Below are 576,716 nucleotides of genomic sequence, written 5' to 3'. Positions count from 1 at the left end.
TTTTTTAGGTAATCTCTAATTTAGATGCAAATGATTATATTTCAGTGGAAAGGTATTTGTTTATTCCATCCACAAATCAAATGCTTTCTGGACATAAAATGTAATTATACTTTGAGGTAAAAGAGAACATTATAAAATAATCAATAATCAATTTTTTAGTCTCAGCAGTTTCAGATATTTTCAGCAATCTCAGTGATTCACATTTTACAATGATTTTCTTACATAGCACTCTTTTAAGCACAAAGTATTATTTTCTGAAAAGAAATGTGATAAAGAAAAAATGCATCTTATTAAAATTGGTTACATGGGCTACTTTCATTTCCAATAAACAAATATAATCCAAATTGAAACATATATATACAGCAAGAGAAAAATACTGTTAATAAAGAGTCCATCTAAATGTCAAATCCATGCAGAATTTATAGTTTTGGAAATGTTCTCCCCAAAATCCAAATGTCATAAACCTTCAAGTGACCTTTGTGTTCCAAACAGTAACCAAATGGCCAAATCTGGCTTGTGTTACCATGGAGACACACTTTGATGGAAAGACCTCTGATGAGGTTGAGCAGCGTGAATGATTAGGGGGCAGTGTTGTGACAAATAAGGATTTGTGTCAGCGAAGTGCCCTCTGCAAGAGATTGAGTGTGTGTGCTGTGTAGATAGCATTGTTGAAGAAAATATCTGATACAAGCTAATGTCTATAAGTGATGAGTAAATCAGAAATGTTTTTAACATTCTCCTTGGGATTCTTAATATTAAAATGGAGTGTGTGACAAACACATCAATCCAATCTACGGACAAAAGCTAACCACAAACAGAATTTATTTTATTATGCTTCTCAACAAATATTTGATGTTCTAAAAAATACTATGTAATAAAGCATATATAACATCTTTTCTTAATCCATTCATCCATTGATGGGTACTTGGGTTGATTCCATATTTGGGCTACTATGAATAGTTCTACAATAAACATGGGAGTGCAGATATCTTTTGATATATTGATTTCCTTTCTTTTGATTGCATACCCAGTAGTGGGATCGCTGAATCATATATTAGTTCTATTTTTACATAAAAGGGAAATAAACAATTATCATAGAGCAGTCTAATTACTATAAGATGAATTTTTCTCTTATTGATAGGAGCCACCCACAAATTCAAGTTAATTCAATTTTAGTTGTAAAATTTAGGTGCCTTGAAAATACAAAGATAAGGAAGACACCATACCCGATTCTTAAGATGTAATAAGTTCCCAGGTATTAAATTCTGATTTATGCTACAACTTACTCATATTAAAGATTCAAATTAAGGGCCATAAGGATTCATTGAAGGAAAATATTAATATTTAAACATGAGGATAAGGTAAGTCTTCAAGGGTCAGAAAGTCCTTAAGATGCGCAAAGAAATCATGAAAGAAAAGTGTAGCAAGAATTTCATTAGAATAAGCAAGGGTTGAATGAAGAAAAGCAAAACACATGCGCCCACAGGTTATTAGCTGACGGTGGCTGTTACAGAATGACAGGGGACACAGAGAGAAATGAGAATGGGTCAAAATGGCTATCTGAGCACACGTGCCCTCCTTCTATCACAATTATCCTATGAAAATATTATGTTTAAAGGTAAAAATCCATAACAGCGTGGGGAAACAAAAATCTAATCAATGCAACAGAAATTGTGAAAAATCCTTGATATAAAATCAGTCAGGATCAGCTCTGTGGGGAAATGTGACTTGGGGGACATCACAGCTCATCTGGGCTGGATAGGTTCGGGGGACTCCAACTGGACAGTTGGATCTTGAGCTGCAAGGTGAATGGGTCTTTTTCCTCTTCTTACTACTTACAGAAAGCAGAGCCATTTGTCCACAACCTTAATGCACCAGAGTTGGGCTGAGCTCAAGGTGCAGGCAGGGTCTTAGAAGGACACCAACATAGGGCAGTGACAGGGAGCCTTCACTCTTAGAAAGAGAGTTACTCTTGGAGGGGGACAAAAGTGTGCAAATGTTCTTGCCGTGCATGTGGAGATGACAAGAATACTCTAAATCTAGAAAATAACATGTGTGTTAGAAAAGGATGTGTGTTAGAAATGTGAGAAAAACTTCCCAACACAAGGGAAATAAACAGAACAAACAATGATCCATCAATCTAGCAAAAAATAAAAATAAATAAATAAATACATAACCAGAAAACATAGAAAAAGAAAACGGACCATAAAATGACATTAACAATTCTAAGTATATTAGTAATAATAACAGTATTAATTAGTTAAGCTTTCCTAATAAAATACAGAGGTATTCAGATATGTAATTAGAATATAGCTATAGGTTGTTTTCAAGAGACATACCTGAAAATATGACCAAAAAAGATACAATGTAAAAGAGTGGATAAAATATATCAGATCAGCATTAACAAAAAGAAAGGGAAGAGTAGCAATAATAACACCACACAACACAGAATTCAATGTGAAATATATTATTTGGGACTTTTTTTTTTAATGAGTAGAAAACCAGGTGAGAATATATCCACTATAAATATATAACTAATGACACATAAATAAAGCAAAAATAGACATAAAGTTGATATATCCACAATTATGGTGGAAAACATCATACATCTCAGAATATGACAACAGAAAGAAAAGAAAAATTAAGAATGTAGAGAACGTGAATAACACAATTAACAAGATTTATCTTTTAGATCTAAATAGAATTTTAAACCAATATATAAGGAATATTCTTTTCAAACACACATAGAACATTAAAAAGCAGACTGAATCAGGCCACATATAAAATTACAATAAATTCCTAAAATTATATGTACTACAGACTAGTAATTGACTAAACGCGGTGCTATTAATAGCAAAAAGATAATTCTTGGGCACAAGATGAAAACAAAATGAAAACTATAAATAACTGAGAAATGAATAAGGATAAGAAACTACATATCAACCCTTGAGCTACTAAGTATAAAAGTTAAATTTAATGAAATAAGAACAAATAAAAAATTAGTACACCTATTCAATTAGAAAAAAACAGCATTTGTTAAGCCTAAGAAAATAGTCATGTCTAATATATCTGATCAAGAAAAAAGATAGCAAACAATGTAGTTCATTGTAGTTTTAGTAGAATGAGCCCAAGACTGTGTGTCTCCTGGTGGAAGCATTTCTTCCTCTGGAACAATGACTTTTAGGACGACAGAGCATAATGCTTTGGGTACAGGAAGGAAACATTTTGTCAGGGTAATTGTGAGTGATGCCACATGTATTTCCACCCTTGGATCCCTGGACTCCTGAATCCTGGTTATGGGAGAAACAGCAGCATATATTGGACACTGGTGCAGAGAATATAAGGCCTTCTAGAGAGCTTTGTGCTGGCCCTACAAGGCATCGTTACCTCGCTGGCAACGCTGTCAAGTCTTCAAATTGCCATTCCACTGCTCTGATGGCTCAGCTGCTTCAGGATGGTGGGCAGCACACTAAGAGCAGCCAATTCCAGAGCACAGATCTGTTGCTGCACTTTTGCTGTGAAGTGAGCTCCTTGATCAGGAGCAATGCTGTGTGGAATACCGTGGCCATAGATGGGCATTCTGTACGTCCACGGATGGTGGTTTTGGCAGAAACACTGTGTTTAGGGAAGGCAAATCTGCATCCAGACTATGTATCTATTCCAATAAGAACAAAGCACTGCCCTTCCATGACAGGATCAGACCAATGTCACCAACCTGCTACCAGGTATCTGGCTGCTCACTCTGGGGAATGGTGTCATACTGGGGACTCCGTGTTGGTCTCTGCTACAGGCAAGTTGAGCACTCAGCAACCACTGTGGCCAGATCAACCCTGGTGAGTACAGTCCACGTGGTCGAGCTCACATATAACCTCCATCCCCACCACCATCCCTACTTTGTACATGAGCCCACTGGGCAATTTCAGGGTGGCTGGAGAAAGAAGCTGGCTGCTTTCCACAGAACGGGTCATCCTATCCACTAGATTACTAAAATCCTCCTCTGCTGAAGCCACCCTTTTGAGCATTCACATGGGACAGGAATATCTCACCTATTTAGCCCAATATGAGAGGTCTATCCATCTACTTCTTCCCATGACTTCCTTATAACCAATTTTCCAATCATATTCCTTCTAATTCCCTGACCATCCTGCCTAACTATTGGCTGCAGCTCATGAATCGCTATATAACCATGTATCTGCCCAAGCAAATCGAACATCAGGTGCGTTGCTCAAAGATGTGTCCACTGGGAGGATGTCCCTTCAGCCTGTCCTCCAGGGATGTCCCTGCAGCTGTCCACTTCCAGGGTGTCTGGACATCCTGCAAAACCATCGTTAAATCAGTGTGAGCTTTGTCACCTTCTGTCAACTGATAGCAGGGAATTCTCCCTGAGGCTGTAGGTGCTGGCAGGGAGAGAGAAGGGAGGGTGGCAGGAGTGGGGACTATGGGCATTTGGGACACTTTTCATGTAACTTATTTGTGTCTTCAGGGCCCACTCAAGCCCGCTCTTGTGCATAGCTCCACTTCCGTTTGGTGATGGAGCTCTACTTTGGGTGCCCAACCTTATTGCATGCAAGTGGCATATCCAAAATAGGACACAAAATAGGTACAAAGTAAAAGGGCAGATAGAATATGTCAGATGAGCCTAACAAAAAGAAAGGCAATTGTAGCAATAACATCTCAAAACATAGAATTCAAAGTAAAATATATTATGTGGGACAAAAATCTAGGTTTCCAAATTCAGTCACAGCAGTTCCCACTGCAAGTTCTTGCCTACAGAGAAGAGTGAGTCCAGAGCTCTCTTCAAGGATGCCAGGGCTCCCCTCACAAATTCGTATCTCACAGTCAAAGTGAAAAGTGCCCCAGATGTGTGAGCAGGTCTAAAATGACAAATTCACTCTAACATTCCTTTCTCCATAAGCCTTTTAATCCCTTCCCCTAGAATAAGCCAGGGTAGTTCTGACATTTCAAGTTCATTTACTGTGGGCCACCTTTTGTTCTCTGTCAGCCATTCTACCAAACAAATGTTTAGAGCCCTGTCCAACTCCCCAAGCTGTGCCATTAAATGTAGAGGCTCTGTTTAGTGGGTCCATTATCAATGTACTTGGTCTGATCCAACCATTTGCTCTTCTTCCCACACCTTTAATAACCATTCCCACATACAGTCCCCAGATTTCTGCCTGTAGAAATTGGAAAATCAAGTAGTTCTTTTGGAGCTCAGTGTACCTCCTAAACACATGGGCTATGCCTTGTACCTTGCCTTCAGGAGCCTGCTGGGATTTCTGTCTAGTTAGAGCCCCAGAAGCAAAGAGTAGTTGGTGTTAAGGCTGGTCCTGAGGAGAATTAGTGGGTCTTGCAAAGCAACTGCCTCAAGGAAGACCATTATAGTTTCAAAACAAGCAATGAAACAAACAGTAGTTGTAGAAAGAGCCAGGCATGGTGGCTCACGCCTGTAATCTTAGCACCCTGGGAGGATTGCTTTAGGTCAGGAGTTCAAGACCAGACTGAGCAAGAGCGAGATCCTGTCTCTACAAAAAAAAAAAATAATAATAATTTTAGAAAGAACAAATACATCATGACACATTCAAATGATAGAACTTAAACAGCACTGAGGATGAATAAGCTACTGCTACATGCATGAACATGGGTGAGTCTCCCAAGCATAATATTGGGCAAAGTGTCAAATGCATAGAGCATATGTTTTTGTGATTCCATTTTATTAAGTTTGAAAATAGGCAAGACTGATGGATAGTCACAGAACTCAGGGGCTTGGCTCCCCCTGGGGTGGAGAAGCTCCTGGGAAAGGGTGTGAGGGAGACTTCTGGCTGCTGGTGCTCTTGATCTAGGTGGCAGCCACATGGTTATGCTCACTTTGTGAAAATGTATTGAGCTGTATGCTGATGGTTTGTGCATTTTTAAATATAGATGCTGCTAATATATAGGCTGTTTTCTTTTGCTTATAACACAGTACCTGAAACTGGGTAACTTATAAAGAAAAGAAATTTATTTCTCACAGTTACGGAGGCTGAGAAGATGCATCTGGTGAGAGCTTCTTGCTGGCAGGGACTCTCTGAAGAGTCCCAAGGTGGCACACGGTGTCAGTGGGGAGGGCCTGCGTGTGCTAGCTCAGGTCTCTTTCTCTTTTTATAAAGTCACTGGTTCCACGCCTATGATAACCTATTAATCCATTAATCCATGAGTGGATTAATTTATTCATGAAGGCAGAGCCCTGAGGATCCAGTCACCTCTTAAAGTCCCCACCCCTCAATACTACCACATTAGGGATTACGTTCAACGTGAATTTTGGAGAGGACATTTAAACTATAGCATACACTATACAATAATAATAAGTTACTTTAAAGAAAATGGGTGGGTACTGAGAAAGTGAAGGTAGTAACTGCTATAGACTGAAAGTTTTGGTCCCTTCCAAAATTCACATGTTGCGACCTAACCCCCAGTGTGATGGTATTTGGAGGCAGGGCCTTTGGCGAGGGCAGAGCCCTCATAAATGGGATTGGTGCCTTATAAAAAAAAAAAAAAAGACTCCAGAGAACTTCCTCATCTCTTCCACCAGGTGAGGACGCAGTGAGAAGACAGCTGTCTATGAACCAGGAAGGGGGCCCTCATCAGACACCAAATCTGCCAGTGTCTTGACCTTGAACTTCCAGCTTCCAGAACTGGAAGAAATAAACATCTGTTGTTTATGAGCCACTCAGTCCATGGAATTTTGTCATAGAAGCCGGAACAAAGTTCATATTAATTTTTCATATTAATTTTTCAAGTAATTTAGCAGCTACAGAAAGAAGAAAAAGATCAGAAGCACTGAAAGGGAAGAAGGAAACTGTTTCAGCAAAGACAAGACCAGAGCCAGTTTGTAGACAAAGGGGAAGAGAAAATTTAAGGCTCTCTGGAACCAACTGGAGAGAAGGAATCAGGAACACCGAGGAATTACCCTTGGAAAAGCTGAGCCAAGGAATATAGAAAAGTCAACAGGTCAGGAAAACTTTGAGATGCAGATTTTATATAAAAGAGTCTCAGTCTGCTCTAGGCAGGAGCGAATGGCATCAGTAAAGCTGTTTCTACGTATTGTTGAAGGAAAGCAGTTCTTTGATGAAACTGAAGGTTTAGATGAGATGGTTCCGGTCATGGTGAGTGCTCCTTAATGATCACATGCCTATTTTAAATAAACCTGTTTTAAAACATGTTTAAAAGGATGATACCCATATTTGACATACAAACCAGAAGGGACCATTGAGTGACTTCTATTACAACTACCTATACAAGAAAGGCCTGCACTAGTGTCTTTCTCATATGGGTTGTATTGGTAAAAATAATCAGTAGATGTTATATCGAAAATTATCCAACAGAGGAAGCTTGGAAAGTAAGTGAGCACTTGCAGTTTTGCACTTGTAGAAGCTGAGATGCTGAGGGGTCTCAGTGCCCCTGCGAGCCAGCTCGTCCAGCCCACTGGGCGCCTCACATGAGAGCTGCCCCGGGGCCAGCATTGGCAGCTCCGCCATCTGCAGTGGGCTCCCCTATGCTGTGCCCAGCAGTCAGTCCGATGGTCTGGTGGCACCCCTGCAGCTGGCGTGGCCGCGGGCTCCGCACTCACACACACGCTGGGTCATGCCATCCCTGGGGCCGCAGTGGAAGACGTAACTGCTGGACCAAAAGCCTCAGGGAGCCCCACCCACATGCCAGCAGCAGTTTGGTCCCTGCCACTACGAGATGAAAGCTGTTGGAGTGTGCCCAGACCCAGAGTGATCTTAAGCTTTGGGATGGGGGCGGTCAGTGAGGTGCTGACGGAGGGCAGGTTTGCAAATGAGCAGCCTAAATCAAAAACTTTAAACTGAAGAAATGGAAAGTCTGTGGCTCTCATGACCCAGTTAATTGAGCAAACAACTAAAATGGACAGAGAAACGATGAAGTGCAAAACCACCAGATAAACCTCTCTTTGCTTTGGAATCACAATGGCAGAAGGATGTTCTTTCTGGGGAGGAATCAATCGAGACCGTGTGGATTTGGGTCTGGGCAAAGATTGTGTGGCCTCCTTAGAGGAGCTGTTATGATGTCAATTGTTTGTGAATGAATGAGAATAAAGTGATTTTCTTCCAGAAAAATTAAACAAAAGGATGCATACTCTACCAAATATAGATTATTTTTAAAAAATAAGTTGTATGTAATTGACTATAATAGAACCTCCTCTCCCAGGTGAGTGAGCAGATATTTCGTTGTTTGTAGTAAAAAGCAGTAGAAACTCCTGCAGAAATAACTAGACTACATAGACAACTGTATTTTATTGGATGTTACTCATTCTTACAATTTCTGGCTTCTCTTCTAGAGTCTTCTTAATATCGTTCTTGGTTTGTGGTGTGTTGACATCAACTATCATGGTTTAATGCATACTTGTAAGAAAGCAATTTGAAAGTCAGTGCATTTAGATATTCAAGATCATACCAGAAATGTCAGTCAAAGAATTGTGATTATTTCATTGAGCATGATGTACTGAACTCTACACTGGAAGCTATGAGGGTCCCCACTCTTCAAGATTGTGCTCCAGCAAGGGGACAAGACACAAACTTGCACATTTGTTCATTAATTCGTCTGCTTAGTCACATGTATGTCCAGTCATGCAGCAAATGTTTAATTGAAAAACTGTCCTTGGTTGGACATCTGATGATGACTATGACACAGCTCCTGTCCTTGAGTAGTTTACAGCTTAGGACAGGAAGCAAACGGAAATAACTATACCCTAAAGAGATTCTGAGTTGTGCCCCAAGTGTTGATAGCAAGCCCAAGTATTAGCATGTGTGAAATTTCTATATTAACAATATGCTACCTTAATATTCCTGGGCAGAAAGGGCCCTTATAAAGCGCAGCAGTCCTGCAAACAAAGAATTGTCTCAGAAATTGCTGATTAGAATTTCAGCTCTGTGCTTCCCACTTGATTATCTTGAATAAGACACTTAACTGGCAACATCCTAGTTTTCTCATCTATACTTTGAGAACGATAATTCTTCTCCCACCAGTCTGTTATGAAGACTAAATGAAATATTGCAGATGTGGTTCAGATGTTCCAGGCCTGTGACTACAGAATAAGATCACATTCACTTTCATATTCCCATTACATGACTCTGAATCTCCAAAAATCCCCCCCAAACAGTAAGCCCATCTCTGGACCTAAGCCCTGGAGCCTTTACTCTGGAGCGTTCAGGAATTGTAGGGTGCTTTCTTAACCATAAAGTTTGGCTTTGGGTTTTCTGTTCTGTTCCATTGGTCTATGTCTCTATTTTTGTGCCAAGACCATGCTGTTTTGGTTCCTACAGCCTTGTCTTATAGATCGAAGTCTGCTAATGTGATGCCTCCAGTTTTGTTCTTTTTGCTTAAGATGCTTTGGCTATTCAGGCTCTTTTCTGATTCTAAACAAAACGTAGACTTATTTTTTCTAGATCTTTGAAATATGACAATATGGAAGGAACTGGAGACCATTATCCTAAATGAAGTATCTAAAGCAGAGGTTCCCAATCTATGTTGAGTTGTATAATTATTTCATTATATATTGCAAAGTAATAACAATAGAAATAAAGTACACAATAAATGTAATGTGCTTGAACCATCCCGAAACCACCCCATCCCCCCCAATCTCCAGTCTTCCATGGAAACAGTCACTGGTACTAAAAAGTTTGGGGACCACTGATCTAAAGAATGGAAAAACAAACACCACATGTACTCGCTTTTAAATTGGAACTAACCAATGAACACACATGTGCACAGAGGGAAGTATAACTCAATGGAAATCAATTGGGGGGAGGGATGGGAGAAAATCTGCCTAATGGGTACAATGAACACTATCTGGGTGATGGACACACTTATAACTCTGACTCAAGCCTTACAAGAGCAATCCTTGAAACCAAAAACATTGGTATTCCCATAATACTCTGAAATTAAAAAAAAAAAAAGTTGGCTTTGTAACTCTCACCTCTCCAGTGAGTTAGAAGAAAGTCTCTGGACAAGGCAGAAGCTTGGGGACATCTTTCCAATATCCCAGAAAGAGGCAGAGCTGGTGCCTTTCCCTCCTTCCTGTTAATGTGAAGACTGAGGTTCCGGCAGGTTTGGCCGCTTGCTCAAGATCACATGCCTAGATTTTGGTGTATTAGGACCTAAAACCCCCAGTCTGGGGTCTTTCTATCATAATGAAATAAGGCAAATGAGTAAAAGAAAAGGAAGAAGAGATTTTGAGGGTCTGGGGTAGGGTAATGGTGATGAGTATTTTTGTTTTGTTTTGCTAAATCAATATGTACCAAATAAATTTGATAATCTTTCTTTAATCTATGAATGCAAAATAAGACTAGAATATGAATTGGTTGAATCTGCATATTCAAATTGCCTCATTCAGTACCGTCACTGCTGGTGGAAAATAAAAATGAAAAGTAGTCAATACATATTTTTTAGAAGTATAGATTATTATTTCAATATCACGTCCCATTTCTTTTCTGTGTGATTTTGGTAAACAGAGTTTTGCTTGTTTCTCTGCCAACTAGATTATGTGATCTAGGTTTGTGTTACGCAGGAGTGAAACAAGCAAAAAAATCCAGAGAACAAAGAACACAAGTATTTCATCCAGTCCTAATTTTAAAGCCATTTGTCTTTGCTAAAAATGTGTCAGTGTTTTTTTTCCCCTTTCTCATCTCTCCTAAACCTACACTGTCAGGATAGTCTCCAGAGTCCCTCAGCCCAGTTAAATTGCTGGAGAGAGAGAGAGAATTGTTTCTTCTGTCTCTGCGCACTCCATAAGGCCAGTATAAATTAAAGGGTTGATATTTAGTTTTTAGTTAAAATACATTCAGGTTTCAATTGGCATGTAAGATTAATAATTATGAACTCTCATTAGTCCTCCCAAGCCCCTGTGCCCCTTCCGTCTTATTCTCAGCAGATGACCTTGCTTTTCTCTTTCCTGAAAAACAAAAACACAGATGTCATGTGTGGGGATTTTCTCCCTCCGCTGCCCTGTCTGCAAACGTCTCTTCCCTGTCACCTTGGCACTTTCACTTTTGTCTCTACTGACCGGATGCCCGTCTTGCACCCAGCCAGTCCTTGGCCCATATCAATTCACATGTCCCACTCTCCCTCCTCTGACCTCTCCCCTTTTGCAGAGAAGCTTCAAAGACAGAGTAATAGATTCATTATGCAGAGGGCCCTGACCCCATCTGCTCAGATATACCCAAAGAGGTCTCTGGATAAGACCACAGTGGGGTGCGATACCTCCCTGTACATCCTGTAGGATTCCAGGTATTTCAGAATCCATCTCCTCAGTATTCCTGGTTTTATTCTTGCCTTTCACAACCAAGAAAACCAACTGGCATTTTGAGAATACTGACGTGGGCGGCAGCTCCTTCCTCTGGTTCACCCCAAATCCTAAACTCTGCACCGAGTTCCTTCTTCAGCTCCGTGTCCTGAGATGGGAGCAGCCTGCCGGGCTCTCCTCACCCCCAGTCCTCATTGAAGTTTGCTCCTCTCTTCCATTTCCTCAGGGCACTCATTTCCCCCTGTCTGCGGAACGGGGGCATCTTCCCTGGTCAATATTTAACTGCCTGCCAGGTGCAGTGGCCAGCATTTTGGGAAGCAGAGGTGGGAGGATCACTGAAGGCCAGGAGTTCAAGACCAGCCTGGGCAACATAGCAAGACCCCATCTCTAAACAAAAAAAAAAGACTTAACTGCCAACACTTCCTCCCCTCCCCCAGAACTGTATCCCCCTGCCTCCAGGACTGTCCCTCTCACTGCTAGTATTGTACTGCTTATCTATTTCTTTTGTTAAAAATAACTAAGTTTTTCATGCAATTTCTGCCAATTTTCCAGGATTAAAATGACAAAGGAACCAGATAGCCAGAGGAGGTACAGAGGAGAGGAAAAGAAGAGGGAGAAAGATTACAAAGAGGGCAGAGAGCCGGCCCGAGAAGTTTGTCACTAGAATGGGGGCGATTCAGTTTTCTAGTTCCCTAGTGAGATTAAAACAAACAGTAAACAAGAAACACAGAATAGATTCCTCTCTGAAGTAGCTTTGTTGAATCTTATTTAATAATATATATGATTCAAAATGATACAAGTGAGGACTGAACTCTGACCTTTTTTTTCTCTCTTGCCCAAATTCCATTCTAAGAGGCCTGGTGAGTCATGCCTACAAATGATAAAATCTCAACTAAACAGGTTTTTGTTAATCCTATATAATGTGGCTTACTTTCAACCTAATTCTGGTATAAGCATCACAAGACAGATAGAAGACCCCCTTATCTTAACTTGAGCATCCTAGCAGACCCCCTATCTTAACTCAAGTGTTCCCTTCTACTGACTCCAGGTCTTTAGACAAAGATTAACTTGTCAACCAATTGCCAGAGAAGAACCCCTACAATCCGCCTATAACTCATAAGCCCCCCCTTTGAGATGTCCCATCTTTTGGGGCAGAACCAATGCACACCTTCCACGTATTGACTTAGGGTTTTGCCTGTGATTCCTGTCTCCATGAATGTGTAAAACCAAACTGTAACCCAGCCACCCTGGACACATTTTCTCCAGACCTCTTGAGATCACATTCTCCCGGAACATCCTCTTTAAATTATTTTACAGAGTTTGGTTTTTTTCTGTAGACACAAGTTAACATAGAAAGGCTCAAAATTTAGCTATAAACACTTAACTAACTAAATTTGAAATGCACGAAATTATATGTTACGGTGAAACCCAAGAGAGCACACATTAATTGTTGCCTTTTAATCAGTTTGGATGACTATCTCTGGCCCAAACAGGGTGTTATAATAAGATGGTCATAGAAATTAATCCTTTTGCCAGAGCTGCTTGTCCTTCTAAAGAGAGAGTGATGAAAAATATTCGTCTCCTCTCAGAGTTGGAGACTGAGGTCAGAAACTACAGGGAGAATGTGTTCCTCGTCCCCTGATCCACTCAGTGCAGGCTCCAGGAAATGGACAAAAACATAAAAGATTTGTGGCGAAGATTTGCTTGAGGAGCAAGCCAAGCCTCAAAAATGTTAGATATAAAGAATCAAGGATATCATGGAATTTTACATTTCCCTTTGTGTTCACTCTGCAGATAAGAGTGGTTTAGATTGTTATTAGAATTGCTGACATTTCAGTAATCAATTTTCTAGAACAATAACTTTTTCCAAAAGGCACATCCTATAGCAGACACTTATAATAGAAATGTTTCTTCATGTACACACACACACACACACACACACACACACACACACACACACACACATATCTTTTTTATTGGCTTGGCTACATATTCTGATTGGTTAAAAAACAACATGTTGTAGGTATTGTTTGCTGATTTAAAGCATTTTCTATCTCCTGTGAGATAGAGCCCAATATTTTTTGTCTTATCTATCTCCCAACTGGTCATAACTAAACCTTTAGTTGGACTTTTCTTCCTTCTATTAGGTGACGCTTCTGTGTGATGGAGTATGAAGTAAGATCAATGAATTCCGTGGGCAAATATGCTCATTGCTACATTTTTTTTTCTGTGAATTGAGGTTTTGGTCAGAAGCAGTGATTTGTGGGACTTCAGGATGGTGAATAGAGCATTCTGCGTGTGCACAAAAAAAACCCCAAAACATGTTGACCTTAACTTTGAAAATGACAGTTTACAATAATTGAGTTTAATCAGGCATACAGTTATTTTGCTAGACACTAAGATTGTATATGATCTGGGATATCTGAACATTTCTTCTGAAATGTTCTGAACAGTTCTAAGACTGAACATTTCTTCAGTCTATTCTACTGAAAAGACTAATTTTAAAAATGAAACTTGTGTCTAAACAGCATAAGGATTTTAACTATATTCTCTTAGTCTAAAATTTTCATCTCTTTTCATGTGGAATCACGTGAGTGATAAGATAGAGCTGAGATAGAAACAGGCTTATTTGAGAGGATGGAAGCCGTCAGCTAAAGTGTTCTCCACCGACCCGCTCCCGCTGGGGGACCGGGGTGCCAGAACCTTCCACAGAGGACAGCTGCCACAGGTTTCGACTGTTCTCCAGGTTCTAACACCAAACCCAGATTGGCTCTGCCGACCTTGGGCCTCTCACTATTAGACTCTCCATCGGCTGCTTATAGTATGCCAAAAGTCCAACACATTATCCTCAAACTTGGAATCTGAATAACAAAATTCCTCTATAATACACTTAATGGCATTTAACTTGCTATATAAGTAGAAATTCCACTCAGAATGGAGCTGAGTGTTGTCTGATGGGTATCATATGGGAAGTTGCTTGTAGAACTGGTGCCTGGAAGGCGCCCTACCCTAGAGCTACTCCCTCACTCGCTCTTTTTGTCCCCTTTTGATGTTGAAGTTACCGCAAGTTAAAAATATAATTCTATTTGGACAGGCAGGCATGGTTAACCACTAAGGTATCGTCAGCCATTTACACTTTATCTCAAATTAGATCACCAGATTAACAAACTGGCCACTTAACAGGCCCTTCCTAGGAAGTAGAAAAATTGAAGAACATTGAGCAAGTTTGGGTAGAATTCTGCATGGAAAGAAAATTCCTGTGTGAATAACAGTGCCCCCCCCACCCCGTCCCCCATTAAGATGCCTTTCAATTCTGAAATTTTATAATAAAATAATGTTATAGGTAGGCAGACTTCAATTTTTTAAGTCATTTTTCTTAGGACCGACTTTGCATGAAAGAAAAAACAATCAGGATGAATTTCTGAAGCTTCAAATATGGGAAAACAGGCAAACCAAAAACTCCCACGAAAACCTTTGAACAACTTCCCTTCTGAGCGCGCCCTTGCTGGCCAAACGTTAGCATCACTGGAGTGCGTTAAACTCCACGCGCCCTCTAGTGTGTCCCTCTGGAAATGCAGCCGCTAGTCCTGTGCTTACGTAAGGATTTTCTTTTGTAAGAAGAGAATTTCCAAAGTAGCTGTGCTTAAAATCTAGTTTACCCTGCAAAGCTAACTCTTACTGGGGTGTTTCTCCAGGGTTCATACACATCTATTATTTTATCTTATTTACTTCCCACCTTTCTCAAAAGTGGCTTACAAGATTGCATAAAATATGCCACAATCGGAAATACCACACTGTTGCACAATAAAAGGAGACAAGAGTGAGACAAAGAGATCAAGAAATTAGACCAAAATACATAAAATAACCACTGACCATCCTTCTGTCAATAGGTTGTATAGTTAGCTGTATGTATTCATATTAATCAGGGTACACCAGCTTATGCCACGGTAAAGACCATTCCAAAATCTCGGACGCTTACGACAACCATGCTTTCATTCCTTTCAGGTTATAGGTTTTAGGTTTCTCTCTGGCGTCTATGCTAATGGCGCAGGCCTTGTCACTCACGCTGGCTGTCACTGTGGCAGAGGGAAAGAGCTTTCAAAGGTCTTGCACTAGCAATTAAACGTTCTGGTCTTGTCAATTCTACTCACTCACATTGGCCAGAACTCACCTTGTGACTTCCCCCACACGAGGGGTGGAGGGTCTAGTCTTCCACGTGGAAGGAGACATTGGTGGGCAGCTGAAGGCCCACCACAGTGATCTCAGTCAGGGTATGAAAGGCACCGGAACAGATCTGACTCATAGTGCTTGTGAGATAAAAGCAAATTCAACAGCTCAGAAAAATTACAACTATTTTTGATTCTGGGTGCAGATGGGAATTTCTCCAGGCTTCCTCATAAAGAGGACAAGGTGCAATGTAAGTTATATCTTTGTAACGCATTCACGGCCTTTTCTGTAAGGCCCTTACATGTGTTTATGACATCATAGCAATCTATAATTTGTTTAAACAAACCCTAGAAAGGCCAAATTATTGTAGTTTAGGTGTCTAGTGTCTACCTCTCTCCCAAACGTTTGCTTTAGGGATGTATTGAAGCATTCCATCTTGCATATTGTGTTTGATCATTTGGAGGGCAGTGAACACACAGCTGGTCCTCTAGGCAGCTCAGGACAAGAGCTGTTCTTTGCTGCCAGGTGAGAATCAACTCAGCTTTCTTAACAACTGTCAACCGTGGGTCAGTCAGTCAACATCCAGACATGGAAACCAACAAGGGCTCTTGCCTAACCAGAAATCCAAGCTACTGAAGTGACCTGAGGGAGAACCTGATGATTGGGCCAAGATCATCCTCAGCTACTTCTGAATTTTCCTCGATAAATGGTCAATGACTCGATCTCCCAAAGTTCTATTTCATTGCCAGGGGCAAAATAGTTTTAGCCTGAAATTTGTAAGACAAGTGTAACCAAACCTTCACTTCAGTCGCGTTAAATTAAACTACCATCACAATGCCAAGTTTGAGCAATTCTACTTCTAGAAGAATCTTTCATAATAAGCCAAATGTTCAAGACACCATTCAATCCTGAAATTTTTATAATAAAATAATGGTACACATCAGCACACTTCATTTTGAAAAATAATTTTGCCTGGGAATTCTCTTTATAACCAATTTAAAAGCTGGAGATTTATTTTCTAAAATAATAAACTTTAGTTGCATGTTTGCTGTAGCCAAGCAGTGTGATAAGTAAGTACTACAAATGCATTATCTCATTTAATTTTCATGACAGTCCTATATGGCAAAAACTGTTACTACTACTAATCTGCAGATGAGGTAGAGTGAGGTCATATAATTTGTCTCATGTCAAATAGGCTAACAAATAGTAGAGTTGGTTGTCTAAATCTAGAACACATTTGCTTAGCAACTACATTTTCACCTCTCATAAATAAAACCTTTATTTTTATGAAAATATAGCTATGGTTCTTTTGTGTGGAGATAATTTACTAGCAGGATCAATACTTGTCAATTTTAAATAATAAAAGCATCAGTTACATACAAAGGCAAACTTGTGTTTCTGTTTTTGATGCACCAAGCACATCCAAAACTGGTAGGTAACTGACTTCTAGAAAATGAGTTTTAAAAGAGATGGGGAATTCAGCACAACCACGTGTTCCAGAAACTTTTTTTTTTTAATTAAAAAAATTTTTCTAGGCACAAGACAAGTGCAACTTTGCAGGAAACTTTTAATGCTGTCAAAAGGCCACCCCCCCTTGTTTCTTGCTGAATTAATATTAATATGGTTTTATTCTTTGTGAGCATCAAAACCCAGGAATCTATGTTGTGCTCCCAAAACTTAGCCCCCAACCAACTTCTGTCATGGGATTAAAGGCTACGGAGTCCACTATTTAGTGTTGCAGACTTTGACCTAGACCTGATGGCTTGAACAGCTGTGTATTCTGCCCTTTGTTCAGGCAATAGCTTGATCCTCTTTAAAAAGGTCATTTCCAATGTTGTGAAGTGTAAGCCTCCTTTTGAAGGAGAAAACGTTTCTAATAATCTTTCATGTCAGTCATTGTGTTTTGTTAACCATTATTTGAGAAAATACATCATGATGAAAGCTACTACAAATTCAATCACACCTTTAAATGCATGTATATTACTTTACTGGTAATCACAACATTACCTATGTGCATTTGATGTGTATTGGTACATCCTTGTGCAGATTTTTTTCAGTCTCTAAACAAAGTTTGGTCCACATATGAATTCACAGACACCTTATGATAGCTTCATGACATCCAGGAGTTTAAAACAAATAAGTTTAGTATAATTATTCTCTACTTTCTTAAAATCTTTAAAGCTGTTATCAACTTTCCTCCTCACACTCCCAACTCCTCCCAACACCATGGGAACCTGTGAAATCTTTACAACTTTGAAGCCCAGACAAGATCTGAAGTAGATAGACCCTATTTTAAAACCACATGTACATGCAGAAATGTTTAGGGATTAAATGTACCAATGTGTGCTTCAAAAAAATGTAATAGATAGAAAAATGGATAGGTGAAAATATAATAAAGCAACTATAGCAAAATGTTAACAATTGTAGAATCCAGGTGGTGGATATATGTGTGCTTACTGTACATTTCTTTCCATTTGTGTCTATATGTGAATATTTACATAATAAAATGTTGAGAAAATGCATGTATGACTCTTATCTTGAATATAGAGATTATATATAATATTGAGATATCATTACACACATTCACAAAATAAAGTTCTAGTTAATTTTTAATATTAGGATCAGCTTCTTTCAGTCTAGGAGAAGGCTCCTCTCATGTCTCTTTCCATCTCCTGACCCCTGATTCCTGGTTGGAAAAACCCACAGAACATCTGCCATAGGCTAGGACCTCAAGGATGGGAAGGAGAGAAGTGTTGTTAAAGCTGGTCTCTGAGCAGAGCTGCGCTGTAGGGCTGGCCCCAAAGGAGGTAGCCAGAAATCCAAATTTCAGTTTTAAAGGGAGATTGACATCCAGGTCTGATATAGGCTGCACCTGGCATTCCACATAGGGGCTGGGCTTAAGGCAGCAAGAGCAAGGCCAAATCTCATAAATTGGTGAGACTAGACCTTCCAATGTCCTATTAAATTTGCTTTCAGTTGGCTTAAAGACTGGAAGGGCCTGAACCCATGGGTTGAATGCCCTTAGTTATCTGGAGCTGAGCAGGGTTGACAAGGTCAGGGAGTGTCCTGCACTCCAGGCAGGAAGCACTGCAGGGGCCACCTGAAGTCCTCTCTTGACACAGGTTCTAGGTTCCTAAGAGGATGAAGGGGAGCCCCTTTGGAGATGTCCTCCTTTGTCCGTTAGCCCTCTCTCAGAACAACCTTTCAGAGTTTGTTCTACTTTTTATTGGAAAAATGATTAGAGTTTTCTTTAAACATTTTCTTAAACATTTAGTGGATTTTCATAGCCCTAAATTCGTATTGAGACCTGAGGTTGGGAACCGGGGTGCTAAGAGTTCATCATCTTGCACTCCACTTTGTAGTGCTTTGTGAAGCAAGATAAAGACCTCAGCATTTCATTGCCTTTCTGCAAAAGGAAGGTGGGGAGCTGTCAATACGGACATTTATGCCAGATATGTTATACTGTAACAGTTTAATATTATTGAGTTCCTGTGCTTAAGGAGTTAGGCAAGAAGAATTTGTGTGTGGATTTATTTCTCCTCCCTTCCCTCTCTGTCAGCTAACCCCACACTCACAAAGCCAATAAATGCTATCCACGTTAATGTTATTCATTTATGATCAATGACAATTTATCAAGGAAATTCTGATTATAAAGGTTAAAAAACCCCACCAAATCTCCATTTTCTTCAAATATGCACTCCTGTGAATGGTTGTCTATCTTCAGCTAATATTTGTTCATATAAACCCTCAGTATATAATTCCATCACTAGAACTGCTAGAACCAGGGTTCGCTGGGATTTTTAACTACATACTCAGATTTTCTAGCATATAAAGAGTGACTTTGTGATCCTATCCTGCTGCATTCTGTCATCTGGTGTTAGAACATATGTAGAAAGTTCATACTTTTGTGGTTATCGAACACCTATATTTTGCCTCAGCATTTAGCCAGCCATAAAAACAATTTGTTATCAGACAAACTTTTGCTTATGAAGATTAGTATTGAATTTCATAATGATGTGCTGATGACAGGACAAATCACTTTCTTGCTCAGGATGTCAGGGATTTCCAGTGGAGTCATTTCTGGTATGACAGAACAGCCTATTAATTTGACATATTTGATGGAATAATTTAATAATGATGACTTAGAAACTAAATTACTCATCTTTGAAATGAAAAGATGAAAACTTCACATTTTTAAAACTAAGTTGCCCTCAACATTCTGAAAATAATATTTCTACATTTAGGCCCTAAATTCCCTTGAAGGTGATTAAAGCACTGGAATGGGAAATTGAGTTGCAAATGTCTGGTCTTAGATCTAGTACTTCTAGCTCATATATGATCAGTGTAATAATGGTGGCCAACATCTATGGGCTGCTTTTGGTGTTCTAGTCATTATTCTAAGTATTGTCTCATTTATTCTTCCAATAGCCCATTGGGTACTTTCATTCCCCCCATTTTAGATGAGGAAACCAAGACCACAAAGGTTAAGCACTTGCCAAAGGGTATACAGCTAGTAAGTAGGCATTTGAACACGGGTAGTGATGTCATGGCCCATCCCTGAACCTCTACATGAATGTCTGTCAGTCATGAGAGAGTCTACTGTCTTATAACAAACAAAAAACTAAATAAAAACCCTAATTTCCCCACGTTTTCTGTGGAATTACATTATAGTAGGTGTATTGGTTTCTCATAGCTGCTGTAACAAATGACCACAAACTACATGGCTTAACACAGTAGATATTTATTCTGCCCGAGTTCTGGAGGCCAGAAATTAGAAACGAAGGTGTCTGCAGGCCATGCTCCCTTTGAAGGCTCTAGGGAAGAATTCTTTCTTGTCTATTCCTAGTTTCTGGAGGCTCTAGGGGTTTCTTGTGGCTACATCACTTCAATATCTGTCTTCGTCTTCACAAGATCTTTTGCTTTTCTGTCTGTGTTGACTCTTGTGTGTCTTAAAAGGACACTTGTCATTAGATTTAGGGCCTGCCTTAATAATCCAGGGAGAGCTTAACTCAAGATCCTTAATTTAGCTGAATCTGCAAAGATCCTTTTTCCAAATAAGGTCATATTCATGTGCTCTGGGGGGTAAGATGTAGATGTATCTTTTTGGGGACCATCATTCAATCCATTACAGTGGGTTGTAAACAATAATCATCATCATATGAAGCATTTACTATTATAATTATTTATTATGTGTCAGTGTCATTGCTAAACTTTTAATAAATCTCATTTAACCCTCATAACAACCCTATGAAATCAGCACTATTATTATGCCCATTTCACAGATGACAAAACAGAGTGTTTAAAAAGCTACTTAGTTCTGAAGGCTTTAGATGAGTCTTTTGCATTTTCTTGGTCTAAAATCACATGATCTGAATTTAAAATGTTATAGAATATTTTCTAACAAAAAATAACTAGATCCAAATGGTTTTATGGAAGTTAAAACTTTCATAAACTTAAAAGTTTTCAAGGAACAAAAATTCCTATATTACTCAAATTATTCTAATGCATATAAAAGTATAAAAAGATTACCAATTTCTTCTGCAAATCACTTCACATTGATAGATCAAACACAGAAAAGAATTGTAGACCAAGCTTACTCATAAATATAGATGCAAAAATGCCAAACAAAATATAAATGAATTAAACATAGCAGTGTATTATAAGAATAAAACATGATAACTAAGTAGAATATATTCAAGAAATGTTATAATAGTATGATTCAATTTCAGAAAATCTGTTAATGTATGTGATTACATTAATAAAAAACATAGATGCTATCCATATGTGCTAAATCATTCTGAAGTATTTAGAAGCTAATCCTAATGAAATACCTCAAGAAAAATAAACATAGAAGGAGTAGTGGTAGTTCCTAAACATTATAATTGGTTTTTATTAGAACCCAATATCAAGCATTCTATTACAACTATAAAATTACATTCTATTACAATTATAAAATATCCAGCAATTCCACCAGTGGGTATAAATCTAAAGGAAATGAAATTAGTATGTTGAAGAAATATCTGCACCCCTGTGTTTATTGCAGTACCATTCGCAATAGCCAAGATATGGAATCAACCTAAATGTCCATCAGTGGATAAATGGGTAAAGAAAATGTGATATATATAATGTGTGTGTGTGTATGTGTGTGTGTGTGTATGTGTGTGTGTGTATGTGTATATATATATATATATATATATATATATATATATATGTGCAATGGAATACTATTCAGCCATAAAAAGAATAAAACCTTATAATTTGTAGCAACATGGGTGAACCTGGAGGACATTATGTTAAGCGAAATAAACCAGGCACAGAAAGACAAATATTGCACATCTCACTGATATGTGGAATCCAAAAAGTTGTTCTCATAGGAGTAGAGAATAGACTAGTGGTTACCAGAGGATGGGGAGGGATGGGAAAGGGTTGGTCAATGGTTACAAAGCTACAATTAGATAGGAGGAATAAGTTTGATGGTCTATTGCATAGGAGGATGAACAAAGTTAACAATAATGTATTATATATCTCAAAATAGCTAGAAGAGAGGTTTTTAAGTGTTCTCACAATAAAGAAATGATAAATATTTAAGGTTCTGGATTTGATAATTACCCTGATTTGATTATTACAGAATTTATTTATATATCAAAACATCATGTTGGGAGAGGGGGCAGAGCAGTATGGCTAAATAAAAACCTCTAGCAATCGTCGCTTTGCATGAACACGAAATTCAACAACTACCCACACAAGCAAACACCTTCAGAAGAACCAAAAATCAGGTGAGTGATCCTGCTACCTGGTTTTAACATTGTGTCAAAGAAAGAGCAACTGAAGAGGGCAGAAAAGACAGCCTTGCCTTGCCTGGGGCACCCCTCCCGCATGCCCTTGCAGTGCCACATGGTACTGGCATAAAAACAGACACACAGACCAGTGGAACAGAATAGAGAACCCAGAAACAAATCCACACATCTATAGTGAACTTCTACGAAGGTGCCAACAACATCCAGTGGGGAAAGGACAGTCTCTTCAGTAAATGGTGCTGGGAAAACTGGGTATCCATATGCAGAATGAAACTAGACCCTTATCTTTCACCATATACAAAAATCAAATCAAAATGGACTAAAGACTTAAATCTAAGACCTGAAACTATGAAAAAACTAAAAGAAAGCATTGGGGAAATACTTCAGGGCATTGGTCTATGCAAGGATTTCTTGAGTAATACCCCCAAAGCACAGGCAACCAAAGCAAAATTGGACAAATGGGATCACACCAAGCTTTTTAGCTTCTGCACAGCAAAGGAAACAAACAACAAAGAGAAGAGACAACCTACAGAACGGGAGAAAATATCTGCAAACTACCCATCTGACAAGGGATTAATAACTGGAATATATAAGGAGCTCCAACAGCTCAACAGGAAAAAAATCAAATAATCTAATTAACAAATGGGCAAAGATCTGAATAGACATTTCTCAAAAGAAGACATACAAATGGCCAAAAGGTATATGAAAAAATGCTCAACATCAAAACTACAGTGAGATATCATCTCACCCCAGTTAAAATGGCTTTTATTAAAAATACAGGCAATAACAAATACTGGTGAGGATGTGGATAAAGGGGAGCCCAGGTACACTGTTGGTGGGAATGTAAAATTAGTGAAACCACTGTGGAGAACAGTATGGAGCTTCCTCAAAATACTGAAAATAGAACTACCATATGACCTAGCAATCCCACTGCTGAGAGGGAAATTCAGTATATCAAAAAGATATCTGCAATCCCACATTTATTGCAGCACTATTCATAATAGCCAAGATTTGGAATCAACCTAAGTGTCCATCAATGGATGAATGGATAAAGAAATTGTGGTGTGTATACATATATATATATATATATATATATATATGCACAAAATGGAATATTATATATCCATAAAAATGAAATCCTGTCACTTGCAACAACATGGATGGAACTGGAGAATGTTATGTTAAGTGAAATAAGCCAAGCACAGAAAGACAACTATCGCATGTTCTCACCCATATATGGGAGCTAAATATTAAAAGCAATTGATCTCATAGAGACAGAGAGTAGAATGATGGTTACCAGAGTCTGGGAAAGGTAGCAGGGAGTGGGGATAAAGTAGGAAGGGTTAATGGGTGCAAAAAAATAATTGGATAGTTAGATAGAATGAACAATATTTGATAGCACAACCAAGTGACTATAATCAACATTAAGTTAGGCTATACCTTAAAATAACTAAAAGAATGGAATTGGAATGTACCTAACACAAAGAAGTGATAAATGTCCGAGGCAATGGGTACTCCAATTATCCTGATTTGATTAATTCACACTGTATGCCTGTATCAAAACATCACATGTGCTCTATAAAGATATACACCTATTATGTACCCATAATAATTTTTAAAAAGAACATCATGATGTACCCCATAAATATGCCCAATTATTATGTGACAATCATAAATTTAAAAAATAAAAAAACATATTAAAGGAAAAGCCATCAGAAATTTTTCAGCATTGTCTTAGAGGTTCTAGCTAATGTGGTAGAGAAGAAAAATAACATATTACAAATGGCATGTGTGTTAGAAAATTGTTTTAGTCAGCTTGTGCTACCATAGCAAAACACAATGGACTGGTTGGTTTAAGCAACAGTATTTCTCACTGTATTTCTCACAGTTTCTAGAGACTGGGAAGTCCAAGATCAAGATGCTGGCTATTTGGCTGCCTGAATAAATCCCTCTTCCTGGTTTGAAGTTGGCTGCTTTCTTACTGTGTCCTGACATGGCAGGGAGAGAGATTGTTCTCTTCCTCTTCTTATAAGGGCACTAATTCCATCATGGGGGTCCCACCCTTCTGACCTTATCTAAACTTAATCATCTCCCAAAGGCCCCACCTCCAAATACTATCACATTGTAAGTTAGGACTTCAAAATATATGAATTTTGAGGGGACACATTTAGTCCATAACAAAAACAAAAGAAAAAATTATAGTTTTTAGCAGATGGACACAATTTTAGTCCTAGCAAAATTCAAAGACTCTCACAGTTACCTGATTTGTTCCAATCTGGACCAGTGCTCCCCAAGCCTGTTCTGTGAATATTCACCTGGACTCTTTAAACCCTGTCCTGGGCATTTCCTTTGACTACCTCCTTTTTTAGTTCTTTTACTTCCTGAATCCCATAATTTCCACATTCTTTGTTTATTCCTTTGTTTTGATGGAGCACCTTCTCCAGTGCCTTCTAGAAAAAGTGTGCCTGAGTGCCATCATTTCTGAGATCTGATCTTGCAAGTCTGAAAAATTCTTTGTTGTACTTTTAAACTTCATTCATTAGGTGGATATAGAGTTTTAAGTTTAAAATATTCCCTGCCTCGCCCTCCAAATTTTTCATTTTTTGTGTGTGTTGTATAATAGCTACAGGTTGAGTATCCCTTGCCCAAAATTCTTGAGACCAGAAGTATTTCAGATTTTGAATTTGTTTTTGATTTTATAATATGTGGATATACACAATGAAATAACTTAGGGATGGGACACAAGTCTAGATACAGAATTCATTTATGTTTCATATACACCTATACACATAGCCTAACAGTAATTTTATACATTTTAAATAATTTTGTGCATAAAATAAAATTTGGGTTCAGTACTTATATGTGGAATTTTCTACTTGTGATGCCATATTGATGCCCTGATAGTTTTGGATTTTTGGATTAGGGATGCTCAACCTGTACTGGTGTTGCTGCTATGAAGTCCAGTACCAATCTGATTTCCATTTGTTCCCGCGTGATCCTTGTCCTGCTTCCTTGAAAGTAACTAGACTTTTCTTTTTGTACCTAGTAATCTGAAATTTCATAATGATGTGCTTTAGTGGGTCTTTTTATTAATCCCCTATGTTAGGCACTTGGTTTCATTTGAGAACGGTTGGATAGAACAGAGAAAAAAGATGGACTCTCTGTTTCACTTATCTTTCCTCTCTTACTTTCCATCCCTTTGTTTTATATCTGCTTTATGGAAATGTCTTCTTCATCATCTGTTTTGTAGAAATTTTCGTTTCATCAATCTATTTTTTTTCATTTCAAAGAACTCATTTTTGCTTTTTAAGTGTCTTTTTTTCTATAGCATCCTGTTCTTGCTTCATAAGTGCAATAACTTCTCTTATTTCTCTAAAGTTATTAATAATTTGTTTGACATTTCCTTCTCCCTGCAGTGTCTCTGTTTTCTCCAATTCTTCTTTTTCCCTGCTGGTTTTAGAGACATTTTTAAATATCTTGTGAATCTTGGCATTCTATTCATAATTACAAGAATGATAACAAAAGAGCTGTTTAGGAGAGAGAGAGAGAGAGAGAGAGTATGTGTGTGTATGATTAACTAGTAGTCCTCACTGCAGGGTGACCTGGTTAGGCTGTTCCAGGGTTTTAGTAGTTTCCCTCTGTTAACTAGGAATTAACTAGGTTGCTTCCTTATTTTTTCTGCTGATGGCTTAGATTTCAACTTTTGTACATCTGCTGTGTCAATGTACTACTCATCCATCTACTTTGTGATTTTAAAATTTTGATTACTGTGTCACCTCTCTCATTTTTTGTCCTATTACATCATATTGTTAAAAAATATTTTTAGTGTCACCTAAGTGTGGGAGCACAGATGAAAACAGATGAACTCAATATACCATATTAAATGGAAGTTCTTTCTTAGTTTCCTCATCTGTGAAATTAGGGAGTTGGATCTGAGGATGCTTAAGGCAATTCTATATTTATCCTTTTTCTGATGAGTTTGACCAAATCAAGATCATTTTTATCTCCTTTATGCAATTCAAGTAAAGCCCATAGCAGGAGCAAATGTGAGAGGATAAATATCTGGTCAGAGACCTTGAGTAAACCCAGAACTTCCCTAATACAATTAATGTCCTTAAAAAGAAAAATTACTTTTCTATCTACAATTAGAGATAAGAGTTAGAGTAAAATTCCTGCAGGGATCTCACCATAACTTATATCTCCACTGTGGTGTAGCTAAATGAGATCAAATCTTTTCCATAGGCTAGACCTTTCTATAGAAGACCCTGCGTAGTGGCCAAATGTGACAGAGGGAAGAGTTACAACAAAGGCTCTAATAAACAGGGCACTGATAAAGATAACAATTGCCTATTCATGAATTTGTCTAGGCCAGCCTTGCCCATGAAGTTTAAAAACTAAAAAACAAAACAAAACCCCCAAACAACCAACCAAACAAAAATCTATATCTGGAAAATTAGAGGAATTTTTTCTTTTTTTTTTTTTTTGAGACAGAGTGTCACTTTGTTGCCCTGGCTAGGGTGAGTGCCATGGCGTCAGGCTAGCTCACAGCAACCTGAATGAAGCTCCTGGGCTTAAGCAATCCTACTGCCTCAGCCTCCCGGGTAGCTGGGACTACAGGCATGTGCCACCATGCCCAGCTAATTTTTTCTATATATATTTTAGTTGGCCAGATAATTTTGTTTCTGTTTTTAGTAGAGACGAGGTCTCACTCTTGCTCAGGCTGGTCTCAAACTCCTGACCTCGAGCGATCCACCCGCCTCGGCCTCCCAGAGTGTTAGGATTACAGGCGTGAGCCACCGCGCCCGGCCTAGAGGAATTTTAAATACAAGAGAGCTTGAATTAATGGCTATGTTGATACTATCTCACATTTCTGTGGGGAACACCGCTTAGGACAACAGGTAGTCACTGTAGTCACCCTCCTTGGACTTCTCACTGCTTCTTCTGTGCCTTTGCTACTGGGAAGTTACTCAGGGAGCAGGAATTTGACAAACGCTGAAAGACAGTGCAACACAAGGGCAGCAGAAGGGTCATTTCTTATTAATAACCTGTGGAAAGTACACACAATTTACAGAGAGGCAGGGAGATGATGATGGCTAAAGCATAAGGCTCAATTGCGAGGGCTTTTTGGGGAGATTGCTTCATCTTTCAGGTGAGCTAGTGTAACACAAAATCAATATCTCTGAGAACAGCAGTTGACACCATCTAGGTTAGCTTGAACTTTTGTGTTCACTGAATAAGAGAACTAAAGCAGGAAGGGGTGAGAGCCTGGTTCTCCTGATGCTTGTGGTCCTCTGGGGACACAGTGAGCAGGCAACTTACACAGCTAAGATGTATGGAACAAACCCTTTTATACAGGATCTCCTAATACAGACACCTAAAACAGACACCAATCAAGACAACAGTAATCGGGATTTGCACCTCACTGCCCTGTAGCTCGAACAGCAATGACATTGGTGATTTCCTTCTGAATGTCCACCCCTCCCCCTTGCATTTGGGTCCATCAACTGTCTTCTGTCTCTGATACAAGTCTGACCCTAAGACTGGTCCCCAGCCAGGAAATAAATATTGACCAGAGATTCATGCAGGGGAGAGTCTCTAGCAACTGTTGTCATCTATCAACATCCCAACTACAGCCTCCAAACAACCCCCTACTTGGCCTACTCTTTCAGAAGGGTGAGTTTGTCATTTTATAAGGTGTGAGTGGAACGGCTGCTGATGACCCTACATCATTGGAAGAGCCCTCTTCCTTACAGCTGGATGACAGCATCCTCTGATTTATCCTGCACATTACTGCCTCCCTGATCAAGTTGATCCCCTGCTCAAAAACATTTCATGCTTCCCCACTGCCTCCAAAATCAAATACACATTACTTAGTTTTACACTCAAAACCCTCAATTTTGCCCCAACCTCATTATTTGCAGTTATCTTCCCCTGCTGTCTTGTACAAACTTCCCTCCAACCAGCTGGCTAGTTTAATGGCTTGTGAAAGTGATAACAGGAGGGACATCACCGTCCTTGAAAGTCACCGCCTTCTTCAACGCTGCTGTTCAGTTTACCTTTCTCGTAGTACCACCTGCCCCTCACCTTCCGCTCCATCTATTTGAATCCAAACTATTCTTCAAGGCAATACCACATTTCTGGAGGGACTGCAGGGACTGGTGGCACAGGGAAGGATTTGAATGATGCAGAAGTGGTGATTCCCAACACATCCCACCCAACTCTCCTATGTGGCCTGTGCAGAGGATGGATGGATATTGGAGAATGACAGGAGATTATCATAAGCTCAAACAGGTAGTGACTCCAATCGAAGCTGCTGTACCAGATGTGTGATTTTATTGCTTAACACACCTCCCGCATTGGTATGCAGCTATTGAACTGGCAAATGCCCTTTTCTCTAACCCAGAGAAAAGATTTACCAGAGGCAGTTTGCTTTCAGCAGGCAAGGCCAAGAATATACCTTCACTGTCCTACCTCAGGGGTGTGTCGACTCTCCAGCCCTATGTCACAATTTAGTTTGCAGGGAGCTTGATTGCTTTTACCTTCTATAAGATATCGTACTGGTCCATTACATTAATTAGATTATGCTGATTTGACCTAGTGAGCAAAAAGGAGCAATTACTCTAGACTTACTCTTGAGACATTTTTATGTCAGAGGTTGGGAAATAAATCTGACAAAACAGATTAATATACAAATAGGTAGAGGGGGATTCTACCTCAGTGAAATTTCTAGCTGTCCAGAGGTATATGGCCCCTATTTTCTTGAGGTGTATTCCTTTTCTACCTAATTTGTTTCAAGGTTTTATGAGAAAATGCTGTTGAATTTTTGTCAAATGCTTTTTCTGCATTTGTGGAGATCGTCATATGATTTTATTCTTCCTTTTGTTGATGTGGTGTATCATATTTATTGATTTGCCTGTATTGAACCATCTTTGTATCGCAGGGATAAATCTCACTTGATCATGGTGTAGGATATTTTCAATGTGCTGTTGAATTTGCTTTTCTTGTATTTTGTTGATGGTTTTGCATCTATGTTCATGAGGGATATTGGTTTGTAATTTTCTTTTTTTTTTGTAGTGTCCTTGTCTGGATTTGGGATCAGGGTAAACTTGCCCTCACAAAATGAGGCCTCTTTGATTCTTATGTTCTTTAGATGTTTGGTAGATTTTACCAGTTATTCTAGCTAAATATTTTTCAATTTTGTTTATCTTTTCAAAAATTTACTCTTAGTTTTATTTATTCTCTCTATTTTTTTCTTGTCTTTATTTCATTTATTTCTGCTCTAATCTTTTGTTATTTACTTCCTTCTATTAACTTGGGGCCTAGGTTGTTCTTCTGTGTATAGTTTTTTGAGATATAAAGTTAGGTTGTTTATTTGAGATCTTTCTTTCTTCTGAAAAAAAAAGGAGAAATTTTAAGGTTTCTGCTGAGAAATCTTCTGATAGCTGATTGGAATTCCCTTATATGTCATGAAGCTCTTTTCTTTTGCTGTATTAAAAATGCTCTCTCTCCTTGATTTTTGATAGTTTGATCATAATATGTCTGGGTGAAATCTTCTTGGGTTGAACTTGAGTGGAGATCTTTGGGTTTCATATCTGGATTCTGGATATCCATATCCCTCCCCAGATTTGGAAAGTTTTTAGCCATTATTTCTTTTTTTTTTTTTTTTTTTTTTTTTTTTTTGAGACAGAGTCTCACTTTGTTGCCCGGGCTAGAGTGAGTGCCGTGGCATCAGCCTAGCTCACAGCAACCTCAGACTCCTGGGCTTAAGCGATCCTACTGCCTCAGCCTCCCGAGTAGCTGGGACTACAGGCATGAGCCACCATGCCCGGCTAATTTTTTTGTATATATATTTTTAGTTGGCCGGATAATTTCTTTCTATTTTTAGTAGAGACGGGGTCTCACTCTTGCTCAGGCTGGTCTCGAACTCCTGACCTCGAGTGATCCACCCGCCTCGGCCTCCCAGAGCTAGGATTACAGGCGTGAGCCACCGCGCCCGGCTAGCCATTATTTCTTTAAAGACAGTTTCTGCCCCTTTCTCTCTCTATTTTCCTTCTGAAATCATCATAAGTCAAATGTTAGCTCTATTGACAGGTACCATAGACTTACTTCATTCTTTTTCTTTTCTTTGACTGATAATTTCAAATGATCTGTCTTTGAATTCACTGATTCTTTTTTCTGCTTAATCAAACCTGCTGTTGAAGCTCCTTTTTACTGCATTTTTCAATTTAGTCATTGTATTCTTTAGCTACAAAATTTCTGTTTGGTTCTTTTTCATGTGTTCTATCTCATTGTTGAACTACTGATTTTGTTCTTGTATTATTCCTGATTTTGTTAAATTGTTTATATGTGTTTGCTTATAGATTACTGAGCTCTTTTGAATAATTATTTTGAATTTTTTGTCAGACAATTCATGGATCTCCATTTCTTTGTGGTTGAGTATTGGACTTTTACTGTGTTCCTTTGGTGATGTCATGTTTCCCTGATTCATCATGATGCTTGTACTGGATGTCTGTGCATTTGAAAAAGCAGTCACCCCTTCCAGACTTTATGGGCTGGCCTTGATAGGAAAAGAATTTCACCTGCAGGTGAGGGTCTCACTGGAGTGTGTTGTAGCATGGGGCAGCAGGTGTAGGGTTGTGTATCAGCTCTAGGTTTGCAGGTATGTGGTGTCTCACAAGTCAGTTATGCTGGTAAAATTATTTTTCCTTTTTTGTATTTTTACATATTTTCTTAAACTTAAAATCATAGCTTTTCAAAAATAACCTTTTATTTTAGAACAGTTTTAGATTTACAAAAAAGTTGAAAAGATATTGGAGAGTTCCCACATACTCCATACCGTCTTTTCCCCATGTCTTATATTGCTTATTCTATGATACTTTGGTTACCCGATCCTAGCCCATCCTTTTTTCACTTTCCCATTACCACAAGCTCTCCTCACCCTTGATTCCACTCTATACTCACCAAGATAATGGATCCTCAAGGATTCCTTAAAATATATTATGAATGTTACTGCTGAAATTCAACCTCCCCCATATTACAAAAGAAAATAGACTTGCTTATGGATAAAGAGGTAGTCAGTGGCAGTAAATGGACCCAATAAGGTCTTAATACCAGCTCAATACTCATTTTAGTAAACAACACAATAAAGATTCCCAAGTCAACATATCTTCTACTAAAACTAAACTGAAAAGAACTAAAAATTTCTGCTTAATTCTATCCACTAATTCTTCTTACTTGATAGACCTATTATTATAATTATTACTATTTAAGTCAAAACCATATCTATGCACTTAGTTTCTTAGATCCTAGAGGAGGGATATTGATTTTAAAAGTTTCAATTAAAAATTTGCAAAAATTAGCAATTTTGAGATAATAGAATGGGGAGGAAAGGGAAAGTGACTGCATTAAATACATTGTGGAAAAATAATACATGTACACATATAATTTTAATCATGAATTTCAAATGCCACTACCACGATTTTACCATGTAGACTTCTAATATGTTATATGGTACAAAACAAGACAAAACAGTACATGTAAAATGAATCAAAACTGGTAGATAGTGTTCCCATTTCATTTCAGTGGATTACAAAAAACTGTTAAAAATAAATACCATTTGATCAAGAAAGGGTTGAACCTAGAGTAATGGCCCAAGAAAAAATGAAATTATTTTATTTGGAAAAGAGAAAGATTAATTTAAAAATAAGTGAATTTATTTATATACAAGATTAATATGTAAATAATAATCTCATTAATTTTAGTGTAAGCTGCCTCAAATCCTCTGCCAAATAAAGCAGGAATATATAGCATTCAATCAATCCATCACTCACTAAAGAAAAAACAAAAGGTAAAATTTCAACTGTGTCATTTATGCTGTTTCTGAAATCTTCTTTTCCATTTTTTTCTCTTCTCAATAGTGTTGCAGTGTTTCTAAAGCTTATTGAAACTGTCTCTTTAGATAATCAAAACTAAATTCACCATCACTTTCTGCCCACCAACTCAGCCACTTGTTTATTTCCCTCTCCTGCCAATGGCACTGTGATTTTCTGCATTACAGAAGCTTAAATTTTTGAGTCACTATTGACTCATTGTTCTTACCTTTTGATTTTAGTCACCATGAAATCATATATAATTGTTTTGCAAAACATCTCTGGATTCCATCCATTTGCCTACAGTTTCATAACCTCACCACCTTGTCCTTGTGTAGCCTAAATGCTCCTTGTGTTCTTGAATCTGTGTGCTATATCAATTCAGAGAAATAGCAGTCTGACTAAAAAATAAAATTGTTGACAATTCAAGTCTTCACTCAGTCTCTCAAGCATTTCACAGGGTAAGTAGTTAAGAGCTAGGGTCTGAAGCCAGATTGTCTGAGTTAAAAATGGGCTCTGACAATTTCTAGTAGTGCCTCAGTTATTTCATCTATAAAATGGGAATAATAATGGTACCCAAACATCATAGGATTATTGTGGGAATAAAACGATCTAACACATGTAAGTAAACGTAAGAGCATTTCCAACAAGAGCTGGTGCATAGAAAGCTATTGATGTTTTATTAACATTTGTATTGTTGTTAGAAATTCTTATAGTCTCTGTCACTATGGGAGGGGATAATAGTTGTTTTCCCTAAATTATCTTTCATCTCCACTCTCTATGCCCCACCCAAATCCTCCCGCAGAAGCCACCCACACTGCTGTTAATATCTCTGGCAACTTTTTCAAATTGCTGGACACTTTTCTTGTCTTTTTCCCAAGATGAAATCCTTTAGCCCAGCTCTGATTCTTTCAGATATTTCAAATTTTCTACCAAGGAGAGAATGAAGAAAGCAGTCTACCAGGCACAGGTGATAAAGGCTGCATCCTCTATAGAAAATTTTTTAAAAAAATAACCTAACTGATGAAAAGTCAGTTTTGGCTGGGCATGGTGGCTCACGCCTGTAATCCTAGCACTCTGGGAGGCCCAGGCGGGAGGATCCTTTGAGCTCAGGAGTTCAAGGCCAGCCTGAGCAAGAGCGAGACCTTGTCTCTACTAAAAAAATAGAAGGAAATTAGCTGGACAACTAAAAATATATGGAAAAAATTAGCCGGACATGGTGGCACATGCCTGTGGTCCCAGCTACTCAGGAGGCTGAGGCAGAAGGATTGCTTGACCCAGGAGTTTGAGGTTGCTGTGAGCTAGGCTGATGCCATGGCACTCTAGCCAGGGCAACAGAGTGAGATTCTGTCTCAAAAAAAAAGAACGCAGAGTGTGTGATGTTGAGAAATGCATTTCTCTTTTATCCTCCACAATTTTCATTTAATGGGAATGTCTTCATGGCTGTTATTCTTAGTTTTAAATGGTATGGCTGGGTTTTGTGGTATTTAGCTACCTACATAGTGCTTTCCATGGGAAACTGGGAGAGGTTTTTGCTGGTATTCTGTACTGATAGCCTGGAATTTCTGGATTTGCATATTTCTCTATATTTAGCTTCCTTTTTGATTTTAAGGATGTTTGTATCATTATGTAACACAGACTACCTCTCTTTGAGATTGCTGATTTTCTTTATTTCATAAAACTCATCTATTCAGAGAAGAAAAGCATTTTTCTGATTTCTCCTTCTGTTCTCCCCTAGAAGAATCTGGCTGTTATGAACTCTATCAGCTAGACTCTAGGAGAGTCATCTAATCACTCTACTAGCAGGGTGATGAATAGGTTGCCTGTATCTCTCTTCCAGGGGAATTAGAGTTTTAGATGTTACGAATCTAGAGCAGCTACGTTACTAACACTGTGGCTTCCTCAGTAATCTCAGCCACTCTTCATCTGCATTTCTGACCTCATAAAAATGGTAAAACAGAATATTCCTCAACTTTTTATTTTGAGCATTTAAAAACCTATAGAAAAATTGAAAGACCATAACATCCATGTATTCCTAACCTAAATTCTCCAATTATTAACTTTTTGCCACATTTGTCCTTGCATGTGTGCAAGTGTGTGACTGTTGTTTTCTTTTTGTTGAACCATTTGAAAGAAGCATGTAAGTTGCAGACTTCAGGACACTTTACTTTTATTAATAAATGCTTCGGAATGTACCTCCCAAGAGCAAGCTCGTTCTCTAATATAACTACAATGTCATTATTAGACTACTAATATAACATTTAGTCACAATGATATAATAATATTATCTGATAATATTATTTGATATATAATCCCTAGTCAAATTTATCCAATTGTCCCAATAATACGCTTTATAGCTTTTTTTTTTTTAATTCAGGACGTAATTAAGATCATGTATTACAGTTAGTTGTCATTATCTTTTAGTCTCTTTTAATCTAGAATAGTTATACTGCTTTTATATTTCAAATCCAGATGCCAGAGCTGCTGTAGACAGGATTATGTTTGAGGTTTATCTAAAACTTAAATTTCTCTGACGTGTAAGATTAATAAAACGATCTATCTTTGAATCACTTACATGCCAACAAAAAATTAATTGTCCATTTGTAAATATGCAAAATATCTTTGAATGGCTAAGGTCATGTCTTCCTTTATTCTATTAACATAAATTGAACAAATTATACTCATTATAAACATTTATAGCTTAGAAATGGTTGTTTAAATTAGAAACACTGTAACTCATAAAGCTCATTTTACCCATCACTAAGATACATAAATATAGGTCTTTCATCACCAACCATTCCCTCCTCTGTCCACATTTGGCACTCGTTTTATTATTTCTTCTCATCATTTCCCCCTAATCGTGTCACTTCTCATCATTTTCAGTGTCTGTTACTTCCTCTCCCCTTTTTCTCTCTTCCTCATCTCCCCTCCCCAGTACCATTCTCCATGGCAGCAACGAGTGACCTGTCCTTGTTAGGAGTATTTTGTGGTTTGGAATAAACATCTAAACATTTAGTTAAAAGAACTGGCATTAATTCTTGGTTCTATGAAACACTGAGTGACTTTTAACATTAATCTTAATTAACCTAAGTTTCAAAAGGAATCAAAAGAGGTAAAAACAACCTCAGAAAGTGAACGGCATCTGAGGCACAGAGAAGTCAATTCTCTTGCCCAAGGTCACACAGCTGCTAAATGGCGAAACTGGGATAAAGCCTGATCCTAATTGCTCTGCTTGATTGCCTCCCCAAGCCAGATCGCTAAGGGATTTGAGTTGTGATCCTCGTTTTGTTTTATCTCTCAGATGCCCCCTGTGATCATTTATTTCCTGTTTGGTAGAAATCTTTCCAATAGCTTTCCTTGGGACTCTCTTTCTCTTCTCCCTTCCCAGGTGGCATTTGGTTCCTGGCTGTTCTTGGCTTCCTCCTGGGACCTGCCTCTCTTGTCCTCTGCAGTAGGCAGGGCCATTGCATTGTCGTTGGGGGTTGTGGTCATTTAGTTCCATTCAGTTCAGCTTCTATTTAGGGACAGGGGGAAGGAGGCTTCTGTCACCCAGGTTGAAGATGTTGGAGAAAAACAGTCCTTTCTGTGCAGGAATGTGCATCTACTCGGCTAAGACGAACCTGTTTCTCCACCTTGGATTCCATTTCCAAAAGGCCCCCTCAGTTATCTCCAACTTATTACCTGTCAGACCCCAAAAAGGGGGTGAAGGTGGGATGGAAAGCATTATGGGATGCTGGAAATCACTGGATTGGGTGAGCTCCTGTACTGCTCTGTGCCTGAGACGGCACGTTGCTAGAACAAGCGCACTAATGTCTACCTTTCGGTTCTCTTCTAAGTACAGTAGTCCCCCCTTGTCTGTGGTTTCACTTTCTGAGGTTTCAGTTACCTGCAGCCAACCACAGTCTGAAAATATTAAGTGGAATATTCCAAAAATAATTCATAAGTTTTAAATTCCATGCTGTTCTGAGTAGCAGGATGAAATTTTGTGACATCCCGCTTTACCCTGCCTGTGAAGCATCCCTTCGCTGCTGTCCCCAAACCCCAGTCCGTGGCCTTAGTTAGGAACCAGGCCGCACATCACAGCCTGAGCACTGCCCCCAGGTGAGCTGCGGGCCAGCCAGCAAAGCTTCATGTGCATTTACAGCCTCTTCCCATCGCTCACATCACTGCCTGAGCTCTGCCTCCTCCCTGGCCGTGGAAAACTTCTCTTCCATGAAACTGGTCCCTGGTGCCAAAAAGCTTGGGGACCGCTGGTCTAGGGAGTCCACACTGTAGACACTCCCTGCCATCTGTCACCTAGGAGCAGTCTACTTAGGAGCCATGTCTCGGTTATCAGACAGAAAAATACAGTGTATATAGCTTGAAATTATCTGCAGTTTCAGGTATCCACTGGTGGTCTTGAAACATATCTGCCATGGATAAGGGGGGATACTGTATTAGATAAAATAAAGCACATGAAATACTGAGGAGAGGAACTGGTAAAAAAAAAAAAACAAGCACTTACTTTATAATAATCTATTATAGATATTCAAGATAGGTAGAAGGGAATAATTCTAATGTTTCCAGCATAAAGACAAAGATGATAGATATTCCAAGTGCACTGATTTGATCTTTACAAATTATATGACTGTATTAAATTATCACATGTACGAAACTATGTACAAAACTATGTACATCTACAGTGAATCAATTAAAAAATTGTTTTTTAACAAATCCAAGCGCTTCGACAGTGATAGCTATTCTTATTTATCTTGAGAAGGAATCTTACATGAATTGAAGCAATTTTCTCTGAGACTCTGACAGTATTTCCGTGTAGTTATTAACATTCCCAGGATCCTGGTACACATTTATTTCACTGAGACCTGATACACATCAAGATTATCAGAAATAATTCTGACATATGGATATTATACTTCTGATGTGTTTTGCTGTGTTGTTCTATGTTGCTTTGCAGGGGAAGTTGTAGCTAACTGTAGGATGCATTATCGTGATTTGGTTTAAACCTAATTGCATAGTTTCTCAGAAAATTATATGAGGCAAATAGCAACAACATGATTTAGGAGAGTGAATATATTTTTTTCATAAATTTGCAAGAAATAGTCATCTCAGGTTTCAATTCCCTACATGTTGAGGCTTCCATTTTGGTCTTGGAAGTCATTACAAATATGGCTCACCTGAACAAGTTAGGAAACAAAAAGTCAATTTGCTCTCCTGATAGTTTCCTTGGCTGTGCAGAAGCTTTTTGATTTGATCAGGTCCCATTTATTTATTTTTGTAGTTTGCTGTGATTGCCTTTGGGGTCTTCTTCATCAATTCTTTCCCTAGGCTGATGTCTATAAGAGTTTTTCCAACATTGTCTTCTAGAATTCTTATAGTTTCATGCCTTAGGTTCAAGTCTGTGATCCATTGTGAGCTGATTTTTGTGAGAGGTGTGGATCCTGTTTGAGTCTTCTACATGTGGCTAACCAATTTTCCCAGCACCTCTTGTATTATGCTGGATAGAGCTGGAGCCCACCCTACTAAGTGAAGTATCCCAAGAATGGAAAAACAAGCTCCACATGTACTCACCATCAAATTGGTATTAACTTATGAACGCTTATGTGCACATATAGTAGTAACATTCATCAGGTGTCGGGCAGGTGGGAGGGGATGGGTATATTCACACCTAATGGGTTCGGTGAGCACCATCTGGGGGATGGACATGCTTATAGCTCTGACTTGGGTGGGGCAAAGGCAATATATGTAACCTAAACATTTGTATCCCCAATAATATTCTGAAATAAAGAAATCATAATTTACCTTAAACCAGGTTTCTCAACCTCAACACCATTGACATTTGGGGGCACATAATTCTTTGTTGGGAGGGTAGTCTGTGTACTGTAGGTTGTTTAGCATCACCTTATCTCTACCTCCAGATGCCAGTAACACCCTCTCAATTGTGACAACCAAAAATGTCTCCAGGTATTGCCAGATGTCCCCTGGGAGTGGTGGTGGTGCAAAGTCACCCTAGTTCAAAATTAGAATCTTAAACTCACACTGTTTAATTTCCCTGGAGCAGGTCATCCAAGAATTGAGAAAACAGTTCCCCTTAGGAAAAGGGATAAAAAGAGGAAAGAGGTTTAGGATGATTCATTCCCATCGATTTCGTATTCAGGACATCCTTTTGGTCAAGATATTTTCCTAAAAGTGAAAAGAATCCACCCACTGTTCTCACGACTGCACTTTTGGTGCCTCACTGTTTGACAGATCATTCCCAGGAGACAGCAAAGAGCTCCTGACAGCTGCAATTTATTCCAGAATCCAATACACCAATTTCCTCCTCACATCTCAAGCTATTGTTCTTCTTTCAGGAACACGTGACAGCATTTACCTCCCACCACTTCAAAGAGACTGTTTCTCCCAGACACTGTAAAGTGAAGGACTCAGTATTACACAATCAGATGGTCCTTTTTAAGACTTTACAAAGCTCCATGGATTCATTTAAACAGTGACTCATCACATTACCCCGCTCAGGAGCCAAACCCACTTTTCATTGCCCCATCTGTTGCTTCCCTACATAGTGTGCTTGAGGGTCACAATCTTAGCAGTCTGGTGACACACAAAGTCAACACATCTTTGAACTGGGATAGTGTGAAGTTCAAGGGGTTATGAAGATTCCAGAACTTGCAACAGATCTTTGATGGAGAAAAATTTGTTTTGTTTTACAAAGCGATTTCTCACATTTCCTCATTTTATTATCCCAATAACTCTTAGAACCCTGCACCAAACTGCCCCCTCTTTTTGAATAAAGAAAAGTAGACTTGATCTCACAAGATAGTAGCTGGGGGATACTGAGATGAATTGGTCTAATTCCCTTCTGTGTCTCTTCCCATTCCAGCTGTTGATGTCTGCTCTTAAACCCAGACAGAAAAAGATGGTGAGGTTTGGGGTTTATTTTCTCAGAGAGGCAAAATATCAACGAAGGCTGTGCTCAGCTCTGCTGGGGAAGGGAACACAGAGAAACTTGAACAGGGAGGAGTTTTGAATCCGTTCCTGTTACTCTCTGCCTACCCCATGACTCCAGTCCTTCACCTAGATGGGAGCAGGGTGAGGTCAGTCTGTCTGACGATCTAATTGCTTTGGAAAGGAATCCAAACTCTGCACACTGTCCTCTTTCCAGGTCTGGCTCCAATGCCCCCTTTTCAGGCAACTCCCCGTGTTTCACTGCTTAATCAACCACTGTCCACAACCTTTTCTAAGGGAGCCTCTCCTAGGGCTCTTATCCCTTTATGCCTGTGTTGCATTGCTTACGTACAAACCTCAGATTTCTTACTGGGCTGTGCGATCCTCCAAAGCAGGATCCATGTGGATGTTTGTCCAGCTTGGGGCTGTAACATTTGCCTTCCATGAACAATAGGAAGAGAGGAGACCTGTGCCTGAAGTCCACTCAGCATGACTTGCACTTCAGACACCCCTAAGGTTTGAGTCCTCCTACCCCTGCCCTAGACTGAAACACTGTGCACAGCAGTGATGAACACCCTAACTTCTTCCCTCCCCCTTAAATACAGTGATTGCATCAACCAATGTTATTCAACCAACAGCTAAAATGTAGGAAATTGGAATCTCCTGATAGACCTCTTCCTCTCTTCCTTCTTTCTTCACATTTTCTCTTCTTCCCTTTCCTTCTTTTCTTCCTCCGGTCACTAAACTTATTTTTATTTATTTATATACTTATTTTTATGGATATGGGAGTACAAGAGCAGTTTTGTTACATGGATATATTGTGTTGGGATGAAGTCTGGGCTTTTAGTGCCCCCATCCCCCAAACAGCGTACCTTGTACCCAATTGGTAATGTTTTCATCCCTCATCCCCTTCTCACCTCCCATTTTTTGGAGTCTCCAGTGTCTATTATTCCACTCTGTGTGGCCATGTGTACTCATTGTTTGGCTCCTACTTGTAAGTGAGAACATTCAGTATTTGATTTTCTGTTCCTGAGTTATTTTGCTTAGCATAATGATCTTCAGTTTCATCCATGTTGCTGCAAAAGACATGATTTTGTCCTTTTTTATGGCTGAGTAGTATTCCACATTTTCTTTATCCAATCATCTATTGGTGGACATTTAGGTTGATTCCATGACTTAGCTATTATGAATAGTGCTGTGATAAACATATGCATATGGGTGTCTTTCTTTATATAATGAGTTGTTTTCCTTTGGGTGGAGACCCGTCTGTCACTAAATGTTTCAGTCTCTACTCTGTGGCAGGTTCTCGTCTAGGCATTAGGATTCAGTGGTGAAGAAGAGCAAGTCTTTACCCTCCTTGAATTTACATCTTAGTGTAAAGCTTAGACTTATCCTGAAGATCTCAGAAGTGATCTGGCCACTCTCTTCCACCCAGGTGGGAGGTTGGGGTCTGACAGGTGGGGAGCAGAGCCAGCCGTCATACTGGCTTAGGGTGCCCAGGGCCCTGGGTTCCTTCCGACATCACGCTCATACCTTCTTCTCAGGCCAGTATTTCTCATTTCCCTATCACATCAGGGATGTTGACCATGTCTCTGCCTTGCATTAGATGCTCACAGAAGGACCTGCAAATCACCCTCAGTTCTCCTCACCCCCTGTTAATCACTAGGTCCTGTCCATCAACCTCGTCAATATTTCCCTATACCATCTCTTATTATCACCCTAGTGTAGGCAGCCTTCATCCCTGGCTGTCCTTTTTCCCCTTTCACCACTTAGACCCTCTCCGAACTGGACTTGTCAGACAGAACCATTTTTCGTTCCCCAAACAAACCATTTTCTCTGTTGACTCCACACTTGTGCAAATGCTCTGTGAATACATGTGGCCATGTCTCCACAGCATAGGAAAGGGCTGGATTCTGCTTGAGGCTGTCAGCATGCGGTAGGATCATTCTGTGTCCCTTTTGCAAATTTGATGGGCAAACTGGGACAGCACTGATGGCCTGTCAGAACTGTGCTTCTCAAACCATCTGATGGGTCATTGAAGACAAAATTCCACTCCATCATGGGCCGACACTTTATAAATTAGAATAAATCATGAATTTCTAGAAAAGGAATTTTGAAAAATCAAAGACATACACAATATAATACCATTTTAAGAATGATTAGATTCAATAGACATAACATGGTGCAGGAGAGAAAAGGTGATATATATTTCTCTCATCCATTGCAAGGTTCGTGGCTGACGCCCCAAAACAAAAGACAGATTGGCCAGAGAAAAGCATAACCAAGTTTATTTACCATAAGTTTTATGTAACATGGGAGCCTTCAGAATGAAGACCCAAAAACCCAGGGAGAACTGTGTTATTATGATTAGGTTTGCGTAGAGTGGACGGTTACGGAGAAGTATGATTAGACACGAGGGGATATGCCCTAATGGTAGTAAACTTCGGGGAACTTAGCAAAGCCTGTTTATTTCGATTCTTCTTGGCCTTTCTGTGTAACATTCCTTCCTTCCTTCAGGGCAGGGCATGTGTCGCATGAGGGTCTTCAAGAGAGATGGGAGAGAGCTTTCTGCTTCTCTGGTTTTCTCAATTTCCTTCAGTTTCAAATACTCAGTATGCAAAGACGCCATATTTTGGGGTAGTTTTTCCCGTCTGCCATCAATTGCTTTAAAGTTTCTAAATGCTTACTTTCCACTTCTGATCTTACCTTATAGGGGGCCACATGTGGAATTAGAAGAAGATCAAACCAATACAAGCTAACAAGAGGGAGATGTAGCAAGACTTGAGGGCTTAGCTATGTTCAACCAAAAGAAATGCTGCTTACAGAACAGTCTTCGTGGGATTCACACAAGGGTCAGGAATGGCAAAGAAAGTTGACAGTGAAATGGTTCAGGAGCTCATAATTTTACCACTTAGCTGTTGCTTTGTGTATTTATATGCATATTTTTATTTGTCTATATATTTATACTTTCTTTTAGCACAATGTGATGGACCTGAATTCAAACCACTAGTTTGGAATATTCGAGAGACTCCAGGTTTCTGGATAGGAGGTAGAACTACTGAATTGTATCACTTTTAGAATAGTATCCAGGCTTTCAAACCACTAGCATGTCCGACAGAAAGCATTTCAAAGAAAGAACACATCTATGCATATATTTCAGTTGTGCGCTACAAAAAAGAATGGTTCCCTGGCCAAAACAAATGGTTTTTTTATCAGGTACTCACTGCATTCAGTGCTGATGCATCCGCAGGAAATCCAAGATGAACCACAGCTGCTAGGCTGAGATTTGGTCGGTAAAAGCCGGGGTGGGGATGAGGTAGAAGTGAGAAGTGTTTGTTAGAAAGAGAGCATAAAGTATATCTAGGGGTAAACAAAAAGGCAGCTGGAAAGATCAGAGGAGATTTATAAGATGGCCAGGAGACAGAGCCAGTAACTTTTCCTTGGATTTTACACAAGGCCATGTGCATGGTAAAATATGAGAAACCAAAAAAATAAGAGGAGTCAAAGACAAGCTCATGCAGAACGTTAATCATTGGTGAGGAAGACAGACAAGACCCGTTTGAAGGCTCAGAGTAATGAGTCTGAAGATTCTTTGTCACAAAAGCCTGGGCAGATTGTAAATACAAAGCAGAATGAGAGCGTGAGAGTCCCTGGGATCTGTGTAGAACATCTGAGCGCTGCACCTGCATCCTGTTCGCAGCGAACATGGACGGCAGCCCCAGGAAGAGAAGTTCGAGAGCGGCGTGGTTTGTGACTATGTCAAGTTCAGGATGAGTCGAGTTAATTCAGGAGATCAGAATGCTGAGGGTTCAACAAGCCGTCATCACAGCTGCTTGGGCTTTCCCAGTGACGTTTTCTTGGAGTAGGAATACAGCCTTAAAATGGCATAGGCTACCGTTAAAAATACTGAAACTGCTTGGTGAGTGGGAAAAGGGCATTGGCCTTGACTTGGGGAGACCCAGCTGCAGACTCAAGTCCTTCAGCAACCACCCCCCTGACCTCGAGCAAGTCACCAAACCTCTTCTGATCTCTAGTTTGTTGTCTGAAAGGTGAAATCAAAACTAATCTCTGCAGAGTCTGCTTTGATCAGGTTGCTGTAAGGATAAAATCAGATCATATAATGGGAGAAAAATGCTAAGAATGGGAGAAAGAGTAAAATGCCTGAGATGTGTTAAATCTGAGAAATACAATTATATGCTTAACTGTAGCTTCACGTGGTCTTGAATCTAAATTATGTATTTAGATATGTTATCATTTAAATTATGCAAATCAATTTAAAGCATTTATGTATGTATGTATGTATGTATAGCTTTAACCTATTCCAGATAGTTTTTAAGGTAACTGTGTGGGCTGTATTAAGTTCATGTTAATGACTTACGGGGCAGAATTTTCATTCTCATGGGGTAAATACTGAAGAGCTAAAAATTGAAACATGGTGGATTTTTGTTTTGATTGCTGTTTTTGCTGTTGTTGCTGTTTTATCATCCATATTGTCTTCCTCAACATCAAATGTTTCTTAATGGGAGTGGATTAGAACCCAGCAACCCATCTGGGTGTTAGTTCTTGCTCTTCTTTTCCTATCACTTATCATGTGGTGCTTTCCTATCAGTTTCTTGGGGCTCAGGGTACAAAACTGACCCAACCCCAGGGTGACTCCCCAGTGTACCCAGGGCTTTTGATGGGTGGGGAGGGGAAAGAGGGTTGTCCTCTGACTGTGGGGTCCAGAACTCCCATTTTGTTCCCTGCAACTGTTTTATTCTCTTCCAACGCAGGCTAGCACTGGAGAAATAGCCCAGCCCCTCGGGGTCCCTGTCTCAGAGTCCAGTTTGGGGGCTGGCAGCGGGCCTCGTTTTCCCACGTCCTGCCTCTATGTAAATATCCAAAGCCAGCCAGTTATGCAGGAGCAGCTGCTAAGCAAAATTGCTTTAATTGTGGAAGCCCCATTTCCAATTACTATGCGTTCCTTTGTCCGAATCTCTTCGCTAATGGCATACAAATTAGCACAATTTACTTACTACATGGGCAATCCTGTAACAGTGTCCAGGGCATTTTAGAGCTAACGATCTCCCATAATACTATTGCCCACATTCTAGAAAGAAGAAACAATCTCTAGGGGGCATTTCTCATTTCCAAAGATTTGATCAGCTCAAATCTTTAAAAGGAGGTGAGGGGAGTAAAATTTAAGTCTCTGAATTGTAAGTAGTTTCTAGAGAAAAGGTTAAATTCTAAACTTTGCCACCACAATCAGAGAACAGGTAAATCCATGTTCAAAATTCAGTCCAAAATGGACTGTCTCCTTGGAGGGATAGTAGCCAGTGCCTTTCCCAACTCATGCAACTTCCCCGCTCTGGGCTTAAGAGGGCTGAGGTATGGAGCAAGCAGCGTGTTTTTCCCCCCAGCTCGGCGACCTAAGCATTAAGAAACTGGCTGGGCCCACGTGGCTCAGAGGTGTGATCCTAATGCTTTGGGAGACTGAGGCGGAAGGATCGCTTGAGGTCAGGAGTTCTAGATCAGCCTGAGCAAGAGTGAGACCTCATCTCTACAAAAATTAGAAAAATTAGCCGATTGTGGTGGTGTGTGCCTGTAGTCCCAGCTACTCGGGAAGCTGAGGCAAGAGGATCACTTGAGCCCAGTTTGAGATTGCTGAGAGCTACGATGACACCACTGCACTCTAGCTGATGCAACAGTGTGAGACCCTGTCTAGGAAGGAAGGAAGGAAGGAAGGAAGGAAGGAAGGAAGGAAGGAAGGAAGGAAGGAAGGAAGGAAGGAAGAGAAAATTGTCACTCTTCTTCCCAGTCTTTACTATAATCAGCCATTATTAAAACATCCTCCTTTCTCCCTACAATGTCAGATATTTCACTTGGGGAAAATGGTACTAAATTATTGATTTGAAGGTCAAAGCACACACATCATGTTTTCCACCAGAACCTGATCCTACTTGGTCCTTGTCATGTTAATGATGTTATATCCCTCAGTCACCCATTCCATAATGTTTTTATTATGCTCACCTTCTTCTTCCACATCAAATAAATCCCTAAGTCTTTCAGTCTCTTCCTGTAGGAACATTTCTTTTCTTCATTGTCTTTTCTTCATTCCTGCTGGTGTAACCCTAGTACATACAACCTTCATTGCATAGATAGCTTCCTTTTCTGGAAGGTGCAGACTCTGGAAGAACAGATCATGTTTTGTGCCTGTTTATATCCCCCCAGCATGTAGGATGGTATCTGCTCATGAAAGACTTTCAAAATCTTTTTTTAAAAAATTTCAGCATATTATGGGGGTACAAAAGTTTAGGTTATGTATATTAAGGGTTTTATTTTCCATCACTACAATCCACTTTTCTAAATGGCTCTTGGCTCTCCCTCAAATTCCAGTGTCCTTAAATGTCTTTTAAAGTACCCATTTGAAATTCCTGAATTTTTTTCAGTTTGCTGAAAAATAAGTACATATTACAAATGTCTGGCTTATGAGTTGTCTGGTTATAAATTCACTGGTATAACTGACAGTGAGATGCCAGTACTAGAATACTAAAATGACTACATTTTAGAAAAACAGGAGCTGTTATTTTAAACTAGTGAAATAAAGTGGCACATTTTGGTCTTGGTTAATAATGTCCCCAAATTTATTCCTCAGCTGTTCATATGCCACAAGCTAGCACCAGTCAAGCATAACAGTGCCAGATGTATGTACTTTTCAATCTGAAATGGGGGCACAAATGATTTGTGCAAGCCCCTTGGCTAGCTGACGTGGCATATCTGTGTGGAAGTCGGAGTCCCATATTCCCGAGTGAGCAGGTTCCTTTTGTGCATTTGGGGTAAGTCACGGCTGACTGGTCACCACCCAGGGCTGTTCTTTGAGGACATTCCCTTTGGTTTCACATGATCTTTCAAAATTTCAAACTGCTTATCGACGGATTCAGTTTTGATCTTTTACTCATTTACACTGCTCACATAAGTCCAATACCAGTCCTCACTAGCATTGACATTCCGGATGTTTCTCAGCCAGAAGAGCTTTGATGGAAAATAGAAAACAGATTTTACATAATCGAAACAGCTAAAATGGAAAGTCAGAGGAAATAAAATAAAACAAAGTTATCTTTAATCTCTCTTCTTCTACAAAGCTTGGCATTAGTTTAGGGACACTAATGAGACTCTTTTCATGTATGTATGCAATTTTCATTTGTAATAGACATGACAAACACACATGTACACATATGCATGAAGATGCACGTGTGTGCGCGCGCACACACACACACACACACACACACAGACACACACCCTGAAAGCCTCAGGCCCAGCTTTTAACGAGATGAACAGATTCTATTGAAAGGGGTCCAGAGTTAAATAGCCGTGTAATGACCTCTGCTGCATGGTGAGTGGTACCACGTAAGGCCTGGGAGGGGGATGTTGGGTGATGTTCACAAACACAGTAACATCTGCAAGTTCTCTAAGGCACTGGCTGATCTTAACTGCTCAGTGTAAAGTGAATCAGAAGAAAATCCCTTGCCTATTTCCTTACTTGTCTCTCCAAGTAAGAGTAGTTGAGTTTACCTAGTCTCTTAGGAAATATTTCCCAGTAAAATTAAAATTGTATTTATGTTATTCACTGTATTCACGAAATTTGGTATATATTTCTATTTAGTCATTGCTTTCACGTTTCATATAAATCTGCTATTGAACTGTTGTTTTTAATCATTCCTATATTTTTATCTTTTTTTTTTTTTTCCTTTGAGACAGAGTCTCGCTCTGTCTCCCAGGCTGGAGTGCCGTGGCATCATCGTAGCTCACAGCAACCTCAATCTCTTGGGCTCAACCAATCCTTCTGCTTCAGCCTCCCGAGCAGCTGGGACTGCAGGCTCACGTTATCACGCCTGGATAATTTTTCTATTTTTAGTAGAGACAGGGTATCACTCTTGCTCAGGCTGGTCTCAAACTCCTGGCCTCAAGCGATCCTCCCGCCTCGGCCTCCCAGAGTGCTGGGATTACAGTGTGAGCCACCGTGCTTGGCCCTATATTATCTTTTAAGCTGGCAATTCTTACCTCTTTGGATTATTGTGGCTTAATCTGATAAATCATCACTTTAATAGCCACTTTTTGGACTGTTTATTCTCCTTACTTGCTATACGATCGCTTTTCTTGAGTGCACACACAGAAACTGCTAGGGTGTTTGTGCAACTTAAGTGCACTAGTTGAGAATTATTTAACATATTAAATAAATGAGATTTAATACCCTTAGGATCTACCACATTTTAAAAAGGCCCTGATAAAATTGAAGATAACGGTGCTAAGAGCACTATTTAAGCAGTGAGAAGTGACATTTTTGGTTATTCAAGACTGGAGAATGTTGGTTTGAAGCTTAATGCCTTGGTGGTACAAAACAGCCCAGGTAACCTTCTTGATATGATTTAATATTTCATTGTCAAGTCAACCATTTTTTGTGCTGAAAGATGAAACAGCTTTAATGTGGTGAGTTATAGTGACATGGATTTTAGTGAATTTCTCATAGTAAAGATTAAAAATAAATGAACAGTCCTAGAGCCTCCACCCAGACAAAGAAATAGAACATTATTAATACCTTTGAAACCCCATGGGCTTTTCTTTCCTGTCCCTCTTTCCTCCTTCCTCTAGAAATTTTCCAAATTTTGTGTTCATAACTCCTTTTCAATTCTCTATAGTTTTACTACATATGTATACATCCTGAGGAATCTATTATTTTCTTTTAAATATGTTGAATTAAAAAAATACTGAATATATTCTTATGTCACTCTTTGGCTCACAATTTTGTGCTTCTGAATTTGACGCATGCCAGTGCATGTAATTGTGCAGCATTCATTTCCACAGCTGTGCACTACTAGTCATGTATTATTGTTTTCATTTTCCTATCAATAGGCATTTTGCTTGTTTCCAGTTTTCTGCTATTGCAAACAATAGTCCTACAGACAACACATGTGTGAGTTTCTCTGTGGCATATACTAGATAATGCCAGATGGCTTTGCAAAATAATTGTACTAATTTACTTTCCCACCAGCAGTACATTAACGTTCCTTGTTCTACAGTCTTTCTGATATTTTCATCGTCTGATTTTTATCCTTATCAATGGGTATTGCATTATGGTTTTAATTTACATTATTCTGAGTAACAATAGGTTGAGAATATTTTCATTTGTGGATTAGCTAGTCATATTTCCTCTTTGGGGTATTACGTTCTGTCCATTTTTTTCTGTTTTTGTTGTAGTCATTGATATTAAGCCTAAGCAGAAGTTTTTAATTTTAACATAATCATTATCTATTTTTTTCTTGTATGGTGTATGCTTTTCTATTCCATTTAAGAAATCATTCCTTACTCCAAATTTTATATGTGTGAGTGTGTCAATATGTAAGTCCATAAGTTCTTGTTCTAAACTGTCCTAGTATATATCGAATAGTTTTTCTTTCTCCATTGATGAATGCCACCTTCATCATATGTTAAGGGTTTGCACATGCCTAGTTGTAGTGGTGGGCTCTGTGACCAGCCCATTGATTGATTTATCTATTCATGGAACAGTGCTACACAGTATGATTTTCTAGATCGGTCTTCATATTTGGCAGGGCAGGACATCCCAACTCTTCTTTAGTTAGAAATGCCTTGGTTATTCTTAGCTTTTGTTTTTGCTGTAAAGTCTAGAATTTGCTTCTCAGTTTTTATAAAAAGCTTGTTGGAAGCTTAGTCCTCTGTTTCTAAATTTAAAATTACATATGCAGCATGCTTTGTATTAATATTATTTCTACTGGTCAGTACTGTCAGAGAATGAGAAGAAATGGAGTCTAAGATAAAGCATTTAGCCTCCAAGAATAATTAAAGGGCTGTCCAGAGAGAAGTAATAAGTATTGCAAAATGCTAGTTTAATGGCTTTGATCTTATTTCCTGTCAGAACTACAGGGACTGTCTTACAGTTGTTTTACGTGAAACTATCCATTGACACCATATTGACTGATTTTTCATGTACAGAAACTAGAGAAATGTCATGAGTTATCAAAAGATTAAAAAATTGCTTTTTATCTATCATAAATTATAATGCTTAAAACTTCTTTTGGTTAATATATTTCTTGCTTAAGACCTATGTCCTAAATGTGGAAACCAAGTTAAGCTCACAAGTCAAGAAACACTTTAAATAGTGTTCATCATTGTTATGGTACTTTGTGGTAATTAAACATAAAAGATTAATGTAGTTTATGTGGATAGTTGCAACCAGTATTATTTTCTATGACTCTGAACAGCTAAGAGATAAGTAATTTAGCAAACTTTTAAAAAGTTTTTCATTTGACATTAATTAATCTACATATTTATTGCAAGTATTTTGGCTGTTTAATATTAAATATTTTACTTATATCAACATTTTTATCAATATATATTAGTAGTTTCATATTATATTATACTATATATTAATAATTATATTGTAGATTCAATGTATGTTACATAAAATTATTTATATATAATTAATATAAATACCTCATTTATATTAATCATATCAATATAATAATATGTTATTTGATATTATTTGATATTAAATAGTTTAAATATTGAATATAAATATTTAAACATTTTATATATGTTAATGTTAAATATTAATGTTTAGTATTCAGTATTTCCAATATTGAATATAGAATATTTAAATATCTTATAAGAACCAATTAAAAATATTTTATTACCCTTAGTCAAACCATAATAAAAACATTGGCTTTTCTGCAGGTGAGGGGCACTCTTTTTTTTTATTTCAAAATATTATGGGGGTACAAATGTTTTTGGTTATATGTATCAATTTTGTTACACTTGAGTCAGGGTTATAAATGTGCCCATCACCAAGATATGTTATTTATTGTACCCATTAGGTAGGTTTTTGCCCAAACCCCCCTTCTCCCTCCCCTCTGCTTGATTTCCACTGAGTTTTACTTCCCTCTGTGCACATGTGTGTTCATCTGTTTAATAGTGAGTACATGTGGTATTTGTTTTTCCATTCTTTATATACTTCATTTAGCATAATGGTCTCCAGTTTCATCTAAATTGTTGCAAAAGGCCTTAATTCATCCTTCTTCATGGCTGAGTGTACATATACCACATTTTGGTAATCCACTCATAACTGATGGGCATTTGGGTTGATTCCACATCTTTCCAATTGTGAATTGTGCTGCAATAAACATTCAAGTCCAGGTGTCTTTTTGATAAAATGATTTCTTTTCATTTGGGTAAATGCCCAGTAGTGGGATTGCTGGATCAAATGGTACGTCTACTTTCAGTTCTTTGAGGAATCTCCATACTGTTTTCCATAGAGATTGTACTAATTTGCAGCCCCACCAACAGTGTATAAGCATTCCTTTCTTTCTGCATCTATGCCAGCATCTATTGTTTTTGGACTTTTTAATAAAAGCCATTCTAACAGGGGTAAGGTGATATTTCCTTGTGGTTTTAATTTGCATTTTCCTGGTGATTAGTGACACTGAGCATCTTTCATGTGCTTTTTGGCCATATGTCTATCTTCTTTTGAAAAGCTTTTGTTAATGTCTTTTGCCCACTTTTTGATGGGATTGTTTGTTTTTTTCCTTGCTGATTTGCTTGAGTTCTTTGTAGAGTCTGATTATCAGCCCTTTATTGGATATATGGCTTGTGAATATATTCTCCCATTGTCTATTTACTTTTGATTATTTCCTTAGCTGTGCAGAAGCTTTTCAATTTAGTCAAGTCACATTTATTTATTTTTGTTGTTGCTGTGATTGCCATTGGGGTCTTTGTAAATTTTTTGCATAGACCAATATCTAGAAGAGTTTTTCCAACATTTTTTTTCTAGAATTCTTATGGTTTCATGCGTTACATTTAAGTCTTTTATCTATCTTGAATTTATTTTTGTGAGTGGTGAGACATAGGGATGCTATTTAGATCTTCTGCATGAGGCTATACAATTTTCCCAGCACCATTTATTGATTAGGGATTCTTTTCCCTAGTGTATATTGTAGTCTGCTTTGTCAAAGATCAGTTGGCTGTATGTGGATGGTTTTATATCTGGGTTCTCTGTTCTGTTCCATTGGTCTATGTCTCTATTTTTGAGCACTCTTAGATGGGCTAATGACACTTTGTGGTGTTCTAGTGACTTCCCCTGCTGAAGGATTGGTGGTGGTGGAAGAAGTTGTTCTTTATCGTCCAGTAACCCAAGAGTTCTTACTGGGGAATTTGGCAGACCTGGTCCTCCGTGTCCCTAAGGGTCTTAAAGAGCATCTCATGAAAACCATTCTCTTTTCTTTTCGGATTTCTCCTCCATTGTGCTTCACAACAGTAGAAAAGGGGAAAGAAACCACAAACACTTTTGTTCTCATCTATAAAGCTAAACATTATTGTCTCATAACATTTAGCAATCTGAGGTGGTAGAAGATGCTCCTTTCTGGCAAAAAAAAAAAAAAAAAAAAAAAAAGGCAGCTATGCGAGGGTTGGTCTGAAGAAGTTTCAAGGCAGTGCAGGAGGCAGTGGGACAGAGTGGCTGAGAGAAGTCACAGAGGTGAGATTAACAGCCAAACCTACAAGTTAGAAAACCAGGGCTGGTTTCATTAGAGGCCATGTGGATATTAAAACATCATGTGCAGCTCAGCCTTGAATGAAGCAGTGTTACCAGAGCACAGTGGCAAAGCCCCATCCTGTCATAGTCACAGGTCTGAAGTCCTGAGGGTTCCTTTTAGCTTAAGGAGATGGAATTTTGAATGTCTCCTTCCAGAAGACTGGATTTTTGATGTGAGAAAATAGGGAAAGTCAGCATGAGTCACACTTAGGAAGACCGAGAAGTGCTGAACTGGGGTTTCTGGCATCCACGGGGCATTGTGGGGGTGCTGGCCCCCCATGAAGGGTAATGAGGCCCTGAATGGAGTGCAAGAAAGGCACAATTGGGGCCCTGACACATTCAGGTCTCGCCAGAGTAGCCTCCTGGTTTCTTTGCATACGCCAGGTGTGCTTCTGCTTTAGGGCCTCAGCACTTTTTTCCTCTGCTTGGCATGCATGGTGCAAGACCTATTCAGGCTGCCTTCAACGCCACAGTGCAACTCTCATGTTCATCATCCAGAGTTAGTGTCCACCACATAGGTTTAAAGGCTAAGTCCCCAACCAGACTGCCCTCACTTCCAATGCCAGCTGCAAGCTCAGGGGTCTCCAGGCTGCCCACACTTCTGACCAACTGAATACAAATTCATGAGTTCCCATGACCCCTTCATGTATAATTTGCTAGAATGTGAAAATGTCTATTGCTTGGTCGGAGGAAAGGTTACTCTGTAGTCAAAATTGATGCAGTATCTTCTGGTTCAGTCCTTCTAGAATACACTGAGCACTCGCATCTACCACCCAGTATGCAACATCCAGTCCGGAGTAAGTGTGTATTCCTGTCAGGACCCATTTGTCGTATCCTGGGCTACTGGCATCACTCCAACTTGACAGCTCTGTGCAAGGTCTTCCTTCCAGCAAATCTGCCCAAAGCCATTTGCAGTCTCTGTGTCTCTTACTGGCAGACAGAACAGCTCTTGCTGTGTGCCTCAAAGAGTGCAAGAGAAATATGTCTAGATTCAACCTCTTCTGCATTGCTGCAACCCCCTAAGTGTCTGCTTATTTCATGGAACCAGGTGGTCACCTCAAGTGATAGTCACTTGCTAGCTTAAATTACTTCTGATCTTGGAAGGGGATTCTTCTGATGGGCATTGGCATGTCTTACTTTAATGCAACCTCAAATTCCCATAGTGATTCTACAGGGCTGTTCCCCATAGACCAGATTTCCATTGCCCTTCTGTCTAACCATATGGTGAGGCCTTTGACCCATGAGTTGATAAAAGCCCAAACATAGGGGCAAGCATCATGCAATTTGGCCCACTTTGCTGATTTATTTTTACCTTCACTGATTATAACAGCAGCTTTCTAAACAGGATGTTGTTTGATCACTTTGGAACTGCCATCCATAAACCTAGCAGCTCTTTGTTGGTCAATCAAGAGCTGTTTATAGGACATTGTCCACGTGGTGATAGAATTCAGCAGCTCTTGCAGTGGTTCCATAGTCAGTCCTGTGGCAAAGCTTCTACCTGTCCGTAAATACGCTGATGTACTCTTTGCATTCCCTCACCAGCAGGTTCCTGCACAAATCACCTTTATTTTATCATAGAACTGTTCTGGGCTCTGCCCTCACCACTAAAGCACTCTGACATCACCCAAGATGTGAGTATTTCAGGTTTCAAAATAGTCCTCAGTGAGAGGAGTAGTTTCAACTACTGTCCTATAGCAAACCAGCAATTACTATCCTACACCCACAAACTTCTCATCCCTCTTCCTTGTTTTATTTTTCCCTTCATTGCACTTTTTACTACCTAATATAGTGTATACTGTATTTATTCTTCTTGTGTTTGCTAATGTCCTTTCTGCCCTGCACCAGAACGTAAGCTTCATAAAAAGTGAGATTTGTGTGTGTGTTACTTATTGCTTTATCCTCATTGCCTAAAATGGTGCCTGGCACATGGCAGATCCTCAGAAACATTTTTAAATGAACGAATGGATGAATGAATGCCGAGGTAGACAGATCAACAGAACAAAACACTTAGCCCAGAAATCTCAGAATAGAGATAAAAATATGTGATAAAGGTGATATCATAAATCAATGAATAAATAGTCGATAAATGCTGTTGAGACAATTGGTAAACTGTTTAGTTGATTAATTAGATTAGATACTCTCTTTTCATCTTCTACTAAGAAGATCCAAATGTATTTAAGAGACAAATAGGGAATAAAGTAATATAAGACTCAAACTCTCTCCAATATTGGTGTGTGGAAAAACTTTCTAAGCAGAAGAGCAATTAGAGGAGTCACAAAGGACTTCAAATTTATTAAAACTAATAACATGAAATATAAAATCATGTACACCAATATTCTTAAAAAGTAAAAGAAAAAATGTCAAATAAGAATAAAATAGCTGCAATAACTATGAAAGGCCAAGGATTAATATCCTTACCGTAAAGTGCCTTATAGTAAGAATGACACAATCAAATGGCCAAAACTGAACAGCTATGACCAAACGATTCACAAAGGAAGAAGATGTACAGATAATTGACAAAATTTCAAAGACTGTTCAGCTCTGCCCATGATATAAGAAATGAACATTACATGCCAGTTGGCTATTGTTTTTCAAAAGCCAAACTGTAAAAATGTTAACATGATGCTATTCATTGCTAACAAAGGTGCAGGAAGGGGAATTTGCAAACTGTTGGTAGGAGTGACAGTTATTATAATATCTCCCAAAATGAAAAAAGCAAGATTATACAAATGAATGTAACAATTCTCCAAAATATTCTCTCTTTTGATCCTTTAAGAGCACATAATTTTTACTGAGGAATGAATTAGGGATGTAAGTAGATATTTATGTATAAGGATATTCACCAAAGCATTTGTTTACAATAATAAAAAAATTGAAAATTTTAAAATGTTAAAAGATGGAGAGTGACAAGTTCTGGCATAACCATACGTTGGAATATGATGTCGCCATTAAAAATACATGTTAGTAGTTAGATAGAATGAATAATATTTGATAACACAACAAAGTGACTGTAGTCAATAATACGTTATATGCTTTAACTGAAAGAGTGGAATTGGAACATTCCTAACACAAAGAAATGATAAATGCTTGCAGTGATGGATACCCCAATTACCCTGATTTGATTAATACACATTGCATGCCTGTATTGAAACATCACAGGCACCCTATAAATATGTTCAATTATTAGGTACTTATAATAATTAAAAATTAAAAATTAAAAAAAGGCAAAAAAGAAATGCAAATTCTCAGAAAAATACATCTTAGAAGATTATTTAATAACAGGGGCAAATGCTCACATTACTAATCAAGAAAATAGGATAACCATCATATGATATTTGTGTGTGTGTGGATATGTGTGTTTGTATAAAATTTTAAAGGAAATACACCATGTGTTAACAGTAGTGATTTCTGAGTGGTATGATTGCAGGTAATTTTTAATGTTCATTTTTTGGCTTTTCTGAATTTTTCCAAATATTCTATATTAATTAGGTATCATTTTTATAAGCAAACATTATTATTGTATAAGCAGATAATGAAAATATCTCATGATCTCACTCATATGTGGGAGCTAAGAAAGTTGATCTCATGGGGTAAGAGAGTAGAATGGTGGTTACCAAAGGCTGGGAAGGGGGAAGGAGGGTTGGGAGAGGCTGGTTAATGGGTAGAAACATACAGTTAGACAGGAAGAATAAGTTCTAGTGTTCGATAGCACAGTAGGGTGACTATAGTTAGCAACTATATATTGTATATTTCAAAATAGCTAGCAGAGAAAATTTGAAACGTTCCCAACACAAAAAATATGATAGATATTCATGGTGATGGATATCCCAAATACCCTAATTTGATATTTACACATTCTATGCATGGTTAAAAATATCACATGTACCCCATAAATATGTACAAATATTATGTATCATTAAATTTTTAAAAAAATATTAACGAAAATAGTCTCAAGGTATTGAAAAAATATTCCAAGCAGAAGAGTGAACACTGTTCACCATCTTGTATTCTTTTGGGAAAGGTTGAGTGCACTGTGTTTTCAAGGTTTCTGTGCTTAAAAGGAACACATGCCTGCTGACTTTTATCACAGAAAAATTCTTAAATTTGTATCTCACAAATGAACTTGAACTCGAACATTATATGCTTTCATCAAAAATGCTAAGAAGAGTGCAAGACCTCAAATGAGCAGGTCGTATGCGCTATTAAAGAACTCTACACCTTCTCAAGGGAAATCTCAACTGGAAGAGCTGTGTGATTTTAGCACTCAAAGGAAGTCAGCCCTTGTGCAGAGAAATTCACTTCTGCAAAGCCTGATGAGTTCTTAACTTGCACGACGTGCCAAGAAAGATACATACCATACTACCAAACCTGAAAATAATCGTGTTGTAGGCTTATAGAAGTTATGGCAGCAACTAAAGCCAACGGCAGCCTCTATTCCTAACAGATGACTCCACCTTCCTGAAGTCATAAATTCTACCTTTGATTAAGCCTGAAATAGATACTAGGTACCATAGAGTCTTCTATAAGCATTATCTTCCGTAATCTCTTAAGACCTTATGAGGAAAGGTCAGTTGAGGATGAGATAATGGAGACATGGCTCTAGATAGTTCTAAAAATCAGATTTAGATAAAGTATAATAGAACCTTGTATTTAGTGATAAAATTCATAGAAAGGAAACTAACATTTATACACACGTACTGTATGCCAAGGATAGTGTGGGTTACTCTCACATGTAAATAACAACTCGTTTTAATTTAATTTATGTAATTAACTTCAGAAGAACATTTGTTTGCCTTTAGGAACTTTATAGTTCAGCATTTAAAAAATTAAGCATTTTATGCTAACATACATAAATTGCAAGACAGTTTGTGGAACAATATAATCATTCTCCATAACATGTGGTTATGGGGAACATTACACACTAAAGGTAGCAAAATTAAAATGCAGAACTGTAAAATCCAGCCAAATTTATTTCTCAGATAGTAAATGATAAAAATTGCCACTCAATCAGCAGAGATATATAATTCATGTTGAACTTTTCTCCTTCATCTCCAAAATGATATTCCACTGGAGTAGTATCTAGGGAGTTTGAATACCAATATTATTGTCTGTATTAATTGTACATAAAATGCATCAAGAAAGAAATAGAAAATTGGGGTCTAATCATACCAGAAATAAATGAGACATTATTATCAATAAAACATTTTGGATGTTTGTGATAAATCTCAGTTTCTCAATTATCTATATTTTATTTTAAATTAAAAGAAGTTAACAGAAAAAGTAATATTCACACTAAACTCACATTATTTTGAAACTTATTATTCTCTTATATATCTTACATAAGCCATCACATATATAAGACATATAACAAAAATCTTATATATCTGATGGTTTATACTAAGGCTCTGGATTTCTCTTCACATGGGCAAGGAACACAGTCCTTTTATAGAAAGCTGTTATCTATCTGATTTCAAATATGAACCAAAATCATACAGAATGAATGGAACACATGCTTTCAAACCAAAAGAGTTGCAAGGGATGTGACTTGTCTATACAAAGGCCACTGAACTCTGGTCTTGACTGATGCTTACGAAATTTCAAAAGGAAGTTAACTGAATTTTTTTCTATGTTACCTAAGATTTTCTAAATCATTCATGGGCTCATAATTTCTACATCCAAAAGTAAAATCCCTCAAAGACACAAGACTTGCCTTCCTTCTTGGTGCAATTCTGGAATATTCAGCTTTCTGAGTGATCTCCTAAGCTTCTCTTGTGGTTTCACTTGCAATGATTCTCTATTTCCCTGCTTCTCTTAATAACATTCTTTCCCCTATCTTATTTGTGCTGGACACTCTATGGAGCAATGGCTTTTGCTCCTTGTAAACTCCGTAAACAAACTTTGCAGAAACCTAAGCAGTGATTGACTTTGGGTAGAGCAATATTAATCCCTCACTGTGATTTCTCAATGCCCAGACACCTTGAAGAGTTAATAAGAAAATCCCAGGATTCTCTGTGGACAGGAGCTAGTTCTTCCTCACGTTGTCCTTGGATAAGCATCCTGATAGAGAATATTCCAGGAAGATCATTTGGGCAAACGGCCTTTCCAACAGTTCTCAAAAGACCAGATTGGAAAGTGATTTCAGTTTTCTCTCAACTCTCCTTTTATGCTCTGCGTTTAGAATAAGAATATGTCTTTTCTTCTGTAGCCAAAAAATAACTGTCAGCAGTGACATTGTGCAAGAGACTCCAGGCTTGTTCTTTTTCCTTGTGTTCTCTGAAAAGAAAATGATTACACTGTGACTTGTCATTGATTAACTAAAATCATCCAACTATGGAGAGAGGAGAAAGTGCAGCCCAGAAACCATAGCAACCTCTGCGGAAATGGTCCCTGTAATGACACTGTTTCAGAGTGGCCAGCCTTCCAGGTGGGCGATTGCCTGCAATTTTTGCCTGTGGTACTGGATCAGCCACCGTGGAGCTGCTGGGGTTTACTTGTGAGGACCATTTTGATTATGTACGAGGAGATTATACTTACTGCTGGGAAGGCAGCAACCGAAAAATTAGTTTTTGATACGTTGCATGATCGAGGAGGAATTATCTATACTCATTGCATTGGGAATCTATAGGTACTTGCAACCATTAATTGATCTTGAAATCTCACTTGATAAACAAGAAGTTAGTCTCATTTCCGACTTCGGAAAGTCATTTCTGTTTTATGGGCCACAGCTCTCTCACGAGGTTCTACTGTTATTATTCAAGAGTGAAAATATTGAAATTTACCAGTGGTATTTCAACCATTTATTTTATGAGGACATCTATTTGATTGCCAACTCTAAATTTAATAGATGAGAGATTGCAACTGTGGAAATGAAAACTACAATAGCGGTGATACCACCTGGAAATCAGGGGAAGACCAGAAGTAATAACATTTTTTTACTTAAATCAGGTGATATTTTTTCACCATTTGGAATAATCTTCCTTCCTGCATTTGCAAACATTTTTATCCCCATATTTACACATATGAAGCCGAAAGAATACAGCAGTCTGCCTTCGTCATTGCTCTGGTATTTAACAATTTGTTGATGTATTAGCTATCAAAGACAAATACTGGAAATAACTTACCTTACAGATTGTTTTAAATGCAAGCTTTTGCTTCTTTAGAAGAATCAGAAGATAGTTTACCAAAACTTATACTATGCTAATTAATCTTGTATTTTAACACTGTTATAAAGAAGATACTTATTCATTCGTTCTTTTTAATCAAGCAAACAGATAACACTGAATGTCTAGTGTGTACTAAGTGCTTTCGGTGGGAACTGAAACGACTAAGATGAAATTTATCTTCCTTCAAGGAAGCCACAGTCTGGAAATCTTCAAGTTCCTATCGGTTAAGAAGTCGATGAATACTTAAGATTTTAGAGTATTTCCAGAGGGGAATTTGCTACCAATTGAAATAGCTCCAGATACCTTCCTTTGTTTTCACTGCAACTCTTCTTTTCATAGTCTGTTTAAGGCTTATGAGCTGATCTTTTACTAAAACTACTCTCAAACCATGGGATCATGGTAATCTCCCATTCAGCAAAGAGAAGGTTTTCCATCTAAGATTCATATAGGCTGCAGTTAGATTGGAAAGAACTAGGCTTCAGCCTGTGATTAAATTAGGGAGCAGGGCAAGTTAGTAACTGAGAGACTGTAAGGGCATATCAGAGCTCTTGGAAACCATAAGTTTTAAATCCTTTCCATATAATTTTTACTGATCTATGACTGTTTCCATGTGTCTAAGTCTTTCTCAGCAAGACTTTACTCCCTGAGTAGACAGACTATATCTCATGTTCTTTTTCTATATCCATAGTATAAAAGAGTGCTTAATAAATATTTATTGACTTAACTGAATTCCATTCTCATAATTTAAATTATTATGTAAATGCATAAAACAATCTGGAACACACTGAATGCCACCTATGATGATAGAAAATTATGATGCATATTTCTTTAAGATATTTTATATCAGCTTCAAACCTGAAGCTGAGTTTTAGTCATCATTTAAATCCACTTTGAGGTTACATAAGGCTATTTCTTGAAGCTAAATATAATGAATTCCTAAGTTTGCATTTCACATTCTTCTTTTAAAGAACTAATTCAGCTTATCTCTCAGAAACAGGTTTGATTAATTTAAAATATGCCCTTGGATATTGACTTTTCTGAATGAAAATCTACAAGAGGCTTGTTGCATATATATAAGCTGTGTACTGATCAGGAGAAATAGAAACAAACTGTGGAGTCAGCAGAATGAATCCACGCCACGTTTCAAGGGCTTGACTTCTAATGGCATGTTGTTAATGTCTAATTCTTTATCATCATTAATTATTGCATTTAACCCAATTGGTCAAATATTCAGGATGTTCATCAGGGGATGAATTGATAGGTTGTTGTGTGAAGGGTTTTTCTGCAAAACAATATATCATCAGGCAAGAATTCATGTAGCAAGTCCTGTGGCTAATTGTTTCCTTTGAGGTCGGCAGTATTTGTAGAGGATGGAGAGAGAAAATGTTTAGTTAATATTGTAGTTAATATTCACTGGCTGGTTGCTTATTAAAGTTGAAATTATAATAGAGATGATTTTTGCTTATATAAGTAAAATGTGTGTTACTATATTATTAAAGGCAAAATGTCATGGAAAATATAAAAATGCCTGTCAACTTGTACTGGAATGCAGCTAGATATAGAGAGAGGATTTTGAAGGAGATGATGAGTCAGACATTATTTTCAAAAGTCTTTGATATGCATCCATTTTCATGATGGTAAAAATACCTTGTTTTTCCCTACCCTGTCTGTAATGTGCAAATAGCTGATGCGGTAGTTGTTCTTCCCTGGACCTCGTGGTTGTCGCTTAAGTCCAAATAGCAAGTCCAAAATATCTAGTTCAATCTACACAGCAAGAATGTTTACATGACCAGACACTGCATTCTAGAGCAGCAGTCCCCAACCTTTTCGGCACCAGGGACTGGTTTCATGGAAGACAATTTTTCCATGGACTTGGTGGTGGGTAGGGGACGGTGGAGCTCTGCGGCCCAGTCCCTAACAGCCCACAGACCAGTACCTGTCTGCAGCTCCGGGTTCGGGACTGCAGCTCTAGAGAACAAGCACTGGAGTCTGACTCGAAGCCTAAGGGAGGCTTCCAAGTCATTCTGGTTTAAAGTATTGATTTTGAGAGTCAGCTTAATCTAGTTTTTAATCCAGGCTCTGCCATTTCCTTGCTCTGTGTCATTGTACATCACTTAATCACTATAGAGTCAAGAATAAGCACTTAGTGAATGGTAGTCATTGCATGCTTTCATTAACATGGTGGAATGTTTCATTTTTAGTGTGGTCTGGAGGTTTGCAGAGACGGAGTGGTTCAAAGGAGAAGGGTAGAGAGTTTAATTTGTTAGATTGCTCAACTTAAGAGGCATTGGTTTAGGACGATGGTTCTTTTTTTTTTTTTTTTTTATTTCAGCTCATCATGGGGGTACATAAGTTCAGGTTATATACATTGTCCTTGTCCTGCCCATCCCCCTGAGTCAGAGCCTCAAGCATGTCCATTCACTAGATAGTGCACCTGGCACTCACCATGTAATCAAACCTCCATCCCCTCCCCCCACCCCCCACCTCCCCAAGTCAGCACCTTCAAGCTCATCACCTAAATGCACATCGGGGAAGGATACCAATTGGATAGCAGACTGAGACGGGGGGGGGGGGGGGGGGGGGGATGGGTGTATGCCTACATGATGAGTACGTTGTGCACCGTCTGGGAAATGGTCATGCTTGAAGGACAATGGTTCTTAAATAACAGTCTGTGGTTCCATTACATCAGAGACACTTGGAGATTTTTTTTTTAATGTAGATTTCTAATCTCATTCCTTAAGTCTCTTCGCAGAACTGCTTTCTCCATTTATTCACCAGCTTATGAATGGACAAAATGACCATGTCACCTTCACCTCTATGTCATGTTTCAGTAATAGTCTTCAACATAATTTGACCACTTGGGATAAAACAAAGTAAAATATTTGTGTACATAACTCAAAGATCAAAAAAACATCTAAGCATAATTGTGGGGTTTAAGAAAGTGGCAAAAAAAAAAAAAAAGCCCGTCATAACAGAAAAATTCCTAGGGTAAAATGTTTTATACTATTAAATAAGAGATAATTTTTCAAAATGAAGCATTCAAATGAAAAAGGTAGAGAAATAACAATAAAAATATAAACAAGGAAACTAAAAAAAAAGAGATAAAAGCAGATTATTAAATAGGAAAGTAGACAATAAATAAAGATTTTAAAAAATTTTTCAGTTGAAGGAGGGTGTGACAGACATGTCAGTCCCATTAATGAAAGAAAGAACACAAATATAGCAAATGTGGACCCCAAACAATGTCATATCTGACAGAATGGAAATTATGATGGTAAAATATTATACAGAAAATTATGCTATATGATAAATGGAAAATAACACTGTTAAAAATTTCCTAAAAAAATAAAGTGTCAACATTAACTCAAAAAATAGCTAATTTTAATAGACCAATGGTAAGTGAGGAAATTCAAAATGTTGTCAGAAAAATGATCTCCCAAAGGCTCTAGCTCCATATAATTTTACCAGTGCATTCTGAAGATGTTTTCAAGAATAACTATTCTACCATAAAAGGGATCCAGAGCATGGAAAGAGAGAGGGGGGATCTTTAATAAAATTCATTTATGGTTTTATCAGAATAATGAATTACAAATCTGATACAGCCAGCACAAACATATTTAGAGTTCAATCATACGTATCATCATAAATGCAAAAATGTCCAAGTTAAACTTGTATTAATCTTGCCCATTCTCAGACATTCTCAGAATGCCAGGATCATTTACTGTAAGGGAAAATATTACATTTCATAAATAAGTAAAAGGAGAAAATTATCAGACAATGAAAAGACATTTGGAAATGTAACCTCCGTGCTTGATTTTAAAATTATTTCATTAAGCTAAGCTTTATCAAATACATCTCAATGCAAACTTAATACCCTTAACAGTCACATAACCATTACTTCAGGGAAAAAAGTTGTCTGGTAGCATTACTATTATTTAATATTGTACTATAAATTCTATCATTGGCTAGTCAAGAATGAGGATTGTATATAAGCTGGAATTCAGACATCAAATTCTCATTATTTGTAGATAATATGATTATCTATAAAAGCTCAAGAAAATAAATTCAAGGAGAAAAACATGCTAGAAGTTAAAAAAAAGAGACCCATGTATTTAAAAAAATAAAATCATAACATTGATGGACAACTTTCCTAAATGTATACAATAATCAATTAAAACATATACCAGGGAGAAAGTGCCAATTCAATCTAACAACAAAATGAACAAATAATAAATCAATTTAACAATAAAAGTAGAGGAATCATAATAAGAAAATTTAAAACCTACTGAGATAATTAAAAGAATACTTTGAGCATCAATATACCACTGTCCCTGGAATAGAGTAAGAATGTCAAATATCATTAAAATAATTTTTAAGTTTGAAGAAATTATTATGCCCAATAGATATTTGCTATTATTGTATTTAAGCTTTTTATGTTGACATTCGTAATTGAAATGGGTTTATAGTTTTCCTTTTTCTATTATCAGAAAAATTAATAAGGGCAAATGACCAAAACAATTTAGAACAAATAAGGAAGTAAGGAAGAAATTGCACAAGTTATTAAAACATGTAAAATATAATTTAAACAGTATGCTGTTGGTTCAAGAGTAGAATTTCAAATAAGTGTGACAAGATAGCAAGTCTAGGAAGGATCCTGATAGTTAGAATATGGTTGTCCAAAAATAAACCATTACTGAATAAACTGTGCTCAAATGGTCACTTTATTTAGGAAAAAAAGTTAGACCTAGCCTCATACCTTGTATTCCTGCAAAAATAGTAACAAAAATAAATGCTAACTTGCTTTGTGTCAGGCTCTTGTTATATATTAATTAATTTAATCCACACAACAACTGGCCCAGGTAAGTATTATAATTATTCCCATTTTACAGGTAAGAAAATAGAGGCACAGAAAGGTTTAATAGCTTGCCCAATACCATCCAGCTATTAAGTGGCAGAGTCAGCATTCACATAGGGCTCAATCTCTATGCTAAACCCCATTTGTCCTCAGGGACTACTCTTTTAGTTTACTGCTGATAAATTCTATTTAAGACTATTTTATTTAAACTTTCCCCTTTGATATATATTCATAAGTGAGATGGTTTGGGGTTTTCCTTTTTGCATTTTTAATTTTTAACTACTGTTATTTAATTTTTTAACAATTTTTAATTCCTGTTATTCTGGCTTCACAACCAAGAAGATGGAAGCTCTCTGTCATCCTTGCATTCTAGAACATGTTACATGGCAACAGCCAAAGAATCGTTTTGTTGAATGTATGAAAGGACTCCCACAGTCTTCTTTCTTTATCTTAGTGCCCTGAGAGACATTTCTATGAACGCAATTCATTGTCCAGAGGGGATGGCGTGCACGCTAGAGTGGGCACGAGGTGCTCCCTTTGTGGCAGCCATACTGTTGGAATGCTAAGTTGAACGCACCATCTGACAACGGGCCAGAGGACTAAAAATCAGAGAAATCTGTTCACTTGCTGTTCCCTGGCTCCAGGATGCAGCCTGTGATGAACCACACAGCTCCCTGGTGCACATCTCCGGCCTGAAGTCACTTCTCCGAAGTCCAGGGGAGGAGGTCTTGTCAGGGTGCAGGCACGACCAGAGCCGTATTTAGAAGGAGGCGCGTCTGACTCAACCCCTGCTCGTGATTCCGGGGGATGCTAATCAAAAGTCTATTGTGAGGCGCTGGGGCTGAGCCATTGCTCTGGCAACTCTAGCTTGTCTGCAAAATGATGCCCGTCTCTGGAGGTTTCTTCCTGAGAAATGATCCATAGCGTGTGCACGCAAGTTCTCAGATGCTGCCCAAAAGCCTGGTTCCATGGACACAGCTATTTCTCCCTTCACAACGACAAAAGGCATTGAAGGCTACAACCAGCCATATAATTTTAACTCCCAAGAATTTGGTACTAATCCATCCATTTTACAGATGTGGAATGTGAGCCCAGAAAGTTGAAATAACTTGCTTAAGGTTTCTCAGTTATTAATGACTGAATCTTTCTCATCACTGTCTCTTAGTCCACCAGTGAGTAGAATTTAATATTCTAGACAAGGACCTCTGTGTCTGGCTACACAGGTTGTGCACTGCACAATTCCAGGAAGTGGCATCATATAGACTAAGATACAGAGAATGGATAGTGCTGCCTCCTACCCATGGCTATTGGCTTGTATCAATCATGCCAGTGACACTGTGAGTAAAGGTGGGGAGATATCTGTCTTCTGGTTTTGGCTCTTAAGTAAATTCTCATGAGAATACAATTGCCTCAGCTGGACTCAAGAATGAATCGATAGGAATTGAGTTGAAAGATGGTCACTGACTGCCAGAAGAGTCATCTTTTTCCTTTGAACTTGAGCCCTACTGTGGGGCCTTAATTCACTCCTCCTTAGGACATTTTGCAAAATTTATGGATTTTGTGCAAAGAAATTTTTGGCTGGCTCACGCCACTAGGCCTTGGGACATGGCCAGGTATGTCTGTCTCTCAGCAGTTAGCACAGCTCACGCCCAAGTTGGGAGATGCCCCCCATGCATGATAATGAAGTTGGTTCTCTAAAAAGATAGTACATGCTAAGGGTTCTCATGATTCATGGAAAAGAAAACAGAACAAAGGCTTCGGGGCTCTGGGCTCTCACCTTACTCTGAGACACACAACCTGGGTGGCTGGAAAAGTTATTCCATCTCTCCAAGCTTCAATTTCTCAACTCTGAATCAATAAAATTGGATTAGTCCTTTATTGTTCCCTTCCTACAGTGAATATTATATGACCTAAGTATTAATCTCTCTCTCTCTCTTTTTTTTTTTTTTTTGGTCTTATCTCATTCCCCAGAGAAAATGCAGCTCTAGAATCCTGAAGTTGCATCCAGCTAGAGGTGAGATCATCCAGGCACCTACTTTTCCTGTCACCTTGAATTGATAACTTTTGCGGTGGTTTTATCTGTTGTCCCCAAGGCCATCATTGGGAAGCGTCAATGCCTGGGGTCAGTGTGAATGGATCTGATACTGCGGAGGGAACGGAAGCAGAAAGCGTTGGTACCGCTCTGCAGTAGGACGGGGGCTTTGTCTAGAGACAGACTCACCTGAAGCTTTGTTTATGGATCTGGTTGTAGGAGCAGGAGGGGAGGGAGTGTTGTGATTCATGAGGTGCTACAAAGACCTTCTTCACCTGCGACAGCCCTCACTCTGCCCTGCAGTGACACCATCAGAGAATTGGCCTGGAAAGCTGACTTCTGTCATTAAGAGTGACCTGGGGAGAAACAGAGGCAGACATGCAAAACGTTTAGAGCCTCATTTTTTAAGCAGGTCCCACCCTGGCATAAATGGAGCCGCCCCATGGAGGAGGCTGGGGGCTTCCTGAAGCAGAAACAAGAAAGCACCAAAACCCAGCCTCACCCACATCTCCTAATTCCCCCAGAATTCGACAGACTTTCAGATGCCACTTGCTGAACAGGAAGCGCTGGTCCCAATGACTTCCTTCCTTCCATAGGAAAAAAACAACAACCTCCCCGACCATCTGCACATACTAATTTGCGAATGTCGGGTTCACTTGGCAATCGAAATAGTCGGTTCTCTGCTCCCCTCACACACTAAGGCAACAGCTGAAGGCACTCGTTGCTCACTTGTGTGCCAGAGCCTGAGAGACACGTGGCGTGACCTCTTTTTCTACGTCATTCCACTCCGCTCTTCTGAGCTAATCAGGAACGAGACCTTCCAGGAGCTATTGTACGGATAACGCCAGCTCATCTTCATTTTCCACTTGCAATTTTCATTGCCTTAGTAACGAGAGCGTTTTCTTCTTCTTCATCCTCCCCTACCATGACCCGAATGGCCACTGCCAGCAAATTAGGAGAAAGATGAAAGAAATGAAAGATACGCGCAAAGACAGATATATGAAAGGGGGAACAGAAAAAAAAACCGCAGACTAAAAAGCCAGTGCTTTGTGGTTGCCTATAATTTTCTTCTCTCCCCAGCTATCTCCAGACAAGAGAGGGCAACATGAAAGCTTTGTAATTTCACTAAAAGATTACGCTATAATGTGTCAAACCCGGGAAGCCAAAAGAATATGTGTACTCAGAGCCGTACACCTGGGACTGCAATTTTCCCCATCATTACTCATTTGCTAAGATGAGCTCACATGACAGCTTTTTCCTCCTGAAACCACGTATTGAAACTGGAAAACCCCAGTAGCATCTGATTAGAGTTCCTGACATCCTTAATATTCCTTATGCTGATGCTTGCAAAAGAAAAAAAGTAGTCAAAATAAAACACGCAACTCAGTTTTTGTTTTTGCAAAAGGACAGATTCTGCTGCTTTGAACCAGGAGCAACTTTCTTGAGATGAATGAGTCAGAACTGTGAGGTGAGGCAAAAGCTATCATTAATTCAAAGTTATAGGAAAATTAGGGCTGATGCTTAGATGTATGTGTCTCTGTAACATTTTTTCCTCTTGTTAAAATCAGGCTAAAAAACATATCTTGCCCAGTGCGTAATGCCAAATTGAGATCCGCAAATGAGAAACACAGGCAATACCCAGTCTTAGTTCTACTCCCCGGACTAACAGTTAAAAGATTTCTGTTTGAGGGAAGTTTCTCCATCCTGCAAAGAACATGATCTAAAATGTAAAACAGACTGTAATTAAGCAACTAGGATATCGTGGGATATCTTCAAAAATTGTAGAGCTATTAGTTTTTCTTTTCTTTATCTCGACATCAGCAAAAACAGAATCAAAGTGGCTGTCGGCTAAGATTTGTCCTCAGGAAGGCAGAAATCTGGAAGTCTGGAATAATTACAGGGCAGGCTATGGGTTCTATCCAGGGAACCCGGCAGGACTCAAATGTCACAAGGCCAGAAGGGCATCTCATTCATTCATTGATCAGTGATGTGCTGGGTAGCTGCTGTGTACCAGGCGCTGCTCCAGACAGTTGGCATACATCGGTGGAATAGTCAAAGATGCTCTTGGAGCAAAGATCTTTGTCTTCATGGCACATACATTCTTAAGCAACTAACAATAAACATGACAATGGAGAAAATGCTATAGTGCGTTGTAAGCTGGGAAACGCTATAGAAAAAAACGAAGTAGAAAGGTAGGGACGAGGAATGCCATGGACTCATGTGGGGCATGGGTGTCAAGTATTAATAGGTGCTCAGGGGAGCTCTCCTTACAAAGGTGACACTTGAATAAAAGGTTGGAAGGACGTGAGGGCCCTAAGTAGTTGGGTGTCTAGAGCAGTGCACTTCAGGAGCAGGGAATGGTTGATACAAAGGTATCAAGCCAGGAGCACACCTGGCAGGTTGGAGAGAGGAAGGAGATACCTTTTTTTTTGGCTGTTGCAGAGGTGAGCAAGGCAGAAAAGAGGAAGAGGTGACATCAGAGATGCAAAGGGAAGATGGATAGATCTGTGGATCATTGTGGGAATCTTGGCTTTTACCCCGAGAGAGACGGGAGCCATTGGGGGTTTTGAGCCCTTTGTACGTTGAATTAAGACTTTCATACATCAGTTGAGAGAGGAGCATTTTAGGTGATTACTGTGCACGTTACCAGTTCAGTCTCAGCAGTGTCGCTGTTTGTAAAGATGCTTATGTAATCATTTGTTTATTTTATTATATTGTGATTTCATTTTGTCTGTAAAAATTAAGTGCCGGCCCTGACACAGTTGAGACAAAGCTGGAAATCATTGTATATGTGTGGTTCTCAAGCCTGGGAATGAATTAGGATCCCACAAGGAGCTTTCACAGCCTGCTAATGCCAGCACCCATCCCTAGAGATTCTGATTTAAGTGGCCCAGGAAGGAACCCAGGAATCAGCATTTCAAAAAAATAAAAACAAACAGAGCAAAGAAACAAACTTTCCAGGTTTTTTCTAATGTGCTACCAAGGTGAGCCAATTCTGCGTTAGATGTTTCCAAGGCAAAAATATTTAGCTCATTGAAGTAAAACCAGCAGACCCTCTGTTTATTTAAGATGCAAAAGATTCAACTTTCAAGAATGTGTACGAAATCTTCAAAATGTATCATCAGGAATTATGCCTAAAGGGGATGATGCAGTTAGAGAGTTTGTAATGTTTTCTATGTAAATGAAACCTCCACTTAGAATATGTCATGCTTGCAGGAATTCTGTGCAATTTATTTTGCTAAGAGTAGTTGTTGAGAGTGGGGATTTGGGAGTCTCTGAAAATGTACTTCTCTTTGATGGTGATTGAGCCCACATATGCTGTGAACTGCATGTCCCTAAATGCGTGGCTGGCCCTGCATCCCCTCTGCTCAGCCGCAGGCTCCACTGTGGGCCCAGACCCCTGCCCAGTCTTCAGGTGGGAGGCAGCCATTCGCCTGAGCAATTGGCCACGTTAAAGCACTTATTATGTGTAAAGAACGAATGTGCGTGTTACACGTGCAAGGATCAAGTGAAAAGCAAAATAGTTGACAAAGAGGAAAGCTAATGATTAGAATTTCTACGTAGCTCTTAGCCTTCCTATTAGGACGGCCAGTAAGGGGGAGCCTGCCTGTTCCCCACAAAAACATTGCATCAAAGCAAAACCACCTTTGGTTATTTCAAGTGGGGTTTGCATCTTTAACATCATTCTTGTCACCACCATTATCATCACAGTTTGACATTCATGATCTTATATCACTGTCACAACAATCCTAAAAATTAGATGCTGTTTTCACCCCTTTTGACATATGAGCAAACCCCATTTTAGAAAGTCGGAGAAACTTCTCCGTGTGCAGAGCTAGTGCATTGCAGGAGCTGGCTTTGAGCCCTGCAGTCTGGCTTCAAGGCTGAGACACTCAGCTACCGGATCTGCTCTACCTCACTGGAGTACAAATGCCCGATTCCGATTCCGTGCCCACACAGTTTCTCTAACAGCTTGATAAATAGGGTGTAGGCTGTGGCCATTTATGCTCAGTATTTTCTCAAGATAAAATACTCTCAGAATTTACACATCTGTCACTCACTCTGCAACGGAGCATAGGTGCTCCTATATTCTCTTGGCACTAAAATGGCTTAGATGGCCCCTGAGGGTGCACGATGACATCAAAGATAAAATATTTTGCAAACACCAGTAGGTAAATTTCAACTCCTTTCTTGAAAACTGCTATCTGCCTCCACATTTTGACTTGATTTGATCATTTTCCTCACTATGTGACAGCCAAAATCCTACTCATCTCAGGGCGGGGAAAAGTCCATTCTCGAAAAGCCGGATTACCCAGATGGAACAGAGAAATCTGCCACGGGCCTCCAAATATCAACAGTGTATAATTAGCAGCTGCTAAAATAATAGAAGTCAATTGAACAAAAATGTGGTGTGCCCGGCGTTCATTTATTAAATACCTTATGTTTCCAAACACTGCTTTTCACAGTGGCTAAGAAATCTTCACAGGGGGCATTTCAGCATGTGTCCTTGGGCACCTGACACAGGGGACTGAAGATTAAAAAAAACTTCAAAAAGAGCTATTGCTACATCCAACAGGCAGGCGTAGACTTGACTATTTTACATCTGTGTAATGAAAAAATACATTTGTCAAAAGCAACCTTTAAGTAGGCTGCCATTATCAAAGACGTCAGCAGCCCGTCTCCCTAGGAGACAGCAAAACCCTGCATTTATCTAAATTATCTCGGTAATATGACAGAGTGATTGCTCACTAATGGTCAGTAACAGTTTTCTTTGTCATTTTCCTAGTCATTACCTCCTCAGAATGAACTCCAGAATAAACTGCTTGTAGCCTGTGACTAGAATGCTAATTTCCTCCTCCTATCTGTGGCTGGTTCTCTTAAATATATAAACTTGGCTATCACATTTCTGACGTTTTCATTTTGAGAAAAAATAAACACTCTGCCTCAGAAAGCCTGATGAACGCAGAGATACTTTGCATGCAAACAAAGCATGCTGTTAGCATTCCCCCCGTGTGAATTTGGTATTTTGTTTGACAAAGATGGTAGCGACTGTGTGTTCAGAAATGGCTGGTGGAGGTGTTTGCGGGTGTGGACTCTGTTTCTGCGGGTTTATTGAGCTAGGCCTTAGGGTTTCATTTTTTCAGACCATCCTCCTTTGAAGATACTGACGATACAGGAAAACCAAGCGCCCTTGACAGGAGATTCCATGAATATTTAGCTACAGTAGCGTGAGTACCCTAACCCCTGGTCCTTTCTGAGAAGGGGGTGGCCAACTGTTTGTTGTAAGTGTGTTTTCTACCTAATAAAAGCTAGGTTGGACTTTATAAAAACTAAAAAACCCAAGCAAGCCAAAGGAAAAATGGTAAGAAAGCAGAACTCTTTTTATTCCAATAAATAGAGCTGAGGAAGTTAGAAGAAGAAGAAGAAGAAGAAGAAGAAGAAGAAGAAGAAGAAGGAGAAGGAGAAGGAGAAGGAGAAGGAGAAGGAGAAGGAGAAGGAGAAGGAGAAGGAGAAGAAGGAAGAAGGAAGAAGAAGAGTGAAAAAGAGTTAAAGAACCAGCCATAGCAGGGAAAGTGGGGTCATTGCAGTTCAAAGTGGTTACTGGGCTGGGCAGTCCAAATGACAGGTGGCAAAACAATTAGCCGGGACTCGGAATGGTAGCTGCGTAGCCGGTGGAGGCAGGACAAGCGGTGTCAGCTATGCAGACCTGCCACCTTATGAAAAGTGAAGTGAAGTGAACGCAGGCACTATGAAAATAAACATACAAGAATATCACCACCTGGGCATTCACGTGCAAAAAGAGTGGTGAGCAATTGCAGTGGTCTCCTTTGCAACCCAGAGCAATCGCAACCATACTGTTTCTCTGCCTGCTTTGATCCTGTGTTTGTTCACTTAAAAAACAACCATATCACCAATATTCTCTGGGGCAGTCCTGATGTGAAAGGATTTGTCCCATTCTTTTATACTTGAAAGCATATACATGCTTATCAGAGTAAGTACCAATTATGGGTTTGGGGAAATACAGTCACTGAACTTACACATCAGACATGTGCTGCATTCAGACACAGGCACACTGCCTGCCACCCACTGCAGTCTTTTCCTGTTTGATCTGGTCCAGGTGGTCAGTCACAGCCTGACTTCGGAGAGCAGGCGTATTTCCAGCTGCCAGTTAGAACTGGCAGCCTATGTGCCCCGTGGTCATCTCAAAGGTATCTTACCTGCAATACTGAATCCAGCATTTTCTCCTTCAGACTTGTGGTTTAGTCCAGTAGGTTTCACAAACCAGAAAACTGGTAGTTATCCTAAATTCCATCTTCTCCTTCAGTTCCAAGCCAAACCCATCCAGTTCTACTTCTTTGCTCCCTGGAATACATTTCCACCTCTGTGGGCCTGACACCACAGCATAGCAGGCTGTCCACACCCCTGGCTTAAACTGGCCCAACACACACTTAATTGGATTCTCCATTTCTAGTTTCTTCAGTTCCAGGCCTTTTTTTTCACACTGCTTTCACTTTTTAAAATTAAAAAAAAAAAAAAACTAAACTAAAAATTACCTTGCTATTTTCTTAATTCAAAATATGTAATGGTCCCCCAAATTCTCCCAAATGTCTTACCTTGGGATTCAATTTAAGACCAACTCAGTCTCTGACACTCAGTCTCTAAACAACATTCCAAAAACCTTATGTCCCCATCACATCTGTGTGCATGGATTCCACAGGGCTTTCTTCATGTTGTCACTTTTGTCAACTTTGTCCTGCCCTCTCTCCTCACCTTTGTATGTCTTTTAAAAACCAACCTTAAATCCCATCTTCTTTCCTTCAATTCCATTCCATCCCTTAAGTCGGTTAGCCCTACTTAACACTTTCTCCATCTGACTTTTCTCTATGCTTTTCTAGCTCAGTTTCCATGCCTAATATAGCACTTAACACATCAAATTGTAGTTGCTGGTTTATATGTCTGTTTCCTTTTTTAATCTGTCAGCCCCTTGAGTGGTCACCTGTGTGCCCAAGCACCTGGCATAGAGCAGACCCTTAATGAATACATGTTGGATTGAATGACTATAGATGGTCACATTTGACATTCTAACGTCTATCTTATATTTGTCTTTTAAAACAAGGCATAAAAAATTTCTTTAAAAAAATCCTAAGAGAATTTCTGGGTTAATGATAACAACCCATCTTTTGTCTAGCAGTCAGAATGTTGGCTAGTTCAATCACTCAGATAGCAGGAATCCCAAGTAAAGTGTGAATGTCTTTGAATAGCAGACCCAAGGCTAAGGAAAGGGAAATAACCCGGTGGTTTGCTGGGCTGAACAGCAAACCTGTGGATGGCAGCTAGTGTAAGGCAGAGGGAGAAGCACAGGGACCGCATGCCAATCCACGGGCACTTCTTAGACTTCATGCTACCCTTTCAAAGCATTTTTTCACTACCGGTATTTCCCTCTAAATCTAGAGTTCCTTGATGTTAGTTTAAATATGATATAAAATTTGGAGGTGACTTGCTAAGAGCTATCATACTATTTCTTTCCTGATTAAGGACAGTTATGTCAACTTCCATAAACCTTGCCCTAAAAAGATGCACAGAAGTACCTCATTTCAGAGGAGGGGGCTGAGAATTTTGTACATTAAACTGCACTGAATCAGTAAACTTGAGGTCCCAATACAAAGCCAAAAGCTGAACCCTTGAGAAGCACAAGTCCCAATTATAACACAAACAGTTTGCCCTACTCCAGTGGGCCCTGACAGTATTGCTGTGTTATCATCCAGTGCAAAGGCTGATGTGCAGATGTTGACAACAAGTCATCAATGAAAGGTCACATTATGCTCAGTTCATCTATTGAAGAGGTCAGGTGAGTATAGAATATGGGAGGAATTCCCCTGAAATGGTTTAATTTTAACAATCTCGTGCTTTAAAAAGTAAACATTCATTGCCTGGTAATTTGCTTCTTGTCAATTAGCTGTTTTCCTACCCATGCAAAATCAACTGAGGTATTTATATCAATAGACTAGCTCCAAGCCAAGTATAGATCTGAAATTTATCTTTAGGTATAAATGGTTTTTGAGGAGCATTTTGCACCCTTGTGAGAGATGAACAGTAGGCATGTGCCATCAAATACACTCAAAAACAAACTCTGAAAAAATGCAAAACATTTGGGATAATTACATACTTTTCAGCTTTTAACTCTGCCTTATTACATATATGTACTCTGTTTTTTTCTTTCTGTTAGTCCTCCCAGACTAGATGCTAAGTTATTTGATGCAAAACTGTGTCTAACTCATCTTGTGTCTTAGGCAGCACTTAAAGGAAATGTCTAACATGATTAACATTCTCAACATTAGCAGTGATAAGGGACCATTAGCATTAACCTCTAACCTGGTCTTCATAGACAGATCTTAAGTTTAAGACCAAGAAGGTAAACCTCTATCAGGAGTACCTGGTGCCACAAATAGGTGAGTCCTTCATGCTTCATGAGATATTGAAGGAAAATCTGAATTTGAGTTCAAACGTGGCCAAAGGCCTGCAGAATCTTAGTTTGCATTTAGTAGGATATGCATAATTGATAGTCATGTTTAGTATCAAGGCAATTTTTGTTCTAAACCTCTAAATATGTTGAAATAACACCAACTAAAGATAATTTTCTTCTCTCACTAGAGTATATCCAGTGAGGACCAACTGAGAGGGTAAAGGCATAAAATCAATCTATACAGGGAAGTTTATTTAGTTAGAAGGAAAAAAATATCCAAATGCCATTATAGTTGAAGCACTGTCATGCCAGATAGAGAACAAAGTGGGGTTTTTTATTATTTAAGTAGATAAAAGTAGAATCAATAAGTGAACTACATTACAAGTCAGAGAAATGCTTGTGTGTGTGTGTGAGAGAGAGAGAGAGAGAGAGAGAAAGAGAAAGGAGAGGAAAATAAAAAGAGAAGAGAGATTGAGAAAGATAGTCCTATTTTCAGACCTCCTGTGATTTTTCCAATTACTGAGAGGTAATTCTAGACGACATTTAAGGTCCTTAATGTCATCTGGAATTATCCTTAACTGGTCTTTAAACTCTAGATTCTATGATTCCAGGTCTGGATGTTTATTTTACTGAGACGGGAGTAAATGATTTGCAGAAATAATGACTCAGCTCCAAATGGAATCTTATTAGCAATGTTTTGTTGTTGTTGTCATAGCTATGCAACTTCCAGTTTCTTGAAAAAAAAAAAAAAAAAACCCAATGGAAGCACAAGGACAATGACAATAAGTCTCCTTGGGTGCCCTTCGATCAGACAGCAGCAGTATTCTCTGCTACGCCACAGACACAAGTCTGCTATTTTCCCAGAGAAATCACTGCAGAGATTATGTTGGCCGACTGCTACACACAAACTCGTTCAAACACAAGTGACACAATCTGGACCTTGCAAAAGGGCCAGATTCACGTTACCTTCTGTGCAGCCTGTCTGTACTTCCAGATTCCATTGCACTGGTGCTACATCTGTTACAGAACACACAGCTTGGTTTAAGTATCTGCTGTGCAGAGAGACATTCCTTAGGATTTGAGCTGAGAGTGATTTCACCAGCTTGGAGAATCAGAGTCCAAATGGTGGGTCACTCCTGGAATATAAATCGCAGTTTGGAGATTGGAAATGTGTTTAATTAGCATGAGCTATGAGTCTCCCTTGTGAGATAACACTACCATTCCAGGCAGGGGTGTCCGACCCCATAGACAATGATAACTCATTTTCATATGGAGGCACTGGGCTGGTCACGTCAGGGGGCAATGTGGCATGCCCATGATCTGCCACAAACTTCCTGCTCCTAGTCTACTCATTTCTATGAAACATTGATATTATTTTCCTCTTTGTTATAGAGATTTGGAAGTTAGAAACCATTAGATGGCAAAATAGACCTCACATATCTAGACATCCAGATCCTGTTTATCTACTTACTGTTATTCAGAGCAGTACAGACGGTTTGTAAGAAGACTGCAATTCCACTATTATAGAATCGTCTATGGCTGAGACGGGACACAGAGTCAATAGCATTAGCTCTCCCAGATCTGTCAGAGCCAACAGGCCTGCCTGACGTTATCCGAAGAACTAAGTCTCAATCTTTCCAAAACAGGCCTGTGTCAGTACTTTAGTCATCCAATAGCCACACCAGATAGCATTCCTAGAGTCATTTTTCTCTAGTGGCGTATGTTCTAATGGGGACAGCAAGACACCCTGCACAGCCAAGGGCTCGGTGAGTTGCCATGCATGTGTAGTAGACGCATACCATAGATGCACGTGGACAGGTAACATGCATTGGATGGTTTTACAGCACAGCTATGACTATGTCGATGATATGCAAGAGGAATATTTTCCCTTCTTTATCAAATGAAAAAAAGGTAGATGAACCATGTTGTGGTGAACATTTCCATTAATACAGAGTTAATGAACCGAGGAATGAGAATGTTGACAGGTACCTGAACAGTTAGATACCTGTATGTCATAGAAAAAGCTGGGGCATTGTAACTCCTGAACATTACAATTTTGTGGAGTTCAATCACACGGGAAGTGATTGGAGGATGGTATGAGAGTAGGATCATGTGAGAGGCCTTCTTTCATTAATTTGGAGTTACGGGGCAGCCACTGAAAAAGTGCCCAGTTCGGTAAGAAAGAGGGTGGGGAATCCCATGCCTTTCAAATGTTTTTAGGTAACTTCTATGGGAGGAAATTCTCCGGAGTCCCAAATGGTAAAATGCCATTTGGTTGATTGAATTGGGCTTAATCAAGTCTTTATCATATTTAAGCTTATGAAAAAACTTGCAGTATTACTTAAAGAATTGCTTATTTAAATTAAATTAAATTATCAAAAATACTAGAATTTCAAATTGGTGCATAATAAATATTTTATTTAATTTCTATTTTAAATAACAAACTATTAAAAACATACAAATAATACATATAACAGACACTTATGGACTCCCTCCAGCCAAATTAAAAGAATGTAAACATTTTGCCGTATTTTTTGTCACATCCCTCATTTAAAGAAATAAAACTTTGCACTCAAATCCCAATAACCTCACAGGTCTCTTCCTCTCCAGAGGTTATCCTTATCCTCTATAAGTGAATAACATTTTCATGTCTGTTTTTATGCCATTTTTGCCCATGCATATATCTTTTAAGTATTTGAAGAAAAATATAAACTTTCTACTTTTAATCTTTGAATAAATGAGTTGCATTCTAACATCTTACTGCTTCATACCTAGTCATTCATTCATTTTCAGACATATTAATATATTATTTCGGGTACCTTTTGGTACCTGTGGGTCCATGTCATGCATATCCATTGCTGTCCAATGCCCCAGTTTAATGTCCACTTCTCGAGGCAAGAGCAAGATGACCGGGCTGCCTGACCCCAGAGTGCACGTGAGCCGCTGGATGTAAGGCGGATGTCTGTGGGTGGTACGGACAGCTGCAGGTATGCACAGCTTCCTCTTGACTAGTACAGCTAAATGACTCTCCAAATTTACAGTCCCACCAAGTACTGAGAAAACATTTTACCTCCTTTTGCAAATTATATCTCCTAGTTTTAATTAGCATTTCTGTAATTACCTGTGGGATTAAGTGCATTGGTCATTCTGATCTCCTTTCTACTAAATTACCTTTTCACATTTTTTTGTTCTTTTCTTGGGGGTCAGTGGAGTTGAGTTGGGTAGGTATGCTTGTCCTTTTCTCATTGATAGGCAGAAGTTCTTTACATAGACTGGAAAACTCTTCCTTATCTTCCAAATGTGTGGCATATAACTTCTCCTGCTCATTGCTTGACTTTTAAAGTTTCTTTGGGTGTTATTTGTCTAGTAGACGTTTTAAACTGCAATGTAGTCTGATTTATCAAGCTTTTACTTTGTGGTTTTTGCTTTTTTTCCCCTCTTGTATAATAAATCGTATCTACTCCAATATTAAAATTATATTATTCTACATTTCCCCCATATGTTTTTTATTCCATATTTTGGTCCATCATTTTACTTCAGGCGACCCTTGAGCAACGTGAGGGTTAGGGGGCGCCCACCCCCTCTCAGTCGAAAAATCCAAGTATAACTTTTGACTCCCCCAAAAACTTTAACAGTAGCCTGCTGTTGACCGGAAGCACCAAGGATCACATAAACAGTAGATTAACACGTATTGTGTGTGTTATATGTATTATATACTGTATTCTTACAATAAAGTAAGCTAGAGAAAAGAAAATGTTATTAAGAAAATCATAAGGAAGAGAAAATCTATTCACTATTCATTAAGTGGAAGTGGATCATCATACAGGTCTTCATCCTCCTCTTCTTCATATTGAGGAGGAAGAGGAGGAAGAGGAGGGGTTGGTCTTGCTGTCTCAGGGGTGGCAGAGGTGGAAGAAAATCTGCTTTCAAACCCGTGTTGTTCAAGGGTCAACTGTACTAGTGAATAGGCAATTGACTTTTAAAAAGAGCTTTTAAATGACAGTGACCTTTTTCAATTATGAGACTGTGCTCACTCATCTCTTTAACAAAAAGATAAAATGCAGCCCAGACACTGGCCTCTGTAAGTCCCTCTGTATCTGGCCCTTCATGGGCCAGACCCCTTTCTCAGCTGAGCACAACAGTCACATCCTAACTCAGTGTTAACACGCTTGGGGAGCACCCCCTGTAGTGCCTCTGCTGGTTGTGGACCAGGTACCTTGGCAGCAACCTTGACTTTTCTGGAATTGACAAAGAGGAGTAGGTACAACTCATGCTGGCAGATTGGGGTCAGTGGGGCCTGTGGCTAAGAGCTCGCTGCCATATCTCTGCATAGCTCACTCTTCCTCCTGAAAACATTTGTAGCTCTAAGCAAAATCTCAGTGAACTGGAACCCTCTTCTCTTTTGGCAGATGTTTTGGCAAATTATTTTTCTGCTGCTAATCTGAAGAAAAGTGGCAATAGCAGTTAGTGACTACCTGACACTTTGAGTTCCCTGCAGGAGGGACAAATCAAATGCAATTACAGATTTCTTTTTTAAGAGTTGGATTGGTTTGGTCTTTTGAGATTATTGTTCGAGTGCTTAGCAATACATGGCCATTTCTATCTTTGGCACAATCTCTAGCTCACTTAGGACTCTAATAAATGGTACATTACAATAAAACATGCTATGCATGTTCTCTTGATAAATATTACAATTCCTTTTCTGCTTCAAATATGCTTTTTGCTGTGACACATTTACCATGATGAACTTCGTCTTTGTTGGTAACCCTTTATCATGAAGAATAATCCGTAGTCCTAGCTAATCTGGAGGCTGGGGCAGGAAAATCTCTTGAGCCCAAAAGTTCAAGGTTGCTTGCCTCTGAGGTATATAGAAAGATTTATCTTTATTTTTCTAGGACTACACAATCTTCAGTGTTCATTTCCTTGGTAACACAAGAATAAAGAGAAATTTTACTACAGCAGGAAGTGGATTAGGTATGGTTGTTACTGTTTTTACTAATTTTTATGCTATTTTCATTGCATTGCAATCAATAAATGTTGTCTATGTTATTTCTGTGTTTCCTAATATAGTTATGATTTGTAGACAATATGTGGTCATTTTTTGCCTTCATTCCATGGATAAATAAAAGGAAAGTGTATTTTTTCTTTTCAGAGTATAGTGCTTGATTTATATCAATTAGATCTACTTTACTGGATCTATTTTCTATGTTATTATATTAATTATATTATCTTTGTCTATTTTAAGATTTTCTTAAATTTAATTCATTTTCAATTTTTCCATGTGATCTTTTATAGCCTGAGGGAAGTGAAGTCTCACACTTGTTTTTCTTTTTCCTCCAGATTTCTTGTAGTTTGGCTTAATGAATATTGATGCCATGATAATTGGTGCTTATCATAAATATTAAATATTTGCTGTTGAAGATAACATTTGTCATTATAAAGAGCACTTCTTTGACACATTTAATGCCTATTTGCCCTGATTCAACTCTGTTTCTTAAGATTGCAACTTCTGCTTTCTTTTTGTTGGAATTTTCCTAATATGCTTTTAGTGAACTTTTTTTTTTATTTCAGCATATTATGGGTGTACAAAGGTTTAGGTTACGTATATTGCCCTTGCTTCCCCCTCCCCCAAATCAGAGCTTCAAGCGTTTCCATCCAGTATATAGTGTGCATCGCACTCATTATGTATGTATACACCCATCCCCTCCCCCCACCCCACATCTGCCAGACACCTGATCATTGTTATTCCTAAATGTGCTCTTAGGTGATGATCAGTGAAACCAATTTGATGGTGAGTACATGTACATGTGGTGCTTATTTTTCCATTCTTGGGATATTTCACTTAGTAGAATGGGTTCCAGCTCTATCCAGGAAAATACAAGAGGTACTATATCACCATCATTTCTTATAGCTGAGTAGTACTTAGTGAACTTTTATTTTCAAATATTCTGAATCTTTTTTTTAAAAAAGATATGTTTCTTATTGCATCATTTTCTTAAATGTTGCTTTGTGATCCAAACAGAGAATCCTTTTGTTTTCTTTTATTGTAAAGTTTATTTGTATTTCTTGATATAATAGATATATCTACAGGCCCACCCCTAACATCTGAGAGTTTGGGGGCACAAGTCCATTTTTTTTCATCTTCTAATGGGTAGGTCAGTGTTGGTCTTTGTTGTTTTTGAATTGTGATTCTCATGGGGAATAATTCTTTTTCAATCTCATTGTTTTGATCAGTAATTAAATATTCATTTAATAAAAAGATGAAGTTTCAGAAATTCGACTTGTTTAAATTCCAGAATCAATAAAATTAATTCTTGTTCTTTTTCATTGTTTTGATCAGTAATTAAGTCTTCATTTAATGAAGAATTCGTAATATGCTGCTTGAGAATTATATGTGGCTTATGCTTAAAAGGCATTTGTTCACTTTCATTGTTTACAATTTTCAAAAATTTAAACAGAACTTTTTTCTGAAAATTTGGAGCTCTGCCCCTTTTGCCTGAGAAACGCAGCTCTGGGCAGGCTCTCCCTGTGTCTCCCTCCCCTGCCCAAGTTGGCCTCCACTTCGTAAAGAAGACCATCCTTACATATCATGGTTAGAGGTTACAGCTATCTCCTAGCTTTGTCAAAGATGAAATGTGTGTTCTTGTAGTTCATTCTCTGTGATTTAAAAAATAATTTAGAAGAAGTAAAGGAGGCAGTAACATGTTTAGTCTGCCATTTTAACAGTGAAATTTAGGATTTATTTTTAAGATGAAATTCACTAATGATACAGAATCAATATCAACCCTAAATACCCAATAAGCTTGGATTTAGTGAAATCAAACTGTTGGCCAGGAACAGCTAAGCTTAAAAGGCATAAAATAGATCTGTTTCAGTGACTGTATGCAGATCGGGTGGTACCAAATACAATAGTCAGAATGTCTTTAACTCGTTCGGAAGAAAATACCATCGAAATTTGCAATGGGAGAATCATTTCCAGTTTGGACTACTTTAAGTATATTTAAGTAAAAACATCCTTTTTTACTATAAAAGGCTATTTTGGGCACATAGACAAAGATCAAAACTGATTAAAAACTAGTATAGTCAAGATTTTGATGTTCTGAGTAAGAACCAGGAAAAAAAAAAGTACCTATCATTTATATCAGTCACACCAAGGCTAGTTGTTGCCCTGAGTATACCAGGTTTCACATGTAACATTTTTCAGTTTATAATCTCACCAGTTCATTTCTTCATCCATTCATTCCTTCATTCATTTATTCATTGGCTTTTGTGCTAAGCATGGTAGATAAAAGGTGAATAGAGCCAAGGAGAATTTTCATCCAAGTCAACGTCCCCTAACAGATTATGGACATTTAGAGTTAGAAGGAATCTTAATTCTCCAGACCAGCCTCTTTTGGAAAAACACAATATGCCTGTGTTTTAGCAGAACATTTTATAAACTCAATAAACAATCTGTCATTAAATATAACATTAAGAATAGGGATGATGTCCTGTGTATTCTCATTCCCAGCAAACACCTACTGCCATCATGTACACAGTAAAGCCTCAATGAATATTTGTTAAAAGAAAAAAAGTATGCCAATATATATACATATATGTCTGTATGTACATGTATGTGCAAATATGTCATCAGCAAATGATGCTTTATCATGCTGCATATCAACCATAGTAATCTGAATGAGAAATTACCATGTAGGGAACAATTGCTATGAAAAAATCATATTTGTCTTGGCAAAAAAGCAAATTGTATACCTAAAAGGCTAAGGGAAGTAATCATTCACTCTCATAGGTATCAGGGTGACATTATCCATTTATTAGCAAATTAGTTATTTATCATGTTCAAGGAAATCTAATATTTTCTCATTCTGCCAGAGACTGTGCAATAAACCTTCTTCCATAAATGCTTTGAATCTGTTAAAACACTCATTAGTTCAAAGTGCCAGAATTCTCTGGAAACCAATTCAAATAGCCTGTCGGCAAGGTGATAAAACACATTCACTTGCTCAAATGCCCTAGATAACAGTGTCAGCTACCACTGGCCCTGCTAAAGCCACTGCCACAAAATTCCTAATTAGAAGAGTCCAACAAAATTGGTGAATATCATGCTTTCCATATTCAGCTTTATTAAACATTTTTGGATTTTAACTTTGAGATATTAATATGCTGTTCTAGTGAAAGTTCTTGGTTGCACAAAACCAGAAAAGGGTAGAATAAAATACAATAAGGAGAGGAAAAGTGATTGGATCGATATAAGGAAGTTTTAAGGAAATAAAGTTGGGCTTCATGAAAATATTAATTAAAATCTTGGAAATCAAGAACTAAATTTCTTATGCAAGTTAGATCAGGCCTAGTGGCAAATAAATACAATTTAGGTTGAAGGAAGCATTTTTCAAATGTAATTATGCCTTTGGTTTCTTTTATTTGACATTAAAAGATGCCTCAATATGTCAGAATCAAAACACCATCTCCTCCTGAGCAATGAAGATTAAAAGAATTTTTCCCCATAGTGTCTACACACTAACTGGAGAAAAAAGGAGAGAATTAAATACATACCTTACTGTATTTAAGCCTAGATGTTGTGTTTTAAAGTATACAATGAATCAAAGACAATTGGCCAGAAAAGTATTTTAACTCCAGGGGAGCAGAGCTTGGTGATGAAGGCTAACTCAAAGTAGACCTTCAAAAGTATTTACTGAAAATGAATAAATAAATGATGGAACAAAAGATAAGATCTGACAATCAGTCCAGCTTGTGTTTTTAATCGGGCAAATCAGTATCTGTCGATCTCCCTGCAGCATCAGGAGATGGTCTGTCTTTCTTAAAGTACCAAGAAAAGTGCATGAAAATTTGCTTTAAAATTCCTAGTGCATAAGGAATGTGGTTGTCTAGTGCAGGCAGCAGCCAGACAGGGACTCAGAGAGATTAATCACTGAGCCTGAGCTCCCCGCACCCCTATAATTTGCTGTTTAATAGTCACTGGCCTTTTGTTCCAGAGTGTGTTACTGTTTCATGAAGGATTGAGAATCTGTGCTGCGCATGACTTAGCCTTTGCAGCAAATAATTTGGGTTTGACTTAGGGAGACCTGCAGGTGCTCTCTGGGAAGCCTTCAGAAATCAATACAGCCAAAAAGGCAGGAGTAAATAACATCACTTTAAAAAGGCCAACATGATAGAGGGGTGTGTAGACCACAGCCTAGAGAAGCCATTCAAGACCGTGATGCCGTTTTCGCCTACCCAGGCAGAAGTCACAAATTGCACTGCCAAGATTCTCCTTTCACTTGGAAAAGGCCTGATGCTCCCATGAACTCACCCTGCTCTGAAGAAGCAACCGGGAGAATCAGAAGCCGTGAGAGAGGCTGGGACACTGCCGACCACTCCCTCGCCAGACTCCAAGGAGGAAAGGAACCAGCCTTCTCTTTGAGAAAATGAAAAAGCGGCACTTCTTGTCATACGAACCACACACGAGTTCACATAGTTTGGGTTTATAAGACTTAAGAATGTAATCTGCATCTTGCTTGGAGAGTAAGGCTTCTTGGGATAACAATGGCTTACTTATATTGAATGGCGAGGACGGGGACATACGAAAATAGCCCTCGTGCTGCCACTGGTCACCTGAGGCCACCTCCAGAGGCTGGGAGGACAAGTAACTCCACCAGCCATGAAAATGACACAGAGTCCCAGGCAAATTGGAAGTGCAACTGTCACATTTTAAATGCCTCAGACTCCAAGCCTTGAGTAGGCACTTACTGAATACTTGCTGATCTGCCTGGTGGAGCGGTTGGCAGCGAGACAGAGGTCCCTTCCCAGCCAGCAGCTGCTGCCTGTTTCTCTCAGACTGCTCGTCGGGATCTGCTCTGTGATAGACTCAGCCTCACAGTATCTGGGGCCAAGACTTGATCTGAAACCAAATGGAAAGGAGCCGAGCAGGTGGTGAATATCCAGGTGTTTCTGGAGTTACATTGGTATCTCCCTTGTCATCATCAGAGAGAAGGAAACTTGAGATCAAGCAGCAAGTTGCTCATAAAAAGGTCAGATACTCGGGCAGTCTGGAAAGATTAATCCAATTCAGGTAATTTACATACCCATTTAAAAATTACACACAGAATGTCTAAAGAGCATGTGGGCATAGACGAGTGTAACTTTTATTGGTAGTTTAAATTGTTTAATTCATATAAATCTTCCTTTAAGATGAAATGCATCGAAGGATACACAGATGGCTGTCAGAGAAGTACCTTCGATAAATTGGCACGCTGCTCCTTGATGTTAGCCCCAGAAGCAGAACGCCTGCTCGCTTAATTAATCCAATTGTCTTTATCCATTATGTAATAAATGGTAGTGTTAACTCTTTCAGAGTTGATTCTGAAAACATCCAATTTACACACGGCTGCTGGCCTGTCCTGGAGTTAATGTTTATTGTTAGCCCATAGTCTCTTACAGATGAACATAATTATCCTCTCTTACGCAGATATCAAATATCCAGACCTACATTATCAGCAATGGTTTTACTCAGAATACAAAGCTAAGAATGCACACACGTCAGCTGAAATTGAAAAGTAAAGAACAACAATTTCATCATGAGGCAAAGCATTTATATGAACAGTTCACTAAGACGGAATCACAAAAGCAAAACAAGCTGCTGTCCTCACCAGCTCCGCTTCCATCAGCCTACCCGCCTGACCTCCAGGTCATTCCTCCCTCCTTTACCCAGGAGTCGCCAGTGAGAGCAGCAGAGAGCTGGCGTTGGCAATTCGGGAAAGAAGGAAGCACACTGAGAGAGCAAGGTGGGTCTGTGACCTGAACAGAGAATGGGGGTCCCCAAATAAGAAAGGCAGAGACTTCTAATCATAGCAACAGTCAAGAAAAATCGTGGCACACTCATAGCCCTGACTCAAGTGGTACAAAGGCAATTTACGTAACCAATGTGTTTGTACCCCCGTAATATTCTGAAATTAAATAAATAAAAAGATAGATAGATAGATAAAGCTAAAGAAGAGGCATAAATAAAGAAGACAGTTAATGGGGGAAAGAAAAAGAATCATGGAACTTGGAAATGATGACACAAAGCATGACAAAAATATATAAACTACAGAGTAAGAAGATATTTTCTTGTGAAATTAATTTTCCAAACATGCAAAATATAAATTAATCTCTAAAGGAAGGTCAGGAAAGATTATATGAGACCCAGATTTATAAGGCATTACCCTCTTGTAAGGGCATAGACTAGTGGAGAATGATGTCTTTCTCACTTCCAGCCTCTGACCACAGCATAGTCAGAATAAGTATAATAAAATAATGCATGAAAGTAGAAAGAAATAAAATAGCTCTCTACAAAATAAAAGAGTAAAAAGAAAGCAAATAGAAGATGATTTAAGGGAAATGGCAACTCTTCGTATAAATGAGGATGGTGTTTAGGAAGATTAACATACGGGAGGTAATATTTAAACAAAGAAAAAAATGCCAATGGAAAATATGCAATAGATAAACTGGGGTTAAAACAATGAAAGAAAACATTTAGAAATGGTTTAAATTAAAGAAATAAATCAAGAGTAAAAATGATACTAATTATGACAATGACAATTTTCAATGAAAAATAAATCAAGAAAATCATTCTTTTCTGCTTTCTTTCTTTGTTGAGTAGTTCTGTTCTTTTAAGAAATTAGTTCATTATGATCCTTGTGAAATTTGGTGGTATCAATAAAATGAAAATTAATAAGTCATAATGTTGACATTGGCAATAGATTAAAGTATAGGAAGCAACCAAAGAAGTTTTCAGAAGGATTTTTTATGTTGATACCCATGTATACTTTTCCTCAGGGATGTCAGAGCTGCTATACTGCTATAGCATTTCTTTAATTTGCAGATGTGGAGAGAAATATGCAAGCAACTGAGAACCACTGGAAGTCTGACACCTTTCCAATGAGTGGATCCACTGCCGCATGGAAAGTGCGTTCTGTTCTCTAGGACTCACTTGTCTCTGGATGCCACTGAGGTTCCATCGAAGGCAGGATGTGGACCCAGCCAAGCCCGGAGCACAGCACCATGCCTGTCTCTCTGCTATGCTTTGCAGTTGCCTTTATCCTGACTCTCTTTCTCCCTCCGCCTTTTCCCTACATCATACTTACTGACATTCAAGGAATAACCTCTTCACCCTGAAGAGAACTCACCAAGAACCAAGTGGAACAGATCAAGACTCAGGCAATGCCTCAGGGCACTCAATGGGACATTTCTTCATCAACCATATAACGTAGCTAAAAATATGAACTTCATTCAGCAATATGATCTTGTCCCTTGGCGCCTTGCTTCAGTAATTAAATAAGATAAGGATTCCTCTTACCTTGAAATTCAATGTCTTTAGGTGATTCATAACCTTAAATTGAGGTCTGTGCTATATATATTTGGACAAAAATAAGAATCTGTGAATCTGAAAAGCAACACACAGGTGCATTACAAAAGAGTCTGAGGTTAAAAAAATAGTAGATTTCTTATCTCCTTAAAAGAAAAGAGAGATGATCCCCTAGAATAACATTGCGAAGGAATCTAACAAAAGTAGCGCTCACTAAGGCAGTTGGTTGAGTCAGCCACTCCAGCCCAAAAGCCAAACTGAATTTTAAACAATCAAACAACCCTATCACTGCAAAACTGAGAGGTTGATAGTCCTGCGTTTGATGGACTAATCCTAAATACTAAAGTATTACACAACTCCCAGATTTTCATAGTGTGGAGACACCTGTTTCCTGTGGTATTTTCTTGGATTTCCTTAGACACTCATCTCTTACTTAGTGCCTGTCATGTAGGAATTCAGCTGTCAACAAAATGTCAGAATGTCTCTCGCAACTTCATGCCACACTGGGAAAGCTCCTAAATCCCATGTAGGCTTTGACATTCATTACAGAAAGTTTTTCTAAGAACTTGTGGTGCTAAAATAGACAACTGTGGTCAAAGAATTCTTAGTGTTTTCTTTTTCTTAACTCAAGTCTCTAGTTTGAATTTAATCATAACACTGAGAATTTTTGATATCAAGAGCAACACGTCTCAGCAGCTAGGAAAAATGTCCACTGTCTATGTGACATATATTGTCCTAGTATCTTACCTTTATGAGGCTGGTGATATAAGAGTTTGCCGTAGGAGTTGCTCAAGATTGAACCTTCTTTATGGAGCCAGAACCTGCCACTCATGTAGTGAGTGGTACACCGTGTGGCAACGCAAAAGTTCTTTGAGATTCTTTTAGCAGTTTTACTGTGAACACAAAAAGCATTCACATAGATGATTCACATAGACAAGGGGGAAAAAAAGCCAACACAAGCATGATAAAAATTACTGTGCCAGCAATCCCAGAAATGCAAATTATCATTTTTCTCTCATCAAATGGACAGAGTTTTTAAAATGATAATTTGAAGACTTGTTGAGCAGGTAATAAAATAAGACCTTTCAAGTGGCTGCTGGAGGGAAAGAAAAATATCCTTTGACCTGGTAACTCCATTGATATGAAATTTTTCCAAGGAAATCATCATGGATGTGTACAATAATTTATGCACAATGATATACACCATAGTTTTATTTATAAGCATGAGAAATAGAAATAACCTAAATAGTTGACAAGGGAAGGTTAATTAAATGAATTATGGTACATTCATATAATGGAACACTATGCCATGTCAGGGCTCAGAGAACTCCAGCCCAAAGGATGACACTTTGGCATGCTGGGGACTTTGAGCTGAAGGACATTGGAAGGCCTCAGAAGCAAAGTCTCCTGCTGAGATTTCTCTCTCCTGCTTCCCTTCCTCCCCCAAGGCAGGCCATAGAAACTGGAATCCCTCTTCCCCAAGGTGGGTCTTAGAAACAAGAGGTCCTCTTCTCCTAAGCTATCTATGAGACCTAGGAATGTTATTGTACTTCTCCCCTGACTTTCTGTGAAAGAACTGGCCGTAAAGAAGTTCTCTGACCTACCTCATTACAGAGAGGTCCTGCCCTATTCCCGGGAGGAAGAAATGCCATTCAGGGAAGCCAGGAAGAATCCCAAGAGACAGGCCTTGCTGGGTCTCCCTACATAGTCTATTCCCATTAGATCGTTCCCTCTGTGTCCAATCACATCTATACACAGCTGTCCAGTCTTCACCTAATCTAGGCATAAAAACAGACAGTCTTCTCTTGGGTCTTGGGGTCTTCCTTTCTGAAGACTCCTGTGCCACATAAAATTTTGATTAAATAAATTTGTTATGCTTTTCTCTTGTTAACCCAACTTTTGTTGTAGAAGTGTCAGCCATGACCCTTATAATGAGTGAGGAAAGGTGTCCCACTTTTTCTGCCCCTAACCCACCATTCAAACAGTGCCTTTATTAATACTTAGAGGTGTTAGAAAATATTACCTGTATATTCTTAGATGAAAAGTCACAAAATAGTATATTCAGCTACCTGGCATGATACTTGTTTTAAGAACACACACGTGTGTATGTGTGTGCATGTTCACACACGCATAGGAAAAACTGGCCAACAAGGAGGAAATGTACCACGGTATTCATGGTATTTATCTCTGATTGGTAGGTTTACAAGTAATTTTAGTACTTCTGATGACTTACAAATACTTTTTCAAAGTTTTTATAATAATCAGGTGCTATTTTATAATCAGAAACAAATATTATTTAAAAGATTTTTCTAGGCCAGCCACGGTGGCTCACGCCTGTAATCTTAGCACTCTGGAAGGCCAAGGTGGGAGGATCACTTGAGGTCAGGAGTTTGAGATCAGACTGAGCAAGAATGAGACCCCATCTCGGCTAAGAATAGAAAAATCAGCTAGGCTTGGTGGCTTACGCCTGTAGTCCCAGCTACTTGGGAGGCTAAGGCAGGAGGATCGCTTGAGCCCAGGAGTTTGAGGTTGCTGTGAGCTATGATGACGCCACAGCCCTCTAGCCTGGGTGACCAAGTGAGACTCTGTCTCAAAAAAAATAAATAAATAAAATAAAATAGAATAAAATAAAATATTTTTCTAACCAGAAGGAAAGTAAATACTATTTTAAAGGATCTGAAATAAGGGGCTCTCCCTCTGCAGCGTCTGCAGTGATCGTTCTTGGGGATAACAGAGAAATGTCAAAGGCTCTGTTCTCCTCCCTGGGGCTCACAGGGAGTACTGTCATCTACTTTAGACAGGAGCACAACATAAGCAAGAAGAGCCAATGCTTTGCAACTTGCGTTGAATTTGTTGAGAAGTTTGCAATTTCAGTCCTTGAAATTTTAACAAATGTACAATGCCATTTACAGATAAGCAAAGATTGAATGAATGAATGAATGACTGTTTATCTCAGAATGAGAATGCTCCATCAGTTTTTCAGAATGGAAAACTGAAAACTATGGCACCAGGAAACTAAACAGGGTCCTCTCTTTTATATGATCTACTAAAGCGCAGAGCCAGAAGATGGGCTTTAAAATACTTATTAGAATTAAGTAATGAAAACAATGTTTATTTATCTTATAATTGTTTCTTCTAATACGTGCAATCTTGAATTCCTGAAACTGTCTGTAGAAGGAACCACAGAAGGCTTTTGCTTGTTAGATGAGACAGTTAAAGACAGAAAAAGAGAGAGAAAAATAAACCCCAAGTACATCATCAACTAATAAAAAAAATCAAGTTGTCCTGCCTTCCCGGTTTGATGAAACCCAGGTATCTCTGAGGCTGATGATGCTGACTAGGTATAAACTATAGAGTCGTGGAACTAGAAAGACTTCACAGACTGTCCCATCCAATCACTGTCTTTTACAGGTGAAGGAACAGACCCCCACAGAGGTGAAGAGCCCTTGTACGAGATCACACAACAATTTAATAGCCGTGAAGATGGGGATTCAGGTCTTCTGATTTCCAGGCCACTCTCATTCCAATACAACACATTGTTTTTCAATGTCAAATGTCTCATTTGATCTGTTTCATGTATATATCTAGTCATGGAATGCCCCCACTGACCATAGCAAATGAGCCTTGGTGACAGTTACAGTAAATAACACATTCTCTAAAGATGCCATCTTTCTGTGCGATGTATTATTATCCACACTGATAGATCATTCTCACTTCAAGCTTTACAAAACACCTTTTAGAGTTAATTCTAAAGGACTTAAAGATCATCATTTTCCAGCATGACCTGTGCTCCCAGAATCCAAATATATCTTAAGTAATATTTTATAGAAGGGCAGTGACTTTTTCCAGCTAAAAACTGTAGGCCTTTCGCAGATATCAAATGTTGGTTAAATTGGGTTTTTATAGCTTGGTGCGAGAGATCTTAAGTATAAATAACAGCTAAGACACATCCAGGTAATAATAAATCAACTATATCTAAAAAAACTAGAAATATTTTTAAGGTGAGACGACATATATAAGCAAAAAAAAAATCGTGTAAGAATAGCTAACATTCATTGAGCAGGTTCACTGTGTTAGCACTTTGTACGCATTTAATTATCATGATAGCCTACCATTATTTTCCTTATTTCACTGATAAGAAAACTGAGAAACAGAGAGGCTAAGTAAGTTGACCAAGGCAGAACCAGGATTTTAACTGAGACAGTCTGGATCTGTAATCTATGTTCTTAACAATGAGGAAGAATATGACTTGTGAATTGAGAGAGAAAGTAGCTGAAAATTTTTAGAGTCAAGTCCTGAATATCACTGTTTGTAGGATCTCCCTTGTGACCTAAAAGTCCAGAGGACACAATAAGTCACAGTTAAATGCTCTTGTCACAAACAGATCCCTAAAATTTGGTTTTGTTTGCTCTTTGCTGAACAGGGTGAGGCCACTGGCCTTGGTGAGATGGTGGGTATAGTCAATTCAACATGGGAAGGTATATTTAATTTGGGGGCTTATTGATGGAACCACATAGGAAAGACATAGGAAAACACACAGAAGAGTTCAGTTTTTCCCCCAGGGCTTCATAATCCAATAGAAGAGATGAGCATACAAGCCTCTGACAATAACGAGGACGATAACAGTGACTGTTAGTAATCAACAATAGGCAGTACCCTGGTGCCATCTTGGGCGGTTCATGTCATTGTTTCTAATTCTGTATATTTTAAAGATGAAGACAGGGTGTTAAAGTCTCCAATCAAGATAATAGCCAAGTTCTTTGGAGCTGTGCCAGCCGGGTCTATGAAATTTAAGAGTAGTTAATCTAAATATTGTAATATCATTTGCAATAAGCCATAATCAATATAGCATGTTAGCTTTTTCCTGAAAGGCACAAATAATAACTGTATTTTTCTCATCCCCTCTCAACCATATTTCTTGAGAGGGTCATGGACAATGGTGAGTGTTTGCGCAACAATTGTGTAAATGCAGTTGGGATGAAGAGCTCCCAGAGGGGAGGACTTTTAACTCCCTGAGTTCCTTCCTGGCTTTCCCAAGTCCAACTATTAGCATTGGGCAGTGATCTCTCCTCCAAGTACAAGATCACAAGAGAAACATGACCATTTACTTCCTGGTGCTACAGGTAGGGGGCCGTGTTTAGAGCTCTGAACTCAAAGTGCAGCTCTGACACTTGCCAGGCTGTGTGGCTTTGAGCAAGTCACCTGACCTCACTGAACTCAGTGTTTTCATCTGGACAATAACGATATTTTGCAGTTTGTTTTGAAAATTAGGTCTATTAGACATACAAGTGATTAAATACATATAATAATTGCTCAATAAGTGGTAGCCAGTATTTTTTAAATCATTTTTGTTCATGCAATTGTTTTTATTCAAACTACTACTAGATTTAAGTATCTTGAGGAAAGGCAGTATATTTTATTTCGAGCATATGCTACAAATTGACATGTGATAAAAGTTTGTTAAATTAATCCGTTCTTAATTGAATTAAATTGCCCCTAAATGCCTTATTTGCAGAGAAGAACTGGTTGTCTCAATTCAGATGTGCTGCTTTGCTGCACCGGGTTCAAAGATACATTTGCTTTAAAACTAAAATCAAAACGTTAACAAAAACTGAATATAATTTTAACGAATTAAGTTGGTAAGGATCGTGCCAACTACGGCATCAAAATTACCCCAACTACTGATGCTTCCTTGCTGTGACCCTGGTAATAATGATTTTTGTTGTTCTGCTGGAGAAATTTCCAAAGGAAGAGTGCTGTGTTGGGCAATGTAACATATAATCCTTTTAGGAATTCCTTTTTTCCCATCTCCCTTTTTACCATATTCTAGATATCTTGTCCAAGTCAGCAGTCCCCAACTCTTTAGCACCAGGGACAGGTTTCATGGAAGACAATTTTTCCACGGATGGGGGTTGGGAGGAGTAGGGGGTTGGGGGGGGAACGCAGGTCCAAGTCACTTCTAAATACTGTAGGAAATTGATTTTTAAAGTCGTACAATTTAAGAGCTGCAAGAGATTTTGGCAATCGAGCCTCATTTTGCAGGTAACTGAGATCAAAAAAAGATAAAGAACTAAAGGTCATACACACAGTGAGAAAAAAATCGTTCTTCATTAACTGTGACCTAGACAAGATCAGAATCAGAACTATCATTTTTCATTAAAGAAAAAAAAAAAAACCTTAAGAGAAACAAGAAAATATGAGTTCTGCAAATAGTCCCATGAAACCATTATAGAAAAACAGAGCCACCTCTCCCTTCTGGTCCTGAAAAATATGGCAAGTGAAACATACAGAGAATGAATAACACCAGCAAATGAAATGTGAAATCGCACTAGCAAAAGATAAAAAGAGAAGAGAAAAATTTATTTTAATTTTTATTTTTTATCTAGAACACATGCGAACGACCCAATCTGAAGCAAACGGCTTTGTGCCTTCTTGTAGTTGCCTTTTTTTGCTTCTTCCCAAACATTTCCAGTTCTCATCCTGCTGCCTTTCTTGTATTTGGAAACCAAATCCAACGCTGCCTACGTCACACGCTCAGATGGGCCCACGGTGATAAGGTCCTCTAGCACAGCCAGGCCTCTGCTTTCCCTCGCTTAACCTCTGCTCTCCTAATCCCTTCCGATCTGAGCCTACCGATGTTATATTTCTAAGCAATTAATTTTTTGGCCGGGCCGCGCGAGCCACAGGTGGGGGATGATTGACAGCGCCCAGATAGGCTCCATCTGTTGGCGGCTGATAATGGAATCCTGGGGGCTTCTGGGTAATGTCTTTGCACACATAAAAGCGAGCAGCCTAATCTATTTGCAGCGCCAGCGGAGGAAAAAGCCCCGCAGCTCGCATTGTTATTCAACAGGAACGATTCGGTTACAGACAGCACGTTTACGGGCACAGTGGGGAGGCACCGGGCTGCGGGTGGCTGGGGGGAGATGCCCACAGCAGTGACAGAGGGACGCGTCCTCTAACGAACACAGTGTTTTTCCCTCCTGGGGGCTTGGGGAGGAGGAGATGGGGAGAGGGGGAATTTTGACAATCCTAGGGGGAGGGAGAGAACTTGTGATTCCTGCCTAGACTTGGCTTCACTCTCTATCAAAGAAAGATGAGGAAATGGGGAATAATTCTAATAATAAGTAGAATTTAGTTGTGATGTAAGTAAATGAATGAATGCAGAAATGCTAGGGATGGCCTGGGAGCCTCTGCAAAGGCTCGGTTACATTCCTGGGTCTTCTTGGAATGTAAATAGCACTGGTGTTCTGTTAGGGGCACCCGAGTGCAGGGGACACGGCCCTTGAACAGAACGGTGAGTTAGGCACGTTCATTTAACGGTGAAACAGATATTCCATAGGCTATGGACGAGCAGAACAAAGATTTTCAAATCAGATTTTTTTAAAACATTATCTCGAATTATTTATAATTAGCAAATATTAGATTTAGGTGAACGGTTAACGTGGCAGTATTTGAGGGGAGTATCTGACGCCTTAAAAAGGAAGAATTTTGTGCTTTTCTTGTCTCATTATCTTGTTCCCTTAGACACCAGTTAGGGACAATTTAGCCTCATTTGAATGTGCCAATCCACCTTTGCCAAAAGAAGCGTGATCCCTAAGGTCAGTTCTACTTTGATGTAGCAAGTTGGATTTTTTTAAAAAAAAAAAGTTTTTGACGATTTCAGTTGGATTTTTCCACTCCTTTCCATTTCCCCCTCCCCCCTCCCTTTCTTTCAATCTCCCCCTCTCTCCCTTCTCTTCTGGAACTTAATAAGGGAAAGTCCTTTTACACCAGACAAGTACATCCAGTTCTGTTTTAAAACCAGAGTCGGTCCTCACATACACCTCAGATGCCCTAGCACTGCCAGACCCAGTAAAACACATCCAGCCTCCCAGTCCCTGGGTGCTTTTATCGACTTCACAAGACAATCTATATGGAGATTTGAGAGTCCCTAATGGGTAAGGAATTTAAATGCATATTTGCTAATAATCATATAAAATGACTCCTTAGCTCCTTTCACAGCTGATGGGTAGAAAATGAATATATTTCAATGAGCTTTTCTTTTCTTCACATTTAGACTCAGAATTAACATCATCTACCGGAAATAATCACCGGTGATATAAACACAATAGACAATAGAGTCTGTGTCTCTAAACAGCATCAACACCAATGGTCTTTAAGTGATTGTAAACAGATTTAATATTCAATCAACCATGTTTCTATTAATACTAGGGGGTAGGATGGTGGGGGCAGGTATTTTGGATGATATATCACTAAATACCTAACTTAAGTTTACAGTAGATTATTTGCATGATAGACATACATTTTCACGGTCATGATAGTTGACGAGACTCAGATGTCTGGAAGATACTGCTTTCTTTATCTCTGTGACTCAGTAGAGTTTTGATTCTTAGTGCCCAGTTCTACTCTTGGCAGAAAATGTAACTTAGTCACTGAGATTTTTCTTCTATCCAATCTAGCAATTTCTTTGTCAATCCATCGCTACATCTTATTTTGTTCTCTATCCTACGTTCCAGTCAAGGTCTAATTCCACAATTCTCAAACTGAGGGAGGCAAAGACTCTGCCCCTTCTCCACCTTTTCCTGGAGGCTGAGAGAGGGAGGCATCAGGGGAAATTTATCCATCAGTGCATAGAGGCTGTCCATAGTCACGTGTCTTTCACAATAGATGGTAATTTCTTTGGCTAAGACTCTGCCCCAACTTCAGCTCTGAGCCTCTGGGAAACCCAAGGCTGTCGGGGGCACACACACTGCCCCATAGCCCCTCACCGACATCTGTGTGAGATGCCAACTGCCAGAGAAGGTAACAAGCATTAATTTTCACTAGTTCCCTCAACTTGCAGAGCAGTTTCTCTCTTGCCTCCTGTCCGCATCACAATTTGAGAGAGTTGGGTCGTGGAAAGAAATTTTTTTTCTCTCGCAATATCTTTCTCCCTTGTTTCAGGTTTTATTGTCTCATGCCCAAAATATCTCCTTACAAACTAAAGTATGGAACAGTCTCTCCTATCACGGTTGTTCCTTGGTTTAGCAGCCAGTTGGGGACGCGTCTACACCATACCAGGTGCACTCGTCTACACAGAACATGTGGGGTTGTTAATATATGCTGTTAAGGAATAAAAGTATGAGAACTCACATTACCATAAGATATATTAATATGTATTCTAGATAATACATATGTTTTATAACCTAAATTCAAAAGGCAGAATCAAAAATACGAGTATTAAAAAATCCGGCAGCTCTGTTTAGATATGTAATTTTTTAAGAGATATAATTTAAATATGAATGTTTATAAAGTTATAGTGGAAAGGAATCCTATGAGTCATTACACAGCTTTGAACACAGTGCATGTGTGGTTTGCTCGTATCTGGGGACAACCAACCTGTCGAGGGTTCCTACGGTGCCTGGGACAGTCAAGAACTCCCCATGTTAAAGCCGCACTGAAGCAAAGAACTGAAAATGCAGGCCAGGCACAGCCCCCGGTAGGGGGCGCTGTAAAAACAAAACCGCCCCAAAGCAGGCCAGAACCTTGGAGAGGTCAGGAAAGGAAATAGATTAAAGGTTTTCTTTGGTCTTGAATAGATACCTATGGTCTCAGTGAATTGGGCTGCTCTAACAAATTACCATGAACTGGGTGGTTTAAGCAACGCTTACTTCGCATAGTGCTGGGAAGTCAAGGTCAAGGTGCTGGCAGATTGGGTTCTGGGAGTGCTCACTTCCTGGTCTGCAGACGGCCTCTGGCTGTGTCCTCGCGTGGAAGGGAGAGAAGAAGCTTTCACGTCTTTCATAAGGGCACTAATCCCATCCCCATCCATGACCGAATTGCCTCCCAATCTCCCCACCTCCTACTGCCATCACACTGGGAGTTAGGACTTGATCTTACTAATTTGTGGGGGACACAAACACCTCTCTGGCTGACAGGCTGAGCAAACGCATGAATGAAGTTTTTGCTCAAGCTTTGTATCTCTACTTTCAAGTCATTCTCACTGTCCTTCCATTATTCTTCTCTTAGCCTCCTGAATGCCCACATTTTAGCCGGGCCTGATTAGCTAAACCTGCAGAGTCAAACCACGCGGGATCTGTTGGTTTTCACAGCCGAGCCTGCACCTGTGATGTTGGCCGGCAGTTTCTCGATTATGCTCACAGTGAGTGCTAGCCATGCGTGTACGTCAAAACCATGGTAATTATCAGGTGGCTGTGGTTGGTTGCCTCTTCTATATCTTCATTAATGTAATAAGTTCATTTAATTTAATAATTGATTTTCCCCCTTATATTCCTATCCAGTTCAAACTCTGTCTTACAATTAGGCCTCTTGCTGGTTGTACTTAGCAAACCCACAAGCCAAACCTGGCACTCTCTCATATAGATCAACGACCGCAAGAGTGTCAGGGGATGGGTGTGATGGCAGGTCACTGCTGAGTCATCACCTCTTTGAGAGATGTGGGACAGTAGTTTGCTGAAACTGGTTTATACTGACTAGTGACAGCTGATTGTTCACTTTTCTTCCTTGCACTGAGTTCTGTGCACATTGGTACATTGGTAGCTTGAAATTGACCATAATGAAAGTATTTACACCAGGGCAATTGGCAAATGCTAACTATTAGGGCTCTTTTTCCTCCTTAGACCTATATTTTCCAGCATGCCACTAGCTGCACAGAAGTACAAACTACCCAACAGGCTTTTTGTGATGTGACTTCAAATGTTCGATCTCCAGAATGCAGATAGGGAGATCGTGTTGGTTGGAAATAGGCTGAAAAGTAGGAAAGGTAATGCAAGGTCAAAGTCAAATTCAGAGGCACTAGCATCTAAATGTGCATTATTAGCCTGTCCTCAATCAATTCCCAGCCCCAAGGCTTGGGAAATCAAGCATTGGTGAAAAGAAAATGTCTGCTTTGATCAACTGAGAATAATCTCAAAGCATAAACAGTTTAAAAGTGAGCTGGCTTATGAAAAACATCATAATGGTGAGATTTGTATCTGGACAGATGACAGCATGAGAGATATTAAAGTCAATAATAAATGCCTATCAAAGATTTCTACTAGGGACTTCACATATACAAAAATATGCCAGCAATAGTGCCTCATTGCAACAATTTTACATTCAAGGGTGATGATGCATGTGGTGGAAATGTATCAGTTGGGGGCCAACTGCTTCCTCGGTTGGCTTTGCACTAAATGGTTGTGTGACCTCAGTCATGTCCTGTCCCTTCTCTGGACCTCCCTTTCCACATCTGCAAAGTGAGATCTATGCTTGTGGAGATTACACTCTGAAGCGTAATTTTGTTTAGCTATGAAAAGAGATTTCAAGCCTAAAAGAAATTAGTAGGATTGCAGTTATTTGCAGGAGTGTGTGTGCTCCTGTGTGCCTGTGTTCATTTCTTCTTATGCTGTGAACACAGCTAATGTATCTTTCATCCTAATATTCCCAGTACTGGACACATACAGGATGTTCAGTGGATGTTTGTTGAATGAATCAATGAACAATAAATGCCTCTATAGTAAATCAGGGAATAAATATAACAGAAATTAGGCTGTGGGCTTGTGAAGAAATTGGTGTATACTCTTGCACTTTTCCATTTGGTTTTCACAGGAGCCCTGCAAAATGTATGCCACTCTTCAGATTCTCTGGGTAGGAAACACAGGGCCAAATTGCTGAGAAAAGGTGTCTTCTGTGAGTTTTCTTTGTAACATTAAAAATTTTTTTTGAAATGCCTGAGTCCACTTTGTTTCGTCTGATAATCAGCACACATATTTTGGCTGGTAAAGATCTTGCTATACCCAGCAGCAAAGATTCTGAGCATCCGCAGATCATCTAAGCTGATACCCACAGAGATGCAATTGCAGCTGTAGGACATTGAGTCACATCTGTACTGGACAGAGAGTGTTTCAAGAAGTTGCTTGACTAAGTAAACCTTTGCTATCACCCTGTGCTACTACATTTACCTTTCTTTAGTGTCACAGGGCAAAATTCTGGTTAATGGAAAATTTTAACTCAATGTTTCATTGAGCTGATTTAACTGATTCCAATGACTAAGGTGGTATTTAATCACCAGAGCAGCCGACGTGCCTTTTCACATCATTGATGTGTGCTAAATTTATCTTCCTTTATAACGCAGCGTGCACGTTTGCTCCATTTTGCTGTGTGAGTAAATGGTTAAATGTCTTACAGTTTGCTTTGCCACCCAGGGCTGGAGAGAAAAACAAGTCATTATCCTCCAAAGCTCCCAGGAGGTGTGCTGCGTTTAGATAGATTTCTGTAGCAAAGTGCATAGTCATTTTAAAGCTCGTGACGTGTTTGGAGAATTATTCATTTCCTATCTGTCAGGCCCTACCTTTGGATTTTCATATTTCCTTCTAGGCCACAACAGCGAAGTGCAAGATGACTCAATGCTGCCCCCACGTGTTAGGTCAGAACATAGGTTCCGAGGGACAAAAGCAAGACAAAGAGCTGCTAATCACCAGAAAAGAAACTCATTATCAAAATCCATGGTCTATCTTGAATTGTTCTCCCTGTTGCTATTTAAAAGGAACACATTAGGAAACGAAATCAACTCGACAAATATTTTTGGAGAACCTGTTTTGTGTGCAGAGGATACAAAAGAATAGAACACGATCCAAGCTTTAAAGGCTTTTAAACAATTTAGAGAGACGAGAGTGGATTAAAGCTTAAATGGAAGACAGTAAATAGATGCCACCAGAATGTTAAAATAATGATAAAGCGATCAAATTTGTATAGCTGACATTTTTTAAAGATAATATGCAATACCATTTTTTTTTTTAGGCACTGTGCTAAATCCTTTGTATTTGTATCTCAATCTGCACAATTACCCCGTGGATTAAGTAGCAGTGTATTTTTCATTTTCTTCCCTGAATGAAACTGAGGCTTTTGGTTAAGAGCAATGTCACCCAGCTATGACAAGGCAAAGCTGGGACTCCTGGCAGGTCTCCCTGAACCGAAAGCCTTTGCTCCTGTCTGAGATGCACTGTGGCCACAGGACATCACAAGAGCAAGAAACATCACAAGAGCGGAGGCAGCCTCATGGGGGTTTTCCAAGGATGTGGGATTTTAAGGTGTTCAAGTTCACATCAAACTTGGAAGGCTTTGAACAAACGAAGTGAGGAGTCAGGAGTCGGCTTTCAAAGCGAAGCAAGCTTGGTTTGGCGGAAGGAGCAAGAGTTTTTTCAGTCAGTCAAATGTATGAGCCTGGGTTTGGATCCCAGCTCAGCCACTTGTTTAATGTGTGACTTGGGCAAATGTGTTAAACCCGGTTTCCTCGCCTGTCAAATGAAGGTCTAATAATACCCACCCCTGCTGTGTAGTAGCCGTGTATGAGCAGCGTGTGATCCGTGGTGGGCTGACTCAGCTCCCTCTTCTTCCTCATGGGAGACAAGAGTAGGAAGGTAGGAAGTCTTGGACCCAAAGTTTCAAGGCCTCGAAGGCCAGACAAATGTGATTTCAGAACATGGAATCTTTCTAAGGGGGGAGTTTTTATAACACATACAGGCTACTGGGATACCCAGCCTTATAGACTATGCAATTTATAGCTTCAAACACCAGCCTACAATAGATGAGTTTCCTTCCACAAATGTCTCTGATCTAATCCTTACACTCCGGGCAATGCAGCTGAGAGAAATGTAGAAGATGAGTAAAAGAGGTATAAAGAAAAATTACCAAGATCAGATGTCTAGCTTACATTTATGAGGATGTCTAAGCCATTCCTCCCCATGTATAAAATTAGGTCGTATCTAGGGGAACTCAATGATCACATTGTTCTGCTTTGCTCAAACCTTTTCCAAGAGGCTTTGACTCGACAGGATGCCATGGGCCACTGAGCTGTATTCTGCATCATGGCAAATTCCTTCTGGCTCAGAGAGCATATTGTCAGTGCTACTCAATTTTAGCACTTTTAAAATTACTATTGCTGTGCCTGCGATGGTCCCCTGCTGACCTGAAATAGTTAATTTGCCTTTCTAAGCACCCAACGCAGGACTGAGCTGTGACTCAGGCTGTGCTCACATGGGGAGATGGAAATGAACCTGAGCCATTTGGTCATCTGCTCTTGACTTCACGCGGCTCTTTCTGACTGAGGGAAACTTTCCTTGTGCTGAAAATTGCAGCAGCCGATACGCAGGCGTTGTTGCGTCATTCCAACGTGACTTACTTGAATTTGTAACTTCCCCTTTTAAGATAATATTTTTTTGTTTTGAAAGATGACCCAATTAGCAGGTTTTCACATTCTAGCTGAGATGGCAGGGGATTAGATATCGTTACCAGAAATGATCAATTCCCAGGATTCATGCCTTTTCATCAGTGAATAGTCTAGTCCAAGAGCACTTTTTAGTATGTGTGAAATTTCTAAAAGAAAAGAAGGAGAACAAAGAGGATGAGGTTGAGGAGGAGATAAAGAAATTTTTCTGATGTTACACTCTCATCCCAAAAGAAGCAGCAATTTTGGTACTCCCTCTTGCATGTAGAATTCCCTCGCAATTTGGGAAATTCCAATAGGAGAAGATTCCTAATCTGCTCACGTGACCCTTCCACTGTTTTTGTCTCCCTTCAGTGTTCATTTCTCTTCTTACTCAGATTAGATTCCATGGCCCATCCTGACCCCCTTGCACATGTCACCATCTCTTGCCCCTCTGTCCCTTCACCCTACACACTTGGCAAAACCTCTATGAGGACTCGACCCACTTCTCTGCCTAGTCCTTTCTTGTGTCCAAGGAGCTGAATATGGACGGAGAAAACGCAGTCATCTGAGCTGTGTGGTTGTGCATTTATGAACCCAAGCTCCGAGGGGACCTCAGCACTGTCCACCGAGTTTGGTCACGTCACTCCCAGAAGACTACTCTCTCCTCCTCTCTTCCAAAACCATTCCTTCCACCTCCTCACTCTCAGCTGATTCCTGTTGATTATTTTCCTAAAATGATGGAAGTGATCAGAGCAGAACTTTCACTATTCCCACCTTAAATTTACGGATATATCTGCATCTCTGCCCACAGCCTGCCTTCCTATGACGGTGGGTAACGTGGCCACAGCTTCATGGAAGGTCACGGTGCAGATTCCCAGCTCCTCTCACCTTCTCAACTACGGTGACGCCCCTGCCGAGAAACTGAACAAAGGCTTTCTCCTCTCATCATACCTTTAAACTACTGTTTTATTTCTTTGTTTCCTTTTATAGCAAAATTCTCTAAAAGATTTGTCTTGGTCTCTTCTTAATACCCCTTCACTTCCCATGCTGTCTTGACTATGTGCCAATCGTTTTCACCCCGATCTCCCCAAGAAATCCCTCTCACCAAGGTCACAAGGACTCCACAGTACAAAGCCAGCATTTAGGTCTCTGCCCTCCCTATCGATGGCATCTCGGGACCATTTGGCACAAGGGTCTCCCTGTCCTTGAAGCACTTTCTTCAGCTGGTTTCTGAAGCACAGCACTGTCTTGTTTACCTGCTACCTCCACGGTTGTTTCTTTTCAGTTTTATTTTTTATTTTTATGTTTTGCTGGATTCTTCTTCTTTTCCCAAATTATAAACACTGTCACACTCCAGGGATCAGTCTTCAGATATTTTCTCTTCTCCATCTACCTTCATTCCACGGCTCTCCCCGCCCCATTGCTGTAAATAGCATCCACGTGTTGGTGATTCCCAAATCTAAATCCCAGCCCAGAGACCCCTCTCCTACCCCCAGGGGTCGACCCTCCTGTCTGCTGCTGTCTCCGCTTGGACAGTTCACGGGCATCTCACACCAAACCTCTTCAAAACTGAAATCATAATCCTGGCCCACCCCAATCTGCTCCCTCCCCGTGCGCGTCACTCCCCTGAGCATGTCACACCCCCAATCATCGACCTTTGAATCATCTTTTGAATTTTCTTTTTTCTCTCCAACTCCTACGTTCACCGCATCAATAAGTCCTGTTGACTCCAATTTCAGGATGCGCGGGAAGAAGTACCCCCTCTCCACGTCTCCCCGGCTACTGTCTTAGTCCACGTCATGAGCATCTCTCACGTGGGCTCTTCCCAGTCGCCTCCAAAGTGCTCTCTCCTCTTCCAGATGCCACCCTGCCTTCTAGTCTCAATATTGCCCACAGGGAGATCCTTTTCAGACATCAAGCAGGTCATGTCACACCTCCGCTCTCAACTCTCGACTGCTTTCGTGCCATCTGTCTCCTTCTGAGGGAAAGCCCAAGACCTTACCATGGTCTGACTCTAGCGTGCTACATCTCCACGTCACTGGCTGACTTTTCCTGACTCCTTCTGCTGCATGGCATTGGCTGTCTCTCCTGTCTCCTTTGGTTGTACCCCAAACATTGCTCTCCCAGGGCGCACGCACCTGCTGTTCCTTCTTATAGAAACACACTCCCTCTCAGACATTCACATGGCTTGCCCCTCACTTTATTCAGATATAGTTCAAATGACTCCTCCTCCAGGAAGACCTCCATGGCCAATGGAGGTAGCCCCTCTGTTACTCTCTGTCTTCTTAGCCTACTTAACTTTCTTTATTGTACTTCTCCCCGCCTGACATCACATTATGTACTTCCTAACTCACTCCTTTGTTGTTTGGGATAATGTAGGTGCAAGGGCAAGACCTTTGTCCTCAGTGCCTAAAACAGTACTAAGCATATGGTAAGTGTTCAATAAACAGTTGTCAAGTGAATAGACGAATGGAAACCATGACGGTGTGAACAAAAGCAAGCTCTAGTATTACAGTTTTTGCACTGGCTGTTCTCTGTCCTTGGAAAGTTCATCCCAAGATATTCTCAAGGCACCTTCCCTCACCTCCTCCAAGTCTTTCTTAACTCTCACCTTCTCGAATAGGCCTACCTCGCCCTGATTGAAAATTTCAACTTCTCCCCCAACACTCCTGACTCCTCTTACCTACTTTACTTTTTTTTACATAGCCCCCTACTTATATCATGTTAGGTATTTTCTTATTTTTTAATGTATTTTTGTTTATTGTTGGTCTGTTCCGCTCTCTCCATCCACTCAAATGTGAATCCCATCTTTGCCCAGTTTGCTCACTGATGTGTCTCAAAAGAGTTGCAGGTCCACAGTGGGCTCCCAAAGCTATTGGTTGAATGAAGACAGGATGGTGAGAATAGTATTTTACCCTGATGGTCTTTTGAGTTCAGTTCAAAGATCTCTGTTGGTGTAGATGACAGCGAGTGATATGGAAGGTGAGTTACTTATTGTATTTACACCTACAAGCAGTTTTCCAGGCACATGACCTTACCTAGAGCCCAGCCACTGGGGTCTACAGCCATACCGCCCTGAACGTGCCCGAGCTCATCTGATCTCAGAAGCTAAGCAGGGTCATGCCTGGTTAGTTCTTGGATGGGAGATCAACCACTGGGAATACTACAGGAGCAACGTGCTCAGTGGTGTCACCCAGAAACCTGGAGTTAACGTACCTTTCTTAAGTACCTAAATTAGCACATAGTGATTTCATGACTTCTAAACACCATTCTGGTTAAAATCGAGCAATTTCTGTCATTAGTCCGTTTTCACTGAATTCAGAATTTCCACGATTCTGCAAATGGCTTGTACAAATGTTTTTGGTTTGAACAGTAATAGGAAGACTCTTTTCCATGTAGTTTGCCCAAATCATTAAATAACAGGAAGTGGTCTAGTGAGTTTTGGTGACCAGGAGTGGGATCGAGCCGGCTTGAGGTGTTTAGAATCAGAGTTCAGAGGAAGGCCCACCACAGAGAGTGAGGAGATTCTATCCTGACAAGTAGAATATGGACAAGGTATAGCGACTGTGCTGGTTTGTCAACTTGACTGGGCCGTGGGGTGCCCAGATATTTGGTTAAACCCTGTTCTGGGAGTGTCTGTGAGGTGCTTCTGGGTGAGAGTAACATTTGCATTGGCAGCCTGAGGAAAGCAGACTGCTCTCTTCCACGTGTGGGGGCCCGAACAGAACAAAAGGCTGAGTTAGAAAGAATTCGCTTTCTCTGCTTGACTGTCTTGGGGCTGGGAAATCAGTTTTCCTCCTCCCTGCAGACTTTGAGTGAGACTGGAACTTATATCAACAGTTCTCCAGGGTCTCAGCACTTTGAACTTGGACTGGAACTAGATCATCGGCTCTCCAGGGTCTTCAGATTGAAGACACAGATCTTGGGACTTCTCAGCCTCTGTAATCGTGTGAGCCAATTTCTTATAATAAAGCTCTTTATATATATTCTGCGGACTACGAACACCAGCATAATGCTCCAATATGGGGCTCAACAAATCTTTATTGGCAAATGAATTGGCAAGGGGGATATATTCTCTCACCCCCTCAGTACAAAGCTTCCTCTACTTATATGTATTTAAGAAACATGCAATTATTAGTAATTATTGTTGTGCATAGTGCCCTTTGATGGCTTTGAAGACAGTCTTCATCTATTGATTCATATGTTCCACTATTCGCTTGGATGTCTCAAGTCACCTTCAACTTGGGTTTAAGAATATTCTAGTCAATAAGCATCATTTACTAACAGAATTAGTGATCTGATATTATGCTACTGCCAGTCTTGTTTTAGGAGACAGATTCACTTTTTCTTATTTTAGGAGACAAACTCTGGAGTCTGCTCATTCCAGAGAATCTACTATTCTGTAATATTTGTCTTTTTTAAAAAAAAACTTTAAGAAACTACCAACTGTTTAATGGATTGTTCTCTTATTGTCATTTAACTTTGATTTTATTTAATTAACTGAAGTAATAATTTTAAATAAGAACATTTAAATTAAGGCTCAGTGCATTTGAGGAAACAAAATCAAATATCAAGATCTCCTATGTTGTTCCTAGACTAACAACTGAAATAAAAATTCAGTATGAATAATAGACCATCTGTGAACTATTCTCAAAGAAACATCCAGTTCTGGGGCTGGGAAAGAAGCAATCTCCTCCTTGGGTTGCTAATATTTCCATCAGTATTTGCTTCTGAAACTTGAAAAGGGCATCTCCTTCCCCGGCCTCCTCTTTCTCCTTCTCCTGATGCAGGTTCAAGAAATGACAGAGATGGGCCCTTGTTGTAAAATATTTGAGTCACCTGTTCATCTCTAATCACAAAACAATGCCAGCTCAGAAAGCAGCAATCATGCACAATAGCTGACCTGCTTTGGCGCCATTAATCACTGGGACGAAAATAAACATAAGAGCAAGAGAAACAATTACTTGTGAAAAAATTTCCTGTGAATGATACATGTGGGCAACCTAGCCCTCACTTTACTCGTGAAATGTAGACTTAAGTTCACATTACAAATTGGTTGCTTGGAACACTCAAACACTTTTGGAAAACCAACAAAGTCTTGTTATTTATCGTCCCAGGTGAGGGGACAACCATTTATTTCATCCATAACAGTACTGGTTTTGTTGATATCAAGAACATTTCAGAGACTATTCCATCATTCTTTCTTGTGTACAGGACAAGACTAAATTAAAATATTTGGTATTTGGGCATTGGTTTTTCCCACCTTATTTTCTGAACCTTCTCCATGCTGTCTTGAGCCTTTATTGTTGTTTTTATTCAGGTTCTTTTTCCCCAAAGGGATCCAGACTCCAGAATCATTCCCTGCACTTCCCCTCATCAAAATGCTTATCCCCTTGGCACATTCCAGTCTCCATTAGGCCCTGGGAGCCATGCAAAGTGATTCTCAACTGATCACCTTTGTTAGAGTAGGAGACCAGGAGACAGGGCTGAGAGGAGAGCGGATGCAGGGGCTTGCAGAGTGGGCGCAGGCGTTAAAAATCTAACTAAGGGGGTTGATAACCACAGACAAGAACCAGCTTCAACCACTTGCCTGCTATCTAGGTCACCTTCTGTGAACTTTGGCTAGTTGCAATACCATTTTCATTGTGGTTTTAAAATTTCTCCACCCTTGAAATCACCATGACAGTTCCGAAACAACTACACAAAGTGTGAAAATGGGAGGGAACCCAATTCTGGGAATTACTACCCAAATTCTTAGTAAAAAACAACGCCTTGGTCTTGAATATTCCATCCTCAATGAGCAGGACTTCCTAAGACCAAAAAACTTTCTTTCACTCCAGCTGTTCTTTTCGAGCCTGTAGGCTCTTTCTCTCTTGACTTTCACTTTTGCTTTTAACAAAAGCTGTTTGCTTTCAGCTCATGTGGTGTGTCCTGAAATCCTTTTCTCCTACAATCACCAAGAACCTGGAAATACCTCCACTTGGAGGCCAGCGACACCTTCACACTAATAGTTCTCCACCATCCCAGAAATAGGCCCATTTTTTTAAAAAAAGAGGATGAATATTTTTCCTGAATGCATTTCTAAATTGCTGAAATATCAATCAGTGTGTCTCAAAGTAAAATGAGAAGGGAAGTTTTGGAGATCTGGTTTACCTATGCTGTTTCTGCCCATTTTAGTTTTATGCTTCCTTTACTTCTACAAAATTTCCAATCATTGCTACAATTCAGCAGCAGGAGGTGAAGAGATGGGAGCGACCCCCATGTACTAACCCAGCTTCCCCACCTGAAATGCTAATTGTTTAAGTTCCCCTTCAAATCCTTTCCACAGCCTCATTCGATAACCACCGTCAGAGTGAAGGAAACACAGGGAAAAACTAGCTTACTTAGTGATTCATTGGGACTGACTGGTCCTTATTTAATCACAGTTCTCAACTCAGACTTTATAATTTAAACTTCGCTAATAGTCTCCCTGATTTGCTACAGGCTGTCTTTGAACTAAGAGCAGTGCTTATCTTTGGAATTAAGCACGCACATTACCCCAGCTCTTCAATTCGGTGTGAGTCATTCAGTCCCCAAATCAAACGATGTGTCAGGAAGCAAATTGGTTTCTTTGGACCTCAGTCACTGATAATGATAAGCCAGACAATACCACTTAAACTTCTTTGGGATAATTCCCCAGTACCTGTGACAAGCTAATTTCCATAAATATCTTTGGGGCCTAGAAGTCCCCAAGTCACATTGGGTGTTACTATCAAAGGATGTATTTGACATTTAATACTCTTTCTGGAAATAAATATGTCCAGTCACCAAATCACATGCTTTTGGTGACTCTGCTACCAACTGTTCAGTAAGAAGAATACATCACATTTATCCATGATCTTTAACAGCGTCAGTACAGCAATTTTATATTAAAATTCAATTATAATTTGCCCCAATTACATTTTCATTTTGAAGATCTGCCTTAAACTCTTAGGCTGTGAATAATTTCCTCCAATTAAAAAGAAGTTGTATTTGCTTAAGTATTAATAGGAGAGTGAGTCATCAAATTTCTGGTACTGATAGATTTCTTACAGAAACGTAAGCAGCTTTTAGCTATTCAGACAGTTGAAATCAAATTTAGATGGAAAGAATGTACTTGTAGTTCTGAAACAGGGTTACAGTACCATACTGGTTTTTTTTGAAAATTCCTAATTCTAATGTTCATGAAATACAGACCCAATACGATCTGCAGTAGCAGGAATGATTTGAAATTATGTCACTTCTCATGATTCACTATCATGCTCATCCATATAAATAAGAATATGTTTGAACTTTCATTACTGCTTTGTCAACCTGACTGTAACATCTGTGTCTCAATTCTGCATCAGGATTAACTGAAAAACAGAAAAGCGCTATGCTAAACGCTGTTCTGTAAGATAACAAAACAACAAATCATTGTGTGTTGTGTGGGTGGGGGCGGGAGAAATTAGACACTCGTGCCTAATATGATGCCTTGTATAATGGTCAGACTTTGAACAATTATTAATCACGATGATGAAAAATCATCAAATCAGTTATCACACCATTTTAAAGCAGTGCCACAGTTATTAGCATTTAAATAGAATGGAATTGCAGTACATTGAGCTCCATAGAGACAGCGCCGGGGCAAGTGAGAGCCGGACGGGCACTGGGCGACTCTGTGCCTCGCTGAGGAAAAATAACTAAACATGGGCAAAGGAGATCCTAAGAAGCCGAGAGGCAAAATGTCATCATACGCATTCTTTGTGCAAACTTGCCGGGAGGAGCACAAGAAGAAGCACCCCGATGCTTCAGTCAACTTCTCAGAATTTTCTAAGAAGTGCTCAGAGAGGTGGAAGACCATGTCTGCTAAAGAGAAAGGAAAGTTTGAAGATATGGCAAAGGCGGACAAGGCCCGTTACGAAAGAGAAATGAAAACCTATATCCCTCCTAAAGGGGAAACAAAAAAGAAGTTCAAGGATCCCAATGCACCCAAGAGGCCTCCTTCGGCCTTTTTCTTGTTTTGTTGTGAGTATTGCCCTAAAATCAAAGGAGAACATCCTGGCCTATCCATTGGTGATGTTGCAAAGAAACTGGGAGAGATGTGGAATAACACTGCTGCAGATGACAAGCAGCCTTATGAAAAGAAGGCTGCAAAGCTGAAGGAAAAGTATGAAAAGGATATTGCTGCATACCGAGCTAAAGGAAAGCCTGATGCAGCAAAAAAGGGAGTTGTCAAGGCTGAAAAAAGCAAGAAAAAGAAGGAAGAGGAGGAAGATGAAGAAGATGAAGAGGATGAAGAGGAGGAGGAAGATGAAGAAGACGAAGATGAAGAAGAAGATGATGATGATGAATAAGTTGGTTCTAGCGCAGTTTTTTTTTCTTGTCTATAAAGCATTTAACCCCCCTGTACACAACTCACTCCTTTTAAAGAAAAAAATTGAAATGTAAGGCTGTGTAAGATTTGTTTTTAAACTGTACAGTGTCTTTTTTTGTATAGTTAACACACTACCGAATGTGTCTTTAGCTAGCCCTGTCCTGGTGGTATTTTCAATAGCCACTAACCTTGCCTGGTACAGTATGGGGGTTGTAAATTGGCATGGAAATTTAAAGCAGGTTCTTGTTGGTGCACAGCACAAATTAGTTATATATGGGGATGGTAGTTTTTTCATCTTCAGTTGTCTCTGATGCAGCTTATACGAAATAATTATTGTTCTGTTAACTGAATACCACTCTGTAATTGCAAAAAAAAAGTTGCAGCTGTTTTGTTGACATTCTGAATGCTTCTAAGTAAATACAATTTTTTTTATTAGTATTGTTGTCCTTTTCATAGGTCTGAAATTTTTCTTCTTGAGGGGAAGCTAGTCTTTTGCTTTTGCCCATTATGGATCACATGAGTTATTACAGTGTTTATCTTTTCATATAGTTAGCTGTTAAAAAGCTTTTGTCTACACACCCTGCATATCATGATGGGGGTAATAAAAGTTAAATTGAGACAGTTTTCATCTATAACTGAAACTCCAAAGTTGATAAATTTCACATAGCCCACTTATATTTACAAAGTGAAGAGTAACCAGTCTACTCACAGCATGGCATTATTAGAATCAAAACATGTTGAGAGTCTGTCCTTGAAGGACTAATAGAAAAGTATGTTCTAATCTTTACATGAGGACTCTATTCTTGAACTCCCATTACCATGTAATGGCAGTTATATTTTGCAGTTCCCACATTAAAGAAGACCTGAGAATGTATCCCCAAAAGCGTGAGCTTAAAATACAAGACTGCCATATTACGTTTTTTGTTGATGTTAGTCCCAGCAAAGACTAGGAAAGTGCTGGCCATAAATGTCTTTTCCCATTTATCTAAATATGGACTGCTCAGGAAACTTAAGGTTCTCCATTAAGAGTTTCTTTAATTAATTGGGCCAGCCTTTAAAATGATCCCACATTTTTAAAATAGGTTATATTTTCCTGTATGCCCCTTTATGAATCAAATTGATGAGGAAAGGTGAAACTTAAACTTTGCATCTCAATACAAATTATTCAATTTATTTGAATTTAATTTTTCTTTACAAAACCCAAACTGATACATTAAAGTTATGTTTATCTGTTTAACAGTTTAGGGAACAATTTGGCAATTTTGTGTTTTTTTGAGATTATCCTTCTCTTAAAAGTGCCAGTATTTTAAAATAGCGTTCTTGTAATTTTACACGCTTTTGTGATGGAGTGCTGTTTTGTTATATAATTTTGACTTGGATTCTTTCCATTTGCATTTGTTTATGTAATTTCAGGAGGAATACTGAACATCTGAGTTCTGGATGATACTAATAAACTAATAATTGCAGAGGTTTTAAAAAAATAAAAAAATAAAAAAAATAAATAAATAGAATGGAGAAAGTATTTAAGTTGTTCCTAAGGAGAAATGTACAGGAAGAAAAGTGTCACCCAGATGTAGCCTGAAGATTAAACACTGGCAAGTAACCTGTGAAATTAGTGAAACTCACAGAGACACTCAAATGAAATAAACCATAGGTTTTGTATATGCACATATTCAAAATGTCTCATCTTGAAAATTTTCTCCTACCTCTGACCTTTTTTCCCAGCAGAACAATGAAATTCCTCCTGTATGAATTTACAACTATACAAATAGCAAATTTGCAGCTGTTGAAATGGAGGGATGTCACTCTCAGGGAGGGTAAAGAGCCTCGTATATGATCTCATTTTTGCAGATTTGTTCTTCCTCAAATAATGTTCCTGATCCATCAAGATTGTCCAAGTATTTTTCCAGAGTGACACTTTCGAGGTGATGCCTTCTTAGAACTCTCCAACTTCCCATCTTCATATACGATGCTATGTCCATTGTCACCACTTGATAACAATCGCATCTCAATCATCTCAATTGCTGGGAAGAGTCAGCTCTACATTATAGACTCATCGTTCATGAACTCCAGTGAAGCCCTGGAATCTCCAGTAGAGTTTCCCCACAATTTCACATTTCAATCAAATCAATTGTGTGGAAAATCAGCCAGTCTGGCAACATTGCTAAAGGGTGTGCTTCATGCTCCATGCGCTTTTTTTAAAAAAATAAACTTTTCATTTTTTAATATTTTAGATTTACAGAAAAATTATGAAAATAATATATAGTTCCCATGTACCCCACACTCAGTTTCCCTTATTATCAATGTTCTTTTAGTTCTTATTAATATATTTATGTCATTAATCCATTCTGGGTTAATTTCTATGTAGAGAGTAAGGGAGGGGGTCCAACTTCATTCTTTTTCATGTGGATGTTCAGTCGTTTCAACACCATTTGTTGAAGAGACTATGAGACTATTCTTTCCCCATTACATAATCCTGGCGCCCTTGTTGAAAATCAGTTGTCCATAGATGTTCAGGTTTATTTCTAGACTCTTAATTAGTAATCAAAACTGTGGTACTGGCAGAAAATATATACCTCCTTTTGCCAGTATTACAGTTTTTATTACTGTAGCTTTGAAGTAAATATTGAATTTGAGAAGTTTTAGTCCTCCAACTTTGTTTGTTTTTTTTTTTTTTTCCCAATATTATTGTGGCTATTTGAGACCCCTTGCAATTCGATGTGAATTTAGGATTATCTCTTCCATTTCTGCAAAAATGGTTGTTGTAATTTTTCTAATGATTATGTTGAATCTGTAGATCCCAATGTTGCTAAGACTGCTATATTAACAATATTGTTTATGGACATGTGATGTCTTTGCATTTATTTATGTTTTGTTATTTTTGTCATTGTTTTGTAATTTTCAGTGTATGAGTCTTTCACTTCCTTGGTTAGATTTACTCTTTGGTATTTTATTCTTTTGGATGCCTTTTTTTTTTAACTTCCTGGATGCTATCGTAAATAGAATTATTTTCTTAATTTAAAAAAGTTTAACTCATCCATTTTTCTTTCATAGTTTTGATGGTGTCTCTAAAATCTCATTACCAAATCCAAGGTCACATTGATTTTTCTATTTTTTTTCCTAGAAGTTTTAGAGTTTTCCATTTTATTAATACATATAGGTCTGTAATCCATTTTGAGTTCACTTTTATGTAACTTCTGTGTCTAGGTTCATTTTTTACACATGAATGTCCATTGCAGAAAAGATTATCCTTCTGTGGAAAAAACTAACCTTTTCCTATTGAATTGCATATGGATGTCCAATTGTTTCAGGACCATATCTTGAAAAGACTATCCCTTCTACATTGAATTTCTTTTGTATCTTTGTTAAAAAGTTGATCCTCTTCATAACTGGTGCTGGGAAAAGTAGATATCCACATGCAAAACAATGAAGTTGGACCTTTATCATGTATTATTTATGAAAATTAACTCACAATGGATCAAAGGCCTAAATGTAAGAGCTGAAATCATAAAACTCGTAGAAGCAAACATAGGGTAAAAGCTTCATAACATTAGATTTAATGACAATTTCTTGAATATTACAACAAAAGCACAGGAAACAGAAGAAAAAATAGATACATTGGATTTCATCAAAACTTTAAAATTTTATGCATTAAAGGACACTATTAAAAAAGTGAAAAAACAAACCCCAGAATGGGAGAATATTTTTGCAAATTGTTCAACTGATAAGGGACTTTTATGTAGAATATATAAAGAACTACAACTCAACAACAACAACAACAAAAAATCTCAAATAGCTCAATTTATAAATGGACGGAGGACCTGAACAGACATTTCTCCAAAGAAGATATACAAATGAGCTCTTAGAAAATGCTCAACATCACTAATAATTAGAGAAATGGAAATCAAACCACAATGACATACCACTTTACACCCATTAGTATGGCTATTATATATTTTTTAAAAAGGAAACAACAAGTGCTGGCAAAGATTTGAAAAACTGGAGCTCTTGAGCATTGCTGGTGGGAATGTAAAATAGTGCACCTGCTGTGGAACACAGTTTGACAGTTCCCCTGTCATTTTCTCCTACACTCCCCTCATCTCCTCCTCCCTTAGGAAGAAGGGTACATAAGCATCTAGATGTCATTGGATTATTGGAAATCATGCTCCTACGACTCTCTTGTGCTCTGCACATTAAAAGAAGTTTGTGTGCCCTTTTCTCCTATTAATCTGCCTTTTGTCAGTTCATTTTCACCGAGACTTCAGAGGGCAAAAGGGACACTTTCCCTCTTCCCCCTGGAAGCAGAACATCAGCATCAAAGAAGCCAAAGAAGCTAGGAAACAAAACATAAGCAAAGTGCTGAAAAAGAAAGAGAAAAAGAAAGAAAGGAAGGAAGGAAGGAAGGGAGGGAGGGAGGAAGGAAGGAAGGAAAGAAAGAAGGAAGGAAGAGGGAGAGGGACAGAGACAGAAACAGACGGGGGTGGTGGGAGGAAGGTTGGACTTTTTCCTGGCTCATGGCTGGAACCCTTTCTCTGCCTGATCCAATGGGGAATTCTTTGTTTAAAAAAATGTTCCCTTTGTTTAAAATAGTGGATTTTGGGGGGTTCAAGTATTAGGTATTCAGGATAACTGCTTGTGTTCTTAGCAAACCCATGAAGAGGACAACTCAACCCATGTACTCTGGAAGGGCAAGAACAGGTCAGGTGCTAATATAATTACTTAGTTTTGTGGAAGGAAAAAGAAGCAAAGCCCGCGTCTTGAGTAGAACTCCATCTAGTGGCCATGAGTGGGTACACTCACATGTTGAAAGCCATCACTTAGCAATGAAAGGCATTAATACAAACCTGTGTGATAAGAAGTAATGAACAGAGAGGCCTTGGCAATTTCATCTCACCTCACTCTTGGTTCATTTTCCTGGACGTATTTTTACAACTGCAGATGCACATTTTATCTTTCAAAATTTAGAATGTGTTTTTCAAAAATGCCAAATTTAGAAATTGTATTAATGTTACTACTCAGATTCTGTTGCCTGATGCTCTAAAGGAAGCCAATACACTGAGTCAGCAGGTGTCGCAACAGAGAAAGTTTAATATGACAGGGCTCTTCAATTATAAAATGTTCATGAAAGACCTTTCCCACTTGAATCCAAACCGAAGTCCATTGCCTCTTTTGTGAAAGCATTCAGGAAAAGATAAATTATCAGTTCAGATAATAATATAAAAGAAACATGTTTCATGTTTCTTACCTTATAATAATTTAGGCTAGTAATTATTTTTAAGTTAGTATAAATACTAATAAGGAGTGCACCACTTTTAAAAAACACTTTATAGTTTGTCGTTATTAATTGAAATTGAAAATTCTATTAGTATTTTTTTTCCCCTTCTGAAAAACCTGGCATGTTACCTGCCAGCCCGTGCACAAATTGCACAGGGAGTTGGCTGGGTCATCCCTGTGGAGCTAGGCTAGGCTTTGAGGTGCATTACAAGGATCCCAGCTGTTATTGTCTTCCTCCTGAGTTATATTTGAAATGAATTTTTGTGCACTTTAGCTATAGTATTGGTTCTATGGTAAATGTATGTATCTCATCTCTACTGTTCCCTTTGCTTGTGCTAGAACTCTGAGCTGGACCACAATCTTCTTTTTCCCTTCAGTCTCTTCCTTTGCCTAAAAGACGTAGTCAGGCACTTTTTAAATATATATTAGAAAATTACAAATCTGTTTTGTATTTTATACTGTTTGTATACATATAATTAAAACTGGAGTCTTGAGTACATTTATCCATCAAAAGTTAATAGAATATATATGTGTGGGTCTATTTCTGGACTCTCTCTATGAAAACACCACCTTGTCTTGATTACTTTGGCTTAATTTTAAGTCTTGAAATTTGGTACTGAGTCTTTTGAACTTGTTCTTCTATTTAAAGATTGCTTTAGCAATTCTAGGCTCTTTGCATTTCTGTATAAATTTTAGGAACAGCTTGTTAATTTCTATGTAAATAAAAGTCTTCTGGGAATTTTCTGGGAATGCACTGAAGCTATAGATCAATTCGGGAAGAATTCATAATTTAGGAATATTTAGTTTTCTAATTCGTGCATATGGCTCTCCATTTATTTAGGTCCTCTTTGATTTCTCTGAGGACTTTTTATAGTTGTGAGTATAAAGATCTTTCAAGACTTTAAAAAAAAGTTTCTAAGTATTTTATATACTTGCCTCTGTTGCAAATGGAATAATTTTAGATTTTATTTTTGAGTTGTCTGCTGCTAGTATATAGAAAAACAATAGCTTTTTTTGTATTTTGACCATGTCGTCTGTGACCTTGCTAAATTCTCTTACTAATTCTGGGAAGTTATTTATAAATATCTTAGGGTTTTCTACATAAGCATCACATCATCTGCAAAGAAATTCGGTTTTCCTTCTTTCTTTCCAAACTAACTTCCCTCCCTTCCTTTTTTCTCTTTTTAAGTTATTTATTTATTTAAGTTTGCCTTATTTTCGTAGCTCTGACCCCCAGTGCAATGGTGAATAGAAGTGGTGAGAGCAGACATTCATGCTTTTTTCCCAAACTTAGGAGGTCAGGGTTCACTATTTCATCACGTTAGCAGTGGGTGGTTTTTGTAGAGGCCCATTATGAGTTGAGGAAGTTTGCTCCTATTCTTAGTTTGCTATGAGTTTTTATCATGAATAATATTGAATTTAGTCAAAATTTTTTGTGCCTATGTTGGGAAATAATCGTGTGCTGTTTTTCCTTTATTATTCTGTCAATGTGGTGAACTATTTGAGTGATTTTTTACTGTTCAGTCAGCTTTGCATTTCTAAAATTCTACTTGGTTATGATGTAATATCCTTTTTATATACTCTGGATTTGATTTTCCCATATTAAGAACTTTTGCATCTTTGTTCATGAGAAATATTTTCTGAAATTTTCTTTTCTAGTTGATCAGGTTTTGGTATCAGGATAATGCTGGTCTCATAAATTGAGTTGGGAAGTGTTCCCTCTTCTATTTTATGAGAGTTTTTGTATGATCGATTTTTTTTTTTCATTTAAGTGTTTGATAGAATTCACCATATGAAAACATCTAGGGCATTTCAATTGATGAATTTATTGGCATATATTTGTCCATAATTTTTAAAATAATCCTTATAATGTCTGTAGGATCTGTACTGATATTCCTTCTTTCATTCTATTTTTTTTCTTTTTTGGAGACAGAGTCTCTCTCTGTTGCCCAGGCTAGAGTCCCGTGGCATCAGCCTAGCTCACAGCAACCTCAAACTCCTGGGCTCAAGCGATCCCTCTGCCTCAGCCTCCCGAGTAGCTGGGACTACAGGCATGCGCCACCATGCCCGGCTAATTTTTTCTATATATATTTTTAGTTGTCCATATAATTTCTTTCCATTCTTAGTAGAGACGGGGTCTCCCTCTTGCTCAGGCTGGTCTCGAACTCCTGAGCTCAAACAATCTGCCCGCCTCGGCCTCCCAGAGTGCTAGGATTGCAGGCGTGAGCCACCACGCCTGGACCCCTCTTTCATTCTTAATCGTAGATATTTTGTATGTGTGTGAATGGCTTTGCAAGAGGCTTGTCAACTCAATTATTCTTTTCAAAGGAATAATGTTTGGCCCTATTAAATTTTTTTGTTTCCTATTTTTTTTATAGATTTCTGTCTTTATCTCTGTTATTTTCTTTCTACTACTTAATTTGGCTTAATTTTTTTGTGCATCTTAAGATGCAAAATAACTGAAATATAAAGTTTTTTTCTTTTCTAATGTACACATTTAAAGCTATCAGTTATTCTCTACTAGTCCTCTAGGACTGGAGAGGCTGGGAGCCACAGAGGTTGAGCAGCAACTTGCCCCACACAGGGACAGAGCAAGTGGGACGGGCTCCAGAGTAAACTGCGGTGCAGGGACTACGGCACATATGGAGAACAGGCGAGGTCACAGCATTCAGTACATCTGTGTTTTTAATTCTTTTTTTACAAGATACCTGGAGTTCTTGTGTATACATAAACAAAATGAGGCCTGGTTATATTAAATAGCTCAGTCTCTTTTTACTCTGATAGCTTTTTTATCTTTATTCTCCCTGCATGTAGCACAATTACTAACTTTGTAACCATTCACTATTTTTGCTGAGTCAAAATACAGTCATCCCTTCAGTGTCCATGGGGGATTGCTTCTAGAACCTCCCATGGATAACACAATCCACAGATGCTCAAGTCCTTTATATGCAAATACTACAGCATTTTACAATATGAAAATGCTATGCCGTTTTATAATGGTGTAGTATTTGCATATAGCTTACACGCATTCACCCATGTACTTTAAATCATCCCTGGGTTACTCATAATGCCTGATACAGTGTACGTGCTACATAAATAGTTGTTATACTGTATTGTTTAGGAAATAATGACAAGGAAAATAAAAGTCTGTACATGTTCAGTACAGATGAGTTTTTTTTTTTTTTTTTTTTGAGACAGGATCTCACTCTGTCACTCTACCCTGGCTAGAGTGCACTGGCGTCATCATAGTTCACTGTAACTTCAAACTCCTGGGCTCAGGCGATCCTCCTGCCTCAGCCTCCCAAGTAGCTGGGACTACAGGCACCACCATGCCTGGCTAACATATATAATATATATATATTATGTGTATACTTTTTTATGTAGAGATGGAGTCTCGCTCTTGCTCAAGCTGGTCTTGAACTCCCAACTTCAAGGGATCCTCCCGCCTCGGCCTCTCAGAGTGTTAGAATTACAGGCATGAGCCACCAAGCCCGGCCCAGATGAGATTTTCTTCAAGTATTTTTGATCTGTGAGATTGGTTGACTCCGTGGTTGCAGAACCCACAGATGGGAAGGACCAACTTACCTCATTTTTAAAAATCTCTAATAAGATTGGCCACAAGATGTCCCCACAGCTCTAGAAGATATTTTTTATATCTAGACAGACTTTTTTTCTTTTCTTTTCAATTGATTTAATGTGAGGATGTTAGCCAGGTAATATTTAATGAGATCCTTGCTCTAAATCTGGTTTAGAAATGTTATGCCCCTAAGAAAGCAGGTATTAACTGTTCGTAGCAGTAGAATCTCCAAACCATAGTTAAAATAATATTCCCAAATGCTAAAGGTACATCTTTTTTTAAAGGTCCATATTAAACTGTGGTTTTCCTAAATAGTAAGAATCCTTCATGGCCATCTTCGATTCTTAAGTTAGCGAAAATGCTATTACTACCACATGGCATTTACAGGTAATTAAAAATGAAGAAGAATTAAAGAAAAGAATGTCTTGTCAGTGTTTACTGCAAGATAAGCAGATGGTAGAAGATAGATGAATGGATGTCGTCAGCAGATAGACGGTGGCAGGACAGGGGCAGCTGGGCCTGGGGTAGTGCTGGCGGATTCCTCCCATCGGGAGCCTGGGAACCATGTGAGTCAGAGAGGATGCACCTTGGCCTCAGGTGTCAGCTGTTTTGTTGTAAATACGTGTTCAGGAGACTGCTGAGTGAGTCTGGACGGGAATTAGAGAGACTCCCCTCGGATTTACCCAACACACCTAAATTGGGGTTTCTCTGGGCTACCAGAGAGGACTGGTTCTCTTCTTTCTAGAAGCAAAACCAATTTTACACAGATGTGAAGGAGGAACCATTTTATAATCAAGATTCTTTTTGTTGGTTGATGTAGGTTTTCTTTTTTTAAAAAAACTGCTTTGATTTCATTAGTGATTAAAAGTGTCACTGCAGAAATACAGCACCCCCTCCCCCGTTATCTGGGGGAGCTACACTCCAAGACCCCCGGCGGATGCCCGAAACTGAAGATAGTACTGAACCGTGTATGTACTACTGTGTGTTTTTCCCTATACATACATACCTATTAATATGATAAAGTTTGATTTATAAATTAGGCACAATAAGAGATAATAGAATAATTATATCAATATACAGGAATAAAATTAGATGAATGTGGTCTCTCTCTCTCAAAATACCTTACTGTGTGTACTCACCTGTTTTCAGACTGCAGTCGGCCGCAGGTAACTGAAACCTCAGACAGCAAGCCCCATGGATAAGGCGGACTGCTGTATACGTACACGTTGACCAAGGCTGAGTCTCTCTTTTGAAGTAGACAAGGTGAGAGAGTGCAATGTCCTCACGGTTTGTTTAATCCACTGACGGGCAGTGTTGTGTGTTGGTGAGTGTCCCCTGCAAAATTCATACAGGGAGGTCCTCACCCCAGAACCTCAGAAGGTGACTTTATTTGGAAACAGGGTCGTTGCAGGTGGAATTAGTGTAGATGAGATCACACTGGAGTAGGGTGGGCCCTTAATGCAACGTGCCTGGTGTCCCTACATAAGGGAAGATTTGGGCACAGACAAGCACCGCGGAGAATGCCATGATAAGTCTAGAGTTACACGCCACAAGCCAACCAGCTGCCAGAAGGTAGAGGAGGGCCTGGAACACGGGCTTTCCTGGCGTGCCCAGTTGTCTTTCCTGCTGGCGCCTTGATCCCCAGATCCGTGAGGTGATACTTGCCTGTCATGGAAGCCATCCGGTTTGTGGGACTTCGTCATGGCAGCCCCAGCAAACTCACACAGGCCGCGGTTGCCTTAAGGAAGTGACTAATGTTAATAATAAAATATGAACAGCATATCAATTGATCATGTTGCCAATTGCTTTTCTTTTCCTTCATGTTCATCCTCATTTGGTAGTTAGCCATTATGCAGTCATGATTTTAATTTAATATTTCCCCGGGAAGCATACATTAAGTAATTTTCTCTAGACTCATAAGTAGATTTGAGTTTCCAATCCCATTAAATAACAGAATTTTATTTCATCCAGGATATCCTCCCTTTTTATAGACGAGGAAGTTAAGGTAGAGAGGTTTCAGGACACTGCTCGTCTCCTACATGTCAGGGTTTTGTCTCCTGGGAAGTAAGCTGGGAACTCGCATGTCTCCCCCGTTTTGACCGACTGTCTCACAACAGAAGGTTAAAGACAGAGTTTTTCATACTGGACAGAGACAGACATCGTCTGGGTGCTATTGCAATGTGGGGGTTCTAGAAAGTGCTACGACAAGGAGACTGTTGATGAAAGAAGACCTAAAAACCTCGAAACTAAACTTTCAGTAGTGAACCATCCAGAGGCATCCAGAGCCTTCTTACCACCCAGTCTCCCTAGGTTTCGTGTCTCCCCCTCTACTTAAGCGCAGATCAAACTCTTTGTCCAGGTTACAGCCCCCCTTGAGCCTTTCCTGCCACGTAGACTCACTCTGTCCCCTGCCACCTCTGTGGCCTCCTCTTTCCTTGCTGAGGCCTACATTTCTGTTGTGGATTGAAATGTGTCCTCCAAAATTCACATGTTGAAGCCCTAACCCCATACCTCAGAATATGACTATTTCAAGATAAGGCAATTAAAGAGGTAATTAGGAGAAAATGAGGTCATTAGGGTGGGCCCTGATCCAATATTCCCAGTGTCTTTATAACAAGAGATTAGGACACAGACACACTCAGAGATATGACCACGTGGGACAGAGGGGAAAGACAGCACTAGACCAGCCAAGGAGAGAGGCCTCAGAAGGTGACATTTTTGGAAACAGGGTCTTTGCAGGTGTGATTAGTTTAGATGAGATCGTACTGGAATAGGGCAGGCCCTTAATGCAGTATGACTGGATTGGTGTATGCCGGGCCCACTCTTCCATCTCAGACTTCTAGTCTCCTGGACTGTGAGAAAATCAGTTTATGTTGCTTTAAGCCACCCAGCCTGTGGTACTTTGTCATGGCAGCCCAGACACACTGATACAACTTCCTTGAAGACCTAGCCAGCTTTTAACTGCCATGTCACTCCCTGCTCACTTAGGACAGAGCACATGTTAACCTGTTTGCATTCTCACCTCAATAGACGTTACCCAAGTTCCAAGCACATAGGAAAAATACAAGATTATATGTATAATATATATTAATATAAATAACATTAATATTATATTGTTAATAACATTAATATATTAATAATAATAATATATATATAGCTGAGTTTGTTACTGGAGCCTGTCCCCAGCTAACAATTTATGGCAGACATAATTGTAAGTTCAATGTTTCTGTCTTTTCTGGAGTCTGGAGCTGGGCCCGGGGTCCAATGTTCTGAGCATTCTCACCTGATCTCTTCCCAACATGTAATTACTTACAGAACCTCTTTTTTTTTAGTAGATCATTCTTTATTTATTAGTACATATTAATTTTTTTTATTTCAAAATATTAAGGGGGTACAAAGAACCTCTTAACCATGTGAAATTTGCTAAATCGCCCCATCGTTCTCCAATGACAGGTGCAGGGTGTTGATGGGAACAGGCTATTCATCCTCCCAGGTTGTATATTTCCAAAGTAGCAGGAGTTTTCTGGAAGCCAAGGCTTACTGCAGAGGGGCTGCTTTAATTTCAAGAGCTTTAGGAGCTGTGGCAGAATCGGGGGTGGGGGGTGCGTGGTTTCATCCCACGAGGCCTCTCAGTGTCTCTGAGCACAGAGGTGTCTGCAGGGGATCAGATGTGCCCTTGTGGCTTCTGAGAATCTGGCAATGGCAGTCGGTTGCTGTGGGAGCAAGAACAACGGCCCTGCAAAGATGTCCACGTCTTGTGAACATGGTACTTTATGTGGCAAGAGTGACGTGGTGGGGAGATTAAGGGAAGACTCTTGAGATGGGAGCTGACCCTGGATTGCCCAGGGGACCCAATGTGATCACAGGGTCCCTATAAGTGAAAGAGGGAGGCAGGAGAGCCAGAGCCAGAGAAGATATGACTGATGACAGAGCAAAGAGCAGAAACGATGAAGCCACGGGCCAAAGAGTGTGGGCGGCTTCTAGGGGCTGGAAAGGGCGAGGGATGAATTTTCCCCTAGAGTTTCTGGAAGGGATGCGGCTCTGCCCACATCTTGATTTTAGCCTCATAAAACCTCCAGAATGGTGAGATATTAAATGTGTGTTGCTTTAAGCCACTAACCTTGTGACAGTTTGTTACAGCAGCCACAGGAAACTAACACAGGTGTCCAGTCACCTGGTTGCTCAGCCCGTGTCTGGAATTGCAGGATGTCTAAAGCCTGAGCTGAGGCTGGAGCTGGGGACCCAGGGCAGACCCTGGCAAGCCCAACCCTCCCGGCACTCTCGGCTTAGCTCATGGTGCCGCAAAGGCCTGTGAAAAACATTTGATGAATCTGATCTAATCGTCTGATCTTTCTAGTCATCTAATGCATCGAGCCAAAGCGAGCTGGCCTGCTATCTGCTTGATCTGATTATTGGACTACATTGATTGATTAATTTGGTAAATTAATTCATAATGATGCATGAATGGCTATCAATGCCTAAACGAATTACCTCATTGAGAAAATATTCTATCAGGTCCTTTTATTTAATTTTTTTCTTTTTTCAAAATGTAGGATGAAGAGGAAGGCACAAAACCAGCTGGGGAACTTTGTGGCTGTTTGGTTTTTGGTTACTGGGGAGGGGTGAGGTCTGGGGGAGAGCCATCCACAAACCACACCAACCTCTGCTGGAGACGGCATTAAGTGGAGAGAGAGGGATAAGTCACCACTAGCCCAGACTCGCAAGACTGTCAGGTGTGGGGACCAGATGTCAAGTCCATGTTCCCCGGTTCTTGGTTCCTAGTACCAAAGAATGGTTACTGGTGCCGAGTTGATGGAGCAAGTGAGCAGACCAAGCAGACGCAAGCAGGCAAAGTGTCAAAGTTTATTAAGCAAACATAGCATGCTCTGGAGAAGGAACGGGTCTACCTCCAACAGTGGGGAAGACCCTGAATTTAAAGACAGAGTATAGAAAGTACAGGACACTCTCAAAGTTGGTAGAAAGAGAACTGCTCCACTAAGGGATAGCGTCACCCCAGGGTTAGGGTCTGTCCTTTACACTAATCCCTAATAATATGTAAAGTGGGGGGAGGAATATTCATAGCTTTTCTTAGCAAGGGGTGGAAAATTCCCAGAATGGCGAGTCCTCCCCTTTTCCATCCTTGTAAGGCAATTTCCAGGAGTTGCCAAGGTATTTGCAAACTGTCATGGTGACGGTGGGTGTGATTTTTACTGTTAATGAGGGTAGGTCACTTGAGGATATTGTCACCTTATTTATACACATGCTCCAAAGACCCCCTTTCGTGGCTTTGGCCATATCTCCACTTTGTGGCCTCTCTATCTCTTTCTGGTTGGTCAGTCCTTGCAGACCCCCTTGACATGTCATCTGTTCCATCTTGGAAGCCCCCTCTGGTCAGTTTGTTCCTCCTATTGTTGACCAAGCCTCTCCTAGTGCCATCTTCTCCTCTCCCTCCCAATCCCCACCTAACAAGACTGCAATAGACGAGACAGTTGGTGAGGGAGGGACAATTCTGAGACTCAGGGTGCTTGGCCTTAAGATCCTGGATGTCATCTGCTTCAGTGAATTTTGCAGACTCCTGTTGAGAGTCCAAAGTTGGGCAGAGACACACCCAAACTCTGTGTGTGTGACAGTCACACTGTGACATCTAGTGAGAGCTGCACCTGGGCCTGCCCCAGCACACTGGGCTCTGTGCCTCTCAGTGCCCGTGGGGCATGGCCAGCACCTGCAGGAGCGAGGTGAGCCCACAGCGTCCCTGTGATTTGGCCGCCGCCTGCCTTGGGGAGCTTGCCCTGCCCTCGGGCCGCCAGTTTCTGACCTCTGGTCACGTGACTAGAAATGACGTGTGCAAATCCCATAACCCAGTGCCTGGCCCAGAGGAGCCAGCCAGTAGATGGCAGTGATGAAGGCGACAATGACGGCATGAATGAGGCCCTTCCTGTTATCTTATTCCTTTCTGCTCCCTCTTTTGCCCATTCTTTCACCATTTTCTTGTCTCTCTTCAAGCAAACCATTGCTTTTCAAAGTCTTTCAAGGTTAAATATCTCCAGAGGACCCACTAAATTCAGGCAAAAATCCAAACTGACAAGTCTTTTAGCAAAACGTCTTTGCCCCAGGCAGGAGCCTGGATGGTCTCACGTCAAACCTTGGTGAGGGGCCTCTTGGGGGGAGGTTTTGCTTGTTTTGGGGGTGTAAATGAAAGTCTAGGGAAGGGCAGGCCCTTCCTCAGCAGATCTGGGGTGGGGTGGGTGGGCCTTAGCAATAGAATCACACAGGCCGTGTGTTCCTTGCTGCTACTTGATGCCTCCTCGATCCCCCGACTGCTTCAGTCGAGTCAAGGGAGGTTGGTGAGATTACGGCTTGGAGGTCTCGTTCCCCTCAGCCCTCTTCCTGCAGACAGCTGAGGAGGTGGCGGATCTAGACACCACCTGGAGTCATGCTGAGTGTAGGGAAGGTTAGGAGGGAATCGTCTCGCAGAGTCTCTGAAACTCCAGCCCGTGGTGTTGACTAGTGTTTCTCAAGTACCCAAGGGATCTCAGAGGGAGTCAGACCTGAGTGCCACCTGTAGTGGCAACACAGCAACAACTTGTGTTTTGATGGCCAAAGAGCAGATTCCTCCCTGCCACCTAGATCCCAAAGCACCATTTGAGTTCCCCGACAAACTAAGATACAAGTCTAGGGAAAATGGGTGACATCATGGTTTTTCTGACTGAGATCAAGTTAATGCAACCTAGCAGAATACAAGCTTGCTATCAAAATGAGGCTGAATTCTAGAAAAATAACCCAGAGAGTCTGTCTTCCCTGGAGAAGTTCCCCAAGGTTCCATTGATGGACTGCCAAATTTTATAACTCAGCTCTGCCTCTTGACTACTTGTGCGTGGTTGGGCAAGTGACTTGACCTCCTTGGTCCTTAGTTTTTTGCAGCCAGAAAATGAGTCTAATAGTCCCTTCCTTGTAGGATTGTGCCATTAATACATTTAAGTATTCAGTTAATATTTGCAACAAACCACTCCCAACAGCAGCCTGAATTTGAGGCCTGCAATGACACCTGATATATCAGTATTTATTAGCTTGAGAGAAAACAACTTCACTAAGTCTCTGAATTTTCTCTGTCACGGATGTACATTGTAGGTGGCACCAAAAGTGAGCGCATACCAGCTACTCAGGAGGCTGAGGCAGGAGGATCACCAGGTGGATTCTAAGGGCACATACCCATAACAATAATTCAAACCATGGAAGCACGAGAAATAAGCAAATGGTTTTATTGGTTATTTATTGGCGTGTAACAAACATTCCCTAAAACATAGTGACTTAAACACACACACACACACACACACACACACACTCTCTCTCATTAATATTTTCTGACAGTTTCTGTGGACCAGAACTCGGGGCACAGCTCAATGGTGTCCAGTGATGCCAGGTCCCTTGTGAGGGTACAACGAGGCTGTCAGCTGGGGCTGTGGTCATCCCAAGGCTCAACTGGGGCAGAAGTGTTCCCGGCTCTCTCGTGCTTGCTGGCAGGCTCAGTTGCAAAAAAGAGCTATATTTCTGCATTTTGGTGTTGAGCTCTTCTTGTTGGAAGACGAGGAAACAACAAAGTCTGGGGCCCTTGCTCTGGCTCCCTTCAGCCACTGAAGTCTTCCCATCTTCCCGGTGGCAACTGTCCCTTTCTGTTTCGTAACACCTCACGTCCCTGCCATTTCGTTTGTGCAGCACTGAAACTAGGTCAGGCTGCTCTTTCTTTAAATTTTCCCCAAATAGAGCTCTGTCAATTCCAGAATGGTTTTCCAGGCCTGGTCAGTCAGTGAGAAAAGCCTGAGGAGCCTTGGGGGTTGCCATGGCAACCGCCAGCTGAGCCCGGAGATGAGGACACAGGTTAAATGAGCTGTCGCCTCCTCGCAGCCCTGGAGGAGGGCCCGGTGCCGGCGCCCAGAGCCAGAGGGACGCTCGGTGCATACAGAGCAGCAGGGAGGACCAGCCAAGTGGCTGCACTGGGGACAAGGTCAGAGGGGACATTCGGAGGGGCAGAGTGCCACTCAGCCCAGGCAGCCCCTCCTGGGGGCTGCCACTCGGGGCCAACCTTCTGTTTTCCAAGCCACCCCTGCCTCAACCTCCCCTTCTCAGAATTCCCCACTTTGCCCATGCCAACCTGGGTCACCACTGAGCAGGGTCAGGTAGAAAAGGGCGCGTGGAACGAGGAATCGCACCGCGTGGACACTGTGAGACGTGTCCTGCAAGAAAGGCAGCGTTCGGTAGCAGTTTGCTTCTTCACGGGTCCTGTGGTTTTTTTCCTCTCGTTCCTTCTCTTTATTTTTAACTCAACCTAAATAATTATTTTTCTTTCTCATAAGATGTTTGCTGCCATCTGCTGACCAGACTCCGTCACTGCACGTAAAACTGCGACCCTGAGATCCAAGGAGGGAACATGCGCGTCGTGCCGCCTGTCCCAGCGCCTCTGGACGGATGGAGACTAAGACAGATGTCTCCATTTAAATGCCATCATTGTGGCATTAGGATTAGAAGGAAAAACAATCTTACAGTGTGGCTTGATAGGATATTGGAAAAACAGAAAAGGAGAATACAAATGCTAAATCATTGAGTTAACACCAAAACGACATCCATCATTTTTCCTCTTCACATATGTAAACAAAGGGCAAACAGCACAAATCCCAATATTTATTCATAACCAGTAGAGAACATCACTGTTCAATGCTTTGCAGAGGAAATGACAAATTTAGATGCAATGATCTAAAATCAAGGGAAAATGAATTCTTGGGGTCGCCCCTAACAGGGTCTTGGTTTCAGAGTCGGGGGAGGGCAGGCTGCCCCCAGCATGGCACACTGGGAGGTGCACACACAGCATGTCCCATAAGCAAAGTGACAAATCCAGCCACACGCTGATACGTAAAACACATTTTATCCTCCTCCCTTGGCAAACATGACTTCGTAAGGACATGGAACGTCAGGTTTGGATTCAGAAGTCAGGTTCCTCCATAGGAAGGGCCAGAAAGCCCACCGCAAGGAGAACCAGCCCTGCGTGCCCAAGCCTGTCACCCAGCCTCTTCCCCGCTTCTCTCCTCGCCCAGCTCCCTCCTACCTGGCCAGGCGGCTGATGGTGTGTGGATGTTCCAGCTTCACACCCAGGCTCCAGAAGCAGCACCTCCGGCCCCTGCCTTGGGGGGGCGCAATGGGAGTCTCTCAGCCCTCCTGAAGAGGGACCCTGGAAAGAGGCTGCAGAGATGCTGGAAGTGGACTTGGGACTGCGGGGTAGATAATTCCAGGGTCCCAGGGACCAGACGGTGTGGTCCAGCAGCGGGTACATGGGGCCTGGGGAACTTGGCTCCTTGGACCACTCACCCTGTGGTGACCAGCCTGGCTGGGGAAGGGCACAGGGTCATTTGCTAGGGTATGGTGCTGGGGCAGGGGCTCCTCTGCCCACGTTTACTGTGACAGTGGGAAGCACTGATGTGACATCAGGTAGGAGGCAGGACAGCATGACAAGGAGCCGGGACTAGGAATGTCCTCTGCCCTCCCCACCATTTCCTTTTCTTGAACGACAAATGACAGCCACCAGGCACAGTCATCCACGTTCAGACACCTGCACTGTCCCCTGTATGATGCCGTCACAGCTCCTCTTCCGAGAGTTTCAGACTCGTGTCATTTGCCCTTTGTTCATTTCTCTGCAGAGACAAGAGAACAGATGCCATTTTAAATGAACTCAATTAATTTGTGTTCATGTTTTCTATTTTTCCAGTGCTGTATTAAGCCAAGACACTGTAACTTTTAAAAACATTTCAACAGAGAAGCCCTTAAAATGATCTACATGATCTTATCTCTGTTATCTTCCCAACCTCATCTCCTACTTCCACCCCCTCTGGTTTTAGAGAGTGTGACCAGAGCTACGAGGTCATACCTCCCTCGGGGACACCCGAGCACATTCACAGCAGACACAGCCCGGCCGCACGGCTGCTGGGTGGAAGCTCTGCGTCCTTTCTGTATCGGTGTGCTCAGGCTGCCATTATAGAATGCCACAGATTGGGTGGTTCAAACAACAAAAATTCATTTTCTTGCAGCTCCGGAGGCTGGAAGTCCAAGATCAAGGTTTTGGCAGATTTGATTTCTCCTGAGGCCTCTGTCCTCGGTTTGCAGACAGCCGCCTGCTCGCTGTGTCCTCACACGGCCTTTCCTGTGCACGCACGACCCTGGTGTGCCTCCCTTTTCTTAAGAGGACCCCAGTCATATCGGATGAGGGCCCACCCCTAATGGCCTCATTTGAACATAACAACCTCCTGAAAGACCCTGTCTCTGAATACAGTCACGTTGGCAGGTACTTGAGGTCGGGGCTCCCACAGAGCACAGTCCGGCCCACGAGGAAGAAGAGAAACAGCCAGTGTCAGAACAGCCTTTCCTTTTAACACAGATGCTGGGTCAGATTTTTGGCTGCAGAAAACCTTAATAGTTTTGCATGTCTCCATCTACCTGTGGTCCATTCATCTAGTGGATTCAGCTGTTCCTTGTTCAGGGGCACAACCACGTCTCCTCCCCGAAGCCTCGCTGTGTCCATGCACTCAGGCTGGGCGGGTCTGCCTTGCTCATGCCACAACCACTCAGCCCCAGAACTATCTGAAATCCAAACAGAGCCAGGTCATCCTGGGAATGTCCCTAGGACCCAGTCCAGGGTCATAATAAAAACAGTCCAAGGGATCTTGAGACGCACATTGGACAAGGAAGTTCCGGGAAGTCAGGTTCTGCAGGTCAGTACTGGGTGTCACCAGTCTTGTCATTTTCTCCCCTGAAAACGACAATGGGTGGCTGGGGGACTGAGGCCAGGCAGGCGTGATGTGGCTCTGTGCAAGGTGAGCGCTGAGAGCACCGGCCCCGCCCTCCTCCAGAGGAAAAGCAGGTGACACTCTCAGCCAGCAGGTGTTTCCACTGAGGAGCCCCGTGGAAAACTGCCACCCCGTCCCTCTGTGTGATGCAGCTTGGTGGTAAACAAGTTTGTCCAGATTAAACTCATAAAAGAGTTAAATTCCTGAGTTAGGAAAACCCAAAGTCAGCCCAACACTGCTCCCATCATGAGTGTGTGTCACAGGCTGGAAGGTCACATCCTACAGCAAGAGAGTGAGTCCCGGGGCCCCACAGTGCGGTGCCAGAAGCCCTGAGACGTGGGGAGGGGGCCAAGGGCGGTGGCACCACCTACTGCTGGGATGTGGAGCCCAGGGTGTGACAGGGGAGTCCACAGCCTGTCAGGGTCCGCACTGTGGGCGGGGCTGGGGCAGAGGGTCGTGGAGAACCCAGGGGCCATCTGGGCAGTGAAGACAGGCTCAATTTATCCTTCTGCCCTTTGTGTGACAACCTGTTTTTCAATAGATTCTTTGTGATGTCCTCTTACGTCCTCCCTGTTGGCCACCCTTGCTACTTCGACAGAGGTGTTCATTAATCCTTCTCTCTGCCACCCTCTTTGGATCTTGTTTTTCTCCAAAGTGGTCACAGAAATTCCAACTTCAGTAGGGAACTGTGGCCAAGCCGTCACTACAGGTAAACTTATGAATGTGACTTTCTCCGCACTCAGAGGCGTCTGCAAGCTCATCCCTGGAGCAGTCTAAGAAAGTCCCCGGGAGCCATCAAGCGAGCAGGCCAAAATGTCATGTCCCTCTGGGGTCCAGGTAATATCCATTTCCAAACAGCTCCTGCAGGACAATCAGAGGTCATTTTAAAAGGTGAGCCAGCATCCAGGGAGCTGTCCTTGGTGTCAAACGCACACAGCCAGGGAGGCAAAGGGTCCCCATTTTGCTTTCGAAGGTCTGTAGGTTGAATTTCACAGTTACTGTCTTCTGTGGTGACCTCCCTTGAACAATTATCACAGTATGAGCAGACGTGAGGTGGCGTCCACCATATGTCAAGCCGGACCTGAGCACCTAGGTTGTTCCTCTACATCGAAGGCTTGGTTTCTACCAGCATCTTCACACCATTTTATTTATTTAATTGCTGCATAAAAAACCACACCCAAACTTAGTGGTTTGAATCACGGGCAATATATAATTTCTCATGATTTTGTAGGTTTACCAGGTAGTTCTGTTACACATGACGTTGGCTGGAGCACTGGGATATCTAGAAGGTTCCAGATGTCCTCATTAACATGGCTGGATGCTGGTTGCAAATTCGGCTGGGGCTTGTCTGGTAAGGATTTTAATTCTCTTCTAGTACATCTTGCCACATGGTTGGTAGGTCTTCCTCGCATCATGGCAGCAGGGGGTGAGACCACAAACAGGCAGGAAGGGTTGGCTGGCACTCAATGTCCTATATATCCCAACTCCTTTCTATTCCCCTTGGGCCTGAACTTCGGAAACTCAAAAGCTGAAACTAGATTAGCTTACAATTTTGGGAGGTGGGGTGGGTCGGGGGTGATAGGGTCTAGAGATAAAAGGGAATATCCATTTAAATTAATTAGTTGATATTTCAAAAAAAGACATTCCATTATGCTTATTTTAGCACTACGTAGATTTTGCACAATGCCTTCTCTCATTGCTGTGCAGGTTCTCAGCCTTGATCTAAGCCTCTTAGCTTTCTATAATTACACCTGCCATCGAACACACACAGCAGGACTAAGTGATGTCTCTCTGCAACAATTAATTCTGACATCTGTTCATTTAGGTAAAATTGAACACTTTTTAAAAATAACAAAAAGAGTATATTGCATTTTTTTTTAATTTCAGCATATTATGGGGGTGCAAAAGCTTAGGTTACGTATATTGCCCTTGCCCCCCCACCCCAAGTTAGAGCTTCAAGCGTGTCCATCCCCTAGATGGTGCGCATCGCACTCATTATGTATGTATACACCTATCCCCTCCCGCCCCCAACATCTGCCTGACACCCGGTTAATGTTATTCCTAAATGTGCTCTTAGGTGATGATCAGTGAAACCAATTTGATGGTGAGTACATGTGGTGCTCGTTTTTCCATTCTTGAGATACTTCACTTAGTAGAATGGGTTCCAGCTCCATCCAGAAAAATACAAGAGGTGCTATATCACCATTATTTCTTATAGCTGAGTAGTACTCCATGGTATACATATACCACATTTTATTAATCCACTCATGTATTGATGGGCACTTGGGTTGTTTCCACATCTTTGTGTTTTTATAAAAGCATTTTGTCTATCTGGTAGACAGAACAATGGGCCCCCCAAAAATGTCCTAATTCCCAGAACCTGTGAATTTGTTACCTTATATGACAAAAGCGACTTTGTGGATGTGATGGAGATTAAGGACCCCGAGATGGGGAGGTTACCGGGGTGAACCCAAGGTAATCAAATGGCTCCTCGTAAGAGAACTCATCCTCAGCTACGATCAGAGAAAGATGAGACTGTGGGAACAGAGTCCCAGAAAGACGCTCTGTTGCTGACTTTGAAAATGGAGAAAGGGGCCACAAGCCAAGGAATGCAGGAGGCCTCTAGAAGCTGGAAAATGCAAGAAAGCAGATTTACTCCTAGAGTTTCCAGAAAGAAATGTAGTCCTGCAGACACCTAAAACTCTCATCAGTTTTAACCCAATGAGACGCATTTCAGACTTGTGGCCTACACATAATACAGTACATTTGCGTTATTTGTTTGATCTTCTATCAGTTCACTTAATGTTAATGGTGATTGTTTCTATGTGGTAGCTTTTTAAAAAAAAAAAATGTTTTTTTGGTTTTTTTTGGTACTTTTAAGCATTGCTTAAATTCTTCCAGAGGAGTGTGCACAATTTTTTCAAAACAATGAGTGAGTTCATGAGATGGCAGAGGAGGAGAGGAATAAGAAAAAGAGAGAAAAATTGAAGCAGAGGAAATGGAGAAAATTCCAGGTCCCATTTCTCAGATTTTATGGCTCACTGGGCACAGGTTGGCCCAACAAAACCAGCTCCCAGTAGAGGCAGATGAATGCCAGGGAGAGCCCGCTGGTGGCTGTCCCTGTCGTCCCTGTGCTTGTTTGTGGCTGCCACATGATCCACGTGGAATCCACCCAAAGGCAGCTTGGCATGGGGGAGCTATGATGTATGTTTTGGCTTAAAAAATCCACCCTGAATATTCAAAATTGCTTTTGATGTTATGAATTCTCACTAAATGTCCCCTAATGTGTGTTTCTTAAGCTCTCTGTTTCCCTAGTGTTGCACTTTCCCTTCTTGACCTATTTCTGATCAAGAGCCCAGGATGCGCCACGGCTTTTCCACGACTCTCCCTAAGCTTTGGGCTGTCGCCACCAGCTTCTTGGCATCCGTTGCGTTCTCCTCCCGCAGCCTAAGTGATCCTCTCAACACGTCTCAGCACAGCTTTCTTCCGCTCAGATCCTTATGAGCATCCCGCCTTGCTCTGAGGGACAGTGAGTGCCAACGTCCTTCCTGCTGTCTGCAGGCCCCGTGGTGAGCCAGGCGGTTCCTGCCCGTTTCTGCCTCCATCTGACCTGCTCATCTGCAGCCATTCCAGGCTCCTGGATGTCCCTTCACCACCTACCTCAGGGCCGCGACACCTGCTTTTATTGCTGCCTGCAGTTCACTGGTCCCGAAAGCTCTGGGGCCTCCTCACTCATCCTTCTAGATGAAATGTCTCCGCAATTGCCGCTTTTCAGAAAGGTCTCCCGGTCACTCTATAGAAACAGCTGCTCTATCTCCTGTGACTTACTGTATTTTTCTTTACGGAATTTATCTCCACTTGTCATACTGTATATGTGTAGTATGACATTATATATGCTCCATATATATAATGTCTATGCACACAGATACATATACACACACAGTCACGCTCCATATGACACTTTGGTCCACAGTGGACAGCATAGACTAAGGTGGTCCCATAAAAAGATAATGGAGCTCAGAAATTCCTGTCACCTAATGATGTCCTGATGATCCTGGTCCCGTGTGGGCCTAGGCTAATGTGTGTGCTTGTGTCTTAATTTCTAACATAAAAGTTGAAGAAGTAAAAATAAAATTAAAAATAGGAAAAAGCTTATAAAGATATAAAAAAACAAAATATTTTTGGACAGCGGCACAATGTGTTTGTGTTTTAAGCTAAGTGTTACAACTAAGGAGTCAAAAATTTAAGAAAAATTAGAAAGTTTATAAAGTAAAAAAGTTGCAGTAAGCTAAGGTTAATGTACTATTGAAGAAAAAATAGTTTTAAATAAATTTAGTGTCGCCTAAGTATGCAGTGTTTATAAAGTCTGTAAAGTTTATTACGAAGTGCAGAGCAAGGTCCTAGGCCTTCACACTCACTCACCACCCACTCGTGACTCACGCAGAGCAACTCCTGCAAGCTCCATTCATGGCAAGTGTCCTGTACAGGTGCGCCATCTTTATGTCCTATTTTTACTGTACCTTTTCTGTGTAGGTATGTTTCGACACACAAATACTTACCATTGTGTTACAATTGCCTACAGTATTCAATCCAATAACATGCTGCGTAAGTTTGTAGCCTCGGGTGTGTGGTAGGCTGTACTGCCTAGATTTGCGTAAGTACTCTCTGATGTTCGCACAGTGGTGGAATCACCTAAGGACACATTTCTCAGAACATAGCCCTGGCATTACGTGATGCATGACTATATATATCACATATATAATGTCTCTCTATATAATGTCTATATACACTATTCTATATTTAATATAATGTCATATACAAAAGGCATGTAATGTACATATATTAATACATTATATATAGACATTTTACATAATATGTAGTATATATGATACTACATATAATGCCATACTACATATGTACAGTAATAAACAAATAAACACACATGCACATATGTCTCACTGTATTGCCCAGGCAAGTCTCGAACTCCTGACCTCAGGTGATCTTCCTGCCTCAGGCTCCCAAAGTGCTGGCATTACAGGCATGAGCCACCACACCTGGCCTAATCAGCCCTCCTTTTAAAAAGTTTCAAGAGGTTCCAAGTCTCCTGGGTTTACACAACCAGAGTTATAATTGAGCAGTGAGGTTCCTTGTCATTTTCCAGACTCTCAAACATCCAATAGCAGCAGAAACCATTATTATTCTGAACAGCAATGATAATACTAATGGCAATTTCCTTTCCTTTTGAGAAGAGTTCACTGTCTTTGTGTACCTCTTATTTAACTTTACCTGGTTTTATCCAACAGGCTTGGAGATTATTACAGATCAATCCAGTCTGTAGCTGAGCCCAGTGGTGATGTAGAAATCCTCAGGGCAGTCTGGGTCTTGGGACTAAGTTTTCAAGTCACTCATGCTTTGGGGTAATCGATAATTATTTTTACCTATTTATCTATCCCAAAATATTTACTAAGACAATGTCAGGTTACTATGATAATAATAAACATTATCATCACAATTGCTAACTTCTTTGAACATTTTCTATGTGTCTAGTTCTTTTCTGCTACTTATTATTAATAACTCATTTAGCCTTGTATATATTAATTCATTTAATCACCACAGCAACCCACAGAGGCAGGTACTGTTATTATTATCCTCAATTTATAGTTGAAAAACATGAGGCACAGAAAGTTACTGCTTAGATGCTAAAGTAAGAAATAAAATTGAGTCAACGTGTTTACGTAATGGAAAAAAATCCAATTTCCACAGAAGAAGATTATTTCAAGTTATTGTAGGTCCTAGGATGAAAAGGGTTGTGACGGGAATTATGGAGGGATGAGCATTCGAGCTGGATATTAAATATTTTATAGGAATTATAGACTAAGAAATGATGTGTGGAGAAGAATGAGCTGGAAGGAAAAGTACGAAGGCATTCCAGGGCAGAAAAATTCTCAACATTCCAGCCATGCAAAAATTGGCATCTGGACCATTGTGTCAGAAGCAGCTGTGCCCGCCAAGATTTGGGGTATGTAAGGGTGGGCTTGAGGCCTCACCATGAACTCTGAGCTGGTCTGTTCACCAGCGGGATCAACTGGCTGGCCCAGTTCCCAAATTACCAGGGCACTGACCATGAAGTCCAGGAATGAGGTTTTGGTAGAGTTTTTTAAACCATATGTCATACACTAGATTAACTCAGGAGTGGTGTCCGTGCATTGGTTCCCGGGTCCTGGAGCAGGGTTTGAAGCTGCATGATCTTGGCAATGCCTCCAGGTGTCCTGTGAGCCCAGGAAGCAGAACAGAGCTCAGAACCCCAGCTCAGCAGGGCTGCAGGCTGAATCGCCTCCTCCTCTGACAGGGTTTTCATCCGCCCTCATGATTAAGAACCCCTTTCTTGCTAACTGTGCTGTTTCTTTTCTCTCTTCATTTCAGCTTCAATCTGAAACAAAGGGATGTCAGATCCTGTGATAACCAGCTCAAGTCGCTGCTCTGCGCTCTGCCTCGGGAAAGCTGGGTAGAAACCCACTGACGACGGATTAAAATAACTTCTCACTTTAGACGCTCGTGGAAGAGTGTTAGAAATATCTAGGTTGAGGAAGATTTTTGTTCTTTCATCATAAAGAGCAGCTCCTTCACTTTACACTTTGTTAGGAAAAAAAATTTCCCTGGAACTAAAATGTTAGAATTCTACACTGCAAGAGGAGTAAAGAATGAGACAGAGACAGAGTGGGTGGGGTTCAGGGTGGAAATGGGTGGGTTGAGAGAGGGAGAGGGAGGGTTGGGTGAAGTATTATCTATAAAGTTGGGTTCCCAATCTGGGGCTGATGGAAGAGGAATTTGGCAAGCTTGTCTACTTGAGTAGGATTTCAAGACCTGGCACACACGGGCAAGGGTCTTTGTGTGTTTCCACAAAGACCGGGTCACGCACGGCCTTCCTCCTGGGGCTAATTTCCTCTCCTCGTCTGTTAAAGTCAAAGATGAAATCTTTAGAGTCTGTAGCTGTTCTTTTAGAGAAGAGGAGGATGCAGCAAACATTTGGGTTCTTCATTTAAGTGACTGTCACCCCAGTCTCATAATTTAGGCCACATGTAGGGGGAGAGGGTGACCAACTGCACAGCCTCTGTTCCCCACTTTATGCAGTGTAGACTACAAGCACCTAGGGAGTCCAAGTACAAAACAAGGGTGTGTGGACATGCCAAAGTCAAGCTGGACTGTACGTAGGCAAAGTCACCCTAAGCTGTATTTGATAGAAGGGTGGATATAGGTTATGATGCCCAGGTTCAGAGACCAGGACATAGTGAAGGAAGGGGTGGCCCTCAGGGGGTGTTCAAGACTGGAGGGTGGTTGAGAGTAAGTTTGTGACTCAGTATCCCCACAACAGTCAGGGGAGGAGGCACTGGCTTCCATCAGGGAGATGCCGACCTCACCCAGGCATCCCCATGCTTGGTTTTCCAGTAGGCCCCGCTTCCAACGCCGGCACCTGCGTCGCTTTGGGTACTGACCCCAGGCCAGTGCTGGCTTCTGTGAAGGCTGCCAGAGCCTGTTGAGCTGCACACGTGGTGGCTCTTATCCAGTGACGGTGGGTGCAGGAGCAGAGTCCAGTTCCCACAGCCCTGATTGGGACCGTTTGATGTGGGAACTCCACTGTCTCCAGAGCTCTCCTGTGAGATTGAACCAATCTCACCTGCCTGCACAGCTTACTTCCCACTCCCGCTCCACTCCCCACTCACCTACCAGTTTTCCTGGTAACACATTCTGAAAAATCACTTTCAGATGGACCCTTGTCTCTGAGTCTGTTTCCGGGGACCCCAATCCAAGACAACGGACGTCTGGCAGGTATGTCCTAGTCAAGATGGGTAAATCACAGCTCAGTGACCCTGGCCATTGAGATAATTTTATTTCCTCCACCCTCACACTTTGATTTTACCATCACCAAACCATCTTCCAACTATAGTTCATCTTCCCATGTAGCTTTTCGGCAAGGAGAGAAGGTAGAAAGAATATTTCCTGTTCATTCTGGTAGTTTTATTTCTCACTGCACATTTGGAGTTCTGGATTATAGATCAGTTTCTCAAGTGCCATGAATGCAACTCGGTCCCCAAGAGTCAGACCACCCCTGGGCAATGGCCAGTCATATTTTAAAACCTGCAAGGCTGAGACATTTTAGAACCATGTCAGATGCTACCCTGAGAGACCTTGTTCTGGCAGCCACTTGCCTGCCTGGATAGATTCTCTACTGGGTCAGGCTTCTGCCGCCAGAAGCTTCAGTGCTTTGACCCCTGACCAGGCAGAGTTGAGAATATAAATTGTAACTGTTTCCCTCATCTCCTTGAGAGCCATCCCCTCTATGCTATTCTATGGTTTGAATGTTTGTGCCTCCAAAACTCATGTTGACATTTAGTTGCCATGGTAGCAATATTAAGAGGTGGGAGTCTTAACAGGTGATTAGGCCACTGAGGACTCCACCATCATGAGTGGGACTGGTGCCTTAGTCCTACCCTTTCACACCCTCTGTCACCCTCTCACCTTCCGCCCTGCGAGGTTGCAACCAGAGGACCCTCGACAGGTGCCAGCATCATGACATTAAACTTCCCAGTGACACTGAACTTCCCAGCCTCTGACACTGCGAGCCAGTACATTTCTGCTCATTATAAATTAGCCAAGCTCAGGTATTCTATTGTAGCAGCATAAAATGAACTGAGACACTTATTCTTCTGAGAGGCAGACAAGTTCTTTGGTTAGAATCTTCAGGGATAGATGCAGATTGGGGTCAGGTTCCTTGCCTTATTTTGCAATCTCATAAGATCCCTTATTTGTATTCTGTGAGGTTTGCTGTGTGCATATTAAGAGGAAAAACTCTATCCTTGTGGCTGCATCCAAGGCATGGAGTAAGAATATGAACATTCTAGAAAATCTAGAATACTTTTGTCTTTGTCTCTGCCACAATGGGCAGAATCACAATGTAATCTTTTGAGTCTGTGAGTTTGTATTTGTATATATGAAGTTTAAAAAAAATAAGCAGAAAGCTTACATTTTGATTAATGAGTTTACTCTGAGATCTTTAAAATGATTGATGATAACGATTCATCAGTGTTTGGAAGCAGAGTCACCCTCTGTGAACACAAAATAATCACATTAACATATTTTTCCAAGTAAGCGTTGCCTCCGAAAAATCTTAATTGAGTGGAAGGCGATCTGATTTTCATTTCATGCTTCTATTTCTGGAGAGAAATTGCAGGTAAGTGTGTGGCATCTGATTCTCTCTCCTTCCTCTTTTGCATGCATGACACACCGGTGCCCGGTGAGTTCACTCCCACGGATTGGAAACTGCGAACCCTCAGTCTAGAGAGAAGCACAGAGGTGGAAATTGTTCTCATCTACCCCGTTGGATAAAGGTTTAAAACTCTGCTCCCTTGAGCTCTGCTGTGTGAGCCCAGAGCTCATGCACATGGCCGCTCCCCTCTGCAGTTCTGGGCTGGGCCGCTGAGCGATGCTGCTGCACTGAGTTCCACGGTGGGGAAACAAAACCGAAAAGTTGGGGGGGGGGGGCGGCGGGAATCAATGGCGATGAGCTCACTCGCCCCGGGTGCCTTGCCGTTTCAGGGGACTGTTCTTCAGTGAGAACTGCAGACGCCGCCCATCACCAGCCAGGCCCGGCTCTCTGAGCGCTCGGTCGGAGGCCGGGGCAGGCGGGAGAAAGGCTCTTTATTCGCAGGAGCTGCCTGCGCTGTGCAAACGGGAGCCAGAAATAGACCCGGGAAAAAGAAGAGAATGGGGACTTAGCAGATGCTCAGAGCCGTTTCTCTTTATAAATATATCTGTCCACTTCCCACTCTCGTCCATGTCGCTGCAGGCCATTAGCACTCTATTTTTGTCTCTGCGGAGGCTCTGGGCTGGCCCACCCTGTCTCCCCTCCTCGCAGATCATCTCCTGAGGGCAGCGCTCCTGGGCCGAGGGGGTGACATCATGAGCTATTTTTGTCCCAGTAGATTGCAATATCATAACAGCATGCATCTTGCACCAAAAAGTGGCCCCGAAGCTGACAAAAAGGAGAAATTATCTCAAAGGTAAACTCCTTGATCTCAAAATGCCTCTCCAGGTACACTGTTTAAAGCCATTGCAAAACAAGCAGCAAAAATAGACCCCTCTTGAGCGTGGCCTGGAGAACAATGTAATATTTTCTCCGACTGCCTAATCACCTCTCGTGAAAAGACTGTCATATGTCTAGGTGAGGCAGGCAGCCACTTGGCTGTGATTAGGATCTGGGTCCAAGAAAATTGCCCATCAGCCCACATTTATCCAAAGGTGTCCTCTCCTCTCTGCCTTCCTGCTCTAATTAAAAATTCTCCTATGGTGGATTTCTTCGGATTCCACTGTGATCTGAGAGCGGAAGCTGAGTACTGCATGAAGATCCAGCAACACCTAAGTGTGATCCCTACCTGGAGAACAGTGGATTGTGATGCAGGGAAAGGAAGAAAGTTCAAGGACAATGCAAAATAGAGGATCTAGCAAGAGGCCACTCGACCACAGGCAGAGCTTGGAGAGGGTTGGCGTAAGCAAAGAAAGTATCTGCAGCACCAGGGGAGGATGGCAGCTGAGCTTCATTAAGTTGAACCACTTGACATTCCAATTTCTGTTGGTCAGAGTTGGTCAAAAGTCAGTTCTGGGGCCAAGCAATTCTGAGTACAAGTTGGACCTGCCAATATTGGTGAGTGGCCCTCTGGTAACCCAGGACAGCCGGCTCCACAACTCTTAGAATGCACAGTGCCCGTGTGTATCACCCCAAGCAGGCACCAGCATCATCTCACTGCTTCTAAACTCAGTGGGTTGGGTGTCAACTGTTCTTCACTTCTTTTTTCCCTTTAACACACTCAACAGATAACATCTCCATGCAAGACACCCCCATCAGTATCCGAGGCCACAGTGCTCGTTGTTAGACAACTCAAAGAGGTGACAGTCTGGGCACCTTCCCTGGACCACTCTCATTCTGTCTTTTTTGTTTCCAATAATTAGATCATCCTGTGGTGTAGACAGAGAGACAATTTAAGAACTGCTGGTCTACAAGATCAAGAATGTGAGAGAATCTTCAGGAACAAGGTTTTATCAGGAAAGTTTTTCAGCCTATCTTCTCCAGAGCAGTAAAAACTGACATTGAAGTCTAATTGAATTGGGCTTAATGTGAAGGTCTCTATGACAAAGAATCATGATATTGTTGTTTGCAGGGAGATTGGCTCAAATAGATAGTTCTGGATAAGAAACACTCAAAACAGAGCCAACTTCTGTTTATGATACTCTACCCTTAGGGTGAATGTTAACTTCATGGGAATCATCCAAGAAGCCATGACAAGCGTTGGGAAAAAATGACCATCTCACTGGAAGTAAAGTATAGAAGTGTGGTATGCAATCTAAGAGATCTCATGTTTTTTAAATGAAGTTGCTTCCTTGGAGCATAAAACAGAATTAAAACCAACTTCTCAATCAGAGCCCAATTGTGATTGGCTTCCACTTTCTGTCTGTCCTTACCAAGCTGTTATAATAAAGCAAGCTGATAAGAAATCTGAGTATATTTTCTGTGGGCAGAAGTTGATCTCCCCTTAGCCTTAGGAGATGACTACACAAAAGAAAATACATGAGGTTCAGAAACTTAAATAGACAACAGATAAAAATTGATGTGATTGATGCCTCGCTATATGCTGGATAGAATTTTTGCAGACCAAATGGTTTTGAAAGGCTCCCTTTGTTGTGTGTGACTCTCTGTATTCATATCAGGGAGTCATCATTTCACTTTGTAACCAATACGTGCTCATTGTCAAATGAACATCAGCCCCTGGTTTAACATTATGGGGGTGGGAGGTGGTGTCAGAGGGAATAACTTTCAGGTTTTTTTATGGTAGCGAAGTTATCAGGTACTCACATTGCTCAGACCTTTAAAGAGCAAGTAGGCTACTTCAGACCTGAGCTTTGATATTTGTATTTTATGACATTTACTAATGACTCAAAAGCATGCATTGTACTCCTGAACTTTTAAATGGTAATATATCTTCTGTTCTGTAGTACTATACTAACTACTATAACCTGCCTATGAAAATTAAATATCAGTTAATGGTAATAATTATAGGCACAACAAGCCTAAGTTGGCAATATTTGAATGATATGAATTGCCACTTTGAGAAACCAAAAATTATTAAAATAATCAGCTCTAGAGCCAAGCAATCCTCAAGTCCGGTTGGCCATGGCAGCACTGGGGAACAGCTCAACTCCAGCCCAGGGCTCCAAAGCCAGCCCCTGAGCCCTGAATGTTATACCTGCATTTAACACCCTCATAAATGTAATATCTCTAAAACCCTGGGCTAAAAACCTCATGGGCAAGAAGCCCCTGCAAAAAGAAGTTGAACTCTAAAGGAAAAATTTGTTTGGTTAAGCTGCAGTCTGCACATTCACAGAGCAATTTCATTTAACTTTTAAAGTCTTTCAAATGGAATATACAGTATTCACTTCCCAAAAGACATCTATGCCTAGCAAGGTCAGGAAGTTTGTAAACTTAGAGAAATGAAATTGCTGTGTGAATGTGCAGACTGCAGCTTAACCAAACAAACGAAATTTTCCTTTGAGCTGTTCTCTGCAGGAGCCTATATGTCCATTCCCAAGATGAGGTTATTGTTTGGAATACAGTTGGTGCCACGGTTGGCATTACCCTAAGAGAGTGTTTATGAAAAGCCTCGTCATTATCTTACAGTCACACCTTGTAAATCTGTTTCCCTTGGGGTAACCAAATGGGAGGCCAGCATGATATACACCCGTGTGCTCAATACTGTCTATTGAGCATATGCGAGAGGTACAACCACTTTATCAGAATTTAAAGCAAGTCTTGCTAGAGCTAATCTCTGGGCTAAATCCCAGGAGGGTTTCCAGATTAGTTAAGCAGGACAATTATGGTTACGTACATTCTCTGGTAAGTGCAAAAACTGGTGCAGGAAGTTTGAGCAAGTCTAATGAATGTGATCGGATTTTGGTATTTGGTGTATATTCCATACTGTTTTCTAAGAAATTCTTAAATTCTGCTGTGTGACTTTATAGAAATTCTCTACAGTTTGAACATGAAAGAGTGAACGTTCCTTTGCATCTGTCAGATCAGTCCCCTCTGAGCCTTCTGTGTTTGGGAGTTTTTCCTGCCTGAGAGTCCTCAAAAGGTGCCCTTCCCCGGGCCCCGCACAGCACGGGTCTGCATACCCCACCCAGCTTTTCCCGTTAATGGGAGACAGTTAAGGAATAGAAGGCCGGCCTTTCTTTAGTTCCTTTCCCTTCTGGAAGTTACAGCACCTAGTTTACTCTGAGTGTCAACGTTCTGTGCTTAGTGAGTCCCGAAAAGCACAATTCACAGCCACCCATCAACAGTAGAGTAGGGGTGGGGAGGGGGAGAGAGAGAGAGGAAGAAACCATCTCTCACTTTGTTATTGATCTCTGTGCGTGTGAATTTACTGGTTGGAAAAGAGAATCTTGAATCTTAAAATTTACTCTAATGCTCTCTGAACTTTTTTAATGCACTGGTAACATTCCTTAATAGATCACGGCATAATATACGGGGGGTGTCCAGAAAGTATCCCGCCATGGAATATGAAAAATTGTATTAACAATCGCAGGACACTTTCAGGGCAGTCCTCATATACTTGCGATGAAATCGTCATTAACTAGAGCAGAAGCAATTAATATTTCAAATAGTGTTCTTGATAAATGCACCATTTGGGGGCCTCTTTTTTGTCAGATGGATTATATGAAGATGGCTTGTATTGGAGACATGTTTGGCAGAGGGGTTGTGTCAAAACCAAGGCAAATGACAATGTTGCCATTTCCTTGTTCTTCACTTTTGCTAAAATCATTAGCATTATCACTGATGTCTAATTTTTTTAGCAAAAATCACTTCAAGCCAGTTTTTTATTTTGTAAGGATACATCTAATTTATCTATAATTAGATAAATATAATCTATAAATTTGTTCCATTCAGTGTGAATAAACATTGCAATGTATCACAATGCACTGAACGTAAACTGTCGGCGAGGGGACCACCACCAGCCCCTGTTTTGTGGGATCCCCACGCTCCCCTGGCAGGGAATTCCTAGAGACCCCTCTAGGGCATCCAAACCATATAAGACCAGTGGGGGCCCTAGTATCAATTAGTATTGTAAATACTATAAAATAATTTTCTTATTTTTGATAAAGAAAGTAAACAGAAAGAGAATTCCAACGTTCCCTCCTAAACCCCGAAGGGTCATCCTAGTCACCCGCTTACCCACCCCCCTGAAGACCACTGCTCCAGATCACTGTCTCCCAAAGGATGGCCCACAAGCCACTGGCATCGTTAGAAATAATTATTTTAAATGTAGATTCCCAGGATCTACTCTGGATGAGCTTTTTCATTGTCTTTTAAAGAGCCACCTTTATTGAATAATAATCCATATTGATCGTGTGCAGTTTGACAGATACTTTTCTATAGCTTTGCATGTATCCATTAATTTAATCCTTAGACCAACACTATGAGCTATACAGTGTTCTTACACCCATTTAGTAAACAGAGAAATTGAGACAAGAGAGATAAGTAACTTGTCCAAAGTCACATGCTAGGAACTGGCTGTAAAGTTAATTTTATGTGACTGGGTCATGGGGTCATGGGATGCCCGATTAAGCTTTATTTCGGGGTGTGTCTGTCTGTGAGGGTGTTTCCAGACGAGATCAGGTTTCCAATCAGTGGACTCAGTGAAGCAGGTGGCCCTCCCCAGTGCGGGCACCATCCTGTCCACCGAGGGCCTGAATAGCACAAAAGCGATTGGCCTCTTTTTTCCTGCTTCACATTTGAGCTGGGACATCTCATCCCATCGTTCCTGCTCTCGGACTGGGATTAACACCAATGGCTCCCCCGGGTCTCAGGCTTTGGACTTGGACTCACTAAAACCACTGACTTCCCTGGGTCTCCAGCTTGCAGACGGCAGATCACAGGAATTCTCAGCCTCCGTAATCACATTGCTTGATTTTTCACAATAGATTTCTCTCTCTTCGTGTGTGCATGTGTGTATGTACGCACGTGCATGTATGTGTATGCATGTGCATGTATGTGTGTGTGCATGTGTATGTGCACACGCACGCAAGGCCTATTGGTTCTGTTTCCCTGGGGAACCCTGACTAATCCACTGGCAGGACTGAGATTCCAAAACACTTGTAGACACTCTGATACACTAGTTCCCCAGATAATTCTCATGCACACATTAGGTTTAAAACCACTGATTTACACTGTTTTCTGAACACCTGAAAATAGAATATACATAAAGAGCATTCTTAGCTTATTGTTTCTGGGTCAAATATTTGTAAGACCAACAATAATTTGCAATTAGTTAACTCTGAATACAGATTAATAAACTATATGTCCCAGGAAAACAGAAAACAAAATAAGCCCAAGTATATGTGGTATTCGGTAAATTCTTTAGTTGACTTACATATAATGTCAATCAGTATGACTACAATTACGGTTCTGTTTTGTTTTTCTCCCATGCAAGGTCTTTTAACAAAAAAGAGGTCACCTTGCTGTCTGAACCCACGTGTCGCTTCTCAGCAAGAGTAATTGAGAACAAATGTTTCCAGGGCAATGTCCCTGGACCACAGGGTCAGAAGGAAGGAAGCAGCCCTGTTTTGGGATGTTCCGTGCAGGTGGGGTATAGACCTGCAGGTGGGGTATATATTTAGTCTCTCCAGCTACCCGTGTCAGGTGGGAGTGTGTGAGACAATAGAATCTTTCACCAGTGCACAAAGACAAAGTGCCCCATTAAAACAGGGACAGCAATTATAGCACACAGCTGTTGTCCTGAGGCTCCCGACTCAGCCAGGCTCTCTGATTGGGTCTCGGTGTCTGGGTGAGACACAGTCATCGATGGGGCTGCTCCCATGTAACCCGATGTCTAGGTCAGTGGCCCGAAAGCCATCGACAGTGCACCGCAGGAGTGTGCTAAAAATGCACATCCCGAGGGCCCACTTTCAGAGATTCCCGTCAGTGTGGTCCAGGAATCAGCATGTTATCAAGGATTCCAGATGATTCTGACACAGGTGGTCTGATCGCAACACTGTGAGAAACGCTGGTAGAGAAAAGAGTTGTTTATCACTAGAATGGATGTAATTGGAACAGAAGATGTCATTTTTGATCGTGAAAAATATCAGTCACATAGAACAGCACAGAGATGGAGTGCAAAGAGGAGAAAATAAAGACTGAGGAAAGCGGTAACTGTGGGCAGAGGAATAAGGCTCTTCCTCTGCTGCCTCTTTTCTTGAACTGGGAATAACAGAAGAGAATGAGGAGGCCCATGGAGACATTCAATATCGCCTGGGTCTAGGGATGCCTTGTGGGGGCCAGAGAAGCTGGCTGGACTCTCTCAATATATTTGAGGGTATAACTCTGGGGCCATGTGGGGCCACACAGAGGTTACACTTGGGAACAGAGTGAACAGCCGGGGGCTTGGGAGGCTGACTTTGTAGTGTCGAGAGGGTGGGGTACCCCTGGGTTCTTCCAGGATGTGATTGGTTTGTGGAAAATTCCATGGGCTGGCAGAGAACTAGAACCCACTGCTCAGGGATGAGCAGGAACTGCACTTGGTCCCCTCTATAAGGGGGGCTGCTTGGCAGGGGGACCTTATTCATAGAAGCCAGAGTGGGGAGAGGGACTTGCAGTTAGGCCACTAGAGGCCCTCTCACTTTCAGATGTCGAGGCAGAACATAATGTCAATTTTGGGCCCGTCACCACAGACCCGTTGCTCATGTTTTAAGAGTGAGGCTTGCTAGGGAGACAGGCTGCCTGTGCATTCAGCAGATAGCACAGTTAGGGCCTGTGTTTGTATAAAATGTCCTATTATCAGGTGTCATCACCTTTAAAGGCTACGCTGTCACACGTTTCTCACGCCTACCTATACTGCAGAGGAAAGTCATCGTGACCTGTCAGCAGCCCGGCTTTTCATCTGAAGCCTCCAAAGAGGGATCTGACATTTATGTAAAATTGAAAAATATGATTCAGCCAGAATTACTGGAATAACCCCCTAGACAAAACGAGCTAAGAGCCCTGCAGAGGGAAACTACATTGTTTTAACGTCTTACAAACTTCTAATTTGGTAAAAAGTCTCGACTGAGCTTCAAGGGTACTAGAAGAAAGAGCCCTGCACACTTTGTTGCTGCATTTATGGAAGGAGATGGCTAAGAATGTCACCCACTTTGTCACTCAGTGCCATTTTAAGTTGCCTATAAGAAATTTATTTCATGCTTAAGTGTAAGGAAAGGAATTCCTTTTGCCAATAAGCTGGCATAACTTTTCTATATGCACTGGGACATCTGGAGACCTGTTCTAATCTTTAACCTAACGCTTGTTTTCTCTTTTGTTGATAGTTTCTTTAACTCTGATTGGTTTATATTATGCTATTTAACTGTGCATATTATTTTATGTTGTTTCAAATATTTTGTGAAATTAGATAGTTATATAGGTAGGTAGGTAGGTAGGTAGAGATAGTAGATAATTTTTAAAAATTAAGGAAGATAGAGTTCCTTCCCTTAGCATTTGTTCCTGCAGGCTGTGCAGATTTAGTTACCTATAATGCTTTGTGGTTCTTCTCTGCAGTGTTTCCCTGCCCGTCAATGTCATTTTCATGCATGATGTTTTGACTGCTCAATGTTTATATCCCTGCTCCATTATTCTAATCTTTGGTTTAGTGATGGCCGTGAGCAAGAGCTCCCATTCTTAAGGAACAGATTTGAAAATATTTCACAAGTCAGAGTGCACTGTGCAATTTTTTTCCACCAGGGAAATCTGCAGCAATGCTCAGCAGTGGTTGCATTCCAGCGTCAAGGAATAGCACAGTTATCCCTGTCTGTGTGTGACATTCCATGACCACGGCATGCGCCCCACGAGACTCAACTTCGAACTGGAGGTTCTCTGATCAGGACATGGTCCCAATGGGTGCAATAGCTGCTCCTCTTCCTCAGGGTTTATCTATTAGTAATGTCAAAAGGGACACATATAGGGTTTAGGAGGTGTGAAGGGAGAACATAATTCATTTTAAGATTTTTAAATATCTTAAACGCTGACTCCTGCCTGATAGCTATCCAACAGAACAGTCACTGGGGCTTCATCCCAACACATGCTGCATCTGTCACCACGTCTCTGGGGCTGGCTTAGATACATCGCATGATTCCGACGGGAAGACAACTTCAGCTTGTTGCCTGCTTTTTGTTGTTTCCCTTTATACCGCTACCATGGGATTTAAACTAATTTGGGCTTATATCAATTGAGTTTAGAACAATTTAATAAATGACATGTTTTACAAGCCAAACGAAGGCCAAAACCTTGGTAGCCTAGACATAGGTTTTTAAGGACAGCAAACAGATCAATAATGGAGACAAAGGAGGCAAAATACTCCAAAGATCAGACAGTGTCTTCTACATATAGTTTCTGTTAAGACTGAATAGGATACAGCATAGAAAGCACATAGCACGCTTCCGGTGCATGGCAACATGCGGGTGCTATGATAGCACAGCAGGCTGTCTTATCTGAGCACAAACAGATTCAGTTTGCTATTTGTGAAATAAGTGGATTTGGAGCAGGTACCACTGTTGATTACTCCTGCAAATTTCTATGGTGAAATATTTACTGAATTAATTGCACATTAAAACAAAACCAAGAGCCAAGACTTGGAAATCAGTGACCGTGCAAAGATAGTCAGTGAATAGCAAGGATGTCTGAGGTGGGCCATAGTGTAGGAGAATGATTAAAAACACAAACCTGCAAGGAAAATCAGCGACCTCGGGCTTGGAGAAGACTTTTAAAAACATGACCTTTCTCCAAGGAGAGAGTCTAATTGAGGAGACCGACGATGGACCAGTAAACAATCGGAGGCAATAAAGAATAAGTGTAAGAAGTTCTACACCGGAAGGCAGGGAGATAATTAATGGATATCTTCTATTAGGCAAATTCAAATTCATGGACCTTGCATGGAATCATTCCTTGCCTCCAAGCGTCCTGACGTGTGAGTATAAGAAAAAGAGAACAGTCTCCCAAGTGTATCTTCATATGTACCAAATGGCACAGTTGAGCTACAAGTATATTTGCCTTATATGTGTATAAAAATTTTCAATGTAGTATCTTCCAGGCGATTGTCTTCTATTTTGATCTTTCCTGGACTCAAATTCATAGAGTCATTGAATTTTTGAGCTTTGTCTAACCTGATAGTAAAGCTAGTCCAATCGCCCCATTTGGTTAAGAGCAAGACTTTTGGATAAAGCAGATTTGGATTAAAACCACTGCTTCATTGCTCAGAAACCCTAGACAAATTAATTAAGCTCTTTTAGCTCTGATTAGAAAACTAAATTGAAAATGAACTTACAGTGCTGTGGACAGTAATTTCTCATAAGTGACAGTTAGGATGATTATTATTTTTAGGCCCAGGTAGACTAAATGACCTGTTCAAGGCCGCATGGCTACTTCAGAAGAATTCATGTTAGTATGGAGACTTCCAGACACATGCTCTTATCACTACATAATAATAGTTTGTGGGTACCCAAAAAGATTCTTCTACTTCTCAAAAAAAAGAAAAAAAAAAAGGAAAAGATAATCTTTCTTCTGACTGTCACAATGCCTGAGATTTTTTTCTAAGTTGATGATTATTATTCCTGGACATGCACTTTGTGAAACAAGCTGCTTCTCCAAAAAGCAAATATGCACTTTCACAGTGGAATAGAATAAAATCTGTATCAGTACCTCTTACTATTAACATTGTTACCTGCCGAATTTTCCGTAGAAGGAAGAACGGTGAGAGAGGAGTGAGAGCAAGGGGAGAAGGTGAGTGTGTGTGTGTGTGTTTGTGCACATGTGTGTGTTTCCCTAGTCTGGGAGGCTTTAACTCTGTCCTTGCACTACTAGGTATTTACAAATGTTACCTCATTGAATCTTGACCATAATCTGAAAGATATCTATTGTTACACTTATAAAAACCTGAGGCTCAGAGAAGTTAAGTAAATTCACCAAAGTCTCAGAGCTTGAAAATGATAAAACCAAGATGTGAACCTTGTCTGTTCCCCAAACCTGCAGAAACGGTGAATGAATTACTTGCGTATCTGTATTGCTTGTCTGGAATGAGTGCTAAGCAGAAATTAGACTGGAGAAAGTCTCATTAGTAGACTTATGCAACTTCACATAAAGGAGTAATGAAAACCACTAAGCAAGAGTCAGATTTTTTTTTTTTTTTTTTTTTTTTTTTACTTTTTAACAAGTACTAATTTATTTAGACAAAGAAAGTATTGGAACAAAAGTTTTTAAAATGGACCCTCCCACTCTGAGCATCCTTTCTTGTCTAGTTAACAATACCAGCTGCTGTGCTAGATCTGAACACAAGGCTGAGCTCTGAGAAGGGGGAGTTCAGTGGGAATGCTGGCTGTCTACCCAAATCCATTCTCCCCTTCTTGCACATGGACGTGGCCATTCCCTGGCTATCAGCTAGATTACATGTCCCAGCCTACCTTGTGGTGGGGATGGCCACGTGACCAGGTTGTCACTAATGAAGGGTGAGTTGTGGACTTAATCATATTTTCTCTTCCCCATTATATTTTCTCCCTTACAACTGGCTGTTCTGGAATAGAAAAAAAAAAGTGGCAGAAATCTAGCTTTGACCAGATAGGGAATCCATTTAAGGGATTATGGAGCAATGATTGAGAGGAACCTCTTCCTCATGTACCATGGACTGTCTCCCTCAAAACTGACAGCTAACAGAGACATTTCCATATGCTTCTAGGTACTGGGCTTTATGGTCTCTTTTTTGGCAATTGTTTAGCTTTATCATAAGTAAAATAGGGATAAAAGAGTTGGGTAAGATTCCCTAGAGAAATGGACTTGAGTTGGATTTCAAAATATTCATTAAAGATTAATCAAATGGGAGGCAAAGAGGCAAAACCAGAGAAGAAAAACTGTTCTTTATAATTGTCTAAGGAATTAGACACTCCCCTATCCATTATCAAATAGAACAATAGAATCTGTCCTTAGGGGAAGTCTCACTTTGTGACAAAATTGCTTAACAAAGTAAAAAACATACTCTAAATGCAAATTTCAATAGAAGTTAAGTATCTTTACTTTAACTTTTATTAAAGTGTCTAGACCTTGTTCATCTATCCACATTTTGGGGAATTTTTAATGTAAAAAATGTAGTTACTGTGGTTTCGTTTATGGTTATATAACATTGTAGGATAAAAACCTACTTTAGGCCTATGATGCAATTGGAAAAAGCAAAATTACCACTCGACTGTATCTGCTGTATCCTTAATTATGTAACTCTTTACATTTCCTCTTTTTTTTTCTTTTTCATTATTATGGGTACATAAACCATGATGGAATAACCTGTACCAGATTTGATGTCCTACCATAAACAACTAGAAAACTGTTTTCAGACACTGGACAAAAAGCAGTATAAGACTAATATCCCTGAGGGAAGAGAAACAAAGAAAGCGAGCCCTACCGGCACCTGGCTTTCTGCCTGGACGAATTTTCTGGGCAACCGTCCAGGCAGGAGAAACGTAAGAAGATTGTGGTCTGACTGACTTGAGGAAACAGTGATCAGAGTCTGCAGGGGTTGAGGCGACTGGAATTTGCAGTGTGACGTACCAGAGACAAGCGTATCAGAGAAAGAGTTCTATATATATGTGTATTGAGGTCACCTTAGTATTGTGGAACGCTAAATTACACACGCAAAGGGCAAACTTCCATCAGGCTGGGAAGGGATCTGTACGATAAACAATTCTCTCAGCTGACACAGGTTTGAGATGTTCGACATTCAACCAATCAGAGTGAAGTGAACAACGGGAGCATTCAGCAGAGTCCCCTGAGAGGTCATGGGTTAGTAATAGGGTTAAACTACCCCTAAAGTAAAGGCAATGCTATACTTTCCCTAACACAGTTTTAAAACAAGCTTCAAAAGGATTTAGTATCCTCAAGTAATTTTAGTGCATTTGAGAACAAAGTCCAACACTCTTTAAAGACAACAAGATCTAGCACCCAGCATCATACTAATCACTAAGCCTAGTTTCCAGTTAAAAAATTACTAGACGGGAGGAGCGGATGGGTGTAGACATACATAATGAGTGCGATGCGCACCGTCTGGGAGATGGACGCACTTGAAGCTCTGACTGGGGGAGGGGGTGGCAAGGGCAATATACATAACCTAAACATTTGTACCCTTATAATATGCTGAAATAAAAAAAATTACTAGACATATGAAGGAACAGTAAAATGCATTCATAATCTGAAGAAAATGTGTCAAAGATCCAGAAAAGACAGAAATGATAATATTAACAGATAAGAATGTTAAAATATTCATTTTAAATACATTAAAGGATTAAAGGAAAACATAAATATCACGAGGTGAAATATAAAAAACATATTTAGAGAGAACCTAATGAAATTTACAGACCTAACAAATACAATATTTCAAGTGAAATTTTCAATGGATGTAATAAACAGCAGATTAAGCACTCAAAAAGAAATAGCAGTAAATTTGAATATAGTCAAATGGAAATACACAGAGGGTGAAAAGGAAGGAATAGCTGTCTCAGTGACCTATGGGATAATATCAAGTGGTGAAACATGTGCAACTTCAGTCTCATAAAATAGAGGAAGTCAGAAAAATTATTTTAAAAAGTTATAGCTGAAAAATATCCAAATTTTATTAAAACTACAAAATTCAAAATTGAAACCACAGACTCAAGAAGCTCAACAAATTCAATGCAGAATAAACACCCATAGAAACTATACCATGGCATGCCACAATTAAATTGTTAAAAAATAGTAAGAGAAAATCTCAAGTTGCTGGGGTGTAGGCATTGTGCACACAGGAACAAAGATAAGAAAGACCACAGACACCTCCACACAAACCGGAAGGCCATGGAACACATCTTTAAATGTTAAAACAAACAAAAAATTGTCAACCAAGAATTTCATATCCAGTGAAAATATCCTTTAAAAATGAAGAAAAATAAAGGGTTTTCAGGCAAATAACATACTCAGAAAATTCATTACCAGCACTTCTGCCCTTCAAGGGGTTCTTCAGGCATAGGAAAATGATCCCAGATGGAAACTTTGATCTACAAATGAATGAAGAGTATCAGAAACAATAGATATGTAGTAAAATGTTTGCTCATTTTTATATTCTTTAGAAAGAACTGAATATTTAAGGCAAAAATATTACCACACTATTATTAGGGGTATAACATGTAGAAATAAAATGTATGACAGCACAAAGTCAGAAAGAATTGAATTATTGTTGAAAGTAGACTCTAATAAGTTTAATGACACATATTAGAAACCCTAAAGCAACCATAAAAAAGTGAATCAATAGCCAGTAATAAGCCAGTACAGGGGATAAAATGAAATACTAAAAAACATTTAATTAATTCAAAAGAAGGCAGAACATAGAGAAATAAGGAAGAAAATACAGATGCTACCAATAGAAAACAAATAGTAAGACAGTAGATTTAAACTCACCATATTGAGATCCTCATTAAATATACATGACCTAAATGCTCCTCTTAAAAGCAGAGATTGTTGGTCTGGATAAAAAGGCAAGATCCAACTATAGGTGATCTATAAGAAATTCACTTTAAATAAAAAGACATAGATAGACTAAAAGTAAAAGGATGGAAAATATTTACCATGCGTACATGAACAATAACAGCAGTCCCAATCTTTTGGACACCAGGGACCGGTTTCATGGAAGACAATTTTTCCATGGACGGTGGGTGGTGGGGGTGGTCCAGAGCTTAGGTGGTGATGCATGACCTGGTTCCTAACAGGCCATAGACGAGTACCAGCGGGTTGGGGACCACAGAATAATAAGAAAGTTGGAGTGGCTATATTAATATGAGTCAAAGTAGACTGGGACAAGAAATATGGCCAGACATAAAAAGAGACATTTTATACTGATTAAGGAGTCAATTCAGTAATAAAATATCACATTTCTAAACATGTATGTACCTCACCTAAAAATAGAGCTTCAAAATACATGAAGAAAGAAATAGACAGACATGAAAGGAGAAATAAATACACATTACTAATTGAAAATTTCAACGAATCTCTTTATGTTACTGATTAAAGAGGTAGACAAAGAAAATCAATAACTATGTAGAAGTCTGGAGCAAAACTGTCAATCAGTTTAACCTAACAAAAGTGGAATGTATATTTCTTAAAGTGCATATAGAATATTGCACAGGATAGAACATCCGTTGAGCCATAAATGGACTCATAAATAGTCAAATCCATAACATATATAAAAGGATTGAAATCATACCAAAAATATTCTCTGATTGCAATGCAATTAACTAGAAATTGGAAACAAAAACATTTGTTGAAAATTCCCAACTATTTTGAAATGAAACAACACACTTCTAAATAATCCACGGGTCGAACAAGAGAAAATCAGAAAATATTTTGAACTGAAAAATAATAGGCCACATAGTGTATCAAAATTTGTAGGATACAGCCAAAGCAGTGTGTAGAGGAAAATTTTTAACTTTAAATGCTATATTAGAAAAGAAGAGAGGTCTCATGTCTAAACTTGTATCTTAAGAAGCTGGGAAGAAAAAGAAGAACAAAGTAAAGGCAAAGTATATAGAAGAAAGGAAAAAAAAATAAGAACAGAAAATCACTGAAACAAAACAGGAGAGAAATATCAATAAAAGAAAGGTTGTAGCTCTGAAAAATTTATAAAAATTATACAATTCTAGTTAGAAAATTAAAAAGTGAACAATATTAACGAACAATACAATAAACAACAGAGAAGGCATCACTACAGATCCTATTCATGTTAAGTGGACTATTAATGACTTTATGCCAATGCATTTGACATCTTAGATTAAATGAAAATTACTTTAAAAAATTATCAATTCTGACATCAAAAGAAATAGGAAAACTAAATAGCCCCATATCTACTGAAGAAATAAAATTTGAATTGAAAATCTTCCCACAAAGAAAATGCCAGGCCCTGATGGTTTCATTGGTAAATTCTATCAAACATTTAAGAAAACAATAATACTAATTCTTTACAAAAGAAGACAAAACACTTCTCACCTTATTTCCTAAGATCAGCATTTCCAAAAATAGACAAACATTGTATAAGAAAACTAAATTATAGACCAACATCCTACATCAACATAAATGCAAAATTCCTTAACAAAATATCAGCAGATTGAATCAAGCAGTATATAGAAAAGATAATATATGGTAACCAAGTAGGTTTTATTCCAAGAATGAGAGGTTGATTTAATGCTTAAAAATCAATGTAATTATCATATTAACAAAATAAGGGAGAAAAAATTATATGGGATTATATCAATATATGCAGAAAATTGTCTGGCAAAATGTCACACTCATTCTCATAAAAACTTTCAGAAAACTAAGAGAAGGCAATTTCCTCGTTATGATAAAGGCCAGCTACAAAAAGCCTGTAGCCATTGTCACACTTAATGGTGAAAGACCATGAGGAAGAAGAGAACAAAGATGCCACTTGCATTCAGCACTGTACCTGACGGTATAGCCAATGCAATAGGACCAAACTGAATAAGTAACACAATGCATCCAGATTAAAAAAGGAATAAAACTGTCTCTCTTTGCATCCTATGTGATCATTTATGTAGAAAAGCATAAGAAGGCCAGGCGAGGTGGCTCACGCCTGTAACCCTAGCCCTCTGGGAGGCCGAGGCAGGTGGATCACTCGAGGTCAGGAGTTCGAGACCAGCCTGAGCGAGACCCTGTCTCTACTAAAAAATAGAAATAAATTATCTGGACAACTAAAAATATATATAGAAAAAATTAGCTGGGCATGGTGGTGCATGCCTATAGTCCCAGCTACTCAGGAGGCTGAGGCAGTAGGATCACTTAAGCCCAGGAGTTTGAGGTTGCTGTGAGCTAGGCTGACGCCACAGCACTCACGCTAGCCCGGGCAATAGAGCGAGACTCTGTCTCAAAAAAAAAAAAAAAAAAGAAAAGCATAAGAAAAGTACAAAATCCTACTAGAACTGATGAGTTTGGCAAAGGCATAGGGTTCAAAGTCAAAATAAGGACTCAATTGTGGCCGGGCGCAGTGACTCACGCCTGTAATCCTAGCACTCTGGGAGGCCGAGGCAGGTGGATTGCTCAAGGTCAGGAGTTCGAGACCAGCCTGAGCAAGAGCGAGACTCCGTCTCTACTAAAAATAGAAAGAAATTATCTGGCCAACTAAAATATATATATAGAAAAAATTAGCTGGGCATGGTGGCGCATGCCTGTAGTCCCAGCTACTCAGGAGGCTGAGGCAGGAGGATCGCTTAAGCCCAGGAGTTTGAGGTTGCTGTGAGCTAGGCTGACGCCACGGCACTCACTCTAGCCCGGGCAACAGATCGAGACTCTGTCTCAAAAAAAAAGAACTCAATCGTACTTTTATATATTAGTAATAACAATTGGAAAATAAAATTTTATCAACCACACTATTTACAATATCATCTAAAAACAGGAGCTATTTAAGAATACATTTCTAAAATTTATATGGGAATGCTATGGATATAGAATAGTCAAAATAATTTTGAGATTAAAAAAAAGAACAAAATTCCAAGATATAACTATGTCATTTCAAGACTTCCTATAAAGTAACAGTAATCAAGACAGTGCAGTATTTGCATACAGTTGGACATACAGAAAAATAGGCTAGAACAGAGTCTAGAAATAGACCACACATGTGTGGTCGATTCATTGTTGGTAAAGGCAGCAAGGTGATTCAACTAGGATAGTCTTTCCAACAAATAGTGCTCAAATAGACATATATTAAAAAAATAGAACCTCAATCTATTCCTCATGTCACATGCAAAAATTTACTCAAAATGGAAGATAGAACTAAATTTAAAAGCAGAAACTATAAAACTTCTAAAAGAAAACATAGGAGATAATCTTCACAATTACGGGCTAGGCAAAGCTTTCTTGGGCCACACAAAGCATAAACTATAAAAAATGGAGAAACTGAACTTCATCAACATTTTAAAATTTAGTTATTTGAAGGACACCATTGAGAAAATGAAGAGGTAAATACTCACTATGCATTGTGATGAGGGACTTGGTTCACAAATATATAAAGAACTCTTATAACTCACTAATAATATGACAAATGACCCCATTTTACAAAATGGCAAAGGTTCTAACACTTTACAAAAGAACATCATGAATGGCCAATAAGCACATGAGAAAATATTCAACATTACTAGTCATCAAGAAAATGTAATTAAAATCATAGTAAGATACCACTTTATATCTGTTCCAATGACTCTGGATTTGGAGCCACTAGAATTCTCAGGCATTACCAACTGACACAGTCAGTTTGGAAAACAGCCGGCAGTTTCTTACAAAGCTAAAATACACTTAATACATGACACAGCAATTTCACCCCTAGGCATTTACCCTAGAGAAATGAAAACATATGTCCGCACAAATACTCAGACACTAATATTCATAGCAGCTTTATTCATAATAGCCCCAAACAGAAAACAACCCAAATATCCATGGACGGACACATTGGGGTATATTCACATAACAGAATATTACTCAGCAATGAAAAGGCATGAACAAGTGACACTCGTACAACAACACAGACTGAATCCCAAAATATTCAGCTGAGTTTTTAAAAAGCCATCATATAATTTCATTTATAGGAAATTCTAGAAAAGGCAATAATAATCTATAGTGACAAAAAGCAGACAGTGGCTGTCTGTGACGGGGTTAGGGAGAGCGGTTACTGCAAAGGGAAACCATGGAAGTCTCGGGGTGGTGTCAGCACTCCATGTCTTAATGTGGTTGTGGTCACTCGGGAGGACACATTTGTCAAATTCATTAAACTGTAAAATAATCAAAGCTGATTTTTTTAAAAAGGGACTGTTTCTCCTCTCTGTTTTGGGTTTTTTGTTTTTTTTTTTTCTCCTTCACTTCTCAGAATCAGATGCACTTAGCAGACTTTCCTGGTTACTTTGAATCAGTAACTCCTTGAAAAGTCTGTTGATGAAGGGAGAATCACAACGAGGCAATTAGAACAGCTTGATTTGACATCTAAATGCAGAAATTCCTAAGGGGGAAAGAAAAAGCATTTGAATGGTTGCCATGTGAGGAACAGGCTGGAGAGGGGACCACAGAGGCATCGCCGCTATAGGGCCCTGTTTCCAGGGAAGGGACGCCGGGCTCATCATTATCAAGGATTCTGGAACTTCAGCTCATTTTTATTAATAAATCGTCCATTCACACGGCTGATGAATTGCTAGCCTGATTGGAAACTCTCTCCTGCACTGAAGAAACTGCACCAATTAACAATATTCAGCTGCCAATTCAGCTCTGCAGGTTGGGGCTCATTTAACTTGACAAAAATAGATCCTTTTTCCTGAGGAGGGGAAGCTTTTCTCTGCCTCCAGCCTGGCTCTGGGCAGAGAAGGTGGCGGAATCTCATTACAGCCTTCCCGTCTCTGAGGCTGGTTATGCAGCCACAGCGCCACAGGCTGCCTGGGGTTTGGGACACACATTTCACGACCTTCTTTGGTTTCTTTACCACAAAAGTCACTCTGCCTTCTAGCCAAAAGCCCTACTGAAGTGTTTTCTGTTTGTCATTTTTCCTCTCTTAATATTACTCCTAATATCTTCTTTCTTCCTTCCCTCCATTCCTCCCTCCCTCCCCCCTTCCCACCCCTTCATTCTTCCCTCTTTCTTTTTCTCTTGCTTAGTTCCTCGCCAGCCCTAGCACATCTAAGCTATGTGTCCCTGTCATGATATGAGCACGGACCGGCTCCTGCCACAGGTGTCCTTTCTTTCCCTCTGCAGTTTCCTCCTACTGAAGTGGTATCACCCACCGCCCTCTAACTCCTCTCCATTTAAAATTTTTTATTCCTGTCCTGGGGGAGTGACTCGAGGGTCCTCCCACCATCTCAGCCCACCTTAAATCTACAAAGAAATGGATTCGTTTGCTGAGCCTAAGTTTTTTGCATAAGGGGAAATCAATCCCTTCTGTGTTACCTACAAAAGTCACAGAATTATCCATCACAATTTTAAAAAGCAAATAATAAATATCTATTGTGTCACAATGAACTTGGTACTAAAAATGAATTATTCGCTATGTAATGGAAACAAGCAGATTAAAAAGCAATAATTAAAGATGGAGCGTGAAAGAGGTGAGAGAAACTACTGAGGGTGATAGAAAGTTTCTTTAATTTGACTGTAGATGGTTTCATGGAAGTATTTTATGTCAAAACTCATCCATAATGTACTTTAGCTATGGACAGTTTATTTAGATCAATTACGCCTCAGTACAGATGTAAAGCAAAGCAAACAAACAGTAAAAAACAAAAATAAAAACAAAAAATCTGGCCAGTTGCAGTGGCTCATGCCTGTAACCCTAGCCCTCTGGGAGGCCAAGATAGGAGGATCTCTTCAGGTCAGGAGTTCGAGACCAGCCTGAGCAAGAGCCAGACCTGTCTCTACCAAAAAAAAAAAACCAAATAGAAACTTTAGCTAGGTGTTGTGGCATGTGCCTATAGTCCCACCAGCTACTCGGGAAGCTGAGGCAGAAGGATCACTTGGGCCCAGGAGTTTGAGGTTGCTGTAAGCTATGATGACACGCCACTGTACTCTACCTGGGCTACAGAAAGAGACTCTGTCTCAAAGAAACAAACAAAAAACCAAAACTATGATAGGCGTAACCAGCCAAACTATTCTTAAATACAGGCTAGTCTAATGTATATGGAATTTTACCCTTGCTGTTAACCAAGGCTAAAATTTTTTTATGTTACATTTATTACAGTAAATTGTATTATATTAAAATCTCACTTTACCTGAAATAAATTAGGACGTGGGGACATGCCTGATGAATGTGCATTGGTAGATGGGGTGAAATGCTTGTTCCACTGTGAGCTGATGAGTCAGCACAGAAGCTGAATAGTGTCTCCTGATCTCGCTCGGTTCTGCCAATAAGATGGTTTCTTGGAACTCACTGTTCCCATATGTTGAAGGGATTGGCTTCTGTGGAAATGCATGAAGCAGAGATATTACCAACCCTGAACCCCAATAGCTTTATTTTTATTTCTACATGGTCACACAGGCTCCCGAAGCCGATGTCCTGTAGGCACTTGAAGACACTGAGTCAGGGTACGGTGTTGATCAATGCTTTTGACCACATTGATCTGCAAGGAAAATTTTCCTTAATCCATCTTCAAATAGAAAAATCTATGAGTAATCCTATATGAGTGCTGGCAAGATAATCTTATTCCACTAACGTCCCTTTTTAAAACTTCCCCCTGAGCAACCTACAAAGAATAAATGTTAGCGATGATAACCACTTCTGCATTTTCGCCGTGAGAGCTGGGGAGTTATGAATCAAATATACAGCTCAATTTCTCAGGACAGTAAAAAATGCATCGTGGGTGCTGTCCCTACCCTAGCGACAATTTATTTTTCTACCGCTGTTTTTTCTTTATCCTGATTCATTTCTTTCTTTCTCTCTCTCTCTCTCTTTCTTTCTTTCTCTCTCCTTCCTTCTCTTTCTTTCTTTTCCCTTCCTTCCTTCCTTCCTTCCTTCCTTCCTTCCTTCCTTCCTTCCTTCCTTCCTTCCTTCCTTTCTGTAGTATCATAGCAACCTTCCTCCAATTCTTTTTCTAACAAGGTAGGGTGCAAAAAAAAGTAATAACAGTTTCCTTTAGATATAAGAAATGTGAATCTTTTTAAGTGTCATTTTTGAGTCTCAGGGCAACACCAGGATAACAAGATAACATGCAAACTGTAGAAACAAGTTGTGAGCTCATGTGAGCCCTAAGGTGGCTTTTATTTACAAATCATGCTACATCTCAGAGGGCTACACAGACATAAGTCAGGGACTCGGGGACAGTCTGAGGAGAGAGCTTCCCTGTCCCCAGCAATGGCATCTTTGCAGCAGAACATTCTTTTAAGAGTGTTGGGGGACAAGGACACCCAGGGGAGGAAGGTGGAATGGGAGGGAGTCCGATTCAGAGGGAAATTATCACGAGATTACTTCCCAGATGTAACCACAGGTCATGACCATTACCTGGTGGATTTGGCAGAGGAAAAAAAAAGCAGTTCTACAGAATCACTAATGACATCCACACAGCACGAATTATTGACCATTTCTCAACTGGATGTGAAGGCATTGTAGACACACAACCTTGGATTTACCCAGAGTTGTTCTTTGTTTCCTTTGTTTCTATCCATTAGAATTTTCATACACACAAAAAGTGATGGCGTGTAGACTGTATGAAGTAATAGCCTTACGAGTCAGCACTGAGCTGTGGTTGTCCTCACAATGTGTACCCCCAATGCCATTCCTGTCCTAGTGGGCCAAAGACACAGGTGAAGTCTAGGAGAACGCACACAGCAGCCTTTCACCGTTCGACTCAGTAACCCACACAGAACGCGCAGCAGCTGGAGATCGGAGAGTGGCTTTGACACTCCGTTCAGCTGACTCCCTAGTCCCTCGTGGACATGAAGAGTCTCTTCTTTCTAGACCCTCAAGGTTACTAAACTGCCACTTTTCAATATCCCTATTCTTGTTTTCTCCTTCATGGCCTCCTAGTCTTTAACTCCTTTGGTCCTCCCAGTTTCACGCCAGATTCTGCCCATCTGGTCTCTGGAGGGGTTGTCGGTCATTCAGTTCCGTGGGTTTTACTGCTAGACAGGGTCAGGGTGGGGCTTTTATAAAATAGACTTATCCCAATGCCAACATCGATCTACTTTTATCAGTTATAACTCTTCAGATTGCAAGTGGCAGAAAGCCCAATCCAAGGGACGTGGGTAGACTTTGTCCCCAGGCATTTGTTTGTCCTTGAGACTTCTAGTTGGTCCTTGCTCTCATCTCCTCAGGTTTCCCCGATTGCTGGTGTGGCTCTTCTATAGTAACTTCTGGTTCAGCATCCGATACAGAAATGACACCTAGCGTGGACTCCTCCACCAGCAGCCGTAGTTCTGTAACCGCTAACCCCTGTGATAAACCTCTTATTCTACATCACTCCTAGTGGTTCTGTGTCTCTGACTAATAACATGTCTTTCACTAAGACTCTCCAGGATCTTGGAAAAGCCTGTGCACCTACACTCTGTCTGCCACTGTCTCATTGATTAAAAACTGTGACCCAGTTAAGACAGCCTTATTAATAGGGGAATTTTCTTTTTATATTTTATTGAAGTCATTTGGATAAATAATTATAAATCTTGATTCATTATTTAATATATTATAAACATTATTCATGCTGTTACATAGCCTTTATAATTTTTAAAAGGTTTTACTATACTAGGTTGAGTGGATGCTCCATAATTCTGCTAATCACTTCCTTACTGCTGGATATCTGGGTTTATTCCAATATTTTACTGTTGTGAATGATTTGAAATATTCCGTATGCATATTATTTTCCCATATTTTTGGAATATTTTACTAGGCTACAGTTTCATAATATAAAAGATATAACCTTTCTATTGCTTTTGATTCGTACTGCTTAATTGCTTTTAAAAAGGACTAGAATAATAACAATGCTGTTAGCAATTGACCATTTCCTTGCTAACTTTGAGAAATATCATTTTTAAATAGTCTTTCTTGATTTAACAGAAATAAAATGTACCTGTGCAATTCAAAGGGGATTGCACAATGCCCATATTATTCTGGTATCTATTTTCTGCTTTGCAATATCTAGAAAGTAAATACTGATTCCAAGTAGACCTGAAATACCCCAAAGACATTTTCCATACACTATAGCTGTTAATTTCTGAATTGCAAATGCAAGCCATCCAAAATGTAAGGCTTCGATCACATATTTTCTAATTAAACTAAGATATGTATTTGGATCACGTTGTAACTGGAAAGGTTAAGAGAATCATCAATGCAAATAATGTGTAGCCAATGGAACCACTGTGCAATTAATATTCTTATCTTTTTAAATTTTAGGTAATAGCACTTCTGTTCTTCAGAATGACATCTTCAGGGAAAGCATATTGAACCCAATCTGTTGTGTGAAATATTTTCAGTTAGCGAAGGTACAGTATGTATGTATAAACGAATGTACAGACTGCTGATGATTTATTTTGGATCTATAGCAGCCTTGAAAATAGAACTGAGTTTTATATAGCATCTTTCAGAGTCGGAGAAGCTCTTTATGGAGCAGTAATTTTGGCAGTGTCTAAATAAGACCCATCCTTATAGCTGAAAGATAAAAAAAAATTCAGATAATAAACCATTTAATTTTTCTGTACAATGTCACACAAATGATTTGATTTGGGGCTTCCAAAATTACATGGCTATTTTGGCTTTATGGATGTATCTTTTGCAAGTCCCAGAGCGCTGTAAAAGTAGAAAGGCTGTCAAGAATGCCCTAGGTAGCCTCCCTGGGTAGGGCGTGGGAATGCCCTTCTCAGAAATGAGTCATATAATCAGCCCGGCAGTGGTGAGTTCAAGATGCAGCCCAGGTACACAAGGACGGCTCTAGCCCAAAAGGAGCAGTTCCCAACCTGCCATCTGGGTGACTTACGGTGAGAAATAACTGGAGTAGTAATTACTGATAATGATTTTCTGGCTTTCCCAGGACCCACCAGAGCCCCTCCTCGTCTGGTGGGTAAATGCATGTATGTGATGCTTTCCTGCTTATGTTGAGGAGTCAGTTTAGCAAGCCTGTCTACCAAGAGTAGTCTTTTATAGCCTGAAACACACATTTCGGTCTGTGTTGCTATATCAATAGCAACGCCTTTCATTTGTATAGACATTCCTACTTTCTTAAACCCATTTATACTTCATTGAATTATCCATACAATAGCATCTCTGCATCAGCTGCAAGTTTTCTCAGCTCTACCTCCAGATACACCTCAGTCTTTCACTTCTCGCCTCTCCCCTTCTAGTTGAAACCTTTATTATTCTTGCCTGGATGACTTCAATTGCCACTGAGCCGGTTGTCCTACTTATTACCATCCTGATACTATGACAACCTCTTCTCTGCATAACAGCTTGAGAAAGCTTTAAAAATTTTAACTCATGACATGTCTTTGCCTGCTTAGAATTCTTTATTGTCTTCTGGAGTGCTCCTTACTGCAGCCTGGAGGCCCTGCACGGCCTGGCTCCTGCTGACTCGTCGGGCCCATCCTTCTCCTGTCACTCGTGGCCACACCAGCCCCCTCTGAGTGCCCTAAGCAGAATCGCAAACTCTGTCTTCCCTGAAGACCCTTGTGTCTGCTGATGTGTCCGCCTGAAAACCTCGTCACGTGGCTGAATTCTCCTGCTTCAGGCTTTAGCTCAAACACCCCAACCTTCAAGACCCCTTCCTCTCAGATGGGGCGTTCCTCCAGCTCCTCGTCCCCCACTCCGCCATGACTTACGCCAACCTGGGATTTAAGATTTACATGCATTTCTTCTGTTACGAACTAGGAGGATTATAAATTATAGAGACAATGTCTTCTATTTTTGTTTGATTGCATTGTTTTGAATATAGGAAAACGAGCAGGATATTCAGATGTTAAATGATTTCTGAGTGGTTGAGACCGATTCTGGCAGGAGGAACTGATCATCTGAGGACCCACACACATGCGTGCTTGCCAGCATCCACGGAACCTTGTATGCTTGGCATCCTTTTCAAAATCTGTAGAAAGAGAGCTCCCTTTGCTGTGTATTTGTTTGAAAGGACTCTGGAGATTTCCATTAAAAAAACCAGAAAACATCTCATTATGAGTTCTTTGATTTTAAATAGAAGTATAGTTTAGGTCCACTTTCTGCCCTTAAGTAATATTTCCTCCAAACTAGGGTATCAGAATAAACAGGTCATTTTTCCTGTGGACCATTTATCTAATGCAAACATTGTTAGGCAAACACAATTTTTGCATCTATCTGTGACTCACTCTCACCTTTTTAACCTAGAGGCTCCCCAATGTCAGCTGTTCTCCTCTGAGTTATTCAGCCGGGTCGTGAGCATATTGAACACATATGGCCCGTGTGACCTTGGACAGGCAAAAGCAAGGGAGGATAATAAACAAAGACACAAACATTACTTTTTCTCACCACTAATAAGCGGTATGCATTTGCATTGCAGATTTTTCATGGTCTTGTATTTCAGACTAATTGAATCACAAAATAGAAACAATGTTTAGCGATTATTTAGCCCCCGTGGCCTCATAGGTGTATTAAGTCTTTTTGGCTGTGTCTCTACCAAGCCTCATCCAGACTGTTTTATCACCTCCAGTGGCTGAAACGGACTCTATCCTGGGGCCGCACCATCTTTGCACAGGATTAACTGTTAGAAAGTTAAGTCAAGACTCAATTTTTGGCTATTAGTTTGATCAGCAAAGAGCATATGTTTTCATCCAGGTCATAAATGGAACACTAAGGAGCCAAGAACAGAGCACAGTGGTCAACTTCTAGAGAATTCTAGAGCCATTAATCAAGACATGCTGTGTCCTAAAATCTGGTCACGATGCTTGATGAGAGGACCATGGACGTCTCTGGCAATGTTGCACAGAGGTCAAGAGGCACTACGTATCCATTAACATTCTTGGTCACTCTGCCCAGTCTGGGAAGCTTTGGTGGCCTCATGCTGCCCTCTGGCATCCTGATCATAGGCAATGTTATTAAGTAAGCTCAGCTCCAGGTAGAGATTTGACAAAGAAATATAAATTAAAACTCCATTGCAAATCTTTTTTTTTATTTCAGCTCTTCATGGAGGTACAAAAGCTCAGGTTATATACATTGTTCATGTCCCACCCATCCCCCTGAGTCAGAGCCTCAAGCGTGTCCATTCTCCAGACAGTGCACCTGGCACTCACCATGTAGTCATACCTCCATCCCCTCCCCCCTCCCCCCTCCTCCCCGAGTCAGCACCTTCAAGCATGACCATTCCCCAGACAGTGCGCAACGCACTCATCATGTAGGCATACATCCATCCCCTCCCCCCACCCCCCGTCTCAGTCTGATATCCAATTGGTATCCTTCCTTGATGTGCATTTAGGTGATGATCAGGGAAACCAATTTTCTAGTGAGTACATGTGATGCTTGTTTTTCCATTCTTTGGATACTTCACTTAATATAATGGGTTCCAACTCTCTCCAGGAGAACCAAAGAGATGTCGTATCACTGTTATTTCTTATAGCTGAGTAATACTCCATGGTATACATATACCACAGTTTACTAATCCATTCGTGGATTGATGGGCACTTGGGTTGTTTCCACATCTTTGTGATTGTGAATTGTGCTGCTATAAACATTGGGGTACAGGTGTCTTTGTTATAGAATGACTTTTTGTTCTTCTGGGTATATGCCCAATAATGGGATTACTGGATCGAATGGTAGGTCTACTTGAATCTGTTTAAGGTATCTCCATAATGCTTTCCGCAGAGGTTGCACTAGTTTGCAGTCCCACCAGCAGTGTATGAGTGTTCCTGTCTCTCTGCATCCACACCAACATGTGCTGTTTTGGGATTAAGTTTCCTCAAAGTTCAATCATCTCTCATTTCCAATAATAATACATACCATGGTCATTAGCAGAAGAGCCAGTTAATTTGATTTTATCACAGATTGGGAAATGTTCATCTCTGCGTGTACCAGCAGGTAACGGCATCCTCCTTCCTTCCTGGGGCTCTTGGCATTTGGGGGTGTGGAGCACTTGCCCAATAGCACTTGAAAAATAGCCAGGTGAATCTAAAGCTGCCAGTGTCTTCCCACCAAGGATACTATGTCTACGTTCTTCTCTCCAAAATCCAGTATCCACAAACGAAACGAATTCTACCATTGTATCAATCCTACATCTCCAGTTTGGAACAGGTAAAGGATCCTGGCAGTACACAGTTATAGAAGAAGGAAGGTGGATTCTCAGTGGATGGCCCCAGTCTTAGGTAGGGAAGTGAAGGACAGTAGAATTCTGCAAAAAGCACAGGCAGGGAAACAAGGAGAAGAAACATGTAGACCGAGGCAGGCTGGCTGTGACCTTAGCTGGGTAAATACAGCTCCCCCAGTTCTGCTGGAGCGTCTCCCACTTTCACACACCACCGCAGTGTGTACATTTGCTTAAAGCCACATCCAAAAGGAAATGAGAGGAGCCTGGCATGACTGACTTGTTCTCACTGAACCCATGCTGGCTGCTAATGATTGCTTTCTTTATAAAACGCTCCCGAGCCATCTGTTTAATAATCCATTCTAGAATTTTGCCTGAGAAGAATCTCAATGCTAGTGAGGTGGAGAGATCCCCTGGCAGAGATCAGGGGACCCAGGTTCTAGCTGTGCTTTGTCGTTAACCAGCTGAGTGTCGCCAGGCAAGCGCCTTCCTCTGTCTCGTCCTGTTTCATCTTGAAAACGAGTGGGTCGGAGCAAGTGATCTCTAGTACTCCTTCCAGCTATGACTCTGTGATTCCTTCATTTCATTAGTCCGTAGTGTTTGGAATCTACTCTTTCCCCTGATTAGAAAATCAGGACCTTGACCATTTACAGTCTTTGTGCATCCTAGATCCTGCCCTGCCACTAACTTGCTAATTGACTGGGACGAGTTGGTAACATTCTGTGGGTCTCAGTTAACTCACTGTAAAAATAAAGAGTTTAAATCAGATGATATCTATGTTTCTGAATACGAGAGCACAATGTCCAGCTGATATTGAACATCGTTTCTATGGTCACATTCTGTACGTTCTTGGAGTAACCAAGCGTTGTGTGTTTGATCCTGGAAGACAGAAACAAGAGACTTATCAGTGCAGCTGAGCAGAAAGCTCAGCTGCTGTCAGTCAAGCAATTTACTGGCACTGGCTGAGGGCAGGATGCTCATCCCACAGAACACCACAAAAGCTCTAAGCTTGCAGGGAGAGGTATCTTTAAAACTACGCTTCTGTTTCTTTTATTTCCCAGGTAATGAATGCTTGGGGTTATGGAGCTATTTTATTCTGGCCTGATGGTGTTGCATGACTCAGAATAGATGATTCCCACAGGAAGGTCTGATTTTCATCCTTTGACTAAAATCTAAAAATAGAGGCTTCAGCTCATCCCGGACTCTGAGCTGTCATATGCCGGAAAAACCTGCACACTTGGCATGACTGCCCATAGCTTTAAAGGAATCAGTGCATTCTTCAGATTAAAATAAAAAAACAAACAAATGTAAAGTGTCTGAACCTGGGATTTTGTTTTCATTTGCTCTTGCTTTTATGTTGGGTGAATTATGCAGCTGAAGGCGGTTTGCCCTTCAAGCTCATTAGAATGCAATTCTTTTCAAGGTGACTACAATCAGGTGTGGCCAGGAAAAAAGATTCTCACTAATCACCTCATCTTGCTAAGTGCACCTTCCTAATAATAGTCAGTGCCAATGCAACTTTTCTGCTTACGTAGTCTCATTTTGCGTAGACAAATCACCCGTTACCAGTCTCACTTCAGGAATAACCAGATCAGGGTTTAGTGAGTGCATTGTTTAAAAATCGCAGGACCGTGGAGTAGATGAGCTAGAACTGGAATCTAGGATTTTTATTACTCACTTCACATTTTTCCACTAGCAGCACCCAACGCACCGTCCCCACCCCCAGCCACACACAGACAAAAAGGACAAGTGTTGGGCAAGGTCAGTGCCACCCTCTCCGTGAGGCCTGCCCAGGGTGTTCAAGTGCATGCAGACTGTCCCTGACTCTGATTAGGGACAGGGTCCCTTGTAGTTGATGTTTTGTGCCATGTAACTGAGGCCCCTTCACCTTCTCACAATCGTGTGTCCTGGCTAGACTGTCCATTTCTTGCATAAAAACCTCCCTCAACAGTGAGCGTGGCGCTTGGTCCACAGTAGAGTAACTGGTTTAATTCAGGAAAATAAACTTACAGGCCAGAAAAGGGGAACCCCTCAGCCTACTTCAGAGGCTTCTTCTAGTCACGTGGGTAGGTCACCAGGTGCAACTCCAATGAGTCAAACACAGATTCCCCGCATTCCAGCAGTAGAAAGAGAAAAGAGGAGTTATTATGTCTAAATTAAGTCCTTGGAGGCCCCAAATTCTATTCTCAAATATTGCACTGGAAAAGATTTCCCAGTCTCTCCACTAATCCATTATAGAAGTGTATGGTTAGGAAGTAAAATTAAATTGCAGTAGCAACTAATGTGACTATTTTGATTGAATTAGTTGGTGGATTCAGTCATGCAATCCACAATAACAGTTAATTAAATTTTAAAATATTCAAATTGGGTTTCTATGCTCCCGTGGCCGACGTTCACCCCCAGTCTGCCTTCATTCAGTTCTAGCTTCTGCTCGGGGAAGTCGCTGGTAATCGGTGCCGCTCTAACAGAGCACGCTGCAGACGTCTCATTAGGTCTTTGATGAACCTGCTGAGACAAATAAGAAGCCAGGGTGTTACATTTCTCTTAAGAATGAGGCCGGGCACGGTGGCTCATGCCTGTAATCCTAGCATTCTGGGAGGCCAAGGTGGGAGGATCGCTGGTGGTCAGGAGTTCGAGACCAGCCTGAACAAGAGCAAGACCCCGTCTCTACAAAAATTAGCAAAATTATCCTGGTGTGGTAGCACACACTTGTAGTCCCAGCTACTTGGGAGGCTGAGGCAGGAGGATCATTTGAGCCCAGGAATTTGAGGTTGTAGTGAGCTATGATGACACCATGGCACTCCAGCTGGGGCAACACAGTGAGACTCTGCATCAAAAATAAATAAATAAATAAAACTACACTTTATAAAATTAACAAAGGGCCACAGGGCGGGAATTGTGGTAGGGGAACTACACATATCCCTAGCTTGCTTTCCTATAATTGCTCACTACTCATGAGTCACACAGCTGATGGTGATAAGATTCATAGCTTTCTTCATTGCTCCCCTAGATAACATCACCCTTGCGAAACCTCAGGCTAGCTTTTGAGATGTTGTCCACACCCTGCATTCCAGTGGATCGGCCGAGCCACCCAGACCAGTGGTCTATACCAAGGAACTGACTCAACTTTCCTTGTGACCCCCACCTAAGAACCAACTCAGCAAAGAAGACACTTTCTACACCCCTGTGGTTCCACCCCAAACCCAGCCAATTAGCAGACCCAATTGCCTAGCCCTTTGCCTGCCAAACTGTCTTTAAAAACCCTTTCCCCCAAATTCTCAGGGAGGTGGATTTGAGAGCTTTCATCTCCTCACATGGCGCCTGCGATATTAAACTTTCTCTGCTGTAACCCCTGCTGTCTAAGTGTATTGGCTTCCTCTTGCGCAGCAGGCAATGAACGTGGCACAAGAACTGGGTGGAAGAGAACCTTAGAGAACTTGCACTTTCGTGGTGAGAAGCAGATTAATTTTGAGAGCCATTATGCCCACAATATTCCACTAATTGGTCCCAATATTCCCTTGTTGGAGGTCATGAGCATGGCATTGAAAATCAGGACTTAGGCAATTTCTCCAAACTTGTACCTTCATTTTACCTACTTGGAACCTATGCCAGTTATCAATGTCTCTGCTCCAAATTCACCTTTTCTTGCTTCACTTTGTATAATGCAGACAGACTCTGGAATATTTTTTTTGCAGCCAGTGCCATGTTAGTCCTTGACAGACCTAAAAGTGTAGGAGAGAGACTGCAAGAGGAAGGTGTTTGTCTTTCCCCTCCCAATGCTTTACTTCTCTTGCTCTTAGGTCTATGGCTGCCAGCAGGTGGCTTTCCTGCCAGTGGGAATATATACATACCTTAAAGATACTTTATTGCTCAAAAATGCTAACAATCATCTGAGCCTTCAGTGAGTCCTAATCTTCTTGCTGGTGGAGGGTCTTGCCTCCATGTTGATGGCTGCTGACTAGTCAGGTGGTGGTTTCTGAAGGTTGGGTGGTTGCGGCAACTTCTTAAAATAAAACTATGAAGTTTGCTACATGGATTCATTCTTCCTTTAATGGAAGATTTCTCTGTAGCATGTGATGCTGCTTAATAGCATTTAACCCATAGTAGGACTTCTTTCAAAACTGGAGTCAGTCCTCTCAAACCCTGCCACTGCTTCATCAACTAAGTTTATGTCATGTTCTACATCCTTTGTTGTCATTTCAACAACGTTCGCAGCATCTTCCCCAGGAGCAGATTACACCTCAAGAAACTACTTTTTTTGCTCATTTGTAAGAAGCTACTCCTCATCCATTCAAGTTTTCTCATAAGATTGCAGCAATTCAGTTACATCATTAGGCTCCAATTCTAATCCTAGTTCTCCGGCTATTTCTACCACATCTGCAGTTACTTCCTCCACTGAGGTCTTTAACTCCTCAAAGTCTTCGACAAGGGTTGAAATAAACTCCTTCCAGATTCCTGTTCATGTTGATATTTTGACCTCCTCCTGTGAAGAGTGAATGTTCTTCATGGCGTCTAGAATGGTGAATCATTTCCAGAAGATTTTCAACTTCCTTTTCCCAGACCTGTCTGAGGAATCACTATCTATGGCAGCTGTAGCCTTATGAAATATATTTCTTAAATAAGAAAGACTTGAAAGTTGAAATGACTCCTTCCACAGGCTGCAGGATGGATGTTGTGTTAGCAGGCATGAAAACATTATTTCCTTGCATGTCCCCATCAGAGCTTTTCATTGACCAGGTGCTTTGTCAATGAGCAGGAACATTTTGAAAAGAATCTTTTTTTCTCTGCAGTAGGTCTCAACACTGGGCTTAAAATATTCAGTAAAGCATGACGTAAACAGATGTGCTATAATCCAGGAGAACACAGGCAGAGTCAATTTAGCATAATTCTTAAGGGTCCTGGGATTTTTGAAATGGTTAATGAGCATTGGCTTCAACTTAAAGCCACCACCTACATTAGCCCCTAACAAGAGAGTCAGCCTGTCCTTTGAAGCTTTGAAGCCAAGCACTGACTTCTCCTCTCTAGCTATGAAAGTCCTAGATCACATCTTCTTCCAATACAAGACTTTTTGGCTACATTGAAAATCTGTTGTTTAGTGTAGTCCCTTAATCAATTATCTTAGCTAGATCTTCTGGATAACTTACTGCAGATTTTACATCAGTACTTGCTGCTTCACCTTGTACTTCTATGTGATGGAGATGGCTTCTTTTCTTAAACTTTATGAACCAACTTCTACTAGCTTCAAACTTTTCTTTTGCAGCTTCCTCACCACTCTCAGCCTTTATAGAATCTAGGACAGTTAGGGGCTTGCTCTGGATTAGGCTTTGGCTCAAGAGAATGCTGTGCTTAGTTTGATCTTCTAACCAGACCACTCAATCTTTCTCCATATCATCAATGAGGCTGTTTTGCTTTCTTATCACTCATGCATTCACTGGAGCAGCACTTGTAATTTTCTTCAAGAACTCTTCCTTTGCATTCACCACTTGGCTAACTGGCACAAGAAGGCTAGCTTTCGGCTGTCTCGATTTTTGACATGGCTTCCTTATTAAGCTTAATAATTTCTAGGTTTTGATTTAAAATGAGAGATGTGCAGCTCTTCCTTTCACTTGAACACTTTAGAGGCTATTGCAGGGTTATGAATTGGCCTAATATTTTTGTGTCTCAGGGAAAAGCAGGTCTTGAGGAGAGGGAGAGAGAGGGGGGAACAGCCAGTCAGTGGAGCAGTCAGGACACACACATTTATGGATTAAGCTCACCATCTTCCATGGCTGCACTTCCTGGTGCCCCAAAACAATTCCAGTAGTAACAACAAAGATCCTTGATCACGGATCACCATAACAGATATAATAATAACGAAAATGTTTGAAATACTGCAAGAATTACCAAAATGTGACACAGAGACACAAAGTGAGCATGTGCTGTTGGAAAAATGGCACAAATAGACTTGTTCAATGCAGGATGGCCACAAACCTTCACTTTATTAAAAATGCGGTATCTGTGAAGCACAACAAAACAAAGCACGATAAAATGAGGTCTGCCTATATATGAAATACGTGAAACTCAAAGAGATTAAACAATATGCTCAAACTCATCCAATCAGTAAGTGGTGGAGACAACATTTTTTTCTCAGGTTCGTCAGTTTCCAGAGCATGAGGTTCTAAGACTTTCACTTGAACCTCTTTCTTCCCTGCCAGGCTACAGCGCCACCCACCCAGAACAGACCAGAACTGCAGGGGAGGTTTGCAGGACCCACCATGAGAACTGATGTGAGTCTCACCTGTCCTTTTCAAAAGAGTGACACCCTATAGCATAATAAACCCTCTACCAAAGCTAACATAGCCACAGCTACAGAACTAAAACAAACCTCTTATCATTATTAACTATTGACTCAGCAAGAGCTGCTCCAAAGCTGTGGCCATCATCTGGCCAAAAACCCTTGGTGTGAGCATTTCCATTGCTCCAGATGAATTTATCAAAGGTCATTGAATTTCAGGCTCTTGACATCTTTTAGCACAGCAGAGCAAAATTTAGCTTTCATGTGTTATACATGAAGACAATCTAGCAAAGGATCAAGGTGATAGAGAATAGATAAAAACTATGGATGTTGTAAATCTATGAATAAATAATTTAAATAACGGTCTCTCCAGGGAAGAATAGGTGCAAATTGTTTTATGCAACAGATGTGTTTCTGGAAAATCAATATTAATTGCATTTTTCAGAAAGTTTTTTTAAAATGCACTAGCAGAGTTGCCTGTTTTCAAGAATCACTGCCTGAATGCTTTTGCTAAGTCAATAAGCAATTCCTGAATTATATTGAGCAAAGCTAGATTTTCATGCACCAAGTTTCCTTAAAGCAAGATCCACCATAGTATTATAATTTGTCTTATCTGGATCCTAACTACAAACTCCTCCCTCTAACCTCTCTGCTATCAGCAACCTCTGTGACTTCTTTTTAATATGGATGATCTAAAATTCTCTCCTTTTCGATTTATGATTGGCCTGGAATTCATTCAATCTGTCAAATTGGTATTTCAGACAGGAGAAGGTACCATTTTTTTCCAACTGTCTTTCATCTATAGATTAATTCCTCCAGTGACTGTAAACTAAGAGTTGGAGGCAAAGAAGAGAAGTGAGACAGTCCAAGAAATCACAGAATAAGCATTTAATTATAACCTACTTATTATTATTTTTTAACAGCATGACCCCTCTGGACAACATTCTTATTTGCTTTCAAGTTTAATTTTACCTGCCACTGGTCTCTAGGTGACTTCAAATCAAATTACCCCAATAACTATTTTGCTTTTTCTTTGCTTTTTTTTTTTTTTCTTTTCCTGGAAGAAATAGGGAAAAGCCTGGAAGGCAGGTTGGTGCACTGAACTGCACAAGGCGAAGCTTGTACTCGGTAAGTACACTCCAGGGAAGTGAGATTCATCTCCTTTAACTGCTCATGCCTTCCTTGGTTAGCTTGCATTTCTAATTCAATAATCTTTGAAATACCTCAAGTCTACAGCATACTAGAACTTTGGCTCTTGCAGTGGGTGAATAAGGTGTGATTTGAAATTAGCATGGTGGAGTCTGAAGGTGGAAGAAAGGGAAGGGATATAAAGTTCCTTGAAGGCGTGCCATGTGCTAGACTTGGTATCCACGTTAGTTCATTGACTCTGACCTTGGTGCTGTAATGTAAGCAACGTTTGTAAGCAAAGAAATATACAAGAATGCATTCTTTTGTACTAACTGGTTTGTCACTCACTTAGCTGTAGAGTTTGCATCCAAACAGAGTTAATGTTACGGTTAGGATTCAGTTTAAGGCCAGGGACCAGGGTCAGGATTATATCCATTTTCCAATGAGAAAAGTGAATTTCAAAGAAATGAAGGAATGTTTCATATGTCACCCAGTGTGTTTGTCTTCTGTGCCTGCTGTAACAGATTATCGCAAACTCAATGGCTTAAAACAATACAAATGTATTATCTTACAGCTCTCCAGGTTAGAAGTCCAACATGGATATCATGCGTCAAAACCAGGGTGTTGGCAGGGCTGAGTTCCTTTCTGGGAGCTCTCGAGGTAGATTTGTCCCTTGCCCTTTCCAGAGTCTAGAGGCCACCTGCATTCCCTGGCACCTGTTCATCTTCAGAGCCGGTGACACCAGGCAGAGCCCTTCTCACACCACATCACTCTGACTCCTCTTCTGCCTTCCTCTTCCACTGTCAAGTGGATTTGTGTTTGTGTTGGGCTCACCTGGACGATCGAGGCTCAGCTCCCTATTTCACAGTCAGCTGATTAAATGCTTTGATGCTTCTTGGTGATGTCACCTGACATATTTACAGATTTGGAGGATGAGGATGTGGACATCTTTGTGGGGGGGTCCATTATTCTGTCTACCCCACCTGACTACTTTGAGAAGGGGTTAGGAACATCATGCCTTATTTAAGCGCTCATAGTTCCAGATACATACATGAAAGCTCAGAGAGTTGCGAAGACATTGTGATGGGGCAGGACATTTGCAGACTGAGATTTCCATTTCTTGGAGGACAGCCATGACGCTTGCAGAGGTCAGGACATTTTCTTTACACCATTCAGGTGTTTACAGGGTGAGGGGAAGGTTGGGATTAGAGGTGTCATTTCTACTCTCCAGAAGAGCGAGAGGAGAAACAATTTGCTTAACCTCTCTCAGCTTCAGGTTCCTCTTCTGGGAAATGGAGAAATAAATGTACCTATCACGAGGGTTATTGAGAATTTAAATGGGTTAATGCATGCAAGGTGCTTGGCTGGTGCAGTGCCTGCCACACTGGTCAGTATCTGCAAATGTTTGTCAGTTTTATGATGACGATGAGGATAATGAAGAAATGATGTGAGAAGTGACATAGCAATTTTGTAGTTCAGTGATTTTATCTCAGGTCTAGCCTCTTACGATCAAAGTCTATACACTCTCTACTTTGCAGATCTCTAGGAGCTATTAAGAAGGTGGGGAGGAAAAGGGACGAGTAGAAGTGATTAAATGTGACCTTGATTAAACCACTGACATCTTCCTGTGAACAAAGCTCTAGGTCCAAAGGTTTATGATGCATTTTGTTTGTTATTTATTAATAAGAACACCTAAAATCTCAGGGAACTAGAATGAAATGGCTAAGTACTCAACCCACTTCATTTGAATAAAGAGTTCCTTAAAAAGAATTATTTTACATATAAATCATGATTGATGGAGTGAGTACAAGAACTTCATGGGGCATTGTTGGGAATTGGCAAGCATGTGCGTGTGTGTGCGTGTGTGAGCTAAGAGACTGAACTATGGAAAGCCATATAAGAATTTGCTTTTGGGGACTGTTATGCCAAGACACAAGGAGAATTTACCAATACTTAGGAAAATCATCCAACAGAGCAGCACTGAGCAGACAGCAATGCCATCTCCAGCAAAAATATTTATGGAAAATTTAGCAAAAGGCTTGTGTGTGTCAGAGTCATCCTCCAAAGGAGATGTCACAGGGGTTCTGTGTCAGAGGCCCTGGGCGAACATGACAGCAGGAAGTAAAGGGAACAGACGGCTTCTCCAGAGGATTTTCAAGCGCTTTGACTCAAGAACTCTTTCCCTCCTACATACAGAATGATTGTTAATTCCTAGCTCTGAATATTGAACTCAAAACTCACTGAGGTTTTCATAACTTTTATTTCTGTAATATACTTTCAGTATTTAGATTACAGGGTTTCATTGTTTTTCCCCAAATGAATATATTTTTCTTTGTTGTACTTTGAAAATGACCATCTTCCTAACAAGTATGTCCAGCTGTCTGCTTAAAATGGGGATCTGGATGAAGATTTTGCCCCAAGAGTCCACATATAAAAAGTCAAATTCTGTTATTCCAAATAAAATTTTGCAACAGCACAGTAGGTTTGCATGCCTGGCTTTATACAGGAAAAGAGGAGTTTCTGAATTACTTTAGGCCTGGATGATAGTTTATTCCTCAGAGGTAGAGAAGGTATTCCTTTCATGTAGATGAGGGGTGGGGTTGTGGGAGAGAGAAAGGGAAAAGAGAAGAACAAGGAGGTCAGACACAGGGATCGCATCCTTTTACTCATGCCAACTTCTGGGCTGACCATCTGGAGTGGGGGAGAGGCTTTAGAAAGCCCAGAGAGGCATGGGAGAGACCAAGAATATTTAGGCTCATGGCATAATTCTCCTGGCACAGGGAGCAGAGGGAGGCTGCCAACCTTTGGGAGAAACTACATACGGACAGTTCCAGCACACCCGGGGGGATGCCGTGGAGGCGGGAGCAGACCACAGATGGTTGAACAGAAAAGCTATCCTGATTGTCATGGCCTATATGTGGTATGCGAGGGAGCCAGATGACTCTGTGTGCCCCAGTTACGAGATGTGGAGGTGCTCAGGGTACCGGTGGACTGCAGAGCTCTGGGGTCCCGGGCTCCAGGGATGGCGGCAGTGCAGATCACAGAAGAGTTGATGGACATTGCTCATCTGCAACACCAGGCCATTTGGAGGCAGTGACTCCAAAACTCCAGAGTATACCAAGCGGACCAAGGACTCTGTTTCCCTGAGCCACCCTGAGAACTCAGTGAAGTCCCTCCTACACCCAGATGCAGAAGTGTAGGAGGGAAAGGAAGGGGAGGGGTGAAATATGACATCATTCACATAAATTTCATCATTCTGAAGATGATCCCAAAGAAAGTGAAAAGAGTGAAGGTTTATAATCAGAAAAGAACCTGCTTGGATTAGAAGGAATGAGAATACTAATAAGTAGCAAATCTCAGCTGAGCCTGTCTGCCAGAGGGGTGGGGGCCTGGGGAGGAGATCAGAGCAAGGAGAGGGGACAGGGAACCACGTGTTTGCCATGCACCTAAGTACAGGGTAACTATGCTCCAGCTTGCACAGTGGTTACTTCTCTGTTATATGTCGGTCTGGAAGCCCCTTGAGCAGAGCAAACATTCTACATGAAAATGATAAGTTTCAAGTTTATGTTATGGGATAGTAACTGGATTTTTCCAACCCATAAAGAAAATTTTCTAGAAAACTGGCTTAATTACTCCTTTAGAACCACTTGCCATGGGATCTGATTCACAAAAAACCTGAAACACCTTGTGTGCACCGTTTTAGGGACTGCATCTCTGGTGCATTTGTTCCATGCTTGCTGGATCGTAAATTTCTCAAGGGAAACAAACACGTTTTCTTTTAGCTGAGCACAACACTTTACAGTGATCACAATGCAAATTTGGTGACTGGAGTCCCGCTTTAACCATGGGAATACTATGGGATACATCTTCAAGAGGAGCAGAGTGATTGTATTGAGTATTTGATTAGGTGTATAATTTTTGTGCTTTCACATCATGATTTTCACAGAGTTTGTTCACGTTTCTGATTTTTTTTTTCATCTCTATACTTTAGGACCCCAGACTGTCCCGTTTGTCAGGGCCACATGGTAGGCACTTTGCTGACCTCGTTACTACTAATCTCCGCTATTATTTGTGCAAGCCTCCATGTCAGTTGTCCCTGTTCACTGCTTGTATTTCCTCCTTCTTGCTTCTTATTTCTCCTTCGATGATTCCTTTACTGATGCTTCTCAGTTTGTTGATACTGGGACGAGGCTTCAACAATCTCACCTGGTGCCCTCAGGCCGTTTCTTTTCCACTAAGCCTTCTGTGTACTTTCGGTGCTTTCAGCATTTGGGGGCCATTTTGGCTACTGGTTATTGTCAAGTCCTGATCCACTTCCAGGTTCGAGGCTGTTCCTGAACCCTGAGACTGTTAGACCTCCCATAGGTGGAAAATGTCGGTATTACAATGCTAAAAAACAATCAAGAAGATTAAACCAAAACGTCTGTCAGATGAAGCTTAAAGGAGAACTTAAAAACATCAAGAAAGTGTGGCTGCTAAATGGTAATAAGTCCTAAATAATGTACCTCTAATTTATGTTTGGGATGCAAATGAAACAATTGTATTACTAGCATTGTGTTATTTTAAGTGAATCTGGAAACAAGCATACAAATTCTTATACAGCTAAGAAAATGGGAATAAATAAGAAGAGGTCTCAGAATGGGATAGTGTCTTCAGGAGACACGATGAGTAAAATGCCTGTCAGACTTTCTGGAACAATGAACTCTCTGAGCTGAGTGGGAGAGAGGTGCTATGTAAATGCCAGGTTATTTTTATATCCTTGACGCTTAAGATGCTCCACAAAGGTCAAGCCCAAAGAGAACAGAATCTTGGGAATGTAAATGTTTCCAGCTTGGCAGGAGCCAGGCCCACTCATTTAGAGCTTTTACCATCTACAGATTAGTTTCCAGAGCATTTGAATCCCAAGCCATAAACGACTTTCTGTGCTTTGGCACACCTGGGGACCGAATGCATTCAGAAAGCCTATTAAGCATCTTAAAGATGGGGACTGTGTTTTTCAAAGCTCAGTTCTCAATTCATAGAGGGCAACCAATGGACAAAAACAAAACCAAACCCTGAATTGACTAGGTTTGCAAAGTGATACAGTTTGGAAATCTGTCCCCACTAAATCTCCTGTTGACATTTGATCCCCATTGTTAGTGGTGGAGCCTGGGGGGAGGTGTTTGGGTCACGAGGTGGATCCCTCATGACTGGCTTGGTGCCTTCTCCTGAGAATGACTTCTCACCCCACCAGTTCCTGCAAGAACTGACTGCTGTCAGAGCTGGCACCTCCTCCCCTCTCACTCGCATCCTTCCTCTTGCCATGTGATGCTGCCCCCTTTGCCTTATGCCAGGGGAACCTGTGGCCTTAAGGTCACAGGTGGCCTTCTAGGTTCTTAAGTGCAGCCTTTTGACTGAATCCAAATTTTACAAAACAAATCCTTTTATTTTTATTAATACGTTTTTGTTCCTCTTTTATATTTTTATTTTATTTTTAAAATGAATGTATTTAACATATCAAATAAAATAAGTTTTAATGAAATAATCCTCCCAGATTGGCACTATTAGAACATTAGTAGCCTTAAGGTCTAAATTGACGTCTGCTGCACTCCTGATTTAGTTCTAACATCCCCCACCTGACTGGCACTGCTACTGCACAAGGCTGGTTGGCGAGAGTTTATGGGGGTTGAGTATGCCAGTCTGTTACTAGCTTTTGACAATGGTGCACTGTGTTTCTGTTTGAAGTGGAATTTTTGAATAGCTGCACAGCTCAACAGTATTTTTTAATTCCGTCTGATTAACAGCCCATCATGTCAAAGAAGAACAAAAGAATGCTGAAGGAAGAAAACATTTTTTAAATGAGGATTGGGAATTGCAATATTATCTCGTTTCTGCCAAAGATAAGATGATTTGCTTGCTTTGTGATACTGCCAAAGCAACATTAAAGAAATTCAATGCTCATCAGCATTACAACACTCATAAGGACCACAAATATTTTAAATTAAAGGGAGAGGCAGGAAAGGTTGTATTGCAGAAATTAAAAGATGAAAAGCAAAAGCAAAGACAATTCTTTCAAGCAGCAATAAAACCTGGCCACTGAAACAACTTATAAAGTAGCTTATAACCTTGGGAAGAAGGGAAGCCATTCAGTGATGTAGAAATTGTGAAAGAATGCATTGTCAAAGTTGTGGGATGCTTAGAGCCCAATAACGTTTCAAAGTACAAACAGCTGCCTCTTTCAAGGAGAACCATAACTGATCAGTAGCATGAATTAGCCATCAACTTAACAGAACGACTTCATTCAATACTTCAAAAGGAAAATATATATTATTCAATCACTTTAGATGAATTAATTGATACTGACTCAGTGCAGGTTTTATACTTCATTCTGGTCCTACCAAGATTTTCTTTGCTATGAAGAGTTACTTGCTTTGGGCCCTCTTGTGAACAGAACACAGGGAATAGATATCTTCAGCAACTTTCAAGATAAATGTCATGAGGTTGGACTGAATTTGGTAACTTTAGTGAGTGTATGTACAGACAGTGCACCTTCCATGACAGGAAAACATGAAGGGTTTATTGCACAGATAAAAAAAGTATTAACAGATCCAGATGCTCTCATTTCTTTCCACTGTATCTTGCATTAGCAAAATCTCTGTGCGATAGCTACTATTTTAAGTGAGACTTTGCAACAAGTTATAAGTATTGTTAACTATATTTGTGCAAATGTAACATGGCATCATCAAATTTGTAACATGCTAAAGTTGAACAATGAAGTATCCAGTGCGGATTTGCCCTATTATCCTAAAGTGCATGGGCTATTGCAGGGACAGGTGTTAGCCAAAATTTTATCTCTGCAAGAACAAATAGTTAAATTTTATGAAGAACAGAATCAGCAATGTGAATTATTGAGAGAAGATTTCTATAGGAATGCAGCATTTCTGTGTGATATCATGTCAAATCAAAACAACTTGAATATTTCTTTGCAAGGTAAAACTAAGTCTATATATAATACTTGGCAAAAAATCCAAGCATTTTGAAAAAAGCTATCGTTTTTCAAAACACTTCTTCAAAACGAAATTTCAGATGCACATTTTCCCTAGTTAGCAAGGGTCATTGATGAGCAGAATGATATATGTGAATCATTTGCACAATATTCAGCTGTTATAGACCTATTAATTGGAGGAGACCATGAAAGTTTCACTGATTTTGAGAATCATGACATCACATTCACATTTCAGCCTCACCTAGTTGATATCACCAGGCACCTAGAGAACTACAGAAGGAGCTAATTGAGCTCTCAGTAGATGACATTTTAAAGTCATTGTTTGATGCTAACAAAGATCCAACTGAAATATGGGAAGATGCAGTAGAATACCCACACCTTTGGTAACATGCCTAGAAAATGCTTTCCTGCTTTTCAATTTACTGCTGTGAAATGTACATTCTCCTACCTAACACAAATCAAGACGCCCTTAAGGTCACAAAGGACTGATACCCATCTAGAGGATCAACTGAAACTGCGGACCTCCACAAAAAGCAGACACAACAAAGTCATTAAAAGGTTAGTTAACTTTAAAATGAACAAATAATTTTCATTTTTTGAAATTATTAAGTACATAATAGTTCGATTTTTACAAAATAATGTACATTTTTAAATATATCTAATTGAAGTTTCTTGAATACAGTCTTATTTTATTATAGATAAATTAATGCAGCCTCCCAACATGAAAATGTTCCCCACCCCTGCCTTAAGCCATGGGTGGAAGCTCCCAGAAGCCCACAGCAGAACCAGATGCTAGTGTCATGCTTCTTGTACAGTCTGCAGAACGATGAGCCAAATAAATCTCTTCTCTTTATAAATTACCCCGCCTCAGGGATTCCTTTATAGCAACGCAAATGGACTAAGACGAAAGGGCTGTTAGCCCACATAGTGGACAACTGAACTATGAATTACAAAGAAATCCAGCAACTCAGCAAATACACTATCATTTCACTATCTTCTCACCTGAATTTAATATTGGATAGAATTTTTCCTGAACAGAGCGGTATTGCCTGATTCAAATATTAATCTTACATTAACATTTCTAGGAAAAAATGGCATTATATCCTTATGATGGGTCCATGCTTAGTTCTCTTCTGGATTTTGTCTTAGACTCTTCATTGTAAAACATACAAAGGACTTTTCTTTGGAAACTTTCTGGGTCTTTACAAATTGCTCTGCTGGAACTTGGCCTACCACTTGGAACCAACCACGGCACACATCACCAGCTACCAATGAAGCAGTGGAAATGGTGCTTTGTCACCTTTCCCCAGCTGTTCAGGGTCAAGTGTATATTCTCAGCATCAAGCCAGTACATTATAATAGTGTTATACCACAAGAAAGCCTAAAAAATGCAGTGACCACCTTGAACCAAGGGAGGCAAAACATACGGAAGCACAGAAACCCAGGCTTCAAAATTACTTACTGGCTGTTATTTCCCAATGCACCATCTTCTGCAATCCTAGTTTTAAGACAGGGTGGCCACACAGGTGAATTGGTTAAAGCCAGTTAGAAAATTCAAATTGATCCCTCGATGTGCAACAGTCTAGGTGTCATAGTAATGTAAACCTCATTGTGAGAGAAGAATACTTCAGCGTGTAAGTACCCTTGTAAAAGTAAAACTTTCTTGTACCCAAAGCCCACCATTAGGAGGTTATTCAGAGAGAGCTTCAGATCTACTGTCTCACTGAGCTCTGTGGCACCTGACATGGCTGGCACATTCCAAGAGCAAACTCAAAATCTAAATTTAGAATGCACTTTCCAGTCATTTATCACCCTCAAGCAGCAGGTAGAATGGAATTAAGATATAGAGTCTCCCAAGAATAGATTCCTTGTTAACAGGATGGTTTCTAATTCTATCAAAGGCCATTTATCTCCTCAATAATTATCCTATTTATGGGATTGTCTTCCCCTCACACACCTACATGGCTGACAGGTCCACAGCAAGGGCTAAGCTGGTGGAGTCTAGGCTATTGTTTGGTCAGTACATTGAAAAGACTTTCAGCATCAGTCAGCTCTCACTGGGTTGTGCTGTGGTAACAAACAACCCTAAATTCTTAGAGGCTCGCAACAACAAAGTCTCATATTTTGCTCCTGTTATATGTTGGCTGTGGAACAGCTGTGCTTTTCCTGGGCTCTGCCTGGCTCTGCTCCATGTGCCTTTTTTATTCTGAAATCTAGGCCAAGGGAGAACTCTCAATTTAGAACATGCTGTTCTTGTGGCAGAGAGAGAACAACGGAGCCAGAACAATATGAAGACTCTCAAAGCTCTGCTTGCACATGGCCAAGCCTGAAATCAATGGGGAAGAGAATGATTTCCTCCTGGGAGGGCCCTGCAAGTCGTGAGCCCACGGGCAAGGACAGATGTGTAATACTCCCACAGGGAAAGCTGCGTTTGAGTGGGAACAGTAATGCAGTCTCCAACAGTCCCACTTCGTGTTCTGTCCCTTCATTAAGCAAAATACACTCATCCCTTCCCCAAGGAAGGCACTGTAGGAGTTCTGGTGAGGTATTCTATCAAGCTCAAAGCCCATCGTCTCATGACAGTCACTTTAGCAGGTCCAGATAAGGCTCTCCTTGATCTGGGGTTCTCTGAACTAAAAAGGCCAGTTATTGCCCCCTCTGACCTCCATACACCCAAGAAACAATAGTGGAAAAAGGACGACCACCGTCAGCATGGCTATTCTGAAGGGGGAAGAATGTGAGGGTCACACGTGGTCACTTGCCCGTGGCAGTTACCAAATCCCATCGGGCACATAGTGAGAGCACCTTTCTGCCCTGGGGGAAGGGAATGTCTCTTGACTAGAAACTGTCTCAGTTTCTGGAAGTATAATGACAGCACAATGTACTCTGCAGCCTTTGGTCCCACTCTCCAGCAGTCCTTCCCTTCCCATGACTCTCCCTGGCCACACCTGGGTGTGGCTTTGGACAATACACCCTCCTTGGAGGTGGGGCAGGTTTCCTCCTGTTTATCAAGAGCAGGGGGCCCCAAAGGTAATTTCATATCTCAAACCAACGTTGTCTCTTTTGCTCAGGGTAATCGTATATTCTGGTTTGTTCATAATCTATAGCCCTCATTCATGGCTATTGCCTCCGTATGATAAAGAATGCCCCTTTCTCTGTTAAAATGCTCCAGTTTGGTTGATAAATTATACAATTATCCTACCTTTATTCTGCATAAATATATCTAGCTTTTTATTTATTTTGTGTCTATCATCACCATGTGCCAATAACAACAAATGCAATTCTTTCTGAGACAGGCTTTTCTCTCTAGATTAATTGACTGGCACATTGATCTTACTGGGCTTCTTTGAGATAGCTATGCCTTTGTTTACTTTTTTTTTCCTTTTTTCTTATTTCAGCTTATTATGGGGGTACAAAATTTCAGGTTATATATATTGCCCATGTCCCCTCTCCCCCCGAGTCTGAGCTTCAAGCGTGTCCATTCCCCAGACAGTGCGCATTGCACTCATTACATAGGTATACACCCATCCCCTCTCCCCACCCCCCACCTCAGTCCGACACCCAATTGGTGTTATTCCCAAAAGTGCACTTAGGTGATGATCAGGGAAACCAATTTGCTGGTGAGTACATGTGGTGCTTATTTTTCCATTCTTGGGATACTTCACTTAATAGAATGGGTTCCAGCTCTCTCCAGGAGAACAAAAGAGATGCCATATCACTGTTATTTCTTATAGCTGAGTAATACTCCATGGTATACATATATCACATTTTACTAATCCATTCATGAATTGATGGGCATTTGGGTTGTTTCCACATCCTTGCAATTGTGAATTGTGCTGCTATAAACATTCGGGTGCACGTGTCTTTTTTATAGAATGACTTTTGTTCTTCTGGGTAGATGCCCAATAATGGGATTGCTGGATCGAATGGTAGGTCTACTTGAATCTGCTTAAGGTATCTCCGTATTGCTTTCCACAGAGGTTGCACTAGTTTACAGTCCCACCAGCAGTGTATGAGTGTTCCTGGCTCTCCGCATCCACGCCAACATGTATTGTTTTGGGACTTTTTGATAAAGGCCATTCTCACTGCAGTTAAGTGATATCTCAGTGTGGTTTTTATTGGCATTTCCCTGATGATTAGAGATGCTGAACATTTTTTCATAGGATTTATTGGGAGCCAACTCAATTTAATTTTAGACTTTGCACCAAGGCTGAGGCTGAACTGGCCTTTTGGCTCAAAATTTTTTAAGTTTTAACTTTTACCAGTTGGAGTTGAGAAAGAGTTTCACATCCCAGCTCTGCAAGTCCCAGAATTTCTGGATTCTCTTCATCCCTCTAACTCTGCGTACAAAGTAGCCAAGTCTTTTCTGAGCTCATCTCGTTTTGTAGCATCTAGTCAAGTTCAGCTGATGGCTTACCAACTCATGTTTCCAACATTCTGCTTTCCCAGTTTTTGTCTAAAGTCCCAAGTTCATTGAGGACACTGTCTGCCTTCCAAGTTGACTGCAAGCAACTGTTTTACTAAATATTTTGCTGCTGAGGGAGTGGGGGGACTAAAAAAAAAAAAAAAGAAAAAAAAAAAAGAAAAATAAATATTTTGCTGCTAAAAATGCCACCCTCTAGTGACAGTTTTCTTGACACTCCCTGCTTGGCCCTCAAGTCAATGTTGCATATTTTTCTTGTTACATCAACAGAGTTGCTTGATACCAATTTCTCTCCCAGTCAGCTTTCTTAAGGTTATGATGTAGTACGAACAACTCACAGATTTCAGTGGCTTGCAATAAAAATAAAAAACAGGTTTCTCTCTCACTCTCCTTACATGCAGTCTGCAACATGCTGGCAACACTGCTCAGCTCTGCTCTGTGTGTCTCGGTAAGAAACAAAAATATGAATGAACTCGGTTTGAACTTATGTACTGCACGCCAGGGCCTAGGAGAACAGTGAGTGTGCAGTCTACCCCAGATTTACATTTTTGTGATAGAGAGAATAGAACCACTGAAGCTTCTGTTCAGATGCACATGGTATGTGTCACTGCTGATCACATTTGTTTGTTTAAAGCAAGTCATGTGGGCAATCCATGTGCTATAGGAAGTACACCTGTCCCCAGAAAGGCACTGCAAGTCACACAGCAGGGAGAGGGCATGGGAATTCCAAAGATGGCAGCAGATAACTGGGTACAATAAGACAATTTCCTACATCCTCAAATGGATACGGTCATATTCACCAGGAAACATTTGGCAAAATAGAAATTAGGAATCATAACATTTTCTCTGTGAAAACACAAAAGGGTGATATTTAAAAGTAGGGTTATTTTGGATTAGAGCAAAATAATGCATGGTTCATTAGGAAAAGAAGATCAACTGGAATACGCAGTTCTAAAAAATAAGTCCCCATGGATTTAGTGAACAAAATAGTCCAGAAACCTGTGACCTTACAGGAACTATCAAAATAAAAATAAAATTAAAATCTCTTTGATGATACAGGAGACAAGTCCCACTAGAAGGAGGGATTTGTGGGAAAAGGCCCAGCGAATACAGTGAATGCTGCATGCGTAGGTGCATCAGTTAAGATTAAATGCAGCTTCAGGTGACAAAAGTAAGTAGGTGGCTTAAAAAATAGAAGTCCATTTTTCTAGTGGATTCAAAATCTCCAGGAAAATAGCAGGGGTGGTCAGTAATGAGGTACCCAGGATCCTTGTTGTGTGTTCTGTCATCCTCAGTGTGCAGACTTCAGGTCAGGGTCCGAGATGGCTATGAAAACTCCAGCTGTCAGGAACAAAGAGGGGAAGAATAACAAATATGTTCCCTCACCTTCCAGGACACTTTCTGGAAGTCACAGGTAACATTTCTGCTTACATCTTATTGACCAGAACTTAGTCGTCGGCTACACCTAGCAGAAAGGGAACTGTGAAATTTAGAGTTTATTCCAGGGCACTCTATGTTCAGCTAAAAATCCACGATGAAATTTCCAAGAAGGGCAAAATAATAACGGACACATCCATCAGTCCCTGACAACATAGTCCGATGGCAACATGGGAAATACAATTTAAAACCTCAAATCATTTAAAATTAAGAGGCCTGGGTCGATTTTTCATCGTACAATATAGTTTTTCAATGTTGATGGCAGCTATTGTTTGAGGCTGAAATTAGAACTTCATGTCACTAGAATTGCCCCAGCTGCCCACAATAGGGACTCGGAACGCAGGACTGTTCTCTCTGTGGAAAGCAACGCAGTTTCCGTTACATGCGGTAGCATCGAAGCTGTTTTCTGAGAGGGACTGAACATTGATGGCCTCATGGAGCATGGTGGGCAGCACATAGGCTCAAGCTGGGTCTGCTCACATTTTTTTTTTTTTTTGAGACAGAGTCTCACACTTTGTTGCCCGGGCTAGAGTGAGTGCCGTGGCGTCAGCCTAGCTCACAGCAACCTCAAACTCCTGGGCTCAAGCGATCCTACTGCCTCAGCCTCCCGAGTAGCTGGGACTACAGGCATGCGCCACCATGCCCCGCTGATTTTTTCTATATATATTTTTAGTTGTCTAGATAATTTTTATTTCTATTTTTAGTAGAGACGAGGTCTCGCTGAGGCTGGTCTCGAACTCCTGACCTCGAGCGATCCACCCGCCTCGGCCTCCCAGAGGGCTAGGATTACAGGCGTGAGCCACTGCGCCCGGCCTGCTCACATTTTTGTCAACATCAAAAATGTCCTCCTCCTGATCTTGCTGTTAGCTATACTTCTACCGTCTGCTATGCTATCTTTAGCGACTCATCTCCTTTAAGAAAAAGAAGTGAGCTACCTGGACATAAATCCTGCCCCTTCACGGTCGCCTACTGGAAGGTTTCATCAGGACCAACCTCAGATAGCTCAGAATCTCGTTAACATTCATGCCGATGCTACGGCTACTGTTGTGTGTGTTCTGGTCCCAGGCCAAATAGCCCAGAAGCTTGAGTTTCATTGATTTCAATTGGAAACTAAAAAGGAGAGTCAAGAGCAAAATAAAAATTTCATTCTAAATTTAACCTCCTTGTATCAGCTGCCTGCTATAAATATTTTCTTATTCTTTATGGAGAACTGAACGTGTTGCTTATGTAACACAGGCTTTCGGTGGAGCCATCTTTGTGCCATTCCCAGTATTTTATCTATTCTTTGTGATCAACGAATGATAAAAATTTCTGAGTTAAACACAGCTTTGTGAAACACCAAGGAATAACTACTACAGAAATATAATGTAAAGGGACCCTGATGCATTTGTGTGACATCTGGACTTGAGGAAAGGGTTGCTCTTGATGTAGAGAGGAAGAATGGGATGTAGTGTGTATCTGCAAAATGAGCCAAATCTCAGGAAAACTAAATCAATTTTAAACTGATACTATCCTTTTCATGTTTAAATAAAGTAGAAAAGTTGCAAATAGTAATGTGGAGAAAGCAAATGTAGAACATTATTTGTATAACTTATGCCTTCTATTTTTTTTTTTTGAGATAGGGTCTTGCTCTGTTGCCCAGGCTAGAGTGCAGTGGTGTCGTCATAACTCACAGCAACCTCAAACTCCTGGGCTCAAGCGATCCTCCTGCCTCAGCCTCCCAAGTAGCTGGGACCACAGGTGCATGCCACCACGCCCATCTATTTTTTAAATTTTTTGTAGAGATGTGGTCTTGCTCTTGCTCAGGCTACCCATTTCTGCTTAGTAATAATGGTCTACTCTCCAAATCAGCATTAAATGGATCCCTAGAGGAGAATATGATTGTGTTCTTGGGATCATTTTGGAAGGGCAGGCATTTGTCATACAAAATTGACTCTCCCTGGATTAATCATCCACAAACTTTACTACACTGTTATAAAGTTTGACTCTATTAACCTTTAAGATAGTAAAGAATTTCATTTAAAACTTGGTCTTTCAAAAAATATTTTGGCCCAGCTTCCAAAGCTACATGCAGGACACAAGAAAGACTTCTGCTTGCAGAAGCAGAACCTTCCAGTCCCAGAAGAGACTGAGTCACAGGGAGAAACTGAGCAGGAAACAGGATCCAAAAAGCAAACTGCTCTCCAGCTTCTTCTAGTTCATGACTTGTCTCTCACTTAATTTTGCTTTTTGAAGTAAACCACCCGTGATTTTCTTCCCAGAACTTCAGAGAATTCTATATCCTAGCACAAAATACATCGGAAGTCAAGGGGTATTCGAGATTGTTCACCACGCTTCTGCTCCATTTCACGTGTGTGTCTTCTTTCTCTAGCTGATTTTAAAGTTGCCAAATGTTTGACGAGATGTCAATGAGCTCTTTTGCTGTATCTATTCTAGCAGAGCAATTTAAGCTAAAGTGAAACTTCTCACACACACTCACATGCACAAACTCAGTCATAGAGCGAGAAGCGTCCCGAGATGCCATCTATTCAAACCTCTCACTGTTCAGGTTACGAAATGTGAACACAGGAGGTTGAAGAGACTTTTCCAAACCAAATATACCTGGTGAAAGAACCAGGTTTCAGAAGCAGGTCTTATACTCCTGGTTTCTTCACCTTACTCTTCCTCATTAGCAGTATTTACCATTCTTTGTACACATTATAAAATGTCTGTCAAATACCTGCCAGCTTACACTTTTTTATGTGTTTAAAAAAAATTTTTTTTATGTTTTTAAACTTAGTCAAAGATATAGAAATTCAATGAAAGCCAGTAGGTACAGAGAGCAAGTGGAGAGGTGTGCTTGGCTTTGGCTTTTGCATGCCTCGCGGGTCCCTAACTTCTGGGGAATGGGCACAGCTGCCGGTGACTGCACAGGTTGGACGCCATCAGAGCTGAGAAACTAGATGTTTCCTCTGCATCTTTACCAGGGGCCGTAAAAAGGGACAGAGCCTATGTATATTTGAATAACAGCCTTTCTAGCTCCACCGTTCCAGCAAGGGGTTACAGGACAGTCAACCTGCTGGCCCTTTTAATCAAGTGCTTCTGAAACTGGGTTTGTGCCTGGATGTTCTTGGACTTTATTTCCAGTTTTCTCATCTGCCGGAAAGTAGTTCCCCTGTAGGCCACCCCTTGACGCTGGTTCAAGACCTGTTTATTTACATGTTTCTGGTACTGAATTGTGTCTGAGAACTACAATGATAAATCCAAGTTCCTCAACTTACTATATGCAACAAGTATTGTAAGAAGCAGTGGGACAAATTTATAAGTTAAATTATTCACCGTATGTACTTATAGCTACTAGTCTTTAAGATGTAAAAAGAGGAAAAATATTTTTGTGATCTTTTAATATCTGCACTCTGTGGCAAATTCAGATGCCTTTTATATATTTTCCCAATTACCAATAAGTTATATGTGTATATATATTTACATGTAACCTATATATTTCTGTTCACATATGAAACATTTATGGTTCTATACATGCATATTATGATTACTTCTATATACTTTGATGTAACATGAAACGTATGGATAAGAAATTCTAAAGTCAGCCAAATATCCAAATAGTTTGTTCAAGCTAAATATCTCATTTCTCTGAAGCATCTGAAAGCCGAGCATCAGAAGCTATTTTTACATGGATGTTTTATACAGACTCAGCCATGCTTTGTTTTCCAGAAAGAATTAAAATAACTAAAAGCAAGTTCAAATTCCTACAGCCTAATTAAATATTTTCTACCTTTTTTGACCTATGAAAATACCTTTTACAGCTCCAGTAAATGGGGTTTGCTTACGGTTGCAGGTCAATACTTAACGGTATAAAGCTGGAGAGTCAGAATTAACGTGGATCAGTAGTAATCGGTGGGTTTTCCAGGAACTGCTAGGATTCATATGGAAGAATAGTTAATAGTCAACATTTTAGAAATTCTGCAGCAAGTTTTCACCCAACTTCTGAATTTCTTTCTCTTCAAATGTATTTTAGGCAATGACTAGTCATCAAAAATTTCACTTTGGCAAGTATTTATTGAACTCAGGCAAAGCCTACTGCTTGAGACTAGGGAAGTACAGATGAATAAAACCAACCCTTCCCATCAAGGGGCTCTGAATTTAGCAGATGACTCAGAGGAGTAGGCAACTATCTAAAGCGCAAGTCAATTTAGTGAGAGAAATAAGCAAATTCCTAAGGGAAACCCAGAGGAAGGAGAAATCGTTCTGACTTGGGGCAATAGGAAAGGCAGGCTTCCCTGAGGGAACAGGGTAAACGAATGAACATCCTGGGTGGCCTGGGATAGTCTAGTTTACACTGCTATCCTAGTGTAATTTTTAACACTGCCCTTTTACTCTCTAAGGTTTTCTCTGGCCAACACAGTATACGATCACCGTAGTATTAAAGCATACTTAAGTTGTTGACAGGGAGAAGAAAGAAAAAGAATTTCAGGACCAAAGAGTAAACACAAAAGGCAGGAAAAAAACAAAAGCTCTTGCTATGTCTAAGGAAAAACTGGATATTTCTCTGGCATGTGCAAACAAGGGCAGTTTTTCCTCTTCTATTGGTGATTGGATTGTGATAGAAGTACCCTCTGCAAGGACTGGCATGAACCTCTTGTGGCATACTTGTTTTTCTCTCTAGGAATGTGACTACTGTGCTGCACAAACCTTTTCCTATATTTATCCCTCATTTTCCATGTTCATTTGATCAGACAGTTTTATTTCTGGCAATGTACTATTTTCTCATCACAAGGAAAGAGATAAATTAAAAACCAATTCATACATTTCATTATCTGCCTTCTAACCAGTTAACACTGCATTGGGACATACAATGCACATGAATTTTGCCCTTGTACTTTGCACGACACAAAATGTTTAAAGAGAAAATAACCAAAATTAGGAAGATATTATTTCTGTCTTCACAACTATTTAGGGGGGAAGGATGGAATATGCTGAAAGGATAAGGAAAATCTTAATTAACTTGCATTGTTTTAGGATAATAGATTTGACATTATGACTTTTTGTGTGATAAAGTTCATTTCAGATAGAAATATTTCCCTCAGGTATTTTTTAACAGAAAGTTTCTAAATTTAGAACCAAGAAACTATATATATACACACACACAGAGACATCAACAAAGCAATTCCAACAATAACTGAAAATTCTCTAAGTGCCAATGGTGTGAACAGACAGGAAAGGGCAATTGCTATGCCCCATGCGAGGAAAGGGGGGTACGGGGATAAAATGGAGACCAGCTCCCTCTTCTGTCCTCTTACCAGACCCAGTTCTCTTTTTGGAGCTTAGTCTGAGAAACTGAAGTCCACACCGCACAAACTGCTCCTCCTTTCCCAACCCACGTTAGTACCAAGGTTTCCCAGGGCATGAGTCTGGGATCCTGTTCTCCAGCTCTTCTCACGAGCAGATGATGGGAGGTCTGCAGGGAGGGCTTTCAAAGCTTTTGAAATTAGCCAAAATGTCAACAAACTTAGAAGAGGCATTTAGATATGACATCATTACCTAATTAATCATTTTTTCTCACTTCACATGAGTATAACAATAAACCTATCTGGACATGTGATTGTAATGAGTGAACAATCTTTCTCTTCCCTCTATAGGCCCTCATCTTCCCACACCATGTCTGTCACCAGGCTTCTAACTGGTCTGGCTGCCTCTAGTCACTTCCTACTTCAGTCTGTTTCAGGTCTTGTCCCCAAATGATCCTTTGACAGGTCACCTGATTAAACCCCCTAAAGCTTTTTAATAGCACCCAGTCCTGTAGGATAAAGCTGTAACTCACCTGCAGCACAGCATGAAGGGCTGTGCACAGCTCCTTCTCCAGTCTACACCCTTGCCCTCTCACATGTGTTGCCTTTGCAGAATTTCAGCCTCATGAACTTGAACTCTCTAGCAAGCCTTCCCTGACTCCTTGACTTAGTTATGTTTGTCTGTGTATTAGTATACCAGTGACTGGATACTCTTATGGGCCTGAGTGTTCTTGGAGGTCTTGTTTATCTCTGTATCATATCATCACTGCTTAGTGGACTGCCTGATATTGTGTGTTGAGGAAACAAAAAAAGGTAACTGAATTAATTTGGGCAGAGCTTTCTTAAATCAAAACCACTAGTCCTCATAGGTTTTTACTGGCCCCAGTAGATGACCTGTATGTTTGTGGCCACATTTGGCTAATCACATATTCCTGTAGAGAGGCAGTATAAGGATGTCTGTGCATCCTCATAAGGACACCAAAAGCCAAAGATCTATACGGAATTGATTAGACGAAATGAATTCAATTTTAAATAGATGGACACACAAATCCCGACAAACTGCTTTCATATAAATATGTTTTATTGCAGAGAAGTTATAATTATTTACATGCTGCAACACGTCACAACATAAATTTACCAAATATTTCATGGTGGGATGCTGTAGATTTCAGATAATAGTTTTAGAAGAACCACAGATTAAGTGAAGAGACTTACAGTTTTATTGACTCTACAACTCTCGGTTGCTAAGTGCTAGAAGTCAAAAGGCAGTGTTTTTTCAGTCCTACCTGTCATCACTTGCATGCAGAAACCTAGGAAGCAAATACAAGAGAACTGTCGAGTTTCAAATCCATAGTGCCAACCAAAGTCTACAATAGGCTGAGTTATACTTCATGTCATAAAGCGTTTAATTCTTGCATAAAATATACAGTTCTATTGAGATTGGTATAAATCTACTTATTTATAAACCCTGGCTGAAAAACAAGGACAGGATGCAGCCTGCACATGCATTGAGAAGGACAACCTAGAAATGTTTGTGACCTTAATAGTGTTTATTCACTTTCTCATTGCTATCAGTCTGGGACACTAAGCTCCAGAATTGCAGATTGAAACTTCTCTTGGTGCTAAGTGATGGCAATGAAACTCTAGGAAAGACCCTGGGTCCTGTCGCTGATATGTGCTGGTGGAGAATAATCTATGGGCTGTAGAATGTCACTAGGGTGTAATTTGGCAAGTCTTTTTAAAGCCACATCTCTAGCAGGATCATCCTGAAGTGCAATAAAAAGTCACTGGTGCTCGACCGCTTATTTCTCAAGAAATGAATCGAGGGCTAACAGATCACAGACATAAATGAAACAAGCAGGTGGGTCTAGAAATTCCAAACCAAATTCATGAATATACCTTAAGGTAGGACACCAAGCATATAAGCCTTAACTGAAAAGGAAGGGCTGAAAGAAATCAATGAAGGAAACACACAAAAATAGAACTTCTGTATCTTTCCAAACCTACCCCACCAACCTGAGTAATGCACACAGCAAGCAAATGGGCGAGGAAGATTTGTGCACAGCTTTGCAAAATAGTGAAGTACTCACTTACTCCTGAATAAAAATCACTGAGAAAATTTTGATGATGAATATGAAGAATTCATATTTACCTTTCACTGGGATAATATTCTTTAAGAACAGCCCCGTATCCACCTTTGATTCCCTTTTCCCATCTTTTATCCTTCTAGCAAGTTCTCCTTGCAGCTCATGAAATAAAAAACAGTTATTTAGGCTGGAAGTGTCCTGGCCAAATAAGCAGTTGATCTTCAGTGCTTCAAGTGAGAGAAAGGGAGGTCTCGGTTCTATTTTTAAGTGATTCATCTTTACATAAAATGAGACCGAGCTTTGGAATCTCATCGCATGATCACATCAGTAGGGCTAAGTCAGCAGCTTAGGATTTTCATGCCAAGAGATCAGTGTGGAATGCAGTAAGTTTTATAAAATATGCTTTGGGGACTGTTTTGCCTTGCAAATAAACCTTATACTTTGCATTTTGAGCTAGTGGCTCGCAATGGCAATTTGCAAGACTTGTAAGTTTTCCAGTGCTTGGGAGAATGAAGACCCATACCACCTTACAGGCTTTGAATAAATCAGGTTATAAAACCTCTTTGGGATTTGAGCCCAGCAAGTTCTACCTCTTGCTGAAGCAATGAATAATATTTTATGAGAATAAATAGTTTAAGATAATTTAAAATATTATATTTTCAGTATGCATAATAAAAATATATCCATACAATGATCTTGATGCTATCATAATTTTTCTCTTTAAAAAAATAATCCCTTGAAAGTGCTAACAAGAGCGACCTTTCTGTCTTTGTTTTGAAAGGCAAACTTCCTGGTTCTGTACTACTGCTACAATTTTCATGTCATTCCTAGAGTCTTCCCTTTCCAGTGGTAATAATAATGCACAGTATATTTTTCTCCCTCTTAGCTTCTTCCTTAGGAAATGCTGCTAAGTATGAAATACTGAAAGAGTCAAAAGGGACAGTTAATTGGGATGAAGGCATCATCTATCTCTGACTTTGAATAAACAATGGATAAGTTGTCCTTAACTTATCGAGATGTGTGACTAAGTAGGACCACTTGATCTCCAATATTAATAAAGCTTCTGAGTCCTAACAGGAAGTGCAAAACAAGTAACTTAACTTGTATAAAAAACCCTGATTAAGACAGTATAACAAACCATGATGTGAAATAATAGAGTCAAATTCAAATTCACAATATATAAACCACAGCCAAAACTAAAAGTTTTTATCATAACAGTTATGGCTTTCCAAGCCAGAGAAAGCTTACTATACTTCAAGAGGCAACTAAAATTGATAGATAGCAGGTATTCTGTAAGTTGCAATAACAATCGAGTAGCTGCAGATTGCATAAATGTGTCGTGTCACATAATACCAAAGTTAGTTGCAAAAATTATACAATCTGGAATGCTTGAATCTGAGACACAACAATGTACTGAAACATACATTTATAAGAAAATGAGAGCAATCAATATAAAAGGTATCTGGGGGATGCATTAAGTTAGCAGTGCTATCAAGGTTAAATAGTAACGTGAGTTCTTTTCAGTCTGTTACCTAGAATCTCAGTCATATATGTCTACACCTTTTTCTTCTTTGCAAAATCTGGTCTGTCTTCCGTGTCTCCTGGTTTTCCTTGCTTAGGACCTTCAAAGTCCCATGGGGAAACATTGATCAGGGGCAGACATCGTGGGCTATTTCCCTTAAACATGCTGAATTGTAAAATTTTCCTAGTGTTACCAGGGGAATGACTTTTCTTGGGCAAAGTCTGACTTCTCCATTATGATGCTGTTGCTCCCACCTTGCCTTTGACCTCACCTCACTGTCATGTTGCCCTTGACGGGGGATTTTTGATTCTTGTACCTTCTGTCTTATACCCAATCCGGGGTTTCCTCCTCCTCCTCTTCTTCCTAGAGATGCTACGCTTTAAAAGTGTCCCAGGCCTCCTCTTTCCGAGGCCCTGCTACCTTATTTCCACTGAAAGCAGAAGAGGCAGGTAAAGCTATGCTTCTCTCAGCATTTGGTTGGTCTGGGGTCTCAAATTCCCAAGGACACACCTCGGCTCGCGATGTTAGAGGTTGCTGGAGGTTATGACTTGAGTTATAGGAGCCAGGCACATTCTCCTCAGAGGAAGATGTCTTTTTCTCCTGGTCTCCTACTCGGTTGAGATTTTCATTCTCTACTTTCGATGCTCCGGCTCTGGGGGGCGGTTCCTCACGCTGTCCAGCGCACACGTTGGCTGCGTGGTTCTGACCTCCATTCTCATCTCTAGCTCTCCCTGGGAGAAGCAGAGTCTTGGGAATCAAATGCTTCTCATCTTCCAATAGGGACTGACCCTGGCTCTCCCAAGGGCACACCTCGGCCTTATCTACACTCTTCTGATTGGATTGCTGACACGCTTCAGCTGCCTTAGGCTTGTACTGAGATTTCTCCTTTAAGGAAAAAGTTGGGTTTTTCTCCATTTCAGAAGCCACAATAGATACGTGTTTTTGAACTTTTGATTCTGAAGGCACAGGACCAGGGTTCGGGTCATACATCTCCCAAGGGCACACTTCCCCAATGTCAAAGTTGTCCTTCATCTGGGTGGTGCCTGGACTCAGGTCAGAATTGGCAGTAGGGGGGTTGGCCCTTTGTTGTTTCATAATCCCCGATTTCTGAGGCTTTCTTGGCTCGTCCACATGTTTGGAGTTTGGGGGGGCAGAGTCTTTAGTCTCTGTGTTATCTGAATTTGGGTGATTTCTGTTTGTCTCTTTATCTTTTGGCAGAGGTTTCTGGGATTTAGCACGTTCCTCCACACCTGCTGTCTGGGTTTTCCCAGCTAATCCAAGAGTCTTCTCCTTGGCACTTGCTATGACGCTGAGAGACTTCTGCAGCATCGACGTTCGTGGGTGCCCCGGCTTCTTCTCTGAGCTGAGGTTGTGGGCGCTGGCCGACTTACACACCAACGGCACCGACTCTGTGGACTCGGCCTCACTATCTTCTTTAAGTTTTTGTGTTAGCTTTTTACCCGACAGAAATTCCAGTGTGGAATTTTCTGTAGCCTCCTCTTCTTGGCTTTCCGTTGGGAGGCTGTTGGACTCCTCTGTTTGGTCTCTCACATGGTCGTAAGTGCTGTGGGATTTCTTAAGTGAGAAGACTCTGTTTTTCAGGGACTCCTCCTTGGCTTTCCCGGTGTTACCTGAAGACTCCAGTGGGTTCTTCCTGGCAAGGGCAGTGCTTTTGGCCATGCTGTGGTCTGCGACCTCCTTGTCCTCTTTGGAACACTGCCTGCTGACAGTCTCTGGGATCTCAGTGATGCGCCTCATGATGGAACGGCCTAAGCCCTTCTTCGAGCACCGCTTTTTTTGGAGGTGGGGGTTATTCGTGATCATCTTCTTCCGCTTATACACTTCCAGCTGGGCATACAGTTTCTTCAGCTCATCCTGCCAGAAGAAGAGCAGATTCACAGAGGTACAGAATTTAGCATTTTAGCCAGATGATATCACTAAATGGTACTGGAATACAACAAGCTTGAACTCTTTAGGGCAAGTGCTTTACAGCTTTCCCTAACATTTGTGCTCATCAATTTTCTTCCCATTAGTACCTTCTGATTATTTTGTGTTTTGTTTCACATAAAGTTTGATCTGTAAGATACAGACTCACGCATTCTATGCTTGCTTCATGAAGCAAGCACTTTGAACTTTTTGTGTTGTGCGGACTGGACTGAGCCTGGACTGTAACAAAACACAGGACACTGTTTACTGACACCATGTCCCTGAATAGCACTGGGAGCATCCTGTAGCCTTTGATAAAGTGACGCCTCATGTTAGATTAGCCCATCGGATAATAAGGGCATCTTCTTCCTTCATATGCTAATATGTTGTCATGGATTATTTTAAATAATCCAGGCTCTCTGCTCACAGATCCATCCCACCTTTCCATAAGCAAGATGCCATAACCACATATTAGGGAACATGTACAATTAGTTTATCACTATGACTGCCGATAGGTCAGTCAAGACCATCAAGGTAGGCCAGGCTGCTATAAGAGTTGAAATAGCCTGTGAATTCTAACTCATACCATGATTACACATTTTAGAACTGAATTAACTCTGCATTTGATATTTTCAGCTCACACACAAACACACATTCTCTCTGACACATATACACAAACATGAGCCCACGTGCATACATACCGCCCTCAACCCACGCATGCTTGCCTGTATAAATGGGCCTAATCTGAAATAGAGAAAAATATAGTACTGGCATTACCCGAATGTCTTCTGGATCCAAACTGTGCTCACTCCAGGCTGAATTGATACTACTGTTCAGGTAGGATCCAGATCGACCCATATCTAGTTCATCTTCATATGCTTCCGTAGCAATATCATCTCGTGGGTTATTGCTTGAATGTGAAAACTGCAATGGATATTAAATATGAGCTGTAGACACTAGCCTACTGTAAGACATAGTACAATTATATATCTATATATATACACACAAACATATATACACACACACATAAAAAAGTATATATATCTATATATATATATATATTATTTTTTTTAGAGATGGGGGTCTCTTTATGCTGCCCAGGCTGGAGTGCAAGGGCTATTCACGGGTGTGATCATAGCTCACTGCAGCCTTGAACTCATAGGTTCAAACGATCCTCCTGCCTTGGCCTCCCGAGTAGCTGAGACTACAGGCACATGCCATTGCACCCAGCCCAGCTCAGTAATATTCTAAAGGTTCTAATGTTAAATCACTTTTTCAGCTTGCTGAATTCATTCACTAAACTCTTTCCAAATATTTGCTTCTGTATTTGTGTTTTGCTTTCCACGTTGCTCCTAGTGAGGCAATATTAGCATTTGGCCCCTCTCTGACTCCAATTTTCACCTGTCTCTTCTCCAGACTCCCAGTGTTTACTTACATTACTCCTCTTCCATTGTGTATTTGCATTTTGTGGAAATAAGTGGTAATAAGTAGAACAATCCAAAGAAATGTTCTCTAAGCAGAGCAATTTAGACCCACTGGCAGCTAAATGGGAATTTTTTTTTTTTTTTGAGCAGTGGGGTCTATTTTGAGTTTGTCATTGTGTTTCACATAGGTGAGGATGCATTTCGTCTATGGGCACAATTGGCCCTAGGGACAGGAATGTGACTTTCAGTCTATTACATACAGCTTCAAAAAAGCTACTTTCAAAACTCAGTGGACAGAAGATCTGAATTCCAGCCCAACTCTGTCATCTGTGAGATCCAGACATGAAACTTCTCTGGAGCACAGTGCCCTCTTGGCCTAAAGAGCTCTGGGCTAGATGATATCTAAATTTACATTGAAAGAGTCACAGAAATTACAGATTTTTCCTCAAGCTCATCATTACTCTCAAGTACCCCCATCATGTTTTGATATATTCTGATTATTTTCATGTGGTTTTTTGACATTTTTCAGTTTCATGTGCTCTTGCTATCTTCTGTTGTTCAAATGGAGAAGTCAGGAAGAGGGAATTGTGAATGATGGAAAGCAGGAAGGAGAATCAAACCAACTAGTCACACTGGGTTGTAAACCAAGTGACTGTCTTATGAAAATGAGAGATCAGCTTAGAGAACATGAATTCTCTATTCTCCCAGCTTCTCATTGGGCAAATATTCCTTAAAAAATTAAAAGCTCACTTTTTGATGATACAGACATATTTTAATGTCACCTTTTGTTAAAATGTCCACTGGCCAGGTGAACATGAATATGAGATAATGTGAAATGGCAATTCTCTATTTAAGTAATAATGAGTGTTTTATAATTGAGACGACTGAAAAAAACCACAGAAACTGTGAATCTTCACTTCACTCTTCTACCTACATTTGTCGGACCCACAGGTGACATGAACTTGAGGACATAAATGGTGACTATGATAGAGACTCTGTCCTCCAAAATCTCATACTAGTTAAACCCCCCGGAGGTTATTTATAAGAATGGAACTTTTTTCCTTGAGCAAAGTCTTGGAGACAATCATGAGTTTAAGATACAGTCATTTGTCAGATATTGTCCATTTCCTGCTTTACTTCTCCTTAGCACGTATCTCTATCTAAAACACTATTTTAAATGTTTATCTTGTCTGTTTCCCTCTTCCCCTTCCAGAATAGAAACACCATGAGAACACGTATTTTTATCTATTCTTTACTCTTTTCTAAAGATATGAAACAGTGCGTAGCAAAGGCCCTTGGTAATATTTTTAAATTATCTTTTTATTGAGACAGAATTCACATTCATACTATAAAATTTACAATTTTAAAGTGTATAATTCAGTGTTGTTAGCATATTCACAAGGTCATGCAACCATCACCACTGTTTAATTCCAGAATATTTTCATCACCCCAAAAAGAAACCTTGAACCCACTAAACAGTTACTTCTATTCCTCCTTCTTCCTGCCTGTGGCAACCATTAATATACTTTGTCTCTACAGATTTGAATATTCTGGACATTTCACATAAAAGGAATAATACAATGTGCAGCCTTTTGTGTCTGGTTTTTTCAGTTGGCATAAAGTTTCCAAGATTTGTTCAAGTTACAGCATGTACCAGAACTTCATTCCTTTTAATTGACAAATATTCCTTTGTATGGATATACCACATTTTGTTTATACATTTATCAATTGGTGGACATTTAGGTTATTTCTACCTTTTAGGTATTATGAATAAGGTTGCTATGAACACTCATGTACAAGTTTTTTGTATGAACAAATGTTTTCAATTCTCTTTGGAGCTCAATAGCAATTCATTGAATGAATAGTCTGAGAATAACTCCATCTAATACATGTGTAATCATATTATACACAGTATTAAAATTGTTAAGAAAAACTGCAGTAACAGATTGATCTATGAAAACTATAGCTAGTTGATGTAATTCAAGTGGGGAATAAAATAGGTATTTTGTTCTGTTTACAACCATTTGGCCTTTTCATTCAAGCTGAATCTCAATGTTTTGGTTAATTGTGAGAGTTGAGGGAAAGCCTGGAGTGAAAGACAAGAAATCACAATTCTGGTTTCAGCTGTGCTAACATTATATTGCATGGCACTTAGAAGATATATGGTGTTCTAATATTGTGTTTCTCTATGTATAAAAGAGGAAAATAATGGTAATACTACAATTTGTGTAATATGTTTTTCCCCAAAACTCCAAGCAGCCTTACTGTCATGTCACAGATGAGGAAATTGAAACTCAGAGAGATCCAAAGTCTTGGCTAGAGCCACATTACGTTACACAGCTAATTTCGGGGCGTGAGTCCCGAATCCCTGTGGTCTGAGTCCTGGCCCGTTTTTCCTTACTTCATTATGCTGCCTGGATAAGCCTTTGTCAGAATCTATCATTATCAAGATTCTTCTATATGTAATATTATAATTATTTATTTCTATTTACATAAAAATTATCTTAATGTTTCAAACACAACACTTCTCTGAATATGAACCCAAATAAGATGATTCTTAGGATAGTTCTTTTAAAAAATGATCTTGATGTTATAGCTACAATGAAAGCCACCTTGAACCCATGATAATTAAAACATATGTAGACATCAAAATGTTTGCGAAAGGACTGAAAAGTACCGTAATTTTAAAACCCATCACCTGTGATTTAAAAAGGCATTTAAAAATTATTTAAGATATTTGAAAACAGACACCCAGTTTCCTAAGGAGGGAGCTTTAAAAATCTTTTAGTGTGTTATGCAAATTTCCATATTCCTTTTGTCTGTAGGAGAAACAACTCCATGCTCATTTAAAATAATTGTCTCGCAAGGAAAAAAATAACATTAGAAGAATACCTTTGGAATCAAAAGCAACCCAATGGTGACTGTCACAGTCAAATGAGTATGTGCAAAATACAGCATCAACATCCAATCAGACTGAAGTCTGGAGGCAAGAACAAATCTGAAATGAGAATTCACTGAGTTAGCAATCCAAGATTAGGATCGGTACTTAAAACACTAGGATACTTGGAAACTCTTTTCCTCACTGTATTTAAAGAAAAGAAAGAGAAAAAAGAAATTGTATTGCTGTTTCTATGGCACATATTTTCATCACAGAAGAATAAGGGTCTAAGTAACCTTAATTGGGTGTATAAAATACGAACTCTTTACTATCTATTTAGATTAATAACAGTAAGAAAGATAGCATAATAGTTCCCAAGATTATTACTTTGTGTGTAAGTGTACTCCACAAAACAGTAAATACATGTGAATTCACAAAAAGAGTAAGTTACAAACTGGTGGTTTCAGGCAAATTTGGGTTACAAGATACATCCACATAACTCATGATTCTAATATTCTTTATTTAAAAAACAATAATTAGAATTAAGAAAAAAAGTGGATAGTTATCTGTCTTTGTGAAAGATCCCAAAGGTTTAAATAGTAAACAATTTAATGAATAAAATGAATATACTAATGGTTTATAAAATGCACTCTTAAAATAAATTTTTCTAAATTATCAAATTGTCTCAAATAATTTAAAATTTAGTATTTAAAATCTTATCTTACTGAGGAATTTATAAAGTTGTGTTCCAGGATGGAACTGCAGGAAACACAGTGAGGAGAAATTCAGTACTGAGGTCTACTCTAGTAATTTTGGAATATTTTTATAAATCAATAGGTGCATGTACAAACCAAAGCCCACATTTTAAATATTCATCCTTATGCAGAAACCAGGGATTGCTTTCATAAAGGCCCCATCCATTGTTTATCCATGAAAGTTAAATATGAGATTTTACCATTTATGGAATTAGAGGATTAGAATTTTGTTTCAATGATATCCATCATCAAATTTGAAAAGTTAACATCCTAAGAAAATGCTCATGATACCATAATCATGAAACAAACATATAAAGGGCTAAAAAGGGAGGAAACTAATTTTTATATCTGTATTGTACCATATTCGTGACAAACTTACAAAGTAAATTAATATTACTGATATTTAAAACAAAATTGTCATCAGTGGGATTTCTTTCTTATTTTCAACTCCACCCCACTCCCCCAAGGACATCAAGCCAAAATGGAAGCTCGATGTGGAGAGTTATTTCCCTTGTCTGAAGATGTAAACAAAAGAGACTGATGACATGCAGGGAGCAAGGAATGCTCAGATAGTTTACAGGTCCTTAGAAAGGATTTGCTGGATTACCGTCTGCTCTAAAGCCTCTGTGAGAAAAGTGGCCTTACACGTGTCTTGAATGTCACTGAATATTCACTTTGTTCAGGGATGAGATACTTTTGACATAACCTGTTTTCCTGGGTCAGGTGAGATTTTTTAAAGCAGTTTATTAATAAGAGGATCATCACACTCATTAACAAGTTCCAGTCTCTGAGGCATATAAATAACATATAATGTACCCTGGAAAAATGATACAATCCCAACCTCCTGGAAGTCACTGCCAGTCCTGGGGCAGAAAGATACATTAAAGAAGCTGCATTTTGCAGTCTAAAAGGATTCTCATGTCCTGGGAATTCTTATCTCAAATGCCAATACAAGTAAACTTTAAGCTAGCATCGCAATATCTAGAAGGAAAATGGTTACATATATTTTAAATTAAAATACTGACTCTTCCAATAAAGAAAACCTTTGAAATATACAGACATCAATTACCTCCAAATTAATCAATTGTACATTACTGCCAGTTTATTTTAGGTTGCAGTTCTGACTAGAAATACCTGGAGAAAAATTGATTTTTGCAGTACTTTCAAAGCTTTATTTTTAAGGAGTATTTCCTCTTTTTAAAAATAGGTCTAAAAGCCAGGAGTATAAAATATTTGAAAACTGAGGTTAAAAATAAAGCACACTTTTAAAAATCTTGTACATTCCCAGAGGCTTGGTTTATGCTTAGCACTAAAAGTAAGTAAAGGATTAGACTAGACTAGGAAAAATTACTCTGCATTTTTTATCCTTCTAGACTTAATCCTTTGACATTATTTTTTTGCAATGTGATAATTTGGTATGAATGAAGGTAAATCTGTATATAATGTACAAGTTTTTCATTTATATATGTATGTATAATTATATATTTTAAGCAGACAAGAAATAACACATGCTATATTGATACAGAATATCTTTTCTGATGTTAGAATCCTTATTTAATATTATTTCATTCAAGGAAGAAATTACCAACATGGATCCAACTGATTTAAATTACTATGTTACTGCTTCTTATTCTTAGATTTGTAAATGTTTGAACTATAGCATGTATGAATTGAGTCCATATAAATAAGATATTGTATGTGTCCGATTTCTTTAATTATTATTGCCTATTACTTGCTCCCTATCCATTCCCCTAATATCAGTGTTCTGCAGATTTTACTGTGTTACACTATAATTCTATTCCTTGGTCCTTTATGGCCATACAAATTAAATTTCTAAGGGAAAGCAGCTAATATATTCTATGATTCTTTGTAGCCAATATACTACCATCTGATCCAATCTGGTCTAGGTAGAAAGATACAGGAGGTCAAATTTGGAACTTAAGATGTAGGGCTTCTTGTTCAGCTTTAGTTAGGCTTATCTATGAAAATATCTAAGCCTGTCAAAAGTCTTTCTGGGTCACCCTGCTACCAATGGAAGTTCTCCCTGTTCAAAACTGATAGGATTCTACACGGTTGTTCGGAAGAAAGCTGATCTTGTGAGTATGTCATGTCTACACAACACCAAATCCGTCAGGTTCAACGTGAGCCGTCCAGTCAGAGCGCGTGTCTGCATGAACCCAGCTCCTACTTATGTGACTCTTCTGGCAAGGTGGATGGGTCCTTCAGGGCTTTGTAGGAAAGATTTAAAGTGAAGTAGGAAAGCCGTTTTCAATCAGTATCTATCTCCTGTCCTCTTGAATCAGTACGAAAACAGTATTTTCTGAAGCACGGCTGTTGTATATCAGATGTAAAGTGAGGGTTGGGAGGATTCCATGGTCAATTAACTTTGTAAAATGCTGCTTAAACAAAGTTAAAGTAGGGTTCCTTACAGTAGAACTTCTCAGCATGCTAATTTGCACTGTGACACTCCAAAAAGGAAGCTATAAAATGCAGTGTATCATAAATATATATACACATATAAAAAACATCCAAATGTGATAAAATAATACATTAACAGTGCTTATCTTTGGGTGGTTCGATTAGAGAGTGTATTTATTTTTTTCTTTATCATTTTAGGATTTTTCTGTAATGACCTAGTGCTGGGATTACAGGCATGAGCCACTGTACCACCTGACCATTATTAAACTTTTTAAGAAATTCATTTTAAAATAATTTACAATGCCTACTTCTGAAAGGACCTAGGCCAGTTTAGAGTTTGAAATCTATTGAAAAAAGAAATTTAATAATGGAAACTAAATAGAGTAAATCTTAAGGTAGAAAAGGATAAATATTTATTAAATCTTTGAACATAATTACGTGGTGAATTAATTTGCTTCTAAGAAATCTAGCAGTTTACTGCAGAACAAAAGTGGACAACCCTTTGTACTACATAGTCACATTGTGACCACAGAAGGCATTTAAACTCATCTGTAAGAGGCCTTCTTATAGGTTTGCAATTCTAGTTGGTTTAATACAACATTTAACTTGTAACTGGTCACAAAAAAGCACATTTGTTAGATCTTGAAACACATGTGCTTGATATTCTGGAAACAAGCAAAAACATTGCTTTTCTTGGAATACAATCTGGGAAAAGTGTCAAGGCTTTTGGAGCTATGGTACCAGGACCAAGTGTTCTTTGGTGCTCAAGACACTGTGGACCAAGGGCACCCCCTTCTCAGTTCCTAGAACTCTAGTCTGAGTAGCTGAAAAAATATTCCTTCCTTTGTTTAAATCTCATTCTTATCTTTCCTCAATTCTTATCTTTCCTCTGTCTACTAATCTTTTCTCTCTCTCTCTCTCCACTCTCTTTTGAGAGAGGACAAGGCAAAGCTAGAAGGCCAATTCCCTTGATTCCTGGCCTCTTGATGGAGTTTCCAAGATTGTCAGACCATATATACCTTCTTTTCTTACTTAAAAGTTTAAAAAGTGTAGGCTGTGCCTGAGGCCCAACTGCTCTATGGCATCATCTCTTCCTGATGGTGCAAGATAGCATCTGCAGACTGTTGACTCCAGTGACATATGATCAGGGTCCTGTGACACTTCCCCAGGGCCACAGCCTTCTGCCCCCGCCCTACTCCCATTCCCACTGATCGCCAGGGACATCTGACGGCCAAGAAATGAATGAAGCCAAAGAAGCAGGATTCCCTCTTTCCACTGAGGGCAAATACACATACTCAAAACTTCTAATTACATTCTTAAGTCCTAACTTTCAACATCTGCCAAATAGTTGAATGACATCTTTTTGTTGCTTTTCAAATGATAGGATTCTTTTTTTTTTTTTTTTCAGTTCTGCCCTGAGATTTTCACTTCATTTTCAAATATGAGTCATGGAAAATTTCTCAGAAGTCATACTTGTTCCATTTTGTTAACTTCATCATAAGCCACTTTCTTCCTCCTTTGAACTCATCTGCTATAGAGATACATGGGACAATCACAAAACAGAGTGCCAAGCTATACATTTCTATTTCAGAAATTCATTTCTAAGTGTGTGATGATAACAAAACCCTATTGCACACAATAAACCAATCGTCAGATTGAAGTAGGTTTTTTTTTTGGAATTCACACATGTAAGTTGCCTATTTGAATATTAAGACTTTCAACATATAAACTAGCATATTGAACATGAATGAAAACATAGATGAGTTATCTGTATCTGCTTTATAACGTATGCACATATTGCTTTATACCTTCATAATAAGTGTTACGTATAATAAATATTCAATTACATTGCCATAAGTGGTTTAGGATAATACAATAACATTGAGTTAACCTTCAAAATAAATGAGGGCAATAAACAACATATCAGAAGAAACTAAGAACAGAATTAAGAAAAAAACCTATTTACTTGTCATTTCTCTAACAATTAGTCAATTTATAAAATACTATCTTCCTTAAGTCTTTCTATAATATGTATCTTATCCAATTTTGCCATTTAAATTGCAACACATCAGAGAAATAAAATAGTTATTGCTAGCTCTACAGATCACTTGCCTAATTGTATGGAATATAGCAGAGATAATGAGCTCATTGTGGACTGCAACGGCCATGTAGCGTGGCTCATGAAATGCCGATGGGACTGTCCGCACTGCATAGCAGAGATAAACACCCCACAAGAGGAATAAAAATTCAGCTGTGAGAAGACAAAAGAAACAATTTTTCATTAGTTTTACAGAGGAAGAAAAAATAAAATTTTAGTTCTTTAGCATGCATTTTGTGCCTATTAAACAAACAGAAGTTTAGTTAGAAATAGACGCATACAAACCATCATGTACATACAAATTTAGATGTCATGTATTTATGTTTAAATTTTATTCAGTGTATAGATTTTTAAAAGGTATACTTTGTGTTGTTATTGTTTTTAACAGCATTTGGAATCTCAGAATTTTTTGCTAATACCTGGATTTTTCCTAAAACAATTGTAAACTAATTTTCCACATTCCCAACCTAAGTTTGGGATGTTCATGGATCATTTGGGTGACAATAAGTTCATCAAGGCAACAAAAGGATTATAATGTTTATATGCAGCTTCTAGAAATTTATTACAGCACTGAGCCCAGTTCAACAAATAAAGGTATCGATATTCACTGCCAGCGATGTCAAAACACAGGCTGCTGAACATTCAGTGGCATATTTTATAAATGAAACATTATTTCTTCACACATGACAGAGATCATATCTTTTGTGGGTGGAGTCCTGAAAGGTCTGGTAAAATTCACAATGATCTTGTCTCATCACTGAAGCCAGAAGAGACAAGCACAGTGTGACAGCTAAGAATAAGGGCTTCAGAATCACACTAGACCTAATTCTGAACTTGGCTCTATCCCTTCCTAACTATGCATAATCTTAGGCAATTTACTTAGCCTCCCTGGCCAGTTTTTTCATCTGGAAAATGAGGATAATAAAAATATGTATTTCATGGAATTATTTGCTAATTAAATCAAAAAGTGATATAAAACACTTAAGATAGTTTCTGACACATAGTAATTGTTAAATAAATGGTTCTTATTAAACTTCTCATTTGACTTTTTTTTTAAACTAAGCATTGCTATTTTAACTTGTTTTGATCAATAATCTATATAACCTATTTTATCTGTCTTAGTGACATGAACTTATTGGAAGATAATATCTAATTATCAGAGAAATGCAAATGAAAACCACAAGATATCATCTTATACCAGTCAGAATGGCTATTACTAAAAAGACAAAAAAATAACAGATATTCGAGAGGATGTGGAGAAAAGGGAACTCCCATATGCTGTTAGTGGGAATGCAAACTAGTGCAACCTCTATGGAAAACAGAATGCATATTTCTCAAAGAACTAAAAATAGAACTATCACATGATCCAGCAATCCCAGTACCAGGTATCTACCCTAGTACATAATACATAAAAAAGGTAAAACAGATAACTGCGCTTGTATGTTTTACTGCAGCCCTATTCACAATAGCAAAGATTTGGAATCAACCTAAGTGTCCATCAACAGAGGATTTGTCAGAGTGGGAGACAGGGCTGAGACTGGATGCAGGGGCTTGAAGATTGGGGGCAGGTGTTAAAGTAAACAACCCTCAAGCAGAAGTTAACTAGAGGTGCTGATAACCACAGGCAAGAACCAACCTGTCAGCTATTTCTGCCACCTAACATGAACTTTGGCTAATTACGACATCATTTACATTGTGGTTTTAAATTTTCTCTGCCCTTGAAATCACCATGACAGTTCCAAACCTACTATATAAAGTATGAAAATGGGACAGAACCCAATTCTAGGAATTACTACCCAAATCCTCAGTAAAAGCCAACCCTGTGGCCTTGAATATCCCTCCCCCCAATTAGTAAGACTACAAAAGATCTAAAACACTTCCTCTCAGTGCAGCTGTTCTTTTTGAGCCTGCCCACTCTCCTCCCTCAGGGTGTACTTTTGCTTTCAATAAAGCTTTTGCTCGCTTGGCTTATGTGGTACATCCTGAAATTCTTTCCTGTGACAAACACCAAGAACTTGGAAAAATCTCCACTCAGAGGCCAGTAACAGATTGGATAAAGAAATGTGGTAAATATACACAATGAAATACTATTCAGTCATAAAAAAGAATAAAATCATGTCTTTTGTAGCAACATAGATAGAATTGGAGGCCATTACTTTAAGTGAAATAGCCCAGACACAAAAAGACAAATACTGCATGTTCTCACTTATAAGTAGGAGTTAAATAATGTGTACACATGGAAGCAGAGTGTGGAATGATGGATGATGGAGACTCAGAGAGTTGGGGGGCAAAGAGGGAGGATGGGAGGTTTCTTGGTGGGTACCATGTGTGTTGCTCCAGTGATGGATGCACTGAAGGATATGACTTCACCACAATGCAATACATCAATGTAGCAAGATAGCACTTGTACTCCATGAACACATACTGAAAAAAAAATCTAATAAGAAGAAAGCTCTAATGTGGAGAAAACATTTCATCACATGCATTACTTAGATGTAACCTTCCTATAAACTGAAACACTGATGTCCACTCAGTGGACATCCATCCAAAACCCAAAGTGTTTTCCCTCCCAAAGTTTCAGCATATGTCTACCAGCACTTAATCACAAGGTAGTGCTTCAATTATTGAATCTCTCAGGAGCTACTCTAAAACCCTGATGTTCCAGAAGCCAAGGAAAAAATAAACTTCACTCCAAACTCTCTGTGAAATTTAGTGTAGGTCCAAATTATTCAGTATGGTGGCTGCTGGCCATATGCTGTGAATATTGTTTCCAGCCAAGCTTTACTTGACTGAAAAAAGGAAATCAGGACATTCTGAAGTCTTCATGTATAATTTCCTTTCCCAACTCTTGTATTTCTCTCCATGGAACCACTGTTGCCTTCTTTACTCAGGTTTAAAATCTCAGAGTCACTGTTAATTTCTATTTCTTTCTTGGAGTTATTTTTCATATGTTTTCATTCCTCTCAGTGTTCCCAATTATGCTCTTTGCCTAAGCCCCTATTAATTTACTCCTTATGTGTCAAAATTATTTTTGAAGGGTGCATCTAAACCTGGCTTCACCCTGTGTTAATCCATTCTTCATAACAGTAACTGGGTATTTTTTCTGAAGCTCCAGTTTGATCATACCAGGATTTGTCCAAATCCTTGCCACTGCATTTGGGTTAAGCTATTCACATCTCCGTTAGAAGATTCACTGATACCTACTTATGACCCTAGATATAATACCTGTCCCCAAATGAGGACTATAAGGCAGGGTTTCTGCTAGGGAAGGTATGTCCTTGACTTTCAAGTACAAATGCTTCATCCTGACATTCCTAGCCCTCTATGACTTTATAATATACATCCAACAGGATCTCCCAGTGCTCCCTGATATAAACTCTTTGAGCTGCCCTGGAAGGTCCCATTGTTTTCTGAACACTCCAAAGATTAGTCTTGCTTCTGAGTCTTTGCTCACACTGTTGCTCCCACCAGAAACGTCCTATTATCCACGTTTCCAAATCTTAATTAATTTTTCAATGTCCAGTTCAGGTTCCACCTGTACCATAAAGCCTCTTAAAATGATCCTAAACTACACTGAGTTTTCTTTGCTCTAACATCTTATAGTTTGTAACATTCAACACAATGTGGAGAATAATGCCATACAATATACAACTGAAAGAAAATTGTTCATGGGGTCTTGTTAGTTACCTCCCCCCTCCCCAATCCCCTAACTAGTTATAACCTCCTACAGGGCAACAATTGAGTCTTTCAATTATTTTTTTTCTCCCTTTGCCCACATAGGTATAGCATGGTCCTAAGCCTACACAGATATGATTTAATAAATATCTGTTGAACTGGATGACTCTAAATGATGTTAGTTTCATGTTTAAAATATTAGAGATGTAGACTTTCTGTTACCTTGCCACTCCATTTAACACTGCAGGGCCTGTTAAAGCAAAATAAGCAGGCGGCCATCAACCTAGGGTTGTTTCTGCACCTGGAACCCTCAAGCAAGCAAACAGAAATTTAGGTGGAAGCATTCCTTGTAACTGATAATTCCGAATGAAGCTTCAGCCAATCATAGATAGCCTGATTGGTTCTATTACTTGGGACCTCTCACTGGGTGAAACATAGTTAAGACAAACACCTAGCTCTAGCCAATCAAGTAGTTTCTTTTTTTTTGTTTTAAACTTTGCTTCCATATTCAGCCTATAAAAGCTCGGTGCTCAGGCTGCTACAGTGAAACCCATAATCTTCTTTTGGTTTTGGTGCTTCCTGATTCATGAATCAGTCTTTGCCCAGATAAACTCTGTTAAACTTCATGTTGTCTCAAGTTTTTCTAAACAGGCCTATAAGTGATATAAAGATCATATTGGCTTTATTATTAACAGTAGCAAGATGAATTTACTAAGTGTGTGGCACTATGCTTGGCACAAAAGAATGGTGAATGCAAAAATATTATTAAGCAACACTAGCACAAAAATATGTTGTAATTTAAGGATTCCCATGTAACTGCATTATAAAAAGAGTATCTCCTCTTATTTATTGCAGTGCTTTTATATAATGCTATACTGAAGATTCAAAATACGAAAAGTAGTTATCGGGTTAATTAGTGTGCTACAATGGAGAATTATATTTAAAAATATAAGACAAAATAAGATTTCTCATAATAGCAGAGCTGAACATTAAAATCATTTCATTAGCAACATCAAACAATATGCTCTAGCTAAAAAACTATTATTCAAAGTACCAATTAAACTAAATGTGATATATAAAAGTTGGGCTTGGGAAAAAAATCAGTTTCATATAATTAACTTCAGACTAACACTGCAATTAGTAAAGAAAATATGCAGATGTTACCAAATTTTGCAGTGTTATTGTGTGGGAGTTGAAATATGTGTTGTGCTCCTGCTTTAGAAAATAATTTCTAGTGTTAAGTGATTTTGATGGGAGGCATGAGTATAGTTAAAAAGGGGATGGCATTTATATTTAAAGATCCAAATAGGGCTTTCAGAGACCTGAAGTATGTTATTTTTCATCTATAAGGGATAACAGTTTAAAAGTTAACTACCATAGCCTTTTAAAAATTAATATACCATAATGAAAGTAATTTCAAATTATTTTTTCAAAAGGCTGGGCCAAGCAAGAATATGAGAATTAATATCAGTTCTCTGACACTGAAGATGCCCCAGCTCTCTGATCTTAGACCACCCACAAGAGCTGAGAGGAAAACAACTTCAAAGCACAAATGGCACTCAAGCTGTGGTATCCTGCTTTGCTATGTCGCAAAGGCATCCTGTATTAATCACATTTTACCCAACTCACTCCCATTAAAAAATTATTTTTATATGGCATAAATAAGTACACAAGTGATAAAACATTTAGGTTTCATTTCTCAAGTGCTTCTTTGAATATCCTCTTCCATTTTTCTCTAAATCCTATCCACTTAGAGAATTCATGGTCAAAGTAAAAAATTATTTACAATTCTACCCAGGATAACTCATTTCATTTTTGTTTTAGTAATCAGGTGGGTAGCACAGAGGTTATCATTAAGGATTAAATCAAACTCTTCAAGTAACGCTTGCGGACGCCTCAAATTCCAGCCGGCACACGGAAGCTTTGATATTCTGGAGGCTTAGCTGCCTTTTCTTTGGTTGAAATAAGGACAATTATGAGAGTTACAGTGATTAAAACAACGAAAATGCTACTTCTGATAGAATTTTAAAGTTAGAAGTGACTTTGTTAGACCATGTGGTGAGGGGGTACATTTTTGAGTGTCTATGTGGCCTGGAAAGGGGTGGCTGGTGAGCTGCTGTTACTCTGCTGGCCCTGAAGTCGGTGTATTCACTGGGATAGAGAAACATGCAGACGAAGGTGGACACTGCAGTGTATGTCACCACTGGGACAGTGGAGACCAGGATGTCTGCTCCCCTCTTCACTCTCGGGAAGCAGGGAGCCACGAGGGCTTGGGGACACGCCTGCCCGGAACCCTGCGACATGACAGCTGCACTCATCTTGTGAGCAGCAGACAGATCCCAGAACCACATCTCTTAGCGCCTGACTGTTGCTCGCTGAATCATATACAGCCGTGGGCTTAGGTTTTCTTCTGTACTATTACTAACAGATGCACAACAAAACCTTTGCAAAGATTTTTATCCCACTGATGAAAATAAATATTTTTCCAAGCAGCAATTGTTTGTATTTTGAACTAACATGTTAATTAGAATTGAATAGCCTATAGTAATTAAAGAAGTTCTCCTCAGAAGCACTTTTTGTCCCCTCAGTTAATCTGATTTCAGAGCTAACATTTGTTGAATGTGCCAGATGCTGTGTTAAATGCATTTTGTGTAATATCTACATCTGTGAAGGTTTTACTGTAGAATTGGTGACTCCTTTTAAAAGGCCAGAGGCACAATTCTGAATGTGGAAATTTCAAGATTGGATCAGAGATACTGTTGAATGAATAATGTGGTTAATCCTACCAACTACACTAGGTCACACAGTGACTGGATGATTCTCTTCTCTTGCCCACTCACTTGAGGGAGCTCTCCCAGGCAAGATTGCTGTGAATGGTCTCACATTTGCAGACTGGCTTTACTTCACTGCTTCCTTTCACACATCTCTAGAACTTGGACCAAATTTTCTTCCTCATTTTCCACTGCATCTTAAGTAGAAAAAGTAGAGGAAGTATACTTTTCTCTGTCTCTGGCATACACATTTAGAGTTTTTAAAGTTTGATACGGGTAACAGAACTTTAGCAAAACTCAGATGCTTAACAGCTTATGGACACTCACTAAAGACCATGAACGATGATCTGCTCACAAAAGCAGAATAAGATGAGAGAACCCTCAGAGCACTGGGTCAAGGTCAGAGCAGCAAGCTGTGTCCCTCCGCTTCCCTCTGCCTGCCATCTGCATGTGCATTATTGTTTGGGGAGGGAGCTGGATCTGGGATCACCTGCTACCATTACAAATGTAGTTTTAATTTTTGATCTTCTGTAAAAACCTAATGGCTTTGACAATTTATTTGCCTTTGGGCTACCTCACTAGAAACACGTACTGTCTGAAGGGCCAACTTGAATGGTTTTATAAAGATTGCAGTGGGAACTATTTATTTATTATTTATATTCCACCTTTGTGGAAAACTATTTTACTTCTTTGAGATGTAGTTATTTGCTAAAGGGCAAAGAGAAAGGATAACTTTATTTTATACCTTTATTTTCTACTTCCAGTGCCATTTTTAGGAAGACATTTTAACTTCCCTGGAAGTTATTGTAAATTTATAGCTTATAAAAATCTTTGAGACAATTTTGCTGAGTGAGGTTTGGCTCAGGACACTGTTTGACTGTGAGTGAGGGATTCATGCAGTCATTACAAACCTCCTGTTCTCTTGGCTAGTGGTCTCTGTTCTTTTTTAAGGTATCCCAGGGTTTTGACTACTACCGGGAATGGGTCCTGGTGAGCTTAAACAGGGAAAACTTGCCAGTCTCTCTACTTTTCCATTTTCTAGTATGTATCTAATCTCAGAGGAAATGATAGCACCAGGTTCTTCTCTTTAAGATGACTGCAGAAATCAGAATTGGTGGGGCTCTAAGAACACATTGGAATGTGCGGTGCTGATGGGTTAGCAGCTTGTTATTTAAGCTATCGTGTCTGTTTTTTTTTTTTTTTTGATAACAAATATTCTTTTTAATACAAGGAAAAGAACTACCTAAATCGTGCTGACAACTGAGTTAATCTATGGAGTTTCTCTGGTCAAACAACAAAAGAGAACTTTTTTCCTTCTTATTTTTTCTCCACTTTAAAATTCTAGGGTTTCAAAAGGGAGCTGAAACTCCACAGAAGAAACTGTGGTCACCAGACATATCTTAGTGACTGTTGCTCCATGTCCCGCAAGCCCTGTCCTAAGATAATCCCTAACCCAGGACAAAACTACTTTAACTTCTAAAAGAGAAAAATGGCACTACAAATATAAAATTAAGGTATAAATGAATTATTCTTTCTCTCTGCCCATTATCATCATATAAATAACTACTTCTCAAAGAAGGGGCAAGCACTTTTCAGAAGAGCAGCATGTAAATAAGAAAATAGCCCCCACTTCACTAATTCTGAAAGCACTCAAGCAAGTGCTTCAAAAAGTATGTGTAGTTTCTAGCAATATAGCCTAAGCCAAGACAAACTGTCAATGTGGTCAGAGTTTTATCCTTTGATTGAAAATTAAAAATATATGTTTAAAATGGTAATAAGTAATGCAGCATGGATTAAGACATATAGTACATCAGAATAAAAGAAAATGTATGTAATGAACCTAATTCAAGAACATTAATCTAAGTCAGATGAAGAGGAAGTTTAATCCACTTTCTGTAATATGCATTGAATGGTGCTTATATCATATTTCACCTGTCATAATACAGTCTAATCTTGTAGGGTAATTAAGTATTTAAATCCTTAAAAACAATTGCTATTGTAGAATTTCTCTATATAATTCAGTAAGAGAGTTACTATATTTTTCTCAGTTCTTTCTAAACACTGGCATATGACTTATTAAATTACTGAACATATTAAGGAGAACAAAGAGGAAGAGTCCATGAATGAAGAAGAGAAAAGTAAGTATTATAGTTTCTGTAGAGACAATCTTTCATGTGAAACCCATGGAAACTAGTACTTTTGAACAGTATTCAATGTTGGAATTCACTGAAAGCACAAATATTTTAAAATTACCAAATGGGATGTGAACTCAAGCCTATCATACCTTATATTGCTTATTTTTTCTCTATGTCTTTCTTTCCAACTTGGTGAGTAAAATATATAACAAAGTGATGCCAAGCTGTAAAGAATTTCCTGGACCACATGACACCTCACATATTGGAGGACTTTTCACAACCATGAGGAGATGGAGCTGGAGGGAGAAAGAACTTAATTTATAACAGGCTCCTTTAATTTTCATCAAAACCAAATAAATTTTATTCTATTTCAATAATTGTAATTATACTATGTAATTTTTTAAAATTATACTTTGAATTTACCATGCCAAATTTGCACCCATCTATTATGTTGGCTGTTGGAGAAGTCACAGGTAGAGTTTCATAAAATGGCTGGGAATTATCAACTTAGTTTATATAATTTGCTAAAAAATACCTCCCAAAATTTGATCGTACACATTTACAATTGAAATGAACTTGGGGACAATTGTGTAACTTCTACAGTATTAGCTTTAACATGTTTCCTACAATGATCTAATTCTGAGCATAGGAAATATCACAAGATAAGGTGAGCTGAGCTCATTCTTTGTTTTTTCAGCAAATATTAATCAAGAGCCTACAAGTGACAGACACTTTGTTAGGTGTCAGGTATACAGTGTGACCAATATAGGCACTGTTGCTGAGGAGCATACAGATACTAGGTTGAGACAGGAAAGAGGGATGAACAGATGGAAGAATACTTTTGTCTTTAGCGAGCCACAGAAAATATATTTAAATGTACTCAGAAAATTTCAAAGTGCTGAGTCATATAATGACAAGCAATGTTAAGTACTCTAGTATTATTTTATTATAGATTTAGATAATTCTCAAGGAGGTATGCCAATTTAAATCTTTAAAGAAAGTCTAATCTGATCTAGAAATGTTCTGGAGCATCCAAATTTTGAAATTCTCCTTCCACCAGATAAATAAAATAATTCATTAAAAAACTCACTACTGGGCCCAAAAAGCACTTCTCACATTGTCCAATGTTCATCTGTCTTCCATACTTGCAGTGTTTATATCCTTATTTGTTTTCCATTAAAACTTACTGCACAATTCTTTATACAAGGCAAACAAGGTTACTGAAAATTATAAAAAGACATAAATGACAATTGGATTCTAAAATTCATTTTTCCCCCTTCCATGTTTTCAAATTATTTCTTCAAAGAAACACTTGTGGTAGAAAAATCATCTATCTGAGCAGTTTTAGAACAGCCCTGTGCAATAAGCAAAAATAGAATGGACCCAGACTTTTAAATTTATGACTCATATATCTAACTACTAGAGCTCTACTTCAGTGGAAAAACTAGTATTTCACTCTCTCAAATGATTTTTTTATTTTGTATTTATTTAAAAGAATAGATTGTTTTTGACAGGTAAAGCTAATCCAGAATGCAAATTTACCAATATATTAACCATCACTTTTTCTTTTTTCTAAACTGACGTCTGACACTGATGTAAGTATACCCAACTTCTTGACAAATATTTAAGGTAAAACCTATCTTCTACCACAGCGCCTCCCATACATGGAAACATTTCCACTTAGGAACCAGGGAGTAACTTAGCGTTCAGTACAGATTTTCTAGGTGACTGAAGATATATGAATTTATTCTTAACAGCCTGAGAATCAAAAATATAATGGTAAACATGTTAACTATAAAACTATATAGAGAACTGAAAAGAGGCCTATGCTAACACATTCAAAAACATTAAATTAAGAGAGGTTAAATACAGAATATCTTGATGCTACATGCTAAAAGACAAATAAATGAAAATTGCTGTAGGGTAGTGTGAAAAAAAATATGGCAACCACATGTCTCAGATTTTTCAAGACAGTCCTAATTCCAAATATTTGCTCCTGTTCTAAATCATGTATCCTGACTTTTTTTTATAAGAGGACTGTGTTATGTCACTGCAGGACAAGTATATTATCAGAGCTAACATGTTGTAGTAGTTTATAGGACAAAAACAGTGAGTGGGAGACAACAAAAACACCACCCAAAATTTAACTTCCTTTTACCTCTTCGTCCCTGCACTCATCACTGGTCTGCTTATTTACTAAAGAACCTAATGTTATCATTTAACACCTTCACGGGTATTAGTTTAATTCCTGCCGCTCAAGTTTTGCTACTTCTATCTCATTCCTAAACCCATGACCATCTCACTACCATAATCAATCTCCTCTATCTTCTTTCTGTCTCCTTACTTTAACTGAGACTTGGCTATTGCCTAAGGAACTGCATTCCCTGCAGCTCTCTCAAGCTATGAATGCTCATTCTTCCTTGCACTACCGACCTTGCGGTTAGGAAGTGAGCTCTGGGCTCTTCTTTCTTTCTATGTCCCACTTCCCAGTATTATCCAGATTTAATGTATTAAAAGATGCCCATTTTTTTTGTAGTTTCCTCCTTGCAAGTGGAATAATTTGCTTCCTGGTAAGCTTTGTTTCTGGAGGAGAGGAGAATTTAGTGGCAGTAAAGTACAATGAAAATAGTCTACAATGCTAAAGAGCTACTGTAGAAGCAGTAAACAAGCTAGGAAAGTTGTGGTCAGAATGGAATTCTTTCGTGATTCTGGAGGCAGGGAAGTTTTAGATGACAAAAAAACTCAGATGAAGTAACAGAGGTCACTGGAGATGAGGCGGTCAAACGTTAGATGAGTGTGGCACAGGTTGAGGTGTTAGCTTAGACAATATGAGGTAGAAAAGATTAAAACTGGTGTGGAATTCATGAGTGGATTACTAAAATTTGGTATATGTTTACAATGGAATATTACTCAATTACAAGAAACGACAGTGATCTAGCACCGCTTATAATATTTTCATGGATGGAGCTTGAGCCCATTATCCACAGTGAGGTCTCACAAGATCGGAGGAATAGTCTACACATATACTTGCTGTCAAATTGATACTAACTGATCAACACTATGGTGCTCACATTGTAGTAATATTCTCCAGGGATTAGGGGGTTGTGGGGCACAAACTCACAACTAAGGGTCACAGACACGGTGAGCATTGTAGAGGGGAAGGGTATGCCTCTAAACCTCACTTGGGTGAGGCAAAGTCATAAAATGTAACCAGAAGATATTTGCACTTCAGTGTTTATTGCAGCATTATTCACAGTGGCTAAATTATAGAATCAGCTTAAGGGTTTATCAAGGGATGAATGGATAAAAATGATGTGGTGTATATACACAAAGGAATATCATTTAGCCATGAAAAAGAAGGAAATTTTGTCATTTGCAGAAACATGGATAGATCCAGAGGACATTATTTTAAGTGAAATAAACCAGACACAGAAAGACAAATATTTCATTTTCACACTCAAATATGGGACCTAAAAAAAAATTGATCTCAAGGAAGTAGTGAATAGAATGGTGGCTACTAGAGATTGATCAGGGTGGTGGGACAGGGTAATGTAGAGATGTTGGTGCAGGGGTAATTATGTTTAATAGAAGGAAGAAGTTCTAATGTTCACTGGTACAATGCGGCAACTATAGTTGATGATAGTTTACTGTATTTCAGAATAGCTAGAAGTTTTCATATGCTCCCAACATAAAGCAATGATGAATGTTTCAGGTGAATCTTGTCCCAGTTACCCTGATTTGATCATTGTATGTTGTGTGCTTGCTTCAAGATGTAACATGTAATCCATGAATATGTACAATTATTATGTATCAATAAAAAAACAAAAAAACCCATAAAACTGGTGTGGATATAGAAAGATTTATAGATATGTAGGCAAGAATTTGAAGACACTCCTAAATGATGGCTATTTATTTTTTCAAGTAGAAGTCATCTACCAAGAGAAAACAGAAACATGGATAGTTGGGAAAGGATATAAGACTTGAAATAATCATTGTGAAGGATGTTGTCGTGGTCGATCAGGGGAACAGGAGGAGTGTTATGGACTGGCCAGGGCACAGCTGAGATTAGTCACCATTACATTCTAGCAGTTTCACCTGATTCCTTCCACTGACTCAGTTCTATACTTTAGAGTAGCATGAGAATCAATGGGAGTGCTTATTAAACGCAGATTGCCCCATTATCCCAGAGTGTCTGACTGAGGAAGTCTGGAATGAGACCCAAGAATTTGCATTTTTAACAAGTTCCCAGGTGATGCTGCTGCTGCTGGTTCTGGGACCCCACCTGGGGAACCACTCCAAGTCTTTCTCCGTTCTATAATTCCAACTCCCAACTCCCTGAATTTGATACATTTCACTTTTTAAAAATGCATCCTGAAAGCAATCTAGACTGAATCTACTGATTCATCAAATCACTTTTCTGGTTCCCCAAATTCCTTTAAGATGTTTTCAATAAACGCAACCATCCAGTATTATCGACAATGCATTCAATAAACTCACAATAAACTCAACTATCCAGCATTACTCACAGTGTATTCCAACATAATCCTCCTTTCTAGTTAGGCATTTCCTTCACATTTCATGCAATTCCCACCCACCTCCATCCACCACTATTCTTATCAAATGAATGTTCTCTACAATGCTTTACAATAATCTAATAACCCACAGCTAAAGAATTTCTCCTTTATAAAGTTTCCTTGGTTCTGGTCCAAACTGTTGTCTTCCTTTACTGAACTACTACTGCACCAAGAGTCTTTACCACCTAATTTTGCTTTTTAATAATTTCTTAACAATCCTCATTTATCTATATAAACCAATGTAAGATACCTGATGAAAAGAGTAAGGCCTTTATTCATTATGTATCTTCCACAAAGTACACAATGCATAAAGTACTCAAGAAATTATAGGTACTCAGTGGATTTTGACTGTATATAATTCTTACTTGTATATAAAGTTTATATAAAATAAATTGAAGGTTGCTATCAATTGTATATTCCTATATATTTCTACATAGAAATCACAAATGTGATCTTCTTTAGATTACAAAATAAATTTTAAAAAGGCCTTCAAAGCATCTCAAAACCAGTGTGTAAAAAAATACAAAAAATGCTAGGTGAATAGGGCATGCTATCTGTTTCTTTGTGTCATAATATATTTTGAGTATTTTTTTTTTTATAAAACAGAAAAAATCTAGTGGACTTTTCTTCATAGTAATACAAGGAAATGATTTTCCTATTTGGTTAACTTGCACTGAAGAGTATAAAATAATGTCAAGAGGTTTCTATTGAGTAGAAATTTTTTACCTATATTATTTGTTTAATTTTCATATCTAGACTAAAGTCAAGATCAAAATTTCTTCCTACCTTAGTTCTATGCTTTATCTTCTGATAGTTATATTGCCCCAAATATAATAAGCTTTATATGTTATCATTGTAACCATTCCCACTACGTACCCACATTACATCATTATTACAGATACCAGGCCTATAAGATTCCTAAAATATCTTGCCCAGAAACATATTCCTCCATTTGAACTATAAACTAAATATACATTTTATTAGCTTCCAGCAAAAGACTAGATGTGAATATTCAACCAACAATTGCCAAATGTGGGGAAGACAGAAAATGAGAATTAAATTCATGTTTTAATTTTTTATACCTGCGAAATAAAATTAAGATTTGTCCTTCAGCTTACTGAGGGGAACGACAACAAAATAACAAAGGTTTATTTTCATTCTTTTATTGTATCTTTAGAGACTTAGCTTAACACAGCCTGATACTGACAATAGAAAAATTCCTATGGATTTTCCTTTTTTTTTTTTCAAAACACTGGGCTGTATTTTGGGCCCAAGTCAAGACGTGGTTCTAAGTTCTCCAGTTTCTCAGCCACATTAACTCTTACTACCTGCAAGTAGCATGGCTTAGTTTTTCTGTAATACTGGAGCTCCAGAGAATTACTGATAAATTATCTTTAGAAATAAGCACAGGAAAGACAGATTAATCAGAAATTTTGCAGAGATAATCTCTTTACCAAAAATGCCCTACATACCAAGTCAGATATATCATGGGGCCAAAACTGCATAACAATAGCAGCATGCTTCCTTTTTTCTCCCAGCTAAGGAAATAAATCAAGAAAATAGCTACAGTTAATCAAATGGGGACCAACTGATAAGATGCAAAGCAGAAAGACTCTTTGTACACACAAGTTTTCTCTGTTCACTGCCTGTCTCCTTTCTGGTTTATCTGATTACATTTTCTCACCAAAGCTACATACCTTTGAAAAAGAATGGAACTTCCAGAAAAAGACTGCATCGCACATGTCATTACTATCATTTTCATATTGTTTTACTAAAACTATATTAGGTGAAATTCCTTTAGGCTTCATGAAAGAGTCTTGTAAGGCTACTAAAGAAGTCAATTATGATGCTACTGATAAAATGATAAGAAAATCACACAAAACAAGTAACCACATACCAACTGCTGTCATGTAATCCCAGCGGTCAATGAGGCACATATTGAAGCTGAGGTGATCGGATGTTTGCCCCTGGCCAATAAGTGAAATCTGCCTCTCCAAATTCTGGCATACAGACGAAGTCCAGCCAATGAGAAACCAAAACACCACCAAGAGTATTACTGCCAGCATCCTCATGACCCGTCCACCAGTCATATACGGAATTCGTTGGGCCGTTCGTGAAAGAAACACCTTCAGAACCCTAGAAAAGCAAAAGTTCAAAATGTCAGGGCAAACCTAACACTCAAAAAGTAAAACTTTAAAATAACTTATTTTTCTAGGTGTAATTTAAACCCACCAAAATCCACTTGTGCAGAATTTTGTTTTGTTTTGTTTTAGAGATAAGGTCTTGCTCTGTCACCCAGTGGCGTGATCATAGCTCACTGCAGCCTTGAACACCTGGGATCATGTGATCCTCCTGACTCAGCCTCCTGAGTGGCCAGGACTACAGGAGCACATCACTGCGCCCAGCTTATGCAGAGTTTCAACGTGAGAAAAAACAGAAACAATATTGCTCATATTTTTATTTAATTTTGTTTTGGTTTATCTTCCAATACCAAAACTGATATATAGTATTAGAGGCCATTAAGTCAATAGGTTCATATATAATGGAATTCTTTTGAGCATGTCTTAATATTTTAAGGAAAATTCTCAGGACTTTAGAAAAATAAGTAGGCAAACATTGTTCAAATAAGGTTTCTGGGGGATTAAAAAAAATCATCCTGAAAATAAGTAGTTGGATTTTACAATATTATACTAAGTCAAAAACTTTCTTGGACCAGTTGTTTTTTATGCTAGAATGTTATTAAAGGTATTTTCTGGAAATCATTTCATATTACCTTCCTTCACAGTCATTTTATCACATTACCAAAAATAATAATGAAATAATCATAAAAACAATGAGAGGAAAATTTAAACATTAGGCTAACTGAATAAGATCATTGCATTAAGGAAGAAAATTGGGATAACCTGTAAGAAATGTGATTTTTAAAAACTAAAGAGTTTTTTCTGTATATCTCAGATGAACAGCCATGGTTGAGAACTACTGAATTAGACGATATCTAAGAACTGTTCCATCTCTAAATATTGCACGAAGGCAAATCCAACTTTTCTATAGGGATCCTCCATCTACCCAATCTTCAATTTCATCTCTAGAATATTCTCAGCTGATTTTAACTCCCTGCATCCATTCTGATATTTTGTCACAAAATTATGATTTGATATAAACCACCATGAGTGGTTTATGATATTATGAGAGTATCCATAGTCAATTTCCATAAGACAAAAATAAATGCATTTTCCCAACTCTCTAATCCCTCCTTCAATTCATTCTTTCAACAATTTTTAAGCCATATGAATTTTTAATGAAAATCACCAAAAATCCTGAAATGAAGCAAATACACCTGAAATACTCTACATATATTATGTCGTACTTTTTCATCTGTACATAGACCTTTGTCAGCTCTACTTGAATTAACCCAACACATCCAGTAAAGAAAGTTACTTTGCAACTGATTCCTCTTTATGCTCCCTTCAATATCTTGAATCCTATTGTCCTCCAGCTAACCCAGAGAGTGAAGTTATTTAATTGTGAATAAAATACGTGCCTTCAATTTCTCTGTGGAACAATGTCAGAAGGATAGTAGTAGTAAATAAGGGTATAATAGAAGATCTCCTAACCACTCTCCATTTAACCTGTTTCACAGATTCACAGTTAATCTCCATTCCTTATATAAAGATGGTTTTATCCTTAATTATGTAAGGATGCCCATGTCATGGTGAACATTAACACTGGCAGGTAACTTGCTACTACTCTTTAGTACACCTCAAGCACTTTTGCTCCAGCCAGTTTAATTGTTACTTGTTATGAATTAGTTGTGTTTGTTTCCAAATTATGCCAGTTGTTATCACATGATTAATGTAGTTAAATATTAAATAAAATAATTATACATGACTGAGAAACAAAAGGAGACATCTCTATAAAATCCATCTTGAATGCTTTGGAAAGACTCTAAAATAAGAAATTAAAATAAAATGTTAACTTAGACGAAAGTATAGAAATTTTGATATGTAGGACTGGTCAATAAACATAAAAAGCTAGAAATATTCTATACTCAGATTATTTCAAAAGAATTCTTTAGATTTTTGCTCCTATTTAAAGAACCAACATGGTGAACACAATGTTACCTATTTCAACACAATGCAGTAGACAATGAATTTTGGTGATTTATTCTAGAAAGAGAATAATAAACTCTATATATCAAACCCCGAGTCAAAAACAGGCCTTATTTAAAAAAGACTAGTGAATGATTATTTGTGTGTTTTAAATTATAGTATGTATACACTTTTTAAATGCCTTTCTGCTTTAAAAAATTTTATCAACGAATGTACCAGTTACTAATCCCAACTATATTGGATTAAAAGGCTTCCATTGTAATCAGCAGGCAAAACATTCAAGAATTCTACCTTAGACATGAGAGACATTTCTTGGAAAATTAATATTTTTATAAGTTCCCATCTTATTTTATGTTGGAGAAACTTGCAGTCACTGTGTATACATAATTGTTTCTAGTTGTACCTGGATGAATTCTAAATTTTGAATGACTAGGCTCTCAAGAGAGAACCTGACCCATTTTTTTCTGGTCATTTATACTTTGGCTACAACAGAAAAAGAGAAAACTGTTCGAAATTATGGCTTCACTCTTAATTTGGATATTTGAAATATAATTATAAATATAATTGTAATGAACAACCATTTATATAATGACAACAATATGTCAGGCATCATGCTGGGCAACATGGGAGGTACAGAATTCTTGCCTTCTAGAAGCAGCTTGCAATCTAACTAGAAATAAGTTTGCATACATCTCTAGGCTTAACTTGAAAAAAAAGTTTGCAAATAGCTACCCTGTGAAATAGCATATATTATGTATTGTATGTAGCTAGTTACTCTACTAACCTAATAGAATAGGTGGTATTTGATTTGGGCCTTGAGGGATATCAATAAGTAGAAATAAAATAAAGTGATTAAGATATTAGGAGATATTCTAGTTGAAGGGAATCACATAACAAAAAGTGCAAAACAGGGAAATGTAAGTTGTCCTTGGTGACAGAGGGTGGAATTGCTTAGCAGGAGGGGGATTTTTGTTCTCAATACCCAGAACTCCTAGGGAGTTTTCAGGTTACTGTGAGGAGTTTTCATCAGGTTGAGAAACAATGCTTCAGAGAAAAATGGTTATGATCTATATTTTCTTTCCATGGCCAAGATGTGGGAAATAATTTATTTTCTGATACTTAAATTTTTTCACAGTCCTCATCGAAACTCTAAATCTCAAAGAAAGCTAACAGTGGATTTGTTAAATAACTGTCTCCTTTAAAATACTTCTTAATCAGATGAGGTTTGTCTTTTGCAGAGGAAATCTATACGGCTCCAATTTGGCACTTTTTTAATCACGAAATTCCATTTCTAAATTATCAGAAACATTCATGTTTTCCAGAGGACCCTTTGGGCATTTACTGTATAGGCTGAGAATTCAGGATTGTTCTAAATCTCATATCTCATTTCCAGAGAGAAAAACCAAAGCAAAAGCCCTCATGAGTCTCCCATTATTGGTTTTACTGGCTTTCCTGTAATAGGAAACATAACAACACAACTCTGCACTTGAAGCATTTCAGAATACTGGTTTTTGCAAAATGGAATAAGATGCATTTTTCTAGGATTGCCTCAAAATAAAATGAGGAAATTCTGCTATATTTTTTAAAAATGAGCTCTTATTACCTTACTTGAACTCACTCCTAGAAATCAAGTTGTAAAAAAGAATACCTAGACATGGGTTTGTATGAAATATAACTGTATAAAAAAATACAATCATTACACTTCCTATATAGATGATTTTCCACTATTTTCTCATAGATAGATCTTCAGGAGACTATCACAAGGTTTCACTATTTCTGAAGGAAAGCAGCAACATATAGGAGAAGACTGTAAGAAATTTCCAAAATTTAATATGAAAAGGCATATTTAAAATATACATTCAATTTTCATTATTAATAGTAGATAAATTCGTGGAAATCATGCTAAAATGAGTAAGAAAAAGGGCAACCCAGGAATTGTCTGTCATTCTATTTATCTGCCTCTACTTTCTCACTTTCTATACATTTCTGGTCTGAGCTATACAACTCCATGTACGGATGTGAACTTAGGTTACCAAAGACCTTCTTCCAAAATCTGACTGATACTGTCCACTCTTTATTTTATTTGATCTCTCCCCGGGCTTTTGGCATGGCTGAAGCACTTGCCTTACATTATGTCATATTCTTTGATTTTTCTCATGCTCCTCTCTTCCTTTCTTCCTACTTCTCTGCCAGCTCCTTTTCAGTCTCTGCTGCAGATTCCTCTTCCTCAATCTGCCCCTTAAATGGCAGCTTTTCTCAAGGATCAGCTAAATGTGGCCATCTTCTGCTCTCACTCTACCTATCATACCCAAGCAGTGCCACGTGCTCCCCTGTTTCAGTTATCAGCTACATGCCAGCAAGTCCCACATCTAGATTTCCAGTCCAGATCACTCTCCTGAGCTCAGCACTGTAAATTCAACAGCCTATCGGACACACAGGTCTTGAAATAAAATCACCCCTCTCTCCACAACTTCTGTCTCCAACACACTTTGCTCTTGCGTTACCTGCCTCAGTGAATGGACTCACCTCACTGCACAAAGTAGAAGCCGAGGAATGAACTTTGATTTTTCCCTTTCACCTGTATTCTACTAATCAAACGAATCACCAAGAATTTAATTCCTATTTCTTAAATATCTTTCAAATCCTTCTATTTTTCTCCATCCTCAATGGCACTATACAGCTCCTGGCCACCAACTCGTTCCTGGAGTAGCTTCCTAACTAGTTTCCTTACTGGTCTTGCCCACCTGCAATCCACATTCTATGCTGAAGAGACATGATCTTTCCATATGGTGTATCTGATCATGTGCCTCCGTTTACAACCCTTCAGTGGCTGGCCACCCAATCCTAGCTCCTTAGCATGGCAAAAGGCCTCTATGTAATCCAATTGACATTTTTCTCTTATGATTTCCTCCATTCTCCAACCTAAAATAAGTTAATATTAATCTATAGTTTATCACTTTACTCATATTTTTTGCATTTAGTTTTATGATTTATTGAAATTCTTATAGATTGAGACGAGGCTTCAGGTAATTTTTTTTCAGAGATATAGTTATTTTCCCAATCTTTATTTGTTGAATTGGCCGTTGCTATTACTCACCCCATTATTTTGGGCCACTTTCTTTACCATATAGTTAGATCTTCTGGAAGAAAGGTCTGTTGGATTCTTTACCTTGTCCTCTTGATCTATCATTTTAGACTTTGAATATCATTTTTTGACAATACATTGAATATCTATAATCTTCTCTTCCTGTTCTTAGTTTTCTGCAAATGTTCTTGGTGCTTCTTTATTCCTGAAGATGAACATTAGAGTCATTTTGTCAAGTCCCCCATTTGGCTTATCCATTCAACAGCAATTTCTCAGCACTTATTTTCACGAGGCCAGGAGCTCAGGATGTAGAGGGTCCCTGCCTCATACCATGTATTCTTGCAAGTTGAATCTTCCATGACAAATCTTCTCATTCAGTAGTACAGTGTTTCTCCATCTATTTATATTTCCTTCTAAATCTCCCCCAAAATTTTGTAGTGTTTTCATCTTGGTCACACATATCACCTTTTAAGATTATTCCTAGGTATTTCAGGTTTACACTTACAATGGTCAATAGGATATTTCCTTTATTCTCAAAGGTACATAGACAGCTATTGATTTACAAACCCACACATCTTACTTACATAGGCTTAACTGAACGTTCGTGATTATTTGAATCATTCTTTGTCTTAGATACAGTTCACATACCATAGAATTCACCCTATTACAGTATAAAATTCAGTGGTTTTAGTACATTCACAAAGTTGTGCAATAATAACCACCATCTAATTCCAGAACAATTTCATCACCCCGAAAAGAAACTTTATACTCATTAGCTTTCACTCTCATTTCTCTTTCCTCAGCTCTGAGTAATTACAAATCTACTTTCTGTGTCTATAGATTTGCCTATTCTGGACATTTCATAATAATGGAATCATAGGCTATGTAGCCTTTTATTTAGTTGGGCTTCTTTTACTTAGCATGATGTTTTCAAGGATTATCCATATTGAGCATGTATCAGTACTTCATTCCTTTTTATGGCTGAATAATATTCTATTATATAGATGTCCCATATTTTGTTTATCCATTCATCAGACAATGTACATTATGAATAATATTGCTCCCAGTACTGAGTAATACTGCTATAAAAATTTGTGTACAAATTTTTTGTGTGGACATATATTTTCAGTTCTCATGGGTATATGCTTAGGAGTGGAGTTGCTGGGTGATATGGTAACTCTCTGTTTGACATTTGAGGAACGGCCAAACTGTTTTAGAAAATGGCTGCACCATTTACAATCCCACCAGCAATGTACGAGGTTTCCAATTTTTTCACATCCTCACCAACACTATTATTGTCTGTTTCACTACTGCTATTCCCATATATTTGTAGTGACATCTCATTATGGTTTGATTTTCATATCTCTAATGACTAATAAAAAGTTAAGCATCTTTTCATGTGCACATAGGACATTTGTGTGTCTTCTTTGGAAAACTGTCTATGCAATTCTATTCACATTTTAAAAATTGGGTTGTCCTTTAGTTACTGAGTTATAATTTATTTTATATTCTACTATACCAGACCTTTATCAGACATATGATTTACATTTTTTTCAATTCTGCATGTTTTCTTTTCACTACCTTGATAGTGTCCTTTGATGCACAAAAATTTTCCATTTTGATGAAGTCCAGTGGATATTTTTCCTTTGTTGCTTGTATTTTGGTATCTCCCTGAAGTTAGGAATATTTATACCTATGATTCCTTCATCCTAAGAGCTTTATAGTTTTAGCATTTACATTTGGGTCCCTGATCCATTTGGAATTAATATTTGTAGTAGATGAGGTAAGGTAGAGATCTAATTTCATTCCTTCAACTGGTCTATCTGGCTGTCCCTGAATGTGGATAGCCAGTTGTCCCAGCATCATCATTGAAAGACACTGGCATCCTTATCAAAAATCAACTGACAATAAATAAATGTATGAGTTTAGCTCTTGACTCTCAGTTGTATTCCATTGATCAATATGTTTCTTCTTGTGCCAGTACCACACTCTCTTGATTTCTGTAGCTTTGGAGTAAATTTTAAGATCAGGAAGTGTGAGTCCTCCAACTCTGTTCTGATTGTTTTGGCTATTCTGGACCCTTTGCATTTTCCTATGAATTTTAAGATCTGCTTGTTAATTTCTGCAAAAATGGCAGCTGGGATTTTGATAGGGATTGGATAAAATTAACTTGGGGAGTATTGCAATCTTAACAATACTAAGTCTTCTAAACCATTAACAGGGATCTCTTTCCATTTCCCTATGTGTTCTTTAATTTCTTTCAACAATGTTTTACGGTTTTTAGTGTTCCTGTCTTGCAGTTCTCTTATTAAATTTATTTCTACATATTTTATTATTTATACTATTGTAAATTGAATTTTTTCCCTTCAGTTTCAGTTTATTGCTAGTGTGTAGAAATAAAACTGATTTTTCTACACTCATCTTTTCTCCTGTAACATTGCTAAACTCGTTTATTAGTTCTAATAGTTTTTTCGTGGATTCCTTAGAATTTTTTCCACAGGAGATCATGTCATCTGCAAATAGAGATAGGTTTAAACTGATCAACACTTAAGTGTACATACAGTAATAACATTCGTCAGGTGTCGGGCAGGTAGAAGGGGGGTGGGGGGGATGGGTATATTTACACCTAATGGGTGAGATGCACACCATCTGGGGGATGGACACACTTGAAGCTCTGACTTAGGTGGGGCAAGGCCAATATACATAACCTAAATATTTGTACCCCCATAATATGCTGAAATAAAAAAGAAAAAAAATGTTGTTGGATTTTGTTTGCTAGCATTTTGTTGAGATGTGCGTCTCTGTATTCTTAAGGGATATTGGTTTGTTGGCTTGTTTTCTCATGATATATTTGTCTGGTTTTGTTATCAAGGTAACACTGGCCTCTTATAATGAGTTGGGAAGTCTTGCCTCATCTGTTGTTTTTCAAAATGATTTGTGAAGAATTGATGTTACAGTCTGGTAGACATGTTACAGTCCTGGGCTTTTTTTTTTTTTTTTTGAGGGGAAGTTGATTACTAATTAAATGTCTTTACTCGTTTTAGGTCTGTTCAGATTTTCCATTTCCTCTTGAGTCACTTTTGGTGGTTTCTAGGAATATCTAGAGTAGTTGTATCTCTAGTATTAAATCCCTTGTTAGTACAACCTAGGTCCATTGGACTGGACCCATGCAGATGCTGGGTGAGGGCAGCAGAGTAACCAGCGGCCAGATGAGCTGCCAGCACATTAGAAGCATCCAAAGTGTCTTCATCCAAAAACAAGCCAAGACCCTGACTCTGGGCCCAGACAGCAGCAGGCAGGTGCAACAGCAGGCAGGTGATGGCAGCCAAGAGCACACAGGAGCAGAGTGCCTCACCTTGGCCTTTAAAGAAGCTTGCCTCTTCCCTTCTTTTTGCTGCATGAATGACTTAATCTCATTTTTCACTCATTCTCCTATCTACTTCCCATAAAGAAGAGAAATGTTTCTACTCGAGGGTAGATAAGATTTGAACATAGAGTTGCTAACAAAGAACATTAGGATAATAAAGTATTTATCAGCTATTGTCTGTGAAGTACTAATTCTGAATTACCAGATGGATTTTTACTTGTAATTTTAAGATTGGTTAGAACATACACACATGTGCACACACACATATAACTAGTTGAAACCATAACAACCCAGGCAACAAAAAAATCTTGCGTTTCAAATATGGCACATAGGCCTTAAAATATATATTCTAATGCATGTCTCCTTTTAGAAATCCAGACATAAAATGCTGATGCTATAATTAGAAATTAGAGCATGTATATAAATATTTTAAAAAGAGAAGCTCAATATTGAAAAGCTTTGAGCATAGTTGTTATAAAATAAAGTGTATTTCAAAGTTATGTGTCATACAACAAAGTAGGATGTTTGAAGTCAGATAAAATAAGTAAAGTTTCAAGTCTCCTTGGTTTTCTGAGTGAATTACATTCCTATTTTATTCATATATAAAAGCTAATATGTTCTAAAAGAACAATTAAAATAAACTTCACTTTATTTCAATTTTTATTCAAAAGGTACTCACTGATGTTAAAGATTCTACATGAATACAGTCCTCTAGTTAATAAAAGACATCTTTTATTAATATGCAAATATTTCCCAAATCTTTTCCTTCATATGAGTAGACTAAACTAAACATATTAATTTATAAATGGAGCTTCTCAAGGCAAAAATCCTTAATTAGTTTCCAAAAGTGATATGGCTATGCCAACACAACTAATAGCATTAGGCCATTCAGCTGCGGGCCGTCAGCGTGCAGGATGGGACAGTGGGATCAGAACTCCCCGGAAGGGGTAAAGTGGGGGAGAATGAGCAGAGGGAATGAGCTTGTCTTCTCGCTAGTTAAAGATTTTACAATTAAAGAGTAACTCTGAAGCTTAGGGAGTTCTGTTGTCACAGTTTCTGGGGAAGTCGTCATGATGGCTAGCTGTGTGCAAGATGCCTGGGGACTCAGACGCAGTGGCTCCAGACAGACTGTAAGTGTGCCAAGGAAAGGCCCAGGTTTTCCAGCGCCTCCCTTCTGTTAGGTGCTTCCAAGCGTAAGAGTGATGAGAGTGACAAAAATGTAAAGCTAAGGCCTATAACTACACAGAGTTTCTGAGAATTAGCTAGAATCAAGCTAGCATACAAATGGCTCTGTGCACTAGCATGGGTCTTTACAGTACATTCCACACTAATGCTGCCTTGATTAATGAAATTGTAATATGAAGTAAACTTCAATTTGTTACGAGTTAAATTCCTGTTTCATCAATATGATGTAAAATGATAAAAATGTCTCTAGGGAGACTGTTTAAATCTTAATCTCAGAAAGCCCAGAGTGGTACTTAATGAGTTAACAAACAGGAAAAGAGAAAGTCATGTCACTTACAAAATTAATTTTTTTCAAATTTCTTATAATGCCAGTATTAGAGTTAGTTCTGAAAGATCAATTTAAATCCTTCATCCTCTAAACTACTCTACTAGTATAAGTGAAGCATGGGTACATGAGGTAAGGCTTGGATATTTTTAAATTTACCTCTGGGGCTCAGTAACTTTCTTTGGCTTTGGAATTTGCTCAGCTTTCTGTCCAAATAGTACATTCACTGACAGGGAAAAAGACCTTCCTCAAAAGCTTAAGAATGAGTCCTTTTTTTCTAGTGAATAGTGTGGGTCTTAAGAAACGTCACTATGAGGAAATCTCCACTTGAAGGGATTCTATATCCCAGAGGAGTCAGCCAGTAAGGACAAGAAACCACAGTGAGCTCAGCAGGAAGGAGGCCTGAATGAAATCCATGTCATCAGCAGGACCCACGTGGCAAGCTTTTCAATTTCCTACTCAAAATGCAATGTTCACAGCTATGTGTCCAAAGGGTACTTTACTGGCTTTACTGGTATATTATTTTGGCTGAAATGGGCAACTGGCTAAAAGTATTTTGAAATTGCTTCACATTAAACCCTTTGGGTCACGACTTGGGGTTTGTGTGCTGGGGTAAATGCAAGGCTCCTAGAAGAATCTTCTGGATGCCCAGAGGCACTTGCTTAGTCACCTAGGAACAAAGGTTATTATTTTTAGCTTTCATAAGTGAGGGCTAAGACACACCTTGTTCAATGGTCTGTTGAGGCAGGTGAGTTGACAAGCAACAAGGTAGAACCACTGCACTTCAGGCATTTGTCTAAGGCACAATCTTAAATGCCCTGCTACCCAGTGGTTGTCATAAACTAAGCTAAATGAGACAATCTTCATTATGTTACAAGCTCTTAGTTTTTCTAGATAGCCATACACTTGCTTTGCTTTTGCTCTTTTAAAAATTTAAGGTATCTTACTATAGTTTATGTATCCTCATAAGAATATGTAAAATGAATAAATATAAATATCTCTCAGTCACTTTTCAAAAGTCACTAGGAAACAAACTAAAACATATAAAATATAAACCTTCCCACAAACTATAAATATTTGGTGCTAATGAGCACAGTAGAGAAAACTGCTATGGGTTGTACCCAGAGCAAGGAGTACTGAATAATGCATGAAATGACAAATCCCAGGCCAGAGCTAGGAGAAAGCTTTTCACAGCTGGCTTAAATATTCATTTTAAATATAGTACAATAAAAGTCTCCTTTTTCTTGATTAGCCTTAGAAAAAGGAAAAGCCAATGTGTTTTCAGAAAGCATATTACAGGGACTAGAAAAACATTCTTTTAGCATTAAGTTTTTAAAACTCTCTACACCCCCTTTCATTTAAAAATATTTCCTCATTTTGCCTCCCGATATACCTGGCTTTTCTGAGCCTAGAGATCCAGACTTCTCAAGTTTCTTCGAAAACGAAATGAAACGAAACAAAAAATTAGCTTAGCAGGGATTCTGTGAACCCACACATCATGGAAGTGCTGGATATTCTTTTAGATCTGCCCTACAGCATTCACATCCTAAATCAAACACGTTCGTGGCTCCTGAAGGAAGCCCCTTTTTGTAAACGAACCTTCTTCATTTGTGCCTATTGCAGCTCTTTCCCCCCTTATGATCCACACTGAGCTAGCTAAAACCTATACCATTCCTCTCTTTCCCTTTCTTCCTCCCTCCTTTCCATCTTTCTCCAAAGAGGATAAACTGTTCCAGGTTCAAACAAGTTGCACTGTACATATGATCTGCACTTGAGGTGGGGCTGTGGGAGGTTCTGCCCTGGCTGCAGCCACGGCGGGGAGGGGGCGGGGAGGCATTTCCTATAGAGAACTTAAGGCAATAGTAAAAACAACTAGAGTTGGCCTGCTTTTTTTCATCACCATACACTGGTGATTCTAAATAATGTCAGAGAAGGTACAAACCACTTCACCCCCACCTCCAACTTGGTGCACCCCCAAGTTGCATTGTTAGTAATGAAAGACTCTTTTATAATTTTCCTGTGGATTGCTACGATCATCTCTGGCTGTATAACTCTCAAATGTGGGGAGAGATCACCAAAGAAAAAAGAGGAAGATACGGTAAAAGCGAATGAAGCTTTTAAGTTCCCATCCCAGACTAACAGTACCATTTCTGGAGACAGAGATCTTACTCCTTTTTCATATTTGTTTCAAGTTTTCAGTGCTATAGAAATTCTATAAATACTATAATGAATCAGTCAGAGACCAGGTGCTGGAGAAAGAAATATTTAACAATTCCACTAAGCTGTGAGGGAAATGGCTGAAATAAAACAAAAACCCAGGTCTTTCTTGCTTATCCTACCCTCAAGGGACTATAACAGTCATTTTATATATCAGGACTCATAATTTCCTTAGAGTTTTCTGTGTAGAGAGGTATGGCTTACTTTTACTTTTTTTAAAATATGAAAATGAAAAAATAAAATTCCTATGAAAATGGGGCTATGGTATTCAAAAGACTAATGTCCCTTTGCTCAGGCTACTTTGATCCCTCAAGAGACCCTGGATCAGGCCCTTCCAAAGCCTGGTTCTTTAGCTTTCCCTTCAATCTGTGACTCTCCCCAGATCCTTCCAATGAATTCCCTTTTTGTTTAATTTAGCCATAGTCAATTTCTGTGGCTTGCAACCAAAAAATCCTACTTGATATATTTACATACGTTCAAAGTACACTTAATCCTTGCAACTTTATGGATGAAGTATTAAACCATTTTATAGATAAGAGATTAATTCTCAGACATTAGAGTAATTTATTCTTGGTTGTAGAAATAAGTCATGACAGAACTGAAATTCAAATTTGGATTTATGTCTTTCCTCTCTACATGTCACTATAAAAGCTTAGAAATCCTTTCTTTAGGGCCACATGTTGCTTGACCCTAAGGGATACCAGTCACAAACACTCCTTGCAGCTCCATTCACTATAACCACCACCTATTCGTTTACTCAACAAATATCTGAGTATATAATATGGGCAAAGCGTAGCACTAAATATGGGGAGTACACAGGTACTTCAGCCTGTCCTTCCTTCAAGTTGCTCACATTCCTATGGGATGCTGATTGCTCAGTTTATAGACAGAAACAATATTGGAATCAGTTAAATTGAAGCAATATGAAAAAAAACGTGGAATATAATAGTAAAGTCACATGGTTCATACAGGATAAGGATAATTCAGCTCATTAAATTAGAAATAGTTTCCACTCAATTTAAGCCTTCAGTGGAGTAATTCTTAATTGCAATGATTTCTAGAGACACACAGAGAGAAAATAGTTTTAATTCTAGTCTTTAAAACAAAGAAAAGAGATGATGAAGTAATCCAGTTTCTCAAATTCCAATCATTTGTATGCTACCCTCAAGATTTCTGCTGTATCTGTGCACTAATAATTTCTTTACATCCATTTCTATTTATTATTTTAAAATATTTAAAAAGAAACTTTATATTATTACCTTAAAAAGCTGAAAGATAACATATTCCATAAATAGAAAGTAACTATAAAAATAAATACAGTGGAACAAAGATAATGAATCTTATGGAAATTACAGTGCAGTGAAAAGCTCTGAGCTCGAAGCTTGATCACTTGCAAAGGAAGATTAGCAAGTGTTCGGCAGGCGTTAAAGACCTACTAGTTCCAAACTAATCTTTCTCCTGGAAATAATCAGAAGGATTGAAAGAGAACCTGAATGGAAGTAATTCTCTCATTATATGATTCAGTGCTATTTAATACTGTGTTCGCATCCTCCTGCAGACCACAATGTGTGTGTTCCAGGCACTTGGTGACACACCGAGGTAGCACACAGTGAGTCAGCAGGATATGAATGTTTTGTGTGTGGAGAGAACTATGGGAAGCAGCTTCCAGGTCTGCATCTGACATTTTCATCCATTCACTCATCTGCTAACGTGTATTAATCACCCCTCATGTGGCAGTCATTGTGCTGAGAGCTGGGCATCAGTGGGAAGACTCGCATTCCAAGGAGAAGGTAAACTGAAGTGATGAAGACAAATAAGAAAACTACAAAGCACCGTAAGTATTATAATAGAGGACCCAACAGACACTAAGAGCTAGACTAACAGGGAGAGAGTTCATTTTCAAGTCTCAGAAGGGCACCTGTTCTTTCAGGATTTCTAGCAGGCTTATTGTCCATATAGGCTGTCACTGATTTCTCATTTCATCTGGTGAGGACCAGTTGAAACTAGGCATAAAGAATGGACACCTGGAAGGTACTTGAAGACTAGAAGGACACAGGAGCAAAGTGTGCTGTGATGTGGACAGAATAAAATGAAAGCCAGAAAGAAAATTAGAAATTGATCTTATCTTCTCCTTCTGTAGGAAATAGAGGCTGATCATTTCTTAGAGTTAAAGGCTAAACTGAGATTTAAATTGGACCTCCCGAAATCTAGTCCAATATTCTTTGTACTATGCCACATGTACAAGAAGGGAATCTTGAGAGTCAAGCATATTCACATTTGTTCCAAAAGATAAAAAGATAAGCTATGCATTCCCAGTAATCAAGTACTAAAATTAATAAATAAAAATTAAAAGTAAAAGAAATGGAGATTCTTGTGAGGTAGATAGAGTAATTATCACATTTTTAAAAAGCTGAAAAGGGGTACATTTAAAGACAAATATAACACATATTATGGCAGCTAAGATAAATTGCTATATGAACCATATTAGGGGACTTTTGTTGAGAAACACTTACGGCCAAATCAGCATGAAAACACGAATGGCTTACTGTGGTTACACCAGAACACTTTAAAGGGTTTTCCTGATAGGGCTACAGTTTCATCCTGCAGGAAACATTTATTTTTTCTCTCTCCAATGCTCTTTGCTACCACTACAGTAAGACTTTATTTAAGCTTGGAAAGGGAAGGCAAGGGAAACCCTTGGAAAGCCTTTGTGAATAGATAATTTATTTTACTGCCTCTTTTTTTCTAACACTTAGGTGGCTTTGAAACTAAGTATAAGGAAACTTACAGTATTCTCCATTTTCCAAGGTTGATAATCTCTAGAGTACATTGGTTAAGGAGGAAAGCCAAGAACACTGTTTTTTTTTGAACTTCACCCAAAGAGTATCAGCAGGATTACCCTGGAGCATGGAACTTGGGAATGGAAGACAGTCGTTTTTGTCAAATGAGCATATTTCTGAATTCTACTGTACAGAATTCTATGGTAGCTCTGGACAGTATGTTTTCAGCTGCATTGTCTTTGTAGTCCTTCCTGTTCTTAGCCAGTAAATACCGTTTCACGTTCTAAACTTATTTTTTATGCAGAATTAACCCTTTAGAGTTCACTTGTATTAAAGATTTCCCCAGAGAATCCAAAAGTTGTTGCCTTAAAAGTGAAAAATATATATTATCTTGCTATATAAATTCTTAAAATTAAACCATTTAAGCAGTCAACTCAGTTTGCAATTACATGCTAAGTCGATCACTTTGATCCTTCCCTGAGAATGAAGACTAATAAAATATAATATACCTGTGAAGCTTGAGAGTGACAGTTCCATAAACAGTAGCAAAACCGAGAAGCCGGACCCATCTTAGGAGAATACAGCGAAATGTGCTTGGCTCAAAGTACAAAATAACAACCTGTGGGATGAGAACAGAAACAAAGAGAACTTCAGGATCAACTGATGACTCACAGACTAAAGTCAATATTTCACCATCTGATGTTTTATACATATGAATTTTGATATAAGCACATGCCCATTTGAATAATTCTTTAAAATGTTATTTTGATCATTGATCATTTGATCATTCATTCATTGTCCAGATCAAAGAAGTATAGACTCTCTCTACTGCTTTCAAATAAAATCTAAATTCTTTAAATCTAACTTTTAGGAGTTTCCGTCAATTGCCTCTAAGTCTTTGGTGTGTCCAAACTTAGCTTTCTTTATTTCGATTACCTCACTAACTCCTCCCTTCGCACTCCAGTTTTCAGTCAACAAACGTTAATTACGCATTTACCATGAGCCAGGCACTGTGCTAGGTGCTGATACAAGATACAAAGGCCAGCCCCTAAGAAGGGGAAGAGACACGTGTAAACTAGAAATTGCATTCAGGTAACATAGCTGTTGTGATAATATCTCTGCAGTTTCAGTGGGACCATAAGGAACAAGTGGCCAATTCCATGGGGAGAGTAAAAGATATGGGCAGGGCACTCTACTACTTTTCATGCGCTACTGTGTGGCTCGAGCAAGCCTTTGTAGAATAAGAATCGCTTTGACCCTGCTTAGGGAACTTTGTATAGTGCTAAAGGATTAATGCTATTGGAAAACCCAGATTTATAATTTTCTGCTGGAGCAGCTAGCCTGAACTGATTCTGCTGAAAGCAAGGTCATCAAGACAGAAAATATACCCACTGCCCAAATCCTGATTTTACACACCAGAGACGTGCATATTGCTGGAGGCCATAGGGTGGGTGCTGACATTTTCTTGCTGACATTTTCCAAATGAAGCCCCTCATTCTAGCAATACCAAGAATGACATTACCTAAACTCTATCCTGATATTTCTCAAATATTTCTACTATATAAAGATATTAAACTAGGATTAAATTCTCAGAGAATGAAGAAAATACTGGACAAACAGTGTTAAGGAAAAATTAAAGAAAGGTAAAAACAGGCATGGACAAGAGGTAACATTGCTCTGTGTGCTCTTGAAGTCAAGTAAAAAATTTTCAACTTTATTCTTTCACTTATACATAGTATTTGTCCTTAATTTTACAATTTACTAAGTCTATGGTGAAGATACAGATAAAGGTTTGCCTTCAGGATTTAATCTACCACAAAAATGTTTGGATTCAGCAAAAAAATTTGATTTGAAAACCGCTTGTTTTATTTACTGTTTTCACAAAGCAAGTTAAAATTCTATAAATTTGTATTCTAAGTTTTAGCTCACATATTTTAGACATAGTTCTCTTGTACAATTATTAATTATGCATTCTGTAAAGCATGCTTTGTTAAGAAATTTAAGCTGAAAGAAGGGAAAACTTAGGGGGAAAAGACAAACAGAGAAACATTGATAGAAGATTAAGGAATTTGGGAGGCAGATGTGTTCCTTCTCACAGCAGAGAGAATGACAGATTAGAGATGGAGGTACAGGGACCTAAAGTCTAGAATATATAAAATCTCAAATATTTCTATTAGCAATGGCCTTAGAAATTATTCTGGAACAGAGGATTCCTGGGGGCTGCAAAATCCTGTGAGTAAAGCTTTCCATTATCCAGTAGGTTTTCTCCAGGTAATGAATGAACAAAGGTGAACAACCAGAATACAGAAGTCTGTATACTTTTTATTTTAAAAGAAATAATTACTCTTGAACTGTGTGGAACTGTTGAGATACCTTCGAACTGTTATTTCACAGATGAAGAAGTTCAGGATTTGTTACTGTAAGTGAAAGACTGAGTTAGCCAGAAATAAATGAAAGAGCAATAGCCATTTCTTTCCAGCATCCATGGATGAGGTAAAAGTTAAAAAAATAATAGAAAATAAAATTCTAGTAAACTTAATAAAATGTGTTATTAGAAATGGTTCAGCAAATGGTGAACTGGAACTCCTGGTTTGGATGTACCAGACACAGTGCTGGTGGTCTGAATCCAGTCTTCCTGGGTTTTGATTCTGGCTCTATTCTTTATTACTTGCGTGACTTTAACAATTTATTTAACATTGCCTTGCTATGCTTCAGTTGTCCCATATGTAAAATGAACACAATACTACTTCCTCCTGGAAATATTTTGAAGTTGAGATGTGACAGTGTGTGATAAGCAGTCAAACACAATGCCTGGTAAAGCAAGTATATGGTAAGTATTGGCTAACATTACTGAGAAAGTTGTTTTATTTATGCTTTGTTCTAAAAGTTACCATTCTCATTGCAGTATAATAGCATCCCATCATCTCAATGAATTCTTTTCTGATCACCCAGTCACTCCTTTTGAATTCCTACAATTGCTTTTTGACTGTATATTTTTCTACTGTGTCTTATATTGCAGTTATCTGTGTGGGTGTTTCTGAGTCAAGTCTGAAAGTGAGGAAAGGCATGCTTCTCCATATATTCTGTGTGCTTCACAAACAGAAAATTTATACATATTAAATATTTGCTCAATGATCTATTTTAGCTAATTTTAAAAAGAAAATGTTGGGGGGGAAGGGCAATATACATAACCTAAACTTTTGTACCTCCATAATATGCTGAAATTGAAAAAAATTTTATCTTCAATAAGCTATTTGAAACCTCTGATTAGGATTCACTAATCATTGTTATTCTAATTTGCATATTCAATATTTATTTACTCCATGTGAGGCAGTAGGGTTTTGGAAGCCATAAAAATAAATCAGGTGTGGATTAGGTCCTTAAAGAGGTTATAATTTAATAGAGTGAATATGACATGTAAATGATAAAAATAATGGTATGATCATACTAAATATTTATGCAGCACTTATTACATGCTAGACACTAAAGCATTTTTGCATATATTTACTCATTTAATCCTCTCAGTACCCTAGAAAGTAGGGACTTTTATTTTATAGAATAGGAATGAGGCACAGAGAATGCAAGTAATGTACCCAGAGTCACACAGGTAGGAAGTGTCAGAGCCAGGATCTGAATCCAGGCCCTTTGGATCCACAGTTGATGCTTGTAAGACCCTTGCTGTTTTGCCCCTCTGACTGGCTCTACTAAACAGGTAAAGTGAACTACATTATAATGAGGATTCAAAAAAAGGGAAATTACTTGCAGTAGAAATAAGAAAAATTATCCTGGGAGGGTTGACACCTGAGCCAGAAGCAGAGGAGGAACAGGTTTAAGTGTAAAGGCAAAGAGGGAAAGGGGAGGGAGCCCAGGACAAAAGCCTGTTGTGGGAAAGTTCTGGAGTGTGCCGTGTATGGTTACAGCCAGGAGGACGTAAAGAGGAGCACCGCAAAGAAAGCTTTAAAACAGAAATGGGGCAAGATCATTGCAAGCTTTGAATAATAGGATGAATAATGCAGATTTTATTCCCGGAGTAGTAGACATGCCACTAAAACTCTCTGAGTTGAGATCAGACGTGCATGCCAAGGAGTGCACTTGGCAGCAGGATGTAAGAGGACTGGTTGGACTCCATTTTTGACTCCATAGTAGTGTTGGATTTAAAACCACAGAAAATAAAAAGTATTTATTACAGCTTTACATTTATGCAATTGCTATACACATGAGAGGGGCTATGATTGTGATTATATGTCTTTATATAACCATGATCTAGAACGTATTACTTAGTACTTAGCTATTACTCCAAAACAACAAAAGATGAATAAATTAATAGACTAAAAGTATAAAATACAGAAGTAACTGTTTAAAATTTATAAAATATATACGTAAGATTTTTGGGTTATTGTGTCAGTAGATATGATGTGCCCGATACATCCTCTTCAAATTCCCAATAGAATATACTTAAAAATGTAAAAAGAAGTTAAAAGGGGTCACAGCTCTAAAAACTAAGGGCAAAGAGGACGAGATTCCAAAGTCTTAGTGGTGATTCTACTTGTCGCTTGGTAGATCTTATCGAATTAAGAAGTGCCTTTTCAATAAAACACCACATGCCTCCTTCTCTGAATGAGAATAAGATCTGAAGCTCCAGAGATAACAGGGAAGGATTTTTATTCATACTCCTTGCTGGAGTTTAACCCTGAGACCCACAGGTTTTTACTAAATAAAAGAAACAAATTTTAAAAAATCCTTGGTCATGCCCCAACTGTGCAGGAACTGTTTCTACATATCTGGTCCTGGAGCCTCCTAGTCCGTTACTGCCCCCACCCACCCCCACCCCTTCCCGCCCCCATCAGCTTCTCTCCTCTCCGTCCATTCATGGGTTAGAGTGCCCAGGATGCAGCCCTGCATTCAGAAATGTGATGCTCAGCTGCTTAAGGAAAAGCACAGCAAGGTGGAGAGAACCATCTTGTGGGGGAAAGCACATGACAGAAAGCACAGGTAAATGGTGTTATCTACCTGGGTTCAAAGCAAATGAGGTAAGAGGAGTATAAAATAAAAAGCCATTACATACCTACAGCATGCATACAGAGAAAGGATAATGTGAAAAATTACTTTAATGGAGAGATTTTTAAAAAGATGCCAAGAGATCTAGTAAGGCTGCTTTCTCAAATAGAGTCCAATCCATCATTAAGTTCATAATTCTGGGATTGCTGCACACAGTTCATGACTAAGAACTGCTGAGAAATTATTCTTTTGGTTGTAATAATTTTAAACAATAAGGAAAATATGATATGGTCATGTTGGGTTGGAAGAAATAATTTGTATCTTTTCAAGTATATACATCTATGTTTAAATGGTGATTAAGGAAGAATGAAGAGCTCAGGTAAAACCTGGTAATTGAACATGTTATGTCTGATACTTCTGAAAAGCCTAGTTAAATGACTGCAAAGCACCCAAGACCAAAAAAAGTATGTGTAGAAATGACAAGAGATGACAGATATCAACATAATTCTGAAAGATGGAAAGGGGAAAGCATGCAGCAAGGTATAAACAGATGAAGACATCAAAGAAAAATGAAATCTGGCCCAGGAGAGAGGAAGCAACTCAGAGGTCCATCACACAGTCTCATTTTTAGCAGGGAGGAGAGGGATTGGTAACAATAACATCGTCTAACGAATGCCTTCTGTGTTCCAGTTACTTTTTAAGTGCCTAAAATAAAATAACTTATTTATTCCTTACTGCAATCCTATGAGATAGGCATTATTATTATTCCCACTTTATATATGAGGAAGTGTAGGCACAGAGAAGTTAAGGAATTTGCAAAAGGTCACTTAGCCAGTAAGTGAGGTTTAAACTCAGAGTCTGGAGCCTGAGCTCATTATCACTCTGCTTTTCAAAGGAGTAAAAGGGTAAACTTAGCGGTTCCTTGATGAAGGCTGGATGTTGAAGAACACCTGGTGCTCTAAGAACTTTGACCAACTCCTTCAGTGTAGTTAGTGAGCAAGGAGGGGTTGAACTGAATAACTGCTGAGAGGGTAAAAATAATTTTCAAGTAAAAAGAAATGAAATATAACTAGAGATAAAGAACACAGTTAACAAACGGGAAAATGAATGTTAAAAAACAATAAAACTGGCCAGGCGCAGTGGCTCACACCTGTAATCCTAGCACTCTGGGAGGCCAAGGCGGGTGGATCGCTTGAGGTCAGGAGTTTGAGACCAGCCTGAGCAAGAGCGAGACCCCGTCTCTACTAAAAATAGAAACAAATTAGCTGGCCAACTAAAATATATATAGAAAAAATTAGCCGGGCATGGTGGCGCATGCCTGTAGTCCCAGCTACTTGGGAGGCTGAGGCAGTAGGACTGCTTAAGCCCAGGAGTTTGAGGTTGCTGTGAGCTAGGCTGATGCCATGGCACTCACTCTAGCCAGGGCAACAAAGTGACACTCTGTCTCAAAAAAAAAAAACAAAAACAAACTAGAATGATTCATGAAGAGAAATTGTGAAAGCTAAGAGCGACATCCTAGAGATGAAACTACTGAGTGAGAAAGAAGATAGAGCCATAATCATGGGGAAAGTGGAAGCCAGGAACCAATTCAGTGGTCTTCCACTCTAACTGACCACCAGAATCATCTTTGGTGGTTTTAGAAAATATGAAGGTCCAGGTTTCCCTCATGGAAACTTGGATTCAGTTGATCCAGAGCACAGCCTGAATGATCGCCTTGTTTTATTAACGTCTACAGGTGTTTTTAGTTTAACAAGGGCTAAGGACTGCTGATACTAGTGTACAGCCCCGAAGCAAGCCAGCCACATGTGGAACTGGTATAGCCAAATCTCAGACCAAGACTACGAAAGGATAAGGAAAAGGTCTAAGAACTACTAAAATGCAGGAAGAATTTTATTTCTAGAAAAGTATGCTACATACACATTCATAAAAAAATATGCAAAGATGTATGTCCAAAAACATGCACTAAAGCATTGTTCACAATAGCAAAAACACTGAAAATATTCTCCACCCATAGAGGACAGGTTAAACAGTGTAATTCATATTATAGCCATACGACGAAAAACCATGAAATTTAAAATAATTAAGTGGATTCGATTCTGTTGCTGGGAAAACATCTTTAGAGAAATTGTTAAATGAAAAGAAAGCTGCAGAACAGTATTAAAATATGATTCTGTTTGTATATACATCAAAACCAATGTCTGGATGCACACAACGGACTATGAAGACTGTTTACCTTTGAGTGGGTAGATTGGGAAGTGAGAAGGCAAGGGGGGAGAGGGAGATTTTAACTTTTATGCTTTAGTATTAACTGATTTTTTCACAATGAGAATATATCACTTTTATAATAAAGGAATAAAAAATGCATGAAAGGATTTCTGATTACTTCATTTATAATCACTATAAATGGTTCTTAAAATGAAGTGTAGAGGGTGGTTTCTTGCATTGGGGATCAGAGACAAAATGAAGAAAGTACCATACGTAGTATCTGTGAGGTGACATTATGTGGTGGTGGTAAGATACAGAAAATGACCTAAGACAAACTACAGAATCTTAAGAAGCCTAGACCTTAAAAAACAAAAATGCAACAGAATTCACAAAAAAAGAGTTGAGATGAGACACAATATATAACAAAATAATACAGGACAAAAATCTTTTTTAAAGCCAAGAACAGAAGACACAAAAAAACATGGTCATTGTACCTTCCTGGTCCTTAATACAGTCCCTGGCCCTGGGCAATGACCCATCTGTTTAGCTTAGTATTGTGGCTCATCCTTTCCACAGCTAGTGTGGCAGAGACAATTCACTGGGGGAAAACAAAACTGTCTTTCTGTTTAGAATCTAAAGATTCATACCAATAGTCCCCCTTCCCAGTTTGGTTAAAGAAAGTGTGCAAAACATAAAAACAACAGGCTCCATAAACCACAACTTAAACTGAAAGCCTAAAATAGTAATTATGGAAATGACAGTCATAACCCAGCCTTAGAACTGGCCTGTGATTGCACATGTTTCCCTCTGTAGAGAAGTCACCATTTCCAGTCCCAACTCTCAGTGCTCTGGGCAGAAATACGTATGTACTTCTTGAGAAGCAGGGTGGTACAGTGGAAAGATGACCACCTGGATCTGGGGACTCAAGGGACTGCTCTACCATGTACTAACTGCACGACACCCCAACCATCTCCTGCATCGTCTGGAAAGCTGAGTTCATTATCCCCCTCCATCCCTCCCCCACAGGATGAGAAAAATGTATATGAAAGCACTATGTCAACTAAAGTGGTATAATTTCCTTCTATATTTATTCCTTAAAGATTGATGCAAAACCCTTTTTATTGCCATCTAAAGTGAGCATTGGGTGATTCTATCAGATCTTTATAAATTCTCTCTCAATGGCAAATTACCATAAATAATACCAAATCCCTATGATGTGGGAGCTGCTTTGCCAACTCGCCTCAGCCTGACTCACTGCCCCGTCCCTTCTGAGAGGACACACTCCTGTTACTCAGCTCCAAAGAAAAGAGGGCTGAAAACAAATATCTAAGTGTAACTATAGGTTGCCGTAAAAGCACTTCAGAATTTGTCATTAAGCAGTAATAGATTTTCTCAATATATTTCTAATCCTCCTCCTATTCACTTCCCTCTTCTAGAGTACTCTGTGTAGCACATAATCGTTACCAATAATAAAAACCCACACGTACACAGGGTTTTTACTGTTTATGACAAACTTTATTTTTCTCTTTTCCTGACTTGAGATACTTAGCACGTTAAGTGACTTGCCCAAAACAACACTGCTTAAACATGTTAAAGGTGGAATTACCCTAAATTGTCAACATTTTCACAGAAGGTTCCCTTTTCTTTTTAATGAAAAGTGTTTGGTCTCTGAAAGTTGCATTCTCTTATTGGCAAAAGTCAAGTGACTGACTGTCACACAGCCTAAGTGTTTCAAGGCTGGCGTTCTTCAGATCATTAACTATTCTTCTACATTTAGACACAGACATTCTCCCTTTGAAATTCAATCAATATGCTCCCCTCCCGCTGCCTTGTCTCCATAAGCTGAACTCACAGATACTCTTCATCCACAGAAGCACCTGCTTGCTGGCGTCTTCTTCCTTCAACTCCTGCCCTTCTCCTCTGCAATTCTGTGCACCTCAGCTTCACAATTCCTCTCCTTCCTCTACCCCATTGTCTTTCACTTCTAGTCTTCCTCAGTGACTTATACCCAGTGGCTTTGTCTTGGATCTTGGTATCACCTGGAAAAGTTCCGGCATTAAAAACTCTTCCTCTCTCACAAAAGGCCATTTTTTCTCCCTATCTTCTCATGCCCTTATTTCAACTGTCTCTGGTATTTAGTCTAATTGGGCTCTTTAATCCTTGTATTGCTCTTGCTGTATCAGTCCCCTGCTGGGTTCCATGCCTCCCCTACCCTGCCGTATTCCATGGTAGATAGTTTAACAGTGTTTCTGCTGTTGTTCTCAGGCGTATCATTTCTATCCATCAGCTGCATCTGCACCAAACAACCTGCTATTCCTACTCCTGGAATGCCAAGCATGAAGGGAGAAAATAGTAAAACTCTAGAATTGGCACTATTACATATTTATGTTTTGCAACATCAGCTGAATTCTCAACACAATGTAGCAATTATTTTTCTTGATCTGGTCAATTTAGTAAATCATTACCCTGATAGCCCATCCTCCTCAAATGCTTTTAGGGCAGAGTTAGTTCTGGTGCTAAATGAAATCCAAACACCACCTTGGTATGGGCTAAACATTCTGGCCCTGACCCTCAGCTCTCACCTCCTGCCATACCCCCAAGACCCACTCTGCCACACCACCTCTGAACACACTAGACTTTCTACATGACTATACCTTTGCTGTTCCACCAGCTTTGAGATGTTCTTAATTCTTTACGCAGCAAACTCCAATTTGTTCTTTAGTATCTAGCTCAAATATCACCTCTTAGGGAAGAAAAGCTTTCTGTATCTTTCTAAGGACAGTTAGTAGCTTCATGATCTGTGTGGAATTTACTATATAGTTTAAAACATAGTTGTTTGAATCTTTATATTTCCCTTATCAGATATTCCTTGAGAGTATAGCTTGTATCCCCAGCACAGGGAAGGTCTGACACGGTGCCCATAGTTTACACACCTTTGTGTCCCAAGCACAGTGCCTGGAACATAGTGGGTCATCAATATTTGTTTGCTGAACAAGTGAATACATCCAAGTTTGCTGTCCGCCTAAGCTTCTGATTCACTACATTTAAATCATCACCAAAGCAGATCATTTTACCTCAGATATCGTCTTTAAACTTCACACAATTTCCACTACTGCTACTTTAGTTCAGGCCCTCAAATTCTCATGTGGATCCTTTTAATATCATTGGAATTTATCTCCTTGTCATTAGCCCATTCTTCATATTTTTCTAGAGTTTTCTATCCACAGTACAAATCTGATGATATCCCACTGCTACACAGAAACCACTTTTGGCTTTTATTTTTAAGTTTACATTGCGTATAATGGCAAACACATTTCCCTTCTTACGTGTCTCTGCCATTCTTTATTAGTCCTCTCCTTCAATACCATCTAACATGTCCCTATGTTCTAGCCACATGGAGTTTCTCAGCCCTAAACAAGCACAGACCTCCATAGCTCTATGCCTGTCTCTCTGCCATTATTCCTAGAGTGTTCTCTTCTCTTTCTTTGCCCAGGAACCTCCCTGGTCATTATTCCAGAGAGCAAATGCTTCCTCCTTTCTGTAGCCTTTCCTGTATTCCACAGATAGGAGTCCCTTTCTCTGTGCTTCCCGAGCCTTCTGCTCAGACCTTCATTTTGGAACACAGCACACTGCTTTGTGATACTATTGTTACATCTCTTCCCCTCCGCTGGGCAGCGTGTTCAGTTTATGCTTATTGAATGAATGGAGGAAAGTGCTTCTTATTCAGGAACCATGGGTTCCAAATTCAGCCACCTCTTTGGTTTAACAAACTCAATGCTTTAGTATACTTAGAAGTATGTGAACTTGTCCAAATCACAAAGAAAAGGAGGAGTTCTTGGAATAGCCTTTGGTAAGAGTCACAGCATATGATCTGCCACTATGTCCTCTTGGCACTATACACAAGACAGATGCAACTAGGATGTGTTATTAATGCAAATGGAATAATCTTAAAGCCTCCAATAAAAGAATAAATTATTTTAAAATATCTTTCTTACTAATCTTCAGAAGGCCTAAAATACTTACCATTAGAATCACTTTTTTATCTTCAAAAGATCCCCATAGAAATTTATCCGAAAGGATTATGGTGATTACAGTTAACTGAAAGCCACTTAAGACAGAATAAGTTCCTGGAGAAAGGCACAGGATGGGTAAGTTTTGACGGAAAGTGGAAGAGAAGAAAGTATTCAGGGCACGGCCTACTGCTTGGACGGGAGATCTCAGTGTGGCCATCTCCAGGACACCAGGGAGAGCTGACGCCAAGGCTGGCAGGGCTTGGCACTGATGCAGGAAGTGGTACTCAAGGAGAGACAGAGGGGGACTGGGAAGGAGACGGACTGATCCGGGACCTGTTTCCTGTTGCTTCCTCTAAAGATGTCTTATCTCTCCAGGAGTGTCATCACACATTGAAATTGTTTAATTTAAGCAAGACCTTAAACAGCATTTTTTTTCCTCTGCTTATGTGCTTATTTATCTGGATAATGGATAAGTTTTGTTTATGTTCTACAGTTTTAAACTTCCCTGCCCGCTGGGGTCTCACTAGCTGCAGAATGCTCTTGCTGCAGGATGTCCTCTGCGGGGAGGTGGCTCGAGGATGTTCAGCTGCAAACACTTCAAAAGCCTGTCAGATGGGCCTCCTGCCTTCCCAGTGTCCAGGCAGGTGTGAGGTCCTGCGGCTTCTACATCTGTAATAACATTTTATCACTGTGGGTCATTTTGAGCTGTTCTTGAACTTCATAGAAATGAAATCAAAGAATGTATATTCTTTGGTGAGACTGAATGACTACCATGTTCTTGGTGCAGTAACCAGCTTCACACTGGCGTTATGATACGCCCACATACTGGGAAAACCCTTGGAATTATTTAAACACTTTTCACATGTATTATCTCATTGAAGAAGCCACACAGCTACAGTTCTACTTCAGGTCAGGAGAAGGAGACCATCCCAGAATTATAAGGAGGAAACCATATGTACAAAGATCTTTGGCTGCCTCTCCCCCTACAAGGTACAAGGAGAAGGGCCGAGGAGGCAAAAGCCACTGTTCCTGGGGGAGTGGAATGACACCAGTTTTTGGTTATGTTACACTAAAGCAGTTAGATATGAAAGGCCAGTAGGGTTTTCTTTTTTTCTAACTCAAACTGATGGAAGAGTGAGATAAAAATGTGTGAAAACTTGTTGGCTGCTTGGCAGTTGTTGGAAAGAGAGAGAGAAGCAAAAGAAAAACATGGCAGAACAGGGCAGATCTAGGAAGTGGAACCCAGGCCTATTACCCAACACAGAAGAAAACTCCTGAAGGTGAAAGGTCAGGCCTTCATCCCCAACAGCCAGAGATGAAGAATCTGGCTGTTGTAAGAGTGGTTATTCTCCACTTGAGCACTCACTAGGCCAAGGGATGATAAGATTTCTGTGTTTCCTTTAACACCATCTCAATATTCACAACTAAGTTATTGTGGTGTTAATGTGTTTCACCACAATTTTTTTGGCACTGTTACTGTATTAGTAATCCTTCCTTTGTGCTTTTACCTTCTACTTGTCTATGCTAGTAAAAGAACAAACCACAAGTAAAGGCAATGCCAGAGTGGCCAGGGCGACTTCCAATGTAGCTAGCCACCCTCCCCTCCCTGCAACAGGGGCTTCCTGAAGATGCCCTTTGTCTTTGCTTCCCATAAATTCCAAATTATTCATTTTACGTTTTATGTTCACTGATTTGTGTGTCCTTTCACAGAAATTGGTGCCTAACCCAAGGTTGTTATCCTTTCCCCCGTATATTTATCCAGTTGTTTCAGCACCATTTGTTGAAAAGACTTTACTTTCCCTGTTGAATTACCTTGAAACCTCCATAAAAAAATCAATTGATTTTGATGTGTGTAGATCTATTTCTGGCTTCTTTATTTTGTCCCATTGATCTATTTATCTATCCTTAGGCCAATTAACACTGTAAATCCTCTAGCTTTGTTCTTTCTAAATGTTTATTTAGCTAGTCTAGATCCTTTATTTTTCCATATACATTTTAGAATCAACTTGTCAATTACTATGAGAAAAGACTGTTGGGGTTTTGATTACAATTGTAATAGCTCTACAGACCAATTTGAAGAGAATGGATACCGTTTAATTCACGAACATCACATTTCTCCATTTATTTAGGTTTCTTTATCTTCTCTCTGCAATATTTTATAGTTTTCAGTGTAGATTTCTTGCACGATTTTTGGTAAATTTATTTCTAAGTATTTAGTCCTTTTAGGTTCTACTGTAAATTTCATTTTAAAATATTCACTTCCAGTTGTTTGCTACAGTATATAGGAATAATTGATTTTTGCATACTGACTTTGTATCATATAACCTTGTCAAATTCACTTATTAATTCCAGTGTTGTAGATTTCTTCAGATATTTTAATGCAAACAATTATGCTGTCTGTTAATAAAAAAAACACTTTAATACTTCCTTTCCAATTTGTGGCCTTTTATTTCTTTTTTCTTGCCTATTCCTTTAGCCAGGACCTCCACTATGATGTTTAATGAAAATAGTTTGAACAGATATCCCTACCTTATTCCTGATCTTAAGGAAAAGTGTGCATTATTTCACTATTAACTATGGTTTTAGATTGGTGCCCTATATCATACTGAGGAAGAGTCTTTCTATTCCTTGTTTACTGAAAGGTTTTTATCATAGACGAATGTTGAATTTTATCAAATGCTTTTTCTGCATCTATTGGGATGATCATATGAATTTTCTCCTTTATCTTGTGACTATGGTGAATTACATTATTAATTTTTTTTAAATATTAACATTGAATTGCTGGGATAAACACCACTTGGCCATGATGTATTATCACTTTTATATATTTCTAGATCCAATGTGCTAATATTTTATTCAGGAATTTTGAATCTACATCATAAGGGGTATTGTTTTTTAGATTCTTATAATAGTCAGATTTTGAGGTTGGCATGGTAAAATGAGTTGGTATCAGAGTATGGGCATAGTATGTCTTAGGAAGTGTTCCCACTTCTTCGATTTTATTAAAGAGTTATTTAAGATTGACACTATTTCTTTCTTACATGCCTGATAGAAATGGCTAAAGACAAGTTGGCCTATGTTCTGGGAAGTTTTTTTTACAAATTTTATTTATTTAATATGAATATGCCTGTTCACATTTTCTATCTCATCTTCTGTCAATTTCAGGAATTTCTCTTTTTCAAAAAATTTGGCCATTTCATTTAGATTGTAGAATTTTTGGCATGAAGTTTTATTGTAATATTGCCTTATTATCTTTTTAATGTCTGCACGATTTTTAAAGTTTCTTTTTTTTTTTGAGACAGAGTCTTGCTGTGTTGCCTGGGCTAGAGTTAGTGCTGTGGCGTCAGCCTAGCTCAGAGCAACCTCAAACTCCTGGGCTTAAATGATCCTACTGCCTCAGCCTCCCCAGTAGCTGGGACTACAGGCATGCGCCACCATGCCCGGCTAATTTTTTCTATATATATATTTTAGTTGGTCAGATAATTTCTTTCTATTTTTAGTAGAGACGAGGTCTCACTCTTGCTCAGGCTGGCCTCGAACTCCTGACCTCGAGCAATCCACCCGCCTTGGCTTCCCAGAGTGCTAGGATTACAAGCGTGAGCCCCTGTGCCCAGCCTTGCACGATTTTTAGATACTTTCTTTTTCATTCCTGATATTGGTAATTTGTATATTCCTTTTTTTCCTTGATCAGTCTTCCCAGGGACTTATCAACTTTATTACTTAAAAAAATCAGTTTTTGGTTTTAATTTTCTCTATCGTTTGTCTGATTTCTAATAGATTCTTATCTTTATTATTCCCTTTCTTCTACTTATTTTCTTCAGACAGATTTGTAAGATGGAATCATAACTCATATTTTTTCTAACAGTAGCACTTTATTCTATAAAGTTCCCTATAAGCACTGCTTTGGATGCATCCCACTAATGTCGATATCAAGTATTTTCATTATTATTCAATTTGAAATATTTCCTATTTTCACTGTGATTTTCTTGGTTTAAAAACTGGTTGTTTAGAAATTATTTGACTGCAATTATTTGGGGCTTTTATAGTTAATGTATTATTACTAATTCAATTCAAATTGAAGTCATAGAATATACTTCTCATGATCTCCATTTTAAAGTTTATTGGGATCTATTTTATGGCACACCATATGGCTATCTTGGTGAACATCTCACGTGTACTTCGAAAAAATGTGTATTGTGTTGTTGGGTATAACCTATAAATATTAATTATGGCAAGTGTTTCAAATTTTCTACATTGTTATTGGGTTTTTTTGTATGGTTGTATTATTTATCGTTATTATTTTACACAGAGGTGTAAAAACTTCTGACTTGATTGTGAGTTTATCTCCTTATCCTTTTCAGTTATAATTTTTCCCTTTATTCACTCTGAAGTTCTCTTATTATATGCATACATGTTTAGGATTGTCATGGCTTCCTGATGAACTGACAATTTTATCATTATTATAAAAATGTCCCTTTTTATCTTTTTTAATATCCCTTTAAGTCTATTTTGCCTGATATTAACATAACCATTCCAATTTTCTTATGATTACATCTTTTCCAATTATATTACTTTCATCCTATCTATATGTTTAAAGTACATCTCCTGTAGGCAGCATATAGTTGGGGTTTGCTTTTTTACCAGTCTGGCCTAAAGTGCTACCCAGCCTGTGAGTGGGCTTCCAAAGACTTGACACACTTTGCACACTGGGCCATCAGCCTTACTTCACCTGGGAGGGTTCTTTCTTGCTTGCCTGGGAAGGGTACATCAGTTCTTCCGTGGTAACTCAGCAAATTTCTCACCACCCACTGGGCTACAAACACACCTTCTGCAACAAGGTTCGAACCCCAGCTTTAGGGGGGAACTCCTTTCCAACTTTGTCCTTTCTTGGGTACTCTTCCCCAGCTTTAGGACTTTAATTAGAGTTCTCTTTATGTCTTTATAGTTACTGCCCTATTATAGCTTAATAACTCATTATATAAACTGCCACTGACCAAATGACTATATAGTTTCTGTCTCACGATTGGCCCCAGATGGGTACACCTTCCACCTATGGCTCCCTCCTTTTCATAATTTACCCTTTCAATTTCCAGCTTCTCTAGCAGAATTAAACTATATCCTCTGACACCTCAAGACAAACAGATTTCAGTTTTTTGTTTAAGTGCTAGCTTCCACCCACTGGGTACTGGGGAATGCCCTTCAAGGAAGAGTCAAATAATATAGACCCCCACCCCGTGCAGTTTCCCTATTAAAGGGTTAAATTCCTTCCGGTTTCTGTCTGCTTTTGACAGTTTTTCAGTTTTTTCAAATAATTTTGTTTTTATGTTTTCCAGAGTTTTTAACTGTTATTTCTGTTACTGGAACCAGAATTGTTATAAGGCTTTTATAATCAGCTTTACCGCAATGTAATTTACATTTCATACCATTCATTCATTTAAAATACATTCACAGAGTTGCATGACCATTACCACAATTGATTTTTGAACATTTCACCACCCCGAAGAGAAACCCCATAACAACTGGCAATCATTCCCCATTCCTCCTCTGCCACCAGCAACCACCAATCTGCTTTCTGTGTCTATAAATTTGCTCATTCTGGACAATTCATATAATGGAATCATGCAATCAATATATGCTCTTTTTAAACTGCTTTCTTTGATTTAGCATAATGTTTTCACAGTTGATCCATATTGTAGTATGTATCAGTACTTCATTTCTTTTTATTGATGAATAATATTCCATTGTATGGATATAATACATCTCGTTTATCCATTCACCAGTGGATGGGCATGTGAGCTATTTCCACTTTTTGGCTATTGTGAATAATACATCTATGAACATTCATATACAAGTCTTTGTGAGGACATATGTTTTCATTTGTCTTAGTTATATACCCAGGAGCGGAACTGCTGAGTCATCTGGTAACTTTATGTTTAACATTTTGAGAAAATTTCAAACTATTTTGAAAGTGATTGCACCATTTGAAATTCCTATCAGCAGCTGATAAGGTGTCCAATTTCCCCACCTCCTTGCCAATACTTGCTTTTGCCTATCTTTTTGATTACAGCCATCCTCATGGGTGTGACGTGGTACTCCATTGTGTTTTGATCTGCATTTCCCTAGTGAGCAATGATGTTGATCATCTTTTCATGTGCTTATTGGCCATCCTCTGGAGAAATGTCTATTCAGATCTCTTGCCTATTTTAGGTTGTATGTCTTTTTATTATTGAGTTGTAAGAGTTCATTATATATTCTGGATGCAAGTGCCTTATCAGATACATGATATATAAATAATTTTCTCTCATTCTGTGTGTTTTCTTTTCACTTTCTTGGTGGTATAATTTGTAACACGGAGTTTTTTATTTTGATGAAGTCCAATTTATCTATTTTATTCTTTTGTCACTTGTGGCTTTGTTGTCATATCTAAGAAACCATCGCCTAATCCAAGATCATAAATATTTATATCTGTTTCCTTATGAGAATTTTATAGCTTTAGCTTTTTCACTTAGGCCTGTGATCTGTTTTAATATTTGTATATGGTATGAAGTAGGGATCTAACTTCATTATTCTGCATGAGGATATCCAGTTCTTCCAGGACTATTTATTAAAAAGACTGTTCTTTCCCCATTGAACAGTCTTCATACCCTTATCAACTGACCATAAATATAAGGACTTATTTGGGAGATCTTTAAATTTTATTCCATTGACCTTTATGTGTTTATCATGCCAGTGCCACACTTTCTTGATTAGTGCCACTTTTTAACAAGTTTGGTGGAAGTTAGGAAGTTTGAGTCTTCCAACTTTGTTTTTGAAATTGTTTTGGGTATTATTAGCCTCTTGCATGTCCATATAAGCTTTAGGAACAGCTTAGGAATTTTAGCAAAAAGATAGCTGCGTTTTTCATAGGCTTGTATTGAATTTGTAGATCAATTTGGGGAGTACTGACAATTTAAGTTTTCTAATCTATGAGTTCCATTTATGTAGTTATTTAATATCTTTAAATGATGTTTGTAGTTTTCAGTATACAGTCCTGTACTTCTTTTGTTAGATTTATTTGTAAACATTTTATTCTTTTTTGATGCTATTTTTAATGGAATTGTTTCATTAATTTCATTTTATGATTGTGCATTGCTAGTATACAGAAATAATTTTATATGCTGATCTTGTATCCTGCAACTTTGCTGCAGTTATTTCTACTTAGTTCTAATGACCTTTTTTTGGTGGATTCCTTCAGATTTTCTCTACATAAGATCATTTCATCTGAAAAAAGAGATAGTTTTACTTCTTCCTTTCTAAACTGGATATCTTTATCTTTCTTCTTCATTTTCTTGCCTAACTGCTCTAGCTAGAATTTCCGGCACAATGTTGAACAGAAGTTGTAACAGTGGACAACACTGTCTCGTTTTTGATCTTAGGAGAGATATTCAACAGATGTCTGCTAGGTCTAGCTGGTTTATACTATTTCTTTGTTTATCTTCTACTTAGTTGTTCTATTAATTACTGAAAGGAGGACATTGAAGTCTATAGATATTTTGATTAAATTGTCTATTTTTCACCTACATGAGTTTCTGAAAGCAGAAAAACTTATTAGAGAACTTAGGGAGTCCAGTTACTGACCAAAAACATATGTATGGTTCCTGAGGCCCAACCACAGGCAATTACAAAGGCTTTATCCAGCAGGCCTCCTGGGAGGCATCTGCCCTCCCCACTTGATGCACAGTCTGATGCATTGCAGCTGCTGAAGAGACTTGCAGTCAAGGACTCAGGTCCCTTAACCAGCCACGCTCTGACTCATATCTGCATTCTTAGCATAGGTTCCTCCATCCAAGATTTTTCCTCAACAGGTTTTCGCTCTGAGTCACTTTTCCATTCCCAGCCCTTTCCCCGGCCCCTGTGTCTATAAGACTTCAGGAGCCTTTCCTTCATGGCTCCCATTGCAGTGAGATGACACCCCAGAGCTGAGCCATCTGACTCTTGTGCCCGGCACCATCCCATGGGAAAAATGGAACAGTGGGGAAGCCGGCTCTTTCTTTGGGTTAGCCTCTTGCTTATACTAAGTGATAAAAGGCTTGACTGTTACTTTCATTTTATCTTGTTGCCTTAATCAACTAGCTACTCTGACACCTGGCAGCTCAGCTTGTTCCAGTTCAGCTCAGCTCTTGAGAATATTTTTTAATATGATTTTATCTTTTAAAGTAAAAGAAATTGACTGAGATCAATAAAACCTCGCCATGTGCACACCACATAAATTAATAAATGTATACATTTTGTTATACTTGTGTTGGGTCCTTAAACATAACTTAAAACTTTATGCATATTAAGGAGAAGCTTCCCAATTTCCCTCCATTGTCCCACTGCCTCCTAATTTCTCCAGAGGCAAGCAATAAAATGAATTTGACATACAGACATGCAGTACATGTTTTTCTACTTTTGCTCCATTTATATGTATCCATAAATAATATGTAACCTTATTTTGTGAGTTTTAAAACTTACATGTAAGTAGTAAATTGTGTATTAGCCTTCTGCAACTCACAGGTCTGTCTTTATAGTGAATTAAATTAAACAGATCCAATTTTCATCAAGGCAGAGTTAAATCCAGATCTCTTTTCTCATCATTCATTTTCCTCCAACATCTGTATCTCATTATGAAAGCCAAGGAGAATTTGATGGAAGTTGGCATTGCCGCCCACAGAGTTATAAGGAATAAGGAGGCTGGAACTCTGTTGGAAGATCTCTCTTCATGAAAAAATAAGCCTACAATGTCCTTGAAAACAGGGCTCAAATAGATTTCCAGAGCTCTTTTGTTACATACCCTAACCATGCTAAGCAGTTGGTGGGTAACAGGATTAACAGGAACTAGTTCAAAATGCTCATTTGAATATTTGTGGACATCTTCCTAAAACCGTTAAGGAATAACAGAAGTAAGAAGGGCTTCTGAGACCACCCATGCCAATTCTGTCAACTTACAAACTACAAAACTGAGATCCCTAAAGACTAAGTGACTTGTGCAAAGTCATACAATTGCCCAAACCAGGACTATAACTCAGTTCTGATTCCTAGTTCACTGCTTTTCATACTAATTACTAGTTATTAAACTAGGTTCTATGGAGATATCCCAAAGGTTACTTATCAGGGTCGAAGGAGAAGATCAAGCAAGTTAGTCTCTGGGCCCCTATCTCCTTTCACCCCGGGTGCCTCAACTTTGAATAATTATCATCTTCTTCCCATCTACATAGGATGCAATGACTCCTCCAATGCCTTCTGGCAACAGTTTTAATATGAGCTATCATTTGTAGGATGTTCTCTGCCATTGCTTTCACACCACCGGCAAGATGCCATTATTCTTGCTAAACTCATTTGATGGAGTCTTGAAAATTCATCTTAACACTTACAACTGGGCCAAATTACCAAGTAATATTATTATCACCTTTGAATTCATTTACATATCATGCTAAAATATGTAAAACAGAGGGATTAACAACATGGCTATTTTAGTCTACTAAAGTGTAAAACTCCTGCATAATATCAGCTTTGGAACTAATTTATTAGCCATCTAGGATATACATTTTTTTACTTTGCACTATTTTATCAAAATAAAGGTGTATTCACAAACACTGTTGATTGCCTATTCAAACAAAATTCCTCTTCTTCATCACTACCAGAACTCAGATGTTATTCAAGGGTTCATCCCAGTGGCAGACTATATTTTCCAAAGATGAGCGCACCCATCTATGTCTCATCCCACATGCTCTTCTTACAAAGTGATGTTTATATGCCTCCTTGCACCTTGTAACTGCCTCGTCCCATAGAGTATACAGGGAGTGATATTCTGGGACTTTAGAATTAGGTGATGAAAGGGAATACAGCTTACACCTGGATCTCTTTGTAAAGAAGTCAAGAACCCACAAGGAAAGACCAGGTGTGTATGTTCTAGCCACAGTTCCAGCTGTTACAGTTCTCCCAGTCAACAGGGAACATCAACATTGAACGTGTGAGAAGCCTTCAGAAAATGTCAGCCTTAGCCTTTAAGCCTTCCCGCAGAAGCTTCAGACATGACAGAGCAGAGAGAAGCCATTCCTGCTGTCCCCTGTCAGACTCCTTGACTCACATATCCCATAAGCATAATAAGTGATTGTCTTACATCACTAATTTTTGAGGCAATCTTTTATGGAGCCACAGTAACTGGAACAGCCCTGCACTTACTCTATATTTAGTCCCAGGGGTGGATTCTGATTAAATTAAACATGTGGTTTTTCAGTCATGGGCAATCATGCTCCCAGGTGACATCTGGAAATGTCTAGAGACATTTTTGATTGTCACAACTAAGGGGGTGGTGCTTCTGGCACCCAGTGGGTAGAGGCCAGGGATGCTGCTAAACATCCTACAATGCACATGAAAGCCTGACCTTCTCCCCCAACAAAGAATTATCTAGCCCCAAATGGCAATAATGCCAAAGTTGAGAATTCCTGAACTGAGCTTTCAGCATACATACCTTACCAATTAGCAACTACTTATGAAATAAATTCCTAATAGGTAGGTAGGAGAAAAAGGATGCTAAGGCAGTTACAAAAGCAGATTAAATTCTAGTATCTAATTCTAGAAATTAAGATGAAGTTGGAGACCAAAAATTTTCACAAAAATACCAACTGTACTCCCTTGTCTGATATAGGTATTCAGGTAGAAATTTACAGCTGTAAGTAATCCTATTTTCTGTAACAGTTTTTTTTTAAACTATCCTTATAAAATTTTTGTACTGAAGGAGACTGATTTAAAGAACGGTGTACATCAGAAATTAGGGCCACATCTTATGGAGTATAACTTTAGTTTTGCAGGTTCCTCCTTAGTAGTTATTCAAATTAATTGAATGTTTAGTAAGGTAACGATATTCAGACTGGAATCCCAGATTTCTGAAAGTATGAATATTTTAATACTTTTGTGAACCAAAGCAGCTTTGGAATTTCCTTATTCCCCTTGTTTTAAAATAATGTGTTGGAGTGATTGTCATGTCAAATAATTGCTACAATGTCATTAGAGTTTTAAAATATTTTACCTGATAAACTTTTCTTCTTTTGTGATGTATACCTTGCCTTGAAGAATGTATACCATGGAGTTCTACTTAGCCACAAAAAACAATGGTGATCTAGCACCTCTTGTATTATCCTGGATAGAGCTGGAGCCCATTCTACTAAGTGAAGTATCCCAAGAATGGAAAAACAAGCACCATATGTACTCACTATCAAATTGGTATTAACTGACCAACACTTAAGTGTATATATAGTAGTAACATTCACTGGGTGTCGGGCAGGTGGGCAGGGGGAGGAGGGGATGGGTATACTCAGACCTAATGGGTACCGTGCTCACTGTCTGGCGGATGGACATGCTTGAAGCTCTGACTCCGGTGGGGCAAAGGCAATATATGTAACCTGAACATTTGCACCCCCATAATACGCTTTAATAAAAAAAAATTTTAAAAAGGAATGCTATAAATGTATTTCCATAGTCAGATTCATGTTTCCTTTTTTTTTGGTAAAATTTGTGTAATATGGCATGGATTTCTTGAACTGTACAAAATACCACATGAAAATTACTGCTTTATAGCATATACGTTTGGGTTCTCAATTATCCATGTTCTACAGATACTGCTGGATTCCCAATTTTTTTCAAAGAAATATTATCTCTGAGTGTATGTGCTTCCTGACTCTATCTTCTTTCTAAAGGGTGGTGACTGTAGCCATACTCCTCAGCTCTGTGTAGAAATCAATAGTGCTGTTCACAAATATTCTTTCTCTCCTTCCAGGCAATGGTTAGATTACCATTACACTCCCACTTAACATTAGGCATGGCAATATGACTTCTGGTCAGGAGCTATAAGAGCGAGTGTGTGCTTTGCCATGTTCTCTTTTCCATCTGGCCTATGGCTAGCAATGCTCCACAGAGCTGTCTGGATCCCAGAAGAACAACACGCATGTAGACCACTGTCCGTAGCTGATCCATGATAGATGTATGGCGTGAACCAGAAACAGACTTCTTGTTCTAACTACTAAGAGTTTCAGATTGCTCATTACCACAGCAGTCTATTCTATCTTGTGTGATACATTTTGATAAAACGGACTGTGGCCAAACCTTTGTGAAGTTGATCTTCATATAATAGCATAATGTCTGTACTTGTGAGTATCAAAGTACACAATTCTATGCTAATCAATATGTAGCAAAAGCTAAGTTGCAAGAAATAATAATCATTTACTCTTCCAGCTACTCTTAAGTAACCGAATTAAGGCATACTATCATCAGAACACTATATACTTATGCTAAGGCTAAGCCCTTACAGATTTTTCTGAATCGCATTTTAGTGTGACGCTATCAGCCCTCATTGATGACTGTTTCAGGAAACATCCCGAAGAAACTCATTATTGCATTTGTCAGAGGAACGGAACGTGAAAGCACAACAGAGTTGGCTGTTACAAGAATCTCTGGGGCTTGGTATGAGGAATGCCTGTGCTAAAAGTGGTTTGCTTTTATCTCAGGGAAATTCTAAAACATGTAACTGTTTCCCACTTTGCGCTGGCTATAAGCAAGTTCCAAGCCAAATGTGTGGACCATTTCTGGTCAAGTTATGAAACCACAAAACCATATGGGACATATCTAGGGTACTAACTAGTTGCCATTGTTTTTTCTTACCAAAATTTTCTTTTCCCTTTTTTTTTTCTTTTTCTTTCAGCTTATTATAAGGGTACAATAGTTCAGGTTATATATATTGCCCATGTCCCGCCCATCCCCAAGTCAGAGCTTCAAGCATGTCCATCCCCTCCCCCCACTCCCCACCTCCCCAAGTCAGCACCTTCAAGCATGACCATTTCCCAGATGGTGCGCAATGCACTCATCATGTAGGCATACACCCCCACCCCCACCCCCGCCTCAGTCTGATATCCAATTGGTATCATTCCCAAATGTGCATTTAGGTGATGATCAGGGAAACCAATTTTCTGGTGAGTACATGTGATGCTTGTTTTTCCATTCTTGGGATACTTCACTTAATATAATGGGTTCCAACTCTCTCCAGGAGAACCAAAGAGATGTCATATCACCGTTATTTCTTACAGCTGAGTAATACTCCATGGTATACATATACCACAATTTACTAATCCATTTGTGAATTGATGGGCATTTGGGTTGTTTCCACATCTTTGCAATTGTGAATTGTGCTGCTATAAACATTCGGGTACAGGTGTCTTTGTCATAAAATGACTTTTGTTCCTTTGGGTAGATGCCCAATAATGGGATTGCTGGATTGAATGGTAGGTCTACTTGAATCTGTTTAAGGTATCTCCATAATGCTTTCCACAGGGGTTGCACTAGTTTGCAGTCCCACCAGCATTGTATGAGTGCTCCTGTCTCTCCACATCCACGCCAACATGTGTTGTTTTGGGACTTTTTAATAAAGGCCATTCTCACTGGAGTTAAGTGATATCTCATTGTGGTTTTGATTTGCATTTCCCTGATGATTAGGGATGTTGAGCATTTTTTCATATGTTTGTTAGCCATTCTTATATCTTCACCTCTCACAAAAATCAAATCATGGTGGATAACAGACTTAAACCTTAGGTGGGAAACGATTAGAATTCTAGAAGAAAATGTAGGAAAGACTCTTACAGACATTGGCCTAGGCAAAGAATTTATGAAGAAGACCCCTAAGGCAATCACAGCAACAACAAAAATAAATGAATGGGACCTGATTAAATTAAAAAGCTTCTGCACAGCCAAAGAAACAGTCACGAGAATAAACAGACAACCTACAGAATCGGAAAAAATTTTCGCATACTACACATCAGATAAAGGACTGATAACAAGAATCTATTTAGAACTCAGGAAAATCAGCAAGAAAAAAATCAAACAACCCTATCAAAAAGTGGGCAAACGACATGAATAGAAATTTTTCTTTTCCCTTTTGATTTCTGCACTAAATTGCTATGTTTTAATTTCTGAACTATTTCATTATTCTATAGCTATACTATATCTATAGCTATACTCTATACTATATATCTCCTATAAACTTTTTAAAAATCCTGTTTTATATTTTGTAATTTCTGAATTATTTTGCTATTTTTTGAAAGATTTCCATATGCTTTCCCAAACTCTTGTTTATGTATATCACAGAATAAAAACGAAATCAGTCATCAGTGTAGCTCTTTCAGTTATCTGATACATTTTGACCGACATGATTCCACCTATATTTTAAGAGTACACAGCAATAAACTATTTTTAAAGAGTCTATATATGTGTGTGTGCATATATATATATCTGTATACAGCCTGTTAACTTTTATTATTTCACCAAAATATAATAGGATTCTCAAAAATTACCTTCTTCTTTACTTATATTTCCATATGTTTATGTTAGCCATCCTGCTGTTGGGTGAGATTAGGAATATATTAATGGATATCTATTACTTTAGCAGGACAGATCTGCCTGAGTTGGAGTCTACTTTCTGGGGGATAGTTTTAACATGATCTCTGCATAGCTATCACTTAATGAGGCCTTGCAGAATATCACCCTTCTAGTAATATGTTTGGCCAGCGTATCTTATTCTCCTAATGCTAATTGTTATAAACATTTTCTGTAATTCCTCTTTGATGGTTACTTTTAGTTTTTTTTATAGTTACTTTTAGAAGTATATACATCACATAACAAAAATTATCCTGTGACTTGCTACCATGGGACTATAGCATTTAAAGACAAATCACAGTTTTGTGTTACATATAGAGCTTCACCAGGTTTTCAGAGAGATGCAAAATAGTTGAACATTGATGACTGTTTCAAATGTGCTTTGCTTAAAATGTGCTTTGTGTTGGAACACAAAGAAAACTAAGATCTGTATTTGCCATGAAGGAATGTAGAGTCCAATGCAGGGGATAAAGCTGAGCCTAAATCATTTCAGGGCAATGACAAAGGTGTTTTGGGAAAGGGATATGCACAGGGAAGAGTGCTCAATAGTTATAAAATTTCTTGATGACAAAAAACCTGAGATGAGTGAGCCTTAAAGGAAGGGGTTGGGCATGCTTGAAGCTATGACTCGAGCAGTGCAAAGGCACTATAGGTAGCCAAAGCATTTGTACCCCCATAATATTCTGAAATTAAAAAAAAAGGGATGGGTGTTTGCATGAGGCATGTACAAAGGCATGAAGGCAGGTGGGATGGTTTTATGACTGCAGGGACATGCGAGCATCGTCACATTTGCTGATGCACAAAGGTGGTAACAGAGTTTGAATGTGAAGACAGGATTGTTATTGAGGGCCTTGGATACCATACCAGGAGCTGAGATTTCATCCTATCGTTAAGATACTACTAAGGGGTTTTAAGCAGTAGAGTAATATAGTTGGATTTATGTGTTTGAAAACTTACCCTGGCAATAATGTGGAAGATGGATGGAATAGAACTAACAGGTGCCAAACAAATACAGAGAGGAGAGAAACCAAAGGGAAGTGCAGAGTTAGAATATGAAAACACTGAGGTGGACTTTGAATTGTGTAACATTTGTAGGTAAAGAAGTGAGCAGAGACAGTGTTGAGATATTTCCTCTATTCACTGGAAATGGTCTTATTTAAAGCATAAGGCAAGTATAAAAGTGATTTTGTTTACCAGAAAGAGACTGTTCTGAATTTACCTGCATTCATGTTAAGGAGTGATTTCTACAGGCTTAGAATTTTGTGCTTAGAAGCAGAGCAGAATAGATTCCTGAATCTCACTGAATCCAGAAGGAACCTTAGAGCACATCTCACACAGCTCCTTTACTTTAAAAATGAAAAACAGAGAACAGAAAATACACAAATAGGCTTTAGCTGTCATCGGCATCATCAAAATAAGAGCTAATATTTACATAATGTCTATTATGTGTTAGGCATTGTTCTAAGTTTTACACATATCTCATTTAATCTGCATAACAACCCTATGAGGTAGGTACTATTACTATTCCTATTTTACAGATGAGGAAACTGAGGCACGTAAGTATTAAATAATTTTCCTAAGATTGCACAGCTAGTAAGTGGTGCCATTTAATTCCAGGCAGTATTATTTTAGAGGTCATGCTCTCAACTCTATACTTAACGACGTCTAAGCCACACAACTAATTATTGTCCCAGAACTAATACTCAGGTTTTTAATCCAGTGTTCATTATGACATGTGATAGAATAAAAATTTTCCTATTAAAGTAGCAAATACATTTTGTACACAAATTTAGAGTTCGCAGCTATGACAAAGGGGTTGGATCGGTAAGAAAAAGTCACATTCCTACAGGTAGGAGGTGAGATGTTACCTAAAGAACAAGATTCTCAATGATTATCAGCCACTCTGAGAAGACCTCTCTCAGGGAAAGCAGACTCAGTGGGAAGCCAAGGATGGCAGCAGAGCTGAAATCTGGGTTGATTCTGAAGGGAGACCGAAATGTAAAGGCACCTCCGATGATGGACTTTAAGATGGTGTTTGCCATGTGGAAGCTGGTCTAAGGGAAGCAAGTGTGGAACCAAGCAAGGCTAAGAGACTGGGGTCTATGCTTGGAATCCAGGACTAAAGCTATAAACTCTTCGGAGCAAATGAGGATCAAAGCAAGTTAAGTGGGGGGCTCAATGTATTTAGAAAAAGGCAGAGGCACTTGGGCAGCCACTCTGGCACATTAATTCATTTATTCTGTCATTCATTCACTCATTTACTCAACAAATATTTAGATTCATGAGGCAGTCACTGTGCTAAGGATAATAAATTAGTAAATAAAAATGGATTGAAACCAAATGAAGGAGAGACCCTATAAATAAATTGATGTTAATTATAAATTATTATAAATGTGACTGAAGAAGGAAGTATTAATAACACGCAAAGACAGAAAGGACAGTGAGGAAGGGTACTGTGGGTAGACCAGAAGGCCTCCCTGAGGGTGTAATACTGATGGCAGGACAGGAAGTTGGTCTTCAGACATGTGACAAGCAGTGGACGGTGACTGCAGGCTGAGATCACAGCATGTCTATTTGTGCAGGGAGTTTGGTACATTCCAAGGAACTGGGAAGAAATGAAAATACCCAGAGAGTCTTCCCCTAATACTAACATATTGGAGAATCTGAATTCTGCTTTAGTAAGAGAGCTAAATTTCTTTGCTCATGCTGACTGCACTTCTCTCCCACTTCTAGTTTTCTCTACCCTTAAGAACACAAAATCTGTTACAAGAACAAAGAGCCACATGTCCGCAGATGTCTAGGCTAAAGGTTAGGGTTTTTGATTAACGCTATAGTAGAACTGAATTAAATTTTGATTTTATATATATTCCTAGATTTTCCCCACAATTATAAAGTTACACTCATGATTTCAGACCAAGGATTTAAAAATGACCTTCCTTGAAACTTTTTATCAAAGTACAGAAGTTCTGCCTTCTTGATAGCACTATATACTGCCGAAAATGTTTTAAAAAGTGGCTTGGGAACTTTCTCTGGAATTGCTGGGTAATCCTGTGTTAGGGGCCCTTGTTTGTAAAGCCAACTTAATACTTTTTGCCATATCAGTGTCTATAGGATACAACAGCCCCTTTATGTGTGAAGGGCACACACAAAAGAAAAAGATGTAAATATAACTCAAAGCCTTTCCTTGCTTGAAATTCAAGTCCTTTTCCTTGGCAGCAGAGGTGGTCCTGGCCATAGATCATGTCCTTGGGAGTTACTGCCTCTGGCCTCTGAGTCTGCCCACCGAACTCTTTGCATGGTCCCCACGCTGAAAACCTATCAGCTGTACAGGGTACCAGTGCCCAGAAGGCGACATGGCAGACAAGCCAGAGCTTATTTCCAGTGTTTGGAGGACTATGAGACTGCAAAGTGGTCCCACCTTGACCGTCAGTCACAGTGCTGTTACCAGGGCAGCTCTATAAATGTGGTTCTAGATTACAGCCTCACTCAGGGCTTGGGTTGGAACCCACAGGTACCTTGGTTTAACTTATATAGGATAATCTATGCAAAATGCTTGATACACGGTAGGTGCTCAGTACCTGGTAGTTTTCTCCCCTGTCAAAGATCCTGGGGAGAGTAGTTTATTGTTTAAACACCCTGGCTATATCCACTTTTATCTGCTCTGCAGTTAGAAATCATGACTGGTCTGAGGTTATATAAGCCTATCTCTGCCTCAGAGGAAGCTTAAAATAGGCTCAGACTCTGGCATTCCTGCTTTGGGACTAGCCCTTGGCTGGACTGTCTCATCACAAGCAGCAGGAAGCAGAGCCTATAATCTTCTAAGCATACAGTGTGTTTTACAGCAGCACCTGGGAGGAGAGTAACAGATTTGCTTTGGAGGCAGCTTTACAGACTCAGGAATAGTTCCCTGGTACTCGGTGTATGCAGGGAGAGACAGTTCGCCAGTGCTGGGAGTGCCGAGCACAAGGAGAGCAGTGTCAGGAGACGAGATGGAAGGGAAGCAGGGACTGGTCCTGGAGCTCAACTCCTGGCTCTGCTATTCATTAGCCATGCAAGTTAGGCAGTTTCTTTTACAGTGCTGGTTCTGTCTTCTAAACGCTAGAATGGGAACTATGATTTTCACAGGTAATTAGGAAAATTTATGAGATAGTGTCACACACCCTCACCGATCTGATTTGCAGGTTCAAATCTGACCTATTTGGGCTGCTTCAGTGGGGAATAGTCATACTAAGTGCATGCACCCTGGCCAGAGCTGCATTCCCAAGTCTGTTTCACATGGGGTGGCAGAAGGCAGAGTTAAGTGCTGGGGAGACACTGACAATGAAAACATGAGCCTGCCCTGGTGCAAACTGTGATTAATTTAGTAAGGGAGAAACAATAAATAGGTAAGCAAATAAAGATACAATTTCAAATTACCAGCAAGAGAAAAACTGGGTTTAATGATAAAAAATAATGGAAGGTGAAATTTTTGATAAGAAGGTCAGGAAAGTTCTCTCTGAAGAAAATGGCATTTAAGCTGAGACTTGAAGGATGAGTCAGAAGAACACCACACCCCTCCAGCGAAACTGCAGCGCAGCACCCCTGTGAGGAATCCCCGTACTGTCCAGTGCTAATCTCCCATCCTGCCACCCTGGGTCTATGCTATGACCTAGGGGATTTCTCCTGCCCAGCTTGCCTAAGGGCAGGTCTGAGTCCTTGCTTTTCCCTGTGCCTCTTTCTGGCTTCCACCTCCTCCCAGAAATTATCTCCATAAAGCTTCCATCCAGTTATGTGCATGATAGACTGATACCGATGCATGCATACTGCATAACTTTTGAGTCTTAAAGCATGTTTTGCTTCAGTATGAATGGGATCTGATGCCAAACACAGCTGGATACCTCCAAGCAAACTGTTTTCAGGGGAATAAAATGTCCAAATGATTCTTCAATTAATCACACAACAACCTAATTTTTTCTCCTATTCTTCTACCTTGCAGCAGTTTAATTTATATGCCAATAAGCTGCCTTGTACAATAACTTTGCAATTATAAATGCTGTTCATTTATCAGTCACTTCATGCTATGTATACCTCTCCAGGATTTAAATGCATACATCTGCCCAACTAGTTCTGTGGGTCAGCAAAGAAAACAAACAAAAAATCTACCAGTATTTATGGTTCAATTCCAAACAAATAAATAAAAACTTGATTTTTATTTATTTTCATTAAGATTGATTACTTCAATAAATCACTGTGTAAAGGTTATATGTGTCACATTCTACAGTAACTTAATAAGGGTCCTGTGTGACTTTCTTTCAGGATTTAAAAGCGATAGGAATTCAATCGACGCTTTCATTTCTTCCTTTTTCCTGCCAAAAGGCATATAGTGATCCCCAGGTATTTTGAAAAAGCCAAAGCAGACCATCAAATTAAAAGCAAATATCATTCTAAAATCCCATGAAGGTCTCACATAAGCGCTTCTTTCTACATTTATCTGCAGTACACAGAGATTCTAATTTTATAAAATACAGGTTTTCAAAGAAGTCCCTAGTTCTCAGCAAACCAAATTCAGTTTAAGTAATGATTGCTACAGACCACAAGCTCGGTTATTAAAGCACAAGAACTCAAACACATCTCTGTCATATCTTCCTTTCATAACATGGTACTAATCATCAAGTTAAGAAGTAACTGAAAAGAAAATACACAAATGCCTGATCTTCTGAGACAAATGGATTGATTCTGTTTTGTTTTTTTTTTGGAGACAGAGTGTCACTTTGTTGCCCTGGCTAGGAGTGAGTGCCGTGGCGTCAGCCTAGCTCACAGCAACCTCAAACTCCTGGGCTTAAGCAATCCTCCTGCCTCAGCCACCCAAGTAGCTGGGACTACAGGCATACACCACCATGCCCGGCTAATTTTTTTTCTATATATATTTTAGTTGGCCAGATAATTTCTTTCTATTTTTAGTAGAGACAGGGTCTTGCTCTTGCTCAGGCTGGTCTCGAACTCCTGACCTCGAGCGATCCACCCGCCTCGGCCTCCCAGAGTGCTAGGATTACAGGCGTGAGCCACCGCGCCCGGCCTGTATTTTTTTTTTTTTAATCTGGTTAATCATACAGTAAAATCAAACCAAGTGAAGGCTATCAACCTGTTGGGATCAAAGGCTTCCCACTGAACCTAGAATGAAATGCAACTCATTTATGGCCACCAGTGCCCTACATACTTTAACGCCCATCTCCCTCTCTGAGCTCACTACTCACTGCCCTGCCCTTTCCCACTGTGCTCCAAGCACACTGGGCTCCTTTTCCAGCCTCAAACATGTCAAAGCCTAGTCCTGCCTCCAGGCTTTCTCACTTGCTACTCTTGCTGCCTGGAATGCTGTTGCTATAGGTGTTCAGGAAAGTGGCTCCTTCTTTTCAGTCACATCTCATGTCACATGTCACCTTTGGAGAGTGGTCTTCTAAGGTGCCTCAGCCCACCCCCCGTCCTGTTTTGTATTATTCACATAGCACCCATCATTATCTGAATTTTTAATTTATCAGTTAACTTTATTTTCTGTCTCTTCTACTAGAATATAAGCTCCATGAGACCAGGGATCTTGTCTCTTGTCAACTGCTGTATCCTCCAAAAGCAAACAGATAATTGGTCTGGGTCACGGGAAATACACAAAGGCAACAAACAAATGACACATGATCTTCAGAAAACAGGAAGGCACATCCTAAGCTCTTGGCTGGCTGAGATTCAACAGATCACCATGGTACCAAGACAGCCCAGGGTGGCACAGGACTTGCTCTTCTGAATGGCTGGCTAAGCATTTGCTAGAAGACTTTACAAAATGGCTTGGAGCCCTGGGTATGGAACTTCTGAGCCCACTGTATTTCAGTGAAGGTAAACTCCCCTTTCACTGAATTATAATGAACTTTCAGACTCTGGAAATTGCAATTTATTATTTGTGAAATAAAATTCTACAGTTTTACCAAAATCAGAAAACTTTTGGAAAAAGATAAAGAAAAATAAATGAAATACATCAACTTTTATCAGCTTGCTGCTGAGTCAACCCTCAGGCTAAAATGAAAATAATTTCAAAGGACTCAGACGTTTCTGCCCTTGCCACTTAACCAGATTCCTGAGAATTCAACTATGTATTCTTCCAAGTCTGAAATGTCTTAGTCACCCCCCAAGGCTTCCTTAGGCCACCTAAAGCCCTCAAGCAAATGACTCACTGCTCTCCAGCCTCACTGCCCAGGATGGAATGCCTTTGACATGAAGCTGACAGTTCTGCCATCCAGCACCTACCTGATGGCTCTCCCACATTTTCTAAGCAGAGGCTGTTCTAAAGTGAGGCAATCCGAAATACCTCCCACATAGCCCTGCATTGAAAAATGAGTTTGCTGCCCAGGTGACAGACTGTGGGAGGGTTATTAGTCATCTGTAATATCTACTTCTTCTGCCAAGCTACAACCTAAAAAATCTAGACACGGGCCAGGTTTACAAATATTAGTCAGAAAGCTGGGCATACAGCTAGCTCCAATATTATGTAAACATCTTTGGCTTTGCCTTCCACATATTACAGAAGTGATTCTCAAACTTGGGTGCACATTAGGATCATCTGGAGGGCTTTGAAAGTGCTGACTCCCAGGCCCCACCTCAGATCAATTATGTAAGTGTCTCTCTGGGTAGGACTCCAATGTCAATAATTTTTAAAGGTCTTAGGTGCTTCCAATGTATGATCAAATTTGAAAGCCACTGCATTACAGAAAGATCTGTATTTAGAACTAAGTGGGCCTTCTGGGCTTCCCTTAAAACCCTCTCTAAATGAATGATCGCATGTATATACAACACACATACACACAAACTGATTCTATGCTGAAAGAACTCTGGTGGATTGTAACTGAAAGGGAATTGGCAGGTGATTTTGCGAGGCTGGTAACATTCTAGCTCGGTTATACAGGTATATTTGGTTTGTTAAAATTAATCTGCACATTTATGCTATGTGCACTTCTTCACACATAATATACATCAAACAGAAGTAAAAACAAAACAAAGTAAAAATAAAATCCCTCTTCCTATTGCTCTCTACTCCTTATACTTTTTTTCCTTTCTCCAAATTAACATTTTAAAATTTATTTCCAAAATACTAAACTGGTCCAAGATCAAATAAAGCCACATTTAAGCATTAAAGCACAGCAATGTTAAATTATTTTGAGTATAATGATATTGCTGATATTAAAATGGATATTTCACGATGACATATTTAAGAGGAATGATAAGGTCTCTTTCAGCATAATTGTTCAACAAAAAAGTAGAAGGTTACTCTTTTTCATTCTCTTTTTTCAGTACTGATAAAAATTTAATTCTACATTTGTCTTTATCCTGTGGATTCTAAACTTCACGAGGGCAGGGATTGGTTCTCCCTTTGTCATCATTTTATTCACCTTGCTTAGCACACAGCATATAGTATTTGCTTAATAGAAATTTGGTGGATGGATGAAAGAATGGAAAATGAATGATAAATGCCCAGAATAGTGGCTCTCTTTAAGGGTCCTATCTTTTGAATATTTTATACATACTTGTTCTAATCTATCTACACACTAATACTAGGCTAAAATACTCCTTTAATAATATCACGTCCTGCTTTAAGAAAATAGTTAATGTTTCCCTATGATCAAACTCCAAATTCTAAGTTGTTCCACTGACTGTTAATAGGTGTTTTATGTTCTTACTCCTCATAACTGTCCCCCCACATCCACCTTTTGGGCAAATACATTTGAAATGCTGACTTAAACTAAGTTAGCCATAGCCTTTAAATAGCAATATGCATTTGAAGTCTCTAGGAGGGCATATATACTTAGCATGCAACATTTCCCAAGTTTATTTAACCATTTAACATTTTATTCAAAGAACTATTGTTTCATAGAACCCAGTTTGGGTAATATTAGCTTTCATTATATAATCAAAATTCCTCAGCCCGTTTGTTACTCAGGGACACCAAGGATCTGGCCTCCTCCTCTCCTTCTGGCTTTATTTCTTAGTTCTACTTAATCAACACCAAATATGCCTTGAGCTCACTTATCTCAGCCTCTTAACACATATGGTTTTCCTTCACTGAGATACTTTTCCTTACCTCCTTTGCCTGTCTCCACTCCAAGCTCAGATCCCAGCATTTCCAAGCCCATTTCTCTGACCTCTCTGGTCTGTAGGATCCTCCCTCTCTGCTAAATTCCTGCTGCTCATGTCTGTACTTACTCATTTGGCAATTGATGAAATACTACCCCATAATAAAACAACTGTTTCTCACTGCCAATCACATTACCCAAAACTGTAAAAAGATTTCTGTATAATTTCCCCTAGACAGTAAGCTCCATGAGGACCAGGATTCTGCTCTTTTCTTATTGTTTCTCCCTTAAATGGTCTGGTATAGTGCAAAATTTTAGCACAGTGACTATTGAACACGGGTTAATAATTGTTTCTAAGGTTCATCCACCTGCTTCCCTTAAGGATAATCCTTATCTAACGCAAAGTGAGAATGACGATAGCTGTTTCAGCCATTAAAGTTTCTTTGTTCCTCTCAAATGCCTCCTAATTCTTCCAAGCGTTCTTTCTTAGCTAATTAAAAAAGCATCAAGGATTTCCACTAACTGGAAAATTCCCCAGAGTCCTTACTTTTAACCTTGCTAAACACCTGTTTATCCATAGAAAAAGTAAAACTAAGTCTGCTTCGCTTGTTTAGAATGAGATCCAGCATGGAGTCATGCGTAGTTAAATGTCTGGCATAAGTTGTAAGGTGAATTGTGGTCACACCTGCAAAATGTCTCTCCATTTCTCATGCTAAAAGACAGCAGCATTCCAAAGGCTGCCACAGTGTAGTTGATTTTCAAAAGTAACTTGGGTGTATATGGACATGTCACAGTCAAGTCCTCTCAAAGTCAACATTACTAATCTGAAACCACAGCAGGATAATAATAATCAGAAGTTTGCTCAAGTTGTTGAGGGGGAAGCAAGTACCGTAGAGGAGATATTGATAATGCAATAAGGTGCCAGATTACCTTTAAATCAGGGGATCTCAACCAGGAGTAATTTTTGCCCCAAAGGGATACTTGGCAATATCTGGAGATATTTTTGGTTGTCACAACTGGGGTTGGGATACTACTCCCACTGCGTGTTTGAGGCCAGGGTGCTGCAATGCACAGGATTGCATCCTACAATGCACCCCTCAGGACAAAGAGTTAGCCAATCCACAATGTCAATAGTGCTAAGGTTGAAAACTCCTGCTCTAACGTAAATAACAGAAGCTAAGAGAATACCCACAATTCCTCAGCTGAAGGAAAGAAAAAAAGAGGTTGTTATTGTTTAATTTAAATGCATACTACTAATTTTATGATTCAGGTTGCTAATAATTTAGGGAATCTCCATTGTTTTCTGTAGTGAATGGACATTAAAGCTGCAGAAACACTTGAAAATAGGCTTGCTTAACAAACAACTCATAATTTGGCAATCTCTCTTTACAGCTGAATGACATAGCAGGAAGCAACATTAAAAAAATTTAAAACATCAGAAAAGAATGATAGCTTAAAATAATCTCGAGAATAGCAAAAGTAGTAGAGTTATCCCTGAATTTTACCTAAGTCAATAAGTAATCCTCACTAAACTGCATTTGTCCCTCATGTATCTATATATCTCAAAAAAAAAAATAATGAGTTTGTGGATTATGCATATCTCTAAGTGGTGAGATAACTTCCTTCTCTTTGCTTATTTACACTTTCTAAATTTTCTACAGTGAATCCATCCCCACCATTTACCTTCAGCTTCAGGAAACCACTGCTTTCCATTACTAAATATTAGATTCATCTTTCCTAGGGTTTCACATAAATGGGATAATACAAGATGTACGCTTTTGAGTGGTAATATGCTCATCTGTTGGTAAACTTTTAGGTTGCTCCCAGTTTGAGGCTATGATAAATAAATAACAAAACTTATTCTTTAAATAAATAAAATATTTTAAAATTAGTAAATTAGTAAAATATAAATATTTTTGAACTTAAAAGAGTCCATTTTTTAACATTAATATAGCAATGTACTTTACAGAAATAATTAAAGATTCAGATAAATAGTCATGTACAAAGAACTTCACAGTGGAGTGGTTTAAAATAGCCTCAAACATTAAAAAAAAATCCAGGAAGAGTTAAACTAAAAGTCTGAGGATAGTTACATAAATTTTGATACTATAATACATCCATATAGTAGACTACTATACAACTATTATATTAATGAATTATAATATTGGTGAATATTTACTGATACAGGTAAATGAAAAAAGAATAACACTATCTACAGTAGGGATCCAGTTTTCACACGTAGACATAAGTAGTACCAAATAAAAATGCATGATTATGCTAACAATAGTTATCTCTGAGTGACAGCATATGGGTGATCTTCATTTTTTTGTTCATATAGCTTTATACCTAATAAATTTCTAAATGAAGCATTATTTACAATTAGAAAATATATAAATTAAAATCCACTAAGATATTAGTGAATAATATTTGAATTAAAATGAATTCATAATAGAGATTGGTGAATTCTCTCTGCATACATAAACAAATAATATTTAGCAATACCATTATACATACCAAAGACTCTCTCCCCATCCCATGGTATCCTCGTATATTTTACTCTTGGCTTCCCTCTCCCTCTTCTTTCCCTCAAATTAGTATTGAGACTACGGAAGTTTCCCAAATGCAGAAGTCAACCCTCGTCTCTAGTGTGCAACACATTTGTGACTTCATTATAGATGAATTTGTCTTAACTCTAAAATATTATAGAAGTTAGATGATATTTGCTTTTCTATTACATTTTTTAAATGATCTAAATCTTATAGGCAGTCATTTATTATTTATTTAAACATCATAGGCAGACAATTTATGAACTCCTAAGGAAACATTTTAGCACAATTAAAATAACTACAAAATCACCTCACATACTGTTTTTATAAACAAAGAAAGGTCATCTATATTGTTGACTCTAATTAAACAATCTAGATTTGACTGAACCTTCACAAAATATGCATTTTCACAGCCTTAAGATTCAACTGATATTTTATTATAGATATTTAATTCACAAGTCTAAATGGTTAACATTATTTGCATAATTTCTCAATACATACACTAAAAATCCGTGACAGATGAGGTAACTAAGAAACCTGGCTGCCTTCATCAAGACACTGTAAGAAATCTACTGAGACCTATTTTTTCACTCTGTGTTTATCCGTCTAAGAAGTCTAGTGAGTTTCCTGAGTCAATAATGGGCCACCTATTTCCAGATGCTCTCCTGAAAGGTTAAAATATAAAACAAATAAATATTTTTTTTTAGAAAGCCCCTACTCAAACTATCCTTCAGAGTGAATTCTGTCAGTGAAACCTTTGAAAATAATTCTTTCAGAACACATCCTATCTTTTTCTAAGAATGACATTTACAAAGAGCAGCATGGGGCATATCTGAGTGGTGCAGAGGTAAACTTGGCTAGAAAAACTGCACTGGGTTATATAAAAGGGACAGGGATTGGGTGAGTAATGCTGAAGTCAGACCTGAGGGGACAAAAGGCAGATCACAGGGCTTTCGCTGCAATTGAGCCCTAGCAGGCCCCACACTAGGGGACCTCTCAAAGTCTGGCTCTTCAGTGCTGCTTGCACAAAGACACACATGACTCAACCATGAACACACCTCTCAAATCTCTCTTTTTGTGAAAGGGCTATATGTCAATAAATTTTTTAAAACCTACTAGGAAATAATTTTTCTCTTAAGCTGCAATTCTGCATGTGAAGGTGGTTGTAGTCATTGTTAAGTTTTCTCTTTGTAAATGCTCATTTTTACTCAAACTTGATAAATCATTTTCAAATATTAAAAAAGTGAAATTTAGGGAAAATATCTCTTATCTACAAATGGATAAGTATATCAAAATATTGGATAGTAAGTATCATCAGTATCAAAATAGAAAAAGTCCATTTTTCATTGATTGAATTGTCTATGACTTGTAACAAGACCAGCAAAATAAGCTCATTATGATGAATAGTTTCATTTTCACCCCTTCATGTGAAATGTCCTGGTTTATTGCACTATTTGCTTTTTGTGCATGGACAGTCTTCACACTGAATGTTTGAAAAGCCTTGTCTGCACGCAGATATAACAGTCAAAATATCTGTGATGTTTTGGCTCCAAGCATAAAGAGCGAGCTTGGAGTTCAAATATGAAAATATTTTTCAAGGTAGTGTTTAATGTAAGACTAAAGGATGAAAAGTAATGGAGTAGGGAGAACAACTCTTTTGCTACTTTGAGTGAACCAGTGCATTTTAATAGTGAAAGGTCCTCAACAGCATGTGACAGAATAAAAAAAAAATGCCATTGAAGAAGCTAGAGATGATGAAGGCAAGTCTGTACACAAGCGATCATTTTTTACAGAAGAAATTCACTGGGCCATTTTCTGCTTGAATAGTGTTTTTGATTTAAAGCTGTTGTTCATAGCAATAATTATAACGACAAATAAAGGAGACCACATAAATGTCTACTACTTGGGGATGTGGTAAGTGCATTTTTGGTCCATCCACATAATCATAAGTTAAACAGTTATTAAATAGAATGTTCTTCAGTGATAAGAATACATATTTAGGAAAATAAGAGAATTACTAAATTGTCAGCAAGAGCTATTCCTGAGTAATAGAATTATGGGGAATTTTTATTTATCCTTACACTTACTGTCAATTTCTAATTTTTCTAAAAATAAACATGTTTATAATAAAAACATTAAAAATTATATTTTTAAAATTAGAGAATAAATTTGAGTACTTTTACAGTGGTAAATGATAGTTTACCTCAACAATTTTAAGAAATGCATACTTACTTGAAAATGGTTGTTAGACAACATTCAAGTAGGCTAAGCTGCAAGAACAGATAAATTCTGAAATCCCAGTGACTTAAACAAAGGCTTATGTTTCATTCCTATGAAGTCCAGTGTGGCTCTGGCAGTCTTTCTCTACCTAGCACCCACCTATGTAGAAAACATGTCCTCTAAAATTACCACAGCAGAGGAAGAGAAAGATAGAGGAGATACACTGGCTTATAATTGCTTTTTAGAAATCATTGTGCACACTTCAGATCTAGTGGTGTGACACCAAACCAACTGTAAGGGGGCTGGGAAAGGTAAAGAAACAGCAACATTTGGTTAGCAATAACTGTCTCTGCTGCAAGGGTTTACATAAAAACTAATTAAAACTAATTCGGTCATGGTAATTTTGGGTACACACACACACACACACAATCTATTATATATGGCCATATTAAAAAGCTACCTTGAATTTCACAAAGCTCAATGCTTCATACTTTGTTTTCTGAAGTTTCTAAAATGATCATATTTATTTTACTTTTTTAGTGGATATTTAGGACCTCTCCCACAAATTTTTCACTACGAACATCCTTAAACATATCTACTTATAAACAAGTGTGAGTCTTTCTCTAAAGTACATATTTAGAAGTAGTATTATTGAGCTGCATGGTTTTATATTTATATATTTATCTATATACACTATATATAAAATTTACTTATAGGTATTTTTAATTTGTATAAATCTTGACAATTTGCACTCCAAAGTGGTTCTACATACAAACACAATAACTAAGAATACTGGTGTAAGTTTATGTTTCCACATATCTCTATAGCTGATGGATGTGAAATGGTATCTCCACCTAAATTTGCATTTCTTAATTGCACTTGAGTTTGAGCATCTCTTTATGTATATATTGACCAACTAACTGGGTTTCTTAAGTTTTCCTTTGACATACTTTACCTTGTTTATATATATTTTTTCACGTAGAAGATTTGAATTTTGATAATAAAAATCTGCTTATATGTTTTTTGCTTTCTGTGTACTAGTTAAATCCTTTCAAGGTCAAAAAATAGTCTTCTTTGTTTTCCCTTTACAGTTCAATTTTTATTTTCATATTTATATCTCTAATATGTGTAATTTATGTGTGTTATGAGGTAAGGATCTGATTTTTTTTCCATATAAAAGTCCTTGTCTCAACAACATGCACTGAAGAATTTGTCCTTTCCCCATTGTTTTTCATGCCACCTCATGCATGTTTCAAGATCCCATATAGACGTGTGTGGACCAGTGGGTGAATGAAGGGAGAGCAGCAGTTTCCAGGAAGTCTCCCCTGGAAATATGAAGTTTAAGCTGAGACCTAAAGGATAATAAGAAACAGATGAAAAGGGTAGAGTGCGGGTAGGGGTGGAGAGCAGGGGGAGACCAAAATGGATCATTATTTAAAGAGGCATTCTACTGTGAAACCTTTGTATTCTTAGAAAACAAGTACCTCATTCAGTGTTCCACAGTATCTGTGAACACGATTTGTAGATAATTTCTCAGAAAACAAATCTTCTCAGCACTCTTTAACTTCCTATCAGCACTCTACACAAATGAAACCTTCTCACTGCCATCTACTTAGTGGGCTGAAGAAAAATCAGAACTATGGGATGTAAACAGAAATAGAAGTAAAAGCTGATATATATGATGAGAACCACCAGTTGCCAAAGGTCAATTCTAGCTCCAATCCAGATAAAATTCCCACAGTTTTAAATGTGAAACTTCCTTAATCTTCTTTATCAACTCTTTCCATTTCAGACATCTTTAATTTCTTGATAGGCAGAAATTTAAGTAGGTGTTTATTTTGTCCCATTTTAGAAAAAATATTTGGAGGAAAAAGTTTTTGTTTCATTATTTTCCCTTCTAACTAGGATTTCAGGCACAACAAAAGTTTTAGACCACGTTTTTCCCCTGACTTCAAAGAGACTCTAAGCATTTTGTTACACATTAAAGTTAGCAATTTGTAGAAATATTATCTTTAGAAAAAAACATGGCAAAGGGAATAAAGCTTAGAGTAAAACCATAGTTTTTTTCTTTTTTTTCACCAGTTTTAGCACACAATAGTGTGCTTACACTATACCTTAAATAACTTTCAAAGGTCTTTGAGCCTCTGAAATTAGTGCACTCTAAAAAGAACTGAGCTGTCATCAGAAAAAACCCATGAGAAAACCCATCTTAGGTGAATTCCCATTTAGTAGTTATCAAATAGCCTCCTAGATTAAATAAGCACTTTCTTTCATGTTTGAATCACATGTATTACATAATTACTTTCTTTCCAAGCAAGTGAAAGAAAGAACAAGGAAGAAGAGCTATATAAAGATTACAATTAATAATTGACAGGCAGTTCCCCACAAAACGAAGTTCATATTGTGAGTTGCATAATCAGTACTTCAGCAACTTTAGTTTTCTCCAAGAGTGATGGCCAGGCAGAGTCAGAGATGGGACTTCCTCTTATTTACCTGTTTTCTTTTTATAAAGATAACATATATGCATGTAGAAAGGTAGAAAATACAAATAAGCAACTGGAAGAAAATAAAAACTATATGCATGACAGAAACAGAGATCTCACCACAAGCATAATTCCCTTCTCCCATATGAAAAGAACCCCAGTTTTTCAGTTGGGCACATGGCCCCCTAGATAAATGACTATTTCCCAGCCTCCCTTGAAGCTAAGAGTGACCTTGTGGTTAAACTGAATAAACGAGGCTAGACAGACGAGAAATACAATACTCCCTCACCCATTACTCTTTCTTCCTGCCTTTTCTTTGGATAAAAATACAGTGATTGGAGAGGATGGAGGGAACAGAAGTCACCCAGGAACCCTGGCACTGTGAAATATCATTTAGCCTTGGACTATCCACTTTCATACTTCTTTTTCTGGGAGAATATGTCCCTGATACTTGTAGCCAATACTAATTCTAAACTAATGCTATTACTTACTACCACCTAATAATTATTTTTTATTATTTACTTGCCTTTTGAGCTTTAAAATACAATTATGCACTATCTCTTTAATTTTCCATTTTTAGGTTAGTTGATTACTTATTTTACATTAGAAACTCATAGAATATAGAGCTTCCTTTATTTAAGGCAGTTTTATTCTTTTGAATTGGAGTTGTAAGTAGGAAGGATGCTTTTCCTTTTTTTGGTCAAAATTTTCAATTTCAAGGGCATCAAATCAAGCAATATAGTGGAAGGCCAGGCATTAACTTACTCAATATGAATAGAATGGGTTAAGTGGGAATATGAAAAACTAGAATACACAGGCACGTTCCTAGCTGGGATTGCTACAGTGCTGCTGCAACAGATGGTTGGTATTAAAAGAATGAGGGCTTGGTATTTATAGTCAAGGAGGAAAACGGCCTTTTTATGTGAATTTTCCTAATTTTTAAATGATGTTGCCAACTATTTACAGAAAAATAAATTAATCCCTGTGCAGAAAAACAAATGTCTCTGAAGCACAGATTCATGGTTTAGGCACCATAAAATGGGAGTTTTTGTCTTGTAGGATGCTTATATTGAGAAAATGAGGCTTTGGATATTAGAATGTCTCAGAAATTTGTGGTGGTTCTGGTTAGATCGAGATCACCTGAATAGTAAGTATGTTGAATTTAAATTTTTGATGATCAGTGTGGTAAGTAGCATAACAGCACCCAAAAATATCTACATTTTAACCCCAGGAACCTGTGAATGTATCTTGATCCCCACTTAAAAGGGGGATAAAAGAAAGGGTTGCTAAAATACAAGAAGGGACTAGTCTAACATGCAACACACATGCACACGTTCACCTTATCTGCTATATGAATTCTCTCCCTCTTCCAAGGTATGAACAAAAAATTCCCATTTATCTATTTTTTTCATTTCACTTTCCTGGAAATTCATATTTATTGTATTTTACAAAAAAAATTGGTCTATGACATATTAGAATAAACAAAGCAAAACAAACAAGTAAAAAGCAACCAACCATTTTTACCATTTATAGTGTGAAAAGCCATGTTCACTAGTTTTCAAAGTATGGTTCAAATACCACAGATACATCAGCAGCGTCCCTTTGGAACTTATTAAAAATGGAAATTCTCTAATTTTGCCCTAGAGTTAATGAATCAGAAGCTCAGGGGTGAGGCCCAGCAAACTGTTTTAACAATCCCGGGTGATTCTAATGCTTGCTGAAGTTGGAGAACCATTGCTTCAGAATACGCTACTTCATGAACTAACCTTTATCTAACCCATTATATGTGTCAGGTGGTATTCTAAGCATTTTGCATACATAAAATTATTTAATCTCCCATGATACTTTTATTATTTTCATTTTAAAGACGAGGAAATGGTGGTCCAAAGAGATTCAATGGCTAACCCAAGGTCACGCAGCTAATGAGGCAGTTACAGCCTGGTTCTGCAGTCCATGCCCTTAACTTTTGCACTATAAAGCCAAAGACTGCCTGGGTAAGTAAGTATTAATAACAGATAAAGTATTCACTAGCTAGTGTGTTGACCTTCTTGGAAAACAACTGTTTTAACATGTTTTAATCATACCTCTCTAGAAAGTTCTTAAGTAACAATTCTAATTTTACTAGCATGTCAACTCTAGAGATGTGTTTGGTCATATGGTACTGTCAGAGCCTTTTACATCATAACATAAGGCAGCAACCTTTTTAACACATCAAAGCTCTGCATTTTTGACACAACTAATTCCTTGTTTACAGGTAAATGGGAAACCATCTATTGGATTCTCACAATATGCCGGACACTGTGCTACACACTGGGGAATGCAAAGGTGTATGAGACATAAGACAGCACATATAAAGCACTCGGGATACATAATGTGGTGTACGGGGTGGAAAATAACCCAATAAATGTCAGCTATTGTTATCATTAAGCTGATCCTTCTGTGTAGCTGCTTATGATGAAACACAGGAACTAGACCATAAAACCAAACACAAATACAGTTAATTCTGTAGTAGAGAAACAAAAGTTATAATGCTTAATTGTTCTATAATACTAATACTTTCCCCACTAAATTTGTAACAGTGTTAATAGAGAGATCATCTCCTTTCCTCTTTCACTTTTCCTTCTTCTCTTTCCTCCTCCCCCATGAAGTTCAGGCCCCTAAATACAGGACTCCATTTCTTAATTTGTTCAAGAGGTCACCATAAGACTTCTTCTAGAACTGAATCATGGATTCATTTCTTTCAAATAGGAACAGAAATAAAATCTACTTCAATTATGGAAGAACTGAGAAGACACATAAAGATAAATGCTCATTCCAGTCTCCTTTGCTGGATCTTCTTCATATTCGGGGCTGCTAACCATTAGAGAATGCCAGTATTCTGGCAGGTAGACAGATGAATAGATAGATAAGACCTTCTTCAATTTTTAGACCTCTAACCACTACAGCATCTCAGTATTTTGATAGATAAACAGATAGACAGGTAGAGAGATAGGATCCTCTTCATCCCCTAAACCTCTAACCATTAAAACATCTTAATATTTTGATAGATAAATAAATATGTAGATAGAAATATAGAGATATTATAGAAATAAAGATAGAGATAAAAATATGTATTCTTTATAAAAACAATAAATACCCATTTGCTCACCACTCAAATACAGAAAAGAATATTACTATTAGCTAGAAATTCTCTCTTTGATTATTATGCCCCCCTTCGATCCCATTCTCTTCCCTTTGCTCTCAGAGGTAACAATCATCCTGAATTTTGTGTCTGTCATTCTCGCTTTTTTATAATTTACCTCATATGCTCATATTACACACACACACAACTTTATATAAATGGAACAATACTTCTGCAATATTATGGGATTTTTAGTACGCATTCTTTAAGGCAAACAGTATGGGACTTATATTATTAATTACAAATATTTTATTTCATTATTTGACCTTAAGTGATTTATTCACTGCTCTCTGAGAAACACTGACATAAAACATTCAGAAGTAGGCCTCGACATATATGTATCAAAGGTGATGCTTCAAATGAATCAGAAAATTAATGAATGGTGTAAAGAAGTACACTGGCAAAGAAAATAAATGAGGATCCCAACCTCATTACTCATTTAAAAGTACATTTCATATACAACAAAATATATATAGTACTTAATGTACTAAATATATAACAAAAGAGAAACCATAAAACCATTAGAGGAAAGCATAACTCATTTTTAAAAAATAAATTAGGAATGAGGAGAGCTTTTCTAAATGGGATACAACACCCAGAAGCATAAAATAAAAAGCTTATGAAGGTGAAAACCTTTCTTTACACAGAAGTAAAAAAAAGTTCTTCATTTGTATCATTTATGACAAAGGCATAAAATCTTTAATATTAATATAAAGAACCATTATAAATCAATCAGAGAACTCTAGAATAAAATGGACAAAAGCTAAGAATGATGGAGAGTTTGGTCGCAGAAAAGAAATACATATGGCCAGGACTAAACAAATTAAAACAATAATTAGAAATAATTTTTTACCTATTGGGTTGCCAAAGATTCAAACGTCTGATATTATTAATTGTTGCTGAGGTTGGGGAAAAGAGGCACTCATATATTGTCTGTGGGAGTATAAATTGTTAGGAACATTTAGAAGGACAACTTGGTAGTATCTACCAAAATTATAAAACCACGTATCTTTGATCTCACAATTCCACTTTGAGGAATTTGTCCTATAGACATTATTTAAATGACTAAGGATTTCTGAAATGCGTGCTTTGTGGGGCATTTTGTAGCAGAAAACACTTGTGTACATACACACACACATTTTAAGGGCAACATAAAAAATAGACTAGTTAAATATTTATGTATAAATAATGAATAGTATTTAAAATGTCCATACATCTCAATATGGATAGATATCCAATAGATATTGTTAAGTGAAAAATCATTGTTACATAACAAGATGTATAATCCAACTTGGGTTTAAAAAAGAAAAGAAATACTATATGGAGATGAGATAATACTAGCCATCTGCAAATAACAAGAAAGTAGAGAGGATAAATGTCATACTTCTGAATATATTTGTCTACCATCTTAATAATAATAGTGACCCTAAGAAAGGTTCAATTTCCTTATAGTAGACACATGTTCTGTGCATACAAATTACTTCAATTCCTCTGGCTATCTAAATTAGTCTTTCTTTCCTTCCTAAACAAAAAAAAAAAAAAAGAGAAAGAAAAAAGAGAGAACGTAAGAGAGAGAGAGAAAGATTTAAAATACTGGTGCTGATTTTTAAATCTGTAATAACCTTTTAATTTGTGGCTATGAGATCCCTTGAGGAAAAGGTCAGGCTTTTTTTTTTTCTTCAGAATATGATGGGGGTACAAACATTTTGGTTACATATAATGCCCTTGCCTCATCCAAGCCAGGGCTACAAGCTTACTAATTACAAATATTTTAATAGGTGCTCTGTGGAAAAGGCTATGAGGAAATCAAGCAAGATGGGGGAATGCTGGGTTTTAAGTGAGTTCCTTTACCACGGCTCTCAGAGCCTTTGGACCAATCTACTTGACCTCTTCTGTTTGTAGACATCTTTTATTTTACAGCATGTGAGATGCTGCTGTGCTGTACACCAAAAGGCAAAATGTGCAACTGTTTTGAGAGACACCCATAAAAGCAACTAAGCCTTTCATCCCCTCCTCACGAAGAGCTGCTGTTAGGTCACATCTACACTCGACCAGCAGGACTGTGTGAGGTGAACAAGGCCGCCAAGCCAGACGAGTATGTTTTCCACATTTATGTAAGCCTGATTTTTAAAGTAGATATTGGCTACAGAAACAAAAAATATAAAGAATGAAGAAAGTTAAAGTTGAATTCAAAGTAGGGTTTAAATTAGGACGTCATCTGAACATGTCATATTTGAATTAATCGTATTTCTATGATCCCTATCTTAGTCCATTTGGGCTACTATAACAAAATGCCATAAATTATACTCCTTATAAACAACGGGAGTTTATTTCTCCCTGTTCTGGAGAAAGATCAAGGCATCAGCTGATTTAGTGTCTGGTTAGGGCCCACTTTCTCATAGATAGCCTTCTTTTCATTCTAACCTCACATGGCAGAAAGGGTGAAGAGTCTCTTTTAGGCCACTTTTATAAAGGAACTAATCCTGTTCACTAGGGCTCTGCCTCCCAAAGACCCCACCTCCTAACAGCATCACCTTGGGGTTTAGGATTTCAACATGAATTTTGGGAGGACAGAAACCTTCCGACTATAGCAATCTGCAAAGCCTAGAGATAACACTGAAAATATTAATAAATCTCAATTTGGAATACACAAGGATAGACAAATCATGGAGATTATATACTTCTAATCATAAATAACATTTCCATTAGATAATTTATATTAAGTATTTCAAAAGATTTGTAATAGTGATTATATTTTCATAAAATATAGTCCATTTTCCTCATATTCCAGAAATCATATTATGAAGAAATATATAATAATAGCAATTTTTAGATAAAAGTATAACTAAAATAAACCTATAAATTGAGATTCTTTTCTGATATATTCTAGAAAAGCATTCTGTTATTTCTCCTGAAAGTTCACACTGACCATTCTAATTTAGGCTATAGATCCAAATGCCCCTTCAATCTCACTTTTACAGGCTCTGCATCTTTTGAAGCTAGGTTTTTATTAATAGGATTCCACGTAAGCATCATGTCTTTATCTTTTTCTTCTTTTACTATTTTCTTTAAATAATATATCACTTTATTGAATTGTGACTCTTTAGAGACATTGTATAGCCCCTGACACTTAACGTATGATTTACACCTTGTCAAAATGTCATTTACTTGTCGTTTTAAAAAGAATACTTGCAACCATTTTAAAGGTATTTCTAAGTCTTCTACAATTTTTTTTCTAATCATTTTGAAGAGGAAATTATTTCTCAGGACACAGTGCTAAACTCTAACAACTATTTTTCTGTATATAGGTATTTTCTTAATTATTTTCCAAACAGCTCTAAGCATTTCATATCTTCTTATGTTAAACTGTTCACATATAAGACCACAGGGATAATCTTGGACTTCGCAGTACTCGTAGTCTGCTAATATAAATGTCTGGCAATTCTGAGAATGTCCCCAAAGACTGTTAAGACTCTCTAAAATCACATGTTCATATATAATACCTAAAAACTAAAGTTTAATTACTCATGTGTCTTGGGCCTGGACAAGGAAATTTGAGATGCATTTTTGTAATCAAGAGAGAAACAGAAACCACTGCAAAAGAGACAGAAAGAGTCCCTGGCAAGGTTTTGCCCATGAGCAAACATATTAACTTACAAACTGTAGCAAGGGAATTAGAAATGAACTGATACTTCACCCTTTTCAGAATTTTTCACTAGACAGCTAAAACACTCCAGCTATGACATTGCTGCAGAGATGCAATTTCTCATCTTTTGACTTGAACTGTCTGACTGTCAAATTCTCTTATCATTGCCAGAGCCGGCATCTCCTCATTTGTTCCTGTGAAGGCAATCTCTGGATCATTCATAATGTTCTTTGTCTACTGCCAAACTGTGACATTTCTGCCTCCACATCATCGCCGAATCTGTCTCCATTTGGTCCCATCAGGAATTCTCCGCAATTGTGGTGGTTTATTATCATTTTAATGTTACATTTTTGAGTTAGCCTCTCCTTGTTTATTCTAAAATAATGAGTTTCTTTGGCTTCCTCCCACTGATAAGTTGCCATTTGAGCAAAGACTTGAAGAAGATGAAAGAGTTAGCCATGGAGATGCATGAGTTAAGAGTGCTCTAGGAAGAGGCCCATTGGGAAGAGCAAGGAGGCCAGTATTGCTGTGGCAGAGTGAGCAAGGCAAGAGGGTAGTGGGGCTTTAGGGAAGAGAGGTAAGAAAGGGCCAGATCATGTAGAACGCTGCACGCTAAAATTCAGGTCTCTTTATGATTGGTTCTTTCCACCACTCCATAGGGAAATTAGAGATAAAGATTTAGAAACAGAGAGACACAAAGATAAAAAGCAGAGCCATCTAGCTATATATTATATGTATGTGCTTGTACATAATGCTTTAGTTAGAATTACATTGAAATGCAACAAATTTTTAAGGTGCTGTGACTGACACAGACGTAGCAGATGTGGTCCTGGTCTTGAAAGGCTTACAAGTTATAACTTAAAACATCAAAAAGAATTTTTAAAAGACACGAAAATCCACTATTAATAATACAAGGGAAAAGCCACACTCCATATGTTAATCTGTGAAGAATGTCTAAAAATGTTCATTTAACAAATATTAGTTGGGCATCTACTATGTGTGAGGCACTGTAGATCTAACAGTGGATTTAAATTCTAATGTGGGGGTGGGGGGAAGACAGAAAATAAAAAATAAATACCGGTAAGACATAAAGGTAATAAAAGTAACATAATATGTAGGAAGTGCTAAATTCTGTGCAAAAAGAGCAGGGTGAGAAGATGACAGCTACTGTGAGGAGTAGGGTAGGCTGCAACGCAGAGTAGCAGCTGATGTTTCAGCAAAGACATGAAGGAGGTGAGGAAGCTGTCATATGAATAATGGGAAGAAGTGAGTTCCAGGAAAAGGCAATAGCCAGTGGAAGGACTTTAAGGTGGGAGTGTGCCTGGCCTGTTTGAGAACAATAAAAAACCCAGTGTTACCAGGAAAGACTGAGCAAGATGAAGAAACAATGGGGTTAGCAAATCATGTAGGCCTTTCAGGTATCTCAGTTTTATTCTGAATGAAATAGGGAGCTATTGCAGGGTTTTGAGCAGGAGTAACACATCTGACTGAGGTTTAAAAAAAGATTTCTTCCACAATATTTTCTTTAAAAAAATAAATAAAACAAAGTTAAAAATATTTCTGGCTGCTGTGTTGAAAAGAGACTATAGGAGGCCAAGAGTAGAGAACAAGGACTAGTTAGAAGGTTATTGCAATAATCTAATATTTGATGATGGTGACTCAGAACAGGGTGGTAACAGTGGAAGTGATATGATGTGGTTAGGTTATGGGTATGTTTTGAAGGTAGAATTTGTCCTGAGCAACAGGAGGGATGAAATTGCTACCAACTAGAATTGTGCAACCTGATGATAAAGCAAGTTTGGCGACAATGGTGGTGGTATTAGGAGTTAAGTTTTGGATGGATTAAGTCTGCAACATCTATCAGACTCTATGTAGCGATTTTAAATAGGCAGATGCATATACAAGTCTGGAATTCAGGAAAGAGATCTGGGCTAGAGAAATAAATTTGGGTGGTCCTGGCATGCAGACAGTATATTAAGCTATGAGAATGGATGAGATCACTAAGGGAAAAGCAAAAAGAGAACAAAGAACTGAGTTACAGCTGCACTGAAACAGAACAGTAACATGCCTGCTTCAGAGCTCAGCAGGAAGAACTGCTGCCATCCTGAAATGGCAATCTGTTCACTGGAGAACTGAATTGTAGGGCATGGGGTGGCCAAAAGAGAACTAGGGGATTTTCCTGTAGAAACTGTCATCCCAGACTGGCAGATTTGGAGAAGCGTCATCTTGGTTGATGTACCTGTGTGGCACACTAGCCAAGGAAGACAGCCAGGGCTATGGTGTGGTGGAGGAGGAAGGCAAAGTGTCCAGTTACAATATACCTGAGAATAGGGGGCTTCATGTGATTTCAAAAGGGAAGAGTAGCCTGCCTCAAGCTCTTCCCTCCTCAGTTCTCCACGTGATTCTTTATAAATAGACCCCTGAAAACCTGCTTCATTCAAAAATCAAAAACAGAAAATCGAAACCACAAGGAGACATTACTTCATACTTATTAGGATAACTATTATAAAAATATACAATGGAAAATAACAAGTATTCGTGAGGATGTAGAAAAACTGGAACACTCTGCATTGCTGGTGGGAACGTAAAATGGTGCTGCCACTTCAGAAAATAGTTTGGCAGTTTCTCAAAAAGTTAAACATAGAATTACCGCGTGATCCAACAATTCCACTTCTAGGTGTGTACTTAAAAAATTGGAAGCAGGGACTTGTACACCAATATTCGTAGCAGCAAGTAGCAAAGTCCTATACTTTTACGTTGCTTCAGGATGCATTTTTGATTTTGGTTTAACTTTCTCATACCAGAAGCAGGGCTCAGTCGCTCTTGACACAGTTTCTAGCTCTCTGCCTTCTCTTTGTTCCTCTCAGGGTGGTCAGTCCAGGTATCTGCCTTATACAGCACTGCCTGCTGACTACTTTCCTATGGACATATAGGTGCAATCTGCTTGACTCATCTGCCGATCCCCCACCTCACACAGACTCCAGAAAGCTGCAGTGTGGGGCCATAGCAATCACTCTCAGTCATAACCTGACACCATGGGACACATGGCCACTTACTCTAAACCCACCAGTTGGAACTCCCCAAAGGAAACCTGTTTGGATGACACCCTGTACCCCAATAAAGGCCTCAGTCCATAGGTCTCTTTCTCTGGCTCCTGACCTGCTGGTTGAGCTCTCACCCCTGTGACCTTTCCTTCAGCACTCATTGGTACCCCTCAGCTTTCGTGACTCTGTGAGTAATAAACTGCTTCTATTATTTATTTTGTTGTGTTTTCTTCTCCATATCTTGCCCAATTGACATACCTGAACCTAGCTGTTCTCCCAGTCAAGGGTTTCTGAAGAATGGTTATCTTGGCAGGAATAAACTAGACACAGGTCAAACAGCCACAAAACTGTCTGCCACTATAAACCCAGGGTGAAAAGGACATCTGATGACGGGTTGGACATTTAGGCATTAGGCTGTCCACCATGGTAAAAGGGCATCCCCTGAAAGGCACATTGGAAACATCCACAACTATCTCCCTGGAACCCCACCAGGGGAGGGCTAGAGTTCATGGCTACTCTCTATAAACAGAGCAATGTAACACAGCATTATCCACAGCAGCCCAAAGGAGGAAACAACCTAAGTGTTCAACAACAGATAAATGGTAAACAAAATGTGGTACAAACATATATTGAAATATTCAACCATAAAAAGGATTGAAATTCTGATAAATCTACAACATGCGTAAATCTTGAAAATATTATGCCAAATGAAATAAGCCAAGGACAAGGAATAAATATTGACTGATTCCACTCATGTGAGGCACCTGGGATAGGAAAATTCACAGAAATAGAATGTAGAGCAGAGGTTACCAAGGGCTGGGAGGAAGAGGGAATGGGAAGTTAGTGTTTAATCGGTACAGAGTCTCAGTTTGGGATGATGAAAAAGTTCTGGAAATAGATAATGGTGTTGGTTGCACAATACTATGAATGTACTCAAAGCCACTAAATTGTACATTTAAAAATTGTTAAAATGGTAAGTTTTATGTCATGTATATTTTACCACAATAAAAACAAATAAAAATCAGAAAGAAACCAGTACAGACTCTGTGTTTAAATACTGGGTGTTTGGGCAGATGAAGAATGTAAAACAGAAATAGGGCATTACCCAAGAAAAAAATAAGTAATTCTCATAGCCTCAAAAAAATTATAGAAAATATGTTCCTATGACAAAGAAGCTCAAAGAAAAAGATACTAGAGATCAAAGAAGAGACAATAAAAACAAAGAAAGATATAAAATTGCTCTAAGAAAGCACTGGTAGACAGGAGAAAATGAAAATTAAAATAAAATAAAAACATTAGAGAGCTCATAGGAATATTAGAATCAACTGAAGCAGAATAAACATAACATATTGCAAAGGTCATGAAATAAAGATTTCAGGGAACCATACAAAATAAACAAGAAAGGACAAAAATATACAAATAACCAAAAAGATTATAGATACAGAAGGAAAAGAAATCCAGTGTTCACATAACTTCTGTTCCTGAAGAAAAGTATAATAGAAAAAAATTTTTTAATCCAGGATTAAAAGAGGTCTTAAATCTATATATTAAAAGGAAATCTCATGATCCAGAAAAAAAATGATACAGAACAATAAATTCAAAGGTAATTCCTACTTTATTTAACTGCAAAACTAAAGACTGACTTTTATTGGCATCTAGGAAGAAATATCAAGTCATCTAGAGTGAGAAATCAGGCTATCTTCAAGACCTGAAAATACTCAGACAGTGGATACAAAGAAAGGACAAAAGGAACTGTATTTGAGTCAATTTCTTAGCTGTCACAGTTGAAGTCAAGTGATGCTGTCTAAAGTTGAAATATATAGCCAAGTGAAAAATAAATAACCCAACCTTTTAAGTTTTCTACAATCTCTTTTAACTTTAGAAAGATCTTTTAGAACTAATAATGCTGGTTGTGCAGATACATGAATCTAAAAATCAGTAATATCAGGGTTTTGTTCAAATGATTCAGATTACAATTAGCATCTTTTAAAAAATCTTACATAGTAATCCTCTATTTTGATTTCTACCATCCATTTTCTATTTCTCTCTATATGTATACTACATATTTCTATTTATGTACATATACAGATGGCTCAAATAATTAAATGCATAAAACCATTATTCCTAGATGATAATGAAGATCTTCTACTTTCCAAAATTTTTTTCAATATTGTTCTAGTTTTTAAATAATGAGTGATTATTATATTTTACAAAAGCCACAAGTATTTTTTAAGAGGTGAGGTATCACGAGAATAGAAGAATAGGCACCACATGTACTTGCCATCAAACTGGCACGAACTGATCAACACTAAGGTACTTACATGGTAGTAATATTCTTTAGGGACTAGGGGGTTGGGAGTGAGTAAACTCACAACTAATAGACGTGGTGAGCATTGTAAGGGGGAAAGATCATGCCTCAAATCATGGTTTGGGGTATGCCAAAGTCATAACATGTAACCAAAATATTTGTACCCCCATGATATCCTGAAATAAAAAAAAAGAGATGTATAGTCTAATTGGTATTTATTCTAGCAAAGATGATAACACTGTTGCTTTTCACTGACAAACTAAAGCCAGGGTTTCAACCTCAATTCTGTAAGGCTCTTTCAGTTTTGTTTATTAAAACTCTTTCAACTAAAGGAAGATTACTGGTTAATTGCTGACACATCACCGATCCAAGACTCTTAACCATATGCATACTGGACAGCCTCCATGCCTTCGGACAACCACTCCCACCAACGATCAGACTTCTCTATCCCGGGGTGAGTACAGAAGAGGAGCACAAGCCAAGTAGATTTATGGAACTACAATGAATTTCAGGACATCTGTAACTGTTTCTTCCCTACCTCTAACCTACCCTACAGAGGAGAATAAAGTGTCTTGATATCACACTTCTCAAATTGCCTTGAAGGAGGTGGTTGTCCAGACTCTGATGTCTTTTGCTGCCTCTATTTTAACCAGTGTTCCTGAAATACTCTAGCAGTTTGGAGATTAAGAGTCTCCTATGGCAGAAAACAACAATTTCCATACTATTGTGTTCCCAATAATATAGTTATGACTCATAAGTATTTAACTTTCTTTTCGATTTCGTTTTCTTTTGCTCTGGTATTCAACTAAATGGATCTAATGGACACAAAGTGAGATACATCCTAGATCAGCTTAAAAACATTGGCCTACCTATTAAAATTGGGAACTTTCTGCCCCATATTTGTCACGATGGAAGTGAATCTGTCTCAGAACTGAATTGCTACCATTTTCCTCTAAAAAGAAGCAAGGCTCCTTGGAGAAAAGGCAGATTCCAGGAAAAGTATAAAATGACTCTGGAACATTCTGTGGCACTAGAATGTAGAAAAGTGTTCAAAGAATGATGGGGTCATATCTAATGGATGCAGGAGCCAGCTTGAAGGGGCTCCCATTGGCCAAATTTGGGATAATCTGAGCATCAACATAAACAATAATAGTAATGGATTAAAAACCTGGCTGCTTTAGCTATATTCTCATTCTCTCACTCTCCTCCACTTTCAACTCACTCTCCTTTATCTCCCCCGCTTCCTTTAAGCTCTAAGCACGGGAGCAATTTCCTCTTGGTTTCCCCTGCTTCTGGACTATGCAAGTGCTCTGGATGGGGCTTTTGCCACATTACAGTTTTTAAAAAATTCCAAGTTTTGTTTTAGGGTGATGAAAGAAAAAATGATCTCTTAACTGACTTAGGTTCTAATGCCACTGAAACTAACTTGATATTAGGTTGAAACATAAAATTTCCATTTTTACAGGTAAAATGGTTGCATGTCAGGAACTTCAGATGGTTCAACAATGTGGTCCATCCAGGCTCACAGGAATTTTATATTGAGTCTTAGGGCCAAACTTTGAGCTGCTATGAATTGATTCCCTGTTGCATTCTTTGTGCCTTGTATTTCCTTGGAGACCTAATGAGGAAAGGTCACTGACACAGGGGTGAACACAGGTCTCTGTGACCCCCTATCTGATGTCATGTGAACATCACATTCATACCCTCTGTGAGAAGTATTATCACAGAGTAAAGAGAGCAGTGGAGCAGCAGTCAAGAGACTGGATTTTATTCTTGGCTTTCTCACAACCTAGCTGAAAAAAGTTGGATGAATTGCAACTTCTCTCAGCCTCTCTTCTTTCATTTGCAAAATAAAGTGGTTGGATGAAGATGAAGTTGTACCTGATGGCCCTTCTAATATTTTTCATAAGGGGGAACAATCTGAAAATCAGCATTATATTTACACATATATTAGTGTCCTTTATAGAAAGACACATGGCAACCAAATAAGTAACCAAGGTTAGAGGGAAACACCCACCTTATTAACTGGAAGTGGTGGCTTAGTCAAGGCAAAACAAATTTCTAGATTTTATATTACAAAGAATATGCTTTATTAAACCATAAAATGCCTTTTTATGTATTTTAACAAAACTATACTTCAGTTTTTTCTTAAAGTTCTTTTTTCTTTTTTCTTTGTTTTATAAATTATACAAAAGTTTTTAGGTGATTATGAATACTAATCATTGTTTCACAAATGCATGGACTACGAATCATGAGCCTCTTTTGAGAATCTGTAAGAAAATGTTTTAATGCTTCAGCTCTCTTCTACCCAATATAACAACGCTAAATTTAGTCATATTTTGGTTTGTCCTCATCTGCACAATGATGATAATCTCTAATTTGGACTTTCCAATATAAGCATTGTTATGAAATCGTCTGTAGTCTAAGACGGCTTAGAAAAGGCAAAAATAACCTTAATTCTTGCAAATCTGAACAATATGCAGCATAAAAAGAATAGAAGGCTCACTGCATAACTCAGTAGAACAGTGAATATTCCCAAAGCCTACTTCCCCAGAGTTAGCTAGCCCTTAAAACAATTCTATTTTATTCAAGTATACTTTTTTTTTAAAGAAAAAAAAAACCTGTAACCCCCAGTAAAACTCTTATGAGCAATTTTGGTATACAGAAACCAGGAACACAGAAACTAGGTCAGATATTTACCAAATAAAAAAGGTACCAATCACAGGCATATACCATCAAGTCATTAGACCTTTTGGCTATATTTGGTTTACTTAATCACCTTAACCACTTAATACAGGTCTTTCTGAGAGCAAAACTCTGGCCAAAAGTTATAAACTCTTTTTTTCTGCAAAACCTAAGTAAGCCAATGATTCCTAGTCCAATTACCAGATTAGTGCTCTCCTTGTCAAGAATGCTTTAGGCGTGTATACCCATGCACAGACATATGCTGCCAGGTGGCCAAAGAGTTAACTATCAATTACTAAAACAGTATCACTCTATCTCTCACCTGAAATAAAATTATCCTTTCCAGACTCAGTCAACACTGTATTTTAATCTCCTTCCTCCCACTGCATCTTATGCTACATCCAAATCTTCATTAAAAAACTTAGCCCTTTCTGTCTTCAGAGCATGAACATTAACTTAATTAAAACCAAGGGACAGAGTATAAACTTGGAAGCTACACATTAGTTTCTCAAGCAGTTACAAAAAGAATTCATGTTCTGAAAGATAAAATAGACAGCAAGTTAGTCATGAAGTCAACATGATGAGGCATTCCAATGTTTCTGTTGGATAGAATTTGTTTGGTAAGCCTCCTTTTCTGGTTTCTTTCTCCCAAGCAGAATTATCAAGACGTACTACTTTTATATTTCTTTTAAACTACCAATTCTCTCCCCTCCTTTTCTCTGTATCTGAGATCACCGTAAGTACAGGTTCATCAGATGCCTTTAAAATTGGAGCCCAGTCAATGAAAGAGTCTCTAATAACTGCTTTGAACATTTAGCAGCCTGACATTTACCATTTTTTCAAATGTCTTACTTTTCTAGGTGCTTCTTGCATTTACGAGGCTTTATAATTCTTCTATAGATTATAGGCTCATGCTCATTAGTATAAGCACTTAATACAAATAGGTATGAATATTAGAAATAAAAATGAACTGAACTTCTGCTAATCCCCCCAAAACAACATTAAAAAGTAATTTATGGCCTAACTGTAGGCACTAAATAAGTAATATAAATATGGGCCATCATTCTTAGTCTTCTACCACAACCAAGCAGGTTCTTTGGAGGCTGCTTCAACAGGAAAATAGCTACTAGTTTAGGGTACAGCTCATCCAAGTATAACTGCATCCATTCATTCAGGACCTAGTTACTGTGCTTCTACTGTGGTGACAGGCATTGGGAGCCCTGTAGGTGTGATGCTGAGCAAAACGGAAACAGGCCCTATTCTCACAAAACTTAGTGAGAATTTTTGAATGTGTAATTACACACTGAAATAGGTGTTATCAAGAAAAAGAATACAATTCTGTGAGAAGTTATTACAAGAAATTTGACTGAGGGTCAAGAAAAGCACTCCTGAAAAAGTGATCCTTAAATAGAAATCTAAAAGATGACTAGATGCTAATTAGCCAAAAGGATTGGTATGGAGGAGGTGAGGGGGAGGAAGAGAGGAAGACTCTTCAAAACTGAAGCAAAGTATGTGAAGAGCTCCTGTGACAAGAGGTGTATGAGTTTCCTACAGCTGCTGTAACATATTATGGCAAACTCAGCAGCCTTAAACAACACAGATTTATTATTTTACAGTTCTGGGGGTCAGAAGTCCAAAATGGGTCTTATGGAGCTAAAATCAAGCAAAAATCAAGGTGTTGACAGGGCTAAATTCCTTCCAGAGGGTCTAGAGAAGGATCTACTTTCTTGCCTTTTCCAGCTTCAAGGGGCTGCCTCCTTCCTCCCATCCATCTTCAAAGTGAGCAATGGCCAGTCCCATCTTTTCCATGATGCCTTCTCTTTGATTCTCTCTCTTCTGCTTCCCTCTTTCATTTAGGATCCTCAGGCCCAGAATAATCTCATCTCAAAGTCTTTAACATAATCATCCCTGCAAAGTCCCTTTTTCCATATAGGGTAACATTCAAAGGTTCCAGGGATAAGACTGCAGAGATGTTTGGGGGCCATTATCATGTCTACCATGAAAGACATCATGTTTTATTTGAGACCTGAAAGAAAGTCAGGGAACTAGGGAGCAGAAATTGAGGAGAAAAGTAAGATAAGATGAGGCTGGGGAGGTGGGCAGAGACCACACTATTACTAACATCATAAACCATGCCAAGAGTTTTAATCTTTATTCTAAGAACACTGAGAAGCCATCAAAGAGGTGACAGATTTGATTTAATATTTTTAAAGATCCTCTGGCTACTGGGTACAAAATGATTTAAAATAGCAGAGGTTTGGGAAAAGGATGATGGCAGCAAAAACAGACAGTCATATTATTAAGATTATTCTTCAGATTACTGAGGTCATTTCAGGTTTTTCACCTCCTCCTTTGGTGATTTTATTATGTCTTTGGTTAAATACCTGCCTGGTAGTTCTGAGGGAAAGATTAAATGCTAAGATGCACAACATGCCATTTATACAGGAAGAGGACCAGGTATGATAAACTCAGTTTTTATACTATTGTATTGATTCTATTACTAATTAATATGCATAACTATGCCAGTAAATTAGAAAACTTAAGTGATATCTATGATTTTATAGAAAAATGAAAACTGATTATCTTAGACTATTTGTGCTGCTATAAAAAAACCCCTGAGACTGAGTAATTTATAAAGAACAGAAATTTACTTCTCACAGTTCCAGAGGCTGGGAAGTCCAAGATCAAGGTGTCAGCATCTGGTGTCTGGTGAGGGCCTTCTAGCTGCATCCTCACATGGTGGCAGGAAGAGGAGCAGAAAGGACCAAACTCCCTCCATCAAGCCCTTTCATATACAATCACATTAACCTACATGCAAGGGTGGAGCCCTCTTGACCTAAACACTTCTCTAAAGCTCCTACCTCTCAACACTGTTGCATTAGGAATTAAGTTTCTAACACATAGATTTAGGAGGACACATTTAGAACACAGTGCTGATTATATCTAAATATATTTCTGTTTTAAGGAGAAATAGAAAATCTAATGCAAGACCTGAATAGATCAAGAATGCTTGATCTAAACATTGAATGAGGGAAGAGAATTAGAAAATGAGGTAATGGAAAGAGCACAGTATAAATTATGTTAGGCCTGAGGTCCTTGTAAGGATTTTGGCTTTTATTGTAAGTAAAATGGGGAAACTATTGCGAGTTTCGAGAAGAGTGACATGGTCAGTCTATCTTTGATGTTAAAACTGGCTGATGTTTTGAGAACAGACAGATTGTAAGAGGCAAGAATAGAAAAGAGAGGCCAGTAAGAAGAGACCATGGCAATAATCCAGAAGAGATGGATCGTAGTTTAGACCAGGTGGTAGCAGTGACTGTGGCATGGGCTGGGTGGATTGTTGCTATATTTTTTAACGTTTTCTGATGGATGTGAGAGAAAGCAAGGTATCAAGAATGACTTCCAGGTTTTCTGAATGAGTAACTAGAAGGACACTGTTGCCATCAATGGATTGGAAGACTGAATCTGAGGAAGAGATCAGTGTCTCAATTATGTCCATGAGAGAGAATTCTTCAAACAGAGCTATCAAGCAAGCAGTTGAATATGAGTTAGGAGCTTAGAGGGAAAGGTCTGGGCTGGAGATATAAATATGGCAGTCATTGCCATATAAACAGTATTTAAAACTTTGAGGCTAGATGAGACCACCAAGTGAGAGTGTAGATTAAGAAAAGCTACAAGGACTCTCTTCTGAAGATTTAAGTATTAAGAGGTGGGAGAGAAGATTACGAATTAACAAAGAAGGCTGAGATGTAGCAGCAAGTGCAGTAAGATGAAAACCAAAAGGCAACTGGTGTCCTGGCAGCCCTACCTTTTCTCTTACACCCACTCCTCTTTCCGATCTTTGTCTAGGGATATTTTATTCCCTGTACTTGATTAGGCATCTCTCCTAAGTGCCTCTCAAGCATCTGTCACATTACATTATCATTAATTGTATTAACTCATCTCTTCCTCTAAATTGTAAGCTTCTTGAGAGGAGAAATCAAGTTTGTCTTGTTCATAGCATATTCTCAGAAATTAGCATAGTGCTTGGCACACAATAACTGCTGAGCGTAAGTTGGTTAAATTGAATCAGTAAAATGAGTACTTATCTTCTGGTTTCAGACATGTTACTAGTGTGGCAGAAAAAGTCTGCTATGACTAAGCCACTAGTACCACACATATGTTTCTTTCCTTATGTTTATTTTTCTATGTAACCATCTAAAATTTGCCAGCATTTTTTTTTTTTTTTTTTTTTTGAGACAGAGTGTCACTTTGTTGCCCGGGCTAGAGTGAGTGCCGTGGCATCAGCCTAGCTCACAGCAACCTCAGACTCCTGGGCTTAAGCGATCCTACTGCCTCAGCCTCCCTAGTAGCTGGGACTACAGGCATGAGCCACCATGCCCGGCTAATTTTTTTTTGTATATATATTTTTTAGTTGGCCAGATAATTTCTTTCTATTTTTAGTAGAGACGGGGTCTCACTCTTGCTCAGGCTGGTCTCGAACTCCTGACCTCGAGCGATCCACCCGCCTCAGCCTCCCAGAGCTAGGATTACAGGCATGAGCCACCGCGCCCGGCCTGCCAGCATTAATTAGCTATGTGTCTTACAGTTCTGATTTAGGTAGAAGGAGAGGAAGAAGGAAATTAATACTTATTTGTATATATTAAGCATACATACCAAGTATGCCTTTCACATATTGTCTCAAACATTTAACCTTCCTCACAAACTTGGGAAAAAAAATATAATTACCTCCACTTCACAAGAGAAAACCAAGGTTTAGAAATGTTAAGTAACTTGTATAAGGTAACCTAAATGGTAAAAGCCAGGATTTAAATACCTGTAAAGCACTTGGTAATGCACACGCACATGTGTGTGGATAAACAAGGGCTTTACAGAATATCTATCTATCTAAGAAATACTGCCAAAATGAAACAAAATAAATGGCTACTTTTAAAATATAATTATATTACTTACCGGAAAGTATAGGAGCAGAGACCCAAAAAGGATCGTTTCCAACAGGATAAGGCCCGATGCCCTGATGCTCTAAAAGACAAAATTAAAATGTCATTGTTAACTTACATTTTTAAACATGGAAGGACTATGCTATTGTGAAAATGCCTCAGTGTTCTCTGGGGGACATTAAATAAATCAATGAAAATAGGCTAGTATCAGGTGGGTAGACATCTGAAACATGCCAAAAGACTGACTGTAAAGGTGACTAAGATAGACTTAATGATACTGCCTGTGGCTTCATGGGATTTTAATCTCTAAAATTTGAATCCCTGAATAGTCTCAGCAGCTGAAAACACTATCCTGAAGATCATTCAATCAAAGAAATTCACAGACACAGAAGATCTCGCCTGTATTTCTGAAACATCAGACACAAGTGTTTATTAAATGCTCTCTTCTAAACCATTTCACAAAAATACAGGATGGTTTTGGTGGATAAAACAAACACATGTACAAGGTCTGAAGTCTTGGTGATATATCTCCTACCATGCTAAAATATAATATGCCCAAAACTCACTAACACAGCTCTACTATGTGAATAATACAAATCACATTAAATAACAGAGGTATCTCACCTTATGAACACGCTTAAGTGTTATTCTTCACCCAAAATTCAAAACAGTAAGTCAAATTTCAATAAATTTCTGAATAGTTTGTTAAGCATAAACATATCTAATAACCTTAAGATATTTTGTTAGACTCAGAATCGCATTCTCTTCCCAAAACAAAATGCTTAGAGTTGAGGCAAGAAATAAATGACCAAAAAAAAAAAAATCAATCTTATCTTCTAACGATAAATTTTGCTTTGATGAGTTCACGTAGCAATATAGAGCAAATATATTTGTTAAGAATACAAACACAAAAACAGGTCATTCTAGGGGCTCTGTGTTTTCACTAAATGCAACATAACATGTGTACAGAAATGACAACAGGTGCAAATATCTTACTTAATAGGAAAATCATTTGAAGTAGTAACAATTAATTTTGCAACAACAAGAAGATTCTGAAAAGCCAAACCACAAGAGGGTTTTACATAAAAAAATGTATCAGATAATTGGATTGTCAGAAAAAGAAAACTGTAATTCCTCGTCCAAAACCCTTGTAGGGCATCGTTAAACACATACAAGTGCTTTGTGCAATCCCTCAAAAGAACTCAGGGATTTCATTAATTTAAGAATTTGGGAATGGAGAAACAAGTTTAGTCAGTGAACAGCCTTGATTATTTGAGTGGCTTCTTGCGATTGGTCATGATTTTAGCTAGCAGATGCTTTTAGTGAAAAGAATGAGTTTTGGTGATAGAATTTCCAAATGACAAATTACATTTGCATAGTTTACTTAATTATGAATACCTTATAGCTTACTTTTTAAACTCCCCCTACCCCCCCACAAAGACACTAAGAGTGACAATCTAGAATATTATGTATGGCTGCTTATAAAATAATCTGTGCACTTTTGATTGAACAAAGGGACATGAAAAGAAGCCACAGGGCACAGTGGAAAAGGTAGACTTTGGGGTTATCTCCATCTCAGTTTGAATTACGAAACAACTGTTTTGAGTTGGGCAACTTTGAACTCAATGGCCTTACCCATTAGAATGGGTATCCTAATCTTTACCTTATTAAATCTGACAGTTTTATTAAATATGAAGTATACAAAATGGCTAGCATCACGCCTGGTACTTAATAAGTAGGTATGTATTCTTCAAGGTAGAAAGCAGCACCAGAATGTTGAATTTGAAAACTGCAAAGGTATATATAGCTAATGGTCAAAATATTTTTAATGCTTGGGATCCAAAATGATCCCAGAGGTACCAAAAGCCTGGGGGTAGGGAACTCACAGTTCTTTCTTAAGGCTGTGGTCCTGCTGTAGTTTGGTGGCCTCTTGTTCCATCCTGTAATATCTTCTGATAGTTTTAGGGCTAGTAGGCTCTGGAGCGGTGCTACAGCCATCACCACCATGTAACAGCAGCAGCAGTAGTGTGTGCTTTATTCATTCTCTGAGCAAAAAACCAACATTTCATTTGGAAATGTTGAACCATCTTCTTAACACTTCACTGCCTTGTGTCTGGCTAAGCAGAGGTGCCCACAATTTCAGATTATAAATTGGAAGTTTGAAAAGTGGCTCCATAATCAAATGTAAGGCTGATTCAAAATGTGCATTTTTTAATTTCAAAATATTCTTTGGCAAAGTTGGCTCTATGGTTTCACAGAATGAGCAGGAACCCAATAGGTGGGATTTCAGGACACAAAAGAGATCCCCATGCTTCCTAAAATATCTCCCCCTCCATCTTATTGGTACTATAAGATCATTGAATTGGCACAAATCCTTTCATTTTATACTTGGTGCCAAGGATTAATGGACAGTTGTTTTAAGTAATACATTGATTTAAGTTCAAAGTGAAGTATTGGAACCTTTTCTTTAGAGTCTCAGTGATATGGTAAGGAAGCAGAGAAAAGGCACTAAGTGTGTAGGGAAAGAGGAAGGTTTGAAAATGAAGATGAATGAGGGAGATAATGAGCAAAATAACAGAGGACAAGAAAAAATTTCATCTCCTTTACAGTTTTGCCTAAGATAGAAATGGTAGTATGGAACTATGTTTAACCAGAGTTGCTAACTGGGAAACTCATGAAAAACTTTATTGACAGATGATCAATGATATATAGTATGATATGTATAATATACATCCTATATACAATATAAATATACACACACATAAACACACACATAGGCATACCTTGGAGATATTGTGGATTTGGTTCCAGACTCCCACAATAAAGCAAGTATTACAATAAAGTGAGTCACATAAATTTTTTGGTTTCCCAGTGTATATAAAAGTTGTGTTTACATTATAGTGTTGTCTATTAAGTATGCAATAGCATTATATCTAAAAAATAATGTACATAACTTAATACAAAAACACTTCATTGCTAAAAAACGTTAACAATCACCTGAGCCTTCAGTGAGTTGTAATCTTTTTGCTGGTGGAGGTCTTGCCTTGATGTCAATGGCTGCTGACTGATAAGGGTGGTTGTTGCTGAAAGTTTGGGTGGTTCTGCAGATTTCTTAAAATAAAACAATGAAGTTTGCCACATCAATTGATGACTCCTTTCATGAAAGATTTCTTTGCAGTATGTGATGCTGTTTGATAGCATTTTATCTACAATTGAAGTTCTTGCAAAACTGGAGTCAATCCTCTTAACTAAGTTTATGTAATATTCTAAATCTTTGGTTGTTATTTCCACAGTGTTCAGAGCATCTTCACCAGGAATAGATTCCATGTCAAGAAACCACTATTTTTTTACTCATCCATAAGAACAACTCCTCATCCATTCAAGTTTGATCATGATACTGTAGCAATGTAGTCACATCTTCAGTCTCCACTTCTAATTCTAGTTCTCTTGCTATTTCCACCATGTCTATAGTGATTTCTTACACTGAAGACTTGAATCCCTCAAAGTCATCCATGAGCACTAGAATCAACTTCTTCCAAACTCCTACGACTGTTGATATTTTGGCCTCCTCCCATGAATCACGAATGTTCTTAATGGTATCTAGAATGATGAATCCTTTCTAGAAAGTTTTCAATTTATTCTTCTCAATCTGGGGAATCACTATGTATGCCAGCCATAGCCTTACAAAATGTATTTCTTAAATAACAAGACTTAAAATTCTACATTACTCCTTGATTTACAGGCTGCAAAATTAATGTTATGCTAGGCAGCATGAAAACAACATTAATTTCCTTGCACACCTCCATTAGAGCTCTTAGGTGACTAGGTGCACTGTGAATGAGCAGTAATACTTTGAAACAAATCTTTTCTGAGAAGTAGGATTCAACAATGGCTTTAAATATTCAGTAAACCATGCTGTACACAGATGCACTGACATTCCAACTGTGGTGTTCCATTTATGGAGCACAGGCGGCGTTGATTTAGCATGATGTTTAAGGGCCCTAGGAATTTTGGAATGGTGAATATTGGAAAGTTGAAGCATTGGCTTCAACTTAAAGTTACCAATTGCATTAGTCCCTAACAAGAGAGTCAACCTGTCTTTTGAAGCTTTGAAGCCAGGCATGGAGTTCTCTTCTTTAGCTATGAAAGTCCCAGATGACATCTTCTTCTAATATAAGGCTATTTATCTATACTGAAAATGTGTTGTTTAGTGTAGCCGCTTTCATTGATTTTCTAAGATATTCTCAATTGCTACAGCTTCTACATCAGCACTTGCTGCTTCACTTTGTACTGTTGTGTGATGGAGACAGCTTTTTTTCCCTTAAACCTCATGGGTCAACGTCTGCTACCTTCAAACTTTTCTTCTGCTGCTTCTTCACCTCTCTTAGCCTTCACAGAATTAAAGAGAGTTAGGGCCTTTCTCTGGATTAGGATTTTGCTTAGGGGAATGTGTGGCTGCTTTGATCTTCTATCCAAACCATTCAAACTTTCTTCATATCAGCAATAAGGCTGTTTTGCTTTCTTACCATTTGTGTGTTCACTGGAATAGCACTTGTAATTTCCTTCAAGAACATTTCCTTTGCATTTACAACTTGGTTGACTTGGTACAAGAGTCTTAGCTTTCAGCCTATCTGAGCTTTCAACATGCCTTCCTCACTAAGCTTAATCATTTCTAGCTTTTGATTAAAAGTGAGAGATGTGTGACTCTTTCTTTCTATTGAACACTTAGAGGCCCTGTGAAGGTTATCAATTGTCCTAATTTCAATATTGTTGTGTTTCAGCGAATAAGGAGGACCATAGAGAGGGAGAGATATGGGGGACTGGCCAGTCAGTGGAACAGTCAAAACACACACAACATTTACTAATGAAGTTCATCATTTCACGTGAGCATGGTTCAAGGCTTCCCAAAACAATTACAATTCTAACATCGAAGATCAGTAATGACAAATCACCATAACAGATATAATAATAATGAAAAAGTTTTAAATATTAGAATTATCAAAATGTGACACAAAGTGAGCACACACTGTCAGAAAAATGGTGCCGAAAGACTTTTACCAATATGAGGTCACCACAAACCTTCACTTCATAAAAATGCAATATCTGTGAAGCATAATAAAACAAAGTATGATAAAACAAGGATGTTTGTATACACACACATACCAAATAAAAGTCTAGAGGATACATACTAAGCTGATAACCACGGTTTTCCTGGAGAAGAGGACAGATTTGAGGATAGATCAACTTATCTGGAAATATTTTAATTTCTTTAAAGGAGATGTAGTCATATATTGCTATGTAATATACTTTAATAAATAAATAACATTATGGAAAAGCTATCTCAAATGTGTCAACTCTATTAGTGAAAAATCTGCCATTAGGTATTATAACATGCAACATTGTCTAAACAAAGTCCTTTCTTTAACTAATATCCACTTAGTAATTTTTATTCAGTATCAATAGCATGCATAAAATTATCAAAAAGTATATTTATGATTCTTACAGGAGAACATAAAGCTGGGGGAGTTACCATTGAGTCTAACTCTCTGGTTTGGAATCCATAAAGCCTAATAAATATCATTCCAGGATTTACGATGAGAATGAGACTATCCTTATTGCATTCCCAACCCGCCTTCTCCAATTCTTAACTTTCAGAACTGACTTATGAAGGTTTATAACAGCTAGATTATCAAACCTATAGACCAAAAAAAAAAAAGGGGCTAGTCATACTATATCAATTTTTATCAAATTATGTCCAAGTCAATTTCCAAATTCCATAACGCTCAGATGCAAAGTATAGAGGCATAAAGATGAAACACAGTTGTAGCTACCATAGAAGATTTCCTGGAATGTAAGCACAAGGAGCCAAGTCATTAGATGTAATAAGAAGATAAGAATGCTAAAGGCTGAATTTTTTTTAAATAATTTAAATGGTTTGTTATCATTTCCCTGATTCTATGGGGACTAACTACTTCATTCATATTTTTCAAACATTTTTAACTTTGGAGAAAATTAATGTGTGTCTTGCTAAAACACTATAGCTATTTTTTGATTATTTCTGATTTCTTCAGCCTTGCAGCATTTAAACCTTATTTCTATTACAAAACAAATCTCTGAGCATGAATGTATTTTTTCACAGTTGAACACCAGAATGTATAATGAAAATACATGAGAGCAACAGAATTACATGTTGAAAGGGATGAACTAGCATAGATTTAGATGATAAACCAAGCCTTGATAAATCTATATCATTTACAAAAAGAATTAATTAGCCTTGCTAGCAGGAGAACAGATTTATGAGTTGTACTTTTTCTTTTAATTCTTCTATTTCTATAGGGAAATCCATGGACAAAGACTTCATATGAAGCTTGACAAACACTTGATAAAATAATTATACAATATAAACTGGAAATAAGATGTAAAAGGTGATACTACAGAAAATGTCAACATTGAGAGATATGAAGACACTATTTTTCAATAATTTTATTAACAATTATATAAATTAAATAGAATAGACTACATTTAGTTTGAAAGATTGCATGCGGTTGGTTTGTCGAAGGACTGGAATGAAATATGAAAAAATCAATCAAATTTAGAAAAAAATATGTCAAGAACAATTGTCCAAAATGTGGTCAGTTAAAATCAATTTTAGTTTTTCAGGAGAATTATCAGCAGTTAAAAAAAAAAAGGTATTTAAAAAAAAGGCAGAGATATGATCAGGACAGAGATTCCCAAAGTAAAATGTATGTAATTTAAGGAATTATAAATTAATGGACTAAACTCCATGGACTTTTATATCCAGATGGTTTGGAACTTCAGTATTAGGTGCTTATTAACTGTGCGACCTTGGACAAGTTGCTTAATCTTCTAAACTTTGGTTTCTTCATTAGTAAGATGGGTGTAATAATGTCCAGTGTGCACACTATTGTAAAGACTAGCAATAATGCTGCCTGCACAGAGCACAGACTTAGTAAACGGAAAGTCATCATCAATCTTTCATACACGGATAGAGGAAGAGAAGTGAACAGAGGACATAAGCTCACTCAGCCCATTAGTACCAGAATGAAGTACTGTCTTCCATAATTGCTGATACCCAAGTCAATGAGATTTCCTCTGTACGTCCAATCTAACCTTCAGTGATTTTCTTACCCAAAGAAACAAGAACAGAACAATAATATAGTAACAAAAACATAAAACCCACTAAAGTATTTAAATTTAAACTACATGTATGGGTTTGGTTCAGATGTTATAAAAAGTTTACTAGTCAATTTAAAATTCCTGACAGTTTTAAGTAAAACATTAAAAGGAATTGTCACATTGCCTTAACTAGGTTTATTCTTTCTAATTCCTAAGACTTCACAAGAAAGCCCATTTTTCACATGACATGATAATTTATAGTTGAACAGTTTAAGACCTTTTGGAAAAGTAAGTTTATCCAAAAATAAAGTCCGGAGTGACATATACATAGTTTTATGTTCTTTATAACAGTATAGCACACTAAATAAAGAGAAAAAATTAATAATTTTATATTCCTGTGGAATCAGAAATAACAAGTTGTTCATGATTAACTATGATTTACCATCTATTGCTATGGGCAGAGACTTTTCATCATTGTTATTTTGTTGCAGAGCACGCATGAGATGCTTGCCAATTCATTTTTCTTGGTTTCAGATAACGTGCACAATTAAATGCATTCCCCTCAGTCCTGTATGATTTTATACCTCAAGATTTCCGACTGTTACTGTAGTTGCAGAGGTGCAGAATAATTTAGATGCATGAGAGGGAACGTTTTGAATAACCTTCACTCCACTGATCCCTTGTACTCATGTCCAAAGCAACGTAACACCAGAATACTTATCAGGCTTCTTCCCAGCTCTCAGTCCCTTTCCTGACTAAGATGTCTCTAAAATACACTCCTGACATATAGATGAAAATGTCATGGTTGTCCCCATTTTTTCCATGGATTCAGCACAAGAATATGCAAAATTAGCCTCCACTTCCCTGTGATCTATTTGCAACTTTCAGTTTCCTTTTTCTTTCAATACTACTAAATAGTAGTAGTAACTCATATTTTACCTGGCAGTGATAAATTCTCTAAATATCAAAAAACATACAGAAATGAATGATGCAGACAAAAGTATCACATAAACAGATCTTGTCTTGGGAGGGATTACTACACATTCTTAAATAAAATGGCATAAAATTACCAAAACACATTTTGTCATTTGCTTAGATGTCTATTATTCATTAAAAGTTATTGATATTAATATATTTTTCAAATAAAAAGTTGAACATTGAAAGAACAAATTCCCCATCATGAAAAATCATGATGGAATGAAATACCTAAAATATAAAATATTATCAGGTATTTTAATCCCACAGTGGTCTGAGAAGATATGGGGTATGATTTCTATTTTTCTGAATTTGTTGAGGCCTGTTTTGTGGCCTACAATATGCTCAATCTTGGAGCATGTCCCAGGTGCTGATGAGAAGAATGTATATTCAGTAGTTTTTAGGTGGAATGTTCTGTAAGTATCTGTTAGGTCCATTTGCTTTAGAGCCTGGTTTAGGTCCAGTATTTCTTTATTTTCTGCTTTGATGATTTGTCTAGCTCTGACAGTGGGGTGTTAAAATCCCCAGCAATTATGATATTGCTATTCATTTCTTTGCATACCTCTAGTAAAATTTGCTTTATGTATCTGGTAGCTCCTGTGTTAGGTGCATATATATTTAGAATTGTTATGCCTTCTTGCTGATTTGTTCCCTTTACCATTATATAATGACCCTCCTTAGTCTGTCTTTACCTTTGTGGATTTAAAGTCAATTTTATCTCATATGAGAATGGCTATGCCTGCTCTCTTTCGGTTTCCATTTGAGCGGAATATTTTTTTTTCCATCCTTTCACGTTGAGTCTGTGCGTGTCCTTGTGGTTTAGATGTGTTTCCTGGAGACAGCAGATACTTGGAGTGTGTTTTTTCATCCATTCAGCCAGCCTGTGTCTTTTGACATAAGTGCATTTAAACCATTTAATGTCAACAGATAGAATCGATATGTGGGATGTTGTTCTGTTCACCATGTAGGGTAGTGTCTTGTTGCTTTGTTTCCCCTCTCATGCTGTTGTTTTATAAGAGTTGTGAGCTTTAGCTTTTTTGGGTGATTTTACACAGGTGGGGGTATCTATTGTGCTGATTTGTGTATAATGCAGTTCTGAGTGTTTCCTTCAGGGCAAGTCTGGTCATGACAAATTCCCTCAGTGTTGCTTATCTGGAAAAGACTTAATCTTTTCATCATACGTTAAATGTAGTTTTGCGGGATACAAGATTCTAGGTTGGCAGTTGTTCTGTTTAAGAAGATTTAGGAAGGGGCCCCACTGCCTTCTGGCTTGTAAGGTTTCTGCTGAGAAGTCCACTGTCAGCCTAATGGGTTTTCCTTTGTAGGTCAGTTGTTGCTTGCATTTTGCCGCTTGTACAATTTTCTCCTTCATTTTGACATTGCCCAGGTTCATTACTATGTGTCTTGGAGATGTCCTGTTTGCTATGAATCCTCCCAGAGTTCAATGACCATCTTGTATTTGGATGTCTGGATCTTTGGAGATACCAGGGAAGTTTTCCTCAATAATTTCCTAGAATAGATTTTCCAGTGCTTTTAGCTCTTTCTTCTCCCTCAGAGATACCTCTAATTTGTATGTTAGTTCACTTCGCACAGTCCCCATCTCTCTCCAAGTGATTGCTCTGCCCTTTTTGTTCTCTTCTCTGCCTCTTAAATGACTGGGTTAGTTCAAGAATCTTGTCTTCAAGCTCTGAGATTCTTTCTTCTCCTTGGTTTAGTCTCTTGCTGATGCTTTCTGCTATGTTTTGATGTTCCCCAAACAACTCTTTCATTTCTTTAAGTTCTATTATGTCCTTTCTTATGCTGACTAGTTCTTTAGTGACTTTTTCATTAATTTCCTGAAATATTTTTTTGGCTTCTTTTTGTTGGTTTTCAACTTTCTCTTCAATTCCATTCATCTTATTTGCCATCCATATTCTGAATTCCATTTCCGTCATTTCCGCAATGTCCTTGTGGATGGAGTCCACTACTGTAGCTCCACTGTGATCCTTTGGGGGTGTCAAGCTATCTTGTTTTTTCATGTTGCCAGGATTCTTTTGCTTGTTTCTTCTCATCTGGCTCCCTTCTCTCAGCTCTGGGTTAAGAGGATTGCAGGGCACCTCTTCTCCTTTGCTGGGAGCTCTCCTGTTTACTTAGGGGGAGGGAGGGACCCTAGATGGAGCTTTAGTGACCTACTCTGGAATGCAGACCTATCAGGGGAGGGGTGGGTGCGCTGAGAGCCTGCAGAACAGCGGTTCTGTTTTCACTGGTTCCCCTGTGGCTGCCTCAGTTCAAGCCAGTGCTGGATGACCTTTGTGTGGGGTGGAGGGTGTTCCCCAGCTCACTGTTGGGAGTTCGAGTTGGGGACTGGATGCAACTCTCTCCACAGTGGCTATTGTTGTGGGGGATTGCTGTGGCCGGGGTCACCAGTAAAAGTGACAGTGGCAGCTGGGTGAGTCTCTTTAGGCAGTGGTCGTGGATGACCAGGCTGTGAGCATTTGAACGAACCAAGTCCAGGAGTAATGTCTGCTCAGGGCTGGGGTGTCCCGGGTGAAGTGCTAGCCCTTGAGGAGGTTCTGCTGGGTCAGCAGCACTGGTGGAGACTCAATTAGGTATTTTAAAATTTAACATTAATGAGATAAAACACTTTGATTATCCTTTCAAAGTACCATTCTTTGTTACAATGAAATCAACTCAAATATCATTTAGTTTGACACTAATCATTTTTTAAACATAAATACATTTTACATTTAGAGAAATTCAAGAAATTTCACAAGTCATTGTTCAGTTTCATCTGATTGCTAAGTAGCAACAGATTGAAGTAATTTTTATTATTTGAACACTGTTTAATCTCAAAAGGTTTTGTTTTTTCTTTTTAAGTTTGATATGCTGAAAACTGATCTATCTACAAGGTAACTACTTTAAAATGCTACTGCTCACACTTAGGCAAAGAGCCCTTCAATTGATTGACAGACAACATCAGCATCACCTCAGTTTTCTTAAACAGGGAAAAAAATGTGAGAACAGGAAAGTTGAGTCTTCGTGTGCTTCATGAGGCCCCAGGCTCAAAACTAGCATGAGTTAAATACAACTCACATGGCAGTTCATGTGTTAAAGTTGTTTGCCAAAAGACAAAGTGAAAAAAAGAGGGGGAAATATTAATTAGTTAACATCCTATATTTTTGTTTTCAATTCTACCTATTTGTTTCACTGAGGTTCTGATGTTTCAGTTAGTCCTTATGCTTATCAGTAAATTATAACATGTTTTCGATTAAATAATTATCCTGATATTTCAGAGTTTTGTTTCTTATAACATGAACATGATTCAGTAAAGATTTTCAAATAATAAATTCCCAAGTTTTAACTAGATAATAAATGTTAAACTTTCCATAAAGAATTCAAAAAGGTCACACTAACTGATGGATGTTTTAATTAGTCTTCTTTCTTATCTGTGATGGATCCTTTGCTCTAAAATAGATTATTTTATGCATTAGTATCAGAGTACCAGCTCAGAGAGACACAAAAGACATGAGAAATAATTAAGCACATACAGAAATGTGACAGTGGAGAATTACTGAAAAGTTAAAACAATGTTATAATACCAAAATTTAGAGAAAAAGTTTTACAGTGTAATAGATTTTTTAAAAGCAATTATGTTTAATCTCATCAAAAGTTGACCTATTATTAAATCAGTTTTTGGAAAGTAATAAGCTTTTTAAACCTTTCTAAATTAATGACTCCAAATATATATCTTCAGCTCAAACCTCTTTCCAAATCTCTAGATTCATATTTTCATTTGCCTATACGACATTTCCACCTGAATGACCTATATAGAGGCACCTCAAACTTAAGATGTCAAAAACAAAATTTTCCAACCTGCTTTTTTATTCAAATTTTTCATCCTCGTTAAGGGTAATGAATTATTTAACTACATTATAGTCAAACTACATCTGAGACATACATCTATAGGCTAAAAATAAAGAAGTGGGTTTTATGGAATATTCATTTTACTTTTGGTATTTTCATAACTCCCAATATTTTGGTGACCAACTGCCTCACTAAATAAAGAAATGAGTGACTGACTAAATAAATGATTAAACTGAAAAGTCACATGCATGTTGATCCATATTTAAGTATCAGGAAACTTCATTTTTAATACATGGTTCATAGTCAAAATCTTAGGAAGAGGAAGAAGAGGAGGAAGAGGGAAAAAGTAAGAGAGGATAGATGGGAGGAAGTATAAAAAACCATCTGTTTGTATTTGGTTGAACAGGGATAAAAACAGGTGAGGCAGACAGTGTGGGAGGGGGCAAAACTGGACCCAAGTATAACTGAAATCACCATCCCCTTACCTTTAGATACCTTCCTCTGTATTTACTGTGCTCTCCTGCCTTCATCCTTCCCATTCAGACAAACCAATACGTTCATGCCACCTTTTCTGTCGCCTTATCCAGGCACATATTTCAAAGTAATTCCCTTATCCTTCCTAATCCCCAATTTTCGATTTCATCCATGCCTTAACCTTACCTATCTGCTATACAGAAAAAGGATATAATAAATTTCAATTAGGATGTTCGTGATTGGTAATAATGCTTGTTACTCTAGATAAGACTTGGAAGACAATAGCCATCACTTAAAACCTAAAGGCAAAGATCTGTACCTCTGAAAGTTAGAGAGTGAGATGTTAGCAAAGTGCCTTTATGTCCCCAAATGTCACTGTCTATGACTGTTTCTTCTGAGACTTCCCACATGGAAGCTAAGCAAGGTAGTCCCATTCAATCAGAAATTGTGATATAGAGGTTTGTTTTAGGAGAATACAGGGTACAAAGATGTCAGGAATACAAATGGGGAAAGGACAGTCTCTTCAGTATGTGGTATTGTGACAACTGGATATCCACATGCAGAAAAATGAAATTAAATGTTTATTTCATAGCATACACAAAAACCAACTCAAAATGAATTAAAGACTTAAGTTTAAGGTCTGAAACTGTAAAACTTCCAAAGAAAACATAGGGAAAATGCTCCATGACATTGGTCTGGGCAATGACTTTTTGTATATGACACTAAAAGCACAGGAAACAAAGGCAAAAATGGGAAAATGGGATTATATCAAACTAAAAACCTCTGCAAGGCCAAGGAAGCAATCAACAGAATGAAATGACAACCTAGGAAATGGGAGAAAATATTTGCAAACCATACATCCGATAAAGGGTTAATATCCAACATATATAAGGAACTCAAGTCAATAATAAGAAAACAAATAACCTAATAAAATGGGCAAAGGATCTGAATTTCTCAAAAGACATACAAATGGCCAACTAGTATATGAAGGTGCTCAACATTACTAATCATCAGAGAAGGGAATAAAACCCACAAAAATAAAAGCGCAATGAGACATTACCTCACATCTGTTGGAATGGCTATTAGCAAAAAGACAAAAGATAACAAGTGTTGGCAAGGATGCACACTGTTTGTGGGAATGTAAATTAGTACAGCCATTATGGAAAAGAGTATGGAGCTTCTTCACACAATTAAAAATACAAGAATCACGTGATCGAGTAATCCCACTACTGGGCACATATCCAAAGGAAATGAAATCAGTATGTCAAACAGACATCTGCACTCCCATGTTCACTGCAGCATTATTCTCAGTAGCCAAGATATGGAATCAACCTAAGTGGCCATCAAAAGATGAATGAATATAAACGATGTGGAATATACATATAAGGGAATACTTTTAGCCTTAGAAAAGAAGAAAACCCTATCACAAGTGACAATATGGACAAACCTGGAGTACATTATGGTTAGTGAAATAAGCCAGACAGAGAAAGACAAATACTGCATTATCTCACTTATATTAGGAATCTAAAAAAGTCAAACTCATATAAACAGAGAGCGGAATGGTGGTTGCAGGGGCTGGGGGTAGGGAAATGGGGAGATGTTGATCAAAGGTTACAAACTTTCAGTTATAAGATAAACAAGTTCTGGGGATCAAATGTACACCATGGGTGGTGATGGATGTGGTAATTAATTTGATTATGACAATTATTACACAATGTATAAGTATATTAAATCATTATGTTGTAAACCTTGAATGTGAATGTTTGTCAGCTAAATATTTCAAAATTTAAAATGAAGAATAAATCCATCTAACCACAACTCCCACACATCTGCTCCTCAGTAAGATCCCGAAGCCTTTGTTGAGGGTAAGATAATGGAGATTTGCTTCCCTTTGTTTCTTTCTTTGAAGCAGAATTTTCTATAATAAGGAAACCCAGCTCTTAAGACTTGACAGGTGTCATTACATGCTGGGTGGGTCCAGAACAGCAGCTCTCTCCCACCGCCATGAATGTCTCCATTTACTGTTGTTTATTCTGTTTCTTTCTTGGCTATACTTTTTAAGATCATGAAAGAGATATAAATGTGTAAATTCCAGGAATAAAAAAGCCAATATGAAGAAAAGAGAGATGAATCTAGAACCACTGCAGTGGGTAAGATAGGGATCTAGAAGTATATCCAGTATTACTAGTTTGCCCATTCAACAGAATTTTTCCCAATTGAGCATACCTTTCTCATGCTAATAAAATGTTAATAATAAATGCGGTGGTGAATGAGCAACAACGAGCGCAATGATAACAACGGTAACAGCTGAATTTTTGTACTAGTTGTCATTCTAAACACTTCACATTCATTAACTCTCACAAAACATTTAACCCTCACAACAAATAGTAGGTACTATTATTATCCCTGTTTTATAAATGAGGAAGCTGAGGTTTAGACAGGTTAAAAAACTTGCCCAAGGAAATTGATGGAACTGACATTACATACTGATATTACTGAACTTTGCCTCTAGCACTTTCAACACTCAGTTTTGTAAAGCTGTCACTTAAAATAGCATCTGGATAGTGGCTCCTGGAGCAGCTTTTACTAACCTTTTACTGAAATATAAAAACACAGGAGAAATAGAAAGCCATGCCCTGCTGTGAACAGGGAATTCAAACAGAAATACAAATAGAAGTAAAAACGTGAAGAAGTGTTCACCCTCACAAGTCCTTGGGAAATGTAAATTAAAATTATACTACTTCATTTTAAACTCATTTAATTGAAAAAGTTAAAAAGACTGATATTATCAATCACCGGTTAGAATGGTAGGAAATGGGCAATTTCGCAAGTAATAGAAATACAAATTGATGAAGGCTTTTGGTAGGCAATTTTGAAGTATTTATCAAAATTTTAAGGGTACATTTGATTATACCAGCACCTTTACTTTTAGGGGGTTTATCCTAAAGCACTATTTGTATGTTTGCACACAAACATATGCATAAGAATGTTTACCAAAGTACCAATGAACAGTACCTTATGAAAAAGTTGAAACAGCTGAAGTATCCATCAATAGCAGAGAGTATAAGCTATGTTTCATCCAAATGATGTGATGTTATGCAGCTATTTGAAAAATGAAAAAGATGCATGTACAGGCAGGGAAAGAGTTCCAAGGATTTTTTTTTTTTGAGAAATTCTTGAAAATCTTTCCTAGCCTATTATATAGCTGCAGGCATGATATGAATGTACATGCATATATTTAACCCTTGATGGTAGATTCTGGAAAGATAAGTAGGTATGGAAGGAAACAGGGAGCTTTCACTTAATGCTTTATATTTCTCTTTATGTGTTAATTTTGTACAACAATGTATTCGTTTATTACTTGACTTATAATCAACTAAAAGATCTTAATGCCAACAAAGGAGAGAAAGATGGAAGGAAGAAAGGAATGAATGGAAGAAGACGGATAGATACTCTCAGTTAAGGTCAAAAACTACAAAATATTATGCAATCAAAGTAGAGTCTATTTAAAAGAGACTTAACTACCAGCTTCATGAAGAGAGGTACTCAAAAATTGTCTCTAGAGTCTGGCATGTTATAAGAATTTAACAAATATTTATGGAAGAAAGAAGCAAGACAAGTGGAATTTAGAAAGAAAGGGAAGATGAAGGAAGTCCAGAAAAAAAGGGTTAACAAAGATTTATTATGTAAAAGAAAAAAAAACACAATGTCAACATTTGTCAAACTAAAATTTAAAGTAAAAAAAGCATGAAAAAGGGAAAAGAGGGCATTTAATATCAATCAAAGTTATTTTCTCTGAAGCTACAAGAGTTGAAACCCTGCTGATGGTGAGCAGACCCCTGTTCACCCCTCAGCTCTGCCAGCCCAGGGTCCCCCTTCTCTCACGAGGCTTCAGCCCACCTGGTCATGTTTCAGTTCTACCAATGCAGATGCTCCCACCTTAGGGCTGCGGAGCTCATCCTGTTCCTCACCCTACCCTATTTCCACCCACCTTAGGGCTGTAGAGCTCATCCTGTTCCTCACCCTACCCTATTTCCACCTCCGTCCTCACCGTCGCCTGGCTGACTTTAGCTTGTTTCTCAGGTCTTAGTTTATTGACTGTTCACACAATGAAGTTTTTTTGTTTTTTTGTTTTGAATGCCTCCCATGTACCAGGCAAGGTGGAGAAGACATGGGAGTTTCAGGGGAGAATTTTTTCTTTTCTTTTCTTTTTTCTGATTATTTTTATTTTTTATTTTTATACTTAGTCTCAGTTTATTTAGTTCTATTTCATTTAGTAAGTCACATTTTACTGATGTTTTATGAACACATCCAATACATCAGAAAATCACATTCTATAATTGAATGTATTGGGATAACTGAAAATTTTTTAAATTGACAAAAATTACATGTGTATCGTGTACAACATGATATTGTAATACATGTATAAATCGAGGAATGGCTGAACCAAGCTAATTAGCACATCCATTACCTCCACATACTTATGTTTTTGTGGTGAGAACATTTAAAATCTCTCAGCAATTTTCAAGCATACAGTACATTAACTATAGTCACCATGTTGTACCACAGATCTCCTGAACTTGTCCCTTTGTCTCACTGACATTTTATACCCTTTGAGTAACGTCTCCCCAATACCTCCCTCCCAACTCTTAGAAACCACTGTTCTATGCTCTGTGAGGAAGACTTTTCTGAATTACCCATGCTGGGCGACGTTTCCCATGTTTTATGTTCATTGCACATAGTGCTTCCAGAAGTATCACAGCTGAAATTAATGGTGAAAGCAACATTCATATGGATTACTTCACTAATAGAAAGAACATCTACCATAAACAAACCGCTAAGTCTTATTACTGGAAGGCAGGCATTTTTCTTAATGGCAGGAATAAGACAAGGACACCTGTATTAACATTGGGATTTTACATTATTCTGGAATTACTATAAAATAATACATGAAAAAAAGAAATAAGAGATATCAAGACTGAAAATGAGATACCATTATCATGATCTGGTAGGAAACTGTTAAAGGAAATAATCAGAATCATATACCAGATTCAGTCATAAGAATGTTTCATGTACAGTATTATTCATATTGGGTAAAAATCAGAAACAATCTGCATCCTAAAATGTAGACAAATGGTAAATAAATTATTACATACTGTATGGTATAATAATATGATGTCACAAAATTCAAGGTTTGGGGATGCATTTAATGACAAAACCGTGTATGATTATAATTTACATACTATATAAAATATTTTTATATTAAATATTTTAAATACAAAGTTTTGGAATTATAGGTAGTTTTTATATTATATTACTTAAAATTTTCAGTATTTTCCAAACTCTATAAAATATACTTGTATTGCCTTACAACTAGTTTAAAACTCTAATCTCATAAAAGGCTTTGATTAAAGCCACAGAGAGACACCATCTGGAATTGTTAAAATTAAAGAGATTATCAACACCAAATGTAGGAGAGAATTTAGAGTAAATGTAATTTGCATACACTGGTAATGTGAATACAAAATAGAAATTTTAAAAGGCACAACCAGTTAGGAAATGGTTTGGTAACTTTTGCAAGGGGAAACATACATCTGCCTTGTGACCAAGAAATTCTATTCCTAGGTATTTACCTAAAAGAAAGAAAAATATGTGCACACAAAAAGACTCATGTTTATAGCAACTTATCCAAAAAGAGAAACAACCCAAATAGCTATTAAACAGGAAAATAGATATGCAAATTATCTAATATTCATACAATGAAATACTATTTAGCGATAGGAGGGGAAAAGTGACACACAAGACTAAATGTACCTCCAAACTAAATACTGAAGAAGTCAGACACAAAGAGAACATAATCTCATGATTCCACATGTATGAAGTCCACAACAGGCAAAGCTAACCTGTTCAGAAATCTGAATAATGGTCATCTCTGGTTACCGGTAGAGAGAGGTACAGGGATTGACTGGGAAGGGAAATGTGCGAACTTTATGGGGCTAACAAAAACTTCTACATCTTCACAGATGTGTGGGTTACACGTGTGCATTTATTATACTGACTGCACCATACACTTAAGATCAATGCACATTCTATGTAAATTACGACTCCATAAAAAATAAATAAGAAGAAAGGATTTGAAAACCCACACTAGAGTGGTTAATGATAAAAATCAATAGACATTTTATTACCCCTCAAATATGCAGTTGGTAACACCAATTTGCAAAACTTACCATGTAAGGGGGATAAAGTAGCAAATAAACCTACATTACATAATTTTCTGACCTTTCTACCATTTGTACCTTCAATTTGCATATTCTATTAGCTTACATTTAAGCCAAAGATATTTGCATTCTTCGCATTTATTTACATCTGTCTAATTACTTTGCAAAGATAGAAGAAAGCACTATCAGAAAAGGAGCAACATACTCTGGTTTGTCTTCAGACCATATAAATCTTTCACCCTACAAGTAAAGGAACAAGAAAGTGACAGAAAGAAGCTTAGAGTTCTCTACTCACATTCCATGAAAGACTAGAAGTGCCACACATAGGATGGTGACTAAATGTATGAGCTCTGCAGTCTTTATGACCTCAGTTTATATATTGGCTCTGCCACTTACTGGCTCTGTGTCTTTGGGCAAATTTTATTACATTAATATTCATTTAGTTTATTTTAAAAGCTATCAAAATTCAATTTAAATACAATTCTTCAAGAACATGCTATATGAAGTAAAATGTACCATAGTTGTAAAATACATATGTGCTCATTTCTCACTGCATGTAAATGCTAATTTGAAAATAGTGTCTATAAATCTATTGTTAAATTATAATTCTGTCCTTCTTAGGTAAAAACAATTTTGCCATTCAATAAATTCTTAAATTCAATTCTGATGTGACTGAGTTTTTGCCAATATATTTCAATTGTGTTTAAATGTGAAATAGCATTTTTATGACCTTTAAGCTTGTAAACCACCCCTTTTCCTGGCCTCATTCAAAAGGGCACCATAAAAACAAATAAAGCAACAAAAACTCCATTTGCTATTATTAAAACTGACAGAAGATTTTGTTGGATTAATCTTCTATATATTATCTGCTGATTTAAAATATAACTACAAATACAAAAAGGTTTCTGATTTGTCTTATGGCCAATGTAGAAAAACTGTCGTTTCCATTTGCTGTTGAACATTCAGATCAATTCATATAAGAATCTGTTCATGTTATCTACTTGTTCACAACTGATTTGCAGACACATTTTTACCATAACCCAATACAATAAGCACATAGGCTAGAACGTGATTTGAGCATGAAATAATTAAATAGAATGTTTCTGGTTTAGTTAATTAAAATGACCATAATCACACGTCTAGTCATTAACACAAATGGACCATATGCCAGATAAAATACAAGAAGTTCTGAAATAGACAAGAATGGCAAGCCATGGACAAAGTATGCTCTCAAGAGAATAAAGTAAAACATAATCATTAAAACAGAATAGATTCATTAATGTTAAATCAGTTCAAAATCTATCTAAACTATATGCGAATTCTCTTATTTTTCAATTACTGCTTTTGGAAGGCAAGAACTCCCTCACCATATGCCTGTGGTCTGAAAGCACATATCACGAAGGCTGTTCTCAAAGACTTGCAAAATTTACAAAGATTTTGTGACTTCCTGACTCACAGTGAGCTGTAAATAGAACTCAGTACTTATTTTAAGGCATTTCAGCACCAATTCTCTGATATCAGCAGCATAAATAAATCAGTGCAAATGGACACGAAAGTAATTTCATTACTTTTTCTTTCTGAATCATAAAATACAAATCCTTTAGGTGATTCAAGTTTTGGATAAAGATTTAGAACACGGGTCTCCTTAGGAAAACCTTCCCTTGGTGATACATAACAGGAATTCGCCTCTCTTCATACTTCTTCCCCGGGCACTGTCTCTTTCATTCCCATGGTATCAGTTAGCACCCCATCGTGGTTACTCAAATCTGTTAATATCTCTAGTTCTGATCTCTATCTGAGTACCAGTTCTGACTTCTCCAACTAGAGGTTCATAAATGACTCAACCTCAGCATGTCTTAAACTAAACTCATCTTTGCCCAGTCAAACCTGTTCCTTCTAAATCCTCTCTCTGTGTTAGTGGCTTCACTACTCATGCAGAAAATCAAATTAGAAACCTGAGTCATTCTAGTCTCGTCTCTATCTCTTTTGTCACCCCTGCAAATATCATGTCATTTCTACTTCCTTTGCTCTTTGGAAATCATTTCCTTTCTTCCACCCTTAGTGTTACTGCCTTGAATCATGTTTTTCATCATTTCTCCTGGAAACGATGATAACAAATCCCTAACTGGTCTCTGTATTTCCAGTCTCACACTTTCTAGGCACCTTCCACATTTAGTCACAGAGATTTCTATAAAATACAAATGCAACCATGTCATTTCCCTTCTTAAATCCTCGTGATGGTTTGCTAAACATGAATCCAAATTCCATAGCTCAGCATTTAAAGCACTTTGTGTTCTAGCCACTATCAATCTTTCCACCTCATCTCAAACACTCCATAGACCACATGCTGTGCTCATTCCAGCCAGGGACATTCTTTGACTATATTGTGCTCTTTTTAATCCCAAGACTTTTGCAGATGTTGTCCTCTTATGTAGAAAACTTCTACACATCTTTAAAGCAGTTCAAATATCACCTTTTCTGGGAATACATTCTGATGTTTTCATTTAGAATTAAGAGTTATTTCCTCTATATACCTATTGCTATCTACTTTCTTATTTATTATTAATGTGTTTATGTCTACCTTTTTCACTAGTCATTTGTAGCCGCTAAAACATACCTCACCAAAGGTATAAAGTACATTTCTGTTACACCTAAGAAAGGCTTTGTACTCCATCTTCATTTCAAGCTTAAATATTAGCTATGGTGTAGATAATAATTTTTTTCCCCAAATAATTATACTAAGTTGCCATATAACTACATGAAGAATGCGAATGATTTTTAGGGTAACTATGTAGATACAGAGAAGTTGAGTCCCCTCCTTAAGAAGCTTAATGATCCGGAGCTTTCCAGTAGTAAACCAGAAGCAAATTTCACATGACTAATGTTCTCTAGGGAACTCTACCCCAAGCTTCTGCTATCTGAAATTCAATATTATAGAAGCATTCTCAAATTTCCTTCTTGACAGGAAAGAAATAATGAACTTTGGAGATTACTATTAAGTATTAATATTATTCTCCACTGTTGTTTTTTTTCCCCATGCCTTTATTCAATATACACAGGTACACACACACACACACACACACACACACGTGTGTGTACAGAGTTCTTGTCTCATGGAGTATTCAGGTTTTGGGGGGAAAAACATGCATCACAAAATGAGGTAGAGGTAGTTGCTCTAAATCTGTGGTTCTCAATCACCAAAAGTAATTTTGTCCCCCCCCCAGGGGATATCTGGCAATGTTTGGAGGCATTTTTAATTATCACAATTTGCATCTGGTGGGTACAGGCCACGGATGCTACTTGTAATGCACAGAATCACTCTCCACAACAATGAATCGTCTAGTCCAGAATGTTAATAGTGCAGAGACTGAGAAATTCTGCTCTACAGGGAAACTATTCAGAACTGCAATAGGATATAAAAAAGAAGTCTGACCATGGCCAAGGGCTTAGGAGATCCTTTAGTGAGAGTGAAGGGATGAGCTGAGATCTGAAGGAGAAAAAGGAACTGACTAGATGAGGTGGTGACAGTGAAGCAGCTCAGGAAATTTCGCCCCAAAATATGACTCCAGAGTATAAAGAGTACTTTGAATTAAAAGCCCTTAGAGATCAACAGTCCTTGGAAGGGGAGTTTCCTCTTTCTTCATAAAAAACAAGACCCATCAAAAAGAACAATCGACTTTCCTTCCCCTCCCTGTTATCTCAATATATTATAGGAAAGAAGATCAAGAAGCAACCAGACCTGGCCCAAATCATTTTAAATATAATACCTGTCTCTCAGGTTAATGTAATTTCCAAAGAGAATCATTTATAAGTTAATCTGTTTCCTCCCCCATCTATTCATTCTCCCAAGTATCTATTCATCCTCTTTAGTAACTACTTATTATCCCTAAACGACGACACTGACTTCTCTTCCCCTTTGATTTGTACTCCAGCCATGCCCTTTTTCACTTGGTGAGACATGCACACTAGGGACTGAATTCCTCATCTTCTCCTCCCCTCTAAAATGAGGGTATATTCTGGACCCCATTGGGATATTGGGTAATCACTCTGTGATATGCCCACGTGCACAGTAAATAAATCCTTATTGTGAGTTGACCTTTCAGCAAACCCTCTGGGGTGAAGAGGAAGTTTCTTCTCACCCCCACAATAGAGAGAGGGTGACAGTGATGCAAACACAGGTGCCGGGAAGGTATTCAGTCCCTGGGGTGCATGTCCCATCAAGTGAAAGAGGGCATGGCTGGAGTACAAAACAAAAGGACGGAGAAGTCAGCATCAAAGTCATAGAAAGAGCCAATGACAATCATGCTGGTACTTCTAAGTATGGTTTAGGATTTTGGGCTCTATTCTAGAATAGTGAAAATTCTTCAAAGGGTTCTGGAGGGAAGGGACTAGTACAAAATGATTAATGCTGAATTTAGAAAAGATCTCTCTGGCTGTGGGGTGAAGAAGATATTGAAGGAGGACATGGATGAATGCAGGGAGATATATAACAACCAAGGGAAGAAATGATGGTTATCTTAGACTAGGAGGATGGCAGCAGGGATAGAGAAAAGTGAGTTAATTTGAGAGTGTCAAATTGACAGGACTTTGTGGTAGACTGGCTATGGAGAAAGAAAGAGAAGTGTCAGAGATGACAAAGGTGTGGTTCTAACTGACTCTCTGATGCACAGTGGTGGGACTGCCTGAGACAGGAAAGAGTGAAAGTGAATTAGGTCTGGTAGGGGAAGATGCAGAAGTTGGTTTAAACACACTGATGTATTGATATACAGGCAGAGATGTCAATTAGGCAGTGAAACTATGGGTCTGGAGAGCAGAGGAAATGTCTGAGATTGCCCAGGCAGAGATAATAGGAGAAGAGAGGGCATTGGATTCAATTGAACTCCAGCTGCCTCTATTATTTATATGCAATTCTCATCTGCTGTCTGTTTTTGTAACATCTGTCCTATGGAGTCATGTCTTTTAGCTTATTTCCCATATTTATCTTACTGGTAGGTCACTAGTGTTTGCCTTCTGCATTGTTGGTTCATTTGTTGCTGTGCCTAACTACTCATTTACTTTCAGGCAAACATCCTCAGTTTGCTTATTTGTGTCAAAGAGAAAAAAAAAACAACTAAAACTCCTTTCTGGTTCGTGCAGCTTTTATTCTTTCTCAGACACTTCATGCTGCCAATACCCAGAGTAGTTTAATCAAGGGCTTTCCTCCATATTTGATTTTAGAATCGGTTTTCACATACGCGGCCTCTCTACGTTCATAGACATTTTAAAATAAAATTTCCTTCTAGCTATTTCATGGTCTGGGATAAACAGCTCAGGAATTTAATTTCACTGAGTGAATCCTGAATAGCTCCAGTGGCCTCTTCACTCTTCATTCAAGCTCCATTGTCTCTGAAATTCACTGCCCTCAAGGAGCACATCTTCCCTTGGTTTTATGTCTCCCTGACCAGGGAAAGCCAAAAAGCTAGATTAACTATGATATCTAAAAGTTCTAGTGTCTATGTGATTATGACAAACACAAGATTAATAAAGAAAAGTCTCATTTCTGCTACCCCAGAGGAGAACTGCTTTTAGATATTACCTCCAGCCATAGAAAAAGACATAAAAGATAATTTTCAAACCTGGAGGTATGTCACAAACACTTATGATGATTTTTAAAAATTATACATGCATGCAGACCCCAATCCAACAAACTCTTATTTTTAAGATCTGAGAAGGGGTCTGCTCACCCTAATTCTAAAAGGTTGCACAGAGGATTCTGAAATTGATTTAAGAGACACCCACCCAGCCCGAGCATATGAGACTGCATTGAAAATAGTAGTCACCTGCCAGCAGTTGAGTGTCTAATAATAGTGTCTAAATAGGCCAGCCAGAGCCTAGCAGTCAGAGGGTGAGTATCACAGGATAAATCCTAAAGCAGAAAAGGCGAACTTCAAATCACATGAGCCAGCAGTAGGAAAACTGGTTACCTTGGCATGGCCAGCACATATTATTCTAATCACTAATTGAACCAGGTATACAGAGACACCTTTAAATAGAACGAGGCAGCCAGGGCAGAGCAGCAGAACTGTGGCTTTGGCGGAGCATTTGTATATGCTGAGTTAAGGGGGTAGAGCTGAACAGGAAAAGTAAATTCTGTGGTTAAAAAGAGTTCTGAAGCTCAAAGACAGAGGTAAGTAAACAGTAAATATGGATAATAATCGCCATAATAATTATGCATTAAATTTCTACTGCCATAGGCAAGTAAGGGTTATGATCTCTTTTATTTGTTTTAAGCTTCCCTGCTATTATTATTCACCTTGCTTCCCCATCCTTCTTATTTTTCATAAGGAAAATAAGGCCAAATATTTTAGAAATGAGACTGAGTCTTACCTCTAAGCTATTTTAAATTTGAGTCCTAGAACTAAAATTTGACTACATTACTGAAATGTCAAAAATGATCCTATCTGAATGTTATATTCTGAAATGGAAAATGAAATATACCCTTTAAGAGCCCTCAGCAGTATATAATTATACTTAGATTTAGGAAAATTTTATGGAGAAATGATCAACTGGGACATCATGTGAATGGGTAAACAAAATTTAAAGACATTTGATTTCTCAAAAATCCTGTGCTTTTCTAGGATCTCTGTAAATAAGAAATTACCACTTTGCTAATTAGCATTACAAAGATAATTTTAGTCTCAGAGACTTTGCAAAGCATGATAAAAAAGGTCAGTGAGATTTCTACTTCTCTTGAACTTAAACTTTCTCACGTCAATTTGGCCTTTTTCCAAAGGAAACAAATATCTCCATGTCAGATGTATTTCCTAGGCCCCATTAGTGGGGTGCTACCACGGATAAGGGAAAGAGAAAAGAGGAACCCATGTTTTGCATCGGTAAACATCAATCAGCAGTCAAGTAATAAAGGTGTTGAGAGGCCTTGTTTTCTCTCTTACTGGCTATCATAAAGGAACCCCAGCTCTAATTATGATCAGTAACAGTGTCTTTTCTCAAAACAGCCTAAGCTCACCCCTCAGGGTAAGCAGAGCTGGGCTCAGTCTGAAGATAGTGGTCCAGGCTCCTGTATTCAGCCAATTTTCAGTCCATTTCTTTTCTCCGATCTGTGGTGCAGAGACCAAAGAGGCAATGCGAAGGAAAAGTGCAGATCCAATATTGAGGTGAAACCTCAGGGGAATCTGTCACTTTTAAATATTGCAGACAAGAAACCTACCAAGAAGAGGTTCACTTTTTGCCCTCAGGAAACCAGGTTATATAATTATAGGTGTGTGAAAGAGAGCATGATTTTTATGGACAGGGAAGAGGAAGATAAGACAGCACCCTGGTTTCATGACAGCTCATCTCTAAAAATCTCTAACATAAAGAGAAAACATATAACTCCTTGTTGTGGTTGTCCCTCCTGTAGCCGCAGAGCACAGGATTTAACTGGCTGAAGAGAGAATGCCAAAGAACAAAAAATATAGTAGACACAAATACAAGGATGGGAAGGAAGTGGTATAAATAAGCTCTGAAACCACCTCAAGGATGGCTTCTGACTTCTCATTTGAGAAACACTGAATCAGGAAAGTAGTAAGAGGCTCCAAATTGCAAAGGAGACACACTACAATACTGGAAAACTTACTAACAAGCAAATACTAAGAGATGAAGAGAGGGAATGGAAACTGGACCAGGCATGTCCTGTGCTTTAAGAGACAGAAACATTTTTTTTTTTTATTTAAAAGAATTTTTTAGGGACAGAATCTTACTCTGTTGCCCAGGCTGAAGTACAGGGGCATGACAGCTCACAGTAACCTCCAACTCCTGGGCTCAAATGATCCTCCTCCCTCAGCGTCCCAAGTAGGTGGGACTACAGGTGCATACCACAGTGCCTGGCTATTTTTTAAAAATTTTTGTAGAGATGGGGTCTGGTATCCCTATGTTGCCCCAGCTGGTCTCAAACTCCTGGGCTCAAGCGATCCTTGAACCTTAGGCTTCTAAAGTGCTAGGATTACAGGCATGAGCCACTGTGCCCAGCCAAGGAAACTTTTTCTGTAACAGGCCAAATAGTAGATATTTTAGCTTTTCCAAGTCACACCATCACCATCACAACCATTTAATTCTGCCATTGTAGTGTGAAGTCACCAGAGACAACATATAGACAAATAGGTGTGGCTGTATTCCAATAAAACTTTATTTATAGACACTGAAATTTGAATTTCATATAATTTTCATGTCATGAAATATTTGTCTTTAGCTTTTTTTTCAAAACAGGTAGCAGGCCATAATTTGCTGATCTCTGCTGTATTTGGAAATAAAACTCAAGAAATAAATTTCTGACTTTAGTTTTTTCTAGGATGGGCTGAGGTGTAACTATTAATATATTCTGAGCTCCTATGACACGAATGGCTCAAGATGCCATATACCTATAAAATTCCCACCGAACTCTTATAAAATGTGCTCCTTCCATTGAATTTGGAGGATGTTCATTTAATTATGAGTAAGCAGTGGTTTGCAGTGTGACCTCAGGAGTATATTTAGGCATCAATTTTTCCATTTGTAACTGATGATGTTAATTACTGTTATTTCTCTCCCTCCTGGGGATTTCTCTAATATTAATTAATGGTCACACATATTAATGCTGTAAAAGCACTGAGAAACTTGGAGAATGAATACTTCATAAATCCACTTTAAGAAAAAAGAAATGGACAAGAAGCAAATTGTCACTGCAAAATATTTGCAGTTCATTAGATGATAACCATTCAGTTAACATAACTATCTATGCTAATACTTTCTATCTTTTCAATTTCCTGCCTTTTTTTCCTTTCAATACAAATCAGAGAAACCTCTGTGCTTTTCAGCTTGGTCTGGGCTCTCAACAATCCTCATGTTTACTTGGATTTCCCACTTCTTTCCTCCACAGTGGCAATACCAAACTTTCAACCGTCTTCTCAAGTCTCTACCCAACTCTGACCAATGTCAACAGAAAAAAACCCCAAACTCTGTAAAATAATCTAAAGAGATTTATTCTGGGCTGAATATGTTGATTATGGCCCCAAGAGCCGCACCCAAGAAGCCTTGAGCAAGCAGTCTCGCAGCGGTTGAGTTACAGTTTGGTTTTACACATTTTAGGGAAACCGGAATTACACATGAAGTCATAAATCAAAACATGGAAGGTGTACATTGGTTTGGCCTGAAAAGGCAGGACATCTCAAAGTGGGGGAATACACGTTATAGGTGGGTTTAAAGATTCTTTGCTTTGTAATTGGGTAAAGAAATGAAACTTTGTCTAAAGGCTTGGAATGTTTTAAGTTAAGATAAGGAAGTCTTGTTAATCACAGACAAGCCATCTGGACATATATTCAGACTCAAGTGATCTGTTAAATAAAGTGATGACCTGCAGATGTGGTTTAAGCCTTGTCTTGCCCAGTCTTAGGTTTGTTAATGTGTTACAGAGGATAACTCCAAGAAGGGAGAGGGGCATGATGAGAGGCATATCTGACCTCCCTTCTCACAGCCAGCAACTCAGCTTTAGGGTATTCCTGGGGTCCCCTTGGCGAAAGGGGGTCCTTTCAGTCAGCTGGAGGGCTTAAGATTTTATTTTAGTTCACACCAGGAATACTCAGTATATAACCTTCTTCCAAATCCCAGCCAGAAAATTCAAGCTAGAATTTCTTTTTTTTTTATTTCAAAATATTAAGGGGGTACAAATATTTTTGTTACATAGATACCTTTTGTAATGTTTAAGTCTAGGCTTTTAGTGTGCCCCAAGCTAGAATTTCCTTAACTTTGTTGTCTCGACCCAAAATTATTGATATCTGCCTCATCAGCCTCACCATTTCTCTAGTCACAGGTAAGATTCAGATGTTCTTCTGTCCAAAGTGAACAGCTCCATGTGTACTCAGCAGCCTCTTCCCTTCTGTTGTTCACGGTGCCCTGTTCCATCAACTGTTCCATGTTTCTCCTGTATTTTCAACCTACTTTTCTCTCCTCTTTCTAACAATTTAAATATAAGTTCCCATCTTTAAAGATAAAAATACCCCCACCCGCAGGCTCGTACATGGCCATTTGTCATGCCTTCTCTCTGCTTACCCTAGAGCCAAGCTTCTGGAAGGATTGCTGTTATTTACATTCCCTACTTTCTTATCTCCAGTCCACCTCAGCCCACTGCAATCAGACTTCTGCTCCTCTCAGAAACTGTTATAAACTTCATAATCATCAAGTCTAACAGATGCATTTCTACCTGGAATTTGTTACAAATGGTGTTAGGGTGTGATCTAGTAGGGTGTTTTTCCGTATTACTAGACAATCAACCTTGATTTTTCTTTTTTCCTCACCTTTCACGTCAAATTCGTCAGCACGTCCTGTCAGTTCTATCTCCAAATGTCTCTCAAATTTAGCCACCCTTCTCTGTTCGCACCACCACTGTCTCTCACCTGGACTAATTCAACACACTTCCTGTGACTTCCCACCACTTGTACACTTGTCCCTTACTAATCTAGTCTCCATAGAGCAGCTAGAGAAATTGGTTCAATAATCAATAAACAGAACCACCAATGAACAGGATCCCAATAAATGAGATAATTTATTGCCCTACTTTAAATCCGTTGGTGGCTTCTGATTGAACTTCAAATATTAATAAAATAAAACTTCACCATGGCCTGTGGCTGTTGGCTCCTGACTACCTTCACAGACCTCTGGCTGTTGGTTCCTGACTACCTCTCTCTTGGCTCCCCACTTTGCTCTCTGTCCATGCTGGGCTCCAGGTCACTCCAAGCTTCTTGACACTTTGGAGCCTTCACAGCTGTGGTTTTCTCTTGCTGGGGAACTTGTTTCCTACCCCTATTCTTCTCACTCCCCCTCCTGTTCATCCATGAGGGTGCAGATTAAATGTCATGACCTCAGAGAAGTCTTCAGAAACAACCCCATTTAAATAGATTCCCCCCAACCCCATCATCTCTTCAACCCTAAAAGCCTTTCTCACTTTACTTTGTTACTTTCCCTCATAGCACTTAGTACATTTTATATTCATTAATTTACTTACTTATCTTTGTCTCACAAGATTATGAACTACATCCCTAGGATCACAGATGATGCCAGTTTTGTTCATTAACATGTAAACAATGCCTGGGAACTTAGTGCACCATCAAAAAACACTCAATGAGTGCATGAATGACTTACAAACCTATTTCCATATTGCCAGATGCATATACCGAATATCTGTAGCCAGTTCAACAATTTATCTCAACTGCCTACAGAATAAAGTCCAAAATGCTTAGCCAGGTTTTTCAGGATTCATACTGAAATATTTCAATTTTCCAGAATGTGTATCTGCTTTCTAATATCTTTGCATGTATGTCTCTCTGCCTGGACTGTCTCTCTCACCTCCTTATCAGTCTGACCAGTGAAATTCATTTTTTAACACTCTTATTTATCACTTCTTTGAAGTCTTCCCAGACTATCCTGTACATATTCCTATTAACAGTTAACACTGAGCACTTTCTATAGGCAATTAACTGCAATAAGAAGTTTAGAAACATCCCACACATTTTAAACTTTACCACAACCCTGTGAGATTAGATTTATTATCTTTCTTTACAGAGGAGTAAACTAACATAAAGAGAGGTTGTAACTTACCCAAGGTTTAAAAGATTTCATGTGAGAAGCCAGGAAAGGCACCTAGATAGATGGACTGCAGAGTTTGTTATGTTAATAACTATTCTCCACTGCCTCGCCAAGTACCTCAACATAATGTAATGCATGTATTTATATGTATACATTTCTTTATATTCCTTTCTTTATTAGATTATGAGCTTCTCATGGGCAAGCCAATATCAAAATAATAATTGTAAGCCTAGCTAAATATTCATGAATAAATGGTTAATGAAGGCATTAATTTATAATTGTGCAAAGTCCTTTGCTTACATAATATTTGATGGATTTTGATAATAAAGATTCTAGGAATTTTGAAAAAATACCAATGATTGATTTCTCACAATATTTTTCAAATAGCAAGCCATTTCATATACTAGAACATCAATTTTTAAAAAGTTATTTTTAGCATACTTAACAAGTAACTGGTTTCATCATTCAAATAAACATAAGTAAATATAAGTGCCTCAAGAGAATCTGGTAATGGAGTTAGTTTGGTAAACATTAAGCATTTTATATCTCTTAAGACATACAAATATGTTATAATCACTTTAGTTGTTCTTCATAACTCATAATTAGTATTCCTGCCACCAGATGGAGTAGGAGGTTATTTAAATGATTATTTCTTAAGAAGCACATAAAGAGATCCCTTTAGGTAAACTATTTTTCTTCATTCTTTTGCTTTTCCTCATATTTAGCTTTACCACCACCTTGACATTGACAGACAGACATGCATGCGCACACACACACACACACACACACACACCCCTAAACCATTACATTTTTGCTCCTTGGGTTAAGGCATTGAAGGACATCAGTAAATGCACAAGTGTACAGTAATGCCAAGGAACATATATGAAGCCACTAAGTTAGTGCCATGGAAGAACTTAACATATTCAGTTTATTAGTAGGCATCTAGCAAGAATGAAACACATGTAAACTTTGAAGAGGCAGAGGGAATGAGGAAAAAGGAATTCATGCAGGCCTAGAACGTAGATTACTTCAATGGGGCCAGGTTAGCTGGGTCTATTTTTTTAATGTAAGATTAAATTACATTATAAACATCTGAGAGACAGTATAGCACAACAGTTAACAGATATAATGGGTTGTAAAGTCAAACAGACCCAAGTGTAAATCCTAGCTTCCCCAAGTAACACTGGACTGGTTTCTTATATTCTCCAGGCTTTGGTTTATTCACATGTAAAGTGACAATACCCAACTTAAATAGTGACTGTAGGAAGTGTATAACTCCAAAGCCATTTGCTGTCACCTTATACCTTTTCATTTTGATCATAACTGAATGCATTCTTCTTTATTGATTGCCTATCACTACCAACCCTACTGGAAGAGAAAATTTGTCGTGAGGTGGAGCAAATATGCCAGTTCAATACAAAACCTGCAAAGCTCAGGTATGAACGTTTAATGTGAAAGGAAGAATTCTTATCAAGTTCAAGATTTTCTGACTGATATAAAATCTTAAAGAATGTAGGTATTTCCAGGTACAATGGAAGTATGAGCAAGGTATATAAAGGCAACTTCTTCTCTTTCCAAAATTGAAAGTATGTAAATTATACAAATTTTTAAAAATCTATATTAGCAGTAAGAACTGGCCATGAGTGATGCTCATATATCAGTCAATGAGGAATTTTTCAAGTAGATACAATGAAGACTGAAAGAAACTCTTATGGTCCAACCAGTGACTGGTTCCTGAAAATAAAACAAATTCTCTGCAAGTCCCTTAGCATTGAGGATCAAGGTTACTCACAGCATAAATGAGCACATAAAGGAGAGAATAGGACAAATTTGAAAACGCTGTGGGGAAGGCAGGAGTGAAGGAGGGTGGCAGGAGGTGCTCGAGTCTCCCTCCATAGTGATGGAAGCCCAAAGAGCAAATGCCCCAGATTCCACTAACAATGCTTTGGCCTTCCTCCAACACTCTTCTCACCCACTGCTATATCTTTAATTGATATTTGTCTGCTGTTCTTAACCCTCTTTCCGGGCTTTGGAGTTATTCTTGACAGAACTCTGTTCATCCTCCATTTGACTATAGATTAATACGGAAAAAGATAAAAATAAAGAGACAGTGCAATTGAAAAAAGTAAGTCCGTCATTTTTGAGGAACTGTTTCTGAAGTTGACTTATAACAAAAAAGAAATATAGAAAATATCTTATTTGAATTTTTGATGATATTCTAGAATATATTTCATCTTTGAAACTATAATAAGCATACATCTAGTACAAGCATACATCATTTTATTAAGCTTTACTTTATTGCATTTTTTATAACTTGAAGGTCTGTGTTAGCCCTGCATCAAGCAAGTCGATCAGCGCCATTCTTCCAACAGCTTACCTTACTTCGTGTCTCAGTGTCACATTTTGGGAATTCTTGCAATCTTTCAAACCTTTTCATTAGCATTATTATATCTGTATGTTGATCTAGGATTAGTGGTTTTTGATGTCATCATTGTAATTTTGGGGAGGTGCCATGAACTGCACCCATAAGACAGCCCCATATAAAAGATGTGTGTGTTCTGACTGCTCCACTAGCCAGCATTTCCCCAGTCTCACTCTTTCTCCTTGGATCTCCCTATTCCCTGAAACACAGTAACATTGAAACTAGGACAATTAATAATCCTACCATGGACTCTAAGTGTTTAAGTGAAAGGAGGAGTCACATGTCTCTCACTTTAATAAAATCAAAAGCTAGAAACGTTTAGCTTAGTGAGGAAGGCATGTTGAAAGCTGAGACAGGCTGAAAGCTAAGACTCGTGGACCAAACAGTTAGCCAAGTTGTAAATGCAAAGGAAATGTTCCTAAAGGAAATAACAAGTGCTACTCCAGTGAACACACAAATGACAAAAAACCAAAACAGCCTTATTGCTGATATGAAGAAAGTTTGAATGGTCTTGATAGAAGATCAAAGCAGCCACAACATTCCCCTAAGCAAAATCCTAATCCAGAGCAAGGCCCTAACTCTCTTTAATTCTATGAAGGCTGAGAGAGGTGAGGAAGCAGCAGAAGAAAAGTTTGAAGGTAGCAAAGGTTGGATCATGGAATTTAAGGATAAAAGCTGTCTCTATAACATAAAAATGTAAAGCAAAGCAGCAAGTGCTGATCAAGAAGCTGCAGCAAGTTATCCAGAAGATCTAGCTAAGATAATTGATGAAAGTGGCTACACTAAACAACATATTTTCATTGTAGATGAAACAGCCTTCTACTAGAAGAAGACACCACCTAGGACTTCCATAGCTAGAGAGGAGAAGTCCATGCCTGGCTTCAAAAGACAGGCTGACTCTCTTATTAGGGGATAATGCAGCTGGTGAAGCCAATGTTAATTCATCATTCCAAAAATCCTAGGTCCCTTAAGAATTATGCTAAATCAACTCTGCTCTATAAATAGAACAACAAAGTCAGGATGCAGCACAAATGTGTACAGCATCATTTACTGAATATTTTAAGCCCACTGTTGAGACCAATTGCTCAAAGGATTCCTTTCAAAATATTACTGCTCATTGACAATGTACATAGTAACCCAAAAGCTCTGATAAAAATGTATTAATACAAGGAGATTAATGTTGTTTTCATGCATGCTAACACAACACCGATTCTGTAGCCCATGGATCAAGGAGTAATGTTGATTTTCAAATCTTATTATTTAAGAAATACATTTTGTAAGGCTGTAGCTGCCATAGATAGGAATTCCTCTGATTAACCTGGGAAAAGTAAGTTAAAAACTTTCTGGAAAGGATTCTAGATGCCATTAAAGACATCTGTGATTCACGGGAGGTGGTCAAAATATCAACATTAACAGGAGTTTGGAAGAAGTTAATTCCAACCCACATGAAAGACTTTGAGGAGTTCAAGTTTTCAGTGGAGGAAGTCATTGCAGATGTGGTAGAAACAGAAGGAGAACTAGAACTAGAAGTGGAGCCCAAAGATGTGACTGAATTGCTACAATCTCAAGATCAAACTTGAATGGATGAAAAGTTGCTTCTTATGGATGAGCAAAGAAAGTGGTTTCTTGAGTTGGAATCTACTCTTGATGAAGATGCTGTGAACACTGCTGAAATGACAACCAAGGATTTAGAATATTATATAAGCTTAGTTGATAAAACACTGGCAGGGTTGGAAAGGACTAACTCTAATTTTGAAAGATGTTCTAATGTGGGTAAAATGCTGTCAGACAACATTGCATGTTACAAAGAAATTTTTCATTATGAAAGGAAGAGTCAATCAATGTGACAAAATTCATTGTTGTGTTATTTTAAGAAATTGCCACAGGCACTCCAACCTTTGGCAACTATCACCCAGCTCAGTCAGCAGCCATCAACACTGACCTTCCTCCAGCAACAAGATTATGACTCCCTGAAGGCTCAGGTGATCATTAGCATTTTTTAGCAATAAAGCATAGTTGTCCCTCCCTATACACAGGGGACTGGTTTCAGGACCTGATCCCACCCCAATCCCTCAAACCCAGCGTATACCAAAATCCTTGCATATTCAAGTCCCACAGTTGGCCCACAATTTGAAATGTCAGTCCTCTGTATATACGTTTCCCATTCCATGAATACTGTGTTTTCCACCCAGGTTTGCTTGAAAAAATTCCATGTATAATTGGACCCGTGTAGTCACACCCATGTTTTTGAAGGGTCAACTATACTTTTTAATTAAGGTAAGTACACTTTTTTTCAGATATAATGCTATCACACACCTAGTAGACTATAGTATCATGTAAATCTAACTTTTATATGCACCAGGAAACCAAAAACTTTGTGTGACTGGCTTTATTACAATATTTGACTACTGCAGTACTCTGGAACTAAACTCACAATATCTCCAAGGGAGGCCTATAATAACAGCAGCAGTAGTAGTAATACTGAAGATGTATCAGGCACTATGCTAAGTGCTTCATATGTATTATCTCCTTAATTTTTTCACAAGATTCTTGAGATATATACCATGATTATCCCCATTATATATATGATAAAACTCATCTAGAGAGACTAAGTGACTTGATAATTAAGCAACTATGTAACCTTAGTGTCATACATCTAGAAAATGGAAAAAAAAAACAGTATTTTAATGTAGGCTGTTTGTCCCCAAAACCTTCACAAATAAGAGATCAAACATACAGAATAATTGTACAGAGATTAAAAACAGTTGCTCAATGTGAAAATATCATGTAGATAGAGGACAGCAGCTTGGATACTGCTGAATCATGGAAGAGCTGCTTCTCAAATCGCAGAGGAAGCCATTCAAATATAATACAATGAAAATATAAACAAAGAAGGCCTGAAGATGCAACCTATATGTAATAGGAGGACCTAAAAGAGAAGCCCAGAAGAGGTACAGGAGAAGAGGTAATATAAGAAGTAACACACAAGAGATTCTCCAATCTCGGGAAAAATCTCAAGTTGAAATTGGAGAGTATAGTCATATTGTTGGCAACTGCAAAGAAAGGAGAACCATATATGGATAGTAAAAGTTAAGAAAAAGTCAATACGCATTCAGATGGAAAATTTTAGTCCATAAAGGACATAAGATGGGCCATCCTGAAAATTGTCCACAGTGTTCAATTCTAGAAGATAAATAAAGTGGCAATAACAGAGCTTTGAAAGAAAAAGACAGGAACCCTCAAATACTGCTCCTAGCCACGTTGTTGCCATGAAGTAGCCACAGTTGTTGGGTCAGGGGTCAGGTATGACAGTGGTACAAAACTACCATTTTCTGAACAAACTACTTAAGGATATTGATATTTCATAATAACAAAATAGTAGACAAAAGTCAGAACTGAAAAGCAAGAAATTATAGTTGGAAAGGTTGGAAAGTCGGCAATTAAACCAAACAAACATATAGGGAGAAGTCTAAATAATTTATTCAAAATACATTAGAGAATTGTTTTCTTTTTGAAACTGATGATTGCTATTATTGAAAATAGATGGCAACTAACCATAGATTACACTTTAATAAAATGGGAAAGGGGGAGATAAGGAAAAAATAGTTCTCATTCATATTCGTTTAATGGGGAGTGAAAATAGTATTGTTGTAGTATTGTGTGATATTTTACTAGTTCAAGAGAATTAAAATATCTGATAATATTGAAGACCAATTTTGTTGGCCTAAGAAAAACAGAAATTGAAGGAAATATCATTTATAAACCTACAGAAGTAAAAAACATCATCCTATATACTGGGTATAGCAGTTGGCCAGTACTTGAATGAGGTTTAAGAAAAAAATTTGTAAATTGGTGTGGAACTTCTACAATACCCCTATAGGTACAGTGAAAGTATAAGAAATGCTACAGGTCTTGGCTTCTAACCATTCTAGCTATATTCATGTATTGTTAGAGAAAATAGAAAGCATGAAGGAGAAATAGCAATTGCTAAGTACAAAAGGAAAATCATAGACTTGTTATTTTATTTTATTTTTATTTATTTATTTATTTATTTATTTGAGACAGAGTCTCACTCTGTTGCCCAGGCTAGAGTGCCATAGCATCAGCCTACCTCACGGCAACCTCAAACTCCTGGGCTCAAGCGATGCTTCTGCCTCAGCCTCCCAAGTAGCTGAGACTACAGGCATGCGCCACCATACCTGGCTAATTTTTCTATATATATTTTAGCTGTCCATATAATTTCTTTCTATTTTTAGTAGAGATGGGGTCTCGCTCTTGCTCAGGTTGGTCTCAAACTCCTGAGCTCAAACAATCCACCCGCCTCGGCCCTCAGAGTGCTAGGATTACAGGCATGAGCCACCGCGCCCGGCCTTAGACTTGTTATTAATTGGGACTATGGAAGATAACATGTGACAGAACCCATTTAATCAAGGGATAATACAAATCATAAAATATACTTAGAAAAATTGATATATCACAATACTTAGGAATAAATTCAAAGGAGGCAAAAGACTTGTACACTGAAAACTACAAAACATTTCTAAAATAAATGAAAGACACAAATAAGTAGAGAGGCATCCTGTGTTTATGTACTGGAAGACTTAATATTCTTAAGATGCCAAAACTACCCAAAGTGATCTACAGATTCAATACAATCCCCATCAAAATCCCAACAGTGGTTTAGCAGAAATAGAAAAACCCATATTAAAATTCACATGGAATCTCAAGGGACCCCAAATAGCCAAAACAATCTTGAAAAGCACAAAGCTGGAGGCCTCACACTTCCTGATTTCAAAACTTACTACAAAGCTACAATAATCAACACAGCATGAGTAGTGGCCTAAATACAGGCATAAAGACCAATGGAACAGAATTAAAAGCCCAGAAATAAACCCTCATATTTATGGTCAAATGATCTTCAGCTAGGGTGCCAGGACTACACAACAGGGTAAGGACCATCTTTTCAACAAATGGTTGAATGGAAAAATGGGAAAACTGGACATCCATATGCAAAAGAATGAAGTTGAATTCTTACCTTGTATCATACACAAAAATTAACTCAAAATGGATTAGAGACCTAATGCAAGGCCTAAAACTATAAAACTCCTAAAAGGAGAAAAGCTTTATGACATTAGATTTGGCTACTCATTCTTGGATATGACACCAAAAGCATAAGCAACAAAAGAAAGAATAGATATATTAAATTTTATCAAAATTAAAAACTTTGGGGCATCAAAAGACACTATCATGAGAGTGAAATTACAATCCATGGAATGGGAGAAAATATTTGCAATTCATATATCTGATAAGAGATTAATATCCAGAATATATATATAAAAAACTCCCATAACTCAGCAATAAAAACCAGATAACCCAATTCAAAAATGAGCAAAGGCAGAGCATGGAGGATTTTTAGGGTAGTGAAACTAGTCTGCACGATATTAGAATGGTAGATAACGCATCATTATACATTTGTCCAAACTCATAGAATGTACAACACCAAGAGTGAATCCTAATATAAGCCATGGACTCTGGGTGAAAATAAAATGGGCAAAAGACTTGAATAGACATTACTCCAAAGAGGATATGCAAATGGCCCATAAGCATATGAAAAGTCATTCAACTGTCACTAAACATTAGGAAAATGCAAGTGAAAACCACAATGAGATACCACTTCATAATCATTAGGATGACTAACATTAAAAAAAAAACAACACTGTTGGTTATGATGTAGAGGAACTGTATCCCTTGTGAAGTGTTGGTTGGTAGAAATATAAAATGGTGTTGCCTCTGTGAAAAAGTTTGGTGGTTCCTCAAATCATGAAATGCAGAAATGCCATACGGTCCATTTATTCCACTGCTAGGTGTACATCCAAAGAACTGAAGGCAGGGATTCAAACAGGTATTTGTACACGAATGTTCTCAGCAGCATCTTTCACAACAGCCAAAAAGTAGAAACAGTCCAAATGTCCATCAATAGATGAATGGGAAAACAAAATGTGGCATATACATATAATATCATTCAGCCACAAAAAGAAATGAAGTTCTATGTTACCATATCAATGAACCTTGAAAACATTATGCTATGTGAAATAAGCCAGACACAAAACAATAAATATTCAACGATTTCATTTATATGAGGTATTAAAAGTAGGTAAATCTGTAGCAATAGAAAGTAGAAGAGAGGTTACCGAGGAGGGCAATGGGGAGTTATTGCTTAATGGGCACAGAGTTCAGTTTGAGATGATGAGAAAGTTCTGCAAATGGACAGTGGTGCTGGTTGCACAACAATGTGAATCTATTTAATGCCATCGAATTCTACACTTAGGAAAAGATAAAATGGTAAATTTTATTTTACCACAATAAAAATATGGTATGCTTATCTGCCTTTATCAAAATAGTCATTAGAACATCATAATTAGGTTAACAGAATTTTGCTAAAAAGTTACTTCATACACTATATTTAAAACATCTCATTTTCCAAACCAAAAGTTAGCATTGCTACTATTAATAAATCTCTTGTTAACTTCTAATTTTTAAAAAAAGAACTATTACAGGAATGGAAGGGAAAATACCAACCATAGTGCATTCACTTGAAAAACAAAATCAGTAGTTTTTTTTTTTCAAATTCCTGAACATTAAACAAAGCATGCTAAAATTTACTAAGAATGAGTCAAGCAAAAGATTATTTTCAAAAATGGTATAAGCTACTATTTCTTCCAGTGTATCTTATTTCTTTGAAATTTTCATTCAAAAATAAATTATACTAACACTAGACATTATTAACCTGTAAAAAACCATACACTCTCTTTGGAATAACTAATAGAAAAATATATTACTTGTGATAATATTTGGTAAAAAATGTAGAATAAATTCAAAAATATTCAGGCTCCTTAAAATACTGTTTTAAAATTGCTGTTGTCTTAGAAGAACACACTGTGCTCAAAATCATTCAGTTTATGGACACAGTTCATTTTTAACCAAAGGCATAGGGACAAATGCATGCAATTAGTTCCCTAAATGTTTCTGCAGAGTGAAATTTAATTTGCTCTTTGAGGTGTTATACCACAAGTCTCACCCAAAAATATAATGGCATTTGTGTCATTTAAAATGATAAAATGTTAAACCTATCTTTGATCAATGATTGTTAGTAGTTAATGACTATAGAGTTGATATCTGGGGCCTGGATAAACCTTACAATTAAGTGTACTCGAAATGAGACTTTCTTGGAAGAATGATGCAAATGAAAGACACTGATTTCTCTACCATCTTATGTCTTTTAATAGGCTCACCTAATATTTCATGTTAGAAGAGAGAATTATTTATTACCATTATAGCATATTTGCTTGCTGCCTAGAAGTACAGATTCAGCTGCTGAATTTGACACTAACATCATTTTCCTATTTTTATTTGTCAATGTGTTTATTTTTGTCAATTCACAGAACTACTCTAATATAAACAAAAGGGGCCTAAGCTCCAAAGTGATCCATTTCTAGAAGGCCCTAAATGAAATATGGTGCACACACTAAAGGAAATTAAGATGTAACTTACCATAAATTCTGGTGAAACTGGATTAAAGAATATGGTTCACGCATTGGTGAAAGCAGCAGCAGGGAACAAGTCTCAGATTTTAACTTAAGTGCCTTCCCTAACCAGGTGTTCCCTGGCCCTCCCTCAGGTTGTTTCCTTGTAGATGAGAGACGACACTTTTCTTCAGGTGTATGTCTAGGTAAATGCCTCACCTCAGCCTCCATTAGTGCATGCCAGTTCCACCCCAGCTTGGCTCGCTATTACGGCACACAGCTTCACAATCAATAGAAATATAGAAAAACTGCCTACTAGTTCTTGAAAAGGAATAGAACAGCAAGTTTGGTGTTACCCAGTAAATACCTTTCCATAACTCAGTAAAGAGCAATAATATTTATGAAATTTACATGAAGGATTTGCAATCCTCTCAATTTTCTAGATCCAAGACAGCAAATAGATTTCATGCACAGAACCTGCTTAGAGGTCCAGCTTGATGAAAACGGTTCCAAGGCTTATTCTGAATGAAATGGGAACAAGGACCAACCATGTGTATCTACCATAGCCTTGTAGTGGTGACTTGTGTGCTATATATATTTTGGTCAACTGTGATCTAGACACATTAAAAGTATCCCTACATTAACATCCACCAGCAAAGAATAGTGTATCAGGACCACATTGTGATGCCCCTACAGAACTGATTTGCCTGTGCTACTAATATGTGTAAGTATTCATATGTCAGCATATATTTGGGAAAATTAACAGAAACAGAGCTATGAAAATTATTATTCTATTTCATGTAAGGATGCTTATTGTTCATTACACTTTACAATAGTGTCTATACAAGAATCCACAGGAGATATTTCTTTCAAGATTCAGTGCCAAGAATATTTTAATTTCATCTCAGTGACTGGTTGGTTTTTATCTTAGGGATACTGTGACTCATTCTTTTTCTCCCAGTGATATTGCTACTAGAAAACTCCAATAAAGCTCTTCCTTCTAGCACTGGGTTAGAACAGTACCCCTGCCCTCATGAAATCCATTTTATATCGTAACCTCATCCTTGATTTCAACTAATTTTTTCTATCCTTTTTTTATACTTTTAATCTTGTATAAATGTTTATTTCATGTGCTAGACAGAATAAGACAAAATATAAAAACATACATTTCTCAACCTAGCTGAGTTACTTGGGCAACTCACAATCTTCCAGAGACTGGGTTTTCCATGAAAAGAGAGGTTATTCCATTTTAGTTTTGAAATATTTTCTCTTATTTAAATTAAAGCCAGAAAAGTAGTAACAAATTAATTTTTATGTTACCAACTTTTTTGTTACTATTTTTGTTACTATTATAACAACACAACAAGGAGTATGTGTCCTAATTCTGAATATTCCTGATGACTTCATAATTGCTAACCAGGAGAGATTTCCATAACTCTCTCATTTTGAGGGTGGGAGGTAAAAAGTGAACCTTCCTAGAAAGGCCGATGATATCAATAAATAGGTAAATACACTGCAGTTCACTTGCACACTTAATTACTCTTGAAAAAGACAAAAGCCACATACAAATAAATGCACAGTAAACGTTTTTTGAAGAAGATTATCGGCATAAAAACATTTCTGTGTTTGTATTTGCCTGTAAATGAGCATTTATGGAGCTGGGGTACCTACTTCAAACAGGCATGGCTATATTTTCCAACTCCTTATTCTTTTGAACTAATTTTGAACTCTTTTGAATCTAATTTTAGAACAATTTTCATTACCACAAAAAGAAATCCAAACTCATTAGCAGTCACTCCCCATGCTTACCTCCTGGTAGCCTCTGACAGCCACTAATCTACTTCTCGTCCCTATGAATTTAACTATTCTGAGCATTTCATATAAATGGAATCATACAATATATGGTCTTTTGTGACTGTTTTACTCAGCATGTTTTCAAGGTTCATCTATGTTGTAGCATCTATCAGTACTTCATTCCTTTTTGTTGACAAATAGTAACCCATTATATGGATATACCACATTTTATTTACCCACATATCAGCTGCTAGAAACATTTATGTTCACATTTGTGTGTAGACATATATTTTCAATTCTCCTGGGTACATACTAGGAGTGGAATTACTGGGTCATATCATACTTTATTTTTAATTCTTTGAGGTACTGCCAAACTGTTTTCCAAAAGGGCTGAATCATTTCACATTTCCACCAGCAAGGAATGAAAGTTTTAATTTCTCCACATCCTCAACCCTTGTGATTGTCTTTTTTATTTTTAGCCATGCTAGTGGGTATTGTGGGATTGATTTGCATTTTCCTAATGACTAATGTTGTTGAGCATCTTTTCATAAGTATATTGGCTTATCTGTATATCTTCTCTGGAGAAATGTCTACTCAGTCCCTTTTTAAATTGGTTGTACTTTATTGTTTAGCTGTGTGTTCTTGATATATTCTGGATACTAGTCCCTTATCATATATATGATTTACAAATATTTTCTGCCATTCTATAGAAATTTTTACTTTCTCGATGGTGTCCTTTAATACACAAAAGTTTTCAGTTTTCACGAAGTCCAATTTATTACTTATTCTTTTGTCTTTTATGCTTTTGATGTCATATTTAGAAAACCACTGCCAAACTATAGGTCACGAAGATTTATACCTGTGTTTTCTCCTAAGAACAACTTCTTAATTTTGAATCTCATTTAGGTCTATGATCCATTTTAAGTTGATTTTTATATATGGTATGTTAACCCCATTTTATAGAGGAGAAAACTAGGCAAAGAGAGGTTAAGCAACTTTCCCAAAGTCTCACAGTACCCAAGGGCCAAGACAGGATTCGAATCTAAACAATCTGGTTCCCACTTACCCACCATTGTCATGCTACTTCCATATTACAACTGAATTTTCTTCTTGTCAAAATATATATAAATTGATAAATTATGTGGGTTTTGTTCTTTTAATTATTAGTGAGTAGAGAATATAATAGAAAATTCCTAAGGAAAATGTCAATATTACTACAAAAGGGATCAAGTTCCTGCTTTACCCCAAGAAATATTGCAAAGACACACAAAAACTTTGAAAAGCAAATCCAAAGTCTATGTGCTATAAATCTGCAATCCCTATCCTAGAAAGGTTTTATTGCTTTTACAATTAATCCATTACTTTTGGTAATTGAAATCACAAGAGAAAATTGCACCAAACATTTCCTTTCCTCAATATACAAGGTCTATGTTCATTGACTTTATTAATTTATATCCTCCTTATATTATGTGATATTCTGTGAAAAGTCACTGATTTTCAAAAGATGACCATCTGAAAACTAGATAATGTCTAATTACTATTCCAACTAGGTTGTATCTAAAGAAATTTCATCAAAATGACATGTAAAGATATTTATTCTCATGATACCCCTGTAAAGCAGGATGTGGGTCATTAAAATGACATTTCACATGAAAGTCCAGGGAAATTCAAAAGGTTAATAACTTTGGCAATATTAAATAACATTAACATAGATTTAGACATTGGTCTAGCCAAAACTATCTCAGGTTTCTTAATATCCAATGTAATATTCTACCCACTATGTATCGTAAACTCGTTTAGCACAGCAATCATTAATGATTAAAATCAATTAAAATTCATAAAGAACTATGTATTATCCACTGTGTAAATGAATTACATTATATCAGAGAGAGTTCAGAGCAGTGGATTAAATAGACCTTTCAATTCTACCTGTTCCGCCACTGACAGGCTTTTTAAAAATCAATTAATTTTATCTAAGTGACAGTGGTTATATATTTCCCAACTCTACTTGCCTACCATTTTATTATACACACAATTTAACATATAGTTTGTTGCAAAAGAAAGTATTGGTTAAATGAAAATCAATGTGCCTGTTTGTACCTTCTTGCTGACTTAAAGCTTGATTTTAATTTGTGCTGCATGTTTCTGTTAATGAAACTGTCTATTTAAAAGAACTCCTAAAGTCTATAACATTAACATAATGGATACAGTCTCCTAGAATCTCAATAGAAGCTTTTTAAAAAAAAATGTTAACTTGAGGCTTCTTAATAGATGCCATTCACAAAGAGTTGTTTTCTTTTTTTAATTTCTAATGGGAACACTTTATACTTTCAATGAGCTCTATAATTGAAACCAATCTATACACCTTGCCAACATGAAGGGGTCATCTGAATCCAGAAAAGGTTGAAGCTCTAGGCTTTTCTCTTTCCAATGGCACAAATAAGTTTCTGTGAATAGTAGCATCACAAATTCTAACGCAACACTGGCTACATAAAATTAATTCGGTGATCAACTGGAGAAAGCTGCCCAGAAAGTTTTGCCCTGAACATTTTAGCATTCTGTCCACCCCTGACTGAGAAGTACACAAATGCTTATGCTACTCTTTGATTTCTCAGAACAGAACCAAAGAACAGGTTCTCTCAAAGGCTATATAAGGTCTTCCCAGGATCACCATTAGGGAAGTGTCCCCTAAGGCAAGACCAAGCATACGTAATGAATAAATTCATTCTTCAAAGTATAACATGCTCAAAAATAGTTTAGTCACTTATCATTTTCCAATATGCCTAAGAGAAATGAAAATATAATAAACATAACAAAGTTCTTTAGATATGAAAAATTAACAACACATTGGGTGCTGACAGATAAGTTACTCTAAAGGCCAAAGAGATGATGTAAAGGAAAGTCCTTTAAGTAAGCAATGAGGCACTTGAGCTTCAGGCTAAATAGGGGGAAACATTCTGTAGAAGAAAATATTAAAATAAGGTAACATTTTAATTCTACTTTTCTGGAAAGCTAAAAAATATAACTTTCATATTCTAGTCCAATCACATTACAGAAAGACTTCTGCTTAGTGGAGAACCAACTGGGATTTGGAAATTCTACTTGCTTAAAAAGAAAAGTGGTTACACCATAATAAAAAGGAAGATCATAACCAGGGTACCTGGGTTTACCTTTGCTTTGCGAAAGTGGTAGACCACCAGCATGCTAACGAAGTCGAGCAGCATACACAGGGCTTGGAAGGAGATGATAGCAAGTCGCAAGTACTTATCCTCCTGGACAAAGCACGGGCTGTCGTCAGCACAGTAGGGGCAGCCCTCCCTGCAGGGCAGGCAGACATGGGCTTCTTCCGACACATCCTTTGAACTTCCTGAAAAATGGTGATCCGGACCCCTTCCTGAAAGTTCCAAAAAAAAAACCACAGTGTCATTTGCACCCCTCAAGGTGCCTCTTCATTTCTTTTCCCATTTATTATAGATCTTTTGTCAACCCTCTTGCTAGGGGAGAAAGTTTCTTTGCCTTTGGACTCAAACAAAATTATTTTTATCCTTTTGATTTTAAAATTGTCATTCAGAGTAATTGAGAAAAATCAGCAAAAATGCAAAGAAAACTCCTTAAGGGCAGGCAACAGTTTTCTAAGTTTTTTATTTCATTATCTACCACTCAAAAACAGATAAAATTCCCTAAAGCACAAGTCATATTCCATAAATATTTGTTAGAGAATTAATCAGAAGGAGAGATAAGAAAGTCAATGTTTTCATGTACCAAGTACATATACCCATCACTTTTGGAACTTCTTGACCTACATAGCACAGAATGCAATATGAGACTTTGATTAATCCTTAATTCAGCAGGGATCCCATCTACCAAGTTCATTAGGTCTAAATTGGATAAAATGATACATAATCAACAAGTGTTCAGTATGCAATTGCTGAATGATGGTGTATCCTTTGCCCAGAGTACAGTCCATACTTAAAAGCTATCATGTAATTTCCCACTTTGCATAACCTTAGGACATTTCCACACTATTCACTTACTGCTGCTATTGATCCTCACTTTAATTTTAGATTCTTCTGTCTCAGTTATCAAACTTAAGCTACCTCTGAAGCCCAATAGGTAAAGATTCTCTTTAATCGTTGAGTTTAGCACCAACAAATATCCAATTAGAAACAAATACTTTTTTAAAAACCCAACTACTTCCAACTCTGAACTCCAACTCTGAACATAAGAAAACATTAGTGAATATGTACCCACTTCAGTACATAACACAACTCTCATTAACTGAGTAATTTGGGAGAGGTTCTTCTGGATAACAGCATTTTAATCACACAAAATTTATCAGAAAGTCTTTATTTCTTTCTACTCTTGTTAAAGGTTCACAATCTTTCTACAATGTATTTGTCTGCTTTCCTTCCTCAGTAAAAACAAAAGCAAAAACATAATTGAATATTTGATGATTTAGCATGTATTGCTGTTTAAGAGTCATCATCCTGTTACACAGTGAAAAGCACATGAATTTTGGTGTCAAGCACAGTCATCGTTCCCACCCCTATATAACTCTGTGACATTAGAGAACTCACTAGGCCACTTTTCGTCTTAGTTTACTTATTTATGAAATATAGATTGCTGTGGGGAGTGGATGAGACGGTTTATATAAATCACAATGACTGGCTCTTTCTCTTCTCCAAATATGGGAGATGCAAAGAGGAAGTGGGAATTCATTGGCATCTTAAAAAAAGGTACTACTGTCCAGAAAACAAGGAAGTTACAGGAATGAGATAAGTGTTAGAGAAAGAACCTACAGAGATCTCTGGGAGTGGATAAGATAACAATTAGGCAATATACACAGGAAGACAATAAACAGGTAGAAATATTTATGATGCCATAACTGAGAACTGGAATTTACTCAAAAATGCTAGAATATGACCAAATACTATAACTGAGAAAAAGCTACAAGTTTGAATGATTATTTTATCTTTGATTGACCTTTAAGATGGTAGTTTCCAAATAGTGGTAGAGATTGAAATTAGGTTGTCAGGGATGAAGGACTAAATAATTGACAAGATGGAATATTACTTTAAAAATGCTCCACTGAATGAAAACAGCAAGAAAAATTCATGGGCAATAGGAAAAATGATGAGATTTATAAAAGGGATTTTGGTTTTGTGTTTTGTTTTCTTTTACACAGGTAAGATGTGAAGACAGCTATAGTCAGCAAAAGGAGCCACTGGAAATTGAGGAAAGACATGAGAAGACGAGTAAAGAAAAGACTTGATGGCCGGGCGCAGTGGCTCACGCTTATAATCCTAGCACTTGGGAGGCCGAGGCAGGTGGATCGTTTGAGCTCAGGAGTTCGAGACCAGCCTGAGCAAGAGCGAGATCCCGTCTCTACTAAAAATAGAAAGAAATTATATGGACAACTAAATATATATAGAAAAAATTAGCTGGGCATGGTGGTGCACGCCTGTAGTCCCAGTTACTCGGGAGGCTGAGGCAGGAGGATCGCTTGAGCCCAGGAGTTTGAGGTTGCTCTGAGCTAGGCCGACGCCACAGCACTCACTCTAGCCCGGGCAACAGAGCGAGACTCTGTCTCAAAAAAAAAAAAAAAAGAAAGGACTTGACAAGCTATGACTGGATATAATCAAGGGCACAGTTGCAGAAATTAACTCAAAGAATATCTGATATCTGTTCTTCTAACACTGGAAAAAAGTAGATGTGGATTAAGGATATTTAAAAGGTTGTTCTGTTTTGTTTTTTGGGACAGAAGAGGAATTAGCTGAAAAAAAACATTTAGAAGCAGAGAAAAAAGAAAACATGGAAGCCAATCTTTTAGTCTTATCCTTCTCAACAAAGCAGGTAAGAATACATGTTGAGAGTGAAGGGTATTTACCCAAAGCAAAATAAGTCATTTTATCAAAAAGACACCCACACTTGAATGTTTATTGCAGCACAATTCACAATTGCAAAGATGTGGAATCAACCCAAATGCCCATTAATTCATGAGTGGATTAACAAAATATGGTATATGTATACTATCGAAGACTACTCAGCCGTGAATAAGGATGAATTAAGGCCTTTTGCAATAATTTGGATGAAACTGTGACCATTACCCTAAGTGAAGTATCTGAAGAATGGAAAAACAAACACCACATGTACTCACTATTAAACTGGAACTAACCAATGAGCACACATGTGCACAGAGGGAAGCAAAACTCAGTGGAAATCAACCAGGGGTGGGAAGAGTGGGGAGGGGACGGCTGAAAACCTACCTAACAGGTACAATGACCACTACCTGGATGAAGGGCACACTTATAACCCTGACTCAAGCATAACAAAACTGATCCTTGAAATAAAACATTTGTATCCCTGTAATATTTTGAAATAATAATTTTAAAAAAGAGAATGAAGAAGGCCAGTTTTGAAGCCAAAGACATGAAAGGTTGCAGTAGCGGGGTCTCTCTCTGTCTCTCTCATATGTATATATATGTATATTATTTTTCCGTAGAGACAGGGTCTCTCTCTGTCACCCAGGCTAGATTACAGTGGCATGGTCATAGCTCACTTGCAGCCTCAAACTCCTGGGCTCGAGTGGTTCTCCTGCCTCAGCCTCCTGAGTTAACTGAGACTACAGGCACGTGCCACCATGCCCAGCTATTTTTTAAAAACTTTGTGGAGATAGGGTCTCACTATGTTGCCCACGCTGGTCTCCAACTCCTGAGCTCAAGCAATCCTACTGCTTTGACTTCCCAAAGTGCTGGGCTTACAGCTATGAGCCATTGCAGTTGGCCTGAGGCAGCAATATGACACAAGATGACCTGTTGGTTCACCTGGCAGAAAAAGAATCCAGATAGAGGAAGATGGTATAAATTACTAGGAGACATTGTCAAGACAGTTTGTGATTTTCTACACTTATTAGTAGCATAGAAAGAAATGGAGAGGATAGATCAGTAGAGAAGAGAGAATAAAGAAAGCATCATGCCAATGACAGTTTTAGGTTTATTTTCTACACTTATTAATAGCATAGAAAGAAATGGAGAGGATAGATCAGTAGAGAAGAGAGAATAAAGAAAGCATTGTGCCAATGACAGTTTTAGGTTTATTTTCAAGTGATTAAAAATATGCTTCCAGAGAGCAGGAGTATAAGAGAGGGAGAGTAGAAAAGGGAAGGAGAAAAGCCATCCCAAGGCTGTGTAAGGGAGCCACAGCATTCACTCCTTTGGGGTGGCTGGTGCTCCATCCTCCAGGGACCTCTTGAATCTGAGTCAATCATGGAAACGAAGGGGGAAACATTTCTCCATGATCAACCTTACTCATAGATCAAGGCCAGAGTCATTAACTGCCCCACATTTTTGCATTATGAACATGTGAATCCAGAGCAGATACCTGCACCCTGTGCCATGACAGAGGTGCCCCACAGCAGAACAGAAAGTGAGAAGCACAGGTAAGCTTCCAGTCTGAAGAAAGGCATAATACAACTGCATTTATGCAAAGCCATGCAAAGCCATCAGGAAATGGTCATAGCAATGACTAGAGTAAGAGGTAAGGCCCAGAGCAATCTGAAGTGACAAAAAAAAAAAAAATAGGTATCCAATGCAGATACAAACTTGAGGAATAATAGAGCATATCAGTCAAATATTAAGAGTATGAGAGCCTAGGATACTGAGAAAACAATGAGTTAACTCTTGAGTACAACCTGGATAATCATGTAAGTGAAGCCAGAATCACCGTGCTTTATAAGATAAAGTTGTCAAGGATTCAGAAGGTTTGATGAAGAGGACTAAAATGTCAAGAGTCACAGAACACTACAGATTAGGAGATGATGAAGCATGAGCTCTAAAAATTCAGATTTGCCAGATAGAGGTTAGGATTTCCCCCTTCTAGCCAAGATGGAAGAACAGGGATTAAATTTGCTTGCCATCAGAAACAACCAAAAACAATGGGCAAAATATTGAAACTTGATGGTTTTATAGACACTGGATATTAGCAACAAAAGAGAGTAATTCCTAATAGGTGCAAACACTCCTCAAACAAAAAATCACCATAAAAAGAAAAAAATTTAAATTAATTTTTAAAAAGTACCTGTAGAAAGTACTGTTTGTTTTATGAAATAGTCCTTCTTAACCCAAACTGTGCTTTCTTGCTTCAGCTAAATAGTCTGACATTTTCTCGTTGGCTTAAGAAGCTCTTGGTTACATTTAAGCCAACAATGCATACTATTTACTTTCAATATAAATAAAACTTGGAACTTCACCCATAACAGCAAAGGTATAATTCTCCAAGACAGGATGAGCAGAGAGCACCTCGAATCACTGAAACCTGAAAAATACTGCTGTATGTTAACTGCTTAGTATATTTGAGCTTATTAGTTTTTGTAGCATATGACCACAGCAAGCAGTCTTAGTCACATTTTAGCTATTACATTTGACATGTCCTTCAAGTTTTATAAAAATTTTCAATAATTTTTAACCAATCAAAATGTGAGAGTATCTCGTTCCTCAGAACCAAATCTATGGTTAATTTCTAGCAAATCTAAAGACCTAACCTTATCTATGGCTTTTTAAATGACCATTATTTTACTTTCGCTCCAATTTCTTAATCTTTAATTGTTACTCTTTTTATACAGTATACATTTCTGCAAGTTACTCCAAATCATTTTTTGGAATGAAATATGAGAGAGAAAGAACCGGGAGAATAGCAAACTAAGAGAAACTTTGTTTGACAGAAACAAAGTCTTATTCAACTCAACAAGTATTTTTTTGAGTGGCAAATTACGTCAGGCACTGTCTTAGTGGGATAAATCAGTGAACAAAAAAAAGATCTCTGCTTCTGTAGAATTTTTGTTCTAGTAGGAGAACACAGACACAACCTATGTTAGTCAATATGGTGGGTGAAAAATATTGTATAATAAAGCTGAGAAGTGCCAAGAGGAAAAAACAAAAGTCAGGCAAGGAGAGGGGCATCAAACATGCTGGGGGTAGGAGTTGCAATTTTGAATAAAGTGGTCCGGGTAGGTTTCATTCTAAAAGTGATATTTGAGCAAAGATTTGAAGGAAGTAAGGGAGTTGGCCATTCTGCCTTTATACTGGCAGAAGATAAAGCCAGAGCAAAGGTGCTAAGGTCAGAGCATACATGCGTATATGAGGAAGTGCAAAGAGGCTAGTAGGGCAAGAACAGAGTGAATCGGGGGCGGAGTAGTAGAAGAAAAGTCAGACAAATAACAGGGCCTGACCACAGAGAATACTGTGGACCACTGCAGGAACTTGGATCCTGCCCTCAGTAAAACAGAGAGCCATGGCAGGGTCTGGGGATGAGGAGTATATGCTTTCTGTTGTTAAAGGATTGCTTTGGTTGTGCAGAGAATATACTGCAGAGGGTAAGGGAAGAAGCAGGGAGAGGGCTGAGAAGCTACTGTAGTAACCCAGGGGAGAACTGATGGTGGCTGGGACCACAGTGTAGTAGTAAAGGAGGGTTGGATATAGATAGAGTTTGAAGGTGTAGTCAATGGGATTTTTTGATGAGTTGGTTATGGCCCGCAAGAGAAAGAAAAGAGTCAAGGATAACTCCAAGGTGTTTAGTGTGCACCAGTAGAAGAAAGAAGTTACCATCAACCAAGATGGGGAAGAATGTATATTTTGGAGAAGATCATAAATCCATCCTTGACCTGTCAGTTTGAGGATGTCTGCTAGAGAGGTCTAAGTGACAACTTCAAAAACACATCTTAATATATAAGTCTGGTGTTTGGGAGAAAGGTGTACACTGAAGAGAAATATTTGAAGGTAACAGGCATTTAGGTAGTATTTGAGCCATGAGACTGGATGAAATCACCACGAGAGTAAGTGCAGATAGTGAAGATACCTAGGGCCCTCCAATATTAATGCCAAACAAAATCCTTAATCATCCAAACTGTCTCCTGCTCTGCCTATTTTACAAGAGATGTTGCATTATTTCTTTCTGTAACTGCAAATGCAGAACGCTTTAACAGAAAAACACATTTTCTCTGAATTTCAATTAATTTGCCACTGTCAAAGGGCTAAAGCTGCTATCTTGGTGTTGGTTCCCAGAAAGCAGAACCTGAGATAAGGACTTGGATGTAGATATCTGATTTAGGTGCTTCCCAAAAGAAAGTGTAAAGACGAAGTGACAGAAGGAGATAGAAGGAGATCAGATAGAGAGAGACAAGGAAGAAACAAAAGGCAATAAAGGGTAGATGGATGAGTTGGATATTCCTGCAGGTGATTGGGGATTAATCCTCCTGGGATCCCTCTAAAAACTGCATATCATGCCCAGCAGGTTTGTCTCTCCAAAGTATGGGAGGCTAGAACACTTATGCAGCAATCACCAATCCCTTTGTTTGATCAGTGTCCCAGAGAACTCAATTCCCCCACACTTCTGGGCAGGAGCTGAGCAAGCTTGAGGCAGAAAAGGAAAGAAATTCTGTGGGCACTTGAGGTGGGGTACTGGCAACATGTCCAGTAACAGTAACTGTCTACTATAGACTGCAGCTAAAATCTAAAGTGAGTCAACAGTACATAAGGCAGGGCACAAAAAGTATATGTCATAGCTTCCAAGTTCCAAAGTCAGCTGTCTCTGGTACCATTCATATAGAATACAGTTTGAATGGTACCCCCTAGATTTGAACAACATGCTAACCATGTGATGGACCCAGAGAAGTGAACAAACTTGGGACCTGGTAGGTCACAAAGATAACTCTATTTACGATGTTAAATGCTTTCCTCTACATTCACAAAGCAATTTACTTTGCAGAAGTAGTTTATTCATGCCTCTGGTCCTTTTCCCCCTCCTTAATAAAACTATATTTCAATAAATTTGTTAAAGACAGTAGAGAATGAAATGAATTGCCCCCCGTTTAACTATTGCTTTTAAGGAGTAGATTCCTCTCCAGTTCACTCTTCGTTGTGCTCTTTGTACTCAAAAGTATCACAAGATAACTCATAAATGGCAAGTGGTGATCCATGTGCCACATAAGAAACTTCCTCTTTAATATTTTCTTTAACTTCATTTGACTATCAAAAATTATGAGGCTCTATATGGAACACAGTGTTGTAAAACAAAAAGAAATTAAAACCCAAAGTCAGAAATCTGATTTCTAAAGCTCAAAAAGGCAACTAAAATTAAGGATAGAGTTCTCCACACTCAGTGTTTCCTGTAGGACTCAAAGTATAATTTATTACAATAATCTTTGGAACCAAAGTTCCAAAAATATTTCATCAATTTAGGCAGAAATTCTCTAAGAAAAGGGAATATATGTAGCTAGTACAAATGATACTACTACTAAATAATAATGGACTCTTTGTTAATCTATTGAATGGTACACCTTAGGTTTAGGATTATTTAAAATTTTATATTCCTTGAAGTCAGGCGCTATAATTTATGTATGCATTTCTTTACACACTCAGCACTGAATATAGTCTTTTATACATATTGGATATTTAGTAAATAATTAATTATAAAAGTACTCTCTCAAAAGAATAAATTAACTGATCTATAATATAAATGTTTAGTTGAAAATAATATTCAACTCAATACATCACTCTTAATGCTCTCAAATCATGTATGCTTAAGAATTTATTCAAAATGGTATTTTTCAAGATGCTAGAAACAAACTAGAAAAATATATTAAGAACATAAGAAAGCACAGTTGACTTTGGTACCTGTGGGCAAATCCATTTAGAAGCCTTGCTGTATGATAATTTGATTTGGAAATCTAAGTTCTGAGCAACTTGAAACACATCCTCCTCTGCTTTGCTGAATTTTGAAAACTCTTGAAGATGGTACTGGGAACTTTTAGGTAAAACAAGTATTAGGTCATTAAATACAAAATACCCAACTTCAAATCAAAAGTTAAGTTTATTATATCTGAAACAAGAAGCAGTGCAATTCATCAAAATATGCGCCTAAACTATCCATACAGTTTTGCCATCTTAACGGTAACTTGTTTATACCAGCAGCAAAGAAGTCTGAAGAGCAAGTAGTGGTGAAATCGCAAAAGGCCTTTCCCACAACTTGTTGAGAATTGAATATTTTTCCTTGCAAGAAGTGGTCCAAAGCCTGGAAGAAGTGGTAGTCAGTTGGTGCAAGGTCTGGTGAATACGGTGGATGACAGAGAGTTTCCAAGTCCAGCTGCTGTTGTTTGAGCAGCGTTGTGTGTGCGACATGTGGTCAAACACTGTCTTGCAAGAGGATTAACCTGTCTCTATTGACCCATATCAGTTACTTAATCGCAAGCATCCTCACCATTTCTTCCAACTGGTTGTAGTAGACATCCTGTGTAATCAATTGACCAAGTTTGCTGAAGCTGTAGTGGATAATACCAGTGCTGGACCACCAAAAGGACATCAGTAGCTTTTTTTGATGAATATTCAGTTTTGGACTGTGCTTTGGCACTTCATCTTTATCCACCCAAACTCTTGCAATTGTCAAAAAGAATCCATTTTTCATCACACGTAACAATACAGTATAGAAATGGTTTGCCTTTATGTTGTGACAGCAAAGAAAGGCAAGCTTCGAGATGATTTCTCTTCTGATGCTCATTTAATTTATGCAGTACCCATCTATCCAGCTTCTTTACCTTGCTGACTTGTTTCAAATGGTCCAATATTGTTGGAATAGTAACATCAAGTCTTGTTGCTAATTCATGCATAGGTTGAGATGGATTTGTTTCCACTATAGCTTTCGGCTCATCATTATCCACCTTAGTTGCCAACGTGGCTCATTTTCAAGATTCAGATCACCAGAATAGAACTTTTCAAACCATCAACGTACTGTGTGTCCATTATCAAACACTTATTGATATTTCCAGCTGTGGGCCCAGCATTCGTTCCATGACAGAACTCATATTTGAAAATAACATGAATTTTTTACTTAATCCATGGTTTCACAAAAATTGGTCTAAAAAAATTTTGAAAGATAATCACAAGCCATACCATGCGTTTGAAAGAATGAGGATGTACCTTCACAATAAAAATAAAACAAGAAGTGTCAAAGTGAAATGTCAGAGATATCAACTGTCAAACTTAGTACTTAAGGAAATTGGGCTTTTCATACTTAATAACCTAATACTTCCTGAAGATAAATGGCAAATATGTTGATCTATTAGCTTTGGCAATAGCAGCTCTTTAGTTCCTTATATGGGTGATCAAATATGCTGCCTTGAACAAAAATATATAGAAGGACATTGGGAGAAGGTTACAGTGGCATTTACAGGACATATGAGGAATCTAAAACATTCACCTGTAAAAAGGAGCCTGCCAAAATAAATGTGACAATTTGTGAGCAGTACGTTAACTTATTTGCTTGGCTTAATTTCAATGACAAGAAAAACAACATAAAACCTCTAAATAATTTTTATATATGTATAGTTTTATATTTATATAAACTAGTAAAAGTATAAACCTTAGAATGGTTAAGTAAACCACAGTGCATTAATTCAATCAAATTCTATGTAACTATTAAAATTATGTTCAAGAAAACTATGTATGAAATTTAAAATGAATATAATTCCAAGTTTCTAGAAAGATCATATATACAGATATTTGTGTAAAAACTATAAACTGAAAAGAATTCAGTGAACAATAGACTTTTGAGTGGTCTTTTAAATTCTACTTTTCTATACATTCCAAAGTTTGTTTAGGGAGCATGTAATATTTTTATAATAAAAAATTTTAAAATCACATCCCTTTAGATAGCAAAAAATTCATTTTGTCAAGTGAATTTTTGTTCTAAATCCTAAACATCTAATTAACAATGCTACAGTTATTGAAAAATTTCTGCCCTCTGAATTGAAATGCAGATAATGTTCTGAAAATTAGATTTTTGTAACTTTTGATTCTGATGTAATTTAAAATTCATAGAAAATCTACAATAGTACAAAGAAATCCAACATATTCTTTACCCAGATTCACCAATTATTTACATTCTGTTGTATTTACTTTGTCATTCATATTCTCTTGATAGACATTCATAAATTTATATGTATACTATTCTTTGTGAATCATCTAAGAGTAGGTTGAAGATACTGTGTCCTTTTATTCATAAACACTTCAGTTTGCATGTCCTAAGAGCATCCTTATATATTACCGCATTATAATGATCAAAGTTGGAAAATTTAATATTGATATATTATCTAATTTATAGCCTATATTAAAATTTAATTAATTGTTACAATTATGTTCTTTGGGGCTACTAATATCCCCATCTGGGATGAAATCCAGGATCATGCATTGGATTTACTTGCTATGTTTCTAGGCTCTGATCTGGAACAGTTCCTCAGCATTTCTTTGTTCTTTTTGACCTTGACATTTTTGAAGAGCACAGGCCAGTTATTTTGTGCAGCGCCCCTCAGTTTGGATTTATCTCATGTTTCCTCATGATTAGATTCAGATTATTGATTCTGGGCAGGAATACCATAAAGGTAATGTTGCCATCAGCGTATCCATATCAGGAGGCACAAGGAGTCAGTCTGTCCCAATAATTGATGATGCTAACTTTGATTACTTGGGAAGGAGGTATGCCACAAGTTTCTTCATCACAGCTTACTTTTTTCTTTATAAATAATAATTTTTAGAGACTTTCTCTTATTTTTTGTCGCAGTTTGCTAAATTTGGATATTTAAAGTTTTATTTTTTAACCTTATCCCTGAACAAAACAGTCATATAGAAATATGTTTTAAATATTATATTGCATTTTTAAAACTTTATGATTTTGTATAAGTAATGCAACTTTACACAGGAAAAAAGAAAACACAGAGACAAAATCAAAAATCATGAATATTTCCACCATGCAGGGAGAATAGTCACTAATGTGTTAATAAACAAACTCTCAGGTATTCTGTCTACTGCAATGAGCTAATATGTGAATGACTGACAGTCAAATTTCCCTACTGAAAGTTTTTTTAATATTTGGAGAAAGATTATTATTAACTTCAGTAAATCTCTAATTAGTAGTCTAACAAAGTAAAATAATGCAAAACATTAAAATAATAATAAAATAGATAAACAAGGAGGAAATATCTAATGTAGTAATATTTCAGCCAGTGGGAGAAAAGGAAGATTTTTGGAGGACTGGAGTATTATATCTCAGAGCATAGCCCATATTTAGGATGAGGTGAACTAAAAAGATCTGAGATCTGGAAATATAGTCCTCTGCTGGAAGGTGGAGCAGATACTAGCTTAAGGGAATGAAAATAGGCAAAATATTTGAGAAAAAGAATAAGCAGAATAAACACAAGCTTCCAAATAATGATAAAAATAATATTTCTGAACATTTAATATGTGTCATATATTATGATTAGAACTTTGTATTTATTACTTCATTTAATCCTTATAACAATTCTATAAAGCCGATGATATTATCCTAATTTTACATATGACATAAATGAAGGGTAGGAAAGTTACACAATTCGGCCAAGATCACAGTGCAAGTGAGTAGGAGAGCTGTGATTCAACCCTAAGACTTATTCCAAAGACCATGTGCTTAAATTACTATGTTATACTATGGGTAGAAACTCAACTCTGAGGTTAGCAACCAGGGAAGTCCAACATGGTATGCGATGTGTCCCAGTAGTGAAAAGAACAAAGTCACAGATAAACAAGGTAAATGCAATAGTCAGTACTCCAAGTAGATTGAGAGCACTGGGAACTCTTCCCCTGGCAACTAACCCCGTCTGCCAGACACATTCAGTGACAGGACTCTAATCCCTACAAACAGGATTAATGACAGAAAATATGAAAACTGAAAAGTAGGCAAATGCCTGAGGCAAAAACATAAGCATGGGCAATTAGATGGAGAATTTTTCTACTACAATTGATCAGGACTAGGTTTTCATAATATAGCAAAAGTCTAGCTTCAGAACCAGACTACACGGCTAAAAGTCAGACCAGCAGCAAAAGTGACGTGCTGATTCTGAGAATGTGATGTTCAACTTCTTTTAATCTATTCCATCTAAGTTTTGTATTTGTACTAGAGAATGAAACAAGTATGTCCAGCTCTCCAGCCATTAAACAGAGGGAGAGAAAGGGTAAGACTCAAACATGACAAAAAAACAGAGGCTCAGCCCAGAGACAAATCAGCCGTGCTGAACGTTTTCCCTTTGAGAGCAGCATCCCTAAATTGTACCCCTTTCAAAGAGCTTCCTTTCTTTTTCTTCCCAAACTACACACTTTTTAAGACTCTGATTACTTTGTTGTCTTTCTTCCCTCATCACATGCTTCTCATATCAACAACACTGGAGTGCAAAGCAGGGTTTGTCATTTTTACGTATGGGTCATTTGTAAGTTGGGATTTATCTGCAAATGTACACGAGCTGAAGTCAATCCACAAGACAAAGGTAATAAGAGTGAAAGGCTGGTAGTATGTCCACGTGAAAGAGAAAAGTTTCTATGAAGATAGAATCCATACTAAGACAGATGGATTTAATGAAGATGAGTTTGTCACAAGCTTATACTTCATCAACCTGCAAGGGAACAACCTAGATTTGAAGAGACAGCTATACATCAGTACTTGGTTATTCCAAAATCCTGCTACTTTCCAGATGTCAGATCCTATTAGCTCACGTATGACCAACACTTCAAGAGAGATGCCAAGAACAAGGTGTCTGGGATGTCAGCACAATTTCAAATTATGTCATTTGAACATATCCTGTTGGTCTTTACAAGCCCTTTGTTTACTGTGGGTCTTGGTCTAAATAAGGATTTTTAAAACATTTTGCATTCTAACAGGATTTTTAACAGTCATATTTATATTTTCTCTAAGAGATCAGCACTACAACTTAGCTCTTCTCTCCAAAGGGCAGATAAGACTATAAGAGATGCAGAAATTTGGGGTCTTTCTTCTAGATTTACATCAATAAATTAAGTGAATTTTATCTCTGCAGTATATCCTTTCTATTTACTATGCCTCATTCTCCTTATCAGGCAACTCATTTCCTCCTATTGCCTCTAACCATCAAGTGTTCTTCCTTCCTATTGTCTTTCTCAATGCAGCACTGGTTGCTACAGAATAGACATTTGCTGTCCCATCTTCCTTCTGATCCACACAGAAGTCATTCTCCAAAAGTTCTAGTTTAAGTCACTGGTTATTCTAATATAATAAAATATTTGAGGTAAGGTATTAATTACCAATGTTGCTTAAAGGTTATCTCTTTACATGTATCATTAATGTTTGTTTGTATATGTATATATATACATATTCACTTATTTAACTACATCTATTGAACACTTATTATATGCTATGTGCTGTGGTAGCAGTTTTGCATATGTTAGCTCATATGTTGGGTCTCCAATGCCTTCTTTACCTTTGACTCCAGGGTACCTATGGTCATTCCTTATTTCATGGATATCTCCTCAAAAAATTATGAAAATAACTGCTCATATAATTTGCCTGGATACTATGATTAAAAGACTTAATGAATTAAAACACAGAGACATGTAATATATTCTAATAATGAACCAAAAATATAAAAAAATTTTTGGATAGTTCTTGGTTGATGACTGACCCTAGTGAGTTATATATCTCATATTGCTGGTCAGCTTGCCACATTCTTTCTTCAGGACAAGAAGTGATTAATGTTGGATTTTCATGCAACTTGACAAGGCCATCAGGAAAGATATTTCTGGTCAAAGAGCACTTTACTGGATTAAATTATAACATGTAGCGAGCTTTCTGCTCTGTCATTGAGAAAGGTCAGTCCTAGTTAAGTATGTGCTAAAGTCAAAGCTGAATCCATGCTAAATTCATCTATAGATCATCTTTCTGAAAACTGTGGCCTCTTTCCATGGCTGCAATGTATATAACATGGAGTTAGACTTAGGCAGAGAAGCAGCCGTTTCTTAGAGTGTAGGTCCAGTAAAACACACTGGCTTTTAAAATAAGGAAGAAAGTAGGAGTGTGCAAATTAAATAAAGATAAGTTGTTAAAGGTTAACCAGTTTCTCCTGGTGGTGTTATAAGCAAATGGCATAGTCATCCTCTGATTCTACAATATTTAGATGTTTTATTTCAGTCACATAGTGGGAGCTGAGAACAAATGTGGGTAAACCAGATACAAAATACCTTCACAGAACATAAGCTAAAACCTTTTCCCTTAATCCTTCAGTGTTGAATCATATGTTATGTCTGGACCATAAATGTGAAGAATGCCAAAGTAGCTCTGGTGTCAGCGTGGTTTGGTGTACACACACACGCACACACACACAAAGCATAACCATCCAGAAGATATATTATCATCATTGCCCTTGTTTGTTTCCTATTGCTGCATAATAAATTACCAAAAATTTAGGGGCTTAAATGTCTATACATTATTTCCTAGTTTCTGTTACATAGCATTCTTAGCACAGGGTAACTGGGTTCTCTGCTTGGCGCTTCACTAGGCTGAAATCAAGATTTTGGCTAGGCTGCATTCTCATCTGGAGCTCAGGATTCTCTTCTGAGGGTGTTGAAAGTAATTTACTTCCTTGCATTTATAAAACTGAGATCCCTGTTTTCTCAGGAGTTTACTATCAGCTCTTAGAGGCCGCCCTCAGGCCCTAACCACATGGCCCTCTTTCTTACTTCTTCAAAGCCCCCAGATTTATTCATTCATTCTCTCTCTCTCTCTCTCTCTCTCTCTAGTGTGCTATGATGGAGACTTAGGTATTATTAATACGATGCAATCACAAGAGTGACTATATCATTACATTTGCTACATAACATAGCCTAAGCAAGGAAATGACTATCCCATTCTATTCCTAGGTCCCACCCACACTTAAGGAGAGGGGATTATAGAGTTCACATACAAGCTGAATCTGGGAGGCCATCTTAGAATTCTGTTTACAACTTTGTTATTCAGAACAAAGCCTGAACTCCAAAATATATGACCCAAGGAGAAAGAAAAATGTTCCTCACCTCTGGAACCTAGAAGTTAAATCTATGAAAATCTACCAAAATTCCCAGAGGAAGACAGTCAGGTCTCAATCTCAATGTACCCTTTGAACTATGCCTAGTAGAAATGCAAATTCCTATAGAAACAAATAATAGGTCTGACAAAGATTTATGGATAACTATCTAAAAGAAACCTATACTCCAGTTTTAGCAACCCCAAACCCTAACTTCCCATGAAGCCACTATACTCTTTCTTCTTAGTTATTATATCCAATAACTAGCTACAAGGTGCTGTGACAGCACTGCATTCTTTATACATAGAATAAAACTCAATACTCAAATTGTAACACTGACATTTTCTGTGGTAGGAATAGAATAACCAGATTACCAAATTTTGATTCTGGAGTACAAACCCTGTATAATCCGCTTCCCTTTGAATGTGCGTAGACCTATGAATATGATGGGATATTCTCTCCTTTGCTTAGGTTCACTATATGGCAAAGTGATGGGACAGTCATTTTGTTATATAAGACTCTGTCTCAGCAGGCTGGGGACATTCTCCTGGTAGCTTGAAGAAGCAGCAGCCATGTTGTCAGAGGCCCACATGGCTGGGCCTTAAGGCAACTGTTAGGAGCTAAAAGTGACCCCAGGCTGATACCTAACCCGAAAATGGGGCCCTCAGGCCTGCAACTGCATGAAACTGAATTCATTCAACAATCTGAAGAGGAGGACCCTGAGCCTCAGAGATCATATCCCAGGTGGCACCTTGATTTTAGCCAGGTAAGCCCCTGAGCAGAAGACCTAGCTAACCCACGACTAGAAATCTGATCAACGGAAACTGTATAATAATAAATTTGTACTGCTTTAAGGTGCTCACTTTTATAAGAATAAGTTTTTATGAAGCATAAAAAACATACACACAAATTAATATATAAGTAAATGAACTAAACAAACTGGCAACATTAGTTTTAGGGAATTTCTGTAGCACTATCTCTCAATAACTGAATCCTCATTTGTCTTACTCAGTAGCTACATTATCAAGCTTTTAAAATGTATTAAAAACTAAAATATACCTAAAATTGGGCACATATTTTTGTGGTACTCCAGAGCACTGTAGATAACAAACCAAAATTAAAATTCCTTAAGTGATAAAAGAATGCTAGACCAGTGGGGATTTAACCATATAACATCAGTAAGTATCAAAGAAAATCTTAGTAAGTAATAATGATATATGTTACTTGTATACATATATGTGCACAGAAACAAAGGGAACTTACTCTGAAAGTTGTTCACTGAGAAGACTCGAGGATGATAGAATCCTGCTTTGCAAATGCACTGATAGGCTCCCAGGACGAATCCCAGGCCTTTGATCGGCATACACTAGGAAAAAGAAAAGACACCACCATGGTTCATCATAGCTTATTTCACAGTATGAAGACTCACAGATACCATTGCAAATGGTAACAGAACTAACACACTTTCCAGAAATAAAATATCTCTTTTTGAACCTTTATTTTAGGCTTGTTTGCCAACAGACATTTTTTTAGAAGTAGCAAATTAAGTTTCCTTTCTAAATATATGCCATTACAGCTGCAGTTGCCACACATCTTTAACTCACTCAGTTGCCACGGGGAGTAATTACTAGACATAGTTCTTGCTTTTAATGCCTCACATTTCAACTTACTGCTTTAAGAAATATTTCCAGGCCTATAAGAATATTTTTAAAGTGATTCTGTACTAAATATTTCTATCAATGCAAAGGTAGGTAAATAGGGAGATAAACAGACACATCAAATTTAAGATGTGAAAATTGCTTTTATGAATTAAGTAGTCATAAATTTCACCCTTAAATCAAAATAACACAAACTGATGGAATAATAAAATAAGTAAATTCTAAAATGTAAATTTAGAAAAGAAAAATAAAGATGAATTAATAACCCGTGGGCTTTTGACATAAAATCTGTTTAAGAGATAAATATTCTACATCCACATAAAAAGAAGAAAAACAATGATCAGCTTTTCAAATATATCACAACAACAGACATCTCCCAAAACTCAGTCTTGGCTTCTTTTAAGGATATAACTTAACCCAATAAAAATTTGGCATAACATATTTCATTTTTGCTACACTTCATTGTATAGTAAGGAATAACTTCTAACTATGACCACTACACATCAATAAAACAGAAGTGTTTCAAGAATCTCATCAACACTGAAATTGCTTTTCCAATATCTCTCTACCAAAATCCCAACTCTCTGCCTTTTTGCCATTATAATCTATCAGAGAAACTTAGGATCTAGTGGACTTAAAAATTATAAGATGTACCTCTGACACAGAAACCCCAGTGAAAAAATTCTGAATAATTTAAATAATAATTTCACAATATAAGATTGAATGATTAGCATCAAGATCAATATTATATATCATGAAAACACCAGCAAATAGAAAAGTATTTAGCTAATAAGAGCTAATTATATGTTCTAAAGTCAGAGATATGGCAAGAAATCTTTGAAAAAGAGCTTTTTAAAGGACCTTGAATATTTTATTTCATTAATACCCCTTTTTATGCAACCAACACATCCTTATATCCAACTACATCTTGCAATTGATAAATTTCTTAACCCATAGCAAAATAAAATGGCAAGCGTACCATCAATTCAAGTGAGTTGGCAAATATTTACAAAGTAACTGCTATGTGCCTAGAGAATTCCTACAAAACCTAATTAAAAAAACACATACTATTTATAAAGATCCAGTTATGTAATAGGCCAAATCATATTTCTAAACTATGTAAATAAAATAGCAATTATAACATTTACTTGGAGAAGCACTAGTGTTATGAAAAAAGCCTATTATTTGTGGTCAGTCAAAAATGTAGATTTGAATTCTGACATTATCAATTCCCAACCATGTGAATTTTGCTGTTCTCTTAAGCTCTCTGAGCCTTTTTTTTTTTAATTAGTAAGGACAATCCTTCAGTCAGATTTAGATATAGTTTGAACAAGGAAGAGCCACCAAGATGTCCTAATGGGTTAAATACAGTACATAAGAGGAAGAAAAAAATAAAAGATGATTCCATGGTTTTTGGCCTGAGCAACCTCGAGAATGAAGTTGTCATCAACTGATCTGGGTAATAGGTGTAGGCAGAGTACATTTGGGGGAAAGATCAAGAGTTCAGTTTTTCAAATGTTAAGCATGAAATGTCTATTTGAAATTTAATTCTAGATCTCAAATAGGCAGTTTGATAAACTAGTATGGAGTTTAGGAAAGATGTCTGGGCTGTATAACTTGGGAGTCATTTGCATAAAGATGATAAATAAAGCCATGAGATCCAATAAAACTAAATCACTAAGCAGTGCCTTTAGGCAGTGAAGGAAACAGGTCCAAAGACATTAGAGTAATCTGGTTGCAACATCTGTCACCTCACTTATTGCCAGTGTTGATTCAGCTAATCTGGCTGACAGGTGTCCCTATCCTTCCTCATCTCTCCATGTGTGTCCCTCCTAAAGCTGCTTGCGAGGTCAAAGAGGACCATTCTTCAGTCAAGGGTACACAGGGAGCTGTGCTCCCCCTGTTAGAACCTTCAAACATGCTGTCAAAGAAATAGGTCATATCGGTGAGACTTTGGACACTCCAGTGCTAAAAAGTTAGGCAGAAAGGAAGAACCAAAGGATACTGAGAAGAGCACTTCAGTGCGGAATCATTACTTCATTAACTACATCACAATACTATGAAGATAACATGTGGAATTTGTTGTGAGTTACATTTATTAAACTTCCATCTGGCAAGGATTTACCTAGGTAAACTAATTATTAGATACTAAGAACACATTCGAGTACTTTAAATATTTTGCCTCACTGGAATTCAGGGGCTAATGCTATTCATTACAACAGCACTAATTTTCTGATGCTATGACAGCACTACGACAGTGACTCAGTTGAAAACTAAACATACCCGGGGCATATCTGAAAGTTTACTGGAATAAAAATGTCTCTCTTTCTCTCTACTATAAATTAACTCTAGAGTTGACAGAAAAATGAAAGTTTTAAAAAATCTAGTTGATTAGATAAATAGCACCAAATAAAAAGGCCCTTGAACTTAAAAAAAATGCTTTCTAATTTTATTATGGAAAATACAGCAACATTAATTAGTTATTTCAAACTTTTAGTTCTATTCTTAAATTATGCATTTTCTCAAAGGACAGAAAGAAACTTTGAGTCAGTTGAAAATCAATAAAAGTGTATCATCCTGCAGTACTCAATCCACCTCTCTAAGACAGCGGGGCCTGCGTGGAACCTAATGTGTTATCACTTGTGTACACTTGCCTTAGAGTATATACATGACCTTGGCTTATTTTTTAATTAAGGATTATAAATTTGGAATCAACTTGGCATACTTTCTTGTTCCACCTACCAAAACCATTCCCTAGTTACCAGATGCCTGTTACCTCCCAACCAAAATTATATACTTTTCAGATTAGGAAATTAGTCAATCTAGCTTTTTAAAAAAAATCTGTAAATATAGTGACTACTCAACTAATGTTTACCCCCATTTGGATTGAGGAGCTGCTTTCTAAGCAGCACTTCTTCCATGAGGATAGCTGTTCCATGAGTAGCCTTTGATAAAAATATAAAAATTAAGAGTTTTGGTACACACGTGAGTGAGGCAGCTTCTCACTGTTTTGGATGCCCTCTTCAATGAACCTTACCCAAGCCATCAGCAGAGCTTTACTAGAGAGAGCCCTTGAGAATCCATAATCAAATCCAGGTTCCTAGGAGTGGACCAGACCCAGATGGGTAAGAGATGGTGGTCAAGGGTTTAGATTAAAATGTATAAATTCCTAGAAACATACAACCTACCAATATTGAATTATAAAGAATAAAGAAACTGAACCTATCCCTAACTAGTAAGATGACTGAATTAGTAATCAAAAACCTCCTGAGAAAAAAGATTCCAGAACCAGATGGCTTCACTGGAAAATTATACTTAAACATTTAAAATAGAATTAACACCAATCCTCCTCAAAGTCTTCCACAAGAAAAAAAAAATCAAAGAAGAGGAAACACTTCCAAACTCATTTAATGAGGCCAGCATTACCCTTATATCAAAACCAGGCATATATACTGCAAGAAAAGAAAGCAACAAATATTTCTGATGAATATTGATGCAAAATCCTCAAAGGATTTTGTTGAATTTGCAAACCAAATTCATCAGCACATTAAAAGGACCATACATCATGAATAAGTGGGATTTATACCTGGAATGCAAGGATGGTTCAATATATCAATCAGTATAGTACACCATATTAATAGAATGAATACAAAACCAAATGATCATCTCAAGTGACACAAAGAAAGCATGTGACAAAATTTAACAGTCTTTTATGATAAAATGCTCAACAAACTAGGAATAGAAGGAAATTATCTCAACATATTAAAGGTCATATATGAAAAGCCCACAGCTAACATCATACTCCACAGTGAACAACTCAAAGCTTTTTCTCTAAGCTCGTGTGCAAAGTAAGAATGCTCACCCTCACTATTTTTATTCAACATAGTACTGGAAGTCCTAGCCAGGGAAGTTAGTCAAGAAAAAAAAAACTAAAAGGCATCCAAAAAAGGAAAGGGAATAGTAAAATTATCTCTGTTTGCAGATGATATGATCTATATATGTAGAAAACCTTAAAATTCCACACAGAAAAAAACTGCTAGAACTAATAAACATATGCAGCAATGTTGCAGGATACAAAATCAACACCCCTAAATTGTTTGTATACATTAACAATACACAATCCAAAAGGAAATTTAAGACAATCCCATTTACAGTAACATCAAAAAGAATAAAATAATTAGGATTAAATTAACCAAAAATGTGAAAGAAGTTCACACTAAAAACTACAAAACATTGCTGGAAGAAATTAAAGAAGATACAAATAAATGGAATGATATTCAGTGTTCACTGGAATATTGGATTAGAAGACTTAATATTGTTAAAATGTGCATACATCCAAAGCAATGCACGGATTCAATGAAATCCCTATCAAAATCCCAATGGCATTTTTTGCATAAATAGAAAAAAAGTCCATAAGTTTATATGGAATCTCAAGGAGCCCAAATAGCCAAAACAATCCTGAAAAAGAAAAAAAAGTTGGAGGCATCACATTTCCTGATTTGAAAACACATTACACAAAGCTACAGTAATCAAAACAGTGTGGTACTGGCATAAAGACAGATATATAGACCAATGGAATAAAATAGAGTGCCCAGAAATAAACCAGAAATAAATGATCTTCCACAAGGGTGCCAAGGCCACTCATTGGGGACAGGACAGTTTCTTCAACAAAGGGTGTTGAGAAACCTGAATATCCACATGCAAAAGAATGAAGTTGGACATTTACCTAGCACCATATACAAAACTTAACTCAAAATGATTTAAGACTAAAACATAAGATGTAAAACTATAAAATTCCTAGAAGAAAAATGGGAAAACCTTCATGACATTAAATTTGGGAATGATTTTTTAGATACAATACCAAAACCACAACCAGCAAATCCAAAAATTGACAAATGGGAGTATATCAAACTTAAAAACTTCTGTGCATCAAATAATACAATCAATAGAATGAAGAGGCAACCTACAGAATGGAAGAATGTATTTGCAAACCATGTATCTGATAAGGGGCTAATATCCAGAATATATAAAGAACTCTAAAACTCAATGACAAAAAAACCCAAATAATCCTATTTTAAATGGCAAAATTTCTCTAAAGAAGATACACAAATGTCCAACAAGCAGATGAAAAAATGCTAAACACTAAAGAAATGCAAATCAAAACCATAATGAGGTATCACCCCATACCCATTAGGATGGCTACTATAGAAAAAACAAAGTAAGAAATGTTACTAGGATGTGAAGAAATTGGAACTCTTGTACACTGTTGGTGGGAATATCCAATGGTGTAGCCACTATGGAAAACAGTATGAAGGTTCCTCAAAAAATTAAAAATAGAATTACCATATGATCCTGCAATCCCACTTCTCAGTATGTATTCAAAATAATTGCAAGTAGGATCTTAAAGAGTTGCAAAACCATATTCATAGCAGCACTATTTACAATAGCTAAGAGGTGTAAGTAACATAAATACCCATCAATAAATGAATAAATAAACAAAACATGGTAACACAGAAACAATGGAATATTATTCGGACTTAAAATGGAAGGAAATCCTATCATATTCTATATTATGGTTGAATGTTGAGGACATTATGCTAAGTGAAATAAGCCAGTCACAAAAAGACAAATATTGTGTGATTCCATTTATATGTGATACCTAAAGTAGATAAACTCATAAAAATAAAAAGTAGAATGATGGTGGGGCTAGTGGCAAGGGGAAACGGGGAGTTGTTCAATGGGTACAGAGCCTCAATTTTGCAAGATGAAAAGTTCCTAGAGATCTGTTACACAAAAATGTGAATATAACTAACATTGATGAACACTTAAATAGGTTAAGATGGTCAAATCTTATGTTTTTTATGACAATTATATATTTTTGAAAGTTCAGAGGAAAATAGTTTTTCTTCCTCAAAGATATGTATGCAAAGATTAAAGGTCCTACTGCAATCAGCATGACATATAATTCATCTCATATGTCACAGATTGCCAATTCCAGGTAAACATAATTGCAGAGCAAAACCTGGCCAGTATGACAGTAATGAATATTTTATATGGAGGTATTACTGAGCAGTGGAATGGCTAAAATGAAAGCTAAAATGAGATATGGACAGCGGAAGTCTTCTTTGGCATTTAACAGAAACAATACTTGTGCCTAAAAATCACATTTACATATAATTCTGAAGAAAAACTAGTTTGGGCTGAAAGGAGGAGGCAAAAAAAAGTTCAAATACAGTAAAGTTTATGTAACTCAAAATCCTCTAGAAATGGACCTTTAAATGTCCCCTTTAAAATGTCATTTTAGAATCTCCATAAAATGCAAAATGTTTTTGGATTCTCTAAACTGAACACCATGAACAGAATTTAACATCTTTTTCATGAGTCAAAATCATTACTTTGACAATAGGTACCGAATAGTGCTGAAATTCACTAATGCCCTCTGGAGCAGCTAGTGACAGTTTATGACTATTTTCTCAAACACTAAATATCCCAGACTCCTGTACTTTTTGCCTTCTTATGCCTACTTTTTATGTTTTTTTCCTTCTTTGAGCTGCTAGCTGTCATATTTTAATCCTAAAATAGAGACTTACCTCTATAAGTGTCTTTGCCCCTTCTAAACTTTGGTCATAATCGCCTGTATACCTGAAAACTAGATCACCAAGCTTCCAAAGTAAAAGTACATGAGATAAATAATATAGTAAGAGTAAACAAGATAACAAACAGTTAATATTTACTGAGTATTTACTATATGCCAGGCACTGCTACACATGTATTAACTCAACCTTATATCAACTCTATTATTATTTGCATTTTAAAGATGAGAAGATTAAGGTATAGACTGCTAAAGTCATTTGCCCAAAACCACATGGCTAGCAACTGGCAGAGTCAGGATCTAACCCCAGAGGACTGGCTCCAAAGAGAGTAACAACTACTTTCTGGGACATGTGACTTCATAACTGTATTCCACACACACACGGAGCAGATCCATGGTCATTTTAGAATTTCTTTTGATTGTTCCAAGATTTTACTTTTCTATTCTTCCTGGGTTTCAGGCAGTATTTCAGATGGATCCATTTGCTGGATTATTAGGGTTTAAATAAGTGAAGGTTATTAATTTAAAAATGTACATATGAAATATATTTTAAGAAGTGCAATTAAGTCCCACACCTATTACAAATTTTAAGAATACACCTCTCCCTTCCCAATGCAGAATTCCTCAACTCAGATCTTAGAAAACAAATTTTCATTGTGGGATATGCAAGTGGACCATCTCTTCTCTGCCTGAATTTCCTGAAAACAAAAGACCCCTTTTGTGCCTAAGTGGAATCCCAGCAATGGAAACGAAGGGGTTTCTATGGCAGTCCAGTTTATCACTCCATTTTCACTTTGGTAGCTAATACATGGCTCTTCTCTGCTTTGGCAGAAGACTTATCTAATTCCAGAAAGTTTTCTATTATATTGAATTTGCTGAGCCTTATCCAAAAGCAGATGGCAACACCATAGAGCATTAAGAAAGATGAAGAGCTTGCCACTGGCAAGATGAAGTGGTAACTGAGGCTTCTACATTTTAAAAAGACAACAGCTTTTATTATTCTTTTTCTCCTTCTTTGTAACTTGTGAAGAAATAACTTGAAAATGTTGAATCTGCTAATTTGGGAGTGGCTTTGGGGGGACCTGGTACTAAAACAGTACCAACTCAATTATACTAACATCTACTGGCTTCTTTCCCACAACTATTTGCAAGTTTATTGAAGAAAAAAAAAAAACACTCAGAGGAAATCTAAAAGGCCTCCAGGCAATGACAAGGTTCACATCACCCACATATTTCATCAAACCATCTTCCAGGAAAACAAGAACTCATGAATAACAAATAATGCAGTATTTCACCAGGGAGAAAAAAGAACTACATCTTATCTCTATTATTCAGCAGCTGTCAAAACCCAGTTTTAAAAGCATGATAAACTGGGGCAGGGTTGGAAGGTAGAGGGGAGGATGTTTTCTTTTAGGATATAGTTAAAATTAAAAAAAGAAACTGTTTTCTATTATTAATTTTTGAAATACTCTTATTATAGTCAATGGAGCTGGCTCTCACGAAACAGAGCTAAGGTATAGCAACACAGCATCTGGTTCAGACACATCATAAGTCTGCAAACTTCACGCTGACACACAGCAAGATGCTTTGTGGGGGCTGAAACTGACTCAGGAAAATGTCAGAATTACATCTCGCTGAGTGAGCAAGCCCAATTTTCTAGACCCTCCTACAGAAATAGCCCCAAAGGCTTGATAAATGTAAATTCTTTGTATGTTCAACACTATTAAAAAATGAAACTCTGCCCTCCACTAAACCACAAACTCACTGGGATGCACCTATGCTCTATTTGACACCCCAGGCTCCCTATGGTTGCAGTTCATAAACACTGGGGACTTCGTTTTCATCCTTGACTGAATTCAGCTCTTGCTTGCTGAAGCCCGTTCACTATTTGCTGCAGCAACAAAGAACAAAGTCATGGCCTGGCTCTCAGAGAGCTTACAACCCACAAGCACAAAAGAAAACTCAGACCTGCTATAAATATGCTCTACCCTATTTGCAACTAAAGGGTTTCATGTATGCTTTGTTCGTTTTGAGTAGTCCATCTTTAGATATTTTTCTAACATAAATTGTTGCTTAAAATACAAAATGCTGTACTAAGAACAAAAATTAATATGAATAATATCTTTGAATTCAAGATGAAGTTAAATAAAATATTTTTAAATATGAATTAAAGCCATGAGACAAACTCCCTCAACTACCTTTGAATGAACCAACACGTCTCCCTGAATCTATACCCACAGTCTCCTGGTAAAATAGAAAATCTGTTCCTCCTCCTTATTTAAAGCTACTTAATGCCCCTGCTTGTACTCTGGATCCATTCTCCTTATATATGTTCCCAGTGATTTTGTCTACAAATAACACCCACTTCTCTTGTTCAACCTTTTCCTCTTTACTAGCAACTTTCTTCCTTAGTAACTATGCAAAAATCTCAGCCATATTTAAGAAAATAACAAAAGCAAATGTTCCCTCAACCATAAATTCACCTCTAGTTACTTCCCAAGCTTTGAAGGATTTATCTGCACTCATTATCTCCATTTCCCTATATCCCACTCACTCAGCAAAGCAGAGCACTTTGGCTCTCCTCACCTTGCTCGCTCCAGTGAACTGATCTTGTCAAAGTCACAGGAAATGTTTCTGTCATTAAGACTAGTAACTATTTTCAGGTTGTACTTTTTTTTTTTTAAAGACAAGAGGGTGTAACTCTGTCACCCACCATGCTGAAGTGCAGTGGCATGGTCAAAGCTCACTGCAGTCTCAAACTCCTGGGCTCAAGAAATCCTCCTGACTCAGTCTCCCAAGTAGCTGGGACTATAGGCACATGTCAGCACTCCCAGCTATTTTTTTTTTCAGAGATGACGAAAAATGAATAACTGCATTATATACATCAATTTACATAAATCTAATAAAAATATCAAGAAATGCCAGTTGTGGAAGAATACATATAATATCATTTCAGTCTTAAAAAATTCAAAAATGTAAAACTTTCACAAAGTACAGTTCAGGATATATACTATTAATATAAAGAATAGAAGTAATCAACAAAAAAATTTAGAGTAATGGTTAACTTTTGGTGGGGGAAAGAAGTATAGGATAAAGGAGGAACACACAGAGGGTTTCTGAGATACTTGTAACAATCCATTTCTTAAACTGGATAGTGGGTTCAGTCTTCTTCACTGCAATGTCCCCAGATCCTAGCACAGGGCCTGGCACATAGTAAGTGCTCAATAAATATTAATGAAATGCAGGAAGGAAGAAAGAAAATAGACCTCAATTTTTGGCTATGATACAATAGCTTGTAGCAAGCTGAAGTTCCCACCAAAAACAACTAAGGCATCTGGACAAAATACAATAGAAAATAAAATAATAAAATAAAATAAAGAAGAGAAAAGAAAAGAAAAAAGAAACCTATGCAGAGGCATCAAAAGCTGCCAGTGAAGCCAAAATCAACATACTAAGATCCAAGAAAGAAGGAAAGTACATAGAAGTTCTGCATTTTGCATTTCTTTATCAAACTTAGTATTTCATGATATGAGTCACTGGGGGAAGACTGAGAACCCAGACAGATGTAAGCTAGTAAGAAGTAGAGATGTCAGCAAAGCACTGGCACTCTCACAGGCATAAGAAGGAAAAAAGTCAAGTTTGGGGCTGCAAAAATACTCAGGCCTCAAGTAGACAAAATCCCAGGGAGAAGAGAAGTACAAAGAAATGAAACTAATCCTCAAAAAAAAAAAAAATTTGTTGAATTCTTAATCTGCCTAGGATAAAAGTTTAAGAAGCAAAGCAGAAGCTGAAGAGAAACAGTTGAGGGGTTTTTGCAGTATCACAATATTAAGAAGACTATATTGGAGTTTAGGACCTTCCATGGATGAAGGGCCCTACTAAACAACCCAGGTTTTCAGTGAGGCCCCCTAGAAGTAAGAGTGAATAAAAGGTAGTCTGAGCCTTTCATAGATTGTTGTCCATCATTGGAACAACTCAAGTGTTGCTTGCAAGAAAGTGATATGTCCCTATCTACTTACTTATTGGAGATAATGTAAAGCCCCTCTGGAAGAAAATAATGTATTCAGAACCACTATAAGAACATAATACCTGACATTCAATCTCAAATTACCAAACATGCCAAGAAAAAACAGACAATATAAGCAGACCCACAAATGACCGAGTATTGAAGTTATTGACACAGATTTTTAAAATGACTATGATCAATAAATACAAAAATAGAGGAAAATACATAGAATTTCCTCAGATAGAATCTATTTCTTTAGAAAAAGAATGATCGAAAACAAACAAAACAAGTGAAATTAACAGATGGTTCTAATTAGAGATTGAACACCAGAGAAGAAAGGATAAGCAAACTAAAACATAGATTAACAAAAAATATCCCAACTTAATCATGAAAAATAAATATAGAAAATAGTACAAGGGATATATGGAACACAGAAAAGGGAACTAATATATACACATTTGGAGTCATATGAAGGGAGAAGACAGAAGCAATATTAGAAGAGAGATATCTAACCAGCAATTCAAGAAGCATGATACATCCCAAAGTGGATAAATTCATATCAGAGTTAAACTAGAAAACCAAACAAACAAAAAAAATCTTAAAACAGCTGGGGATGGGGGGATTCATACTTACAAATGAGTAGTAACAAATTTGATAGCTGTTATCACAACAGAGATGACAGAAACCAGAAAATAATGGAATGACATTATAGAAGTGCTAAAAGGGAAGAAAAACCTGGAATTCTACTGAAAAAGAAAATATCCCTTCAAATGTGAATGAAATAAAGGTTTTTCTAGTCAAACACAACCTGAAAAAATTCCTTATCACCAACCCTATGATAAAAGAAGTGTTAAAGGAATTTTCAAGCAGAAGGAAAATTACACTAAACAGAAGCACAAAAATACCGGGGGGAATGAATAGCAATAGAAAGTAAATATGTGAGTAAATCTAAATCAATATTGATGACACAAGATAGTAATAGTAATAATAATGTATTATGGCCTTAAGATGTATATTAAATTTAAGTGTAATATAAAAGACATTAATTGTAATATAAAAGGCACATGGGAGGAGTAAATGCAGTTAAATAGTGCTGATACCTTATTTTGGAATGGTTAAAGGAATAATTTCTATTAGCCTTTAATAAGATAAGGATTTATGTTGAAATCCATAGAATAATCACTAAAAGTATAGAAAAATACTGTATAACTAACAGGGAAAGAGAGGGAAAAGCTGAATAATAAAAAGAAATACTAGATTAATGCCAAATAAGGTAAGAAAACAGAGGAAGAAGCATCATAGTAGAACAAATAGAAAATATGTATATATAATTATATATATATATACACATTAAGATAGTAAATATGAATAAAATAAGAAAGGAAAGAAGGAAAATATGAAGTCAAGCAGGCCACTGGAATTTTAACACTGGTATTCTTTTTAATTTGCCCTCACTGCTATATGGGTTTCCCGCTGTTGATTAGAAAGCAACTTCATTTGCATATTAAAGCTATTTCAATTTATATGAAATATGATTACATTCATAAAAAGAACAAAAACAAGCAAAAGCAATAGATGCTGTTAAAAATTAGGATAGTTATCACCTTTGAAAAGGGATAGGTTGGTGATTGGAAGAGAGCAAAAATGGACTTTTTGCTGGCAACATCCTCTTTTCCTATTTGAACACTGCATAAACAAATGTGTTCAGTTTGTGTGTTATTCAGTAGTATTTTACATAGCAAAAAGTTTTTAAACCTATAACCACTAAGGAGAGACTATCTCACACTCACCAGGATGGCTACACCATTAATATGAAAGGCAAACAATAACAAATGTTGGCAAGGATGCAGAGAAACTGGAACCTTTGTACAAGCTGGTGGGACTAGAAAATGGTGTAGCCACTTTGGAACAGCTTAGCAGTTCCTCTAAATGTTAAACATAGCATTATCACATGACCCACCAATTCCATTCCTACATATATACCAAAGACAACTGAAAACCTATGTCTACACAAAAATGTGCACGCAAATGTTCACAGTAGCATTATTCATGATAGTCAAAAATAGAAATAACCCATGTGTCCAACAGCTGATGAATGGATAAATAAAATGTGGTTTATCCATGTAATCGAATATTATTCAGCAATAAAAAGCAATGTAGTATTGTTACATGTTATAAATGAATCTTGAGGAAGTATGCTAAGTGAAAGAAGTCAGTCACAAAACACTACATATTATATGATTCCATTTATATAAAATATCCAGAATAGGCAAATCCATAGACATAGAAAGTAGAATAGTGGTTGCCAAATGTTGGGAGAAGGCAAGAATGGGGAGTGACTGCTAATAGGTACAAGGTTTCTTTTTGGAGTGACAAAAATGTTCTGAAATTAGATAGTGATATGGTTGTACAACTCTGTGAATATACTAAAAACCACTGAATTGTATGTTTTAGAAGGGTAGATTTTATAGTATGTGAATTACACTTTAACAGAGCTATTATAAAAAGAATAATCAAGTATACAAAAGAAGACATTTCCTTGAAAACTGAAAAACTACAGACAATAGAAACAAACATACATAGTAGCATACAGGTAATGGAGTTACAAAACTGAGACTTTTTAGGGTAAGGCTTAATGTGTTCAAGAATACAAAAACCAATATTGATAATGCTTGCAGAGATCCTCAAACAATTGAAAGAATCAAATGGATTCTGAGAGATTTTAGATGTTCTCACCACAAAATAAATAATAAATATGTGAGTTAATGGGTATTTTAACTAGCTTCATTTGATCATTCCACAGTGTATACCTATAACAAAACACTGTTTATGCCATAAATATATACAATTTTGATTTGGCAATTAAAATTTAAAAAGTAAAATAACCTATACATACCCACCAAAAGGGATAAAATTTAAATTGGCAATCAAAGTGTTAGTGATAATATGGAATAAATACAATCCTCATATAGAGGTGGTGTATGTATAATTGGAATCTGGAAATTAGTTTGCAATTATCTATTAAATGTGAAAATAACATATCCTCTTATTCAGCTATTTCAACCCTAGGTATATACCTAACTGAAAGATATGTGAACATGCCCCAGTAGAAGTGCAGAAATAAATGCACTATTTGCAATAGTCCCAAACTGCCAAAAGAGCCAAAATTTCATCTACATTAGGAGAAATAAATTGTGCTATATTCATATAATAGAATACTCTACAACAATGAAAATAAATGTCAGTGTTATATAAAACAACATGGATGTATCTCTCACTCACTAAAACAATGTTGAAAAAACAAGTTACATATGCTTCATTATTCTACTTATATAATGTTTAAAGACAACAAAATGCAATATATGGTGTTAAAAATCAGGATATTTGTTAACTTGGGGGATAGTGAGGAGGTGGTGATTGGGTAGGAGGCACATAAAGGCCTTCTTGAATTTGGGCAATGTTTTTTCTCTTGAGCTGGGTGATAGTTATACAGTGTATTCTCTTCGTGGTAACTCATTATGTTGTATACTTATGATTGTGTGTCTTTATGCAATGGTTTATATTTCAATAAACATTAATAAAATTAACACTACTCCCTATTTTCCCTTAAAAAAAAATCTTTTAGTTCCTTTCTCTTTTACCTATCAAAAATTCTATTTTTTATTATTATGACTTATTTGAAAGAATCAGAATATTTTGCCTATTCCATTTTTGCTGATAAAGATAGGATCTATGTAATGATATTGTAGTATCTATGGAATGCTATGAAGGAGAAAGCCTCTGGACATTAAAAGTGATTCTATAAAAATTATGTATGCACCAAGTACTTGGCTGTCTCTCAAGTGTTTAGAATCTGAATATACATTTGCATTTCCCCAGTGAAATTTTGGAGGATTTTTCAATAGTAATTAGCAAATGAACTTACAGAATAAAGGGCATAGGGCTAAACTAAAAGGCAGGAACTACATTGCCAATTAAATGCTAAACCAAAACTAAATGCTATATTTCCAAATGGCACTGACCTTTTATTATGGGGAGAAAATAAAATACTATCACTCACAAAGAAAATCATTTTAATTAGTATAAATGCTATCATTCTCAGCTGAAAAATATGCAAGATTTTTAACAAAACAATTTGTTTTGTTATTCTAGAAAAAATTTCAAGATGTATAAATGTCCTTAGGTCATTATCAAACAATAAAAAATGTTTTTTTAAATAGGACACATTGTAAATAAATATTTAATATACAAAAATGTTTTTAAGTTCTTTAGGAATATACAGTTTTATATAGACAGTTGAGTTATTGGTTATAAACCTTTCTTACTTTATCATTAAAGCAAGCCCTTCAAAATAATCTCTATGGCATAACACAAATTTCTGCACACACTCTTTCAATTAATAGAACTTTAGTACATTTTGCCTTATCTGCTACTCTAAATCTAATTGCGACCAACAAATAAAACATTTGGATGCAAATACAAATTTTGGGAAAATAGTGAGTGAGAATTAGGCATTAAAAGCTCTGAATTTTACTCTTATTTTTAGGCTATGGTCCCAACTTTAAATTACAAAAGTTTCTATTAGTGATTTTTTTTTAAAAAAAAGCAGAAACTTGATCTCCATTTTGTGCTAAAATCAAGCATTGTAATTTGGCTAAATTCACCTTACAAAAGTGAGGAGGTTAGGCCTGGCGTGGTGGCTCATGCCTGTAATCCTAGCACTCTGGGAGGCCGAAGCAGGCGGATTATTTGAGCTCAGGAGTTCGAGACCAGCCTGAGCAAGAACGAGACCCCGTCTCTACTAAAAATGGAAAAAAATTAGCTGGACAACTAAAAATATATAGAAAAAATCAGCCAGGCATGGTGGTGCATGCCTGTAGTCCCAGCTACTCGGTGAGGCTGAGGCAGGAGGATCTCTTGAGCCCAGGAGTTTGAGGTTGCTCTGAGCTAGGCTGACGCCACAGCACTCACTCTAGCCTGGGCAACAAAGCGAGACTCTGTCTCAAAAAAAAAAAAAAAAAGTGAGGAGGTGTAAGAAATAATTAAGCATTGTAGAGTACTTTTTAAATACCAAGTGTTACATGAATGTTAAAAACATGAGCTTAAGTACTACAAAAATTAACTATTTAATAAAAAGTTGGATTTTCCAAGAGAACAAAGTACTCAACAGCAGAAATCTATTTCCCCTAAATTGTAGATTGTTATAGTCATTACTGCTCTTGCAGAATTTTAACAAGGTTAACTGTAGAATAGGCAAAGAAATATAAGCAAAGCTATAGAATATTGGCTTAGAAATAACCACTTCAGACTATCTTTTATCTCTTTTCTAGCACTGTATGTCATTTATTTTATATTTTTGTGTATTTCTCTGAGCATATATTTAATTCTGTTATGCTTACAATGATCATGTTCAATACTAAGAGACTTCTGGAAGAATTAGGAAAATAATAGACAGGGTAGCTGTTCAATACCTGTTCTGATTCCCTAAATATCTAAAACATGGGTCAGATGTATCAGATACCAATAAAAAAAATTCAGTGGTTTGTAACACACTGTGAAATTATATCATCAGTCAGCGTTATCCTCTTAGAAATGGAAGACCTCTCTAGAACCTGTGCCTTTAATCTGGCACAAGCATCACTAATACCATGGTACACTTATAAGAATATGTAATTTGAGCCTTTGATATTCATTTAGGCTCTAATGGTTGAAAAGGCAGAAGCAACCAATCAGCAAAGCTGTATTTCCTTTTATTCTTAATACTATAAACTTATTAAAATAACATTAATATAAGCATATGAAAAATTATACAAGAAAGGTTCTAGAAATCAAGATATAACTTTAAAGCAAGAATGAATGCCAAGAAATATCCTAGAATTTTGCATGAATTTTTCTCTGCTTATTTTTAATTGCTACCTCAAAGATTCCCTTTTTTATCTGAAAGAATCTGAGGGGTGCCCTGCTCAGTTGTAGGACATTGCTGAGCTTGCCGTGAAGCTGGCAGTGTTTGTTTTTAATTAACTAAACTGTTGGGCTTAACTTTATCACTTTCACTAGAGTGATACTCAAAATATTTAATGACTAGTATGGCATGGATATCAAATGATCAGAACGAATGCTAACTACAGGGCTAGAGTATGGTTCTGGAAGCCCCCTGCAGATACAGAAGTCCTCTTTTAGTTGGGGAGGTGCAGCAGTTGTTGATGGAGAGGCTGGGACTGGGAGGAAGTAGAGCAAGTATCTGAGTGGTTCTGGGCAGTGGCTATGCACTCACTATTAAAGAAAAAAAAAACTATTGGAATGGCAGCACTGATGTCCCAGACCAGGGTGCCACCATTAACAGAAGAAATTTCCCACCTGATTCACATGAAAAATGGAAATTCAAATGCAAGGAGATAGTAGCTACCTTTACTTCTTTATTCATTGACCTTGTTTTATACTAAACCATCTGGTCCAACCAGGAAGCCTGAGATCCTCTCACATCTTCCTTATATCTTGTACTGTCTGATTTCCATGGTTTATCATGTATTCCAGGAAAGGCATTGCCACCACCACCTCACTCCGGATCCCCCAGGATAGTTTAACATGAAAATAAAGTTGTTTACTTGCTACTACCACCACCCACTGCCTTCTGCTGAAGCTGTCACACAGATTGGCTTAACCCTCCTCCTTCAATCTGTCTTAGTTGGAGACTTCTTAAACGGGTCACATTTTTATTTCCAATGTTAGATATCCTACTTGAACAAAGAAAACTAAGTTTTAAACAGAATCCCAAGAATATCCTCCCTTCACGGCCATGTTTTGTGCTTAGGAACGATGTAGAGTGAAAGAACAGGTGGGGCGCTAGCCCCTCTGTATAAACAAACACCTGTTCAGGCTCACAGACTACACAGGTGTCACCTCTTAAGTGAGAAAAATCTCCGTCACCTGGAGAGAGTTGACTATTTTCTCTTAGTATTTTGTTTACATTTCTATTACAAGCCCATATAAAACTACTTTTAAATCATTTATCTATAGGCAGATGGACTGGGAATAACCGGCAACCAAATATTTGCTGAATGAATTAAGGAATGAATGAATGACATATTCAAGTTCAGGAAATGAAAATGCTATAATGAGCATATGTATATAAAAACATATATTCTTGTTTTATATAAGAGATCAAAGAAAGAAAGGCAGGTAAATCCCAGCAAAGGTAGGAGAGGTCACCAACTGATGTTCTCCAGCATTCAGGTCTAATCCTGAAATAATTGTCCTATCTCCAAGGCAACCAAAACTCAGAAAAACATTTAGAAAATAAAGTATGGCTTCCCTGCCAACACTCCTCTCCCTGGAGAGTGAACGCGGAGAAAGCTGCTTTTCCCTTACCTTCCTCACCATCCCCATTTCTGATCCTGGCCCTAATCCTTTTAAAATTAGTATATAAAGTTGGCCAATGGGGCCAAGTCAAGAAAGTGGTGTTGCAGCTCTACAAATACCACTTTTGATACTATGTTCACACGTAAAGGGCAAGTTAGAGAGAAGTGAAAAAAGAATAGCAATTCAGAGGGATTTTGACCAATAAAGAATATTGACAATGTATGTTAGCTAGGGAAAGAGGCCTAAGGGTCATTTTAATCCATTTTTCCATAGCCCTCTTCTGACTAAAATCCTGTCAACAAAATCTATGACCATTATTGCATTTTATTTTAAAATATTGAATTTTATTAAGAAGTATGAATTTCTGAATATTCATGATACATAGTCACTAATGAAAGAGGTCACACCTCCATGCCCCACTCATCTTTGCAAGTTAGGGTCAACTCAATTAAGATAAAACTTACTCTAATTCATCTTTAATCAGCCAGGCCTGGATGCAGTTCACTAGCTAAAGGTGGAAATTCAGCCGCTATCACCTTGGAACTACCTCACGGTTTAACTTTATTCAACTTTTATTGTCACCAGGATCATCTTTGCAACAAGAATCAAACTACTCCCACAACACAGGTAAGATACATTTCCATATTATTCCACTAACAGAATTTCCAGATAAAGTTAGCAAGTACAGCTTTCCTTTAGTCTCACCAGAAAATATCACCAGCTCGACTTCACAGAGCTGGGGTAGCTCCACCTTCTGTTGGGTGAATAATGCCCCTCCCCAAAGATATCTGTATCCTAACCCTGAAACCTATGCATATTGACCTTACATGGCAAAAGGGACCTTGCAGATGTTATTAAGTTAAGGATCTTGAGGAGTTTAACCTAGATGATCCAGGTGGGCCCAATGTAATCACATGAGTCCTTATCAGAGGAAGGCAGGAGGGCCAGAGTCAGGGAAGGAAATGTGATACCAGAAGTGGAGATCAGAGTGACACCAGGAAGAGTCCATGAGCCAAGAAGTGCAGGCAGCCTCCAGAAGCTAGAAAAGGCCAGGAAACATGCTTCCTTAGAATCTCCAGAAGGAACCAGCCCTACTAACATCTTGACCTAGTCCAGTGAGACTGATTTCAGAATTCTGACCTCCAAAACAGTAATATAATACATTTATGTTGTTTTAAAAGCAACTAAGTTTGAGTAATTTATTAAAGCAGCAATAGGAAACTAGAAACTATTCCTATCACTTGCTCCTCCCCCTCATATAAATATCTTGTTGCAATGGATTATAATGCCTATAACCTCATTTGGGGGTTTTCTGGGATAAAATCAATTATTTGTGCTATTTCTGCCTTGGTTTCCCTATCTGTAAAATAAGGAAAGCCCTTATTAAGACATGGCTGACATGCAAACTATGGAGAAAGTCACTATTAGTCTGCAAATTTAAATTTTTACAAAGGAACTATAGCTAATAACCTTAAAAGATTTATAACCTCATCAGTACATTTGCATTATTAATGACTATAAATTCTTAGGACTATGAGAGTAGAACTAATATCTCTCCACACTTAATTGGAAAATCTGTTACTTTTTTCTTTTGCAATATTTTAATATTAATCTGGCTTATGTTTAAATTATTTCTAAAAATACAAATGGCTATATTACAAGATAAATAGGAATATGAATATTTTCCAGTTAGGATCTCCATGGGCTACTCCTATTGCCTGATTTCACAACAGATCAAAGTACTACAAAGACTTTAACTTTTGTTCTATGATAGAAGTCAGAAATCTTGTGGAGAGCCTCTCGCCACACAGTAAGATGGGCCACAGAAGAACCTCCATCAGAGAGAAGCTTAGTAGAGCTCCCACTGGTCAACCAGCAGGAGGGCCCTTTTGTCTCTGTTTGCCGAATGTTGCCTGACAGGATCACTGAAGAAACAGATCAAATATTCTGCTGTGGCAATGTAAGACGGATGGAGTCTGTCCTTAGTTAACTTGGCAAACGAACTGCTATGGTCTGAAAGCTTTTGTCTTTCCAAATTCATGTTAAAATCCTGGCCCCCAAGACAATAATATTAGGAAGTGGAACCACTGAGAGGGGATTAGGTCACAAGGGCAGAACCCTCATGAATGGGATTAGTGCCCTTATAAACGAGGCCCCAGAGAGTTAGATACCTTGCCCCTTCTACCATGTGAGCACAGAATGAGAAGTCACCATCTATAAACCAGAAGGATTTGGCCGCACCATACACTGAATATGCTGGCACCTTGATCTTGGACTTCCAGGCTCCAGAACTGTAAGAAATGAATTTCTGTTGTTTATAAGCTACCTAGTCTATGGCATTTTGTTACAGCAGCCTGAACTGACTAAGACATGAATACTGCTTCCATCTCAAGACAGGGCCAAGTATAGCAAATAGTATTCATTTCAGAAAATGCAGCTGCATTACTTGAATATAATAACTATGAAAGAAACTGGCATCTCTGTGTTTCATCATGGTATGAATGCATTATGCTTAGACATTTAATTTTTTTTAACATAAGGCATTTGGAATGTTTTATCCATGAATGAATCAAACCATAAAGCATATAGTCTGAGATTTCATGACCTCTTTTTAAAAAATTAAGATAAATATGTTCAAGATATCTACTGAATATCATGGTGACCACAGTTAATAACAATATATTATATACTTGAATATTGCTAAGAAAGTAGATTTTAAGTGTTCACACTACAAAAAATACTAAGTTTTTGAGGTACATATCTTAATTAGCTAGATTTAGGCATTCCAGAATGTACACAAACATATTGTATCCATAAATATATACAATTTTTATTAATTAAAAGAATTTTAAATCAATATAGTTATTATTAGTAATATGACCTTAAGCCCGAAGCAAAATAAAATAATACCAAAAATACTGCCAGTGAATTCTTTGCTTTCCGGTCTTTATATTTTGAGATCTTCTTTGAATAGAATGCTGTACGATATGAAGAATGTTTTCATCTGGTTGAACCTTTAAAGCAGTGAATCCTGAGGAATGTCTCTTCTGAGAAAAATGCTAAGCCCAAAGCAATAATGGAAATTCAGAACCTAATGAAAGCAAATGTGACCCAGCAGCTTCAAGTTAGTGTAGGACAGAGGTGGAGAACCTGCAGCCTTAAGGCCGCATGTGGCCTGCTAAGTCCTTACCAGCGAGCGGCCTTTTGACTGAGTCCAAATTTTACCAAACAAATCCTTTTATTTTTATTAATACATTTTTGTTCATCTTTTATATTTTCATTTTTAAAATAAATATATTTAAAATACCAAAGAACAAAATAAGTTTCAATGAAATAATCCTCCCAGATTGACCAGCACAATTAGAACATTAGTAAGCCATAAGAGCTAAATTGACAACTGCTACGCTCATGATTTAGTTCTGACTTCCTCTGACTGATTGGTGCCACTACTGCAAGAGGCTGATGGTTGAGAGCTTATGTGGGTCGAGTACACCAGTCTGTTACCGGGTTTTGACAATGGTGCATTGTGTTTTTGTTTGAAGTGGAATTTGTGAATAGCTGCACAGCTCAACAGTATTTTTCAATTCTGCCTGCTTAACAGCCCACCATGTCAAAGAAGACCAAGAGAACACTGAAGGAAGGAAACAGATTTCTAAATGAGGATTAGGAATTGCAATAATATCTTGTTTCTGCTAAAGATAAGATTATTTGCTTGTTTTGTGACATGTAATATCAACATTAAAGAAATGCAATGTTCATCAGCATTATAACACTTACAAGGACCATAAATATTTTAAATTAGAGGGAGAGGCACGAAAGGTTGTATTGCAGAAATTGAAAGATGAAAAGCAAAAGCAAAGACAATTCTTTCAGGCAGCAGTAAGAACCTGGAGATAATGCCACTGAAGCAACTTATAAAGTACCTTACAAACTCGGTGGGGAAAGGGAAGCCATTCAGTGATGTAGAAATTGTGAAAGAATGTACTGTCAAAATTGTACACTGCTTAGACCTTGATAACATTTCAAAGTATAAACAACTGCCTCTTTCAAGGAGAACCATATCTGATTGGCAGCATGAATTAGGCTTCAACTTAACAGAACAACTTTGTCCAACACTTCAAAAGGAAAATATATATTCTTCAATCATTTTCGATGAATCAACTGATGCTACTAACTTGGCACAGGTTTTGTACTTCATTCGAGTCATAATGGAAGATTTTCTTTACTATGAAGAGTTAAATGCTTTGGGCACTCTTCTGAACAGAACACAGGAATAGATATTTTCAACAACTTTCAAGATAAATGTCATGAAGTTGGAATGAATTTGGTAAATTTAGTGAGTGTATGTGCAGATGGTGCATCTTCCATGACAGGAAAACATGAAGGGTTTATTGCACAAATAAAAAAGTATTAACACATCCAGATGCTCTCATTTCTTTCCATTATATCTTGCATCAGCAAAATCTCTGTGCTATAGCTACTCTTTTAAGTGACGCTTTGCAACAAGTTATAAGTATTGTTAATTATATTTGTGTATGCAACATGGCATTATCAGTTGCATAACATACTAAAGTTGAACCATGATGTATTCAGTGTGGATTTGTCATATCATTCCAAAGTATGTTGGCTATTGAAGGGACAGGTGTTAGCCAAAATTTTATCTCTGCAAGAACAGGTAGTTAAATTTTGTGAAGAACAGAATAAGCAATGTGAATATTGAAAGATGTCTATAGGAACACAGCATTTCTGTGTGATATCATGTCAAATCAAAATGACTTGAATATTTCTTTTCAAGGTAAAACTAAGTCTATGTATGATACGTGGCAAAAAAAATCCAAGCATTTCGAAAATAGCTATCTTTTTTTTTCCAAAACACTTCTTCAAAAGGAAATTTCATATGAACATTTTCCCCAGTTAGCAAAGGTCATTGTGGAGCAGGATGATATAAGTGAATCATCTGAAGAATACACAGCTGTTATAGAGAATACATTGAATAGCTCGCTGACCTTGAGAATCACATTACACTCAAATTAGCATTTCAGCCTCATCTAGTTGAAATCACCAAGGCTCCTAAAGAACTAAAGATGGAATTGATTGAGCTCTCCGTAGATGACATTTTAAAGTCATTGTTTGATGCTAAGAAAGATGCAATTGAAATATGGGAAAATGCAGAATACCCAGGCCTTCGGCAACATGCCTGAAAACTGCTTTCTTGATTTTCAACCACGTATTGCTGTGAATATACATTCTCCTACCTAACCCAAATCAAGACTCCCTTAAGGTCCCAAATGACTGATCCCATCTAGAGGATCAACTGAAACTATGGACCTCCATGCTGCAACCAAATATTCAAATGCTTTCCAACAAAAAGCAGACGAAACAAAGTCATTAAAAGGTTAATTTTAAAATTAACAAACAGTTTTCATTTTTTGAAATTACTATGTACATAGTAGTTACATTTTTACAAAATAATGTACATTTTTAAGTATATCTAATTGAAGTTTCTTGAATGTGGCCTTATTTGATTACAGCTAAATTAATGCAGCCTTCCAACATGAAAAGGTTCTCCACCCTTGGTATAGGAGGTCTGAGTTATAGTCTAGCTTGTATTACTATAATAATTTTCTTTGACAGGCATAATGATCTTAAGTAAAACACCTAACTTAACATTACCTCCCTCTTTTGAGAAATGAGACATTTTTCCTATTTCTTGACAACATGTTGACAATTCTAAATGGTCCAAAGTCCATAGTGCATGTGTATTTTCTAGCAGGTATATAACCCCCTGCTAGGAGTAATATAGACGAAGTAATGGTTTTTGAAAAAATGCTCCACGGAACACCTGTCTCAGAATTGTCATGGGTGCTTGTCAACCTTTCTGAGACCTATTTAGATGTATTAATTTAAAACATTTTAGGGACTAAGTCCAGGAATCTAAAGTTTTCAAAAGCATTTTAGATGATCTTTATATGCACTCTAAAGTTTAGAAACTACTGAACAAAGTTTTGATATTTCAAGGATGATCTACGAGATCACCAACTCTACAATGATAGGAACAAATTGGAAAGAGAGTAATATAGTAAATAAGTCATATGGTATAAAATTAGTAACTTATCACTGTCAACCTAATAATTGGGTTATACTAGCAGATTAGGCAATTTAACATTTTCATAAGGCTATATAGTAGTAAGAAATAAATTCAAACAGGTCTTTTATATTCAATTTCAAAGGACAAAATTAAATGAATCAGGAAAATCAGGTTTTAGTCATCTGCTTATTTCCTTCCTTCTTCAATTAAGTAAAAATTTAGAAGCAAGAGAATCATAGTTTATCTCTGAAAATACCTGAACATTAAATTTAGGAAATTCTGGCTATTTAGCAATTGCTTAAAGAGGTAAACAATATTCATTTCTAATACCTAAGCTGATTAAAAGGTAGCCAAAGACACCGTAAACTCATCTCCATATGACCATGATCTAAATCTCACTCTCCTGGAATAGGAGAATGCTAGTCATCTGATCTAAGTCTGCTCAAATCAGAGGATTTCAGTGCTTTTTACATGACTTAATGAGTACTTTATCTACCAGAAGATCTAAGAAGGTGTAACTCCTTCCTTAGGTGAAGAAAGCTAGGGACCCACTTCTCCCCAGCACAATCCCCGTTTGGCTGAGACTGGCAATAGGAACATCTCTTAACTATACGCATCAAGCTTCTTCTGTGAAAGTATTAAAATCAAGTACACAAAATCATGAGCCTATGACAGAGTATGTGAGTTATTTGGGGGAAAAAAAGAATTTAGTCTTCATTTTTACATTATAATTTATATGCAACAAAGCCTTAAAAAAAAGGTACTAATCCCTTGCTCCTATGTAACCATCAGTAAAAAAGGATAGATTCCAGAGACAGTGAGAATAATTGTCTTAAATAACAGAGAGGATTACTTTTCACTCCCCAAGAGTATACACCAAAATTTTAAGTGATTCTCTCAAGGTGGTATGATTTGGGTGCTTTTGATTTTCTTTGTTGTGATTTTTCTGTGCCTTCCAAAAATTTTACAACAAGGCTAAATTACTTGTCTTATAAAAATAATAACAGAGTTGTTAAAAAATGAGTTGAAAAGATCATCAGTCAGAAAAGCACATCTCTGTGGGTTATTAAAAAACAAGAAGATCAGGTATGAGGAACCAAACTAAGAAGGCAAGAGACTATAGAACTGGAGAAACAAGAAAGAACATGGCATGGAGAGGGAATGATGTAAGGCAGTAGGGATTAACAGCGAACTTGGAAACATCTAGGCTTTTAAATGGAATCAACCTAAGCGTCTATCAACAGATGACTGGATAAAGAAAATACACACACACACACACACACACACACACACACACACACACACACTACACAAGGGAGAGAGAGAGAGAGAGAGTACTTGATCGTGGAGTACTACTCAGCCATAAAAAAGAATTAAATGTCTTTTGCAGCAACTTGGATGGAACTGGAGACCATTATTCTAAGTGAAGTAACTCAGGAATGGAAAATCAAATACTGCATGTACTCACTTGTAAGTGGGAGCTCAAGGATGGGTATACAAGTCACATAGAGTGGTATAATGGACACTGGAGACTCAGAATGGGGGAGGGTGGCAGGAAGAAGAGGGATCAAAAATTACTTATTGGGTACAATGTATACCATTTGGGTGATGGGTACATTAAAAGCCCTAACTTTACCACTATACAATTTATCCATGTAACAAAAAACCACTTGTTTCCCCTAGATCTATTGAAATTTTAAAAAATGTTTCCTTCAGTATTTAAAAGGCCAGAGATAGCATTCACATGTCAGGGCTTAATGATGAAAGTGTAGTGGAAGAAATAAAAACTCTGTAACTCAGCATGCTCTTTTAGAGGATACTACATAAGAAATAACATAAATTATTCTCAGATAGATGTGTATGTTAGATTTCAAGAAGATTGGAAGATATGGCATATTTGTATCACCGAAGAGGCTAGAAGAGAAAATAATTCAAGACCAGTAAGTACCAGGAACTCTGTCAACCGAATCACAGTTGGCTATAAATACAGAGGAAAGTAGAGGCATGGGGAAGGGGGTGTATCAGAAAGTGGGTCCTTCATATGCTTAGATTTTGATTTGCTGGGTTTTTTTTAGAGTACATGTTAAAGAATGGACTAAACTTTGTACATATACTAGAAAGATTGACACAGACCTTTAAGAGAGGTGTCAGGCTAAAATCCTAAATAAATAAGACTTGGTTTAAAAAAAACTAAAAATAATGGTGTATAAAGCGGAGGGAGAAATCACTAATTTACTTATGCCAAAAAGAAATAACAAAGAAATTTCCACTGCTAGGAATAGGGAAACCCAAATACTGTGATGCGTACTCCCACTACAATACAAATAGATCCTTTAAAAAAAAAATACACACACACATTTTTTCCTCCCCTTGATTCTCTTTTCTTTGTATTCAGTTACTACTTCATTTTTCCTATCTATTAGCTTCATAGTTGTTTATCCATTTACTATTACTTTAGATGTTTCCCAAGAGAGTACAATATCTATCACTGACTTATCAAAATCTAATATAAATTCTCTTCCCAGACAACACAGACATTAAAATACACAACTTCTCTACCAATTTAAGTTCTAGCATGTTTTAGCATAACATTATTATTGATTTGTACAGTCAACATTTGCATTTACCCACATTTAACCTTTCTGTTCCTCTTCCATCTTTCCTATATTTCCAGACTATCATTTGGAATCTTCCTCTGCCTGAAGAATACCCATTAATATTTTCTTAATGCTGCTCTGATGCTGATGAATTTTCATCTTTGCTTGTCTGAAAATGAGTACAGTGGGGGTTCATGCCATGGTGGTCTGGTGGATCGCCCAATTCCCCAAAGGAAAGTGGTGTGTCAGACCAGGGTGGGTCCCCTGCCATCGCAAAGTACTGGGTTACCCATTTGCAAACAGACACTATAGGGAGCCTCTCAGGGCAGCGGTAGCAAGAGAGGAGCAGAGTGCACTCTGAGAGCCAGTTGGTGAATTATAGATGGCCCCTCCCCCATGAGCAGACTTTCCAGTTTCTATTTTTTTTTTGCCTAGACAGAGTCTTGCTCTGTTGCCCGGGCTAGAGTACCGTGGCATCAACCTAGCTCACAGCAACCTCAAACTCCTGGGCTCAAGAGATCCTCCTGTCTCAGCCTCCTGAGTAGCTGGGACTACAGGTGCGACTACAGGCGCATGCCACCATGCCAGGCTAATTTTATTTTTCTATTTTTAGTAGCGATGGGGTATACCTCTCGCTCAGGCTGGTCTCGAACTCCTGACCTCAAGACTCAATACCATTCATAATACCTACAGAGAAAATAAAATACCTAGCAATATATTTAACCAAGGAAGTGAAAGATCTCCACAAGGATAACTACAAAACACTCAGGAAAGAAACCGCAGAAGACACAAATGGAAAACCATACCATGCTCAAGGATTGGCAGAATCAACACTGTTAAAATGTCCATGCAACCCAAAGCGATTTACAGATTCAATGCAATCCTCATCAAAATACCAACATCATAATTCACAGGCCTAGAAAAACAGTTCTACACTTCATTTGGCACCAGAAAAGAGCTTGAATAGCCATAGCAATCTTAAGCAAAAGGAACAAATCTGGAGGCATCACATTACCAGAGTTCAAACAATACTAACAAGGCTACAGTAATCAAAACAGCATGGTAGTAGTATAAAAATAGAGACATAGTCCAATGGAGCAAAAATAGAGAACCCAGATATAAAACCACCTACTTACAGCCAAATGATCTTTGACAAATCAGACAACAATGTATGCTGGGAAAAAGAAGCCCTATTCAATAAATGGTTCTGGGAAAATTGGACAGCCACATACAGAAGAGTGAAACAGGACCACCACCTCTTACCACTCACAAAAATTAATTCAAAATGGATAAAAGACTTAAATCTAAGGCATGAAACCAAAAGAACTCTAGAGGAAAATGTAGGAAAAACTCTTCTACATATCAGCCTAGGCAAATAATTTATGAATAAGACCCCAATGGCAATCATGACAATAATAAAAACTAATAAATGGGATTTGATTAAACTAAAAAGCTTCTGCACAGCTAAGGAAACAATCAACAGAGCAAACAGACAACCCACAGAATGGGAGAAAACATTTGCAAGCTATGTATCTGATAAAGGGCTGATAACCAGAATCTACAAAGAACTCATGCAAATCAGCAATGAAAGAAAACAACCCCATTAAAAAGTGGGCAAAAGATATGAACAGAAGCTTTTCAAAAGAAGATAGACAAATGGCCAACAAACATATGAAAAAATGCTCAACATCACTAATCATCAGGGAATTGCAAATTAAAATCACAATGAGATATGACCTTACCCCTGTTAGAATGGCTTTTATTAAAAAGTCCAGGCCGGGCGTGGTGGCTCACACCTGTAATCCTAGCACTCTGGGAGGCCGAGGCGGGTGGATCGCTCGAGGTCAGGAGTTTGAGACCAGCCTGAGCAAGACTGAGACCCCGTCTCTACTAAAAAATAGAAACAAATTATCTGGCCAACTGAAAATATATATAGAATAAATTAGCTGGGCATGGTGGCGCATGCCTGTAGTCCCAGCTACTCAGGAGGCTGAGGCAGTAGGATCGCTTGAGCCCAGGAGTTTGATGTTGCTGTGAGCAAGGCTGACGCCATGGCACTCACTCTAGTCCAGGCAACAGAGCAAGACTCTGTCTCAGAAAAAAAAAAAAAAAAAAAGTCCAAAAATGACAGATGCTGGCATGGATACAGAGAGAAAGGAACACTTATACACTGTTAGTGGGACTGCAAATTAGTATTAATACAACCCTTGTGGAAAACAGTATGGAGATTCTTCAAAGAACTAAAAGTAGACCTACCATTCAATCCAGCAATCCTACTATTAGGTATCAACCCAAAGGAAAAGAAGACATTTCATCAAAAAGACACCTGCACTTGAATGTTTATTGCAGCACAATTCACAAGTACAAACATGTGGAATCAATGCAAATGCTCATAAATTTATGAGTGGATAATAAAATGTGGTATATGTATACCATGGAGTACTACTCAGTCATAAAAAAGATGAATTAATAAATGCCTTTGCAACAATCTGAATGGAACCAGAGACCATCCTCCTTAAGTGAAGTATCTCCAGAATGGAAAAACAAATACCACATGTACTCATTATTAAACTGGAACTAACCAATGAGCACACATGTACAAAAAGGGAAGTAAAATACAGTGGAAATTAACCAGGGGGGAGGGGGGAGAAGGGAAGGGGGGAAAAACCTAGCTTATGGGTACAATGAATACTATTTTGGGTGATGGGCACACCTATAGCTGCCACTCAAGCATTACAAAAGTGATCCATATAACCAAAAACATTTGTACCCCCTTAATATTTTTAAAGATAAATAAATAAATAAATATTAATACATGAACCAAAAAAAGCCTTAAGAATCACAAGAAGAAAGTTTGTAACTCTGTAAGTGGGTACTAGGTGGCTAAGCTATCTACTTGTAGCTGACAATGTCCCCAGTCCACTGCAGCCTCCCTGCTCTGTGTGGGAGGGGAGAGAACACTTCTCTGCAGCAGGGCCTTGTACCATAATCCTAAAAGTATGAGACTTCCTGTTAAATAGTCAAACGCTCCTAAACCAAAAAAAAAAGAAAAAAAGAAACATTCAGTATAGTTCATTACACGAACAGAATAAACTATAAAAAGCATATGATCGGCCAGGTGCGGTGGCTCACGCCTGTAATCCTAGCACTCTGGGAGGCTGAGGCGGGTGGATCACTGGGGGTCAGGAGTTCGAGACCAGCCTGAGCAAGGGCAAGACCCCATCTCTACTAAAAATAGAAAGAAATTATCTAGCCAACTAAAATATATATATATAGAAAAAATTACCCGGGCATGGTGGCACATGCCTGTAGTCCCAGCTACTCGGGAGGCTGAGGCAGTAGGATCGCTTGAGCCCAGGAGTTTGAGGTTGCTGTGAGCTAGGCTGATGCCATGGCACTCACTCTAACCCGGGCAACAGAGCGACACTCTGTCTCAAAAAAAAAAAAAAAAGCATATGATCATCCTAGCAGTGCACCAAATGCAGAAAAAGCACTTGATAAAATTCAACTCCTTCATGACAAAAGCTTAGCTATGAGGAGAGAAGGGAACTTCCTTAATATAATAAGGATTATCTATTTTAAAAAAACCTTCAGCAAGCACCATAATTAATGATGAAATATTAAAAGCTTTCCCACTGAAATAGAATCAAGGATGTCTGTTATCTCTGTATCAACACTTCTATTCAATATTGTACTAGAACTCCTAACCAGTGCAATTAGGAGGAAAAACAAATTGGAGGAGAAGGTGTGGAAATTTGAAAGGAAGGAATAAACATGTTATTATTCAGAGCTGACAAAAGTGTGCACATAGAAACCCTATAAGAATCACAAATAAACTATAAGAATAATCAATTTTATTTTTGTATACTAACAAGCAGCTACAAAATAAAATTTTAAAAATACTACAATAGCATCAAATATTAAAAACTTACAAATAAATCTAACAAAATATGTGCAAGACCTCAAACAGAAAATCATAGCACATCACTGAGAGAAAATAAAGAAAACCAAAATAAATGTTAATGTCTTAATAGACTTTATATTGTAAAGATGTCAATTCTTTCCATATTATTCTATAGATTAAATGCAAACCAATCAAAATCCCAGCAGGGTTATTTTTTGTTGTAAATAACAAACTTATTTTAAAATTTATATAGACATGCAAAGTTAAAAAATAATAAAAACAACTTTAAAGAAAAGACAAAGCTGGAGAATTTACAGAACATATTATTACAACTGTGATGTACTGGTAGAAGGACAGAAAGTAAACAAATGAAACAGAGTAGAGGTCAGATATATGTATGTATATAGTCAGACTTATGGGAAGCTATCTTGTCAAAACACTGGGATTAGTGTATATACATAGAAATAAATATATGTAGAAATAAATCTACTTTTACCCCTATTTCACACCTAAACAAAAATCAAATCCAGGTGGATGAAAGAAATAATAAATCTTCTAAAGATAACACAGAAGAACGTATTTATGACCCTAGAGTAGGCAAGGATTCTTTAGTCACAACACAAAAACTGTAATCATAAGGAAAAGTCTAATAAATTGTATTTGATTGAAATGAAAACCTTTTTTTTCCTACAAAGATATCATTAACAGAGTGAAAAGACAAGCTATATAGGGGAGAAGATATTTCAATACCTACGTTTGATAAAGAACTTATATCCAGAATATCTACTGAATTACTACTATAAATCAATAATAAAAAGAAAACACATTTTGGAAAAAAATAGTCAAAAGACTTAAATATGAACTTACTTCAAAAAAGAGGATGCCCAAATGGCCAGTAAACACATAAAAGAGGGCTCAGCTTTATTAATTATCACAGAAATGAAAACTGAAACTAAACTGAGATAGCACTATATATCAGATAGGCTAACATTAAAACTGACAAAATCATATGTTGACAAGCATGTGAAACAAATCTTACATTCATATATGGCTGGTAGAAGTTTATATCAATACAATCACTTTAAAAAACTGACAATATCTACTAAAAAGTAATATTTGGCTACCCTATGACTCACCAATTCCACACCTAAGCCTTTACTCAACGGAAATGTGTAAATACATAAACACCAAAAGATGTGTATGAGAATGTTCATAGCTGCATCATTCATACTAGCCAAAAATCCAAACATCCATCATAATGGAATGGATAAATTGTGGACTATTCAAACAAAAGAATACTATATAGAAATGAAAATAAACTACTATTACTATACAAAATATAAAGGAATCTCATATTTCAAATTGTTAAGCAAAAGAAGTCAGACACAAAAGGTGCATATGACATTACTCAAACATACAACATTCAAAAAGAGGAACATTTATCTCTGGTGTTAGGAAAGTGCTTACCTTTGAGGGGATGGTGTTGACTGCAAGAAGTACAAGAAGATTTCTGGGAAGCTAGTCATATTCTATATCGTGATCTGCACGGCGCTTTACACAGATATGCTTTCTGTGTAAAACATTATTGAATGTCAACTAAGATCTGTGCATTTTACTTTATATATGTCATTCTTAAATTTTAAAAGTTAAAAAATATTAGCAAAGTATTGCTGTAAGAAATGGTGCTATTTCTTTTTGAGAAAGATGTAAAATTCTGCTACATTTTCAAAAAATATTCTGTATAAGAATTTAAGTATATACAGAATCCTGCATAGTTATAAATTACTTATTTTTTCTACTTGCATAATTCTCAGTCAGATATTATATAAAAACATAAAATGAGTAATATCATTTAGAATATCTTTTTTAGCTGTATCAGAAAACCATGACTTAACTGAATTATACCCAATAAGGAATTTATTATCTTACAAAAGAACGTAACAGGTAGAAATTTCCAAGATTGGTTAATTCAACGCCTTAGGACCATTTTCAAGGACCCTTTGCTTCATCTCACTGCTTTACCATCTTCATCTATCAATCTTGTCTTGAAGCCTGTGACTTAGTGATCACAAGATGTCTGCAAAAGTTCCCACCTTCATATCCTCACAATAGGGTCTAGAAGCAGAAGAGGAGACCTTTTCCATTGTAGAACAAATAAAACATTTATCAGAATCTCTTCAGCAGACTTTCTCTCATGTCTCTTTTGTTAAAGCTGTAACATGCCCTTTCTTAAACCAACTATGGCAAGGGGAATAGAAGACTGCACCAAACTGGATACATCTATCAGAATCTAACCCTGAGGCACTGGGGAGAAAGCAGATACAGTAGAATTAGAAATCTATTAACAAGGAAGAGGGGCAGGGAGATGGTTGTCAGGAGGCAACCAAAAATGTCTATTAAAACAGCCAACTAAATCTCAAAGGAAGTACAACATAAATAATTCTTTGGTATTATTCATAATATTTGTAATGCTATTAATTTTTAAATGTTCTTTCTGGTTCAACTATCTATATATCTTGGAAGAATTACACAGATTTCAAATAATGTAAAAATTCAAGCACAGAGTTTGATTTAACCATATTTTGTGTCTTACTTTTATGATAAGTAGACAAGCTAAATACAAGGATTCACTTTTTACAATACTTGCCAGTTTAAGTATTTGAGTAAATACACATATAGCTCCATCATCCATATCTTTTACAACAGTATCAGGGCAATTATCTATTTTCACAATTGATAATAATGATAACAATGACAGTAATTTTTGCCAGGCACTGACTGAATGCAGGCACTATTTTCAGCACTTAAAATATGAAGACTCTTCTTGAATCTTCACAGCAAATCTTTTAGGTACTACTGTTATCCCCTTTTTTACCAGTGATGGAACAGAATCACAGAAGAGTTCTTAAAATTTCCCAAGGCCACACAACTAGTACATCATGGAGTCATTTCATCATATTTGTGATTGGCAATTTTAAAAGATCATTAAGAGGACACCCAATACAATAAAGTAAGTCCGGGTACGTGTCAAGATTTTTTTTTTTTTACACAGTACAATAACTTAGCCTCAGAGGAGCAAATATGATACAACGAAGGTATTAGATTATATAAACTATAAACAAAATGATAACATTGTTTTACAAGCTTCAAGAAAAGAATACTTTTTAGAATAGCCAATCCTTCAGACTATGCAAATCCCTGAAGAGGGAGAGGAAGGAATTATCTAGAGAGAAGGTCTTAGATATTGGACAAAATGCCAACAAGAGTGAATTTCTATGTTTCGGAAAATTCCACAGGACCATAATGCAATAGCAGAGGTACATTTTCTATCTCATAAAGCCATGGACTATTGCAGTTACCATGTTGAGATATTTTAAATCAGATTCATGAACAAAATTTAAAAGTCAACAAGTTATTTATAAAACAATATTTCATCCTTTATAATATCAACAAAAGGAACTGTTATTACATCACCTCACAACACTAGAGATTTCCTATGCCTATGCAAAAAGCTATTAGTGAGTAATGAAATATTTAATAGCAAGAATGTAGTTGCATATCTTTGGCATCTGACCAAGTTTAAGCCATTAGTATATCATGTATTTATGCCAAAAAATCCAAGTATATCATTCCTTTGGTCTCTCCCTGATAAATACTAACTCAAAAGTATGTTGGATTATTCTACAAACACTATAATATCACAAGAATCTATAGAGTATACTTATATACTGAATAAATGATCTGTAACACTCGGGGTTCTCCCAGTGTCCTAGAGATCTATGCAGTAATCTGTCTACAAGTAAATCTGGAGAAAAATTATTTAAAAAATAAAAGATTTGCATTGAACTTTTTCACCTAGCCAACTGTTCACCATGAGGTCCTTTTGTCCTGACCTTTCCTTAATATCACAATGATTCCTGCCCATTCCCTGACCTGCGTATTAGCAATAAAGATACATCTGAAAGGACTTTGACTTTTTAAAAAATGTGGGAAAAAATGTTTAGGATGGAAATATCAAATAGACAAAAGCAGTGAGCTGAGTCCAAAATCTCATTCTGTATTTGTCTTATACTTCCCTTTTCATATCCAGTATCACATTTCATTTTCTCAAGAACTTTAAGAGGTAGTGAAGGAGGTAATATTTATACTACTTCATAAGGAGAACTGGGTCACATGAAACTGAATGCCTGAAGTGACCCAGCTATTCAGTAACAATCATAGCTGGAATCCATTCTCAAGTGTTTCCCACTCAGACCTTGGCTCCTGCAGACATTGCACTTTCTAGCTCTGCTTGCATAGTATGAAAGAAATTAGATTGCTTATTTAAAAACTGAAACTGACCTGTCACAACAGCTCTGGACTTCTCCAGACTCCTGATGTCAATTCTGTTGCCAGATTCACTAAAGCTTCACAATGACAGAAGATTGAGCAAAATGGGGTAGGGTATGTTTCCAACAGGACAAAATTAATAATTATTGATTTTGAGGAGATGGCAATAATAGAATAAGCTCACAATGCATTCCATTTTGTGTTATTTTAATAATTGTTCCAAATTTTACTGATGATATACTCTCTATTTAAATTCCTAAAAGTCTTTTGCTAGCCACAGAGCAACTAGTTTAATGCCTAAACTTTTGGGGTTTTATTATTATTTTCATATGCCAAAACTGGAAATAAATATTCTTTAACTGCTAGTTGTCATTTTATATAAGTTGCCTATTGTCTTCTTAATAATTTCATTTTAGCTTTTTATAGATAAAGTATTCCCTTTGATTCCTAGTATGAAACCACTCTTCTTTTAACGTTATGAATAGACCTAATGCATTTTCCCTAAAGGAACCACAGTATATTTGAACTATAATGTATGTATGGGCTTAAAAAATAAAGCACTATCTGAGGAACTCTGTCTAGAGTAGGAATCTGGGGGTTGTCTATACTTGGCCCAGAACATTTAAAACTAAACCCAAATGATGTCAAATAAGAAGCTCAGCCCATTTGTTTTCTTTCTGTCAAAGCTCCAGGAAATCACCCTACATTTATATGGTTGGTACTATCTTATCTTAGGAAAAAAGAACAATTGCCATGTCCTTTGAGAATAAAGAATTTTGATATATAACTTCTGTTTATATGCTAAGTTAATACATCTTTGGCCTCTTCTTATTTTGGAGGATATTTACAAACTAGTAAATAATGATTCTTTTCCTCTTGATTGAAATCTGTTTTTAGTCATTCATTCTCCCTTCTCCATTGTATCATGTCCAATCACTCAGTCACAGTGGGACAAGTACTCTATTACGGCATTCACAACTTACCTGGGGATGAGCTCTGGAGTCACCTGTAGTCAAATGTTATGGAATTAAAATTAAGAAAATCCTTTAAATCTGCCTTAAAGTCAGCATCTATAGTCTATATATATACAATATGTATGGTAATTCCTTTACATATTAAATTTGAGAACCACTGAGGTACCTACCAAATGAACAAAGGGAAAGACTATAAGCAAAAGTACAAGCATTCAAACCATTCTGTATTTATTTTTTTTTTATTTGTAGCAATTAATTTTTTATTTTTATGGTTGTATATAATAGTTGTATATGTTTATAAGGTACCTGCCTACTGAGTCCCTAGCTACTAAGCAATGGGTAGAAATTTCTAATGTGCTTCTGCTTGCCTACAGTGTTTACTCCACTCCCTCTGGATACTAGGCCTCTATAACCACAAAAAATATAAGCAGATTTTGTGGATCTTGCAAGCCTCATTCTCCACAGTGTTGTTATGGGAATTAGAGGAAATGAAAAAGTCATATGGGGAAGAGTTATTTACTAAAGCTAAGCTTAACTTAAAAAATAAAAATCAACTGAAATTTAACATTCTTTGAGTGCCTCTTGTCTTGTCTATAAGGCCCTATGTATACTAAGAAAGTGAAGTTCCTGTCTGTCAAGTTTCTCTAAACTTAGTCTCAAATGCCTAGTTCATCCTCTAGAAGCCACTTAATGTCAAGCAAGGGTTAATAACTCAGGTATCCTATCTTTCTCCTGCTGCTCCAAGACAGCATCTTTCTCCTTCAGATGCTGATGCTGGGAGAACCCTGGAACTCTAAAGTGTGTTAGAGCCATTCTTAACATGGAGAATAACTATCCTTCCTTAGTGGCAAACATAGGCTGTTTCTAGGATTAGCATCGATTTTTTTTTTCTTTTGGTTATAAGGAGAGAGCCTAAATATTGGGATTTTAAACTTAAATGTTCTGTTTGTAGTTAAGTAAGCTTACTATTTAAAGGCAGAAGGAGGAACTGCAGGTTTTAGCAATTTCCATGTCCCTAGTGCCTATCCAAACACAATGCTGGCTCCTTACAGGTTTCCAGGAAACATTTGTTAAACTTAGATGTTGAGGTTTTGTACCATGTTCTTTCTGAGCCTCAATTTCTTTATCATAAAATAGATAGGACAGGGGATGTCTTAGTAAAATATCAGCTTTAATATTCTATGAATTCTTGCTAGATCTCATTCCAAGTAAACCAACATCACAGGTTATAAACTGAAAAAGTGCCATAGTTCTAGCTTAAGAAACACTGTCAAGTTCACCAAATTGGTAGATTTCGCCAATTTTACCTTTTCTATCTTCACCAAAATCTGTTTTTGCCAAAGTTACTTTTATGACCTAATCCAGCCAGCTAACAATGACAGTGGCCCCCAAACTTGTCAGCATGTCAGAACCACTGGGAAACTGTTTCCCTCCTCAGATCTACTGAATCAGAATCTCCAGGTATGGGAAACCAGAATATATTTGTCAAAAGCTACCCCAGGTGATTCTGATAAACATTCTATGAATCTCTTAAGTTTAAAATCACAGAAGTATATGGTATATACTTTATTGGATGCCATATGTTAACAAAGGACCTTTATCATTTTTGGCACTCCAGTTTTTTGTTTATTTTTTTTTCTTCTTTTTTTTTTTTTTAAGAGAGAAGCCCAATTGTACTATTTTTATTTTTATTTTTATTTTTATTTATTTATTTTTATTTCAGCTCTTCATGGGGGTACAAAAGCTCAGGTTATATTTATTCTTTTTTAAAAAATTCCCAACATATTTAGGGCATACAAGTTTAATTCTGTTACATGTATATACTGCATAGTGGTGGAATCTGGGCTTTTAGTGTACCTATCACCTGAATAGTGTACATTGTACCCAATAGGTAATTTTTCATCCCTTACCCCCTTTCATCTTTGCTCCTTTTAAGTATCCAGTGTCCATTATACCACTCTGTCTGTCCTCACATAACCTTAGCTTAACTCTCACAAGTGAGAACATGTAATATTTATTTTTCTTTTCCTGAGTTACTTCACTTAGGATAATGGCCTCCAATTCCATCCAAGTTGCTGCAAAAGACATTATTTCACTCCTTCTTAAGCTGAGTAGTATATATCCTTTTGTTTTAATTTTTTATTAGGGAATGTTTCAAACATAAACAAGTAAAGCAAATAGTAAAACCCCATGTACAATTATCAATTCATTGCCAATCATTTTATTTTAATTCATTTTATCTATATTGTCACTGCCACTCCTCTATACTATTTTGAATGAAGTTCCAGAGAGAGAAAAAGATATTTTTGGAATCATGATAAAATGGGTTCTTCTCAAAACAATGTCATATCCTAATACTGTGGAGAATGAGGCTTGCAAGATCCACACCTCTAACCTGGAGTGCAGAGTCTAGAATGGGAGAGGCCAGGTATACTGATGAAAGCTATAGACAGTGGCCACATCTCTTCACAGGCATGGGTGTTGGCCTTTCTTAAGATTACAGTTATTCCCTATACATTGTAGTGTGCTATCACACCTCCTGGAGCAATATTTAAGTCAGACTATTTTTCTGCTATGGGATCATAGATAGAATTCCTTTGTTCACCTTCACCTCTAATCACAATAAAGGATAGACAGATCCAAACCAGGTGATCACACCAAAACAACATTAAATGATAGAAAAGTATAATATTCAAGTAATTCCAGTACTACAATTATGTCAGCAAAGAAAAAACTGCTGGAAATACTGCTAAATGTGTCATACTACCTCCTAAGAAACGATAGTCCTCCCTTTCTCTTTCCTGTGGCAGTTCTGAAAGCAATATTTTAAGCAGTGGAGAAAAGATACTATTTTAAAAATAAAAACAGGAATTTATTATTCTATTACCATTCATTATAATTTGGGCATTCAACATAGAACCAAACATCGTATTCTATAGTTGTGGTGTCCTTCTAATATGGAAGGACATTTCATTTTACTCCATGGGATTCTCTTCAGTAGTTAAAAGAATGGGGTTTTTCTAAAAGCTTTAAGGCCTTAACCATTCAGATGTCAGTAAGTCAAACTGCAACAACCTACCATTGCATCCATTTGTTTTTATCCATGAAGGAAAATGAAGGTTTTTTTTTAATGAAAGGTATCAGGGAGTATAATTGAACCCCAACAGCACAGAGCATAAACTTTTTCCTAAACATTCCCAAGTTACAACATCTAAACATAATCAGATCAGAGTAATAATAGGATCAATCTAACAAAGCTGCAAATCCTACATGATATCCCTAGGGAAGCTCGGTTTCCTTTGATTTTGGTCTCCATTACAATGCTACTTTATTAAACTGTTCAAGAAGCAGAAACACTGAAGTGCCTCCCCAAATTTGAGTTCCTATGCTAAATTTTAGTGTATGTGACTTTGCTTCTGTGCTTTTTCAGCAACCATAAAAAATTCTAGTTTCAATAAATGTGAGTCATTACTGTTGGAGACAATTATAAAAAGAGGTGATGTGCTGGGTATAGAAAAGAGAAATAAAAGGATAGCTTAGCTAGAAGTGAAAGGTTTTTAAAAACTTAAAGGAAATAAATACAGATGTTACACAATCCTACATCTGTTAGAAAAGAGGGAGCTGGAAGTATATGTAAGAGGTTAACAGTTTGTCCTTTGGGACTGTGCCTCAAGGAAAAACACAGTGAAATCCAAGGGCAAGATTAACAAATCCAAATCATAAAATCTGAAAACCACTGAATATTTGTATGGCAAGCCAGGCAATGGAAATAAAATACATCTTAATTTGCTTTTATCTACAACAAAGCAAAACAAATTTTTAAGCATTTTAATCAAACTACCAGGAAGAATGATCCTAGAACATTTCCAGTTATCTAGGTATAGTAAATGGAAAACAATCATATATGGAATTATTACTAAATGGAGATGTATAAAAATACCATTCATATGATTTTTCTTTAGCATGCTACTTTGATTGTTTTGTTTCTGTAGATAAAAATAAATATTTATAATAGCTTTTATTTGTTTGCTGGACACATTGCTTTTTCTATCATTAAAGATTAAAATATAGTATCAATATGTTCTTCATGGTTTCCAGAGACTAAGGAAATATCCAACAAAACAAACATTAGATATCAAGTATTTACATAGAACATACACTTAATAAGGTACTATTATTATTGACACTCCTGAACAATTACCTACAAATATGAAATGTATTTTTAGATACTAAATAAAGTTTATCAACAGAGCTCAGTCTTTCTGGATCTTTTTGGGACCTCTGCTTCAATCACAGTTCCACAGATGCCACATGTGGGTTCTAGGATTAAAAACCGTGAGGATTCCTTGGTATATAACATCAAGTCCTGTCTACATGTATTTCCCATTCTTCATTAGCAAGATGGGAAACAGTGCCTTCTTATTCAGGAACATTCCAAGTAAATAAACTTTCCTTGATACCTGCAATACCATTCTACCTTATGCCCCTGCACACAATTTTTTAAAACCAGTATCCTGAAGACTTGATTCAGAGTCACCTAGACAACCTGATTCCACTGACTTCTCCAGTTTTTCCGTGGTCTCAACGATTTGGTAACATAATGCCTCACAAATGGCTAATCTGTTGCTGTGCTAAGCAGCATTTCTGCTGTCAGCAGTGCAGCAGCAAATGAAGTACCTCACAAGGGAGCCATTGAATTAAATGGTGCACATTGGACTGGCTATGTTCTCTCCCATTTTGGAATGACTTCACCTTCTCAGTTCCCAAGTGAAATGAAAACTCTCTCCATCTGTGGCTAGATTTGCATTCTGAAGAGGTTTTGAGATTTATGATTCTAGAGAAAGAAGGCATGAGCAATGAAGCACTACCAAATTTAAATTGCCACACTGGCTTTTATAACTATTACTATTGATGGGACAGTTAATTGTCTGTGTGCTTCATTTTTAAATTTTGGGCTTATCTGGAAACTGAAAAATTGACAAAATTACAAAAAGAGTGCAAAAGGAGAGAATGAAGAAAAGAGATGGAAATTAAGAATGATTTGGCTTGAAATATCAAATCTTTTTATCATGACTACATTTGGTAAAATGACTGGAATCTTTTTAAAACTGTGTTTTATAGAAGTTTGTATATATTAAATTATTACAAGATATATGTTAGTAGACATTTCTATTGACTGTATTCATCTAGTTTAACAGTTTAGTTGCTAGAGAATTCATTTTCTAAAACTGAAGACAAACATGTAAAGAATGATAGTGTTAACAGTGTACCCCATAGATAATGCTAAGGCATATACAATTTGTTCCTATAATTTATTTGTTTGTTTGTACCTTAATTCTTTCCCTTTCTCCCCATCTCTTCCATATTCTTTTGCTGTATATATTTGATCTGTTAAAATTATAGAAAAGAATGAAATTATATAAAAATCAACCCAGTCTTCACTTACACACTCCTATCTGCCTGTTTACTTTTCTTCATACTACTTATGATTATCTGACATATCATATATATTACTGCTATTGTTTATTGTCCATCTTCCCTTTTAAGAAGCTACAGGCGCACCTCATTTTATTGTACTTACCTTTATTGCACTTCGCAGACACTGCAATTTTTACAAACTAGAGGTCTATGGCAACGATACACTGAGCAAGTCTATTAGCACCATTTTTCCAACAGCATGTGCTCACTTCATGTCTCTATGTCACGTTTTGGTGATTGTTCCAGTATTTCAAACTTTTTCATTATTATTATATCTGACAGGATGATCTGTGACCAGTAATCTTTGATGTAACTATCATAATTGTTTGGGGTACCACACCCACATAACATGGTGAACTTAATTGATGAATGTCCTATGTGTTTGACCACTCTACCACCCAGCAGTTCCCTCATCTCTCTCCATCTCCTCAGGTGTCCTTATTTCCTGAGACAACAATAGTGAAATTAGGCTAATTAGTAATTCTACAATGGCTTCTAAGTGTTCAAGTGAAAGGAAGAGTTGCACATATCTCACTTTAAATCAAAGGCTAGAAATGATTAAGCTTAGCAAGGAAAGCAGTTGAAAGCTGAGATAGGCTGAAAGCTAAGACTCTTGTGCCAAACAGCCAAGTTGCAAATGCAAAGGAAACATTTTTTTTTTCAGCTCATCATGGGGGTACATAAGTTTAGGTCATATACATTGTCCATGTCCCGCCGATCCCCCCGAGTCAGAGTCCGAAGCACGTCCATTCTCATTCTCCAGACAGTGCGCCTGGCACTCATCATGTAGTCATAACTCCATCCCCTCCCCCCCGACCTCCCCGGGTCTGCACCTTCAAGCATGACCATTCCCCAGAGGGTGTGCAACGCACTCATCATGTAGGCATACACCCATCCCCTCCCCCCAGCCCCCATCCCAGTCTGATATCCAATTGGTATCCTTCCCCAATGTGCATTTAGGTGATGATCAGGGAAACCAGTTTTCTGGTGAGTACATGTGATGCTTGTTTTTCCATTCTTTGGATACTTCACTTAATATAATGGGTTCCAGCTCTCTCCAGGAGAACCAAAGAGATGTCGTATCATCGTTACTTCTTATAGCTGAGTAGTACTCCATGGTATACATATACCACAGTTTACTAATCCATTCGTGGATTGATGGGCACTTGGGTTGTTTCCACATCCTTGCGATTGTGAATTGTGCTGCTATAAACATTCGGGTACAGGTGTCTTTGTTAAAGAATGACTTTTGTTCTTCTGGGTATATGCCCAATAATGGGATTGCTGGATCAAATGGTAGGTCTACTTGAATCTGTTTAAGGTATCTCCATATTGCTTTCCATAGGGGTTGCACTAGTTTGCATTCCCACCAGCAGTGTATGAGTGTTCCTGTCTCTCCGCATCCACGCCAACATGTGTTGTTTTGGGATTTTTTGATAAAGGCCATTCTCACCGGCATTAAGTGGTATCTCATTGTGGTTTTGATTTGCATTTCCCTGATGATTAGGGATGTTGAGAATTTTTTCATACGTTTTTTAGCCATTCTTATATCTTCTTTTGAAAAATTTCTATTCATGTCCTTTGCCCATTTTTTGATAGGATTGTTTGATTCTTTCTTGCTGATTTTCCTGAGTTCTAAATAGATTCTTGTTATCAGTCTTTTATCTGATGTGTAGTATGCGAAAATTTTTTCCCATTCTGTAGGCTGTCTGTTTATTTTCGTGACTGTTTCTTTGGCTGTGCAGAAGCTTTTTAATTTAATCAGGTCCCATTCGTTTATTTTTGTTGTTGCTGCGATTGCCTTAGGGGTTTTCTTCATAAATTCTTTGCCTAGACCAATGTCTCTAAGAGTCTTTCCTACATTTTCTTCTAGAATTCTAATTGTTTCCCGTTTAAGGTTTAAATCTGTTATCCACCGTGATTTGATTTTTGTGAGAGGTGAAAGCTGTGGGTCCTGTTACAGTCTTCTACATGTGGCTATCCAGTTTTCCCAGCATCATTTATTGAATAGGGACTCTTGTCCCCAGAGTATGTTTTTGTCTATTTTGTCAAAGATTAGATGGTTATATGAGGATGGTTTTATATTTGGGTTTTCTGTTCTGTTCCACTGGTCTGTGTCCCTGCCCTTGTGCGAATACCAGGCCGTTTTAAGAACCACAGCTTTGTAGTATAGTTTGAAGTCTGGCAAATCAAAACCTCCCATTTTGTTTTTATTGCTTAAGATTGCTTTTGCTATACGGGGTCTTCTCTGATTCCATACAAAGTGTATAATTATTTTTTCTAAATCTGTGAAAAATGATGTTGGTAATTTAATAGGAAATGCATTGAATCTATAGATTACTTTGGAAGAAGTTGGGGCCCCATTCTGACTCTTCTGAAACAGAATAATGCCCAGCCTAGAATCTTGTACCCAGCTAAGCTAAGCTTTCTATATAAAGGAGAAATTAAGACATTCTCAGATAAACAAGGACTGAGGGAATTCACCAAGACAAGACCACCCCTCCAAGAAGTACTCAAAAGAGAGTTACACATGGATCATCACAACAAAGACCCACGAATGTAAAACCACCCAAGAGCTAAAGATCAAATTCTAGCCACCACAATGGCTCAAGAGAGAAAACACAGCAATGAAGTTCTACCCAATAAGATAAACAGAAATCTGTCCCAATTATCAGTTCTCTCACTAAATGTCAATGGCCTCAATTCCCCACTCAAGAGACACAGACTGGGCCAATGGATAAAAAAACACAAACCAAGTATCTGCTGCCTTCAGGAAACTCACTTAACCGGCAAAGATGCATTTAGACTGAAAATAAAAGGATGGAACTTGATATTTCAAGCAAATGGTAGCCAAAAGAAAGCTGGTGTGGCAGTTTTAATTTCCAATAACTTAGTCTTTAAACCAACAAAAGTAATAAAAGACAAAGACGGTTACTACATACTGGTGAAAGGCACAATTCAACAAGAAGATATAACCATACTTAATATATATGCACCCAACCTAGGCACACCCAGATTCATAAAGCAAACCCTACTCGATCTAAACCAAATGATAGACAACAACACTTTACTAGTTGGAGACTTTAACACCCCACTGACAGCACAGGACAGATCCTCCAAGCAGAAAATAAGCAAACACATAGTAGACTTAAACAGAATGCTAGAACAAATGGGCCTGACTGACATCTACAGGACATTCTACCCGAAATCCACTGAATATACATTCTTCTCATCGGCTCACGGGACATTCTCTAAGATTGACCATATCCTAGGACATAAAGCAAGTCTTAAAAAAATTAAAAAAATAGAAATCAGACCCTGCATCTTCTCAGATCACAATGGAATAAAAATAATAATGAACCCTAACAGGAACTCTCATTCCTACTCAAAGTCATGGAAGCTAAACAACCTTCTCCTGAATAACAATTTTGTAAAGGAAGAAATTAAATCAGAAATCAAAACATTCTTTGAATTAAATGACAAAGGTGACACAACTTATCAAAATCTATGGGATGCAGCTAAAGCAGTCCTGAGAGGAAAATTCATTTCCATAAATGCCTATTTCAAAAAGACAGACAACTTACTAATAGACAACTTAATGAATAGACTCAAAGAGCTGGAGAAAGAAGAACAGACTGACCCCAAACCCAGCAGAAGGCGAGAAATTATTAAGATCAAATCAGAATTAAATGAAAAGGACAACAAAAATACTATAAGGGAAATTAATAAAACAAAAAGTTGGTTCTTTGAAACGATAAATAAAATAGACACACCACTGGCTAGACTAACCAAGAGCAGAAAAGAAAAATCTTTAATAACTTCCATCAGGAACATGAAAGGAGAAATCACAACCGAAGCCACAGAGATACATGACATTATCTATGAATATTACAAAAATCTTTATGCACACAAATTGGAAAATGAGGAGGAAATGGACAAATTTTTAGAAACACACAGCCTTCCCAAGCTCAATCAGGAAGAAACAGAATTCCTGAATAGACCAATATCAAGAACTGAAATTGAAACAGCAATAAAAAACCTTCCCAAAAAGAAAAGCCCTGGTCCAGATGGGTTCACACCTGAATTTTACCATACATACAAAGATGAACTGGTGCCCATCCTACATAAACTATTCTTCAATATTGAGAAGGATGGAATTCTCCCCAACACATTCTACCAAGCCAACATAACATTGATTCCAAAACCAGGAAAGGATGCAACAAAAAAAGAAAACTACAGACCAATTTCTCTCATGAACGTAGATGCAAAAATTCTCAATAAAATCCTAGCAAATCGTATCCAAGTGCTGATTAAAAAAATAATTCATCACGACCAAGTAGGCTTCATCCCAGAGATGCAGGGGTGGTTCAACATATGAAAATCTATAAATGTAATTAACCACATAAATAGAAGCAAAAATAAAGACCATATGATCCTCTCAATAGATGCAGAAAAAGCATTTGACAAAATTCAACACCCTTTTATGATAAAAACACTTAACAATATAGGCATAAATGGGACCTACCTAAAAATAATACAAGCCATATATGACAAACCCACAGCCAACATCATACTGAACGGGGAAAAATTGAAAGCATTCCCACTCAGAACTGGAACCAGACAAGGCTGCCCACTGTCCCCTTTACTTTTCAACATAGTATTGGAAGTCCTTGCTAGAGCTATCAGACAAGAGAGCAGAATCAAGGGTGTCCAAATGGGGACAGAAGAGATCAAACTCTCACTCTTCGCTGATGACATGATGTTGTATCTGGAAAACCCCAAGGACTCAACCAAGAGACTCCTGGAATTAATTAATGAATTCAGTAAAGTCTCAGGTTACAAAATCAATACACACAAATCAGAGGCATTCATATATGCCAATACCATTCAATCAGAGAACCAAATTAAGGACTCAATACCTTTCAAAATAGCAACAAAGAAAATAAAATATCTAGGAATATATTTAACTAAAGAGGTAAAGGACCTCTATAAAGAGAACTATGAAACGCTAAGGAAGGAAATTGCAGAACACGTAAATAAGTGGAAATCCATACCATGCTCATGGATTGGAAGAATTAACATCGTTAAAATGTCTATACTACCCAAAGGAAACATTTTTAAAGAAAATTAGAAATGCTACTCCAGTGAACATACAAATGATAAGAAAGCAAAACAGCCATATTGCTGATACAAAGAAAGTTTGAGTGGTCTGGATAGAACATCACGCAAGCCACAACATTCTCTGAATCCAGAACAAGGTCTCTAACTCTCTTCAATTCTGTGAACGCTGAGAGAGGTCCGGAAGCTGCAGAAAAAAAGTTTGAAGCTAGCAGAGGTTGTTTCATAAGGTTTAAGGAAAAAAGCTGTTTCCATAACATAAAAGTATAAATTGAAGCAGCAAATGCTAATGCAGAAGCTGCAGCAAGTTATCCAGATGATCTAATTAAGATAATCAATGAAAGTGCCTAGATGAAACAACAGATTTTCAATGTAGATGAAACAGCCTTACATTGGAAGAAAATGCCATCTAGGACTTTCATAGTTAAGAAGGAAAATTCAACGTCTGGCTTCAAAACTTCAAAAGATAGGCCAACTGTCTTTCTTGTTAGGGGCTAGTATAGCTGGTGACATTAAGTTGAAACCAATGCTTATTCACCATTCCAAAAATCCTGGGGCCCTTAAGAATTATGCTAAATTGACTTTTCCTGTTCTATAAATCCAACAACAAAGCCTGGATAACAGCCTATGTGTTTACAGCATGGCTTATTGAATTTTTTAAGCCTACTATTAAGACCTACTACTCAGAAAAAAAGATTGCTTCCAAAATATTATGGTTTATTGACAATGCACCTGGTCATCCAAGAGCTCTGATGGAGATGTGCAAGGAAATTAATGTTTTCGTGCCTGTTACTACAACATCCATTTTGCAGCCCATAGATCAAGGAGTCATTTTTAAGTTTTTTATTTAAGAAATACATTTCATAAAGCTATATATAGCTGCCTTAGACAGTCATGCCTCTGATGGATCTGGGCAAAGTAAATTAAAAGCCTCTGGAAAAGATTCACCATTCTAGATGTCATTAAGAACAATCGTGATTCATAGGAGGGAGTCAAAACATCAACATTAATAGGAATCTGGAAGAAGTTGATTCCAACCCTCATGATGACTTTGAGAGGTTCAAGGCTTCCACAGAGCATGTAGCCACAGATGTGGTAGAAATAGCAAGAGAACTAGAAGTGGAGCCTAAAGATATGACTGAACTGCTATAATCTTATGATAAAGCTTGAATGGATGTGGAATCGCTTCTTATGCTACACTTGATCTTAGCCAAAAGGCCGAGAAGCAATGAATTGCTTCTTATGGATGAACAAAGCAAGTGGTTTCTTGAGATGGAATCTCTTCCTGGTGGAGATTTTGTGAACATTGTTAAAATGACAACCAAGGATTTAGAATATTATGTAAACTTAGTTGATAAAGCAGCAGCAGGGTTTGAGAGGACTGAGTCCAATTTTGAAAGACATCTCACTGTGGGTAAAATGGTATCAATTAGCATTGCATGCTATAGAGAAATTTTTAGTGAAAGGAAGAGTCAATTGATGGGTTAAATTTCACTGTTGTCTTCTTTAAGAAACTGCCACAGACACCCCAAACTCCAGCAACCAACACTCTGATCAGTCAGCAGCCATCAACATCAGGCAAGATCCTGCACTAGCAAAAGACTGCAACTCACTAAAGGCTCAGGTGATTATTAGAATATTTTAGCAATATGGTATTTTTAAATTAAGGTATTAATATATACTTTTTATAGATACAATGCAATTGCACACTTAATAGACTACAGTATAATGTAAACATAACTTTTATATGCACTGGGAAACCAAAAAATTCATGTGACTGCCTCTATTGCAATATTCTCTTTATTGCAGTGGTTGGTCTGGAACTGAACCTGCAGTATCTATGAGGAATGCCTGTACGCTCCTTAAGAGCAGGGATTCTGGCTGGGCGCGGTGCTCATGCCTGTAATCCTAGCACTCTGGGAGGCTGAGGCGGGTGGATCATTTGAGCTCAGGAATTCGAGACCAGCCTGAGCAAGAGCGAGACCCCGTCTCTACTAAAAATACAAAGAAATTATATGGACAACTAAAAATATATATAGAAAAAATTAGCTGGGCATGGTGGCGCATGCCTGTAGTCCCAACTACTTGGGAGGCTGAGGCAGGAGGATCGCTTAATCCCAAGTGTTTGACGTTGCTGTGGGCTAGGCTGACACCACAGCACTCTAGCCAAGGCAACAGAGTGAGACTCTGTCTCAAAAAAAAAAAAAGAAAGAAAGAAAGAAAGAAAAATAACAGGGGCCGGGCGCGGTGGCTCACGCCTGTAATCTTAGCCCTCTGGGAGGCCGAGGTGGGTGGATCGCTTGAGGTCAGGAGTTCGAGACCAGCCTGAGCGAGACCCCATCTCTACTAAAAAAAAAAAATAGAAATAAATTATCTGGACAACTAAAAGTATATATAGAAAAAATTAGCCGGGCACGGTGGCACATGCCTGTAGTCCCAGGTACTCGGAGGCTCAGGCAGTAGGATCCCTTAAGCCCAAGAGTTTGAGGTTGCTGTGAGCTAGGCTGATGCCAGGGCACTCACTCTAGCCTGGGCAACAGAGTGAGACTGTGTCTCAAAAAAAAAAAAAAAAAATAGCAGGGATTCTTTATTTCTTTTGTACACTAGTTCAATACCGGTATGTAGAATAATACCTGACACATAGCAGGCACTCGATAGAAAACAGATCTTTTGATTAAACAAATAAACATTTGTTTGCTGAAAGTGATATCATGGTATAGGAGAGAAACTAAGATTACAAGGGTGTGAAAGAAAGAAATAGCGGGAAGTTATGAGCATAATTAGCTCCAGGGAAGGCTGTAAAAGCTTGGAAAATTTATCATTATTGCTCCTCCATTTTTTTCTTATAGCCCACTAAATTCCCTTCTGTTTTAGCTGTATACTGCCTACATCCTTGGTACCCAGGACCCAGATCATGATGAGAAGGAGGAGGAACAGCATTTAATAATGTTCAGTCTGTGCCCAGCACTGCCTCAGACATATTATATATTTGATTTTGTTGTTACAGTCCCATATGGCCATAATTTTACATGGACATAAGAAAACCTTGTATTTGTGTGTGTGTGTGTGTGTGTGTGTGTGTGTGTGGATTAAATGAGTTAATATATATTAAGTGATTGGAATAGTACCTGGCTATAAATGCTACATAAGTATTTGCTACAACTATTTTTATTATTTTTGTTTTATTTCCATTTTGGGGATGAGGAAACTGAGACTCAGAGTGGTTACTGAGTTGACCAATACACAGTGAGAAGTCAGAAGAACCTAGATTATAACCCAAGTCAATATGGTTCCCAATCTGTGATTTTTCCTTTATATGACATTTATACTAGTTGGCAGCTCAAACTCTTAATCCAGTTTTGCTAAGTCTTCTCTACTACTGGAATAACTCATGCCTGAATTTTTGTGGGAACTACTCCCATCAAAGCATACTGGCCCACAGATTATTCTTTCAAGATGCTGATCCTTGCTGATAGAACATACCAAGTTAATATTTTACATGAGATAATGTTTCATTTATATTCTTCTCTAATAATGCACTGTCTTTACCCAAATTTTCCCAAAATGTTTTCCATAAAACAGTACTTGTATAAGGCTCCTTGAAAAAAGTGTCCTGGGCAACTAAATTTGAAAAACAACGAATTGTATATCTCCCCTTATAGAGTCACAAAGCACCCTGGCATTTAAAGGTTTTGAAAAGTCTAAGTAAAGAAATCAGTTTAACTTTGTTTAGCCCAGAGGTTTCGAATGTATTTGACAACAAAATCCTTAAAAAAGAAAAAGAAAAAAGGAAAGACCTATTACTAATCTAAAAGGACACTTTAAGAAATGTTACCTTAAGTTGATAGAATGAATCTAACGCTAGAAATTTCAGGTTACAGAGGAGACATTTCATTGGAAAAGGGTTTTCTTTATGTTGATGATATGCTAGATTACAGCAATTCTACCCATGATCAAGGCTGATACTACCACGTACTGTCACAGAGCTGGAGAGTACTTCAACTCATTCATTCTAAGACAAGGAATACAGGACCAGAACTGTTAAATTACCTGCACACAATTTTATGTTATGAAATATTAATACCTTCAGGACTGGGTTTGAAAAAGAAGAAGCCAATATTCTATTCCTGGCCATAACAATTACTTGAAGTAGAGAAAATCAAACTCCCTCTCTTTCCATTTTCCTTCAAATGCAGGATGTTTTCGCTCCTCTTTACTACCAGGTGGGGCCATTATCAGAAATATGCCAGATAGTTCACAGGGCTACTTAAAACTTTTATGAAAAAAAAATCATTAGGCTCCTTAGAACAGTGTTAAACTTAGCCAATAGTATAACTCAATAAGAACAGATGACAAATTCGATCCTCTTTTCACAGAAATTTTTTATTTTAATACTTACAAATTTTTGAATTAATTACAAACTTAAAACCTACAAGTGCAATACAGAAAACTTTATCCTGAACCATTTAAAAAATACTTTAGTGTATATCTCCTACAAAGAAGGACATTCTTCTACAAAACTTCAATATAACCATGAAAATCAGAAACTTAATATTGTTACCATCTACTACTGAGTTCCTGTTAGGTTCACCATTTGTCCCCATAATTTTCACGACAGTAAAAAATATCAGTTTAGAAACACACTGTGGGTCTTTTAGGTCCCCTCAGTCTATAAGAGTTTCTCAGTCTCCCTTGAACTCTTTTAATAAACCTTGATGAGGAGAGGAAGATGGCGGAGTGGAGGTGACCTCCTGGATTCGTGCTCCCGGAGAGGAAGGCGTGGATCTCCACCTGCCACAACGCTGGAGGATCGCTCCTCCACAGGAACGGCGGTGTGAACCCACGGAGAATCACCGTGGGACACAGGGAACAGGAAAAAACAGAGGCGAGTGGGAAATCAGACCGAGATAATTTGGAGAGTGCGGGATGGAAACCAGACAGCGGAGTGCGGGACGGCCGTGACCGCCTCACCGACGAGTGGGGCGGGTTCAGCCCCACAGCAAAGCGGCTTGATCTCCCCACTGACCCCCACATCCACTCAGTCAGGGATCTGACTGAAATCGGTGCAGAATCACCACAGGAGACGTGGAGCTCCGAGGACAGGTGACATAGGCGGGAGAGAGCTTGGACTCGGGCGGGTCTCCGCGGAGCCCTATCTCTTAAAGGGACAGATGCGGACCTGCATCGAGGCGAGGGGCCGCGTGTCTGAAATATTAAAGTGGGATTTTTTTTGCTCTTTTCTTCCCCTACGGCGGCTTTCCTCCGGGGAGCCAATGTGGGCCCTGGCGCCTGCCGAGCTCTGAACGCTCTCCCCCCGGCGCCTGCGACCGGCGGACGCGCGGTCGCCATCCCGGTTCCCACAGCTAAGCGGAAAGGACCTTGGACTCTGGCGGGTCTCCGAGGAGCCCTATCTCTTAAAGGGACAGACACGGACCTGCACCGAGGCGAGGGGCCACGAGCGTGAAATATTAAAGCGCCCAGGAGCTACTGTATACTCCTGAGTGCTCCAGACCCCTAGCTCTGATTCCTATCGGACCCTGAAAATTGCCCCCCAGTGCCAGTGATCTGCGGGTGGGCAGCAGCAATTGTGCGGGCCAAGGTCTAACTGCTGCAAAGCCATAGGGAACCAGGCGGCTCCCCAGGAGGCTCCATCCCCTGATCCATAGACCCTCTCCAGGTCCCCTTCCCAGGTGTGAACACTGAATGCTTCCCCAGACCCAAGAGTGTGGAGCCCGGACCTTAGGAACACTGGGACAGTGTAGACCGTTGCCCGTGGGAGCTGCAGCAGCTGGGGCACTGAGTGATTGAGGGCACTGCCTCCTCGGCCTAGCCAGTGTCTTTCCTGTGGAAAGAGACAGAAACCACACATCCAGAGGAAGAACCAAAAGTCAGGGGGGGGGGGGAAGAGAAAAAGAGAGGGAGAAGAGGCTTTCTGCTTGCAAATAGTGTGAATCCTGCCTACTAACTGAAAGTCCACAACACAGTGATTTAACTTGCCAAACTGGTCTTAGGTCAAGCCAACCCTCTGGGGGAGGACCCACCAGAAGCAGTCCCCCAACTGAGATAGAAAAAAAAAACTCTAAACAACACACAACAGTCTCCCCCTCTAGATAAAGGAAGCAACATACCTAGACTGTTTCACAGCCTAAGAACAGAGCACAAGATGTGCTGTTAACTAGACTAAAGCTGTGAGAAAAGATCTAAGGATAGAGCCAGATGGGAAGGGCTCAGCAGAAAAATATGGGGAGCACAAAAAACCAAACAGAAACCTCGCCCCCAAAGAGAAATACCAACTCTCCTCCAATTGGCACAAGCCAGTTTCAGAATACCAACATGTTACCAGAAGAATTTCAGTCTTGGGTTATAAATATGCTGAATGATATACAAGAAAAAATTGATATCCAACGCAAAGAAACCGCAAAAAAATTCCAGGATCTGGAAGAAAAATTCACTAAAGAAATAGAAATCTTGAAGAAAAACAAAACTGAACTCCTAGAAATGAGGGATTTATTCAGGGAGCTACAAAACACAGTGGAAAGTCTCAAGAACAGGGTAGATGAAATAGAAGACAGAATCTCAGAGATCGAAGATAACTCTTTCCAATTAAATAAGACAGTCACAGAGATAGAGCAAAGAAATAAGAAAAAAGATCAGAGTCTTCAAGAAATGTGGGATTACGTGAAGAAACCTAACGTGAGAGTTATAGGCATCCCTGAAGGTGAAGAAGATAATAAGCAAGGGCTGGATAAACTATTTGAAGACATAATAGAAGAAAATTTCCCAGGCCTTGCTAAAACTTTAGATATACAGGTTCAAGAAGCTCAAAGAACCCCTGGTAGATTCATAGCAAATAGGAAAACACCACGCCACGTAGTCGTCAGACTGACCAAAATATCCACTAAAGAGACCCTTCTTCGAGCTGTAAGGAGAAAGAAACAAGTAACATACAAAGGGAGACCCATTAGAATTACGCCAGATTTCTCAACTGAAACTTTACAAGCAAGAAAAAGTTGGGGCCCCATTCTCACTCTTCTGAAACAGAATAATGCCCATCCTAGAATCTTGTACCCAGCTAAGCTAAGCTTTCTATATGAAGGAGAAATTAAGACATTCTCAGATAAACAAGGACTGAGGGAATTCACCAAGACAAGACCACCCCTCCAAGAAGTACTCAAAAGAGAGTTACACACGGATCATCACAACAAAGACCCACAAATGTAAAACCACCCAAGAGCTAAAGATCAAATTCTAGCCACCACAATGGCTCAAGAGAGAAAACATAGCAATGAAGTTCTACCCAATAAGATAAACAGAAATCTGTCCCAATTATCAGTTCTCTCACTAAATGTCAACGGCCTCAATTCCCCACTCAGGAGACATAGACTGGGCCAATGGATAAAAAAACACAAACCAAGTATCTGCTGCCTTCAGGAAACTCACTTAACCGGCAAAGATGCATTTAGACTGAAAATAAAAGGATGGAACTTGATATTTCAAGCAAATGGTAGCCAAAAGAAAGCTGGTGTGGCAGTTTTAATTTCCAATAACTTAGTCTTTAAACCAACAAAAGTAATAAAAGACAAAGACGGTTACTACATACTGGTGAAAGGCACAATTCAACAAGAAGACATAACCATACTTAATATATATGCACCCAACCTAGGCACACCCAGATTCATAAAGCAAACCCTACTCGATCTAAACCAAATGATAGACAACAACACTTTACTAGTTGGAGACTTTAACACCCCACTGACAGCACAGGACAGATCCTCCAAGCAGAAAATAAGCAAACACATAGTAGACTTAAACAGAATGCTAGAACAAATGGGCCTGACTGACATCTACAGGACATTCTACCCGAAATCCACTGAATATACATTCTTCTCATCGGCTCACGGGACATTCTCTAAGATTGACCATATCCTAGGACATAAAGCAAGTCTTAAAAAAATTAAAAAAATAGAAATCAGACCCTGCATCTTCTCAGATCACAATGGAATAAAAATAATAATGAACCCTAACAGGAACTCTCATTCCTACTCAAAGTCATGGAAGCTAAACAACCTTCTCCTGAATAACAATTTTGTAAAGGAAGAAATTAAATAAGAAATCAAAACATTCTTTGAATTAAATGACAAAGGTGACACAACTTATCAAAATCTATGGGATGCAGCTAAAGCAGTCCTGAGAGGAAAATTCATTTCCATAAATGCCTATTTCAAAAAGACAGACAACTTACTAATAGACAACTTAATGAATAGACTCAAAGAGCTGGAGAAAGAAGAACAGACTGACCCCAAACCCAGCAGAAGGCGAGAAATTATTAAGATCAAATCAGAATTAAATGAAAAGGACAACAAAAATACTATAAGGGAAATTAATAAAACAAAAAGTTGGTTCTTTGAAACGATAAATAAAATAGACACACCACTGGCTAGACTAACCAAGAGCAGAAAAGAAAAATCTTTAATAACTTCCATCAGGAACATGAAAGGAGAAATCACAACCGAAGCCACAGAGATACATGACATTATCTATGAATATTACAAAAATCTTTATGCACACAAATTGGAAAATGAGGAGGAAATGGACAAATTTTTAGAAACACACAGCCTTCCCAAGCTCAATCAGGAAGAAACAGAATTCCTGAATAGACCAATATCAAGAACTGAAATTGAAACAGCAATAAAAAACCTTCCCAAAAAGAAAAGCCCTGGTCCAGATGGGTTCACACCTGAATTTTACCATACATACAAAGATGAACTGGTGCCCATCCTACATAAACTATTCTTCAATATTGAGAAGGATGGAATTCTCCCCAACACATTCTACCAAGCCAATATAACATTGATTCCAAAACCAGGAAAGGATGCAACAAAAAAAGAAAACTACAGACCAATTTCTCTCATGAACGTAGATGCAAAAATTCTCAATAAAATCCTAGCAAATCGTATCCAAGTGCTGATTAAAAAAATAATTCATCACGACCAAGTAGGCTTCATCCCAGAGATGCAGGGGTGGTTCAACATATGAAAATCTATAAATGTAATTAACCACATAAATAGAAGCAAAAATAAAGACCATATGATCCTCTCAATAGATGCAGAAAAAGCATTTGACAAAATTCAACACCCTTTTATGATAAAAACACTTAACAATATAGGCATAAATGGGATCTACCTAAAAATAATACAAGCCATATATGACAAACCCACAGCCAACATCATACTGAATGGGGAAAAATTGAAAGCATTCCCACTCAGAACTGGAACCAGACAAGGCTGCCCACTGTCCCCATTACTTTTCAACATAGTATTGGAAGTCCTTGCGAGAGCTATCAGGCAAGAGAGCAGAATCAAAGGTGTCCAAATAGGGACAGAAGAGATCAAACTCTCACTCTTCGCTGATGACATGATGTTGTATCTGGAAAACCCCAAGGATTCAACCAAGAGTCTCCTGGAAATAATTAACGAATTCAGTAATGTCTCAGGTTACAAAGTCAATACACACAAATCAGAGGCATTCATATATGCCAATACCATTCAATCAGAGAACCAAATTAAGGACTCAATACCTTTCATAATAGCAACAAAGAAAATAAAATATCTAGGAATATATTTAACTAAAGAGGTAAAGGACCTCTATAAAGAGAACTATGAAACGCTAAGGAAGGAAATTGCAGAACACGTAAATAAGTGGAAATCCATACCATGCTCATGGATTGGAAGAATTAACATCGTTAAAATGTCTATACTACCCAAAGTAATCTATAGATTCAATGCAATTCCTATTAAATTACCAACATCATTTTTCACAGATTTAGAAAAAATAATTATACACTTTGTATGGAATCAGAGAAGACCCCGTATAGCAAAAGCAATCTTAAGCAATAAAAACAAAATGGGAGGTATTGATTTGCCAGACTTCAAACTATACTACAAAGCTGTGGTTCTTAAAACGGCCTGGTATTGGCACAAGGGCAGGGACACAGACCAGTGGAACAGAACAGAAAACCCAAATATAAAACCATCCTCATATAACCATCTAATCTTTGACAAAATAGACAAAAACATACTCTGGGGACAAGAGTCCCTATTCAATAAATGGTGCTGGGAAAACTGGATAGCCACATGTAGAAGACTGTAACAGGACCCACAGCTTTCACCTCTCACAAAAATCAAATCACGGTGGATAACAGATTTAAACCTTAAACGGGAAACAATTAGAATTCTAGAAGAAAATGTAGGAAAGACTCTTAGAGACATTGGTCTAGGCAAAGAATTTATGAAGAAAACCCCTAAGGCAATCGCAGCAACAACAAAAATAAACGAATGGGACCTGATTAAATTAAAAAGCTTCTGCACAGCCAAAGAAACAGTCACGAAAATAAACAGACAGCCTACAGAATGGGAAAAAATTTTCGCATACTACACATCAGATAAAAGACTGATAACAAGAATCTATTTAGAACTCAGGAAAATCAGCAAGAAAGAATCAAACAATCCTATCAAAAAATGGGCAAAGGACATGAATAGAAATTTTTCAAAAGAAGACATAAGAATGGCCAAAGACCGTATCAAAAAATGCTCAACATCCCTAATCATCAGGGAAATGGAAATCAAAACCACAATGAGATACCACTTAACTCCGGTGAGAATGGCCTTTATCAAAAAATCCCAAAACAACACATGTTGGCGTGGATGTGGAGAGACAGGAACACTCATACACTGCTGGTGGGAATGCAAACTAGTGCAACCCCTATGGAAAGCAATATGGAGATACCTTAAACAGATTCAAGTAGACCTACCATTTGATCCAGCAATCCCATTATTGGGCATATACCCAGAAGAACAAAAGTCATTCTTTAACAAAGACACCTGTACCCGAATGTTTATAGCAGCACAATTCACAATCGCAAGGATGTGGAAACAACCCAAGTGCCCATCAATCCACGAATGGATTAGTAATCTGTGGTATATGTATACCATGGAGTACTACTCAGCTATAAGAAATAACGATGATACGACATCTCTTTGGTTCTCCTGGAGAGAGCTGGAACCCATTATACTAAGTGAAGTATCCAAAGAATGGAAAAACAAGCATCACATGTACTCACCAGAAAACTGGTTTCCCTGATCATCACCTAAACATACATCAGGGAAGGATACCAATTGGATATCAGACTGGGATGGGGGGTGGGGGGAGGGGATGGGTGTATGCCTACATGACGAGTGCGTTGCACACCCTCTGGGGAATGGTCATGCTTGAAGGTGCAGACCCGGGGAGGTGGGGGGGGGGAGGGGATGGAGGTATGACTACATGATGAGTGCCAGGCGCACTGTCTGGAGAATGAGAACGGACATGCTTGGGACTCTGACTCGGGGGGATGGGTGGGACATGGACAATGTATATGACTTAAACTTATATACCCCCATGATGAGCTGAAATAAAAAAAAAAAAGCTTTAAAAAAATAAATAAATAAAAATAAACCTTAACATTTTTTTGAAAATTAGAGACTAGTTATTTTGTGGAATGTAACTATCTTCATATTTACTTGATGTTTCCTCATGAATATATTCCGTTTATGCATATTTGGCAGGGATTAGCACAGAAGTAATGCCATGTTCTTATTGTATCCTATCAGGTGGCACACAGGTTAAACTGTCCCATTACTGATGACATTCACTATGGTCTCTTAATTTAGGTGGTATCTTTCGGCTCTTTCCCCCCTTTGTAATTAATAAATATTTTGTTGGGAAGTATTGTCAAACTACATTACTATATCATTCCTCAAAAAAAACCCTTTATATATACATACATATATATTATTAATAGTTGTCCTTCAGTGGATGCCCAAGTCCCCTAGAGTTGGTCCCTTACAGTCTGGTCCAGAGATGCAGAACCCATGGATATGGAGAGCCAACTCTCTGTGTGTGCGTGCATGTGTGTGTGTGTGTGCGTGTGTGTACACATATATGATGAGTGTATTTCTCATTCAACTCCTGCTTTCCTATATAATTCAATTGGTTAAAATCCATAATTATCATTATATATTCTAATGGCAAATTGAGCCAGATTTGGAAAGTGGCAAGCTGGATTCTGTAAACTTTGGACATATCCCATTATTCCCTGATTTCTGATACAAGATATTCTGGGTTCCTCTTGTAAGTATACTCCACACACAAAAACATATACAAACATACAGTTACATCAATATTTATTCCTATATCTAGTAGAATCATGAATTCCCACTGATATTTATAATTCTCATTTGCTATCACAGGCTTATTCTGGTTTTCTTTCTTTCCAAATTTGTACATCCTTCTCAGACAGTGAGAAACCTGGCTCCTGTTATCCTTAATTTAGTTACCTGATGAATCTTCCTCTATATAACCTACCTTTTCTGTCTCTGCTGCTACTACTCCCTAGGCAGAAACCCTCCTTATCGCACTTGAGGTATCTAAGGTTATTAAGTATGAAATGTCCAATTTCCTTAAGTATTAAGTTTGACAGTTGGTATTTCTGACATTTCACTTTGACACTTCTTGTTTTATTCTTATTGTGAAAGTACATCCTCAGTCTTCCAAACACACAATTTAGCTTTTGATTATCTTTCACATTGTTAGAGCAATTTTTGTGAAACCATAGACAAGTCAAAAATTTATGTTATTTAGAATGTGAGTTCTGTCGTGGAACTAATGCAGTGCAGACAGTTCAAAATATCAATGAAGTATTTGGAAAGCATTTGGCTAATGAATGCACAGTATGTCAATGGTTTGAAAAGTTCCATTCTAGTGATATTAATCTTGAAAATGAGCCACCCAGGCAACCTAAGACCAAGGTGGATAATGAGGAGCTGAAAGCTGTAGTGAAAGCAAATCCATCTCAACCCATGTGTGAATTAGCAGCAAAGTGTGATGTTACTATTCCAAATATATTGGACCATTTGAAACAAATCGGCAAGGTAAAGAAACTGGATATATAGGTTCCACATGAATTAAATGAGCATCAGAAGAGAAATCATCTCAAAGCTTGCCTTTCTTTGCTGTCATGACATAAAGACGAACCATTTCTATACCATATTGTTACATGTGATGAAAAATGGATTCTTTTTGACAACCACAAGCATTTGGCACAATGGTTGGATAAAGATGAAGTGCCAAAACACAGTCTAAAACTGAATATTCATCAGGAAAAGCTAATGGTGTCTGTTTGGTGGTCCAGTGCTGGTATTATCCACTACAGTTTCATAAAACCTGGTCAATAGATTATAGCAGGCCGGGCGCGGTGGCTCATGCCTATAATCCTAGCCCTCTGGGAGGCCGAGGCGGGTGGATCACTTGAGGTCAGGAGTTCGAGACCAGCCTGAGCGAGACCCCATCTCTACTAAAAATAGAAATAAAAAAATTATCTGGACAACTAAAAATATATATAGAAAAAATTAGCCAGGCATGGTGATGCATGCCTGTAGTCCCAGCTACTCGGGAGGCTGAGGCAGTAGGATCGCTTCAGCCCAGGAGTCTGAGGTTGCTGTGAGCTAGGCTAACCCCACAGCACTCACTCTAGCCTAGGCAACAAAGTGAGACTCTGTCTCAAAAAAAAAAAAAAAAATAGATTATAGCAGATGTCTACTGCAACCAACTGAATGAAATGATGAGGATGCTTGAGATTAGGCAGCCAAGATTGGTCAATAGAGACAGGCCAATGCTCTTGCAAGATAACACTCGACCACATATCACACAAACAATGCTGTTCAAACTACAGCAGCTGGACTTGGAAACTCTCTGTCACCTACCATATTTACCAGTCCTTGCACCAGCTGACTACCACTTCATCCAGGCTTTGGACCACTTCTTGCAAGGAAAAATACTCAACTCTCAACAAGCTGTGGAAAAGGTCTTTTGCAAGTTCATGGCCACTTGCTTTCCAGGCTTCTTCACTGCTGGCATAAACAAACTACTGTGGAGATGGCAGAACTGTGTCAATGGTTTTGGTGCACACTTTGATTAATTGTACTGCTTCTTGATTGAGACATAATAAACTACACTTTTGATTTGAAATCAGACATTTCATATTTAATGACCTAAAATATATCAGACAAATTAATTTGCAAAGCAAACAATATTAGCAGTGATAAATGTCATTTCATAATGATAAAGAAGTCAATTCATTAGGAGGACATAACTTTCCTAAACATGTTATGCTATTCAAAAGCTTGTTAATTAGCTGGCCATGGTGGCATGTGCCTGCAGTCCCAGCTACTCGGGAGGCTGAGGCAGGAGGATGGCTTGAGCCCAAGCATTTGAGCTTGCAGTGAGCTATGATGATGCCACAGCACTCTATCCTGGGCAAAAATTAATCAATCAATTAATTAATTAAACATTTTTAAGAAAATGAAAACATATACCAAAATCAGGGAGAAAATATTTACAAATTATATATTCTAGATATAAATCCATATTCAGATATATGAAGAACCCTCAAAACTTAATAAGCAAATAACCAAATTTTATTAATAATAATAGGCAAAAGAATTGAGGTGAAACTTCACTGAAGTAGTCAAATGAACAGCAAATAAGCACAGTGAAAGATTCACAACATCATAAGTAATTATAGAAAGGCAAATTAAAACCACAATGAGATACCACTAAATATTTTTTAGAATGTTTAAAATTTAAAAGATTGCTGCTAAGGATCTGCAGAAACTGGACCTCTCATATATACTATTAGGAGTATAAAGGGGTGCAACCACTTTGCAAAATAGTTTGACAACATCTTAAAAAGCTAAACATACACCTACCGTGAGATCCAGCCATTCCACTCTTTAGTATTTATTTAAGAAAAATTAAAGTGTATTTCCATGAAAAGACATATATGAATATTTATAGCACCTTTATTTGTAATAATAACCAAAAACAACCCAAACATTCATCAACAGCTGAATGGATAAGTAAACTGTGCCACATTCCTATAATGAAAGACCCTTCAGTGAGACCTACTCATGATTAACATAAATACAGATAATAGGAATGATGTCTCATTAGGAAAAATATAAAAACCTCTGATTTAGAAAATAAATATCTCAGACTGGTGTGGATCTACAATGTAGTAATGGATAAATATTCAGGTCACAAGCTGGTGCTCATAGGTGATGCTTCTAAATCCAAGATGAACTGCAAGTTTCTTGTCAACCATGATAGGGAAAACTTTTATCCTTTTATTTCTTCTCCCTCAAATTATCTTGTGAAAGAAAATTTGACTATTCATATGTTACTTTCACTTCTCCCACAGCTCTCTTAAGATGTTCTGTTAATAACTGTTGATAAACAATATTTTCCCAACTTTTTAGATGATGGTACATAAAAACAGAACATTTCAGGTAAAATTAAAATAAAGCACTAAGACTTTCCTAGCTAAAGAGGAATCTTTGCATATGAAACCACTCCCCTAAGGATAGATCCACCAGTATCTTTGTTTTTCTAAGAAATTTCCAATAAGTTTATAGCTACTAAATGGTCTGCATATAGTCAAATTTTAATACTCTATTGAAAGACCTATTAAAAATATTTCATTATTTTTTAGTCCTTATTTTGCAGAGTGAAAGAAAAATATGATTTGAACATTATCACTCTCTCATCTTCTAATGGAAGTCCTAGCAATTGAAATAGGCCAAAGACAAACACGAAACAGGAACAAAGAAGACCATGCTAGATTAGCAACCACTTGCTACTGGAATAAGACCTGCAGAATTTAGCCCAGTCTGAATGGTCTACTCATTCCATTCCTAAGCATTCACACAGACAGTGATATAAATAAATTAACATTGAGCTACATGCTTTTGCATCAAAATCATGAAGATCTAAAATAAACTGAAAAAGTTATTTCACTCTAACATTTGACCTCTCTTTTATAAATACAAAGTTTTTATAAATATACTTCATTATAGGTAAAATCAAAATATAAAATGCTAGAATAAAAAATATGTAAAATAAAGAATAAGTTTGAGACACACACACACACACACACACACACACACACACACACACACACACAATCCTCCTTACTGTAAAGTTTCAGAGGTCTACAAGCCCTATCTTGCTTTGGAGGCACCTATTGACAGTTCAATTCTAGGCAGGATCAAGAGAGGAAAAGATAGCCAAAGGGTATATAAGCATTCCTTATTAAAAAGGTTCTTTGTGACAGGTCTATAGTGGCTCCAATCATTCCTTTCTCCTCTCCAAATTACCAAAATTATACAAAAAAAAAAAAACTAAGTAAAAGGAGTGGGCTTTCTGTATAAACAAAGCTTCAAGAAGATTCCATAAATATAATTCCAAAGAGTTTCCTTCCCTCTCTTAATTCCTTTTATATAGATACACTGAACCTAAAACTAGCAGAAGTCTTTGTGTTTATTCAAAGGGACATTACTTTTTTCAATTGAGATCCTCAAATATAAATGTTAAGTATTACAATTCTCTGGAAATATAAATCCCAATATATATGGAGATACCTTCCTATTGTAATGTTCAGCTTTCTGACAAAACTGTTCAACTCAGTACTATCCAGTTTTACACCTTTAATTGTGTATCTGATTCACAGAACAGGAGATTATCTATTGTTCAGAGATTGTCTGCTATAACTTTCTCATTTTACCGTTGAGGAAACTGAGACCTAGAGAGATTAAGTGCTCTGATCAGGTTCAAACAGTTCATTAGTGGCAAGCAAGGATTAAAAATAAGTCTACATAGACTGTCCAGAGACCTTTCTATCACTTTGTGCTATGCAAACTTTTTAGCAATCCACTGTTTGTATGTTACAGATAGATGCCATTGTGAAAATTATACATGTAAATTCATAATTTTCTCCCAATTAAGATACATTAAAGGAAAATTAGATAAAATTCACTTATTTCCACCTATGATCTAGAAAACAGTATTAACTTACATTTTCTACAGATCAGGTTAGTTGATTCGAATTAAAAATCCTGCTAGGGTAACATTATTTTTAAGAGTATTATTTTAATTCCACCCCAAAATGCTAATCTATTCTAGAAGTAACACCAAAATGACATTTCGATATTGGAAATCAGTGGAAAATGGGAATACTCATGTGTAGATGAAAACAGCAAGACTTTTGTGACTTACGATTTCTAATTGGGGAAAGTATCTAATCTAGATAAGAGATCAGTCAGGAAAGAACCCTGGTGGATACCTGGGAATAGTCTTGGAAGATGAGCAAGTTAACTAAGAAAACAAGGAAACCAAAGGCCATTCCAAGAAAAAAATAAACTGAAAGACTCTGGTGCATATATAGAACTATGTGCAGTTTAGTTCCCTTGGAGCAAGAAGTCTAGAAGTGCCAATTATTAATAGAAAAAAGTCTTTCATATCATACTAAATAATTCAGAACTAAACCTTGAGTCTACGGATGGCAAATTGTGTATAAGGCTTAATGTACCTGAAAACCCAGAGAACTGTTTTGCTTCATCAGCTGAGACTTTAGAACTTTTTAAAGACAGGACACACAATCTCCTGTGTTCCATAGAAAATAATTCTTTACTGTATTAAACATAGCCACTTTTACATAGTTATTGTACCTGACTGAGGCTTGGATTTAAAGCAGAAACATAAGATGTCAGACTTTCATTTTTAATAAAATACAGTGAATACAGCTAAGATAGTGGTGATCATATGAATAAAACTATTGCAAAACATCCTTAAAAACTACGTAAACAGTAAGAATAAATGAAGCCATACAAAATACACTTGCAGTACAACTTTAAGACAGAGAACACTACAAAAATCAAAGTAGCTCTATGTAGAAAAAAACAAACACCATTCTCCGTTTCTTTCTTTCTTTCTTTTTTTTTTTTTTTTTATTTCAGCTCTTCATGGGGGTACAAAAGCTTAGGTTATATACATTGTCCGTGTCCCGCCCATCCCCCTGAGTCAGAGCCTCAAGCGTGTCCATTCTCCAGACAGTGGGCCTGGCACTCACCATGTAGTCATACCTCCATCCCCTCCCCCCACCCCCCCACCTCCCCGAGTTAGCACCTTCAAGCATGACCATTCCCCAGACGGTGTACTCTGCCCTAAGCCTTTACAGTCAAGAAGTCAGGGGGGCTAGGAAAAACTGTACAGAAGAGAGAAGAATAGAATGGAGGGTCTGTGACTAAACTCAGTTATCCTAGAAAGAAATAATCTACAGTAAGTGTGAAAATACTATGGACAGAAGTCCTAATAGATCAAAGTGTTGATTATAGGAAGAGGACTTAACGGTGCTCAAGGAACTCCAAAAAGCAGTCTTAAAAAAGGTAGTGCTGATAGAGAAAGAAGAGAAAAAGTGAAAGGCACTGATTGGAAATCACACATAAAGGGAAAGAAAATGAAATGGGTAAATTAAAGATGCTACAAGACACATAAACTTTTAAAAGTTGAAATATGCATAATCTCTCCCCTCCCCCCTCGCTACTCTCCAAAGGAACCATCCCTTAAATAAACTCTATTTCACTTTACTGACAAAAGTAGGATGGCTCTTGAACAAGAAATCTCACTATTATCAAAACTGCCAAGTCCTATCCAAGAAAGTAGAGATATAATCAAAACTACTTTAAGAAGAAAACATAATTTGATAACCAAAATAATTCATCAGATAAAAACCTAAACATAAAGCAAAATAACACTATACTACAATACTCCAAACTGGATTAAATATATTCAGTATCTTAATATCCTTAATATTTGGGAGAGTATTAAATGAGCCAGAAATTCTAAAAATAAGAAAAATAAGAAGGAGTAAAATGATGAAACTCATAATTTTTTGAACTCAGGAAAGAAATAGAAGAAAAAAACAAAAATCATATCAGAAATGAAAATTAAATTACAAAATACCCAAAGAAGAATGTATTTGAATAAAACTTACAAGGTCCATGAAGAAAATGAAAGATATTTTAAAAGTCAGAAAGAAAGTAGTTAAAATAGGCAAAGAATGTATGTATAATTCTTTTTGTATTATTATAATTGGAGTCATTAAAGGAGGAAAATAAAACAGTGGAAAAGTACTAATACATAAAATTATATACCAAAAGAACTTTCCAGAAATAAAAATTCTTGATCTAATGGTTCCCAAACTGCATGCTGAGTGAACTCAAAGGAATGGTATGAGATACTTTAAATTTTTGAGAAAAATACAATATTTGACATCTGTTGAAAATCACACAACCGGTTCAAAATATTTCACAGATTGTACATTAGATAGCACTACATTTCTTTTCATAACGTCAAACATTTGTAAAAGTAAATTGTCAATACTTGTGATAAAATAAAAACAAGCACAACATGAAAATCAATGTGAGACAGGCAGTGTCCAATTTGATTCTAAGGTTTGAGAAATTGAGGCTCACACATCCCAGTAGTAGGTGATTTGGATTATGAACAAAAAAAAAAACACTATTTTTTTCTTTCAATTATTTTCACATGGTCACCAAGTTGTTAGGACACAAACATTTATTTAGGTATTTGGATGAAACTACTTAAATAGAGCTGTTTGGGCCACGAAAATATTTCTCAAACTCTATAGGCACCATGAACTGAGAAAGTTTAGAACCTCCGTTTTAATCTACAGATAGAAAGAGCCTACCTGGGAAAATTGATTTTCAGTGATCAAACTCTGAGACATACTCTATTGGAACCATTAGACATTAAAAATAAAGAAAAATCTTTAGGGTCTTAAGGTAAAAGATCAAATAACTTGAGAATTAGACTCACATCAATTTCTCAAAAGCAACATACTAAGCAAGGCAACAACAGAACAGCATTTTCAAGAACTCCAGCAAAGAAAATATGAAATACAGTATTTATATCCAGCTAAGCTGTCCTTCAAGTATCAAGTCTATAGAATAATAGTTTTAAACATGCAAGAACTCACAGAATACAGTCTACATGAGCCCTTATTGAGCAATCTACAAATAATAGGTGGTCAAACTTAAAACTGATAAATTAGATAGCAAAGAGTAAAATAATTCTTTAAAAAGTATCTAAAAGCATTTTTGACATGTAAAGTACAAAGGTAACCACTAAAACAGAAATCAAACCTTCCTAATACCACAGGAAATTTTAGAAATTAAAGAACAAAGTATACAAATCACAGAGGGAAAACCCACCAAATAAAACATAATACACATAGAAATTATTACTAAATTAATTATTTGTCAATTATTAATTATAATTCAGTATTATAATGAATTATAAGGTAATTATTAGTTATTAACATCAGTTCATATCAATAATCAATCATCAATATTAATTTACTCAATACTTATCGATATTAATTTACTCAATAGTTATTAATTATTGCTATTGATTTGATTAATAACCATTAATTATTGGTGTTAATTTGATTAATAGTTACTTGTTGCTATTCATTTACTTATTAATTTGATTAATGACCACTGATTATTAGTATTCATTTGATTGATAAGCATTAATTATTGGCATTAATTTTATCATTAATATTAATTTGACTAAATTATTAATACTATTATAATTACAGCATTGAGATTAAACATAATAGTCATATCAATAAATGTGGATTGGCTTAATAAACTAATTATAAGACAAAACTTTTCAATTTGGTTCACGAATAAGATCCAACTACATGCTAAATCAAAGATGCTCCTAAAACACAATGATTGAGAGAAGGTGACACATTCAAAGTGAATGGAACCAATAAGAAAGGAGGAGTTGTGATCTCGCCATGAGATAAAGTGGAATTCAATCAACAAACATTAAATACAAAGAATTCTTTTTAAAGCTAAAAGCCACAATTCACAATAAAATAATCACACTTATGAATACTCATGAACAAATTAATGCAGGAAATTATTAAAAACCTTTATAAAGCAGAAATTACAGGGCATGCAAGAAGACATAGAAACAAGATAAAAAGATATTTTAACATACCACTCTTAAGTACAATAGTAAAACCAAGATATAGCAGACCAAAACTGCTACAAGCTGCAAATTATATATCAAACTTTTCATACTCATGGGATAGAAAACACACCTTCATCTTAAGTGCATATGAAGCATTCACAAAAGTTTATCATATATTAGGTCACACTGAAAGCATGAGTAAGTGCCATAAAACAATACTTTCTGGCAAAAAAAATCATAAAAATTTAAAATTAATAAAATAAATTATACAAAATACCCTTCTTCCTAAATAGTAAGTGAAAAAAACTCTGCTACTGAACAGCTCTTGGGTAAAAGACACACACACACGTATATATATCCAAGGAAAACTTAAAGTCTTAAACATTTCTGTTAATAAAAACAAAAGAATGAAATAAATATGCTAGAGAAGCAAGTCATAAGCTAGAAAAACAGCAACAACAAAGTAAACCAGAAGAAACAAGGTGAAGGAAATAATTAAGGCAAGCACAAAAATCAATGAAGTAGTAAAAAGAAAAACACTGATATAATTAATAAAACAAAATCCTGATCTCTTTAAAAAGTAAAAAAAAAACTTGTTTTAAAAAAGGGAGAAAGAGAAAGCAAATATACAACGCATAAAATGATAACAAAACAGCACCATTTAAGCACAGATGCAAATCTCTAAGTCAATAAATTTGGAAATCTAGATGAAATGCATTATTTCCAAGGAAAATACAGTTTATAACATTTACCCAATTGATGATAGAATGTTTAAAAATACTGATTTATACCTCACAGAGAAAGCTGTAGAGGAAATGCCCCATTAAAAAGCACCAGGCCCTGATGGTTTCACTAGAAAATTGTACCAAACCTTTAAAGACCAGGGTTACATAAATTATTCCAAAGTACAGAAAATGAAGGAAGCCTTTCAAATTCTTTATTTATTTCAGAATATTACAGGGGTACAAATGTTTTGGTTACATATATTGCCTTTGCACTGCCAGAGTCACAGCTACAAGCATACCCATCCCCCCAGACAGTGCACACAGCACCTGTTAGGTATGAATTTACCCCTCCCCTCCTCCTATCTGTCTGACACCTGACGAATGTTACTTCCATATGTGTATATGTGCTGATTGATTAGTACCAATTTAATGGTAAGTACATGTGGTGTTTGTTTTTCCATGCTTTTGATACTTCACTTAGAAGAATGGGCTCCAGCTCCATCCAGGATAATTCAAGAGGTATTCCAAATTCTTTTGATAAAGCAAGTATAACATTAAAATCTAAATCAGTAAAGACAGCAAAACAACAAGTTGTTGTTGTTTGAACAGATCAATTACAGATCAATATCACTTACCAATATCAGCACAAAACTACAAAATAAAATATTAACAAACTGAATCTAACTCTATATTAAGATATATATATATCTTGACCAAGTGGAATTTATTCCAAGAACTATAGTAATGGATTAGGGAGTCCATTAATATAACACACCATAATAAAACATCTAGTGGGGAAAATTATATGATTATGCCATAAAAGGCAAAAAAAAACCACCTTTGGCAAAATTTAACACATCTATTTCTGATTAAAAAGCACTCAAAGAAACAGGAATTGAAATATACTTGCTTAAAGTAATAAAATATATATATATATACTTTAGTTTTAAAGCCAGCATCTTACTTAATAGGGAAATACCAAAACTTAACATCTATTTCTGATTTAAAAGCACTCAAGAAAGCAGGAAGTGAAACAGACTTTCTAAACAATAAAATACACACACCTCAGCCTTAAAGCTAGCACCTTATTTAATGAGGAAATACAAGTGTAAAGATACATTACACTTAAGATCTGAAACAAGGTAAGGATATCTATTTCCTCTGCTATTGTTTAAGATTGTACTGGAGACAACAGCAAATGCAAATATTAATAGAAAATAAAAATCTATTATTGTATCAGTGGTTCTCAAAGTGCAGTCTACAAACCCCAAAGGATCCCTAAGACTCTTAATGGGTCCACAATGTCAAAACTTTTCCCCTAGTAATACTAAGATGTTAATTGCTTTTTCTATTGTACTGACACTTGTACTGATGGTTTAAGAGTACAGGGGTTAAAACTCCTGGCATTTTAGCATGAATCAAGGCAATGGCATCAAACAACTAATAGCAATTGTATTTTTCACTGTCAGCCACCAGAAGGGAAAAAAAGTTTTCATTTAAGAAAGCCCTTGATCAAGCAGTAAGAATTATTAATATTATTAAATCTCAGCCCTTGAGTATATTTCTTTTTAATATTCAGTGCAGTGAAAGGGAAAGTATGCATAAAGCACTTATGCCACATACAAAATTACAATGTTTATCTCAAGGAAAATCACTTGTACAATTGTTTTAGTTGTATGCTGAATTAGCACTTATTTCATGCAACACCATTTTCCTTCCAAGAAAAATTGACAGATAAATTATGATTATTCAGATAGGATATCTGGCAGACATTTTCTAGACAATGCACAAAATAAACTTCACTTCAAGGGAAACAACTGGCAAGACTTTCTGCCAATGACAAAATTCAAGTTTTGGAAAACTTGTATCTACCAACATAAGCTTGACAGCTTTCCAATATTAAAGACTTCTGATGAGATCAGTGGTAATTTTAACAGATGTGATGTTTTACATTTTGCAAAGAATTGTACAACATTTGAAATATCTACATAACTCAATGAAACAATTTCTCCAATACATGATGTAACAAAGTCATCACAGGTTAAAAAAAGAAAACCATCCAAACTGCAAGATACACTAATGGATTTAAAGTAACATAGTCTAACAAGTACACTGAAATGGTCTCAGATTCCACACTGAAAATAACATTTAAGAAATTACCACATGTCAAATTTTGGAGGATAAAGGAGAATATACACAATTCTCTGAAAATGTTACTAAAATATCCATTTGTTTTCCAACTTCATATCTGAACGAGGTCAGATAATCTTCATATTGTTTAACCAAAATAAATACTGCAACAGATTGAATTCAGAAACAGATATAAGTATCCACCTGTCTTCTTTTAAGCCAGATGTCAAAGATATTTATAAAAATGCACAATAATCTTATTACTAGCTGTTAATATTTTATAAAAGATAGCTATTTTTTATTAAAAATCTGTGCTAACATGCCATGGATTACCATTGTTATTTTTAAATGAATTAGTAAAAATTTGTAATTTTCTGAGTCTCCATTTCTAATAAAGTAAATAACTCACATTACCAAGAAGTCTTGGGGTCACTCAAAAATATTTAAGAGTGTAAAGGGGATCTTGAGTGAAAAATGTTTGAAAACTGCTAAATTACAGCATTGAAATGGAAAAAGAAGAACTACATCTAGTTGCAGGGTTTCTAAAAAATCACAGAGCATCAATAATTAAACAAATTAAAGCAATAAAAGAATTCAGTAAAGTTTCAAAACACAGAATCAACATACAGAAATAAACAGCTTTCACACATGCAAGCAATAACGTGGTAGACTGAATATAACAGTAAAATAAAAGCATTTATAATAGAGAAATAGAAAATAAAGTATTTCAAATAAACAAAAAAAATGCAAAGCCTATGTGACAAAAATTTTAAAACACCTGAAAGATACAAAAATAGTCTTGAATAATTGAGAAGCTGTCCCTTGTTCTTCAATAGGAAAGTTCAACATGGTAACCATATCATTTTCCCATAATTTACAAATTTAATACTATTCCAAAAAAACTACCAAAATGTTTTTTATGGAGCTACAAAAGTTCATATGGAAAAATACTAGCCCAAATATTAAAATTTTTTAAATTTCTATAATTCACCTAGTGTGGTACTAATGTATGAATAGACAGATAGACCGGGGAACAGAACAGAAATAAACTCAATATAGAATTTCAGTAAAAGATAAAGGTTACCTCTCAGATTACTGAGGCCAAAAGAATAAATATATTAATAAATGGTTCTGGGACTAATGGATAGATATTTGGGGAAAGACAAAATCAGATCCATACCTCAGGACATACACGATTCCAAGTGTATCAGAAATCCAAACCCAAAAAATTGGCCGGGTGCAGTGGCTCATGATCCTAATCCTAGCACTTTGGGAGGCTGAGGCAGGAGAATTGCTTGAGGCCAGGAGTTTAAGACTAGCCTGAGCAAAACAGTGAGACCCTGTCTCTACAAAATTTTTAAAAATTAGCCAGGCATGGTGGCATGTACCTGTAGTCCCAACTACTCAGGAGGCTGAGGCAGAATGACTGCTTTGAGCCCAGGAGTTTCAGGTTGTAGTGAGCTATGATAATGCCACTGCATCAAAAATTAAACCATACAAGTTCTAGAAAAATATACTGGTAAAGTCTAACATAAACTGGTTGTAGGAAAAGATTTCTAACCATGACTCAAAATCCAGAAGAAAGAAAAAATGATAGATTTCACTTCAAAAACTAAACATGTCCAAAAAAATACAATAATCAAAGCTGAAAGATATATATCTAACAGGAAGAAAAGACTTGCAACATTTTTCACAGACAAAATACTATTATTATATCCGTAATAAATACAGTACTCTTAAAAAGTAAAAGGAATGTAATGAAAACCACAAGACATTGCAGAATGAAATTAAAGAATACATAAAAAAATGAAAAAATACACCATATTCTTGGATTGGAAGACTTTATATTGTTAAAATGTCAATATTTCCCAAAGTGATCTTTAGATCCAATGCAATCCCTATCAAAATCACCACAATGTTTTTTGCAGAAATAAAAAAATCCAAAGGAGTGCCTTTGTCTTATCACCCACACAGTGAAGCCAAAGAGATCTCCACAAGAGAATATAGTTAATTCTTATGGGGGGTGGAGGGTAGGTGGTGAGGGGTTGGGGAGTTGGAGGGGTGTGGGAGAGGAAGTGAGGGTGGGGGTCAAGGTAGAGAAAACCAAACAAAAAATAAAAAATCCATTCTAAAATTCACATGGAATCTCAAGAGAGCCCAAATATCCAAAACAGTCTTGAAAAAGAAGAACAAAATTGGAGGATTAACACTCTGATTTCAAAACTTACTGCAAAGCTAAGGCAATCAAAACTATGTTGTACTAGCATAAAGACAAACATAGACCAATGGAATTGAATACACAACCCAGATATAAACCTTCACATATATGGTCAAATGATTTGCAACAAGGGTGCAAGGCCACTTGATGGAGAAAGGACTGTCTTTTCAATAAATGCTGTTTGGAAAACTGGAGGTCCACATGTGAATGAATGAAACTGGATACTTATATAACACCATATACAAAAATTAACTCAAAGTGGATCAAAGATCTAAACATAAGAGCTAAAACTATAAAACTCTGAGAAGAAAACATAGGGCAAAAACTTCAAAACATTTGATTTAGCAACGATTTCATAGATATGACACCAAAGGCATAACAGGCAACAAAAAAATAGAGAAATTAAACTTCACAAAAGTTAAAAACTTTCTGTATCAAAGGACACTATCAATAGAACAAAAAAGCAATCCACTGAATGGGAGAAAATATTTGCAAATCACATTATCTGATAAGGGATTATACCTAGAATACATAGAGAACACCTAAAAACAACAACAACGAAACCCAATTCAAAAAAGGCCAAAAGACTTGAATAAACATTTTGCCAAAAAAGATATACAAATGTCCAATAAGCATATGAAAAGATGTTCAACATCTCTAATCATTAGGGAAAAGCAAACAAAAACCACAATGAGATACCACCTTACAGCATTAGGATAGCTACTATTACCAAAAAAAAAAAAGAAAACAACACATGTCAAAAAGAATACAACCATCGTGCTCCATTAGTGGGAATGTTAAATGGTACATCTGCTATAGAAAACAGTATGGCAGTTCCTCAAAAACTTAAAAATAGGCTTATCATATGACACAAAAACTCCATTTCTGGGAATACAGGCCCTCCCAAATTAAAAGCAGAATTTCAAAGAGATATTTATGCACCTATGTTCATACCAGCACTATTTATAATAACTAAAACATGTATGCAACCCAAGTATCCATCAACAGAAAACATAAACAAAATTATATATATATAATGGAATATTGTTCAACCTTAAAAAGGAAGGAAATTCTGAGATATGCTACAATATATAAACCTTAGGACATTATGCTAGCTGAAATAAGCCAGTCATAAAATGATGGAGACTGTATGATTCACTTATTAATATATGAGGTAGGCAAAATAGTCAAAAATCATTGAAACAAAAAGTAGAATGGAGGATCTAGGGGTTAGAGGAACGGGGAGAAAGTGGGGTTATTGCATTTAATGGGTAGAGAGTTTCAGTTCCGCAAGATGAAAAAAGTTCTGGAGATAGATGGTGGTGATAATTGTACAACAATATTCATGTGCTTAGTATCACTGAAAAGTGTACTTGAAAATGGTTAAGATGGTAAATTTTATGTTAGGTGTATTTTATAATTTTAAAAAATTGAAATTAAAGGCAAAAATGACAAAACACCTGGTATTAAATGGGCAAAAAACATGAATAGGCAATACAAAAATGGCTCCTCACCACATAAAAAGACAGTCACCTTTACCAATAATAAAAATACATATAAACACTGGACTGAAACATTTCTCACCTATCATACTAGAAAAATTAAAAAGCCTGAAAACACATGTTAATGAAGCAGTGGAAAAACAAGCATTCATATCTTGCTAATATGGTCTGTCTGTCTGTCTGTCTGTCTGTCTGTCTCTCTCTCTCTCTCTCTCTGTGTTTTTTTTTTTTAAAGAGACAGGGATGTTTCCCAGGTTGAAATCTCAATTGAACTCCTAGGCTCAAGTAGTCCTCCTGCTTCAGCTTCCTGAGTAGGGTGGGACTACAAGCACATGTCCCCATGCCCTGCTTCACCTTGCTGGTATGAATATAAAGTCACACAACCCTTGTGGAGGGAAATTAAGCAATATATAACAAAAATATATACATATTTACCTTTTGATACAGTAATCCTACTTTGGGGAATTTTTCCTGAAGATATTCCTTCAAAATATATGTAAAAGCATAAGGTTTTTTATAAGAAAATTGTAAGAAATCGCAAAATGTAAGAAATAACATAGAAGACAAAACATGGAAAGTAATTAAACAATGGAGCATCCACACAATGGGACACTATATAGCTATAGCAAATTATGAAGAAGAACTCTAAGAACTGATAGAGAATTATTTTCAGAATATAGTACTAAGTTAAAAAAAATAAATAGGAGAGTATAGAAATTATGGCACATTTTGGGGCAAGAAAAAAAGAAGAGTGTGTATGTACAGATCAAACTAAACCCAAAGTAAGCAGAAAAAGGAAAACCACAAAAATTAGAGCAGAAAACAATGAAATTGAAAAGAGAAAATTAATAGAGAAAATCAGTGAAACCAAAACTTGATTCTTTGAAAAGATCAAGAAAATCAATAGGCCTCTAACTAAGAAAAAAACAAGAGAGAAAACAAATTACTAATATCAGAAATAAAAACGAGCAGATCCCATGGACATTAAAAGGATAATAAAGGAACACTATGAATAACTCTATGCCCACAAATTTCATAACACAGATGAAATGGACCAATTCCTTAAAAGACATAATCTGCCAAAACTCACATAAAAAGAAATAGATATCTGAATAGGCCAACTTCTATTAAATGAACTCAATCAATAATCAATAACCTTCCAAAATAGAAAGTTCCAGGCCCAGATGGGCTCACTTCTTAATTCTATCACACATTAAAGGGAGAAATAATACCAATTCTCTATAATCTCTTTCAGAAGATAGAAGCAGAGGGCATACTTCCTAACGCATTCTATGAGGCCAGGATAATATCAAAAACAAACATTACAAGAAAGGAAAACCACAGATCAAAATCTCTCATGAATATATATTCAAAAATCCTCAACAAAATATTAGCAAATCAAATCCAATAATGTATAAAAAGAATTATATACCACACCCAACTGGGATTTATCCCAGGTATGTAAAGCTGGTTCAACATTCAAAATTCAATTAATGTAATCTATCACATCATCAGGCTAGATAAGAAAGATCATATGATCATATCAATAGATGCAGAAAAAGCATTTGACAAAAATCCAACACCTATTCGTGATAGAAAACTCTCAGTAAACTAGGAATAGAGGAGAACTTACTAAACTTGATAAAGAACATCTACAAAAAGCCTATAGCTAAAATCAACCTAATGATGGAAACTAGACACTTTACAGCTAAATCACAAACAGTGAGAGTGATGTTCCCTCTCACTACTCCTTTTCCTACTCAAAGTTTTAGCTAATGGAATAAGACCAAAAAAGGAAATAAAAAAGATACTGATTGGGAAGGAAAAAACAAAATTTTGTTCACAGATGACATAATCATCTATTATATACAGAAAATCTGAAAGAACCAATTTTAAAGACTCCTACGATTAATAAACAGTTAAATCAAATTGCAAATACAAAGTTAAAATACAAATGTCAATTACTTTCTTACATACCAGAAATGAACTGAGATTTGAAATTAAAAAACCAATACCATTTATAGTAACTAAAAATAAATACTTAGGCATAAATCTAACAAAATATCTACAAGTTTTATATGAGGAAAACTATGAAACTCTGATGAAAGAAATCAAAGAACTAACTAAATTAGAGGTAATCCATGTTCATGGATAAGAAGATTCAAGATTGTCAAGATTTCACTTCTCTCCAACTTTATCTATAGATTCAATGAAAACCCAATCAAAATCTTAGGCAAGTTATTTTATAGATATTGACAAACTGATTCTAAAATTTATAGAGAGAGGCAAAAGACTCAAAATAGCCAACACAACATTGAAGAAGAAGAAGAAAGCAGAGGAGGTCACTATCCAACTTCAAGACTTACTACAATGGCATAGTAATAAGACAGTGTGGTATTGGCAAAAGAATAGACAAATAATTAAATGGAACAGAATAGAGAACCCAGAAATAGACCCACATAAATGTATTCAGCTGATCCACTCATGAATTTGGGTTGATTCCACATCTTTGTAATTATGAATTGTGCTGCAGTAAACATTTGTGTGCAGGTATCTTTTTGATAAAATGACTTTCTTTCCTTTGGGTAGATAGATACCCAGTAGTGGGACTGCTGGATCAAATGGTAGGTATACTTTTAGTTCTTTCAGCAATCTCCATACTGCTTTCCATAGAGATTGAACTAATTTGCAGTAGCACCAATGGTATTCCTTTCTCTCTGTATCCATGCCAACATCTATTGTTTCTAGTGAATGATTTATCTAAACATCAAAAGCATAATCCATGAAAGAAATAATTGATAAACAGGACTTTGTTAAACTAAATTTTCTGCTCTGAAAAAAACACTGTCAAGAGAATAAAAGATATGCCACAGACTGGGAGAAAATATTTGCAAAAGACATATCTGATAAAGAACTGTTATCCAAAATATACAAGGAACTTTTAAAACTCCACAATAAGAAAACAAACAACTGGATTTAAAAATGAGCCAAAGGCCTTAACAGATACTTCACCAAAGAAGATATACAGATGGGAAATAAGCATACAAAAAAAATTCTCCACATCATATTTCATGGGAAGGAAAATTAAAACAATGCAATGCCACTACAAACCAACTGAATGATGAAAATCCACAACACTGAAAACACCAAATACTGGCAAAGATGTAGAGCAACAGGAACTGTCATTCATCACTGGTAGAAATGCAAATGATAGAGCCAGTTTGGGAGACAGCTTGGTGGTTTCTCACAAAACTAAACATACTCTCACCATACAATCCAGCAATCGTACTCCTTGGTATTTACCCAAAGGAGTTGAAAACTTATGTCCACACAAAAACCGACACACAGATGTCTATAGGAGCATAATTCATAATTGCCAAAACTTGAAAACAACCAAGATGTGTTTCAGTAGGTGAACGGACAGTAAGCTGAGGTATACCCAGACAATGGAATATTATTCAGCACTAAAAATAAATTAGTTATCAAGCCATGAAAAGACATAGAGGAAATCCTGTGAGTAAAATAAAAACAATGAGTTCATACTTAATTAATTAACAGGGAGAAGTAGAAGTTCTTCATTTTAGTAGAATGCCAACAGGAAATCTGTATAATCTCAAAGTATCTCACCACAAATAACAGAAGAAAATGTCGTAACTTTGCAGTGGAGAAAATTAGTTTACACCAGGTACAAACAAGGCAGCAAAATTAACAACAATATTGAGACAAATGAATATTTTATACTTCCTGTTATGATATTCTGTGAACACATCAATTCTGTGATAATCCTGACAAAAACGTATTATCTGTATCTAATCATGAGAAAACATCAGATAAACCCAAATTGAAGACTAGCCTACAAATCATCTGGCCTGTATACTTCAAAATGTCAGTCCTGAAAACAAAACAGATTGAGAAACTGTTCCAAACAGGAAACTAAAGAGACATAACACTTAAACAGACAGTCTGATCTTGGTTTAGATCCAGGCCAAGAAAAAATATTTTTTAAGTTGTGAAAGGTATTATTGGAATAATTGGTGACATATAAACAATATATTGAGATTAGATAATAGTATTGTATTAATTTTCATTTCCCGATTTTGGCAATTGTAATGTAACAGATGCTCTTTGTTCTTAGGAAATATACACTAAAGCATTTGGGGACAAAGGTATAATATAGCTGCAGTTTATTCTCATATGATTCAGATTTTAAAAATATACACACACACAGTCATCCTCATCATTTGTAGATTCTGTATTTGCGGATTCACCTACTCATTAAAATTTGTGGACATGTACACAGTAGTGAAGAATTTAAGTTGCCCAATGAGCACAATCCAAGCTGAGGTCAAACAAGAGGAAACTTTTAATCTCTCATACTATAAACAAGTGTCCTTTTTATAGTCTATGTAGTGTCACACTTTTTAGCTTTTTGTTGGTGATTTTCTCTTTAAAATGGCCCCCAAGCATGGCACATAAGTCCTGTTTAGTGTTCCCAAGAGCAAGAAGGCCGTGATGTGCCTTATGGAGAAAACATGTGTCAGATGAGCTTCCTTCAGGCATGAGTTATAATGCTGCTGGCCATGAGTTCAATGATAATAAATCAACAATATATATTAAATAAGATTCTTTAAACAGAACACATAAATCAAAGTTATGTATTGATCAGCTGATGAAAATATTGTGACCAGAGAATTACATGAAGCTATCCCTGTGTTTCTCCGTATTTCTCCTAGGAGCATATTCACTAATTCAGTGTTTTCAGTGACTTTCTGGAACTTAACTACCACATATAACAAGAATCAACTGTGTGTGTGTGTATATCACTATTTCTTGGAAAACCATGTGAAGAAGAAACTCAGTTGCATTTTGGGGTCTTATCATGCAAAAAAAAACTTTAATACAAGAATTATGCTTATATTGGTTAGATGCTCACACTATAAGACTGTTTAAAAGAAGCAGATCAACTCTCATCTTAAACTCACTTCAGGGCACATATTTATTGAATGGTTGATGTAATCATCACTAATATTTAAATTGTGCACACACTCTCCTCATTCTCTTTCTCTATCTCTCTGTCACTCTTTCCCCTCCTTTCTGTAAAAAAATAATTGTTGGATTTATACATTTAACAAGTATGTTAACTGATTCTACTGTATTATGGAAGAATTTTGGAGGACTAATTGTAAGTTGGAAAGTGTAAATTCTAGTGTACACTACATGGCATAAGACCAGATGAAAAATGATGATGAAAGCCATCTTAACTGGGGTAAAGTGATAATTCATTGGGGCTTTGATTTGCATTTCTCTGCTGATTAGTGACACTGAACATTTTTTCATTTACCTATTGGCCATTTGTATATTTTCCTTTGAGAAATGTCTATTCAGATCTTTAGCCCAATTTTAATCAAATTACTTGAGAGTTGATACTTTTTTTTTGCTATTGAATTGCTTGTTATTTGCATATTCTGATTATTAATCCCTTGCCAGTTGAATAGTTTGCAAATATTTTCTCCCATCCTGTGGGTAATCACTTCACTTTGTTGATTGTTTACTTTGCTGTACAAAAAGCTTTTTATTTTTTTAGCTATTTGTCCATTTTTGCTCTGGGTGCCTGTACTTTTGAGGTCTTACTCAAGAAATCTTTGCCTAGACCCATGTCCTGAAGCATTTCTTCAAGGTTTTCTTCTAGTAGTTTCAGAGTTTCGTGCCTTACTTTTAAGTCTTTAATCCATTTTGACTTGACTTTTGTGTATGGTGAGAGACTGGGGTCTAATTTCATTCTTCTGCCTATTGATATCCAGTTTTCCCAGCACCATTTGTTGAAGAGATTGTCCTTTCCCCAATGTATGTTCTTGGTGACTTTGTTGAAAATAATTTGACTATAAATACACGGATTTATTTCAGGGTTCTTCTGTATTCTATTTCATTGTACACTGTTGGTGATGTAAATTAGTACAACCATTATGGAAAATAGTATGGAGGTTCCTCAACAAATTAAAAATAGAATGATCACATGATCCAGCAATCCAACTGCTGAATATATTTCCAAAAGAAAGGAAATTAATATATGAACGAAATATCTGTGCTCCCATGTTTTTGTAGCACTATTCACACTAGCCATGATACAGAATCAACCTAAGTGTCTATCAATAAAGGAATAAAGAAAATGTGGTACTTATATATAATGGAATATTATTCAGCCATAAAAAAGAATGAAATCCTGTCATTTGCAACAATATGGATGGCATTAGAGGACATTATGTTAAGTGACATAAGCCAGGCACAGAAAGACAAATATCACGTTCTCACTCAAATGTGAGCGCTAAAAAGATTAATATCATGGAGGTAGAGAGTAGAATGATGGTTACCAGGTGCTGGGAAGGGTAGTGGAAGAGAAGGATAAAAAGGAGGTTGGTTAATGGGTACGAAAATGTAGTTAGAAGAAGAATAAGATATAGTGTTCAGTAGCACAATAGAGTAGATATAGTTGACAATAATTTATTATATATGTCAAAATAACTAGAGGAGTAGATTTAGAATGTTCCCAACACAAAGAAATAATAATGTGTGAAGTGATAGATATTCCAATTACCCTGATTTGATCATTAAACATTTATACTTGTATAAAAAATCATATGTACCCCATAAATACGTACAACTATTCTGTACCAAATTTAAAAAATATACATATATATAAATAAATTTTTTAAAGGGTTAGTAGAGCAAGAAAGCTGAGGGTACTCATAAAATATAGTTCATACAGTCAGTTCTGTAGATCAGTTTGTGTAGGGGAGAAAGAAAATCATTATGGAATTAATAAAACTGAAAGAAAATGCAAGGATTCAGGAACTAGATCCAGGAACTAGGGCCTAGAGGTAACAGACTACCAAGACAAGAAGTGGCAAAGAAGGACATGAGAGAGAGAGAGAGAGAGAGAAAGAGAAAGGTAGAGAACAGACAGAAAGATGGAGGTAAAGAGATTTACATTAGAGTTTGCTTTACATTATATATTTCAAACATGAGGTTAGGTGTACTTGTTACTGGCTTTCTTTGGAAGAAGAACAATGGTTAACCACCATCTCAGATGCCACGCATATCATTCCAGAGGCCACCATAAAGAAAATATTGTTCCAACTTTCCACCGTGACCCTCTGACGTTGACCACCCTGGATCAGATATAAATTTTTCACATTATTTTTTAAAATATTGTCATCTTTTTCAAATGACAAAAAAGCTTTCCTGTGGTTTCAAAGTGTAATTGTCAAAAACAATATAAATCCTTTTTGTTCAACTTCAACTGGTACTCTTCCAAAATACATATTTGAAACCTCTCCCAAGTAGGCAGTAATAAAAATTTTATATCATGTGTCTGTATGCTTCTTTCATAAATAAATGATACAAAGTACTTTTAACTTGCCCATTGTTATCAGAACTGGTTGTCTTAGTTCAGCATTGCTATGACTCAATTTAAAGTCTTAAAATTTAGCCTTTCAGAAAGTAAATCTGAATCCCTATTAAACAGTTTTTCAAAATCTTGTTTTACAGACCAACGTAGTACCTTCAGACCAACATGAGCTTAACTAAGGATGTGCAATTTAACATAGTTACAAAAGAGTTGCAGCATATTTACAGATGTAAAAATTAGGGAAGTAATCCCAGGTAACAAATTCAGCACATGTAAAGACTTAAAAACAAGAGAAAGAGGGGTGTGTGTGTGTGGCACACATGAGCACACACATGCATGTATGTATGCGTGCACTGTGATGAAGTAGTAAAAGACTAATTTATATCCCTGTACTTTCTCTTAATTAGTTATCCTATTAACACCTGTACTCTCCATTAGACTCTGCACATCATGATGACAGGAGCCGTGTCTCTTTTGGTCACAGTTGTGTCCAAAATACCTCAACAAGTATTTATGGAATAATGAATGAAAATATGGGGACCAGTTTGACTACAGCTGAAACTCAGTAAAAGATATGTAGTACTATCTAAAAACTAAGGTTGGAGGAGCCCAGTATAGCCAAGTTATGGAGGACCTTAAAAGCCAACCAAGAACTCAAATAAAAGTGATTAATAAATTAGACAATAAGGAGTCACTGTATATCCTTGATCAGGGAAATGACATAGTAAAAATGGCATTTTGGGAAATGGTAGGGACATAACGGATTACCAACAGCAGAGGAAAAACAGGGAACAGAAAATAAGTTGGGAGGTAATAATTAGTCCAAGTGTCCAGTGATAAGAGCCTAATTAGGTGTAATAATTATGGGAGAAGAGAGGAAAGAGGAAGGAGGCATTTCAAATAAAGACTTAAAATACAATAAACATTAATACCATTTTTTAAATTGCTTATAATAACTTAGATTCACTCTTTAGCGACTGAGCCACAAATGTAAACTGAGAAAAGATTCCATTCCTAAAGTAGCTCTTCTCCTCCATGGATTTGTCCCCATTTTTATCTCTAGTACATTAACAGTGTGGAAGACTTGAGACACAACAAACCATATTTCTGATTTAATTCCATGATGTCTTAGGGCACCTTATAAATTTTTGCTGGGTTGTCTGCCCCTTAATCCTCTCTGGGCAAAATCACCCAGCCAAGGGAAAAGGTAAAGAACATGGCCAACATAGGCTTCTTCTGTGCTAGTCAAGGTGAAACATCTTACCTCTCTGCAGCCTTCCCATTCTAGCCACCTCAGTATTGTATCAGAAGAAACTCTTGTATCTCACATAACCCCTTCAGCAATCTTGAGTTTAGAGATCCATGCAGATAATACTATAAGGTAGTATCTATTGTGATTATAGGTGAAGAAACTGAGGCCTAGAGGGTAAGGACACTTGGTAAGGTGATATAACTTTAGTAAACTGCAAATTTAAAATTAAAAACCACGTATTTCCAAACCTAAGCTCTGTCATACAAGTGGCTTTTGAAGAATAAGTTTGACCATACCCTTTCTTTTAATGAAAACTTACTAACTTTATGTTTTCTAAGGAATACACATGAAGCTGCTTAGAAAGTTCTAATATAGTATTCACAACTGAATTCAATAATGTACCATCACCTCTTCATGTATAGTATACACACATAAGGGCATAGCCTAAATCACAATAGCTTCTCACCAGGGATGGGGTAGGGATTTACATTACCAACTGCACTGAGTCTTAATTGGCTAAAACCACCAACCCCTTTTATGCCTGCAGCTTCTAGGCCAGATTACTCATTCTTGTAATTGTAAAAATAATATGAAGAGCCAAAAGACATGGTTTTGTTAAATTTATCTCTGTTAAATTTTGTCTTGCTAGATCTAATCCATCTCTCTGGGTTAATAAACAAAATAAAAGATATTGCCTTACTCCAGGATTTCTCAGAAAGTTTAATATGCTGAGATGCATTTTGATTTACAAATAAGGGATTAGTTATCAAATTTATTGGGCCAAGAAAGATAATTTTTATATAACACATATTAACTTATTAACAGTTTGGGGTACTATTATTCCAAAGATGCTTTCGAGATCTTTGGGGAAGCTGAGTCATTTTAACATATTTATTTTCCATCCCAGCTTTGTCTTATCCACAAATTGGATAACCACATTTTTTATATGTGTAATCTTTCTCTAAATTATGGTAAAAACATTGGAAATATAAGATTCAATACAGAGTTCTTTGTCCTGTCCCTAAAAACCTCCCTGTGGCAATACTGTCCAGAATTTTCTAACAGAAATGTCCTAAACCTCTGCTGTCCAATACAGCAGCCACAAGCCATTGTAGCTATTGAGTATTTGAAACGTGGCTATTCCAGCTAAGGGACAGAATTTTTTATTTAATTTTAATTAATTAAAATTTAAATTTATATAGCTACATGTGGCTAGTGGTTACTTATTGGACAGCATAGCAATTAACAACACACCATGGAGTTGGCATTCACAGTTCCACAGCTTTGATCTAATTACTATCACCATTTACCAATTAAGAATCCTTAATTATTCTCAATTCTAATTTCTCCATCTTGATATGAGATACCATGAAAGACTTTGTCAAACATCATGTATTATGATTATTGCATTTTATTCATCCAACAGACTAAGAACTGAATCAAAGAAATAAATTATAGTAGACTATATAATTTGTTCAGAACCTATTTTGGTATCATCTTATTACTGTCTCCTCTTCAAGTTGTTCACAAATAGTTTTTTAAATCCATTCTAGATCCCTTGCTCAATAACCACATTAGGGTAGAGGCTACCGTAACAGATAGCTCAGATAAGCACATCATTACAGAAAGTCCTAGTGCACAGCACTGACCTAGAGCAAGGACTGGAAAACTGTTTCTGACCTACAGTCTGTTTTTGTATGGTTAGCAAGCTAAAATTGTTTTTACATATTTAAAGAGCAGTCTAAAAAAATAAAAAGAATATGTGATAGAGACCATATGTGCTTTACAAATCCCAAAATATTTACTACACGGATATTGCTGTCCCCTGTCCAAGAGGAAGATGTATTTTAGTCCCTAGCTAGCAAAGCCTAAAAGAAAGCCCCCAGTAAGATACAGAGGAGAGACAAAGCTTTGAGATTGAGTCCTGCCAAAGTAGAGTGGCTCAGGAAACATCTTGGGCTTTCCAAAGGAATATTACTCAGCAACATAAAGGAAGAAATTACTGATAGATGCAATAAACAGATAAATCTCACAGACATTAGACTGAATAAAACAAGCCAGACACAAAAGAGTACATAATGTATGATTCCATTTATACGAACTCCTAGAACAACCAAATCTGTGGTGACAGAACTCAGATCAGCAGTTGTCTGGCATGGGGGTGGGAGGAGATTGATTGCACAGAAACACCAGAAAACTTTCTCGAGAGATGAAAATCCTCTACATCTTGAATTGGCTGGTGGTTACATAGGTGTATATCTTTGTCTAATAGTTGACCTTCAAATGTATTTTATTATACATACACAATACTTCAATAAAGTTGGTTTAAAAATCTATTCTATAATCTTTTTTAAAAAAATCAATGCAAATATATCAATTACAGCACACAATATTCAATTATTTTCTCTTTTTGAAAATCAGAACATTTCCCCCTCAAGCCTTTCAACATTTTTCCAATTCTTCACAAATTCCTCATGATCCCAACATACAGAATATAATTTATCTAGGCCAGAAATTAACACAAAGCAAATAATTGTTCACTTATAAGCTCTTCACTCATTCTGGGTATATTTTTTCCTTACTAATATTCACTTTAACCCACTCTGTCCCTTTTCTCCTGAAAAATCTTTATTTTGGGAAAGAATACTCAATTGTAATAAAATTTGAGGAATCATAGGAATATCTCTGGTAGTGGGGCCCAGACATTGACATTTTCTATTTCATTTCTATTAACATTAATACCCAATGTTGAGAACTGGACTAGTTTTCTTGGTTGGACTTTTAAAGTTAGAAGCTAGGATCTTACAAGGTCATCTAGTCAGACCATCTTATTTCAGACACGAAGAAACTAAGGCATGTAACAGTTTTTATTAATCAAAAAACTTTACTGAGTAACACTTTCAGAACAGTTCCCTTGCCAACTTTCCATTTCATAAATATTAATACATACACCTTTTTCCAAATTCTCACAATATATTTTGAAGGGATTAAAAATGTCAGGTGTAATCACATATAGTTATTGTATAAAGCTCATGTTGCTAGTACACAAATGCTTAAAACTGGAGGAAAGTAAAGCTGAATAGGATAAACTCAGGGCCAATAAGCTACCACATTAGTCTCAGCCTCCACACAAAAAAACACTAATCAATGAAGTAGTGATGTTTTTACTAATCCTATCTAATAGTGCCTCATTTATATTAACACAAAACCAAATGAACTCTATTGGTTTTACTTCTGCTGTTTGATCCACCCTTGTCCAATAAGGTTTCTCTCTCTCTCCCTCCCTCGCTCCCTCTTTCTTTCTTCTCTTCCCTCCTACTCCCTTGAAGTGTCTTTTATTTCCATGTTTCTATTTCTTTGTAGCACAAGGAGCTATCTGGGGGTTAAAACAATTTCAAATACACTGGTTTCCTTTACCCTCAACTCAGGCCAAAAGGGTACATTTGCATACAAACATCAATGGACTAAATAAAATTATTCATATCTTTTCAGCAAAGCAAGTTGCCTGAGGACTTCTACCAGGCAATATTTTCTTAGTTTACTCATACTCAAATGGAAGAATGAAACATTTATTTAAGAATGTGTGAAGGAAGAATAATGCCCTGCCTCCCTTCAACCCCAAATATGCCCACAACCTAGTCTACTTTGTTAAAGAAACTTTGCTACTTTACATGGCAAAGAATTAGGGTACAGGTAAAATTCAGCTAAGGTTGCTTACCTTAAAACAGAGAGTACCCTGGATAAACCCAATATAATCACAAGTGCTCTTGAAAATGAAAGAAGGAGGCAGAAAAGAGTTGGAAGGAGACATTACTATGGAAGAATGATAGGAGAGATGAAAATTTCTGCCTTTGAAGCTGTATGAAGGGAGCCACAAGCCAAGGAATGTAAGTGGCCTCTGGAAGCTGGGAAAGGCAAGGAAACAGGTTCTGCCCTACAGGTTCCAGAAAGGAATGCAGCCCTGCTGACACCTTGATTTTAGCTGTGAGACCTATGTCAGTCTTCTACAGAAGATATATATATTAATATGTATGTGGTTTTACCACTGAAATGTGCATAATCTGTTACAGCAATAATAGGAAACTGATATAGAATACTTGTAACATATAGTAAAGTTAGTAAAGTTAGTTAAAGTCTTCATTCAAAATTTGTACTTATGTAAAAGGTGAAATATTTGTGTGATCTGAAATGTTTAAGTGTAAAACCATCTGCACTCTGGTGTTCATTAGAGCATTATTCACAATAGCCAAGACACAGAAACAACCCAAATGTCTGTCAACAAACAAATGGATAAAGAAAATGCGGTATGTGAGGGCTGTTCAGAAAGTATCCAGTCATGTAATCTGTTCTGGTTATATTAACAATCGCTGGATACTTTCCAGACTGCCCTCATACGATATGCAATGGAATACTTTTCAGCTTTAAAAAAGGAGATCCTGCATTTTCAATAACATAGAGGAAACTAGAGGATATTACGTTCAATGAAATAAGCCAGAGAAGGCAAAATACTGCATGATATCACTTATATGTAGAATTTAAATAAACAAACAAAAAATCAAATACATAGAAACAGAGTAGAAAGGTAGTTACCAGAGGTGAGAAAGTATGGGGGAGATACTGGTCAAAGTGTACAAAGATGCAGTTATCCCGATGAGTAAGTCTAGACATCCAACATACAGTATGATGACCATAGTTAATAATACTGTATTATATACCAGAAATTTGCTAAGAGAGTATATTTTAGGTGTTTTTACCACACACACACACACACACACACACACACACACACACACATACACACACACACACACGTAACTATGAGATGATCAATATACTGACTGATTGATTGACTGATTTTTTAGAGATAGGGTCTCACTCTGTTTCCCAGGCAGGAGTGCAGTGGTGCCATTACAGCTCACTGTAACCTTGAACTCCTGGGCTCAAGAGATCCTCCCACCTCAGCCTCTGAGTAACTAGGACTACAGGTATGCACTACCATGCCCAGCTATTTTTTTTTTTTTTTTATTCTTTGTACAGACAGGGTCTTGCTATGTTGCCTAGGCTGGTCTCGAATTCCTGGCCTCAAGCAATTCCCCCCACACCTTGGCCTCCCAAAGTGCTGAGATTATAGGCATGAGCCAACAGGCCTGGTCTGAATATTTTAATTTACTCGACTGTAGTGATCACTTCACTATATATATGTACACCAAAACTTCATGTTTGATACCTTAAACATATAAATAAATAAATAAGATTTGTACTGGTAACATATTCAAACTATTCTAAATGAAGAACATAGGTCTTTTACAAAATAAATTTAAGAGAAACCTGTTCAATTATGCTAACCACAGCCTCAAATCTTTGCTGACAAAACAGTCTAGAAAACAACCAAGTACTGTATATACATTTATACTTAGCTCCAGCTAAAGAAATTAAGTACAGGAATGAAACTTAAAGGTAAAGTGAAAAGCTCCTTCTTCTGATTGGCGTAAATAAGGAGATTATCATCTTCTAAGTAACCTTGATAAGGGCTCCAATATCAGAGAAATGGAAACAACAAACTAAACATTCCTTTTAACCTCAAATACCTAAGCAGGGAAATATAGAAGACTTGTAACTGAGAGAGAAGAATTTTTTAAAAAAAGAAGAAATAAAAAGAACCAAAACTGCTGAGAAATACACAGGCCATAATGTTTTAAGATTATGATTCATTAAAAGATTTGGACAACCCACCTTTTAATTGAAAGCCAGGATTCTGGCTGAGCTGATAAAGGAAAAGGTAAAAAATTAATGAGAAACATAAAAATGTACTGTAAGCTGCTTAAGAGAACAAACATGTATTGTTCCCATAAGATAATTAGAAGCACCATTTTAGATTTAAAATATACATTAAAATGTTAATTTGCAATAATTTTCTTTTAATAAAGCAAATTTTCTAAAAGGTGCTTTGTTAGTTTAATAGCAAAATCCATTGGTTATAAAATAATGAAACACTTTAAATCTTTTTTTTAAAAGACCTATTTTAAAAGATTGCCCTGAAAATGATTTATTTTGTTGGGTAGTACTATTTAAAGTTAAAAGTTTGCTAAGTTGTAAGCTAAATATTTAGTAATAAAACAAGATAGGAAATTTAGAATTAAAGCAGCTAAATTCAATCAGACATTCTAATATTTAGAACCTTAGAGTTAAGCCTTACTACACAGCATAGCAAATTATAGGAAATTATAGGAACATGTCCACATAGAAGTAATCTATTAATACTACAGAACATAATCTAAATTATTATCATTATGTAGCATTTATTTGAGTGTATAAATGTCTCACTAGGCAGTCTGTGAGGCATAACCCTCACAATACCCACATTTATCCATTTTATACAGATGTATTTCTGAGTCTGGGGTTTAGAAAAGTTAAGTGCATGGCCCAAGGCCTTCAGCTATCAAAGGGCAGGGATGGGATTTTAACCCAGATGTGAGTGGCTCCCAAGTCTATGCATGCTCTTTCCAATGTACAATACAACAAACATTATATAAAAACTTTTGAGGTTTCATTGTTCTTGCATGGGGCAGTCTAGCTCATCAAAATGGGTTTCAAAATACAATTACATAGCTACTAGACAATAAGTAGAAATTCAACTCTATGTCTGTTGCCCCAAAACTAGTTTTCTTTCTATAGATTATGATCTCCAAGCCAATGTTACTTATGTTGCCTGATAATTACACTTACTCACCCCAGAATTTTTAATCTCCATCTGAGCTTTAGCAAATTTAATCTGTATGGGAGATGGGGGTTATGAGATCAAACAGAGCACCTTTTCTAGTTTCTGAAGTCATGACACCCAGATGACAGGACTGAAACATAGACGGCATGTACTGAGGATAATGTAAAAGAAATGCTTATGCTTCTTCTTTTTATGCTTTTCTGGCTTCCTTGTCTAAACAGTTAAAGCAACACAAAAAAATTCTTTGGAATCTCAAATGATATTTACGTATTTAATTCACTCATCTAATTATATATTGATTCATTCATACAATACCCCTTTAAGACTGATATCAAACATCGCAGTACCTCAGGCCCATAAGTTTATTCATCTGATCCAAACTTTTCACTTTAAGAATCAAGACACTGAGGCTCAGAGAGATGAAGAAAGTTTCCCCAGTCAGCAAAGACAGCAATGTCAGACCTAGGAATGGAACCCGTATCTTCGAACTCTTTATAAAGTTCTTATGATACGAGTACATCATATAACAAACAAATGACTAAGTCATGGAGAGCTAATTAAAATATAGGCCAAGGTCAGAAGCAATGAGTAGAGTGGGAAGAGTGCCAGCCTTTTGCTACCGGAGCCTCTGCTGCAGGACACAGGCACAGGAAGACACTGAAGGATGAATTTTACTAAACTTCCATGTCATTACTGTGCTGAAACACGATGACAGAAATGTAGAAACTACCTAGAAAATGCTTGATGAATCTAATTCAATTGACATATTCTTTCAACACTAAAGAATATTTACAGAGGCAGTAGACTCAGCCTAGAATTGAATCCTAGACTCATGACTTCCTAAATATGTAACTGTGCATGAGTTACTTGGCCCCTCTGTCTCAGTTTCCTCATCCATAAAAAGGAGATAATGATAGTATCTTTCTTATAAAATTGTTATGAGAAATAAATGAATTAATACTTGTAAAGCACTTAGAATCACACCTGGTATATTGTAAGCACTTAATAAATATTAGTCATGATTATTCTTATTGGATACTTTTAATGTGTCAGGTCCTCATCTGGGCACTGGCAATATAGCAATAAGCAAGGTAAAATCCCTATCCTCGTGAAGCTCTCATTTTAATCTTGGACAGGGAAGACAGATAGATAAAGAGACTGACAGACAGACAGCTAAGCAGATAATATGACAACAGGTAGGAATAAATGTAATGAAGAGTGAAGCAGGAATCCTAACTGGGGAGGCTACTTGCAGGGGATGTTGTTAACGCTCCAACCAGATCCTGCTTCACTAAGGGACATACCTCCCCCTCAGCCACTGTGACTGTGGCTGCTGTGGGCTCACAGCTGCTCCCTTCTGCTTAAGAATTGCCCTCAACTGCATGGGAGCTGTCTCACGCAGACTGCTTCCCATTATCATCAGCCTGGGGCAGCCCAGGATTGACTGACATGGTGGAGAAATAGCCAGTCTCCTCGCCCTAAGGTGGAACTAAGTATCTGATGTGATTTGTGTTCTAGGGTGTCCCCTGAACCCAGGCTGGAGCAAGTCCCCAGCTCAGCTGACATCCCTGCTTAGCTTCTTTCCCTGGCCCTATAATAATGTTTTTCTCATTTGCCTTCACCTACGAGCACTCCCTCAATAAGTGACTTTCACAAGAATACCTACAACAGTCTCTGCTTCTGAGGTCCCTGACCAAAGACGTTATTTTTAAAAATGGGGGCAGGGAAGGCCTCCTTGAAGAGTTGATATTTGAGCAAAAATCTAAAGAAAAGAGCTTTGTAAAGGTCTGACAGAAGAGTATATTAGGCAAAAAGAACACCCTCAATCTGGAGAGAATGTGGCATGTTCAAGGAAGAAAAAGGCTCTGGTAGACCACAAACAGTTTTTCAGGTTTTATTTGAAGGGTAAAGGGAAGGGATGCCATTACTTCACCTTTTTTTGAGCAGGAGAGAGACATGATCTGATTTGTTTTTTAAATCAATTACACCAGCTGATGGGTGAACAGAGAGGGCAAACACGTAAGTACAGCTGCCGGTTAGGAGACTACTACAAAAGGCCACACAAAGACATTATCATGATTTGTGATTTAATAGTGAATGATGAGAAGTGCATGGATATAGTCTGCATTTTGAAGGGAGAGACAGATTCAATGATACAATTGATGTAGGTAATAGAAACAAGAGTTATGAATGACAGGATTTTGGCTACACTTGGCTAACATGGGAGGTACCAACACAGGGAAGACGAGGGCAAGAAACAGATTGGGAAGGGACAGGTAAAGAAAATCTGCAAATGAAATACTGACAAAGCAGTCAACATCCATGTCCTCTTTTTTGTTAAGTATTAAATGAGTAGAAGTTAGAGTATCAACAGATGTTAAATTCTTCTCATTTTACTTGCAGTTTCTGTGCATTTTACACATCTAGATATTTACCCGACAAGATAGACATTCTGACCAACAACAATTTGACATCATATGAATCACAGATAGAACCAATACTTTGCCCCAGTATAATCTTATGTTTTATAATGCCAAGAGAATGTCAATGGAGAATTTTGCTTCCATGTTCTTAGGAGACAAAGAAGGAAGTTCTTGACAATATTAGAACACCTGCTAGAGTAGTATCTCCTTTACTGAACAAATCATTCACACTTTACCAGACAGAAGAGATTACATCCAAATCAGAGGCTGGCTTTTTTCCCATATTGCCCTTGCTATTCATACAATCACCTGTGATGGTACACTTTCTCTATTCATTGCAAACCAAAGACAAAGCAATCATAGGTAGCCTGATTCCCAGAAAATATGAAGTGACTCATCATCATCAAAGCCATCCCAGTGAGTCACAAGCACGACTCAGGAAATCCAGCAAAAAGATGCCTTTATGAACTGAAATTATCTTGCTGAGTAAACTAAGTTGATTTAAAGAGGGATTTCTATTCCTTTTACTTTTAATTATAACAGAATATTAAAATTAAGACATGATTTTGATATTGACTAAAAATTCTGTTAAATCGTGGTGACTCACAAAGTTTCTCCCACTATCTTCCCCCTCAAGATGTTCTGTTTGCTTTCTCTTAGTCAGCAGTCCTTCCCTTGGTTCAAGTAACTGGACTCTCATTTATCTTTTATTAGTTGATTGATTACATGACAGCAATATAAATGTAGTTGATGTAACAATGGCAAGATAAAGAAAATTAATTTATTTGTAAGTAAACCTACATCCTTTAAAATATAATAAGTTATAAATTTAAAGAACTTTATTAAAATCTCCAAACCAAAGTCATGGAGACAGGATGCTCCATAGGAGCAAGAATATAACTTACTATGAAGAAACAGTTTCTGCATCTGATTGTCTGACATTCTCTCTCTCCAATCCTCAACACTTATCTAGAAAAATATGGTGCCTACAAGAACCTGGCAGGAAATCTGGTCACTATTCTTGCCAATTTGTTTCCAAATATACCACCATCAGCAATAATAATATAATGACTAACATTTTTTGAGGGACACATATTTATTATCTATTGTGTTAGGTATGTAACATCTCATTTAATCTTCAAAACAAGGATTAACCTCATTGTGAAGATGCTCCCCATTTATTTAAACATGCTTGGCCTCGGCAGGCCACACCTACCATGTAAGTGGGAGAATGAGGAACCAGCTTCAGTTTCAGGGTCAGACATCTCCCCTGACTCCACACAGTGGCCATCTTATAAGTTTTTCTTCATACAGATAATAGTACACATTCCTCTGTTCTCTACTAGAAAAGGAATTCTAAACTCATAAGGCAGCAGTGTATGAAGGATGTCTCTTTCACAGTTACATTTTCCACAAAGGAAAAACTGAAAAATCTCAAAGGAACATTTAGAAAGCAATGAGTTTATGTCCTTGGTCAGGAACAGAAGACAATTTTCTACTAATAGCAAAATACATCTTTTGTGTACTGTGTTTGTAATTGATCAAATCTTTCACACATATCCTGATGGGGAAAAAAAATCACATCCAACTCACTGTGACTGATTTCTTCTTCCATTGTCTTATAACTCTCGTTATTTTTATCATCATCCATCATTGTTTGCCTTCTTAATGAACCATGTAGTTGTGGACAAACTGTATTATAGCAAATAATACAGTATTTTTTGCCAAAAATGAATCAGTCTAACCACGAAAATATTGTTTTGTCTAAAAAATAAATTTATTTCTGTGGGAGGGCAGTGGGGGAGAGAGATAGACAGACAAAAGCAACCCTCTGTCCATAAAATTTGGCTCAAATTTGTATAATTTAGGTTAATTTCTTTAAAATCTTTAATCTTTAACCTCAAATTTTGTGTTCTTCTCATAAGTCTTTATTCTAAATTTAGCTCTATTTCCCATTCTCAGACTTTCCACTCCCTCATTCAATGATTCTACTATATAGAGCTAATAATCTAGTGATAAAAAGGGAGAGCTGGAAGGTTGCATTGAACAACATAACTAGATCAATGAAATGTTTTAAATTGTCTGCTCATAATGGGAAAATTTATCCAAGAAAAAAAGGGTTTGTTCAAAGTAATCTTGAAAGATTATTCTTAAGGCAAAAGGAACAACCAGCTCATTCCAAAGAGGCTTTAAATTCTAAAGAAATCAGAATTATTAATTTACGTGTTTCCTTAAAATGCACCATGGTATGCTAACTTCAGTTCTACAGTATTTAGGAACACTGAGAATATAAAAATGTGTGTTATAAGACGCAGCCCCATGAAACTCATTGGTATATTTGATACCACAGTGATGTTGAAGCCACTGCACCCTCTTTATGATAAAAAACAAAAGAAGTTTCTCTACGGTCTCAGGATTAAAAATATTTGTCACTTCTAAACAACTGGACTGTTCTAATCTAATAGACACTATAAATCAGGGATTGATCCCATTTCCCTCTCTGTGTGCCTGCTCAAAGATCAATTTGTGGCCTACATTTAGTATCTAATGGCATGTGTCTTTTATATTACCTCGTAAACTTCTTATTTTTTTTCCTACCCTTCCCTTTCTTTCCCTTGAATTCTACCTTTGCCTATTAGTTTTCTTTAATGTTAGCTTGTTTTATGGGCATTTCTTTGTAAGTTGAATATCTCTTTTTTTAACATGATGGAGAGAGATGGCAATTCATAATACAAAAATTATATAGATGCATATTATAACTGCAATCATGTTAAAAAATATGGCTGCATAAAGGCGGCACTGTGCCAGTATTAAGATAATTGTATGAGGCTTTTAGTACTACAAACTTTTTACTTTTTTCGAATTATGCCATATTCTTGTCCCTAAATTTTTAAATAGTTTGGTTACATTTTTATTATAGTAGAATTTTATTTTTGATGTACAGTACTTTGGGGCCTCTTGTGCAATCAAAGAAATACAGTACATTTAGTTTAGTTAGGATTAGTTCTTAATTAAACATTTCAAAAGGCAATTTTATTTGCATAACATATAGCTATCTAGAAGAAATGAAGTAAATGGAAATTATTCTACCTATATTGAAAGAAGGAAGATATGCAGTAATACAGATAAATATAAGTAAATACTCCATGAAATCCTTTGCCTGATACATATGAATACCTTCCTGCTACCTTCCTGATTATCTAGCATATTTCTACTGCTAATGACAAAAGCCTACATTTTCTGATTATTCCTTCAGCTGAGCATTGATCTATTTCTTCCTCACACATTTTCCACTGTCCTTACCTTTCTTTTTGAAATCACATTTTCTTTTTCCTTGCACTGACAAATTATTTTAAGGTTTTACTGTCATATGAATTGTCCTCTTTTGCTGTTAAGTTTTATCAGCGGATTCTGCAGACTGTCAGTATCTCTTTAAACATTATATTACATATCATTAACTGATTTTCCTGATACTTTTCTTCTTAAATTCTAGCCTCTGAAGGCAAAATATAACCAGTGTATTCCAAATGGCATTATACCGAGTAGTAACAGGAATTTAATCATGTGAGAAAATCAGAGGTATAATATATGGAATTCTTTCAAAAAGCCAATGCTAAGAAATGTCTTTGACATATCTGACAAAAAGAGCCATACTGAATCTGAGTAAGCTTTCCTACCTCTTGGTCTGCATGTGCTGCTTGGGTTTTAACTATAATGCCAGCCAATCTTACCTTCAATTATTCAACCCTGACATTCTAAGTAATGTTACTTAGTGTTTGTTATGTTTTTGTGACTACACAGGGTCACCAACTGTGTGATGATTTTATTGTCAAGGTAATTCATTAAAATGTTAATTAACATGGCTCGTGATAATGAAGACTTGCAAATCCAATTTCTTATTATTAATTGCAGTCTGGATTTGTCATTCTAGCTTTATATCTTGTTTATGAATTTAAAACTAGTATTTCTCTATGGTTATTATCTATAACCATAACAAGATGGTTTTCAAAAATTCAAATTATATTTTTCATAATCCCTTGACACAAGGTTTCTCAAAAACAACAATCCCTCACATTTGTGGGCCTTGACTAATTTTTGATGTGCACTTAGAAAATATTTAAATGCTCTTCTCTTTGCCTAGAATGTTTTCTCCTCACCTGTTTAATAAGCTCTTATTCATATTTTAAATCCACCCCCCTGTGAAAATTCTAAGTCTTTCAGATCTGCCTCTCTGATATTAAACTTTTATATATATTATTACATGTCATAATTATTTACACATCAATCCCCATAGTAAACCATGAATTCATCGGGAAGTAGCAGCTATGCCCCATTCAACTTTGTGTCCCCAGTGCTGTGTCTGGCATATACCAGAAGTTCAATAAATGCTTGTGGGTGAACAAATGATCCTCATACACCACAGAGCATAGGTGAGAAAACAGAGGACTCAAATAATACTGAATTGTTAAAAAAAAGGGGGGGATAAAATACAAAAATAAAAATAGAAAATGCACAACAAGCCATTGTATATTAATCCAACCATATCACTAATTACATTAAATATAAATGACCTAAACACACAAATTAAAAGACAAATTGTCAGACTGGATACAACAGAGAGACCCAAATATACGGTATATAAAAGCAAACCTATCCTAAATATAAAAACAAAGATAGTTTAAAAACAAAGACATAGAAAAAGATATATCATTTCAACATGAATCAAAACAAAGCTGAAATAGCTACATTAAAACCGCAAGAAGTAGACTTCAGAACAAGGAATAACACCAAAATAAAGACATTACATAATTAATGATAAAGAAGAAGACATAAAAATTCTAAATATATAATACATGCAAATAACAACAGAGCTTCAAAATATGTGAAGCAAAAACTGATCAAACTAAGGAAAAATAGACAAATCTACAATTGTAGTCGGGGACTTCAACACTCCTCACCCAAATATTGATATAATAAGTACACAGAATATCAGTAAGGCTATAAAAGACCTGAACAACACCATCAACCAATTTGATCTACGTGGCATTTACAGAACATCTACCCAAAAACAGCAGAGTATATCTTATGTTCAAGTATTCATTGAATCTTTACAAAGACAGACCATACACTGGGCCACAAATTTCCTTAACAAATTTAAAAGTATATATAACATACAAAGTATGTTTTGTGACCATAAAGGAATTAAACTAGCAATCAATTAACAGAAAAATATCAGGAAAATCACCAAATACTTAAAATTAATATATTTATAAATGACTGTGTGACAAACAGGAAGTTTCAAGAGAAATTTAAATATTTTTTAACTAAATTAAAATGAAAATACAATATATCAAAATTTATTGGATTCAGCTAAAGCAATACTTATGGGAAAACTAATAGTATTAAACGATTACATTAGAAGAGTGGTCTCAATTCAGTAATCTAAGCTTCTGACTCAAAACTAGAAAAAAGACCAAATTAAATAAAAAATAAGGAGAAAGTAAAAATATGAGGAAAAAATCAATGAAATTGAAAAACAAAAATAATACAGAAAATCACATCAAAAGTGAGTTCTTTGAAAAAATTAGTAAAATTGATAAGTTTCTAGTGTGAATAAGAAAGAGAGAGAAGACATGAATTACCAACATTAGGTATTAAAGAGGATACCACTAAAAACCCCATAGACATTAAAAGGATGGTAAGAGGATACCACTAAAAATCCCATAGGCATTAAAAGGATAATAAGAGAATACTATGAAAAATTCTGTGCCCATAAATGTGACAACTTAGATAAAATGACCAATTCCTTGGAAGACACAAACTATTCAAGAATAAATAACTTTAAGAGTACTATACCTACTTTAAAAAATTGAATTCATAGTTTAAAACCTTCCAGCAACAAAGAAAATTCTAGATCCAGATGGTTTCACTTCTGAATTCTACCAAACATTTAAGGAAAAAATAATACCAACTCTACACAATCTCTTTCAGAAAACAGAAAAGAATAAAACACTTTCCACATCATTTTATGAGGCCAGCATTACTCTGGTATGCTGATGACAAAAGCAGATAGACATCTTAAGAAAACTAGAGACTGATACCTCTCGGCATAGAAAAAATCCTTAACAAAATGTTATAAAATAAAATTGAGCATACGTAATAAGGATAAAACACCCCAAACAAGAATATTCATATTATATAAAGAACTCTGATAATTCACAAGAAACCAAACAACACAATTTGAAAACAGGCACATACACATGAAAAAAATGAGCAGAAACTTCACCAAAAAGACATATGGATGGCAAATAAGCACAGGAAAATATACTCAGCATCATCTGTCATTAGGGAAACACAAACTAAAACCACACATACACACCTATATGAGACTGGCTAACATTTTTTAAAAACTGACAATTGAAAGTACTGCTGAGGATGTAAAACAAATCAAAGTCTCAGATATTGCTAGTGAGAATGCAGAATGATAGAGCTGCTTTGGAGAATAGTGTGTCAGTTTCTTATAAGGCTCAACATGCATTTACCCTATGCCAGTTGCACAACTAGGTATGTACCAAGACATTTCTAAAAATATGTACATGAATATTCACAAAAGCTTCATGCGTAATTGTTAAAAACTGAAAATTTGATAAATAGAATGTCCTTCAACTGGTGAATGGATACATAACAGTGGTACAATCACATAATGGAAAACTACTTAGCAATAAAAAGAAACTATTAACACACATGACATGAATGAATATCCGATGCATTATGATAAACAAAAGAAACCAGACACAAAGAACTAGATACTGTATAATTTCATTTAAATGACTTCCTGCAAAACTTTAGGGGAGGAAAACAGAATTAGTGGTTGCCAGAGGTTTAGGGTGAGGAGTAGTGGTTGACTTTGAAGGGGAAGCACAAAGAAGTTTTGAGGATGACTAACCTGTTCTATAACTTGATTATGACGAGAAATGAACACTGAACTCTTTGAATTTATCAAAACTCACAGATATGTATACCAAAAAGTTAATTTTAGTCTATGAAAATTTTTAAAAATGTAAAATCTGTAAAAGAAAAAAACCAATTCAAATCATTCTTCCTATTCAGATTGTATATCTATATCCAGAGTGAATCCTTGTGATGGATCTTCACATTTTTTGCTCAGAGTATGAAAAATGTCATCAGAAATTGTCAATTTTTTAAATCTAACTTTAGATTTTATTGATCCTCTGTATTGTATGGCTTCTATTTCATTAATTCTGCTAGGTACATCTGAGTTTAGAATTGCTGTCTTTTCTTTGGTATAGTAAATCTTTGCTTATATACTGACTGTCTTTATAACCAACTGTACTTTTTGCCTTCAAGTCTACTTGGTCTGACGTTAAGATGGCTATCTTACCTTTCTTTTAGTATTTACCTGGCTTATCTATTTTCATCCTCATTCTTTCAAACTATCTGTCTTTGTGTTTTGAGTGTTTTATCTTAACATCAAATAACTAGATCTTGTATTTTTAATCCAATCTGTCAACCTCTGTCTTTTAACAAGCAACTTCTATTTATCATTATTAGTGAATGTTTTTATTTGTTTCTACCATCTTATTTTGTGCCTTATATTTGGCCTGATTTTTCTTTTCTCCTTTGGTATTGCTAACAGGTTTTTCTCATCCTTAATCCATTTTTCTCCTCTAATGCATACATAGTTATGCAATATTTTCTTTTTAGTAGTTACATTTTAAACTTTACAATGCATAAAAATCTAAAATTAATTAACAGAAGTACAGCCTAGGGTTTAGGATCACAGATTCAAACCATATCCTCTGGACTCAAATCCTGTCTCACTTCTGTGGCTTCTGGTTGTCAGTTTTCTCATCCATAAAATGGAAATAATATTACTAAGCTCACAAGGTTATTGTGGCCCTTAATGTAGCTTAATATATTTATAGCAATCAGAACATGGCTGGCATATCACAAGCACTAAATTCATGTAAGCTAGTAGTAGTATCTTTTACCTTCCTCATTAGTGTTACCTTCCTCAGTAGTACTCTTATCATTTACCTTCCAAGATAGGACCCTATTAACTCCCTCCTGTCTTACATGTTATTTTTGTCCACTATTTTAATTATATCTTGTAACTTTTTTCTAATATCATATATTATGCATTATTAATGTTTTACACTTAAAGGTTATTTGTAATTGCACACAAAAGTACTATTTCTTTGCTCACCTTTTCTTTTAAAAAAAATCAGGTCATCTTTCTGGGATTGTTCATCTATATTTCTATTTTCTTTATATACGTTCATTTAGTAAAGGTCTGCTAATGGTAAGTGATCTCAGCATTTTATCTAGTTAATCTTCATTCTTGAAATATAGATTTGTTGGGCATTTGATTTTAAATAAACAATTATTTTCTGTCAGCACTAATTTTCTAATTGGTTTTTTTTCTGGACAGTTATTTTTCACTCGGGCTATTTTTAATATTTTCTTTGTTTTTATTATTTTACAGTTTTACCATGATATGTCTAAGTTTCTTTTTACTTATTGTCAGTGAGATACACTAGGTTTTTTGGATCTAAGAATGTTTATCTTTTATGAATACAGGAAAATTCTAAGGCATTATTTCTTTGACTATTCCCTCTTCCTTATTCTATTTTTCAGTCTACTAATCTGGGCTGCTATATGTTAGTAGTTCTTTTTTAATTCTCCATGTGTCTTTCTCTCTCATATTTTTTTACGTATTTCTCTATGTTATACATTCTGGATAACTTCCTTGAATCAATCTTCCAGTTCATCAATACTCTCTTCACCTGAGTCTACTATAATTTATGAGTTTTTATTAATTATATTTTTATTTCTAGATGCTCATTTGTCTTTAAATCTGTATGCCATATTTAGTAATCTCTCATTTATCGTTCATTTTATTCCTTCCTATCTTCTATTTTTTGTATTACGTATAATATTTTGTTGGTAATCTCAATATCTGAAGTGTTTAAAAATCTAAACCTGTTGTTTGTCATTTTTATTAGCTTGTTCATGGTTTCCTAATGCTATTGTCATTTTTCATTACATGCTATATGGCTAAACTCTCTGGGAATAATGAGGTCTTAGGCTGCAAGTGGTTTTTCAGCAAAGATTTGTACTTGCTTCAGCCAGGCAGTATAGGGGGTTCTCCAAACAAGGATTACTATTTGTGTCTTCGTATGAATTTCTCCTACTAGGCGAATCATTTAAATTCAAGTTCCAGATCCAAATGAGGGCAGGCCTGAGGACTATAGTTGCAAATTCTCAAGAAAGCTCTTCTCCCTTCCTTAAAACCAGAGTCACTAAGGTGTCAGACAAGTTTCAAGTGAAGACAAGTGAAGTTCCTTAGATCTAGGCCACTTTCCTCTGAAGAGTGCTGCCCCCTTGAGGGTCTAGGTTTAGCTACTTTTTCACGGACTTAGTAAAAGTCTAGTCTCCACAGAAGTTTCTACCAGAATGCCATTATTTCCCACAGCAGCCTAAATTCCTAAACTTGCTGATTTCAACTCTCTATATCCTTTGGGTTTGGATTTTGTTTCTTTTTTGTTTGTTTTGAGGAGATTTTCCTCATATTTTTTACAAAGTCAGTTATTTAATTAAAATTATGTGTATTTTATTTTATCCATCTTTTCAAGATATCATATTTATCATTCTACCAGAAGGAGAAATTTTTGTATAGGTTTTTTTCCCTGTAGGAGCTGAGAGGACTATCCAACTCATTGTAACTACACCTGAAAACTCCTGTTACTGCTTTAGTTCTCTTTGCAAAGCTTAAAATAAAATCAAATTAATAGTTGGATGCCTTTGTATTAATATTCTGAGTGTGGGGGAAAAGTCTTTAGGATATATACTTCACTGCTCTTTTGTTTATGTCCTTACTGCTTCTGTGACAAATATGTTCCCAAATCATTCTACTTGCCTTCACTTTTCTTGATACAAAATCTCTGGAATTGATTCAGGTGAGTTTCTTGCTTAGGTTTGTTATAATAGAGAAAGCATTTTTCTTGATTAAAAATGGTCTCTGCTCAGCAGATTCTGCTCTCCAGGACTACCATTTTTCAAGCAAAGAATGTGACACTCTTCTCATTCAAGTTAGAGTATTTCTTTTGCCTTATCTCTTTCCAGCTAAGGTCCAATTACAAGGATTTTTACTGATCTGCTTGGACTAATGCTCTGTGTTTCTTAACTCTCTGTCTAAATTTTGTTTTAGAACAGTATGATTTTTTTTTTTTTTTTTGAGACAGAGTCTCGCTTTGTTGCCCTGGCTAGAGTGAGTGCCATGGCGTCAGCCTAGCTCACAGCAACCTCAAACTCCTGGGCTTAAGCGATCCTTCTGCCTCAGCCTCCCGAGTAGCTGGGACTACAGGCATGCGCCACCATGCCTGGCTAATTTTTTCTATATATATTTTAGTTGGCCAGATAATTTCTTTCTATTTTTAGTAGAGACAGGGTCTCGCTCATGCTCAGGCTGGTCTCGAACTCCTAACCTCGAGCGATTCACCCGCCTCAGTCTCCCAGAGTGCTAGGATTACAGGCATGAGCCACCGCGCCCGGCCTAGAACAGTATGATTTTTTATCACCATAGTATGCTATATACAAAATGACCTACAATCAAATTTAATTAATTCCTCAATTGAGTTGTCACATAATCAGGAAGGGCAAATTACCTTACTCTTATACTCCTTCAACTGGATACTTTGAGCATGTCCAATAACCATTAATTAAACATTCCAAAGGAAGAAACAAAGCAGTTTTTGTTTTTGTTTTGTTTTTCTAAATCAAAATCAAGCAAAAGAGAGAGGAGTCCAGTGAATACATAACAGCATGTGGATGGATTCTGCTCAGGATACAGTAATACTACCATCCACATTTTAATCAACAGAATTCACACTGATCAGTGTTATTACACTGAATGCTAATTAAATGTACCATGCCTTGACACCCAAAATAAAGTGTTACCAAATTCAACCCCAAGCAGCAGGGATCCATTCCTTTGAAAGCTACAATTTGCACAAAAGCTTACTCAATAAGAAATGTATTTTTCAGCTGTTTTCCCACAACATAACAATAAATAGAAACAGACCTGGGAAGCAGTGAGACCATTAACAAGTCAAAGATGATGTCCTAGCTACATAACAATGTGATCTTCAAATAAATTATTGTAATACACAATATTTTTTGTATTAACATGCAAAAGGAAATCAATGGTCTGGGAGTCAAGATACCTAGGTCTCTATTCTAGTTCTGTCAACAGGAGTGTGATCTTGAACAAATTATATAACCTATCTAAGCATCATTTTTTCCACATGTAAAATGACAGAACTGGGTAAAATGATCCAAATTTCCTTCTAGAAGCAAGTTATATGAATTTTTAAAAATAATACATAATAAGTACTTTGCCAATGGCAGAGGGCTGTATGGAATGAAAGTCCTTATGATCATGCTTTGCTAACACGTCTGAGTTGGGGCAATGAAAGATGGGTAAAGAGGCCTGGAAACACTCAAGTATAGAGCTTCCACTTCTCATTTTTCCCTTTAAAAAACTTCCCAAATCTCTCTTCCTGGCAGCATCTGAAGCACAGGTATCGAAAAGGTTGTTACTGATATGAAAGTAATAATTAATGAAGGGCTAATGTCAAGAGTTTCAAGAGTTCAATGGGAGGGGGTTTAAAAGAAAAAGGATTATTACTTAGTAAATCAGTGGTTCTCAATGTTTTGGGTCTAGCAGAATCACCTGGGGGGCTTTATTAAGTCAGGTATTCAGAAGATTTGGGGAGGGTCTCAAAATCTGTGTTTCTGACAGGTTCCACAGACAATTCTGATGAAGACAGTCCTGGACTACACTTTTAAAAATATATCTCTAAACAGAGCTCAAATTATAAAATTTCTATGAGACTGTAGAACAGTGCCTACAGAATTGAACTTCTTGCAAACTTTTTAAGGACATTTACACAAAATCTGACCACATAATCTTTTAATACTAATAGGCTATAAGAATTCTAGAACTGAAAATGTTATTAAATTAGCATAATTTAATATATTTTTCCTAAACAAATGGCCCCAACCATATTTTTAAAACAAAGATAACTTTCTATAACTCCAGCAGCATTGTTTTCCAGACAGTAATTCCTATTTCTTCATCACCACAGCTCAGCATTTTTTATATAAAGCTCCACTTCTCAGCACATACAAAAAGTCAGAGTTTAGGATACAGATGATGATGAAGAATCTATATTTACAATTAGGGATTTACTTAATTATTAAAATATGCCAAAGAATACAACAAGGTAGTTTTGTTCATTTTTGTAACACTTGGAAGAATTAACACTACATAATATCTCTTCAGTTTCTAATAGTTACATGGCTTACATAGTTAAGAGGTATTGACATTGGCAATGAGGTTGCCAGTTTTGGAAGTATAACCAGGATGGTGCTGACAATCATATCCCATAGAGCAAACCAGAGAAGATAAGGAAGGACATAGGTGATATGGGAGGTGCATCTCCACCGACCAGAAATCAATTACAGTCCTTGTAAGCAGTAACATAAAAAAAAATGATTTGGGAATCAAAATATCTGAATCATAGTCCCAGTGATGACATGAACTCGTTGCGTGACTTTGGATAAGATATGGCCTTTCTTGCCTTAGACTGTCATCTAGCACTTATTATGATCTAGAATCCCATGAAATTATGATGTTGACATAGCATGGACCTCACTTACAAATCTGGGAGCTCAACCTTTGTTCAAAGAAGTCCTGGATAAAATTTTAGAAGTCTAGTACGTGCCTGGATAACCTTCCTCTCTTGCTGCAATTTGAAAGAACATTTGCAGCTCTATTTCTCTGCCTCACAAGCAGCCAACATTTTTCCTCCAAATTAGGCTTCCCCTCCCTGCCCAATCTCTGATTGCTGTGTTTATCCTAGTATATCTTGACTGTTTCTATTTCCATTCCATTTTGTACAGGAGGACTAACTTCTGTCTTGATGAATGAATCTCCTGAGAGAAGCAATCCATTTTTATAAACATTCTGAGAAGGTAATTTCCTGCTCAAAACAGAAAGCTAACATTTCTATGTCTTTCTGTCTATATTTATGGATTGACTTAAACATAAAAGCATGTAAATAAGAGATGGGGTCTTGAGAGAGGGTAAAGGAAAAAAGGCTAGAGAAAGAAGGGTAAACGAGAGGAAAGAAGATAGGAAACATGAGAAGTACAAAGTAAATCATCTACCAGAGCAGTGAGTACATTATACCGTCTCTATTATCTGAATAAACACCAAATCACAATTTTCCCTTGTTAAGAAAATATGACAAGAGAATTGAAAAAGCAAATAAGCAAACAATAGATTCCTAAAAAATAACACTCACTTAAGAAATTTAGCAAGAATTTGGAAACTCAAGCCTAAATGATTTCAATGGTTTGGCAACATTACTAAATTGCATTAATACTATTGGAATAAGTGGCTACATTATACCATCACTCACAAATGTTTTTGACCTCTTGAGTATTAGATGCCCTCATTCACCACTGTTGATGTGGATTTCAGACACTGACCTTCTGACTCCTCTGATGGCAAGAAGGATGAGAGTTGCTTTAAGATGACTCAAGGAGGTATTCATCATCGAAAAACCATTCAAGGGCACTTCTGGGTATGTTTGACCACAAAGAAGCTTATCATGATGTGATATCATGTTTCCAACTCACATACTCTGGGATAGTGTATAAGTAACATTCAAAGGTCCTTGGTGTCTGTTGCTACATTCTAAACCCTTAACTTACCTGCCATATGACAAATGTGTGATCAGAGTGAATGGAACAGAGTATTTCCATCACCACTTCCCAGCAACACAACTTGAAACAGACAAACTCTCCGAAAATCAGGCAGCATGTAAATAAGGTGGCTTCCAGCAATGTCAATTCTTGTACTCATTCAACATTTGACTTGCTGTTATGCTCAGCATTGTGCTAGGAATTAAAGATAAAACTGGGGGTAGAACACACAATGTAGCTTAAAGTCTAATGGGAGAGACAGAGAAGCAAAATCACATAAACAAATAGATAGTCAAAATTTATTATAAACAATACGAAGAAACAGGATAGGAGGAGATGAAAGCAAGTAACAGGGAAAACAAACCTAGTCTGAAGTCAGAAGAAGCTTCTTTAAAGAAATGCTATCTGAGCAGATTACTGAAAGAGAGAATGAACTAACTAGATAAAAATGTGGGAAAGATCCACGCAGAGTTAACTGGGTATATAGGTGCTTTGAGATGGGAAGGAGTGTGAAACATTGGAGAAGCTAATAGAAAGTCAAGCCATTGCTGCTGGGGCAAAAATATCTCAAAGCACAAAGGACCTTATGGGTCTTCATAAGGATTTAGACTTTATCCTAAAAGTGGTAATAAGCATCAAAATCTAGGCATATCAGTCTCTCAACTCTCCTAACTGCAAAGAAAATAACAGAGCAGAAGTAAAACAGTGGATGTGAAGAGATCCATCAGATAGACTGTTTTGGGTAGTTTGAACTGAGGTGTCACTGGATAGATATTAAAAGAAGTAGACAAAAATATGTATGACGTAAAATCAACAGGACTTGGATAAGGTGACAAGGAAGAAGGAGATGTAAAAGAAAGCTTACAGGTTTCTAACTTGTACAGGTTGGTAGATGGTGTCATTGACTGAGGTAAGAACATAGAGGAGGACTAGGCTGGCGCAGAGTGGCATTAATGAGATCAGACTGGGATGTGTTGGGTCTGAAGTACCTTTGGGACATCCAAAAGTAGATGGTTTGCAGGCACAAATCCCATCCTTGTTGCCTGGCTTTTCCCCTGTCTCCTCTTCCCTATATATTTCAAGCATGCCTTCCAGGAATTGCAAATCCTTCTCACTCTATTTTACAGAAAATACCAACTGTACCAGCTCTACTTCCAAACTCAGCTCCAAGCCTTCCCCTACAAATAGGAGAAAAAATAATCAAGCTGCTTAGGGGAAACAGCTAATTTCTTCACTAGCACAAAGACTCTATATAATTCTTCTAGCAGAATCACCTTCCTTGAAAGGCTCAATGGTTTTAAGCAACAATTTTCCCTTTACCCCAAGTGAATAACAATGGGCAAATGAATTAATCCTCTGAAGCTACAGTGGAGTATACCTGAAGTATCTTATTTTATACCTTGATGAAGATTCTGTGTGTCTTCAACGTCAATAGCAACCTCAATCCCTATATCTCTCCAAGTCTCTGTCCCTGAACCAGCAGAACTTCCTTCTGCATTAAAGGTGGTAAAAAGAGCTTGAATTCACAATGTAAAAGGCCAAAAGTCTGGGTTTTAAGGTTATAGAATCTAAGACTCTATCCCAGCACCAAGAATCTTAACAAGAGAACTGATAGCATACTGAATTTAGTAGCAATAAACATACTAAAACTAAAGACACTGAATGGTACATACCATAGATATAATACAAATTTTAAGGATAAACCCTTTTGAGTATTAGGATCTCACTGTATTGGTAACAATATATGCAACTTGTGATAGAGCCTGGCAACATCAGCTCTATTCCTCAGTTTTCTCATCCACGAAATGGGGTAAATAGTTGCAATTTCATTATATGGTTGTAGTGAGTACTAAATTGCTTAACTCATATAAGGTTTACATGAGTGCCCAGTCCATAGTAAATGCTCAATAATGTTAGTTAATGTTGCTATTGCAGTAAGAAAAATGAGTAAACAGGATTGATTTGCTGAAGGTCCCACAGCTAGTGAAAGCAAAACCAGAATTTAAACCCTGCTCTTTCCTTCTACCCTAAAATATAAAATTAAAGCAGAGCCAGTGTGGGAGGAGAAATATAGCTGAAAAATCACAGGCTTTTCAGCCATGTAGACAACTAACATATAATTAAAAAATATTTTTCTAAGTCATTTTACCATTCTGGTCCCATTATGATAAAAACACTTTACAGACAAAGGACTTAAAGCAGAACTTTTTCACAAATTCCGCTCACTAGGATTTTATCACATTACCACATGCTAACTTCTTAGATATTTTGAATATATGTTTAAAACCTAAATTGATCAGAATCCAACTTCATGTACCCCATTGTCCTATGTAAAACATCTGCTCTATTCAAACTAAAATTAATCAATTAACTAATATTAATTATTATCACAAATTCATTGCTTCATTTTTTTTAATGAAAAGTCAACCATGTGCCAAGTCCTATGTCAGGTTATCGAGGTGTTAAGGTATATAGACAAAGTAACATTATCTCTATTTTATAGGTGAAGAAAATGAGACAAGAATTTGTAATTTGCTTAAAGTCACAAGTGCTTATGACTTGCTTAAGGTTATTGGCAAACGACTAAAGCCTAGGTTTTTCTACTCACACATTAAGGAACATCAAAAACTAAGTAACAAAAGGACATAAGCATCACCTTAAAATACTTAGTTGCCAACACAGCTTTTATGTATTACAGCATTGGTTCATTTGGAAAGAATTTACGGAATAGCAATGACATTTTATTAAAGAAAAAGAAACAGCACTCAGAAGCTTAAAATATTAATATGAAATAGACAATTGAAATTATATGCTATTCACGTGAAACCATCAATCCCAATTTGTTTAATTCTATTAAAAGGCATCTAATGCCATTATAGAGAAAACCCAGCACTCTGATTATGGATGGCCAACAGCGTAACTACAGATGACTTCTTCCCTCCTGCTCCTCAGATCCATTTGGACTTCTCTGGCCCTTTACAGGGAAGGGCCCACAAAGGCCTTCATCCATCATCCAGGTGCTGGTTATTTCCTGGACACTCAGCAGAAAGTGGTGGGAAACACAAACAAGGCACTACCCTCATGGACTGAGAGACAACTATGAATGAAATAATTGTAATTAAACATGGAAATTACAGACTGAGATGATTGCTCTGAAAGAAATCCAGTTCTATGAAAACCTCTAACAAAGAAACTTAATGGTCAGAGCAAGATTCCTGAACATGAAGACTGAGCTGAGATCTGAAGGCTGAATGAGACTAACTAGAAGAGGAAAGGCTGGAAGGAGGGCAAATGAAGAAAAGGTCTCTCAGACAAAGAAGGAACCTGCCCTCAGAAATCCAGGAGAGCTGAAGCAGAGGAATTAAAAGGAGCATAGTAGTCACCAATTCAAGAATGTGAATCTGAATCCAATCAGCCATGCAAAGCCACCGAAATGTTTTAAGCCAGGGGGTGATAACATCAGATTTTCATTTTGAAAATATCACTGAAGTATCAAAGTGAACACTGGATTGTTGAAAGAAAAAAAGGAAAAGATCAGGAAAAGTTCTGAACAAAACCAAGAAGGAAAGTTGGGTTTTCAGAGCCCGACACTCCTAGTTCTGCTGCCAAAAAATTCCATCTGGGATCATACTCTCTGTGGAATTCCAGTTTTTCTATATGTTCCCTTTCCTTTGTAGCCAGCTGAAAGGTCTTCCATTCTGTCAGTGCCCTTCTGTGTGCTATGATTCACTAATCAGAGCCAGAGCCAGGTGCTAGTAAGTCAGTGGAGAATGCCATCTCTCCCATTCTTGCTATAGGTTATTATTTTAAGAGAAGACAAATATCTTAACTAGTAGCTTACTACATTAAGATAGGTTGGCTTATGCTACATTTTAAAAATTCATCCTGAAATCCTAGTGAATTTACCCAGGAAAAGAAAAAATATTTCTTGTTCACATTACATGCCCAACTCAAGGCTATAGGGGACTCTGCTCTATATGGCCATTTAAGGATCCAGGATGTCAGACCTTCCTCCTTGTTGGAACTGCACTATCTGGAACACATGACCTTCATGCTTACCTCAGCACAAGAGGAGAGAGAGTGGGATGTTTTATGCCACCAATACATGCTTGGGTTCAGAAATAGCACATAGCATTTCTGTTCACAGCCCATTGTCTGTTGTTCAGAACCAGGCACACAGCCCAACTCAAATGCAAAGGGGATGGAAGGTGCAGGCTCCTGTGGGCTTAGAAGGGAAGGAGAACCAGATATTGGGAACCATTAATAAAGTCTAACATAAACTAAGAAAAGTCTTTTTATTCTCCTCACAAGAATCCCATATTTTAAAATATTCTGTCTATAAAACAAAATCTCTGTATTTAAGTATACTTCATTTCAAGGAGATACACTGAGAGCTTGATATATACCTAGCCAAAAGCAAAGAAATGTGTTAACTGTGCAGCCTTACCTTGGGTAAATGTACCATTTGGTTAGGCTTTTTGAAATATTAAAAATATATCAGAGAGTCTCAATTTACTTAAAAGCAAGCATGAACCCCATAGATAGTCCTGAAGACTAGATATCTTTTAGGTATCATATGACAAGTTTCAAGGACATCATCTTGGCATATGAAGGATCTTCATGATAATATCAAAGGTAAACAAAATAATCACTATGGTAACAGCTTAGCAATCAGTGTCCCGGTCTTCACTGGACTTTATGCTGGTTCCCTCTGCCGTGTAACAAACAACCCCAAAGCTTAGAGGCTTAAAACAATAATTTCTTATCATCTCTCATACTTCTGTATATGCATTAGGATCAGCTGGGAAGCTTCTGCTTGAATTCTTTCATGCAGTTGCAGTCAGATGACAACTAGGCCTAGAGTCATATGACAGCTTGAGTAATCTGGACACCCATAATGTTTCTTCACTCCTGTGTCTGGCATTTCAGCTGGGATGGCTGGAAAAGCTGTGAACTAACCAAGTCTCTCTCTCTCTCCATTTAACCTCTTCAAACGCCTTGCTTGAACATCCTTGCAGCCTGGAAATCTCAGGTTAGGTGGAATTCTTACATGAACACTGGCTTCCCTGAGAGCAAGCATTCCAAGAAATCAAAGTGGAAACTTCAGGGCTTCCTAAGACCTGGCATCATAAGATGTGCAGTATCAATCTGGTCACATTCTCTTGGTTAGAAAGAGCCAGCCCAGATTCAGTGTGTAAAAGACCAGACATGAGCATAAATACCAGGAGGTATGACCCACTGAAAGGGAGGGATCTTTGGAAACTAGTTACCATACTACTGGTTTAGGAAATAAAAGTGATAGTCAAAAACATCTGATATGCTTCAACAAGAATGACTTACTTAGAAAACAACCCTCAATGTATCCAATAAGGCTTAAAAAAAAAAAATCTCCAACACCAAAAGATGACATTAACCAGAAGGTGACATTCGTATAAAATTTATTATACCATGTATTGGACCTTACAGCCACTTCTAAGTACACATAGTTATTACATAGCAGCATAATGTTTTAAAAATAGTGAGAAGCAGCATCTTTAAACATAAAATAAAATGAAAATAGCATTTTTGAAAAGACACTAAACCTTTTAACAAAATAAAATATAAAAAAAAATTACATCACAAAATTTGGAAATAAACTTTCTCTGAGGTTTCTTCTATCCCCATTCATTCTCTCCTAATACACAAGTGCAAAATACAAAGAAATGACAGAATGTCTTCCAAAGTGCACTGCAATCATTAATTAGTTATTCCCCACAATGTTCCCCTGAGGAAAATAATGATAATTATCCATTATTATGGAAAGCAATAGCAGGCTTCCAAAGACCAACTTACCCAAGTACATACCCAAAAAATGTGATTTTTCTCTAAAGCATTCAGACCTCAACTCTCACCATTAAACCACGAGTAGTCTGCCATTCCTGGTTAAGCCATCTGCTCACTTTGGAAATATCTTTTATCTTGTAGACGCTAAAATTAATGTGTTAAATGAATCATTTGCTAATATTGTAGCAAGATCTCTATTTACCCTACTTGATCCCAAATCCTAAAAAGTAAATAAGAAAGCTCCAGAAAGTATAACAAAATTGGTTTTACTTGCAAGAAATAAATCATTATTACTTCCCCAGAGGAAATAACTGAAAATTTATAATTATGTCACATATTTTCAGATGCTCTGAATATCACATTAAAGATGATCATAAAACGGTATTTGAATAACATGCTATGGTCGATTAACACAGTCTGACCTAGAACAAAGTATGATGACAGGACCCTACCATTTTGCTACATCTGGCCTAGCTGGTCTTGTCATTTATCTTTTCCTTTTCTATTAGCTCCAAAAGGAAAGGGCTATGACAGTCATAATGGCTAAAAGCACGGATCATTTTACAAATAAAACTGAGTGTTTTTCTGAACAAATGTGCATTATTCAAAAGGACAACTGACTCTACCATGTTAATTGGCTCTAATTTTTCTACTGGAATTACATCATTTTCCTTGCTAAGCTATTCATAATCCAAGCATATCACATACTGATTTGCTGAGACTATGAAACTAGTCTATGAGAATTAATTAGCAAATTAAGAGACTTTGCACTAAAAATTTCTCAGTAGAGGAAAACAAAATTGTATCAGCATAGTGCAAAAAAACATAAAAAAATAGAATGATGTAAAAAAATAAAAATAAAAACAAGCTTGCCGGGAGTTAGCTATGCTCCCCACAAAGAGGTTTTTTCTTCCGATCAGGTCTCTCAGGCAGGGGTCATCGCAAAGGATGAAAAAATAGTAGGAAACAGAAATAATAATAATAAAATAATGATAATAATACACAGAGCCAAAGATATAGTTTATAAAGTAAAGGTTTATGAAAATAGATAAAAGGAGGGTATCCGGATGGATATATTTCTTCCCGTCAAAAATATATCAAAGACTGAAACTCCACACAGGTATTATATAGGGTAGATACAGATTCCCGTTGCCAAGGGCAATGGGATTTACATACTAACAGGCAGTTTGCTTTAGGGTCAAAGTCTTCTAAAAGGCTACTACAGATCCTTTAACTAACTCTAACTAGGGGAACAATGAGTTATAAAATCTTCTTGGGACAAACTTCTAAGTTTTATGATTAGCAAAAAACAAAGACATCTTGGCTCCAGTGATTGTGTTCTCGGAGACAGAGATGATCTCAGAAGTCAACATGAGCTGTGCTTTGTGTTAATTACTTTAACCGCATGGTTCCATCTGGGCCTGGGTTGGACATTAACATATCTCTCTGATCAGCTCTCATCTTCAGGGGTCTTTGCCAGCTCCGGCAACCCATGGCTCTAGGAAGAGGCCTGTCTTCTCTTTCAAAACAGGTGAGAACCATAGGCCCAGTTTACAGCTGTCTCTTTGAAGTGCAGCTATTACTGATCAACAAGATGCCCTCCTGAGACGAGGCAGCTTTTGAACTAACACATTTCTTTTTTCTTTAAGGCAAAGCCTTATTTGACTTCTGAAATCAAATCTTGTCTCCAGAAATACAGGGGGCATTTCTATAACTCAGTATTCTTAGGCTCAACACAAGCTGAACACTTTCCTACCAGTTGACCACAGGTACAGTAGACATAGTTTCATTGAAAGTATTTGGTTTAAAGAAGTAGGTCAGGAGTATCAGAAACTTGGTGTTTTATGGGAATGTGGACACCTGGCCACAATAGTAAACTATTTGGCTGACGAAAGTAAAAAGGTGAATAAGAACAGACATGAATCAAAATGGGCAGCTAGATTTTAGGTAGTTGCTCTTAACCTTGGCTGCACAATAGAGTCCTGGGGGGAGCTTTAAAAATTATTGATCCCTCAGATATTCTAATCCAATTAATCTGGAGTGTGGACTGAGCTTCAGAATTTTTAAGAGATTCCTTAGTGGTTTGAATGTGCAGCGAGGTTTGAGAACCACTGATTTAAAGTTTAGTCATAGTCAGGTATGATCACTCAGGATAGGAGGCTGTGACCCTGGGTAAAATCAAAAGGGAAACACTGGTTTTAGCAATACAACAGAATAGATGTTCACACAATCTCCTCCTGATATAGTACAACTCAAAATGCTAATTAAAATGTTTAAAAACATATTTTCTAATGTCTTGCTCAGCTGATAAGAAATTAAGAGAATTCCTCAGAGGCCAGAAACAAAAAGAAAGCACAAATCCACAAAAATAAGTAGCAAAGGAACTGGCAGTTGCTTTGGGGTATATAGCAATTCGTGCTAACACAGACTCTAAGTTTTAATCAGCCACATATAGAAAACAGAAGACAAAGCCTAAGGCCCTTTTAAAGTAGAAGGTCAAATTAGAGGTGCTCCCTTAAACCCAAAGCCTTCAATGGGTGACACTCTAGCACATGAAACGGTGGGGGAGGGAGAAATAAGGCCAAAAAATAAAATTCCACCAAAACAATAATACAAATCAGTCTTAGCCTTGAACTCCGGATACTTTGGAAGAAAAGGAAAAAAGTCTAATCTGTGTATGAATTTATATTAACTTTAGGGCCTAAAAATTCTCAGGCCCAAAATTTAATTAAAAGCATTCTGAGATGATAGTGACCACCAACAAAAGCAAACACCATTTTTCTCTGGAAGAACACCCTTTGACACAGGCCTAAAAGATTTCTGCAGATGAAAGTCTGAGAAACATGGCCTCACAATACATGGAAAATAAGCCTCCTTGAAAGAAAATTGTAAGGTAAAAAAGATAAAGGAATTTGGTGTGGATGCGGACAGACAGGAACACTCATACACTGCTGGTGGGAATGCAAACTAGTGCAACCCCTGTGGAAAGCATTATGGAGATACCTTAAAACAGATTCAAGTAGACCTACCATTCGATCCAGCAATCCCATTATTGGGCATATACCCAGAAGAACAAAAGTCATTCTATAACAAAGACACCTGTACCCGAATGTTTATAGCAGCACAATTCACAATCGCAAAGATGTGGAAACAACCCAAGTGCCCATCAATCCACGAATGGACTAGTAAACTGTGGTATATATATACCATGGAGTACTACTCAGCTATAAGAAATAACGGTGATACGACATCTCTTTGGTTCTCCTGGAGAGAGTTGGAACCCATTATATTAAGTGAAGTATCCAAAGAATGGAAAAACAAGCATCACATGTACTCACCAGAAAATTGGTTTCCCTGATCACCTGATCATCACCTAAATGCACATCGGGGAAGGATACCAATTGGATATCAGACTGAGACGGGGGTTGGGGGGAGGGGATGGGTGTATGCCTACATGATGAGTGCGTTGCGCACCGTCTGGGGAATGGTCATGCTTGAAGGTGCTGACTTGGGGAGGTGGGGGGTGGGGGGAGGAAATGGAGGTATGACTACATGGTGAGTGCCAGGCGCACTGTCTGGAGAATGGACACGCTTGAGGCTCTGACTAAGGGGGATGGGCAGGACACGGACAATGTATATAACCTGAGCTTTTGTACCCCCATGAAGAGCTGAAATAAAAAAAAAAAAAAGATAAAGGATCATGCCAAATACTGTAATTATCAAGTTCAAAACTGAAAACAAAGCAAATTTCTTGTCCTAATAAAGTATATCTTACAAACAAACAAAAAAATCTAACACAAATGTTCTGTGTAGTAGTAAAACAGTTAAATTATTCCTTAAAAAGCAGGAAAAATATAAGGATTCCTACTCTTATTACTTCTATTCAACATTGTAGTACAGGCTGTAGTCAGTGGAATAAAAGAAGATAAATAAAAAAATTGAGTGGAAAGGAAGAAACAAAACTGTCATTATACATAGACAATAAGATAAACCCCAAAAAAAGTACTGGAATTATTAACAGAGTTTAGCCGGGTAAATGTATATAAGATCAGCATATAAAATTTGATTAAAATTATACACATTAGCAAAAAGAGTTAGAAAAAATATACCATATACCACAGAAATACAAAAATAAGTAGGTAGCAATAAATCTAAAAAGTGATGTGCAAGACATTAAAGAATATTATAAACTTTAGTTTAAGACATTAAAGATGACCCAAATAAATGGAGAGATATAAGTGTTCAAAAATGTGGAAACAGGCCGGGCGCGGTGGCTCACGCCTGTGATCCTAGCACTCTGGGAGGCTGAGGCGGATGGATTGCTCGAGGTCAGGAGTTGGAGACCCCGTCTCTACTAAAAAAAAAATAGAAAGAAATTATCTGGCCAACTAAAAATATATATAGAAAAAAAAATTAGCCGGGCATGGTGGCGCATGCCTGTAGTCCCAGCTACTCGGGAGGCTGAGGCAGTACGATCACTTAAGCCCAGGAGTTTGAGGTTGCTGTGAGCTAGGCTGATGCCATGGCACTCACTCTAGCTGGGCAACAGAGAGAGACTCTGTCTCAAAAAAAAAAAAAAATGTGGAAACAACCCAAGTTCCCATGAGTGGACTAATAAAATACATGAGTAGATTAATAAAATGTGGTATATGGCCAGGCGCGGTGGCTCACGCCTGTAATCCTAGCACTCTGGGAGGCCGAGGCGGGTGGATTGCTCAAGGTCAGGAGTTCGAGACCAGCCTCAGCAAGAGCGAGACCCCATCTCTACTAAAAATAGAAAGAAATTATCTGGCCAACTAAAATATATATATAGAAAAAAAAATTAGCTGGGCATGGTGGCGCATGCCTGTAGTCCCAGCTACTGGGGAGGCTGAGGCAGTAGGATCGCTTAAGCCCAGGAGTTTGAGGTTGCTGTGAACTAGGCTGACGCCACGGCACTCACTCTAGCCTGGGCAACAGAGTGAGACTCTGTCTCAAAAAAAAAAAAAAAAATGTGGTATATGTATACCATGGAGTTCTACTCAGCCACAAACAACAATGGTGATCTAGCATCTCTTGTATTATCCTGGATACAGCTGGACCCCATTCTACTAAGTGAAGTATCACAAGAATGGAAAAACAAGCACTACATGTACTCACCATCAAATTGGTATTAACTGATCAACACTTATGTGCACATATAGTAGTAACATTCACCTAATGGGTGTGGTGTGCACTAGCTGGGAGATGGACATGCCTGAAGCTCTGACTCTGGTGGGCCAAAGGCAATATATGTAACCTAAACATTTGTACCCCCATAATATGCTGAAATAAAAAAAAATAGGAGTACAATATTCTAATGTTAGCACTCCCCATATGGTGGTAACACAATTCAATAAAATTCTAAAAGGAGTTTTTGTGAAACTTGACAATCTGATTTTTAATGTTTATTTAGCAGAAGAACACCCAAGAAAGGTCAAGACACATCTAAAGAAGAATTAAGGAAAGTTTTTACTCTGCCAGAAAGAAAATCGTGTAATAAAGCTATAGTAATTAGTAAACTGGGATACTGGAACAGGGACAACAAAAATAATAAAAAAATACATACAGAAAAAGACTCACACATATATGGAAACATGTACAGCAGAGCAAGCACTGAACATCAGTGGGTAAAGAAAGACCAGAAAGTTGTCTGAGACAATTAGTTATCCATACTAGGAGCTGGAAAACTATAGTCTACAGGCTAAAGCCAGCAAGACTCCTGCTCTGTAAATAAAGTTTTATTGGACACAGCAATGCCCATTCATTTACATTCTGTCCTTGGCTGTTTTCATACTACAATGGCAATGTTAAATTACTGCAACAAAGATCATGAAACCTGAAAAGCCTAAAATACTTATTATCTTCTCCTTTATAGAAAGTTTGCTGACCCTTGGTTCATATGAAAAAAAAAATTAGAATCAATTCCTACCTTTTACCATAACAAAAATCAATTCCAAATAGATGAAAATTTTAAATTGGAAAGTCAAATCTTTAAAAATATTTCTTTGATTTTATAGTAGGGAGGAATTTATTAAATAAAATACAAAAAGCACAAATCATAAAGGAAAAAATTTATAAAATTCTAATAAATTAAAATTAAGAACTTTAGTTCCTCAAGAACACTATAAAGAGAATCAAAAAAAGACAAGCCAGCTAGGCGATGGCTCAAGCCTGTAATCCCAGCTATTTGGGAGGCTGAGACAGAAGGATCACTTGAGCCTAGAAGTTCAAGACCAGCCTGGGCCATAAGTGAGACCCTATCTCAAAAAAAAAAAAAAGACAAGCCACAATCAGAGGTAAGATATATAAGCCACCAAAGGATTAATATATATAATATATAATTAAGTCTTACAAATCAATAAGATGAACAATGCAAAAGATAAATAAGGAAAGAAAATAGGCATTTCATGCAGATGAAACATGAAGGACCAAGAAATATACAGATAAAAAATTCATCTCATTAGTAGGCAGGGAAATGACAATTAAAACTGCAATAAAATACCATCAATTTCACATCCTCCCAAGCTATGGTCTAAATATTTGTGTCTCGCTAAAATTCATATGTTGAAACCTAATCCTTTTGGTTTTTTTCTGTTAGAGACAGGGTCTCTCTCTGTCATGCAGGCTGGAGTACAGTGGCCCAGCCTTCCGAGTAGCTAGGACTACAGGCACACACCACCAGGCCCAGCTAACTTTTTTGTAGAGACAGGGTCTCACTATGTTGTCCAGGTTAGTATCAAATTACTGGGCTAAAGCAATCTAAAGTGCTGGGATTACAGGTATGAGCCACCAGGCCTGGCCTTGAAACTTAACCTGTAATATGATAGTATCAAAAGGTAGGGTCTTTGGGAAATGGCTGGATCAGGAGGGTAGAGCCCTCATGAATGAGATTAGTACCTTTATAAAAGAGGCCCCAGAGAACTGCCTTGGCCCTTCCACAAAGTGAAGACACAGAAAAAAAGTGCCATCTATGAACCAGAAGCAGCTCTCATCAGACACCAAATCTGCCGGCCCCTTGATCTTGGATTTCCCAGCCTCTAGAACTGTAAGTAGTAAGTTTCTGTTGTTTATAAGCTACCCAATTTATAGTAATTTGTTACAGTAGCCTGAACAGACTAAGACATCCATGCAAGTCAAATCAAAGAGTTAGACAGTACCAAGGGCTGTACGTGTGATAATGCATTGGAACTCTCATACAATCCTGGTGGGAGCACAAACTGGTATAGCCACTGTAGGAAACAATTTAGCACTATGTGATAAAGTTGAATGTGTACAGCAATTCTATTCCTTAAAGGGATTCTTGCATACATGAGCCAGGAGATCTGTCCAAGAATGTTTACTGAAGCATTATTTCTGATAGAAAAAGAAAAGTGAAAACTGAAAAAAACATAAATGCTCATTGACCATAGAATTAATAAATTGTGGTATAAACAATAAAATAGTACGCAACATTGAAACAGGATGAATAACTATAGCTATATTAAAATCTAAAAGAGGCCCCTGGTTCAATGGACATTGATTGTACTTAAGCATTCTTATTTCTAAGCCTGGATAATTAAGATATAAGACTTATCATAGTCTCTACAATGCAGTTATGTTCTATATTCAATGTATGTTGAATGCATAAATAAATGAATAAACGAATGTGAATGCATGCTTTATGTAGGGATGATTAAGTACCCTGAAGGAGCAGTTTCCTAAATTTAGGACTCTGCTTGAAGTCTTTCTTTCTTTTTTTTTTTTTTTTTGAGACAGAGTCTCGCTCTGTTGCCCAGGCTGGAGTGAGTCCCATGGCGTCAGCCTAGCTCACAGCAACCTCAAACTCCTGGGCTTAAGCTGATCCTACTGCCTCAGCCTCCTGAGTAGCTGGGACTACAGGCATGCGCCACCATGCCCGGCTAATTTTTTCTATATATATTTTTAGTTTGCCAGATAATTTACTTCTATTTTTAGTAGAGACGGGGTCTCACTCTTGCTCAGGCTGGTCTCCAACTCCTGACCTCGAGCGATCCACCCGCCTCGGCCTCCCAGAGTGCTAGGATTACAGGCGTCAGCCACCGCGCCCAGCCTTTCTTTTCATATATATATATAAATAGTTGCTTTTTAATAATCAGGCTTAATTTATACATAGCATGAGATATATATTCCTAATATCATAGCTTGTGCTGTAATCTTCTTTAAATTTTCATAAAGCCTTGATTTAAAGACAATCTTTCTATATGATTGCATATACATACCTATATGAAATAGACCTTACTTGACCCCTTTGTCAAGATTTCTTTTTTTTTTTTAAATTCAGGATATTATGGGAGTACAAACATTTTGGTAACATGTGTTTGTCTCACCCAAGCCAGGGCCACAAGTGTGTCCTTCCCCCATACAGTGTGCCCCGTCTCCATTAGCTGTGGGTTTACCCACCCCACCCCCTGCAACTGACCAGCACCCAGTGAGTATTACTAACACATGAGCACCTTAGTGTTGATCGATTAGTACTAGTTTGATGGCGAGTACATGTGGTGCATGTTTTTCCATTCCTGTGATACCTCACTTTGAAGGATGGGCTCAATCTCTATCCAGAAAAATATAAAAGGTGCTAGATCACCATTGTTTTTTGTAGTTGAGTAGTATTCCATGGTATACATATACCACATTTTATTAATTCACTCATGTATTGGTGGGCATTTGGGTTGTTTCCACATCTTTGCAATTGTAACTTGTGCTGCTATAAACATTGAAGTGCAGATGTCTTTATTACAGAATGTCTTTTATTCCTTTGGATAGATGCCTAGTAGTGGGATTGCTGGATCAAATGGTATTTCTATTTTTACCTCTTTGAGGTATCTCCAAATTACTTTCCACAGGGGTTGTACTAATTTGCAGTCCCACCAGCAGTGTTAAGAGTGTTCCAATCTCTCCACATCCACACCAGCATTTGTTATTTTGTGACTTTTTGATAGAGGCCATTCTCACTGGAGTTAGGTGATATTTCATTGTAGTTTTGATTTGCATTTCCCTAATGATTAGAGATGTTGAGCACTTTTTTATATGTTTGCTGGCCATTAGTCTGTCTTCTTTTGAAAAGTTTCTGTTCATGTCCTTTGCCCATTTATTGATGGGGTTGTTTGATTTTTTCTTGTTGATTTTCTTAAGTTCTATATAGATTCTTGTTATCAGCCCTTTAAGGGATGTGTAGAAAGCAAATATTTTCTCCCATTCTGTAGGTTGTCTATTCACTCTAATGATAGTTTCCTCGGCTGTGCAGAAGCTTTTTAATTTGACCAGGTCCCATTTGTTTATTTTTCTTGCTGCTGTGATTGCTTTGGGGGTCTGCTTCATAAATTCTTTGCCTAGGCCAATGTCTAAAAGAGTCTTCCCAACATTTCCATCCAGAATTCTTAAGTTTCGTACCTTAGGTTTAAATTTATTATCCATTGTGAGTTGATTTTTCTGAGAGGTGAGAGGTGGGGATCCAGTTTCAATCTTCTGCATGTGGACATCCAGTTTTCCCAGCACCACTTATTAAATAGAGATTCTTTTCCCCAATGTATACTTTTGTCTGCTTTGTTGAAGGTTAGATGACAATACGAGGATGGTTTTATATCTGGGATCTCCATCCTATTCCAAGGTCTATATCTCTATTCTTGCGTCAGTACCATGCTGTTTTGCTTACTATAGCCTTGTAGTAAAGTTTGAAGTCTGGCAGACTGATGCCTCCCAATTTGTTCTTTTTGCTTAAGATTGCTTTGGCTATCTATATAAGGTCTTCTCTGGTTCCAGATGAAGCATAGAATTGTTTTTTCTAAATCTGTAAAGAATGATGGTGAAATTTTGATAAGGATTGCACTAATTCTGTAGATCACCTTAGGGAGAATGGACATTTTAACAATATTGATTCTACCAATCCATGAGCATGGTAGGAATTTCCATCTGTATGTATCTTCTACAATTTGTTTTCTCTGCGTTTTGTAGCTCTCCCTATATGTATCTCTCACCTCCTTCATTAAACATATTCCTAAATATTTAATTTTCTTTGATGCTGTTGTAAAAGGTGTTGCATCTTTGATTTGATTTTCAGCTTGACTGCTATTGAATGTATGAACATATATTCAATATCTATATATTGAATATGAATGCCATTGATTTGTATGCATCAATTTTGTATCCTGAGACTTCACTGAATTCATTTATCAATTCCAGGAGTCTCTTGGTTGAATCCTTGGGATTTTCTAGATATAACAGCATATCATCAGCAAAGAGTAAGAGTTTGACCTCTTCTTCCCCCATTTGGACACCCTTAAATCCCCTCTCTTGTCTGATTGCTCTGGCAAGGACTTCCAACACTATGTTGAATAGAAGTGGAAATAGTGGGCAACCTTGTCTAGTTTCTTTCATTTTAAATGGCTTACACCTTTCCACTTGGCTCTGGACACAAAGTGAAATTCTCTGGTATTTAAAAGTATCTCACAGAATTAGTTTCCTAGATACTAGGAAATTTTTATTTATTAAGTGTATAGCCTTGGAAACAACTGGTAAAACCACAGTTTACTTTTATTTTGTAGAAGAAAGGTATTCACATCCCAATAGTCAGGAGGCATATAAGAGAAGAAGGATGAACAAGAGAATGGAAGATTTTTCATCTTCATTTTTCCTAACCCTCATGGACAGAAGTCAGAAGATTAGTCTAAGGCCAAGAAACTCACAAAGTAGGTCTAATTGCATAGTAGATATATGCATATGAAAATGGGCCTATATAACTTGCGAACTGTAGGCCAAAATTAAGGGCCATTCAAAGTAAATGTTGATACTAATTAATGATATAATATGAATACAAAGTGAGTTATATTTAATAAGCAGAATAGACAAAATTTTAATATAAACAGGTTTCAGAAATGTTTTCAAACTTTGAGAAATTATCTTGGATAAGTTAGAAAAGGAAAAAAAAAGATAGCAGATGTAGTTTACTTACTCTGATGATTAGAAGATAGAGCAGAATTGATTTCCTTATTTCTAAATAGCCCATCAGCTTTTTCTGGCAGCCCAATATCACTGTTGGCTCACACAGAACTCAATGTTAACCATAATTTCAAAGTCTTTTTCACACATATTAAGAGGTATTGCTTTGGTTTGAATATGTCCCCCTACGTTCATGTGTGGGAAATTTAATTGCTATTGTAACAGCATCAGGGGGTGGGGGCATGGGGGACTTTCAGAAGTGATTAGGTCATGAGTGGATTAATGCTGTTATCATGGGAGTAGGTTAGCTATGTCAATGTGGGAATAGGCTAGTTATCTTGGGAGTGGATTCCCGATAAAAGATGAGTTTGGCCCCTATCTCTCTCTCTTGTGCTTGCTTCCAGCTTCCTTCCTTCTACCACTGAATGACCCCCTTGCCAGATATTGCTGCCATGCTCTTAGACTTCCCAGCCTCCAGAACTGTGAGCCAAATAAACTTTTCTTTAGAAATTACCTAGTCTGTAGTATTCTGTTATAGCACCAGAAAACAGATGAAGACAGGTATGCTAAGCTATCTATATATATACCAACCTGTACCTGAGACAAGGTTTACAGTTTAGGTAAAACAGCAATGCAGGGCTTTATGTTCATCCCTATCAAAATTTATCTCGTTAATTTCAGCCTATTGTTTTTATTCTGTTAGAATTTGGAAGGAATCTTAATTTTGTAACTGTAATACATAATGCTATTGGCCTTCTTTCATCTGCAGATTTGCTGAACATATCTACATGTTTAATTAGGGCATGGAAAAGGACAACTAAGGATGACAACTAAAGCACACTATTTTTAAAGATCAGATTCTCCCATATGGAATGCAGGATAAGAAACACTGAATTCCAGATTCTTAGAAGTTGTTTCTAAATAAACACATCTTTTTCTAAATATTTTCATATTTTCAGGTTATAATAGTAATCAAAGAAGCTGTTTAGTGTTTATTTTGCTGCTAACCATCAGGGTTCTTTTAAGTCTAAGGTACTCATTAATCGTATTGCAAGCACTATCAGGTAATGATGGCAGATGGCAGCCACAGGGTTATGGACCCATAAGGTCTTTAATCACAGCACTTACTGATACACCTGCAACTCAACACTTCTGAACCAATGCTGAAAATAGAAACTCATTCTAAAAAGCCATGGCATATGTGGAAGGCAGAATTCTAAGATGGCCCCTAAGATTCTGGCTCCCTTTGTACATACCCTTTCTAATCCCTTCCCCTTGAGAAAGGACATGTTTGTGAATATGATGGATTTTACTCCCATCATTAAGTTATATTACACGACAAAGATGAAGGAATTTTGCAGATATAATCCCAAATCAGTTGATTTTGAGTTAAAAGGGAGATTATCCTGGATGGGTCTGACTTAATCAGGTAAGAGTTATTCAAAGGGGAAAGAAATTCTCCTGCTGGCTTTGAAAAAGCAAGCCTCTAGGCTATGAAAGAAATACATGGCCAAGACCTGAGGACAGCTCCTACGTGGCTGAGTGTGACCCATGGCTGACAGCCAGCAAGAAAACAGGGACTTCAGTCCCACAATCACAAAGAAGTGAATTCTGTCAATGACCTGAATGAGCTTGGAAGGGACCTATAAGCTTCTAATAAGACCACAGCCCCAGCCGAAACCTTGAGACCTGGGGGGACCCTGGGCAGAGGACTCAGGTCATCCATGCCTAGATTTCTAATCTACAGAAATTGAGACACTAAATTATTTTTGCTGTCTTAATGATTAACTTTGTGATAATCTGTTATGCAGCAATACAAAACTAATACAGCATATAAGAAATCAGACTCAGCCATTTGACCCTGCTATCCAACAAAGTACCTGGTGATTTGATGGACAAAGCTGAAATGAAATGTATTGAAAGTTGTAAGGGAGCCTGAGAGAAAAACAAAACTCAGCCTATCACTGTCAAAATTACCTACCTGGAGTAATATTGTGTTAGGTTTGCTCTTGGTAAAAGAGCTTGTGGGGGGGGCAGTGGGGATGAATATAAATCATCTATATAACTGGAGAGACTGATGGAAATAGCATCCAGGAATAGCAGGGTATCTAGACTCATAGAACACCTGATGTCATTGCAAAGCCTGAAACAAGAATTTCCAGGAAGTAACAGACCCAGAAGGACTACACCCAAGACATTCTACATTGATTTCACAGTCTGAGTATTAAAGTAGCTGAGCCTCCAAATTAGCTAAGTCTCTTGAAAAAGTAGTTTTTAGAATTTATCTAGTAGTTGGATATTTCCAAAAGAGGATAAAGTTAGTTGCTGAAAATTTTGGAAATAATCAGCAATCAAACACATTACATTACATTACATTACATTAATATGCTTCCAAAGAGCATTTTTAGAGCTGGACATAGTGGCACACCCTGTAGTCCCAGTTACTTGGGAGGCTGAGGCAAGAGGAACACCGAGCCCAAGAGTTCAAGGCCAACATGGACAACGTAGCAAGACTCCGTTTTTGGAGAAAAAAAGGCATTTTTAGTCTCCAAACAATCACATACTCAACTGTTTTCTAACAGAAACAGCAAGGTATTCTGGATCTAGATCTAGATCTTTAAAATCGATTTCCCTTCTTGAACTTCCTTATTTTACTGTATATAACCAAATGCAATAATATTAATACAATACTATTAGAAATAGAATTTTTTCACTTCTAAATTATTTATTATTTTATAATTTAGTGACTCATTCTTTTATGAGCCTTTAAGAACTTTCTGGATTAGTGACTATGTCAAAATCTTTAAAGAAAATCTTTATGCATCATTTTTAAAAATAATTAAACCAGAATTCTTCAGAGAACATATTTTAAACTAAAGCAGTTATGTCTTTGTCAGGTGGTAAGCAGCTTTGCTCCTCAGGATCTGCTACATCACACAGCATTTTTACAAACTCATTTTTAGAGTACATATCAGCTCATATGATTTTGTAAATCAATTTGTCCTGCTTTGCCACGAAGAAAAACACTTTATCAAGGCATCTTTTTGAATGGTTCGACAGAAATAAAAAAGAAATGAAATAACTAACTTGTATAGACAGCTTTGTTCTTAGATAGTATTTTATAAATTCCCCAAAGAGCCAAAGCCCCAAGTACAGGTGGTAGTATAAACCTCAAAAAAAAAAAAAATTGTTTCTTAGGTCTTAGCCACGGACGTTCTCTTTAATGATCCATAAGTGAATTGCATGAAATAGTCAAAGCTCTCGGATTCATATACACATTATCCTTCCATTTGAAAGAGCAAGCTAAACAATGCTAATTAAGTTAAACTGAGACAGTTATTTGGAAATACCAGGAATAAATAAATCCTTTTCTATGGTGCCTACAACTTTATTAGGTATTAGTTTTATAATTACTAAATTGGCAAAGAGCCAATGGAAATATTCAGTTTGCTGATTTGGTCCCAAGGCAAATTTTATAATTTTCTTCCAAAGGGAAAAACTTCTCTTTCAAATGGTTATCCCATCGACAAGTCAGAACTACTTTACACATCATTAATTGCTGCACAGCCCAGAAACTATCAGAGTGCTATATATATTATGGTTTCATCATGGCTCATATGTTTATAAAGCATCATTCATTGAAAAAACTTGTCACATATTACCAATATCCTCCCCACAATAGGCTTGTGAAAACTAGCATACTTTATATAATTATATTCTGCCTGTGCCAAAGAAGATTCTGAGTGGCATTACTCGTAACGATCAACTTCCTTCCCATCTACTTAAAGTTGAAGGTAGAACCCCAGATTTAGGATTCCCCTTATTTAAGCTTTCCATGAATTTGAGGATGACTTTTCACAGCTCTTTCTGGCACGAATACAATATCTCAATGTTAACTCCAATAAGTATTTGGCTCAAAAAGGGACCCTTTCCCCATAATTTCAAAGAAATTAAATTTTTAAAATCATGACAGGTTATTGAAGAAATCATTTTATACAAGACTAAGTTCAGGATTCAAAGGTATTTAAGGTAACATAGTTAATGCAACATCAATTTTAAATCAATAAAAAACAGATTATCACTTCAATGAAAAGTAGGAATGCAAATGACCTTCCCAGGAAGAGAGAATGGCACCAGCTAGTGCTAGAATGAATCGTGGAAAAAAACAAATCGGGTCTTCTGTGGTGCTACTGTTGTTACACATTCCCCAAAATCTTCAAGTTGGATAAAGGCACTGCTGACGCTCAAAGCATCTGAGGCTTCCAATGGAATGATTTCAGAATAACCTGTTAATTTAGAGACCACTCTTCAATACCTATTAACAGGCATACACAATTCCCTCAAGAATTGACCAGAATACCTATTCTGAACATATTAGAGCATAATGAAGTCACTGTGGAAAGTATCTCATGCTTGCTAAGGTGCCACATTAAAAATCAGTTGCATAAAGCAGTGACTGTTTAACTTATAAAAATAAACTTACGTTTTGGAAGGAGTCAGCATTAATTGCTTTAAAAGCCAGGTTTCCTAGTATTTATAAGTTTCTTTATTGATTATTAATTGCTTAAGCATTGTTTGCTCCATGTATGCTGCCTGTCCCCACCCCCAAAGCAGGCACCATGTCTTTATCATTCTATCCCTCATAATGCTCAGCTCATAGTCTTTCACTTATTTGTTGAATTGACCTAAGAGTGCATATTATGGTTTTAGTCTTTAATTTTTCAATTGGTAGTACCTTAGTCAGAAGTTCTGACTGGAGATTTGAAAAATTATTTTCAAAATTAAAACTGAACCAAATTTTTAGGGGAAATAAAGCATGTGACACAAACCAAGAAACAATAATAATTTATTATTTGCTGGGTTCTTACAAAATGAAGAAATCACTTTATACAGTTAAGTCTCTCTCTTTGCAAAAGTGCCTTGGCCTTGAAGGATAATATTTATATTTCTGTGGTTTGCTTGTATTCTATAATGGCAACCAAACTTGGCATTACTAGTTGCTCAGAAAGAACAAGCCCTTGTAGCTATTTTTAAAATCATTGTAAATGAGCTTTCCAAGAACACAGTAGGTTAAAGTCTTCATATGGGGTTAGGGGAATTCATTATCTTTATTAAAGGACTGATCCTCAAAAATGTATCAACTTAGAATAGATTTGTCATAAGGGGTGACAATGGCTATGTACCAACAGTAGCCCTTCCTGCTTCTAACGGGCAAAACTGAAGCAGACAAAAACAAAATTCTCTTTTAAAGCACAGGTTCAAGTTAGCTTTGGAATACCTTTCAATAATAACAATTACATAAGCTGGGCGCGGTGGCTCACACCTGTAATCCTAGCGCTCTGGGAGGCCAAGGAAGGAGTATTGCTTGAGGTCAGGAGTTCGAGACCATCCCGAGCAAGAGTACAACCCCTTATCTCTACAAAACACAGAAAAATTAGCCGGGCATGGTAGCACCCAACTGTAGTACCAGCTATGCAGGAGGTGAGGCAGAAGAATCACTTGAGCCTAGGAGTTTGAGGTTCCGGTGACCTGTGATGCACCACTGCACTCTGGCCCAGGTGACAGAGTGAGACTCTGTCTCAAAAAAATAAAATGAAATAAATAATCACAATTAAATAAAGTCTAATTAAATAATGCCTAATTTAATGTCAAAATAACTATTATAAAAGACTTCATAATTTTATCTATATCTGAAATAGTTCAATGCTTTCAAAATTTAGTATTGATTTCACAATTAGCATTATTGCCCATCCTTCTCAGTATTTTAATAAAATTATAAAAAGTTAGGTTATATTGAAAACATTATTTCTAAAATCTCAGGAGAGACTGTTGGGACTGATTAAACCACACCTTTGTCTACTAGTAGTATAGACAAAGGGGCAAGAATTATATAGAGAAACCTTACTTTCAATCTAGTTTTCCCTAAAGAATACAATATACAACCTCATAAAATATTGAGGTTTCTGTTTGTATAATTTCGTTTCTGTTTTTAAGTTTTAAAAAAGTCTATAATTCTAATTCATGGTTACATATTAATATTTTTCCATGAAATCAACAGCCAGCTTTTCTACCAGCCAGATTTTGAAATTTTTATTTCAGCATCTGGTGCCTTCCATCTAGCTTCTGATATTGTTTAATGAAATGAAGATTCACCAGGTCTACTGCCAATATTTATCTACATCTGTGAATTAATCACCCTAAGTGTGACCTAGGTTGTTTTATGCTATCAACAGCTGCTGTCTCCTTTTTTGGATTTCCCTGCAAATTCCACAAACCCATATGGCTACTGAGAGGTCTTCTAAAATTGCCACTTTTCTTAGAAAATTGCCATGTTTGGTTTATATAAACATTTTATTCATTCAAGCCATTCATTTACTCATTCATCCAATGTTCATTAAATACAGACCAGGGTTGGGCACTCAACTATTTATTAAGCACAAAACACTTAAAAATAACTCCATTCAGGTGTCTCACCTGATGGGTCTAGGTACATTAAAATGTATTTGAATTGTCCAGCAACTATCGTGGTGCCATAAGAGTTTAGTTGTACCAAATTCAGAAGTTAGTTGTGCATGCTATTAAGTCCAACAAACCATATAACAAGATAAGGAAACAGATGAGAGTTATCTTATTAAACGTAAAAGTAGAACTTCACCACTGGATAATGACTGAATTAAAAATTATAGGACAAAATCCTTAGTACCACCAAAAGTAGTAATCATCAATTATTTTCAGAATGTATTACTTTCCCCAACCTCTAACAAAAATAAGAGGAACTTATTTTAAGGAAAGTGTTCATTTAACCAACATCTTAGCAACCAATGACAGGTAGATGAACCATTGAAAAAGTTGGTCCAAATCAGTTGGTCATCTTCATGAAGGCAAATGTTGGCTCATCATCAGTAAAGAATTTTAAGGAATTTCTTCTGAAACGCAGTTCAGCTCTCAATTAGTAGATATTTGCTAATTGATCAATTCTTGGTACTAAATTCTGGTATGCATATTTTATGTATTTTATCACATAAGAATCCAATACAAAGCACATGATATAAATTTCTGCTTATTCCATTTCCCCTACATTTAGTCACCATCCATTTGCTCTATCAGCAGACAATGCACCAGGCACACTAAGTACACTAAGCACTTAGAAATACTGCAATGAAGTTCATGTTTCCTTATCTCTTCTAAATCAAAATTCTACCTATTCTTAAAGGTATGAATCCTGAGGTCTTTTCTCACCATTTCAGACCAAAAGTGACCTCTTTCCTCTTTGAACTTTCAGAGCACTTATTTGACATTTACGTTACCAATTCATTTGAACAGAATAATTTAATCCGCATTATGATACAGGATGCCCTATCAGGAATTTCAGCCTCAAATGACTGATCAATGCCCTTGGAAATACGGAGTAGAGTAACTGATTTGTTTTGCTATCTGTCTTGTAATATTAAGACAAATGTTCGGTCTTGCCACCAAGATTGTAAACCTTGAAGGATATGAACTGCATATTATATTACTTTATAAAATCTCCACAGTTCCTGATACAGTATGCTACTTAGAGTTGGTATTCAAATAGGTGATGATAACTGAAACTAAGATATATTGAAAACTCATTATTACTATTTTAAGTGCCTCGCATATATTATCAGTTTTTTATGCTGACCACAGTATCTTCAATGGCTAAAACCAGAAACCGGCAAATAGTAGATACCAATAGAACAGCTGGTCCAATACAACTTTCTGCAATGAAGGAAATGGCCAAAAAAGATGTTTTAAATTTTACTGGCAGAAACATTTAAGCAATATTAGCTCACAAATTATTCATTTATATCTTCTCTACTAGAGAAAATACAGGGTAGTGTGTACCAGCCAGGAAAACTTGGTTGACAACAATATTTTTTGAATCATAGCTGGTCAATCTTGAGGTTGGTTGCTGCCACTGGTCCTCTCACCCCTACCTCCCACTCTGTACCTCCCAAATTTGATAAAAGAAAAAGAAACATTCCCAACAGCTCATCTCCTCTTTTCTCTCCCATTTATAGAAAAGGCAAAATTAGCTCTTTACCAAAAGTCAGTGAAAGTAAAAATAAGCCCACTTCAAAGGCAGGCTTTCCTGTCCAGTTTCTTCTCTCCATAAACACTCCACATCCTCCCTCCACACTCACTCCCACCACCCCAACAAGTAGATGAAGTTGTTTTCTCAGAATAAAATCTTTCTAGTTCTGAATTATAATGTGTGATTGACATGTAGCATTAGATGACATAATATGGCCCCTGGGTTCTTTTTCAGTTATGAAGTTTAGAAAGGATCAAATTTTCTTGATCTTCATGCTTATAACACCTATAAAATGTGTGAAACTAAACATGCAAAGCCATTCAGTAGAATATATTCTAATCATAAAGTCCTGAACAAGACACCTAAACATGATGTTCTGGAGGTGTATTACTAAGCTTAAGGAAAAGTCACTGGATTGGCATTTGGTATGGCTCACATGGAAACAAATTCTATTTCCTAATCCATTCTCGATTTTGTTTGATTGGTTTAAGTCCTACATGCCTTTTTAAAAGCAGAACTAGAAGAGCTAGAAAGTAAATCCCAAAACTCTCTGAAAGCAGTATATAACCTGCAGCTCATAAATCTCTGTAGAGTCATGGAGTTATCGTAAGTAGCTCAAAAAGCTCAAGAAACTATACCAAGCAATCATTCTAGTTTAAATCAAATTATCTTGACCACTGATGTCTTATTTTTCAAATGTATATAAAAGCAGTTGTGATTTATAATGCAAGAAATTATGGATTTGTGTTATTTTATTTATTAACAGATATTAAAATTATAATCATACTTTAAGAGAGATGCAACCAATATTCTAGGACTGCTTGGAACTGTAACAACCCTGGTCCAAATTGTGCCATTTCTCAGACAGCACTTACTGGAAGTGAGAGCTTCTAGCTTTCACTTTTCTTTCTGGGAAGTAATGATGAAGAGAAAGGAAAAGAAAGACAAGAATAGAAAAAAAGGAAGAGAGAAGAGGAGAGGGAAAGGAAGAAAATAGAAGAGACAATGAAATAAGGAAGAAAAGACAAAGAAAGGAAGGGGGGGGAGGAGAGAGGAGAAGAAAGGGAAGGTTGAAAGTTGATGAAGATAAGTTTTTCCAATTGCATTTATATATACTGCAAAACTTGATGTCATTAACCTAATCTAGTTTTTAATTTTGTGGTTCAGTTGTAGAGGAGGATTTATATGGATTTAGCTGAACAGTATTTGTAAAGCTCGCTATTTACACATCAAAAAGAAAGAGATGCAGTTTTTAAAAGTATCATGTGTTCCTTCATTCTTTCAGATTCAGATAAATGACAAAAATATCTGACAATGGTGAATTAAGAGTAATCACTAGTCAATTTGTAGAGCCACCTACTCTAAATTCTCTACACCCTTTTTACAAAATGCATCTATCACAAATGAAAAACAATAGAAACTAAAGCACATAACTAAGTCATTATGGCATACACAAAGTTTTTACTTGATTCTAAAAATAATAGTTGATTATAGTACATATGATAATAGATGTTCTCTAGTAAGAATTAAAGCCATTAATTTTAATTGAACCTCTATTCATTTTTAATTAGAACTGCTTGCAATGCAATGAGTTAATGAAATAAAACATAAATTAAAGTTAGACCTAGAATCTAAATATCCAAGCAGGTTTTCAGATACTAGGAAGAATTTCACGGGCAATCAGGCTCTACCTGGAATTTTCTATTCCTGAAGGAAGATGTGAGTACCCGGCAAACTATGGTAGAATTCATCTAAATCTTTCTTATGGGTGTGAGATAGTGATGAAACTAGTGACCACAGAGATAATATATTACATGAATATGACATTAGAAATGACACAAGAACAGCCTTACCAATGAGATGTACAAGTAGGCCATAGCCCTTGCCCTCAAGGTATTCTCACAACAGCAACTGATCACTCCAAATTCTTAACTCATATGCAATCTATATTAATTTCTTAAAATTTCTGAGCCTCAGTTTCCTTAGCTATAAAACTGGAATAATAGGTATTTTCTAGTACTGCTTTGAGGATTAAATACAACTTCATATATATTTATATACATCTGTATACATACAGATACATACGTGACAAAGTGAAAGAGAAGGCATCCCATAAATGCAGTTATTGTAATTAATAGTAATCAAATAATTTTAGTACGGCATTATAGGTGTTATAATAAAAATATGTACTATGTACTATAGTGGCACATGGAGAAAACAATCTGGCCTACCTGAAGTGGAGAATAGACTACCAAGGGGTCACAGAGAAACAACCTGAGGACTCAAAGGATAAGCATGAATCTAAGTCAGGTGACTAACGTAGGAAATAGTATGTTATTCCAAAAGGAAAACATGTGTAAATACATACATGAAGATATGAAACAGCAAGTTAGAATCGTGGAAGGCAAGTAGTTGGGTACTGTGGAATGAGAAGGACTTTAGATTTAGAAAGCTAACTGCAAATACTTGTTGAACGCCTTTATTATAGACATTGTTACTTCACCTGAGATACAGCGGTGAACAACACTGATGTGGTATAAGCCATCATGGAGCTTACAGCCTAGCACAGAAGGTCAATACAAATCAACAATTATAGGCCGGGCACGGTGGCTCATGCCTGTAATCCCAGCACTCTAGGAGGCCGAGGCAGGTGGATCACTTGAGGTCAGGAGTTCGAGACCAGCCTGAGCAAGAGCGAGACCCCGTCTCTACTAAAAATAGAAAGAAATTATCTGGCCAGCTAAAAATATATATAGAAAAAATTAGCTGGGCATGGTGGCACATGCCTGTAGTCCCAGCTACTCGGGAGGCTGAGGCAGGAGGATCGCTTAAGCCCAGGAGTTTGAGGTTGCTGTGAGCTAGGCTGACACCACGACACTCACTCTAGCCTGGGCAACAGAGCAAGACTCTGTCTTAAAAAAAAAAAAAAAAGCAAGCAAAACAAATAAACAATTATAAATAATAATTTCAAGCATACAAAATGCTATGGAGAATAGCTAACGTTTATAGAAAATGTACTATCCAAAGTATTTTACATACATCATGGAATTTTCCTCATTTTACAGAAAATTGAGGCATACAAAGGTTAAGAAACATGGACAGTCTGAATCCAAAGCCAGCAGTTTTAACTATTATGCAATACTTTCTCAAAAAGAAAATACAGCATAATCATCATACGAAATTGTTTTTTTTTAATCATGTGGGCAGCAGTGAAGGTGATGAATTGGAAAGGAATAAAACTGGAGAGTAAATAAAAACAGAGAGTACTGTAACAGTCCAAGCAAAAGAAGAGAGTAGATTTTAGGTGCTCCTTCCATAAAAAAAAAAATGGAGGAGAGGTAACCATGTGAAATGATGGATATGTTACTTTGTTTGACTATAATAACTACTTTACTAGGTATATCAAACATCCTGTTATATATCTTAAATATATACACTTAAAATATCATTAAAGTTATGAAAGAAAAAAAAAAGACTAAGCAAGAAGCCATTAGGACTAGAACTAAGTAAGTTGTAGTAAGAATGAGAGAAGAAAATAGATTCGTGAGATACTGAGGTAAAAGCAATAAGACATCACAAGTGACTAGATTCGGGAGGAAAAGGGAAGCCGAACCTCACCACCACAGAGTCCAGGCTACCTACCAAGCACTTTTATAACTCAAGCTCTAATCAACTCTGACCAAGGAGAAAAGGTACAGCATTTCATTTCCACACATCCCCACCCCCTAACCCACCCTTAGCTTCAACACATACTTCCTATTTCACCTATTTAAAGAAAACTCTGTGAAATCTTTCACTTAAAAAAAAGATTCTGAAATCTCTGAACTATTTCAACAAAAAAAATACTGAATTGACTTTTCATTTTGCACATATATACATTATTCGTTTGGTCCTAAGAATGTTTTGACTATACACAAAAAATAATATGGAATGAATTTGCAATCTGCTAATTAAAAACAAAAATTAATTAGCTGCTGTCCAACTTATCAAATGATAGGTGTAAAAATTTCAGACCAATCTTCAGAAGAAAACTTTGAGGCATTATCTGACATCCATCTAACTCACAAACAAATACCCAAATTATTCATATACAGCACCAGCCAGACAGACTAGCCTTAACATGTAAATGATTTTTAACGTACATTTAAAATTTCAATATAAAAATTATAAAGAGTAAAATACAGTATATTACATCTTCTGTTTGGTGTTTGTCAAATTTGTTTAAAAAATGGTGTCAAAATAAAAATCCTAAAAGTGTCTTTTTTATTCAAACTATATAATAAGTGAATATTTTTACCTGTAATGCATTCGCTATAGGTAGAAATACATATCAAACTTACATGTGAAATTTTATTTTAGACAGATTGCTGTTTCAATCAATGTGATTATTATCCTTATGTCATCACCAATGCTGATGACACTGCACTAAGAGTTCAGTGGGGTCTGAGGCTGAAAAGATTGGGAGGGAAGGTAAAGGAGAAAAGGTGGGTTGTAAAAGTGTGTCAGCAGAATCATCAAAGTAAACAAGAAAGAGAAAGCACAGAAACCAGGAAGTGGAATCAAGGTCGTAAAGCATGCAGTAGCTGATGAGTGCACTTGCTCAGATCTCTCAAACATTGTAGTCTTGGGACTCCTCTAAACTCTTGAAAATGATCGAGTAGGGTTTGATTTATAGGGGTTATATCCATTGGTAGTCGCCATTTGTGATATTAAAACTGAGAAATTTTGAAAATATATATCGATTCATTTAAAAATAACAAACACATAGCATGTTAACACAAAGTTATGAAAAAATCATATTTTCTAAAACAAAAAAAATTAGAAGAGTATCACTGTCTTACAGTTCTGCAAATTTTTAAATGTCTGGCTTATTACAAGACAACTGGATTCTCGTCTCTCTCTGCATTAAATCAGTTTTTATGTAACATTTTGTGTAACCTCTGTATACCCGTAAGAGAATAAAGAGTTCAAAAGGCAAATGAATTATTATGAAAATAGTTTTAACTTCATAGACTCCCTATGGAGTGTGATCCCAGGACCACACTTAGAAAATGACTGCATAACTGCATTAGACAAATATATTTTAAAAGCTGACACAGATGAAGGCAATTTGCAGATATAAAAACATAGCCAACATGCTGGGTTACTCAGCTTATAAGTCTATAGATTCTGGGCTTCAATAGAAATAGAATTGTAATTGGGCCAAGCCCATAGAGACAATTATCCATTATCCTATTTCCAAATGTAAATATAGAGTCAACTCTATGGAATCTCCTCCAGGTGATCATGGAATTACAAGCACCAGCAGGGAAAAACTGCTTTTGCATGCATAAAACAAAGATTGTACTGACAAGCCAATAATAAAATCTACTGAAATAATTACATAATCAAGATTAGGTCATGGCTTCACTTCATTACAGTAATTATGGTAAGATAATAGAAAGCATTGCTGAGGGACAGCTCTCTTTCCTGAAGAGCTATAAAAATAAAGTGGATATCCACATATTTAGAATAGTGTGAAGAGACTCCTTTCTGGAGACAGAGCACAAACCAAAAGCCTCCCCCAGACTTACAAGTCCCTGAGCATTTTTATCCCATTGAAATGGGCTCTGATCATCTAACATTTCCCCCTTTACACACTTTTCTACTTCCCGTATAATAATTGCTATAAATTGTCTCCATTTACAGTTCTTTTTTTCTCTTAATTCTTCTGTTTTCAATGGCTTTTTGTTCCAATTCCAGTCCTACTTTTATTCTTGTTTAATCAATTACTTTCACTGTTCCTTATACCTCTCTGTATATCTACATGTGAGTTTTTATTTTGAAATACAAAAATCTTGTGCATTTTAAAGACAACAGCAACCCAAACTATGAACAAGTGAAAGGGGAGGAGAAAAACACAATGACTTCAAATGGCAAAAAATTTAAAATAGACATTTGCACATTACTTTGAGGGCAAAAGCATTTTCAAGTTATCGCAATACTTTATGTTCTGCTTGTCATCATCAACCACCCACTTGTTCTCTCTGAATCTATAAGCCCTGGGGAGGGAAAAACAATGATAAATCGAAACTTGCCCTGGATGAATACACGTAAATGACTTGGTAAATATACCAAAAAATAAATAAATAAGAAAGTGGTAAATTAAGGCCTTTTATCTTTGAAAAAGAAGATATCAAGGAATGGAGTTTAACTCTTGTATAATACAGCCAGTTAAAGCTTTCTAAATCAGCCAAGGGCTGTAGCTAAGCAACATGATTCTTCACTGTGCTCAAAAAGGGGGCTGCCAAGCATCAGTAGCCTCATTTCTCACTGAAAGCTTTGACAAGTTTCCACCATATTTTATATAATTGTAGCAGAGGGAGTGCCAGATTAGATCTGATTTGCTGTCATAAAGGGATTTTTTCCCACATAAGCTAATGATGCAAAGCTATATTTAACCCCCAAAAAGTCACCCTCAGGAACTCACTGTATATTCTGATTGCTTCTCATATCTAGAATTGGACAAGTAGCAATTTTTATGCTACTGAATATGACAAAAGCAAAGGTTTAATAGGTAGGGTTTTTTTTCCCTGATTGGCTCCATTATAAATTTAGCTACATATTCCAAATCTGTTCCCTAACTTCATATTTCATCAGATGTTCTCTCACTGAATTGAAAAGATCAAGAAAGCCTGGTACTTTGAGTTCATATCCATTGGTGTATGCAAGTCAATTCTCCTTCCCAGCCTACTCTTGCCCAGCTCTGCATAAGTTGTAGATTTCCAGCCTTCAAATTCAACCTCACCCTGGATCCCTAGGTTTCAGGGAAGCTTTGCAGAATTTTAGGTGTTTTGTCTTCAAGCAATGGTTACAGTCCAAAATTTGCTGATGTAGTATCATAAATGCAGTGGATCCCCTCATCATCACTGTACACGGTGAGCTGCAATCCTGCATAATCCCTTTTGTTTTATTCCATTGCGATTTGTGTTCTAATTCTCTGCGAGGAGTGGGCACCTCCCCTTAACACCAGCCTCTTAGCTCATGTCCAAACTATGTGTATAGCCCTCACCAACCTCTGTCCAAGACAATGAATTTTACCCCTTGGGTCCTGTTTCAAACTGGACATTACTACCATCCCAAGTCACTGTCATACACTGAACCAAAAGTACCATCACAGGCAAGAAACTTCAGCTACCACCACTCACAAAGCCACAAGATGGGGTCCCTTACGTATTGATCCTAATCCAAATTAGTGTGAGAGTTTGCCACACCATCTTGGAAATTTGTTTTGTCTACATAAGAGCTAGATCAGTTCTTCCTGATTGGTCTCCACCTAATTTCCCACACAAGTAAGATTCCATCATGACTCTTGGCTGAGCTCCCACAGGTAGAACCACAAGATTAACAATATCAGCCATGGGCCACTATTTGTCAGTGACTCTTTTTCCAAACAACCATTAATCACCTGTACTACCTTCCTATAGTTGAAATTCCTGAACTACCATACTAGTTTTATGACCTTGGTCAAGTTAAGTAACCACTCTTAGTCTTAGTTTCCTCATTTAGAAAATAGGAATAACAATAGTATTTATCTCACAGGGTAATTAAGTATTAAATGAATATGACTTTATTATTATTAAATATTTTCTTATACAGATATTGATAAACTTTGTATCAGTGGGACACCTTGCTTTGGGGATCTCATAGTCTCTTCAGGCTTGAGCAAGAGAAAGTTACTAAAACAACAGCCTAGCAAATTTTATCAAAAGTACCTTTACCTACACCACTCATGAATAAGATTTTGTGAGGCTTTTATTTTTTTAAATATTTTATGTAGTCCAGAAGGTCATAAAGTAGAAACCTGATTGGTCTCCACCATTAAATCAAGACTTAGTGGTTTTATATCTCAGATAGATATACAGGTAGATATAGAACTCCTTTGTACATTCTAATTCAAATACATCAAAGGTCCTAACACTAGATCAAAGGTTCAAGAAGGTTGGTAATACAATCTAGTGATGGAACGTATACAAATGAATGTCATTCAAGAGCAGACACCAACACCATGACCTTGTCATAGCTGGAAAATGGGTTTATCTTCTACTCTAAGATATCTGGTTCCTTGATAAGCAAAAGAGGCCAATTAGATTTTTTTTAATAAAAACCAATGTTGTCCCCTACATTTCCCCTTTTCTGGTTCAGATTATCTAAAATTTGCAATCTAATGTCAGCTAAGCATCTTTTGGCTTTTTTATCTCACTTTCATCAAAATTTATCAGTTCTGCATTATCATCCCAAAAGTGCTTAATGGGTAACTAGAAATCTAATCCTATAAGAAGGCAGCAATGCTGAATAATAGTTTGCCTTATTGTTATCCCATAAAAAAGTCAGAAAATCTCAGGTTTGGCAGAAATAAGCACAAAAGAAAGTGAGAATTCAAGGTACTTCCAATGCAGGACAATGAGAGTGTTCTTTTGGATGGAAACACCTTTTAGCGGTTCCCTTTACAGTATAATAGAAGTATAAAATCTTAAGAGTTCAGAAAAACTTAAAGAGGTGTATAGTATAACTATATAGCCAATACCACATGCAGTTTTAATGAGCCCCACAAAATTGTCATGTGGTACTTTTCACAGCTGAAAATACCAAGGCATACAGCATCCTCACCAAGTGGTCATCCTGGCAATGTGTAATTGAATAACTCTGACATTCAAATTTACAATCTCCTGTTTAAAAATGTATATTCTCAACTTCTGAACAATTCTGATTGCTTGAAAGTTCCATTACATTAAACTAAACATAGCCTTCTGCAGTTTCTGTTGGTTTACCAATAAGTCCTAGCCCCTGGGTCCCTTGAGAAACAGCATAAGTATCCACATAATAGCAATTTTGATATTTAAAGACAGTTATCAGATGATCCATGAGTCTTTCCTGAAAAAACATCCCAAATTTATTTGATTCTTCAAAAAACAAAGTTTCAAAGTCTACAGTAATACTAATTTTCTGAAGGGGATCCACTTTGTCTATATACATTTTAATTTATGAGAACTGAACTTGTCATACGATGTCAGGTATTTTCTGCTAAGTTTAGAATACCATGAGATATAAACCTCCCAGATCTAGAGAACTAATACAAAGTTGAATCTGCCATTGCTTTGCAACCATACCATACTGCTGACTCATACTGAACTTTCAATTATTCTCCCAACCAAATACTGTTCACATGTGCTGCTAACTAAACCACATCATTCTCCCTATGCTTGAAAAGACAGGGTTTTTGATTCACATTCAGGATCTTACCTTTGTTCCTATTAAGTTTCATCCCGATAGGGTTGTCCATTTCTCCAACCCAGCAATATCTTTTGTAGTTTCTGCTTTTAACTTCCAATCAATTTGTTATTCTTAACTACTTGTCTCTCATATCATTATTCAAAGAATTAATGAATATTCTGACCAGCACAATGCCCCAAATAAAGCCTATAACAACTTCTCTGAAAGTTTACATCAATCCATTCAATCACTTCCTAATGTACAGCCTTAGACACAAATCCAGAGCCTATGGGAACTTTAATTCCTCTCCTCACTGAGAGAGATGCTGGATTTTCACAGCAATTACTTTACATAATGCCTATCACCATGTCTAAAGTAACACCTGACATAGGGCAACATCCCATAATTTCTGCTACCCAATTCCCAAAGCTAAATAGAGTTTTTAATCTAAAACAACCCATACATGCTCACTACTAGGCCTAAATGAATTTATCTGGTTATGTATTTCCTAGAAAATAACAATAAGTATAAGATAGTAGTAAAAGAAACACAGATGTAGAACCAGATAAATCTAGGTTCTAATTCAAGGTCTACCAACTATTAATTGTGTGGTTTTAAGTAAGTTATTTAACCTCTCTAGGTCTAGATCTCTTATTAGTAAAATGGGGACTATAAAGATTAAATTATTACATGTAAAGCACATAGAACAATTCTTGGTCCAAAGCAAGCACTATTAAGTACTTGTAGCCATTATTAGCATTAATAATAAGCAGCTTTATTTTTTAAATTTTGATAAATTCTATTAAGCTGAAATAACAGAAAAAGTGAAGCCCATCCACAGTGTTTACTGTGGATTCATCCACTTCATTCTGTAACCTTTGACTTGAAGATTTGTATTTGCATTTATTTTATTTTGAGGATATTATTTTTATCCTCACTGTGAGCCAAAAAGGAATATAGCAACAAATCTGCCACCTCCTCACAGACATGCCCAAGGTTCTTCCAATTGCCTCTTTCTCCACGCTCCTCTTCCTAACTCCATACCAGTCCTAGATAGAGGCACCACTGATATTTACAAGACAGATTTTTCTTTTGAGGCTGCATATGCCCTCTTGCCTTTAATCCACCCACCTTACACAAACTGTGAACTAGCTTATACAGGTCACCCTGCACACATTTCCATAGTTATGAATTTCACTTCTCAAAATTAAAAGAATTCATTTTCAGAAGAAAAAATGTTGGCTGCTTTTTACCAAGCCTCTAACTCACCTATTAAATTCATTCCAAATAGACTTTCTCATGTTACATCACTTTTCTTTATATTCCCAAATTCTTACCAATCCTTAAGCCATACTGGAGAACCTGCTTCTTTTTTTTAATATATATCATGGATATCATTCTATATCAATGAATGAATTATATTCACATAAAATAGCAATATGGTATTATATTTTTTGAATGCATTATAATTTATTTAACCACTTCTTTATTGCTGTGTATTTGTTTCCAAATTTTTACAACACATAACATTGTTATGCGTAATCTTATATATATTTATGACAATTTTAGAATATTTCCTTAGATAAATTAAAGAAGTAGAAAAAAAGAATAGGTAGAACAAAGAAGTATATACTTTTTGATGGTGATACATTTTTTACCATATTGCCAGAAAGTTTAACAATTTGCATCCCTAACAATAATCCTCACCAATACTAAGTATGATATTTTGTTTTACTGTTTGCAAATCCGATAAATCCCTATACTTGTGGAAGATGTGTGAAGATTTATCTTTTATGACAGAGATCCTTCATTCCTGTATCTCAGAAATTAATGTATGACATTTTTGTCCCTTAGCTAATTTAGTACTTTAAAAAGTTAGTCAACTGATAAATTTTAAAGTTCCCTAGTTCCCTCTAGAGTGAAATGATTTCTTATAAATTATAAATTTCTCCTTGTTCATCATGTATCCCCCAATCCCTAAAACAGTATCTGGTATATAGCAGGTCTTAATAAATGTACATTGCATGAATGAAAAAAAAAAGGATTTGAATTATCTATTAGGAAAAGTACCCCATGGAAAATTTTAAAAATCTTATTAATCATAACAATAAGAAGAATTACTAAAAATAATAGTTCCACAAACTTTTAAAATGCATCTCAAACAGAGATGCCTAGTATACTAATTAGATATGAATAGACCAAAGTCAGAACTGGGTTGTGTGAGACAATGTTAGAAACAGTGGTCTAGGATTTAATCAGAACACAACACACAAACTTGCTTGCAACTCTCCATAGGAAAGATGTATAGTGTTCTAATAGTGAAGGAGATGTCACAGTTTAATGTCATCAAGAGTTTTCTACTACAGATTCTCTTTCCCCCAACCACAAGATGGCGATAGCCACTGGGTCAGCTGCTGAAAACGTAAAATAGCCACAGCTTTCCCTTAACTGACTTATTAGGCAACCAAGTACAGTCATTTCGGAATAGTGACTTCTAACCCTAATTTTGGAACAACTCCAGAATCTCTAATCCAAATAACTCTCAGGAGGAGAGTGAAAAACCTCAGAAAAATACAGTTCCTATTAATTTTAGAAAACATTGTGTAACAAACTCAAACAAGTTAGGGCTTCACACTCCAAAAACAAATGAGGATCCAAATAATGATGGTAGGGCCCCTTTTGGCTAAGCGTGGGAAAGCAAGGACACCTGAGTGACACAGCATATTTAGCCTAGAAAAAAGAAGACTTAGGCGGTAGCTGACAGCAGTCTTCAAATATCTGATGGCTACCATTACAAAGGAAAAAAGCTTAATTTTATTTGGGGCAAGTCCAGTAGAAGAAATCAAAAGCAATGGCTATATATTATAGGGAAGCCATCTAACAACAGAGTGGGATTAATTCAACACAGTATCAGGCACCTGTGTGGCTTGACTATACTATAAGCTAGACCATATTCTAAAGCAGAGCTGTCCACTGCACTGTCCAATTTGGTAGCCACTAGCTATATGGGGCTATTAAACTCTTGAAATCAGGTTAGTGAGGCCAACTACCTGAATCTTTAATTTTGTTTAATTTTCATTTAAATTTCAATAGCCACATGTGCCCAGCAGATATTATATTGGACAGCACAGTTATAGAGATAGGTGAACAATAATGTTTGTAAAACAGAAATTTTCTAGAGAAAAGAGCAATGGTGAGATAGCAGCCACGAGACGGAACTGGTATATTGCTGTTTCTAAGTGGTGTTCACTAAACTGGAAGTTAAATTAAATGAAAGATGTCTAGAAAAGTATTCTAAATCCTTCTGTAGCCAAATGAACAAGCTATGTTCTGTATCCAAGAGAGTTTTCAAAAGAGAAAGATTAACTCCTCTCTTTGGATCTTTGTATTAAATTCCTCTTCTCATATACTAAATGATATCCTTTCTGATGTTTTTTACCATTTAAAAAATATATCTTTAGAGATCCATTAACTTACATCTAATGCAGCAGTGAGTTACAAATAGATTTTCCCCCAATACATTTCAAAGAAAAAAAGAGATATGGGAACCTATCTTAGAGCAACATAAAACCAATGACTGACGTGATAACATAACCATTCCAGTGATTCTAGATAGAACAGTGAATCTGATAACCTCCAAAAGTAGTCTCCAATGCAGAGTACACAAGAGGTTAATTGGCATGCATGAAGAAAATACTAGAACTTCCATTTATATTTAACTTTTACATAAAAAATAAGAGATAAATTAAGCTCTGTGAATATTTAAGACTTGAGTTAACACCAATGCCCTCACTCAATCTACACTTCATATGACCATAAATCTGATAAGCCACTTGATAGATCCTGAAGGAAAATTGGGCATTTCGAGATAGAAATATTAACAATGGCTAGTTGATTCCTTCATTTGCTTTCAGTTTTCAATTTATTATCATTTATATTTTGCCATTTAGAAGGATTTTCAGAGTATGTTATTTTAAATTGTAAAATATTTACAATTCTTCATGAGATGGTATGTGACCTAGAATATCTTCCCACACAAAGATTTTCTGATTATTTCAAAGTGAAAAGTAGTTGTTTCTCAGCTTAAAGATTGGTTAGACGTTGTTCTTTACAAAACAAAGGCAAATGTTCTAAATTTGCTACCCTATTCTGAGATGACGAGTGGTTGGCTGTCAAGAGTGTCTATGCAACAGGTATTGTAAAAAAAATACATAAGCCATTCCTTTTAAGTAAATGTGACATTTTAACAATCCATGAAAAAGTCTTTTGAAATGAACGTTTTGAAAATGGATATTTAAAATGCTTTCAGTGGTTATGTGGTTGTTGTTGCCAAAAACTAAAAATATTCACATAGACCTTCAGTTTGAACTTGGAAATAAAACTTCCTTGTTGGTTTTAAAATACTCCACTTGAAGAGATTCAATGAGTCTTTAACCTATTCCTTTAAAATATTCAAATGTCCAGCTTTCCAACTAGTTTACAAGGACCAACTGACATCAGGTAATATGAAAAACTGCCAGCTGTATTTCTGCAAAATCCTTTGCAAAATTGGTAGATAGAACTAAAAAATGATCATAATTTAGCAAACAGAGTCAACAATTCATTTCTTTAATTCAAATTCATATATCCTTGTGAGGCGTCTTTTCCAATGACAAACATTAAAACTAAATACAAAAATAAATTGAACTTGAGACCTTTGAATCACTGCATTACTAAGTATTACACTAAGATTTTAAAAAATGATGACACAATCAATCATAACATTGTCACTAAAAACTGTAAAAATTACAAATCAATTATACTGTTCTAAAGATATATTCATTTTATCAAATAATATAATTTATATTAAATACTATTTCACCTTCATCTCCTAACCTTAGTAAGTTTTCTAATTTATAATATACTGACTATATAACAAAAGATGCATATACTCTGTAAATTTAAAGCATACATATACCATAGGTTGATGCTTAAAGCATTTTTACTAACAGAATATGACCAAAAAGTTTCAAGGCCACCGCCCTAATGTTTCCTATTTCAAATAATGATTAAAATAATTCTTATAGTATAAACAAAGCAAAAGAAAATCTTTAAAATAACAATGCCAGTTAATTTTATGTTTTTAATAGTCTTCTGTAGAAGAGGATTTTATGTACTCAAAATAAACACTGATATAAACATAGGTAAAGAATTATTTACAGGTATACTGAAAACATGATCAAATCCATTTTGCAGTGATTGGGATCTGTTGTAAAGACAGCCAGAATAATCTTACAATCCAGTTCAGGGTGTTGATTCAGGATCTTGTTTTACTATATCCTTCAAAAAATCCTTAGTGGCCTCCTAGACCTGGTGATGACCTAAACTCATTGAGAAATTTCTTTCTTCACAAACCATTCCATGCCTTTCTAAAGTGCTCCTGAGGCCTTTGTCATTGGTTTCATACTACTTAATCTATTTCTAACATCAGATCTGCTATTCTAGTTTAACATACTCTGGAGGTTGAAAAGACAACATAGCCAGAAAAATTTTTAAAGTGAAAAGTTTGCCTTATTTATAACTTTGAAATTTGTAACTTCCTGTACTATTTACAAGAGAAGAATATTAAACATTGGCAAAATAAAACTCACTGTAAATCAAGATGAGGGTCTTTATTTCTAATGATATGGATATTTATAAAAACAGGACCCTACATCCCACAAATGTGAATTGTGTAAAGTACTTTCCAAAATAAGCCAGCTTACACAGTGATCCTTGGAGTTGGTAACAGAAGCTTTGTTACAAAAAACAAAGGAGAACCAGAGTAGATTAAAAATGCCCCAAGCAAGAGATTTTTCTGTTTTCCCAAGCAGTAGAAACCTCAAGAGAAGCCAGCTTCTGCTCTCCAATTCACATCAGTATGGGAAAGGAATTGAAAGACTATTCCTAGCAACTAGACTGAGGATGTGGTATGGAACTGTAGCAGGTGCCTAGAGAGAACAGTACAAACTACAGGATCTTAGAGAAGCCCAAGAAAAATGTATAAAGAGTTCCAGGACAGCACTGTGCAAGGCAGACTACCCCACTAAGGGCCTCATGGGCACACCCTAGGACACAAAGATTCCTTACTTTCAACTCCAGTACCTGGACAAGGAAGAAAGGGTGGGAGAGACCCAGATTCCAAGTCAAATATGCATTCTGTAGATCCAGAGGATTTTTATTTTATTTTTTGATCATTGAACCTCTTTGTATAACATTTTCAAATGAAATTCACTGAACTATCAGTTGTTTTGTAGGATATATTTTTCTGGTTTTTCCAACAGGAAATGAGTAAATATAATGCTGCCACATGTAATCTCAAAAGTTACACATTTTAACCCAGTCTTTGTTAATCAGAATAGAGGATATTTTGAAATAGCTAAGTTTATTTGAAAGCTTTAAAAGACACAAAACCCAGAAAATTAATAATCCTAACTATAAATCAAACTTCCAAAAAGAGAAAACGGTTCTCGCAATATGACCATCTAGTCAAATAAACAAATGTGCTATAAAGACACAAAACCACACCATGATTATTAGAGGCAAGGAGCAACTGTAATAAACTGAAAAGTAAGTATCTTCTTGTTTCTAGACAGACTGCTTATCGAACCACCCAGGAGCACCACTGAAACAAGGCTATACAGAAATGAGCGCACACAGATCAATATCCACAATATGACACCCATGCAGAAAAAAGTCCACTCTGGCTAAACAATGCTAAGTGGCTGTATGCCATTGGCACGAAGATAATCACCAGGCTAAAGATATTCACCAAATCAGTTACTGAAATTCATATCTTTAGAAGTGTCAGAATCATCCAAAGGGCAGTGGAGACTCAGAAATGTTCAAAACTATAAGAACAAACAGGGAAAAGAGACAAAAAGAGGATCTTAACTTCTGTGAGTTAACAAGACAGAAATACTAACACACATCATTGGGTCCCAACTGAGTGGGTGGAGGGTTGTCTGTGTGGAGGTATATGAACATGAGGGAGGAGGTGTGGGGATTTGTGGGAATGGGGGTTGTTGAGGAACTTGGGAGGGTCATCGGGATATGGTGGAAAGATGTGACAGATTTAAAGGGATGTGGGGTGTTCTGAGAGTTTCCTAGGGGCAAGAGGTTGAGGCATATTGAGTATGGGGGCAGGGTGGAGGTGTGTGTAGAGTGTATGGGAGGTGGGGAGTATGGAGGCATATGGGTTGTGTATGGCAGGGGTATGTATGGCAGGGTATACACATGGTAAACATCCAATGGGCATATATACATACAAATACAACACATGCATGTACACCTATGCACATGTCTGTGTGCTTTTTTGTTTGTGTAATAACACAAATAAGTGCTTACTGTTAGATTTACTTCTAATTTAAAATTTCTTACCTTAAAATTACACTATGTACAACCATCTTTCACAAATGGCAAAAATTCAAATTAAAGATGTAGATTACTACATTGTGGAAATATACCCTCTACTTCAAATAAATCAAGTTTACTCTCCTCACAAATTCATGAATAAATGTTGGCATACCCCAAGCATTTAAGATCAGGAACTTTATTGTACACAAAGTACAAAAGCTTTATTGTTCATAGCATTTGGGACCTCAGAGATAGATTACAGAAAATGAAATCATTAGTATGTCATCGTATTTCTTCTCTGAAACTACAAAGACAAGTGACAGTCTTATTTACAAAAGCATGATCTCCCTGACTGATCCTTATCAGCTAGAGTCCCACCAAATCAAGCAACGATGAGAGTCTGAAATTGAAAAATCACACACAAATATCCACAATTCCTTTCCAGTTCCCTGTACCCTGTTTTCTCCTTGTTTTCAAAATTGCTCTGTCATACCTCTTCTAGTGCTTTTTAGTAGATGGCAGTGTGTCTGAATGAATTCCACCATGTTTCAATATACATCATTTTCCATAAAACTATGCATAATCTGGTTGATCCCGCCCGAGACTGGTTTCTCACCTCATGTCTATTTTAAATTTCTAACCCATTTCAAAGAATAGGGCCAACCTTTAACATAATTTTAGCTTTGGCCTTCACTTAGCCCCCAAATGAACAGTTATTCTGCACAAATTTTATTTCCTACTGCTCTTCCAGTTCATTTGGCATCACTGAGATTTGCATTGGACTTTTTTCCCCACTAAGATGCCTCTTGCACATTTACCCCCACAAATACAACATATTCAAAAGTAACACATTTCTGAAATTCTGCTTTCAGAGGATTTTATTTTCATGTTCTTACCTCTGAATTATTAAGGTGGCATTTGTGAGTTCCGGAAAACCAGCCATCATTTGAACATTGGTCAATATCCACTTTCTGAAGATTTATATCAACTTTCATGACACCCCTAAAAACAGAGAAGGAAAAAAAGAACAAATTAATCTCAGCCTTTAAAATTTCTAACTCTGTGTTTTATCCTGGAAATTAGGCAAATCCACGTAAAGAACATACTAAAATTTTTCAAATTGCCCACTCCTAATTAATTAAAGTGCACCAAGAAAAGATGGGGAATAGAACAAAATCAACAAGTATTAGTTTTCTGTTAAGTCCCAAAGTCAGGGAGCTGTCTATAGGTCCTCACATAATGTCTGGCACATAACAGGTGTTCAATAAATATTTGTTGATTTACTGAATTCCAGACAATATGGCTCTGGATATGGCTGGCAGAAAACTTGAATCTGAAATAACACCTGTGCCCAGTACCCCTTCTAGTAAAGTAAATCAAAACAAGGCCCTCGTGTCACTTTTTTCTACTCCTATTTCCCATTGCAGAGCCAGTGATGGTGAAGTTGGAGAGTGAAGTAGAGAGGACAGTATCAGAAAATAAGCATCTCTTTCCTCTGATCATCTACTGTAATAACTTTAAACAGCTCTTTGAGTTTCCCAGTGCTCCACACCCAACATAGAGATTTGCATCACCTACAGAAATGCTGACTAAGATATTTTGTTTTACAGCTGGAAACAAAAAGACAGCATTTCACTTAGCCATTTGAGAAGAGTCACTAAGAAAGACAACACACAAATTCAGAGCCAGCCAAAAGCTAAATTGCAAGGAAAGTTCCAAGTTTCTCTAAAATTTCTCTATTTTCCCCAACCAATCTCTCCACATTTTCTTAAGATTCCCTCCCTTCTGTTTTTTACCACCATCAGCATCAGCTGCTACAAAAATATCTGTCCTACACTGAACTATCACACCTGGACTTTACTGAAATAAATGTTCAGTGTCCTCAGCCCTGAAGCCTGAAGCTTTCTAATGTGGTTTTTCACAAACCTGAGTAAACTATAAACACCCCACTAAAAACTACTAAAAGTAAAAACAAATTTTTCAAGGTCTCACATCCTCATCTTAAGTTACTTTCATTATGATACTACTTAAATATACAAAACATAAAAGTAGGCTCAAATTTCTTATTTTACAGCTCTTGTAACTACAAAAACCCCCCACAAAATTATAAAATAAACAAAACTATAAAACCAAAAAAAATATTTAAAGTATTAATTTAAGAAAACCAACAATTGTATTTTGTCAAAACGAAATCACCTCTCAAAACAGAAATATGGTACTGACTGCTAGTTCAGGAAGCCTATTTTACCACATTGCATGACTCACTTCTCTCATCTCTTTTCTCCCTTTAAACTTAAAGTCTTCTGATAGAGTGGCTTAATGTCATTTGGGCTTCATTTGGGGTGAATAAATCATTTGCTTTTTTGGTCCGCCTCTGTTCTTTAACCTGTGACAAAGTACTACACTACCTACTGCTATTATGCTCAAAAGAGAAACAAAAACAGAGACACTAAAACCTCCTGCCAGTATTTGATTATCCAGATAGCCCAGAATATGTTTAATTTTTCAGATGATTGCTGAAATGAAAACCCAAAAATTACCACAGCAAACATGCAAATCCTTCAGAATAATAGACCCTACTTTGAAAATACTACTGTTGTGGGCCATCATTCCATGAAACAAATGTTCATGTAATGAATAACTGGATTCCCAAGCAACCTAATGCCTTATTCCACCCAGTTTACTCCTTCTTTCAACAAATATTTCTTGTCTAGTATGTGCACCACTGTAAGATATGCTACGGAAGACACAAAGGCAAATGATACAGACCCTGCCTCTAAGAGACATCAAAAGGTATAAGACATTTTTTAAAGTATCAAAGTATTTAATGGAGAATGGATGCTAACCTCTGAGGAATTTGGAAAGCTATCGTTTGGGGTAAAGCAGGGATTCAATAAACATTTGTTGACTCGTAGACTGCCTTCACTACTGGGACTTTCAATAGAACTATATCCCACATAGATTATGCCAATCATCTAAACCCACTTCTGGTTCTACTATATGCTCTTTGGAAAATAACATAACCATTCTTTCATTCATTCAGTAAATATTTACCGAGTGTCTACTGTGAGCCAGAATTGTTCTTTGCCTTTGAAATGCATTAGTAAGCAGAGGGGAAAAAAAATATTGCATTCATATATCTTATTAATAGTTCTAGTGTGGGATAAACAGATAAAGGATGGCTATGATAAATAAATAAGTCATACTGTTACAAATAGGGGAGAAAACTTGAAGCAGGTAAAGGGGATGAGAAAAGAACACGTTAAAAAAATTTTTTAAGAGTAATCAGGAAAAGCCTCTCTGAGGTGGGATTTCTAACTCAACACACTGGTTCAAGGTATAATTACAACAAGTTCATATTCACACTCTAAATTGCCAGTATTATAAACTTTCCCACTTGACTACTGTTGTCTATTACATTTTGGTATTCTTCCTCGAATATTCAAAAAGTACTTGTAAGTAAGAAACTAACCCAAAAATATGCCTATTTGTTCCACAATTGTTAGTAATAATGAGGTTAAGTTTTCCTCAACAATCCTGCTGATAGTGGAAATGTCGCCCTCTTCCAGCTCACGCGGACAGGGGTTAACCTGGAATTCCAGGAGGCTTCAATTACCGTGGTGGGTCCCTTCCCTGGAGAAAATGGACTTCGGTAAAAAGGTATCTTAATCGCTGAGAGCTTTCCCCCTTAATTCCAGGTTCATATATGGCAACTGCAGACATTAAATCCAGCTCATGAAGCACTCCGCCCTTGCGCAAAAGCACCTACGGTAACGAGCTGTGTGCTTCCCAGCTGGGAAATCAGCCCTGGCGCACCTTCATTAGCGCCTTGGCCTTGGAGCCCCGAGACCTACAGAACCCTGGGGAAGGCGCCACAGACTTCCTGTGGGGGACGTGGGGGCCTGGGAGAGTAAGTAGGAAGAAATCTTGTTGTTGTGGGGGCGAGTATCCCGACAAAAGGCACCCAGAGACCGTCAACAGCTAAGGACTCACATAACACTGGCACTGAGCCAAATCAACCAGGCCAGGCGAGAGCCCACTGCGCCAGCGTCCTGCGTCCCACACCTGGCGCCCCTGGGGCGGAAGTGCAGCTTCCACATCCGGGGAGCAGCGCACGCTGGGAAATTCTGAGGGCGAGGGAGTGGCTCCTGTTGCGTGGCCTTAGGACAACGGGAAAGCGAGGGCCTAAAAAGCCTAGTAAGTGACCTCCGGAGAATGGAAAATAGCAAATAGGATCCCCCGAACACCTGGGTGCTCAGTGTTGCTGCAAACCAGCATTTGCCTCTACTTTTCTGTCAGACACCTGCTAGCGGCAAGCCTGTCAGACTTGCGATTCCCCTACTGATCTTTCTCTGTGTCGGGGCCACCAAGTCAGAGCAGTTGCCAAAGGCCGTAGGGTAGACTCCGTGCGTGCTTCTTGCATTTTGGCCCTTCCCCTCTGTTTGCCTGGCCACCGCCTTGGTTCGTGCCTTCATCATTCACAGACCTAAAACAAAGTTTGATAATACTGTACTCTCTAATCCTGTCTGGTATTGCTCCAGGGGAAGATCCTGGTTTGCAGGTCCTGAAGTTTATATCAGTTTAGGATCCTTATTTAGGGAACAAATAAGAAATCATGAATATGCATTTGTATCACAGTGTGACCTTTGACCTTACGTCTTTGTGTTATAGCTGCTGGATGGGTAGGCGCCATAGGCAGTAAAAGTATTACCAGAAGCCATTTCTATACCAGCATGGCTAGCAATAATTTCACTATACACAGAAGTACTCACTTTAATATGCATTACTAAACCCAGACTACAATATCCTGAACTTCCTCTTAGCCAATTTCCCAAAATGCCCACAGCCTATGGAAAGCATATTATAGTAGAAATGGCGACAATTGCAGTCAAAATATCTTATTTTTGCAAATTTTACAAAAACATTTGACAACAAAACTCATTGCGAGTACCCATTCCAGGCCTATAGAAGGTTCCGATGCAAGCAAGTTACCCTAAAGCTTAAATATATACTACTGTGTATGTAGTCTTTGAAACATGTCAATCTAATCCTAACTGTTCACTTTTCTAAAGAATAAAATCCCCGCTCTTTGGTATAACATTATAATCAGGCCCCTCCTACTTCCAGCCTCTCCAACCATTCTTATGCATATAGTCTTCGTTCCAAACAATTCAGAATTACATTTAGGGTCCTAAAAAATTCATGCTATCTTAAAAAAGCCATGCCTTTATAGATGCCTTCATACCTGAAGTCCTTTTGCCTAAATGGTGCTTTACATTATAACTCCTACCTGACCCCTTTCTAAAGCCTCCCACAAACAGCAAGTCTGATTTGGAATCAACTTATTCTCCCCATAATACATAATGCTTATCTTTTTCACATCACTTAGCACAGTATATTATTTGATTTTTAATGATCTGTTTTTCCTAGTAGACTAAAATTGCCATGTTCCATGCAGTTTAACATTTTCCCTCAGCTCCTAAATCATCCCACCCGCAAAATTAACCTTAAAGAAACTGCAGATGCTGGAGAGAACCAAGGAGTTACCCAAACCAACAATGATTAAAAAAAAAAAAAAAAAAAAACAAGCAAACTGAAAATATCATGAACTGCTATGGATGAGCAGAAAGAGAGATTAGATAGATTGATGTAAAGCTTTAAAATTATGCTTTTGCTTCTTCCCCATGTTACTTTGGACAATGATTTCCTGCTCCATCACTACAAAAACTTGGCAGTAACAGCCCATATAGTCAATATTGATGGAGTGCCAGGGCAGAAGTCCTGCTGAAATAAAGAGTTGATGAAAACAGGTGCTGGTAGACCAGCTGCCATCAGTCATTCACTTCTAACAATAGATAACTGGAACAGAATCTAGTGCCTGGAAATGGATTGCTGCCATAACAAAAACCTAAAACATGTGGCGGTAGCTTTAGTCCATGCAGAGGCAAAAGCTAACAGGGCCTCAGGGATGGTTAATGAAAGTGGCAATCTGTTGATGAGTCTTGAAGGACAATGAAGAAAATGTTACTGGAAGCAAAAGAAAAAGAGACTTTTGTTAAATAGGTGGAAAGTTTGACAGCACTATCACCTGTGAACAAATGAACTTGTGCCTCTGGTTGAGGAGGTTTCTAGGCAAAGGCAGAAAGTACTATCTGGCTCTTTCTAGCTACCTAGAATAAAGGTAAAAAGAAAGACATGGACTAAAGAAGCTGGTTACTGTTTTGTTTTGGCTTTTTTACAAATTGTGGTAAAACATAGGTAACAAAATTTGCTACCTTAACCATTTTTAATGTATAGTTCTGTAGTATTGAATATATTCATATTGTTGTGCAGCCAATCTCCAGAACTTTTTCCATCTTGTGAAACGAAACACTATACCCATTTAACAATTCCCCATTTTCTTACCCTACCAAGCTTGTGCATTAGAACTACCGTTCTACTTTTTGTCTTGAAGACAATTAATTTGACTACTCCAGGTACCTCATATATGTTAAATCACACAGTATTTGTCTTTTTGTGGTTGGCTTGTTTCACTTAGTATAATGTTCCCAAGTTTCATCCTTGCTGTACCATGTGTCAGAATTTCCTTCCTTTTTAAGGCTGAATGATATTCCATTGTATATACATACCACATTTTGTTTATCCACTTATCTGTGGTTGGACACTTGGGTTGCTTCTACCTTTTGGCTATTGGGAATAATGCTTGTATGGAGCTGCTTAATTTCTGAGCAAAATTTAAAAGAAATATAAGAAGCCAGGACTGCTCGATTTGAAAGTAAAACTGTTTCTCATCCTTAGTCTCTTCTAGCTAAAAATCCTCAAAATAGCAAATGGCTTTAGAGCAAAGAACAACCTCAGGGTGGGGCTCTAAAATCCTTTATTAAGACATCAAAAAGATCTAAGGCAGTACTTCATAGAACCTTTCAGCTAGACCAAAGTCCTTCTAATGGTGATATGGGTATGCCTCCTAGACCCTGTCTGTTAAACAATAGGAATTCTAAGATTCTTAAGGCTTTAATACACAGTAGCCACAGGCCCCACAATGGAAAACATGCTACTTGGGAAGAAGGAGGATCACTTGAGGCCAGAAATTTGACAGCAGCTAGGGCAACATAGCAAGACCCTGTCTCTAAAAAAATTTAAAAATTAGCAGATGTGGTGGCACATGCCTGAGGTCCCAGCTACTTGGGAGGCTGAGACTGGAGGATTGCTTGAGCCCAGGAGTTTGAGATTGCAGTGAGCTATATGATAGCACCACTGCACTCCAGCCTGGGCAACAGAATGAGAACCCATATTTAAGAAAATAAATAAAAAGAAATAAAAGCTACCTGTCTCAAAAGAAATTTGTGGATATGGCTTCTGTCTAGTAGAGTGAAATTTACTAAGATTCATAGAAAATCCACAACATTTTTTAATGTATGGCATAGGCAGGAGCACTGTCATCTTGAATTAAAAGGGAAAAACATAGTACAAAATAAAAAAAAAAATGCTCCCTCCAATCTTCTGTGATCAAGAGGCAGGCTAGGAAAGCTACTCAGCTGCAATCACAGGAAATTTATTAGGTAAAAAGGAAGGACAGAGGACAGAATCAACAGCCCAGAGCATAAAGCCAAGACCTTCAGGAGTTATTCCCAGGGAAAAGGATTGACTGGGTCCTAATCAAGGAATTAATGATATGTGCTCAAGTGGATTTCAGAATTGCCAGGGACTGGTAACTGCTATGTGCATCCTGTTCCCCAGCTTTTTGAACTGGAGTATTGTAGTTATCCTATTGTTTACCACAATTGTATGTTGGGTGTGAACGGGGCACAAATTATGTTTTTTTTTGCTTGACAGGTCTTCACATTGAAAGGTGCTAGTCAATGAACTATACACATGGAGCCCCAACGTTATCTGGACTTCAAAACAATGCCACAATGAGATGAGACTGGGGGAAGGGTTCTGCTTGAGAAGGGTAAGTAGTTTGCATGTAAGAAGCCCAACTACCCTCAAATTATTTTTCTGTGAGGAAGCCTAAGATGCCAGATAAAGTGACTGTGTCAAGAGAGAGATAACCAAACAGTGCTTGTATAGCCCAGCCCAGTTGCCAAATATATGAATGAAGAAGTAAATCCTCCGCCCCCAGCCACCCTAGCTGGTTCTATATACATCAGAAACAAACCACTCAGCCAAACCCATTATTTGTAACCCACAGAATCATAAGAAAAATTAAATACTTATTTTATGTCACCAGGTTTTACAGTAACAAGTACAGAAACAGGTACCTGGAACACCTAACCAATTATAGATGTAGTATATTGGGAAAACGAACAGTGGATCAAGAAGATACAGTCATTAAGAACATATATGTAACTAAGAGTGTATGTGTATTTATCAACAATTTGCTTAAGAGAGAAATAAACATTTCAACACTTTGTAGTTAGAAATTTTGAAATACTTCTCTTAGAGACATACATATAATATAAAGAAGCAATATAGGCAAATATCTAAACATCGTAGTTACTCGACTTAAGTTAGACTTAAGACTTAGGCACGTATAGAACTCCTCATATGACACGTAAATTACTTCCTGTTATAGCATGTACAGAATATTTACCAAAAATAAACCAGATTATATTTCAGAGGTAACCTCAAATTCCAAAGGATTAATATCATACTATGTCTTTTACTCATATATTAAATTATAAATTAAGTTTCTTAAAAGGATAGCTTAAGTATCTATCATATGTTTGGAAAATAAAACCAAATTCCTAGATTACCCTTAAATTGAAAAAGAAATTAATATTTAGAATTGGATTACAATGAAAACATTACAAGTAAACAATTTTGTGGAACATAGATAATATAGAATTAGAAGGAAATTTGTTACTTTAAATACTGTACATTTATCAGGAAACAAGATTTTTTTTAAAAAACCTAAATATTTAATTCAAGATGGTGGACATGAGGAAGCACCAGAGAAAACTCAAATATTCAGAATGATTGCATAACAAAGAAGCAGGAATCAATGAAATGAAGAACAAAATGATAGAGGAAAAAAAGCAAAACCAAAAATTAGTTCTTTGCAAGGACTATTAGCACCCATACTGTGGTATCTAAACTCCCTTTTCTAGTAAAATAAATCCTTTCCTTGGAGATAGGATTAATTCTAGGCCTGGGGCGAGAAAAGTACAAGATACACTTGGAGCATCATTTCATAGTGCCAGAAAATAAGGACAGGCAGAAGGCTGTCAGAAGGACACAGTAGCCACCTTAAAAGAGTTCCCAGTTTCCAAAGTTGGAGCAATTTGAGCAATAATACTAGATTATAACCCCAAAAATAAATATCTGAAGTCCATACTCATAAATAAATGATTACATAATTAGGGAAGAAAGAAATCTTTTTTACAGAAGAATTTCAGTTGATAAATGTAGAAGGAATGAGGGAAATAGAAAATCATCATTAGAACATTATAGTAATAATTGTTACAGACAAGACCTGACAAGTGCTAATATTTCTGGGAGAAACTTTAAGTAGAAACAGGATATTTGAATAACCTCAAAAGTATCTCCTCCCAAACATTTATTCATTGCTGTAGTGGCTTTCACATACGTCTCAAAGTCTTTAATATGCCTCCCTCTAGGAAGAGGAAGTTACTTTACCTCCCCTTCAGTGTGGGCTTAACTTAATGACTCACTTCTAATGAATAAAGTATAAAAGAGGAGAAAATAGTAACTTTAGAGTGGAGATACTTGGCAAGCACTACGTTATGATAACTAAGCGATCAAGGTTGACATCACCAATAACACATGGATACTGTGTATTCTCCGGTATGATGCATAAGGCAGTTTCCCTTTGTTGTATTCTTCCCAAAAGTCTAAACCTTAATCTAATTATGAGAAGCCATCAGACAAAATTGAATTGAGGGATATTCAACAAAATACCTGACCAGTATTCTTTGAAAGTGTCAATTCATAATAGTTGGTAACATAAGAGTATCTTTGAAAGACAAGGAAAGATTGAGAAACTGTCACAGATTGGAGGAGGCTAAGGAAACATGACAACCAAATGTAATATGGTATCTTAGTTTGCTAAGGCAGCCGTAATAAAGTACCTCATACTGGATGACTTCAATAATAGAACTTGATTTTTCTCACAATTTTTTAGGCTAGAAGTTCAACATAAAGGAGTCAGCAGAGTTGGTTTCTTCTGAGCCTCTCTCCTTAGCTTGTACATGGCTAATCTATCTTCTCCCTGTGTCTTCACCTGGTCTTCCTTCTATGCATGTCTGTGTCCTACTTTCTTCTTGTAAGGACAGCAGTTATATTGCACTAGGACCCACCCTAATGACCTCACTTTAACTTACTTACCTCTTTCGAGATCCTATTCTCAAATATAGTCACATTCTGAGATACTGAAAGTTAGGACTTCAACATAAGAAATTGGGAGAATACAATTTAGCCCATAACATACAGTAGCCTGCTTTGGATCCTGGAACAGAAAAGGGATACTGGTGGAAAAACAGGAACTCTGAATGAAGTCTGTAGTTTAGTTAATAGTGTTGTACTAATATTAGTTCCTTAGTTTTGCTAATTTTACCATGGTTATGTAAGATGTGTTATTACAGGAAGCTAGGTGAAAAATGTATGGGAACTTTCTGCACTATCTTAATCTTCTCAAAGTCTAAAATTATTTCAAAATAGCTTAAAAATTTATTTTAAAAACTAGTTCGTTGAAAAGAAATAAGGGAGACCTCAGGAATTAAAGAGAAAATATACAAATAAATGGAAAATATGCAAATAAACACACAGTGAAGATATACAAAGGAATGTTTAAAAACAGTACTATGATAAATTAGTCTCTAACAAATTTAAAAAGACTAGAAGAAATGGATAAAAAGGATAAATTGATAGAAAATGTAAAATGCCAGATTTGTCCCAAGAGGAAATAAAAAACTTAAGTAGAATAATAAACATTAAAAAATTAAATCATTCACTTAATTCTATAAGAATAAACTAAAAGAAAGAAATGAGAATGAGAAGATCAGAAGTGATTGTCATTATTTGTATATGATATGATCATTTATCCAGCAATAAAAATCAATAGACAAATATGAGAACAATAATAAAGTTCAGCAAAGTTGTTGGATGCCAAAGAACAAAAATTATTCGCATTTCTCTACACCAACAATCTCTGATAAAAAATTTTTAACTAAAAAGATGACATTTAATATAACAACAAAACCCATTAAGTTCTCCAGTAACCTAATCAGAATACATAAAAACCTCTGTGGAGAAATTTTGAAAGCTCTAATAAAGGACAATAGATAATCTGAATAGATGGAGAAACATCCCATGCTTTGAAAGGGGATAATTTATTGTAATAAATATGTCAATTCTCATCAAATGGAGCTATAAATTTTATATGCAACCAATCAAAATTCTAGATGAATTTTTTAAAAACTAACTAGCTTAAATTTAAGTAGAATAATAAAAGCCAGCTGTGAAAAAGGAGAGACAAGAGAGAGGACTTGCCCAATTAGATATTAAGATGTTCTACCCAATCACGGCAGACACGGGAAGCCGTGGAACAAAACAGAGAGCTCAGAGACAGACGTGGATGTAAGGCACTTATATGTATGATAAAGGATGGTAACGTTGGGATCCTGGCTCACTAAATGGGTAAAAATAATAACTGGATGCCTGCCCAGCACCATGTACACAGGTGAGCTCCAAATGTTAAAGACTTGACTTTGAAAGGTAAAACTGCAAAGGTAATAATTGTAAACATAAGAGAATATTTTTGTGACGAGGTATTAAAAGTCTTCATAAATGCTATGGTTTGAATATGTCCCCTAGAGTTCATGTGTTGAAAACTTAATCCCCAATGCAACAGTGTTGAGAGGTGGGACCTTTAAGAGGTCATTAGATCATAAGGGCTCTTCCCTCATCAAGGGATTAATATGGTTATTGAGGGAGTGAGTGCGTTTGTTATAAAAGCTCCCTCTTGTGCTCATGCTCTGCACCCCCACCCCCACTTTTTCTTGTGCACATATAGGCTCTCTTGCCCTTTCACTTTCTGCCACAGTATGACACAAGAAGGCCCTCACCAGATGTGGCTCCTCAATCTTGGACTTCCCAGCCTCCAGAACTGTGAGTCAAGTAAATTTCTACTCATATAAGTTACCCAGTCTCAGGTTTTGTGTTATACCAACACAAAACAGACAAAGACAATAAAGAAAACCCTAAAGCATAAATTATAAGGCAAAATTTTGATTAGGTAAATGGCATTGGAAACTTTTAAAATTATGTTCTTAAAGGAAGTATGTGATAGAAAAAGTTAACTAAAGGATGACAGATTGGATGATTTTTGCAGTGTCTAAAAGTGACAATGGCCGGGCACAGTGGTTCACACCCATAATCACAGCACTTTGGAAGGCCGAGGGTGGAGGGGGATTGCTGGAGGCCAGGCCTTTGAGACCAGCCTGGGCAACATAGTGAGACCCTGTTTCTACAAAAAGTTTAAAAATTAGCCAGGTATGGGCAGCAGCTTCCCAGTGAGCATCCTGTGCCATAGAAAGACCCAGAATTTGAGGGGGACAGTGATTTTCTCTGCCACAGATGTCAAAGTGATATTTCACAGGTCCAGAAGGACGGGTCTAAAACTTAGGTATTCTAAAAGCTTGGTGGTGCCTATTCCTTAAACTGCACATTTGTTTCTTGCAACAGGATACAGATGACACATTTTCCAAAGGTTGTTAATTGTAATTTTAGAAGACAATAGGAGTTAAAATAATGAACTTGAGGTTCATACAAGCTGTTTATAAATCTTAGCTCCACTCCTGCTGTCTAAGTGACCTTGGGAAAATTACTTGACCTCTCATCTTAATTCCTTATCTCTAAGGAAAGGACATTAATGCCTACTTATTTGAATTATTGGTATTATTAAATGAAATCCTATATTTGAATTGCTTAGCAAATGCTAAGCATATAGTAATGCTCAATAAATGATAGATACTAGTAAAAAATAAAATAAAAATTAGCCAGGTGTGGTGACATGTGCCTGTAGTCCCAGCTACTTATAAAGAGATGCTCAAGCACATTAGTAATCAGAGAAATGCAAATTAAAACAATAGTGTGATATCACTTCACATTTGTTAGACTGGCAAAAAATTAGAAAGCTGTATAATGCCAAGTGCTGGCAGGAATGTAAGGCTATAGGAGCCCTGTTGATGAGTATGTAGACTGATGCAGCCTGTCTAGAAAGCAGTCTTATGGTATTTATTGAAATTACATAGACCCCCTCCCCATGACACAGAAATCCTGCTCTTGGGTTTATCTTTCAAAGAAATTCTCACTTGCATCCATAAAGGAGCACAGAATGCATACTACACAGCAGTAGAGAAATGGACTGGTTTATATGTAGCAACATTAGGAGATTTTTAAAACAGCTATGCTAATAAAAAGCAAAAGAAAATATATAGCAATTATTTAATCAAAATTATTTACACATAAAATAGTATATGGACAGAAGAACACACCTCACAGGTTAGTTGCAAATGGGGTGGGATGAAGGGTTAGAAGAGAGTTTTTTGAAAGTGGAGGAACAGTGATTTCCTTTCTGTTACCGTGTAACTGAAGATTCTAGATTCATATTTTAGTGACTTTAAGTTTTAGCTAAAGTCTTCCTTGGGTATCTTCTTCACTTGGGACCTATCATCCTGAGAAAACGTTGCTCACAAAAACACCTAGCAGCTCAACCATTTAGCTCAAGCCCATAATTACAAAAAAGACAAGAGCACCAAGAACCCAGTTCTCCCAGGGCTTTAGTGACAGAGAAAATATCTGGCAAATCTACCATGTCAGGCATGACCTAAGTGCTGAAGTACTTGGTGTCTGCTTACTTAGCAAATATAGACAGATATCTGAGCTATTTCAGGATAAGGCTAACTTTCCCTAACACAACTAAAACTTGAATCACCGGCCATTGAGTGAACATAGCCACGGTTCAAGATAGGATTTGGAAGCCACAGATTAAAAAGATAATGTCAACAATAAAACAACACTTCATTTATCTGTAACACTTTTCAGTTATAAAGAACTTCCCAGAAACAATCTAAGAGGTAAATAGTATCCTCAATTTATAGAATAAGAAGTAGAGTCCAAAATTAAATGACTTATCTAAAAACACACAGCTCCTATGTGTCAGATAAGAAATTCAAAACTAGTTTCTTATCTATTCAAAACAAGTATATTAATTATTCTCTGTATCATAGCTATTTGACTGTTTAGCAGAAATAATTTTAGTATCAACATGCCAGAATATTCAATAAATTTAACTGATTTTATACACACACATTATAGATAGATCAGTCTATCAATAGAATTGTGCAAATATGTGTGTGTGTATGAGGGCCTACTACATGCTAGGTGTAGACAGAAAGGTTAGGATATCATTCTTTAAAAGATTATGGCCTAGTGGGAAGAAAAAAAACTGAAGTACAATTTATTCATTCATTCACACTGACTATGCTAGTCACAACGTTAGATATGAAGTGGGGCAAATAATCCACATAGTGTAGTGTCACAGGAGTTTAGTCAGCCCAACACTGTTACTGAATTAACACTGGTTCTCTGTATTCTTTTCAGCTATTCGGCATTATGCCAGAATAAGGGTAGTTAGGTATGGTCAGTCCAGTAAGCAGATGGAAATCACTTAAGGGTTTGTCTTATAAGAAAAAGAGTTATAATGGTACACAGATGTAACAGTAGTGACAAAAGGAAGAATAAAGATCAGAAAACCACATTCCATAAATTTATATATTACACAGAAAAGTAGGAAAGCTGCCTAAAGAAAACAGGAAGTGACCTACTCTTCTATACCACATTCTCCAAGCAATTCCAAACCCGTAGACACACTCTGATGTGTTTGAAGGTTAATTCTGGTGAAAGGAGGGAGTGGGGAGATGAAATAAAGGAGCAGCCAGGCACGGTGGCTCATGACTGTAATCCTAGCACTCTGGAAGGCTGAGGTGAGAGGATAGTTTGAGGTCAGGAGTTCCAGACAAGCCTGAACAAGAGTGAGACCCCATCTCTACTAAAAGTGGAAAAATTAGCCAGGCATTGTGGCATGTGCCTATAGTCTCAGCTACTCAGGAGGTTAAGGCAGGAGGTTCTCTTGAGCCCAGGAGTTGGAGGTTGCAGTGAACTACGAAGATACCACTGCACTCTACCCAGAGTCAGAGCAAGACTCTGTCTCAAAAAAAAAAAAAAAAAGATGTTCTTGCTGCCAGTGCATGCTACACAGTTCCAACACTCCAGTCTCTTACTTCTCAGTTCTAATACACACAGACAAAATTTCACACAGGACCAAAGACTCTGTGCTGAGAACAATGGTTCTGGTGGTGGTTCTGGTGGTAAGATGGTTAGTAGAAAAATGTCATATGTACCAATATAGGATGTACAGGAGGCAAATTTTGTTTATTCTTTTACAGAAGCCTCTTGAATGCAATCTTTTCTTTAGTTTTCAATCGACTTTTAATGGCTCTGTTTCCCCCTTCTCCTTCTCTTTCAATTATAAGACAGTACATAATTAGGAGACAAAGTTTTTTCTTCAAAGTTTTCCATTTCTAAATGCAAAATTTGCTAGAATTAAAGTAAAAGCAGGAAAAATAATCTCTGCACATTTATCAGAGATGCATAATTGAGTGACATTATTAATTTAGCATATGAGAATGAAAAAAATCAATTAAAATAACAATGGTTACTAACCCTGACCACTAATAAGCTATGTAACTAATGAAGAAAGTAAATACATTCTATAAACCCTACTTTGCACAATTGAATGTACTATGCATAAACATTACAATTTAAATTCCCACAATTGTTTAGCTCTTTCCAGTTTTCAAAGAACTTTTGACATACATTATCTCATTTATATTCACTACACTAGAAGGCATAAAACACATAGTTATCTTATTCATAGCTTAAGAGTAAAAGTAGCTAACATCCAGAAAATGTTAGGAAAAATAGCAATTATATTGTCATGTGAGTCCTTGAAAGTCTTATAAATGAAAATATGAAGCCCTCTCACCCCAAGACCTGCTTGCTCTGCCAACTATATCTTTATGTCTTAAGTAAAATCATATAGTCAACCTAGTAGTGAATATAACTTTATGCTTTAACCTACAATTTGGTTTAAAAAAAAGGGAAAAAAGTCCCCCAAAGTAGTAATAATAAAAGCACAATAAGATGAGATACCTGTCCAGAAGTAACAAAGATTGATATAGCAAAAGGGACCTGTTGAGAGAAGCATTCTGCCATGGCTGTGAGCTTCCCATCACAGTCTTGCTGGGTATGCCAAGAATACAGAGTCCTGACTCCTCCACTTGGACCATTTCTGGTGTTGTATTTTGCAGCGAGTAACCTTGAGGAATGAGGTAACATCTCCCCTCAAACAAAGAGCAGGCTTCCTTCTACTTAACATAAAAAAAAGCGAGTCCTTGAGTTTAGAATTCCCCTCTTACTGTCAGAATCCTAGGTTTCAGCACCAAAGATGTCAGAGTCGGAGTCTGCACTCAGTTCTTGGTGTGCTCTTGGCTGAAGAATGACCAGACACACCAAAGTGTCAAGTCCAGACTATTATCCCAGTCCTCTGACTCCTTTCTTGGAAAAATCACCAGCAAGGCCATTACAGCGGAGTAACCTCAGGCAGGGAGCAGTTTCGTAAGAGCAGCTCTTTATTGTAAAATAAAATGGGTCTGTTTCCAAGAGCGGAGAAAGCCAGACCAACTCACTCACTGACCCACTCACTTCCTCTGATGTCTCGGATTGTTTCCTTTTATTAGCCCAGTCAGGAGGCGGGCCCTTGAGAGGTGTAGGATGTTATCATATGGTCAACAGGTGTCCTCAAAATTCCATCTGCATATATATGAGCTCCCTCTAAGAAAGCCTACCTGGTGGGGTGCGGAAAGCGTGAACCGCAATGCAGTTTCAAGCTAATGGCATATTAATTACCCTTACATTACTCTAGGGCTCTTCCTAAATCTTATTATGCCTGGGCTGGGGAATTCCTAGATTGATAAAGCATTCCCTCTTTCCCCAGGTGTAGCAGTTGCTCGGGATAGGATTGAGGGTGGGGCAGCACCAAAATGGAGTGCCCACCCTTACCCTTCTTCCCAAGTGGAGCAATTGCTTGAAACAGTACCAAAGCAGGGCACCCTTGTCCCGAGAAGAGTCAGAGATCCTAACTATCTACCTAACCCTACAACACAGCCCATTGCATGTGCAGGAATCCATCATGGGCCTTTTGCATTACCTCAGTGGGACTTGGGCAGAATAGGAAACTGACACAGACAGACCTGAAACTCTAGAGTAATGAAGTCCTTTCTCTCTGCTCAGGAGCTTCCTGTCTTCTGGCAGCATCCATAAAATAGTCACGGACTAGCTTGTTAACATGCAAGTAAATCTGGATGGGATCTGGATAGCACCTTTAAAAATCACCAGTCAATTCACCTACCTTCTGGCCAAGTAAATTGTTTAACCACAAGAAATCAAGGCTGCATTTTTAGTAAACCTTAAATACATGTACACAATATGGAGCCATTAAGAATAATACTGCAGGAGAATATTTTAATAAATTTTGAAATATGAATCAAAATGCAATGTATGATATTTGATATACATTTTTAGAAAACAGGAAAAATATTTTTAATACATGTTTTACAGCAAGAGATATATACCAAAATGTTACCAGTGATTATCTCTGAGCATTAAGATTGTGAGTGATTAGAATTTTGGTTGATCATTATTTTTTATAATTTCTAAGTGAATACATATTTTTAAAGTAGAAAAAGTTATAATTTAAAACTAGAGAATAATTATTTCACTCCTCGAAATTTAGAGTAAGACAATCTTCCAAACTTTTTCTCTTCTACCAAATAAATGGTTTGTTCTCATTTTTAATCAACTCTTTCTTAAAACCCTGGATATTTGAGAACCCATATCTGGTTACATCTATTCAACCAAGTGTGTTTGATACAGGTCAAGACAGGAAAACAAATGATTATTTCTAAAACTTAAGGCAAAGCTTCTAAATCTTGGCAACCTGGTTAGAAATATTTTTAGCATGCTCTCTTAAAACAAACAAAAAGGATGAAAACGCCCGTGGCCTAATAGAAGTTGTCTTGTCATCATGATGTCAGGCTTCATCCAAACCCTCAACAGACTCTAACTGAACCCCACCCACAGACAGTGCTAAGTTGTTAATATGAACTAATTGTAGACTGTAAACTAAAATAAAATCTTACGCACCCCCTCCAGCCAACGGTTAGACCCTCCTCTTGGCCAACGGGACCTCCCCTAAAAAAAACCCTTAAAGCTGAGTTGCTGGCCATGAGGAGAAGGAGGAAGGTCAAACGTGGCTAGTTACGTCCTGTCCCTTCTGGAGTTATTCTTTGTAACAATAAGATAAAAAAATCATTTACAGGCCTAAGACCACGTAAGGCAAAGCTTAAACCACACCTGCAGGTCATCAATTTACTTAACAGATCACTTGAGTCTTAGTATATGTCAAGTGGCTTGTCTCTGATTAACAGACTTCCTTATCTTAACTTAAAACATTCCAAGCCTTTAGATAAAGCTTCATTTCTTTAACCATTCACAAATCAAACACTGTTTAAACCCACCTATAACCTGTAGTTCCCCACTTTGTGATGTCCTCCCTTTTAGGACCAAAGCAATGTATCCCTTCCATGTATTGATTTATGACTTTATGTGTAATTCCTGTTTCCCTAAAATGTATAAAAACCAAACTGTAACCCAACCACAACGAGACCACTTGCTCAAGGCTCCTTGGGCATGGCTCTCTAGGCCATGGATGCACATATTCAGCTCAGAATAAACCTCTTTACATTATTTTACAGCATTTTGGTCTTCTCCATTGACCAGACCATCTGACAACTAAGTGTAGTTGGCCTATTGATGACTGAACACAATTTCACAACAAATACTCTTTATTTTTCCCTCATTGCTATATGGTGACCCACTGTGCAGCCTTCAGATAGTAAGTTCATTTTTACCTCTTGCATTTCTACAAAACAGTAGACATTAGTTATATAAGAATATCATTATCAAATGGTTTTCTGCTTATATAGAAGGCCATATTAAGAGGCATTTGTAGCAGTCTTTTTTTTTCCTAGTGCTCTTATGTAATAATAATAAAATATTTTCCCAAAATATTGCCAGAAATCAATTTAAGTCTATTTTCCAACCATATAACTATCCATAACTTCAATCAGGACTTGATATTCCTGTGGTTACATGATTTGTAAGATCTAAGCCCCCTCTAAAAGAAGAATTTGACAACAGTCTGTCTTAAACCAAGAAAATGTTCTCCTCCCCCACACCACTTTGCAGCAGACATGTCCAGAGAAGCTTGCCAAAACTTTACATAGTACACACATCTTCCATCTGTCTGGCTTCTTGTTCTTGGAAGTCTTTTTGGCAATCAGGTCAAGACTTCCTTGGGCAAGGTCTGTACATTTTGTGTGGAAAAAATAAGTCAAATTTGATAAAAAGAGAACCAATAAATATTAAATGAAGTAAGGTCAATCAGGATGGAACATCTATCCTCTGTCCACAAATACAATTCTGGTATTTGATGCATTTTCAAAGTTAAATGCAGTACGTCTCTTAAAATTGCTAAGGTTTAGAATCTGATAATAGGTGATTGCCCCCCTGAAAAATATACCTTGAATCTTCTGCTTTTACAGAGGTAGCTGATTAATATCTCATTTTAGTGGTTTTCCTTCACTGAAATAATGTTAACCTATGATTTGTTTTATCACCATAGTGTTCTTTATGGAACCTCTTTGGATATGACCATTTCTGAATGGGATGAGGCAATTTGTTGTCAGGGAACCGTACAGAGAGGTCACTTCTATTGACTTGTTTAATTCAAATAGTCCTCTGGGAGAGGAAATACTTTTCTCATTTTATAGATGAAGAAAATAAGATTCAGAAAAGTTACATAATATATCCAAAGTTATATTTTTTTGACTTGCCAGGAAAGAAAAAATAAGAACAAAGCATGTTCTGTCAGAGAAAATAAATGTCTAATGTGAACACTGTAATCTTCCTTAAAATATATAATAATTGTCTTATACCTTGAGATTTCCTGGTGATTTAATTAAACATACCATATATATTAGCATTTTACTTCAATATCTAAGCAAAGGGCCAGGCGCAGTAGCTAATGCCTGTAATCCTAGCACTCTGGGAGGCAAAGGCAGGAGGATCACTTGAGGTCAGGAGTTTGAGACCAGCCTGAGCAAGAGTGAGACCTCATCTCTACAAAAAATAGAAAAATTAGCTGGACATTATGGTGGACACCTGTAGCCCCTGCTGCTCGGGAGGCTAAGGTAGGAAGACCGCTTGAGCCCAGGAGTTTAAGGTTGCTATGATGAACCCAGGAGTTTGAGGTTGCTATGATGAGCCCAGGAGTTTGAGGTTGCTATGATGACGCCACTACAGTCTAGCTGGGTCGACAGAGTGATACTCTGTCTCAAAAAAAAAAAAAAAAAAAAAAAATCTCCACAAAGATACGTCTTTTTTGTTAATAATTTCCTAAATTTAAATACACTGCTCTCTTTTTCTCTGCTAGCTATTATTCATATAGATCTTAAAGTCAGATTTCACACCTGACCATCTGTACAGGTTTTTAATTTCTAAATAATGTTTTTTTCTAGATCCTAATAGACTTCATGCTAGACATCTTTAAAACATCCTTATTAAAACTGGATATGACTGATATTCTCTTCAATTTATATCCCAACTATACATGGTCAATATTATTCTCCCTAAATAATAGTTAAGAAATTTGGGTCACAAAGAGGTGAAAGGCTTGCCTGAAAACACACAACTAACAAGTAGAAGAGCTGAATATGATGTCCATATTCTAGGTAGAAGGGTAAGAAGACTGGTTAGAAGACCTCAGTTCAAATTTTCGGTGAATTAAGCAAAAGTTTCTCTACCTCCTCCCTCCATATCCAACTGTAATGACAATACATAAGTACACGAGGGAATAAATACAATGAGGAGAAGTAGCTGATCAGAGATTTGATAGACTTCTCTAGGATTGAACTGATTACAAGCCAGGGTGGTGGCAGCCAAGCCCAGGACATGTTCAGGAGAAGGCTGGAGCAGAGGTGGAAACTGCTCTTCCAGGAGAGCTTTCAGAAAGATTTTAAGCCCGAAGTTGGCAGGTATCAAGAGTGGGAATGAAAACTGAAGCAGACATTAAGGTGATGAATTGAAGGACTTCCTTCTAAACAGTTACATGAGTTGGCACATCTCCTCCCTTGAGTGCAGTGATGGCATTTATTGCCAAGCTAGAAACCAAGAATTATTCTGTAAAGAGATTGAAAGAAATGTCTGAGAAAAGCTAATGCTTCTAGAATGATTATTAGTTCTCCCAGAATAAAGGTGTAGGGTGGGGCAGAGACTGCTGATTTTCCTTCTCAGGCATCCTAAAGTGAATGAAGTCTGACAGTCAAGGGAGAGATCTACTGAGGAACCAGGCCTACACATCTGTCACAAGATACATCCCATCTAACTTTATAAATTAACCTAGTCCTTCAGTCATAAAACTAATGACCAACTAAGGATCACATTTAGGAGACCTGGTAGCATGAAGGAGAACAAGTATGAACAAGCAAAACAACAGAACCTGGAACAAACAGCAATAATTCAAGGAACAAAAGATAATTTATAGATGTTTTTCATTAAGATCCTCAAAGAGATTTAAGAAAATGAACATACAATTATGAAAAAGAAAAAATCTGAGAGCAGTGAAGAGTTCATGAACATTAAAAGAGATTGCCAAATGAAAACTATTTCAACAGAAAAAAGGAAGAAAAATAAGAAAATCTCCCAGAAGGTAAAGTAAAAAAAATAAGAGATGGAAAGTGAGAGAAAAGTTAAGATACATAGAGATCAATCCAGAAAGTCAAATACTCAACTTTAGGGGTTATAGAAAGAGAAAATGGACAGTGGAAAATGATTTAAGTAATCATAAAAGCAGATTTCTGAGTGAAAAAGTCTAAAAGGGCCCACTAAGTGGCAAGGTTAGCAAATAAAAAGAATCACATCTAAACACATCGTCATGAATATTCAGAACCCCAAAGAAAAAGAAAAGATCTTTAAAGTTTCCGTGAGGAGAAAAGAGAAGATTACCTACAAAGGTGTAATAAATCAGGTTAGCATCAAAGTTTTCATCAGCAACAATGAATGCTAAAAATGATATAACAAAGTCTTTAAAATTCTGAGGGCAAAATGACTTTGAATCTATATTTCTAAGTTCTGACAATCAATCATGCTTGAAGACAAAGACATTTTCAGACATGAAAAGACTTAGAAATTTTACCCTCCACATTTCCTTTGTGAAAAAAATATTTGAGAATGTGCTTCATGGGGTGAAGAAGGCTTCAAGAAATAAGAGGCCTTGCACCCAACATGCAGTTGTTGAACTAATCAAAAGGTCAATAATTTGGAAAGATCTCTATGGTAGTTGTTCTGCGGAAGACCTAAAGCAACTTGCACAAATTATGAGACTTCAAGAATGTCTTCAGCAAAAATGGGAATTTTCTTTAACAAATAGAATGATTTAAGAAATTGGAATAGCTTAGAAATAAAGTATGATTTGTTTGACATGAAAAAGAAAGGCAATTAGCAACTCCAAGGGTGGGGAAAATATGTGAAAAATCCTAATGCAGGCCGGGCGCGGTGGCTCACGCCTGTAATCCTAGCACTCTGGGAGGCTGAGGCGGGTGGATTGCTCGAGGTCAGGAGTTCAAGACCAGCCTGAGCGAGACCCCGTCTCTACTAAAAATAGAAATAAATTATCTGGACAACTAAAAATATATATAGAAAATATTAGCCGGGCATAGTGGCGCATGCCTGTAGTCCCAGCTACTCGGGAGGCTGAGGCAGTAGGATTGCTTAAGCCCAGGAGTTTGAGGTTGCTGTGAGCTAGGCTGATGCCATGGCACTCACTCTAGCCCAGGCAACAAAGTGAGACTCTGTCTCAAAAAAAAAAAAAAAAAAAAAATCCTAATGCATACATACACAATATGTAGCATGGTTTTGAGCAAGTGATCTGAAAAAAGAGAGATGATCTATTGGACTTTGAAATTTGGAACAGTCTGGAAATGGCAGGGATTTGGTTTTTCAAGTTTCAATTCTTAGAGGAAACTAATGGACAAAACACAGACTTTTTTTTTTACAACAGTAACTGAATGTAAATGTTACAATCTTTATCTAAAAATAGTGGAATAGGAAACAGTAGTAGGAGGGCAAAGGAGGAAAAGTAAAGAATAGAAGATACTGTCTAACATTTATAGATACAAAAACCAAGGTAACCAACAGAAAAATTAAAAACAAAAATATGATTAATAAAACACTGGACAGTGGAGAGAGAAGAAAGAAGAACATAAAGAAGCTAAATTCCACGTTTGTCATATTGGAGAAGCTAATAATAATTTTATTTCCCAAAACCCATAATCACAATTTTCCATTGTTAATATTCATCATTAAAAATACTCCCGCCTGTAATTCTTTTCTTGTCATGTGGAGTCTGCCTCCTCCAAGTTCACATCCCAAACGTTAGTGAGCTCACCTCTGGATTTTCCAGTCTCACTCCCCCGCCTTTTTGCCTCTTACTGGCAGTTCTTTCAGCAGCCCCTGACCTCGACATCTTAGACCTCACCATAAAAGGCAGCAAAGTGTGTATCAGGAAATGCCAAATGACAAGACCTGCCAGCCACCAGCTTGAAAGAGGTCGAAGACCTGCCGGATGTCATCTGAGGCATGCTGGAGAGGAAAAGAAATGCTTTGCCAGGAGTTGACCCGCTGTGCCTCTCCCCCTGTTCTCCTGCTGTTTGTGTCTGTAAAGTGTTTCCTTTTACAGGCCTTAGCCTGGGAGCAAGAAAAGCACCAAAGTGATTTTTCCAAGGAATTCTGGATTTCCTATTACTACCTCCCTTACCTTTCAAACAGTCCAACTTAAACATTTACATTCAAGAATAGAGCAATTAGAAATATCTTATTCATTTACTGGAATCTCATCAGAGAAACAGGAAACTCAAGCTCCCAAAGCTCAAGAAGGCAATGGGCAGGAAGGCAGCAACTGAAAGAAGAAAAAAGAAAGAGGCAGCCAAGTAAAACAAGAGCAGTACAGTAAAGCCATCCAGAGGGGGGAAATGAAGATGCGTTCACAATTTACATATTACTGGAGGGGTAGAAATGTTTAAAGCACCTAACATGTTCCTGTATTATCACAACATTGTAACCACTTTTGGAGCACCTTCTCCATACCTTCCTCTCATCCCCTGCCACATTACTCACCTCTCACTACATTCCAGTGACACTGGCTTTGCTTCTGTTCTTAGAGCCCTTGAAGCTCATTCCTATCTCTATGCCTCTGTTTTTGCTGCTCCCAGTCGAATGGGATGAACCCAGCTTGCTCCCTGTCTCCTTCTCATGCTTCACCTCTCCGCTCAGAGCCACTTCTCCAAAGAGGTCTTTTCCTGACCTGATCATCCTATTTAATGCATCCTACCCTACCTCTCAGCCATTCTCTACCACATTATCCTGTTTATTTCCTTATAGCACTTGTTTCTATCAAGAATTATTCATTATTTTTATTTTTCTTATTTATTATCTATCTCCCCCCACTCCCACTCTTTAAAAAAGTCCATGAGGACAGCGATTTTATCTGTCGTCTTCGCTATTACATCCTCAGTGCCTGCAGCTTTAGCCAGGTGCATGTTATATACAGATGCTCCTCTAGTACTGTGGGGTCACAGCCTGATAAACCCATCGTAAGGTGAGAATATCTAAGTTGAAAAATGCATTTAATACACCTAACCTACCAAAACATCATAGCTTAGCCTAGCCCACCTTAAACATGCTTGGAACACTTACATTATCCTGCAGTTGGGCAGAATTATCCAAAACAAAGCCTATTTTATAATAAAGTGTTGAAAATCTCATGTGATTTATTGAATACTACACAGAAGTATGGTTTCTATTGAATGCATATCACTTTTGCACCATCATAAAGTTGAAAAATTGTAAGTCAAAACCATTGTAAGTTAGGGACCATCTGTACTCTATAATTTTTTTTAAAAGGATAGTACATTCCAGAAATTATGTTAGCCTATTTACATATATAAGATTGTTTATGCTTTACAACAATAGGAGATATTCTACACCTTTTGCAGTGAGAGAACTGAGTCACAAGCAAAGTTAAATACCTTGCCCAGTGTCACACAGTAAGTGAAAGTGGAAACTGTTGGATTCAAATCTAGGTTTACAATCCCAAAACCCCTCCTCCTAGACATTCATCCATACTGCCTCCCTGAAATGTGCAAGGTAGTTTCAAAAGGTACTGAATACAGGAAGTCATAAAATATGGTCCTTGTGCTTAAAGGACATGTAGGACTGTTTGGGGAATAGGATGTTTACATAAAGAGACAAATAATAAGAAAGGCAGCTTGCTCTTATGATAACCCTCTATTTTAAAGGTGAGAAAACAAAGAAGAACCCAAAATAAAGTGAGGGAGAAACAGGAGTATATATAGCTGAATGGTTTCTCCTTGCAAGACTCAGTACCTATGAGCTCCCTGCCTTCATAAAGAACCTGCCAGACATTCTAAAGTTTGCAGTCCTGGTAGGGTCATTCACAATATTGAAATGCTTCAGGTACCCAGTATAGCCTGTAACCGCATTTTTTCCAATGGCTAAAGCTAAAGTTGCTAAACATTTACAATATTTAATTTTTATTCTCGAAGTCTTGTAGAATTAGTTATATATGTTTCAACATTATCAAATAGTTTACTTTTTCCACAAGTTTGTGTTTAAGGACCAGCTATCTCTGAATTACAGAGACTTTGTTTTTAATATAAACTTCTGATCCTGTCCTCGGATTGCCTCATTCACAAGGTCTGGGGAGTCCAGAGGAACATGTTATCAGATTCTTCCAGGTGATCCTGATGTCCAACCAGGTTTGGGATCAAGGAACAATGAACATAAATTAACCTTCACTTAATGACTCAGTGTCTTTTTATTTATGCTTATTATCAAACAAAAACTTCACTGCAGCTGCAGGTAGCACAAGTGATGGTCACCACTTCCTTTGGTGTCAATTTCTTCACCCATAAAAAGAAATTGGATTACATGATCTCTAAAATCCCCTTCACTTCTGAAATATTAATACTAATTCTTCAAAAAGGAGCTTTTCACAATGATATTTTCTAAAACACTGCTTCTGTAAAGAATGCCCCAATATCATCTGTTGTTATATGCCTCTTCTTCATAGAAGTGGAAAGACATATATTGCTAAATAACTTTCAGAGGACTGTATTAGTTTCTACAAAACTAATTATTAAATCAATACCCGAAACAGCTTTCTCGAAAGTTTGCCTTATCCAGAAAATACCTAATCTTCACCTTTCTTTTTAGGAGCTTGGGTATCAACTCTAACATTCACAACATTGTCTCTCATTTCTTCATAATTAACACAAAATACATCAGCAAGCTTCTCCTGCCTGTTTCAGGGCAGCTCATGTATATTATGTGTTTACAGATTCGAAATGAAGAAGTGGTCACTCATCAGTTTGTGCTAACGTAGTTTGCACTGACTGTGAAGCCTAAATATTTTTTTCATCTTGTGGTCATTGATTTTTTTTGAAGCTCTCTTTTGACTCAACAGAATTCTAAACATTAGTAATATTAAAAACTGCATCTTTAAACATGTTTATTAAAACCTTAATATCTATGTAATATAGCATTTTAATCATTACTTCTAGGAAATTCATTTCTAATAAGTTCAAATTCTGAGCAACTTCTACTTGACTTAATAAAGTTAAAAGCAAACAGAATGCTTTTTTAAATATATATTTTAAGGTATTAATATTCCTTTAAAGGGATAATCACTGCATTAGCCTAATAATAGCTTTGACTTCCTGAAATAAAGTTCTGAAATGCAAGCACAGGCAGCTTATCTTTATAATGATTAAATCCTCAGGAACTTGATTCCTCAACTACCTTCTGGGGAAAATATTAATAGTTCAGTTTCATCAGAACTGTAAAATTGCTCAGTGGTGAACACAGCTTCATATAAAAAGTAAAACAATATTCCACAGCTTTGGAGATTGCTAATTGTTTTTCATCTGTTCATTCATCTCCATTTGTTCCATTATTTTTCTCTCCTCCCGATTCTTCTCTATACAACTTTCCCCCTCCTCTGTGTCTCCAGATACACACACATACACACACACATACACACTTTCCTTTGCTTTTAATGGGAAACCTTAAATATAAAACATTTAACCATGTAAGTAGTAAAACCATGCCTAGCAACAGATTCTTCAAATAATTTGTTCAGATGTTATTTTTGAACTCTGATGACATATAAATGTAAATTAATTAATATTCCATTGATCCATCAAAATTTTTGAATTCTCATGTCATGGTTTGTATATACAATGATCTTGCAATGAACAAGACAAAGGATTGTTATCTGGCCCAAAATGTCAGTAGTGCTGAGGCTGAGAAACCCGGCTCTACACAGTGGTCTGAGGCACCAAATAAGGGAAAAACAAACTTCATTCCATCCCAGGCAACTGAAAAAAAGAAAAGAAAAAGCACTTATCCTGACCACAATTCTATCTAAATCTCATTGGCCAAAACTAGTTATAACGCTGCACAAGAAGTTTTTACTTCTACTGTAAAACCTTAAGCACTTTAAAAAGGAGAGACATATCTATTGCCTCCTATTCTATCAGTGGTCTTTTATTTTCACTGTGGTAGGCATTTTTCCAGAGTGTGAGTGAAAATACTTTGCCAGATTGTGTGGGAAAGATTTTGCTCCTAACCTTATCTATCCTGAGAGTCTTACCTTACCCCTTCTGAAAATAAAAGTTTTTCTAGTTTCTGGCCCAGTATTTTGTGTATTTCACATACATTAGAAAGAAAATGTGGTTACATGTTTTAGTATAGCTTGTCTATTTTGAACAAAATTATTATGAAGACAAATAGCAATCTAAATTATATATAGAAGTAAGGTCTATACTTTGTGTTTCTTTATGTGCACTTTTTGCTGCATCTTGATAACTTTCATAGATGATAATAGAACTTTATAGTTGGAGAGACCTGGGAATTTACTTTCCCATTTCCAAATATCAAATTTCATCAAATATAAGATGGTATTAATTGTATAATGCACTGTTTTATTATATATCATTAAAAGAAAATAAATGACAATCAAAAATGGCATGCCCTCAATCAAAGATATATTTCAATTTGAGAGATATCAAAATGTGAAAATGGTGCATGTTAGAATTAATAAAATACATTATTCTTTACCATAGCACCTTTTCCTCTTTCTCAGGTAAAAGCTATGTGTCATGTTATTTTATAAAAGTTTTTCTATAGTAATGTAACATGGCATATACATCAGACAAAACACATAAATGATGAGAAAACTAGGTTTAAAAAAAAAAAAAACCAAATCTTATGTAACCCTAAGGTTTCTTTTAAGTTGTAGTATACTGGGTACTTGGCTAATTGGACAGGATTTTTAAAATTTCTACATAGTTTTGATTTAGTTATATTTTTTAATCGGGGAAAGTTACAGCAGATATTACAGTGAATAAAAAGTAACTGGACCACAATTAATTAGAAGTATTAGTACTGTGTGTGTGTATGTGTTGGGTGGTGGGGATATTGCCTTCTTGGAGAAAATGATAGGTAACAAGATTTTTGTTTGGAAAAGTAAACTTTTACCAGGATTAGATCACATTTAAGCTAACCTGTGTTTTCCATAAACTCTTCCTATAATGAAGGTAATGAAATTAGATGTATCCTGTGATTGCTTTGAGGTACTATAATATCCTTCCATATGAAAGCAAATTCAGTCCTGGTTCCTATACTAGGTTTGGCATTATAGGAAAGAGGGAGGAAACAACTGTGAAAGACTTTTAGCCAAGAGGATTAATCCTCTCAAACTGAAGAAGTATTTCATGAAATAGGTATCCACCTAGATATTTTTATAGGTCAAGTTTTTTCCTATAGGAAGAAAGACTTGTTGGGAGAACAATTGCCCAACCAAAGTGAAAATTACACTATGTGTAATTTAGTTTGTTACTAAACAGACTGTAGTTTGTTACTAAAAACTGAAAAGCAGATAAGGCTAAAAGACCAGCAAAACAAGCCCCACCAATGCATGTGACATTGCTGTGCTGGGAAAGAGCTTTGTAACACTATTGGCTGCAAACTCTCCCAAGCATGGCACAGTATTATTGAAATGTTTATCTGCACATAATGGCCATCAAGATGTCAAAGTTATCAAAATCCCAATGTACTGTCATAGCAATTCTGCATAAACAACCCTCTGAACACCAAACCAGAATTGAAGAGAGAAAATAGACAGGGCCCTAATGCTTCTGTACCAATCAACTGCAAAATAGCATCAACAACATACTTCTTGGCATCCCAATATATTACAATATCATCATAAAATGCAGTATATGTTGAATTTAATAGCACTCGTGGGACTGAAAATGGGTAGCCTTAAAACCTGAACCATGTACAACAAACTGCTGCCTTTCTGAAGCTGAAAATAACATTTGGCTTATCTAGAAGTTGAGGCTGTAAAATCAGTGTAGTGAGAGCATCAGTTCCCTCCCCAGAGAGTAGGCATATACTCTTATAATTTATTTGGCAGTCTTAGAAACCCCATTTCTGTTTCCAAATTCATATTCTAGAAAATGCAAGATAATCCTGTGCCACTGCTGCACCACAATAAATACCCCGTTTTGAAATTGCAAAGCCAACTACAGAGACAAATTGAAAACAGTTTGTTTTTAAGAGTAAGAAGCTTCAAAATGTCTAAACATTGATTATCTTGAGAGAAATTACAGAAGTATACTGAAGCCCTTGGTTTAGAAATCTGTGAAGCAACAACTTCATGTTGACTATAAGTACATTTCAGGGGGGATTTCAAATCTGTAAACTCAGATGGTGCTTGTTCTTATTTTGAAATGGAGTCCTCATTTTCATTATGTATGTAACTCAGCTTACATTGATAGCACTTTTTCTAAATATTCTACGAGTAAATGATCATTGTAAAGTCAAACAGAACATATGAACATGTTCTGCATTTATATGAGAATACATTAACTGATTTCAGCAATGAATCAAATAAAACTCTAAAAGTTATAGTGATACATTGAATTATGTGCATAATCATAGCCTTTTAGAGTTATAAGGAGCCTTACAGGTCATCTAGTCCAACTGCCTCAATTTACATTTGAGGAAACTGAGGCTTGGAAGGGCAACTACTGCCTATGGTATCACCATAAGTCAAGGGTGTGATCCAGGCTGGTGCCAACACTTTCTGTCTCTAAGGCCAAAATTTCTACCATGATCCACTGCCATTACAAGCCTTCACAATGATTAGGAACAAAACTAAACCACTATCTAAGTTATAAATTACTATAAATCACATGACTTTAATACAGCTAAACTAAGACGGTTATGGCCAGCTGAAGATAGCATTTGGGAAGACAGAAGCTGTGATACAAAAACATTTACCGAACTTCCTATGTAATGACAGTTCTTCATTTAGTCTTCAGAGAATCCCAAAGGAGATGCACATTACTATTCACAGTTTACAGATGACATAACTGAGACTCAAAAGCCTCAATAGCAGAACTTCATCTAAAAACCCTTTAATCTATAATCCAGGAATATACCTCTGGGCTGTTCCTATAGCTAAGTCCCTTCACCATTACCAGCTACTACGATAAAAGCATAGGATAAGTTTGGTCTAGAGCAAGGTGGTCATTTCCCTTATACCCTATGAATTGCCCTCTTTTGTTGAAAGCACAAATCTGCACTAGAATCACTGAATGAGGTGTATGGGTATATGCATGTGAAGGAGAGAAAGCAGAGTGACCCTCAGGCAGTCAGTGAATCAGTAACACTGATGTTCATTAGTTTCTAAGAAGAGGTTTCCCCGTTGTTGTGCTCTTTCCTTCATCGCCCCATTGCCTTTTTAACCAAACACCAGATCTAGCATTCCCTTGGTTTCTTCTGCATGCAACTCTCCCAACGATGTCATTTTTACAAAGTACTGGATTTATGTTTATCAACCCTGCTTCCAAAGCTCACTTGCTGACCGTTTGGATAGGCCACTTACGAACTCATGAAACAAAGAGTTGTAAAGGTATGTAGAGACCATCAGGTCCATTTCCACATTTTAATTATGCAGAAACTGATTTCCAGACAGGTAATACAGCCAGTCAAAGACAAAGCTGGAACTTGAGGTAAAGTTCTGACTCAAATCAAATATTCTTCTCACTGTACAACATATTTGATTGTATGATTGGCCTACAAAGAATAAATGTATATCAATTATTTGGGCCAAGGATGTTAATTAATTCAAGCCAATACCATCTTATTTTTTTCAAGGTAAAAATAAAATTGGGTAATCAAGAGATAGAAAGCAGCATAGGGTGGCAAAAAAGCTACACAGGCTTCATATGAGATAGATCTAAATTTGATTTCAGCTCCCTAATTTACTAGCTATGTTCCCTTGGGCAGGTTGCTCAACTTTTTAGAAGTTGTAACTGCCTGAGTTCTAAGAATCAAATGCAATGGTATATATAAAACATCTAACATATAGTAGGTAATTATTAAATATTTGTTCCCATTAATTCTAACCTGCCACAAAAGAGCTGTGCCACTTCTAGCAAATTTCTTTAGTTCTTTGGGTCTCAGTTGCCTCAACTATAAAATAAGAAGATGAAACCAAATGAATTCCAAATTCCCTTTCCAGCCTTATCAAGGAAGATTTAATTCCCAAGGGAACTAAGCTTCATTTAAATTCAACAAGCACTTAAGTAAATTCCTACCCATCCTAGGCACTGAACAATTCTAGCCACCACCAGAGAGGTGTCTATGCATTCGGCAGAATGGATACAACTCCGTGGTACCTTAAATTCCACAAAGAAAAAATTATTATGCGAACCAAAGAGCTCCAACATCACAAACCTAATGTTATAAATAAAAATATTTTAGGGTATACCTTAAATTACTACTCTCTCTCTTTTTTGGTAGGATATAAAATGTTTATACCATAGGTCTATAACATAAGACTCAAGAGACATTTGGTTGATAGAAATTAGTGTCATTTTTTCAAAAGAAAAATATGAGCAATAAACTTCTCTTCCCACATGTGTCTTATGCTAGGTTTCAAATTTTAAGATATTTGTATCATTCTGAAACAGGGGAATAAAATTTATTATGAGAGGTTTTTACAGTGATAAAGAGTAATATAAGAAGGTAGTTGACTGAGTTCTCCACATTACTTTTGATCTTCATGTTTGGATGTACATTCTCTACAAATAAAATATAATGTCATTTAAATGCCCGAATCTTGTAAGCAAGACCTGGAAAAATATTAACTAATCTAAAATGAAAATTTTAACTACAAAATTTTTCCTCTTTTTCTCTTCCATAAGTAAATAATTATCAATGTATTTTTATTATAGGTAAGGCTTTTTGCAAATAACACTCTACCTGTTCAAAATACTATTTAAAAATCATAATTAGGGTTCCTAATCAGGGTTTCTCAAAAATTCAGGTTTACCTTGTTACCATACCTGTCTAATATTATTTTGTAGAATTCGATTCTATTTTGTAGAATTTTAGAATATGTATCTTAGATGATTAAATATCATCAACAAAAAAAATCTTTTCCTTTCGTGAGTATGAAGAAACAGAAAAGCCTCACTTAAACAGTACCTCAAATGTGTGAAATTAACAATATAATCTTTTTTTAAAAATCAGCAGCTGTGTTCTATGGGCTAATCTTTTCTTTTGTTCTAAAAGATGATAAAGAATAAAGTATGTCCCCAACATAGGTTGTTTCTAGAGGTCCAGAGAGTCACAGAAATGTGCTTTAGGTATATGCATATCAAGCATAGTATATGCCAGAGGCAGATGGCCTGGATCCCATTTCTGTTGTTGCTACAAACTTGATATGTGATTTTTGAACAAGTCACTTCACCTTTCTAGTTCTGGTTCTTCATCTATGAAACAACAGATGTAACTATCTGATCCCTGTAAGATTTTCTTCCAGTTCCTATAATTAACATCTGTGCGAATTCTCAATACAGTATGTGAGGGGCACTGGACATAGGGCAAAGCACTCACAGGAGAGCATTTATTCTGCTTTTTGTGACGCTGCTGAGACCAGCCAGCTTCTATAGAGAGCCAGACACTAAATGGCTGGCTTTGTGCCTGGGCTGAAAAAATACCATCAGTGACTATGAAGGCATTTAAAGAAACAAAGTATTTTCTGGACATAGTAAAAAAACTAATAATAATAGTAAGTAAGGGGCATGTGAGCCCTCACAACCTCAGACCCTTTGTGTCCTCAGCCTTTCATCTTGGCTGGTAGAAGGCACTGAGTTCATTTAGGCAACCTATGCTTTCTGATCCTTATCCTTAAGATAAATAATTCTGAAAATGGTTTTCATCCCCAGCTCCATATCTGACCCTTGAAAATACATACATTTTGTGCAGCAGCGACATTGTATGCAGCACTCCTGGGACACCTGCATAAAACAGAGTTAGCATAGTGGTATTTATGGTATGAAGTGGGCTTAAATCCTGGCTATATTATTTAACTGCTGTGCAATCTTAGGCAAGAAGCTTCACCTCTCTGTGCTTCAGATTCCTTTCCTGTAAAATAGAGAAAATAGTAAAACCTAACTCATAGGGTAGTTGGGATGATTAATCAAGATGATGCATGCAAAGCAGTTAGCACAGAGCCTGACATCAATCAAGTAAATGTTAGGTAGAAGAGCTAGCTCGCTAGCTAGACATAGATAGATCCTGGGACTTGGGGCTCCCTAAAAAGGCTCATCTGAAGGCCACAAATATTTTGCTGGCAGTGAATGGCATCTACTGATTTTTCCTCTTCTGAGCAAACAATATGGCCAAGATTCAAAGCTGGGCTCAGCTCTTACTAATAGGATCTTACAGGAATAAGGAGGAAATGAGATTATCTTGAAAGTAGGAAAGAGTTACTCTGGTTTAAGATAAGACCTTTAAAAGAGACAGAAACACACACACATTTAATATGGTCTTGCAGAATCAGAGAAAAGGGGTTGTTTTTCATTCATGCCTTTTCAAATATTGCCAGCATTAAACGCTGCAGAATTTTATAACTGGATGGCCCCCTAGAGACTATCTAGTTCAACTCCGTCACTTGATAGCTAAGTAGCTGAGGCCCAGAGAAATTAAGCAACTTGATGGAGGTCATTCGACAATAAATGGCAGTGCCAAGGTAAACAAGCCTTCTGACTTTCCCCACTTGCCCACCCAGTACTTGATCTGTATCTGGTGTCTTTCAGCAGGTCAGCGTCCTGTCCTTGCTGTGCCAGAACATTAGACACGCACACATGCACGCGCGCCTGCGCACGCTCGCAAAGGTTTCTCACTTCTGCCCAGGCTTTTAAAAAGAAGAGAAGCAACCTCTCGGCCCCCATACTTTCTGCCCAGAGCCTCCCATCATGGGAATAGGGAAGGATCCCAGTCAATCTCCCAAACCCTGTCTAGAGTTCCTACTCTTTCCTTTCTGGTCTTTCCTCACATGCTTTCTTAAAGGCTGCTTCTAGAAATTCCTCACCTCAAAGGTCAGGCATTTCCAGGGCAGAAGTTACAACCTGCTAATTTGCAAATTCTCAGCTTCCCGCAAATGCGGTAACTTGAGACAGGAAACATGAAACTGTTTAAGTTTCCTTCAGCCTCCCTGAGTGAATTCAACCAGAACTGATTCCTCCCTCCGGAAGAAAACTAAGTTCATTTGTAAAGTGTGTGAGTGTGTCAAGGGCTGGAGCCCTTAGATGTGCCTAACACAGGGAACAGGAGGGAAAAAGCACCAAGGAGGGGAAGATGTTGGAGGGCATGGTAGGGGGAGCACACTGACCAAATTGCAAAGTCTGGATCGTGGAGACAGCTACACTGCTGAGACTGACTCACTGCTTAGGGACAGAACTGCCCGGGGGATAGCACAGTTTTAATTATACACTCTGGGAACTGGCTAACGACAGACCAGTGCCCAAACTACACGTGTGGGAAGCAGGCAGAGGCTACCCTAAAGTGGCAGAAATAAGGAACTCTCTTCCTCTCACTCCCGTTTCTCCTCTCTCATCTGATGCTCGCCACTCTGTGCCTGGCGCGCACACCGGAGCTCACGAAGTTCTGTCGCATCACCCCTGATGGGGAACGCCCCTACCCGCTATCCCGAGAGATGGAGGGAAACGTAGAGCAGCTGAAGTCTGTGCTCTACCAACTGCTCCCGGGTCCCTCACCCCGCGGGAAACTGACCCGAGAGAAAGGCGGTCGCTGAGTGCCCGAAGCTGACAGACGTGGGGCGCTTCTCGCCCCTAAGCTCCTGCGCCCTCATGGGGCGCCCCTAAACCCGGATCTCTGCTCTGAGGGTGAGAAGCGTGTCACAGCTGAGTGTTCCTTCCCCACGCACGCACCCACCCGCAAAACCGAAAGGAAGGCATTGCTTTTGCCTTTTTTCCCCTCCCCTACCTGAATTCTGGGACCAGGTTAGGCTGCAACCCGTAGAAGGCAGCGGAAAGAGTAACCAGCCACCCAGGCTTGTAACTCCCATTCTCGCACTCCAGGTAAGGCGGAGACCACTTGACATGGCTCCTGTCTCCGCTGAGCCCGTCCTTGCGCCGCCAGCTGTGGCCCAGGCCCCGGGGCCCCTGATTGGAGCCTCGGCGGTGTAAGTGGGGCCTCCACTTGCGCCGGAGCCCGTGGAACCACTCGGTCTCCAGCGTGGCATTGGTCAGGTGGTGTGCGGAGGAGGACAGGTCTTGGAGCAGTATGCGACTCTCGTCGCGCGTGGCCTGGAGGAAGACCTGTGGGGCCGGCGCGGACAGCGACTCGGTGCTGAAGGTGATGGCCGCCCGGGAGATGCTGGGCTCGCCCTCCAGGAGGCTCCGCACCAGCGCCTGGTACCACTCCAGGTCATCCTGCAAGTTCTGTTCCCGCGACTTATTGCTCTGCAGCATCATGTTGAGGAAGTTGGTGGCGTGTGTCAGTGTGTCCAGCGCCCCGTGCAGGGAAGGGTGAGAGCTGGCGAGCGCTGGCGACTTCCCCGGCAGGCCAGCCAACTCGTAGCGTCCGGAGCAGTTGGCTCGCGTCAGCTGCTGGGAGTCCCCGGTGTAGAGGTAAGAGGCCACGTCCACGGGCACCTCCTCGGCGAGTTTCTGCGCTAAGATGGTGCCATCGCTGGAGCGGCTCCAGGGCGCCGAGGGGTCCGAGGCAGAGGCTCGAGCCGGCTGCTGGGCGTGCTGCTTCCCCCGCAGAGTCCTCTCTCGGGGGGAGTCCGGCCGAGGGTCGCGGCTGGCGCCGACAGCTCCCAATCCCAGGTGAGCGAGCAGGAGGCAGAGGAGTAAGGGGTAAGCCATGGCTCCTGTCTGTCTCGCAGAGAGGAGGGGAGACGCGGAGTCACTTTTTAAATGTCGATCGTCAATTTCTCACCCGTAAGACTTTCACTAAAGAGTCTTCCCCTTTCTCGAGATGGCACCCGGTCCAGAAGGACTTTAAAGCAGGAATGTTTCGCAATTGGCCCGATCCCTAAGCTACGGTCACGGGAAATCAAATCACCTGTGGCAGCGCTGGTGGTACCCGCGGCACAGCGGGCCGGCCCGGATTGCGCACCGCGTAGCCTGGAGCGGAGCGGGTCGCATCCCCGCGCTCCCGGCGCTATAGTTAGCCCGCTTACGTCTTCCTGCTCCGCCGCCGCCGCCGCTCTCATTGAGGTGTGCTCGGGAGCTGCCGCGGCCGCGGCCGCCGAAGACGCCGCTCCAGCATCTCGCCGCGGCGGGTCGTTCCCGCCTCCCGCGGTGGCTCCTCCTCGACCGCTTCGCCCGGGGGCGCCGAGCGCGCAGCCCCGCACCGCGGCGCGGGAGCAGGTCGGCCCCAGGAGCGGAGCGTCGCTGAGACGCTGGCCTCTCCGGAGTCGCAGGGCTGGGCAGCGCGTTAACTGGAGCCTCCGGGTCTGGCCACAGCCACACTCCTGCCTCCCCTGCTCTCGGAGGAAAGCCAGTTTAAAGAGACAGCTTGGCCGCAACCGAACCCGTGCGGGGCGGCCTCAAGCCGTCCTGCTCCCCTGTTTGGTCGGCTGCCCTGTCAGTCAGCCGCTGCCATCTGCCGGCCGGCGGGCGCTGTCCAGTGCTGAACCCGAGGCGCCGCGGGGGGCGGCGCGGGCGCGAGGCGGCCGCGTCCTGTCACCCACTCGCGTTCCCTGACGACTCGGAAGCCTGCGGGGGTGGGCTGGGTGGGCGGCAGCGAAGGGAGAAGCTGAGAGATTGTGCCTCAGAGCGAAGGAAACTTGGACGCACTGAGGAGGAGGGTGTCGGCGTCTTGCATGCCTAGCTGCCAGCCTTTTCCTTCGCCTGGAAAAGAGGGAGAAGGGAGTAGTTTTCGTTTCTCTCTGAAATCTGGGAGGAGGGACATAGGATGGAGACGTGTCCTCCTGAGCATCTGCTCGTTTTAAGCAAATTGTCAAATCTTCTTCCTTGTAAGTTAAAGAAATGCTTAAAGCCCACTTGCTGGGGCTGGTCTTAGCTCTGAGGGAGTGATGGAAACACTCCCCAGTGAATGGGGGGCAGGGGGATGCTATATTTAAGGAATCTCTACTTGGGGCCAGAATGAAGGGGAATCTGTGAAAATGTGCCCAAGTAAAAATGCATAAGGGAGAGAACAGGTGCAAGGGGCAAGACTGGTTGGACTGTGAGAGAATGAGTATGAGCCTGAGTTGAGTGAGAAGGGAAGTCATTCTGAATGGGAGTTCCTGGAATTGAGAGATAAGAACTGAGACTTCTGGTTAGCTATAGGCAGGGCTATAGAAGAAGAAAGAAAAGAATAAATATGCCAAGTCCCCCAAATTATTAGGAAACCCCTTAACACAGTCTAATTGTTGTATAGGAAGCTTATTAAGGAATTTAAGAGTGCCTCTGACGCTCTGAAAATAGATCAGTACTAGATATGTAGTGTTTTATGTACCTCTACTTCCCATATGCACCTTCATTTTCAAATTTCTCAAGAAAGACACAAATAAAAAGTTTACTTTGATTCCCAACTAACAAAAATGTCCCTCATGGCCGGGCGCGGTGCCTCATGCCTGTAATCCTAGCCCTCTGGGAGGCCGAGGCGGGTGGATCGCTCGAGGTCAGGAGTTCGAGACCAGCCTGAGCAAGAGTGAGACCCCGTCTCTACTAAAAAAATAGAAATAAATTATCTGGCCAACTAAAAATATATATACAAAAAATTAGCCGGGCATGGTGGCGCATGTCTGTAGTCCCAGCTACTCGGGAGGCTGAGGCAGTAGGATCGCTTAAGCCCAGGAGTTTGAGGTTGCTGTGAGCTAGGCTGATGCCACGGCACTCACTCTAGCCCGGGCAACAGAGTGAGACTATGTCTCAAAAAAAAAAAAAAAAATGTCCCTCATGGCATTCTAAGTTAGCATCACTTAGACTGTAACATTCTCCCTATTGAGAAAATACTTAAGCACTGGAATATCAGCTCCAAAGGAACAAAAATCTCTGTCTGCATTGATCACTATAGTATCTTGAGCTCCTAGAGCACTACCTGGCACCTAGTAGGTTTTCTCTATATAGTCTCTAAATTAGTGAATGAACCTGAAGATCATAATGATGAAGCTAATTAGTTAAAAATCCATCTCCTGGCCCAAGAGAAGTCTGCCTGATATGCCGGTGATGAGAGCTTTTGGAAGAAGACATAGCAACCAGTTTTCCAAACTGCAGTGCAAGGTCTCCAAGCAACTTTTTATAGCTATGCAAAGAATGGTTATTAGATTTCTATTTACTTATAAGTAGATTTCATGTTCATATCCGACTTTTTGTTTAAATTTTGCTTTGCAGTGTAGGCTCTTATGCTAAGTAAAGATCATCCCAGTTTAATGCTCTACTATAGAATATATGACAATAATAACAGAAGGAGTTTCTGTTTATTTAGTGCATCAAAAGTATGCATTATAATTTTCCATTTATTTAAGCATCTAAAGACTGATGTGTAATTTCCTCATCAATGGATCTTTTTAGAAAACCTACATAACTTGTTAATAATTCTTTAAAATTTTCTAATACCTAACTTTAAAAGAAAGATATAATTTTATTAGTAGGTCCTTCTATAAATAAGTCAATGACTCAGCATAATCCAAAGACCTGGGTTCTGGTCCCAACTTTGTTGTAAAGAAAGATATGTGATCACTGGCAAGACATTTAAAGTTTCTGTGTCTTGGGACACAAACTGTATCTGGGCCTCAGGATTTGATATTGAAGTTGTACTGGTGAGACACCTGAGCCACTCTCCCAGGGTACCCATCCTTCCCCTGAGCATATGTAATGAGAAAAGAGAAGACTATGAGATGCTCTTGCAATTTTAGCATTTCCTTCAATGGATCTCCTTCAGCCTACATTGCCAGACAACTGGGATGAGCTAGTTGGCTCTAGAACAGCACTGTCCAATAGAAATACAATGTAAGCCACAAATATGATCCATATAAAAATTTTAAATGTTCCAGTAGCACATTAAAAAAGTAAAAAAGAAAAAGATTGAAATTAATTTTAATAATATATTTATTGAGCTCAGTGTGTCCAAATTATTGTTATTAATATTTCAATAAGTAGATAATATAAAATTATTAATGATATATTTTACATTTTTAATACCAAGTCAAACTCTGATGTGGATTTCACACAGCGCATAGCACTTCACGCTAGCCATGTTTCAAGTGCTCAGTAGCCACCTGTGGCCAGAGGCTACCATAGACTGCAAGATATAGAAGTTAGTGCATTGTGATCCAGAATGCTCTAGAAAACCTAGTTCCACTCAAGATAAGGCACGCAGGTTGAACCTGGTCTATTTAATAGGTCTGCAGTCAAGGTAACTAAGTAGATAGACAACCTTATTTAGTGTCCATAAGTAAAGGAAATGATCTAAAAGGAACCAAGATTTAACACACACACATCCATACAGAGTACAAAATTCCACCCTATCTTGTATAAAGTATGTCATTTATTCAACAAATATTCATTGAGCCTGTGGAGGCCAAGGCCTTTGGCCCCCCTAAAAGTTTGCTGAAAAATCAACTCAAAATAAGGTAGATTCATGAGAGAAAAGGATTACAAATTTATTAACTGTGCACATCAGGAGAATCACAGAGTGATTGCCCAATTTCCCAATGGATCCAGAAGTTCATATGCCCTCCTGAGGTTACAGAGCGAATAGGGGCTTGGGTCCTGGTAAAATAGGTTATGGAAGGAGGGGGAGAAAATTCTATTGAGGGGCAATAATGATTAGATCAGGAAACAGATTTTAACTTGTAAATAATTTTCTTGGAATTTAAATGATCCTTGGAGACAGTTCTTATCTTGTAAAGGGGTCTGCTCAGGTGTGGTTACATTCTTGGTCTTCTTTCCTGTAATGGAGGATGAGATAACAGGTAGGGGAACAAGGACAATTGTTGTCCTTGATGGATCTGTCCTGTCTTTATGTAGCTAGGAGAAAAGTCTCTTCCAAAGCCTGCTGATCTCTAAAGGTTTTTAACTCAAAATACTCATTATACCAGGGAGCCATATTTTGGGGTGAAATTCCATGTGCTTCTTCAAGCCTCTACTATGTATCAGGCATTGTGCTTGGTACTGGGGCAATATAGGCACATCTTCTGCCAACTTAGAGCCCTTAGAGCCAAGTAGCAGGAGAGAAAGAGAGAATTGCATATTGTGGTAGGTATTATACCATGAAGAAATAAACACTGTGAAGTGACAAAGAGTGCAGGGTATACGGGGAGAGAGATTCTTGTGTAAAGAGAAAGAAAGACTCTATGAGGAGATGACAATTGAGTTGAAACCTCAAGGATGAGTGGTAATTACCTAGATAGTAGATAGCAGGAAACTAGCTCAGTGTAAGATGTGAAGAAACTTGCCTTAGGCAGAGGGAGTAGGGTGTGAATGCACTAAGACTACAAATATTCTGTCCTTAGCAGGAAAATGGGATGGAAGAAAATAACTGGTATAAGCTGAAGTTCATATGTAATATAAAAAGTATAATTGAGACAAAAGGAAAATCATTTTATAAGATAATCAAGACACGTGAACCTGAGATGAATATCCCCCTCCCCCCAATTATGTGAACATACTTTTTAGATGTAGGAAATATCCCTGTGCATGGTTCAAAATTAAGAACTAAGTTGTCTAAATGCACATTTGTGCCATGTAGGAGCTTGAACAGAACAATAGATACAAGACCTGTAGTCCCTGTGTGAAAAAGCTCAAGGATTTTTTTTATCACAACCTGAAAAGCTAATCTAATTGCTTTAGAACAGTAAAATTTGCACTGAAAAAAAAGCATTATGTAATGGAGTTTTGAGTTATTAGTAGTCTTTATATGATTCATTTATGACTATTATAAAAAGGAAGATATGCTGAAACCAGAGTGGTATAGGTAGAATTATTTTTTACAGAAATTTAAATATTATTTTAAATCATAAACAAAGATTAAGACAATGGGACACGGTGAAACATACTACATTGGCAATTGGGAGACCCAGCTCTAATTTGTTCTGTCATTTTCTAATCATGGGACTTTTGACAATTTTTTCAACCTCTCTGAGCCTTTTTGCCTCATCTGTAATACAAGAGTGATATATTGGATACAGAATCCACAACTGGAACAATTACAGCTGAGTGTGGATAATGGTCTAAGTGTATTTCCTAGGAACTCATTGTTCTTGATATTCTTAAATTTATAAGGTAAATGTTATTTTTAAATTAAAATAATTATGGATCTCAGTAAACAAAGTGACACAACCCCAGGCAAACTTCTGATAAAGCAAACAAAACTACAGACAGCTTAGTCTTTTAATATAACACAAAATCAGAAATCCAGTTGTTATTCCTGGTCTTACTGAGATTCTGGGTTTCCCTAAATATATGCTATCACTGAGTCTCATGTGCCCATTTGCAAAATGAAGATTACAGACTTTGTTATCCAAGAGTAGAGATTTTGACATTTCAGGATGCAGAGGTATCATTAGAGAATTCTGATCTGTGCAGATCTGAGTGGGACTTTAAAATCTGCATCCCCAGGGGTTGGAAATGATCTGTGGAACACATGCTGAGAAATACTGCCTTGAGCCATGGAAAGTAACTCTAAGATACTAGGAGAAAAGATGTCGTGGTAAACACAAAACCTTGCTATGAACTGTGAAACCTGGCCTGTGAAAAAAATAAAACCAGTAAATAATAATAATATTATTATTACACTTATATAGCACTTACAGTGGCCACACATTGTTCTAAGGATTTTACATACTTCAGCTAATTTAATCTTCATTATAACCCTATAAGTTTGGTACTGTTAACATTTTACAGATGAGAAACCACCAACCAAAAAAATGAATTACCCTAAGTAATACAGCCATCTGGCTCCAGTGTCATGCTCTTAATCACTATACCATTGGATTCACCTAGAGAACTTTTGTCAAAGCACAGATTAGTGGCCCCACTCCCAAAATTGCTGATTCAGTAAGTCTGGACTAGGGCCCTGGAATCTGCATTCTTTTTTTCCCAGCATATGACAGGGGTACAAATGTTTAGGTTACATATATTGCCTTTGCCCCACCAGAGTCAGAGCTTCAGGTGTGTCCATCCCCTAGACGGTGCGCACTGAACCCATTAGGTGTGACTATACCCATCCCCTGCTCCCCATTCCTACCTCCCTGACACCCTATGAATGTTACTACTAAATGTATACATAAGTGTTGATTAGTTAATACCAATTTGACGGTGAGTACATGTGGAGCTTGTTTTTCCATTCTTCTGGTACTTCACTTAGTAGGATGGGCTCCAGTTCTATCCAGGATAATACAAGTGATGCTAGATCACCATTGTTTTTTGTGGCTGAGTAGAATTCCATGGTATACATATACCACATTTTATTAATACATTCATGTATTGATGGGCACTTGAGTTGTTTACACATTTTTGCAATTGTGAATTGTGCTGCTATAAACATTCGAATGCAGATGTCTTTTTTATAGAATGTCTTTTTTTCCTTTGGGTAAAAGCCCAGTAAAGGGATTGCTGGATCAAATGGTAGGTCTACTTGTAGCTCTTTGAGGTATTTCCATATTGCTTTCCACAGAGGATGTACTAGTTTGCAGTCCCACCAGCAGTGTGTGAGTGTTCCTATCTCTCTGCATCCATGCCCACATTTTTTGTTTTGGGACTTTTTGGTAAAAGCCATTCTCACTGGAGTTAAGTGGTAGATATCTCATTGTGGTTTTCATTTGCATTTCCCTGATGATTAGAGATATTAAGTATATTTTTATGTGTTTCTTGGCCATTAGTCTGTCTTTTGAAAAGTTTCTGTTCATGTCCTTTGTGTCTTTTGCCCACTTTTTAATGGGGTTGTTTGATTCTTTCTTGGTTATTTTCCTGAATTCTATATAAATTCTAGTTATCAGCCCTTTATTGGATATGTAACACATGAATATTTTCTCCCATTCTATAGGTTATCTGTTTGCTTTCATGATAGTTTCATTGGCTGTGCAGAAGCTTTTTAATTTGATCAGGTCCCATTTATTTATTTTTGTTTTTGCTGTGATTGCCTTTGGGGTCTTGTTCATCAATTCTTTCTGTAGGCCAATGTCTATAAGAGTTTTTCCAACATTTTCTTCTAGAATTCTTATAGTTTCATGCCTTAGGTTTAACTCTGTTATCCACCATGAGTTGATTTTTGTTAGAGGTGAGAGGTGCAGATCCTGTTTCAGTCTTCTGCATGTGGCTATCTAATTCTCCCCCCTGGAATCTGCATTCTTAACAAATTCCCAGGTGATGCTGCCATTACTGGTCCAGGGATCACACTTTGAGAACCACTGCTCAGCACCATGCTTCTACCATCATAATCTGTTGCCTGCATATGCTTATACTTTTCCATATATGTTACATGGAAAAAGGAGAAAGTCAGTATTAATGGATGAAAAGATGCCTGAAATCTTCTAAGGAAACAAAAAATATATCTCTAGTTTGTCTATTTCCAACTGAGAAAGTTTACCCAAAATGTTTGTGTTTTTCACTTGGCAGTTTATTCTCATCTGCCTCCAGATTACCCTTAAAATGCTTACTCCCTGTCAGTATTGCTTGTAACAACACTCCAACTCTTTCCAGAGTCATCTCCTCTGCTTTTCACTATGAAAGCATAACTTGGGCTATTCTTGCATACCCAATGAAGTGCTTTTTAAAAGTACTACTGGCTGGCTACAGTGGCTCACACATGTGATCCTAGCATCTTGGAAGGCTGAGGTGGGAGGATCACTTGAGACCAGGAGTTCAAGACCAGCTTGCGCAACAGCGAGACCCCGTCTCTACCAAAAATTGAAAAATTAGTTGGGCATGGTGGTGCGCGCCTGTAGTCCCAGCTACTCGGGAGGCTGAGGCAGGAGGATTGATTGAGCCCAGGAGTTGGAGCTACAGTGACACCACTGTGCTCTAGCCCAGGTGACAGAGCAAGATCCTGTCTCAAAAAATAAATGAATAAATAAATATAAAAAATAAAAGTCCTGCTAAACATAGTATCCTCTGCACAGTCACTAGGGCTTTGAATCAAATTGCTAGTTTCCCTCACCTTCTCCCCCACCCTCCCCTCACCCCACACACAATGGTTCTATAAACCTGAAGACACCTAAAGAACTTACCAACCACAAGGGAAGAAAACACCAGGAGATGGCATTTATGTAGGAAAATCCTGAGTGTGCTCAGGCAAAGTATTTACCTAAATGACTTTCTGTGATGCTGACCTGACATACAATGCAAGAAAGGGCCAATATGGCATTTACCAAAAATCATACCAAATTATGCAAAGCCCAGCTCCATTCAATCCAAGGACTGGCTCCTTTTCTCATCAAGAAATAAAAGTGACCAAATATTTGAAACAAAATTGACTGAAAAAATGGACTTTGTGGATAGGAAGAGATGAGAAATGGATTATTTTATTCTTTGCTAAATTTTATCTGCTTCCCATGCTGCAGGGAAGTACCTCATGCCATGTGTATCTATTAATATATGTTGTTGGAGCTCATGATATTGTTTGCATCAGCATATTACCTTAGGCATAATGGGGATTTATTTCTTGATCAACTTAAGACTTGGCTTTTCACCTTATCACAGGAGATTTTGAAAGTTGGGAACTTAAAGCGCCCCGGACCATGCCTATATGATGTGTGAACATCATGCATGCACAGGCCACACTAACTGATAAAGAGCAGAAACCTGTGTGATGACATGGGCAAACCTGGAGGGCATTATGTTAAAGGGAAATAAGCCAAGCACAGAAAGACAAATACCCTATGATCTCCCCAGTAGGTGAAATCTCAAAAAGTCAGAATCATACAAGCAGAGAGCAGAATGGTAGTTACCCGGGGCTAGGCACGTACCACCACAGCACATTTGCTAGGTGCAGTGGCATGTGCCTGTACTCCCAGCTACTCGGGGCTGAGGCGGGAGGATAACACAAGGAAACCCCATTTCTTAAAGAAATAAAAATAAAAATTTAATTAAAATTCAAGTAAGAAAGAAAGTAATAGGAAATCTCGTGGGAGGATCACTTGAGCCCAGGAGTTGGAGGCTGCAGTGAGCTATGATCACACCACTGCACTCCAGCCTGGGTGACAGAGGGAGACCCTGCCTCAAGAAAGAAAAGAAATAAAGAAAGGAAGGGAGGAAGGAAAGAAAGAGAGAGTAAGAGAAAGAAAAAGAAAGGAGGGAAGGAAGGAAGGAAGGGAGGGAGGGAAGGTTCTCTGAATGTCAAGGTTGCTTTTCATTGAAATGAATTAACCAAGAATGAAGAGATTGAAGAATAATTTGCGGTCTCTAGTAGAAACTATATCCACGTATCAGAAATGGGCTGTATTTAATTCTGACTAAATAGACGTATGAACCAAATAGCCATTGAAATTCATTTTCCTGTAGTTCTGTGATAAAATGAAGAATATATTCTATTATGTCTGCACAGATAGGAAAACCAGTGCATAAATGTTCAACCCAAATACTTGTTTTAGGCATCAAAATCCAGTCACTCTTTGCTATCACTCCATGTATATAGATCTACAAGATTTCTTATGCACTGCTAGTAGAAATGTAAAATTAGCATGATTATTTTGGAAAATAACATTATGTTGTGATGTCAAGCATTCACCTACTCTATAACCGAGCCCTTCCATTCTTGATATATATGCAAAAGAAACTCTTGCACTTGTTTGTTTACCCTGTGGTATGTACAAGAATGTTAATGATACCACTGTTTAAATAGCAAAAACATGAAAACAATCTAAATGTTCTTCCACAGAACAGTTAAATAAACTGTGGTATGTTCATACATGTAAAAACAAAAACAAGGGAATTGTGAGCATAAGATTCAGGAAAGTGAGATCCTTGGGTGGAGTGGAGTATGAGGAGAAGATAGGGAAGGACCACAGAGCTAGACGTAGAGTATTGTCAATGTCTTAGTTTTTGCACTGGATGGTGGACTCAGGGTGCTTATTTAAAATGATTAAATAAATAAATCAGATCATAAATTGACCAATGATGAAAGTGTAGTGAAGCAAGGATTATGGTTAATCAAAGATCCTGAGGTCAGTTAAGGAAGCTAAGGAAAGGAATAGAAGGGGAAGGGAAGGGAAGAAATCACTGTTAATGTTCATTGCTACTATGGTCTTGGCCCCAGATGAACAATCCTCGTGGGTTACTTGACTACCCCTGAGCTTTGCAGTTCACTGGGCCAACGCATCTGATAAACCAATGGTGTAAGGGTTCCAATAGGTGCTAACATCCTCCTTGTCCTGAGTAACACAGTTCAGCCTTTCTCTCTGACCTTAGCTCTGTGACCCAGCAATCTATTTGCGAAAAGTTCTGTGCTATGGCTGGCCTTTGGGGAAGGTATTTGAGACCAGGAAGGATTTTCCTTTGGTGTCTTTCTTCAATCAGATCTTTGTGTTAATGACAACTGTGAGTCGTTCACAGTATGCCAAATACTTGGCTGAGCTTTCGACAATGGTCCATGTCAGGCTGAAGTTTCATTTCACTTTTGAGAGTCAAGCCCTTTCTTCCCTTCCCTGTCAGTCTGTAAACTTATGAAGTCTGTATCCAGAGCACTATTTCTAGGCCTCCAATGTGTCTTCTCAAAGACCAGCTGGCCCACTTTCCAGATGGAGCCAGCACTGTCCTCTATCTGATCCATAAATCATGAACAGAAGGCCCAGGAAATGAGAAGCTGGGTCCCCACTGGGAGCAGAGCTGAGCTTCCAGCGTGAAGTCCACCGCAAAATCACAGAGGCACAGCAGAATTCTCTAAAAAGTCAGTTGTGACCCATGGCAGCATAACTTGGTCCCAGATGAAATTTTCTGGATTTTTAAGCACAAATAAACAGTAATATAGAGATGATATAAGAATTACCACTTACCAAATTTAATCTGGCATATTTAGTAATATATGCTATGATAATTATGGCACCCAAACACTGCATGTAAATAGTAAGTCATTCACACATTTGGCAATAATAGCTATTTCTGGAATTCCCTCAGACAAAAGATGGGAAAGACAAAAGATAAAGTTTATGAGTTTCTCCCCTGCCACAAGGGTACAGGCCACTGTTCTAGTCCTCATTCCCTAAAAATGATTTAAGATGTGAACTCAGGGAAGGATGACCTCTCACAGCATCTTCCCGAAGTCCTCTTGGAACAAGAAAATAGCTAGCTATCCCAGAGAGGCTAATTTCTGTGCTCATTTAGAAGTCAAAGGCATCAGGTCAGACCTTGCTCTGAAGAGAAATTCTCACTGTGGGGCTTTTTTCTTTTTTAGACATCAAGCAACTATGCAAGGGAACAGCTCTTCAGTAATAGCTGATGGGAAGGACAGCTAGATACATAAGCAAGCTAGAAAAATAGCCATATTTTCAGTATCACATAGTAATAAAATTTAGTCCAGGCATTTACTTAAAACAAATCTTTTTAGTACTCATTCCAAGTAAGTTAAAAATTGAAGTGAGAAAGGCCAGATCTTAAATATAGGCAGAAGGTTTTAGATTTCATACAGCAGTTCCTTATCAGCCATAACTTTGTCCCTAAAATTGACCTGAAGGTCATGGACAATGGAGTAATTCTCAGGAAAAAATGCCCAGGAATAGGTATCAACATTGCCGAATGACTTCTGAATTAGTGAATTCCTAAAAGCCACAAAGGAGTTTCCTGCAAATTATGGTAAAGTTGTTTTCTCCTCCAGTTTATTGGCTTTGTATTACAATGTCTAGGAAGGAAGCTGGGTTTCCACATTCTCACATCTAGTCCCTCCTAGGAAAAGGGCTCATCTGGGACAAGGACCAGGAGAGTACTGGGCCACAGTGCCAAGAGGTAGGCTTTTAGGCATTAAGAATGAAGAGGATAAAATTTTAAAATCAATCAGTCAATAAAACCTCTTATCTCTGCATAGTATACCCACCTGAATTCCTTTTTTGGAATCTTTTTTCCTTATTTAAACTTGTCATTTGAGCAGCTGAAGTAAAAATATGGGCCCAGCATCATCCCCCGCACCCTCCCCGCCCCCCCCCCCCCGCCCCCGCTTAGTGAGAAAACACCTCCCACTCTCTCCCCTGCAACGTCTTCACCAAAACAAATCAATAAAAACAGCCTCCAATCAAAGGTCAGAGGAGACCAGAGGGGACCTAAGGTAGAAGGTAGCATTGAGTAGGCAGTTGAGATCAGCTGTTCTAGATCTTCTCTCTAAGCTCTCTAAGTTATCGCTCATAAGCTATCTTTTCCTGGTTGAGTTTGATTTTGTGGGTTTTTCTTGTCCTAGGAGTGAGAAGGCACAAAAGGCCAAGGTTAGGCTGCGAACCTAGAGGAAAATAGCCAAGATAACATCTTGGTTCTCTCAGGCCATGCTTCTAAGTCATGGAGACAAAAGAGGTCCTCGCAACTGCTCAGAGTCAGTTGAACTCACCACACGGGAGCCACAGGCAGGTTGAAGTCAACATTCTAGAGAAATAAACATTATGTATAACCTGAGGGTGGTTTTCACCTCCTGCACATGCAGCTGGAGACCCCATTCAGCTGGACTGAGTTTGCAAAGCCTGGTTGCAGCCACATGCTTTACGACCAAGACTGGGTACCCTCTCCCACTGCCATCATCCAGCTCTGCGGTGGCAGGAAGGAGGGATGCCTGTGGCCAAGCACGGTGAGTCAGGTGCATTCCCTGTGGGTCTGAGCTGGACAGATATTTCATACTGAGCATTCTGCACCTCAGAAGCACCTCAGAGAAAACAGAAGAACCATATGAAGACATAGCCAGACGCAGGAGAAGCAGCCAAGACCACGCATCCATCCTGAATACTGAGTTCTGCTCTGTCCAATGAAAACAAAACCTTTTCCTGAGATCTGGCCATTGGGCAGCAAGATGCAAGCTGCTAATCACCCAGATGTTGAAACTCCAGAATTTTTTTGTTTTTTGTTTTTGAATCATCACAAATAAGAATCTCAGTTAACAAACTCAGTTGTAAATGGGTATGGTTTTAAATATTCTAGGAACTAAATTAATGTTTACTTTAATCCTTCATCTCAATGAGAAAATCAGAAATTCAATCTCAACCATTTTAAGAAGACCTGCCTCTCCCATATCAGATTGGACTCAGCTTCTAGGGCCTTACACGGTGACAAGGCATGAAGGCACAGTCATCGCCATCTATCCACACTATTTACCACCAAGATATCCACTGCGTCTGATTGTGTAGACACAGACCTGGTGGTCTTTGATACATACCAGGCCGTGCATGGGCCACAGGAGTCTCTGCCTCATGCAAAGCTGAGCTCTGGGGTGCCTGTGATCTAAGACTGCCAGATTTAGCAAAAACCAACCAAACAAAAATGCAGGGTATACAGATAAATTTTGAATTTCTGATAAATAAATTATACTTTAGTATAAGTATGCTCCGTAGAAAATTTGGGGCATACTTATACTAAAAAACTATTCATTATTTATATAAATTTCAAATTTAACTGGGTATCCTGTATTTTATCTGACAACCCTACTATGATCACACCTGCCAGTATTCTTTGAGATCTAGCTGCTTCCCTGGGATGATGCAAGGGTCACTGTTGTTCTGGGATTATGAACATCTTCTAAATCAGACCAAGGAGCTTTTTTCTGAGGAATTATTGTTCTTACTGAGATCAGATTTTTTTAAACAAAGCCAGAAGCATCCTGCAGATGGTTCTGCTGCCATCTACAATCTTGAAAGAGAAGTGGAGAAAATTAAGGCCTCAAGGGATTTGTCTACACTTTGTTTTTTCCCTTCAGTTCTCTCTCTCTCTCCCTCCCCCCTCCCTTCTTTCTGCCTTCTTTTTGCAATATCACAGAAAATGTTGGAAAAATCATTTTTCCTTATGTCAATAAATTAGGCAATTCTGAAACTGCGAAAGGGATTTTTGAAAATACAATAAGACTGTTAGAATCCCAGGAAGTCCTGGGTACATTAGAGCAAAAATACAAAGGGGCAGATGTATTCATATCTCACAAAAACCTTTTTTTCTAGATTTATATTTCAAGATGGTAGGCTTTTTTCTATATAAGTGTGATCCCATTGTCACTGAAAGAGAAATTACTAAGAAAATGCATTGTTGTCTGACAGCTACATATGCTTGTTAAAAAATGTTTTATTTACTTTATATGTATTTAATTGACTGGATTATTCTAGCAAATCCAGGAATGCATAAGAAGTGAATGACACGACTGCACAAAAATGTATGTAAAGATAAGGTATTTATGTAACAAAAACATTTGTATCCCCTTAATATTTTGGGAGGAAAAAGTATGTAAAAAAGATGCTCAGTGCAACATTATTTATGAAAAAAAGAATGGAACATTTAAATGTCCATCTAATATTGCCTAAATAAATTATGTTATAATTACCTAGTACAGATATTAAACCAGATATTTTATTTATCAATGTATCAGAGTTCCTAAAGTAAGAAAAAGAAATTAAAAGATATAAGTCATGGAAGAGAAGATATAAAACTATCATTATGCAATGACAACAAATTGTGCTTGTATAAAATCCAAAATAATCTACAGATTAATTATTTTAATCAATAAATAAGTTTAGCAAGGTTGCTAGATGCAAGGGCAATATACAAAAATTAGTCATATTTTATACCAATATAAATAGTTTAAAAATTGTTATAGCAACAATGGGAAACTAAAAAAAAAGTTTAAACTGAAATATTTGTAAAAAATTTATAGCAGCATCAAGAAAGAGGAAGATTTGAAAAGATTCTACACAGAAAACTGTAAAATATTATTTAGTGAAATTAAAGGAGACTAAGATAGGGGAAGAACAGATGATGTTCATGAAATAGAAGACTCAATACTACAGAAATGTCAATTTTCTTCTAATTGAATCTATAGAGTCATGTATGTCCAACTGAAAACCCAGCAGATATTATTTATGTGTGATAGTTGATAAGCTGATTTTAGGACTTAAATGGAAATGCAAGGGGCCAAGCACAGCAAGAAGATCTTGAAGAACAAAATGTCCTTAAACTCCCGGATATCAAAATTTATAATAAAGCTGGAGAAACTAACATACTGTGGAATTGGCTGAAGGATCATCAAAGAGACCAATGAAACAGAAAAGAGTTCAAAATCAGATCCACGTATACAGTCACTTGATCTATGACAAAGATGGCACTGCAGAACTGTGGGAATAGGACAATCTTTTCAATAAGTGATTCTGAGTCAGCCAGATTACACAGGTCCACCTTCAGGACTGAGAGACTCATTCCCCCTATTTCTAGGAAAGGTGGCTGCAGATGGCTCAGAGCTGCAACCCTCCCTGGGATCTGAATAGCCAAAGAAAACTACTTTATCCAAAATTATACTCTTTCCCTGAGGATAGCTCGTACGGGTTGATGCATAGGTTCAAAGTCCTGGCCCCTTGCCTAGATTGGTCCCTGAGGAACCATTACAGCTCAAGGCCTCCTCTTGGGCATAGTTTAGGTCACTATTGCAACTGTATCGCCACAGCTTAACGGCTCCCTCCATCCATCTCCTGCTTCCCTCACTCTCCCTTAGGTTCTGCCTCAGAGTTTTACTACGGTAAAACTCCTGCACGCCAATCTCAATGTCCCAGACTCTGTGTCCTAGGGCTTTCAACCCAGAACAAATTGGAAAAAAAAATAGATTTGACCTTAGCTCCTACCAACTGCAGGTAAGAGATTATCTAAATGTAAATGTTAAAACTGTAAATTTTCTAAGAGAGCTTCTGACATAACAGAGGCTTCATGACTTTGGAGTAGAGAAAGATTTCTTAAACAGGACACAAAAGCACCAACCATGAAAGAAAAGCCTGATAAATACAACTACATTAAAATTAAGACCTTCTATTTATCAAAGGATACCACTAAGAGTGAAGAGGGAAGACATAGAGTAGGAGAAGATATACATATTACCTATAGTCAACAAAGGACTTGTAACCCAAATACATAAAGAAAGACAAAAAATAAGAAGGTAGATAACCCAATAGAAAAAGGGCAAGAGACTTCAACAGGCCCTTCCCCCAAAAAAGATATCAAAAGGGCCATATAAAAGGTAATTCAAACATACTAATACTCAGGGAAATACAAATTAAAACCATGGCAAAGTACTTACCACAAACCTACCAGAATGGCAAGACAGATGGTACCAACAGTTGGTGAGAATGTAGAGCAACTGGAATGCTGTGACATAGTTTGTGGAAACTTGTTTGACATCATCCAATAAAATTGAGCATGTACATTCCTATAGATTGAATGATTCCTATATGATTAAATTCATATGTTGAAATTCTAACCCCCAATGTGATGGTATTAAGAGATGAGGACTTTGGGAGGTGATTCGTCATGAGTGCAGAGCCCTCAAGAATAGGATTAGTGCCTTTATAAAAGAGACCTCAGAGAGCTCACTTGCCCCTCCACCATGTGAAGTTACAGTAAAAAGACACCATCTATGAACCAGGAAGCTGGCTCTCACCAGACACCAAATCTGCTGGTGCCTTGATCTTGGACTTTTCAGCCTTCACAACTGTGAGAAATATATTTCTGTTGTTTTTAAGCCACTCAGTCTATGATATTCTGGCAGAACAGCCTGAGCAGACTAAGACATGCGTGTTTATCACTTTTAGGAGTATCCCCAACAAAAACGAATGTACATATATACCAAAACACTTGTATAAAATATTTAGAGCAGTATTGCTCATAATAATAAAAAATTGGAATAATCCAAATGCCTGTTAATTTTTATAGTAAATAAAGAGAAACTCAAGGCAGGGAAAATAGAGCCAAAATACAGAAACAGTGATCAGGAGATACATGAAAAGCAATCAGATCATGCTGAGCCAGAGGACCTAGGAGATGGCACAGCCTTGAGTGAGAGAATGCTTGGAGGAATTAAATTAAAATTTAGATATGGTGAATCAAACAAGCAGTTGGTTAATGGGTGTAAAAATATAGTTAGATAGAGGAAATGAGTTCTAATATTTGGTAGTACAGTAGGGAAATCATAGTTAACAATTATTTATTGCATATTTCAAAATAGCTAGAAGAGAGGAATTATAATGTTCCCCCACAAAGAAAAGATAAGTGTTTGAGGAGGTGGATATCCCAATTACCCTGATTTGATCATTACAGATTGTCATCAAGATAGCACATGGTCCCCAAAAATATGTACAACTATGATAAATCAATACAAAATAAATAAATTTTTAAAAAAGAAATGATACTTGATTCATACATAGAAATTCATACAACTCATTCCTTTCCTCTAACTAGAGTGCTAGATACTTATAAATAGAAATAAGCAGTAAGTGAATAAAGTAGTATATCCCTTTAGGGAGGAGCTCCTTGTCAGACTTCAACTCCTCTTTGTTGTTTAATACCGTGGCAGTATACCACACATTGGCACATTTCCACCAGCCTGGTAGTGGGCAGCTTTCTTATGTGCAAGCCTGTGATAGTTAATTTTATGTGTCAACTTGGCTGGTGCAGGCATGGTGCCCAAATATTTGGTCAAGCATTATTCTGGATGTTCCTACGAGGGTGTTTTTAAGATGAGATCAACATTTAAATCAGTAGACTGAATAAAGCAGATTGCCCTTCGTGCGTGGGTGAGCCTCATCTAATTGTTTGAAGGCTTTACTAGAACAAAGACTGATATCCTCCAAGCAAGAAGGAATTCTGCCAGAAGACTGCCTTTGGGCTCAAACTGCAGCTCTTCTCTGAGTCTCCAGCCTGCCGGCCTACCTGGCAGATTTTGGATTCACCAAATCTCCACAATCACATGAGCCAATTCCTTAAAATAAATCTCAGTATCTCTCTCTCTCTCTCCATACACCCACACAAACACACACACACACACACACACACACACACACACACACACACACACACCCTCTTGGTTCTGTTTCTCGGGAGAAGTCTGTAATACCTGGGAAAAGTCCATTTCCCCCCCTGGATGAGCCTGCCATGAATATTCCTGGCTTCACTGTATCCTAGACCTAAGCGAAGCCTACCATGTCAACATCTCTGTTCTCTCTGAAGCGCATGGTCTTAAACACGTCCTTCTCTCCCAGTCTTTCAGACTCCTCCACTTCTTCTGCATCTTTACAGGGACCAAACCGAAGCCAATCTACCTTTTTTGCAAGAGTTGAGCACCTGTGTCAGGTTTGGGTCCCCTGCTGTGCTTTCATGTCTGCCATGACATTTGGATCTTTCTCAGCTTGCCTCAGCTCAAGTGTCCCCTGACAGACTTCAGTTCCTTCAGGATCCTTTTCATTCTATTAGTTTTCATTCAACAGATTGAAACTCTCTATCAACCAAACCCTTCTCTTTAATGCGAAACCATTTCAGATTTCAATTTTTTCTTTAATAGAACCACATTCCCCAAGGTCAGGCTTGCTCAGCTCTGCTAGTGAACAAAACTGATATCCTAAGGTTACAATTTCTTCCCTCTGGCTAAGTCCAAGAAATCCTTTCTGGCCCTGAGGCTGATTTACTACCTGATCATTCTCTAGCTCAGAATCACCCAGAGGCCTTACAAAAACAAACTTCTAGACTCCACTCCCAGAGTCTTTCACTCAGGAGGTCCAGGGTGAGGCCTGGGAATTTGCATTTCTCACAAGGTCCCAGGTAAGGATGATGTTTTGGTTCCAGGGGCCACACTTTGAGAACCACTGCTCTAACTCTGGTTCCTGAATTGCTGTTCCCTATGCTGTTCCTACATTGACTCCCTTTCATCTCTAAATTTTTTGTAGCTATTACCTCTGCTGGTTTAAAATGAAACTCAGAGGGGGAAATGGAATGGGAGTTATCATGCAGCCTTCCACCTTCCACTACAGAGACAGGACCAGGGTAGAAGGAATTCAATGGAACATCACAAACATTTTTGTTTTTTTGAGGGACTGGTGTGTTATAAAGCACAGATGGGTTAGAAAGATAAATAAGTTTCTGCTCTCAAGAAATTTAACATTTAATAAGGGGAATATGGCTTCTCGGCCTTTTGGCTAAGATCAAGCATAATAAGGGGAAAGACGTGCACAGAGCTAACTAATATAAGACAGAATGTGTTATATTGTCATAAATGTTAAAAGGGCCATGGGAGTGTGAGGAACACTGTTGGTGCTCCAAGCTTATCCCTGAGACCAACCCCGCAGGTCAAGGTCAGAACTTGCTCTCAGGGTCGTGCAAGTGCAGGCTCAGCAAGTCCACAATCCTTAAATGTTGTTCCTTAGGCACCTCAGGAGGAGTTGGTAGCCAGACTGAATTGTGGGGTAAGAAGTTTGGGTTTTTCCCGAAAGTTAATCCTGAACCTCTGACGATTTATGACAGCAGATAACATAAGTGAAAACAAATCTTTTGGTGAGATTAGTTTCTAAATTGAGAATGGTAGTAGGAAAAATGGTGCCCGGTAGCTTAATATCTCAAATATGAGTAGATGCTAGGATAATAGTGGAAATGGAAAGGAAGGAGAACATTCGAGTTATATTCAAAAGAGAAGATTTAATTCAAAACAGAAGAAGGTGTGTTAGATGTGGATAGGAAGGTGTGGATGGGAGTGGGGTGTATCTGGGTTTCAAAGTTGGATTTCTTCAAGGATGGTGATATTAGTTAGCTCAGGCTACCATAACAAAATATCACAGACTGGGTGGCTTAAACAACAGAAATTACTTTTTTTTTTTTTTTGAGACAGGGTCTCACTCTCTTGCCCAGGCTAGAGTACCATGGTGTCATCGTAGCTCACTACAACCTCAGACTCCTGAGTTCAAGCAATCCTCCTACCTCAGCTTCCTGAGTAGTTGGGACTACAGGTACATACCACCACATCTGGCTAATTTTTTAAAAAAAAAATTTGTACAGACAGTGTCTTGCTATGTTGCCCAGGCTGGTCTCAAACTCCTGGCCTCAAGCAATCCTCCTGCCTCCCAAAGTGCTAGGATATTGGCATGAGCCATACCACCTGGCCAGAAATTTATTTTCTTACAGTTCTAGAAGCCAGAGTTCAAGATCAAGTCGCCATTAGGGTTGATTTCTGGTGAGGCCTCTCTCCTGGGTTGCAGAGATGTCCTCCCACTATGTCCTCATGTGGCCTTTCCTCTGTGCATGTGCAGTAAGAGAGAGATCTCTGGTGTCTCTTCTTCATATGAGGAAACCCACCTTCTTGGATTCGGGCCACACTCTTATGACGTCTTTTAATCTGTAGGTTAAAAGTTCTTTAGCCTGAAGGTCTTATCTCCAAATATAGTTACATTAAGAGTTAAGGCTTCAGCATAAGAATTTGGGGAGGACACAATTTAGTCCGTAACAATAGTGCTACCTGCTACTACAAGGCAGAGGGATTATGAAATCTGAGCTAATGGGGAGGCTTTAGATATAATGATTGCTTAATTTACAGGACTGTCCAATAGAATACTCTGTGTTAATGAAAATGTTCTCTATTAGCATCATCCATATGGTAGTGACCAGTCACATGTGGCCACTGAGCACTTGAATGTGGCAGTGTAACTGAAGAAGGAAATTTTCAATTTTATATACTTTTAATTAAATTAAATTGAAATTTAAACCGTATTGGATAGCATGAGTTATAACTAGGAACCTTAGGCAAAATAAAGAGGTTCTGTCAATAGCTAGATATCTAAGCCGCCTTCTAGACCTTAAAGTCTTGTACTATAAATATTCTACTTCAAACCACCTCTTGTTGTAGAAAGAAAAACTGAAGCTCTGAGGAGGTGCACCTTTTCCAGATTAACACAGCTGATTAGTTACAGATCCTTCATAGGAGCTTGAGTATTTTGATGGCAACAGCCGTGCAGTTTATCAGGTGGCTGAAGATGTGCCACTAGAGTTTAGAGAAGTTGTTTGTCGAGAATGGATGTAAATGCTCTGGAGTCATCCCATGGGTGGATTGTAGTGGTTGCAGCCACGAAAGTAGATATAATCTGGAAAGAGAAGAGTATGGGCCTCTGCATCAAGCCCTGGGAAATATACATAAATGGAAGGAAAATAAAAACACATCAGAAAAGGAACTGGATTTGCATCTGCCAAATATATACCAGCAAGTAGTTAGCCCCAGAGTTGCTGCCACCTTCACATATTCAAAATCCATCTCGGAGAGGAAAGTATGACGCCAAAGAGCAAGAGCTCTTGCTGGCTCCACCTTCTGTCTCCACCAAATACTATCAGGACGACCAGAGTAGGGCACTTAACCTCTCTCTGCTTCCCTTTCCTGCTTTGTAAGATGGAAACAGTGACAAGACCTACTTCAATAAGCTATTGAGAAGATTAAGTGAGATGGCATGTAAAGCACCAGCCAAGCCCTGGCATGTCATTCACATTCTGTAAACTTTATATTAAAAAAACAGAACATACCTTATCCCCAACCTTGTTCCTCTGTCTGTGTTCCCGATCGGGGCTAATAGCATTGCCCTTCACCTAGTCAATCTTCCAAGAACCCTGAGTCATCTTTGATTCCTTCTTCTTCTTTGTTTCCCACATCCAGTAATTCACCAGGTGTTATTGATTCTAGCTCCACAATGTCTTTCATAAACAGCCACCTCTCCCTGTGACCTCCACTACTGCCTTCAGCTCCTCGGCACTCTCACTTGGACCATGGTCACATTGGCCTTTCCGTCAAAGGTGTCTCCACTTCCAATGTGCTTGCTATACCCGGGCACTCCTACGCCGTCTGCAGGGGCTACACATGAGCCTTAGGTCATTCTGTATCCTTCCCTGGGGAGTTTCTTTTTGCAAACAGGATTCAGTTGCAAGCCCTCAGCGTGGCATTCAAAGCCCTTCACAATCTGGCCCTCTCCCTTTGGAGTCTGTTTTCATATTTCACCTTTTACTTTGAACTGAGAATACATAAATATGAATCAAGACATTTAAAAATTTCAAATGAATAACTGTCTCATGACTGTGTGTGGCCCTGGTAGATAGAAGCAGGCTTTATTAATTTGGCTCCATGGGGAAAATGAACAATTCTGTATTAAACCTCACAGAGAGATTCCTCATCAGTACTTCCTGTAACTTGGGGGACCCTTGTTTACACCTGTGGACCCTGTGTAATTTGTAAGAGTTCCCCCATTTCACTCTCAAAAGTGCTGTAGTTTGGGCAATAAGTTACATTGTTGCCTAGGAAACCCCCTCCCCCGCCCCCATCACAGCAAGTCAGGCTGAAGGGATGAAGGGCAGCAGCAGAGTGAGCATCCTTCATTCTTCCCACCCTGGTGGCTCCTAGAGTCACTCTTCGCTTGTCAGCATCTCCTACTTCCTTTTGGAACAACTTCGGGGCTGCTTAGTCCTTGCCGAGGCATCCCTTCCAAGGTATTGCCTCCTATTTTCCCAACCCCTTTATTAAAAACTGCTCCACGGCCCTGTTCTCTGAACCTAGTTTTGATTAGACAAACTAATAGCTAAAAAGTAGCTAGATGTGCCACCTTCCCAGAGAGCGTTTATGAATTTTAAAAGGACCTTAAGAGCCCTGACCAAAGAAATGACTAATGGAGGCATTTCAGGGGAACTGTGTAGGTGTCAGCAGCAGTGTCATTAAAGCGATGCATCAGAGGCCAGGGATGGCGTGAGGGAGCAGGAATGACGTGAGCCATTGCTCACACTCTGAGGGACAGGAGCAGGGGGAGGGAGAAAGGGGTGGGTAGGGGAAGCACATAAGGAATGAGTGACCCTGGAGACTGAGGGCAGCATGAAAATTAAAGAAGAGAACGATTCAGAAAAATGACAGCTGGGAACTCTCTGGGCATGTATTGGGAAAGTAAATATGAGAAGAAAATTATCAGGAGAGATAGAAAATATTCAAGCTATTCCCAGGAAGCAGCGATATTCCAGGCAACCCAAGCCAGGCAGGCACAGAGCTGGAGGCATGGAGCAGCAGAAGGCCTGGCTGCTGGGGACCCCCAAGCTCCCCACCTCTGCTCAGGACTGGGGGACATTTTAGAGTCTGGGGTGAAAAGGAGAACCCTAGAGGGGGCAATGGGACTGCGTCTAGGAAGGAATTCCATAGGGATGGGATCCCTTCCTTCAAAGAGGCAAGAGAATCTCATTTATCTTAAAGAGAGCAAAATAAAACAGGCATAAATGCCATTTTTGCATTTTGTGTTAAAGACTTAAAATCAAAAAGAGAAAACACTAAGGTTTGTGAGAAGGGGTAAAATAAACAATCATATACTGTTTGTGGGATTAGAAATAGGGACAAGATTGGGCATCAATTTTTTGACCAATTGTGTATCAAAAGCTTATATAAAGAAAGAAAAAATACAGAAAAATAGTTTTATACAAACATATTTATTGTGTTATTTACAATAGTGAAAAAATTAGAAAAAGCTAAATATGCAATATTAAAGGATTTATTAAATTTATTATGGGGTATATGATAGAATATTCTATTAAAAGTTATAAGAATATGAACGTGAAGAATATTCATCTTATATTTAAACCTAAAAAAAATTTTATAGAACAGTATTACATGATTTCAATTGTCATATTATGTATGCATTGTAAAAGAGAAGGTTTTATGTATATCATGTACATGTATGTGTCAGTATATATGTATATATGTGAAGATAGATAAATATAGATAGATAGATAGATATAAAACCTTTGTTTTGTTTTAAACTGTGCTCACTCACTATGGCCAAGGTTATAGTACAGGTCTCGATGTGCCAAGGTCCCTCTGGGTGCAGGACTTGGTACATGCTGTCCCTTCTGCCTAACTGCCTAGACCTCTCTCCCTGCCCATTCCACCCTCCTTCCTCTGGTAAAGTTTTAATCATTCTTCAGAAGACAGCTGAAAGGTATCTTTTCTTTTTTTTTTTTTTGAGACAGAGTCTCGCGCTGTCTCCCAGGCTAGAGTACAGTAGAGTTGTCACAGCTCACTTCAGCCTCAAATTCCTGGTCTCAAGTGATCCTCCTGCCTCAGCCTCCCGAGTAGCTGGGACTACAGGCGCATGATACCACACCCAGCTAATTTTTCCATTTTTAAAGACAAGATCTCATTCTTGTTCAGGCTGGTCTTGAACTCCCAGCCCCAAGTGATCCTCCTGCCTTGACCTCCCAAAGTGCTAGGATTACAGGTGTGAGCCACCATGCCTGGCTAAAAGATACCTTCTTTATGGAAGCCTGCCTTCCTTGACACCTAGCCCTGGTCGGATTCCTCCATTATGTGCTCTCCTACACTAGTTTCCTCCCTCTTTAGAATGACACCTCAACTTGCAGTAATTCACATGTTCATTAGAATAAATAATTGTTTTGTCAATATCTGCCACTCTCACTTGAAGGTAAGCTATACCAGAGCTCAGACCATATTTCTTTTTGTTCGCTGTCATATCCTCATACCTAGGCAGTGCCTAGCATATATTTTGTTTAAACAACAGGATATATCTTGTTTAAAATTTAATAATCTCAAATAGATGCTCTTAACCAAATTAGACAAATAGTCCACCAACCTGGTTAGCCACTCTAGCTCACTGGGGATGTAGTCACAGCCAGAGGCAGCCACAGCTTTGTGCACGTTTCGAAAAGATTCACACAAAGTAGAGATCTCTCCGTGCAGCTTCTCCTGAGCACCAGCTGGCCAATGGACCTCAGCATCAGACTCAGGGCACTCTTATTCCCTACACCCTCATTATTCTGCTGTTCAGCCTGATAGAAATGAGAGACCACTCTTCATCTCACTTAGTAGTGGCAGTTATCTGCCAACATAAGATCACACCAGAGAAGATGATTATTACCTAATGAAACATCTTGCCCAACTCAATATTGATCATGACTGAGTGATTTTATGAAGTGTTAGAGAAGTATCACTCCCTAAACCCTAATAGAAGTCTGTATATACATTTTCTCTTCCAGCATAGCAATCATCAATAATTATGAAAGGGCCATTTTCATGGAATATTGCTTACAGGCAGGTGGCCCCATCCAACTGAATACCAGCCACTACCACCATCACCCTCACCCCCACCTTCACCCTCAACCCCACCTGCCACTCATCTTTCCTCCCTCATTCTAGAAAGGCCTATTTATCAGCCCTCAAAAAGTTGCTCCACCTTAATTCTTAGGGTTAAACAATAGAGCAGTACATCTCAGCTGACAGACAGAAAAGAAAGTCAGTCAAATCCAAACACAGCACAATTTAGACTTTAAATAGACTTAATCCTGAGTATCTCAAATAAGCATAAAGAAAAATAAGCAGTCTTTGAGATCCACAACATTCCTGGCTGATAGACTTACAGGTACTTAGGGTACTTATAAGATAGACTTAGGGTACTTTTCCACAGTTCTGAGGTTAAGCAGAAAGCCTGTTAAAAAAAGAAAAAGAAAATTCTTGCCTAAGGGCTTTCATGAGCTAACTTCCCATGCATTCAATGACTCACTCTTGTTTGCAGTCATTCATTTATCAAAATTGTATTGAGGACCTGCTTGTGCTGCCCAATGTTTGGATGCAGGGAATATAGCAGTAATCCAGGCGGACACATTTCCTCACTTATGGAAAAGCAGATGGACGAGAAACAGGCAAACCCATAAACATGGCACTTGCAGACTTTGTAAGTGTCATAAAAGAAATAAAAGGAATAACCTGGAAAAGGAGGGAAGGGGACTAGGAGGGAAAGTGGAAAAGACAGAGTAGCCAGACAAGGCCTCTGTAAGAACATAATATTTCAGCCAAAACCTAAAGGGTGAGCATGAACCAGCCATGCAAAGATTGACCTAGACAGAGGGAACACATATAAAGTTTCAGGTATGGACAAGAGCTTAACAGCAAGAGCTGTGTTAAAATATAGAAAGGAGGTCATTATGGGTGTGGTGTAGCAGGGTACAGAGGTTGGAGAGCTGAGCTAAAGTTGGAAAGATATGCTAGATTCAGTTTGGGTTTTATTTTAAAAGCTATTGGAATACCATATACAAAAATTAATTCAAAAAGGATCAAAAAACCCAAGTGCCCATCAATTCACGAATGGATTAGTAAATTGTGGTATATGTATACCATGGAGTATTACTCAGCTATAAGAAATAACAGTGATACGACATCTCTTTGGTTCTCCTGGAGAGAGTTGGAACCCATTATATTAAGTGAAGTATCCCAAGAATGGAAAAACAAGCATCACGTGTACTCACCAGAAAATTGGTTTCCCTGATCATCACCTAAATGCACATTGGGGAATGATACCAACTGGATATCAGACTGAGGCAGGGGGTGGGGGGAGGGGATGGGTGTATGCCTACATGATGAGTGCGTTGTGCATCATCTGGGGAATGGCCATGTTTGAAGGTGCTGACTCGGGGAGGTGGGGAGTGGGGGGAGGGGATGGAGGTATGACTACATGGTGAGTGCCAGGCCCACTGTCTGGGAATGGACACGCTTGAGGCTCTGTCTCAGGGGGATGGATGGGACATGGGCAATATATATAACCTGAGCTTTTGTACCCCCATAATAAGCTGAAATAAAAAAAATTGGATTAAAAAAAAAAGAATCAAAAACCTAAACAAAAGAACTAAAACTATAAGACTTTTAGAAGAAAACATTGGGGGAAAACTTCATGACGTTGGATTTGGCAATGGTTTCTTGATTAGGCCACCAAAAGCACTGGCAACAGAAGAAAAATAGGTAAATTGAACTTCAGCAAAATTTGAAACTTTTGTGCATCAAAGGACACTATCAAAAGAATGAAAAGGCAACCCACAGAATGGAAGAAAATATTTGTGAATCATATATTTGATAAAGTATTAATATCCACAAGATATAAAGAACTCCTACAACTCAACAATAAAGAAGAAACAACCCCATTCAAAAATGGGCAAAGGACTTGAATAAATATTTCTCCAAAAACTATATACGAATGGCCAACAAGCATATGTAAAGGTCTTCAACATCACTAATCTCTATGGAAATGCAAGTGAAAACCACAATGAGATATCACTTCATCCATTAGGATGGCTACTATTTAAAAACAAACAGAAAATAGTGTTGCTGAGGATGTGAAGACATTGGAGCTCTTGTGTATTGCTGGTACGAATAAAAAATGATGCAGCCGCTGTGGAAAATAGTATGGTAGTTCCTCAAAAAATTAAACATAGTGTTGATCTAGCATTCTAGGTATATACCCAAAATAACTGAAAGCAGGGACTTGAACAGATATATTTGTACACCAATGTTCTAGCAGTATTATTTACAATAGCCAAAAGGTGAAAACAACCCAAATGTCCATCAACAGATAAATGGATAAACAAAATGTACAATAAGATATTGTTCAAGCTTTAAAAAGAATGAAATTTGGATACATGCTACAACATGAATAAACCTAGAAATTATAGTAAGTGTAATAAGCCACACAGAAAAGGACAATAGTATGATTCCACCTATATGAGGTGCCTAGAACAGTCAAATTCATAGAGACTGAAAGTAGAATAGAAATCACCAGGGGCTGCAGGGAGAAGGAAATTGGAAATTATTGTTTAATGGGTACAGAGTTTCAGTTTGGGATGAAAAAGTGCTAGAGTGCTGGACGGTGGTGATGGTTACACAATAATGTAATGTACTTCATACCACTGAATTATGCACTTAAAAATTGTAAATTTTAAGCCAGGAATGGTGGTACATGAATAGCCTGAAGTCTCAGCTATTCAGGAGGCTGAGGCGGGAAGATCCCTTGAGCCCAGGAGTTTGAGTCCAGCTTGGGCAATAAAGCAAGACCCCAGCTAAAAAAAATGTTTTAAAAATAGTAATTTTGTGTTTTGTATATTTTGCTAAGAATAAAAAATGTTATTGGAAGGCATTGAAGAGTTTTAAACAGGAAATTCTCATGATCTGATTTGCCTTTTTTAAGAGCTCATTCCATTTGTTTTATGAAGGGTAGAGTTTTCACAGGTGGGGGAATAGATAGAAGGACAAGCTGGTCCAAGTGAGAAAGGACGAATTAGTGACAGTGGAGATGGAGTAGAGTGGACGGATTTGAGACTGTGGAGGCAGAGCTACAAAGCTAGGTGAGGGGCCAGAGGGGAATAAGAAAAAGAATGAGTGAAGAATAACGCTCAGGCGCTTGGCTTGAGCACCTGTGTGGTGTCATTAACAAGATAGAGGAGACTGCAGGAAGTTGGTATTTGCAATGGTTGGAATTGAGAGTGCTGCTTTGACTTGTTGAGTTTGAGATGTGTATTTTGCAGTCAAAGTGGAGATGTGAAGCAGGAAGTGGAATGTATGAGTCTGATGTTAAGGGAAGTCTAGCCTGCCCCATGTCAGTGACTACGTTGATGAACTTTCAAGCCATGGGACTGGATAAAATGAGAGGGAAACGGAAAGAAGAAGAAAGTGGAAGAGGAGAAGGAGGAAGAGGGGGAGCAGGAAGGAGGGGGAGGAGGAAGGAGGGGGAGAAGGAAGGAGGGAGGGAGAGAGAAGAAGGAGAAGGAGGGGGGAAGGAGGAGGGAGAAAAGAGAGTAGGGAAGAGAAGGGAAGGGAGGGAAAGGGGATGGGAATGGAGATGGGATGGGATGGGAGGGAGGGGAGGGAATGGAAGGGAACAAGTCCAAGGAATGAGTTCTAGTCCACTCTGACATTAAGAGATTCAGTAAAGCCTGGACACCGTGGCTCATGCCTATAATCCCAACACTTTGGGAGGCTGAGGTGGGAGGATCATTTGAGGCCAGGAGTTTGAGACCAGCCTGGGCAACATAGCAAGACCACATCTCTACAAAAAAGTTTTTTTTTTTAAATTAGCTGGGCATGGTGGTGCACACTTGTAGTCCCAGCTACTTGGGAGACTGAGGCAGGAGGCTCTCTTGAGCCCCGGAGTTGGAGATTGCAGTAAGTTATGATCACACCACTGCACTCTAGCCTAGGTGATAGAGGCAGGCCCCATCTCTAAAGAGAGAGAGAGAGAGAGAGAGGTTCAGCAAAAAAGGAAGAGTTGGCAAAGAGGACAGATGGAGAGGCCAGGAAGGAAGGAGAGAAAGCCAGCAGCAGTTGGTATCACAGACACCAACAGAGGAGAATGCTTCAAGTGGGAAGGAACTGTCGCTTTTCCTGTGCAGGGAAAACAGAGGAGATGGGTCGTTGACCCTACAGGACCCTGCCCAGTCTGGGAGCCTCATCTCCTCTCACGCTGAGCTTCAGTCTGCCTGCTGTTCTTAGAGCAAACCACATTTGTCTCACCTGAGAGTCTTTGTGTTTGCTGTTCCCTCTGCCCAGATGTGCCTCCCACAGATCTTAATGTGGCTTTCTCTTTATTTAGGTCCTTGCTTAAATATCACTTCTTCAGAATGGCCTTCCTTGAGCACCCCAATAACTCCAATCCCTGCGTCACCCCAGGCCCTGTCTAATCCATAACCCCTATATATTTTCCCCACAGTGCAAGATCACCAGCTGAAAGTACACTTTTTGTTTGTTTTACTTAATTATTTGTATTCACTCTGCCCACTAGAATACACAAGGGAAGGGGCTTTATCTGTTTTTCACATCTGTATACACAGGGCCTAGTTGTAGTAGATGTTCAATAAATATCTGTCACGTGAATGGATAAATGAGTGCAGATGGAGGAAGGTAAGAGATGTTGCTGGTAGAAATACAAAAGAGGCTCATCTTCTCTTGGTCACTTTTGAAAAAGTTATTGGCCGAGGCCGGGCGCGGTGGCTCACGCCTGTAATCCTAGCTCTGGGAGGCCGAGGCGGGTGGATCGCTCGAGGTCAGGAGTTCGAGACCAGCCTGAGCAAGAGTGAGACCCCGTCTCTACTAAAAAAATAGAAAGAAATTATCTGGCCAACTAAAAATATATATACAAAAAAATTAGCTGGGCATGGTGGCTCATGCCTGTAGTCCCAGCTACTAGGGAGGCTGAGGCAGTAGGATCGCTTAAGCCCAGGAGTCTGAGGTTGCTGTGAGCTAGGCTGATGCCACGGCACTCACTCTAGCCCGGGCAACAAAGTGACACTCTGTCTCAAAAAAAAAAAAAAAAAAAGGTTATTGGCCGAGAATTAGTTTGTTTGGGGTTTTTTTAATTATAAATGAACAATTATATATATTTATGCAGTACAAAGTGATGTTATGATTGATGAATACAATGTGGAATAATTAAATCAAGCTAATTAACATATCCATCCTCTCAAATACTTATCATTTTTTGTATTGAGAACATTTGAAATGTACTCTTTTAGCAGTTTTGAAATATGCAACACACAATCATTAGATCTCTATTCACCACACAGTGCAATAGATCTAAGAAGAAAACCATATTTCTCCTGTCTCTCCGAGATTTTATACCCTTTGATCATCATCTCCCCATTCTCCCCGCCCCCCAGCCTCGATAACCACCATTCTGCAGCTGAAAATCAGTTTGTAAGGGAGGTAAGTTAAGAGAGAGAGAAGTGAAAGTCTAAAATAGGATTTCAAAGAATGGAAAAGTAGAATTCTGCAAAATTAAGTAACCACTTCTCTTTTGTGATTCCAAATTCAAAGTAAATTTATTTAACAAATATTTCAGTGCTTACTCTGGGCCACACCCTGTGCGGTTGCTGGTGATTTAACAACTTCTAAAAGACGTGCTAATGACATTAAAAGGGGTTGAATTTACTTCTGTTCAATTCTTATTTTCTAAGCACCCATGGGAGCAAACCATTTATTCAGCACTCTAGGATGACATCCACGTCATATAATTGCTGCTGTCCTCACAGATACTACAGACTACTTAGGGAAGCCCAATATTTAGACAGGCCAATATACGTGACCTAAAACTTGAGGCCAGGTTAAGTTGAGCAGAACTGTTGGGAAAAATCCATCTATAGATGCTCTCTGAGCTATTCTTTTGACTTCCATTTGTCAAGAGTTTTATTTTCTCTTTAGAATTGCTCTTCCTTAGGTCCTAATTAGTATATCACAGGATAGGGGCCCATGTAGAAGAGATGGTCTCTACAAGAAGCATATCAAGTAGCCTGTGTTTGGTTGCAAGAAACAGAAAACCCAACATAAACTGTATGTGTAATTATAAAGTCCAGAGACAGGGTGGACATCAGGTACAGTTTGATCAGAACTCCAGCAAAGTCTTGGCAGTTGTGTCTCTTCCACCTTGCTCTGTCGGTTACCTTCATCCTCAGGCTGCAGTCCTTTAAGACAAAATAGGTGGATGCATCCATCTCAGGCCTCTGATCTCCAACATCATTCTAGTTAGAAGGAGAGGGAACTTTATTTCTCCAATCATCAAAATTCTTTCACTCTAGTTGACCCAATTTAACCTTAATTCTCATACCCACCCAGAACTAGTCACTGAGACCAGGGCACTGTCAGGGGATGACTGTCATAGGTTTAGAAATAGAAAGGGAATTTCTGAGGCAGTCACCATGGCAACATGGATGGGATTATGCTGATTGGTTTAGGTAATTCAGGGACAACCCCGCCCCCCACACCTTCGGCTGAGGGTTTGGGTATGAGAAGTCAAAATCCCACCCATGAACATTGTGTTAGGAAACAGGGAGGGGGGATCGTGCCAGAAAGGAAAGCAGCAATGTGCATCACAGATAGACCCTATGAAGCTGGGAAGATTCAGACTCATTCACTAAAGGCAGGCAATAATGTGGTGAGTGATGTCTGGGGAAATGAATCAGTGCCTGTAAAGCATTTTGTAAGAATGACCTACTAAACAATAAAAGCGTAATCGCTGGAATGCTTTGTACACACACTAACTCTGCAGATTGCTTGCCTGAGCTCAGGATTACTTTCTTGCTGCTCCTCTGGCAGCAGCCCTCCTTGCCAAGATTGTTGTTATGGGACCAACTGAGCCTAGAGGGTTCTTTAGCTCCTCATTCTTTCATCTCTACAACATTTATTAACTATTTCATAACATAGCCCCCTCAATATCAACAGAAAAAAAATTGGGGAGAGTCAGCATCCATGGAGCCAAGACACCCCCTGTACCCCTTCTCAACACAAATCTAGACAGGAATTCAGTAGGCCCTTCGTTGGTTCAGTATCTCTCATTGCTGTGTTCTCTGAAGGGGGTAAGTCCATTTCCACCTACCTATCAGCTGCGTCTCACCATGGAGGTGTCAGGGAGGCCACCCGATGTGGATAAGAACACTGGTGTGGGAGTCATCCCAGCTGGGTTCTAGACCCAGCCAGACCGCAGTCTCTATGGGGTGACCTCAGTCCTCTCATCTCTGTGGA

The 576,716-nt window shown here is 37.8% G+C and overlaps 2 protein-coding genes across 2 annotated transcripts; one reads left to right on the top strand and one right to left on the bottom strand.

Moving 5' to 3' along the window:
* Nucleotides 1-108,309: 108,309 nt before the first annotated feature.
* LOC123626205 (high mobility group protein B1-like) lies at nucleotides 108,310-109,508 on the top strand. The gene has a single exon (XM_045535103.1). It carries the CDS (start codon nucleotides 108,406-108,408, stop codon nucleotides 109,051-109,053), a length of 648 nt encoding a protein of 215 aa, XP_045391059.1. The 5' UTR covers nucleotides 108,310-108,405; the 3' UTR covers nucleotides 109,054-109,508.
* Nucleotides 109,509-192,197: 82,689 nt separating this feature from the next.
* GPR158 (G protein-coupled receptor 158) lies at nucleotides 192,198-544,765 on the bottom strand. Its single transcript, XM_045535100.1, has 11 exons — nucleotides 543,477-544,765; nucleotides 508,721-508,826; nucleotides 360,399-360,501; nucleotides 343,420-343,643; nucleotides 298,279-298,347; nucleotides 236,975-237,084; nucleotides 221,295-221,533; nucleotides 206,257-206,395; nucleotides 200,986-201,091; nucleotides 197,447-197,593; nucleotides 192,198-196,618 (listed from the first exon to the last, which is right to left on the bottom strand). The coding sequence occupies exons 1-11, from the start codon at nucleotides 544,361-544,363 to the stop codon at nucleotides 195,116-195,118; spliced, it is 3,633 nt and encodes a 1,210-aa protein (XP_045391056.1). The 5' UTR covers nucleotides 544,364-544,765; the 3' UTR covers nucleotides 192,198-195,115.
* Nucleotides 544,766-576,716: the final 31,951 nt, after the last annotated feature.

The sequence above is a fragment of the Lemur catta genome, chromosome 1 (genome assembly GCF_020740605.2).
Source record: "Lemur catta isolate mLemCat1 chromosome 1, mLemCat1.pri, whole genome shotgun sequence".
In the NCBI taxonomy this organism is placed as follows: Eukaryota; Metazoa; Chordata; class Mammalia; order Primates; family Lemuridae; genus Lemur; species Lemur catta.
The sequence above is the reverse complement of the archived record's forward strand: the minus strand, read 5'-3'. Positions and strand labels throughout refer to the sequence as shown.

Excerpts from the sequence above, each read along its gene's own strand:
- LOC123626205 (XM_045535103.1), top strand. The coding sequence starts at position 108,406 with ATGGGCAAAGGAGATCCTAAGAAGCCGAGAGGCAAAATGTCATCATAC.
- GPR158 (XM_045535100.1), bottom strand. The coding sequence starts at position 544,363 with ATGGCTTACCCCTTACTCCTCTGCCTCCTGCTCGCTCACCTGGGATTG. Across the intron at positions 206,396-221,294 it reads GGATTACATGACAGCAGTTG|CTGAATTTTTATTCCTCTTG; the intron begins GTATGTGGTTAC and ends GTCTTCTCACAG. Across the intron at positions 196,619-197,446 it reads TGGATCCAGAAGACATTCGG|GATGAGCTGAAGAAACTGTA; the intron begins GTAATGCCAGTA and ends TTCTTCTGGCAG.